Source organism: Rhinoderma darwinii, chromosome 7 (assembly GCF_050947455.1).
Source record: "Rhinoderma darwinii isolate aRhiDar2 chromosome 7, aRhiDar2.hap1, whole genome shotgun sequence".
Lineage (NCBI taxonomy): Eukaryota > Metazoa > Chordata > Amphibia > Anura > Rhinodermatidae > Rhinoderma > Rhinoderma darwinii.
The window spans coordinates 121,484,900-122,061,615 of NC_134693.1; the positions used below are offsets into that span (position 1 = coordinate 121,484,900).

At 42.6% G+C, this 576,716-nt stretch overlaps 4 protein-coding genes across 11 annotated transcripts; 1 reads left to right on the plus strand and 3 right to left on the minus strand.

Moving 5' to 3' along the window:
- Positions 1-10,780: 10,780 nt before the first annotated feature.
- Positions 10,781-61,078, plus strand: CCDC66 (coiled-coil domain containing 66). 3 transcript variants are annotated; one of them, XM_075833910.1, is made up of 19 exons: positions 10,781-10,938; positions 13,869-13,933; positions 14,351-14,376; positions 14,469-14,871; positions 23,583-23,694; positions 25,220-25,311; positions 29,337-29,464; positions 30,048-30,206; positions 30,732-30,863; positions 31,223-31,440; positions 31,818-31,902; positions 36,393-36,554; positions 37,575-37,719; positions 40,078-40,224; positions 47,789-48,297; positions 49,346-49,386; positions 49,931-50,196; positions 59,163-59,290; positions 60,828-61,078. In XM_075833910.1, exons 1-19 carry the CDS (start codon positions 10,928-10,930, stop codon positions 60,879-60,881), a joined length of 2,883 nt encoding a protein of 960 aa, XP_075690025.1. In that variant the 5' UTR covers positions 10,781-10,927; the 3' UTR covers positions 60,882-61,078. The 3 variants fall into 3 exon arrangements, with proteins under 3 accessions (XP_075690025.1, XP_075690027.1, XP_075690026.1); XM_075833912.1 differs by lacking the exon at positions 59,163-59,290; XM_075833911.1 differs by lacking the exon at positions 14,351-14,376.
- Positions 61,079-80,421: 19,343 nt separating this feature from the next.
- On the minus strand, positions 80,422-144,010 carry TASOR (transcription activation suppressor). 4 transcript variants are annotated; one of them, XM_075833914.1, is made up of 24 exons: positions 143,372-144,008; positions 140,337-140,479; positions 139,941-140,033; positions 136,531-136,603; positions 128,311-128,402; positions 126,766-126,924; positions 122,682-122,809; positions 120,807-120,838; positions 120,266-120,371; positions 120,050-120,153; positions 118,895-118,998; positions 118,482-118,554; positions 118,329-118,403; positions 116,351-116,998; positions 107,350-107,753; positions 106,999-107,122; positions 97,712-97,771; positions 89,914-90,839; positions 87,947-88,069; positions 87,623-87,782; positions 85,715-85,823; positions 84,910-85,088; positions 84,423-84,581; positions 80,422-81,104 (listed from the first exon to the last, which is right to left on the minus strand). In XM_075833914.1, the coding sequence occupies exons 1-24, from the start codon at positions 143,679-143,681 to the stop codon at positions 80,650-80,652; spliced, it is 4,839 nt and encodes a 1,612-aa protein (XP_075690029.1). In that variant the 5' UTR covers positions 143,682-144,008; the 3' UTR covers positions 80,422-80,649. The 4 variants fall into 4 exon arrangements, with proteins under 4 accessions (XP_075690029.1, XP_075690028.1, XP_075690030.1 ...); XM_075833913.1 differs by having other exon boundaries at positions 107,350-107,756; positions 143,372-144,007; XM_075833916.1 differs by having other exon boundaries at positions 81,040-81,126; positions 107,350-107,756; positions 143,372-144,010.
- Positions 144,011-200,268: 56,258 nt separating this feature from the next.
- On the minus strand, positions 200,269-468,429 carry ARHGEF3 (Rho guanine nucleotide exchange factor 3). Of its 3 annotated transcripts, XM_075833917.1 has the most exons (12): positions 468,205-468,429; positions 398,264-398,330; positions 338,745-338,813; positions 219,256-219,363; positions 215,082-215,252; positions 212,649-212,711; positions 212,449-212,545; positions 212,290-212,366; positions 206,408-206,665; positions 205,236-205,406; positions 201,440-201,626; positions 200,269-200,949 (listed from the first exon to the last, which is right to left on the minus strand). In XM_075833917.1, the coding sequence occupies exons 1-12, from the start codon at positions 468,240-468,242 to the stop codon at positions 200,603-200,605; spliced, it is 1,653 nt and encodes a 550-aa protein (XP_075690032.1). In that variant the 5' UTR covers positions 468,243-468,429; the 3' UTR covers positions 200,269-200,602. The 3 variants fall into 3 exon arrangements, with proteins under 3 accessions (XP_075690032.1, XP_075690033.1, XP_075690035.1); XM_075833918.1 differs by lacking the exons at positions 398,264-398,330; positions 468,205-468,429 and adding an exon at positions 362,785-362,869; XM_075833920.1 differs by lacking the exons at positions 338,745-338,813; positions 398,264-398,330; positions 468,205-468,429 and adding an exon at positions 246,411-246,700.
- Positions 468,430-490,038: 21,609 nt separating this feature from the next.
- IL17RD (interleukin 17 receptor D) lies at positions 490,039-560,356 on the minus strand. Its single transcript, XM_075833921.1, has 13 exons — positions 560,222-560,356; positions 510,749-510,803; positions 510,092-510,211; positions 506,661-506,779; positions 505,560-505,680; positions 502,694-502,738; positions 502,447-502,598; positions 501,060-501,125; positions 499,220-499,274; positions 497,625-497,735; positions 496,810-496,994; positions 492,957-493,881; positions 490,039-491,366 (listed from the first exon to the last, which is right to left on the minus strand). Exons 1-13 carry the CDS (start codon positions 560,342-560,344, stop codon positions 491,260-491,262), a joined length of 2,184 nt encoding a protein of 727 aa, XP_075690036.1. The 5' UTR covers positions 560,345-560,356; the 3' UTR covers positions 490,039-491,259.
- Positions 560,357-576,716: the final 16,360 nt, after the last annotated feature.

A 576,716-nucleotide genomic window follows, 5' to 3' on the forward strand; every position in this document is an offset into this window, starting at 1 on the left:
GGTGGCCGGTGCACCCTGTAACCCAAAGGGCATGGTTACATACTGAAACAGCCCCTCTGGGGTGGAGAAGGCAGTTTTCTCCCTGGCTTCCTTTGACAACGGAATTTGCCAGTACCCTTTTGTGAGATCTAGGGTTGTAATATATCTGGCTGGCCCCAATTGCTCAATTAACTCATCTACCTTAGGCATAGGGTAGGCATCAAGTTTGGAAACTTCGTTCAGCTTAGTCATTGCAGAACCTCCATGTCCCGTCGGGTTTTGGAACTAATACTATGGGGCTGGACCACCCACTATTAGACTCCTCAATCACCCCCAGTGCTAACATGCGTTTCACTTCCTCTGAGATGGCCTTTCTCCTGGCTTCTGGGATTCTATAGGGCTTAATGCTTACTTTGACTTTCTGGTCAGTAATAATATCATGCTCTATCACATCAGTAACCCCTGGGAGATTTGAAAACTGGTCCCTATTATGCTGAAAAAAATCACTCGTCTCTTGTTTTTGTGGCGGAGACAAAGTTTCAGCACTCTTAACCTTTCTAATCTGCACATCCAGATCTTCAGATATTTTTGAGAAAGTTAGCAAGGACTCCCTATCCTGCCAGGGTTTAATTAAATGTATGTGATAGAGCTGGATCGGCTTCCTTTTCCCCGGCTGATGTACCTTGTAAGTTACCTCACTAACCTTTTCCACAATTTCACAGGGGCCTTGCCACCTGGCCAAAAATTTACTTTCAACTGTGGGCACTAACACCAACACACGATCACCCGGGTTAAACTGCCTCTCTTTGGCTGCCCTGTTATATATTCGGCTCTGTGCCTCCTGAGCTCTCTGTAGGTGGTCCTTTACTATGGGCATAACCCTGGCTATCCGATCTTGCATTTGTGCAACATGTTCTATTATGCTCCTATAAGGTGTCGCCTCACTCTCCCATGTTTCTTTGGTAATATCGAGGAGACCACGGGGTTGCCTGCTGTACAGTAACTCAAATGGAGAGAACTCAGTGGAGGCCTGAGGGACCTCTCTGATAGAAAATAACAAATAGGGCAATAAGCAATCCCAGTCCCAACCATCCTTCTCCACAACCCTTTTTAACATCTCCTTCAGGGTCTTGTTGAACCTCTCTACCAATCCATCGGTCTGAGGATGATAGACAGAGGTTCTTATTTGTTTGATCTTCAAGATCCTACATAACTCTTTCATGATTTTAGACATAAAAGGGGTTCCCTGATCTGTCAATATTTCCTTTGGCAGGCCACTCATGTAGCGGTCCATCACCACTCTTTCCACCATCTCCCTAGGATTTAGGATTTTGGGCTGAAGCCACTTGCGTGCCAGATGCAGGAGATCGAACAGCTGGGATCGCGGTGGTTTAGTCCTCTTGTACCGCCAAGCATGAACCCAACGAGCCCGCACAGAAAGGGTAAACCCCAACCGAGCCAGTATCTCTGCTTTCAATAGATGATAGTCATTGGCTTGCTCCTGTGTCAGGTCGAAGTATGCCTTTTGTGGTCATCCCACTAAAAATGGTGCCAGGACTTCTGCCCACTCTTTCAGAGGGAGTTTCTCTCGCTCTGCCAACCTTTCAAACATGGTTATATACGCCTCCACATCATCTGCAGCAGTCATTTTCTGCAGGGTGCTTTGCACTATTTTGTGCACATTTATCAGGGTGGTGGCTGTTTCCCGTGGTAACTGTGATTGAGCCACGACCGTCTCTCTTAGGGCGGAAACTTGCTCACCCAGCAGGCGGTTGGTCTCCTGTTGAACCTGTATAGCCTCCGCATGAGCCCTCTGCTGCTGTGCGATCGCTTGCTGCTGTTGCAGGTTTGCCTGCACCATCTGTTTTACGAGCTCCTCCATAACAGTCTCTTTTTTCAATCCTGTTGCTGCTTTTACCCAGGACATACGGGAAGTCCAATCAAATTAAGGAACTGTGCGTTTACCCTTAGCGCGATGCCCGCATTCTCCACCATATGTGAGCTGGCGTCCCCCTTGGGTTGCTGTATTGGGCAGTCACGTACACGGAAACAGGGTAAAACCGACACAGCGGGTACTTTTTATTTGCACCAAACACACAGATCCTTTTTGTACAGAGTTTGCATCCCCTGAGTGTGCAAATCCCCTTTGTTAGGTGCTTTGGTCATAGCAGTCTCCCTGGAGGAATAACAACCTCCTTCCTCCTCACTCTCTTTCTTAACACTGTCAGCTTCCCTTTTAATCAGGGCCAACTGAGACTCAGAACCTCTAGAAATCAAAACCTGGAGTGGAGGTATGGGAATGGCCATCCCACCCAGAATCTCTACAGCCATTCCTAAATCCTGGACCCTGAAATCCAGCCTAAAAAACTCCTGCTCACCAACTAACCTTGCTGAGCAACGAACTTCCCAGAGATTTACACCACTGAGATAAGAAATCTCAGTGGCACATACCTACCCTCTACCAGTCTTCCTACTGACTGTTTACAATTCATATATTTACAATTTGGGTGCTATGTCCCCTATGTTTTTTGGTTGTTCTGTATGTAATGTAAATTTACATAAATTTTTACTCTGTGTACACATGTTCACAAATATCAGTTGCAGCAGCATCAGTATTTTTATCTCTCAAGTGATCACAACATCAGTGTTGTCTTTCCGCTGAGGGGTTCCGTCTGAGGTTTCCGTCAGGTTAACCCCTCAACGGAAAGACAAACGGAAACCTTAGCTTCCGTTTCCCTCACCATTAATCTCAATGGTAACGGAAACGTTGTTAATGGTTTCCATTGGTCACCGTTGTGACAGGTTTCTGTTGTTTTGACGGAACCAATAACGCAGTCAACTGCTCCGACGGAACCCTTCAACAGACGGGCAACGCTGATGTGAACAGGCCCCTATGCAAAATCTGATGGAAAAATGTATCAGTTGCCATCAGGCTTTTTCACAATTTGTACTACAAAACCATCATTTGTCATCAGTTGTCGTTAGTTGTCATCAATTTTTACCACAATGGTCCACCAAAAAGGTTGTCTAGGGTCTGAAAATGTGCCAATTTTATCAGAGTGGTGCATAGCTTGTGATAGATTGGATACATGATAGATTAGATACCGGTTGTGTACCATGTCAGGGCTCTCCTTCTCTGCTCCGGCCTCATTGCTACACTGATGTCTGACAAACACATTGTAATGTCACATGTGTCCTATTCAGTGCAGCGCTGAGGCCGGTGCCGAGAGGGAGAGCCCAGAAGGCAGCTGCTGTCCACTGACCTCAGATCAGATCTTGGACGCAGCCTTGTGAGCCTGCAAAGACACCAAACACTAGCCCTAACTTCAGGGAGTAGCTAGTTTTTGGTGCCTTTACAGCTACCCAATCCCACCCCGCATCTCCTACCCACCCCACACCACGCTGAGATTGCTGTTGTATCTATTCCCACAACAGGGTCCGGGTGTCGCATTTAAAAACGGCCGTCTTGGTCCATTTTTGACGGCCGCTTTGCATTTGTTTTGTATATTCCATGTCTGTATTTCGATTTTTGACAATTTTTTCAAAACAGGTGAATTTTTGTATATAATGAAACAGTACACTCTGTGGATAATGCTGCAGTGCCCTCTGTAGAAAATGCTGCAGTGCCCTCTGTATATAGTGCCACACAGCCCCCTACAGATAATGCCACACTGCTCTCTGTATATAGTGTCACACCCCCCCTGTAGATAATTCCACAGTGCCATCTGTAGATAGTGCCGAAGTGCCCTCTGTAGATAGTGCCACACTGCTCTCTGTATATAATGCCACACCCCCACTGTAGATAATGCCACACACCCCCTGTAGATAATGCTGCAGTGCCCTTTGTAGATAATGCTACACTCCCCTGTAGATAATGCCACAGCGCACTCTGTAGATAGTGCCACAGTACCCGCTCTAGATAATGTCACACAGCCCCTTGTAGGTAGCGCCACCCAGCACCCCCTGTACATAGTGCCATACAGCGCGACCTGTACACAGCATCACACTGCACCCCTGTAGATAGTGCCACACAGCGACCCTGTAGATAGCGCCACTCCGCACCCCCAGTCGATAGCGCCACTGGGGCCGGGGATTCCCTCCAGGAGGAGCCCCTAATGCCACAGTCCATATAAGGCTAGGTATGTCAGCGGTTACCTCTAGGAGTGGAATCTTCGGCCAGAGTGTTGCTGACGCTCTGCTGCCTGAGGATTCTGCTCCAAGAGAAGCCCCTGACGTCATTATCCATATATGGACAATGACATCAGGGGCAACTCCTGAAGCAAAATCCCCGGCCACAGCAGTGGACAGTGGCGTCAGTGGTTACCGCTAGGAGCGGAATCCCCGGCTACAGTGTTGATGATGCTGTGGCCGGGGATTTCGCTCAGAGAGTAGCCCAGGACATCACTGTCTGTATATGGACAGTATCGTGAGGGGCTGCGCCTGGAGCGGAATTCCTGACAATGCTATGACTGGGGAGTCTTCTCCTAGCGGTAACCCCTGACGTCACTGGTCACTGTCCATATATGGACAGGGCTATCAGGGTCTCCTGGAGGGAATCCCTGGCCACAGCTGCAGTGGCACTATCCACATGGGGAAGGTGTCACTAAATTTTGCTCCTACTCGCATCCACCTTCCAGCTGGGTGGTGCCCAGGAAGGTGGATGCGGCAGGACCCAGCGTTCATCTGGCCATAGTTAATTAGGATAGGATACGGTGCCGAACCTCCCTTGGAGCCGGACCCAAAAACTCTGCAGGTAACTGTAATGACGGGGTTAGGAGACAGACAGGTGAGCCCTAATCTTCCCACCACTCAGTCCCTGCCTACTTGCATGACCCATCCTAGGCGACGGCGTACAACTGGGCGACGGTCCCTACTCTCAATACGTGCATGAGAGACAAACAGAGAGAAATCACAGGCAAAGACAAGAAGCAAATGAAGGTATACATAGACAGGGGGCGGGAGCTAGAACCGTCTGGCCAGGCTGTGATAGGTTCTCCCACTCCTCAGCCTACCAGCCTGAGTGGTAGCAGATCGAGTCACTCTAACAGACCTAGGAGCAGATGCAGACTGATTAACCACGGGCGTCGACACAGAAGCTGTCTCTGGCAGATCCTTTACAGCAACGCTTTTGGATCCGGCTCCTGCACAGGTTCAGCGCCGAATGGCGCCACAACTGATGTCCCCTGTGCCAGGACAGATCCCATAGAAAGCTATGGGATCCGTTCTAGCATTAGTTTCCCTCCGGATGTTTTGCAACACGTCGGAGGGAAACTGAAACGGACAATGGATAGATGCGAACGTCCCCTTAGCAAGTAGCTGATGCATATTCCTGGATATGAAAACCCTAAATCCATTGCTGTGATCCCACCTTAAACACTATTTTAATGGGGATCACAAGTGACCTTGTGTTCATTTATTTTGAGATTGTTCATTATCTGTTGCTTGGTACATTATGTAATCGTAGAATAATTTTTTTCATCAACTTAGGCATAGTTCACACTTGCGTCGTATAATCCGTTAATATGATCAGCTTTTAGATCAGAATAAGGACAAAAAAATATCCTTTAAATATCCCATTGAAATCAATGGGCTTTTTAATTGCATCCTTTTTGTTAGTCATCCATTTTTTTTATGGAGATAAAAGTGCAAAGTACAGGATTTTTACTCCATTCAAAAAAACACATGTCTAACGAATGGGTTATTTTTATCATTGGTGTCAATATAAAACTGATACAAACGGAATGTATTCCGTTTGAATCCGTTATTTTGATTTCAATGGGATTTTTAACTGATCCGTTTTTATCCTTATTCTGTTCTAAAAACGGATCAGAGTAACGGATTATACAACGCAAATGTGAACTTAGGGCCTGTTTACATCACCGTTCACTTTCCGTTCAGGGGTTCCGTGAGGTTTCCGTCTTGGAACCCCGCAACGGAAAGTAAAACGTAAACCACAGCTTCTGTTTGCATGGTGACGGAAACACTGCTAATGGTTTCTGTTTGTCACCGTTTCGTCAGGTTTCAGTTTTTCAGACGGAATCAATATCGCAGTCAACTGCGCTTTTGATTCCGTCGGAAAAACGTAAACCTGCCGGAACGGTGACAATCGGAAACCATTAGCAGTGTTTCCATCACCATTGATATCAAGCTGTGGTTTCCGTTTGACTTTCTGTTGCGGGGTTCCACCACGGAAACCTCAGACGGAACCCCTGAACGGAAAGCGAACGGAGATGTCAACAGGCCCTTAGCCGTAGATGAATTATGTGCTTTTATATACAGATGAGACTTGAGCTAGAATAAAATACCCGTTGTCTTTATGAAGGATTTTTCTATTTGGACTATTTATTTTCTTACTGAAATAAAAAAAAAAAAAAAGTATGTGCTACTATGCTGCCCTCTACTGGAGAATTTGTATATGTACAGGGTAACTTTTATGGAGATCTTGTTAAAAGTATTGACCTAAAAAAAAAAAAATCTATAAAGACAGGATCACATTTAGGCTGGATTCACACGAGGTCATTACGTCCGTAATTGACGGACGTATTTCGGCCGCAAATCCCGGACCGAACACACTGCAGGGAGCCGGGCTCCTAGCATCATAGTTATGTACGACGCTAGGAGTCTCTGCCTCGCTGCCGAACAACTATCCCGTACTGTAATCATGTTTTCAGTACGAAACAGTAGTTCCACGGAGAGGCAGGGACTCCTAGCATCGTACATAACTATGATGCTAGGAGCCCGGCTCCCAGCACTGTGTTCGGTCCGGGACTTGCGGCCGAAATACGTCCGTCAATTACGGACGTAATGTCCTCGTGTGAATCCAGCCTTAGGGAAGTCCACACATATCGTAAACACTGTAAATTTCCTGCAACGGATTTCATTGCGGAAAATCTGGAGCGTAAGGGCTTATTCAGACGAACGTATAATACGTCCGTGCGACGCGCGTGATTTTCACGCGCGTCGCACGGACCTATGTTAGTCAATGGGGCCGTTCAGACTGTCAGTGATTTTCACGCAGCGTATGTCCGCTGCGTAAAACTCACGACATGTCCTATATTTGTCAGTTTTTCGCGCATCACGCACCCATTGAAGTCAATGGGTGCGTGAAAAGCACGCACGGCACATGGACGCACTTCTATGTGCCGCGCATGATTCGCGCTACAGTAGTCAAAACTATGAATGAAAACAGAAAAGCACCACGTAAAAACAGAGTGTCATAATGAAGGTGGCTGCGCGAAAATCATGCAGCCACGCATCATATGCTGCTGACACACGGAGATTTTATGGACCTTTTGCGCGCGAAAAACGCTGCATTTTTTTGCACGCGCAAAACACACACGCTCGTGTAAATACGGCCTAATACAGTAGCAGCAGGGTGGATGACATTTGAACAAATCTCAACCACATGCTGCATAAAAAATAACCGTTCATAAATTGACCTGCGTTGCAGTATTTTTATAAGAAGCATGTCAATTTATGATTCAGAATCGCTGGTTTTCTGTTTTGGGATTTCCTCATTGAATTCAATAAGGCGGTACAACGCGCAACAAATAGCAGATTTTGCGATTTTTGTAGCAGAAAAGCTGCGATTCCGCCGCAAAAATCACAACTTAGAAAAAAAACAAAACATTATACTTACCCAGATCTCTATGCTTCTCCGTCCAGGCCGGCCTCCAGGGATGACGTTTCATCTCATGTGACTGCTGCAGCCAATCATAGGCTGCAGCGTTCACATGGGTTGAAACGTCATCCCAGGAGGCCGGGCTGCAGGACGCCAGAGGGACACTTCGCCATGACTATGGGTAAGTATAAGCTTTTTTTTTTTTTAACCTGGAGTTTTCCGCAGTGGACATTCCGCCCAAAAAAACTGCACCAGAATTTGGTGCGTTTTTCCGGCTGGAATTCCCTTGAGGGATCAGGGTGGATACGCTGCGTACTTTTACGCAGTGTATCCGCCCTGTGTGAACATAGCCATACAGTTTTGGCTTTGTTTATTGAGCCAAACATAGGTGTGGATACAAAACAAAGAAGATGTATAATTTTTTTCTTTATCCCTTTCCTTCCTTTTGGAACCAATTTTGGCTTCGGACAAAAAAACGGCCAAAAAACTGCATCAAAACTACGTGTGTGATCCTGAACAAAGACTGGATTTACACAAATTTTGGTGTTTTTTTAATTGTATTTAAATTTCTCCTATATTTTCTATCTACTACTGTGTTTTGGCAAAAAAAAAACTTTTATAAAAAAAAACTGGTATATCTCGCCTAAGGATGTAGTAACACATAAGTAAGGAAAACCTTTTCTTTGGGATATAATCTGCTCTCAATTTGGGCAAGAAATAAACGGATCTAAAACATACCTAAAATATTCCTGTGTAAATGTACCATTAGGCTCTGTTTACACCTGTTTTTTCAACAGAAGGCGGCAATGTATGCCACTATATAGGCGTACAGTGGCACACGTCGCTCATTGACCCCCATTATAAAATTAATGTGTTACTTTTTTAAGCCACTCTTGATTTTCGCTGCGTTTTTTATGGCCGTTTTTTGGAGCTGTTTTTCATAGCGTCAATGAAAAACGGCTCTAAAAACGTCTCAAGAAGTGACCTGAACTTCTTTTTCGCAGCCGTTGTTTTATGCGGCTGTTTTTCAAAAAACGGCCCGTCTGAACAGAACACTGTTTTTCACATTGCAATCAATGAGCAGATGTTTGGAGGCATTCTGCTTCCAATTTTTCCCCCGTTTTTCGTGCCGAAAATAGGCCGTGTGAACATACCCTAAAAGTCTGATCTCCTACAATATAATATCAGACTCGCGAGATTACTCTGTAAACTGTCATTTAAACTAGATTACATTTGCCTTGCTGGAAATCTCACAGAAAAGATTCAGACGTGTCAGGATTCTGAATACATATCACGTCCTGGCTGGAGGTAATGTCTATTAATTGTCAGGACCCTGCTGTAATGTTATAGTGTGTTTATGTGGCTGCACATAGCGATATAGATATATCGCTATGTGCTGTATAAATGAATGGAGAGAAGTGTATGACGCTGATTGGTCACTGATTGGTCAGCGTCATACACTCCTCTGTACAACGCCCACTTTGGCATTAAGAAACTAATTAGCATAAAGCTAAAAATCGCTCATAAAGTGGTAAAAACAGATTGTTTTTCTAAATAAAAAGCACTGCTGTCACCGACATTATAGCGCCGATCTTCTTATGTAGGAGATAGGGCACTTATAATGTGGTGATAGAGTCTCTTTAAAGAGGCTCTGTCACCAGATTTTGCAACCCCTATCTGCTATTGCAGCAGATAGGCGCTGCAATGTAGATTACAGTAACGTTTTTATTTTTAAAAAACGAGCATTTTTGGCCAAGTTATGACCATTTTTGTATTTATGCAAATGAGGCTTTCAAAAGTACAACTGGGCGTGTTGAAAAGTAAAAGTACAACTGGGCGTGTATTATGTGCGTACATCGGGGCGTGTTTACTACTTTTACTAGCTGGGCGCTCTGATGAGAAGTATCATCCACTTCTCTTCAGAACGCCCAGCTTCTGGCAGTGCAGATCTGTGACGTCACTCACAGGTCCTGCATCGTGTCGGACGAGCGAGGACACATCGGCACCAGAGGCTACAGATGGTTCTGCAGCAGCATCGGCGTTTGCAGTTAAGTCGATGTAGCTACTTACCTGCAAACGCTGATGCTACTGCAGAATCAACTGTAGCCTCTGGTGCCGATGTGGCCGTCACGATGCAGGACCTGTGAGTGACGTCACAGATCTGCACTGCCAGAAGCTGGGCGTTGTTTAGAGAAGTGGATGATACTTCTCATCAGAACGCCCAGCTAGTAAAAGTAGTAAACACGCCCCGATGTACGCACATAATACACGCCCAGTTGGACTTTTACTTTTAAACACACCCACTTGGACTTTTGCAAGCCTCATTTGCATAACTACAAAAATGGTCATAACTTGGCCAAAAATGCTCGTTTTTTAAAAATAAAAACGTTACTGTAATCTACATTGCAGCGCCGATCTGCTGCAATAGCAGATAGGGGTTGCAAAATCTGGTGACAGAGCCTCTTTAACTCACATAGTGAATGCCGTAGTAAAAAAAATAATGGGGGAATCACTGCATTTCCCATAACCCCCCAACAAAGATTTTTTTTCCAGTTACCCACTACATAATATGATGCAGTAAAAGGTGCCATGAAAAACTACAACTCGTCCCGCAAAAAAACAATCCCTGATACGGCAATATCAACGGAAAAATAAAAAAGTCATGGCTTTTGGAAGGAGGGAAGGAAAAAGCGAAAATGAAAATCTGAAAAAATGGCTGCGGGGGGAAGGGGTTAAATGCATCCTAACATTAGAACTAAAATTCTATACAGTAAACACTAGTTTATATGTAGCTCAAAATAATGCCTAAAAATTCTACAACTGCAAAGAAAACCTCATCCAGCTACAAAAATAAAAAAAAGATTTTCTTTGTTCTATATAAACGTTTTGTTTTTGTTTTATTGCTGTCATATTTATTGGTGTGGTTCTTAGCCGCTATTACTGGGACTACTCCTTGTGTGAACGCGCTTTTATTCTCGTCAAACGAATCCATCCCCTTCCAGAGACTCCTATAGAAAAACACTATAACCTGCCCTTATAAAAGATGGCGCCGTGGAGCTCAACAGCAACTGGCAGGCAGCCAACCCGGCACTGGATCACATAGCAGCTTTTCCAACTGTCACCCGGTAAGTAGCGCGAACGCTGATTGGTCGTTCTACGATCCAATGACGTTTGGTGTGATTGAGCTGTGCCAGCAACCAACGTACACACTGGGAGTCCGGGAAGTGCTGAGCTCAGGATGTCTGGGGGCTGAGTGTGTGTCCTGACAGAGCGCTGTGAAGCCGAGGAGCCGGCCACTGTGTGCCTGCAAGAGCGGAGCTGGGGGCCATGAACCTGGGGTAAGCGCACAGCACCCCTCTATACAATCATGGGGGTGGTTATAGCGACACTGCTGGTCCCGGCTATAGAGACGCATTATAATGGCTGCTCTTCTCTCTTCTCATGCATTATCTCCTGATAATAGTTCTTCTGCATGGCTGACCGTACAACCTGATAATTCCACTGATTTGACTGGTAGTTTCTGTTTTGTACTGATAATTTTTGCGTCTACGGGATGAAGCGATAAAAAAAATGTCTTCCCTGCAGACGTCATCCATATGAACCGTGTGAGGTAGCCGCCATGGGATATTGAAGAAAATAGTGGTGAGGATGACGCCATGTTTATCAAGTCTGCCGCCACTTTCTCCGCCACCTCAACATTTTTGTATATGATGGGAAAAGGGCGGGGCTTATCTGCCACATTTCTGGTCAGAAACATGGCGGTGGACGGTGCGTCACTAAGTGGCTGCGCAATATCCTTCATTACACTGTGCCATGTTGGGGTATACCAGTAGATGGCGCTGTATTTCGGAGATCGTCTTCCCAGTAGTACCATAGACTGCTATGGATTTCATGCTGCGCCAACTTGGCGCTCGTACCAAGCCGGAATATGGGATAAATATGGCTTCCTGCGTCCCCTCCGGATATTTCCGGCCTTTATTATTGGTATTGCTCTTGCTTGTAAAGGGAGTGGAGACCATAATTACATTATATCAGTGGTGATCACGCTGTTTCCTTATATATAATAGTATCCAAGGTGAAGTTTCACTGTTTACTAGTTGTTATTGTCACTGTCGTTTCTGATGTGAAGTAGACCATGAAATAAAGGGTACATTCAACTTTACCCTGCGGCGTGTCAGCAGAATTAATTCGCTTTGGTGCTCTGCCAATCATTGTTCCTCCTCGGCTTAGGCTGGCCAGACACTCAAGATAAGGATCGGCCGCCATACGGCAAAACAATCATATGTTATATTGTTCATGTAAATGATCCCACCATCAACATGGCGGATTAAACTATCAGATCAGTGGTAAAAAACAAACCTGAATGCTCTTTACGAAGTTGCGCTCAATCGGCCATAACCGGGTGATCAGATCGCTTTTTTGGCAGACATCGGTCGATCGTCCGCCATCGTGAACGGTTGTTTGTATAATATCTTATAAAGATCCCTTTCTTATGTGTGTTTCTGTGTATTTTTCCCTTAGGCTGGATTCACACACTGCATTTTGCTGCGTTTTTAATGGTGGTTTTTCTCAATGTCTTTTTGTGGTGCTTTTTTTTAGTGCAGTCAGATGTGACATGAAAGTCTATAGTAAAATGCGCTACATACAACACAACTGTGTTTTGGTTTGTGGCATTTTTCAGGAAATTTTGTGGTTTGGGCTTATTTTTTTCCAAACGCAGCATTCTCTGGGCATAGGCTTCCCTATAGGACTTCAAGAAAGACAGAAAAAAAAAAAGCATCTACAAAATTACACTAAATGAAAAACGCCATAAAAATGCATGTTACATGTTAAAGACGCCAGTGTTTTTTTGATAAAGTTTGAAATGCCAGAATATTCTGTGTGTGAAGGAGGCATTATAATATTCCGTTAGGCTCAATACCATTGTGAATTAGGCCTTGTTCACATGTTGCGTTGGAGGCTCCCCTCCGTCACAGATCCGGCCGAGGTTACCGCATGCTGCGCTATTGTCCCCAATAAAATTACGGCCACCCATTAGGGCCGGTTCACACGTTGCGTAAACACTGCGGATTTTCCGCAACGGATTTAATTGCGGAAAATCCGCAGCAAATGCAGTAGCAGCAAAGTGGATGAGATAAAACAAACTCACCCACACGCTGTGCAAATAGTGAGTGGAAAAAACGCTCTGAGGCTATGTTCACACGGGGTATTTTGCCGAGTTTTTTGACGCGGAAACCGCGTCGCAAAACTCGGCAAAAACGGCCCGAGAACGCCTCCCATTGATTTCAATGGGAGGCGTCGGCATCTTTTTCCCGCGAGCAGTAAAACTGCCTCGCGGGAAAAAGAAGCGACATGCCCTATCTTCGGGCGCTTCCGCCTCTGACCTCCCATTGACTTCAATGGGAGGCAGGAGAAAGCGTATTTCTCGCTGTTTTATGCCCGCGGCGCTCAATGGCCGCGGGCGAAAAACGGCGCGAAAATCGGCGTGCAGGGAGAGGAATATCTGCCTCAAAGTTCCAAATGGAATTTTGAGGCAGATATTCCTCCCCCAAAATACTCCGTGTGAACATAGCCTGAAATTGACCTGCGGTGCCGAGTTTTATTTGCAGCATGTCCATTGTATTTATGTAAACTCTGCTTATTTGTTGCGGGGTTTCCCCATTGAATACAATGGGGATGTAAATCCTGCATCAAATAGCAGTTCTGTTTTTTGCGGCGAGTTCGCAGCGATCCCGCCACAAAAAAGCACAACTCGGAAAACAAAAAAATATTATACTTACCTAGGAGTCTGTGTTTTCATCCTCCTGGAATGACTCTTCATCCCATGTGACCGCCGATGCAGCCAATCACAGGTTGCAGCGGTCCCCTGGGATAAGAAGTCATCCCAGGAGGCCGGCCTGCTTCGCTGCGGACATCCTGGGCGAAAAACTGCACCAAAGTTTGGTGCGCTCTTTTTGTCTGGAATTCCCTGTGGCGCACAGGGCGGATACGCTGCGTGCTATTGTGAACTCCGCCCCATGTGAACTCCGCCTTAAAGTCAATGGGTTCCGTTGGCCGCCGGCGGTGTCCGTTGTGCAACAGACTTGTTTCTGCTATTCCCTTGTGCTCCTTTGACGGTGCAGAACAACGGAACACGCCAACGCAGGTGTGAACAAAGCTTTAGTTATGTGCTATTTGAGAAATGTCCATAATAACAGAATTCTGAATATTATGTATGATCCGGTCATAAGAAACTTCTCTTTATGTATCAATATGTTTTAATTTGCAGGGATGGACTTATGCTTGAAACTCAGATTTTAAATGGCAAGCCCAAGCTTATCCTGGCTCCCTACGGTAAGATGTTCATCATAAATGTTAGGCCATATGCGCATGACCGTGCTTCTGTGTCCGCAATTCATCTGCGTTTTTGCGGATAAATTGCAGACCAATTCACTTTTATGGCTCGTGCACACGACTGTGATGTTCAAGGACCCATGTGGGGACCCCAAAAACTTAGGACAAGTCATTTTACAGTCCGGATTTGTGGCTTCACTTACTGGTGAAATTTATTTTATTTGCGGATCCGTGAATCCTGATAACACATGGATGAACAACAAAAGTGTTTGGTTTTTTGCGGGCAAATGGATCGCAACAGATCCGTGGTCTTGCGGCCCGCAAATCCACTACAGTCGTGTGCATTAGGACTTAAAATTCTTGTACTCTGTGCTATGTTTATTTATTTTTTTAATAATATATATATTTTTTTTAAAGGTGTACAAGAAAAGACAGCTAAACAGGTACTATAATATGATCCACAAATATCTATTTAACTCATGTTTATTTTTGTTCTTTTATGGCGTTGACTAAAACACATTTTTTTTCTTGACAGGTGGGTAACAAGGGAAGGACACACAAAACTGCACTTAAAGGAAAGAATCCGGCTCCGGTCGTGCATGTTAACAATGCCAGAACAGAGCAGCCGGCGTCTAAAGTCAGATCTGCACTTGGAGCGGTGCCCCCTGGTAAACTTCCGGTCAATGTACTTAAGGAACTTGAAAACAAACATCACGACCAAAATGTGCAACAAATGAGGCTGGATGCCGGGAGAGGGAAACCTGTGCCCAAAAAGATTTCTAATGTGCCAAAGCAAAGGCTGCAACAGAAATCTGCAATCTCTGCTGAGGAACTGAGGGAGAGTCTAGTATGCCTCACCCAGGAGCAATTCCAGCAAATTTTAATGACTATCAATCAAGGTAACAAACAAGTGACAACCGACCAGACCTTTGACGCAGGTAAACCAATTGTCTATGTATCTAAATGTCTGACTTTGTAGGGTATGTGGATGTCTGTTTACTCACCTATTGACCGTTTTTTATTTTATCTTTTCTTAAAGAGGCTCTGTCACCAGATTTTGCAACCCCTATCTGCTATTGCAGCAGATAGGCGCTGCAATGTAGATTACAGTAACGTTTTTATTTTTAAAAAACGAGCATTTTTGGCCAAGTTATGACCATTTTTGTAGTTATGCAAATGAGGCTTGCAAAAGTCCAAGTGGGTGTGTTTAAAAGTAAAAGTCCAACTGGGCGTGTATTATGTGCGTACATCGGGGCGTTTTTAATACTTTTACTAGCTGGACGCTCTGAAGAGAAGTAACATCCTCTTCTCTTCAGAACGCCCAGCTTCTGACAGTGCAGATCTGTGACGTCACTCACAGGTCCTGCATCGTGACGGCCACATCGGCACCAGAGGCTACAGTTGATTCTGCAGCAGCATCAGCGTTTGCAGGTAAGATCGACTTACCTGCAAACGCTGATGCTGCTGCAGAATCAACTGTAGCCTCTGGTGCCGATGTGGCCGACACGATGCAGGACCTGTGAGTGACGTCACAGATCTGCACTGTCAGAAGCTGGGCGTTCTGAAGAGAAGTGGATGTTACTTCTCTTCAGAGCGCCCAGCTAGTAAAAGTATTAAAAACGCCCCGATGTACGCACATAATACACGCCCACTTGGACTTTTACTTTTAAACACACCCACTTGGACTTTTGCAAGCCTCATTTGCATAACTACAAAAATGGTCATAACTTGGCCAAAAATGCTCGTTTTTTAAAAATAAAAACGTTACTGTAATCTACATTGCAGCGCCTATCTGCTGCAATAGCAGATAGGGGTTGCAAAATCTGGTGACAGAGCCTCTTTAAATGAGCAAGTTTCTGGGCAGTGGTATAGTCATCGGTTTCTCAATTATATATGTTTATTTTCTTAGAAAGCCATGTACCAACTATTTTTTACCCACTTATTCCAGGCTCCTGAGGGTAACAACACATCCCCTATTCCTGCACTGCTGTGTAACCTGGCGCATTAGAGCTTAGCCCATTCCAGAGTATACGCCGTTCAGCCATAACATTAAAACCACTGGCAGATAAAGTGATTGATTGTCTTGTTACAATGGCGCCTGACAAGGGGTGGGATATATCCGGCAGCAAGTGAACAGTCAGTTCTTGAAGTCGATGTATTGGAGGCAGGGAAAATGGGAGTGTATGGATCTGAGCCACACTGACAAGGGCCAAATTGTGATGTCTAGACTACTTGGTCAGAGCATCTCCAAATTACCAGGTCTAGTGGGGTATTCCTGGTATGCGAAGGTTAGTACCTGCCAAAAGTGGTCCAAAGAAGTACAACTGGTGAAATGTCAACAGGGTCATGGGTGCCCAATGCTCATTGATGTGCATGGGAAATGAAGACTAGCCCATCTGGTCTGATCCAACAGAAGAGCTACTGTAGCACAAATTGCTGAAAAAAGTTACTACTGGCTATAATAGAAAGGTATCAGAACACACAGAGCATTGAAGCTCGCTTCGTTTGTGGCTGTTTAGCTTCAGACTGGTCAGAGTGCAATTGCTGATCCCTGTCCAGCGACAAAAGAATCTCCAATGGGCAAGTGAGTATCCAGACTGGACCATAAATCAATAAATGTGGCCTGGTCCGATGAATCCTGTTTTCTTTTACATCATTTGCACGTCGCTTACCTGGGAAAGAGGTAGCACCAGCATGCATGATGGGTAGAAGGCAAGCTGGCGGTGGCATTGTGATGCTCTGGGCAATGTTCTACTTGGAAATCTTAAAGGGGTTGTCCACTTTCTGAAAACTGATGACCTATCCACGGGATAGGTCATCTGTATATGATCGGTGCGTGTCCGACATCCAGAACCCGCACCGATCCACAACTCCAGGTGCCTTCGTGCACTGGATGTTTGGAACGGGATGCAGTAGTTGGAGCCGGAAGCAGAGGGCTCCGGCCACTGCATAGTGGCAGAACTGCAGCTCTGCTCCTATTCACTTGAATAGAAGCAGAGCTGCAATACTGCAGCTTGGCCACTATTCTTTGACCGGAGCCATCTGCTTCCGGCAACATCTCCTGGAGTGGCGGATTGGTGCGGGGGGCGGACACTCACCGATCATATACTGATGACCTATCCAGTGGATAGGTCATCAGTTGTCAGAAAGTGAAAAACCCCTTTAAGCCATGACATTCATGTGGATGTTCTATTGACACGTACCACATTCCTAATCCTTGTTGTAGACCAAATACACCCCTTCATGGCAACGGTGTACCCTAATGGCAGTGGTCTCGTTCAGCAGGATAATGCGCCCTGCCACACTGCAAAAATTGTTCAGCAATGGTTTGACGAACATGACAAATAGTTCAATTCATTGGATTCAAATAAGTCCGATCTATGGAGGCTGCACCTCACAGCTTACAGGCTTTAACCCCTTAAGGACGCAGCCTAGTTTTGGCCTTAAAGGGAATGTGTTGCCAGAAAAACATGTTTGTTTTTTTTAAATTAAACATTTAGTGTGTGGGTGATTAAACATTGTTCAAATTTTTTTTATTTTTTTCACGAGTCAGGAAATATTATAAATTAATTCTAATTTATAATACTACCCATTTTTGGTCACTAGATGGAGCTATTCCCAAAATTGCAGCATTGCAACATTGGGTTAAAAGCCCTCGCTCTAGTGAGCTCTCAGCGTCCCCCCCCCTCCTTTATCCTGGCTAGTGCCGGGATAAACGAGGGGTTTGAACGGTGTAACCTCCTACACTGTGTGTCGCCATTTTTTGAGCTAACACACAGTGTAGTAGGTTTACATACAGTAGTAAACACACACAAACACGAACATACATTGAAATCTCTTACCTGCTCCTGCCGCCGCGGCTCCCTCCGGCCCGTCCGCTCCGTTTGCTGCCGCTGGTCCAAGTGCACAAATCCGGAAGCCGCGACCGGAAGTAGTAATATTACTGTCCGGCCGCGACTTCCGGTCCACAGGAAAATGGCGCCGGACGGCGCCAATTTCAAATTGGACTGTGTGGGAGCGGGGCATGCGCAGTTCCCACACAGACGCCGTACACGGAAGTCAATGGGACGGGAGCCGTTCGCAGTCCCTATGGGACTGTGGCTGCCGTATTCCATGTCTGTATGTGTCGTTAATCGACACAGACAGAAATGGAACAAAAAATGGCAGCCCCCATAGGGAAGAAAAAGTGTAAAAATAAGAAAAAGTAAAACACAAACACACAAATGAATATAAACGTTTTTAATAAAGCACTAACATCTTTAACATATAAAAAAATTATTTGTGATGACACTGTTCCTTTAAGGCTCAGAGCCCAGTTTTCAAATCTGACATATTTCACTTTATGTGGTAATAACGTCGGAATGCTTAAACCTATCCAAGCGATTCCGAGATTGTTTTCTCGTGACACTTTGGGCTTCATGTTCGTGGTAAAATTTGGTCGATATATTCAGTCTTTATTTGAGAAAAATTGCAAAATTTAGAGAAAATTTAGAAAAAAGAGCATTTTTCAGAATTTAAATGCATCTGCTTGAAAAACAGACGGTTATACCACCCAAAATAGTTACTAGTTCACATTTCCCATATGTCTACTTTAGATTGGCATCGTTTTTTGAACATTATTTTATTTTTCTTGGACGTTACAAGGCTTAGAACATAAACAGCAATTTCTCATATTTGTAAGAAAATTTCAAAAGCCTTTTTTTTAAGGTACCTGTTCAGTTCTGAAGTGGCTTTGAGGGGCCTATGTATTAGAAACCCCCATAAAGCACCCCATTTTAAAAACTAGACCCCTCAAAGTATTCAAAACAGCATTTAGAAAGTTTTTTAACCCTTCAGGCATTTCACAGGAATTAAAGCAAAGTGGAGGTGAAATTTGCAAATTTCGTTTTTCTTTCTGAATTTCAATTTTATTCTATTTTTTTTCTGTAACGAAGGTTTTACCAGAGAAACACAACTAAATATGTATTGTCCAGATTCTTCAGTTTTTAGAAATGTCCCACATGTGGCTCTAGTGCGCTCGTGGACTAAAACACAAGCCCCAGAAGCAAAGAAGCACCTAGTGCATTTTGGTGGTGCTTTTTTTTATTAGCATATATTTTAGGCAGCATGCCAGGTTTGGAGAGGTGTTGAGGTGCCAAAACAGTAGGAATCCCCCAAAACTGACCCCATTTTGGAAACTGCACCCCTCAAGGAATTAATTTATGGTTATTGTTACCATTTTGACCCCGTAGTTTTTTCACAGCGCATATTTGAATTGGGCTGTGAAATTAAAAGAATGACAATTTTTCCAATAAGATGTCATTTTTGATCAGAATTTCTTATTTTCACAGGGAACAAAATGCCCCATTTTGTTGCCCAATTTGTCCTGAGTGCGGCAATACCCTATTTGTGGCCATAAACTGCCGTTTTGGCCCATGGGAGGTATTAGAAGGAAAGGAGCGCTATGTGTTCTTTGGAGCCCAGATTTTGCTGGATTGGTTTTCGGGTGCCATGTCGCATTTGCAGAGCCCCAAAGGTATCAAAGCAATGGAAACCCACCAGAAGTGACCCCATTTTGGAAACTACACCCCTCAAGGAATTCATTTATGGGTGTTGTGACCATTTAGACTCCACTGTTTTTTCACAGAATTTATTTGAATTGGGCTGTGAATTCAAAAAAATTACATTTTTTCCAATAAGAGGTAGTTTTGGCTCAAAATTTCTTATTTTCACAAGGAATAAAATACCCCAATTTGTTGCCCAATTTGTCCTGAGTGTGGCAATACCCTATTTGTGGTGATAAACTGCCGTTTGGGCCCATGGGAGGGCTCAGAAGGAAAAGACCACCATGTGGCCTACTGGGAATTTTCTGGCGCTAAGTCGTGTGTGCAGAAGCCCCTGAGGTATCAGTACAGTTGAAACCCCCGAGAAGTGACCCCGTTTTAAAAACGACACCCCTTAAGGAATTCATCTAGAGGTGTAGTGAGCATTTTGACCCCACAGGTATTGTGTAAAAGATAATGCGCAGCAGATGGTGCAGAGTGAGATTTGCAATTTTCTATATATATGCCATGTCAGTGTCCGATATATTGTGCCCAGCATGCGCCACCGGAGACATACACCCCATAAACTGTAATGTGGGTTCTCCCGGGTATGGCAATACCCTACATGTGGCTGTTATTAGCTGCCTGGGCACACGGCAGGGCTCAGAAGGAAAGGACCACCATTTGGCCTACTGGAGCTTTTCTGGTGCTAAGTCTTGTACGCAGAAGCCCCTAAGGTACCAGTACAGTTGAAACCCCCAAGAAGTGACCCTGTTTTAAAATCTACACCCCTTAAGGCATTCATCTAGAGGTGTAGTGAGCATTTTGACCCCACAGGTATTGTGTAAAAGATAATGTGCAGCAGTTGGTGCAGAGTGAAATTTGCAATTTTCTATACATATATGTCAATTCAGTGTCCGATATATTGTGCCCAGCATGCGCCACCGGAGATATACACCTCATAAACTGTAATGTTGGCTCTCCCGGGTACGGCAATACCCTACATGTGGCTGTTATCAGCTGCCTGGGCACACAGCAGGGCTCAGAGGGGAAAGATGAGGAGGGGTAAGCTGTGCGAAGTGGATCAGAGCGAGTAAAACTGGGGTAAATTAAAAATAAAGAGATGGATGATAAATTTTAAAACACTCTTTCATACAGAGCTCTGGTTTTTCGGGACACGCGTCACATTGATATATTGTGTCCTTCCTTATCCCCCTCTTATAGCAGACTCTGCACCTCTTTTGACTTTTTCCCTTCTTGCCAGTTTGGGGAACTTCTCCTAAAAAGTGTTGCCCTGGTACGATGCCTGTGGCCTCGCTTCGAGAAGTACTGTAGGGCTTCAGGACTTGATCTGACAAGTCCACCCCTCCCATGTACCTATTGTAGTCCAGGATGCAGTCTAGTTTGGGGGTCCCTGTACTGGTACCTCGTACAGGTACATGGGTACTGGTGTGGCATCTCCCTGGTCTTGTACTTGACACACACTATGTTGCTGCTAGATTGTGCCCAGCTCTCACCCCTTCTGAGTGTTTGCCCAAGCAGAGTCTTAGGGAGGCCTCTCAGGTTTCTTCTAGCAGTGCCGCATGCCGCAGGACTTCTGGAAGCGAGGCAGTTGAAGAGTGGGACGCTGGTATAAAAATTATCCAGGTAGAGGTGGTAACCCTGGTCCAGCAGTGGGTGCACCAAATCCCACACAATTTTTGTATTAACTCCCAGTAAGGGGGGGCATTCTGGGGGCTGAGTACTGGTGTCCTTCCCTTTTATATATCCTAAATTTGTAGGTCTACCCTGATGCACTCTCGCACAGCTTATACATCTTCACGCCATACCTTGCCCTCTTACCCGGCAGGTACTCGCAGAATTGAAGCCTCCCTTTCAAATGTACCAGGGATTCATCTATAGAAATACACTTCTCGGGGGTGAATGCTGGGAAAACCGGCCACTGAAACGGTCTAATAGGGGTCTCCGTTTATACAGACGGTCAAAACTGGGGTCATCTCGGGGTGGGCATGGCTCATTATGAGTATAATGTAAGAAGCAAAGTATTGCCTCATTTTTATTTTTTAGTTTCCAGCTCAGTTCTGAAGTTGCTTTGAGGGGCCCATATATTAGACACCCCCATCAAACACCCCATTTCAGAAACTAGACCCCTCAAAGTATTCACAACAGCATTTAGAAAGTTTATTAACCCTTTAGGTGTTTCACAGGAATTTAGAGCAAAGTAGAGGTGACATTTAATTAATTTAATTTATTAGGCACCATGTCCGGTTTGAAGAGGTCTTGTGGTGCTAAAACAGTGGAAACCCCCCAAAAGTGACCCCTTTTTGGAAACTAGACCCCTTGAGGAATCCATTGTAGTTTTCTTGGGGTGCATGCGACTTTTTGATCAGTTTTTATTCTAATTTTAGGTGGCGTGGTGACTAAAAAAACAGCAATTTTACTATTGTTTTTTATTCATTTTTTTTTTACAGCGTTCACCGTGCGCTATAAATGACATATTCACTTTATTCTGCGGGGCGATACGATTACGGCGATACCAGATGTTTATAGTTTTATTTTATGTCTTATGGCGTTTGCACAATAAAATACATTTTGTAAAATATAATTTATTTTTTGTGTTACCTTATTCTAAGAGCCAGAACTGTTTTATTTTTCCATCAGGAAAGTCGTGCGAGGACTTATTTTTTGCGTAACGAACTGTAGTTTCCATCAGTACCATTTTTAGGTACATGCGACTTTTTGATCTCTTTTTATTCCATTTTTTGGGAGGTGAAGTGACCAAACAATTGTGATTGTGGTACGGTTTATTATTATTTTCTCTTACGGCGTTCACCGCGCGGGATAAATAATGACATCGTTTTGTAGTTCAGGCTGTTACGGACGCGGCGATACCAATTATGTATAGTTTATTTGTTTATTTATATATTTTTATTAATAATAAAGAACTAATCAGGGAAAAAGGGGGACTTTTACTTTTATTACTTTTAAATCTTTTATTTTCTTATTTTTGCACAACTTTTTTTTTTTACTTTTTTACACTTTTTTTACTTTGTCCCACTAGGGGACATGAGGGCAGGAGGCTCTGATCGCTATTCTAATACACTGCACTACATACGTAGTGCAGTGTATTAGAGCTGTCAGCTGTTCGCTGACAGCAAGCATAGTGGGTCCTGATTTTGTCGGGACCCACTAGGCTTCCGTCGATGGCGTAGCCAGAGTCCATTGTTAGGATTCTGGTTGCCATAGTAGCCATCACGGCCCGCTATCGTGTAGCAGGCCGGCGATGGCAGCTTAACCCCTAAGAAGCCGCGATCGCTATTGAACGCGGCTTCTAAGGGGTTAATCGGCGGGGACCACCGCGATCGGTCCCTGCACACTAAGCTGTGATAGCCTGCTGTCGGAAACAGCAGGTATCACAGCTCAAACACGCGCCGGGATTAAATGGCGCCGTGTTTACTCAGGTCAGTACTATTACTGACCTGAGCGCGAACGATGTACTTAGCGTGACGTAATAGTACTGACCTGAGCGCGAAGGGGTTAAAGAATTTGCTGCTAACACCAGATACCACAGGACCTTTTTAGAGGTCTTGTGGAGTCCAAGCCTCGGCGGGTCAGAGCTGTTTTGGTGCCACGAAGTCGTCCTACGCAATATTAGGCAGCTGGTTTTAATGTTATGGCTGAACAGTGTATGATTAATTTAAGTGAACTGTCTATATAAATCCATGCTTCCGATATCTAGGCCAGGCGCAAAGAAAATAGTCCTCATTCATAAAAACTGTTATGAGAAAGTATCCATGTTGTCTGTAGTAGCCATTCTTATCCCTTCTTTTATTCTCAATCCTGCCCATAAACAAAACAAACACGAAGCTAAATTCATAATCAAAGTATGGGCCATTAATGTCAGAAAAATCTGCCTCAAACTTCCTTCAGGAATTTGAAGCAGATTTTGACTTGCCTGCAATTTCTTTCTGCGAACTTCACTGCGTTTTTCGTCCACGGGCATTGAGCGCAGCTGATTCCGCAACTGTTTCCGTGTCAAAGAATGTCTTCTTGATGCTGTTTTCATCTAAACTATTAACCAGTGTAAATATTGATTTTTATTCTTTTCTCTTTTTTTTTTATTCTAGATTTGGAGACCAGAGAGGAAAACATTACAGAAAACCTAGCTACTCAGGAGGGGGCCAACAGTGGACTAGCAGAGAGCAGTCCTCTTCCTACCACTGACCAGACCAATGATATGTATGTCTATGTTTTTACCACTGCATTCATATTTTTTCAAAGATGGCCGTGGACACACAGATCATTTTTTTGGGTATATTTCTTTTTAACATTTCAGTAAACGTTTTTTTTTTTTTTTTTTCTTTTTTTAGGCACCTGTTCACATCAGCGTTGTCTTTCCGTTGAGGGGTTCCGTCTGAGCTTTTCGTCGGGGGAACCCCTCAACGGAAAGGCAAATGGAAACCATAGCTTCCGTTTGCATCCCCATTGATCTCAATGGTGACAGAAACATTGCTAATGGTTTCCGTTTGTCACAGTTGACTACGCTGTTGATTCCGTCAAAAAAACTGACCCTTTCAGAACGGTGACAAACGGAATACGTTAGCAAAGTATCAGTCACCATTGAGATCACTGGTGATGCAAACTGAAGCTAAGGTTTCCGTTTGCCTTTCCGTTGAGGGGTTCCCCTGATGAAAAGCTCAGACGGAACCCCTCAACGGAAAGACAATGCTGATGTGAACAGGCCCAAAGTTTTGTATTTTTAAGTCCTACTTGGGCATTTAACATGCAATCTCTTGAGCACTTGTATAATAAACTGCAATACTGAAGTATTATTGCCTGTCAGCTTGCATCCTATTAGGCCCTGTGTACTTAGATGGCAGTCCTGGGGACTATTATTTGATACTCAGATACCATAATAACCCATCGGCACCCCGCAATCGAGTCGGAAGGAAGCCCTTAGATGCTGCAGACTGCTACAACTAAGGGGTTAAATGGCTGGGATTGGATTGATCTCCTATCCCAGCCATTGCAGCGGGAGCCCGGCTGTCACTCATTGCCGGGCTCCTGCAATGATGGCTTGATAATCGTGACATATATGTACGGCATTTTGTGGGAATTACTTCCCGCTGATGACGTACATATATGTCAAACGTCAGGAAGGGGTTAATCATTCCAATTATTGCATGGCTTTTAATGATCCATAGAAGAAAATATTTCCAGCTGTTTGAGATCCGCTCCATTGGTCAGAACACATTGTAAAACACTACGATTACAGTGTTCGCTATTGTCCTAGAAAAAAATACATGTGGAGTCATGTAAGCCTAAGATATTTGGATTCATCATTTATATTCTCCATGGGTGAAATTGTTTGCACTGGCAATTCTTTTCTCAAAGTTGCTTTGAATCTCTAAGTCAGTGGCTACTGCTACTTCGGTTTCAGCAAATAAAGCTGTGTGAATATCACATGACCAGGACGAGTTTTCAAACTCTGCAAGTAAACCATAAGTATTCCCTTTGAATGTCCGCCAGCAGAGATCTTGAAACCATGAGGAACTGATACAGAAAGTATATTGGAAAGTTGCAGAACTGTTCATTATTACAAAGACTAGGCTTCATAGGTGGAAACCGGATTACCCCTTTAGGAATTGCTACATGTCCGGTTTGTGCTAGATTCGATAAACAAAGACTGACGTTATATTGAACTTCATATTTCATTGTGACCTACATTGTGTAAAATAATGATGGTGTCTTACAATTATCTCAGGGAAACAGTCAGCTCGTTCAGCGCACTCGGAGAGCGGGAGAGAAACAAGAATCTGCAGGAAGCAAAGAAAGCCCAGTGGAGGAGAGAGCTGGGTACGTGTCTCCCCTGCACTGACGGTTTGCTGTGCCGTCCTTATTGAGCTGTGTAAATAGCAAGACTCGCTTCAAGCAGGAATTCTCTGCTGACTGATTTTCTCGGCTGGCAGTGCATATTTCCTACGTTCCCTCCCTAGAGTCATCGTTTAGTTTTATGTACATAAGCTCTGATGCTGAATCCATTTCCCCTCCAGCTGTTGACATGAAGAAGTCTTCAATCCTATTCCCATAGATCATTGAATGGAGGGAGCTTTCTACCGACTGCTGGGAATTTAGGATATTGTAATTACATGTGAGGCTTGTGGATCTCTTAACCCTCTACTCGAGTCACATGGGGCTTCCTTATTAAATCTACAATTACTTAGCCACATTTTTGCAGTGTTCTGTGATCGCATTTTCTTGACCCCTTCAGGACCAAGCTCATTTTGGCCTTCAGGACCAGCCCCGTTTTTTCAAATCTGACATGTCACTTTAGGTGGTAATAACTTTGGAATGCTTATACCTATCCAAGCAATTCCGAGATTGTTTTCTCGTGACATATTGTACTTTGTTAGTGAAAAAAATTGGTCGCTTTAAATTCAGTATTTATTTGTGGAAAAACGCCAAGATATACAGAAAATTTGCAAAAATTATGATTTATCGAAATTTGAATGTATCTGCTTGTAAAACAGATAGTAATACCACCCAAAATAGTTACTAGTTAACATTTCCCATACGTCTACTTTGTTTGCATTGTTTTTTGAACATCCTTTTATTTTTCTAGGACGTTACAAGGCTTAGAACTTTAGCAGCAATTTCTCATATTTTCAGGAAGATTTCAAGGCCTTTTTTTCAGGGACCAGTTTAGTTCTGAAGTGTCGTTGAGGGGTCCATATATTTGAAAACCTTAAACACCCAATTTTTAAAAACTTCACCGCTCAAAGTATTCAAAACAGCATTAAGAAAGTGTTTTAGCCCTTCAGGCGTTTCACCGGAATGAAACCATAGTAGAGGTGAAATTTACAAACCTCCTTTTTTTTTTTTTTTTTTTTTTTTTTTTTTGCTAAAATACAATTGTAATACATTTTTTTTTTTTTCTGTAACACAAAGTTTTACCAGAGAAATACAACTCAATGTTTATTGCCAAGATTCTGCAGTTTTTAGAAATATCCCACATGTGGCCCTAGTGTGGTAATGGACTGAAATACCGGCCTCAGAAGCAAAGGAGCACCTAGTGGCTTTTAGGGCCTCATTTTTATTAGAATATATTTTAGGCACGATGTCCGGTTTGAAGAGGTCTTGTGGTGCCAAAACAGTGGAAACCCCCCAAAAGTGACCCCATTTTGGAAATTACACCCATCATGGAATGTATCTAGGGCTATAGTTAGTATTTTGACCCTGCTGTTTTTTTGCTACATTTATTTGAATTAGTCTGTAAAAATGAGAAATAGAAAAAAAATAGAATTTTGGAATGTTTACAAGGAATAAAGGAGAATAAGCACCCCAACATTTGTAAATCATTTCCTCCTGATTACGGCTATACCCCATATGTAGTAATAAACTGATGTTTAGACCCACAGCAGGGCTCAGAAGGGAAGGAGCGCCATTTGTATTTTGGAGCACAGATTTTGCTGGAATGGTTTTCAGTACCTCATATGTGGTCATAAACTTCTGTTTGGACACACGGCACGGCTTGGAATGGCAAGAGCGCTACTTGGCATGCTTGATTGGTTTTTAGGCACCATGTCACATTTGCAGAGCCCCTGAGGTACCAGTACAGTAGAAACCCCTGAGAAGTGACTCCATTTTGGAAACTACACCTCTCAGGGCATTCATCTAGGGGTGTAGTGAGCATTTTGACCCCACAGGTGTTTCATAAATTTTATAACAATTAGGCAGTGAAAATGGGGAAACAAAAAATCCCAAAAATATGTAGATTTAGCTCCCAATTTTTTATTTTCACGAGGGGTAGTAGTAGAAAAAACACCACACAATTTGTTACTCAATTTCTCCCGAGTACGGCAATACCCCATGTGTGGTCCTAAACTGCTGTACCGGCACATGGCAGAGCTCAAAATAAAAGGAGCTCAAAAAGAGGTGGCTTCTAGAGCACAGATTTTGCTAGATTGGCGTATGGGGGCCTATGTTGCGTTTGCAGAGCCCCTGAGGTACCAGAGTACAGTAGAAACACCAGAGAAGTGACCCCATTTTGGAAAGTACACCCCTCAAGGCATTTCTCATTTGCCTGGACTTATGACAGAACTCATGAGTGAAAGAGCACAATGCATATTTGAGGCCTATTTTGGAGATTTTCGCAGCACTGGCCCACTATTGCAGGGCTCCAAGGTCAAATTGTAAAACAAACCCCCAAGTAGTGGCTTCTTCTATTTTGGAAACTGCACCTCTCAAGGCATTTAAGGGGTGTAGTCGACATTTTGACCCCACAGGTTTTTTGTTTTTTTTATTGGAAATGAACGCTCAGCGGATGGTGAAAATTGCAATTTTCCACTGATATGCCATTTTAGTGCCCAATATGTGGTGCCCAGTTTGTGCCACTGCAGACAAATATCTCAAACTGTTAAGCGAGTTCTTCTGGGTATGGCGATGCCACATATGTGGACGTAAACTGCTGTTTGGGCACGCTGTAGGATTCCGAAGGGAGGGAGCGCCATATGGTATTTGGAGCACAGATTTAGCTTGGTAGTTGTTCTGTTTGAAGTTTTGCTAGTATTTCAGTTTATAATGTGGAGGCATATGTAATCTGAGCGGAGTACATGAGGGTATAATAATGGCGTAAATAAATAATAATCCGCCGTTGTGTGACCGATGTCGCACTCATAAATAATACCCAATCTTATCTGCTCTTGGAACACTGCACATTTTGCGTCGCCATATTCTGAGAGACAGAACATTTTGTATTTTTTTTTTTTTCTCCACCGGAGCTGTGTGAGGGCTTACTTGTTGCGGGACAATCTGTAGATTTCATTGGTACCATTTTGGGGTACATGCGAGGTGACCAAAAACCATAAATTGTCTTTTTTATTTTATTTATTATGCCGTTCACCATGCGCTATAAATGACCAAAAAACAGGTTCTGGAAATGTTGTTTTTTTTATTAAATTTTTTTATTTATTTTTTTATAACTGAGTTCACCGTGCGGGGAAACAATGTGATATGCAATGGGGGAAAAAGGCAGTGTTTTTTTTTTTTTTTTAACTTGAATTATTTTTCGTAACTTTTTTTTTTTTTTTGGTCCCACTGTGGGACTTGAAGGCGTGAAGCCCTGATCGCTGTTCTAATACGCTGCTTTACGTACATGGTACAGTGTATTAGAGCTGTCAGTTATTCACTGACAGCAAGCCTAGTAGTCTTCGCCTGCGGGCGGGGCCTAATAGGCTTCCGTACTAGGCAGACCAGGAGGCCATTGTTAGGCCTCTGGTTGCTATAGCAACCATCGGCAACAACACGGGTGTCGATCGTTGCCATAGCAACCATCGGTTGTGATCTTACCACCTAGATGCAGCGATCGCTTTTGTTTGCTTCATCTAAGGGGTTAATCGGCCGGATCGGAGGCTAGCTCCGGTCCTGGCCGTTACATCAGGATGTCAGCTGTTACAAACACTTGACATCCGCGGAAAAGACTTCTGTGCTTGGCATACCGAGGCCATTGTTAGGACTCCGGTTGCCGTTGCAAGCAACGGCATCCTGGGAACAGCGGTGCAGGGATGCCGACAGGCTAGAAACCAGCTAGATGCAGCGATCGCTCGATCGCTGCATCTAAGGGGTTAATCGGCAGGATTGGAGCCTAGCTCCGGTCCTGGCCGTTACAACGGGATATCAGCTGTAACATACAGCTGAAACCCGATGGTGATGGCGCGGGCTCAGTCTCTGAGCCCGCTCCATCACGTAGTTATGTGAGAAGGTGCTAACACATTTAGCGCTGATGACGTAACTGTACGTGATTGGACGGGAAGGGGTTAAACTTGATCACAATTCAGCCAAAATATATTATTTAAAAGACATTCTGTGTGTATCTAATATAGATGAACAAGTAGCTCTGAAGAAGAAGCTGAAGGAGGCTGAAAAAGATGGAATAAATCTCCGGCATCGGGAGGCTTATGGCAGAGACTCTTCTGTTTCGGAAAGGACCATTTCTTCTGATCTGCCAAAAGTAAGAAATGCAACCGTTTTCTTTCTATTTTACAGGCTCTACAGTGAAGCTCTGTATTCTGTCGACATTAAAGAATGGTTGGGAGAATTAATTAAACGGCAATTCCATATTATAATCTTAATCGTGTAATACGTCCTCTTCACTGTGTGATTGAAGCATATGATGCTGCAGAAAAACTCCCTATGGCTTCGCTGCTTATCCGTCGGCAGACACAAGCGGCTTTCTCACCGTGGCAATTTCTATATAGAAATGTCCTTAAAATTGAAGTTCACTCGACATTGAGCTCTATCTATAATCTGTGTTGTTTTTTATTTTTATTATAGCCCCAACATATTCTGTAGTACTGTACACCGATTGTAATAAATGACATCAGTCCCTGTCCCCTGTGGAGCTCATAGTCTTCATTCCCTATCTGTACCTACCATAATGGTCTGCCAACCAGGGATAGTTGGATTACTTTCCCAATACAAAGCTCTTTTGGCTTTAACCCGTGGTGTCTGCATATGTGTAAATCTGCCATAGTTTGCTTGTGGACCTGCTTACTAATATACAACATTGCAGTAATTGGGGTTTCTCTTCCTAGAATACATCTTGCAATGATTACAGCACCCCAGTCCAAGAAGATCCCATGCTGAAGACCTCCACTGGTACAGACACCAGCGAATCATCACCACTTGGAAGGGCTTCGAGTTTTAGCTCCCCTGAGCTTCCTGCTGCTATCCGTAGTGCATTTGTGTTAGGGGTAAGACAATGCCGTTAAACTAATTTAAAGGGAAACTCTCACGTTAAATGCTGTCCAATTTGCGTACAGGAGGAGCTGAGCAATTTAATTATGTAATTTTGTGCTGAAAATTCTGTATAACTTGTATTTTATGCTCTTTTTTTTTTTTTTCTCTCTAAACGTATGAGTCCAGGGGGCGGTCTCACTCAATGATTGACAGCTGTCTCTGTATGCACAGTAATGTAGGGTAGGATATCCCTGTCCACTAGGCTCCTAAACTCTGCGTGATAGGGAATATAAATCAAATATAAGTAATACTGAATTTTTCTCCACACCGCTATATATAAACCTGCTCCGCTTCTCCTGCACGCATATTGGACTGCATGTGCAATGTGAAGATTTTTTTTAATTATTTGTTCTGAGATTTGTTTAAATCATTTTCCTCTGTCACAAGATGTTCACTTGATGACATCTCGTTTTTAATTGATTTAAAGGAGATATTCTATTTTGAACCCCCATGTTGAACAGGGTATTTGAATATTACAGGAAGCCGCTCCAATGGACCATCCTTTTAGTGCTGTAAAACGTCAGCAGCAAAGGAGGTGGTTAGAGGAACTGAATAAGCAAAGGGAGGGAGATGCCCTGCGAAAAATGGAAGAAAAGCAAAAGCTTCAAGAGGTATTTTGCAGTTCTAATGTACAGTCATCCACAGCTTAAGATGCCATGTTAAGCCTTAATAAAACATTGAGATCATTTAAACAAATTTTTTTTTTTCTTCGTCCTGTACCCTTGTGCGGCTGTTACTTATTGTAACCATACTGATATACCCATGACCTACAGTATATAGCTATGTGCCCTGGTCCTGTTGCTCCGGTGCAGCCTTGTCCCCACAGTTTAGCATATGCTTTTATTTCCTAGTTTTAAAAGTGCCTTCTACAATTGCCAGAGGCGGCACAATATAGCTTCTATTATGTCCTTTTGATGTTTCCAGTATACTGCATTACTGAGTAGTTATTGTCACTTCTTCTTTGTTTTAGAGTGTTCAACAGGATCACTGGGCAAAGCATTTTGATTCTTTTAAGAAACCAAATCCTATTTCTCAGAATACAGTAACCTTTCAACAGTTAGAAAATCCTCAAGCAACATCAGATCCACTGGGAAGTCCACCTTCTCCTTCTGCTACACATCACCCGCAGGAACAGTTAGAAACTATGAAATCAACTGAGGAAGAACATTTTCAAGGCCAGAAAGCTGGGTAGGCATGGTGATTACTAGGGTGAAAAATAATGATACACTATATGGCCAAAAGTATGTGAATACCCTCGTAATTATTGAGTTCAGGTGTTTCAGCCACACCCATTGCAAACGGTGCATAAAATCAAGCACACAGCCATGTAATCTCCATAGACCATATCCTCTGTTGTATTACTCTACTACAGAGATCCAAACTGCATCTGGAAGTGACATCAGCACAAGAACTGTGCATACCGCATAGTCACCAATACTTCCATACAGGGATTTCTCCTGACATGATAGCCACCAGAAGAGGTGGATGGGGTCGCTTTCTCTTTCTGCAGTCAAAAATCTGCATTTAGTCCTACTTACATGATTATGATTTGACTTGGTTTTTAGGTTCCTGCGTACTATGACCTCTCTATTAGATCCTGTACAGATTGAAGAAAGGGATCGTAAAAGATTGAAGCAACTGGAACATCAGGTATATGCAGACACTTTTATTTATTTGCATTGATAGAGCCACAACCTCCAGCATCTGTGTTGTAGTGATCTGAGAACTACATTTCTTGTTCAGATTTCTATAATATGTATTGATATTGTAGTGACAACACATGGATTTGGATTACCATTCACATTCACACAATGTCCCATTTAACCATTAAGGATGTGAACATTGATCTTTGACAGAGGTGTAGTTTGAAGCTCCTGGGCTCTAATTTAAATACGGAGACAGGGCCTAACCCTGTCACGACATTAAAGGGGTTTTCCGAGATAAAATGACTGTGTTAATGCTTGTAATTTATAAATGTAAATTCATTTGTAATATACTTACATTTTCCAGTTTCCAGATCCTGCCGTGGGGTACTTGACGGGTGACGTCACTCCATGGCCGCTGTTTATCTTCAATTCTTTTCCAGGTATTCACCTCGTCACTTGTGACGTTCCCTGTATGGGCTGTTCTGTTGTAACGCGCATTCGCGGTTCCTGCTGTTCTCTCGAGAACAGCAGGGACCGCGCATGCGCGTTTCGGGCTGTGCAGCAGAACAGCACATACACTGCACGTCACAAGTGACGTGTTGTATACCCGGAAAATAATTGAAGATCAACACAGCGGCCAGAGCCAGTGCAGAGAGTGACGTCACCCGTCAAGTACCCCACAGCAGCATCTGGAAACGGGGCCACTTTGGAAAATGTAAGTATATTACAAATGTATTTACATTTATAAATTACAAGCATTAACACATAGTCATTTTATCTCGGAAAACTCCTTTAAATGCATCGGGGTCCCCTTAGGCTCTGTTTCCATTAGTGCCTGTTTACATCCTCGTCGGGCTCCCGTTCATGGGTTCCGTTTGACCTTTCCGTCGGAAGAACCAATGAACAGAAAGTCAAACGGAAACCATAGCTTCCGTTTCCATTACCATTAACTACAATGGTAATACTTCCGTTGCAAATTTGTTTCCCTTACGTAAGGTTTTGGTTTTAGAACAGAAACGAGAGCGTAGTCGGCTGCACTATTAATTCCGCTTGGCCTTGGTGCATCCGCACCCGCTATTGCTGAAATTGACAGAAATAAATATATTAAGCATTGTCTTGACAGCACCAGAGAATAGGAACTTCTCTGTAGTTGTATATATCTGTCACCAGATTTTAAAGTGACCGCTCATATTTTTATAAATCGTTACTATTTAACCTTCGTAGGTGACTCGAGAATCCTCAATTCGAGAAAATGTATGCTGAGATCCTAATAACTATTTGGCCCTCTTCACACTGAGTTTTTTTTATGCGGAAACCTTGTCAGAAAACGCATCCCATTGATTTCAATAAGAGGCGGAGGCGTTTTTCCCCACGAGCGGTAAAACCGTCTCACGGGAAAAAGCGACGTGCCCTTCCTTCCGGAGTGTACGTCTCTGACCTCCCATTGACATCAATGAGAGGCAGAGAGAGCGTTTTCCGCGGCGCTCAATCGCCGCAGGCGGAAAAAGCGGCAAACGGCGTACAGGCAGATGAAAATCTGCCTTTAAAATTCCAGATGGAATTGCTGCACTCCTTGAAGAAGTGTTCAGGTGCTGTAAGGTTTCGGGTTGGATATCCCACATTGTATAAACAAAGAATAACCCTGGCACTCAATAGAAGAGATGAAAGTACAAGCAAATGTGGATTTTTGGAATGCTTTATTTTCAAGGTATAAATGGTTTCTAACAGGTGTTTTTTTTTTTTTAAGACGTCTCGGCATATCCCAGGCCTTTGTCACAATCACTTTTGTAGTATAAAGAGAGAGAAAACAATCTAAGTATTACATACATGTAAAGAGTAATCACTCGTGTAGATATAGTACAGTGGTATTTTTCAGACGCTGACGTAGCTATAGCGTAGGAGGATTTGCATAATGACAAAGCATAATCGATGACAATCAGATTGAACATAAAGAGCGCGGATCTTTCAGCTCCTTGTATATATGAGCGGATGTCGTCACGATTTTTGAGCATTAATTCGAGGCCAGAGGAGAAATGGCTCTGTTGTACAAAACTTTGCGTCAATACATCTACACAATGCCAGATCCTTAATTTTACCTTCACATGATGTGAACAGAGCCATTTCTCCTCTGGCCTCCAATTAATGCTCAAAAATTGTGACGGCATCCGCTCACTTATACAGAAAGCCGATAGGTGCGCTCTTTATGTTCAATCTGATTGTCATCGATTATGTTTTGTCATTATGCAAATCCTCCCGCGCTATAGCTATGTCAGCGTCTGAAAAATACCACTGTACTATACCTACACGAGTGATTACTCTTTACATGTATGTAATACTTCCATTGTGTTCTTTCTCTTTATACGACAAAAGCGATTGTGACAAAGGCCTGGGATATGCCGAGACTTTCTAAAAAAAATTGCCTGTTTCAAAGAAACCATTTATACCTTGAATATAAAGCCTTTAAAAAATCCACATTTGCTTCTACTTTCATCTCTTCTATTGAGTGCTAGGGTTATTCTTTGTTTATATTATAGGGTTGTCACAATACCAGAATTTGGATTTCTATACCAATACTTAGAGTAGTATTGCGATACTTGATACCAAAACGATACTTTGCCAACTAAAAAAATCAAAAACCTCAAATATAAAGGCCTTCCATTTTCTGATGTGAGACACATGGTGTTCTCAATTTTGAACCTCCATGTGCCTGACATTAATAGTAATTAACCCCATCATGTACCTCACATTAACCCAATGTTGCCCACTACAGCTGTGAACGAGGTACTTGATGGGATCACTTACTATAATGATTATAGTGGGCCTCATTGGGTTAATGTGTGAGGGAAATAATGTGGTTAATTCACATGGCTGTGTTCGGTGCATGAGATACAGACCGTATGTCACCCGCTTTTCCTGGATCCAACATAGTTCGGAAAGCCATGTGCCTCACATTAATAAGTGAGCTCATCATTTCCCTCACATAATGGCAATATTGGGGTTAATGTGGGTCCCATTAACCCCAATGTTGCCAAATGCTGTCTGCCTTTATTTCAAGCTTGTGCTCTGCTGTAATACCTGCCTGGGGCCGATCTGTCACTGCACTGGCGACACAGGCACATCATTAGGAAACATGCCGCTCGTGACAGTCCCCACCCTGCCCCTGTCTCGCATTCTCAGTTTATCATTGGTGGCAGTAGAGAAAGGAAGGAGGAGCGTTCCTCTCTTACTGTGACGCGGCCGCTACTAATGACGAGCATGGCGTCGCAGTAGGCGGGAAGAACGCTCCTCCTTCCTTTCTCTACTGCCACCAATGATAAACTGAGAATGTGGGAAAGGGTCACTGTAAGAAGTGAACATCGCGAGTGCTTTACACCGCGCACACGCAGTGTTCTCTTCCTTGATTTCAATACTAAGCTGTGCGGCCACACAGCTTAGTATCGAAATACATAAATTGACGGTATTGAACAGTTTTCCCCTGCACAGCATCGAAATGGTATCGAAATTTTGATGCATCGTGCATCCCTAATAATATATTATGTATATTCTACATCCCATATAAAAAAATATATGTATGTGTGTGTTTTTTTTTTTTGTTTTTTTTTTTTTGAAGGAACGGGAGAAGATTTACTAAATGATACATCCCAGACTGCAGTCTCTAAAGATTACTCTCCAGAACAGTTAAATCCTTGAAATAAGTCATTGTCTCATCAGTGATTGTGTCATGCTAGATCTTTTTTGATTTATGAATGAAAACATGGCTTTTCTGGCAGTCAACAGATTTAAAATGAAATCCCTCATGTGGGAAACCAATCATCTAAAAACAAGGAAAATTTTGTTCTTCACAAGAAAAGAACAAAAATGCACTACTGAAATGCTTGGAGACATAGCTGTGAGTAGTTAGTTATAGTGATAGTTCGATCAGCTGCTACGGAGTTTCATTGAGGATAATATATTGCAAAACAGGAAAAACATACTTCCCAATAACACCCATGTATACTCACAAAATTAAGTGGAGGAAGTATGTGGATTGCGGAGGTTAATATTAAACTTGGAGATTAATAAAAATGTGCCAGTTTTTAGTTACTTTGTAATGATTTTGAATTAGTTTGGCCTGTAGTTTAGTGAATGGCTCCGCCATAGTATTCAATTGTATCTGCATCCTTAGGATGCAGATACAATCGAATGTGGCAGTCGCCCGGCGACGCTACAGGTCTGGACAACTAGCGTCTGCAGTCGTCCAGTTAAGGACCCCGGCTCTATAGTGACAGGAAACTAGCAAGATACTGAAATAAGCTTGGGATGTGACTGAAGCAGAAAACATCACATGACTCAAAATCGGTACAAAGAACATTTTTTTTGCAGGAGTTAATTAAACAATTTATGTAGAGGTGAAATGTTTTCTTAAAGTTTCTGCATAACCGGACGTACCGCAAATGCCATCGTGATTTCCATTACATTTAATTTCACAAATTTGTGTTTTCTTTAACTTGCCAGAAAGCCATAGCAGCTCAAGTAGAAGAAAAGCGTAGGAGAAAGCAACTGGAAGAAGAACAAAGAAAAAGGGAAGAACAGGAGGAGGAGAGGCGATTGTCGCAAGAGCGGGAACAGATGCGTCAACAGTACGAGGAAGATTCATTTAAACAGAAAAAAAAAGAAGTACGAGTCTATTTCAATGTATTTATAGCAATCATTAATCTTACAACCTGTGATATCAGGCTGTGCTATTCATTTTTACTCTTCTGGATGTTCATGAATCATCTTTTTAAAGGGGGTTTCCCCACATAGACATCTATGGCATATCCACAGGACAGGTGGGGGTCCAACATCAGAGACCCTTACATAGTGAGAGAAAAAGGGTCCCCTTGACTTCGGTTCCACTAGGTGAGGTGGTCGCCACATTTAGACAGAGATTGAATAGAGAGGTTGTCACGATGCGGGGTGTGGACCCACTGGGCAGTACCGCGTAGCGGGATGGCAGCTGGCCAAACAGGTAAGTACAGAGTTCAATTAGTTCAGCGAGGGTACCTGAGGCAATCGGCAGTAGCGAGGCAGGCACGTCCAGGACCAGGCGGCGGGAAGTCGTCAGGTGAGGCGTAGCCGATCAAGCGTAGACTGTAGCACAGCACGGCAATAGCACTAGGCAGCACGGAAACAGGATACGGGATACAGGAGCAAGGTACACTGGGAAACTGGAAGACCCTGGGAGACCATAAGCACGACAAACGAAGGGTAACAAATAACGCTCTGGCAAAGAGCAAGAGGACAGAGCCCTATTTATAGCCAAGGGCATCCTGGGCTAGATTGCAGACTTCCTGCAAAAATGCGCACACTGGCCCTTTTAAGGCCGTGCCCGCCGGAGACACTCGAGGTCCGGAAGTGAGTGCCGCTGCCTCACAGGAGGACGACGCTGCAGCGAGGTAAGATGTCCATGGCCACGGCCGTCGAGGTTAACGACCGAACGACAGACCGTGGCCATAGACGTTAGAGGTGGCTGCGGCTCTCTCCATTTAAGTGTATGGGAGGTACGTAAAAAAGCCAGGCCTCACCTGTCTGAGCCGGGCACCACAAGCCGGTTTTGGCATATCCTGTGAATAAGTCTGAATGATAAAATACATTTAATGCTTTCTGATTTACATCTACTTTTTTTTAACCTTCCTTTTCCCTGTGGACTGATAGGAGGTTCTTGACCTGAAGACAAGAGAATTGTACCACAGTATGCAGAGAGCACAGGAGGAAGCGCAGCGGCTGAAGCAGGAGCAGCGGATGCGTCACTTACTGCAGAAGGGACATGATATATCTAATCTACAGAAAAATGTCGCTGGTAAACACGGGCAGTTTAGAAAATTACTATTCATGGTTTTATTTGTTGAGGTTGGAAGTATAATTTAGTGGGAAACTGATGTAACAGATTTTGAATTACCACGTCTTTTATGTAAGAAAAAAAGTCTTTCAACACCCATATTACATATCTGCAGAAGTAACTACCTCTTAAAAGGGAGTCGGTCACCAGGTGTCTGTTGCCCCATCTAAGGGCAGTATAAAGTAGTGACCAAGACCCCAATTCCATCCCAATATTGCTTTTTAATAATCTGTAGTTTTTATAAGATTCACTATCTCCTGCAGCCCATATTCATGAGCTGCGGCTAGCCCCGCCCTCCCACTGATGATTGACAGCTTTCCCCATACTGTGCATAGGGAGAAAGCTGACAATCAGCGACGGGTGGTTGAGGCCTGCTGCAGCACATGAATGTTAAGGACTACATAGCGCGGTGCATTCTGTACTCCTCTGTTTATAAGCTGCGACTAGCCCTGCCCAGCCACCGCTGATTGACTGCTCTCTCCCCATACAGTGAATAGGGAGAAAGCGGTCAATCATGGGCGGGAGGGCTATAAATGGTTTGCCCCTACAAAAGCCGCTATGTGTCGAGTGCTCTGGGAGCCACTTCAATCCGAAAGGTGGTGTCTCTTATTAGACAACTACTTTAATTTTTAAAGGGCCTGACATAAGAGCTAAAGTCTGATTGGTTGCAATCAGCAACTACTCCACTTTTTTCTTTTGCATTAGTTTTTATAAATCTCCCACACTATGGTGCCTCATTTATCAAAAATGTGTAATAGAAAAGCTGGCCATGTTGCCCATAGCAACCAATTGCAGTGTAGCTCATGTTTTTTAGAGCAGTTTAAAAAAAAAAAAAAAAAACAATTAAGCGGAGCTCTGAATGACCTTTTATGGGCATCAAGATTTTTTTAATGACAATTTATCAAAACTATCAAAGGAAATTCCATTTGTTTTTCATAGGTTTGTTGAGGTGGAACGGCTATAATTTTCCACTGAAATGGTTTTATTTTAACTAGTTACTGACTAATTGGGATTTCTCCCATATGCATTCAGGGAAATTGTGTGTATTAGCAGCGAATTCTATAAAAATAATAAGCATAACGCAAAATATAAAAACTTTGAAAGCAGTTTTCCCTTCCCAGAGGTTGGATACCCACTGATCATAAAGTATTGGCATATCCTAGCAAAATGGCATGACTATTTTTGTTTTTTCTGTGATATATATATAACTAAAATACAGTGTTAAAATAAGGCCATTCCATTTAACCTCTTTACGACGAAGGACGGATATATCCTTCCTGTGCAGGTGCTAGTTCTCGCAAAAGGACGGATATATCCGTCCTCTGATCGCGCGGGTACTGCCAGTGTACCCATGCAATCAGCGGCAAGAGCACGGCTGTTATACACAGCTTGGGTCCTGCCGGAATTGAAGCGCGCTCCGATTCTGTCTGTTTAACCCATTAGATGCCGCTACATCTAATGTGTTTGACAGAGGGAGGGAGCAAAAAAACTGCAAAATTGTCTCTTCTCCAATCCCCCCCCCCCCATAAAAAAATATAAATAAAAGTTAATCTACAAGTCCTATGTACCCCAAAATAGTACTAATGAAAACGACACCTTGGCCCGCAATAATCAAGCCCACATACGGCCACATTGACGTAAAAACCAAAAAGTTACGGCTCTTGGAATGCGGCAATGCAAAAACAAGTAATTTTTTTTCTAAAAGGGCTTTTATTGTGCAAACATAGGAAAACATCTAAAACCTTTACATATTTGGTATCCCCGTAATCGTGCCGACCCATAGAATAAAGGTAACATGCTATTTACGCTGCATAGTAAACGGCGTAAATTTGTAACGTGAAAATCAATGCTGGAATAGCTGCTTATTTTCAATTCTCTCCTAAAATAAAGTTAATAAAAGTTAATTGATATATTATAAGCATCTAAAAATGGTGCAATTACAAAATACAACTCGTTCCGCAAAAGACAAGCTCTTATACGGCTATGTCGACGGAATAAAAAAAAAAAAAGTTACGACTCTTGGAATGCGACCGTGAAAAAACAAAAAATAATCCTTGGTCATTGAGGGGTTAAGCACGAGTATCACTTGGTAAATGTGTGTTTTTGTTTGTTTTGTTTTTAAATCGCATTCTGATTGGCAGAATATGTACTTTTCTTTAAATATTTTATTTATTTCTAATCTAGAAATCCTGGAATAACGATCAATCCAGGTTGTGGTTAGTTTATTCAGCCTCTATTTCTTTATTTGATATTTTATGTCAAAGGCTTGTTGTGCTGTAAATACCTTAGTACATTAAATGACGTTTTTATTATCTTCAGGTGACACGGTGCACTCCGAGATCAGCAGGGCTGCAAGCCGCGCCACTGATGTCATATCAGATGATTATCAGAATGTCACCAACCGTGTTCTGAAACCAGGCACTTTAACCGTTACTTCACCGAGGAAAGACACGGCAGTTCAAACAGGTAATATAATTGATCGTTTCTCACTTAGTGATGTTAGCAGGAAAGTGTTTTTCAGTGGTATTGGGTAGAGCTGGATCATGCATTTGAATGTCAGTAGTTCTGTTCATTTTGATACATTATGGCATAGCATAAAATCTGTTCTAACAAAGTGTCTGTGTTATCCATAGCAACCATCGGATTGCATCTTGTCCATACATCTGCTTTATAGATTGTATACATACAGTGTTGTGAAATATTATTTCTTGCTCATCTCATTGGGGGATACAATCCGCTGGTATATGCTGTTGCCATTAGGAGGCTTGACACGAAGGCCCTGTTCACACACCGTTTTTTTACACGGTTTTTGCCGCGGAAACCGCTGCAAAAAAAAGGCAGAGATTGCCTTCCATTGTTTTCAACAAAAAGTGTGGCGAAATTTCTGTGTTTTTTCTATTCCCCCGCAAAAAAAAAGTTAATCAATAAATTATATGTACCCCAAATGGTGATGTTTAAAAAATACAACTTGTCCCACAAAAACAAGACCTTCTACAGCTATGTCGACGCAAAAATAAAAGTTATAGCTCTTGGAATGCGACGATGGAAAAACGTAAAAAATAGCTTGGTCATTAAAGAGGCTCTGTCACCAGATTTTGCAACCCCTATCTGCTATTGCAGCAGATCGGCGCTGCAATGTAGATTACAGTAACGTTTTTATTTTTTAAAAACGAGCATTTTTGGCCAAGTTATGGCCATTTTTGTATTTATGCAAATGAGGCTTGCAAAAGTCCAACTGGGCGTGTATTATGTGCGTACATCGGGGCGTGTTTACTACTTTTACTAGCTGGGCGTTCTGACGAGAAGTATCATCCACTTCTCTTCAGAACGCCCAGCTTCTGGCAGTGCAGACACACAGTGTGTTCTCGAGAGATCACGCTGTGTCGTCACTCACAGGTCCTGCATCGTGTCAGACGAGCGAGGACACATCGGCACCAGAGGCTACAGATGATTCTGCAGCAGCATTGGCGTTTGCAGGTAAGTCGATGTAGCTACTTACCTGCAAATGCTGATGCTGCTGCAGAATCAACTGTAGCCTCTGGTGCCGACACGATGCAGGACCTGTGAGTGACGTGTCAGATCTGCACTGCCAGAAGCTGGGCGTTGTGAAGAGAAGTGGATGATACTTCTCATCAGAACGCCCAGCTAGTAAAAGTAGTAAACACGCCCCGATGTACGCACATAATACACGCCCAGTTGTACTTTTACTTTTCAACACGCCCAGTTGTACTTTTGCAAGCCTCATTTGCATGAATACGAAAATGGTCATAACTTGGCCAAAAATGCTCGTTTTTAAAAAATAAAAACGTTACTGTAATCTACATTGCAGCGCCGATCTGCTGCAATAGGAGATAGGGGTTGCAAAATCTGGTGACAGAGCCTCTTTTTAAGGTTTAAAATAGGCCGGTCATTAAAGGGTTAAAGGAACAATAAACATTCAAAATGCATATAAAAATATATCCCAGCACTTCCTACTTTCCTTTGATCTAATTTGTCTCATATTACAATCTAAACCGAGAAATATATAAGTAATCTCTGTGTGTCCCAGGAGCTCAGCCATGTCCCTCCTCCTCCTCCTCACTGCCCTGTGTCTGGCTGTAAGACAACTGGCTGCAGCAGGAAAAATTGTTAAGCCACACCCTTTGTTTAAGCCCAGCCCCTCAGCCATTCCCTAGCAGGAAACTAACCCCTTGTGTTCTCTGCAGGATTTCTACAAGATGTTTCAGGAACATGCAGAAACTCCTGTAGTCTAAGGGTATGTTCACACGACAGCGTCCGTAACGGCTGAAATTACGGGGATGTTTTCAGGAGAAAACATCCCCGTAATTTCAGCCGTAACGGCATGTGCAGGCGCTTGAACGCCGCGTCCATTACGGACATAATTGGCGCTGCTTTTCATTGGAGTCCATGAATAACGGCTCCAATTACGCCCCACGAAGTGACAGGTAAATATACGCCTCGTGTGAACAGACATTGCTTTCAATGGGCAGATGTTTGTCAACACTATCGAGGCGCATTTTTCGGACGTAATTCGGGGCAAAAACGCCTGAATTACGTCCGTAATTAGTGTGTGTGAACATACCCTAACAAACCGTGGGGGCAAATAGATCTCCTTCAAATATATCTACTTTTATCATCCATTTCTAAATACCAAAGACCATTTGGGGTGATACATTTTCATTAGAAGAGGCATTTTTAAGGAGGGTAATTACTGTACGTTGATCTGTGTGAGACATAATTAACTAAATGGTCATGTTTTAATAAGGTGGGGAGGATTGACTAACACACTCCCAAGTATGCCATCTGTATTTTCTGTGCAGCATGTGCCATATTCTCCTAAATGGTGCACACATGTTGAACACTCACGCCATTATTTCCCAGCATTGCTTTTTTCCAGTAAGTAGAGGAGAACTTTCATAAACCAGACACTCTTGGTGCACGTGGAATTTCCCTTTTACTGACCCAAACTAGAATTGTAAGTTGTGGTGGGCCATAATTATTACGGTGTTCGCAATGAATTTGTTAAGGCAGTTAGGCCAGAAAAAGTGCATGTTAGTAAATCTCCCCTAGTATAAGTTGGGAAGCTCGAGCAGTAGATGTGCTTTGTTAGTTTAGCCCAGGGGTCTCAAGCACGTGGCTCGCGGGCTGCATGCGGCCCCTGAGGCTGTCATCTGCGGCCCGCGGGACACAGCCGCTAGTATCGGCTCTGCTCCGGGACACTGGAATTCCCTGACATCGCTGTCCATATGTGGACAGTGTTGTCAGGGTCTTCCCCAGAGCTGGACAGTGATGTCAGGAGCACAGCTGGAGTCCCAGTAGGAGTGCTAGAAGCGTCTCTGCTCCAGGACTCCAGCTCTGGGAAACCCCCTGACATCACTGTCCATATGTGGACACTGATGTCAGTTGCTTCCCCAGAGTTCCGGAGCAGAGCCTTTACTAGTGCTCTGCTCTGGGGTTGCCCCTAACATCACAATCCGGTCCAGGAGGATCCCCTGACGTCACTGTGTATGTCGACTACGCTCTGGCTGGGGATTCGACTCCTAGAGGGAGCGCTAATGGGGGGGGGGGGTGTGTGGCACTATCTACAAGGGGTGTGTGTGGCGGCATCTACAGAGGGCACTGTGGCGGCATCTACAGAGGGCACTGTGGCGGCATCTACAGAGGGCACTGTGGCGGCATCTACAGAGGGCACTGTGGCGGCATCTACAGAGGGCACTGTGGCGGCATCTACAGAGGGCACTGTGGCGGCATCTACAGAGGGCACTGTGGCGGCGGCATCTACAGAGGGCACTGTGGCGGCGGCATCTACAGAGGGCACTGTGGCGGCGGCATCTACAGAGGGCACTGGCGGCGGCATCTACAGAGGGCACTGGCGGCGGCATCTACAGAGGGCACTGGCGGCGGCATCTACAGAGGGCACTGGCGGCGGCATCTACAGAGGGCACTGGCGGCGGCATCTACAGAGGGCACTGGCGGCGGCATCTACAGAGGGCACTGGCGGCGGCATCTACAGAGGGCACTGGCGGCGGCATCTACAGAGGGCACTGGCGGCGGCATCTACAGAGGGCACTGGCGGCGTGTGGCGGCATCTACAGAGGACACACTGGCGGCGTGTGGCGGCATCTACAGAGGACACTGGCGGCATCTACAGAGGACACTGGTGGCATCTACAGAGGGCACTGGTGGCATCTACAGAGGGCACTGGTGGCGGCGGCATCTACAGAGGGCACTGGTGGCGGCGGCATCTACAGAGGGCACTGGTGGCGGCGGCATCTACAGAGGGCACTGGTGGCGGCGGCATCTACAGAGGGCACTGGTGGCGGCGGCATCTACAGAGGGCACTGGTGGCGGCGGCATCTACAGAGGGCACTGGCGGCGGCATCTACAGAGGGCACTGGCGGCGGCATCTACAGAGGGCACTGGCGGCGGCATCTACAGAGGGCACTGGCGGCGGCATCTACAGAGGGCACTGGCGGCGGCATCTACAGAGGGCACTGGCGGCGGCATCTACAGAGGGCACTGGCGGCGGCATCTACAGAGGGCACTGGCGGCGGCATCTACAGAGGGCACTGGCGGCGGCATCTACAGAGGGCACTGGCGGCGGCATCTACAGAGGGCACTGGCGGCGGCATCTACAGAGGACACACTGGCGGCGTGTGGCGGCATCTACAGAGGACACACTGGCGGCGTGTGGCGGCATCTACAGAGGACACACTGGCGGCGTGTGGCGGCATCTACAGAGGACACACTGGCAGTATCTAAAAAGGGGCTGCCCAATTTTGACATTTGTGTGTCTGCCAACTGAGCCGCCGGACTGCATTTAGCAACACTTAAGCTTGAAAACTGGATTGCTGAAATAAGCACATTGAGAAATCTCGCAAATTTCCGTTAAGTTTAACCCCTTAATGACCGGGCCTGAAAAGCAGCCATAACTTTTTTTATTTTTTCATTGACGTGGCTGTATGAGGCCTTGTTTTATGCGAGAGAAATAGTATTTTATTTTTCCCACAGTTTGGGGGTAAAAAAAAATTTTTTTACGGCGTGAATATAGGAAAAAGCGATTCTCGGAATAGTTTTTGGGGTTTTTTATCCCGTTCACGTTTCACGCTAAACAACCCGTTAGATTCATTCTTCAGGTTATTACGGTCGTGTAGATACCTAATATGCGTAGGTTTTTTGTTTTTATTTAGTGTAGGGGCAATAAAATGTATTTAATGGAAAATAAAGACTCTTTTTGGCACTTTTTTTATTTATTTGTTTTGTTACTTTTTTTTTTTTTTTAATCCCATCAAGGGATAACTTTATTTTTTACTTGTAATGTATTAGCATACTTCTGTACGCTAATACATTACACTGTGTCACTATGACACAGGCTGCTGATCGGGCAGCACATAGTGTGCCCGAACAGCAGGCACACGGAACAGACAGCCCTGGGGTCCTTTGTAGGTCCCCAGGACTGACTGCAGAGGGATTCCCCGGTGTTTGATCGCATCACTGGAATTCCGGTGATGCGATCAAAGAGGGAAATTCCCTTTGATCATGCCGCGGTCACGGACCGCGGTAATCAAAGGGTTACACAGCTGGGGTCCGAATGTTGGCCGACCCCAGCTGTGTTCAGGAGGCTGCTCTAAGATCAGGAGCTGTTAGTAACAGCTCCTGCTTAGAGGATGAGAACTCACATGAGCGCTCATCAGCCTGATCTGCAGCGACGCCAAAAGACGTCTCTGTAGACTAAGCATCCGCACCGCCTGACGTCAAAAGACAGTGGGCGGTCGGGAAGGTGTTAAGCTAGTGGTATTATTATAGTAGTGTAGTATTATTATAGTTGTTCAAATAACTGATTGATTAACAATAATTTTGTATTATATCAAATTTGAGAGTAATGCGGCCCCTCAACTTCACATTTTCTATATGTGGCCCACTTACCGGCCGAGTTTGAGACTCCTGGTTTAGGCGTAGTTACTAAAACAGGCGTTTCCAACCTGTAGCTCTCAGCAAAATGACAACTATGAACATATCGAAATCTTACATGTGCAAGTCTGGTTTTGTGTTTTTTTTTTTGTTTGTTTTAAAAGAAAAAAAAAAAAAAATAGGCCAGATTAAATCCACAAGACATGCCGTAAACTGACTCTTTCCACAATTCTCATAGACTTGAATGTACTGAGCTGCGGCACATGCGTAGCCACCTCTCGGTTCAGGATATGGCTGTTGCTGGCCGCCTCGCCTGGTGGGTCGAGGGAAACGTGTTCCTCCTATAGGTGGGGGTTCCACCTCTATGAACCGCCCCCTTTTAGAGATATTGACCTGCATATATTAAGGCCATGATCGTACACGCACACTTTTGCTGCAGTTTTTGGCTCCTTTTCTTGAGCCGAACACAGAAATGAAAACAAATGAAAAGCGATGCATCTGTCCATTTTTTTAATATATTTGTTTTAATGCATTTCCTTCTTTTTGCATTTACTTCTGGCTGTGGCTAAAAAAAAAAAACTGCCACGTGTGTGTGTGTGTGTGTGTGTGTGTGTGTGTGTGTGTGTGTGTTCGTGTGTGTGTGTTCGTGTGTGTTCGTGTTCGTGTTCCCTGGCCTAGTAGGCTACTTTATTGACGTATGTTGTTGCTATTAACTTTCATACTGGCTAAAATCACAACATTTTCTCTATGCCGGGGTCTGTGTGCAGAAGACATGTGGCTTTTTGCAACTATTTTTGTGGAGCCGTATGAGGCTTGTGTTTCTGTTTTTTTAGGACGAGTTGTATTTTTCCATGACAACGCTTTGGGTTACATACAATTTATTGTTAAACGTTTATTTTTAAAACATTGGGGGGACGGGACTGGAATTACGCAGTTTACATGTGGTATAAATATCTTTATCCTGCTGGTTGGTACAAGAACACCATACCAAATGTGTTTGTTTAAAGAGGCTCTGTCACCAGATTTTGCAACCCCTATCTGCTATTGCAGCAGATCGGCGCTGCAATGTAGATTACAGTAACGTTTTTATTTTTTAAAAACGAGCATTTTTGGCCAAGTTATGACCATTTTTGTATTTATGCAAATGAGGCTTGCAAAAGTACAACTGGGCGTGTATTATGTGCGTACATCGGGGCGTGTTTACTACTTTTACTAGCTGGGCGTTGTGTATAGAAGTATCATCCACTTCTTTTCAGAACGCCCAGCTTCTGGCAGTGCAGACACAGCCGTGTTCTCGAGAGATCACGCTGTGTCGTCACTCACAGGTCCTGCATCGTGTCAGACGAGCGAGGACACATCGGCACCAGAGGCTACAGATGATTCTGCAGCAGCATCGGCGTTTGCAGGTAAGTCGATGTAGCTACTTACCTGCAAACGCTGATGCTGCTGCAGAATCAACTGTAGCCTCTGGTGCCGATGTGGCCGACACGATGCAGGACCTGTGAGTGACGTCACAGCGTGATCTCTCGAGAACACGCTGTGTGTCTGCACTGCCAGAAGCTGGGCGTTGTGAAGAGAAGTGGATGATACTTCTATACACAACGCCCAGCTAGTAAAAGTAGTAAACACGCCCCGATGTACGCACATAATACACGCCCAGTTGTACTTTTACTTTTCAACACGCCCAGTTGTACTTTTGCAAGCCTCATTTGCATAAATACAAAAATGGTCATAACTTGGCCAAAAATGCTCGTTTTTTTAAAAATAAAAACGTTACTGTAATCTACATTGCAGCGCCGATCTGCTGCAATAGCAGATAGGGCTTGCAAAATCTGGTAACAGAGCCTCTTTAAAATGTTTCTGTATAATAAAAGTTCCTTATTGACTGCGGCATCCCAGGGGTTAAATGGCCGGGATCGGAGTAATCTCCGATCCCAGCTGTTAGAGGAGGATGCCGGCTGTATAATGTAGCCGACACCTGCAAGTTATGTATAGGACAGCGGTTTTGCAAAAACTATCCACTATTACGGCTGGAGAAAAAATAAATCTTAATTTTTCCTCTTTATATGCTTTGTGGTCGGGTCTTTCTCTAAGATTTTTCTTTGTACCTTTTTTATAGATGACTTGAATATTATAATGAAGCCAAATCCAAAATCATATTGCAAAGAGACGACCTGGAGACATGAGCACAATGTCTCTCCTGACATTCCCATAGAGTTCAAGGACCAACAGCGCAAAGCTGAGGCACAAGCAAAAAAACCACATGTCCCAAGAGACAGATATGACTCCAGCAAAGAAAACACGAATACCTGCAGTGATGTTTACGATCCGTTTTGCAGAACGGAGAAGCCGGGTAAAGAGCATGGTCGCAAGCCAGACTGGAATAAAAACAGACCTCAAAAGAAATACATCCCAGCTTCAGAGCGGTACCCCAGAGGGCTTCAGAAGCAGAGGGAGGAGAGCAAAGTGCGGAGACAGATGGAGCTGCTGCATTTAGTGGAAAAAAATTCATCTAATAACTTGCATTTAAAAAAAGGGAATTCCCCAGAAAAGTCTCCAATTCCTCGAGAAGAAGACAAGAATTCTCCACGTCATGAAGAGATCAAAACTATACAGGAGGCCAAAAAGGTAGAAATATTAGGATTCTGCAAACATAGAACAGCACTAAAACACTGCGGGTGTATAAAAAATAGCTGAACAGCTCCTAAGGCCCTGTACACATGGAGTATTTTGACGAGCTTTTTGGAGCGGAAACCGCTCCGCAAAAACTGGCCGGAAATGCCTCCCATTGATTTCAATGGGAGGCGTGGGCGGCATTCTCCCACGAGCGGTAAAACCTCCTCGCGGGAGAAAGGGACATGCCCTATCTTCGCGCGTTTACGCCTCTCACCTCCCATTGACATCAATGGGAGGCAGAGAAACCATATTTCTATGAGTTTTTGCCCATAGCACTCATTGGCCGCGGGCGAAAAACGCTGCGAAAATCGTGGCAAACGACGTGCAGGAAGGACAAAATCTGCCTCAAAATCCCAAACGAAATTTTGAGGCAGAATTTTCCTCCTGCAAAAAACTGTGTGAACGAGGCATTGAATGGGGCTAATCCGCGTGCAGAAAAGGGCCTGTTTTTTTACTGCAAAAGTGCAGCAGAAAAATGCATCGTGTGAACTTAAACCTAGTTAGGAAGTAAAACAATTACAGAGTTACCATTGCATGAAGCTATACTCCTAAAATCTACTGCTTAGAGTGACCGCATATCAGAAGGTTGGATTGGTGGGTGTCCAGGCGCTGAGACCCCCACCGTTGCAAAAACAACGTCCGCTGAATGCTATGCTGCTTTGGCTGTGATAGGCACCCCTTGTTAGCCTGAAGACGAGCTCATAGACATATATATATATAATATTATTACAGTTGCCGCAAACTTTCAATGAGTGTCAGTTTACAGTTTGCTGCATATTTATGAATTTTTCGTTTATTCCTGGTTGTGATATTTGACTTGGAGACATATCCTCCAGATGGCCTAAAGTGGATTGAAGGTTGTTCTCCTGTATCTGGCCTGCACATGCTTAAACTCTGCAGCACTGGGCATGTATGGAAATGTAGTCCATGCAACTGGTGAGATGGACAGGGGAATGTTGTCTTGGAATTCATTTTTAAAGTTTTTGTTTGTTATTTTTAGCAGGAAGACAGAGTGCAGAAAGTTGAATCAAGTTTTAAGAGGTAAGAGAGATGTCTTCCCTTTTTATTCTCTTCTTAAACACATTTATTTCTCCAATACTCTGATATCGATGTACTGCATGCTCAAGTAATTCCCTGGATAACATATGTGTGATGGTAACTTATCATTTCCGCATCATGATTGGTGCAGTCTGCTCATTGGGTTTGGACACTGCTTGCGATATGGAAACATTTTCTTATAAGATTGTTCCTTCTCAGATCTGGGTTGAGTGCTACAGGACGGCGAGAGATATATATAGCCATCCTGCCGCCCTCAGATCTGAGGAAGGACAATCTCATAATGAAATAATTCCTTACTGCAAAATAAATAAATATATATATATTAGTCATGTTTATCTTGACTTTTTTTTTTTTTTTTTACATCTGGACTTTTAACACATTAAATACATTGGCAAGAAACTTTAACTTGAATTTTTTTTTTTATGGTTTTTGTTGTGTGATATCATGGTGCAATAAGTTATCAGTCAAGTTAAACTTGGCTACATCTGTATGTTACCTTGTTATAACTAGTGTGTTGTCGTCGCAGATCAGACTCTCCACCAGTTCCTGCTGTGAAGAACAGATTACATCAAGCTCATAAGAGATCCACTGTTACTCCTGTTCCTTTACTTTACAATGGAAACACTGTGTCCATCCAACGACATGTCACCCCGGACCTTGAGAAATTGGAATCTGGCCGGCCACCATCTTCACAATTTGTTCCATATGTTCGGACAAAAGAAATTTATTATTTAGATCCTGATGCCCCGATGTCCAGGCCTTCGACACATGAACCAAAGCACAATCCGACAGGTAAGAACCAAATACAATACAAATCACCAATCACTAATTTGGTCTGTTTTTAATCATTTGTGAGTGTCTTGTTTGTAAATGTCTAGGCCTACTCATAATCTGGTGACAGAGCCTCTAAGTGCCCTATCTCCTACGTAGTCTGATCGGCGCTGTAATGTAGGGAACAGCAGTGGTTTTTATTTTGAAAAAACTTTCATTTTTGAGCAAGTTATGAACAATTTTAGATTTATGCTAATTAGTTCTTAATGACCAACTGGGTGTTTAACTTTTTACCAAGTGGGCGTTGTAAAGGCAAGTGTATGACGCTGACCAATCAGTGGCCAATCAGCCTCATACACTTCTCTTCATTCCAGCCCAGCTTGTTTCACTGCACAGCGTGATCTCGTAGTGAAACAAGCTGGGCAGGAATGGAGAGAAGTGTATGACGCTGATTGGTCATAAGAAACTCATTAGCATAAATCTAAAATTGTTCATAACTTGCTCAAAAATGATCGTTTATCAAAATAAAAACCACTGCTGTTCCCTACATTACAGCGCCGATCAGACTATGTAGGACATGGGGCACGTATAATCTGGTGACAGAGCCTATTTAAATTATTTAGTCATTTATTTCATCTTATTGGATGCTGGATAAACAGTGAAAAGTATGTCCCCATAAAAATAAAAAATAATCACCACTAAATAAATGTCCTGGAGATGTCCTTGTCTGTAAAATTATTTTCAGTTCTGATTTTGGGGAAAGCTGGGTGACAACACCAGGGAAGGAGACTGTATCCAGCCTGGTGCAAAATTGTCCAAGTGACTTTTATTACTCCAGCAGGTCAGATAAGTAATGTTTTGACCCGCCCAGAAATTATTTTTTGAACATGCTTGAAAAAGACCCCTGTGCAGGTCGAAGCGTTGCTCATCTGACCTGCTGGATTAATAAGCTGAATGCTGCCACTTGCTTTGTGTCTTGTACGGTTTTAGGTCAAAAAGTGGCTCCTGGAGGTAGGGACTGTGCACCCTGATTTGGCTTGGCAGGTCTGAAACGACATACTAAATTATGATTTTCTTTTCTTTAACACCTATAGCAATAACTGGAGCATCTAGCCCTAACCTTTTAGCTGCCAGGGGTTTTAGAGCAATTTTTGACATACACAAATGAAACCTGAATTACAATTTGTGTTTTAAAATCTACCCTGGAGATGGAGACCTGGCACAATGTAACAATTTTACCCAGCACTTTACTTTGCTATGAGTGTAATGTGTATAATATAAAAATTCATGTTTTGTGTCTTTGTCACCGCTTTATTAATTCTCTATCTCCTAACTAATCTAATAGACTCTCTGCTGCTGATCACTACAGTGCGGTTTTGTTTTAAAGAAATATTTATTATTTGCAAAGTTATGAGCATTTTTCTAAATATGCTAATGTGGCTCAGATAGACAAATAGGAGGTGAGACTCTTTCTTTTTCACTCTGGGCGGTGTAATGTTTTCTGTAGGACGCTGTCCAATCATCATACAGCTTCTCCCCCTTCCCTGCCCAGCAACACAGTGTGATCACGTAGTATACAGCTTCCATTCCCGACTGTGTATTCAACTGGTGATATCTTTCATATTCCACCAGAACCAGAGAGGAGACTGCAGTTCTAGCTGTGACACAACCGCTGTTCTAGGTGGTCCACAGCACGAGATATGGCTGTTTGAAATGATCCCCCTTCTCTCCAGCTTTATTTTCATGCTGTGTGAAGCAGCTTCATGCTGATTGGACGGCGTCAAGAGGCGGTGAGGTAGCTCCACCTCAGGAGAATCGCTGGTGTTGCCTCCCAGTTGTCTAAAGGCTGATTTACAGATTTTATGAAAAAGCTCATAACTTCTGACCTGCTTATGTGCAGGGGGGGGGGGGGATTAGCTGTGCAAGTGCTTATCTTATCACCTGTTAAGTAAGGGGGGAGCCCCCCTCATTTCAAATGTGACCATCAGAGCACACATGGTGCTCTCTTGGTAAGGAGCTAATAGTATGAACAAATGTTCTTGTCTCGTTCTCCTGGGGTCACTAGAAGCTGTACAGGAGGAGAGATTACGAAAACAAGCTGTGATCATTTTTTCTGCTGTCACTTGCAAATTCCTCCCATCCCATAAAGCTCTTTTACATGGGCGAATTATCGGGCAAACGGGGCAGCGATCAGCTGAAATTCAAGAAAAAAATTGTTCCCCGGCTGACCGCGTCTTCTATGAAGCCAAAAAAACAGTAGCTAGTCGGCAGCACACTTGCGTGTGAACGTGAAAATGTATCGGGAAAAATGATCGTATTAACCATCGTTCGTCTTCATACATTCCGACCTAAATGAGCACTAATCGAGGCACATGATTGGCGCTAGTTACCGCCTGGAAATCTTACTGTGTAAAACCACCTTTACTCAGACACAGAACTAGGAAGTAAAACTTTTCCTCTTGAACCCCAAAATGAGGTGAATATTGTAGCTGCTTAGCATGCTGAATGAGCAGGGACTTCTAGTGCCCACTAGTACACTGGCTCTACTTGGATGTTTTTTAAGCAGTTTTCTGACTCGAACGAAATGCTTATATATTGGGCATAGCTAAACTCTTTGTGCGTGTATCTTTAACGCAACGACCACTCATTGTCTTTTAGAGGCAGGCGGTGCAGGTCCTCTGTCTACAGTGACATCTTTTGGCGTTGCGGTAGAAAAGGCTGATGAGCGCTTCAGCGAGCGCTCTCTAAGGCATCATTTACACGAGCGTAATATAAGCGCGTGCGACGTGCCTATATTACTCTATGGGGCAGTGCAGACAGTCCGTGGGTTTTGCGCAGCGTGAGTGCGCTGCGTAAAACTCACGACATGTTCTATATTTCAGCGTTTTTCGCGCATCACGCACCCATTGAAGTCAATGGGTGCGTGAAAACCACGCAGGTCGCACGGAAGCACTTCCGTGCGAACTGCGTGGTTTGCGCAACAGCTGTCAAACGCTGAATGTAAACAGAAAAGCACCACGTGCTTTACTGTTTACAAACATCCAAACGGAGTGTCATAATGATGGCGGCTGCGTGGAAATCACGCAGCCGCGCATCATACACTGATGACACACGGAGCTGTTAAGTGCATTTTGCGCACGCAAAACGCACACGCGCGTGTAAATCAGGCCTAAGAACAAGCTGTTAACAGCTCCTGTTCTAAGAAAAGCCTCAACTTTCACACCTCATCTAACATAGACTTAAGTCTATGAGGGATCCGTGAAAATGGGTCCCGCACGGGTGCCGTTTACACTCTTTTGTCTAAATAAAGCCTTAGCTTTTTAAGCTCTAGCTACGTTCCATCGTAGTAGAAAGGATGTATCCAATACGTCCTTGGCTACTGAAGTGGTTTCTTTGTAGTCTGCAATCCTGGAAAGACATATCTGCATAGGAGTTGTAGCCACAATGAAAATGAAGCCGTGTGCAATACGAGAGGATAGTAAGAGACTACCAGACACCTCTTCGGCCCTGTTCACACAGTTTTTTGCTGTGGAAACCGTGGCAAATAACGGCTGAAATTGACTCCCATTGATTTCAATGGGAGGTGGAGGCGTTTTTCCCAGTACATCCCTCATGACAGCACCACAGGAGGTTGCCCTATTGACCTCTGTAGGGACAGGAAGACAGAGAGGTTAAAAGGCCCCTCCCACCACCCACTTGCCAGTGTTCTTCCTGTCCCTACAGGGTCAGGAGCAGAGAGACGTCGCTCCTGTGTTACTGCAGGGGGCAAGATCGGGGGGTCCGTGCACTCCCCCTTCTCTTCCCCCTAAAGCCTAGGCTAACACCCCTCTAACGAGAGGTCCCTTAGCTCCCAACCTAAGACACCTACCGGGGGAATCCTAGGCAGGGTTCCGGTAGTGTGTGGGGTTCGGGATTCCCAAGCAGCCTTCGGCCTGGCCGCGTGACCAGGCGGGGACGGCAGCTCCATAGGTTTGGACGCACCGGCAGGGTATCCTCGCTGCGCCGCATAGCAAGCCTCAGTCGCTCGCTATGAGCGGCTGCACCTCAACGAATAGCCGACCGGAAATTACGTCGGGCTACTTCCGGTTCGCGGCCATTTTGGAAGGCGGGAAATTCAAAACGCCCGCATTTAAAGGGACACGCACAGGTATGTAGTTAGAGCTGATACCTCTAACTTGGATTGATTTTGTGGATTGCATATTGCATTGCCTGTTACCTGTCGCGGTATGGAACTTCCTCGTCCTGACGGAACTCCAGATATGTCCCAGGGTCACGTGAGTCTCACCCTTGGGGTAAGGGTTATGACTCCTTATGTATGCACACCATACTTTACCTACCTTCTGTTTTCTCTAGGATAAAGATTAATCTCAGAGACAAACTGATAAAAAGAAGGTTAAAAAATGTGCGACTTGTGCAAAAAAATTGCCAGAGTCACATAGGAAACAATTGTGTCAGGATTGTATTGCAAAAATACTAAAAGAGGAACAACCAACGTTTGTCTGAACTTAGGGCTATGATTCGTGAAGAAGTGAGTCAGTCAGTAGCCTCCCTCGCCCCTCCTCAAGAAACTCCCTCACACTCCCGGGCAAAAAGACCACGGATTGAAGTGGATCAAAAATATTGTCCTCCTCAGGGGTCTGACTCGGAGCAGGAGTGTTATTACCTATCGGAGGGTGAGTTAGAAGAAGAAAGAGGAACTCTTGCCTTCAACTTCATCCACTCAAGAGAAAAAAAGTTTCTTCTCTTCTGAGATGTCTGATACCTTAATTCAGGCAATACGGGAAACATGGATATTCCCGAAGACCAACCACATACGATCCAGGATGAGATGTTTGGAGGTCTAACGGAAAAGAAAACGAAGGTTTTTCCGGTAAACGAAAATCTCAAAAGAATGGTGACAACTGAATGGGAGGATTCAGAAAAAAGGCTCTTCATTTCAAGAGATTTTAAAAACGGACTTCTCTTTGATCCAGAAGACACTAAACCTTGGGATGAGATCCCAAAAGTAGATGTCCCAGTAGCCAGGGTTGCTAAAAAAAAACGCAATCCCATTTGAAGATTCCTCTCAGTTGAAGGACGCCATGGACCGAAAGGCAGACGGCTACTGAAAAGAGCGTGGGAATCTTCCTCTGCTTTGATCTCGACTAATATCGCGGCCACATCAGTAGCAAGAGCAATGTTTATATGGTTAAACCAGCTGGAGACCCATTTGATGATGAAGACATCACGACAAGACCTATTAGAATCTCTACCCTTACTAAAGATGGCAACCGGATTCTTGGTAGACGCTTCAGCGGAATCTATTAGATTTGCTGCCAGGAATGGGGCTCTCTCAAATGGTGCTAGAAGAGCATTATGGCTCAAAATGTGGTCAGGAGATACGAAGTCCAAGAACAAATTATGTTCTATCCCGTTTACAGGGTCTCTGATGTTCGGTCCTCTCCTGGATAACATGCTGGAGAATGCAGCAGATAGGAAAAAGGGGTTTCCTGAAGAGAAACCAAAAAAAAAAACCCTTAGTTTGGGAGGTTTCGCTAACAGAGGGAACCTACCTTACAGAACTACAGCGGGAAAGGGAAGTCCGGTCGCTGGAGTTACCCCAAAGGAAGAAGGGGTCGAGGATATCTCCTTAACCCCAATAATTCATTTCAGCCCTCAAAGCAATGACGCCAAGAGCATGGGGGGGAAGACTCTTACAATTTTATCCCAAATGGTCGGAAATAACCCAGAACCCCTGGGTTCTAAAGATCATAGAAGAAGGGTACAAAATAGAATTTTCCTCCATTCCTCCAGAGAAATTTCTAATAACCCAGTACCAAGCAAAAGACCTTCATCAGATCCTTATCCGGGACGTCCAGAAACGACTCAAATTGAGAGCCATTACTCCAGTTCCCCACAACGAAAAATTCAAAGGCCACTATTCAAAAATCTTCTTAGTCAAAAAACCAAACGGTTCCTACAGGACCATAATCAACCTGAAGGTCCTAAACAAGTGGGTGAAATATCGAAAATTCAAGATGGAGTCTATCAGATCGACTATTTCTCTAATAAGGGAAGAGGCATCAATGTGTACGATCGATTTTAAAGGATGCGTATTATCACGTTCCTATCCACCCCGCTTACCAGAGATTCCTCAGATTCGCGATTCAGAACGGTCCTTCCATTCTCCACTTCCAGTTTGTCTGCCTCCCTTTCGGCATTTTTACAAAAATTATGGCAGAGGTCATGGTATTCGTAAGAAGTCAGGGCATAGTAATTATCCCATTATCTCGACGACTTCTTGTTGACAGCAGATACTCCGTCTATCTTAGACAGTCATCGGTCACAGGTTCTTTACCTACCACAGGAATTGGGATGGATAATCAACTTTCAGAAGTCAAGTCTTCCTCCCCAAAAACAGAAGGTCTTCTTAGGAGTACTGCTAGACTCCTCCCTTCAACATTCCTTCCTCCTAAGAGAGAAACAAATACTCCTACTCGCAGAAGTAACGAAATTTTGGGGGAAAGACGCCTGTTCCATAAGGGAATGTATGCGGATGTTGGGAATGATGACGTCTTGCATCCAATCTATTCCATGGAGTCAATTTCACTCCAGACCCTTACAGAATCTGATCTTGTCCCAGTGGGATCGAAAACAGAACTCCCTGAATTCAAATTTCCGAGACCGTGAAATCATCCCTCCTGTGGTGGCTCTGCACAAACAACATAGACAAGGGAGTCCCTGGAGAATGGTCCCTAAACGGGGAAGTCTTTCTGTCCTTAACCCGAAGATGGGGTTATCCACAAATAGACCTGTTTGCCACCAAGAAAAACTCCCAAGTAGAGACATTCTTCTCCCTAAATCTCAGAGACAACCCATTGGGAGTAGATGCATTGTCCCAACCCTGGGACATGGATCTGGCCTATGCCTTTCCTCCGTTTCCTCGAATACCAATGGTATTAAGAAAAATCCAGGAAGATTTGACAAAGCTCATCATTATTCTTCCCTATTGGCCAAAAAGAAGTTGGTTTCCAATCGTAAAATACCTAGCGTTGGAAGACCGTATCATGCTCCCAGTCAAGGAGAATCTTCTCTCCCAGGGTCCCTTATTCTTTCAGGGAATAGAAACTCTGAAGTTGTCAGCCTGGATCCTGAAAGGCAGATCTTGAGAAACCACGGTCTGTCAGATGAGGTAATTTCAACTATCTTATAAAGTCATAAAGAAGTTACCTAAAAAATCTATCAAAAAATTTGGAAGAAATTCTGTTCCTGGTATGGAGACCCAGGACCAGATCCCTTTTCTCCCAACATCGCGAAAATCCTAGATTTTTTACAGTCTGGATTCAAAAAAGGGCTTAGTCCTAGTACCTTAAAAGTACAGCTTTCGGCCTTAGGAAAAAATTTTAACACTCCCCTGGCTGAACATCGGTGGATCAGAAGATTCACTCAAGCAGTCTCTAAACTGAAACCTTCCCTAAAGAAATCAGTTCCTACCTGGGATTTGAATGTAGTGTTAACGACTCTTTGTGATTCCCCCTTTGAGCCGCTCGACACTATTAGTATGCATTTTTTAACTCTAAAAGCTGCATTCTTAGTCGCTATTACTTCAGCAAGAAGGATTGGAGAAATCCAATCTCTGTCGGTCATAGAACCGTACCTAAAAGTACAAGAGGATAAGATCATTCTAAAGCTGGATCCTTCCTTTATTCCAAAGCGATCTACTGCTTTCCATCGAGAACAAGAAATAATTCTACCTTCCTTTTATCCAGATCCAAAAAACCAACAAGAATAAAAATTCCATTGTCTGGATGTCAGGCAAACAATTCTTCAGTATCTGGATAGAACCTCCTCCTGGAGATAAGATAACAATCTATTTGTCCTGTTTGGGGGAAAGAATAGAGGAAAGAAAGCCTCAAAAGGCTCTCTAGCGAGATGGGTAAAAACTACCATACAAGAAGCCTACAAGTCCCAAGGACTATGTGCCCCACAAGGCATCAGAGCCCATTCAACGAGGGCAGTTTTGGCATCCTGGGCAGAAAGAAGAGAAGCCTCTATGGACCAAATCTGCAGAGCTGCCACTTGGTCAAGCCATCATACGTTTTACAAACATTATAGGCTCGATGTTCTGTCCGATACAGATTTAAGTTTTGGACGGAAAGTCCTCCAATCCGTAGTCCCGCCCTGAGAATTATAATTTGGTATTGCTCCTGTAGTGCTGTCATGAGGGATGTACTGGAAAATAGCAATTAGACCTACCGGTAATTGTATTTCCAGGAATCCATCATGACAGCACCATTACATCCCTCCCTGATTGAATTCTGATTTGTGCAATTAACATGTCAGTTATTATCCCTAGAAATAAAATAGGGTTGCATCCATCCTGGTGTAGTAATTGAAAAACACTGGCAAGTGGGTGGTGGGAGGGGCCTTTTAACCTCTGTGTCTTCCTGTTCCTACAGAGGTCAATAGGGCAACCTCCTGTGGTGCTGTCATGATGGATTCCTGGAAATACAATTACAGGTATGTCTAATTCCTATTTTTACCGCGAAAAAGAAGCAACATGTCCTATCTTGAGGCGTTTTCCGCCTCAAAAACCATTGAGGCATTTTTATTTTACGCGTATTTCGGGTAAAAAACGCTTGCGGTCTTTCCATTTCTCTGTTGAAGAGATAGCAAAAAAAAAAAGCCTCAAAGTCGTGGCAAAAAAACGCGTGTGGTGCAAAACCACTTAAAAAAAAAACAAAAAAACAGAGCTGATTTTTTCCAGGCACAATTAAAGTACTTTTATCTCCCACTAAAACAGGATTAGGCATGATTAAATACAACATTCGCAATACTTCTTTCATCCTGACATCGGTCATTGGAAGGTGATACATGTTCATGAGATTAGCAGTTCGCCAATCCCACTGGAAATTGGAGGCAATCTATTTTTTCCTTAAAAAAAAAGTACTCTTTATTGCTACAGAAACAGGGATTATCAATTCTGAACAAAATACCCTTCTCTTTAGGAAACGACCAAGAATCTCGACAAATATTCAGCTCTGATCGTGCAAAAGACCCTTTACTGAATCCTAATGTTGTCAGAAATAAGGACCGACAGCAAGCCATACTGAGGGGATTATCAGAATTACGGAAGGTTTGTATGGTCTTCATTCTGGAGTAAACTCCACCAATTTGGGTATGCGTGGAATTCACGTGGCTTCTCCATAAGGGACTGAACCTTAAGTAATGCCAGAATGTGTGAGCAGCAAATAGAACTTCCGGAGTTGAATATGGGAAGGACCTAGCGTATTTTACAGACTATAAGACGTACATTAGAGCAAGATAAAATATTGGTAAAAAGTCCCTGCATCTTATCAGACCTCCTGATCGCTTCCTTAATGGTCAGGCAGAGCGCACAGCTTAAAGGGGTTTTCCCATGAGAGACCTTTATGACATTTGTCATAATTGTCTGATAGATGCAGGTCCCACCTCTGGGACCTGCACCTATTTCTAGAACGGGGCCCCCTAATCCCTGTACTAGCTGTACCTGCTCTCGCTGCTTCTCAGCCACTTCCTGGTTATATGGTCGGGAGTTGGGTAAACCGCGTAGTTTGTTAATCTACGCTGTTTCCGTAACTCTCATAGTAGTGAATGGCAGTTAGGGAAGCAGCGTAGCATGCGAGCTACGATGTTTCCATAACTACCATTCAGTTCTATGGGACTTACAGAAACTGTGTATATCTCAGCGAGCTACGCTGTTTTCATCAATCCCAACCATTTAACCTTTTTAAAAACATGGTTGGAATTCACCTGCTGCAGCCGCTTATGCAGATGTGGGACCCGCACCTATCTGACATATCCTGTGGATGTCATAAATGTCTCAGGAAAACCCCTATAAGGAACTATGTGGTGGTCCTCTGTCAGACAATGAACGGTGTCGCAAGTGCAGGGCAAGAAGGGAAGCTGAAAGTGATGCGTACATTGTGTTCAGCTTTGTGACAGGTACGATACATTGCTGGAGCCTGGGGAGGTTATTAAAACACCAGGCACCTGCTCCCTGAAAACTTGTACTGTGCCCAGTGTGGCCCTCAAAGTTACAATATAAGCAACATTGTGAAAACAAGTATATGAATGATAAACATGATTGGCAGATAGATAATGTCAGGGCTGGAATCGCACATGCATGTTTTGGTGCCAAAGCTAGGAGTGGATCAAAAAAAAAAAGTATAAAAGGAAAGACTGATACCTCTTTTGTATTCTGTTTAGCTAGAAAAATGAAGCTAAAAACCGTGCGTGATTCTGGCATTTGGTGCCAGCGTTACTTGCGGACGTCTGTGATGTCTGTATGGAAGATCGTTAATTGTAGTCTCGTGAATTTCCATAGCCAATAGTTCAGTGAACCCTTCCTTTTACCTTCAACAACTAGGGAATAAAAGCCTACCAGTGGAGTTATAAATAGTATGAAGTTTCCTTATCGTCTATTGTCAAAACCTGGTTGTATAGTCCTTAAAATACAGTAACTTTGTGGCCAACATATGCAGATAAAGCGTGAACCTAATAAAGCAATGTGACTACACATGTATATATTTAAAAAAATGTGCACTGTAGTCATTATCAGATAATGTAGTATATTAGCAGCCATTGCTTAGTCGTGGTTATGCTGCCGTCTAATTGTTGTCCATTTCTTTTAGGGCTTGCTTCAGAAACAAAGGGAACTGGAGACTGGGTTGATTCCAGATGTTTAAGATGAAAGAACAGACTTCTGTCCAGTTGTGTGATAGAACCTAGGACTGTGTGTGACTATCATTATTTTGTTAACTAGATGCACTGTAACATGATCAATGTGAATTAATGTGTTTGCTGCTGTTTTGTGTATTTATCAAACTTCTTAGTGTTTAGCATTTTTATAGAATGTTTTTAATAAAAAAATATTTTTGTAATATTTACTTTAAAACAGATTTTTTTTTTATATATATGTCTTCACCTCACAAACTGCATGGTGAAACTGCTCCACCCACCACCCACCAAATAGATGGCTTAGAAACGGTGTAGAAAAAGTACCACACCCATTAGTGGACAAGGACTATGCCCATATCTAAATCGGACTGCAGAAAGGGAGGGAAGTAGCGAAAGACCATGGAGGAGATCAGGCTGTCTCCGCATCATTGACGTAGGCCTTTCCGTCACAGAAAGTAATTACGAGAAGCCGGATACATAATCTAGATCATGGTATCACTGACATGGGCCGAAGACCATCTGATCCCTCATCCACCTAACTTTACGCAGAGAGAGCAGCTCAAGAAGAGCTGAAAATGAGCCACGGAGCATCTACCACTAGGTTGAACTTCCATATGCTAGAAGCAGCTGGGCCACTAAAAGGACGGGAATGACTTCTGCCTAGGGGGGGAGGGGATCAGGGTAGTGAAAATGCATCATATGGAGTTACGAGTGCCCATCGTGACTGCCATAGGGTCGTGGGTCCAGACGACAAACTATAGTCAAACCTTGTGTAAAAACGGGGCACCTGGGATATCAACCTCACGGTTACTCGAACGCTCAACTAGTCTGCACCCTGGGTTCCAGTTCTAGACTGAGGCAGGGAAAGTGGACAGCACATATTCCTGAAGCAAAGAGTTCTGCCCAGGGGAGTATTTAAGTCACTGCAGTCATGACTGTCTAGGCACGTGTGCTGTTCGGGTGTATAGCGTATGCCACGGCTACAGTATAGTCCGTCTGAATGAGATCACTTGAGTTCCAGAACATTAGGGGGCAGAAGGGCTTCCAATCGCCACAGTTTGTGCGGGAGAAAAAGAAAAATTTCATCCCCCCCTCCTTGGCCTAGAATGATGGCATCCAAGGATGGACTGAGCCAGTGAACTTAAAAGGAAGGAACAACCCGGAAGGATCAGGGGTGAGTGAAACCACTACAAATTGGCTAACTGTGCTGAGTCGCAATGAAAAGTGAGGGGGAGAGGACCAGCTCCACTAGAGTGAATAGCTGGCAGAAGAGGCATAAAATAGAACTGAGAGAGGAAATTCTACTCATGGCAGCAACCATTCTGCCCAGTATCCTTAAGCCAGCCGGAGGGGGCAAAGGGGGTTGGTCATCTAAGGGCCCAGACCACCGTCTAGGAAGCCACTTTTGTCGTCTGAGGAGAAAAAAAAAATGAAGTGGGGAACGGCAAATGGGGAAAGAAAGATATTCTCACTCCCTGTGGTATTCTTTTAGGAGCCGGTCTCGGTGACCTCACTGTAGTGTGCTACGCTCGGAGAGACGAGCATTTAGGTGCAAATGCAGAATGTCCTCTCCTAAAATGGGCAACAGAGCAGCTGGACTGGTCTGTTCCATTCTACCGACCATTGTCAAACAAGGGGAGACTCTTCTTGATTTGCTGTGGGGGAAGTCGCACAGAGTGCTGAGGGACTGGCAGGCCCACCCTATTTTTCTTTTTTGCAGGTTTGGATAAACAAAGGGCTAAAAACAGAACACTTTAACCCCTTAATAACCAGCTAAATTTTTCTGTGTTTGTGACGTCCTGGCGCCACGATCGCTATGATTGGTCAGTTACTGACCAATCCTAGTACGAGACGTAGTGGGGTAGGTGAAAAAGCCGGTGTTCGGCTCTGATCTCCTCAGTCCTGTCAGTGGTGTTGAGGAGATCAGAGCTGCGCTGCTTGATCCTCCTGTCATCGTCCAAAAGTTAAAAAAACAGAAATTTAGCCTCCCCAATGTCCCTGTGACCCCCACCATTCCCCTTATCCACCCGTTAAATTTTTTCCTTTTTGTTTTATAAAAAAAAATTGTAAAAAGATATATAATTTATCGTTCAGGTAGCATTAGGTAGCGCCAGGTGTAGGACGTTAGTTAGCGTAGTTTTATTTTTGTTATAAAGAAAAAACAAAAAAAAACTAATTTTTTTTTGTAATTGTTTAGTGTTATAGGTAGCGTTAGGGATTTGGCGTTAATTTGCGTTAGGTGTAGGGCTAATTAGGTGTGTTTTAGGGTCTTGTATAAAGAAAAAATGTTTCGTGTTATAGGTAGTGTTAGGGATTGGGCGTTAATTAGCGTTAGGTGTAGGGTTAGTAAGGTACATAGTTTATCGTTACACATTACCTAGTGCGTGTTAAATATAAATTATATATATATATATACACACACACACACACACACTACCGTTCAAAAGTTTAGGGTCACTTAGAAATTTCCTTATTTTTGAAAGAAAAGCACAGTTTTTACTCTATACATTGTTAATGTGGTAAATGACTATTCTAGCTGCAAACGTCTGGTTTTTAATGCAATATCTACATAGGTGTATAGAGGCCCATTTCCAGCAACCATCACTCCAGTGTTCTAATGGTACATTGTGTTTGCTAACTGTGTTAGAAGGCTAATGGATGATTAGAAAACACTTTAAAACCCTTGTGCAATTATGTTAGCACCGCTGTAAACAGTTTTGCTGTTTAGAGGAGCTATAAAACTGACCTTCCTTTGAGCTAGTTGAGAATCTGGAGCATTACATTTGTGGGTTCGATTAAACTCTCAAATTGGCTAGAAAAAGAGAGCTTTCATGTGAAACGGGACAGTCTATTCTTGTTCTTAGAAATGAAGGCTATTCCATGCGAGAAATTGCCAAGAAACTGAAGATTTCCTACAACGGTGTGTACTACTCCCTTCAGAGAACAGCACAAACAGGCTCTAACCAGGGTAGAAAGAGAAGTGGGAGGCCCCGCTGCACAACTGAGCAACAAGACAAGTACATTAGAGTCTCTAGTTTGAGAAATAGACGCCTCACAGGTCCTCAACTGGCAGCTTCATTAAATAGTACCCGCCAAACGCCAGTGTCAACGTCTACAGTGAAGAGGCGACTCTGGGATGCTGGCCTTCAGGGCAGAGTGGCAAAGAAAAAGCCATATCTGAGACTGGCTAATAAAAGGAAAAGATTAATATGGGCAAAAGCACACAGACATTGGACAGAGGAAGATTGGAAAAAAGTGTTATGGACAGACAAATCGAAGTTTGAGGTGTTTGGATTACACAGAAGAACATTTGTGAGACGCAGAACAACTGAAAAGATGCTGGAAGAGTGCCTGATGCCATCTGTCAAGCATGTTGGAGGTAATGTGATGGTCTGGGGTTGCTTTGGTGCTGGTAAAGTGGGAGATTTGTACAAGGTAAAAGGGATTTTGAATAAGGAAAGCTATCACTCCATTTTACAACGCCATACCCTGTGGACAGCGCTTGATTGGAGCCAATTTCATCCTACAACAGGACAATGACCCAAAGCACACCTCCAAATTATGCAAGAACTATTTAGGGAAGAAGCAGGCAGCTGGTATTCGATCTGTAATGGAGTGGCCAGCGCAGTCACCAGATCTAAACCCCATAGAGCTGTTGTGGGAGCAGCTTGACCGTATGGTACGCAAGAAGTGCCCATCAAGCCAATCCAACTTGTGGGAGGGGCTTCTGGAAGCATGGGGTGACATTTCTCCCGATTACCTCAGCAAATTAACAGCTAGAATGCCAAAGATCTGCAATGCTGGAATTGCTGCAAATGGAGCATTGTTTGACGAAAGCAAAGTTTGAAGGAGAAAATCATTATTTCTAACCTTGTCAATGTCTTGACTATATTTTCTAATCACTTTGCAACTCACTTGATAAATAGAAGTGTGAGTTTTCATGGAAAACACAAAATTGTCTGGGTGACCCCAAACTTTTGAACGGTTGTGTGTGTGTATGTATGTATGTGTGTGTATGTATGTATGTGTGTATATATATATATATATATATATATATATATATATATATATTTTGATCTAAAAATAATGGCTCACCGGATGTTTATAGCAGAGGAGGCGTATGCGATGATGTGCTCTGATAGACACTGCAAGCGAAAAGTGAGGAGCAGTTTTTATTATCATCCTCATCATCTAGTAGCGACAGTGATGAGCCCCAAGCACAGCGGAGCAGGCCTAGTGAAAGTCAGCCGAGTGTTAGTGACCCCGATTGGCAGTCCGCCGCCACATTTATTCCCCAAATTCCTGATTTCATACCTGCCACAGGAATTAACATCAAACACTACAGGATTTAGCGATGGAGATTTTTTTAAAATCTTCTTTTCAGAAGATTTAATTAATCTAATACTAACTCAAACAAATTTATATGCCAACAATTTTATTTTAACTCACCCCGATTCATTTTATGCCAGGGAAAACAACTGGGAGCCAGTTGACAAAGCAAAAACGCTTCAATATTAGGGACTACTATTGAACATGGGCCTTGTAAAAAAAAGCCGACTATAAGATCGTACTGGTTGACGGATGTCGTGTACGATACACCCCTATATCGTGCAGTGATGACGCGCAATCGTTTTGAGGCCATAATGAGATTTATCCATTACGACGACAATGCACAATGCCCCCCAGCAAGTGACCCCAGCCATGATCGGCTATTTAAAATTAGGCCTCTTATAGAGCATTTCAATTTTACATTTGCAGAGGCATATACCCCTGAGGCTAAAATTTCGGCAGTATATACCCACCAAGAGGGCCAAATATGCCATGAAGGTATATAAAATTTGTGAGAGCAGCACTGGTTTTACCCATCGTTTGAGGGTATACGAGGGAAAGGACACCCAGATCAACCCCCCCAGAATGCCCAGCCATGCTCAATGTAAGCGGCAGAATTGTGTGGGATCTAATTCACCCGCTGTTGGACAAGGGTCACCACTTGTTTATAGATAATTTTTATACGAGTGTGCCCTTGTTCCAATGTCTATTGGCCAGAAAAACTGTAGCCTGTGGCACAATTAGACAGACCCCAAAAAGGCCTTCCAAAGACCCTGGTAAATGTAAAATTAAAACGTGGTGAAAAGAAAATCCTTTGTAAAGAAAATGTAATGGTGGTTAAATACCGAAACAAAAAAGATGTCTTTATCTTAACATCAATTCATGCAGATGAAAGCAGCTCTGTTCCTGTGCGTGGGAGGAATGTCACCATTTCTAAACCCCTCTGTATACAGCAACATAATAAGCACATGGGAGGGGTGAACCTTGCCGACCAAATGCTGCAGCCCTATAGCGCAGTAAGGAAGTCAAGGGTCTGGTACAAGAAATTGGCAATACATCTGGTGAAAATGGAACTTTATAATTATTTTATTATTTTTCGGAAGGCAGGCAACAACGGACCTTACCTGAACTACCAGGAAAAAGTAATAAAAAAAAATAATTTTCGGAAACCAGGGTGGGGATGGCAGGGCTACAACTTCAAGTGAGGCCAGCAGGGTGATTCCGGGACAGCATTTCCCTTCCCAAGTGCCCCCAACCGCTAAAAAGACACCGGCAGGGCTTCAAAAGGAGACTGTCAGAATCACGATATACTGCAATACATTAGTATTGCAGTATATCATGCAAGCGATCCACCGTTCGCTGCTTCAAGTCTACTAGGGGGACTAATTAAAAAAAAAAGTTAAAAAAAGTTAGATTTTTTGTTATGTTCAAAAAACAATGTATTAAAAGTTCCAAGAAAAACCCTTTTCACATTTTTCCCCTAAATCAATGTTAAAAAAAATAAGTTAACATAACTGGTATCGGCGCGTCTGTAAAAGTCTGAACTATCACAATATAGCGCTGTTTAACCCGGTCGGTGAATGCTGTAAAATATATATAACATGCAAATTGCTGTTTTTTGGTCACCTTCGCGCTCCAAAAAATGAAATAGAAAATTATCAAAAAGTCGCATATACCCCAAAACTACAGCTCGCCCCGCAAAACGTAAGCCCTCACATCGCTAAATTGATGGAAAAATAAAAAAGTTATGGCTCTCAGAATACGGCGACACAAGTTTTTTTTTTATTTAGCAAATGTTTTTTTTTTTTTTAAAAGTGGTAAAACATAAAACAAAACATATAAATTTGGTATCGCTGTAAGCGTATCAACCTGTAGAATAAGGTGAATGTCGTTTTTACCGCCTGATGGACGCCGTAAAAACAAAACCCCCCAAAATGACGTAATCGCTGTTTTTTGCCCATTTCACCCCACAAATTTTTTTCAGCTTCTCAGTACATTATGCAGTACAATAAATGGTGCCATGAAAAACTACAACTTGTCCTGGAAAAAACAAGCCCTCGTATGGCGATAGACAGAAAAAACAGGGGGGGGGGGGGAGAGAGATTCCTTGTCTTGGTGGGACTACTCAGTCGCTCCAAATACCTCACAAATTCGTTTTCTGAACAAAACCATGCGCAAGATTGCTAAAGGTAACATTATTATGTGCAGTGATTTCAACATTATTCCGAACGCCGCTTGGGACACTACTAACCAGGCCCGGAGATCTCTGCTTAATCTCGCCTCTTGGATTCATAGGGAGAATTTGTATGATTCTTTTAGATGCTTAAATTCATCTTCTAAAGAGTATACCTTTTATTCCACTAGACACAGAACCTTACTTAGAATAGATTTATTTTTGGTGGATAGGGGGTCCCTTCAGTGTATCGCATCATCTGAGATTGGACAAACAACCTGGTCGGATCATGCCCTCATTTACCTTTTCATCTCTCTATCCCAAGCTCCTTCCCTCATTCTTTTCGTGGTGTAATAATACTTTTCTCATGAGTATCCCCAAATATAGAGATGTTATAGTTGAGCATTTGAAGGAATACTTTATATTAAATAGTTCCTCAGATATTGACCCCTTTACTCTATGGAACGCACATAAGGAGGTTATTAGGGGCTTAATGATTCAACAAGGGGCCAGTTATAAAAAGCAGGAACATACAGATTTAGATTCTCCTCACACAACTGCGGTTTTTAGAAGTGCAATTGCAACACGATAAGTAGCCACATATTCATGAGGAGCTCATGTCCTTAAGGCGTAAATTGAGGGGTCTTCTGGATGATTACGATAGGAAGATCACTTCCCTACGTATGACCTAGTATACTTCGTATAATAAAGCGAGTAGGTTGATGGCATCCAGAATTAAGCTTCACCAGCTGAAGTCGAAAATACCACAATTAATTTCACGGGATACTGGGGCAAAACTTACTAACCCTAAAGATATTGCGGATCAATTTAGCTCCTTTTACTCTAAATTGTATAATTTGACCAACGACAATTCCACTCCCCACCCCTTAAACATGATATAAACAGTTTTTTGGGATCCATAGATCTTCCATCTCTTTCTGCGGATCAATTGGAAATCTTGAATGTCCATATTACTCCACTTGAAGTCTCCAAAATTGTTGGATTGTCTAAATCCGATAAAGCCCAAAGGTCCTGACGGGTTCTCCAATGAATACTATATAGATCTGACACGAAATTATACGCCAAACTTTTGGCTTCCCGTTTGAAACATATTCTTCCTACAATAGTACATTCTGGCCAGGTTGGTTTCACCAAGGTGAGACAGGCCCCAGATTATCAATCTTTTGGACAGGGTGGGACGCCTTCTCTCTTCCTTACACTGGATGCAGAGAAGGCGTTCCACAGGATTCATTGGGGATTTGCCTTTTCCACTTTGAGTAAACTTGGGTTTGCAGCAAACATTCTACAGGCTATACAGGCTTTGTATACATGTCCTTCAGCTAGGGTTCTTACGAATGGCACTCTTTCTACCCCATTTCTAATGGGACTCGCCAGGGGTGCCCACTTTCACCTCTGTTGTTTACATTGGTAATGGAACCTCTTGCAGAATCTAGAAGGTCAAACATGCATATTAAAGGTATTCCAGTTGGGTTTCAGCAACATAAGCTGGGTTTGTTTGCTGATGATGTTATATTGACACTTCCCGACCCTTTGTCATCCCTGAGAGAAGTGACTGTTATTTCTAGTTTTGGTCAGGTTTCTTAGAGGCATTTAGAAGTCTCAGATATTGGGTTTGAATGTTGGGTATGCTTTGAAGAGAAGCATACAGACCGAATTCCCTTTCCCTATCTCCAAGCTCCCTAAACTTAACCTTCTGCCCCTCCTGTCAACCCTTATAAGATTCAGGGTATCTCCAAACATGAACCATCATGGCTGGGACGTAATGTATGTTACAATATTTTCGGGTGAATAAACATCTTATATTTTCTTCGCATGCTAACTGTTCCTATTCCCTCTCAGTTACTTATAAAATTTCAAACTCAACTTCGGTCCTTTATATGGGGAAGTAAGAAACCCAGTATAGCAGCTTCTGTTCTTATGGTACACTGTAGTAGAGGAGCTTGGCTATCCCCCACTTTAGCTTCAGCTTGGCCTTCAATTGAGCAACATATATTTGGGAGCACTTCTCTTTGTAGTGTTTTGGTGGCCTACGCTATAAATACTTTACTTCCCCTTCCGAAGAATCCTACTGTACAGGCCTCCTGACTCAGACCTTTATTGATTAATGTGTATGAGATGTCTCTATGGATCTTTTTCCCCATCCCTCCTTTTCTTGCTTTCTAATCCTGTCCTTTCCGGATTATTGGTTTTCCTCCTATGTTGGAGGTCGACTGTTTTTGTTTACGGTTGTCCTTCTGTATTGATGTATATTTCTTCTTTAAATTTTTATTGAACATTTTTAAAGATGGAAAAAAAGAAAGAGGGGAATTCCCTTGGATCATGCTGCGGTCACGGACCGCGGCAATCAAAGGGTTAAACAGCTGGGGTTGAAATTTTTCTGACCCCAGTTGTGTTCAGGAGGCTGCTCTGAGATCAGGAGCTGTTAGTTACAGCTCCTGCTTAGAAGATGAGCGCTCATTAGCCTTAACTACAGCAACGCCAAAAGACGTCGTAGGCTGGGGACCTGCACCACCTGATGTCAAAAGATGGGGGGCGGTCGGAAAGGAGTTAATTAGAACTGATCTGTTGAACCAGATCTGTCTCTGGCTCCGGACTAAGCAGATAAAAAAAAATATATATATTTTTTTTTCTTAGTGTATTGTTTTGTAGTGGCAGCAGCCTATACCTCATGGTTTTCTGTGTCCCCCAATGATACATATTAGAAAGCAGTATTAAAAGATTACCCCACACCCCAAGAAACAAAATGTATTTATAAGAATACTTACATTTTCATGTGTTCTCGATTTTTGGTTCCTACCATCTATAGGAAAGCTATAAAAATCCTAATGTGGTCTATAAATCTGGGTAAAGTATAAAGCACTGAACCTCCAACAACATCACAGATATGTTATATTCCACACTGTTTTCAGGGAGAAAGCACTCAAACTTAAAGAGGCTGTCACCCGTTTATCACTTCCCTATCTCCTACCTAATCGAATAGTCGCTTTTTAAGAAAAAAGTTATTTCCAAAGTTACTTTCTTTTTTAGACTTATGCTAATTTTGTCTTAATGGCCAAATGGGCGTTTTCTTTTTACCATGTAGGCGTGGTATAGAAAACTGTATGACACTGACCAATCAGCGTCATATACTTCTTTTCAGTCCAGCCCAGCGTGATTCACAGCTAGAATCGAGAGATCACGCTGTGACATCACTTACTCCCGCAGGTCCTGCATCAGCGCGCCGGCAGACAGACCAGGCATCGCCTCCGGCCGCGCCAGGACGGTGATCATCATCATCCTCATCATCCTCCTCAGCAGCTGCTCATCTATCTATCCATCCGTCTATCTCACATCTCGCATCCATCTCATAGTTCTAGGCTGGGGCTACACAACGACTTTGGCTACAAATCACTGTGTCTAGTAGCCTATATTGCAAGTAAAATGCCTGCGACGACACTCACTGTCATTACTTGCTATGTAGGCTACGGAACATAGTGATCTTTGGCCGTGCGACCTGTGTTGCAGCTGAAGTCGCCGTGAAGTCCCAGCCTAAAACTATAATATATATCAATATATGAGATAGATAACATTCCAAAAAATAAAAAAAAAACAAGACCAAATACATGTAGGTTGCAAGAGTAATAGAAGAACATTTTGCTTTTAAATTGGCACATGGCTAAACCTCACATATTTTCAGTGCGGATTGCGCACTAAAAATTCACTACAAAGTACAATATAACTCATGTGAATGGGGTTTACCTTTTTTTGAAGGATGTAATAGCGTAGTAGGCTGTGATATTCCATCCTGAGAGATCCCGCAAAAACATATACCGCTCCTGACAACACTTTTTGGACAGCAAGGTCAGGAGCTTCCCCACACCAGAGTCCCCAGGCAGAGCATCGCAATCACTCTGCCCTTGGACTTTGGCCATGGGGAAGCTCCGGACATTACTGTCCATACATGGACATCAGGAACAGTGACGGAGTCCCCATTTATGGACAGTGACTTCAGGTTTCTACCCAGGCGATGTATACCATACAGTGGGATACATTTTGGCTGAACTGAAAAAAACCCAGGGCAATAAATGGTCACTGTCTGACCCCTGGGTTCATTCACTGTAATTGACATCAGCACGAAAATCAGTTAACACGCATAACGTACAAACGTGCGCACACCACTTTCTGTTGCCCAACGCTCGGTAATGGAGGTGGCCCAGTGTCCTTGGCTGTATGAGGCCCAGAAATTCCTGATGGTGGCCCTGGCTGTGAATCACGCTGGGCAGAAGAGAAGTGTATGACGCTGATTGATCAGTGTCATAGTTTTCTATACAATGCCCACATGCTAAAAAGAAAATAAAAACACCCATTTGGCCATTAAAACAAAATTAGCACAAGTCTAAAAAAAGAACAAACTTTTTTTTTTTAAACTTATTTACAAAAACATACAGGAGTTATCAGCATTAAAACGACCCGTTAGATTAGGTAGGGGATAGGGAAGTGATAAACTGGTGACAGAGCCTCTTTAAGGACAATGAGTTCATTACCCACCCGGTCTTGTAGTAACCTTTCGGGCTGACCATGCGGCGACTCCTGTGTTTCTCTGCGATGTGAACATCGAATTGGGACTTTCGCTCCATCAGAAAACAATTATGTGGCGTTTAGTGACGTTGTGGAGCCCTAAGCCTAAATGTTCACATTTTTCGATTTACATAATTTTTTTTTTTTCTTTAAATCTCAAAAGCTGAACAAAATAGCTGCCAGTGAGAATAGTTATATACTTGGGGTCGTTTCTGTCCTTACCAGATGCTCTATGCTTTCTGACCTATTGGCAAAAATAAAAAAGCATAAAATAATGACAAATTTTTATGAGAATTTTTTTATTTTTGGAACATTGTCAAAGAAATTCGAAAAATAAATGAAAAAAAAAAACCCAAAACAGTCCATTGTGTAACTGACACTAGGGGCACGGTCAGCAATCATGTCATGACAGTAGGTAGAAGCTATTGTGCTAAACAGAATGCCAATATTACCATGCCCCCATAAAATACTCAGTTTCAGAATCCCCAGTATGTATCCATATTAGTGCCCCCTATAGCAATGCCAGCCAGTAAGCCCTAAGCATGCAAACTTTTAAAATTTAGAGCAAGACACAAAATAGTGTTGCCAGCCAGAGTAACACAAAATTCCCAGAGGAGGACAAGCAGCTCCATAGTTGTAAAAACAAACAATAAAAAACCTTTTTCTAAAGAGAGCGAGAAAGAATGAGAATAATCTATACACACACACCAGCCATAGTATTAAAACCACTGAAAGGTAAAGTGAAAAACATTTTCTTAAGGCTAGCCGGTCTGGTCCGACCCCACAGAAGAAGTATTGTAGCACAAATTTCTGAAAATGTTAATACTGGCTATGATGGACAGGGGTCAGCATGGTTCTGACACCAATGTATTACCAAAAGCACCTACAATGGGAATGTGAGCATTAGTACTTGACTATAGAGCAATGAAAGAAGGGGTCTTGGTTTGATAAATCACATTTTCACTTACATCATGTGGAAAGCCAGTTGTGATTTATTTGTGGGTGGAAGAGATGGCATCAAGATGCACTATGGGAAGAAGGCAAGCCGTTGGAGGCAATGATGTTCTACTGAAAAACCTTCTTCCTGGAATTTATGTGAATGTTACCACCTAACTAATCATTACAGACCCTTCACGGCAACTGGTATTGTCTAATGGCAGTTGTCTCTTTCAGCATGATACTGCTCCCCTGCCACACTGTAGAAATTGTTCAGGAACAGTTTGAGAAACATGACAGAATTCAAGGTTTTGGCCTTCAAATTATTCAGATCTCAAAACATATTGTGCACTGTGGGAAGTGCTAGAAAAACAAGTCCGATCCATGGAGGCCCAACTTCACAACTTCCAGGACTTGAACCTGTTAACAATTAGGGGTTGCCCAAAGCAGACAACATCTTCCTTAGACAATAAACTGTCCCCTATGCTGGGCCCGTGATTATTTGTTATCGGTTGGCAAACCTGGCAACAAGTGTTTAATTTCCCTGCAGCGCTACCACAGGGTATATTAACCCCTTAGTGACCAGCCCATTTTAGGCCTTAATGACCAAGCTATTTTATTCGTTTTTCTATAGTCGCATTCAAAGAGCTATAACGTTTTTATTTTTTCGTCTACATAGCTGTATGAGGACTTGTTTTTTGCGGGATTAGTTGTGCTTTTTAAATGGCACCATTTTTGGGTACATATAATTTTTATATTAACTTTTATTAACCTTTTTGGGGGGGATTATAAAAAAAAACTGAAATTCGGCCATTGTTCTATGCGTTTTTAAATTGACGCCGTTCACTGTGCGACGTAATTAACATGTGACCTTTATTCTATGGGTCGGTACGATTACGGCGATACCACATATGTGGAGGTTTTTTTATGTTTTACGACTTTTGCACAATAAAAACACTTTTGAACTAAAATTATTTGTTTTTGCATCGTCGCTTTCCAAGAGCCGTAATTTTTTTATTTTTCCATCAATGTAGTGATTTTTTGGGCTTGTTTTCTGCGGGACAAGACGTAGTTTTGAATGGTACTGTTTTGGGGTACATGGGACTTATTGATTCATTTTTATTATGACTTTTTTGGGGGGCAATGGAAAAAAATTGCAATTTCGCCATAGTTTTTGGCTTTTTTTTTACGGTGTTCACTTTGCGGTTTAAATTACATATTAACTTTATTAATGGAGTCATTACGGTCACGGCGATACCACATATGTGTACTTTTTTTTTTTTTTTATACTTTTACTAAATAAAACCACTTTTTATGGAAAAAAATGGATTTATTTTTTTACTGTACTTTTTATTAATAATCTTTATTTCACTTTGATGACTGATTTTATTAGTCCCACTAGGGGACTTTACTGTGCGATGTTCCGATCGCTGCTATAATGCTCTGGTATACTTCGTATACCAGAGCATTATTGCCTGTCAGTGTAAATCTGACAGGCAATCTGTTAGGACGTGCCTCCGGCGCGTCCTAACAGGCATATGTCCAGGGCAGACCTGGGGGCTTTTATCAGTCCCCCGGCTGCCATGACACCCCATCGGAGACCCGCGATTTCATTCGCGGGCCGCCGATGGGTGACAGAGGGAGCGCACTCCCTCTGTAAACAAAGTTAAATGCCGCGGTCGCTATTGACGGCGGCATTTAACGGGTTAAACGGCCGCGATCGAAGTAAACTTCGATCGCGGGCGTTGGAGCAGGAGCTCAGCTGTCATCAGACAGCAGAGCCCCGTCTCCTGCCTGCACGGGAGACCCGTGCAGGACTTAGACTAGGCTGACGTGAAAAGGCGTCAGCCTAGCCTAAAGCCCAGTAGTGAATCACGTTAAAACACGTATTAGTGGTCACTAAGGGGTTAAATATTACACAGTGCCCATTCAAATCAATGGGTTGTCTGTGTAATGCAGGACAGGTCAGGTTCTCCAGAGCGAGAAGTGCTCTTTGTGACCGCTACACCCTGGCCAAGAAATGAGGATCTGAACAGAGGAACCCCCACTTTCTCGTTTATATTATTGGGAGACCCAGCACCATGGGTATAGGTCCTTGCCACTAGGAGGCTGACACTAGGTAGGAAAAGTCTTGGCCCCGTAGAGACAGGCCATACCCTTCCCACAGACACTGGCTAAACCAGTTTTAGCCTAGTGTCTGTAGGAGGCAGACATGACCTTATAACTAGGTCTGGTATTTTTTATTTTCGTGTGTTTTCTTTTCTCTCACTATCTGCAGTTGGTTTGTTAGCCTCATCTCCAGCCCCCCTACAGGTGTTGGAAAATCAGGCAGTTCTCTGCACTGAATTTCTCACCACTGGTCACCTATCCTAAATCTTTGCATCCAGACGAGAATGCCAGTAACCATACTATTTGTGCGAGATTACTGAAGAGGTGACCCCGCGCACCCCCTGAAGATGCAAGCGGGTGAAGTATGATGAATTCCCCCCCCCCCCCCCCCCCGGCCTACTATTCTGGGGCAGATGAGTATTCCCCTGCCAGGCAAGGCTTTTCTTTTCCTGGCCCAGGCTACTCGATACCCCATTCTGTTGCTGGTAGCCGTCTACTGCACTCCGCTGGTGAGACCTCTCTGGAAAAGACTGGACTAAATTTAGACAAGTAGGCCGCCCACTCCCGACACCTATCCTAAGGAGCCTACTAGCTTCCCTGGGGGGTAGAATACATGGTCCTGGTAGGAAGCAGTGCTCAGGGCAGTCAGCGGTGCTGCTACTCCGGTTCCTCCTGGTCTTTTTTTCGCTTGGGAGGTGAACGCTGCAGCCCTCCATGTTCTAGCGACGAGGCCTCACTAGTTTAGCCCCCGGAGGAATAGGCCGCAAACACTACCCAGTTTCCTCGCCCACCTTGTTTCTCGACCACTTGTGCTAGCGGCTGAGGGGGCGGATCCGGAGGGCAGTCTTCTTTAGTGTGGGCTCCTGTGATGAGTTCTCTCTAATATATTTTCATGCGGCCAGCTTACCGCATTCTGCCCAGTGACTGCAATCCAGGACCCCCCCCAGGATGGAGGGGGCACTCCAGTATATGACACATGAATGGGCGAAGTCCTTTGCTTAGACCTTGGGGGACATTCCAAGACTCCCCCAAATCAAGTTTGAGTCTTCGGAGCGCTTGCCTTCCCAGATAGCGGCCATACTCCATGCTAATACACAGTCTACGTTTCATGGTAGATCACTTAATAGGCGCAGCAGGACCGGAGACAAGTCCGGCTCCTCTTCAGGTTCTCTCCAGGGGTCCCCTGTTCATTCTGTTGATAACTCTGCTTCCAATCAGGATCAGTCGCCCTCCTCCAATGTATCTTCCGATTCAAATTCAGAATCAGAGCAGTATTCGTGAGACAGCTGCCATACAGACATTGGTACATGCTGTCAGGGACATCTTTCATATAAAAGGTTATCATCATCCCTTCCTAGGAAGGCACACCTTTACAGCACCCCTGGGGCCAAAGGCTATGCTTTCCAAACAGGGAGTTTAAAGAGATTTTATGCAAAAAAACAAAAAGCATCCTGACCGGCGTTTAGCTGCTTCAAAGCCCATCAATACTCATTTTCAGAACTACTTGATCTCTAAATTGTATATTTCTCCTGCTATTTCATCTTTTGGCTATCTGATGGCTCTGTAAGAGCACCACCATTCCACTGTCTGATGCGGTATCACTCAGTGACCCTCTTGAAAAGAAGTTGGATTTCTAGACCAAGTCTTCATTCGTGGCAGCAGGTTCTGGAATTTGCATCCTTCTGGCAGAGTTGTTCAGTTTGGAGTAACAGTTGCACTGCACTATCCCAGAAAACGTTCTCGCATTTCAGGTGATTCACGCTTCAAACTTTCTATTTGAGGCTTCCCTTGAAATCAGCCTGCTTCAATACCCATGCATTGACTGCCATCTTGCGTTCTTTTTGGCCTAAATCCTTAGCCTTTCTTCTCTCCATTCTTAGAGGTTTCACTCCTCCTCAAAGAGGTTGTTCTTTTTCCAGAGACCGGACAAGAGTACTGATCGCCCAAACAAAGGCAGAGGTCCATCATTCAAGCCCAGCCCTTATTGGCAACAGCGTGCCAAGGCCAAGTCATCTTCGGCCTGAAGGTCTCCCCACTGGTGACTGAGCAGGGTGATGACTACTTCCTTCAGGGAGACATGTCCCGCTTATGTGTATGACGCTTTGCTTCTGGAGTTGGTGTCTACAGGTTACAAGATAGTGTTTTCCTCGTCTGCCAACTCCACCTCAAGCAGCTGCTTCTGTATTTTTTATTTCCTAGGATTCTTGTTCCTTTCTCCTGTAGAAGTTTATCGTCCCAGTTCCTCAGTCAGAACATTTTCAGGGTTTCTGCTCGTATCTCTTTCCAGTACCCCAAAAAAAACAAAAAACGGATCAGTCTGTCCAAATCGCAGACCTAAAGTTGAACCGCTTTGTTCGCGCTCCGAGGTTTGGCACGGAACCTCTTCAGTTGGTGGTCGCATCGTCAGTAAAAGCAAAGATCCTCTTGTCCATGGAAATACCCGATTCATACCTCTTGATTGCTCTCTCAAGGTCCCATCGGCACTCCCTTCATTTCGCAATAGGTCCTCGACATTTCCAATTTGCCACACCTTCTGGCTCTCCACCAAGGTCTGCACTGTCCAGGGCACTTTGTTCTGTAAGGAGGACTCCTCTGTCGACAACCTTCTGGAATTGAAGGCGATCTTCCTGGCACTCCCATTGGACTCTTTCAGGATCACGCAGTCAGGATCAAGGCTAACAATTTTGTAGTGGTTGCCTACCTGAACAAGCAAGTCAGCACCAGGAGTCTATTTGTTCTGTAAGAGTACTTTCTGATTCTTACTTTTTCCATCGTTGCATTTCAAGGGTCATAACTTATTTTTCCGTCGGCAAAGCCATATGAGGGCTTGTTTTTTGCAGGACCAGTTGTATTGTTTAACACAAAAAAAGGGGGAAAGACCAGCGCCTGATTGTGTAGTAGTTTATACAATTTGCCCGATAAAGAGAGTTAGTACTTACACAATCCCATATGGGAAAAACAGCATGTCTGGTTCTCCTGGACCTCGCTGGTTCACCTTCTCTTCTGGGTGTAGTTGTTGAACACTTGGTTACAAAAAAATTTTTTATTTGTTTTGTCTCGCCATATTCTGAGACGCTTACATTTATTTTTTTCTTCAATTGAGAGGGCTTGATTTTTTTCAGGGCGATTTGTAGTTATTACTATTTAGAGGTACATACGATTTTTCGATCATTCTGGCAGTGATTTTTTTTTTCTAAGGCATTCACCCAACCGATTAAAGTAACGTAATACGTAATAACGTTTTTTTTATATTTGAAAATTTTTCTTAAACATTTTTGAAATTTTTAGTACAGGGGACTTTAACATGCGATACATATGTATTGCCTTTGTCTGTGCTCTACTAATAAGCCAAGTCTCGGGCAAGGCTTAATAGAGCACTGATGGCACACCTGGAGGCTTTCAATAGTCCTACAGCAGCAATGGAGGCCAAATCGGCATTCTGTAATTTTGTCGTGAGAGGGGGATTGCATTGGGGGGACAAAGTGGAAGCCCCCTCTCTCTCTCTCTCTCTCTCTCTCTCTCTGTCTTACCGATCAGATGCCACGGAACGCTGAGTCTGAGGGGTAAAACAAGTTCTCTGATCCCAGCCTTTGCAGGCGGGTGTCAGCTTTTTGAAACAGCCAGTACCAGTCGTGGGCTCAGCTCTTGAGTCATATTTGGGTAGCGCACATCCGCTGTACATGAACAGCAGATGTCGCTGAAGCTGGCCATACACTTTAGATAGATGTTGACAGAGTGATCACTTGGCCAAATGTGCTTGTGTTTTCAATAAGAAGGGAGAAAGATGCTGCCAAACAGACTACTCTGGCAGTGGCTTATCTGTTAAATAAAAGGATCGGGCATGTTGAAATTCAACAGTCTGCAGATGTCAGAAAGTACAGTCAGGACGCCGCCATACACATTAGATGGGTGGCCGGTCCCGCCCCCATATTGCCGGGTTCAGCTGTCAGACTTCTAAGGTGTATGGCCAGCTTAAGAGGTTAAAACGGATATGCTGCTAAAGGCTTGGTGGCAAATACCACAGGACCAGTATAAATAGAATAGGTTAGATCAGCCTCAGTATTTTAGATGAGGTAGTGTTCTTATGAGGTCAAAATTTTATAATGCTATTTTTAGCTTATCGAATATGTAGGAGTTGTTTGGGTAACGACTATTTCACACTATTGAAGATATGCTAGTGGTCTCATAGTTGTGGGCGAGAGTAAGAGGTTATATAGTGATCCACTACCCTGAATAGGGAACGCACGCGCAATGTAATTTTAGACGCGCATGCGCAGCTTCCTGTATACTGCGATCTGCTGCCCTGGGAAATGAGACGCCGGATGTGCAGGATTGAATAGGGCCCGGCACGCGCAGTGAGGAGCTCTTAGCGCTATAGATCGTAGAGGTTGTTTTTTGCTGCTTTGTAACTGTATTCCATGGCGATCCTTACATATTTGAACACTCTGTATTGTATAGAAATTATGTGGGATATTGATCGGTTTTATTGTGTATTTTCTACTTATACATGTGAAAATATATTGAACATATTTGTGTTCAATATATGTGTAAATTCATATCGGGAGTGATGTCACTGATTATGCGCTATATAAAGTGTGCATTGAATCAACGTAATTATGCTTGATAAAGACCCAACATGGATTGAAACGTTGCAAGTTTTTAAGCTTGGTGAATAAAAAAAAACACTTTCACTTTTGGAAATCCTGAGTGCTACATTTCCTTCTATTTATACTGGTTACAAGTTGTCTCTGTGGACATGGGACGTTTTTGCTGCGTGCACCTCGCCGCTTTGGGAATTTGCCTATTTTTCTCCTCTGTGAAACAAAATTGGTTGTGCTGCTGATCTCTTGAGATAAACACCACAGGACACCATCAGAAGTCTTGCGGAGTCCATGCCTCTATGGGTCAGAGCGGTTTTAGTGGCACAAGGGGGACCTATTATTAGGCAGGTGGCTTTAATGTTATGGCTGATCGATATCTGTGTATATCTATATAAATGGGGTTCCATGCTTTATAGGGACATGAAGTTAACAATGTAAATAAGGTTAGATCATCAAAAATAGCACGGAAATTATATGGCTGCGGGAAATTGATTATGGGTTTTAAAGATTATTGAGGTAGGTGCCATAATTGGCAAACTGTCTAGAAAAAGAGACATACCCATGGGACGCCCATGTGTTGCCATTTCGATAAAATTTTCAGTTTCAAATTGATGTATCCTATGATACAATTTATAAATCTCCCCTGATGTTTTATAACTATAATACGTACATTCATGGTTGGAGCCTTCCATTTTATTTCAGTTTATTTTTTCATAAATGTATTTTACTTTCGCAATAAAGCAAAAAATAAAAATTTAAAATTTTTTTTAAAAGCGGATGAGAAAAGGAAGCAACACTTAAGTTAAAATACAATTCTTTCAATTCATTTACATAAAAAATTTATTTACTTGGTGTGTAATGTACATGACAAACATTCCAAAAAGGAGGCAGAGAAAGGGGGATTCTCCCCTCAATATATAATAAAAAGGTTATTTTACTTTGTATAAGAAACAAAAAACAAAATCTTACAAAAAGTCATATATATATATATATATATTCAATTATATTGCAAGTAGAGAAGAAAAAAAAATAAAAAATCTATTTTACATTCTACTTCTGATCCCACTCAGAATGTTGTTCTGTTGACTGACTGTATGAATTTGTGTAATCGTTTTCCCCTGGTATTTGGTTACCCAGCACAGGGCATACACTTGATCCAAGAAAAGTCTGATGCGTGAGAAGGTTGAAATGAGAAATACCTAATTGCCTGCTACTGTAGTCTCGGAAATTGTTGATGTCATCTCCTGTAGCACTGCTATTGTCACCTGTTGTTGAACCAGCTGTGGAGACGGGCGTTACTGGCTGCATGTAGTCAGAATCTACAATGGGAGAGCTGGGCTTCAAACACTCAGTTTGAGTATCCTCAGCTTCTGATTGGCTTGCAGACTCACTTCCCTCCGGTTTAGGGTTTGCAGAATTGGTGCATACTTCAATCTCTGGAGCTTCATCCCCCGAGTCCAGAGACATATCCTCCTCCTCTTCTTTAACATCAGCTTTGCGGAGAGCTGTTTTACAAAGAGAACTTTCCTAAATATTTGGCCACATAAAAAGAGACATTACTTATTCTGGAAGCATTCTCTGGCAATTTCATCTTCTGTCATAGGTGGCACAGCAATGTACCTTCAGATTAGGGGTACCTTTCACACGGGGCAGCTTTTCTGCGTGGATATTTACTGACTGAAGAGTCGCAGCGTAAAACAGTATCAGCAAACTAGATGGGATTTTAACAAATCTCATCTACACACTGTGTAAATTCACCACACGTAAAAGTGAAATGTGGTACGAATTTTAAAATCCACAGCATGTCAATTTATGTTGCGGATTTTTCCTGAAGATTTCACTCAATTAGAAGGGTGAAGTTGGCAACAAAATCTGCATGTGTAAGGTGAAGATTTTGTTGTGGATTAGTGGTGAAAATCGGCAGTCGATTTTTCCGCTCCGTGTGCAATTACCCGAAATGTTAGGATCCCGCCCTCAGGATACCCTGAGACGTAAAATAGAGACAAAGGGAGCCCTTGTGTGCTTCTCCATCAATGTCAAATCGGAGACTCCTCCTAACTGCCTCTCCTCAACCCACCTGGCCCTGCACATTGCCTTTAAAATGGCAAACCATTCACTAACTTATCTGGGGGTACAAATCACACGCAACCCCTCTAAACTGTACTCTACTAATCCAAACACGTTTTATACCGGACTACAGGCAGACATAAGCAGCGTGTGGGGATTTCACACTCTTAGGAAAGGAGAATCACCTCAAAATTAGTTTCCCAAAAGCACTGGTACCTATTCCACTCCCTACCCATACACATGTGCCCCAAAGAAATGCACAATTATTGGCCTAATTTGCATATTTATCCAACGGGCGAAAAGGAGAATCAGGCTACATGTTCTACAACACGCTTACAGCAATTGAGCGCTCACTATGCTCTCCCTCGGCTCTTATCTGTTTATTAAATTTGCCATACAGCTCCCTAACCTCCACTGTTAAAGGGGTTTTCCCATCTTGGACATTTATGGCATATCCACAGGATATGCCATAAAAGGTCAAAGATAGGAAAACTCCTTTAAGGAAAATACTTTGTTCCTCTCCATATAGCACTCATGGCCTCTGCCCACAGGTCTCTCTCTCTCTTTCTGCCACACCCTTGCTTTTCAGGTAGGTAAAATGCACCCAATCTTCTACAGATGGGCATTGGAGGGCGTATCAAAAGGTTAAGGACTTAATTGACTGCGCCAAGCAAACAGATCTCTGTCTTCCAAGCCTGTGCCATGTGAGATTTTCTATACCCCTTCTTTTTCCACGATCTACAAGCCCAAAGCTGTCTCGGGTATGCTGCATATCGTGGGAGGGGGACTGGAATGACCCCTTCAGCCCCCGGCTAAACACCCTAACAGAGCCAAGTGGTCTGGTTTTAGCTTTCTACTCCTTTCTATAATCACAAATTACGACCCGACAAGCTTGGGAAAGATTATGTGGCCCTCACACCAAGTTTAATCTTCCAGACCTTCTTTAAGGCACTAAAATACAACCCAGTCCTCCTCTACTGGGAGATGCTTTTGAAAACAGACCATAGAGGTTACATCTCTGCCTTACGAAACTTCCATATGGGAAATATCTCAACCCCGGCCTGTCTCAGATGTGGGAAAGAAACTGCAGATATGTACCACGGTTTGTTGAGTTGCCCCAATATCTGATCATATTGGAACAGGAAATACTACTCAGCACATACCCTTAACCCCAGGTTGGGCTCTCTTTGGTCATCTATCAGTAAATGACACCCCCATATCTCAATTAAAAAAAAGAGACTCCTCTTTTGCATCTTCACTGCGGCATCTAAAACTATTCTACAAATCTGGCTGGGCCCGGACAATCCCTCTCTACGTCTATTCTTATAATAGCGAACTTTTTGACTGAGAATGGACTAGTGGGATGCCTCTTTGGAAAAAGAATCCCAAGTCTGGAAATTATTTGAAACATGGCGACCTATTATCTAACTTCTTCCCACCCACATTAAATTAAGGCTATGTGAATGCTTTGGTTCCACTACTTGGTATCTGGAGGAATCCGTAGCAGGTGGAAATCTCATATAAACACTCTTCAACTGCTGTACCCTGCGCATGCGTTTCTATATAGACCGACTGATGATCCTTTTTTTACCCCTTGCGGTGGCCCTAGCTTGAAAGTCCTCAGCTTTCCTACACCCTCCCCTCCCAGTTATGAAACCAAAAGAATCAGACTGGGGGAAACCAGAAATACTCTCTGCATATTGCGATGTGCATGCCACTCCCGCTCATTATTGACTGCTGCCCTTCCCCTCTGAGCCTAAACCTCTGATTCTCATCTTGAAACACCTCATCTGGAGTATACCCGCTACTTGACCAGAACTATTACGGACTCTTACTACAAATCCCACCCCCAGAACTTGCATACAGGACTTATTGCTGGCTTGAACATGGGTCTCAGCAGATTGCACAAATTGCTCACCCTGTCTTTCTCCCCCACTACTAATTTATTTGTTGTGTTTAAAATTAAATTTGTTGGAAAAAAATGCACAATTTCACCTCCTTTTAGATTATTGCAAATAACGGTAAAACCAGAATACATGAAGTGCTTTCATTTATTTAGGCCTCATGCAGGGGGAAGAATTACAGCTCTATACAGTCTCTGTTTTGTAAGGCGCTGTAAAACAGCAACCATAGAAGTCTATGGGGCCATGCTGTACCTTCTTATGCCTCTGATTCTATACAGATTGAATTTTTTAGGCATCTTCAATTGGACGCCGTATTACGACATCTGTATGGCAATTTGGTGCTGTACAGAGGCACCGTACAGCAACACACGCACAGCGCCCAATGCTCACTAGTACAGCGCTGTACGGACTCCGTGTGTTGCCATACTGCCACGTGCATTCGCTCGAATACAAATTTATGATATATATCTTGTCCATAGAGAATATCGAAATGGATTGTCAATAGATCTGTTTTGATGCAATGTATATTAGGGCACTGCATGTGCCAAGTTATTTTACCTATATTTACCAATAAAATTAAATGGCACAGATTTACATAAAGTCCACACATCCAGTTACTTAAAAGTTTGAAATTTTGTGGACATTTTCAGCTTAACTACTGCAGTAATCCTTCTACTGTCTGCATCTGTCAATTCATACTGTAACTAAGATGACTCCTGACTGAACACAATTTTAAGTTTACTACAAGTTTAAATGTTTAGGCCAACATTCCCAATAACTAGTAAATGTAAACTGTAGTTATTCATGGACATCTAGGGGGTACAGAGTCTGGACAGAAAACACATTAAATACCTGTCTGCTTTTCTTCACTGGCCAGACTGGGCAGATAAATTCCTTCACTGCTGGAACTTTGGGGACCAACCAGGTTGGTAAAATTCTGCATGAACTCGTCCATTCTTGTTACCACAATCCCGTTTTCACCATAATTAGGAAACAAAGATGCATTCTTTTCTGGAACAGAATATGAATATAATTTTAAAGGCTTTGTTCACATCTGCGTCGGTGTGTTCTGTATTTCTGCTTAGTCAGAGGAGCAGAATAAGGGAATAACGGAAGCAACCATTGACTTTAATGGGTTCTGTCGGGGTGTCCATGACTTTACCGGAGACAATAGTGCAGCATGCCATGCTGCGCTACGGTCTCCAGTAATCTCTGTTGGATCTGCGACGAAGGCCCCTAACGGAGCCTCTGACACAGATGTGAACGAGGCCTTAGTTTGACGGTCACACTTACATTGCATGCTTTTTATTATTTGTGTTTTGCGGTGTACAGTTGTTACCTGTCAGAAATATGAGGTGTCGCTGCTGTATGTTCTGAACCTGAAGCTTGATCAAACATTCTAGTTCCGGAGCTTGTCGGCTCTGAGAATCACAGTTATGATAAGAAAGAATCTCAACTAGATGCTTCTTCTGGTATGTGTTGAGGAGAGCCAAAATATTCAGTGCATTTGGTTTCGTCCTAAAAGGGGAACACACGGGTAAATGAAAGAAAATCATTGTGTTTTTTTTTTTACTTGATCAATTTATAATAAAGGAATGGGCAGAATGACAGATGCAAGATACCCATTACGAAAGGGCATTGATTTGGCCCACTGTTAGAGGGGTTTTCTGATTTTAGCAAAATAAAGCTTAAAAGGCTATGTACAATTTTGCAAGCATTTTTTTTAATATATATATATTATTGAATTAATGGTTTAGGCGATTATGAACTTAGATGTGATCGATGTTAGTGTTGTCCTGTGAGCGCTGTGTAATACTACATTTGCCCTGCAGCGGCCACAAACCGCTTCAACTAGCGACATCAGCTGATCACGAGGAGTTTTAATAGCCAGACCCATTGTTGATCATGGCGCACTTTTAAGGGGTAATCCAGTTGCGGCAACCACTTTTCTCAGTGACAAGTACCTTGTTCAAGCATCTAACACTAAAACATGCACGTATGCATATACACTGACAATATCTAAGTACTCGTAGTATTCGTGGTTCCTGTGCTCAGTATAACCAATTAGAATTTCTAGTCCCGCCAATTCTATCATGTGTGGCATGCCTCTAGTTCACTCTAGCTTCTTAGAACAAAGGACTCACCTTCCAAGCTCCTTCAGTTTTTTCTGAAATTTGCAATGAATTTTCCATTGCCACTTTCTTTCAGGACTACTGATTTGCTCAAGGAACAGGAGAAATTTTCTCAGTTCACCTACAAGATAATATGGAACGTCAGTATACAAATGAACACAACACTATCATTAAAGGGTATGTCCACCATTGCAACTTTGTTTGCATTGCACCAATAGGTTTAAAAAAGTGACTCACTTAAAGAGGCTCTGTCACCAGATTTTGCAACCCCTATCTCCTATTGCAGCAGATCGGCGCTGCAATGGAGAGAAGAGTAACGTTTTTTGTTTTTTTTAAACGAGCATTTTTGGCCAAGTTATGACCATTTTTATATTTATGTAAATGAGGCTTTCTAAAGTACAACTGGGCGTGTTTACAGTAAAAGTACAACTGGGCGTGTATTATGTGCGTACATCGGGGCGTTTTTACTTCTTTTACTAGCTGGGCGTTGTGTATAGAAGTATCACCCACTTCTCTAAACAACGCCCAGCTTCTGGCAGTGCAGACACACAGCGTGTTCGAGAGATCACGCTGTGACGTCACTCACTTCCTGCCCCAGGTCCTGCATCGTGTCGGCCACATCGGCACCAGAGGTTACTGTTGATTCTGCAGCAGCATCAGCGTTTGCAGGTAAGTAGCTACATCGACTTACCTGCAAACGCTGATGCTGCTGCAGAATCAACTGTAGCCTCTGGTGCCGATGTGTCCTCACTCGTCCGACACGATGCAGGACCTGGGGCAGGAAGTGAGTGACGTCACAGCGTGATCTCTCGAGAACACGCTGTGTCTGCACTGCCAGAAGCTGGGCGTTCTGAAGAGAAGTGGATGATACTTCTATACACAACGCCCAGCTAGTAAAAGAAGTAAAAACGCCCCGATGTACGCACACAATACGCGCCCAGTTGTACTTTTACTGTAAACACGCCCAGTTGTACTTTAGAAAGCCTCATTTACATAAATATAAAAATGGTCATAACTTGGCCAAAAATGCTAGTTTTTTTTTAAATAAAAACGTTACTCTTATCTCCATTGCAGCGCCGATCTGCTGCAATAGGAGATAGGGGTTGCAAAATCTGGTGACAGAGCCTCTTTAAATGCGACTCGCATACGATTTAGAGTACCTCCAGTTATACTGAAATCATATCGAAAAACAATTATAGTGCAGGAGTGTGCACAATGATCGTAATTCTAAACAACTTGTATTGCAGTTTCTGCTTCTTAATACAGCACGGACTGTCTGTAGTCTGTGCTGCCGGCTGCTCATAACTCTGCGTCCTGCTCGGTCTCCATGGATCCCGTATCCAGAACGGCCACCAGCGCTGTAGAATGTAATGTGATCTTACAATGCTGGCGGCCTTTCTTCTAGAGACCATTGACTTTTACTATGTTATGCCACTTAGGCCCTGTTCACTTTTTTCTCTACATCTAGCATGTATATCGGGTAAGCTCACAACACACGTGATAGACATGTCCATAGGTCTCCATGTGCCTGAAGGACGCCAAAAGTAGTGTCCTTTTGAACTCAAGTCTTTTATTGTTAAACAGATACCATAATAGCCTATGGGTGACTAATGCTTAACAGTGGAATTCATCACCCATAGGCTACAAAGCTTCCTGTTTATCAGATACGTCATCAAAAGGGTCATGAGAGTTCATGACGTATACATTAAAGAGATACCATTTTAGTCTATGGGTCACGGATGCTACTGTTAGGCATGTCACAGCCCATCTTCAACATATACGTCGGGAGCTTTTGTAGGCATAAACAGTGATATAGCATTGAAATCGCTATTAATTGGGCCTTACAAAGACAAGACGGGCCAGTGGCATAGTTAAATTTCAGCGAAGGTTACAAGGGGCGCTATAAAAGAGAAATCTTACCAGCTTTGGCAGAATCTGGATTTAGCACAGTATCATCAGATACAAAAAATCCTCCAGATACAAAAAGTTCATTATATGTGTGATTTTTCAAATCATCTAAACTGTCCACACCAGCAAAACTGACACAGGTTCGCTTTTTCAATTCTGTCAAGGAAGGGATCTATTAAAAGGAAAGACAAAGAAAACTATGAATCAATGCATTTCTATTGCAATGGTTTACACAACAAGATGAGGGAGAGGCCTGGAAATCCACTGAAGAAAATAAATTGCAAAGGATTGTCAACAATTCCATTTTAAAACACGGAGATAATGAATATAACTCACCGTATGAATACTCTGGGCAATATCTTCATTCTGAATAATAATTAGTAGTTTATCAGAGACTGCATTATTGTGCACATACTGGTCTGGGTAACACTGTACATTGCCAAGTTTTATCAAGTAATCCTAGAAACAAATTAGGAGAAAATATTACTTCCACATGATAAAGCCTGAAGTTATGAAAACAAAGTAGATGCAAAACAGAAAATTTCCAGCCATCCGTGAGATTGTGTACAGACAAAAACATACATAAAATGCCGGCCATAGATCTAACAATTATTGTTAACGGTCCCAACCATTTAACAATGGTTTCGAAAACTCGTTTGCTATATGGCACTGAAAACTATTAGTTTCGACCAATAGAAATCTATGGCAATTTTCATAAATGGCACAAAAGTTGCAAAAAATGGCGGCTTATGGTATTTACGCCACGCAGAACCTTTTTTTTTTTTATAATTAAAAATTGCCAGGTTTTAGTGGCAGGGCCACCAGTAGTCCGACAAACATACTATAATTTACTCCAGAAATTGGCGGAAATTATAGCACAAATATACAGGGGAACGTTTCCTCGATAAATACGGGTCACAGCTGTGACCTCCATCTATCAGACATTGATGGCATATCCTGTGGATATGCCATCAATGTCTAAGATGGGAAAACCCCCTTAAAGGACGGGTGTCGCGTAAATTTTTTTTTTTATATGTTTTTGCTTTTAGTACCTTATTAAAATAAATTTGATTTATTTGTGTTTTACTTTTTTCTTTCTTTTACTTCTATATGGGGGCTGCCATTTTTTTTTTTCATCTCTGTATGTGTCGATTAACGACACATACAGAGATGGAATACGGCACATACATCCTCATAGTGAATGCGAAAGGGAGCCGTTCCATTCACTATAGCGTACGCCGTCTGTGTGGGAACGGCGCATGCGCCGCTCCAACACAGTCCAAAAGGAGGGTCTTCGGCCGAGCGACATCCGGCGCCATTTTCATGTGGACCGGAAGCCGCGGCCGGACAGTAAGATGACTACTTCCGGTTGCGGCTTCCGGTCATATATTCAGACGCAAGGACTAGGAGCGGAGGCAGCGGCAGGTAAGTTACGTTTGTGTTATACTGTGTGATTACACTGTATCTAATCCTCCTACACTGTGCATTCGTTCGAAAAATGGCAGCACATAGTGTAGGAGGTTTGAACATTCAACCCCCTCCTTTCTCCTGGCACTAGCCAGGATAAAGGAGGGGGCATTGTGTGAGGACACTAGAGCGTGTGTGTCTACACCAAATTTGCAGCATAAAGCAATGAGATTGCTTTACCACATTGCAAAGCTGCAATTTTGGGAACTGCTCCCTCTAGTGACCAGCACATGGAAATGTTATAAATTAGAATCTAATTTATAATATTTCCTGACTTGTGAAAAAATTTAAAAAATTAGAACAATGTGTAATCATTTATTGACTAACAGTTTAATGAAAGAAAATATATATATTTTTCTAGCGACACATTCCCTTTAACACCGGGGCTAAAGCTGTGTCAATGGGTAAAAAAAGTGTAAAAGGCTTTTTAATATCTAGTGCGTCTCAACACCATCTGTTGTATTTGTAAGTGGCTTGTGACTTACATATAGGTTGGGGACATTTGTTATAGTGTGCATGCTCCATTGTAGAGAACAGGAATGTTTTATTTTGATCTGCACAGGGGCTCCTGTGGTGGCTCCTAAAGTCTATCAAAGGAGGGTACAATCTTTCAGCCCCATTGCTCTGCAGATCAGAAGTACCTAAAAGCTATTTTTTTAATACATCTTACAGAGAACCTAGAACTAAAAGCTGTGTGGAGAGAGATTATTAAAGACAAAATCCCCATTGGTTTTAGTAACATACATAGAGCGATAGTTCGTTATTATACATATGACATCTTACACCGTGCGAAGGATTCTGAAAAGTGAAACAGATCTATGTCAAGATCACATTACCTTGATTTCGCCGCATGTTGCGCTTCCTTCTTGTTCTGCGTGAATATAGAATTTTACTATGTTTTTGTTTACTTGAGAGAAAATCTTCACCAAGTTGTTGAATACTTCCGGATTCATTTGGTTTATTAAATCCGTAAGAGCCGTATGAGATGTTGAAATATCTGGCAAGACAGGTGTTGTTTTCTCTGGATTTTTAAGTACGTTATCCTGCGAGACCGGAGGCAATGCATCCATATGAGGAATTGGACTTCTATGTGGTGGAGTATCCTGTGCACTTTTTGAAGAAGCCGCCTGCTCTATACAACCATTATGACCCAATTCAGAACATGGTAAAGTCTCCACGGTCTGTGAAATGCCCGTTTTAAAGTGTGTATAACCCGCTGTACTGCACCCTTGCTGCCCATGCTCTAAGGCACCAATAGTTCCCTTAGTTTCATAGGAGCCATCAAAAGGATTGTTAACATATGTAGGTTTTGTACGTGAATTTACAACAATGTCCAGCTTTACACGTAGCTCATCAACATATTGCTGCACAGGTATCTCGGAGGCTTGGGGAGACAGCCAGTCTGAAAGCTTGACTACCCTGTCTTCCGAAGATAGTAGGGGTGTTGAAGCAGCAGTGAACGAAATATCCTTTTCGCTTAGAATCTCCTGAAGCTGTTCTGAAAATTTGTTGTACACTTCAACCACAGTGTTCTCAATCAATCCATTCTGACAGTGTTTGCTTTTGAAATGTCCCTTTTTCACGTGATCTCTGTTAGGTCCTCTATCACTTCTAGACGAATGTCTTCTTCCTTTCCTGTACTCTTCCAGTGGTGAATAACCAGACCCTTTGCATCGCCTCGTGTGGTTAACTCTTGGGTCATTTGGAAGGTAATCTTCATTTGGTGAAGAGTACACAGACTGGTCTTCAATCAGATTTAAGCCTGAAAATGGGGAATGGGCAAGGGGAAGAAATCAAATATTAATTATACATGCACACAAGTATGATCATTACCGTATATCAGATAATCATATAAATCAATAAAACTTGCAAGTATAAGATATCTAACAATGTAAATTGAAGCACAATTTTTTTTCTAATGCCAGGAAAGTAACAAGTTGTTAAAAACTGGGATTCTCCTTTAGTTCCCTTCTCCACAGGCAGAATATGTTTCCGTTTTAAATTAAGCTCATTTAGAAGCCGTCATGGTGGTTAGCTTTAAATCAGTGAAAAAAAACTGCCAGGGCAGCCAGAAATTTTGTCAGTGCAGCAAAATGTATCCTGACCAGAATCCTGACACTTCTGACTCTTTTCTGTGAGATTCCAGCAAGCCACGCGTAATCTCGCGAGATTACGGAGGTAAACGAGATTTCGTTTCCCTTGCTGGAAATCTCAAAGAAAAGAGTCAGAAGTGTCAGGATTCTGAATACCGTATTTTCCGGACTATAAGGCGCACATAAAATGTTGAGAATTTCTCAGAAATAGAAAGTGCGCCTTATAATCCGGTGCGCCTTATATATGAACCCGACAGTAAAGAGAGGGGTTCATACAGGATCCTTTACCTCTATCGTGGGCGGCAGGGGTCGGCGGCGGCATACCACAGCACACACCATGCTCCTCCCCCCCGTGCGCCTATGAATTTATTCTTCACTTGGGTTTTTACAGTATCCATAAATGGATTGAGCATTACGGCCACCGTAATCAGGAGCCACACTGAGTGATACTTACAGCTCTGTAGGATCCTTGCAATATATCTTTGCTTTAGCGTTAACTATACCCACTACCCCAAAAAATGCCTCCTGTTAAGAGACATGCTTATGATGCAGGTTTCAAGCTTAAAGCTATAAGTTATGCAGTAGAGCATGGAAATAGGGCAGCTGCAAGAGAATTCAACATTAATGAATCCATGGTGCGTAAGTGGAGAAAACAAGAAGATGACCTCCGCCAAGTAAAGAAGACCAAACTGAGTTTCCGAGGAAACAAAGCAAGGTGGCCACAGTTGGAGGACAAAATAGAACAGTGGGTTATGGAACAGAGAAACGCATGTAGAAGCGTCTCCACTGTCTCTATTAGACTCAAAGCCACTGCTTTAGCACGTGACATGGAGATCAAGGACTTTCGAGGAGGTCCTTCATGGTGCTTTCGTTTCATGCAAAGGCGTCATCTCTCCATTCGCACCAGAACTACTGTGTGCCAGCAATTACCAAAGGATTATGAAGAGAAGCTGGCCATTTTCCGCACCTACTGCATAACCAAGATAAATGAAAAGAATATCCAGCCAGAACACATTATTAACATGGATGAGGTTCCCCTCACTTTCGATATCCCCGTAAACCGTACTGTTGAGAAAACAGGGACCAGTACGATATCTATACGTACCACAGGAAATGAGAAGTCATCTTTCACTGTAGTTCTCGCTTGTCAGGCTAATGGCCAGAAACTACCACCCATGGTAATTTTCAAGAGGAAGACTTTGCCTAAAGAAAATTTTCCTGCTGGTGTCATCATTAAGGCTAACCCAAAGGGCTGGATGGATGAGGAGAAGATGAGTGAGTGGCTGAGGGAGGTCTACGTCAAGAGACCGGGTGGCTTTTTTCACAAATCCCCATCCCTATTGGTCTGTGACTCGATGCGCGCCCACTTGACCGATACTGTCAAAGCCCAAGTGAAGAAAACTAATTCGGAGCTTGCTGTCATCCCTGGTGGATTAACCAAAGAGCTCCAGCCGCTAGATATCAGCATCAACAGGTCATTTAAAGTTAAATTGCGAGCTGCATGGGAGCATTGGATGACAGAAGGTGACCACACATTCACCAAAACAGGGAGGCAACGCCGTGCGAGTTATGCCACTATGTGCCAGTGGATCGTGGATGCCTGGAAGAATGTATCAGTCTCCAGTGTCATCCGAGCTTTCAGGAAGGCTGGAATCACCACTGAAGAGCCTAGCAGCAGCAACGAAACCGACTCGGATAATGAAGAGGAGGACCCCATGCTTGATGCCGAAATCGCCCAACTGTTCAACTCCGACACTGAAGATGACGGATTTGATGGATTTCTGGTGGAGGAATGAACTGAAAAAGTACGGTAAGGGTATGTGCACACACACTAATTACGTCCGTAATTGACGGACGTATTTCGGCCGCAAGTCCCGGACCGAACACAGTGCAAGGAGCCGGGCTCCTAGCATCATACTTATGTACGACGCTAGGAGTCCCTGCCTTGCTGCAGGACAACTGTCCCGTAGTATAATCATGTTTACAGTACGGGACAGTTGTCCTGCAGCGAGGCAGGGACTCCTAGCGTCGTACATAAGTATGATGCTAGGAGCCCGGCTCCTTGCACTGTTCGGTCCGGGACTTGCGGCCGAAATACGTCCGTCAATTACGGACGTAATTAGTGTGTGTGCACATACCCTTAACGTTTTGATTTGCAATTACAGCTGAACCAGTTGCAAGTTATTGTTAAAAAGTGTAATAAATTTTGACTTGCAGTCTGAGCAATGGTTTATTTAACGGTAATGTGCTGCGCCTTATAATCCAGTGCGCCTTATATATGAAACATGATTGCTTACAAGGCGCTCATAGAAAGTGCGCCTTATAATCCGGTGCGCCTTATAGTCCGGAAAATACGGTACACATGACGTCCAGGCTGGATTTCATGTGTATTCATTATCAGGACACTGCAGTAACGTTAATCTCTGTGTATGTGGCTGCACATCGCTGCTGTGTAAATGAATGGAGAGGAGTGTATGACGCTGACTGGTCACTGATTGGTCAGCGTCATACACGTAAACACGCCCAGTTAAAAACACAATACACGCCCAGTTGGACAGAACGAAAAAAAAAAACGCCCAGTTGTCCATTTCAAAGCTCATTTACATATATATATATATATATATATATATATATATATATATATATATATATATATATAAAATAGCTAATAACTTGGCCAAAAATGAACGTTTTTTAAAAAAAACAAAAAAAAAAACGTTACTGTTATCTACATTGCAGCGACGATCACATGCAATAGGAGATAGGGATTGGAGAATCTGGTGACAGAGCCTCTTTAACATAAAAACGGATAGGTCTGCATAGGAGCTGTATAAACAAATACATTTGCACATTTTTAAATCAAGAACTATTGTAAAGTTGCTTTATTTTAGATGCATTGGGAGAATAAAAAATTATTTAGTTGCGAAGGTATACCTATAAAACATCATTCAACATTCTGTGCCGATAGATTTCACAATATATCTTGATTGCGGTTCAAGATAGTTTTTTCAGCTATAGAGCTCCAAATCTCCAAAATCCCTTTACACGGCCATAGAGTTTAACGACTGCATCAATGGTAAAGATGAATTGTTACAGCAAAGGATTGGTCTTCAGAAAGTAGGCTGCCAGAGTTGTATCAATTAAACAGCTACAGTACATATTTTTCAGAACATGTTCAGGAACATCCTACGTCGCCAAAAGAATCTGTCTAGTATAAATAGTAACTAGAACACAGAGAGGAAGGGGTGCAGCTGCAGTTTCTCACGGTCTTTGCGAGACCTCATGCTGAGAGAAGAAAAGTGAAGCAGTAGAGAAAGACCTATGGTTGGTCAGCTCACACGGCATTACCTCTTACATCACAACAGAAAGAGCCTGCCCAACAATCATGGAGAAAATTTACATTAACAACCACCAGCAGATGGAAGGAAGGAAAAATACGACTGTTAGACTACATTTTTGGCCACATACATATAATACTATTCTACAGCTCCTAGTACCTAGAGTGGTTTTGATTTCTTTCTTTGTAACATGTATGCTTTAACTATGGCAGTGTGAAGAGAAGCAGAAAAATTGGAGCTCTCAAACCCCTCTAAAGATGTATTATTAAGGCTTCGTTCACATCTGCGTCAGGTCTCAATTCTGACGTTCCGTTGGAGCTTTCCGTCAGAATGAAGCTCTGACAGACACAAACGGAAAGCATAGGTTTTCGGTTTCCATCACCATTGATTTCAATAGTGACTGATCCGGTGCCAATGGTTTCCATTTGTCTCCGTTGTGCAAGGGTTCCGTCAATTTGACGGAATGACTAGCATAGAATCGGTCAAAACTACGAAATCCTTGCACAATGGAGACAAACGGAAACCGTTGGCACCGGATCCGTCACCATTGAAATCAATGAGTCCTGACGCAGATGTGAACGAAGCCTAAAACGCACAAAATTTGACAGACTGAGGGGGGAACAAAAAAACAAAACCTGCGTTCTCTCAAAGGGGTATTCCAGCCTACAGCATTGTCCACCTATCCACTGGATAGGTATTAAATGAGGATTAGTGGGGTTCCGACTGCTGATACACCCACTAAAGAACGTGGGATCTCCCACCCGCAAGACATGGTTAGGAGGAGTTTGAATGGAGAAGAGGCTGGGCATGTGTGGTGCTGCTCCATTAAAAGTTTATTGGGCTGACAGAAACAGCAGAGTTCTGTGCTCGTCTGTTGTAGTTCCTAAAAGTTACAATTTACTTTTAATAGAAATATTTTTCTTTTAATATTATCAAAGTTGTTTCAATATTGCATTTTAAAATAGCATTTCACAAGAGAAGGCTCATAATTTTAGGGAATGTCAGGGGCAGATATACCATTGCAGCAACCTGTGCAGTTGCACAAGGCCTCAGTAGGTAAGGAGGGCCACTGTCACCTTAAAGCAGCCTTCTTTTCTAATCGATTGCATGTAAATGCCTTAACGTTATATATTTTATGGCTAAGAATTACTGATGGATTGTTAGATAGACATAGGGGTGTTCTATGAGGAGATATTGCAGAGCAAGGGCCCATATACTGTTCTTGCATGGGGCCTTCAGAGAAAAAGAATAAAAAAATATATATATTATATATATCTATATATATCAACTTTTTATTTTAAAAAAGGATACTAATCAGGAGCGTCCACTAGATGTTCTTTAAATAGGTTGTATCAAAGACCAAGTCTGTCCATATGCCGTACTAGAGCACAATGACGGAGGTGCCATCCACAAAAAACAGCTATGAGCTAGAGCATCTCTCAAAGAATAGCTCTCACTCTGGTTGACTTGAGTCGTCCAAGTATTACATTCATATGAATAGCGGCATGTAATACTACATTTTACTTGCAACGGTGCGGATATTGTCACTGAAAACAAGATTTAAAGAGAACCTTTCACCTGCCCATACATGTGCAGCATGTAATAGACAGGGCTTCAAACACTGTCTCACTTTAAAAAAAAATCCTATATTCCTCTGTTATTTACATACAATGCCGTTACATTTGGCACCCGATATGTAAATAAGCCCCTGAACCGTCAATAGGGCATTTCTATCTAACTATATGGCAAAGGGGCGTGATGTCTTTGCTCAGACACTGTCCAATCAGCTACGGACAGTATCAGGGCGGCTTGCGCTGAGTTCCCTCCCACGAGAACACACAGAGAGCTCTCTGCAGAATCACCAGTCTGTGTTCTCGTGGGAGGTAACACAGCTCAAGCCGTCCTGACACTGTCCGTAGTGGATTGGACAGTCATAGCGAAGACATCACGCTTCCTTGCCATTTAGTTAGATAGAAACGCCCCATTGACAGTTCATGGGCTTATTTACATAACGGGCACCAAATATAACGGCACTGATATGTAAATAATGGAGGAAGTTAGAAAAATTATTTCAAGTGAGACAGGGTTTGTGAAGCCCTGACCATTACATGCTGCACTCAGCTGCTCATGTATGGGCAGTGAAAGGTTCTCTTTAAGTAACCAAATTTATATAGGCTGTAAGTAACAAGAAAGGACACACACACCCAAAAAAAAAAATGAAAGAGGTGAACAATGTACATGCAGATGAAATGACCTTTAGTTATAAAGAGCTTTAGGTTTTAAAGTGTAACTAAAAACTTTTTAAAAAAAATGTGACATGTCAGCAGTTCTGATCGGTGGGGGTCCAAGCACGGAGACCCACACTGGTCACTAAAACAAAGCGGCAGAAGCACTTGGTGCCGCTTTATTTTTGATAGTCTAGGAGTCCGTACACCCCTTGGTCGGCATTTCGAGGAAAGCCGATCAGAAGCGAAGTGGCGCAGTGCTTCGTTTCTGATATTCTTTCCTCATAAAGCGATCGATGGGGGTCCCAGTGCACAGGCCCCCACTGATCAAAACGTCTGACATGTCTATCACATGTCAAAAGTTTTTAAAAGTTTAGTTAACCTTTAAAAGGTGTTTTTTTTGTTGTTGCTGCTTAAAGTGCACCAACAATGAGGATTGCGGCCACCTCTCCCACCGGAAATATAACAGCACCGATATCTAAATAACGGTTGGAGGTAGAAAAAATATATAAAATGCCCCAGGGTTTGTGCAGCCCTCCCCATTACATGCTGCACATGTATGGGGAGGTGAAAGGTTCTCTTTAAATCAGCTTTACATATTGAACACTACATGATCTAGTATGTCCTAATATATTTAAATATCCAATATGAAAACAACTAAGTGTCCAGATAAGATGTACTATGGTTTGATCTGAACTGTAACCCCTGGCCTCAAAATCTAGGGTATAACTATTTTTTAACTATACAAAAGTATGTTACTACAATCACTGTAGTCTTATTAGCCTATATTTGCTGAAGTGAACTCTAAATCGTACCATAACCAACATTTTACTCCAGTAAAGGTTCTGCTATACCAGACTGCTTGAACCTCAAGAAGCACAGAAGTGCCAAGTACAAAAAGTGCTCCCATATATGCTACAATTAAAACAATGCTTAGCATATAACTTTAACTCGGATCAAATGCATTACCCTCCTCACCTTGTTGTTTTTCATCTCTAAGATTTCCAATATGATCCTCTGGTATTCTTCCTTCCTCTCCTGGGGGAAACCAGTAGTTAGAAATCATGGATTCTTATCTAGGGTCTATTCTATAGAATCCAATAAGTGAAAAACAGGAGTTCTGCAATGCAGGTGGTAGACTGGTTGATGGTGATATGATAAAAATACAGGCACACCCCCCCCCCCCCCCCCAAAACGTTGCTTGATGCATTACAACACATTGGCAACTTGCTAATATTTTATTCCAAATAGCTCAAACAGCAATCTGCTAATATGACATTATGTCTATTGCTCCCTTTATTTGAGGGAGCGATCAGAAAACATGCACTTCTGCAGATGAAATTCAAATTCTTGTATATGTATTTTGTCAGCAGTCTATTAGACGACAGGATTCTCATTTTAGTAGTCATGCTCCTTATGTATACATACCCTGTAGATATGCTTCAATAAAAATACAATCAAGCGCTTTTCACACAATTTTTTTCCAGTCTCTTTTTAAGCAACAAAAAATAAATACATTTTGGAATGAATTTATACTCCAGTATCTTATGGGCCAAACATATGCCAAAGTGTGTCATTTTGCTATACATTTTTGTGCAACAGGTCATACCCTTTTTTTCGAGCACAGGCAATAGTGTATGGCTTTGGGGGTTTACGCACGCAGGTATATTATGGTTCTGTAAAACCCAAGTTGTATAGAGCTGCAATATGGCACCCAGAGCACTCTTAGGCCATATTGTACCTCATTATACCTCCAATATTTATACGAAGGCATACAATATCATGGAAGATTATGGAGAATCCCTCCGTAATACTTTGTCATACGTAGATGTATACATTTTTCCGAAGCGAACGCATGGCAAATTCTGGTATAAGTTTGCATACATACACATATAAAAAAAAAATGATTTTATATGTGTAACATATTGCCATGTACGCCCCGATGGTAGTCTTAAAGGGGTTGACCACTACCGGACAACTGATGACCAAGCCACCAGATAGGTCATCAGCATATGATCTGTGGGGACCGGCCTGAAGGAACCGGATGTTATTGCACAGTATGCAATGTACGAAGCTGGAAGCAGTTGGCCCCGCACATTGCAGAGCTGCTATTCAGTGACCGGAGACAACTGCTTCCGGCATGGACGTCCGATTCCCAGAGGCCACCGGAGCAGCTGATCGGTGCAGGGTCCGGGTGTCCTACTCCCACAGATCATATACTGTTGATCTATCCGGCGGATAGGTCATCAGTTGTCCAGTAGTGGACAACCTCTTTCAAATTGTAGGAAATTTTTACCATGAATCAGAAAACTAGTTTCTCAGTTCTTTTTCTCAACCATCATAGCATTTAACAAAGAACTGAAAATGTAACCATGTACAAAATTAAAATATTCAATCCCACAAAAAAAAAAAGTAGACAACTGATGCTTAGCAGTTTTAGGTCTGATGTATATGCCGCATTACGGTTCTTTACAGTTTTATTGTACTAAGCCTTAATATGGCACTCATACCGTACATCTCTATGCCTCAGCTTTCAAATTAAAATCATACAGAGTTTCTGGCTCGGATTCATACGGAATCTGACATAACAAAATATTGCCATGCTCCATCGGATGCTGTATTATGGCGCGATTACACAGAATACCTCTAGCACAGAGATGTAGGGACTACGAACGCTCCTGCACAGGATCCATGAACACAACTCTGCAGTAAGCATGAAGCCTCAAAATAAAAAGTGTTCTTGAAAATATCTATTAACTAGGTTGATACTAGCCGGAAATGGCAAGAGTTAAACAAGTTCTTTATTGTTAACTAAAGTCCTACAGAATTAACATTTGTAAGGACATGTAACGACATTGAAAATATTTACATAATAAATGTTCCATAAAAAACATACATATCAAAAAACCAAGAAAAACTGCTAGTGAGGCGCTGCATGAAGTTGCATTTGTTTTTTGGACGGTCATGCTGCACGATTCTATTCAGTAGAAAAAGAACACAAACCTGACCGATCAATCATTTATAAGTCAATGGATGGATGAGTCTGATCGATTAGACGCAATATATGAATGTGAAATCATTGGATATTCGTACAGTAAAAACCCTTTCTCATTGGATTTATAGTGCCATGGGTGTACGACCCTGCTACTAGTAGGCAGACACTAAATATTTTTTTAAAAAAATGGGCTTCTCCTAAGCATGCAAAACCCCTCCCACAGGCACCTGGCGAATCCGTTTTTGCAAAAGCAATAGCAGGAGAGGTCCACATGGAAAAGCAACTTAGAAAACAATAACCACGTCCTGGTCTCTGGACCTCGGTCACTGTGGTTATTTTAGTTTTGTTTTCTCATGACAGAATTTTAAAAAAAAAGGGCAAGAACTGTCTCACAATGAATCTAATGAGAGAAGGGTCTTCCAGTGAGTACAAAAATACAATTTACTCGTTCGTATCATTGGGGGACACAGCACCATGGGACGTCATAAAACAGTCCCAGAGGGTAGGAACGAAAAGAAAAAAAGAGTAAGCTACCATGCAACCCACCTAATGCACAGTGGCCTAAAGTATCTTGCTGCCCAGACTGGCTTCTGAGGAGGCCCATTGTATTAACCTGGTGAAGATATGCACTTAAGACCAGGTAGGAGCCTTGATTACCTGAGAGGCTAAAGCTTGATGCTGGACCGCCCAGGATGCCACGACAGCCTGTGTGGAGTGGACAGTGACCTGAAAGGCAGAATCCTTGGCTATCAACCGATAAGCTTATGTGATAGCAGAACAAAATAAGAAAGCAATGGCGAGGACTGCAGGGCCTCTGAAATCACAAAGATGCAGTCCGACCGCTTAAAGGATTTGGTCATGGGCGGGTAGATGTGCACGGCCCGACAAAACCAAGTCTGTTGGGCTACATTTACACGAGCGTGGCAGATTTAGTGTGCTATGCGTGTGGCGTGCGTTTTTCACGCACTCGCAAGCACTTTTTTTTTCTCATGTAATTGATGCATAAAACACAGGACATCATATGGCTGTGCATCTGTGTGCTGTCCATGGTTTTCACGCACCCATTGACTATGTGCGTGAAAATGCACCAGTATAGGACATGCAGTAAGTTTCACGCAACGGACTCTCTCTCTGCATATAAACTCAGACATATGTGAGTAGCCCCATTGAAATCAATGGGGCAGTGTGATGTGCGTTGTTTCAACGCACAGCACACGGACGAGATTCACGTTCGTGTGATTGGGCCCTTAAGCTGATGCACCCACGAATGGGAGAAGGACATAAATAGAGGAGAACAATGTCATAATTTATGTAGATGGAAGAGACAACCTTTGGGAGGAAGGAACAGGTCGCATGACCACTTTGTCCTGGTGTAGAATTAGGAAGGAAGACTTCAAGAAAAAGGCTGCCAGCTCAGAGACCTTCCCAATGAAGAAAATAGACATGGGGAAGGCCCTAGAAGGTGCCTCACATACGGGTCACAGATGGAAGACCTGGGGAGCAGCCATGACAAAGATCCCAGGGAGCAACACTCTGCAGAAAACACCCTTCACTTGAGACCAAAAAGCCAAAGGCTGCTGGAACAGAATGCACAAGACAGGCATGTACCTTGTCCACCCACAGCATGCAGACCAGACAAACTGGACTGTGTTCCTCGGGCAATTGCAGAATCCAGGAGAACACCTGTATTGCCGCGTGACTAAGATTCAGATAGGCAACCGCCCTTAAAGCGTTGGTCTGGATCCGGACAGGATAGCACTGCAGAAGGGAGGTCCAGAGAAAGGGGGCAAGGAAGATGGCCCTAAGTTTAAGTGTTCAAGCTTAAGATGAATGTTTAAGATCTGCAAGAAAACCTCCTCCTTCGACCACAGGCCATGAGCGGTGTGAAGACTGAGCACTGGCCCTCGCAGGAGAGGCTGGCATCCATAGAGGACCAGTCAGCTGAGTAGCAGGAAGGACTGGCCCTGAGAAATCGAGCAGGGGGGATATTCCAGACCATTAAACCCAAAAACCTCATGCAAAAGTGGCTGGCACAGGAGGAGTTTCTACGGAGGAGCAATATTCCTGACTGGATGGACTTGATCTTGGAAGGACCCTGACTGTCCTGCTTTTGAAGATCATCCCCAGGAATTCTTTGTGCTTGAAAAGAGGATTTTTGTTGGTTGACAATCCAACCGAAGCTCTGCAGAGTGTCCAGAATAATCCTGAGGCTGGAATGGTTTGTCCTGCCTAGAGGGAGCCTTCACCAAAGGGTCATCCAGGTAAGGAAATATGGCATCTGGCCCTGATCCTTCATTGCAGAAGCCAGTTTTGAATCTCACTCGGAATCAGAGTACTCCAGAGAGGTGGTGGATGGATCCTGGCGATCTACTCTTCTAGCTGGAGAGGTCTCAGTGGACACCTAGAAGGGAGACTTATCCAATGAACTCCTGATTCGCTTTCCGATGAACTCCTGAGTCCTCCTTTAAAGTAACTCTGGTGGGCTCAGCCTGGATGGTCTGCTGAGGCAGCAACCATGCAACGCAAGATTCTGAAAATATATATGGCCTGGGTTAGGGACCATACCACGCATCACGGCTGACAGCGTCAGAAGACACCTAGGACAAAGACACCATGTGCAGAGGAAACACGGTTGGTGGCATGGGAACATGGTCTTACAAACGGGCAAAGTAAAAATGTGTAACGATCACCGAAGAGACTGGTTATCTGAAGGGATCCTCCCTGGACGAGGACATATTATAGAAATAAGGAAAAGGAAGAAGAGTACTAGAGCTGGCACCTAAGGAAAGGAACTAACTAGGAGGGAGAAACTAATCCAAAGTACTACCTGTATGGGGGTGTACTGGAGAGGACTAGGGAACAAGGGAGGTTTAGCTCGCAGGGCTTGTCCTACCAGACAGTAGTGATGTGTGGAAAAGGGTGCGGTTCGGTGGAAAAAAGGAGAACCTGGAACAGGAGATATACAGAAGTCTGCAGTGATGTGATGTGAGACAGCTGGGAGCAGTGTCATAAGAGAAATAGACTAGCCATCCACGCTTCGCTAAGCATACTCCAGAAGAAAAAAGAAAAAAAACTAATAAAAAATTGTCCCCTAGAAGCAGCAATACAGAGGCCAAGAGCTCCTCCCACTCAGCTTGTCCAGGGAGAAGGACAGGGCAACGAATAGATGTTAGGAAAACTGCCAAGACATATAAAAAAAAATTTTACAAAAAATCAGGGCCGTACAGTAAAGAACAGGCAAAGAAGAAGAAGAAAGAAAAAAAAAAAAAAAAAAAAAAATGGATGACCAGGGAAGGTGTATATACTTACCAAATCATCATTTTCAGGTCCCCTGTCATCCCTTCAGTAAAGCTCTTATTGAATGTGGAGTTACCAGATAACCTGGGATGGAGGAGACTGGCTGACCAGCACTGGCAGAAAACACCACAAAAACTGGTGCCCATTGATAGGGGTATAGCTTGCATAGGAGCAAAGCTTTTTTTTTTATACCTAGGGTCAGCCTCCTAGTGGCAGGGCTTATACCCATGATGCGGTGCACCCCTATTATATTAACGAGAAAATACGATTTAAACAAAAGGTGCGGGTAGTGACAAAGCAAGTCAGTGATGTAATTCGCAACAGTCCTTGCAAAATTCTAATTGAGCTTTAAAGGGGTATTTCCACAATCACGGTCTGATTGCTGGGGGCCCCATCGCTTAAAACCTCGACTGACTACGAGAACAGGGGTCTTGTGTACCCCGTTCTTCCTCACTGCACCCCCAACGGTGAGGAGGCGTTTGAATAAAGAGGAGGACTATCAATCCTCTACGGGACAGAGAGATAGCAAAGTACAGCTGGATAGGTGGTACATATTGATTCTGGAAATACCCCTTTAAATTTTCCAGTTGTCATTTTTTCATTTATTTCGGTTGCTTATAAAGAGCCAGCATATGCTGCAGCTCTGTAAAGAACGCACTGTCCCCAGTTGGGCTTACAAACTAAATTCCCTATTTGTATGTTTTAGAGCGTGGGAGGAAGCCGGCGTACCCAAAGAAACCCACGCAAACACAGTGAGAAGAGGCAAACTCCTTTGGTCAGATTCAAACCCAGGACACCAGCACTGTAAGGCTGGATTCACACGAGCACATTACGTCCGTAATGGACGGAACGTATTTCGGCCGCAAGTCCCGGACCGAACACACTGCAGGGAGCCGGACTCCTAGCATCATAGTTCTGTACGACGCTAGGAGTCCCTGACGGACAACTGTCCCGTACTTTAATCATATTTTCAGTACGGGACAGTTGTCCGGCAGCGAGGCAGGGGCTCCTACCATCGTACACAACTATGATGCTAGGAGCCCGGCTCCCTGCACTGTGTTCGGTCCGGGACCTGCGGCCGAAATACGTTCCGTCCATTACGGACGCAATGTGCTCGTGTGAATCCAGCCTAAGGCAACAGTGGTGACCACATTTATAGAATAGGATATCATCTTGTTTTCCAATATACATGGATTTAAAATTCTGCTTGCATACCTTTGTTATACACCACGAAAGACCCCTGCACAGCAGAATCGTATAACCCACAGATTAGTCCAGTGAAATGCATTCATGGGCTAACTGAATAGGACTTTACATGGTGTCAGTCACGTGATCCATACATATACAGACCCCCCCACCATAATCATTATCATGAGACCACTTGCATTGAGTTAGCAATAGGGTTACATGACATGCATGGGTTAACTGAATAAGACTAAGGGTATGTTCACACGCTGAGCCAAAAAAGTCTGAAAATACGGAGCTGTTTTCAAGGGAAAACCGCACCTGATTTTCAGACGTTTTTTGAGCAACTCACATTTTACCGGACGTTTTTGGAGCTGTTTTCAATAGAGTCTATGAGAAAACTGCTCCAAAAACGTCCCAAGAAGTGTCCTGCACTTCTTTTGACGAGGCTGTAATTTTACGCGTCGACTTTTGACAGCGACGCGTAAAATGACAGGTCGTCGGCGCAGTACATCGGCAAACCCATTGAAAGTAATGGGCAGATGTTTGCCGACGTATTGGAGCAGTCTTTTCAGGCGTAATTCGAGGCGTAAAACGCCTCCATTACGCCTGAAAATAGGTCGTGTGAACCCAGCCTAATGGTGAAATAATGATAAATTATTATGGTTTTGCAACAACTTCTCTATCTGTATTTATTTGTATGACATTACTGCCTGTCCCTAGATGATGTACAACATTGATGCCTGTCTCTAGGTGATGTCGTGTTGTTTATAAAGTTAGCTGTAAAACACACACATCCACATGGAGGAGAAAGAGAGGAGGTAAAAGCTACTTCTACACAGAAACAGACACACATGACGCTGAGACACTGCTGATGGTAGAAATAATGGAATCTGCTACTCAAAAAATACTTTTCACTGGTTAGAGGCCTGGACAGGGTGAATGGAATATCAGGGGTCACATAACCTGCGGTTAGTGGGTCACATTATGCACACCATGTTTAATCTGTGGGCTACACCCACTGTTTTTAAGAAAGGTTATGTGAGAAGAATTTTAGATACAGGTATATTTGAAAACTCAAGTTTTTTCTATAAATATTTTTTTTTAGAAAAACTAACATTGGTAACTCAATAAAAACACTAAAGCAGATGCAGGCAAACCAGCAAGTAGTCTTAATCCTATTGGTGGTTCATATAGCTCTATAACTTGAAAAAAAAAACTGCTGTTTTTATGCATTTTTTTTTTTAGCAAAAAAAACTTTTCCTACTTTTAGTATTTCTGACTTTGGCTAAAAACAAACTCACAAAAAGTAAATAAATCAAAAGATGCCCTTTGTAAACCCAAAACTACAAAGGTTTTTGCTGCTTTCCCCTGATTAATATTGGCCCACATTTTTAGCAATAAATCAATGGTCCTCAGGCAAGGTTCAGATGTCGCAGCCAAAATATGTCCGCAATCTTAACAAAATGGTGCATTTTTTAGTGTCTCGATCAAAACTTTCCCAAAGTCACAACACAATGCTACATTTTTTCCAGCGATTGGCAATAAAACACATTTTAACCACGATATGTGAACCCAGCCTCAGATGGCCTGATCACTTACTCATGTAATATTTTTTGTACTGAAATGCAATCCCCGTTGAGTATAAATCAGCGTGTGTATGGCTTAGGCTGCCTGTACACAAAAGTGGTAGTGTACAAGTTGCGCGGCCAAAACCAGTATAAATTCACTATAAAACTGTGCGCGCTTATGAAAACTACCACAATGTGTACAGTACCCTTAGTGAATCTCATTAACTTGTAATTTTTTCTCTCTAAATTCCTTTTACTTAAAGGGAATGTGTTGCCAGAAAAACATGTTTTTTTAAAAAAAATTAAACATTTAGTGTGTGGGTGATTAAACATTGTTCAAATTTTTTTTATTTTTTTGCACGAGTCCAGGAAATATTATAAATTATTTCTAATTTATAATACTACCCATTTTTGGTCACTAGATGGAGCTGTTCCCAAAATTGCAGCATTGCAACGTTGGGTTAAAAGCCCTCGCTCTAGTGAGCTCTCAGCATCCCCCCCTCCTTTATCCTGGCTAGTGCCGGGATAAACGAGGGGTTTGAAAGGTTTAACCTCGTACACTGTGTGTCGCCATTTTTTGAGGTAACCCACAGTGTAGTAGGTTTACATACAGTAGTAAACACACACAAACACTAACATACATTGAAATCTCTTACCTGCTCCTGCCGCCGCGGCTCCCTCCGGCCCGTCCGCTCCCTTTGCTGCCGCTGTTCCATGTGCACGAGTCCGGAAGCCGCGACCGGAAGTAGTAATATTACTGTCCGGCCGCGACTTCCGGTCCACAGGAAAATGGCGCCGGACGGCGCCAATTTCGAATAGGACTGTGTGGGAGCGGCGCATGCGCAGTTCCCACACAGACGCCGTACACGGCAGTCAATGGGACGGGAGCCGTTCACAGTCCCTATGGGACTGTGGCTGCCGTATTCCATGTCTGTGTGTGTCGTTAATCGACACACACAGAAATGGAACAAACAATGGCAGCCCCCATAGGGAAGAAAAAGTGTAAAAATAAGAAACAGTAAAACACAAACACACAAATGAAAATAAACGTTTATATTAAGGCACTAACATCTTTAACATATAAAAAAATTATTTGTGATGACACTGTTCCTTTAAAATAGATGAACAGCTGTAGGCATTCCAGTCCACAGATTTAGATCTCTACACTTCCCTCACACATATTATAAACATAAAAACCTGAAAAATAATTACACTACCTGTAATTGGGATCAATTTCCAGTGCATTTCAGACTCTATATTGCTTGAACTAGAATCCTGCAGTGGGTACAATTGTTCTGTAGGTGTGCTGGGACAAGGACTGGCATAACCTGAATATGGACCCTAAAATATAATTGGAAAAAATAAAGACAATAAGAATAATTGATTTAGGACATGAGATCCATAGATATGTAAATACAACTTAAAGCTAGTAATAGAACTTTATTTAATAAGAATCATTACCTGGGTGTTATATCTGTGTTGCGTCAATGTGTCGCAACTGTTGTGTTTTTGTTGAAAATAAAAAAATTACTTGATTTAAAAAATAAATAAAGAAAAAAAAGAATTACCTGGATAATTTCCTCGGTTATCAACAGTTCATCATTAATAACCTCTTTTTCAGCAAAGCCGTCATCTACAGGTGGAGCAGTTACTGAGGTCATATGATCCATGGTTTGCTCTTGTACATAAGTGCTTTGCTCATAATGTGCAGAATTATTAGCAACAGCGTCTGATGCCGATGAAAACTCCATTTTATCAATCTCTTCAGGAGTAGTTTGTTTTTTATCAGGAAACAGTTTGTTAATAGATTCTATTATACTAGCTTCAAAAGATTTTTCCAATAGTTCATTATAACGATCAGGATCTGCATCGTCTGGTTCCATTTCCGTGTTCTCCTGTCTTAGATCTGTATCTTGCCCGCCAAGTGCAGATATTAAAGAGGAAACAGAACGTGCCGATTCCACTGCATCTTCTCCTTTAAAAAAATAAAACACTGTTTAGTCTTGGTATATTTCAGATCTGCATAGCCAGTTAACATGTAAGGCTTCATTCACATCTGTGTCAGGGCTCCGTTCCGACTTTCTGTCTGAGCTTTCCGTCAGAACGGAGCCCTGACTGACAAACTGAAACCAAAGGTTTACGTTTCCATCACCATTGATTTCAATGGTGACTGATCCGGTGACGTTTACGGCCCGAAAAACGGCTGAAAACACTACGTGTGAACATACCCAAAAGCTGCATGTCAGTATCCATGTATGATGGACATGAAGTGAAGGAGTGTGAGGGAATCTTATTTTGATGACTAATCTAAATGAGGGGCCATAGAAAGGAATCAGATTAGGGAATGTTATAGGCCTGTCTAAAAAGATGTGTTTTCAGGGCACGTTTAAAACTGTGGATATTGGGAATTAATCCGATTGTCTGGGGAAGTGCATTCCAGAGGACGGGTGCAGCACGAGAGAAATCTTGGAGACGGGAGTGGGAGGTTCGGATTATGGAGAATTTTAATATAAGGTCCTTGGCATAACGTAGAGCGTGAGTAGGGTGGTAGACAGAGATGAGGGAGGAGATGTAAGGAGGTGCAGCACTGTGGAGAGCTTTGTGGGTGAGGTTTGAATTTTATTCTGAAGGGGATGGGCAACCAGTGCAGTGACTGGCACAGGGTAGAGGCGTTTGTGTAGCGCTTGGTCATAAAGAGGAGCCTGGCTGCTGAATTAAGGATAGATTTGAGAGGGGAGAGTTTAGTGAAGGGGAAGATCGACTAGTAAGGAGTTACAGTAGTCAAGACCAGAGTGAATCAGAGATGTTTTTGAGGTGAAAATGACAGGAGTGTGAAAGTGATTGAATGTGAGGAGTAAAGGAAAGATCTGAGTAAAAAATAACCCCGAGACAGGGGGCGTGCTGCTTAGGAGTTATGGCATGCGCCGCTCCCACACAGACCAAAACGAAGCTCGTTAGCAGAACGAAATCCGGCGCAATTTTCATGTGGACCGGAAGCTGCTGTCGGACAGTCAGATGACAACTTCCGGCCCCGACTTCCGGCCATATGTTCAAGGAAGCGAAGGTTTAAGGAATAGAAGCGGAGTCGGCAGCAGGAGCAGGTAGGTTATGTTTGTGTATGTGATGTGTGTATTATGTTCGTGTTATACTGTCTGCTTAGCACTGTATCTAATCCTCCTACACAGTGTATTCGCTCAGAAAATGGCGGCACACAGTGTAGGAGGTTTGAAGATTCAACCCCCTCCTTCTACTGGCACTAGCCAGAATAAGGGAGGGGGGAATTGTGTGATGACACTAGAGCGAGTGTGTCTACCCCAAATTTGCAGCATAAAGCAATGAGGTTGCTTTACCACATTGACCATGCTGCAATTTCAGGAACTGCTCCCTCTAGTGACCAGCACATTGAAATGTTGTAAATTAGAATCTAATTTATAATATTTCCTGACTTGTGAAAAAATTAAAAAAATTAAAAACAATGAGTAATCACTCAAATACGAATTGCTTAAGTAAAAAAAAAAAAATTTTCTACCGACACATTTCCCTTTAAAGGGTTATTCCCATCTTCCCTCTTTATTTTTTGTATTCCCCAATTCTTTTTATTTATCAAAAATAAATATATTACACCCCTCCATTGTTTGATCTTACCCCATAAATCACACTACAGGACTGCATGGTCCCACACCTCGTTCCCTATAATTTCTGCTTGAATGGGCGATACACAGCTCTTTCCATTCACATAACCGGCAGATGGCGGGGTGAAAATATCACAGCACCACTTGCATCAGAATGCACGCTCCCGATGCTGCTATGTATTGTATTACATGCAGCATTAGGATTACAACATAGTGCCAAAATAACTTCTAACGGGAGGTTTACTCGTTCCTCCCTTGTCATCATTCTCTGTGTAAAAGTACAATGTCCTCTCCCCTCTTTCTCCAGTTGAGTGTTCTGGTCTCCTAAACATGTCCAAACATTTTGTTTGCTCCAAAGTCCATTCTGATATCTCTATATTTGCATATAGAGATAAAAGAGCTTCAGAGCAAGCACAAGTGTGAAAGCCATGATAAGTGCTCTGCTGTAACAGTCTCAGTAGCAATGTGCCGTGAACAGCTGAATAGGACAGCTCTCCGGCTATTTCACATGCCGGTAAGCCGTTCCCGACCCCTGCAATAGAAGCGAATAGGGAGAGGATGGGGAGGCTGGGCTGAGAGCTGAATTGGACAGCTCTCAGGCTACTCCGCATGCCTGAGAGCTGTCCTATTCACTTATATTGTAAAAGAGTCAGGCAGGAATTGGAGTGGTAGACTAGACTATGCAAATGAATTGGGTGTCCAGAATGATCTCGAGACTGGCTAGGTTGTCCTCCCCGGAAGGAGACTTGATCAGGAGATCGTCCAGGTAGGGAAAAACGGAAGCCCCTTGGAGCCAAGAAGCACCATTACCACAGAGTTTAGTGAAAACCCACGGGAATGTTGCTAGGACAAATGGGAGTGCCACAAACTGAGGAGGAACTGCAAAGCGCAGACGGGACACGAAAAAGGGGATGTGGAGGTACAGGTCCAGTATGTCCACAGAAATGAGAAAATCCCCGCGATCCATGACCGAGCAAAGGGACTCAATGCGAAAATGATGGACCTTGACGTAGGCATTAAAACGCTTAAAGGAAGGGTGTCGCGGAAAAAATACATTTTATATCAATTTGCTTTTAGTGTTTTATTAAAAAATGTTTTATTTATGTTTGTGTTTTACTTTTTTTTATTTTTGCACTTTTTCTGGTCTATGGGGGCTGCCATTTTTTTTTTCATCTCTGTATGTGTCGATTAACGACACATACAGACATGGAATACGGCACATACAGCCCCATAGAGAATGCGAACGGGACCCGTTCCATTCACCATGCTGTACGCCATCTGTGTGGGAACGGCGCATGCGCCGCTCCCACACAGTCCAAATGGAAGGTCTTCGGCCGAGCGACGTCCGGCGCCATTTTCTTGTAGACCGGAAGCCGCGGCCGGATAGTAAGATTACTACTTCCGGTCGCGGCTTCCGGACTTGTGTTCTAATGAGAGCACTTGGAGCGGAGGGAGCAGACAGAGCGGACGGACCGGCGGCGGCAGCAGGAGCAGGTAAGTTATTTCTGTGTATGTACGTGTTTTAGTGTGTGATTACTACTGTATGTAAGCCTACTACACTGTGCATTCGCTCAAAAAATGGCAACACACAGTGTAGGAGGTTTGACCGTTCAATCTCCTCCTTTCTCCTGGCACTAGCCAGGATAAGGGAGGGGGGATTCTGAGAGCTCACTAGAGCGAGTGTGTTTTCTCAAATTTTGCAGCATAAAGCAATGTGGTTGCTTTACCACATGCCAATGCTGCAATTTTGGGCATTGCTCCATCTAGTGACCAGCACTGGGAAATGTTATAAATTAGAATCTAATTTATAATATTTCCTGACTCGTGAAAAAATTAGAACAATGTTTAATCATTTATACACGAACTGTTTAACTAAAAAAAAAAAAAAAAAAATTTTTTCTAGCGACACATTCCCTTTAAAGGTCCAGGATGTGGAAGACCGACCCGTCTGTTTTGAGAACAACAGAGATTGGAGTAAAAACCATGGTTTTCCTAATAAAAAGGGACAGGGTGAGTTTATTGCCTAAAAAAAAGTTGGCTGGCCTGGCAGGCAATGAAAGAGAATTTTCGGGTGGTAGTCTTAGGCTGGGTTCACACGAGCACATTAACGTCCGTAATGGACGGACGTATTTCGGCCGGAAGTCCCGGACCGAACTCAGTGCAGGGAGCCGGGCTCCTAGCATCATAGTTATGTACGATGCTAGGAGTCTCTGCCTCTCTGCCGGACAACTGTCCCGTACTGCAATTATGTTTTCAGTACGGGACAGTAGTTCCACGGAGAGGCAGGGACTCCTAGCGTCGTACATAACTACGATGCTAGGAGCCCGGCTCCCTGCACTGAGTTCGGTCCGGGGCTTCCGGCCGAAATACGTCCGTTCATTACGGACGTTAATGTGCTCGTGTGAACCCAGCCTTACAAACTCGAGTTAGTATCCAGAGGATACGGCTTTCCTCTCCCAGACATTAACATGTGAGAGAGCAAGATATTCTTGAATTGAAGCCATCCCCCCCACTAAAGTAGGAGCGCTCCTTCTGGCCAAGTAAGTTTTACCCACTCCAGGTTTTGCAGCCTTAGCACAGTGGCACCAAGAGGGATGGGGTTTGAAGGATGGCTTGATCTTGGAGTCCTGGGGGGGACGTTGCTTGCATGCTCGCGGACTGAGAAATTTGCAAAAGGGACAAAAACGAGGTTCCCGTTTCCTAGAGGTTCTTGGCATGAGGGACTTCAGTCAGAGGCAGGTGGGAACTCTATACATGTGGCTTTTGAAATTATCTCATCCAGGCAGTCCAAAAAAGTCAGGAACCTGTCAAGGACTGCTTTGAAGAAGTGTTGGCCAGCCAGCATTTAAGCCAGACAGGCTGGAGAGCATCCAGAGAGGCTTTGCACAGATATTTAGTTGTGCTAATTCTTCAGTGGGTGCCCCAGAGAGAAGGGCGAACCCATTTACTGGAGGCTCTGCTAAACCAGGCAGTAGCGAAAATAGGTCTCAAGGCCGAGCCAGTAGCTTCAAAGAAAGACCTAGAGAAGGACTATATGCAGCAGTCCAGAAGATAGTTGAACGAGTCTCCATGCGTCACAGGAATAGTAATGGTTTTGGACAGGCGAGAGACAAGAGGGTCCACCGCTGGCGATTTAACCCATGTGGAAGAGAGGTCTTCCAGAAAAAAGATAGATTAGATCCAACGCAGCGGTATGGGAAAACTTCTGGTCAGGGTAGAGACAACCTTTTCAATATTTTGATGGAGTGGGAAAGAACTTATGAGACCATCTGGGTGACAAGTCTCAGAAAAGGGAGACTGTTCTGTGTCAGTGATCTGTAAGGTGTCTCGGACTGCTTTGATAAGATTGTGCACTGCAGATGACAGTTTGAACTGAATAAGGAGCAGTCCTCCAGAGTCGGAATCTAGAATTTCTCCCTAAAGGTAAATCCGCCAACAGAAGAAGTGGCGTGGGGCTGACAAGACAGGATATACAGTTAGCGGATGAAAACAAGCAGATCTAACCCCTTTTTTGGGGTCTGCCACGTGAAGATGATGTGTATGGAAAATCCAAAGCGTGCTGGTCGGAAAGGCAGACCAGGATGCCCATCATGGACTGGGTGATATTAGTGAGGTTACCAACAGCCCGGTTAAGTGAACGGGCCCATTCCGGTTTGGCACATTCAACACAAAGCATGGGCAATGCTGGGTTTAGAGGCGACCTGCATCGCTGAGATCAGTAGGATGACCACAAGAAAACTTTTGCCCATATGTGGAGCAAGCCTAACGAGTTACAATGGTTGCCTGTTGGGAGGATTCTCCCCTGGTGTCTGATATGGCAGAAGAGGGGTTACCACATCACACTATAAAAACTGGGGAAAAACTGGTGACAAGGAGTCCACTCAGATACTGGAATAAGGCAAGGCAGCAAAAAGGGAATCTTGCAATACTTACCCCCTTGTAGATTCAGCCAGCTTAAAGGGAAGGTGTCATGAATTTATTTTTATTTTTTATAATATTGCTTTTAGTATGATATTAAAATAAATTTTGTGTTCTACTTATTTATTTTTTTTCTTACTTTTACTTTTCTATGGGGGCCGCCATTTTTTTTTAATCTCTATGTGTCGATTAACGACACATACAGAGATGGAATACGGCACATACATCCCCATAGAGAATGCTAACGGGAGCCGTTCCATTCACTGCATGCACCGCTCCCACACAGACCAAAACTAAGCTCGTTAAAAGAGCAAAATCCTGCGCCATTTTCATGTGGACCAGAAGCTGCTGCCGGACAGTCAGATGACGACTTCCGGTCGCGGCTTCCGGCCATATGTTCAAGGAAGAGAAGACGCAAGGAATAGGAGCGGAGGCGGCAGCAGGTAAGTTATGTTTGTGTATGTGATGTGTGTATTATGTTCGTGTAATACTGTCTGATTAGCACTGTATCTAATCCTCCTACACTGTGCATTCGCTCAGAAAATGGCGGCACACAGTGTAGGAGGTTTGAAGATTCAACCCCCTCCTTCCCCTGGCACTAGCCAGAATAAGGGAGGGGGGGGGATTGTGTGAGGACACTAGACCGAGTGTGTCTACGCCAAATTTGCAGCATAAAGCAACGAGGTTGCTTTACCACATTGACCATGCTGCAATTTTGGGAACTGCTCCCACTAGTGACCAGCACATGGAAAGGTTATAAATTAGAATCTAATTTATAATATTTCCTGACTTGTGAAAAAATTAAAACAATGTGTAATCACTTAAATAATAATTGTTTAACTAAAAAAAAATAATAAATAATTTCTAGCGACACATTCCCTATAAATACCAAAAGGGCAGGGGACAAGCAGGGACGCCCATTCCATGTGCCATTTGCAGTTGGTGGGATACTGGTGGGCAGTAAGAGGGGCGACCTTTAGGCTGGTGGGCGATAGGAGCTTGTGCTCGTGACCTTCTTGTCTTCATTGGCCGGGGAACAACGGCAGTGAGGTCAACACCAATCGCCCGCCATTAGAAGGGAAAAACTGTCCCAGTTTCCCAGGTAGAAGAAAGAAAAAGAGGGAAAAAAAATAAATAGTAAAGACAGCAGGGGTGTCTGCCTCCTACGGACAGTAAGCTAAGACTTACCAGCTCAGTGCCTGTAGAAGGGATATATCCTTTAAGAGGAGCGAACACCTTTTTTTCTTAATGTCACACCTCCTAGTGGTAACAGCATATACCCACGATCTGTGTCCCCCAACGAAACGAACGAGAAAACGTTATTTTGTAATAGTTTGTATTGTTAAGGACGCGGCGAATATGTATATTTTCTTGAAAATTTTATTAAACTAATTTTGTTTTTCTTTAGCCCCACTAGGGATCCTTGGATTCCTTGTATAATACAGTTCTATACTTAAAGAGGCTCTGTCACCAGATTTTGCAGCCCCTATCTGCTATTGCAGCAGATAGGCGCTGCAATGTAGATAACAGTAACGTTTTTATTTTAAAAAAACGAGCATTTTTGGCCAAGTTATGACCATTTTTGTAGTTATGCAAATGAGGCTTGCAAAAGTCCAAGTGGGTGTGTTTAAAAGTAAAAGTCCAAGTGGGCGTGTATTATGTGCGTACATCGGGGCGTTTTTAATACTTTTACTAGCTGGGCGTTCTGATGAGAAGTATCATCCACTTCTCTTCAGAACGCCCAGCTTCTGGCAGTGCAGATCTGTGACGTCACTCACAGGTCCTGCATCGTGTCGGACACATCGGCACCAGAGGCTTCAGTTGATTCTGCAGCAGCATCGGCGTTAGCAGGTAAGTCGATGTAGCTACTTACCTGCAAACGCCGATGCTGCTGCAGAATCATCTGTAGCCTCTGGTGCCGATGTGTCCCCGCTCGTCTGACACGATGCAGTACCTGTGAGTGACGTCACAGCGTGATCTCTCGAGAACACGGCTGTGTCTGCACTGGCAGAAGCTGGGCGTTCTGAAGAGAAGTGGATGATACTTCTCATCAGAACGGCCAGCTAGTAAAAGTATTAAAAACGCCCCGATGTACGCACATAATACACGCCCACTTGTACTTTTACTTTTAAACACACCCACTTGGACTTTTGCAAGCCTCATTTGCAGAACTACAAAAATGGTCATAACTTGGCCAAAAATGCTTGTTTTTTAAAAATAAAAACGTTACTGTAATCTACATTGCAGCGCCAATCTGCTGCAATAGCAGATAGGGGCTGCAAAATCTGGTGACAGAGCCTCTTTAAGTATAGCAGTGTATTGTACATTTTGCATCCACCTATTAAGCCCTTAATAAGAGGACCAAGATGGCAGACCTGTGGGCCTTCATTAGGCCCCCAGCCTCTATGTACGCTATAAACAGTGTAGATCCACTGTCTGCGCGTCCATATGAAGCAAAATGGTGGCGGACCCACATGACCACTTTCTGCGCAGGTGCTAAACGCATGCAGATGAGGGAGAAGCTGAGGACAGTTGAGAAAGCGGTCATGTGGGTAAATCAGTTCCACCATCTTACTATCTATAAACATGGGGAACGTGAATCTGCACTTTGATTGGCAGCCAGGGGCCTTCTAACGAGCAGCTGGGGTAAAGTATGAGCTCTACAGTTTATTGTACCACATCAAACAGTTCAGGGGTTAATAGGATTTTTTTTTTATAAAAGTGGCTAACCCTTTTCAATTTTCTGTTCAGCAGGGGGTTCCGGGTGTCGGACCCCACAAAATAAACAATGCTTGCCAATATTAAGTACTCCTGGTACAGCACTTTAATAGCTTCTGTGTGCACATGTGAAATCTTGCCCTCTATATGAAGCACCAGTACAAGACTCGAGTCAAGTGACGATAGCTAAATATCTACTGTTGACAAAAACTTATGGTCACTGAAGAACAACGGAATTACTCAAGTCAGACTGTAACAGACACAAACATCATATTTTGACAGGAAAAGAGCCATTACTTACGGTTACAAAGGAAGTTTTCAGGTGTATGTTTCCATTGGGTTTCTGGGCTGGTTTCAATGTTTTTGGTTTTCAGTCCAGTGTTTGAAGCAACGTTGGTTTCTGAATTATTGGAAGCATTCTTTTTCATGTAAATTAAGTTAATCAGGCCCTTTAACCTGTCCTGATCATAATTTGCATGATCAGCTGGTTCTTCATGGACAATTTCTCTCTTCGTGTTTTTTGAGATGTCATGATCATCCTCAACGGGTTCATAATCCGATACTGGACTGAACTGCTGTACCCTTCGATTTTCCACAATAAGTTCTTTTGCTCTTTCTACAGACAAAGTATATGCTTCTGACCCATGAATATAACTATTTACAGGAGGGTGTATCCGAGTCCGATCTTTAGGCGCAACATAAAGGCTTTTTTTAGAATCCAACTTTTGATCATAATTTCTGATAACGTAATCTTTGTGCTTATAAGACCCTTCTGCACGTAGCTTCAAATATATGCGCACATGCTTCTCCACAACAATGTTGAAGTTGTCCGAGGTGTCGGTCTGACTCTTAAAAAGAGCACAGTGCAATGCAGAAATAAAAGTTGGTTGTTCAGGTATAATTTCTTGGCTGTCTGGCATGGAAAAGGATGGTGCTTTAAAATGTGATGCTGTAGAAAATAAAAAGAACATTTTGAAACGAGCATATTATTAGCCAAGCCAAAAAATAAATAAATGTTATGTTTGTGATGAGAAGAAAATATAAATATGGACACCTTCAAACAATAAAGTGAACCCCTAGGCCTCGTTCACAGGTTCCGTGAGACCTTTACGTCAGGGGAACCCATGAATGGAAACCATAGCTTTTAGTTTGCATTACCATTGATTTCAATGGTAAAGCTTCCGTTGCAAATAGTTTCTGTTTGTCTCCGTTCCGTAAGGTTTCAGTCTCAGGGGGAGAAGTATGGCGCGAGCTCACGTGCTGGGCCCACTCCATACGCTGCAGGTGTCAGCTGTTTATTACAGCTGACACACTGCACTAACAGCTAGGAACAGTGATCGCACTGTTCCTGTCCATTTAACCACTTAAATGCCGAGGTCAATAGTGACCGCAGCATTTAAACAGTTAGAAAGAGGGGGGGCGTCCCCCTCATACAGCCTACTGCCCCCCCACGACCATGGGGTGCCGATGGTGGTCATGGCAGGGCAGGGGCCTAATGAAGGCCCCCAGGTCTGCCTTCTCTCCCGCTATTAAACTCTGCCTCTGGCAGGCCTTAACAGAAGCCTGTAAAAATTTCCATACACTGCAATACATAAGTATTGCAGTGTATTGAACCAGCGATCACTGGCTTAAGTCCCCTAGGGGGACTAATAAAAAGTGCAAAAATAAGTCAAATGTTTTTAGTAGTAAAAAAATATTTTAAAACAAAAAACCTTTTCCCATTTTCTCTCAAAAGTAATGTACAAAATAAAAATCACAACTCGTGCCGCAAAAAAAAAAAAATAAGCCCTCACACTGCTCAATTGACTTAAAAATAAAAATAAAAGTTATAGCTTTCTGAATATGGCAGCACAAATTGAGTTTTATTTGAAACAGTTTTTTCTTTGTAAATGGAATAATACATTAAAATAACAAAAAAAAACTATATCAATTTGGTATTGCCGTAATCATAATGACCAGCAGAAGTTAATTTGTCATTTTAACCGCACATTGAAAGACATTAAAATGAATCCCAAAAGAAAATGGAGTAATATCAATTTTTTCCAATTCCACCCCACATAGAATTTTCTTTCAATTTCCCAGTACATTATATGGTACTTTAAATGATGCCACTAGAAACTACAACTCCTGCCGCAAAAAAACAAGCCTTCACACCACTCCATTGATGGGGGGAAAAAAAAAAGAAAAAGTATGGCTCATGGAAGGCGGGGAGTGAAACACAAAAATGAAAATACAAAAAATGGCTTGGACTTCAAGGGGTTAATCAGGATCACACTCACCAGGCTGTAGGGCTTCTCTGGACTCAGTATAAATAAAGAGTGCATGCAGGGTGTACGACTTCATACTTTGAGCACCTGAAATGTTATAACATTATTTTAGACTGTATTTCTAGAAGTATCTTAATGTTCTGAAAGAAATTTATACATACTAACCATAGGAAGCGGTCAGTGGAGTTGGGTAATAAAACAGTAGGAACCCTCCATCGGCCAGTGGCTTAACTAAAGCCTACAGGGAAAAGAAACCCTAAATTAATAGAAATCTTCAAGAAGTATTTATAGAGCACATTGTCCTTAATATTAAGATCCAAGAGTGGGTTGAAAACATGTAGGCAAAAGGAATACTAATAAAATAATGATTGTTGTTACGCCAAGAAGTAATGCCGGCCTTTGTTGCTTTTTCTTGTATAAACTAAAAACAAACAAATAATCTCAAAAAAAAAAATCAGACAAAAACATGAAACCACAGAAATTTGCAGATATTTTTATTTTAAAAAAAACAAAAAAAAAAACATCAGAAAATCAGCATGACCTATGCAGTAACTTAACACAAAACAAATGAACCTTACCAGTTTTTCTTTCTCCAATTTTTGTAATAAACCCTGCAAATCTTTTCCGGTCTTGGTCTTGTTACACACTTCATAGAGACGGCTATATATTCCGCCTTTCAACACTATGGAAAAGTAAAAACAGTTAGGGCGGGTTCACACATAGCGGAATTTCACTTAAATTCCGCTGCGGACACTCCGCAGCGTTAATCCGCAGCGGAGCCGTTTCTCCATTGACTTTCACTTTAATTTAGCAGTGTTCGTTTACACGATGCGTACAATTCCGCTGCGGAGCATAGGCTGCGGAGCGGAATTTGGTGTCCGCAGCATGCTCTGTCTGTTCCGGAGCAGTGGCGGACTGGTTGCGGACTCATGGCGGAATTTCTCCATTGACTTCAATGGAGAGTCAAAATTCCGCAATGAAGTCCGCAGATCTTATGTGTGCTGCGGAGCGTATTGTTTTTACTACCATGACATTTCTTCATTCTGGCTGGACCTATGTATTTCTAGGTCTACAGCCAGACTGAGGAAGTCAATGGGGCTCCCGTAATGACGGGAGCGTTGCTAGGAGACGTCTGTAAATAGTCACTGTCCAGGGTGCTGAAAGAGTTACGCGATCAGCAGTAACTGTTTCTGCACCCGGGACAGTGACTACCGATCCCAATATACATCTATCTGTAAAAAAAAATATAAGTTCATACTTACCGAGAACTCCCTGCGTCTGTCTCCAGTCCGGCCTCCCAGGATGACGTTTCAGTGTAAGTGAATCACAGGCCAATCACAGGCCAAGCACAGGCTGCAGCGGTCACATGGACTGGAGCGTCATCCAGGGAGGTCGGGCCGGATGCCGAAAGAGGGACGCGTCACCAAGACAACGGGCGGTAAGTATGAAATTCTTTGACTTTCACTAGGGAAAGTGCTGTCCCTTCTCTCTATCCTGCACTGAATAGGGAGAAGAGAAGCACTTTTCCTGCAGTCCGCAGCGGCCAGTCCGCATCAATTTTCTGCACATTTTGTGCAGATCCGCTGCAGAATCTGCAACGCAGATTCTGTGCGGCATTGATGCGGACAGTTGCGGAGGAATTCCGCCATGTGTGGTCATGCCCTTGTAGAAAAGAAAAAAAAAATCATTTTCAGAACACATTCTAAAAGTAATACTAGCCCTGGTGCTCTTACCTTCCTTACACTTGCTGTGGGTTTCCTTATAGAACAGCAACGGTGGAATTCTTTTTTTTATTTGCTCTAGGCGCATGATAATGTCCAAGTCAATCTTATCAGGCCTAGGGAATGCAACGCATTACATTTAGTATATAGAAAGGTCGAATCAACAATTCTTACGAGTTTTCAGTAATCATTTTCTGGTTTTGACTAGAAAAAAACGTGGGCACTCACAGTTTGTATGGGAAAAATGGCCCACTTGTAGATTTCAGAGAAGCAAGGCATAGAAGTTTTCCTTTATTTAAAAGTTGCCCCCTCCATAATATAAAACTGCTACGGTCTGTTAAAATAAAACAAACAAGTATTCATGCCTAACATTATTATTGTAAATGAATCAAAGTATTATACAGTATATTATTATTAAACACATTAACATTTAAAAGGGTTATCCAGCACAGTCAAATTGATGGCCTATCTTTTACATGGAAGACAGGCGGATTATGGAAACGTAGGGGGATGAGCAATTGTAGTAACGATCACTCGTCCCCATGCATTGCTCCTTGCTGTCTGACCCTTCAGTGAGCCGATTTTAATCAGCAAGTCCATAGTAAGTGAATAGATAGGGGAGCGTGATAAGTGGAGAGAGAAGTTCGTGACCATTTAATGCTGGAGTTCACTACATGCTGCTACTGAAAAAAAAAATATATATATATATATATATATATATATATATATATAAAAAAATCCTAAATTGAAAATTTTTCAAGATACGTACCATTATAATGATCAACACTGACGCTCACTGGCCTGTTAAAAGCAAAACAAAAAACAGATTTAAGTCAAGCAAATAACTGCGTCATTGTCAACTTTTTTTTCCAACACCAATGAGCAGAACGATCCAAATATATTGCATATGTTTGATCGAGGGCTGTGGAGTCAGGGTCAGCTTTTGATGAAGTTTTAGAATATAGAAATGTACTGGCTTCAAAATAAAAATGTTAAATATTATATATTAATAATATTGTATTAAACAAATGAATAGCTTGTTGCCTATTAAATAAAAATGTATGTTTATGATTAAAAGTCTGACTTCGACACCTTAAAAAGGCAATGGAAATCGCTGGTGATTTTTTTTTAATAATGTAATGTATGTATTTGGTCATAACAAGCACTTTTAATATAGTTATTAAAAACGTTCCTTCTTTTTTAAGCGCTGCAGCTTCTATGTATCCACTTTACATAGAAGCTGCAGAACGCCGCTGTCAGTCGAATCAGTCAGCGAGTTAGATTGACTGCTCGGCTGACAGCAGTTTCTGTGAACTTATCGAACCCTAAGGGTATGTTCACACGGCCTATTTTCAGCAGTTTTTCGAGCCGTAAACGCCTTGAAAAATGGCTGAAAATACAGGGGCTGAATTAAACCAAATATCTGCCCATTGATTTCAAACGGGAAAAACTGCGTTTAGTTCCCACAAGTTTTTTTTACACATACTTTAAAAACGGCACGTAAAAAACAAGTGCATGTCTTGAGCCATTTTTCAGAACTGAGACCCCCACCAATCGATAAAACGAAGCGGCAGAAGCGTTTGTGTGAGCACTCAGCTGCTCAGTTTCTGTTTGCCTTTTTCCGGAAAGCCGATGTAGCTACGGAGTACGGGCTCATAGCCCCCTCACTACGTCTAACCACTTTGATGCCGAGGCCTCCAATCCTGACCGTTAAAGCCGGGGGGGGGGGGGATGTATAATACAATCAGCTCCTACGCCATCACAGTACCATACAAAAAAACATTTGTGGGAACAGAATAGTTCCTATGACCTAAAAGGTACGTCATTAGAAGGGAAAGGGGTTGATGCACACAGCTTGCTCTGTGGATCTAGTTGGAAACAATAATTCATGACGACCGTCAGAAAGATTTTTTTACATACTAATGGAAATCTGTCTATCAGTCAAAAATGTATTAGACTTTTAGCCACAATCATTACCACTGTAGCATAGAACTTGTATCCATAGAGGAGTAGTCATAGCGGTTCACACTGAAGATAAGATATGGACTTGCATAAAGATACTGTACAGTGTACAAACTTTATTGAATCGTATTTATGGCATGGTGTGAGTGCTTGGTGCGACTTTAGTCCACATGACAGTAAATATCCAAATCAAAGTTGATAAGCGTAAGGCCTTTAGTTAGATGAGCACCCGCTAATTTTCTCTTTATTAGTACAAAAAAATAATCTATGTGACAGACACAAATATGCCCTCTGAATGGTTAGGATTTGTGATACATTTATGTTACTTACATAGTGACAAAGAATTTGTCATAACTCACTGTCCCCAGTGGGGAAGACTCTAAATAAACATGACCAAAAGTTCATGTATCACACCCATGGGGTGACTACAAGGCTATGCTCTCTTTCAGCTTTCATGGCCAGCTCCTGCAACCCTGCACAGATGTTAAAGGAGGTATCAGCAATTTCACCTGGCTCCCTGTCAGGTCAGGACAGGACGTACATGATCAATGCATAAAGTCCCCTTCTTTTTTAGATAAATGGATGTAGTCAATTACATTGCATGAAAAACTTAATGATCAATAATTTTTTTGCTTACAAATATAACATATGTTTGAAAACAACACGGAAACACACTACTGACCCTGACAGAGGTGAAGATGGTCTTCTAGGTTTCTGCTCGTTCTTGCACCCAAATGACACAGCAGCATACGGACACACATGTCGAGGTTTCTTGAGAATCTCATCAAATCCATACTCGTAAAAATAATACTAAAAAAAGTGACAGGAAAACAAATAGAAAAAAAATGAAATATATGTAATAGAAAAAAAGCAGCACTCAGAGATACATGCTTGAAAAAGGTCCTAAGGTTGGACAGAAACGTTGCATCCGGTTTTGCGGTTTGAAATAAATCACCTTTATTTACCATACCGGAGTGCTAGTTAGGTCCAGACTTATGTGGACAGTGACACAATCTTCATGATTTGGGCTCTGCTGCCACCACATTGGATTTTAAATGAAACAACTGAGATACAATTGAAGTGTAGACTTTCAGATTATCTTCAAGGGATTGAACATAAATATCCTGTGAAAAGTTTAGGAATTGCAAAAATTTTTCTACACCGCCTCCTCATTTCAGGGGCTCAAAAGTAAATTGGACAAATAAACATTACCAGAAATAAAATGTTTTTATAATACTTTGTAGAGAATCCTTTGCAGGCAATGACTGCCTGAAGTCTGGAACCCATGGACATCACCAAACGCTGGGTTTCCTCCTTTGCCCGGCCTTTACTGCAGCTGTCCTCAGTTGTTGCTTGTTTGTGGGTCTTTCTGCCCTAAGTTTTGTCTTAAGCAAGTGAAATGCAGCTCGATTGGGTTGAGATCTGGTGATTGACTTGGACATTGCATAATATTCCACTTATTTGCCTTAAAAAAAAAAAACTCCTGGGTTGCTTTCGCAGTATGTTTTGGGTCATTGTCCATCTGTCCTGTGAAGCGACGTCCAATCAACCTTGCTGCATTTGGTTGAATCTGAGCAGAAAGTAAATCCCTGAACACTTCAGAATTCATCCGGCTGCTTCTGTCTTCAGTCACATCATCAATAAACACTAGTGACCCAGTGCCTTTGGCAGCCATGCATGCCCATGTCATCACACTGCCCCCCACCATGTCATCACACTGCCCCCCACCATGCCATCACACTGCCCCCACCATGTTTTACAGAGGATGTGATGGCTTTGGATCATGAGCCGTTCCAAGCCTTCTCCATACTTTCTTTCTCCCATCATTCTGGTACAGGTTGATCTTAAGTTTCATGCTGTTCCAGGACTGAGCGGCTTCCTTAGATGTGGTTTGGCAAAGTCTAATCTGGCCTTTCTATTTTTGAGGCTGATTAATTGGTTGCACCTTGTGGTGAACCCTCTGTATTTGCTCTTATGAAGTCTTCTCTTTATGGTAGACTTAGATACTGATAGACCTACTTCCAGGAGAGTGTTCTTCACTTGGGTAGATGTTGTGAAGGGGTTTTTCTTCACCATGAAAAGTATTCTGCGATCATCCACCACTGTTGTCTTCCGTGGACATCCAGGCCTTTTGGAGTTCACGAGATCACCAGTGCACTCTTTTTTCAAGAATGTACCAAACTGTTGATTTTGCCTCTCTCAAGATTTGTGCTATCTCTCTGATGGATTTCTTCATTTTTTAACGATGGTCTGTTTCACTTGCATTGAGAGCTCCTTTGACCTCATGTTGCGGGTTCACAGCAACAGCTTCCAACGGCCACACCTAGAATCAACTCCAGACTTTTTACCTGCTTAATTGATGATGGAATAACGAGGGAATAGAACATGCAGCCCATTAAAATAGCTTTTGAGATAATTGTCCAATTACCTTTGGTCCCTTGAAAAAGAGGCAGCTACATATTAAAGAGCTGTAGTTCCTAAACCCTTCCTCAAATTAGGATGTGAATATCCTCAAATTAAAGCGGAGATTCTGCACTTTAAGCCTATATTGATAATATAACTATATATTCAACTAGCTGTGCCTGCGACTTCGTACCCGCAGGCCACTGAAAAATGAACCGATTAGTTTTTTTTAGAAGTATACTCCTAGCCTTGGACCATACTTAAAGCAAAGAGGAAAAAAAAAAAACAAAGACAATAAACAAACTTCAATTAAAAAATAGTTTTCCTTCAGTAGTCAGGTTTACTACGACAACGCTTCCCTGTAAACAATGTTAGCAGTAGAACCACCAGGGATGTGTGCCTAAAGATTGGTGGAGTTGCTAACACGGGAGAGAGCCACATAGAGCTGGTCATGCGCAAACCAGCAGACACAGAGGTCTACGCCTGCAACGCAAAGCGTTTGGCCCTGCGCTTTTATTTTATCTCCCTTCTATGTGTAAGAACCAAAATAAACAAATGTTGCAACTTTTGTCCATAGCAACTAATCGGATTGTAGTTTACATTCTTGTGGGGCAGCAGGTGAATAATAGTAGCGATCTGATTGGTTAATAAATCTCCTTACTATGTGTAAAAATCAATGTAGACAAACGTTGGAGCGGTTGTCCATAACAACCAATTAGATTACAGTTCTTTTTTTCTGAGGCAGCTTGGACAATGAAAGCAGAAACCGGATTGGTAGTTATATGTGCCTCCGGTGCATAAAAAAAACCCAATACAGATGAAAGTTGGAGTTGTTATCCTTCGCAACCCATCAGATCACAGCTGTAATTTGTCTGAGGCAGCTTGAAAAACTTGCAGCAATCTGATTGTTATATAAGGGAGAGATTGCAATCAATCAGTATAGATAAAAATTTGGAGCAGTTGCCCATAGCAACCTACTGGGGTCTATTTTCCCAAGACAATACAAAATTAAAGTAAAAATGTGATTGGTTGCCATGGTTTCCATGTGTTTGTTGTGCTAATGCAATGTAAATGATTTTTTGAAAACATTAAATTCGCATATATTCTGATTGAGTGAACCGATTGCGATGAAATAAAAAAATGTTACTTCAAGTTGACCCCTATGTTTTTTCTAAAAACCCATCTGAATTGGGTCAGTAGTTTTTACGTGGTGCGCGCACAAACAAAGACTAAAATTTCAAAAATGATCTTAATGCATTCCATCACTTATCCTTCATCCCCCCCAATTATTTATTCTCACAAATATTTTCAATGTACAGACACGCAAAGTTTACAGTTTTATTATATGTAGAAATATTGGTTCTAAGGCTCTATTCACACGACAGGGTTACCCGGCCGTTCAAAAAACGACCGTCACACGGCCGCAGTAGGAACAATAGACCCCAAATGGGGCTATTCACACGACCGATTTTTTGACGGCCCGGAAAACCAGGCCGTCAAAAAAATGGGACATGCCCTATTTTTGGCCGTTCTCCCGGCCCCCATAGAAGTCTATGGGGCCGGGTAATAAACGGCCAACACTCGAATGTGTTCAGAGTCACAGCCGTGTCTTCCGTCGCTCGCTCTCTCCTCCTCACAGTGCGAAGTGCATGTGAGTAGGAGGGGGGTATTTTTTTGCTCCCTGTAGGAGCGGAATCCCCAATCCTTAGCCACAGCTTCGGCAACGCTGTGGCCGGGGATTGGGGATTCCGCTCCAGAAGTGCCTGATTTCACAGTCCATATATGGACACCGTGACGTCAGGGACTTCTGAAGCGGGATCGCCGGCGCTGTGGCTGGTGTTTCTGCGCCAGGAGAAGTCCCTGACTTCACTGTCCATATGTGGATATCGAAGTCAGGGACTTTTCCTAGACCGGTGGCACTATCCACAGAAAGGTAGGGGGGGGTGCCATCTATGGGCGGAGTGCTGAGTAGAACTACCTACAGGGGGCTGTGCGGCACTACCTAGAGGGGGCTGTACGGCATTATCTACGGGGGGACGCAAAACAGCCGAGAAAAACAGACAACGTTTTTATCAGCCGACACTCGGACCCTGTCGTGTGGATAGAGCCTAAGTCAAATGCTGAAATTGACAAAGCAAGGACTGTGTACAATGTTGGCTAAGCTACTCCTAAGCATTCACACAGGTTTGGTGCAGTTTTTAAAAGGGTTTTCTATTGCCAGAACATGTACTGTATGCAAAAGCAGTAGAACAAGTTTTTCCTTCAGTATCCCACACCAAAATTTCACTGGATGAACAGGATTAACGGTTTGAAATTTCCCACACAAATAATATTTGACATATTAAAAGGAAGATTAACAGTACCTGAGTTCGTTCGAATGCCCTGTAGGACAGCAATGATGTAACTGCATTCATGTTCTTTAACGCGTGACACTCATGTTTAGGTGCTGGATCCAGAATAACATTGCCAGGAAAAGACTCCTGATTATTCCTAAAGTTATCATAAACTGGTTTCATTTTTCCCTAAAAAAGCAAACAATGCAATATAAAACCAGCTAAGAAGATTCACTTTTCACCATAAAAAGCTATTCCCGGATAGGTCATTAATGGAAATGGTCCTCTTTGCAGAAAATGGGATCCGATAAACCAGAATGCCAGGAATTCCTATATATCCTATTTAACCCCTTAAAGACTGCGATAGACATATTTTACCCAACTCCTATATAATACGGGATGTGAAATGTAGTTGGTGAAAAAGCCTGGAAAATTAAATCAGCAGCTCCATAAAGCTTGTCAGCAGATGGAAGCTCTAAAACGAATTCTCTCTCTCAAGGTAGCAAGACGGAAGGATGCCTTTTCTAACAAAGAAAATCATCCAAGCCCAGCTATGTTTTGAAAAAAACCCATCAAGTCTGCCAAAAGCATGTGGGAAAACATGTTATGGTCTGATGAGACCAAGGTTGAACTTTTTGGCCAGAATTCCAAAAGGTATTTTTGGAGCAAAGCCAACACTGCACATCACCAAAAGTACACCATACCCACAGTGAAGCATGGGGGAGGCAGCATTATGCTTTGGGGCTGTATTTCTGCAGCTGGAGCTTTAGTCAAGGTGGAGGGAATTATGAACAGTTACAAATATCAGTCAATATTGGAACAAAACCTGCGGGCCACTGCTAAAAATCTGAAGATGAATATCACCTTTCAGCACAACGACCCAAATCAATAAAAGAACGGCTTCACCAGAAGATCAATGTTTTGGAATGGCCCAGCCAGAGCCCAGACCTGAATCCCATTGAAAATCTGTGGGGTGACCTGAAGAGGGCTGTACACAGGAGATGCCCTGGCAGTCTGACAGATTTGAAGCTTTTGCAAGGAAGAGTGGGCAACAATTGCGGAGTCAAGATGTGCCATGCTGATAGACTTCTACCCAAAAAGACTGAATACGGTCATAAAATGAAAGGGTGATTCAATAAAATATTAGTTTACGGGTGTGCATGTTTATGCAACCACTTTATTTCTGTTCTTTATTTTTATTTTTCCAACCTAAAAGATTTCAGTTGGTCTTTCAATACAATTGTACAGATTATAGGTGACATTAACACAGAGTTTTTTGCAGGCAGAAAATTCTGCCTGTAAAAATCAGCTCCGTTTTTTTTAAAAGTGGTTTTGAACCACAGGCGTTTTTTTTGCCGCGGCAAACAACGTGTCAAAAAACTGGGTGAACAGGGCCTAAAGTTGGAAAACGTTATGAAATATATATATACACACACATACATACACACACACATACATACACACACACACACACACACACACATAGGTTTAAAAAAAAAAAAAAATGTGCACATAGCCTTTAAAGACCGCATATAAATATGAATAAATAAGGTTAATTTAATTTATTAAGTTTACCTTTATTACTTTAAATATGAGAATACACCCAGTTGTTCCTACTTCTAAAGGATTGACTTGCAATAAATCAGCAAACTTAGACAAGTAAACACCTATAGGAAAATAGAAGAAAAAAAAGTTTAGAATCCAGAATGCAAGTCTGTTTTGAACTGCACTTCACATCTTCAATTCAAGCTATTGACGTCTCAGCACAGTGTAAGGTCTCTAACATACGCGCTAATAAAACTGGATTCATAGGTACCTTGGCCTCCAGGGATAGTAGATCTTGCAGTATTTTGATTTGTCAGAACAGAAAATCTGCCAGCCTGGTTTTACGCTAAGGCTACATTCACACAGTGAAAAAACGTCAGTTTTCAGAACAATGAAGTTCTATGGGTATATTCACATGGCCGTTTTTTTAACGGCCCGTGAATATTGGCCATCAAATAATAGGACATGTCCTATTTTTTGCCATTTTCACAGCCATGCAGCTCCCATAGAACAGAATGAATCCGTTTTTACCGGCCGTGTTTTAGGAAATAATCCTTCTAACTGCGGGTAGAAATGGATCCTGGCCGAGGATCTTCCGCACACATCGCTATTTTGAGCGCTGAGCACAGGGAAGCCATTGACATTACTGTCCATAGAAGGACAGTGATGTCAGGCTTTCAACAATTGAATCCCAGGCCAGAGCATCGAAAGATCTCTTGGCCCGGGGACTTCAGTCTTGTAGCTAGCACCGCTCCATGTAGATAGCGCGCCACTGTAGCTCCCTGTATGAGCAGAATCTTCGACGGCCAACCCCCGCTCTGGCCGGATGGTTCAGCTCCAGAAGCCCCCGGCGTCACCATCCATATAAGGACAGTGACATCAAGGTGTTATTCCTAGAGCAGAATCCCCGGTCCGCTCTTGCAGGGGATTCCGCTCTCCTGACGTCACAGTCTATATATGGACAGAGCCATCAGGAGCTCCGTCTATGAGGGATTCCGCTCCTACAGTGGCGCTATCTACAGGGGAGGGGGTAGTATTTACAAGGGGCGGTGCCATCTTCAGGGGGGGCGTGCTGTCTACATGGACACTGTGGCACTATCTACAATGGTCACGGTGGTACTATGTGGACAATGTAGCACCATCTACAATGGGCCTAAGGCTACAATCACACAACAGTGAAAAAAATGGCCGTTAAAAACAGATCAACTGTCAGTTTATCGTGGCCGTTTTGCATCAGTGTGTGTCTCTAAATTTTCATCCATTTTCAGTCCGTCTGTTCGCTTTTAATGGCTGTTTGTCATCAGTTTTTCATGGCCATAAAAATAAAAAAATAAAAAGGGATGGATGGATTTCATTTGCGAAGTTTTTTTTTTGTCCCAACCCCCTGAAAACAACACAGTGCCTACGTAGATAGTGCTGCAATGTCACTCTAGATAATGCCACAGTGCCCACTGTAGATAACGCCCACATAGTACCACAGTGTCCACTGTAGAGCGGAGCCCTTATGCAGATGTGAATGAAGCCTTAGATTCCTTTAAGTCATGAAACTACAGAATAGCGAGCCTCTTGGTCAGAATACGTTAAGAGCATAGGTCTACCTTAAATTTACAAAAGAGAAGGCAACCAAAAGCAACATTAAAAATATAAAGCATACATAAATAAGGCATATTTGATAAAAGTTGATTTTTTGAGTACTCTCCATAAAATCTTTTTCTCACCCAGTTCATTGGGGGACACAGACTGGGTATATGCAGTTGCCACTAGGAGGCTTGACACTAAGAGTTAAAAAAAAACTGCTAGCCCTTCATACAGGATATACCCCACCTACAGACACTGAGCCAATTCAGTATGTAAGCAAGCAGTAGGACTAGAAAACAAAGTTAATCAGAACCGGAAGAAGCCAGCAAGCAAAAAAACAATGTAAATTAGCATCCCCCAACAAACTGGACAAGAGAAAGATTTTATGGTGCGTACTCAAAAGATCCACCTATAGTTTATAACATTGGGGGATGCAGACCGTGGGACGTCCAAAGCAGTCCCCAGGTTGGGAAACAGAGCAAGAACGTTGGCATCTACTCCAGAAATGCCTGTAATACCTTGCAATCATGTAAAGCATCTGCAGAAACCAAAGTATGCACCCGGTAAAACTTGGCAAAATGTCAGCAGAGAAGACCTGGTAGCCACCTTGCACACCTGAAAAGTACAAGTCTAATGGTGCACAGCCCAGGAAACTCCAATTGCCCTAGTAAGTGGATCACTAGCCTTGAATAGCCAACTGAATTTAGCTGGTGATAATAGGCTTAAAGGCTGCCAGACCATTCAGTGGACCCTTTTGGACAACAAACCATGAATCCTATCTTCGCATGTGTAAATCCGCACGGCACAGACAAGATCCAGGATGTGAAGAAAAAAAATGCTCTCTCGAATGAATAGGAGGGTGAACAGGAGGTGGACAATGGCTGTATGAGGTCCTCATTCAGGCGAAGAGAGACTACCTTAGGCTAGAAATAAGGAACCGTACAGAGCACCATCCTATCCTGATGAAGAGTCAAAAAAAATCAGAACGGGACCAATAAGGGAGCGCAGCATAAGCAACCTCTTGCAGAAAAGTTAGATCAAAATTAGATGCCAGTGGGGAGTTGAAAAGGATTAGAAGAGCAGACACCTGCAAATTAAAAAGGAACTAAAGGGCAGGACCAAGAGCCAGACCACCTTGGAAGAAGGAAATAACTCGGACTGGGCAAAAAATGCAAGGATTGGACGTTTCAATCCTCACACCAATTTAAGTAGCTCTTTCAGGTGCAGTGATAACAATGGCCTTTAGAAGGCTTTCTAGCTTGGAGCATGGTGAGGATAACACTCTAATAAACAGTGTGCCTTCAGAACAGCCGATTCAACAACCACACCGTTAAACGAAGCAACCTTTATACTGGTGGGAGAGGTCACTGAGAGAGCAAGTCATAACGGGAGGGGCAAGGGCCATAGAGAATTAGCCAGAAGAGCCACCACCTTTACATACTAACAGCGATGTGGCTAGTCCGGGCCCACGAGGATGGTTGGAATTCCTTCGGCCTTGATCCTGCTTATCCAGGCTTCTCAGGCAGGGCAGGAGGTAAATGAGACTGAACTGACTCAACGGCTAGGACGTCGACCACATAGGCCTCACTTTTCAATCGCGGAAAATGAAGCAGACCTTGTGATGCCATCAAGTGAATGTCCAGTCTGGCCCACCAGGAGCAAATTTGTTTGAAAACCTTTTGATGGTAAGACGACTCTCCTAGGTTGAACCGTTCTTGACTGAGGTTATCCACAATCCAGGGATGTGAACCAAGAGGTTATCCACAACCATGGGATGTGAACTGCCAAGAGAGCGGAGACGTGGCACTCTGCCCATAGGAGGAACCTCGTGATTTCCGCCATCACTGGTGACTCCAAGTCCATCTTTGATTATTTAAAGAGGCTCTGTCACCAGACTATAAATGCTCTATCTTCTACAGAATCTGATTGGCGCTGTAATGTAGATAACAGTGGTTTTTATTTTGAAAAACGATCATTTTTGAGAAAGTTATGAGCTGCTTTAGATTTATGCTAATGAGTTTCTCAATGGACAACTGGGCGTGTTTTTACTTTTTACCAACTGGGTGTTGTACAGAGGAGTGTATGAGGCTGACCAATCAGTGACTAATCAGTGTCCTTCTTATTGTTCCAGCCCAGCATGATCCACAGCAGAGTGTGATTGTGCAGTGAAACAAGCTGGGCTGGAACAATGAGAAGTGTAGGACACTGATTAGTCACTGATTGGTCAGCCTCATACACTCCTCTGTACAACACCCAGTTGGTAAAAAGTAAAAACACGCCCAGTTGTCCATTGAGAAACTAATTAGCATAAATCTAAACTAGCTCATAACTTGCTCAAAAATGATCGTTTTTCAAAATAAAAACGGCTGTTATCTAAATTACAGCGCCAATCAGATTATGTAGGAGATGGGGCACGTATAATCTGGTGACAGAGCCTCTTTAAATAAGTCACAACTTTTTCCGTTTGGACTCGCACCGGAATGCCAGGAGTATTGTCCAATGCTGAAGGCAAAGGAAGATCACCCACAATTGCAGGCGGTTGATGGGGAGAGAGGATTTTTGCTGGGACCACAGACTGTCATGATGTTCTGGAATGTTCCTCCCCAGCCACGGAGACTCACATCTGTAGAGAGAACCTGCCACTTCAGCGGAAGGAAGGAGCAGTCGTGAGGGATGGTTGGAGGAGAGCCCCCAGCAAACGAAGTGACAAATAGACAAGGGATATATAATTTTTTGGTCCAAGCAGTCCAGAGAGCGGTTCCACCGGGAGAAGATCGCCCCCTTTGACGGGGAGGAGTGTGAAACTGGGTAAAAGGGATGACCTCTATAGAGGCCACAGTGGTACCAAGTACTTTCATGCAGAGACAGAGTGGTGGGGGTGCCTTTCTGCAGGGCGTGTGCTAAAGCACAGAGAACCTCTCCTGAAGAAGGAACACTATTGCCGACAGTGTCGAAGGTCGTGCCAAGAGGGCAAGTGTCTTGGAGGAGGATAGGTAAGACTTGGAGTGGTTGATAATCCAACTGAAACGGCTCAAGGTATCCAAGGTTAGATAAGGTGAGAGAGGCTATGCTGTCCTCCCTGAAAGAAGACTTTCAGAATGTCATCCAGGTAAGGAATAATATACTACCCTGACACAAAGTGCCATGACCACAGACACAATGGTGGCCGAACAGGAGCGCTAAAAAATAACACATTTTGGAGGGGGGACAGTAGCAGGTAGGAAGTATTGATGGGATTGACAATTAGGAATGAGTAGGTACGCATCATACATGTTCACAGAGCAAAGAAACTCCCCCTGGTATTGACTGGAGGCAATCACTGAACAGGAGAGACCCCATGCAGAAATAGCAGACCTTGATATAAGCGTTCAGCTCAAGATGGGACGAACCCGACCCATCTCGATTTCTTTTGGAATAAAAATCGTGGAATCATTGATCTGGGGGCACGGAGATGATTATTCATTGAAGTAGAATCTATTGCCTGAAAAAAGGCAGATGCCCTAGAAGGCGCTTAAAGGAATAGTGTCGCCCAAAATAAAAATTATATCAGTTTGAGGTTAGTGTTTTATAAAAAAAACTTTTGTATTTATTTGTGTGTTTGTGTGTTACTTTTTTTTATTTTTTCACTTTTTCTTCCCTATGGGGGCTGCCATATTTTACTCCATTTCTGTATGTGTCGATTAACGACACATACAGACATGGAGTACGGCAGCCCCAGTCCCATAGTGAATGCGAACGGGGCCCGTTCCATCCACTATGGTGTACGCCGTCTGTGTGGGAACGGCGCATGCGCCGCTCCCACACAGTCCAAGTTGAACTGAGCGCCGTCCGGCGCCATTTTCCTGTAGACCGGAAGTCGCGGCCGGACAGTAAGATTACTACTTCCGGTCGCGGCTTCCGGACTTGTGCACTTGGAGCAGCGGCAGCAGACGGAGCGGACGGGCCAGAGGGAGCGGCGGCGACAGGAGCAGGTAAGTGATTTCTATGTATGTTCGTGTTTCAGTGTGTTTACTACTGTATGTTAACCTTCTACACTGTGTGTTAGCTCAAAAAATGGCGACACACAGTGTAGGAGGTTAGACCGTTCAATCCCCTCGTTTCTCCCGGCACTAGCCAGGATAAAGGAGGGGGGGATTCTGAGAGCTCACTAGAGCGAGGGATTTTTTCCCAATTTTGCAGCATAAAGCAATGTGGTTGCTTTACCACATGCAATGCTACAATTTTGGGAATTGCTCCATTTAGTGACCAGTGCTGGGAAATATTATAAATTAGAATCTAAATTTATAATATTTCCTGACTCGTGAAAAAAAAAAAAAAAATTAGAACAATGTTTATTCACCTACACACTAATTGTTTAACTAAAAAAAAAAAAAAATTTTTTGCTAACACATTCCCTTTAAGGGCCTTCAGGCTTTTACCCGCCTCAGTAGCCTAAGGGAAAGGACACCAGGAAGGACGGCTTGTTCTTGGAAGCCTGGATGGTATGGCTGTCTGGAGGACAAAGGATTGGATGATTGGCGAAAATGCAGAAAACTAGGACCCTTAGAAGAAGTGGTACGACAAACTTCGGTCTGAGGTAGATGAATGCTCTTTGCACAAGTGGCTTCTGAGAAGATCTTTTCAAGACAGATCCCGACGAGACAGGAACTTGCGAAGGGAAGTAAGGTCACCCACAGCCCCGGAAAGGGAACGTGTCAACTTCAGTTCAGTCCCTACACCACTATGAGTCGGCAACGCTGAGGGTGGTAGGGCTGCAGCAGCCAAAAAGCAGGGAAGGCTTACCAGCTCATAGGCCAAGATGGTGCCGCAATGAAGGAGAGTTTGCCAGTGCACGCTCCTGTGCGGACCTCAGACAGCTATGGAATGGTAGGCCACAAGTAAGCATACATAACCACAAGTGAGCAGAGTGAAGCAGTGGCGGGCAGCATGGAGGAATCAGGGAATCCACCATACTAATCCCCCCCCCCCTCATTTTACCAGGTCCGCATCACTGCCAGGAATCCACAGACCTTGCGCCGGCGGGCGATAAATGAGATTAAGCTCTTGTCGCCGTAGTCTTTGGAAGGTGGACAATGGTGCAGTAGAGTGGACAACGTATGCCCGCAACGAAGGGAAAAGCAGGGGTCTCCGTGCCAGCTCCGTTCCCCACCTCTAGGACCCGTACCTATCTCTAGAACGGGCCCCCTAAACCACACTAGTTTTGTTTGCCATCGCTGACCCCCGGCTACTTCTTGACTTTATGGTCGGGAGTCACGAAAACAGCGTAGCTCACCGAGCTACGTGCTTTCCGTAACTCTCATAGTAGTGAATAGCAGTTACGGAAGCAGCGTAGTATGCGAGCTACGCGGTTTCCGGAACTACCATTCAGTTCTATGGAGCTACGTGGTTTTCACCTTCATGGTCGGAAATCAACACACACCCCCGGGGTTTAGGAGCAATGACATATCCTACGGACAGGTCATAAATGTCCCTCGTGGGAAAAACCCTTTAAAAGATAATCCCTGCCCAAGTTCATTTTGTTCTCAACTATGAACTGCTTACCTAGTTGCACTTGGCTGTCCACCTTAGAACCCCAGAAGGATGTCAGAAGGATTGTTGAGCCCATTCTTCCTTTACAGCCCCTTTTTACAACACATCCATATTGTTTTACCCTTTTCTTACCAATTTGGTCATTAGTTTTATCATCTCACCTTTTTCCACCAATTCGCCACGCCCCACCATAAAAGGCCATTAGTTGCAACCATTGATAACGTGCCCTGTTTTCATTAGTGAACAGCAGCTTTGCTTAATGCGTATATTACTACTGAAAGAAAATTGTAAAGCGGACATAGTCATAGCACTCCCCTCTTCTCACACTGGCCACTGCTGCCTAGAATACAGCCACATTCTGGCTCAAAAGAAGCCCCAGGTCATCACAGGGAATAGTTTCAATCTCAAACGCCTCAAAGATGGCAATTACCTTACCTGCCATGGCAAGGGTAACCTAATAGATATAGTTGATCTTAGGACGAGGTGGTCCAATATTGACAACCACATTTGCCCCATCAGCATTTTGAGGAAAGAGCAGTGGGGGAATGAAGGGATTCTGGCAGCAACACCCTGCTATCAAGTTATGACTAGAGGACCTGCACATTGACAATTTGCTCCAACAGGACAACCCCTTTAAAGACCTCCTACTAGATGTACTGTGTGTGTACCATCTGTAAATGTTGTGCTTCCTTCTCAATTGTTTAAGGGGCTTTGGTGCTCTGAACGCTTGCAATACTATTTTTTTCTTGTTAGTCAATATAAAGGTATTTTTGTAATCTTTAAATTTAGGAATACGGTTAAACAAGGCTAGGCAGACACTAATTTGGGTGAAATCGTTTCTTTAGTATAACGGAGGACAAACGCTGTGTGATGTAGAAGAATTTCTACATAAGCATTTGGTACTTATGCAAAATAAACCCAAGTCGTGCAGGGTGATTGATCAAGCTGGAAGTTGTGCTTGAAAAATTCCCTTCTACAGGGAGGAGCTTAACATTCCGCTGGAAATATATGCCAATATACACCCACATAGCAAGCAATGAAAAAAAAACTAAAAAATCATCAAGAAGAAAAAAAAGAAGTTACATTTAGATTTAAAAGTAAAATTGTTGTTTTTGGTTCACTGAAAAGACAAGAAACACTTACCCATTGAGGGCTTGCCAAGTGTTGTTAGTTTGGCGTTTCCCACATGTAACCCTCTCTCACTTATACTGTTCACCTAGAATTAAAGGCATGTCAGTCAGAGAGATAACACATTGAAACTGCAACGTAAAAGCAGACTGGTGTTAGACCTTCATCTTAATCAAGTGCATCCTTTATAGGTCATTAAAGGATTGGTCTGGTTTAAAAAACCAGTTTCAAGTACGCTTAAAGAGGCTCTGTCACCACATTATAAGTGCGAGATCACGCTTGCTGTCATTAAGTCCCACGCAAACGTTACCGAAGTGTCAGGATTGTGAATAGACATCGCGTCCTAACTGGAAGCGGTGTCTATTCACTCTCAAGACACTTCAGTAACGTTAAATGAGTGAATATGTGACCGCACATCATGATCTAGCAAGATCACTATGTGCTGAGTAAATGACTGGAGAGAAGTGTATGACGCTGATTAGTCAGCGTCATACACTTCTCTTCACAATGCCCAGTTGGTCAAAAAGTAAAAACACGCCCAGTTGGGCATTAAGAAAGTCATTAGCATAAATCTAAAATATTTGGCCACTTATTTGATAATGAATGTTCTTTTTTTAATAATCCATAATCAATGTATTCTCAATGTCTTCAGCAATGTGTGCAATGCAGTTTGGAAAGGCTGTCCAGGTCACACAAACATTAAAGCACACACTGTAAAATGTAATAAGATTTATATTTCTTCCAGAAGCTTCAAACTCTGGTCCATCACGAAACTCCAGATTGGAGATATACTTATCAGTAATGCAGGCATAAAATGCTTTTACATTTGTTTTTTCCTTCATTCAGATTATCATCCCCAAAGGGCCGCAGATTTTGGTTTGTATTATACAGGGTGGGCCATTTATATGGATACACCTAAATAAAATGGGAATGGTTGGTGATATTAACTTTCTGTTTGTGGCACATTAGTATATGGGAGGGGGGAAACTTTTCAAGCTGGGTGTTGACCATGGTGGCCATTTTGAAGTCGGCCATTTTGTATCCAACTTTAGTTTTTTCAATGGGAAGAGGGTCATGTGACACATCAAACTTATCGAGAATTTCACAAGAAAAACAATGGTGTGCTTGGTTTTAACGTTACTTTGTACATAACCAACTACTTGATCATACTAGACAACTAAAAAAAATTAAATAAACAAAAACCTAAAAAAGGTGCATAATGCTAGAAAAGAACAGAATTTGTTTTGTAAGAGGTGCAAGTCTCGCCTAGGTTAGTAAGGGCTTCTAAGTTTGCATATTCTTTTGACCCTGTCAAAAAGTCGCAATTCCCATTAAAAGGGATTGACCGGTTTAGAAAACTACTTTCATAAACCCAATTAGGAAAATCTGAGTTAATAAACGGTGGGTGGGGGGTCCCGTTTAGGGTCATAATCTCTTGGTCAGAGTGGAAAGCAGTTACAAAGAGCATCTCCCACTCTAGAGGGCCTGTCCTGTATTACACAGACAACAAAATTGATTTTAATGAGAACTGTGTAAAGAGTAATTTCTCCTGTGGTGCTGCCGCAGAGGAACTGAACATTTACTACCAGGTTTCCCCACAGATAACAGCTGATCACTGGTGTTTTCAGCAGGAGGACACTTTGTGATCAACTTAATCGGGAAATAGAAGAACAAAAAATGATCCAATGGGAACGCCAACAGATTTAAATATAACGCTATAAACTACATTGATGCTGGGAACATGATCCAGTGGCTCCGAGGAAGTCCCAATGGGGATGAGACGAGTTAGCCTATTGCACGGCTGGGAGTGATATCATGTTGTATGCTTCCAGTGTGGTTTTATGCCACACCACGATGCTGTACTTGCCACTCTGGCCTCCACAAATCCTGTCTTACTCCGCTTAAACCAGAGTCGATAATTATACATTTCGTTCTGGAAAAAGCTTTGCCACTGCTTGAACAGAAAAAATTATCTGGCTATTAAGCATCTGATTAATTCAATGGAGGAATGTCTCCAATGGCCTGTCTATAAAAACAGAAGGCATCAACCACACTATGTCCGGACATGGAACGACAGAAATATAAAGGAAGCCATCAACAGAGTACAGGCGAGACATTTTTTTTTTCTTGCTCATTTTCGTTTTCGTGCATATATTTTTTTCTCTAAATAATGGAGTCCATTGTTCTGTTATAAGGACTTTCCTTGAATCTCGTTTGGCATTAGTCCATTGCTAGAGAGATACACACAAGGAGACTGATAGGATTTTTTGTTTGGTCATGGAGCTCAGTTTGTCACTACTTTTACAGCCAAGCTCTTATCCAGAGTACTATGTGGAGACTCTTCCTTTCCATTTGTTTTATTGGCATGTATATATGATTCTATGCGATATGTTCCTGTGAAATATATGTTGATATTCGATTTGTACTATATACCTGGCCAGGTAGTATTTTAAACTGTCTTTTGGAATGTTTTTTTCACTTATTTCTCACCAATTAATCTATAAATAAATATATATTTTCTACTTTGACATGTTCTGAATATGTCCTAGAGTAGTATTTGTTTTCTATGTTATGGTCAAGAAACACTGGGAAAGTAGGGATCGTCCAATGCGGACTAACCAAGAGACACCAATTTGAATTCTCTAAAACAAAAAAAAGGTGTAAAGCCTGTAAGAAGAATATTTCTCATATAATTAAAAAAAAAAAAAACTGATGTAAATTTTCATTTTGTGACATCTGTTCACTTATTTCAGAGAAATCCAGTTAGTTGTATATCTTTCAACATCTAAACGCCTTTTTTTTCCCCCACAGTCCTTGGATGCAGATTTCCGGTTTGGTTTGCATTAATGTTGGTGAGAGAAGGTCCAATTTAAATATTTATCGGATGGTAATACTCTCCATGTAGTTATTCCTTTTTGGTCAATACAGCAATTTGAGCGTATTTCGCCAGATTATTTTAATAAATGCATAAAGAACAATTACTAAAGAGTTGCTGGTTGACAAAAAAAAAACGCATGCAATCCAGTAATTTATGGCCAGACACATTCATATCAGCCAAAGATAATAAATAATGAGTATCTTCCCATGCTTTGATGTTGTAGTTATTTTCACTGGGTATAGGTCATAATTCATCAGGCCAATCCGTCTCTTCTCCAAACACAGGGGGCCATCATGTGAAAAAATACTAATTTACATGCCTAGGAGGGAGGGGGATTCCCTAAATTGCACATTTTAGCTCAAGACGAAGGCTCCACAAATACATCCATTTAGAATATTTAGGAAGTGAAAATATTTGGAACATCTAACAGAAGATTCCTAAATAAAGGATTGAAGACAAGTCTCCATACTGTCAAAAGTTTTTCTTTAGAATAGTTGCTAAAAACAGGAGGTCCTCACGGACAAAGTTAGCAACTGCATTGTCTTACCTGATCTTCATCAACCAAAAGAAAAGCATAAGATTCGACAAGTTCTTTTTCTGATCGACCGTCACATTTCAATTGTCTTCTTTTTTCAGTGAACTAAGGAAAAAAAAAATATGGAATTTGGGAAAGGATTTAAAAAACACTTTCCAGACTTTCTTCATCTTAAATAATATGAAGCACCAAACTAAGTTAAACTTGTGTCAAACAGCATTGTGTGCAACATAGCATACAATTTTGTTTGTCTTAAAAAAAATATTGGTCACTTTTGGGGTTGTACTTCGCATATACAAGTTTTGATCCTAGGTTTTTGGTGGTTTTTTTAAAGGTACATTTCCAGGAAAGAATAGTTCTACAGAGCACAGGTGATCAATAGGGGAGAGGACCAATTTTCTCACTGACCTCTTTCTCCAAGAATTCATTATGAACCATTCGAGCAGATTGGTATGTGAAATGTAACTTAGAGTTTGCATCCAAGTATGACGAATGTAGAATTTTCAATATCTCCTCAAAATCCCGCGAGCCAGAATTAATTGGCTGTAGAGCTAAGAGACGAACAAAAAAAATAAAATTTAAGTTACTTCCAAGATATGTAGCGTAACTTTTTAAGTTGAAAGTCATTACTGTGAATTTGTCAAATAACTGAACAGAAACGCATATACAAAACCAGTGGTACAAAGACTTTATTATGCTTTACTTTAAATATAGTTGTACATGACATCTTGAAAATCACTTGAAACATTCACAAGAGTAGGGGAGAAGTAATTTAAGGTTTACTTGAAAGAAAAACATTGCATAAAACAAAAAAAAGAGAAAGATAAAACATAGCAATGAAGTTGGCTCAGAGCAAAGTGCCACAACGTTCATAATGATCTTGTCCAAAAGTAGACAACCAATTCAACTAAGTAACTTCCAACGTGAAAAGTGTGCTTCCTGGGGGTAATTCCACAGCCGCTAGCCAATTCCATATACTTTTGTTAGAAACACGTACATGAAAAAGTGAATAACAGTTTTATAGTTTTTCTATAGAGAGCCATCTGAGGCTAAGATGGATAATCCAACAGTAGACAAGCCTGACTCTACGCTACATAGGTCGGCAGAAAATTTGTGAACACTGAGGAAATAAAGAAACTTGTCTTTCTTTAGCTGGCCATGCACATAAAATTATGATCAGCCAGAATGTGGCCGATCGATCGTAGGTTGGATCGTTGGTACGAATGATCACACCAGCAACATGCTGGACGAAGCGGTTAGATTAAGCACATTTTTATAGTCCAACATTACAACGCGCTTGGGAAAAGCAGCTAATTATCGGCCAATCATGCCATGCACATCTACTTTCACCCGACAATGCCCTAAAATGTCTAACCCGACAGATCAAATTTTCAGCAGACAGAAATCTGCCATTGCGAATGACCTTTCAGATAACATTTGAAGACTATAATCGTCCAACTTATCTTATGTGTATGGCCAGCTTTTGTCATTGGGTTTCACCTTATGCATTTCGATAATCCGATATACGTTAATTTCTGCGCATGACCATCAAGAAGCAAAATAATTAGTCTGAAACGAGCAGAACATTTATGAAAAATAACAGGGCATGTGGAATATAAAACCTCAGTACTGCTATAATACTGGCTGAAAATGTAGTTGGTATTAGTACGTCATGGTGTGTTACTACTATAGAACGGTGAAAAAAAACCTGGTTTTTCATCAAGTCAGCGGATTGCTATAGATGAACTGCATCCCAATGGCGGATATATATGCCATACCACAGGAAATGTAGATTAGGCATTTTTTAATTTTATCTGTTGAAAAATGTTCTACAAGATTTCATTTTATGAAACCTCATGGGAGGAACTATCAAACTAGTGTCACCTCTTTAGAATTCCAAATGAAATAAATAAAAATGTTTACTTCTTCCTATTAAAGTCGAAGAGCAAACATGTAAACCATGCTGGATGGCACTCTTGTACAGGAAGTATTCCCATGGAAGATTAGCATACCCAAGGGTTCTTTGCAAAAATATCAAGTTACGCCATTGAGCTTAGATTTCTTTTATTTACGGTTAATGACATAAGGCAATACCACACAAAGACACTAATTACTTGAAATTACAAGAACAGTGTCCTGCTGGGACAAACCCACTTGTAAATAATTGTAAGCCTTCAAAAGGCCAACATCCACGCACAATAATTAAAAGTACCATAAAGGTCGTATCAGGTTTTTCTAAGGTCATAAATAAAAGTGATGCTATATAAATTGGTGGGCTTTTTTCCATTTAAAATACATCGAAATCCCTTTAATCGGATGATTCAGAAAGTTAAATAATCTGTCAAAGAAACTAAACGGAAAATACAATTTCACTAGACCGAGCAGACAACGAATTAAAAACTTGGCCAAAAACAAAATTATTCGATTTTATGTAAACATTTTATTTAGAATTTTTCTCCAAGGAAACCCTTACGAGTAGAGTATGCGTTTTGACGGTCAGATAATCCAGCACCTATAATGGTGCCAAAGATTAAATTTGTGACCCAAACTAAAGCTTGCCGACAATGAAGAATTGCTATGCCAAGTATACCGTAGACATGAACTATGCCCCACGCCATTTTAATTTTGGCATATATAATATCTAATTATTTAAAAGAAACCGGTCACAAGAAGAATATCCCCTACATAAGGACATCTGTATAATGCCCTATTAAAACTGAACTACAAACTGCAGCTCATAAAATGTTTCCACCATCCCCCAAAAAAAGAATCAGTCAAGTTACTGTAATAACAGCGCTTCACCACATGCATCATTTTTAAGAAAAGCACCTTGTGCCCATTTTGGCTGTAGGGACAGGTCTAGAGGGCTCACAGAGGTAAGAGATATAGTTACACCTGTCCCTCATTTATCATGAGTTACTCTAGATCTAATACTAAAGGTTAAAGACAGCATTTAATGGGTAAACCGTTGCCCTCTAAATCAGTGTGCTCAGGGCATATAATAGAATCCCATACCTGTAAAAGGTTCCAATTAAGATTTTCTTTAAAAAAAAAAAAAGCAAAAGCTTGCATATTTGTACTGTAAAGGACACTTCAAAAATGTGATAAAAAATAAATACACGGTGTACGTTCTCAGGCTCCCTGTATAACGCGTGGGCGGGGTCTAATGACGCGGGGGCGGAACCCTCCAGCCCGACGCCCTTTCTGTGCCAACTGCCTCACAGAAAACCTTTATCGCGGATCGTGAGCGCCAAGCCCCTCCTCCTACAGAGATAAGCCATCGTACTGGAAGTAAACTCTGACGCCATCACCCTCTACATTGGCCCTACCACGATGTCTACTGTGGCCCTCTAGGATAGCGCCGACGTGATATTTACTTCATAGGCATGCAACACGACACCATTCATATAACGTATTCTAGCTAGACAGGAGATGACGACAACCTTTCTTTTCTCTGCTCTTCTTTGGAATCTGAAACCGTTTTCTGGGGGGCTCTTCTGTGGGGGTGTTGCCCCCTCTCAAGCCGCTGTTCTCCATGTTGGACGGTTCGCTAGTAAAACTGCTGTTTCTCCTCTTGCAACCAGTTCTTCCCGCGGCCGCCGCTTCTTCAGTTTCGCCATTTTGGGAGCCACCTAATCTAGTCTCTTCAGTTGCTGCAAGTCTTCCACCTCCCACGTTGACGTCCATAACCGTACTAGGCTTCTCTTCCTCCATCGCTTCAGTGTCTTCTTTCTCTCTGACGCCGCTGAACATTACACACGGGGCGGTTATGTATTCGTCTTGGTTCTCGGCTCCGTCAGAAATCTTAGACGCGCGAACCCGCTATAAAAGCTTAGTGTAAAGTCGCCGCATTCTCCTCAGTCTCTTCTCAGGACGCCATCTCACTGCTCTCCCCGCGTGTACTAAGTTCTCTCATTTCACTTCTCCTCCCTTCTTCACACAGTCCGGCAACGTCACGAAGAGGGCGGGCGCACCAGATAGCTGACCAATGGTGGAACGAAATTCGACGGCACTGACCAATGAAAGCCTAGAAGAAGAATCCTGTCAGAAACCAGCCGCCATTTTAAAGCCTGTTGTTTTTTTTCTCCGAGACGAGCTGCGCAGCAGATAAGTGTTTCGGGTTTTGCATAGTCGTCTGTGAAAGCCGCGTCCGTGCTAAATTTAGTTCAGTACTCGGTTTAGTGTATTTTGCCCGAGTTGCGTCTCGGTTATGCCTTCCGTATGTAGAAATTTTTTCACATGACGACATATAGATAAACAACGGATTAGCAAAGTCCACGGCGCATTACTAATCTCCATTTTGGTTTTGTGCATTTTTTGCATGTTTGATTCAATGTGGAAACGCACTATAGGATTAGGGGAGGGGATAAGCAAAATGGTGTGCTGCTTAGGTCATTAGATTAACTCTTAGGTAACTGTAAAATAAACCATGAAACTCGATCCATACAATGGAGATGTTGCAAAATGGAGAAAAAAAACGTATGGAGCGATGCAGTTAAACTTCGATGTTTTTACACCTTCAGAGAAAGGGCGTGGCTAAGAGGAGTTCTAAAATGCGCCAAACTAGTAGGTAATGTGAGAAAATATTGGCATAAAGTGGCATGAAAAGTGTCCAACGTTCAAGTTGCGCAAAATTTATTATGCGTGTGTGAATAAAAAGTGTGGACATTCTGTCGCATTTACATCCTGAGCGCAGGTTCGCGGTCACATGTAGCGGTACTGTAAGAAGTTGTACAGCAAAAACAATGCAAAATGTTTTGGAAAGTATGATAAATATTACGGAAAGCTGCATCTCGGAACTGCAATTGTATTTTTTTTATTTTTTTTTTACTTCTGGCGAAACGCAACAGAACCATGAAGCATTGATCTAATCAAAGCATCCCCGAAACATTGGGATTCCTAAAAATGATGTTCATAAGGAAGGTATCAGGCCAGTGCAATAAACCCGTGCTTCAGCGGCTAAAGCTCGCACCATAAACAATCCAAAAATCTCACCATAGACACGTCTTCGGCTTTTAATAAAATATCACGAGTATGAGTACAGGAGAATGCGTCTCCTGCTGGGGGATGAATCTGTAAAAACTAGCGCCGATCGACAATATTTTTATGTAACCGCCGTCGTATGTTTTTCATCACTTCGATCGCTTGTCTTTGCTCCGGTTTCCTCTGCGGACTGCTAGCGGATGCTTATATATGCAGGGAGACAAACGATCATTTTTATGCCATCGTAAAAGAGTCGATCAATGACCAACTAGGGAATACTCGAATGATCGTGTCAGGGATCATTACTATGTATATTGTCTGAAAAATATTATCCTCACACATATGTATATACATTTCAGTTCTTTGTATAATATACTGATATATATAACAAGTTCTTTGTTCATGTCGGACACACCTATGGAAGACACCGCCCCCTGGAATGCAAAGAGGAGTGTGCAGAAGAATGTATAGGAAGACTTACAGCAGAAGAGCCAATGGGATTCAAGCAAGTCCCACATCTATAGGGAGGGGCATGTGTCTTCTTTGTGTGTGTTTCTTTGTTCTGAATAAAGTTCAGTTCCTCCTGGCTGACATTGAAGCTGTACCTCAGACATTTGTGTGGTGTACTTCTCTCCAGGCATGCCTTCAGCTTTCAATTTACAGAGGTGGTTATTCGGTGTGAAATACGGACCTGACAATCGCACACTACGGTTACTCTCCAGGCAAAAGCTAAAACTAGCGACATTAATGGAGCTGTTCAAGCCCCCGACGTTTCATTTGAGCTGTTATAGAGATCCCCCAGTCTCCCCCTCTAGACTGCAGCTGAAGCCTGTGCTGACATAACAAAAGATCAGTGCTGTCCTACACCGCTTGGGGGTTCGTATAGGAAATATACCCAAACTGAATCACCTAATTTTACAATGATGGCTACTCCCTGCATGATAATAATTGGACACTAGGGATGATGTGGCTCCAGAAATGTTGTGATGTAGGGATACCTCACGTTTTATGTTAGTGTGGCCTATTACGCATCGTTTTAAATTTTCCACAACCTGGAAGGGGCTTAGTTGTGTGCACCACCCACTGATGTGTTGGGAAAGGAAATTAACCCTATCCCAAAATTTGATAACTGGACGGGAAGAAGTATGAAGCGGCTCATGGGTTGTGCCCGCTCTATACTTAGCGGGTGTCGGCTATATGTCATTGCCAACACCTTACTGTAACGGCAGGGATTCCCGGACGTTTAATCATTTAGATTCCGTGATCAATAGCAAATGCAGCATCTAAGTTAGAAAGAGGGGGGGGGCCCCCTCTATCTCTACCCCTCTTTCCCGTGATATGCAGATGGTTTTCAGGACCGCCTGGGGGACCTCCTGAAGGTCCACTGGTCTGCCATATTTGTTCTTCAGAGGCAGGACTTAATAGGAGCCAGTAAAAATAAAACACTTCAATACATAGTGTTTGTTTAAATCCCCTAGGGGCACTAAAAGAAAATGTCCAAAAGTGATACCAATAAAAACGACCGCTTGCCCTGCAAAAAAACAAGCCTTCACACCGCGCCATCGATGGAAAAATAAAAGTTTGGCCTCTCAGAATATGGCGACACAACAAATTTATTTTTTAACAAATAGTTATTTTTCTTTGTAAAAACAGTGCATTGTTAAAAAGACAAAAACGTATATATGTATATTTGGTATCGTCATAATCGTATTGACCCACAGAATAAAGTTAAAATGTCGTTTTTACCACACGGTGATCGCTGTAAAGAACCCCAAAAAGCAATAGAGGTTTTATTTTTTTGATCATTCCACTCCACAAACTTTTTCTTTTTTTTTTTTACAGTTTCCCAGTACATTATATGGTACATTACATTGTGCCATAGAAAACGACACTCGTTCCGCAAAAAACAAGCCCTGTGTGGACAGAAAAATAAGTTACGACTTCGAAGGCGAAGAGGAAAAAAATGAAAATTAACAACCGAAAAATAGCTGCAGCGCCAAGGGGTTAATACATCCAGAAGAGCAAAGAAAATCTGACTTCCTAGAGCTGCATTTGTACATAACTCTTTTGAACAATCACTGACAAATGATCCACAATGCACACAATTGTGCTGTACTTCTATAGGAATAATACAAAGACACATTTAACAAAGAATAGCGGTTTTTATGAGCGTGACGTGACGCTCAATCGGCAATAAACGATGATATCGCTGTTATGTGCAACTACATTGGGTGTTTTTTGTTACTCTTGCTCAGCAATGCACGAATTGTAGCAATAAATGGGACTTGGACAGCTGTTGGCAAACCAAGCAGACTAATGATGCAATCTACTGTAGACTTACTAGAAATTACATCATGTGTTGTTGAAGATAATAGGGTAGAGGTAAAAATAGAAACATTGAAATCCGAAAGATAAAAGTAAAGATTTTAAAACCGAAGCAAGAGTGTAATACTAAAATATACCAAAAGTGTGTGCACCTGTAATCTCCGCATAACACTGCTAGCTCCTATAGATATCTTGAAATAAATACCAAGCACAGGTATTACTATGACTGCTACATTTTTCTTCCGGCGGAGCTCAACATTGGTACTCCCAACATCTACCTCTAACGGAAGGCTGCAATGCACCTGGCAGACAGTGGGATACGTCAGCCGAACACCCCCCCCCCCCTGCAGAACGCTACCTGAATTGCTGTGCCCAGTGAAGCTCGTGCGCTTACAACGACTGAGTCCCTGGCTAGAGCGTCGGAAGCGCTGTAGTCAGGGATACTGGCCCTGGAGAAGCCTCAAACGTCACTGTCCATGTATGGACAGTAATGCCGGAGTCCGCGGCAAAAGCATCGGAAGCAATATGACCAGGGACTCCAGACATCACCCCCACAGTTTAGAAGATAAACTCTAGCACTCCTTCGGTGAATATGCAAAAAAATGATTTATTCGGATAAGGCCTTATATATTAGAAACCCCCAAAAAGTCACCCCATTTTAAAAACTTCACCCCTCAAAGTATTCAAAACAGCATTTAGAAAGTTTCTTAACCCTTTAGACGTTTCACAGGAATTAAGGCAACGTAGATGTGAAATGTTCAAATTTCTTTTTTTTTTTGCAGAAATTCAGGGGAGAGCCATTTGCTTTTGGAGTACAGATTTTGCTGGATTGGTTTCTGGGCGCTATGTAGCACTTGCAAAGTCCCTGTGGGACCAAAACAGTGGATCACCCCCCAGAAGTGACCCCATTTTGGAAACTACACCCCTCAAGGTATTCACCTAAGGGGTGTAGTGAGCATATTAACCACGCAGGTGATTGGCAGAAATTGGTGTGCACTCGATGTCGCAGAGTGAAAATGGGATTTTTTTCCATAGATATGTGGTGCCCAGCTTGTGCCACCATAACAAGACAGCTCTCTAATTATTATGCTGTGTTTCCCAGTTTTAGAAACACCCTACATGTAGCCCTAATCTTTTGCCTCGACATTCGACCATGCTCAGGAGTGAAACCGTACCATATAAAATTAAGGCCTAATTTGGCAATTTACAAAGTATTGGATCACAATTGCAGAGGCTCTGATCTGAAATAATAAAATAAACTGCTGAGAAGTGACCCTATTTTGGAAACTGCACCCCTCAAGGCATTTATTAAGGGGTGTAGTGAACATTTTCACCCCACAGGCCTTTTCCATGAATGATTGCGCTGTGGAAGGTGCAAAGTAAAAATTGAAATTTTTCCCTAGATATGCTATTTCAGTGGCAAATATGTAGTGCCCAGCTTGTTATAGTTCAGGTCGTTACGGTCGCAGTGATACCAAATATGTATGGCTTTATTATTTTTTTCAATAATAAATGACTTGATAAGGGAAAAATGGTGATTGTGTTTTATGTTATTACTTGAAACTTTTATTGTATTTTTTACTTTTTTTACACTTTTCTTTAGTCCCACTAGGGGACTTGAAGGTCCAACTGTTTGATGTTTTAATACATTGCACTACCTATGTAGTGCAATGTATTATAACTGTCAGTTGTTCACTGACAGTAAATCGATCAGGCTCCGCCTCCGGTCGGGGCCTAATCGGCTTCCGTAATGGCAGATAGGAAGGCATTGTTAGGCCTCCTGTTGCCATAGTTGCAGTCGCCAGCCTTGCCATCGCATGGCAGGCTGCCGATTTGATTTGATACAAACCACTTTTATGCAGCGATCGCATTGGATCGCTGCATTGAAGGGGTTAATGGCAAGAATCGGAGCTAGCTCCGGTTCCTGCCTTTACAGTGGGATGTCCGCTGTAACATACAGCGGACACCCACTGCTGATGACACCGGCTCAGCTTCTGAGCCGGCGCCATCTTGCCGATGGTACCGGAAGCCTTTTGCGCCTCGCCGACGATGGGGCATAGGAGGATTTCGTTGCTAGCAGACCGGGAGGTAAGTATTAGGCCTCAAATCGTCTTTGCAGCCACTGGCAACCGAGCAATCACGTTGCTGGGGTGCCGGTGGCTATAAACTCCTCACATGCTGCGATCTCTATTGAACGCAGCATGTGAGGGGTTAATCGGTCGGATCGGAGGCTAGCTCCGGTCTTGGCCGATACCTTAGGGTGCCAGCTGTAACATACAGCTGTCACCCGGCGGTTATGTCGCTGGCTCAGCTCCTGAGCCAGCTCCATCTCCTTCACGTACAGTTACGTGGAATTGCGTGAAAACACCAGTTCCCATCACCTAACTGTACGTGAAAATGCCGGAAGGGGTTAAAGAGGCTCTGTCACCACATTATAAGTGCCCTATCTCCTACATAATGTGATCGGCGCCGTACTGCAGATAAAAGAAGTGTTTTTTATTTAGAAAAACAATTAATTTTGACCAAGTTATGACCTATTTTAGATTTATGTTAATGAATTTCTTAATAGACAACTGGGCGTGTTTTTACTTTTTTGACCAAGTGGGCATTGTAAAGAAAAGTGTATGACGCTGACCAATCAGCGTCATCCACTTCTCTCCATTCATGTACTCAGACATTGTGATCTTACGAGATCACGATGTGCTGTCACTTACTCACACATTAACTTCACTGAAGTGTCTTGAGAGTGAATAGACATCACTTCCAGCCAGGACGCGATGTCTATTCACAATCCCGATGCTTCGGTAACGTTTGTGTGTGATTTACTCACACAACATAGCATGATCACGCTGTAAATGACAGCTCAGCGTGATCTCGATGTGCTGTGCTGTAAGTCCCACACAAATGTTACCGAAGCTTCGGATTGTGAATAGACATCCTGTCCTGGCTGGAAGCGATGTCTATTCACTCTCAAGACACTTCAGTAAAGTTAATGTGTGAGCATGTGACTACACATCGTGATCTCGCAAGATCACAATGTCTGAGTACATGAATGGAGAGAAGTGTATGACGCTGATTGGTCAGCGCGATACACTACTCTCCACAACGCCCACTTGGTCAAAAAGTAAAAACACGCCCAGTTGTCTATTAAGAAAGTAATTTGCATAAATCTAAAATAGGTCATAATTTGGTCAAAATTTATCGTTTTTCTAAATAAAAAACACTGCTGTTATCTACATTACAGCGCCGATCACATTATGTAAGAGATGGGGCACTTATAATGTGGCGACAGAGCCTTTTTAAAGCTGCTGAAGCTCCAGTAACGTAGTTTCTCCAGACAGAGATAGCAGCTGGGGTCTCCGACTGTAACGGTCTTTCAGGGGATGGGGCCACCATCCGGGCGGGCAGATCAGCCTCTACTAAGTTCAGAAGTTCGAGCGTCACTGGAGCTTCCCTATGCATACGTTTAATGGAGGCTTATGACGGATGCCATGCAGTGTCATCCGTTACCTATAGGTCCCCATGTTTAAAAAAGAACGCTTATTCCATGCACTATATGTTTTTTTGCGGGATGGTAAAGCGTAGTCTACTATGCTATTCCATCCTCCCAAAAATGGACCCTTTTAACGTGTACGTCAGGAGCTTTCCCGAAGTACACGTTAACCGTAGGGGCCTAAATATTTTTAAAGGAACATTGGAACGTTCATTTTTTTTGGGCGGAATCAATAATGGGAACCTTACAGAACGGAGACATACTGAAACAATTTGCAGCAGAAACATTACCATTGAAATCAACGGTAATGCAAACGGAAAGCTTTGGTTTCCGTCCATGGGTTCCCCTGGCAAAAGCCATCAACGGAACCCCGACGCAGATGTGAACAGGCCCCAATTCAGCATTTAGGGCCCCACTTTTAACTTTGCCCAGGGCCACACTTTGTCTAAAACCGCCCCTGTCTGTCGGGTTGCCGTCATGCTATCCATGGTTTTACCGGAAAGAATAGCGTTATTATTTACGTATTTTCAGCCAGATCTGTGACGGAGGCCCCTAACAGAGCCTCCGACACATATGTGAACAGGCCCTAAGGTCAGTTTCATGAAACCAAAACTTGGATTTCTTCCTGTTCTACCGAACCGAACATAATGGATCATATAATAAAACATCATGATGGAACCCTAAGGGTAATCCCTATGCAGTGAAAAAAATCAGCATGAAAATGAGGGCATTCTGCATACTTTCAAATCTGCAGCATGTCAACTCTATTGCAGACTTGTGGATTTCACAGTGCATAGTGTGAAATCCACTTGTAAGACATTCGACTTTTAATAAGAAATTGCCATGGATCCTCAGCAAAATACACAGCAGAAAATATCCGCCACATCTGGCCTTACTCTGGTGATCTAAGTTTGGTTCAACACTGGGTCAGGTATTATGGTCGTAATATGGATGCTAAAATGCTTCCGTATTATGGCAGTTTGAAACCGCAGTCTTAAAAAATACTATATACTACAGTATGAAGATATGGCTGTATGCGTACGTTCATAGGTATGCATTGTCACTGTATTCAGGATGTGTATCACACTGATTCCAAATACTGTAATGTGCCTTCTGCCTCGTGGGTAGTAGAAACTTCACACTACTGTCATCATTGCAATTAACACCAAGCAAAACGAAATAAGGTAATGCATATTATATACATTACATTATATATTATGTGACGATGTTTGGATAAATAATCATGCGCCAGATCCCCAAACACAAATAATAACGTTTTCTGAAAGAATTATCTGATTATCTTAATAATATACGAAGTTTATCAATATTAAATGGATGATCCAAAGGAAGTGATGTATTTTTTTCCACGCCTTCTTCGGGGTATAATTATAATAATTCTGGAATGAAAGTTCCTGTGTATCCATACGAACATAAAGTCGTAACAACACATGCAGAATGACACCTTTTAAAAGAAAAGCAGCTGTAATCGCTTGTCTCAGTTTTGCTTTCCAAGAAAATGGAAGAAAGTAAAGGTAATAAGACCATGTTCACATCAGCGTCAGGTTCCGTTCAACCTTTCCGTCGCAGGAACCGATGAACGGAAAGCCAAACGGAAACCATAGCTTCCGTTTGCATTTCCATTTTATTTCAATGGTAATGCTTCCGTTGCAATTGGTTTCCGTTCCGTAAGAATTTCACTTTTTTTTTAACGGAAACAGTAGCGTAGTCGACAAAACCACGTTTCCAGCACATCAGCCAAAACATACAGCAGACCAAGGTGTAAAAGACCCCTTTGGCAAATTTCTGCAAGATGAACTTGCAGAAGCACCTGCCTACTGACAAAAAGCACAACTTCAACAGGCCATATAATCGGTCTATTGCAAATAATTTTTTGGGTTACTTTAGTCTCTGACGTGCAGTTTGTTTTATATTATGCATACACTGTAAATTTGTGGTTTATGGGAAATCCAGTGCACATCTTAAACTTTATAATATTACATTGTACCCTTTTTTTTTTTTTTGTTCTCTAATTATTTTCCACTAGATGGCAGTAATTCACCAATAATACTTAAAAAAAAATTTAGTTGACTTTTCCCATAGCTATTGAGGTTGTAGTTTGTTCAAAGGCTGTATTCACACGATAGGGTCTGGGTGTCGGCCGATAAAAACTGCTGTTTTGGTCTATTTTTCTTGGCCGTTTTGCATTTGTTCCGAGCCGTGTTTCCGTTTGTAACAGCCGATTTTTTCACTGTCCGTTTTAAAAATGGATGAATTTTATTTGTCAATTTTTTTTAGGTCCCAACCCACTAAAAGCACCCACAGGAAAGTCACATGATCATCCAGTCACCATTTTCTCTTGCTTTCAGAGTATAGAGAGCTTTGTCTGATACCTCAGCTTCTGATACTGCAGCTTTGGCTGATTTCTCGGCAATTTGGACAACAACCGCTGATGTTGATGCCCCCTGCAGATAGTCCCCCAGTAGATAGGTCCACACAGCCCCCTTGTAAATAGTGCCACAGTGCCCCTTGTACACCGTGTTCCAAATTATTATGCACATTGGATTTAAGTGTCATAAACATTTAATTATTAGTTTTTCAATTAAACTCATGGATGGTATTGTGTCTTAGGGCTCTTTGGATCATTGTAATCAATCTTAGACACCTTTGATAATTAGTTTGCAGGTGTGCCCAATCAAAGGAAAACTACTTAAGAAGGACGTTCCAAATTTTTAAGCAGGCCACAGGTTTCAAGCAATATGGGAAAGAAAAAGGATCTCTCTGCTGCCGAAAAGCGTGAAATAGTGCAATACCTTGGACAAGGTATGAAAACATTGGATATTTCAAGAAAACTTAAGCGTGATCATCGTACTGTGAAAAGATTTGGGGCTGATTTAGAGCACAGACGGGTTTGTTCAGATAAAGGCATAATGAGGAAGGTTTCTGCCAGACAAATTCATAGGATTAGGAGAGCAGCTGCTAAAATGCCAATGCAAAGCAGCAAACAGGTATTTGAAGCCGCTGGTGCCTCTGGAGTCCCGCGAATCTCAAGATGTAGGATCCTCCAGAGGTTTGCAAGTGTGCATAAAGCTATTATTCGGCCACCCCATAACAATGCTCACAAGCAGAAACGGTTGTAGTGGGCTCAGAAATACATGAAGACTAATTTTCAAACCCTGTTGTTTACTGATGAGTGCCATGCAACCCTGGATGGTCCAGATGGATGGAGTAGTGTATGGTTGGTGAATGGCCACCATCTCCCAACAAGGCTGCGACGTCAGCAAGGAGGTGGCAGAGTCATGTTTTGGGCTGGAATCATGGGGAGAGAGCTGGTAGGCCCCTTTAGGGTCCCTGACAGTATGAAAATGACCTCTGCAAAGTACGTAAAGTTTATGACATACCACTTTCTTCGGTGGTACAAAAAGAAGAACCGTGCCTTCCGTAGCAAAATTATCTTCATGCATGACAATGCACCATCTCATGCTGCAAAGAATACCTCTGTGTCATTGGCTGCTATGGGCATAAAAGGAGAGAAACTCATGGTGTGGCCCCCATGTTCCCCTGACCTCAACCCTATTGAGAACCTTTGGAGCATCCTCAAGCAAAATATCTATGAGGTTGGGAGGCAGTTCACATCAAAACAGAAGCTCTGGGAGGTTATTCTGACATCTTGCAAAGATATTCAAGCAGAAACTGTCCAAATACTCACAAATTCAATGGATGCAAGAATTGTGAAGGTGATATCAAAGAAGGGATCCTATGTTAACATGTAACTTGGCCTGTTAAGGTTTTTTTGATTGAAAGAGCTTTTGATTTCTGTAAATATGACCTCCTGATGCTGCAAATTCAACAAATTACCATTTTAGTTCTCTTTACAACCTTTAAAATGTTTTGATCTCTGTTGCGCATAATAATTTGAAATCGTGCATTTTGAGTTTTTTACTTCTAAAAAAAAATCTGTTATGATTAGGAGATTTGTTAAATAAAATTCACATTATACTCCAACAGTTGATGGCTTGAAGATTATACTGACTGCCATTTGCATAGACTATTTAGGAAAATCAGCGAAAAAAGAACATTTGCATAATGATTTGGAATGCGGTGTAGGTAGTGCCACACAGCCCCCTTGTGGATGGCGCCACTGCAGCTCCTTGTAGGAGCAGAATCCCTCTGGCCTGGGATTTTGCATCAGAAAGTTGCCCCTGATGTCACTGTCCATATATGAATAGTGAGGTCCGGGGTTTCTCCTGGTGTGGAATCCCCGACCAGAGTGTCGGCACCGCTGTAGCCGGGGGTTCCAACAGGAACTGGCACGTCGGAGCTGCCAAAGTTTTATTTTCCAGGCGGATGGACAGCAACTATTTTAATAAGAGGTGTGCGCTTTATAAATTACTTTCATCATACTCCCACGTGCTTCGGACTGAGGCCCCATGCACACGACTGTAAAATCGTCCTATCTTTTACTTTTAACGGACCGTGCTCCCATACTTTATAATGGGAGCACGGCGTAAATGCGGACGACTGTCGCCGGCCGTGCCTGTAATTGCTGGTTGAAATTACGGACATGTGCATGGGGCTTAAAGAGGCTCTGTCACCACATTATAAGTGGCCCATTTTGTACATGATGTGATCGGCGCTGTAATGTAGATCACAGCAGTGTTTTTTTATTTCGAAAAACGATCATTTTTGACGGAGTTATGACCAATATTAGCTTTATGCTAATGAGTTTCTTTATGAACAACTGGGCGGGTTTTACTTTTTGGCCAAGTGGGCGTTGTACAGAGGAGTGTATGACGCTGACCAATCAGCATCATACACTTCTCTCCATTCGTCAAAAATGATAATTTTTCTAAATAATAAACACTGCTGTAATCTACATTACAGCGCCGATCACATCATGTGCAATATAGCCCACTTATAATGTGGTGACAGATCCTCTTTAAGACTGGTGTATAAAAAAGTAACTCAGGGACAAAGTGTTTTATTTTTCTGTCACGATTCCTGCTGTATCTGACAATCTGTGTATGTATGTGGTGACAGCAGCCTCCAACTTTTGGCCACTTTCTGCTTAATAACTATGGCCAGCAGTCTACTGCATCCTTCATAAAAGACCACTAACATAAGACCTAAAAAAAGGGCATTCTCACTCCCAGCCTCACCTTCACACACACCCCTCTCACACTTTGCTCCCTCACTTAAACTTTTGGCCAAAGTCCAAGGATCTGTGAAAATCTGTATTTTACTTGTATATCTGTTTCTTGTTAAACTTTTATTGTAGGACACTTCTAACTTTTTATTCCACACTTTGTTGTGCATTGTACCTACTGGTAAACACACGTTATAGTTTATTATTAACAGTGACTTTAAAAAAAAAAATCCCCTGGTGATTCCCTTGCGTAAGTGTAAATTGTAGGGTGCTAATTAATTAGGGTCAGAATTCCTCATATTAGTGATCATATATTTCCCACTATAAGTTCCAAATTGTGACCCAAATTTATCATCTCATTTATTTTTTCATAGAATTAACCCCTTAAGGACACAGCCTATTTTGGCCTTGTGGACACAGCCGATTTTTGCAAATCTGACGTGTCACTTTATGTGGTAATAACTCCAGAGTGCTTTTGCCTATCCAAGCGATTCTGAGATTGTTTTCTCGTGACATGTTGTACTTTATGATACTGAAAAAATGTAGTCGTTAAATTCAATATTTATTTGTAAAAAACACCAAAATTTAGAGAAAATTTGAAAAAAAATCGGCATTTTTCTAAATTGTAATGTATCTGCTTGTAAAACAGATCGTAATACCACACAAAATATTTACTACTTAACATTTCCTATATGTCTACTTTATGTTTGCATCGTTTTTTTCGCTTTTATTTGTCTAGGACGTTACAAGGCTTAGAACTTTAGCTGCAATTTCTCGCATTTTCAAGAAAATTTCAAAAGGCTATTGTAAAGGATTTGCCAGACACAGGTTATGTGTCGACGCCCGTGGGCAATCAGTCTGCACCTGCTCCTATGTCTGTGAGACTGACTCCATCTTCCACCACTCAGGATGGCAGGCTTAGGAGTGGGAGAGCCTATCACAGCCTGGCCAGACGGATTTAGTTCCCGCTCACTGTCTATTTATACCTGCCTTTCCTGTTCCTCCTTTGCCTGTGATTCTTCTATGCTTGTTTCCTGGCTTGCTGCTGCTTGTACTACTGATCCTCTGCTTGTTATTGACCTTGGCTTTCTGACCACTCTCCTGCTCAGCGTTTTGTACCTCACTCTCTCCTGGTTTGACTCGGCTCGTTCACCACTCTTGTTGCTAACGGTGTCTCCGTGGGAAGCTGCCCCGTTTCCCTGCTTCTGTGTACCCCTGTCTGTTTTGTCTGTCTTGCACTTACTGAGCGTAGGGACCGTCGCCCAGTTGTACTCCATCGCTTAGGACGGGTCGTTGCAAGTAGGCAGGGACTGAGTGGCGGGTAGATTAGGGCTCACCTGTCTGTCTCCCTACCCTGTCATTACATAATCACAGGCCCATATACCTAGTCTACCCTGGTCCCTGACACATCTATGGACCCCCTTGAGACCCTGGCTCAGCAGATGCAGGGCCTGTCCCTACAGGCCCTGGCTCAGAGGGACAATCTGCGTCATGCTTCCCTGGTAGTGCCCCCCACCCCACCTCAAGTTGCCTGACCGGTTCTCAGGGGACCGGAAGACTTTTTTCTCCTTTCGGGAGAGTTGTAGACTCTATTTTCGCTTAAAGACACACTCCTCAGGTTCTGACAGCCAGCGAGTGGGTATAATTATGTCCCGGCTCCAGGACGGGCCCCAAGAATGGGCCTTCTCCTTAGCTCCTGACGCCCCTGAACTTTCCTCCGTTGATCTTTTCTTTTCTGCTCTCGGGCTCATTTATGACAAGACTGACAAAATTGCCTTTGCCGAGAGTCAGCTGGTGACCTTACGTCAGGGTAAGAGACCTGTAGAGGAGTATTGTTCTGACTTTAGGAAGTGTTGTGTAGCTTCTCGGTGGAATGACCCTGCCTTGAGGTGCCAATTTAGATTGGGTCTGTCGAACGCCCTGAGAGACCTGCTAGTTAGCTATCCCTCTGCTGACTCCCTAGATCAGGTTATGGCTTTAGCGGTACGACTTGACCGATGTCTCAGGGAACGATGACTTGAACGTTTTTGTGCCTTCTCCTCTGACTCCCCCATGATGGCTCTGGAGGTTCCGTTGCTTCATTCTTCCACGGAAAACTCGGATGAACCTATGCAACTCGGGGCCTCCGTGTCCCCCCAACAACGTAGAGAGTTCCGCAGGAAGAATGGTCTCTGCTTCTACTGTGGGGATGACAAGCATCAAGTGAACAACTGTCCTGGGCGTAAGAATAAGCAGCCGGAAGAACTTCCGCGCCTAAGTGATCATCGGGGAGGTCACTTGGGCGCACAGGTATTTCCCCTAAAGATGAAACCTAATAAAATCTTGCTTCCCTTTCAGGTCTCTTTTGGTGGTAGGTCTGCTACCGGCAGTGCCTTCATGGATTCAGGGTCTTCTGCTAATATTATGTCTGTGGAATTTGCTATGTCTCTAGCTATGCCATTGATTGATTTGCCTAAACCTGTCCTGGTAGTGGGTATCGACTCCACTCCTCTTGCTAATGGTTATTTTACACAGCATACCCCTGTTTTTGAACTCCTTGTTGGCTCCATGCATTTGGAGCAGTGCTCTGTACTGTTGATGCAGGGATTATCGTCCGATTTGGTTTTAGGCCTTCCCTGGTTGCAGTTGCATAATCCCACGTTTGACTGGAATACTGGGGAGCTTACCAAATGGGGTAATGAATGCTTGACGTCATGTTTTTCTGTTAATTCTATTTCTCTCCCTGAGGAGGTGAACACTCTACCTGAGTTTGTTCAGGACTTCGCTGATGTTTTCTCTAAAGAGGCCTCCAAAGTGTTACCTCCTCATAGAGAATACGATTGCGCAATCGATTTGGTACCAGGAGCTAAGCTCCCTAAGGGTAGGATATTCAATCTCTCTTGTCCCGAACGTGAAGCCATGAGAGAGTATATCCAGGAATGCCTGGCCAAGGGTTACATTCGCCCCTCTACTTCTCCGGTAGGTGCTGGCTTCTTCTTCATAGGGAAGAAGGATGGTGGTCTTAGGCCGTGCATCGACTACCGGAACTTGAATAAGGTCACTGTAAGGAACCAGTACCCCCTTCCTTTGATTCCTGATCTCTTTAATCAGGTTCAGGGAGCCCAATGGTTCTCTAAGTTTGATCTACGGGGGGCTTATAACCTTATCCGCATCAAAGAGGGGGATAAGTGGAAGACTGCGTTTAACACGCCCGAAGGTCATTTCGAATACCTCGTCATGCCCTTTGGGTTGTGTAATGCTCCCGCAGTCTTCCAGAATTTCATAAATGAGATTTTAAGAGACTATCTGGGGGTATTTCTTGTAGTGTACCTTGATGACATACTTGTGTTTTCCAAGGACTGGTCCTCCCACATTGAGCATGTCAGAAAGGTGCTCCAGGTCCTTTGGGAAAACAAACTGTTTGCTAAGACCGAAAAATGTGTGTTTGGGCTGCAAGAGATACCATTTTTGGGTCAAATCCTCACTCCTCATGAACTCCGCATGGAGCCCGCCAAAGTCCAGGCTGTGGCGGAATGGGTCCAACCTGCCTCCCTGAAGGCGTTACAGTGCTTCCTGGGATTCGCTAATTATTACGGGAGATTTATTGCTAACTCCTCGGTCATCGCTAAGCCTCTTACGGATCTCACTCGCAACGGTGCTGATCTCCTCCACTGGCCTCCTGAGGCTGTCCAGGCTTTTGAGGTCCTTAAGAACTGCTTTATCTCAGCCCCAGTGCTGGTTCAGCCCAACCAAATGGAGCCATTCATCGTGGAGGTTGACGCCTCCGAGGTGGGAGTGGGTGCTGTCTTGTCCCAGGATACCAAGTCCCTCACCCATCTCCGTCCCTGTGCCTACTTCTCCAGGAAGTTTTCGCCCACTGAGAGTAACTATGATATTGGCAACCGCAAACTCTTAGCCATTAAATGGGCATTTGATGAGTGGCGCCACTTCCTGGAGGGGGCTAGGCACCAGGTAACGGTCCTTACCGACCACAAGAATCTGGTTTTCTTAGAATCTGCCCGGAGGCTAAACCCGAGACAAGCTCGATGGGCGTTATTTTTTACCAGATTCAACTTTTTGGTCACCTATAGGGCTGGGTCTAAAAATATTAAGGCTGACGCACTGTCGCGTAGCTTCATGGCCAGCCCTCCTTCGGAGGAGGATCCTGCTTGTGTTTTGCCTCCAGGTATAATCATTTCCTCTATTGATTCTGATTTAGTCTCCGAAATTGCGGCTGATCAAGGTTCAGATCCTGGGAACCTTCCTGAGAACAAGCTGTTTGTTCCCCTGCAACTCCGGCTAAGGGTACTTAGGGAAAATCATGACTCTGCACTATCTGGCCATCCAGCCATCCTGGGTACCAAGCACCTCATTGCCAGAAACTACTGGTGGCCTGGGTTGCTTAAAGACGTTAAGGCCTACGTGGCCGCTTGTGAGGTTTGTGCTAGGTCCAAGACTCCCAGGTCCCGACCAGCGGGCTTACTATGTTCTTTGCCCATTCCCTAGAGACCTTGGACCCATAACTCAATGGATTTTATCACCGATTTGCCTCCATCTCAAGGCAAGTCGGTGGTGTGGGTTGTAGTAGACCGTTTCAGTAAGATGTGCCACTTTGTGCCCCTCAAGAAACTACCCAATGCTAAGACGTTAGCTACCTTGTTTATCAAACACATCCTGCGTCTCCATGGGGTTCCTGTCAATATTGTTTCTGACAGAGGGGTACAATTTGTTTCATTGTTTTGGAGAGCCTTCTGTGAAAAGTTGGAGATTGACCTGTCCTTCTCCTCGGCTTTCCATCCTGAAACTAATGGCCAAACGGAGAGGACTAATCAGTCTCTAGAACAATATTTAAGGTGTTTTATCTCTGACTGTCAACATGATTGTGTCTCATTCATTCCCCTCGCCGAATTTTCCCTTAATAACCGGGTCAGTAACTCGTCAGGGGTCTCCCCCTTTTTCTGTAATTTTGGGTTTAATCCACGGTTCTCCTCCGTTTCACCTGGTAGTCCCAACAATCCCGTGGTAGATGTCGTTCATCAGGAACTATGCACAGTCTGGGCCCAGGTTCAGAAGAACCTAGAGGCGTCCCAGAGCATACAAAAGACTCAGGCAGATAGAAGACGTTCTGCTAACCCCTTGTTTGTGGTCGGGGATCTGGTGTGGCTATCTTCTAAAAATTTGCGCCTTAAAGTCCCGTCTAAGAAATTTGCTCCCCGGTTTATAGGGCCGTACAAGGTAATTGAAGTCCTTAACCCTGTCTCCTTCCGACTGGAGTTGCCCCCGTCTTTTCGAGTGCACGATGTCTTTCATGCCTCCCTCATTAAACGCTGCTCCCCGTCCTTGGCTCCCTCGAGGAAACCTCCGGTCCCTGTTCTCACCCCTGAGGGGGTAGAATTCGAGGTGGCCAAGATTGTGGACAGCAGGATGGTCCAAGGCTCCCTCCAGTACCTGGTCCATTGGAGAGGATACGGGCCTGAGGAGAGGACTTGGGTACCCGCCCGGGATGTTCACGCTGGGTTATTGCTCAGGAGGTTCCACCTTCGTTTCCCCAATAAACCAGGTCCACCTAGAAAGGGTCCGGTGGCCCCTCATAAAAGGGGGGGTACTGTAAAGGATTTGCCAGACACAGGTTTTGTGTCGACACGAGTGGGCAATCAGTCTGCACCTGCTCCTATGTCTGTGAGACTGACTCCATCTTCCACCACTCAGGATGGCAGGCTTAGGAGTGGGAGAGCCTATCACAGCCTGGCCAGACGGAGCTAGTTCCCGCCCACTGTCTATTTATACCTGCCTTTCCTGTTCCTCCTTTGCCTGTGCTTCTTCTATGATTGTTTCCTGGCTTGCTGCTGCTTGTACTACTGATCCTCTGCTTGTTATTGACCTTGGCTTTCTGACCACTCTTATGCTCAGCGTTTTGTACCTCGCTCTCTCCTGGTTTGACTCAGCTCGTTCACCACTCTTGTTCCTCACGGTGTCTTCGTGGGCAGCTGCCCCGTTTCCCTGCTTCTGTGTACCCCTGTCGGTTTGTCTGTCTTGCACTTGCTGAGCGTAGGGACCGTCGCCCAGTTGTACCCCGTCGCTTAGGACGGGTCGTTGCAAGTAGGCAGGGACTGAGTGGCGGGTAGATTAGGGCTGTCTCCCTACCCTGTCATTACAGCTATTTTTTCAGGGACCAGTTCAGTTGTGAAGTGGCTTTGAGGGCCTTATATATTAGAAACCCCCTATAAAACACCCCATTTTAAAAACTGCACACCTCAAAGTATTAAACAGCATTCAGAAATTATTTTAACCCTTTAGGCATTTCACAGGAAATAAAGCAAAGTAGAGGGGAAATTTACAAATTTCAATTTTTTTTTACGAAATTCATTTGTAATACTGTTTTTTATGTAACACAGAAGGTTTTACCAGAGAAACGCAACTCAATATTTATTGCCCAGATTCTGCAGTTTTTAGAAATATCCCACATGTGGCTCTAGTGTCCTAATGGACTGAAACACTGGCCTCAGAAGCAAAGGAGCAACTAGTGGATTTTGGGGCCTCTATTTTAGTAGAATATATTTTAGGCACCATGTCAGGTTTGAAGAGGTCTTGTGGTGCCAAAACAGTGGAAACCCCCCAAAAGTGATCCCATTTTGGAAACTACACCCTCAAGGAATTTTTCAAGAGGTATAGTTAGCATTTTTAGCCCACAGGTTTTTTGCTAAATTTATTGGAACTGGTCTGTGAAAATGAAAATCTACTTTTTTTCTGAAAAAACATACGATGTTTTCATTTTTACAAGGAATAAAGGAGAAAAAGCACCCCAACATTTGTAAAGCAATTTCTCCCGATTACGGCAAGTCCCCATATGTGGTAATAAACTGCTGTTTGGACTCACGGCAGGGCTCAGAAGGGAACAAGGGCCATTTGGATTTTGGAGCGCAGATTTTGCTGGAATGGTTTTCGGTGCCATGTCGTGTTTGCAAAGCCCTGGAGGGACCATAACAGTGGAAACTCCCCAAAAGTGACCCCATTTTGGAAACTACACCCCTCAAGGAATTTTTCTAGAGGTATAGTTAGCATTTTGACCCTACACGGGTTTTGCAGAATTTATGGGAATTATGCCGTGAAATTGAAAATCAAAATTTTTTCTAATAAAATGTAGTTTTAGCTACGATTTTTTCATTTTTACAACAGATAAAGGAGTAAAAACACCCCAATATTTGTAAAGCAAACTCTTCTGAGCACAGCAATAACCCATATGTGGTAATAAACTGCTGTTTGCACACATGGCGGAAGTTAGAAAGGACGGAGCGCCATTTGACTTTTGGAGCTCAAGTTTTGCTGGAATGGTTTGCGGCCCCATGTCACATTTGCAAAGCCACTGAGGGGTGAAAATAGTGCAAAACCGGCAAAAGTGACCCCATTTGGGAAACTATACCCCTCGGGGAATTTATCTAGTGGTATAGTGAGCATTTTGACCCCACAGTTTTTTTGCTGAATTATTGGGATTATGCAGTGAAAATGAAAATCTACATTCTTTCCCCTAAAATGTTGAATTGTTTTCATTTTCACAAGGAATAAAGGAGAAAAAGCACCCCAACAATTGTAAAGCAATTTCTCCCGAGTCCGGCAATACTCCAAATGTGGTCATAAACTGCTGCTTGGATACACCACAGGGCTCAGAATGGCAGGAGTGCTACTTGGCTTGTAGATTTTGGTTGTTGTTTTTTGGGCGCAATGTCGCATTTGCAGAGCCCCTGAAGTACCCGTATAGTAGAAACCCCTGAGAAGTGACTCCATTTTGGAAACTTTACCCCTCAGGGTAATCATCTAGGGGTGTACTGAGCATTTTGATCCCACAGGTGTTTCATAGATTGTATTAGAATGAGGCAGTGAATATGAAAAATTATTTTTTTTCCCAAAAATATGTAGTTTTGCACCCATTTTTTTTTCCCACAAGGGGTAATAGGAGAAAAAACAACACATAATTTGTTACCCAATTTCTCCTGAGTACGGCAATACCCCATGTGTGGCCCTAAACTGCTGTTTGGGCACATGGCAGATCTCAAAATGGAAGGAATGCCATGTAGCTGTTCGAGCACAGATTTTGCTGGACTGGTGTAGGGGCGCCATGTCGCATTTGCAGAGCGCTCTTAGGTACCAGAGTAGAGTGTAAAACCCTGAGAAGTGACCCCATTTTGTAAACTGCACCCCTCAAGGCATTTATCTTTTGCCTGGACATATGACAGGGCTTAGGAGTGAAAGGCGCATGTGAGGCCTATTTTGGTGATTTTCACAGCATTAGCCCTCAATGGCAGAGCTCTGGGGTCAAATAGTAAAACAAACCCCCAAGTAGTGACCCCCATTTTGGAAACTGCACCCCTGAAGGCATTTTGACCACACAGGTTTTTTTGTTTTTTTTTACTATTAGAAATGAATGCTCAGTGGATGGTGCAAAGTGAAAATTGCAAATTTCCATAGGTATGTGCCATTCCAGTGCACAATATTTTGTGCCCAGTTCGTGCCACTGAAGACAAATACCTCAAACTGTTAAGCGGGTTCTCCCGTGTATGGCGATGCAATATATGTGGACGTACACTGCTGCTTGGGCACGCTGCAGGGCTCAGAAGGGAGGGAGCGCCATTTGGCTTTTGGAGCGTTGGTTTTGCTTGCTAGTTGTTCTGTTTGGGGTATTACTGGTATTTCAGTTTATGATGTGGGGGTACATGTAATCTGTGCGGAGAACATCAGGGTATAATAAGAGGGTATAATAATTATCCACAGATGTGTGCCCGATGTCGCACTGATAAATGGTGCCCAATCTTATCTGCTTTTGGACACTCTGCACATTTTGCATCGCCATATTCTGGGAGCCAGAACTTCTTTATTTTTTCTCCACCGGAGCTGCGTGAGGGCTTATTTGTTGCGGGACAATCTGTAGATTTCATTGGTACCATTTTGGGGTACATGCGATTTTTTGATCACTTTGTATTTCATTTTTTTGGCAAGCAAAGTGACCAAAAACCTGTAATTCTGATGTTTTTTATTATTATTTTTTTACGGCGTTCGCCATGCGCTATTAATGACAATTTTAATTTATTCTGCGGGTCGGTACGATTACGGCGATACCATATGTATATAGATTCTCTTATGCTTTGCAGCGTCTGCACGATAAAATCACTTTTGTTTCAAATAATTTATTTTTGGTGTCACCATATTCTGAGAGCCATAACTTTTTTATTTTTCCGTCAAAAAAGCGGTGGGAGGGCTTGTTTTTTGCGGCACAGGCTGCAGTTTTTAATGGTATAATTTTGGGGTGCATGCAACTTTTAGATCCTTTTTTTTATTCTGTGTTGCGAGGGGTAGTGACTAACAAACAGCGATTCTGGAATAGTTTTTTTCATATTTTTTTACGGTGTTCACCGTATGGGTAAAATAGTGTGATATTTTTATAGTTTGGGTCGTTACGGACGCGGGGATACCACATATGTGTACTTTTTTTATGTTTTTTTGGTTTTTCCTATAATAAAAGTCTTATTATAGGAAAAAAGGCTGTTATAGTGTTTTCTTTAACATAAAACGTATTTTTTTTAACTTTTTTACAACATTTTTATTAACTTGTTTTAACTTTTTTTTTGTCCCACTAGGGAACTTGAAGTCATGAAGGCCTGATCGCTATTCTAATACACTGCACTACCTACATAGTGCAGTGTATTAGAGCTGTCAGCTATTCACTGACAGCAAGCCTATTAGGCTTCGCCTCCCGGCGGGGCCTAATAGGCTTCCGTACTAGGAAGCGATTGTTAGGCTACGGTTGCCATAGCAACCATCGGAACACCCGCGGGTCATTAGTTGTCATTAGCAACCATAGGGTACGATCTAATCACTTAGATGCAGCCAAAACTGCATCTAAGGGGTTAATCGGTCGGATCGGAGCCTAGCTCCGGTCCTGGCCGTTTGGGCACGATGTCAGCTGTGACAAACAGCTGACGCCCGTAGCAACCATCGTGGTTGCCGATAGGCTACAAGACACTTCGATGCATCGATCGCGTTGATCGATGCATCGAAGGGGTTAATCAGCTGGATCGGAGCCTAGCTCCGGTCCCGGCCGTTACAGCGGGGTGTTGCACAGCCGATACCCGGCGGTGATAGCGCTGGCTCAAGCTGAGCCAGCGCCATCACATACACTACGTCATGGAGCTGTGATTGGTCAGTCTGCTTTGACTGACCAATCACAGCGATCGCCGGCAGGAGACCGCTATGAATGGTCCCCTGTCGTCTTACTGTGCCGATCAACTGTCATAAATAGTTCATGGCACAGTTCTGTCACCTTGTCCTTTGACAGGGTGACAGTTTTTAGCCAGGACGCACCGGTACGGCCTGGTGCCTTAAAGCACTTCAATACAGGACGTACCGGTGCGTCCTGGTGCGCTAAGGGGTTAAGAGTATGTGTACACGGTGCTCTTTACTAAGCAGAAAAAAATCTGCCTCAGAATTCCTACAGGCTCAGTTCACATAGATTTATTTGGCGCTGATTTTGACAAAGAAACTGCGTCGGCAACCACGCCCAAAAAACGGCTTGTCGCCCCCCATTGATTTTAATGGGAGTCGGAGGCATTTTTTCCCCGCGAGTGGAAAAAAATGATTGCGGTTAAAAGAAGCGACATGCTCTTTCTTCCCCCGTTTCCATCTCTGACCTCCCATTGTAATCAATGGGAGACAAAGAAAGCGTTTTTTGCGGCGTTTTATGCTCAATGGCCACTGCCGAAAAATGCTGCAAAGAATGTGCAGGCAGGTCAAAATCTGCCTCAAAATTCCTGAAGGAAATTTGAGGCAGATTTTTTTACCTGCAAAAATCTGTGTGAACACACCCTTAGGATATTTTAGACGCTTTTTTTAAATCAAGCAAATGCAAAAACCACGAGCGATTTTATTTATTTATTTTTTCAAATGTAAAAAAAAAAAACACTCCAAAATGATACGTGCATTTTTCTTCTGCCTCATAGATTTCAATGGAGGTTTAGAGGTGGAAAGCGCTCCAAGATAGGGCATGACTTTTTTTTTTTTTTTCCCCGTGACTGGTCAAAAAACATCTTTAAATCAATGGAGGAAAATTTTGGTGCTTTTTTGGCGCTGATTCAGACGCGGTTTTCACATCAAAATGAGAATAAAAAACGTAGTCTGAACTGGGCCTTAAAATGGATACCAAAATTCTATTTCGTTCAGCCTGTTCTTACCTTTCCTATTAATGTTTATATTCTTACGCCAACAACTAGGAATGCCCTTCCTTACTTTTTTCCTTGAGAAATAGATTTTGCTTTCTAATCTTTGATTATTTGAAAGTGTAACCCTGTCAGTTCTGCTGAAGCTTGTGGACCACAGCCAACATAATTCCTCAGTAACTAGTGTTGTTGATAACTAGTGGTACTCCAAAAATCTAAATATATAGATGAGTTATTCCAGACAAAATCCACTTAGTGCCAGAGACTCTACAAGTATTCTAAAGAAATCACTAAATAAACAAAAAGGACCAGAGCTACAGAAACCATAACATACATGCACTACAAAGATAAACACACAAAAGTAGATGTTATTGAAAGCATCCGTTCGTGACAGCATGCAGCATTCACCTGAAAAGTAAAGAAAGGACTTGTTCACACAGAGCAGTTTTTGATGTATTTATTATCATTTTATTTTTGTAGCCAAAACTAAAACAGAATTAAGCTGTGTTCACACTGACTTTTTTCCTCCTGCAAAAACTGCTCCAGACGTTTTTTTGCACAGTGGTTTGACAAAAACTCGTCAAAACACTCGTCGAGGCGTTTTTTTTTCCAGTTTCTGACGGATTGAAATGGGGTTTTGGAGGCGGATAGGTCATGTCGCTTCTTTTTACCGCGACGTGGAAATCAATGGGAGGCACTTTCGGGCGGTTTTTGATGAGTTTTGCAGAGCGGTTTCCGCGCCAAAAAACTCGTCAAAAATCTCTGTGTGAACAGGGCCTTATAGTGTGCTGTGTGAATAAATTCAGAGTTTTGAATAGTATTCTGATTATATGTATTTTTTCAAGACTACCAAACATTGGCGCAGATTTACTACTGTGTATGCGTCTAGAAGGTATCGAAAAATGTTTCATTTTAGATTAATTTAGGGACAGATGTTTGTGTCTCACTAGGACACTTTTAAAAAGTGTCTCGAAAAAGGGGCGTGGTGTAGTGGGGATGGGGCGTGACAAAAAAATACGTCAAAGCACGCCAAATGAAAACTAAGCCAAAGAAGAGTTGGTGTAAGGAAAAGTGTCTAGCAAGATGTGCCAAGTTTATCATACAGCGTGTGCGACTGTGATAAATTTGGATCATCTTCAGACTTTATTATGTCTAAATCTTAGACCACTTGGTAAATTTGCCTAAGGGCTTGTTTACACGAACGTGATATATGTCCGTGCAACACGCGTGATTTTCACGCGCGTCGCACAGATCTATATTAGTCTATGGGGCCGTGCAGACAGTTGCGTGATTTTTACGCAGCGTGAGTCCGCTGCGAAAAACTCACGACATGTCCTATAGTTGTGCGTTGTTTGCGCATCACGCACCCATTGAAGTCAATGGGTGCGTGAAAATCACGCATGCCACACGGAAGCACTTCCGTGGAACAAGCGTGATTCGCGCAACAGCTGTGAAAAGGATGAATGAAAACAGAAAAGCACCACGTGCTTTTCTGTTTACAAACATCCAGAGTGTCATAATGATGGCGGCTGCGCGAAAATCACGCAGCCGCGCATCATACGGGGCTGACACACAGAGCTGTTAAATGCCTTTTGCGCTCGCAAAACGCAGCATTTTTTGCGTGCGCAAAACGCACACGCTCGTGTAAATGAGCCCTAACTTTGTTTCTTTAAAGAGGCTCTGTCACCACATTATAAGTGGCCTATCTTCTACATAATGTGATCGGCGCTGTCATGTAGATCACAGCAGTGTTTTTTATTTAGAAAAACGATCAATTTTGATGGTTATGACCTATTTTAGATTTATGCTAATGACTTTCTCGGTGTGTTTTTACTTTTTGACCAAGTGGGCGTTGTAGAGAGAATTGTGTGACGCTGAGCAATCAGCGTCATACACTTCTCTCCATTCATTTATTCAGCACATAGTGATCTTGCTAGATCTTGCTAGATCATGATGTGCAGTCACATACTCACACATTAACGTTACTAAAGTGTCTTGAGAGTGAATAGACATCGCTTCCAGCCAGAACGCGATGTCTATTCACAATCCCGACTTTTCGGTAACGTTTGTGTGGGACTTACAATACAGCAAGCGTAATCTCGCGAGATCACGCTGTAAATGACAGTTTACAGCGTGATCTCACGAGATTACGCTTGCTGTGCTGTAAATCCAACACAAATGTTACCGAAGTGTCGGGATTGTGAATAGACATCGCGTCCTGGCTGGAAGCGATGTAAAAACACGCCCAGTTGTCTATTAAGAAAGTCATTAGCATAAATCGAAAATCGGTCATAACTTGGTCAAAATTGATAGTTTTTCTAAATAAAAAACACTGCTGTAATCTACATTACAGCACCGATCACATTATGTAGAAGATAGTGGTGACAGAGCCTCTTTAACATTCTTCAAGAATATTATTCTTCAAAAATCTTATTTTTAAATATAGACCTACTATGTTCAACCCTGCAGTCAGGGTTTAGTTGTAAGATCTGCTAGTAGTGTCTAAGGCTTTATTTACAGCAGACAATGAGCATAAATATACCCTAAAATATACTACAATCCTGCTCAGATCTTGCCCAATGGGTTTATTGGATTGTCCTAGAAAAGTATATGAAATGTTTTTATATGGACAAAGTAGGTCCGGTAGGTTTGCCATAAATAAAATATAAGCATTAACTCCTTAACGCCGAAGGACGGATATATCCGTCCTCAGCAGCTGCTAGTTCGCGCAGGAGGACGGATATATCCGTCCTGTGATGGCGCGGGTACTGAGACTGTACCCACGCGATCAGCGGCAGGAGCACGGCTGTTATACACAGCCTGGCTCCTGCTGCAACTGCCGGAATCGAAGCGCGCGCCGATTCCGGCAGTTTAACCCATTAAATGCCGCTGTCAATAGTGACAGCGGCATTTAATGTGTTTGACAGAGGGAGGGAGCTCCCTCTGTCACCCAATCGGCGCCCCCGCAAACAAATCGCGGGTCGCCGTCGGGTTTCCATGACAGCCGGGGGTCTAACAAAGACCCCCAGGTCTGCCTTCAGCATCTGCCTGTTAGGCGATGCCGGAGGCATGACCTAACAGGTTGCCTGTCAGTTTTACACTGACGGGCAATAATGCTTTGGTATACTAAGTATACCAAAGCATTATATATGCGATCGGCACATCGCATAGTGAAGTCCCCTGGTGGGACTAAAAAAAAAATGTAAAACAGTTAAATAAAGTTTGTGAAAAAAAAAATAAAATTAATTACAGTCAAAGTCAAATAAAACTACTTTTTTGGCCCAAAAAGTGGTTTTATTTAGTAAAACGGTCAAAACAAATCACACATACACATATATGGTATCCCCTCGTTCGTAACAACTTGACCAATAAAATGAACATATTAATTAAACCGCCGGATGAACGGCGTCCAAAGAAAACGCAAAAAACAACGTCAAAATTCTCTCTTTTCTCCCATTCCCCCCATAAAAAATAAAATAAAAGTTAATCTATAAGTCCTATGTACCCCAAAATAGTACTAATAAAAACTACACATTGGCCCGCAAAAATCAAGCCCACATACGGCCACATCGACTGAAAAATAAAAACGTTACGGCTCTTGGAATGCGGCGATGCAAAAACAAGTAATTTTTTTCTAAAAGGGTTTTTATTGTGCAAACGTAGGAAAAACATATAAAACCTTTACATATTTGGTATCCCTGTAATCGTGCCGACCCACAGAATAAAGTTAACATGTTATTTACGCTGCATAATAAACGGCGTAAACTTATAACGTGAAAATCAATGCTGGAATAGCTGCTTATTTTAAATTCTCTCCTAAAATAAAGTTAATAAAAGTTAATCAATATGTTATAAGCATCTAAAAATGGTACAATTACAAAATACAACTCGTCCCGCAAAAAACAAGCCCTTATACGGCTATGTCGACGGAATAAAAAAAGAGTTACGACTCTTGGAATGCGACCGTGAAAAAACAAAAAATAATCCTTGGTCATTAACGTGCAAAATGGCCCGGTCATTAAGGGGTTAAATATGTTACTTTATGTTAAAATATAGATGGCCAATATGAGTGCATTTATTTAGCTTTTCAGCACTTACCTGAGGCATTTTATAAAAGTTGCTTTTATTAGCCCGTGTGAGGGTGAGCCTGCTCCTCTACCTGTTTCTAACCCTAGTACTCTCCAGAGAACCCTGTACAAGCTGTAATGTAATCATGAACAAGATTTGTTCTCTCTAATGAGTAACTGAAGCGTTGCCTGGGGAAAGCACTATGATTGGCTAATGCAACGAGTGGCGAGAAAACAGCATGTTACTTTGTCTACTGGCTGCTTTGCTTGGCTTCAAGGGCAGGTGTCACGAAAACATTTTTTTTATGTTTTTGCTTTTAGTATGTTGTTAAAATAAATGTTATTTATTTGTGTTTTTGTGTTGTACTTTTTTCTAACTTTTACTTCTCTATGGTGGCTGCCATTTATTTTTTTAATCTATGTATGTGTCGATTAACGACACATACAGAGATGGAATACGGCACATACATCCCCATAGTAAATGCGAACGGGAGCCGTTCCATTCACTATAGCGTACGCCGTCTGTGTGGGAACGGCGCATGCGCCGCTCCCACACAGTCCAAAAGGAAGGTCTTCGGCCAAGCAACATCCGGCGCCATTTTCATGTAGATCGGAAGCCGCGGCCGGACAGTAAGATGACTACTTCCGGTCGCGGCTTCCGTCCATATGTTCAGAAGCAAGGACTAGGAGCGGACGGAGCGGAGGCAGCGGCAGGAGCAGGTAAGTTATGTTTGTGTATGTTCGTGTTATACTGTGTGATTACCACTGTATCTAATCCTCCTACACTGTGCATTTGCTCAAAAAATTACGGAACACAGTGTAGGAGGTTTGAACATTCAACCCCCTCCTTTCTCCTGTCACTAGCCAGGATAAAGGAGGAGGGATTGTTTGAGGATGCTAGAGCGAGTGTGTCTTCTCCAATTTTGCAGCATAAAGTAATGAGGTTGCTTTACCACATGCCAATGCTGCAATTTTGGGAATTGCTCCCTCTAGTGACCAGCACATGGAAATGTTATAAATTAGAATCTAATTTATAATATTTCCTGACTTGTGAAAAAATTAGAACAATGTGTAATCATTTATATACTAACAGTTTAACAAAAAAATATATATTTTTTTTTCTAGCGACACATTCCCTTTAAAGAGGCTCTGTCATCAGTTTATAAGTAGAACCGATAAAAACACAGGGACATATACAAAACCACCGAAAAAGGCCATACTTACAAATGGACACAGCCAGGCCAGAAATGCTGATGAAAGGGCGAGCAGGTGCTTTAAATAATAATAGCCACTCCCACTAGTCTTGAGGGGAGTGGTGTGTGGTGCATGGGATGTGTAGTAAGAAATAATAAATGAATAGTGTGTGTGCAAGTGTAATACTATAAGTGAAATATAGGGGGCAGTAATAAATGAAGTGCCTCAATAGAAATAAATGGATAATGGGGTGCAAGTGAGTGAAACATGGAGGGATAGTGTGTACGTCATGAGGCACAACGTGTATAGCCAGGTAGAAGCCTATTTGTGACGCCTTGATAATTCATAGAGCGGGCTACCCTGCTTGCTATGCCAAACAACAACACACCATGCTCTCCCAGCATCAAAGACCCGGCTGTGTCCAAGAGAAGCGAATATACATAATAATGAAAAATACCTGGGGTATTGGTAATCATTTTGGCCAAAAGGACGCAAGCTCGCAATCCACGACAAGGATCCCCAGACTTGCGAGTCCCTAACTCCTAAACTGGAACAGAACGTTCCTGATACACAAACAGAACCGATAAAAACACAGGGACATATACAAAACCACCGAAAAAGGCCATACTTACAAATGGACACAGCCAGGCCAGAAATGCTGATGAAAGGGCGAGCAGGTGCTTTAAATAATAATAGCCACTCCCACTAGTCTTGAGGGGAGTGGTGTGTGGTGCATGGGATGTGTAGTAAGAAATAATAAATGAATAGTGTGTGTGCAAGTGTAATACTATAAGTGAAATATAGGGGGCAGTAATAAATGAAGTGCCTCAATAGAAATAAATGGATAATGGGGTGCAAGTGAGTGAAACATGGAGGGATAGTGTGTACGTCATGAGGCACAACGTGTATAGCCAGGTAGAAGCCTATTTGTGACGCCTTGATAATTCATAGAGCGGGCTACCCTGCTTGCTATGCCAAACAACAACACACCATGCTCTCCCAGCATCAAAGACCCGGCTGTGTCCAAGAGAAGCGAATATACATAATAATGAAAAATACCTGGGGTATTGGTAATCATTTTGGCCAAAAGGACGCAAGCTCGCAATCCACGACAAGGATCCCCAGACTTGCGAGTCCCTAACTCCTAAACTGGAACAGAACGTTCCTGATACACAAACAGAACCGATAAAAACACAGGGACATATACAAAACCACCGAAAAAGGCCATACTTACAAATGGACACAGCCAGGCCAGAAATGCTGATGAAAGGGCGAGCAGGTGCTTTAAATAATAATAGCCACTCCCACTAGTCTTGAGGGGAGTGGTGTGTGGTGCATGGGATGTGTAGTAAGAAATAATAAATGAATAGTGTGTGTGCAAGTGTAATACTATAAGTGAAATATAGGGGGCAGTAATAAATGAAGTGCCTCAATAGAAATAAATGGATAATGGGGTGCAAGTGAGTGAAACATGGAGGGATAGTGTGTACGTCATGAGGCACAACGTGTATAGCCAGGTAGAAGCCTATTTGTGACGCCTTGATAATTCATAGAGCGGGCTACCCTGCTTGCTATGCCAAACAACAACACACCATGCTCTCCCAGCATCAAAGACCCGGCTGTGTCCAAGAGAAGCGAATATACATAATAATGAAAAATACCTGGGGTATTGGTAATCATTTTGGCCAAAAGGACGCAAGCTCGCAATCCACGACAAGGATCCCCAGACTTGCGAGTCCCTAACTCCTAAACTGGAACAGAACGTTCCTGATACACAAACAGAACCGATAAAAACACAGGGACATATACAAAACCACCGAAAAAGGCCATACTTACAAATGGACACAGCCAGGCCAGAAATGCTGATGAAAGGGCGAGCAGGCGCTTTAAATAATAATAGCCACTCCCACTAGTCTTGAGGGGAGTGGTGTGTGGTGCATGGGATGTGTAGTAAGAAATAATAAATGAATAGTGTGTGTGCAAGTGTAATACTATAAGTGAAATATAGGGGGCAGTAATAAATGAAGTGCCTCAATAGAAATAAATGGATAATGGGGTGCAAGTGAGTGAAACATGGAGGGATAGTGTGTACGTCATGAGGTACAACGTGTATAGCCAGGTAGAAGCCTATTTGTGACGCCTTGATAATTCATAGAGCGGGCTACCCTGCTTGCTATGCCAAACAACAACACACCATGCTCTCCCAGCATCAAAGACCCGGCTGTGTCCAAGAGAAGCGAATATACATAATAATGAAAAATACCTGGGGTATTGGTAATCATTTTGGCCAAAAGGACGCAAGCTCGCAATCCACGACAAGGATCCCCAGACTTGCGAGTCCCTAACTCCTAAACTGGAACAGAACGTTCCTGATACACAAACAGAACCGATAAAAACACAGGGACATATACAAAACCACCGAAAAAGGCCATACTTACAAATGGACACAGCCAGGCCAGAAATGCTGATGAAAGGGCGAGCAGGTACACACTATCCCTCCATGTTTCACTCACTTGCACCCCATTATCCATTTATTTCTATTGAGGCACTTCATTTATTACTGCCCCCTATATTTCACTTATAGTATTACACTTGCACACACACTATTCATTTATTATTTCTTACTACACATCCCATGCACCACACACCACTCCCCTCAAGACTAGTGGGAGTGGCTATTATTATTTAAAGCACCTGCTCGCCCTTTCATCAGCATTTCTGGCCTGGCTGTGTCCATTTGTAAGTATGGCCTTTTTCGGTGGTTTTGTATATGTCCCTGTGTTTTTATCGGTTCTGTTTGTGTATCAGGAACGTTCTGTTCCAGTTTAGGAGTTAGGGACTCGCAAGTCTGGGGATCCTTGTCGTGGATTGCGAGCTTGCGTCCTTTTGGCCAAAATGATTACCAATACCCCAGGTATTTTTCATTATTATGTATATTCGCTTCTCTTGGACACAGCCGGGTCTTTGATGCTGGGAGAGCATGGTGTGTTGTTGTTTGGCATAGCAAGCAGGGTAGCCCGCTCTATGAATTATCAAGGCGTCACAAATAGGCTTCTACCTGGCTATACACGTTGTGCCTCATGACGTACACACTATCCCTCCATGTTTCACTCACTTGCACCCCATTATCCATTTATTTCTATTGAGGCACTTCATTTATTACTGCCCCCTATATTTCACTTATAGTATTACACTTGCACACACACTATTCATTTATTATTTCTTACTACACATCCCATGCACCACACACCACTCCCCTCAAGACTAGTGGGAGTGGCTATTATTATTTAAAGCACCTGCTCGCCCTTTCATCAGCATTTCTGGCCTGGCTGTGTCCATTTGTAAGTATGGCCTTTTTCGGTGGTTTTGTATATGTCCCTGTGTTTTTATCGGTTCTGTTTGTGTATCAGGAACGTTCTGTTCCAGTTTAGGAGTTAGGGACTCGCAAGTCTGGGGATCCTTGTCGTGGATTGCGAGCTTGCGTCCTTTTGGCCAAAATGATTACCAATACCCCAGGTATTTTTCATTATTATGTATATTCGCTTCTCTTGGACACAGCCGGGTCTTTGATGCTGGGAGAGCATGGTGTGTTGTTGTTTGGCATAGCAAGCAGGGTAGCCCGCTCTATGAATTATCAAGGCGTCACAAATAGGCTTCTACCTGGCTATACACGTTGTGCCTCATGACGTACACACTATCCCTCCATGTTTCACTCACTTGCACCCCATTATCCATTTATTTCTATTGAGGCACTTCATTTATTACTGCCCCCTATATTTCACTTATAGTATTACACTTGCACACACACTATTCATTTATTATTTCTTACTACACATCCCATGCACCACACACCACTCCCCTCAAGACTAGTGGGAGTGGCTATTATTATTTAAAGCACCTGCTCGCCCTTTCATCAGCATTTCTGGCCTGGCTGTGTCCATTTGTAAGTATGGCCTTTTTCGGTGGTTTTGTATATGTCCCTGTGTTTTTATCGGTTCTGTTTGTGTATCAGGAACGTTCTGTTCCAGTTTAGGAGTTAGGGACTCGCAAGTCTGGGGATCCTTGTCGTGGATTGCGAGCTTGCGTCCTTTTGGCCAAAATGATTACCAATACCCCAGGTATTTTTCATTATTATGTATATTCGCTTCTCTTGGACACAGCCGGGTCTTTGATGCTGGGAGAGCATGGTGTGTTGTTGTTTGGCATAGCAAGCAGGGTAGCCCGCTCTATGAATTATCAAGGCGTCACAAATAGGCTTCTACCTGGCTATACACGTTGTGCCTCATGACGTACACACTATCCCTCCATGTTTCACTCACTTGCACCCCATTATCCATTTATTTCTATTGAGGCACTTCATTTATTACTGCCCCCTATATTTCACTTATAGTATTACACTTGCACACACACTATTCATTTATTATTTCTTACTACACATCCCATGCACCACACACCACTCCCCTCAAGACTAGTGGGAGTGGCTATTATTATTTAAAGCACCTGCTCGCCCTTTCATCAGCATTTCTGGCCTGGCTGTGTCCATTTGTAAGTATGGCCTTTTTCGGTGGTTTTGTATATGTCCCTGTGTTTTTATCGGTTCTGTTTGTGTATCAGGAACGTTCTGTTCCAGTTTAGGAGTTAGGGACTCGCAAGTCTGGGGATCCTTGTCGTGGATTGCGAGCTTGCGTCCTTTTGGCCAAAATGATTACCAATACCCCAGGTATTTTTCATTATTATGTATATTCGCTTCTCTTGGACACAGCCGGGTCTTTGATGCTGGGAGAGCATGGTGTGTTGTTGTTTGGCATAGCAAGCAGGGTAGCCCGCTCTATGAATTATCAAGGCGTCACAAATAGGCTTCTACCTGGCTATACACGTTGTGCCTCATGACGTACACACTATCCCTCCATGTTTCACTCACTTGCACCCCATTATCCATTTATTTCTATTGAGGCACTTCATTTATTACTGCCCCCTATATTTCACTTATAGTATTACACTTGCACACACACTATTCATTTATTATTTCTTACTACACATCCCATGCACCACACACCACTCCCCTCAAGACTAGTGGGAGTGGCTATTATTATTTAAAGCACCTGCTCGCCCTTTCATCAGCATTTCTGGCCTGGCTGTGTCCATTTGTAAGTATGGCCTTTTTCGGTGGTTTTGTATATGTCCCTGTGTTTTTATCGGTTCTGTTTGTGTATCAGGAACGTTCTGTTCCAGTTTAGGAGTTAGGGACTCGCAAGTCTGGGGATCCTTGTCGTGGATTGCGAGCTTGCGTCCTTTTGGCCAAAATGATTACCAATACCCCAGGTATTTTTCATTATTATGTATATTCGCTTCTCTTGGACACAGCCGGGTCTTTGATGCTGGGAGAGCATGGTGTGTTGTTGTTTGGCATAGCAAGCAGGGTAGCCCACTCTATGAATTATCAAGGCGTCACAAATAGGCTTCTACCTGGCTATACACGTTGTGCCTCATGACGTACACACTATCCCTCCATGTTTCACTCACTTGCACCCCATTATCCATTTATTTCTATTGAGGCACTTCATTTATTACTGCCCCCTATATTTCACTTATAGTATTACACTTGCACACACACTATTCATTTATTATTTCTTACTACACATCCCATGCACCACACACCACTCCCCTCAAGACTAGTGGGAGTGGCTATTATTATTTAAAGCACCTGCTCGCCCTTTCATCAGCATTTCTGGCCTGGCTGTGTCCATTTGTAAGTATGGCCTTTTTCGGTGGTTTTGTATATGTCCCTGTGTTTTTATCGGTTCTGTTTGTGTATCAGGAACGTTCTGTTCCAGTTTAGGAGTTAGGGACTCGCAAGTCTGGGGATCCTTGTCGTGGATTGCGAGCTTGCGTCCTTTTGGCCAAAATGATTACCAATACCCCAGGTATTTTTCATTATTATGTATATTCGCTTCTCTTGGACACAGCCGGGTCTTTGATGCTGGGAGAGCATGGTGTGTTGTTGTTTGGCATAGCAAGCAGGGTAGCCCGCTCTATGAATTATCAAGGCGTCACAAATAGGCTTCTACCTGGCTATACACGTTGTGCCTCATGACGTACACACTATCCCTCCATGTTTCACTCACTTGCACCCCATTATCCATTTATTTCTATTGAGGCACTTCATTTATTACTGCCCCCTATATTTCACTTATAGTATTACACTTGCACACACACTATTCATTTATTATTTCTTACTACACATCCCATGCACCACACACCACTCCCCTCAAGACTAGTGGGAGTGGCTATTATTATTTAAAGCACCTGCTCGCCCTTTCATCAGCATTTCTGGCCTGGCTGTGTCCATTTGTAAGTATGGCCTTTTTCGGTGATCAGTTTATAAGTGCCATATCTCCTACCTAATCTGATAGGCGCTGTAATGTAGAGAACAACAGTGGTTTTTATTTTGAAAAACGACAATTTTTGAGCAAGTTATGAACAATTTTAGATTTATGCTAATTAGTTCTTAATGACCATGGGGCGTTTTTAACTTTTTACCAAGTGGTCGTTGTAAGAAGTACACTACCGTACAAAAGTTTAGGGTCACTTAGAAATTTCCTTATTTTTGAAAGAAAAGCACAGTTTTTTTCAATGAAGATAACATTAAATTAATCAGAAATACACTCTATACATTGTTAATGTGCTAAATGACTATTCTAGCTGCAAACGTCTGGTTTTTAATGCAATATCTACATAGGTGTATAGAGGCCCATTTCCAGCAACCATCACTCCAGTGTTCTAATGGTACATTGTGTTTGCTAACTGTGTTAGAAGGCTAATGGATGATTAGAAAACACTTGAAAACCCTTGTGCAATTATGTTAGCACCGCTGTAAACAGTTTTGCTGTTTAGAGGAGCTATAAAACTGACCTTGCTTTGAGCTAGTTGAGAATCTGGAGCATTACATTTGTGGGTTCGATTAAACTCTCAAATTGGCTAGAAAAAGAGAGCTTTCATGTGAAACTGGACAGTCTATTCTTGTTCTTAGAAATAAAGGCTATTCCATGCGAGAAATTGCCAAGAAACGGAAGATTTCCTACAACGGTGTGTACTACTCCCTTCAGAGGACAGCACAAACAGGCTCTAACCAGAGTAGAAAGAGAAGTGGGAGGCCCCGCTGCACAACTGAGCAACAAGACAAGTACATTAGCGTCTCTAGTTTGAGAAATAGACGCCTCACAGGTCCTCAACTGGCAGCTTCATTAAATAGTACCCGCAAAACGCCAGTGGCAACGTCTACAGTGAAGAGGCGACTCCGGGATGCTGGCCTTCAGGGCAGAGTGGCAAAGAAAAAGCCATGTCTGAGACTGGCTAATAAAAGGAAAAGATTAATATGGGCAAAAGCACACCGACATTGGACAGAGGAAGATTGAAAAAAGTGTTATGGACAGACGAATCGAAGTTTGAGGTGTTTGGATCACACAGAAGAACATTTGTGAGATGTAGAAAAACTGAAATGATGCTGGAAGAGTGCCTTACGCCATCTATCAAGCATGGTGGAGATAATGTGATGGTCTGGGGTTGCTTTGGTGCTGGTAAAGTGGGAGATTTGTACAAGGTAAAAGGGATTTTGAATAAGGAAAGCTATCACTCCATTTTACAACGCCATGCCATACCCTGTGGACAGCGCTTGATTGGAGCCAATTTCATCCTACAACAGGACAATGACCCAAAGCACACCTCCAAATTATGCAAGAACTATTTAGGGAAGAAGCAGGCAGCTGGTATTCTATCTGTAATGGAGTGGCCAGCGCAGTCACCAGATCTCAACCCCATAGAGCTGTTGTGGGAGCAGCTTGACCGTATGGTACGCAAGCCAATCCAAATTGTGGGACGGGCTTCTGGAAGCATGGGGTGAAATTTCTCCCGATTACCTCAGCAAATTAACAGCTAGAATGCCAAAGGTCTGCAATGCTGTAATTGCTGCAAATGGAGCATTCTTTGACGAAAGCAAAGTTTGAAGGGGAAAATTATTATTTCAAATAAAAATCATTATTTCTAACCTTGTCAATGTCTTGACTATATTTTCTAGTCATTTTGCAACTCATTTGATAAATATAAGTGTGAGTTTTCATGGAAAACACAAAATTGTCTGGGTGACCCCAAACTTTTGAACGGTAGTGTATATTATGCGGACCAATCAGCGTCATACACTTCTCCATTCCAGCCCAGCTTGTTTCACTGCACAGCGTGATCTCGCAAAATTACGCTGTGACAGGACTTCCTCCCACAAGTCCTTCACCTGAGCGATGGAAGAGTCAACAGACATCGCCTCCAGCCGTGCCAGGACGTTTATCAGAATCCACAGTGGCTGGAGGTGATGTCTGTTCAGTCTTCCATGGCTCCGATGTAGAACCTGTGGGAGGAAGTACCGTCACAGCGTGAACTCGCGAGATCACGCTGTGCAGTGAAACAAGGTGAGTTGGAATGAAGAGAAGTGTATGACGCTGATTGGTCAGCATCATACACTTCTCTGTACAACGACCACTTGGTAAAAAGTTAAAAAAAACGCCCACATGGTCATTAAGAACTAATTAGCATAAATCTAAAATTGTTTATAACATGCTCAAAAATGATCGTTTTTCAAAATAAAAAACGCTAATATCTAGATTACAGCGCCGATCACATTACGTAGGACTTAGGGCACTTATAAACTGTGTCAGAGCCTCTTTAATTATAATGCCACCCAGAGCAGCTCATCGGATACCAAATGATGCAATGCTTTCCTAGCGTCACTGCCAATACGATCTAGCGATCAATGCTGCAGCAGTCGGAAACCCCTGCTGATCAGACATGGTGGCGTATCCTAGAGACACGTCACTAATACCTGTGATAAGACTATCCCTTTAATATGTTGCTTTGTGCATCACTTATTTCCTGTGCTAATGATGGTAAATACATTTATTTGTTTGCTACATTTCTTTCCTTTCAGTATGCAACCTTAAGGGTATGTGCACACGATAACGTCAATTACGGCTGAAATTACGGAGCTGTTTTCAAGAGAAAACAGCTCCTGCATTTCAGACGTAATTGTTTGTACTCGCGTTTTGCGAGGCGTCATGTAATGGCAGGAAGGAGGTGAAGGGAAAGTGAGCCCTAATCTACCCACCGCCCTGTCCCTGCCTACTTGCAACGACCCGCCCTAGGCGACGGGGTACAACTGGGCGGCGGTCCCTACGCTGTCTAAGTGCACGGGAGAACAAACAGGGAACACGCAAGGGAAGGGGCAGTAGCCCACGGAGCGCCGCGAGGAAACGGAGCGGTGAATGAGTAGTCCGGACCAGGATGAAGTGGAGTATACCCAAGTGAGCACGGAGGAGGAAGCAAGCCAGAGGCAAAGCAAAGCAGGTTAAGCGGAACTGCAGCAAGGCAGAAGCACGGCAGAAGCAGGCTGGAGCAAGCAGCAGCAGAGAGGCCAGGAATCCAGAAGAATTACAAGCACTGAGGAGGAGAACAAGGCAGGTAATAAAGGACAGGGGGCGGAGCTAACTCCGACTGACCAGGCCGCGATAGGCTCTCCCACTCCTGAGCCTGCCACCCTGGTTGGTGGGAGATGGTGTCAGTCGAACAGGTCTGGCCTCAGGTGTGGATTGATTAATCCCAGGAGTATACCTAGACGTAGTACCTGGCAGATCCCTAACAGTACTCCCCCTTTTATGAGGGGCCACCGGACCCTTACTAAGAGGACCCGGTTTAGTAGGGAAGAGAAGGTGGAACCTCCTGATCAATACCCCCGCGTGAACATCACGGGCAGGTACCCAAGTCCTCTCCTCAGGCCCGTATCCTCTCCAATGGACCAGGTACTGGATGGAGCCCTGGACCATCCTACTGTCCATAATCTTGGCCACCTCGAATTCCACCTCCTCAGGGGTGAGAACGGGAACAGGAGGTTTCCTCGAGGGGGACCAGGACGGGGAGCAGCGTTTAAGGAAGGAGGCATGGAAGACGTCATGTATGCGAAAGGATGGGGGCAGCTCCAGACGGAAGGATACAGGGTTGAGGACTTCAATGATCTTATAAGGTCCAATAAATCGGGGAGCAAACTTCCTGGACGGGACCTTAAGGCGCAAGTTCCTGGACGACAACCAGACCAAATCCCCGACGACAAACCGGGGGTTAGCAGAACGTCTACTATCCGCCTGAATCTTTTGTGCGCTCTGGGACGCCTCAAGGTTCTTCTGAACCTGGGCCCAGACAGTGCGCAGTTCCCGATGAACATCCTCTACCTCAGGATTATTGGAACAACCAGGGGAAACGGAGGAGAACCTTGGGTTAAACCCGAAATTACAGAAAAACGGGGAGACCCCTGACGAGTTACTAACCCGGTTATTCAGGGAAAATTCAGCAAGGGGAAGGAATGAGACCCAATCGAATTGACAGTCAGAGATGAAACACCTTAAATATTGTTCCAGGGATTGGTTAGTCCTTTCCGTTTGGCCATTAGTTTCGGGATGGAAGGCGGAGGAGAAGGACAGATCAATCTCCAACTTTTTACAAAAAGCTCTCCAAAACAAGGAAACAAATTGTACCCCCTGTCAGAAACGATATTGACTGGGGCCCCATGGAGACGCAGGATGTGTTTCACAAACAAAGAAGCTAACGTCTTGGCGTTAGGCAGCTTCTTAAGGGGCACAAAGTGGCACATCTTGCTGAAGCGGTCTACTACCACCCACACCACCGACTTGCCCTGAGATGGAGGCAAATCGGTGATAAAATCCATGGAGATATGGGTCCAAGGTCTCTGGGGAATGGGCAAGGAACGTAGTAGGCCTGCAGGTCGGGACCTAGGGGTTTTGGACCTAGCGCAAACCTCACAAGCGGCGACATAAGCCCTAACGTCTTTAGGCAACCCAGGCCACCAATAGTTTCTGGTGATGAGGTGTTTGGTGCCCAAGATGCCAGGATGACCAGATAGAGCGGAGTCATGGTTTTCCCTGAGTACCCTTAGCCGGTATTGCAGGGGAACAAACAGTTTGTCCCCAGGGACGTTCCCGGGAGCTGCACCCTGATCAGCCGCGATATCAGAAGCTAAATCAGAATCCGTGGCAGAAACGATTATACCAGGGGGTAAAATACAAGCAGGATCCTTCTTGGAAGGAGGATTGGCCATGAAACTACGTGACAGGGCATCAGCCTTAATATTCTTGGACCCAGCCCTATAGGTAACCAAGAAATTAAATCTGGTAAAGAATAGTGCCCACCGAGCTTGTCTAGGATTAAGCCTCTGGGCCGATTCTAGGAACACCAGATTCTTGTGATCCGTAAGGACCGTTACCTGGTGTCTGGCCCCCTCCAGGAAGTGCCGCCATTCTTCAAAAGCTAGAACTTCGCGGTTGCCAATATCATAGTTACTCTCCGTGGGCGAAAACTTCCTAGAGAAGTAAGCACAGGGACGGAGATGGGTGAGGGAGCTGGTACCCTGGGACAAGACAGCCCCCACTCCCACCTCGGATGCGTCAACCTCCACAATAAATGGCTCCTCTTGGTTGGGCTGAATCAGCACGGGGGCCGAGATAAAGCACTTCTTGAGGGTCTCAAAGGCCTGGACGGCCTCAGGGGGCCAATGGAGGACATCAGCACCCTTGCGAGTAAGGTCCGTAAGAGGCTTAGCGACGACCGAGAAGTTGGCAAATCTCCTGTAATAGTTGGCGAACCCTAAAAAACACTGTAACGCCTTAAGGGAGGCAGGTTGGACCCATTCCGCCACAGCCTGAACCTTGGCAGGGTCCATGCGGAATTCATGAGGAGTGAGGATTTGCCCTAAAAATGGTATCTCCTGTACCCCAAAGACACATTTTTCAATCTTAGCAAACAGATTATTCTCCCGAAGGACCTGGAGCACCTTCCTGACATGCTCCACGTGGGAGGACCAGTCCTTGGAAAACACCAGTATGTCATCAAGGTACACAACGACTTCCGGTTCCGGCGCTGGGGATGCAGGACGCGAGTGACTGAGCTCCCGCTCCCGTCCAGCCTGTAAGCTCGCAATAGTCGCTACGGCGACGATAATCAGCGGGGAAGTCACCAGCCTTGCACACGGCAACATCATCGGTGGTGCCTGTATGGACAGGTACCTCCTCAGAAGCGCGCAGAAGCCAGCCATGGAGGAATCAGCCGCGGCCGTGGTAAAGAGAGGTAAGATGGCGGCGCTTCCCGCCACTGCGACCCTGCTATACACACAGGAAGATGAGCTGCAGCACCATCAGTCCCAGCTTTCAAGCCCGGCAGAGCATGTACTGTCCGCTCTTCCAGTAGCCATTGACTATGTAACCCTGGCCCGTGAAGTAGCCAAACAGATAGCGCCAGACCTGCAAAAGGCGCTGGAAAAAACGGTGCAAGATTCTCTAAACCGCGTGCATGCGGAGCTGGCACAAGTCACTATCAGAGCTGATGAGTTAGAACAGCGTATGACGCTGCTGGAGGATGAAAATGAACGCCTGCAATCCAAACTCAAAGGGGTGCTGTCTGATACTGCGCAGTTGGGGGACAAGGTGGAGGATCTGGAAAACCGCTCCAGGAGGAGCAACCTGCGACTGGTGGGGCTGAAAGAAGCGGTGATATCTGCTGATTTGCAACGAGTGTGTGAGAGGACATTGCCGGAAGCCTTAGGTCTCCCCCGTCCATGCCGGGTGGAGAGGGCGCATAGAGTGGGGCCGGACCCCAGAAACCTCCCAGCAACAGCTGACCACAATTCACATCGTCCCAGACAAGTGATCTTCAAACTGTTGGATTACAATGACAAGGTGGCACTCATGAAAGCTTTCCGCAGCAGATCGCGTCCTTTGGAAATAATGGGCATGAAAGTGCTACTATTTGAGGATTTCTCGGCGGAGGTTGCAAAACGAAGGCGGGCTTTCAGCAAGATCTGCACCGCGCTGTTCCAAGTGAGAATACGCTTTAGCCTGCAGTACCCAGCCATCCTGCGGGTGTTTCAAGAGAACGGGCGGAACAAGGTTTTCACCACTCCACAGGAAGCGGAGGACACACTTGCGGAGCTTTGTGGGAACAGATCACAGCAAGAGGAGCATCACAGTCCAGTACATAGTCCGCAGCGCAAGTCAAGAGAAGACAAAAGGAACCTGCTAAATATGGAGCGTACCTGGGCAGAAGCCTTAATGCCCACACCTGGAAGATCCCGGGGGGGTCGAGCCGGAAATAGAGGGGACTCTCCGAAGCCGCAGAGGCGAACACGGGACCGCACCCGATCCACGTCTCCTGATTGACGGACGAAGTCCTTTTTTGGCGCATTTTATTTAAGCTGTTGTGATGATGATTTTGTGGACGCTGTAGACCAATTGCAGATTCCGACCAGATACAGATAAGTTTACAGATAATCTGAAAGTTATTGAGGGGGATATTTTGCAGTCTTATACAGCACTATGTATCGGTCAATAGTTGACCTATTGTTATAATGCTACAATGTTATCAAGGTTGAATTATATGCATTCTGATATTTCCCTGCTTTTTCACTGCAAGATATTTGTGAGGGAGTTAGATCAGGATCTGAGATTGTCCCTGGTGGGCGGGATTGAACGGGAGTGATACAATGCCTCCCCCACGCAAGGGATTAGTGTTATCTGTTACAATGGCAGACTGAGGGAAATTGTGGTAGGAGATAGGGGACATGGAGGTAGGGAAACCTTGAAGCGAAGCAAGGTTCATAGGGAAATGTGAGGATGCAATCCTAACGGACTCTAGGCTGTTAAAGTAATGATAAGGGAATGTACATAAGGGTGCGCAGGTGACAAAGAGGTACTGAGGGGGCAAAGGCAGGTGTTACTTCCTCATGGAAGGAGCCATATAGGCAGGCTGGGGGGGGAGGGGGAGGGAGGGGCGCGTTCTGGCATAACAGAAAAAAGTGAAGTCACATACACCAGTGGGTATTAAGGGACTGCTAACCCTTGCCGCAGGTGATTTTATGATTTTGTTAGGTAAGGGATGGTTGGCCTTGTTGGTTCTGGCTTACAAGCCAGGGTTTGGTTATGATGTTAATGTTAATGTTTGTACATGTCTCTTGGGAAAAGACGGATCTGACTCCCTGGACTCCACACGACTTTTAGGCATTTTAGCTCATCTTAAACACGGTCCAATAACATGAAAATAGTTTCTCGGAACGTTAAAGGGCTGAGATCCCCACAGAAACGGACCAAACTTTTAAGGCACATGAAACGATTGCATCCTGATGTGGCCCTATTGCAGGAAACTCACCTTACCGAGCCGGAGTTTAAGTATTTGCAAAAGTTCTGGGTGGGTCAGGTTTTTGGCTCGTCGGCAAGGGAGGGTAAGGCGGGAGTTATAATTCTGGTACATAAAAACTTTGCGTTTACGCTGGTGTCCCAGGAGCGGGATGACGAGGGCCGTTGGATCCATCTAGTGATGGAGCATGCAGGGGAAACCATCAGTATTCATAATGTGTATGGCCCAAATACGGTTAACACTGGTTTTTTTGGTCACTTGGAAACCCAACTCCAGCAGGATCGCACTAGGTTTTTGATTTTAGGGGGAGACCTTAACACTGTAAGGTCTTCAAAGGAGGATAGGAGCGCAGGGACTAGTTCGCAGAGAAATAGAGATAAGATCTTGCCCGACTTTTTAAGACACACGGCCCTAATAGATGCGTGGAGGAGTTTACACCCAGATGCGCGGGAATATACACATTTCTCTCATGTTCATCAGTCATGGTCGCGTATTGATTATTTGTTAGTTAGTGACGCAATGGCGCAACGTTTACGTGAAGCGGCAATTGAAGATTTAGTTATTTCGGACCATTACATTGGCTGACACAGTAGCTAGAGGAACGGATTTTATCTGGAGGTTTCCCGCTTTTCTGGCAAAGGATGAGGGCTTTACACAGAAGCTTAAGGGGTGGTGCATGGAATTCGATGGGGATAATGTAGCGCATCGCTCGGAACCGTCATTGTATTGGCGTACAGCCAAGGCGGTAATAAGAGGGAAAATCATGCAGTATATGTCTAATCTTAAACGTAAGACGACCGAAGGATACAAGGCAGCGAGCGACAGATTACGGCGTGCGTACACAGCATTCCTACATTCACCATCAATGCTATTGGGGGAGGAATGGAAGGAAGCCAAGCGACAGTTTGATCAATGGTTAGACAAAAGAGAGAGTATTTACCGGTCCCAATTTGATGCTGATTTAATGCGTTTCGGCAATAAGGCGGGCAAATTATTAGCGCGGTTAGCAAAGGGGAGGTATGCACCGGCACATATTTCAACACTTAAAGAATCAAACGGAACTCCTACCTCGGACCCAAAAAAAATCAATACCATATTAAGTAAATATTACCAAGCCCTTTACTCAGAAACACCCATAGATCTCCAAAAAGGGAGGGAATTTTTGGAGAAGGTGAAGTTGCCAGGGCTCACCCAGGAGCAGAATGGTCATTTGAGCGCGGAGATTACACTAGAGGAAGTTTGGAGCGCCATTAAAACATTATCTAACGGAAAGGCCCCGGGTCCGGATGCATTCACAGGGGAGTTTTTCAAATCTCTGAGAGAAGAAATCAGCCCTACCTTGGTGGCATATTATAATACTTTACTAGGAACGGGAGCTTTACCAGCAGAGGCCAAGGTAGCGCATATAAAGGTGTTACCCAAGAAGGGGAAGAATCCTCTTGACCCGGGGTCGTACCGCCCCATCTCGCTGATAAATCAAGATCAGAAATTGCTCACAAAAATTTTGGCCAATCGACTGGCTATGTATCTACCCATACTGGTGGGAAAATCTCAGGTAGGCTTTGTAAAGGGCAGGGCTGCAGTGACAAATATACGCAAGGTATTGACGGTGCTAGAAACAGTCAGGCACGATCCCCAGCCAGGTACCAGGCCGGCACTTTTAGCGCTAGACGCAGAGAAAGCCTTTGATAACATACAATGGGAATGGCTGGGGATGGTGCTAGACAAAATTAACATTCAGGGAGATTTCCGTGTCTTCCTGAAGGGAGTCTACAATAGCCCGCAAGCACGTGTTCACTCCTCGGGGTTCCTATCAGATCCCTTCCAATTACATAAAGGAACATGACAGGGTTGCCCCTTGTCGCCCCTGCTATTCAATCTAGCACTGGAACCTATGGCCAGATTCTTGGAGGAATCGGATATGTTCAGAGGCATTCAAGTGGGATCTTGTGCAGTGAAATTAGCCCTGTTCGCTGATGATGTCATACTTTTTATGTCAAACCCTCAGGAGCATTTAGGGAAGGTTTTTCAATTTTTGCAGGAATTTGGGCAATGCTCGGGATACAAAGTCAATATAGCTAAGAGCGAACTGCTGGAGTTGGGCAGGCCATTGCCAAAGACCTTTTGGCAATCCTTGGGTTGCGGGATATCACCGGTGGAACACTGCATTACCTATCTGGGTATCAAAATAGGGAGGGTACCAGACACTCTGTATGGCCTAAATTATCCCCCGTTAATTAAAAAAATACAAGCGGAACTCACTAGATGGGGCCAATTGCCGTTGTCCCTCTTGGGAAGATGTCATCTGATCAAGATGGTTAGTTTTCCTAGATTGCTATACCCCTTTCAAACGCTACATCTTATTGAAGCATGTGGATGTCTCGAAATTGACGGCTTCATTCACTAAATTTATATGGGCAGGAAAAAGGCCGCGCATAGCACTCACCAAGTTCATGATGGGTAAACAAGAAGGGGGTGTGAACTTTCCGAATGTCAGGGGTTATAACGTGGTCTGTCTTATGCGTCATGTAGTAGATTGGCTTCATGAAACAAGTAATTATTCCAATTTAGATCTGGAAGGGGAGTATGCTTCACCTTGGAACCTGAAAGCTTTGTTACATTGTAGAATCGCTTCTCTTCCGTGCCGTCTCAAAACCTCCATTGTATTGAGAGATACAGTTCTAGCTTGGAAAGTGGTACGTAAGCAGTTTGGGTTACCCCACCTGGTATCGAAGTATATGCCGTTGAGCGGTCATCCGGAGTTTTTACCGGGAATGGACAAGGGGGACGGAATTGCCTCATGGGGGAGGGTAGGCATTGGTAGCGCAGGGGATCTTATGCATACAGAGGAAAAGAGGTGGTTAACTGGGGAGGAAATCACCGCTAAACTCAGACCCATAGTAGATAGAGTCAATTTTTTGCAAGTACTTCAGGTACGAACATTTTGTACCTCCAGGCTCAGGGATTTGAGTAAGGAAGCTACTACGCACACTCTGGATGAGGTCATAGGTCCAACAACAGGGCGGGCGACCATTTCAGGAATGTATAGAGCATTGAGAGAGGGTTTTGTTCGTCCGCAATTAAGGATTAGTTTTAAAAGCTGGGAACGGTGGACTCAGGATCCAGATATAGGAGAGACCATACTGGGGGGTTGGGAGACGGTACGGAAGAGTGTGATAAATGAGAGCTGGAGGGAAACCTATTTCAAGTTGATGCATACAGCTATATATGGCTTTAATATCTTGCCCTCACAATCTTTCCCTGATCGCATTACAAGTTGTCCCAAGTGCAATACACCACTGACGAATTTGTGGCATGGAGTGTGGGGGGGTGTACATACGAAACGATTTTGGGGGATGGTACAGAAATATATTAAGGACCATTGGAAAACGAATCTCCCAATGACGCCTCAAGCGCTACTATTCCATCAGGCGCGGCCGCCAGAGGAAGAGGGTGCTCGAGGAGTAAGATCACCTCCCGTGTTGGTGCACACGATTTTACTGGTAGCTTTGAGATGCCTCCTGAGTCACTGGTTAGAGGCAGACACGCCGGGGTTAGAATTGATTGTGTCACGGCTGAAACAGTTATTGGTTCTTGAGAGGGTGGAGGTGGAAAGGCTGAAGGAAACGGGAACCAAGAAGCTATTTGATAAGTGGCAAGTATTTATAGAAACGCAATGTACAACAGCCGAAATAGCGGAAATTGTTAGGCCTTTCCAGTACACAAAGTGGTACTGCACGCAGCTCTTGGCAGACGTTTTAGGGAGGATGCAACTGTGAACCAGCTGGGGGAGAAAGGATGAGTGGAAACTCATTGATGATCTAGGTGGTGTTGGAGTTGGGGGGAGTCATGTTTGTTTGTTCCATCTGAAGATCGACAATTATGCCATGTTTCTATGTTGGTGTGTTTATATGTTATGTTGAATTTAATTTAAAAGTTAATCCCATGACAGTTGAGTGCTGCGCACTCATGATGTAACTCTTACGTGAAATGTTTGTAAGAAAATGTGAAAACTGACAATAAAAAGGATATTTAAAAAAAAAAAAAAAGGTACACAACAAGAAAATTACCCAGGTAATTTCTCAGGATTTCATTAATAAAATTCTGGAAGACAGCAGGGGCATTACACAACCCAAAGGGCATGACCAGGTATTCGAAATGACCCTCGGGTGTGTTGAACGCAGTTTTCCGCTCATCCCCCTCTTTGATGCGGATAAGGTTATATGCCCCCCGTAGATCGAACTTAAAAAACCATTGGGCTCCCTGAACCTGATTAAAAAGATCCGGAATCAAAGGAAGTGGGTACTGGTTCCTTACGGTGACCTTATTCAGGTTACGATAATCAATGCACGGCCTAAGACCACCATCGTTCTTCCCCACGAAGAAGAAGCCAGCACCTACAGGAGAAGTCGAGGGGCGAATGAAACCCTTGGCCAAGCATTCTTGGATATACACCCTCATAGCTTCACGTTCAGGACATGAAAGATTAAATATCCTACCCTTAGGAAGCTTGGCACCAGGCACCAAATCGATGGCGCAATCGTAATCTCTATGGGGGGGCAACACCTCGGAGGCCTCCTTAGAAAACACATCGGCGAAGTCCTGAACAAACTCAGGAAGCGTGTTTACCTCCTCCCGGGGAGAAATAGAGTTAACAGAAAGACATGACATAAGACATTCACTACCCCATTTGGTGAGATCCCCAGTATTCCAATCAAACGTGGGATTATGCAACTGCAACCAGGGAAGACCTAATACCAGATCAGACGATAATCCCTGCATCACCAGTACAGAGCACTGCTCCAAATGCATGGAGCCAACCAGGAGTTCAAAAACAGGAGTATGCTGAGTAAAATAACCATTAGCAAGGGGAGTTGAGTCGATACCTACTACAGGGATAGGATAAGGTAAATCAATAAATGGCATCTTTAGAGACATAGCAAATTCCACAGACATGATATTAGCAGATGAGCCAGAATCCACGAAAGCACTGCCCGTGGCAGACCGGCCAGCAAACGAGACCTGAAAGGGAAGCAAAATTTTATTGCGTTTCACATTAACGGGAAATACCTGTGCGCCCAAGTGACCTCCCCGATGATCACTTAGGCGCGGAAGTTTTCCGGCTTTTTATTCTTGCGCCTGGGACAGGTGTTCAGAAGATGCTTGTCGTCCCCACAGTAGAAGCAGAGACCATTCATTCTGCGAAACTCCCTACGTTGTCGAGGGGACATGGAGGCCCCGAGTTGCATAGGTACCTCCGAGTCCTCCGTGGAGGGGCGAGGAGACGGGACCTCGGGGGGGATCGCAGAAAAGTCAGAGGGGAGCACATTGAAGCATTCCAGCTGACGTTCCCTGAGACGTCGGTCAAGTCGTACTGCTAGGGCCATAACCTGGTCAAGGGAGTCAGAAGAGGGGTAGCTAACCAGCAGATCCTTCAGGGCGTCAGATAATCCTAACCTAAACTGGCACCTTAGGGCCGGATCGTTCCACCGAGAAGCTACGCACCACTTTCTAAAATCAGAACAGTATTCCTCCACCGGTCTCCTAGGTCACCAGCTGACTCTCGGCTAAAGCAGTCCTGTCAGTCTCGTCGTAAATGAGTCCGAGGGCAGAGAAAAAACGATCAACAGAGGAAAGTTCAGGGGCGTCAGGAGCCAAGGAGAAGGCCCACTCTTGGGGCCCTTCCTGGAGTCGGGATATGATGATACCCACCCGCTGGTTCTCGGAACCTGAGGAGTGGGGTTTTAGGCGGAAATACAGTCTGCAACTCTCCCGGAAGGAGAGAAACGTCTTACGGTCCCCTGAGAACCGGTCAGGTAACTTGAGGTCGGGTTCTAGAGGTGAGGTGAGGGGAACTACTAAGGCAGCGTCACCCTGGTTGACCCTCTGGGCCAGGGCCTGGACCTGTAGGGAGAGGCCCTGCATCTGCTGGGTCAGGGTCTCAAGGGGGTCCATGATAGCGTCAGCGTAGGAGAAATGGTAGACTAGGTATGGGCTTGTAATTATGTAATGGCAGGAAGGAGGTGAAGGGAAAGTGAGCCCTAATCTACCCACCGCCCTGTCCCTGCCTACTTGCAACGACCCGCCCTAGGCGACGGGGTACAACTGGGCGGCGGTCCCTACGCTGTCTAAGTGCACGGGAGAAAAAACAGGGAACATGCAAGGGAAGGGGCAGTAGCCCACGGAACGCCGCGAGGAAACGGAGCGGTGAATGAGTAGTCCGGACCAGGATGAAGTGGAGTATACCCAAGTGAGCACGGAGGAGGAAGCAAGCCAGAGGCAAAGCAGGTTAAGCGGAACTGCAGCAAGGCAGAAGCACGGCAGAAGCAGGCTGGAGCAAGCAGCAGAGAGGCCAGGAATCCAGAAGAATTACAAGCACTGAGGAGGAGAACAAGGCAGGTAATAAAGGACAGGGGGCGGAGCTAACTCCGATTGACCAGGCCGCGATAGGCTCTCCCACTCCTGAGCCTGCCACCCTGGTTGGTGGGAGATGGTGTCAGTCGAACAGGTCTGGCCTCAGGTGTGGATTGATTAATCCCAGGAGTATACCTAGACGTAGTACCTGGCAGATCCCTAACACGTCAATTACGGACGTAATTTGGAGCTGTTCTTCATTGGATTCAATGAAAAACGGCTCCAATTACGTCCCAAGAAGTGTCCTGCACTTCTTTGACGAGGCTGTTATTTTACGCGCCGTCTTTTGACAGCGACGCGTAAAATTACAGGTCGTCGGCACAGTACATCGGCAAACCCATTGAAATGAATGGGCAGATGTTTGCCGACGTATTCAAGGCTTGTTTTCAGACGTATTTCGAGGCGTGAAAAACGCCTCCAATACGTCTGAAAATAACCCAGCCTAAGACTTCTAAATTGTGAGAAAACTTCAGTGGTCATAGATAAAATGATAAGACTACCGCATAGAAGCTGTTCTGCAGATCGGCCACTATGCAGTTGTTGGAGCCATCTGCTTCCGGACTCCAACTACTGCATACCGTTCGCAACATTCGGCAGCCGGAGTGGCAGATCGGTGTGGGATCCGGGTGTCAGACCTGCACCGATCATATACTGATGACCTATCCTGGGGATTGGTCATCAGTTGTCCGGTCGTGGAAACCCCTTTAAAGGCTTAATCTGAGTCTCTGACTACACACAAGAGTCAATAGCAGCCACACACTGAGGAGAAAGCAGGATATAAACTTTGAATGACAGGATCTACCTTCCTTGTGTCTCTGCTGTCGCTTTTAGTGAGAGACTCTTCAGATTATCCAGCAACCTCCTCCTGCTTCTCCATAAGGTTTTGTTCACATCACGTTGTTGCCTTCCGTTGGAGGTATACGTCGGGAGGACTCTCTCCATTTCCGACAGAAAGCTGTGACGTATCCCACTGTGTAGGCATACAGTGGAAAATGTCATTTACACTGTCTTCTCTCCATGTTATCCTCCCCCTCCATGTCACTATCAGTTCATTGTTCTACCTCTGTCCAACCTGCATCCTCACCTCTCTTCCTCCTGCTGGCTCTTCATCTGGTTTCCCCATCGTTATCCCTACCGTCGCGGCACAGAAACTTCACTCCTGGCAACCATAATTTCCTATCCTGACAGGCAACATGTCACCGAAGCACAGAATCGTGTCACCAGGTTAGGGGTTTTGTCGTGTCTACAGCTGCTGCAGGATGATGGGAGACGGGATGTAGCATCCTGCTTGGCTACTGGATCTGCAGTGTGTACAGAGCCAGTCTCCGGGGGCTACCTGGGCAACTCATCTCATATATATATATATATATATATATATATATATATATATATACATATATACATATATACATACACACACACACGTTGCCCACGCCCCTATGAATATCAGCGCTGTCTGCTCCAGGCCCCCTGCTTTTTATTTCAACCTGTGTTAGCTCCATTGAACTTTCCATATATAGACATTGACTACACTGGAGCTTTCCGACGTATACATTTAACGGAGGCCTGTGATGGATACCATGCAGTGGCATCCGTTACCCATAGGCTATTATGGCATCCATTAAACGTATACTTTTGGGAGCTTTTCCAACATCACTCTAAACATAGAGGGGGAAAAAACGTGGCCGAATGGGGCCAAATACATAGTGGTCATCTTCCATTGCTGTTAATATAAGTATATCCAGCAAGAAGTAAGAGATTTTCACTGTGTACACTAAAGGCCCTATTAGACAGAGTAATTACCGTATGAATTATTGTATAATTGTTTGAATGCAAGGGATAATTGCCACATGTAATAGCCTGCAACAATTGAACAACGAAAGATAAATCGCTGGATTTCCGTTTATCGGCCACATCTACCTGAATGAAAGGTTATCGTTCCTCGCCGCCACATCCCCTCATCTAACTAGAAATCTTCCAGTAATTACCACTTCAGAGATAAGGCGTGGGAGAATGCGCAACGATCGCAGTAACATCTGAACAGCGAAAGTCCAGCAATTATTGTTACTTGTAATAGACCGTCTTTTGAACGCAAACGACTCGCTAAGTCATCACTCAGAGCTCGTTTATGAAAGAATATCTGCCTGTCTAATAGGACCTTAAGGGTATGTTCACACAGCCTATTTTCGGCTGTTTTTCAGGAGCAGAACGCCTCCAAACATCTGCCCATTGATTGCAATGGGAAAATGGCATTCTGTTCCGTGGGCCGTTTTTTTACGCGGCTGTTTTGAAAAACGGCCGCGTAACAAAATGGGCGTGAAAAAGTGCAGGTCACTTCTTGGGACATTTTTGGAGACGTTTTTCCTTGACGCTATAGAAATGTATTTTCAGACTTTTTTGAGTTTGCGTGTGAACATACCCTAACTGTACGCTTCCTCACAGTGGACTCTCCCAGATCAGAAGCAAGAATTCTAAGGCCAGGGCTACACCTAGACTTTTTAAATGGCTACTGATTGATTTTAAGGCTGGGTTCACACGACCTATTTTCAGACGTAAACGAGGCGTATTATGCCTCGTTTTACGTCTGAAAATAGGGCTACAATACGTCGGCAAACATCTGCCCATTCATTTGAATGGGTTTGCCGACGTACTGTGCAGACGACCTGTTATTTACGCGTCGTCGTTTGACAGCTGTCAAACGACGACGCGTAAAAATACAGCCTCGTCAAAAGAAGTGCAGGACACTTCTTTGGACGTTTTTGGAGCTGTTTTCTCATAGACTCCAATGAAAACAGCTCCAAAAACGGACGTAAAAAACGCCACAAAAACGGCGCGAAAAATGCGAGTTGGTCAAAAAACGTCTGAAAAGCAGGGTCTGTTTTCCCTTGAAAACAGCTCTGGATTTTCAGACGTTTTTGGTCACTACGTGTGCACATACCCTTAGGGTATGTTCACACGGCCAAATTTCAGACGTATACGAGGCGTATTTTGCCTCGTTTTACGTCTGGAAATACGTCTCAAATACGTCGTCAAACATCTGCCCATTACTTTCTATGGGTAGAACGCTGTATTGTCCACACGACGCGTAATTTTACGCGTCATACGGCAATTACGACGCGTAAAATTACGCCTCGTAAAAAGAAGTGCAGGACACTTCTTTGGACGTTTTTGGAGCTGTTTTCTCATAGACTCCAATGAAAACAGCTCCAAAAACGGACGTAAAAAACGGCGTGAAAACGCCGCGAAAAATGCGAGTTGGTAAAAAAACGTCTGAAAAGCAGGGTCTGTTTTCCCTTGAAAACAGCTCTGGATTTTCAGACGTTTTTGTTGACTACGTGTGAACATACCCTAACGCTTCAGTCCACAAGATTCAACTCAATGTATTAATTTGGACTGCAGCTGTATCTCTCAATAGTTAAAATCAATCAGTAGCTCTACAAAAGGTCTAGGTGTAGCCCTAGCCGAACAGAGCAGTCGAAATTTCATGAGACTTGGACTGCTAACTACTACATGTGAAGACGTCTCAGCTCTTAAAGGGCCAGTTCTTTTATCACGAAATTAGAGAAAACTTTTTATTTTTCTAAACAATATATGTTTAAGGCTATGTTCACACGGAGTATTTTGGGGGAGGAATATCTGCCTCAAAGTTCCAAACGGAATTTTGAGGCAGATATTCCTCCCCCAAAATACTCCGTGTGAACAGCAATTATCGCGCCGTTTTTCGCCCGCGGCCATTGAGCGCCGCGGGCATAAAACAGCGAGATATACGCTTTCTCCTGCCTCCCATTGACGTCAATGGGAGGTCGGAGGCGGAAGCGCCCGAAGATAGGGCATGTCGCTTCTTTTTCCCGCGAGGCAGTTTTACTGCTCGCGGGAAAAAGACGCCGACGCCTCCCATTGAAATCAATGGGAGGCGTTCTCGGGCCGTTTCTGCCGAGTTTTACGACGCGGTTTCCGCGTCAAAAAACTCGGCAAAATACCCCGTGTGAACATAGCCTTAGAGATGCTTTATATTTTGGCCCTCTATTACTTTATGAGGTTTCCCAAAAAGTAATAGGTCCTCTAAGCTATGAGTAGATCTCTGGCTATTTGGTACTATTCTGTAAAACCACAAGAGATGATTTACAAGTTGAATGTGATTTATTTTCGCTTCCAGAATAACTTGAGGCCATTATGCAATATTTATATATGTATATATAATTTTAGAAAAATATACAAGTCGCTGTACTGGCCAGATCTTCTCAACACGTCAGAAGACATTGGTTATTCTGTGTTTTTGAACACATTTTATATACACGTCTTGTGATGCTCAGTAAACCACAAACCATTCACCATATTTATACTATAAATAGAAGTAAAAAATAATATGTAAAATATTACTGATTGACATGTGTGTTTGCAGTAACCTGCAGAAAATAACATTTTGTGTTTTTTTTAAACAGACAAGTTCATGGTATGGATAGCGGCAGATTAGTGAGTAGCTGGTGTTTCAGCGCTAATCGTTTTGTGAAGACTATTTTCTTGCTTGGAGTTCCTATGTCAGCTGCCAGTAATCAATACATCAGCCAAGTAAAAGAGCTACCTTCTTGTATCTTCTCATTACCATGACCTTTACATAATTTATCAAAAGAAACCATCTCAAATGGCATGTAAATATTAAAAAACACCCAACAGGTATTTATCAAGTAGTTTAAAAACACCACCTCGTGGCCTCTTGTGCTGTGCAAAAACACAAACCACTTCAACAGCTTTTTGCGCTTTGATTTATGGGCAGATCATGGTTGATAAAGAAATTCTTCAAGTATAATTTAAAGGGGTTTCCAGAGAGAGAAAAATTGATGGCCTGTCCTTAGTATAGGCCATCAATTACTGATCGGTGGGAATTAAACTCTTGTCACTTCCGCAATAAACTATTTGTATTTTTCTCCCCCTTATTCCTACAATGCTTCGTACTGTGAAACGCCAACGCACTTGTAGTGGCGGTTCACAGTATTACAGCCATTAGGCCATACATTTTTTCTCTCTGAAAAACCCCTTTACCTTACTCCACTTTTTTCCTATTCTATTAATAATTTTCATTTATTGCTGGCCACGTACACTAACAGGAGCAATAGCCACGGACACCAACAGTCATTGTGTACAGCACAAGACAGGTGTCACATAATAGAAAGCTGGGAAAACAGAGAGCAACGATAGGAATATGTGTACAAAATTAAAAAAGTAACACAGCTTTGTGTTTTTCAACTATTGGCAAAAGGTTAGAACTTTACACCTTTTGGCCAGGTTGCGGTTTTTTTTGCCAAAATTTTCGAAAAAATTTAAGCAAAAGGAACATTATTTGACTGCAACAAGTAAATAGACTTTATGACCCATGGTGAAACATTTTGCTGTATGACCATCTTATATCTGTGTGAAAGAGTTATTCATACAGAGCACCCTCAACTACAGTAATGTGACTGGGACAACAAAAATGCTCCTTTGCTTTACTGTGCTGTGTAATAAGGTGGCACTATGTAGACTATTCCTCTTCACCATGATATAAGATATTTGTATTTTATTAGCTTATTTTTGAGAATGTGTGTAATGTAAAGGTGATCTCTATGGCTGATCAGCACATACCGGGTTATCTGTATGATATTTAAAGTAACGATCATGTGAACCACTTACAATTATGGCGCAATGACGTGAAATAATAACTAAAGGCAATTCCGAAAACGTGAACTCTGAATATTCCGACAAACTAAATGTTGGCACCAGAGAATGTTGGCATTCTCTATAGTTTTGATTAAATTATTTGGAAAACGTCATCTTGAGTAACAAACATTAATTTACCCTGAAATAACTGCATTATCAAGTATGAGGGTATTTATACTAATCCCAGTGATGAGCTAATAAACATGTACTGTTGACATATTCATGGATTATCTTTTTAACCTAGTAAACTTACATTTTAGACCCTTTTACACCGGCCGATAAGCGGCCGGTGTAACGAGCGCCAATCAACGAGACATATATACATAGTTACATAGTTTTGTACGGTTGAAAAAAGACACATGTCCATCAAGTTCAACCAAGGGATGGGAAAGGGGAAGTAAAAAATTTCTACACATAGGAGCTAATATTTTTTTGTTCTAGGAAATTATCTAAGCCTTTTTTAAAGCCATCTACTGTCCCTGCTGTGACGGCTCCTGCGGTGACTATTCCATAAATTCACCGTTCTCACAGTAAAGAAGGCTTGTCGCCTCTGCAGCTTGAACCTTTCTTTTTCCAGACGGAGGAAGTGCCCCCTTGTTACTCCGATCGCTCGTCCCCATCCATTGTCAGCATGTCGGCAGCGCGTCTCCCTGTTTACACAGGGAGATGTGCTGCCAACAACGATAATATTTTAGTTTTTTAAAACGATGCGACCAGCAGATGATCGAGCAGTTTGCTCGGTCATCTGCTGATTGTTCCTCTGTTTACACAGGGCAATTATCGTCAACGAGCATTATATGAACGCTCGTCTGCCCGATAATCGAGCTGTGTAAAACCCCCTTTACTCTGCTTTAATTAAAGGGTAACTAAACTTTCAAAAAACTTCTGACATGTCACAGTGACATGTCAGAAGTTTTGATCGGTGGGAGTTCGAGCAATGAAACTGATCGCTAAAACAAAGCGGCAAAAGTGCTCGGGTAATCGTTTCTGTTAGGCTTTTCTCGGAAAGTTGAGCAATTAGTGTACAGGCTCAACAGACTTTCTATTAAGCCCGTACACCACTTGCTCTGGTTTTTAGAGGAAAGCCAATCAAAAACGAAGCGGCACAGTGCTCACCCAAGCTCTTCTGCCACTTCGTCTCAGCGATCGGTGGGGGTCTCAGTGCTCAGACCCCCACCGTTTGAAGCACTGCATCTCAACTGCTAGCCAGGATTGCAAAAACCAACTGTTTCTAAAAACTGTCCAGATACTGCGACATTTTGCAGATGCATAAATTAAAAGGGTAAACCTATAAAGTTATGGCATATCACTATGCCATAAGATAATGATTGCTGGGCGTCCGATCTCTGGCCAATATCAAAAACAAAGGGGTGGAAGCCCCTTCAACTCTGTCCACCCACTGCAGGGAAAGACTGTAAAGGAGTTCTCATTGTGAGAATCGGTGGGGGCCCTGGCGGTCGGATCCCCACCTATCAACAAGTGATGGCATATCCTAGCAGTATCCTTTAACTCACCTGCTGAATTTCATACTTTCTTAATGTCCTATCAAAATTTTCCTTATTTGAAACACAAAATGAGGCATTTGTATGAAAACACAATGTTGATCTGTAGAAAATAATATTTTTTTTTCTTTTTACAGTAAACATATTTTTTGTACATGATACACATATAGACAGTAGTTTAAGAGACTCTTCTTGACCGTGTGCCAGTGAAACTTTCTGGATAGATGTAATCTATCCTAATGCACAGCTGATTCAGAAGATCGGGGTAGGTGCAGGTCCAGCTCGCAGTTTAAGCTGGTTGCTACAGTACTCTTGTCCATGAATACTACAAGTCCTGATGACGCCTCTGCAAGAATGTTATAAAAGTGCTTCTCCAACTGCCCCATACATGGAATGCAAATACTGTACAGGTAACGAGCAGGTAAATTCCAGGTTTTGTCAAACATCGCTCTCAACCTGCTTGCTGTGTTTGCTACAGTCTGTCTGTTCCATTTGTTCACAGTCCATGCTGACCTCACTTGTGTCCATACTGCAGTCTGAGATACTATCTGAGTGGTCCATTTGTTCAAACCTTGTGGCCTGCGGAGGATCACTGCTTCCCTCTGCAGGTATTAACAAATGTCCTTCTGAAGGCAACACGTTGTCTCGTCCAGAACACAGGACTGACTCTTTTGCCTGCCGGATACAATTCAGCCACTGTTGCTTGTTAAAAGTGTCATTTGCTTGAAAAGAATGAGCCAGGGCATGGGAATTATTCTTGTAGCCTACTCTGAAAAAGTTCTTAACTGCAAATAGAAACATATAGAGAAAACGATGAACATACAGTTTTTACTATTCTGCATTTATAGTCATGCATATTTATGACACATTGGTACAAACCAAGAAGTCACAGATCTAGTACTGCACGGAATCCCTCTCTAGAGCAATTCTAGCTCTAGTTAATGGGGTTCTGTACAAAAGATTGATGACAAAAGCATATCCCAAGTGTTAGTGGTCAAACCCACCCCCACCAATCAAAGCTTCTGACATGTCACTGTGACATGTCAAAAGTTTTTAAAAAGTTTAGTTACCTTTTAAACTCTGCAGAATCAGCCACACAACCTTGGCCAGTTAAAACAACCTATTCACAAAATATGTTTCATAGCATTTAGAACATGTAACTACTGACCATATATTTTATAGCAACAACCTGCAAACAAAAGCTCAACTGCAAAATGTAATTTTTTTTTAACCCCCACTGGAACTTTATGTCAATGTTTGCAAAGTTAGACTCACTTCTCTCATTGTTGGTAAAGGCACCACGTAATGATCCGGCCACACGGACCTCCCCATCTTGCAAGTCTTCCACTACGAGTTCCTTTACAGGGATTGGTTGTCGGTAGAGCTGATAGTAAACTTTGTCATTTTGTGTTATAGTTCTTGTAATTACCAGGACTTCTTGAAAGAGGAACACATGAAATTTCTGGAAGAGAAAGGTCAACTGATAAATAACAGATAATTTTTTTTTATTTGCCAGTAAAATATTAACCAAATATTACCATAGTAGATATTATAGAAGTAAGATAATGATAAAAATTGCACAGTAACTGATTTACTGTGGCTAGTGACAAACACACCTTTACTAGAAACTAGTGATGTCAATAAAGCAGGAGGGAAAAAAAATTCCTTATGGGGCGGTGATTCCACTAGTTCCTGGTAAATTCTTACGATGACCATGCACATAAGCGTAAAGTCGCCCGAATTGGACAACTTTGGCCGATCGTCGTTGACTGTTCACGATGATCTATGTCTGCTGAAAAAGTGATCGGTCATGTTGGATTTTTTCGTTCACTTTGCGCAACTGCATTCCTTTTTTGAACATTATTTTTTAACTACGTCGCTGATCTGCCACCAGTTTAGTCTAGCATGTTGGTCATTCATACAAACGATCATACAATCCATTGGCTGCAAATTTGCCGATCCCAATCATAAGTTTATAGCCACCTTTATTAGAATCATCTGATCAGCCCACAATACACTAGTTTGTGTAAACAGTTTGAACAGGGAGTATATTTTGCGAATAGTCTGCAATTATTAAAAATATTGTCAGTTTTCTAGAGATTCAGCAGAAGTTTGTCTGCAGCAGGAGATCCTTTCAAAACCCAGTATACATTATTATGAATGAAACTGGACCCTACAAGATGCAAAGTGCTCTTTCATCTGAGTGACACATGGCGCTGAATATAATGGAAAGGTTACATAAAACAATGGCAGCTGGAGTGAAATACGAGATGTAAGAACTTCAATAATCATGTAATCAGTACAAATAACAAAATGATCACATCTGAAGAGCAGCAGCTACAAAGATCAAAGTGCTTCAGTTCTGGCTGATGTCAAATCCTTCACTGTTGTTGAAAGGCAGTGGGGAGGTGACGGGTGGGGGGGGGGGGGGGTCATGGGAGGCTTAATGAGCGCCATGTAAGAATAGAGAGGATTTGACTTTACACAACTTGATCTGAGGGTGTCGCATAAAAGTGTTGAAGAGTTAAAAAGAGACCAATGACCTTCATCTGTCAATAATGAAATTGTAGTGAATTCACTGTGAACGTCCTACATCATATAATTAGATCATAAACCATCACAAGATCAAATAATTTAGGAACTTTTTACTCGTGCAAAAAAAAACAAAAAAACAGGCTTGCATATAAACAATACTGTCGTCCTTCCATGAAAAGCATTAGAAAAAATAATTTTATCAAGACTTATGAAAAATATTTTAGGTAAAGTCTAAGGCTGGGTTCACACGACCATGTTACGTCCGTAATGTACGGAACGTATTTCGGCCGGAAGACCCGGACCGAACACACTGCAGGGGGCCGGGCTCCTAGCATCATAGTGATGTACGACGCTAGGAGTCCCTGCCTCGCTGCAGGACAACTGCCCCGTACTGTAATCATGATCAAGTCACCGACCGTGCACACACAAAACTTGCATTGATTTCAAGGAGCCTGGACCACAATTGCGGACCGGCTGTGTGCATTGGCCCATAGGTTAGCATGTGTTAAATACTATTCGCAATTGCTGCTCCGGAATTGCAGATAGTTTATAGCCGCAAATGCACGGTCTTGTGCAGGAGTCCTTAAATCTAACCCACTATATACAAAAATCGACGAGGAAGCAGCACTCCAAAAATATCAAAGAGGTTTATTTACCACCACATCTAGGTGCAACTTTTCACCCTCACATTGAGGGCATTTTCAAGCATCTTCAACCCACTCTATAGGTATACAAATTTTGGTTCTAGTAACATTTGGACCCGTGGTGGCAGTGCTTAGGCTCTGTTCACACTTGCGTTTGGGGTTAAGATTGATGACAAGACTAACACTTTATTTGATGTAAAAAAATAACAGAACCCTGATGCAACAGATTTTACGCCAATTGGGTCCTTGAGGATTTGCCAGTATATGTTTGCAAACGGAAAAGCATTGCTCTTATGGCTCCATTAGCTATGTCAGATCTGTTTTCAAACGAGTACCGACAAATCCTGACGTACCCCACTGACTCATTGTTGCAGCCTTTTTTGAGATTCAGTATTTTGATGGCAAGAATAGCACTGCGGACCGCACTATTCTTGTTTTCATAAATACAGAAAACACTGACGAAAACCTAAAAAATAAGTTATCATTTAAAAAAAACAAATATTCTCTTTAGAGAGTGGAGGGAAAAAAAATATTATGTTGGCACAACACCTAATGCACTCTGAACATCCAAGGTGGCTTACGATGAGGGAAATCAAAGACAGATATAATTTGGCTGATAAACATAATTTTCCCATAATGCAGATTGTGGCGTTTTGCAGAGAGAGGTTGCAGTCGCTGCACGAGGAAGCGCTAGTACACACTTTTGATGAAATTATAGGCCCAAGATTGGAAAAAGCTTCGATATCCTCATTATAACACATCATTAGAAATAGAGTCATTAAGCAGAATCCTAAGGATTGCTATAAAATGTGGGAGAGAGAGACGGGGGATCCAGATATAGCTGAAGTTATACTGAAAGGGTGGAAGACAGTTAGAAAGAAAATTATAAATGAGAGATGGAGGGAGTCGTATTTCAAAATTATGCATAATGCTATTTATGGTTTCAACATCCCAGCTTCTGCCTCCAATCCTGATAGGATAATTGCTTGTCCTAAATGTCAATTGGCCAAATCTGATATACACCACGGGATTTGGAGCTGTCAAGCTACACAAGACTTATGGGGGGAAATGTGCAGGTTTGCAACAACATTCTGGGCAACACCCATACCAATGTCTCCACAATGCATGTTGTTCCATCAGATGAGAACACCTGAGGAGGAGGATCCGGCGATATCTGGACGGGTGCCCTCAATAATACATACTGTCCTCATGGTAGCAAAAAGATGTCTATTGCAGAACCGGTTGCTTACGGAAACCCCAACTCTATCGTAGGTGATTATACAGCTGAAGAAGCTTTTGAATATAGAGCGTCTAGAAACAGAACGACATAAAGAAAAGGAAACGGCACACTTTTTCACCAAGTGGAAAAGATTCATTGTTACTCAATTCGATGATCAGGAGATCAGAGAATTGATGACCTCGTTTAGACAGACAGTGTGGTACGCAAGAGAACACCTTAGTGGTTCTTTGGGAGCATTGGAGATATCCTAGAGGTATCAGGGAGAAAGATATAAGGACAATACCAGGTATTGTTAGACTACTTGCACAGGTCTTTTTGGTGGGACGGAATACTGGAGGTGGAATGGGATGGTTGGTTGTGTGTTGGAATTAATTGTAAACTCTAAATTCTTACTTGTATGGACGTTCTACTGTGTAATATTTTGTGAAGGTAACGATGTCGATACATTTTGGCAAATGTTCAATTGTTTTTCAATTGTTATTCAAAGTTCAATGTTGTATTGAAATGTTATTATGTAAAATTGGAAAAAGGCAAATAAAAATGAAAGTTTAAAAAGAAAAAAAAAAAAAAGCAGTGTCAGGTATTAAGCAGCATATTATAGGTTCCGGTTTTGTTGCATTGTGTACTGAAAAGATTAATGACTTTTACTTACTGCTCCTCTGTTATTCTTCAGCTCACCATGACAGCTCAGAGCCCGAGAGTTATCAATCAGTGGATCCCTCTGGCAATCTTCAAGATAAATCAGCCTCTCCTTGTAATAGTGACATTCAGACTCTCCCGTTTTAATGTTAATTTCCGCTACAATCCCTTGAACTATATTAATCTGCCAGAAAATAAGATAAAGCATTAGGATTGGCTCCATTCATCTAGATTCTGCACACATAAAATTCATAGAAAAAGAAGGAGCAATTACAGTGATGTCTTCTCAGTGTGAGGCATTGAAATATTCCAAAAATAGAAAAGAACAAGCCCAAAGTTGCTAAATTATTTAAGCGCTCATTTATTTTCTCTGTACTATATTCAACTTTCCATGACAGTCGGCAAGATAAGCTATCAACAATCCTGACAGCATGGGGAATGCAGAAATAGGCATGTGAGGCCTTTCTGGCTGACTTCAGCTTTTTTTTTTTTTTTTTATTAAACACACATATAATACCACTGATGGTGACATACTTGGAAAAGATTCCAGGTATAAATACTCCCAGAGTGTTTAATAAACTTCTGTCCAGATAGAACTTAGCAGTATATTTATCTTAGCAGATTGTGCAGAGACATGTCAGTCTTGTGATACCATGCAGTGCTTTCACGGGAAGGGCGTTCAATGAGAGCTGGTATGATCTTTCATTTATATTTATATATAAATACATTTATATTTTATATTCATCTTTTTTTTACACAGTGATATAATATTTACAGCTGACAGTTCTTAATAGGAAAAACAAAATACAAAAAGTTTCATTTTCTTGGTATTTCTGTAACTTAAAGGGGTTGTCCTGATTGGACAACCCCCTTACCATATGCCATATTAGGGAATTTGAATGTCATAGAGGAGTCCCACTCAGGATTAATCAGAGCTAATTAATGCTACATGACCCCCGCAGCGGGCGCCAAAGCTAAAAGAAGCCTCAAACCGTTTCAACAGCTGGACCTGCAGCGATAAGCTTTTTATGCTAGAGAAGCATAGCCTTTTGCTTATTCTCATAAACGCTGTACAGAATTGTACAATCAGATAACATTATTAGTACAGAAATTGGACCTCTGTACACTGACGTATTCTCCGAAATGTTGTAGGAAATCTACCCCCCAAAAAAACAAAAAACTTACAGCTTCCTCCAGATGCTGCTGGTCCGGGTGATCATTTGGAGTATGTCGGAGTATTTCCTTCAGTAGCAAGTGATATTTCACCAGCCGACTCCTGGGAATATCTAAGAAATTCCATAAGTCTAATTTGCGGCTAAAGGGCGACTCTAGACAGCGTTGGAGAAAGTCCTGCACCCGATGGTCCTGCTTCTTGTGGTCCAGGAGGGCTTTGGCTGCCACCTGATTACTGCAGTAGCTGTCATAGGAGTTTAGGCCAGGCAACTGCAAAATGAGAGAAAAATGTACTTATAACATCGGATTTAATATACAGCAATGATATGGTTGGATCGTTGGCAGGTTTGTTATACGGATGAGCGTGTGTAAATTCATCAATGGTCCCCCAGACAAGGATTAATGTAAAATCTAAAGCTAAAATGTACATATAAAAATTATATTTGAAAATGTGATGCTGCCTGTAGAGACAACATAAGTAGCTATAAGATAAGGTGTTCAGACTCTGAATGGGATTGAGTAGTTACTAGCGGCTGCTTTCCGCCTAAAAATAAAGTGAATAAAAATGGTTAACTCGCACTAAGCGCTTAAATACTCATAACCACTTCCCATAAAGAATGTTGGGTCCGATTTATAAACTTCAAGAAACCCTTTCAGATGTGATGAGGGTCATGAAGATCAAAGAGAAACTATACCATAGAGTCCTTTAAGAATAAGGTTAATGGTAATTTTCAGACTCTTTTGTCTTCGTTCCATCCAGATGATAATACCCCTGACATGTTTCATCAGTGACAGACTGTAAACACCATGTCAGAGCGACTGAATCAAAGGGCAGTCAGCCCCTCCCATCCATCACGAACGCCACTAACGGGAGCCTAACAAAGCCGGCCTGACAGCCTATTGAGTCCTAACAAATGGGTTAAAATAACTCCTGGTAAGTCAGACACAGTTTTGTGCACACATTCATGGCAACACGCAGCTTGCAGATAATCCTTTCTTAGAGGTCAACCTCTGTATGTGAGATTTTATAATACTAGGCTATATCTAGTATAGTCTGTACTGATGTAAATATATACATAATGCATTTACTACAAGTGTTTATGGACATAAGAGAATCATGGGAGAAGTACAAACACATAGGAGTGTTCTCCAATACTTTACAGAACTCAAAATTGTCATATTCAAACATTTCCAAGTATAGGAAGGGGCAGGCTAGTGGAGCTATAACACTGATGGGTGCCCCTGAAACAATAAACCGGGATCTCCCAACGTGGCAACCCTTCAACAAAGGGACACTGTCCCAGGTCCAGCTTTTAAAAACCCCACTGATCAGCTGATGAAGCCGTGGGAAGTTGCGCCCGGCCACACATTTCTCCTGCAGCGCCCACTACAGGGGAAATAGAATATTCAGATGAACGATCAACAATGTAATACATAGCTGGGTTGTGTATGCCAGAGCCGGGAGATGCCCTCTCCTACCCACTCTGGCTAATGGAGGGTGGTCTAAGCAGGAGATGGCCCTCTATGACGTGTACGCCACTAGGACACATGGACTAGGGTATAGTGACCCTGCTCCACACAGTCTCTTCAACCCAAACTTTTATGAATAATAGAGCAGTTTTTGTATAGTGGTCTTATGGACATGCATGAAAATAATCAGAGAATAGAGTCGTAACCTTCTTAGATTTACTAGATATATTTTTGACAATACTGCTGCAGCTCGTTTCTTACACTTTGTCTCCATAAGCAAGATCAAAAAAGCAAAGTTCACCTTGCTTCATACAACTGGCCCAATGGCAGAAACAGAGTATGCGGCTCGGAGGGTCAAACTACTTTAAAGGGAAGGTGTAATTAAATTTTTTTTATTATTATATTGCTTTTAATAAAATATAAACAAAAAATGTATTTATTAGTGTTGTGACTTTAAACTTTTTACTGTGTTCTTACTTTTACTTCTCTATGGGGGCTGCCATTTTTTTTTCATCTCTGTATGTGTCGATTAATGACACATACAGAGATGGAATACGGCACATACAACCCCATAGAGAATGCGAACGGGAGCCGTTCCATTCTCAGAAGCGTATGCCGTCTGTGTGGGAACGGCGCTCCCACACAGACCAAAACAAAGTTAGTTTGTAGAGCAAAATCTGGCGCCATTGTCATGTGGACCGGAAGCCGCTGCCGGACAGTAAGATGATGACTTCCGGCCGCGGCTTCCGGCCATATGTTCAACAAAGCGAAGGCGCAAGGAGCGTAGACCAGTGGAGGCGGCAGGAGCAGGTAATTTATGTTCGTGTATGTGATGTGTGTATTATGTTCCTGTATCTTCGTGTGATACGGTCTGCTGAGCCCTGTATCTAATCCTCCTACACTGTGCAGTCGCTCAGAAAATGGTGGCACACAGTGTAGGAGGTTTGAAGACCTTTAAACTTCTCCTGGCACTAGCCAGAAGAAGGGAGGGGGGATTGTGTGAGGACACTAGAGGAGAGTGTGTCCACCCCAAATTTGCAGCATAAAGCAATGAGGTTGGTTTACCACAGTGACCATGCTGCAAATTTGGGAACTGCTCCCTCTAGTGACCAGCACATGGAAATGTTATAAATTAGAATCTAATCTATAATATTTCCTGACTTGTGAAAAAATTAAAACAATGTGTAATCACTCAAATACTAATTGTTTAACTGGAAAAAAAAATAATTTCTAGCGACACATTCCCTTTAATGGTGATCCAAAATGTCCTCTCAAAACAAACTGTAGCAGCATGTACTCGTCACTGGTTATATAGTGGGTAACAATTCTTACACCAGTGTTCTTTTACTTAGGAAATATCCCAATCCATACCAAAAACAATAATTTACCTAAGAATAGGCAATGTCAGAAAACTGCTGCACCTGCAATTCAGGTTTCCCATTTAAATGCTGATTTAAGTTGCCTTGAGGGATGAATAAATAAGACTTCCTGAGACCTGTAAATTGGTCCTACTCGTTATAGGGAACAAAAGATTAGGTCGTGTAATGTATAGATTTAGGTGTATGAAAATCGTAACCTATCATTCCCTGCTGCACAGCTTTATCCTACAACCTGGGGTGATAATGAAGTTCTCCCACGCAGGAGGCCAGGCTGGGTGTGTGGATTTCCTGATAAGCTGAATTACATCTGGGGAATACAATACATTCTCACCTCACTGAGCAAGTTAAACCACCCTATGCATGCAAAGCCGAGCTGTAAATGACAGCCATTCCTCTGTGCTACAATGGGAGGCCCAAGCAGCAGCAGCTAGATCTGATAAAAGTAGCTCTGCTTCATTATAAAGGGTAGTATTACCTAAAATCATTATCATTAGTTAACTGCTAGGTTTCCCTCACTTTCAAACATTTTGTATAGAAATATAAAGTATTCAGTAGTTTTAAAAATCTATTACAACTTGACTTTCCACCAGATACAAGTCTCTTATTGTCAATCACTGAGTTATACAAGTCAATGTATATACATAGAGGCTCGCGTATATGGACAGGGTTGTTTTTCATGTTCTTGTCTCTGCTGTCAGGGCATGCTCGGAGTTGAAGTTTTGCATCCGCTGGAGAGACACTGTTGGAGACCGCTGATCTATATAGTGTCCCTGTTATTGAATTAGTACTTTATGTTGTCCCTATATCTTAGGCTTGACTAGAATTATTTTACATTTTGTTTTTAAGTCAAGCTCATTTTACATTTATTGGACGAACCCTTCCAGTAGTGATAGTCCAGACTACTCGTTCTAATTTCTTGTAGTCTAAGATCTCACCTTTACCCTCATTTACCATTATTACATTTTGGAGCAGGGTTCTATCCTATAGCACATAGTATATCACCTTGCGTTATATTACAACTACATGATAACTGATGCCACTGCTTTTGATTATTTGAAGATAAAGCATCTGTTATTACAGACAGTAGCCGTATACTGCGAGCATTGTTTCAATTTAGTAACACACAGATGTCCATATAAGATAAAGAGAAACAAATGTACAGCAAAATATGTGCCTAAAATAAGTATATAGATATAGGTTCTCCTTAAAGAGGCTCTGTCACCAGATTTTGCAACCCCTATCTGCTATTGCAGCAGATAGGCGCTGCAATGTAGATTACAGTAACGTTTTTATTTTTAAAAAACGAGCATTTTTGGCCAAGTTATGGCCATTTTTGTATTTATGCAAATGAGGCTTGCAAAAGTACAACTGGGCGTGTTTAAAAGTAAAAGTACAAGTGGGCGTGTATTATGTGCGTACATCGGGGCGTGTTTACTACTTTTACTAGCTGGGCTTTCTTACGAGAAGTATCATCCACTTCTCTTCACAACGCCCAGCTTCTGGCAGTGCAGACACAGCGTGTTCTCGAGAGATCACGCTGTGTCGTCACTCACAGGTCCTGCATCGTGTCAGACGAGCCGGCACCAGAGGCTACATTTGATTCTGCAGCAGCATCGGCGTTTGCAGGTAAGTCGATGTAGCTACTTACCTGCAAACGCTGATGCTGCTGCAGAATCAACTGTAGCCTCTGGTGCCGACACGATGCAGGACCTGTGAGTGACGTCACAGATCTGCACTGCCAGAAGCTGGGCGTTCTGAAGAGAAGTGGATGATACTTCTCATCAGAACGCCCAGCTAGTAAAAGTAGTAAACACGCCCCGATGTAACACACATAATACACGCCCAGTTGTACTTTTACTGTAAACACGCCCAGTTGTACTTTTGCAAGCCTCATTTGCATAAATACAAAAATGGTCATAACTTGGCCAAAAATGCTCGTTTTTTAAAAATAAAAACGTTACTGTAATCTACATTGCAGCGCCGATCTGCTGCAATAGCAGATAGGGGTTGCAAAATCTGGTGACAGAGCCTCTTTAAACAAGCATTTGAGAACATTTTTAGTATGTTTATGATTCCATAAAGTTATTTCGGGACTTTGGATCCTTTGGATACGCCATCAATATCCAATTATGGGGTCTGACTCCTGGCACCCCCAACAATTAGCTGATTGAAAGGGCAGCAGAGCTCCAGTGAGTGCCAGGTCTCCTTCGTTGTTTACCAGGCAGAGTGCCATACATTTGGTCATGGCTGTGGTCATGGCTGTGCCTGGTACTGCAGCTCAGTCCCATTCAAGTGAATGGAACCGAGCTGTAATGCCAGTCACATCCACCACCACTGTGCCTAATAAATAAGGGTACGCGGTGCTTGCTGGGGCTCCATGGCCCTCCCAATCAGCTGATTAATGAGGATGATGGGAGATGGACCCCCACTGATCTGATATTGCGGCCTAAAATAAAGGTAAGCCGTAGTTTCCTTAGTTCTGCATTTCACGAAGCGAAAAAAGTCAAGTCTCACTTCCTAATGCACTTGTAGAAATTCTGTCTCCAAACATTCCATATCTGTTAAGTATCATTTTCTAGTAAGAGTCACTGTTCTTTCTCTCTGAATAGTGGAAATCACCCAGGAACCACAAAGAATTTATATCATGTGACTCTCGTGAGATGGAAATTCTAGGATTTTCTTAGAAAATCAACTGATATTTTCTTGTAGGGATTTGATAGAGAATGTAAAACTGATCGGCAATAACAATGATAGCCACCGTTAGTAATCAATTAATGTTCAGAAAAAATCAACAGAGCATGAACCTGTGTTCCCCAAACGGTGACATGCTTACTATGGAGGTTACCATTCACGGTCTACTACTGATTAGAGATACATTCCCTGACATGTAGCTGCTTTGTTCTGGAGAATTGAATAGGATTACTACGTCTGTAAAGGAGCCGCTTCTTCAATCACTGGTATGTGAAATAATAATGCCAGCCAACCACCGCAGAAAGGACAAGATGCTGAATCAAGCGGTCATCTGAAAAAAGAGTCCTGTCTTACCCAGCCTACTAAGATGTGGCCAACGTGTTCTGTGGATCCGTCTGGTTTCCTTACGCCACGCAAGCGTCTGAGCAGATCTGCAGATATCATAAAAACACTATTAGAAAATAGGAAACATTTGGGTGGATGAGCGGAGTAGAAGCTGAGCAGAATATGTACCTTCATGCAGCGGAATAAGAGAATCCAGGGTTCCAAAAATTTGCATTAATTCTTCTTCTGTCATTATAGACAGTTTCAGCATTGGGTCATGATATGCCTGAATGAAAAGTAATGAATAGGTTATTAATATGTAAAAAATTGCTGTGCAGGAACACAGATCAGAAACATCACCACTCTTGTCCATGGCTGTGACAGTTTACCTTTTTTGCCAACTTCAAGTCTTCTATTAAGTCTTCCTCTCCTTGAGATAACTCAAAAATAGCCTGAAAAATTAGACGTACAAAGATGTTCACTACATTGTTGTATTTATGAAAGAAGGTGTGTGTATGTATCTATCTATATATATATATATTTTATTTTTTATTTTATTTTTTTATTTTTTCCTTTATCAACAATTTTTTTAGAATAAGAAAAATATACAAAATATTGCACGCAGTGCAATGAAAAAAATCAAGATTCTACAATACATTTTTGTAAAGAACATGAAGAAACTATTTAGGAGGTAACCTCCCGGACATCAAAAATAATAACAGCAAATGAAAAGGATCATCGCTATAACCGCGACGTAGTGCAATATTCAGGGAAACCAGTCCCAAAAAGATTTATTAATTGCTAGAGTCCAAAACAAGTAGAGTTACGAAAAACACAAAGACCAGACAACAAAAGGGAAACACATACAGAAACGAAAGCAGCAGAGAAGCAGCGATACAGGCATTCAAAAGAGGCCATCCAACCAAAGAGACAAATCAGAGCCATTCCGGAACAGTGACCATACTATCCAAGTTCGAACAAATACTTCGGGTCTGCCCCGATCAGCGGCCAGCAACTCCTTCATTCTCATGATATTGTTCATCTCAGTTACCCATTCCCTTGAAGAAGGTACATTAGCGGACTTCCTATCTATATATATTTATATTATTTTATTAATTTTTAGTTGTTTTTTTAATTGATGCCATCACCATCTTTATTTTACATACTTTAAAGAGGCTCTGTCACCACATTATAAGTGCCCTATCTCCTACATAAGGAGATGGGCTCTATAAGTGCTTTTTATTTAAAAAAATGATCTATTTTTACCACTTTATTAGCGTTTTTAGATTTATGCTAATGAGTTGCTTAATGTCCAAGTGGGCGTATTTTTACTTTAGACCAAGTGGGCATTGTACAGAGGAGTGTATGACGCTGACCAATCAGTGACCAATCAGCGTCATTCACTCCTCTCCATTCATTTACACAGCGCATAGGGATCCTGTTAGATCCTTATGTGCTGTCTTATACTTACACATTAACAATATTGAAGTGTTTAGACAGTGAATAGACATTCCACGGAATGTCTATTCACAATCTCTGCACTTTGTTACTCTGTCTGTGGTAGTTACAGCAGAGGACGGGTAATCTCGCGAGATTACACGGTAAATGACAGGTTACAACGAGATCACGCTTCCTCTGCTGTAACTAATATAGAAACAGTAACGAAGTGCAGAGATTGTGAATAGACATTCCGTGGAATGTCTATTCACTGTCTAAACACTTCAATATTGTTAATGTGTAAGTATAAGACAGCACATAAGGATCTAGCAGGATCCCTATGCGCTGTGTAAATGAATGGAGAGGAGTGCATGATGCTGATTGGTCAGCATCATACACTCCCCTGTACAACGCCCACTTGGTCTAAAGTAAAAATACGCCCACTTGGGCATTAAGCAACTCATTAGCATAAATCTAAAAACGCTAATAAAGTGGTAAAAATAGATTGTTTTTTTTTAAATAAAAGGCATTACTGTCACCTACATTATAGCGCAGATCTCTTTATGTAGGAGATAGGGCACTTATAATGTGGTGACAGAGCCTCTTTAAATACGTTTCTGGACAGTTAAAGCAGTTGTTGCAATCGCTGTGTAACCAGTCATATAGGACATTGATGCTTTGCACTGAAACTCATTAATTTTTTCATTTTAGGTTTAGATGACAAAACTAAGGAATCATCTCTGGATTTTTCATAAATAATTGCCTCACTTCCCCTTGCAAAACCATGTTAGGAATGAAAAAAATAAAGCACATCTAGTGCAGCACACAAAGATCAAAGTTCTGAGAAGAGCGAGTCCCTTCACCTGCTACCGGCAAATGCCAAACCCATCTCACATATAAAGGGTTTTACATGGGTGGTGAGAACAGAGACACTAAAGCAGGGAAAACGGCCACTTTTCCTTGCTATGTCACTGTGCTCTGCGGGGTGTCCTGCTACTACATAATTACTCAATAATGTCTATAGTATTCCTTGTAGAACTATGTGATCCTTCAACAATGGTCATAGTGCTTAAAACACACCATGCTGAGAGGTAATGATGTTCAGAATGATCACTAAACCGCCACTCCGTGTTATGTAACTGCTTAGCAGAAGAAGGAACACACACACTAGAATGGATGGCAAAAAGCAGTGCAGGTACAGTATAGACGATTAATTAAAGGGGTTGTCCTGGATAATGGAGATGAGCTACGGTACTAGGCTCAGCCCATAGCCAAGAATGGCGCTGTTTCTAGGGAAAAACAGCAGACCCTTTTTCTAATCCTGGACAATCCCTTTAAGAATATAAACAGTGTAAGCATTGATATTGTTCTGTAGCGGTACAGACCTCCTGGCGCTTTAACTCCTTGGATGTCAGCACTTGGTTAACACAAACATCGAAAGTCTCGCTCCAAAGTTTGCTGTCCCTTCGTTTCGTGATGGAAGGAGGGGCATTTCTTGACCACGGTCTTGGGGTAAACAGATCTGGACGACTGTCACCCCGGAAACTAATAGAACGCTGGACGTGAAAAGGGGTAAAATGTAAATATCACGTAAAACTATCTATATACATATACACGCACAGCAGCGTATATACACGCACAGCAGCGTAGTGTAAGGTTCTACATACAGCAAATCAGCCCATCAGAGACCACATATAGACTAAACTGCAGCAGTATAACACAAGGTCACCCAGGAGGACAAACGAACATTCACAGAATTGCACGAAACCTTAGACTAATGCTAGAAGTTATGGTAAGACGCGAGAAGAGGGATTTCAAGCAAGTTTGAGGTGATTTCCATAAAATCACGTTACCCGGTTAATAATAAGGATACAAAAGTTCTAAGGGACTATGCTGCGGTTTACAATATATACATACATGCAATATAAAAAGATGGACTGGTGATTAGAAAAACTCAAAATGCACCTCAAAGTAGACAGGAGCAGTTACACTGGTATTACTATCACACAAAGGGTTGACGTATCGCTAGGATATGCCATCACTTTGCGGGCAGTTGGGGACCAACTGCCGGGACACCCACCGATTCTGAGATTGAAGAGGCCTGTGAGACTCCACAATGCAGTCCTGTGCTGTGAAAGTGCCAAATGATCAGGCTTTCTGCAACGTCAGATGAAAAGAATTTCACTGCCTATATACTCGGTACTATATATGATAATTATTAGGATAGGGAAATTTTTTATCTATTGCTAGATTTGCCACTAGTAGATGAAACTATGCAGTAATTACGCTGAATGAAAAGACCACAGATAAGACAAGTACATAAGGAGCTTGTATGACTTGACTTTAGTTATTAAAGTGGATAAGCATTATGAAGCCAGACTTGGTAAATCCTGTACTGGGCTATTAATGTTCATAGCCCCATAAATGTGATAGAAAGGTGCCACTCGGATACACTGCCATCCTATTAGAATTACAAACATGGATATATATCTATAGAAACTAAAGATACACATGGTGACTTCATAAAGGAGTAGAGAAAGGGTAAAGGCGATCACTACAAAGTGATTTAGCTACGGGTTGTAGAATTATAATTGGTACATAGAGCTTGGTCCGGTCTGAAAATCATCTTCTGAAAGGAATATTTGCATCTTAAATGCATTGTCCATATCTCTAATGAGCATAGAAGATAAATGAATGGTTATTCGTTCCTGTCACGAGCGCAGTAGTTAGACTCAACTACAACTGAATACATTCAAAGTGTGCGAAGGTGGAAATGAACTTTAACTTTCCCCATGGAGCTTTAAAGGGAAAGGATAATATTTTCTGAACACGCTGTCACAGATGTCTTTGGCTACCCCAGTTATTTTGCTTTCACTCCCTGATTTTAACATGTTCTGGCTCGGTCTTATGGCTTCTCAAACGTTCCTGGATGCTGTATTATCTCTGGCAAATCAAAGACTCCATATATTAAAGGGGGTGTCCCATAAAGAAAACCCCTTCTCAACTCATCAGCTGATCGTGCAGGTCCGATACCAGGAACCCTAAGCTGTTACCACCGGTGAAATTTTGTTCAGCCATACATTTCAACTGCTACAAGGGAAATGTATTACTTGCCAACCATTCAAATGAATGGGCGACTATGCAACACATTGTCAGGCTAGGTCCAACAGAGTTGGAGTCGTCGTTTACAGCTACCCATACTGGCTAATAAAGGGGGGCCCCTCTGTATGCATATCTATAATGCATATGGACACAGGTTGTATTTATGAGACAACCCCTTTAAGGGCATTACTATTAATGTGACCTGTAAAGTTTTTTTGGACCTCAGTCAAGCCACCATCTCAGCAAGTTTTAGAATATGTGTTTTTTTTCTTTGGAGGATACAGACTCGCTGATATAGAAAGTGGAATTAACGGACGCCTGGAGCTCATACTTGTCAGCATTATCTCTAGAAGAGAGATTTCATATATTTTTCCACTATATTATTTATGCTAGTCACTTTATGAGTCAGGCTTTGTAAACTATTTGTTGACTTCGGTCCTGTTTAGGTTGTTATACGTCTCCAATACTTCTGTCCTCCGCTTACTCTAAATGTCTCTGTCCTTAAATAACAGTATCCCATGGATCACTCGGTTTTGATAATTCTCAATTCTGTGAACTTGTAAATGGATCTTAAAAAGCCAATGAATTTAGGGTAAAACAGTTGAAGCATTTAGAGAAGGAAACAGCTGTTTAAGCCACAAAAGTGAAGCTCTGGCCTCTGAGAAAAGTTTAGCCAAAACATAATTTACTTTCCACATTGGTGACCACAACTGTAACTATTAAAGTCTTTCTTTCAGACCTGAGACATATTTTCCTTGACCTCTTCAGTACCGGCAAGCTTCTGCAAAGTATTACACGTCTGTCCCCCGACGTTATACAAGGAGGCTGTTGGCTGCCAAGGTGGGATCTTTCCAGACCAGTGACTGTACACTATTTTCTGTTCCAGTCACGCTATATGCTGCTTAGTAGATGAAATGCTGAGACGACTTCAGTAACTTGCAGCCGGTCTGTAAATGCCGCCATTGTATGTAGCCCACAACTATATGGAGGACAGAAGGGTCCCTGTATGCACACAACTCATAGTATGTCACAGCTGAACTGTAGCCCAGTGTCTGGAGAACTTGTACTTGTCCTACACAAAGCTATAGGCTCTTCAGCTGCATCCAAACACCTATGGAGACATCACAAAGTCTCACTCCTGATATTATTTCATGAAATCTTGGTTCAAGAATTGATATTATGTTTTTAAATGTAAACTTATAACTTCTGTAACTGGTTAGAACTTGAAGGGAAAGTTTTAATCCCAAAATAATAGAGGTACCATTTTTATATTTACAGCTTTTAATAAAACAGCTCATGCTCATTTATCCTTTTAAGTTTTCTTGTGATACATGTATTATACCATTAAAAGGGCGTTGTACTAGGACAGTACTTATTCCAGCGAATATTATAAAATACTCCACTATAGATACTTTTCATTAATTCAGTGTACGTTACATGTACAATTACGGTATATCTGGGTAAGCAGGTCACTTCTGAACATTTATCTATACCCATTTATTTACAGTAAAATTCCGATAATCCTGAATCCTCAGGACCACCACTATATAAGAATAATCTACAGACCTATGACACAGATGTCAATGCGCCCCATGCACAAGCATTAAAAGGGTTGTCCAGCCAGAGGACCGTTTTTCATACTGATGACCTATTCACAGGATAGATCATCAGTATATGATAGGTGGGGGCCCAACGCCCCGAACCTATCAGCTGCTCCGGCTGCCTCCGGGCACCAGATGTCCGTGCCGGAAGCAGATGGCTCCTGTCACAGTATAGCGGCCGTGCTGCAGTAGTGCAGCTCTGCTCCTATTCAAGTAAATAGAAGCAAATTTCTGCAGCACGACTGCTATACAAAGTACGGAGCCATCTGCTTTTGGCACTGAACACTGCATACCGTGCATAACATCCGGTGCCCAGAGCAGCCGATCGGTGCAGGTGTCTGACCAGCACTGATTATATACTGGTGATCGGTCCTGTGACAACCCCTTTAAAGTCTCGGAGAACCCCTATAACCTAGGCATGGGTACTGAACAGATAAATTTCATACAAATCTGCCGGACCCCTCCTTCCCTTGAACTACCAGTTAGTGTTATGATAATCTAGCATCAAACTATTTCGTGCCATGCCAGATTATCATGATTTCAGGACCATCAGGTGCCAGATTAATGGAATGTTAGTGTATATGATAATATATCATTGTAAGGTTTATGTAAGGGCCCATCTGGAGAAGCCCTGTTGTGAACAGAAAACCTATCACATGTAGTATTTACAATATTTGCCCTTTCTTTTAGAAAAGTGAAATTATTTGGCTGCTTTCCTCTGTGTCTAACATCCAGTTCATGTTCCGCTATGTAAAATACCATACTAAACACTGGTGCTTTGCAAGATTACATTGGATACAGTATTGTTCAACACTCCATATAGCTAAGGAGATAGATAACAACAAATCTCACTAACCTGCAGTGACTGGCTGAATCGCTTTAAAGGAGTTGCCCGCACTGGAGGAATGAGATTCGCAAGTGATGTGACCCTTGAAAGTGGTTTGACCCGTTTAGTACTTGGCTCCTATGAAGAAAGAAGAGGAAGCAACACATTACTGACCATATTCAAAGTGAACAAAATGCCTAAAATGAACAGAGACAACAAAAAACAAATAATGTAAATATAAAAGTGACATTAGTACAAGCAAAATGAAACATTTCCCGAGAGCTCACGTACGTACATATTACTTTTGGCACAACTAGGTTGTCCATATACATTGTTTCGTTAAGCAAGAAGATTTTTCTTTTGCTATTATGTTAATTTAATGTCAAGGGGAGGCAAGGTGACATTAAAAGACAATGGAGATGTAAGAAAGGTGTCAGGGAGGAGGAGGGAATGAAGAAAACAGAGAAGGCATGGCAAGGAAGTGAAAGGGTAAGAAGTGTTGTTTATTTTTGTGTTAATGAAATGATCCGATATGCACTACCACCTAATGGTATACAAAACCTGATAATATCAGGCAAAAAACTATAAAATTGTAATTAATAACCTCCAGATACAAGAGTAATACTGGGCTAGGTACTGTTCCAAAAGAACATCCTCCCTTCTATAATGATTAGACAACTCTATAATAAATACATCTATACAAAAGAATACAGAGTCTGAAGCCAATTTATATCAAACTGTATAACAACTTTATTTAAATATATAAAACAACAAACATGTTAAAAAGGTATATGACAGGAGAAACTCTATGTATAATAAACACAGAAAAACACCAAGAGAACCAGAAATTGAAATGTCAATCCCTATTGTATGGGCAACTGCAAGGGTAACACCTATATAGATTTAGATTACTGATACTCCATACAAGTGCTCATTAGTATGCGGGACATGCAACGTCCAGCAATAAAGTGTTGTAATAGAGAAATAGATGTAGACCATGCATTAAATAAGCATTAGATAAGTAAAGTGTTCTTACCCATAAAGGTGATCTCTGGTGATCTATGTGTGCGCCCCGACGCGCGTTTCGCAGTATCCACTTCCTCAAGGGGAGGAAGCGGATACTGCGAAACGCGTGTCGGGGCGCACACATAGATCACCAGGTGCACCAGAGATCACCTTTATGGGTAAGAACACTTTACTTATCTAATGCTTATTTAATGCATGGTCTACATCTATTTCTCTATTACAACACTTTATTGCTGGACGTTGCATGTCCCGCATACTAATGAGCACTTATATAGATTTAGATTACTGATACTCCATACAAGTGTTATCCTTGCAGTTGCCCATACAATAGGGATTGACATTTCAATTTCTGGTTCTCTTGGTGTTTTTCTGTGTTTATTATACATAGAGTTTCTCCTGTCATATACCTTTTTAACATGTTTGTTGTTTTGTATATTTAAATAAAGTTGTTATACAGTTTGATATAAATTGGCTTCAGACTCTGTATTCTTTTGTATAGATGAAAAAAAAAAAACTTTAAAAGCACATTGTACATTGTTTGACTAGGAGTCAAAACTGAGTTGAGGACTTTAGAATCTACATCTGTGGTCTTGGTTATTCAAGAGAGCAAAACAATGATCTAAAAAAACCCTCTTAAAACAGTACAGTAAAGGCCCTTTTACACGGGCCAATTAATCGGGCAAATGAGCATTCACAGAACACTCGTTCCCGATCATTGCCCTGTATAAACAGGGCAACGATCAGCTAATGAATGTGCCAACGCTTGTTCATCGGCTGATTGTATTATTTTAAATGCCGAAAATATTGTTGTCGATAGAAATGTATGTGGACAAATGATCGTAGTAATGAGCATTCGTCCCCATACTAGCTCCTTGTGAAAGGAACAAACGAGCACCGATGAACGAGCTGTCTTGTTGATCGGCTAATTGCATCGTTTATGCAGCCTAAAATATTATCGTTGTCGGCAGCACGTCTACCTGTGTAAACAGGGAAATGTGCTGCCGACGTTGATCGGAGCTCGTTTACACAGCCCACATCAGGCTGTGTAAGAAGACCGTATGGTACCCCCCCCTTAAAAAGCATAATAACATAGGGAAATGGGGAAAACCAAGGTAGAAGGATACAATAAATTCATATCTTTTTTCATTATAATTAGTTAAAAAAATCATTATTAACATCAGATTATCCTACAAAAAAAGGCGACATTACATGCCTAGACCAAAAAATTACATTCCACTAATGATAGAGTAATTCATGTATCTACACAACCAAAAATGAATACTAGTCAATTCATCACATTTACATCTATGTGTCTGTACCACTGCCCATTTGTGTCTTGATCAAAAAGTGAATGCATGTCCGTATAACTAATGTGACGGGACTGTGCAATATCTGCATGTTACAGCGTGCCTTATTGAAGGCTGTTGCATCTTCTTCATGAATCTATTATATAGCAAGTGAGTGGGACTGTGCAATATCTTGCGAATTTTGGCACTTGAATCTGCCTGTGTACTTTACTTAGTGAATGTATTTTGCTCTGATATACAACTATTTGGATCTGCACGTCCATGAGCGGACTTTTTTTTTTTACCAATTTTTCACTGGTTATCTTGTGTTCTATTTTTTGTATATAACTTAGTTAATTCTGATTTTTTTTTACTAATTATACTGAATAAAGATATTCATTCATTTTATCCCTCGAACCGAGTGCCATATTTTGCTCTTTGTTTTTCCCATATCCGTTCTTCCTATCTTATTTTTTCAAGAGAGCCACAATTTAGACCTCTTTTAGATCTCATGGTCTCCAAGTTGTACAGAGCTTTAATAGGGCACCCATGGAAGTTTATGGCCCCTACTGTGTGTCTTGGATTTGATACAGAGGCACGCAGATTTTTTTTCTGTTCGATTTATTCGGGACCTTTCGTTAACGTTTCATATGAGACATCATATTTTTGACTAATTATTTTGTCCAATATAATACATTTCTTAGGCTCCTCATTGCAAATTCTTGTGTTAGACTATTGTTCTGTTGTAGACACACCATGGAAGGCTGCACTGGATTTCAGTTTTGTAGTTTTGCACATTATAAATCAACTGTGAGTAAAGGCATAGGGCAAGTAAATGTAGAAATATAGAATGTATAGAGAACCAGTATAGAATGTATATAGAATATATATAGAACCAGTATAGAATGTATATAGAATATGTATAGAACCAGTATAGAATATATTGAATATATATTTGACCAGTATAGAATATATTGAATATATATAGAACCAGTATAGAATGTATGTAGAATATATATAGAACCAGGATATAGCGTATATAGAACCAGTATAGAATGTTTCTAGAATATATATAGAACCAGTATAGTGTATATAGAACCAGTATGGAATATATATAGAACCAGTATAGAATATATATAGAACCAGTATAGAATGTATAGAGAATATAAATAGGACCAGTATAGAATGTATATAGAACAAATACAGAATGAGAAATCAGGCAAAATCTGAAATCATTCCAGATTAGACCCTGGTATCTTGTCTGAGATGAAAGTGATCTCCACAAGCATGTTCTCTTACTGGAAGAGAACAATGGGCTGGGAATGTGCAATAAAGGAAATGCACTAGAAAAAACACAAGATGCTTTTATATTCAAAACACAAACAAAACATTGTTTGATTTTCGGTTCATTGGACAGGAAGTTCCTGTATCTCATCCCGACTCCATACAGCAGCCTTTGCCTACATCGTCAGAAGAATGTAGTCCCACGTCTCGTTCCCTTTTGTGTCATTCTGATGCAGACGGCATTTTATCTTCAAAGGAACATTAAGTTTGATCTGATATTTCCTCTCCTGAAAAACGTAAGTTGCTCTAACCAATGCCCTAACAATGGTACAAGAGTCACATCAGAGCCCTCTCCGTCTATTGTCAACTGGCATGTGTAGCAGAGAATTTTCAAGTACACTACAAGTCGTTAGTCCATTGTCCGGGGAATTTCAAGGTCTATAGGGACCTATCAAGACAGGAATAAATCAGGAGACAACCCTAAGTATGTATAGTAACTCCAATCTTCCTTCCCTGTATTCTCTTCAGAGTTCACAAAAGAAAAAGAGGACAACGTTTATCAAATTTTTCGATTGATACTACACGCATACCAGTCATAACAAGACACTAAAGAAACAACTTCCATGAAATTCTACATTATCACAATAAATGCTATCTAGTGTTACTTTAAATAATAAAATGTCCAATTAAAAGCTAAATTAATAAAATACCCAATTCTAAAGGACTTACTCTGCAATTTCTGGTGAAGCCTATCAGAAGAGACAAGGGGGTTCACAAGATTTAAGACCGTTTTACACGTGCCAATGATCGGGCGAACGAGCGCTCGTAGGAATGCTCATTCCCGATCATTGCCCAGACAGCAGCGATCAGTTTATGAACGAGCAAACATTCGTCTACTGATCACATCTTTTATGCGGACAAAAAAAGGGTCACTTGTCAGCAGCACATCTCCCCATGTAAACGGTATGTGCTGCCGATGAGATGCAAAATTTTTTGAGGACGAATGATTGTATTAACGATTGTTCGTCCCCATGCTATCCTACCATTGCTCCATGTAAATGGAGCTAAACGAGCACCGATTGACCTAACATTGTTGATCATCAGATTAACAGATTAGACTTGCTCTAATCACTGCCTGCTTCCAAGAGGAGGTTAGGGTAGTGCCCATCTGTAAGCTCTATTGTCTCTTCTAACAAGCCAAGAAGGATTTTTGACGAGCGACGCGGTCTATTTGCATTTTTTTTTTGCACTCGTTTTTTTGCTTCGATTGGCACATTTGAGGGCTTTTTAGTAGGTATAGATACATCCACTAGGTACTCATTATTAGGCCTCATGTCAACAACCATAATAAGCTCCCGCTCCATTCAGAGTCTAAGAGACAGATCACCGAGTACAGCGCATGCTCCATTCATACTACTCTTCATGGCGGTCGTGCAGTGAGGGGACTAGTGATCATTGGGTCCCAGCGGTGGGGCCAGAAGTGATCAGACGTTTATCACATACCCTGTGGATAGGTGATAAATGTTGATTTTTTTGTACCAACCCCTTCAACATAATAATTACATTGCAAGACATTTTCAACCCAAAAAACAGTTATTATGGTAAATCTATTTAATAGAATACAGATTTGTGAGTCTTTTGAAAGGGTTACTCAAAGTTCTGAGTGATCCAGGGATCTGTGGTCCTTAATGTTGCCTATTCACTACATGGCGGCCTACAGCAGTCAATCTGCCCGCGATAATGTGGTGGATTGTTTTGGATGCTGGTTTGTTTGATACTGTTTACGAATAGGATGTCAAACTGAAGAACTTGTCAGAGTTACAAGGAAGCAAATTAGCTCTGCAAATAAGCGAGATTAGGTACAAAGCAGCTGTTAATATATTGCAGACACCTGAACCGGTGTAACCAAGGAAAGTCGGGGTAGTCTTTAAACAAGTTAAGATTTGTATTCTGTGAGCACGTCGTGCTTTGTGTGGCAAGGTATATACAAACAGCAAGACAAAAAGACCATCATACTGTGCAAACTCTACAGAGGTAATCACATCTGGTGGAGATTTAGCTTCTAAAGTACAAGCAGGTTTGGCAGGTGATAAAATATATTTAAGGAGGAAAGTATTTAGCATCAAGATAAATAACATAATGGGAGTGTCGTGTACTATACCGTGCTGTGGGTATTCTTGTAGAACGCTGATTAATGAGAATTCCGGCAATTGAATGATTACGCACTTGGTAGAAAATATATAAATATGTTTTCAAAAATACTCAATTTGGAAAGCACAGTGCTGTGAAAAAGTATTTGCCCCTCATCGGATTTCTCCTATTTTTAGTCATTTGTCTCAAAATGTTTCAGATCATTCAGATAATTTTAATATAAGATAAAGACAAACACAACTAAACACAAAATGCAGCTTTTAAATGATCCTTACATTTATTGATGATAATGATAATTGTCCGCCTAAACCGAATAACTGGTTGTGCCACCCACCCTTATTTGCAGAATTGTCTTAATTCGGCTTAATTGGAGGGTTTCCGAGCATGAACTGCCCGTTTAAGGTCTTGCCACAGCATCTTAATGGGATTCAGGTCAGGACTTTGACTTGGCCACTCCAAAAACGTAATTTTGTTTCTTTTGAGCCATTCAGTGGTGGACTTGTTTGGGGGCTTCGGATCGTTGTCCTGCTGCATAACCCAACTGTGCTTGAGCTTAAGGTCACAAACTGATGGGCGGACATTCTCCTTCAGAATTTTCTGATAGAGAGCAGAATTCGTGGTTCCATCAATTATCACAAGTCGTGTAGGTCCTGCAGAAGCAAAGTATCCCCAGACCATCACACTACCACCACCATGTTTGACTGTTGGTATGGTATTCTTATGGTAGAATGCAGTGTTAGCTTTGCGTCAGATGTAACGAGACCCATGTCTTCCAAAAAGTTCCACCTTTGGCTCATCTGTCCACAGAATATTATCCCAAAGGTCTTGGTAGTCATCTAGATGTTTTTTGGCAACTGTGAGATGAGCCTTTGTATTCTTTTTCGTCAGCAGTGGCTTGCTACTCTACCATAGATGTCACTTTCTTATTGTGAAATCAGATATATTGACCTTGACTAAGGCTCATGAGGCCTGCAGTTCTTTAGATGTTCGTCTGAATTCTTTTGTGACCTCCTGGATGAATCGCTGATGTGCTCATGGGGAAATTTTGGTAGGCCAGCCCCTCCTGGGAAAGTTCTCCACTATTTGAAGCTTTCTCCGTATGTGGATAACGGCTGTCACTGGGGTTCGTTGGAGTCCCAGAGCCTTAAAGGAACAGTGTCATCACAATTTTTTTTTAAATATGTTAAAGATGTTAGTGCTTTATTAAAAACGTTTGGATTAATTTGTGTGTTTGTGTGTTACTTTTTCTTATTTTTACACTTTTTCTTCCCTATGGGGGCTGCCATTTTTTTTTCCATTTCTGTATGTGTCGATTAACGACACATACAGACATGGAATACGGCAGCCACAGTCCCATAGGGACTGCAAACGGGTCCCGTCCCATCCACTTCTGTGTACGCCGTCTGTGTGGGAACTGCGCATGCGCCGCTCCCACACAGTCCAATTTGAAATGCGCGCCGTCCGGCGCCATTTTCCTGTGGACCGGAAGTCGCGGCCGGACAGTAAGATTACTACTTCCGGTCGCGGCTTCCGGACTTGTGCACTTGGACCAGCGGCAGCAGATGGAGCGGACAGGCCGGAGGGAGCCGCGGCGGCAGGAGCAGGTAAGAGATTTCTATGTATGTTCGTGTTTGTGTGTGTTTACTACTGTATGTAAACCTACTACACTGTGTGTTAGCTCAAAAAATGGCGACACACAGTGTAGGAGGTTAGACCGTTCAATCCCCTCGTTTATCCCGGCACTAGCCAGGATAAAGGAGGGGGGGGATTCTCAGAGCTCACTAGAGCGAGTGCTTTTTTCCCAATTTTGCAGCAAAAAGCAATGTGGTTGCTTTACCACATGCAATGCTGCAATTTTGGGAATAGCTCCATCTAGTGACCAGCACTGGGAAATATTATAAATTAGAATCTAATTTAAAATATTTCCTGACTCGTGAAAAAAAATAAAAAAATGTGAACAATGTTTAATCACCTACACACTAAATGTTTAATTAAAAAAAACATGTTTTGCTGGCAACACATTCCCTTTAACAATGGCTTTGTAACCCTTTCCAAACCAGTAGATTTCAATGACTTTGTTTGGCATCTGTATTCGAATCTAGAACGTGGCATCATGTGCTGCTTTTTAGACCTCTAGCCACTTCACATTGCCAGATAGCGTCTATTAAAAGTGATGTTTAGATTCAACAGGTCTGGCAGTATTCATGCCAGGATGTGTCTAGTGAAATTTAACCCAATTTTCAATTGAATTTGGTTAACTGGCTGATTTATAATCAAAGGGGCAATTACTTTTTCACATAGGGCCAGGTAGGGCGGAACAGCATTTTTCCTTCTATAAAGCAGTTAACTACAGCATTTTGTGTTTACTTGGGTTGTCTTGGTCTAATATTAAAAGTAGTTTGATGATCTGAAAGATTCACATGACAAATGTGAAAAATAGAAGATGGGGGCAAATACTTTTTCACAGCACTGTATACGAGAAAAGATTCTGGCACTGTGCATCTAGTAAGCAGCTTAAGCTACCCATACACCAGTGACTTTAGACGGCCAAAAAAGGGCAATTTAGACCATTCGCTGCTGACTGTCAGCACCTTTTTGCCTGAATGCGGCTTACAGAAATCCATGCGGATGCTGCAGAAACAACCCCATTCAGATGTATGGAACGAATTTTCGGTCCAACAAATCTGCTGCATGTGAATATACCCTTAGGGCTGGCACTGCCGACCTGTTCCACTGGGGCCTTAGGTTTGCCCAGGAAAACATGGACACAATAGAGTTTGCATTTTCTTCCTCTGTTTCCTTTCCAAAAATGTGTTTAGGTTAGCTGGCTTGACCTTAGATTGTTTACGCTTGAGAGAGGTAAATTAAGGGGTTCTTACACTGGGCGATTTTCCAGGAAGACATGCGTTCATATAACACTCGTTGCTGATAATTTCCCTGTGTAAACAGGGCAGTGATCAGCAGATGGACGAGCAAACGCTTAATCATCTGCTGATCGTATTGTTTTAAAAAAGTTAAATATTATCGTTGTCGGCAGCACATCTCCCTGTGTAAACAGGAGACGCACTGCCGACCTGATGACGTACAGGGACGAGCGATCAGAGTAACGACCGCTCGTCCCCATCCATAGCTCCGTGTAATAGGGCAAACAAGCGCCGATCAACGATGTCTTGTTGTCTGTAAAAGGGCCTTTAGACATTGCATTCTCTTTGCAAGATATATAGGTGCTGTATAAATATATAATTGTCAAGTAGATTCTGACCATACGGCAACCCTTAATGCAGTGATCTCAAATCTGTGGTTCTCCAGCTGTTATAAAACTACAACTCCCAGCATGCCTTGACAGCTAACGGCTATCGGGGCATGCTGAGAGTTGTAGCTTAACAACAGATGGCGAGCCAAAGATTGGAGATCACCGCCATAAGAACTGGTATGTAAAACCTACAGATCTCCAGCTGTTCTACGAATTCCAATTTCAGCATGCTAGGATTGTAGTTTCACGAGAGTAATAAACTGCTGGTATCACTTGAGTCTCTTTTCTTAAATCAGGACACTTTGGTCTGAATGAAAACTTTTAGGATTTGTACATTGTGCAGTTTCCAGCTGAGAAGAAGATCTGTGAATGGGGACCATGATCAGTAAAAAACATCTGTTACTGCTGTGAGTCAGGGTGTTCAACAGATGTAGCACAGGGATAATGTCCCTTTTATTTGCTTTTTCTCAAGTCTATCCATTCTTCTAATTTTTTCGAATTTTATATCATGATCGTCATTGACTTTCAGCTCGATTAGACAATAATGGAAAATGACTACTGGAAATAAGATAGAAACACTTAGCAAATCCAATGTTTCTCCATTTCAAACTGTAGGTGAACGCTTTGCTTATCAAGAGTAAATAAAGTCAAACTTCCATGTGTGATTTTACGATCTCTTAGGCCTAGTGTACACAACCGTGTTTTTTTGTCTGTGTGCTATCCGCAATTTTGCGGATAGCACACGGACTCATTAATTTATGTGGTCCCATCCACACGACCGCGATGTTCACGGATCCGTGTGGGGCCGCAATAACTCAGGACATGACATTTTATTGTCCGTATTTGTGGATTATGTGACCTACTCAGGGTTGGGACAAACTGGTGAATTCCAGTCTTCCCTTTTTTTTTTGCAGATCCGTATATACTGATGACACACGGATGCACTACGAAAGTTTTTTTGCGGACAAATGGACCTCAAATACCGACAGCAGATCCGTGGCCTTGCGGACCACAAAAACACCACGGCCATGTGCATTAGGCTCCAGCATGAATTTTTATTACTGATCTTAGTACGGAGTACTGACGGCGGGACGTCACTAGGAAGGAAACCTGTGCCTTACCATTGGTGGTGAACTTACAACTCCCTGCGGCTGTCAAGACACACGTTGCCTCAGGTTGCAGACTACTGAGTTTGTAGATGGATTGCAGGAGTAGTCTTGCAGGATTTCTAGATCCCATAAGACCCATTACATGGTTACAGAATGTATGTCCACAGCATTTAAAAACGGATATTGTATTTAGAACTATGTAGCCTCAATCTAAAAGCAAAAAAAAAGTTTAAAAGGGGTGTCCAAGATTAGAAAAAAAATGGTGTTTATGTCCTCAGAAATAGCACCACTCTTGTCCAATGGCAGTGTCTGGTATTGAAGGTCAGCCCCATTCAAGTGAGTTGCAATACCAGACACAGCCTATGAGCAGGAATGGCGCTGTTTCTGAAATAACAAAAGAAAAGCAGAGACCATCTCTTCTAAAACCTGTAATATTTTTGTATAATTCCTGAGTATTCATTTTACTTCACCTTTATTGCACAGTTATCTAAGACCAGAAAAAAACTCCTCCACTCATTTACTACTGGACTGTATTTTAGTTGCAGGGATTTTAGTGTTTGATCCATAGGTCCTAATGGTTTTGAATAAAGGGAATATTTCGGGCTGTCAGGTCATGTTAAGTTGTTTTCTCATAGTATTGATTAGCGTTCTATTCTGTTTCTCCGCAGCAGACCACCCACAGACCCTTCATTACCACACTCGGCTGGAGAGCACACTCCACTGAAAGTCAAGTTTGATTTGGCCTCCTAAAGAAATACGAGCTACATTCAAACCCACTCCTATTGTGCTGGGAATACAAGAGTCGGTGACCTGGATAACATTAACCAAGAAATCAGTGTCTTGGACCAGGTGCGATACAATAGTCCACCTTTCTACTTTGTACTTTATGCTCCTCCAGCTGTCAAGATTGCAAAATAGTTTTGCTTCATCTGCAGTGGTCAGCAGATGAAGGTCACCTCTTACTGCAGAGCAAATGATGGTGCAGAGTTTATTGGGCGCAGTCACTACACGAAATGAAGGTCAATGTGTGAACCGTTTAGAATGAAAAATAGAGAACTGGACTCAACCTGTCTTCTAATAAAGATTAAAGATTGCTACCCTAAGGTAGGGCCAGAGCTACACCTATACTTTTTGTAGTGCCGCTGATTGATTTTAACTATTGGTCTACAGCTACAGTCCAAATGAATACATTGAGTTACATGTAATCTTGTGGACTGTAGCTGTCACTCATGAGTTAAATAAATCAGTAGCGCTACAAAAAGTCTTGGTGTAGCCCTCGCCTAAAGTTACAAGACAACATAAAGTCAGTTACATTTTTGCAATAGTTGCAAGGTAGCATGAGCTGGGACTGCAACAGTGCCATGACTTGTGCAACTTCATGTCACTATGAAGCTCTAGACTAAGTACTGAAATAAAACTTACGAACATGTCTTTTTTAGTAAATACTTGTATTTCCCATGAAACAATAATTCTGGAACATCTTTTCTTAGAACGCTGTTTTTCTGTTCCTCTCTTATTCCTCCTGGAAATGTATGAATAAATTGACAACTTGGCCTTACCATTCCCTTGACAAAGGGGTGTATCTCTACATTGTGTGAAACTGTCCATTCTGTCGTGACCTTTTTAGATTGTGTAGAGACACACCCTACTGATAAAAGGGAATGGAAACGCCCAGTTGCAAATTTATTCATACATTTCCAGGAGGAATAACAGAGGAACGGTACAATGTAGAGTTGTAAGAAAATATGTTGAAGCATTGTAATTTCATGGGGAATACAAGTATTCACTACAACAGACCGGAGACCGGAAAGGTCCTCTTAAAATAACAAAAAAGGATGTGTTAAGGTCACATTAGATCTAACACCTTTCAATACGTATATCATTTTGCAAGGCTACGGTGTTCATTTATGGGCAAGTGAGTTTTGACTGACAACAAATAAACCTTTTGCTACCAACAGATCACATTATTTTCGCTACAGAGAGTTAGGGCATGACCACACATATCGGAATTCCTCCGCAACTGTCCGCATCAATGCCGCACCTAATCCGGGTTGCGGATTACGGCTGCGGATCTGCACAAAATGTGCAGAAAATTGATGCGGACTAGCTGCTGCGGACTGCGGGAAAAGTGCTTCCCTTCTCCCTATCAGTGCAGGATAGAGAGAAGGGACAGCACTTTCCCTAGTGAAAGTAAAAGAAATTCATACTTACCGCCCGTTGTCTTTATGACGCGTCCCTCCTTCGGCATCCAGCCCGACCTCCCTGGATGACGCGCCAGTCCATGTGACCGCTGCAGCCTGTGCTTGGCCTGTGATTGGCTGCAGCCGTCACTTACACTGAAACGTCATCCTGGGAGGCCGGACTGGAGACAGACGCAGGGAGTTCTCGGTAAGTACGAACTTCATTTTTTTTTACAGATACATGTATATTGGGATCGGTAGTCACTGTCCCGGGTGCAGAAACAGTTACTGCCGATCGCTTAACTCTTTCAGCACCCTGGACAGTGACTATTTACTGACGTCTCCTAGCAACGCTCCCGTCATTACGGGAGCCCCATTGACTTCCTCAGTCTGGCTGTAGACCTAGAAATACATAGGTCCAGCCAGAATGAAGAAATGTCAAGTTAAAAAAGCAAGACGCATCCGCAGCACACATGACATGTGCATGACAGCTGCGGACTTCATTGCGGAACTTTGAATCTCCATTGAAGTCAATGGAGAAATTCCGCCATGAGTCCGCCACTGCTCCGCAACAGACAGAGCATGCTGCGGACACCAAATTCCGCTCCGCAGCCTATGCTCCGCAGCGGAATTGTACGCATCGTGTAAACGAACACTGCTAAATTAAAGTGAAAGTCAATGGAGAAACGGCTCCGCTGCGGATTAACGCTGCGGAGTGTCCGCAGCGGAATTTAAGTGAAATTCCGCCATGTGTGAACCCGCCCTTACTGAACATTTGCGGGTGCTTTAAATACAACTTCTAAAAGCTCCACACACGTCCCAGAAGTAAGAACAGTGCGAGTTTTGAAGTGGTTTTAAACGGTTTGTGAGTCAGTGTCTGTATGGAGAAGAAGGTCTTTATATTTATGCTTCTTGCCTGGGGCCACAGTCGGAGTCTGAGTTGTGGGGACAGTGAGTATCTGTAGATATTTATATGTGAAGATGAGGATAGAGCATATGGTAGCCATAATGCATCCTCAGGAGAACGGACTGAAGAACGCGAATTCAGATGTCATTGATCGGGTTTTCTCTCTGAAAGAGGTAAACTACATAGACAGCAGTTCCACCCCGAAATACAATAATCAACTCCAATTTGTAACCCAAGTAGTAAATTGCTTTCAGATCGAAGAGCAGCACCACTCTTGTCCATGGGCTGTGTGTGGTATTGCAGCTCAATTGCATTCACTTGAATACCAGACATAACCCATGAAAGAGTGGCGCTGTTTCTGGTAGTAGGCAGCCATTTTTTCTAATCTCATACAACCGCTTTAAATTATCCACATTGTTTCTTCCATGCAGGTCATACCCTACTGGTAGGTGTGAATTTTGGAACATGTAACGCAGCTGCAGATGGCACGTAGAGACTTTCCGCGCAGTGGAGGAAAACGTGAGCTGGGGCTTTAAACGTATGCAAATTCTAGTTGTTTCGTTTTTTTTCTTCAATCTTCAAGAACATTTGATGAAAATCTGAACTTCCTGCTGCCAGAAAACTCACATTTTCCAGTAATTTATGACAAAACTATTACCCCCAAATCACACGAGGGTCAAAGATATCAAACGGAACAATATTATTCACAGATGTTACATGTTGCCAGCATATTAGTCTGAATTTAACCTACAAGATATCAAATACATTCAGCATTCGGAGAGGTAAGTCAACATTTTCTATGGCTTCCTGCCAAAAACCCTAATAAAGTATTAGTCTGCTACTGGCAAAACTGGCCCCGAAATTCACAGAAATGTAAGAGTGTAGACTCATAACTTGACAGAAATCCAAAACCACACAAAACAGCAAGTAAAGGGGATACTATCAATCACAGCAGGGAGTTATGAAACCCGTTCTTGTTATATATATATATCTACAAAGTAGCAACTATTAGATTGTTTTTACAGGGAAACATACATAATATAGGTGTACCTAAACTTACACTTAGGATATCTCTGGTTAATTCCTCATAGATCATAAAGTAGAAAGAACGTGTTTCTTGTGTAAATGTGTAAGACAATGAATCAACCTTTGGAGTTTGATAAAAAAAAAAAATCCACTAAGGTTTCCAAGTAAACATTTGAGTATGTTTTGTTGTATGGAAACAAGAACTATACGACCAGAAAGGTGCCGACATGAAAATCCTTCCCTATTCCTTCACCCAGGGCCGGCCTTAGGATAGATGGCGCCCTGTGCGAAATGATCTTTCGGCGCCCCAACCCCATCATTAAAAAAAATGCCCCATAAAAAATTTATAATGCCCCCATACAGTATAATAATAATATTTAATAATAGATTACAACCCCTTCAAGGACACAGTATTTTGTCCTCTAATTGTGCCCACATTATTATGCCCCCTGTAGTAACCTTACACAGTATAATGTCCGCTTAGTGGCCACCACACAGTATAGTGCCACCCTGTAGATTTTGCCATACAGACTCCCTGTAGACAGTGCCATAATCCCCTACCTCCTCCTTGTAGATCGTGCCATACAGCCCCCCCCCCACCTCCCCCTTGTAGACAGTGCCGCCAAACAAAAACAAAAATTGTACTCACCTAAGCCCTATTCCCACGACGGGATCCTTGCGTAGGCTTTGTCGTGATCCTGTAGCCTAGTAAAGAGTTTCCCAACCTTTATGGACTCGAGGCAGCACTGGAAAAGTAACATTTCCTCAGGGCACCTGTACAAAAAATTGTTCCGAGAAAGACAGAAAATGGCTAAAAAGCGTTGTTTGGCTTTTTTTTTTTTGCGTTTTTTCTTAAGCCATTGTAGCTAATGCAAAAGACGCAGGCAAGAAAGCTCCAAACGGGCGCCACAGGTATTTTCTGCCTCCTATTAACTTCAATTGGAGGTCAGAGGTGGAAACCACTTGAAGACCATCAGCCCCGCACTCACAGTAAAATTACCATCAGCCCCCCCCCCCCACTCTCAGTAAAATCACCATCAGCCCTCCACTCACGGTAAAATGACCATCAAACCCCACTCACAGTAAAATTACCAACAGCCCCCATTCACAGTAAAAATACCATAAGCTCACCACTCAGATTCCCCCTGTAGATAGTGCCACACAGCCCCTTGTAGCCCCTTGTAGGTAGTGCCACACAGCCCCTTGTAGGTAGTGCCACACAGCCCCTTGTAGGTAGTGCCACACAGCCCCCTTGTAGATAGCGTCACACAGCCCCCTTGTAGATAGCGTCACACAGCCCCCTTGTAGATAGCGTCACACAGCCCCTTTGTAGATAGCGCCACACAGCCCCTTTGTAGATAGCGCCACACAGCCCCCTTGTAGATAGCGCCACACAGCCCCCTTGTTGGTAGTGCCACACAGCCCCCTTGTTGGTAGTGCCACAAAGCCCATAGCTCCCTTGTAGGTAGAGCCACACAGTCCACTTGAAGATAGCAACCCCCCTTTCCTGTAGATAGCGCCACTGTAGCTCCCTGAAGGAGCGGAATCCCCGTGTGGCCGAGCATTCTGCTCCTGGAGCGCTCCGCTTGATTTCTGTCCATATATGGACAGTGACATCAGGGGAAACTCCTGAAGCGGAATCCCAGTCCACAGCGTTGCCGACGCTGTGACCAGGGATTCCACTCCAGGAGAAGCTCCTGTCGTCTGTGTCGTCATTGACTTCTCCTGGCGTGGAATCCCCGGTCACAGCGTCTGCAACGCTGTGGACGGGGATTCCGTTTCAGGAGTTTCCTCTGATGTCACTGTCCATATATGGATAGAGAAATCAAGGGGAGCGCTCCAGCAGCGGAATCCCCGGCCACACGGGGATTCCGCTCCTTCAGGGAGCTACAGTGGCGCTAGTAGACAGCAGAGCAGGGAGATACCAGCGGTAGCGATATAGTGCCGTCGCTACCGCTGTAGCAGTGGCTGCTAGCGGCGCCGCCACCCATGGGGGGGCCTGGCACGGGCGCCCTCATTCCTGGTGTCGCCGCTGGCAGCCGCTATGGCTGCTATAGCGGTAGCAACGCCACTGAGTGAAGAAGCGCCCGGGCGGAAACCCGACTGACGAGTCGCCAGGCCCAGGTGCTTCTGAAACAAGCAGGGGAAGGGAGCCAGCGCAGCGCCCCCTTCCATCTGCTGGAATGATGCGCCCCGTGCAAAGGCACTGGTCGCACACCCCTAAGACCAGCCCTGCCTTCACCTGCTACATGGGAATTACAAAGCCCGTGCCATAGAATGCTAGAAATAATACAGAAATATTTTCACAAAAACATTATAGATATTTTTTAACTCAAATGAAATATTTAAAAAAAAAAATTACTTTCACTAGTATAACAATCTATAGCTCAAAGTCTTCAGCAATGGCAAATGTACCAAAGAAACAGTCCATATGGGCATTATGGATGAGGGGGTCTTACCTCAGGTTGGACCCAGCCCGCTTCCTCATTGCTTGACCTTGCTAAGAAAAAGGGGAAATTGGCCTGATGATCATATTGGCCTTCCTTCCTACAGGTGGTGGGAACAAACAAGTGCTGGGCCCTACTGTGATGGGTGTGTGTATCAGAATCAGCTGGGTGTCCTATTAAAATTTTTACTTTTGGACCCCATCTCTATATCTCTAAAAATTAATTTCTGTTGTCTGTTGCATGTTCTTTATGGACGGCCAAACGACTGGACCAATCTGCACATGAGAAAACTCACGCGCTTGCTAAGGTTTAGACCAGGTTTCAGCTCTCTAGAACCTACCGTTCTCAAATATTCACAAAAGCAAATATGACACCACTGGCTTCCACATCAAGGACCTAGATATCATATCAGATGACCTGTATTAGCTAATAGAAGCTCGTAAGTCCTTCATTCTTAGCCTCATTCACATACACACAATTTTAGACAAGGTTTCCATAACAACAAAGCCATTTTTCTTTACTCGACATGTTACTCGCCGTAAACGAACTGGACCTATACTAGATTTGGGCATTCTCATAAATTTAAACCCTTTCATACCAGTCATGCCTCCAAAAAGGAACCCTGCACTTAAACGAAAGACTCCTGTGATAAAGAGCATGGCTTCTGCCCGTGCTGCTGAAATCTCTCAACAGAACCAAGCCCGTGGATTTCAGCATTCTCATCAATTGAACCCGTTTCAGACCAGTCATGCCTCCAAAAAGGAACCCTGCACTTGGACTTTATTGGATATGTTGGCTTTATATCAGTAGGAAATTAAGTTTTTAACCAGACACACAAACAACAAACAAATGGACCAGTGTGAAGCCGGGTAACTCTGCTATTCTATATTATAAAAGGCAATGTTTGTCCTCTATAGGCATCCAAACGCCTGAACCATTTGACCCCAAATTTGGCACATGGGTACATTGGGTGTTCAGGAAGGTTTTCGTAAAGGTCCCGACCTTGCTGTTGTTCTCTGTTATCAGCCATTATCACATGATCACGATCCAATACGATAAAAGCGAATACAGACATTCACTTTTAGAGTAAATATTTTTTTATCTGGCAGTATCAGGTAGTGCACTTTACAAGATAATCCTAGATGGAAAGATACAGGGGAGCGGTTACTAATAGCAACCAGTCAGATTACTGAAGGCCAGGAGGAAAGCTACATTACTAGCTGCAGAGACTCCTCTTGCCCAACTGCAAGCCGATCAAATGTGTCATACTGCTGCTCGAGCTGCTGAAACACCTCAGCAAACTCGGGCTCTCTCAGCAACAGATCAGACAGGTGGCTCTCAGAAGCGCAGAGACTCCTGCCGAACCCAGGCCAGAAAGCAAGCTGATAGAGCACATCATGTTCAGTTTGCTAATGAGTGGGCTTTCATGCATGATGCAGTTTTCAATTATGATCCAACCATAGCCTAATCAACAGGCTCTGTCACAGTCTTATGACTCCATTTCCTACCAGTTTAGCTGTTAGATATTTAGGAAGTTAAAATTGAAATAAACAGTGTGTAACTGCTGGATTATATAGGGCTACTAGCAATTTCCCTGTAAACGAAGAAATTATGAGGGCATGGTTTAGACTCCTGGGCACCATTGGAACAAATCCAATGAATACACAAACAGACAGACAGACAGACCGACACGTTATACCCGGGCAGCGCCGGGTACATTTTCTAGTCTCTAATATTTTTAGAAGTCTACCATTACACACCTTGTAAATATGTTCACTATATACACATGCCTTCTAGAAGATATTTACAATTAAAATTCTTCTAGATCATTCTGTGTCTCGCAGCCACGCCAAAAAGTAAGGAAGCGACAATCGCCCTAAGGCATAAGAAGGTTAGGGCGTGTAGGTGAATTATCTTCTAGATCTAGAGGCTCAGCATGGGAACTGTGCCCATGGTATCAGTTCAACAATTCACTACCCACAACAGAATTTACGCCTCGATTTCCACATCTTGTTATAGTGATTTATGGTGAATCAAACAGATTGACGGTTATGGTTTGATCTGCACAGTGCTCATATACTACAGAAATGTGCATATGGGAGTAAAGAAAAATACTATCAGTCCCGACCTAAGATCAGCACATTAACAGCCCAGAGATGGCATATTTAATCGCCATTGTGAGTATTCAACATCCATACTGTGGAGCTAGCACTGGATGTAGCACATACAGACTCATATTCCCATCATGCACACTCATGTTCATTTCAAAGAACCCCCTCCAAACATCACCATGGCTCCACAGCTATGGACTTTTGCTGCATCCAAAATGGGGGCGCTACTGTTAACGGTAAGGGTACAAAGACAACTTTGGTTTGCGCTATGATCTTGGACGCAATAGTGGACCACTGACTACTCCATGATTCCACCCATGAATGTAACATGTGCAATCTTTCACCAGAAGTTACAGGTTATTGACTCCACTGGACTAATGGCATTGTATGGGACTGTGATATTTTTCACGACTTTTTCGATTTATGTTTTTTAGAAGTATCACACTTTGTCAATTTAGTTGCACTGACTTTCTAATATAGCTTTTGATTAAAACCACAGCACCGCTATCTGACCTGGGCTCCTGACTGGTAATGCCATTACATGTAAAGTGCTTTATAGCCTAGCAATACAATTTAGAAAATAATTACTTAATGTAAGATTATCCTTCTTGAAACACTTATCTAGTGTAGACACAAGATAGACTGCAGGATTCGAGATTACAGCAGGAACTCCGCATCCAGAAATTATTATTATTTATATAGTACCTGTATATTCTATTTTTAATATTACATTTTCTATTCTACATTTTACAACAAGAAATAAACATAACACCCACATATAATATACACAGGCGCCGGCTGTTTTGTTGGTTGGGTTTCTCATCTAAGCTACTGGCATGCACCAGAGATTGATCCCACAAAGTGAATGGGAGATGGATCCCAGAATGTTCTTGAAATAATAAAGATCTAGACCAATGGTTTCTGACCTGTGGATGTCAGGGCATGCTGGGATTAGTAGTTCGGAGATCAAGAATCTATACATTCACATTTTAGCAAGTATGTAACCAATAAAACATCACCCATAAACAGATCGGGTAAAGCCCCGCGGAGCGGCATTGAACCGGCACGGTTCTTAAATTGCTTGTTAATGGCCACGCAGTCTTGCGGGTACAACTTCTGGTTACCTGCAAAATCGTGCAGGTCAACAACAATTTTATGGGCCACGAAATTTGACGGATCAATGCCACCCTGAGGGGGCCTCACCCTTACAGAGAGTGAAACAGCTTACAAACTGGTTGACTACCGGTGAAGTCTCACTTTTCAGTGGTTTTATTAATTGTATAATCAGTGGTCCAGTTCCTAAAGGAAATATATGTTACCTCAGCAATAACACGGTTTGTTTAAATCCAATTAACATGGTTGAGATGTTTGTACTTTAGGGTGGCCACTGTCCTTAATAGAGAGGTTACAAGGTTCATTTGGAGGGGCTGGGAGTTTATCAGTTTGGCAGCCAGTGTTACCACGCTTTGCTGACTTAAAAGCCGCTCTGATCATCCGTAACCAGAAAGTAATTAGCAGAACGTTGTTTGAAGTCCCTTGTGAAATCAGGTCAGTCTTAATCATTTTGCCAAAGGACTCTGACCCCAGTCTCAACCACGTAGAGAAATTACAGGTCCGTTCTAAATCATACTGTTTACCTGAACCAGTCTACCAGAATTATGGAGATTTCAAGTCATACATTTCTAGTTCCCTTACGAGAAAATAATCAGAGACAATATCAACAAATCATGAACTAAAAGTTTACATCCAGAATTTCATCTAAGGCCTCATGCACATGGCTCTTTACAGGGGCACTCATAGTCCACACAGCTCCATAGTCCTTGTGTAAGGAATCGGAGGCATTCGGTGGTACACTATAACCCCATAGACGTCTTTGGCTACTATATGGCAGCTTAATTCAATTTAGGCCCAAGGCTGTGTTAACCAGGTGTAAACAAACTACTGCAGATTTTAAAAGTCAGTTAGACCACTAAGGAACTAGCTTGATCCTAGGCAGCAGCAAATTTCTATGCATTTTGACTACCTGACTCCTGAAATTTATACCGGCTTGGAGAAAACATAGGGGGGTATTGTCTTGTGCTAAATTACTATAGCGGTAAAAAACAACAGCCAAATATATAATGTTAGGCCTCATCCACATGTCTATATGAAAAATACAGTAATATAACTCATTTGTACATGCTGTTCTTCTCATTGATATATGTGTAGTTTAAGAGTAGAACACTAAACTTATATTGTACTGAAAGAAGGTTTCTCGTATCCATATACACAGGTAAAAATTTTCAGCCTCCATTGACATCTATAGTAGAAAATCTGCATCTATGACATTAAATTGAACATGCCACTTTTTCTTAAGCGGTAAGGCTCTGTTCACATCTCTACATGTTGGAGGTATACGTATTCCCTGGCATATACCTACAACATGTCTATGGGCCCCTTATGCACCCAGCGTATGCCAAAAAAGTGTCCTTTTGGCATATGCTGGACTGGTCTGCATCAGCATACCTTTTTTTTTTTTTAACTGTCTATGAAAGCATAGTCTAGTACTCTTTCCTATGCAAAGGATCTCAGTAAAAAAAAAATATACCGCACGGGTTTATGTTCTTATATCATGGATGTATAAGGGTGATATAGCGCCCTGTATACCTATACAGTGGGATGCTGCATTTCTTCGGAGGTATATGTCGGGAGATTCTCAAAACGAGATGTGATTAGAGCTTAACACGTGGACTGTCTATAAAAGTCCCGTGTGAAAATATAGCGTGAAGGTCGAGAAACCTCTATAGAATAGCCTTAGCCATGTATTACAGATTTCCACCACAGGGAACTTGTATAGAGGCGTAATATGGTGCATGAGGCCTGAGGCCTTAGGCCTCATGCACACGACCGTAGTGTTTTTCTGGTCCGCAAATTCCAGGACCGTGTTCCGTGAAATGTCCTCCGCAGTTCATCCGTATGTAATCCGCAGTTCATCCGTATGTAATCCGCAAAATGCGGATAAAAAAAAAAAGCCTAGGTAAAACAGGATGACGACAGAACTCATTCCCGGTCGTCGCCTAGCAACACTTCCGCAAATCCGCAAACTGCGGTTGATACACGGAGGTGTACCCGTATTTTCCACGGGCCCATTGACTTCTATGGGCATGTCCGCATCGAATTTGCGGGCCATAATAATACATGTACTGAGTTTGTGCGGCACGGATTTGCGGACATGCGGGGACCCGTGAAAACACGGATAGTGTGTATGGGCCCATAGAAATGAATGGGTCCGCAATTCTCCCGTGGATTTTCGGGGGAATTGCGGACGCAAAAACACGTTCGTGTGCATGGGGCCTTAGTGTAAGGGAATTTCTTAACTTTCAGACGTACATGAATGGCGTAAATATCTCCCCAATTGGACAAGCAGAAAAATCGAGCTGCCTATAACCAACCTAAGAAGATAATACAATAAATTATATACCGTTTCAAGTAATTAAAACATTCACACGGAAAGAATTCGATGAAGAATTTATAACAACTGCTAATTATGTTGATTAATGGTATAGGATTTGATGTCCATGCATAGACACCTGTTAGAAATCGTCATCTCGTTGTAGAATAGAACATGGTGTATGAGTAATAATAATTCTGACATAAAGGAAGAAGCCTGAGGTAACGAACGATGTGTTGTGTAACACACTACAGAGGCCGGTAATGCGAGTAACACCACACAGCGATTATAACTCTATAATTACCCTATTAATAGCATGGAGAGTATGTAGGAGAAAATGCTGAACCCGAACTTTCTGTTCTGAGAAAAACGTTGAATGACACATCCTGCATGTAGATCGAAAAGCTTCATCAACAGTTTAGTGCCGGATACACCAACACACCAAAGAATGCACAATATTGAATATCATTTTTATATTCTGCTTGTATCATGATAGAGTCTGGGAAAATATTACCGGTTGTTCATTTTGCCCATAGATGTGTAATGAGCAGATAGATCTGCCGGTTGTATCTACTTAAGGTAGACATCTTGTGGGTGGGATCACTAGGAACCAGTCATGACTGTGATACTGGCAGAATTATTATGTTCCCCTACTATAGAAAAATCCCCCTTAAATATAAATCCTTGAGCCGTCATCTTCTCTCTACCAGTTACATATTTTATGCATCCATTTCTTAGTTCAGCGTTTTCCATTCAGGGTTCCTTGGAACCTGGACAGATGTTCCCCCGATGACAGCAGCAACAAGTACTGTTACTTTTACAGTAGGGATGGCAAACTGATTCAACCTGCATAGAGATTGGCATGGTGGCAAGCAAAATAATCAACACATCTTGGCAAGGTAATAGAGATTGAAGAATGCTTTACCCAAGTTGCTTTTCAGATGAGAACGGGAATAGGGGCACCCTTCTGTTGAGAGTCCCTACTGTCACTTTTACAGTACGGATGGCAAACTGATTTCAACCTGCATAGGGATGTTTGCCATGGTGGCAAGCAAAGTCATCAACACATCAATGCAAGAGTATAGATTAAAGAATGCTTTACCCGCTCCTATGCCTAGTTTCTTTGCAGATGAGAAGGTGAATAGGGGTTCCCTGGGAGTGGACATTCTTATGGGGGTCCTCTTATAGTAATAACATTGGGAACCACTGTCTCTAAGAGCTATCAGCAAAGGGAGAAATTGTCCCTTGTTAATACTCATTAGGGGGGATTAAGCTTGACAATTCTCTAATGCAGCCACTTACAGGTATTATTCTTTGTTTTAAACAACTCAGTCTGAATTTTAGAGTAGGTAAAGACTATGCTGCAGCATGTTCCTACAGGGATCCCACAAGCTGCTTTTGATGAACCCTGCTGCCCTGGACCTGAAATGCTGCCTTTTTGGCTGTAAATGTCTCTTCAAAGTTTGAGAAAAACCTGTTGATCCCATAGAGATTCTGGCAGCTGTTGCATGTCTAGAAGTGCCTGAGAAAACAAAGGTCAACGTTTTTCAAGTCTCGGTTATCTGGGAGAACCCTCCTTCTCCATCGGAAACTGCACATACAATCTGCATAGAAGCCAAATTCATAACAAACCATTGTTCCCAGCACAATGTACGCAGAGCACGTAACAACAATGTGGAAGTCTAGTTAAGAAGAATGAAAAGAATAAGTCAAAAAGAAGCCAAGTTAAAGAGCATGTTTACTAACAGTCCACCATAAATATTTACGCCCAAGTGATTGAACAGACCTTTTTTGTTAAATCGAGGCCCAGATTTACAAACAGTAGCATTGCTCCCTTAATGCACTCAAACCCGCCATAGACACATGTTGGCAGATCCAGGCAATTTTGGAAGGGTCTGCCAGCTTTCTATTGCATGTGGCCCATCATACACTGTCTGCAGATCCCACCAAAAATGGCTGAGACCCTTCTGTATAAATATAGGGCAGGCAGAATGTGCAGATCACTTCTTTCATTGCAAAGGCAACTGCGCCACTTTTTGACTGCACAAGTTTTTATACATAAGGTACTATGGGTTAAATTTTATCCATTGCATTATCTAAAGTGGAGTTTGTATTTTATCTCTGTATACATGGGTCCAGCTAGTCATTTTCCAAGACATATTGGCAGATCTACTGGCTTCTTGGTGTGAGCTATCTATGGCAGGAAAATTAGATTGGAAATTCTACTGAGACAGAGGGCATCAGGAATACATCTATTTCCTCTGCATTGATATGAAATGCATCGGTGCTGTGTAATGTATTATTAAACATGTATCAATGATTTGACCATACACATGGCATAGCAAGGGTTTTGTCAATGTCAAATCTAGTAAATACTGCAGAAATGTGTTATGTGATACATGTATATAGAAGTCTATGCATGCAACTTGTCCAGAGAATTACTGTATGGAAGGATGCAGATGTTCATGCTATGTTGTTAATGTCATTGTTTATGCAGTCTTTCTGCTGATGGAAAGAAGTCCCACTCTTTAGAGCCAGACAGTCCCTTTAAATTGAATACATGAAGAAATCATCGAGTATGCACACTGCTACTACAAGGCAGGCAACACATAATGGTAAGTGCTTCTGTCCTGGTAAGATACAGGCAGCATGATCAGATCTATGCTCAGGAAGGACTTGTTCACATATATAATGCTGGGGATCAGCTCCCTTTGCTTTAAAAAAAAAACGCCTGCTGATTGGGTACTGACCTATACGTAGTGTCTATCGTCATCCTCCATCAGGAGAGACATCCGGTACGTGATTACAGCTACGGCCGGCCACGGACAGTTGTCTGCATTTGCGGGCTGTGTTCCCATGATAAAGTATGGGAGCACAGTCCATAAGATAAAAAAATAGGACATGTCCTAATATACGGGAAGGCGTCAGTCAGCCATAGAAATGAATGGGTCCGTAATTACGGATGAAATCTACGGTGGTGTGTATAGAGGCCTAAGTGTATATTCACATGTGGCACATTTGTTGCAGGAATGTTTGCGACGGTCTCATCCATTTGAATGGGGTTTGCAGAAATCCATTCACATGCAGCAGAAACAGCCCCATTCAGATGTATGTAGTTTTTCAAGTTGTTCGGTGTAAATGTCGGACATTTTTGCAAAACTGACTCCCATTGAAGACCATAAGGTCAGGACAGAATCACACACACAGTCTTGATGCAGTTTTTGGCTCAGTGTCTTGAGCCAAATCCAGAAGTGGATCCAAAAGAAAGGAAAAGATTTAAAGAAAAGACTGATACATCTCCTTTCTTTTGTGTCCTCTCCTGTGTTCGGATAAAACCTGACCCAAAAACTGCTTTAAAAACTGCATCAAATGTGTGTGTGTGTGATCCTGGCCTAAGGCCATCAGTTTCCCCATGACTCTTTTTGTAAAACGAACTAGAGAACGGAGCCAAAGCGTCGAATATGTGAACGAACTCTGAGAAGCTGTTGGAATTATTTAGAACAGCACAAAACCATGATCATAATACGTGCAACTTTGTGCAAGGCAGTGCCTGGCGGTGTCTCCAGTACGACTCTGACGGCTCTGTAAGCTACTTAACATGAGCTATCACCCAATGCATTAACGAAACAGCCCCCAATGTATTTCGAGACAGAGATGCACAGGAACCCAAAATCACATCAGGATCTCATATGATCTTCATTAACCTGCGACTAAAGCGGACTGCCTGCTATTTTATCATATCATTTGCTGCTTCCAGAAAACAGAAGATCTTCTTATCTCACTTCAGCTAAAATATGATCTACAGATTCTGACTAGGTTGCATGTCTCCTGAAGCCTAAAACTGGTGTCAAAAGTAATAAAACAAAAAAAATGTCATGTAAATGAAAGAATTGTAAAGCCACAAATAATTGATCGTTATCCTGGAGTCGATGAAACGTCGGAGTAAATTATCAATGATGACCCCCAAATATACTGCACAGTACACGTCAAAAGTCGGCAACATTTTCCTTATGATTTCATTTGATCATTCCGCTACCAGCGACCTCGGGTTTATCATTCTGATCACCACATACAAATAATCATTGGGTCACCGTACTGGTTACCTCTGCTTTCTTATGTATATGGTGGAAACAGAGAGGAACATATATATGAAAATACATGAGCGAGGGGATAAAGAGGGATGGTTAACGATTATTATACCTGACATGTTTAGATTCAAGTCACTTACTAGAGATTACAGGATAAATGATACTAGGTTTGGTTCTGTGGCTCTAGAGTCGACATAAGTGGAAATTCTCTCTGTCCTGACAGGTAAAGCTTCATAACAGATGTGTCCAGACAGGTCTGTTAGAAAATGTTCTGTTTTGCAGTCTCGCATGAGTGACATTTTACTGGTGTCCATTACCTTTCTTGCTAACACACAGTTTAGTTTAACACTTTCATCACTGGCTTAGTGTGCACAATGCAAACACCTGTGATCTTGGGGTAAAGTTAAACATTGGTGGATGTTTTCCAAACCAGATAAATTTGTTATTGTATTTTGTTTCAATTTGTTTATATTTTCTGTTTGAGGCTTGTTAACATTGTATCTAAAGTAAAACAGATTCGAAGGAGGTATGAAGACACAAACCAAATGGTACAGACCAGTTGGATACAGATAGTACTCGGATTGCTACAAACCCAAATTAATCTCATGGTCTCCTATTCTGCAGTAAAGCAGAATGAGCACTGAAGTGACAGACTTTACAGTAGAGACTTCAGACACAGACACAACCTGCAGGGGCAATGAAATCTAAACACTAATGAACATAACCAGACAGCCTGGACAGCATCCAACATAGTATGGAGTGTGTAAGTCTCATTCATTTCCCTTCTCCAGGGAAGCTTCACCGGGGCCATATTCTTAATACAAGACTTCATGAGAGCACAGAAGTGACAGCACCAGGGAAGCCCCTCATCATCCATCCCATGTTACCTCAATGCTCTTGGTGGTTGCACTCTTGACTTCCAGAGTTAAATTGACCCTCTTGACGGTGAGATAAAAGGGATAATCCTTCGCCACCATTGTGGCTTTAGGGTTAGTCGTTTGGGTGGTCACAGTGGATCCTGAGCGTAAACCTGATGCGTAAAAGCGCAGCCTCTCAGCTCCAGAGCTCCGGTGCAGCCGAGAGAGAGTGCAAAATCCAGTTGTGATCTTCCTGTGAGTGCATTACACTGGCTGACTGACTGCTGAGCCTGACTAACACAGGGGAGGGAGAGGGAAAAGCTTATGGTGTCAGCATAGAAACACTACACCACAGAAAGCCCTCCTCTCTGCTGTACTGGGGAGGAAGTGACTGTATTCATCAGTGGCAAGCTGCACATTACCAGAACCTGCTGCCAACACACTATCTGCTGCTTATTACACACTATCTGCTGCTTATTACATACTACTGCTGCTTATTACACACTACTGCTGCTTATTACACACTACTGCTGCTTATTACACACTACTGCTGCTTATTACACACTATCTGCTGCTTATTACACACTATCTGCTGCTTATTACATACTACTGCTGCTTATTACACACTACTGCTGCTTATTACACACTATCTGCTGCTTATTACACACTATCTGCTGCATATTACACACTACTGCTGCTTATTACACACTATCTGCTGCTTATTACATACTACTGCTGCTTATTACACCCTACTGCTGCTTATTACACACTACTGCTGCTTATTACACACTACTGCTGCTTATTACACACTATCTGCTGCTTATTACATACTACTGCTGCTTATTACATACTATGTGCTGCATATTACACACTATCTGCTGCTTATTACACACTACTGCTGCTTATTACATACTACTGCTTATTACATACTACTGCTGCTTATTACATACTACTGCTGCTTATTACACACTATCTGCTGCTTATTACATACTACTGCTGCTTATTACATACTACTGCTGCTTATTACACACTATCTGCTGCTTATTACATACTACTGCTGCTTATTACACACTATCTGCTGCTTATTACATACTACTGCTGCTTATTACATACTACTGCTGCTTATTACACACTATCTGCTGCTTATTACATACTACTGCTGCTTATTACACACTATCTGCTGCTTATTACACACTACTGCTGCTTATTACACACTATCTGCTGCTTATTACATACTACTGCTGCTTATTACATACTACTGCTGCTTATTACACACTATCTGCTGCTTATTACATACTACTGCTGCTTATTACACACTATCTGCTGCTTATTACACACTACTGCTGCTTATTACACACTATCTGCTGCTTATTACATACTACTGCTGCTTATTACATACTACTGCTGCTTATTACACACTATCTGCTGCTTATTACATACTACTGCTGCTTATTACACACTATCTGCTGCTTATTACACACTATCTGCTGCATATTACATACTACTGCTGCTTATTACACACTATCTGCTGCTTATTACACACTACTGCTGCTTATTACACACTATCTGCTGCTTATTACACACTATCTGCTGCTTATTACACACTACTGCTGCTTATTACACACTACTGCTGCTTATTACACACTATCTGCTGCTTATTACATACTATGTGCTGCATATTACACACTATCTGCTGCTTATTACACACTACTGCTGCTGCTTATTACATACTATGTGCTGCATATTACACACTATCTGCTGCTTATTACACACTACTGCTGCTGCTTATTACATACTACTGCTGCTTATTACATACTACTGCTGCTTATTACACACTATCTGCTGCTTATTACATACTACTGCTGCTTATTACATACTACTGCTGCTTATTACACACTATCTGCTGCTTATTACATACTACTGCTGCTTATTACACACTACTGCTGCTTATTACACACTATCTGCTGCTTATTACACACTATCTGCTGCTTATTAAACACTACTGCTGCTTATTACACACTACTGCTGCTTATTACACACTATCTGCTGCTTATTACATACTACTGCTGCTTATTACACACTACTGCTGCTTATTACACACTATCTGCTGCTTATTACACACTATCTGCTGCATATTACATACTACTGCTGCTTATTACACACTATCTGCTGCATATTACACACTACTGCTGCTTATTACACACTATCTGCTGCTTATTACATACTATGTGCTGCATATTACACACTATCTGCTGCTTATTACACACTATCTGCTGCATATTACATACTACTGCTGCTTATTACACACTATCTGCTGCTTATTACACACTACTGCTGCTTATTACACACTATCTGCTGCTTATTACACACTATCTGCTGCTTATTACACACTACTGCTGCTTATTACACACTATCTGCTGCTTATTACACACTATCTGCTGCTTATTACACACTACTGCTGCTTATTACATACTACTGCTGCTTATTACACACTATCTGCTGCTTATTACATACTACTGCTGCTTATTACACACTACTGCTGCTTATTACACACTATCTGCTGCTTATTACACACTATCTGCTGCATATTACATACTACTGCTGCTTATTACACACTATCTGCTGCATATTACACACTACTGCTGCTTATTACACACTATCTGCTGCTTATTACATACTATGTGCTGCATATTACACACTATCTGCTGCATATTACACACTATCTGCTGCTTATTACACACTATCTGCTGCTTATTACACACTATCTGCTGCATATTACATACTACTGCTGCTTATTACACACTATCTGCTGCTTATTACATACTATGTGCTGCATATTACACACTATCTGCTGCTTATTACACACTATCTGCTGCATATTACACACTACTGCTGCTTATTACACACTATCTGCTGCTTATTACACACTACTGCTGCTTATTACACACTATCTGCTGCTTATTACACACTATCTGCTGCTTATTACACACTACTCCTGCTTATTACACACTATCTGCTGCTTATTACGCACTATCTGCTGCTTATTACACACTACTGCTGCTTATTACATACTACTGCTGCTTATTACACACTATCTGCTGCTTATTACATACTACTGCTGCTTATTACACACTATCTGCTGCTTATTACACACTATCTGCTGCTTATTACACACTATCTGCTGCTTATTACATACTACTGCTGCTTATTACACACTATCTGCTGCTTATTACATACTTCTGCTGCTTATTACACACTATCTGCTGCTTATTACACACTATCTGCTGCTTATTACATACTACTGCTGCTTATTACATACTATCTGCTGCATATTATATACTACTGCTGCATATTATATACTACTACTGCTTACTGCACACTATCTGATGCTTATTATAGTCTGCAGGAAATCTTACAGAGGCAACCACTGACTGATAACATTGGGTCTTCTCTACTTCTTTCTCTACTAAACATCAGTTTGTGCCCCCGTTGCTCTATAGTGTAGATACTTCTTTCTCTGTTTGCCATTCCCTTCTGTACTTCATTTCTTAAACTTCTGGCTCCACTTTTTCTTTGTCTCTCTCTTTTTCTTTCCCACATTGCTCTTTATATGCCTCTCTATGTTGGTCTCTTTTCTCCCTCTATAGTTCTATTTCATCTCTCTATATACTTCTCTCCACCTCTCTTTGTTCCTTCCCATTTCTTTCTCTCATTGCTCTCTCTATAGAATATTCTCTCTCTGGTTTTCTGTATAGCTACCTCTCCCTCATTTTTCTCAACTCTCATCTCCCTACATTTCTCTGTCCCTTCCTATGTATCTTTCTCTCTATATGCTTTTCTCTCTCATTGTCTCTCCCTATTTTTCCCTTTTTCTCGATCTAGGTTTCCCTGCCTCTTCCTCTTGTTGCTCTCAACACTCCTCTCAGTTTCTCCCCTTCTTTCCCCCTCTTTGCCTATCTCTTCCTCTCATTGCTCTCAACACTCTCATCTCATTTTCTTCTCCTCTTTTACCCTCTTTGCCTGTCTCGTCCTCTCGCTTTTCTCTATCACTCATGTATATGAACACAGACATTATTTCTCACGAAGGAAAAAATTTTAAGCAAATTTAAAGTATTTATTTTTTTCCCACTAGTGTTATCAGCTCCTAATACAAGACCACAATGTAATTCAGCAAAGAGTTTAATTTAATCATTTCTTAGCTGGGCAGATTTTCCACTTCTCTTTTGATTCCTATATGGAAGACAAAATGGTGCAGGGAAAACCCACACGGTTTCAACGGTACATAAGTCTATGACATGTCAAACAGGAGGTACACTTAAGAGACAGTCACTGTAATGCAGCGCTTAGTATTCATTCGGGGGCTAATAATTGGCACCAAACACGTCTTCTTTTTTTAACCTTCTATATAGATGCCCTCTGTGAAAGGGCCACTGGCTAATCATCAATGTGGCTATAAGAGCCACAAGCTGTGTGCCAGGTCTGATCTGTCATACATGCGCTATGTTATTGAAAGACAATTCAGTTTTTAGACAGTTTTCATAAATTTGTTGCACAAGTTCGGCTATGTTCACACGGAGTATTTTGCAGAGTTTTTTGACGCGGAAACCGCGTCGCAAAACTCGGCAAAAACGGCCCGAAAACGCCTCCCATTGATTTCAATGGGAGGCGTCGGCGTCTTTTTCCCGCGAGCAGTAAAACTGCCTCGCGGGAAAAAGAAGCGACATGTCCTATCTTCGGCGCTTCCGCCTCTGACCTCCCATTGACTTCAATGGGAGGCAGAGAAAGCGTATTTCACTGTGTTTTATGCCCGCGGCGCTCAATGGCCGCGGGCGAAAAACGGCGCGAAAATCGGCGTGCAGGGAGAGGAAAATCTGCCTCAAAGTTCCAAACGGAATTTTGAGGCAGATATTCCTCCTCCAAAATACTCCGTGTGAACATAGCGGCTGCTGGAGTCAAATGCAGCAGATTTTGTTGCAGAAACTTCTTGGACAGAAAATCAGTTCCATTCATCTGCAGGTAGTTGTTTCATCCGCAGGTGCATGGATTTCTTCAAATTCCATTCGGATCAATAGAACTGATTTTCAGCGGTGAAATTTCTACAACAAAATCTGCCACGTTTGACTGCACCCTAATACGGTCGCGACATCCGGATCCTCAGTGGGTTCTGCAACAACATCTACTAAGTCAAACTAAGTTGTCAGAGATTTCTGGCCATAATACATGCGCTAAAATGTTGTCATATTATGGCAGTATGTATCTTTCTTTTTTTTTTTTTTTTATCTAGAATTTGCTCTAGGAAATGTTCAGACTATATAAGCAGCATGTACATAACGTTTTCAGTATAACCATACATGTGTAAAAAAAACAAAACCGCTTGACTATAAAGTAGCCTGAAATCTCCATCTTTGGTGCTCAAATAAAACCTATATTGTAAAACTAGAGAACTCCTTTAATATAATAAATACCTTTATTATTAATTAAATCTACCATCTTGCTAAAAAGGCTATGTACACCTTTGAGGGCATTTAAAAAAAAAAAAAAAATAGGTCAGTGTGATTAGTGTAACTTTGTAAATAGTTTTTCTAAAAAAATTGTTTCACTTTTGGAGATACAGCTGTTCTGTATTCTCTGTACAGAACAGCGGTATCGTTCGCTTTACACTGAATCTATCAGTCCTGTGGACCTGACGGGTTCAGTGTCGGCGGTCAGACACGCAGCATCCAACTGTAATCGATCACATCTAAGTTCTAAGGTAGATCCTGACCCGCCGACACTGAACCAGTCAGGTCCACGGGACTGACTGATTCAGTGTAAAGCGAATGATTCAGCTGTTCTGTATAGAGAATACAGAACAGCTGTATCTCCAAAAGTAAAACAAATTTTTAATAAAAACTATTTACAAAGTTACACTAATCACACAGACTGATCTATTTATTTAAAAAAAATGCCCTCAAAGGTGTACATAGCCTTTAAGTCACCTGCATGTCAGTGTCTGTATGGCTGAACAATTGGGAATGTGTGATCTGATCAGTTTTTGTTCGCTGCCTATGTAAATATACTGCTTTAGAAAAGGGAAAACACATATAGGACTTAGTCATGTTGATGAGATAGGGACTGAACCTGAAGTGGGGGTAATGGACATTATACCCACTCAATGGAGTCACAAGTCCACAATGTCCCCTCAGCTAGAGACCAATATAGTTGTAAATAAGGGGGGATTCACACGAGCGTGTATTCGGTCCGTGCGGGCCGCGTGGTTTTCACGCGGCACGCATGGACCAATACAAGTCTATGGGGCAGTACAGACAGTCCGTGCTTTTTGCGCAGCGTTTGTCTGCTGCGCAAAAAGCGCGACAGGTTCAATAACTCTGCGTATTTCGCGCATCACGCACCCATTGAAGTCAATGGGTGCGTGAAAATCACGCGCACCACACGGAAGCACTTCCGTGGGACGAGCGTGATTCGCGCAACAGCAGTGAAAAGGATGAATGAAAACCGAAAAGCACCACGTGCTTTTCTGTTTCCGAACATCCAAACGGAGTGTCTTTGCGATGAGCGAAGCCGGACAAGCGTACCGAACTTCACCGGGTTCGGCCAAACTCGTTTTGGCCGATCCCGGCAAAAAAATTATCGGTACGCGACGTCAGGAGATAGTCACTGTCCATGGTGCTGAAAGAGTTAAACTGTTTCAGCACCATGGACAGTGACTTGCGATCCCAAAATACATTAACCTGTAAAAAAAAAACGAAGTTCTAACTTACCGATTACTCCTGTCTCCTTCCTGCAGTCCGACCTCCCGGGATGACACTTCAGTTCAAGTGACAGCTCCAGCCAATCACAGGCCAAGCACAGGCTGCAGCCAATCACAGGCTGCAGCGGTCACTTGGACTGCTGCGTCATCCAGGGAGGTGGGGCCCGATGTCAAGAGAGGCGCGTCACCAAGGACGCGTCACCAAGGACGCGTCACCAAGGCAACGGCCGGGAAGTTCTCGGTAAGTAGGAACTTTATCTTTTTTTTTTACAGGTTTTTCGCTGTTGTGTTCGGCATTCACTGTCGAGGGTGCTGAAAGATTTAGCTCTTTCAGCACCTTGGACAGTGACGGGCGTTGACAAGCCTCATCTCTATGATGCCGGCTGCGCGAAAATCACGCAGCCGCGCATCAGACACGCATGACACACGCAGCTGTCAAATGGTTTTTGCGCTCGCAAAACGCTGCGTTGTTTGCGCGCGCAAAAACGCAACGTTCGTGTGAATCTCCCCTAAGAATCAGGCCGCTCAGGGAAGGAGAGTTTCTATAGTAATTGGAATATTTGTAATTCACCAATCCCATTAACAAAGCTTTTAAGGCTATGTAATGGCTCGTTGGGCATAACATAACTGTATTTTGGCAATATCTAATGAACAGGGAATTTACCGATGATGTGTTTGCTCTATAACTGTTGGATTCCCAGTGGTGCTCTAGTGGACAGCGGCCTAGGGTCTTCTTCAAAGAGGCGCCTTGAGTATTTGTGAGAAACATGACAACTCTTTCTAAAGTTCGTGCATTTTTAGTGGCATTTTTGGTGCTTTATTTTTAGAGGAACAGAAAAATAAAAATGTCCTAATGTCCCCAAGTAAGCTTTTAATTGATCAAGTTAATGTATATAAAAATATACTATTGAATTTTTCATTTAAGTTAATAGTAATTAATGCTGGTCATATATTTTTTATCATACAAAGTAATGTGATGTTCAAGGACACAAATAAATGTCAGTTTTGTACATTAAATCTGCAGAAGTGGATAAGATTGAGCCAACCAGATTGCTTTGATAGCATTGGTCAGCAATCATTTACCCACCCACTGGTGAGGAGCCATTATTTTGCCATTCCCCTCAATTTCTTTAATCCTAACCATAACTATTTTTAGGTTTTGTCTTCAGAAGCATTGAGGATATCAGAAAATGTTGCATTCTTTTTGCTACATAGCACCAACACTATCTGCAATGTTATGCACAATTACATCAATCATGACATTAAAACAAGCCATTTGTGTGACTTCTAAGGGGACTGATATACAACTTGCTATAACAGCAAAAGTCAACATGTAATTTGCAAGTGTGATTGTCATCGCTGTATCCAACGTGTTACCGGTACAAATTGGCACACATACCTGCGATAAGCAAACACTGCAGCAATTAATGGCACAAAGTCCAGCAGTCCCACATCTTAAGCTGGCCATACATTTTAGAAAGCTAGTCCGGCTGACAGCTATTCTTCCTAACTCCTCCATACACATGCATGCAGGTTCGGCCAACATACATTTAATGTGTATGGCCAGCCTTCCTGCTACAAAAAGTGACTAACAGTAGTTCAACAAAATGTAATTCTTTACTTATTTACCCAGAATGTTGCTTTAACATGATTAACAGGGTTGTTTCATGACAAGTATCCCCTGCTAGGGCATCTAGACGTCATAGAGGAGGATGCCCCGCTCAATACCCCCCTATATGTGGCAAATCAGAGAGCCACTCTAAGAGTGGCTCCTGCTCCAGCGGACCTGGCACGTCCATGCATTTCATGGACAGCGATTTATTTCACTTGGCCAGCACGTAGCACTACGTTCATCCTGCTGTGGAGGCTAGATGCTTTAATGCAGCTTCCCCCGGGGATAACAGCCGATCACCTGGGTTTAGAGAAACCAAAACTGATCCCTGCTTCTTTTAAAAAAGTAGTAGTTTTCCTGAGGCAACCCATTTAACTATAGTTATCCACACAGTATAAAAATAAATAATTCCACCTGATTTTTCTATTGAGTAGTAAATTATAGGAATCTACACTTGTACTAGTCCTTCTCAATGAATTAGAATATCATCAAAAAGTTAATTCATTTCAGTAATTCAACTCAAAAAGTGAAACTCATATGATATAGATTCATTACACACAGAGTGATCTATTTCCAGCATTTTTTTCTTTTAATGTTGATTATGGTAACAGTTAATGAAAACCCAAAAATTAGTGTCTCAGAAAATTAGAATATTATATAAGCCCAATTTAAAAAATGATTTTTAATACCGAAATGTTGGCCTACTGAAAAGTATGTACAGTATATGCCCTCAATACTTGGTCGGGGCCCCTTCTGCATGAATTACTGCATCAATGCGGCGTGGCATGGGGGCGATCAGCCTGTGGCACTGCTGTGGTGTTATCAATGCGGCGTGGTATGGAGGCAATCAGCCTGTGGCGCTGCTGAGGGGTTATCAATGTGGCGTGGCATGGGGGTGATCAGCCTGTGGCACTATTGGGGTGTTATCAATGCGGCATGGCATGGAGGCGATCAGCCTGTGGCACTGCTGAGGTGTTATCAATGCGGCATGGCATGGAGGCGATCAGCCTGTGGCGCTGCTGAGGGGTTATCAATGTGGCGTGGCATGGAGGCAATCAGCCTGTGGCACTGCTGAGGTTATCAATGTGGCGTGGCATGGGGGTGATCAGCCTGTGGTACTGCTGAGGTGTTATCAATGTGGCGTGGCATGGGGGCGATCAGCCTGTGGCACTGCTGAGGTGTTATCAATGTGGCGTGGCATGGGGGCGATCAGCCTGTGGCACTGCTGAGGTGTTATCAATGCGGCATGGCATGGAGGCGATCAGCCTGTGGCACTGCTGAGGTGTTATGGAAGCCCAGGTTGCATTGACAGCGGCCTTCAGCTCGTCTGCATTGTTGGGTCTGGTGTCCATCATCTCCCTCTTGACAATACCCTATAGATTCTCTATGGGGTTTAGGTCAGGCGAGTTTGCTGGCCAATCAAGCGCAGTGATACTGTGGTTATTACACCAGGTATTGGTACTTTTGGCAGTGTGGACAGGTGCCAAGTCCTGCTGGAAAATGAAATCAGCTTCTCCATAAAGCTCGTCAGCAGAGGGAAGCATGAAATGCTCGAAAATGTCCTGCTAGACGGCTGCGCTGACTCTGGACTTGATATAACACAGTGGACCAACACCAGCAGATGACATGGCCCCCCAAACCATCACTGACTGTGGAAACTTCACACTGGACTGCAAGAAACTTGGATTGATGCCTCTCCACTCTTCCTCCAGACTCTGGGATCTGGATTTCCAAATGAAATGCAAAATTTTCTTTCATCTGAAAACAGGACTTTGGACACAGAGCATCAGACCAGGTCCACTGTGTTATATCAAGTCCAGAGTTAACGCAGCCGTCTAGCAGTACATTTTAGGGCACTTCATGATTCCCTCTGCTGACACGCTTTAGATGGTGTAAATTTATCGTATAGAATGCACAATCATAATATATATTGCACATTTTCTAACTGCCTTGTCTAAGTTAACACTGCCCCAATGTATCTACTGCCAGACTCTCACTTTTATGAGCAGGATTCTGTTAGCATGGCATCCCCCCCCAAAAAAAAATTCATAGCAGCCTGCGTTCTGTATATAGAACAACAGACACAAGCTGTCATAAACCATAATTCGCCTACTGAAGGGGATGTGAGCGGAAATTAGATTTTCCAGAGGCTTCCCAGCTCTATTAAGAAAATCACTCCGTGTCATAAAACCGGTGGTCAAGTAATTACTCTAAATGTAATTGTCTAATATAAAAGCGTAGGTTCTACTATAAAATGATCACATTTAAAAGGGGTTGTCTCATGAAGAGACCTCTCTCTAGAAGCGAAAACAGAGCCACATTGTAATATCGGCTCCTGTTCTGGCTACCATGCTGCAGAGAAAATGTCTGGCCAGATAAGGGCGGGTTCACACATGGCGGAATTTCACTTAAATTCCGCTGCGGACACTCCGCAGCGTTAATCCGCAGCGGAGCCGTTTCTCCATTGACTTTCACTTTAATTTAGCAGTGTTCGTTTACACGATGCGTACAATTCCGCTGCGGAGCATAGGCTGCGGAGCGGAATTTGGTGTCCGCAGCATGCTCTGTCTGTTGCGGAGCAGTGGCGGACTGGTTGCGGACTCATGGCGGAATTTCTCCATTGACTTCAATGGAGAGTCAAAATTCCGCAATGAAGTCCGCAGATCTTATGTGTGCTGCGGAGCGTATTGTTTTTACTACCATGACATTTCTTCATTCTGGCTGGACCTATGTATTTCTAGGTCTACAGCCAGACTGAGGAAGTCAATGGGGCTCCCGTAATGACGGGAGCGTTGCTAGGAGACGTCTGTAAATAGTCACTGTCCAGGGTGCTGAAAGAGTTGCGCGATCGGCAGTAACTGTTTCTGCACCCGGGACAGTGACTACCGATCTCAATATACATGTATCTGTAAAAAAAAATATAAGTTCATACTTACCGAGAACTCCCTGCGTCTGTCTCCAGTCCGGCCTCCCAGGATGACGTTTCAGTGTAAGTGACGGCTGCAGCCAATCACAGGCCAAGCACAGGCTGCAGCGGTCACATGGACTGGAGCGTCATCCAGGGAGGTCGGGCCGGATGCCGAAAGAGGGACGCGTCACCAAGACAACGGGCGGTAAGTATGAATTTCTTTGACTTTCACTAGGGAAAGTGCTGTCCCTTCTCTCTATCCTGCACTGAATAGGGAGAAGAGAAGCACTTTTCCTGCAGTCCGCAGCGGCCAGTCCGCATCAATTTTCTGCACATTTTGTGCAGATCCGCTGCAGAATCTGCAACGCAGATTCTGTGCGGCATTGATGCGGACAGTTGCGGAGGAATTCCGCCATGTGTGGTCATGCCCTAAAGCTTCAGTTGATTTTGCTGGGTGTGCCAGGAGCCAGACCTGCAATGGGACAACCCCTTTAAGGGCGCAGTCACACGTGGCAGATTTTCTTACATAAATTTGTGCGACTGAAAATCTTTTCCATTCATCTGAATGGGGTTATTTCTGCAGCAGGTGCATGGTTTTCCGCAGCTTCCATTCAGATAAATATGAGACCGCACCCTTAGGCTTTCACTAATAGTACCTGAAGATCATTAGTGCTCTGCTGATCTACGAGCCAGATGTCCAGCTACAGTTGTTTCATTGTCTACACGCCACCGCTCTCAAAGGTTGTCATGGTGGACATCCAGACGGCAATAGTCGCTAAAATGGAGGTCTATCCTCTTCAACGATGAGTCACACTTTTGTCTCGAACACAATGATAGCCGGAGATTGGTCTGGGGACCACGTTGGCAATGCCTCACAAGGGAACATCACACTGGTCCTACTCCTGGGATTATGGTGTGGGGTGGCATAATGTATAGTAACCGGATCCCTCTAGTCTTCATTTCAGGTACACTAACAGCTCGGCGTTACATTGATTTGGTCATGGTACCAGTGGTACGGCCACTTCTCCAAAGTGTTCCAGAAGCCGTTTTTCAACAGAACAAAGCCAGGCCGCATGTTGATCGTGCTACTGTGAGCAGTCTGTGTGGCCTAAACATGCTACCAGGGTCTGCAGCGTCTCCGGACTTGTCTCCCATCGAGCACATTTGGGACGTCATTGAACGGCAATTGCAAAGGGAGCTGCCAGCAGCCAATCTTGATGATTTGCGGGCCCAAGTGCATTCAGTGTGGCATAATATTCCTCAGACAACCATTATTAACGTGGTAATGAAGGGAAAAGGGAATGGGAGGAAACCTCCAGCTCACCAGTCTGATACTCCTGTGTTGATAATCGCCCGGATCATCCGCGACGGCACACGGCAGGTAATAGTAGAAAAAACAGAGAAGATCCAGCGATGTGTGGTATGAATCGGAAAAACTCAATTTCCACTTTATTCTGATCTAGCCATGATTAAGAGCACAGCCAGTGCTTGAAACGCGTAGGCTTTTTTACTGCCATAACTTACCACCATGTCATTTCTCCTGGTGTTTTTTCTAAGCTGTGTTTGCTTCCATCTGAATAAAGTGGAAATTGAGTTTTTCCGATTCATACCACATATCGCTGGATCTTCTCTGTTTTTTCAACCATTAATAAACTTATTGATAGCATGCCAAGGCGTGTAAGTGCGTGGATTTCTGCACGTGGCGCTCATACTCGATACTGAATAAATCAAGATGTTTGGAATATTGTATTTCCATTTTTTTATAATTTGTATATCATTAACATGTCTATCGATCCCGTGATTGCCACAATTCCAAAACTTTTCCTCATTGGTGTTGCAATTTCAATGTTGAGGAGTGTATAACTTTATTTTAGGATGAACTTGTTCTGTGTGATCCAGATCAGAATGTTTTGTGCACCATGTGATGATAAAACTTATAAAAAGAGCCTTTATTCAAATGCGATTCACAAGACCTGGGACATTCATCCATTTACTGCTTTTGCCATTGCCAATTGTTGCAGTAATGAATTAATTTTTTTAATTTTTATTGCATCAGTCATGCTCCCGGCAGAGACCGATCTAGTGATGTTCCATAGAATATATTGTAAGAGCTCACTGAGAATATTGATCAGAGATCCTGTGAGCAATGAACAAGGGACAGGCATCACACAACTATGTTAAGCATGACGCAAATTTCCTCCTAAGGCCAGATTCAGACGAGCGTGCGCGTTTTGCACACGCAAAAATCGCAGCGTTTTGCATGCGCAAAAGGCACTTGACAGCTACGTGTGCCCTGTTCATATGGCTGCGCGGCTGCGTACTTTTCGCGCAGCTGCCATCTTTATGACACTCCGTTTGGATGTTTGTAAACAGAAAAGCACGTGGTGCTTTTCTGTTTACGTTCATTCCTTTACTGTTATAACGCTTGTCCCACGGAAGTGCTTCCGTGGGGCATGCGTGATTTTCACGCACCCATTGACTTCAATGGGTGCGTGATGTGCAAAAAACGCCGAAACATAGAACATGTCGTAAGTTTTACGCAGCGGACTAATGCTGCGCAAAACTCACGGACTGTCTGCACTGCCCCATAGACTTGTATAGGTCCAGCACGGACGCAAGACACGTTCGTCTGAATCCGCCCTAAAACTTAAAGAATTTTGAAGCGACAACTCCTCTGAGTATATTTGTGTCTCAGAATAGTGGCATAGCAAACTACAATGAATATCTTTGCTATACCTGTACTAGAGGGGCCCCAACCAGTCATGCACAATAATAATTAATCGATATTCGCAAGTGACAAAGAATTGTGACTATAGCAGTAAATACCACAAAACACATTCTATTCTTTGAGTTACCACGGTCCGTGAATTGCCCGGGAGCCCGGACCGCAAAAATATAGGACAAGTCATTTTACGGGCTGCATTTGCGGTCCGGGCTACTTAGAGTCAATGCACATCTTGTATGTGCACGGTCCGTGATTGCGGACGCCCTGCAGATGACACTCCTTGAAAAACATTCATAGGCATATGTTATTTTTTATTTTATTTTTGTTTGGAAATCCGCTTATTGCAGAGGTCACTAACCTTCTGAAGGTCACGAGCCACTTTCAAACAGATTGCGTTCAGCTACACTGACTATGAAAAGAGAAACAGCCTATTAATGATATGAAAAGACATGCAGGGGGAATAAGGCCTCATGCCCACTTCAGTTATTTTTTTCGGGGTGCTATTCGTTTTTTAAACTGATCGCACTCTGACCTATTCATTTAAATGGAGCCATGCACACCTCCGTTGTTTTAACCGAACCGTGCGTCCGTTCCGTCAAAAATAGAAGAAGTCCTACTCCTGTCCGTTTTTGACGGAACAGTCTCGGCCATAGCATTGAATTGGTCCGTGAAACAACGGACTGCACACGGAAGCCATCTGTGTGCAGTCCGTGATTCACGGAACCGTCATTAGCGGAAGACGGAAGTGTGCATGCAGCCTAAGATCTACACAAGGGTCTACCGATAGGCTGCTATGGCAGATGGGGGCCTAACATAACGATAACATTTGTCGATAACGATGGCAGCATGATCCATGAAGAGCGATGGCAAACCATTTGTTTTTTACGATTCGCTCTTTTTCGATGGTCAGCATAAATGGGCTTTTCATCAGCGCCAAACCTATGTTCTGGTTCATAAGGAAGACTAGGTCTTGTATATGTTAATGATCTCAGATCTTTGTTGCGGTGAGCTACGTGTTATCTTACCTTTGGTAACAGGCCTGTTTATTTTCTTATTTGATGAATACCACAGCAACCCGTTAACAACTTATAATTTTCTGCGTAAAACACAACTTTTATAAAGCATAAACATTATGAAGTGATCAGGGATTTAAAACTGGCACGCACAATAGGAGGAAAATCCGTTCAGTTATGAAAGCAATGAAAATTCCAGAGGAAAGTATGGACTTTAAAGCAGAAATGAATTTTGCCTCTGGGGAAAGCAGAGGTTCACTTATACAGCTTCACTTTTCTTTACAACTTGTCAGCCAAGACATTTTACTTTTGCTCTGGGCAATAATAAAGAACCCGCGATTTAACTGAAACATTTTCAGACGTGATTAAAACTCCAGGTCAGAAAACGGTTAAAGCTTAGATCATTGTGGAATAAAGATGTAAACGTTTCCTGAACCGGTCTCTATGAAGTTATATGTTCCATTCCAGCTCCTGCACTATTGAGTTTTATGTACACAGCGTCACCGGCGCCAGAACTTTTTTTTTTTTTTTTTTACATAAAAGTGTAAGTGCAGAGAACTGGTCAGAATCAGAAACGTGAAAAGTCCTCATTAAAGGAACATTTCAGTCAAAACTGATACACTGTGTTATGCCGGGTCTAGGGCCTAAGGCCTTATAACGGAGACCTTGACCCATAGTTGCATTACAAAGGGGTACTGTCGGGTTCCGTCATTTTGTGGGGAAGAACATGCAGCGATATTCCTCCCTCCAAATCTGTCAGGACTGCCGACAAAGGCTCCGAACAAAGCCTGTGCCAGCAGTGTGAACATAGCCTTATCCGTGTTATTAGTGCTTGACGTTATAGGCCTTAAAGGGGTTGCACAGGATTAGAAATTACATGGCGGGTTTTTTTCCAAAAACAGTGCCACACCTGTCTACTACTTGTGTATTGTAATGCAGCTCAGCCTCGTTCCCTTCAGTAGAGCTAAGCTGCAATACCAGACACTACCCATGGACAGGTGTGGTGCTGTTTCTGGAAGATAGCAGCCATGTAATTTCTAATTGTGTACAACCCCTTTAAGGCTATAGTTGCACTATAACTTCAAGATAAGGCCCCATTCACACGAACATGTTTTTGCGGCCGCAATTCCCCCGAAAATCCACGGGAGAATTGTGGCCCCATTCATTTCTATGGGGCCATGCACACGACCGTAGTTTTTATTGTCCGTGCACGGCCCGGGAGCCCGCACCGCAGAAAGAACGGACCTGTCTTATTAAGGCCGTGTTCTGCGGTCCGGGCTCACTGAAAATAATGGCCATGTGCATTGCCCGTGATTTGCGGGCGGCTCGCGGCTGACAGTCCGCAGCCGGCCGACCCGAAAATCACGGCCGTGCACACGGCTACGTTCGTGTGCATGAGGCCTGACACTTCCTGTGTTTAGGGTTTTTTTTTCCGACTTGTCAGGCCCTGTTCACACTTTGATACATTTTTTGCATGCAGTTTTTTTTTTGTAGGTAAAAATAAGAATGAATCTAAAAACAAGAAATAAGCTTATAGTCATACTTCTCCTCCCTGTAGGATCCACTGTAGTTCTTCTAGTTCTTAGAACAGGTTGAGTATCCCCTTATATACGGACGCTGCTAGTTGTAGCTTGGCATGAACAGTAGCGTATATTGCTATTGTATATGGATTACTATCACATTTAACAACATTTTGACTGAAAATTAAATGACACATTTGGTGAGATAAAAGCAATGACTATTCACCTTCTAGAGACCACACATGCAGATGTATGAGACTTTATTACCTAATATTTGTACAGATTTTGCAAAATGTCTGGTCACCATATGTAGCGAGAATGAAAGAAATGCTTATTGTAGAATACCCATTAATATGCTCATTCACATAGACCAAACCGTTATTAAAGTTCCTCCATGCTGTCATACCTTATTGCTGCAATTTATTTTGCGGTTCGTTTTTTTCCTTTAGTTCCGCTGACAAGTTAATAAATTGATAAGCTAATTACTGTTTGCATGAGATTATAAAAACATGACTGCTTCCTCCCAGTGCCACACTTGTCTATGGGCTGTGTCTGGTACTGCATCTCATCCCCTTTTACATCAATGCACAAGGGTGGCACGGTTTGTAAAAGAAAGCGGCCATTTTTTTCTAATCTCATGCAACCACTTTAACTAAAACAATCCATCAAAAATCAGATACAAACAATAGGACAGGTACTAGATGTATACAGAGCAGCCATATGGTCTTATGTTAGTACCACAAGACCATAGAATTCAATGGCATACTTGCACCAAGTGGTAACATAGTACAGACTAAAGGCCCTATTACACCGGCCAATTTTGGCCGGTGCAAAGAGCGCCGATCAACGAGGCAGCTCATTGATCGGCGCTCGTTTGCTCCTGTCACACGGATCTATGGATGGGGACGAGTGGTCGTTATTCCGATCGCTCGTCCCCATACATTATCAGGTCGGCAGTGCGTCTCCCTGTTTACACAGGAGATGTGCTGCCGACAACGATAATATTTTAGTTTTTTTAAAACGATACGATCAGCAGATGATCCAGCGTTTGCTCGTTCTTCTGCTGATCGCTGCCCTGTTTACACAGGGCATTTATCGTCAACGAGCGTTCTATGATCACTTGTCTGTCCGGTAATCGCCCAGTGTAAAACCCCCTTAACACAGTGACTCTGTAGACAACAGCAAGATTTTGGCATTTTTGTCAAGGAAGTTTCCCAGAGGTGGAGATTTCCTTTAAATGTAAACAGAAAAAGTATCTTGGCCTACCACTGCTTTGCTTCAGGCAATTGAGGAAATCGGTGACACTGCCGCCTGCTCTCCCTCGTACCCACCCCTGTAGTCCTCTATGTCATGCTAATTACTGACTATGGTGGTCTTGTCCTGGGGTGTCATTATGGGGTACACACCCTGATTAAAGCTCGCTAAGGTTTAAGAAGCTTTAAGTACTACAAACAGTGAGGATTGTATTCGCTGTGGGATATATTCATGCACTCAATGTACTAGAAATATAAAAAAAAAATGCATAATATGTCTATTATAGAATATCTGCCCTGCTACCTGTAATAATAATGAAAAAAAATGATTAAAGTACTGACTACAAATTCATCTCCACTACAGCAGATCTTTATCTAGTTGCAGAATTTTCCATTGAACTCACCGATCTATAAAAAATAAATAAATTGCAGTATTTTCATTTTAGACCCCAAACCAAGGCTGCAAACATGTCCCCAGCTGTCCAAAACAATATCATCCATGTGTTTCCCTTCATGTAGTAGTCTAGACATTTTATCTTTGTATTGTCTACTTGGGACGAGCTGGGCTTCATAAAACAGAGGGCTAGGTCTATATTTATGGCCGTAAATGGCAAAGTTGATGTCTCAACCCAAAATAAGTGACACTGGGGCCACCCAGTGATTCTTGTGACATGTTTGGATACATCGTTATTTCACGTGACGTTGCATCCCATAGACATTGGCGCATTGCGCATACGGTGCACCAGTATTTATTTCCTATGCAGTGTGCCATATTTATCCACTTGGTGCATGCCATGTTAATGAATGCAGCACAGCTATTGAAATGCGACAGGTTTCCTTGTACTTTTACTGTGCAATATTTGTACAAGAAAGCACTGCCAGCATTCTGCTTACAAAAGTGGCAATATTTTCTTTTAAACATGAGCGACTAGAAAGCTACGCACTTTTTCCGATACTTGACAAGTGTTGGGAAAAAAATATAGTCGAGCCGAGTAACTATGACATTTAGCCTGAATGTCGTTTTTTTCAAGGCAGGCTTGTGCCAGAAAATACCAGGTCCAACACGGAAACAAAAGTGTAGTGAACAGCACTTTTGTTTCCGTGAAAAAACACCCGAAAACTTTACCGAATGGACACAAACGGAGACCAACTGCAATGGAAGCATTAGCATTAGCATTGCATTATCCTTTTATATTACCATTGAAATCAATGGTAATGCAAACAGAAGCTATAGTTTCCGTTTGGCTTTCCGTTCACCGGTCCTCCGATGGAAAGGTTGAACGGAAACCAAACGCTGATGTGAACAGGTCCTAAATAGTACAAATATTGTAATAGCCTGTCAGGTTCTTTCGCTATTAGGAGAAGAGTGCATTCGTTTATACTGCAACTAAAAGTATATAAAAGAACGAATATAAATTGCTTCAATATACAGAGGCGGAGCGGCTTCGCCTGGCTTCCCTGATCTCCCTGCAGTTTGTCTACGCTACTTTGTATTTCCTCTACAGTATAACTTTAATAGTAACTTTTATCTTTAATACTAAAATGCTCGTTCTCGAGGACCATTGCGTGTGATCTCTGCCCTAGAAAATCCATGTTTAAAGACTTGCAAAGACCACGGAAAAGGTCACTTTAATTCCCCAGTGCGGTGTGTATATAATAAAAATCATATAATAATCCAAGCTACCACTTACTATCTCTTGCACAGCGAGGTTTACAGTAAACCTCCAAATACCGAATCAAGCAAATAAACAGTCGTAGAGACTTTTATCTACTACTTTTATTTTAAACCCAAATGTTTACGCTGACTTATGTCTCTGTTACATCGCAGAAACCGGCGCCAAGTGAATTATGACAAAATCCTCCTATATATTTAGGGCTGTTTGCGTACATTTAGCAGAAGCGTAAGTGGTCGGTACACAGATACACAAAATAATAGATGGAGCCAGTAATACATCAGCTCTGTATAAGCCACTCATAAAGAGATGGGCACTTTACTCCCTTCATATGTGTAGATGGATAATGGTCACATGTAGGCAGCTCACACAAGCCAGACTTACAGCTACTTAACATTCTAATACTGCTTATCACCTCGGGATTTAGACTAAGCTGCAATCCCACTTAACCAAGAAAAAAAGTCACATTTGCACCCATAAAATATTATAGCAAAATATAATATGATAAGGAACTTGGTCAAATCCAAATATTCCAATTTGGGGTCCCCTTAAGGCTACATTCAGACGAGCGTCGGCAACCTTGGATGTGGAAAACTAACGTTTGTCACGTCCGAGGTGCTCCCGTGGGGGACGCGTTGTCATGGATCCCCCATAGACTAGAGTCTATGGAGGGATGCGTGACACACAGTAAAATAGGACATGTCCTATTTTTTCACGGACCCTTCACACGCTCTGTTGAAACAACGATCGTGTGAACAGGCCCCATTGAAATACATGAGTCTGTGTGACGGCCGTCAAACAGAAATGATACACACTCGTCTGAATGAGCCCTGGCTGTATAGTTTCCAATTGTATAATTATATTAAAGGACTGCTGTCAGGGTTCCTTACTTTTCCCTGTTATTTCACACCGAATAACCACCTCTGTAAATTGGAAACGGAGGACATGCGTGGAAGAAATATACCAGGCAGAAATGTTGGTAGACATCCTCCCTCAGTGAAGTAGGAAGTACAACAAACTTTTATTGAACAAAGAGTTTACAAAAAAAATCTTCTCTGTAGGAAGGTGCTTAAAGAGGCTCTGTCACCAGATTTTGCAACCCCTATCTGCTATTGCAGCAGATAGGCGCTGCTATGTAGATTACAGTAACGTTTTTATTTTTAAAAAACGAGCATTTTTGGCCAAGTTATGACCATTTTTGTAATTATGCAAATGAGGCTTGCAAAAGTCCAAGTGGGTGTGTTTAAAAGTAAAAGTCCAAGTGGGCGTGTATTATGTGCGTACATCGGGGCATTTTTAATACTTTCACTAGCTGGGCGCTCTGAAGAGAAGTAACATCCTCTTCTCTTCAGAACGCCCAGCTTGTGACAGTGCAGATCTGTGACGTCACTCACAGGTCCTGCATCGTGACGGCCACATCGGCAGCAGAGGCTACAGTTGATTCTGCAGCAGCATCAGCGTTTGCAGGTAAGATCGACTTACCTGCAAACGCTGATGCTGCTGCAGAATCAACTGTAGCCTCTGGTGCCGATGTGGCCGTCACGATGCAGGACCTGTGAGTGACGTCACAGATCTGCACTGTCACAAGCTGGGCGTTCTGAAGAGAAGAGGATGTTACTTCTCTTCAGAGCGCCCAGCTAGTGAAAGTATTAAAAACGCCCCGATGTACGCACATAATACACACCCACTTGGACTTTTACTTTTAAACACACCCACTTGGACTTTTGCAAGCCTCATTTGCATAACTACAAAAATGGTCATAACTTGGCCAAAAATGCTCGTTTTTTAAAAATAAAAACGTTACTGTAATCTACATTGCAGCGCCTATCTGCTGCAATAGCAGATAGGGGTTGCAAAATCTGGTGACAGAGCCTCTTTAAGCCCCATTGTCTCTATTCAGCTGTAAGTTCATCTGTACACTCCTCTTGCATTCCAGGGGCGGTGTCTTCCATAGGCGTGTTCCTTATGCAGACTCCATCTTGTTACATACATTCAAGTTCTTTGTGTAATATACTGATATTTAGTTTATATAAAGTAACAATGTTTTTGCAAGCAATATACAGGCTAATGATCCCAGACACTGCTATTCATGCAATTTCCTAATATATCTTTTTTTATTTAACTGGCTCTGAGATGAAGCATCACTTTAATCATACTCCTATTTAAAGGAATTGTGTGTCAAACCTAAACGGCTGATACCGCTAGGCAGCTATCGGGTAACAGATTAGGAACATACCAGGGTTCACTGATTGCATCAGTGTAAAAAATAAGGCCTCATTCATATCTGCGTTGGAGGCTCCTTTAGGGGCCTCAGTCGCAGATTCTGCCGAAAATTCCATAAAAACAATAGCGCAGCATGCTGTACTAATGTTCATGGTAAAACCACAGACACCCTGATGGAAAACCAATGGAACCCATTAAAGTCAATGGGTTCCGTTGGGCGCCGAGTTGTCTCCGTTGTTCAATGGAACCTGCACTTTCAGCATTTTCGTTGTTTTGCTCCTTTGACGGAGCAGAACAACGGAATGCTGAATTGAGATGTGAACAGGGCTTTAGTTATATTTTGCCGCGCGAGTGTCTGCTGAACTAGGAAGTATCCGCCATCTAGCGCTCCAATCCTAGCTTCCTGGTTCGCGGGACACTTGGGCAGCAAAATAAAACTTATATTTTACATTGAAGCAAGCAGTGGCATCTTCTACACTGATATGTTCAAAATCTGTTACCCGATAGCTACCTAGCGGTGTCAGCCGTTTGGTAGTATAAAATCTCCCGATAGATTCCCTTTAAAGGGCAAATATGTCCTTCTTCTTTCTATATAAACACTATGATATAATTTTTAGAGCTAGTCAACTATGTGATTTTAAAGGGGTCGTTTAGGATTAGAAAAGTTGTCCTATGTTTTTATCCAGAAACAGCGCCACTTTTGTTAGTAGGCTGTTTCTGGTATTGCAGCTCATCTCAATTAAACTTTGAAGCTTAGAGGTTGAACTCTGTTTTTAATATATTGGGGTTATTTATTCAATTGTTAAACAGTAGCCAATCACACATTACGCATCATTATCTAGTTTGCGGTAGATTTGCTGCAGCTAATTTTTTTGTTAGTTGCTCTGGGCACCCATAGATTTCCCTTTGTAGACAGGGGGCAGATATACTATTCGAATTTAGTCAGAATTATTTTATTAACTGTTAAAGACTCCCTTTATGCCACACTCAACAAGGAGGTGTGCCTTAAGGAAAAGGGGTGTGGTTAAGTTGAAAGGGGTGAGGCTTAAAATATCCACATTGTGCAAAAAGATTGCGCAAAAAAGTTGGTCTAAAGTGAGTTGACCAAGAGATGACAAAGAAAAAAGTGTCTAAAGATGCACCAAATTTATCATACAGACTAAGCCACTGTGATAAATTTGGAGCATTTAGTGTCGTTCTAAGCTTTCTAAATTCAAGACACTATTAATAAATCTGCCGTAGGAGTCTCAAATGTACCAAGTTTTTAGTTTTTTTTTGCTGTCCTATCCCATGCTTTGGAGCTGTAAACAAAGTTTCTATGGTATGCAGAACGACCTAAACTCATATTTTACTAAACATTTATGGAGCAAAATCACAGCCCTAATGATAAATCCACTGCTGGCACTTCAATGGGAACAGCCCTGGCTCCGCTCTCAGACTCGTCAATGTCCTGACTGACCTTTGTGCACAGACCACATTATGTACCGGGGAGGAAAACCCTGCCCAGATATCATGGTGGAATCAAATAGTCAGGAAACCAGAGGAAAAGTGAGGTGGCAAAAACGATTAATAAGCCATTAAAACGGCACAAAGCAAATGTAATTGCAAGAGGGTAAAAAAATAAATCTGGAAAGGTATATAGAACAATATTCTGTTGTATCTTGTAACTTGATTAAACCTTTCAGTGCTTGCCTTGTTATCCCACAAGTATTGCTGTAGTAGCATGCAGTGCTGGTGCAATGACAGAAAAAGAAGCCACCACTTCACAGCTGCCAAAACTGCTACATTGAGAGGCATGGAGATATAAATGTTGTGTCAGATTCCCATTAACAGGCATCTCTGGGTCAGTGCCAAAGGGGCTTTATAGAGTCAATTCACTCTGGAAATCAGTGGTGTTTAAAAACTTTAATAATGTGATCTTCTCATATGCACCTCTCACTTTGACTTGATTTTCTTCCTAATTCTTCTAAAGGAGCCCAAACACAGAAGACAAAACTCAGCCGAGATCAGTAATCAATCTAATATATATGGAAGCCGCCCAACTCCCCCCGATTAGAAGTTCAAAAAGATATTGGATTTCAATATGCCATTTGTTCCCACAGGAGATTAGCCAATGCTAGAGTTTATCGAAAGTGGTTTGTTCCCCTCTCCCCATTTAAATATACATCCGTGCTCAGTCGGGGAGTCAAGAGAAATAACGGTTCTGCCGACAGATATCCAATATGCATGGCCATCTTTAGACTCGGTTAACACATGTCAAGGCCTCTGTAAAGACATTAAAGGGGTTGTCTGAAAAAAATTAAAACAATTCATTATTTTTCTTTTCTGAAATGAAGACATTTTGTAATATACTTTATTTTCCAAACCTGCACGGATCGCAGATTTTCAGTCGCTGTTGCGTGGACCTAGAAGTCCGGACCGGCTGTTCTTGTGCCGAAACCGGTTCTGGGGGAAGGAGCTCCCCCTCCTTTCTGTGTGTCGATGACGCGGATGAAGGGGCTGGCTGTCTGGCTCGATTCATCAGCTAAGCCAGTCCCCTCCTCGGTCTTTAAATCAGCCGTGACGGAGGAGGGGCTGGCTTAGCTGATGAATTGAGCCAGGCAGCCAGCCCCTTCATCCGTGTCATCAACACATCAAGAGGAGGTTTATTTCGGTGTGTCACTACAAGAACGGCAGCTCCAAAACTTCCGGGCACACGAGACGGGGACTGAAAACTTGCAATCCGTGCAGATTTAGAAAAGAAAGTATATTACAAAGTTTCCTCATTTCAGAAAAAAAAAATCATAAATCCTTTTTATTCTCGTCGGACAACCTCTTAAGGAAAACACCAGTGTGAAGTCTCAAAATCTATATGGATCGTGAAGAGTAAGGGCAGGGGGCCATCATGATCCTTGGATATCTACTGAACCTTTATATGATTAATCTAGCCTACAATATCAGTGCTTTGAAGTAAATCTGGTTACGCGTGGTCATTGAACAGACTGTGATGTTCTAAAATTTAATTTCTATTTTAGAAAACGATGTGATCTTGAGTCACCGGGTCATACATTAAACAATGGGGAAACCCAGCCCCACTGTATTTCACAAGTCAGTTGTATTGAAAGGACAGGAAATAAAGATGAGGAGAACATCCTAAGTGCTTTCAAATATTGCGACATAAAAAAACTCACTGTTGTGCTCAGCGATGAGACATTTATTCCCTAAAATAGACTATTCATTTATTTCATCTTTTCTTCAGACTCAAGAAAAAAATTGCTTAAATTATTGTTCTTTTTAAAAAAAAAAAATAATGAAGTTGCAAATTGCCAAATTGACCTTCAAATTCAAAAATTTTAGACAACCTGGAATTTTACTGTTATTTTCAAAACGCAAAATAAATGTTTAACCCCTAAGGACACAGCCAATTTTTGTTTTATATCTTGACCTTCCAAGAACCATATTTCCGTCTACATTTTTTTATTGTATTAGGGCGTTTTTGCGGGATACGATGTATTTTTTAATGCACCATTTACTGTGCCATATAATGCATTTAGAGATTTTGCCATAAAATTGACGTTAACTTATTCTGTGGGTCAGTAGTATTATAGTGATACCAAATTTATATAGTTTTTTGTGTTTTTATACTTTTATAAAAATATATTTTTAAAAACAAAAATTAACTGTGTGTCGTCATATTCTGAGACCTACAACGTTTTTATTTTTTCCCTCAAAAGAGCGTTGTGAGGGCTTGTGTTTTGCTGGGCGAGCTGTACTTTTTAATGGTACCATTTTGGGGTACATACCACCCTTGCGGGCTAAATAATGTGATATTCTAATAGATATTTTAATAGTTTCCAGCAATACCAATTAGGTTTATGTGAAAAATGGAAAAGGGGGGGTTTTAACTTTTTTTTATATTTTCGAAAAATGTACTAACATTTTTTACTTACTTTTTAAGTCCCCCCAGCAGACTTTACCAAGTGGTCACTGGATCCCTCACGAAATACACTTGCAATACCATGTTGAGGTGTATTTCCTTTTTCTGTGCCCTCCTATTGAGCCCTGATCTTGTTGTGGGGCGGGGGGGGGGGCGATCCAAAAACAGAGGGATATATGTCCTGAGATATGTCATCGGTGAGGATCCGTGCCGTTTCGACCTCCGATTGTTGAAACAAACAGGGTTCTGTGCTCCTCCGAGCAAGTCTTCTGACTTGGAGATCTTCAGGTCTCTGACTCTGTCGTCAGAGTCTCCCATTCACTGCAATAGACCTGCATGCACATGCAGAGTCGGAAGATGAAAGGTCATGGCGCTTTGAGGAGTGCTGCAGCCCCTTCAGTCTAGCGATTAGTGGGGATCACAGGCACAGACTCCCACCGATGACATCATCTTTTAAACGTTTTCAAAGGTGAACCTCTAGTGACATGTTATGACCTTATTTGAACAGAAGAATCTCTAATGTTAATCTCTTCCAATAAGGCTCCGTTCACACTGGTGTCAAGGCTTTCATTTCTGATGAATCCATAATGGCTCCTTTTTTAAAAGTATCAACATTTTTCACTGGGTAGAATAGTGTAGCCAACTACAGTTTTGCCACCAAATGCAATGGAATTTGAGGACGTTAAGGGAAACATTTCTGTGGGGTTTTTTTTCAGTAAAAATTACGTAAAAGAATAACATAGAGATATATCCCCAATGTAAAAGTAAAAGAGCTAAAACAAGCTACAATTCTACATGTGCTGACAATACAGAGTATGAGAAACAAGTTGACATGTCTGTGAGTTGTTGTGTGTGCGCTCGATACCACACTGAATTAATAATATAAAGTAATCAGCTTACTAATAAATAGATTGTGCAATTTGTATCTAACGGAAAAAACACAAATCTTATATCCCTGGTACAAGTGCAACGTCCATAAAGCTCAGACTAAAATAAGTCAATGGATAAAAAAGTTAACTTATTTGCATTGAAATAAAACATCCCTCAGATGGCAAATTCCAAGCTTCCATGTCTACCACCCGTCCAGCCCCCGCATTAAAAATATGTGTCTGAGAGGACAAAGAAACAAAGCATCTATCATCTAAGAGAACCATGGAGTCTCCCACCAAATCTTTTGTCTATTTTAGTGTGGAATTGACTCAGGTACTTTCTAATATCTTGTGGTTTAATTTTGGAACTGGACTTGATCCCAGAAAATCAGCTACTGCATTCCGAGACAGCATTTTTCACATTATTGTATCTTCCTCCCAGATTGTACAAGAGTCTGAAAAGGAACATGAAACATCAGGAGACCACCTTAAATAAGAGCCAGTATTGTAATCTTTTCCTGCCTCTACTGGATATTCTTACAGGCCTTATGTGGTTTATACAAGTGTTACAGGCATGGTGAACATGTTACATATTATATATGAATCTGGCATTAAGTGAGAACAAAGTGCTGTATAGTCCTTTTCAAAACGACTCTTTTACGGGATGAATGAACAGATAATGGTTGAATATGTGAGGATTATACTTATTTTTTTAAAAATCGAGATTTGCCTTTTTTAGCCACACAGAAGCCGACTTGTGATATTAAAGGCGTTGTCCGGTTTCAGCAAATGAATGTTATTTCTTGTATAATTAAAAGTTATACAATTTTCCAATATACTTTCTGTAATAATTCCTCACGATTTTCAAGATCTCTGCTTGTTGTCAATCAGTATGAACCTCCCAGTGGATAAAATTCTGTCCAGGATCATGTGATGGACATAAAAGGTAATTGTAACGGGCCGTGCACCTGTGTGTACATCACATGACCATGGGCAGAATTTTATCCACTGGAAGTAAACAATGAATGTTCCAACTACATAATAACAAGCAGAGACCCTGAGATCCATGAGGAATTAAGGCAGAAAGTATAAATGGAAAATTGTAAAACTTTTAATTATACAAGAAATAACATTCATTTGCTGAAACCGGACAACACCTTTAAATTATTAATAACTTTCAGAGAGGATCTGTCAGCTCTCCTAATACTTTTGCTGTAGTAAATACTTGTATCCTCTATGAAATGAAAAGGTGTTTTTTTTTTTAGAAGTCTGCATTGCACCGTTCCTCTGTTATTCCTCCTGGAAATGTATAACTAAATTGAAAAGTGGTTGTTACCATTACCCTTGACAATAGTATGGGGTATGGGTCTCTATACAGCCTTACAATATCAGCACTGACTTAAAAGTTTCAGGCTGTGTAGGGACACAACTAATTGACAAGGAGAATGGTAACGCCTATTTGTCAATTTATTAATACATTTCTAGGAGGAATAACCGAGTAAAAAAAAAGATACAATAAAAATCCAGAACTATTCTTTTATGGGAGATGCAAGTATTTCCAGACAGCTGGCAGGTCCTATTCGAAGGAAACCCTGGACTTGGAGATGCTCCCTATGTGTTACTGTATGTATAAACTTCTTGGAAAAGCCTGGAAATAATTGGTCGATAGGGATGAATATGCCATTGTATACTTATCTGTAAAGGAAAATGTGAACAAAAAACAACCATAGAGAAAAAAAAAGTTAAATGCACCCTAAAAATACAATTCTGACTTGGAACTACGCCGACAGCTGATCAGCCGTCCACATCCATCTCTTGCACTAATGGGGACAGAGTGTCATTGAATCCACAGCTTAGAGCAATACATGCAACAAGACCCGCAGAGCTGACAAGTTGCAGCATTGCTGAGGTCATTTGAGCCCCTGGTTAAAGGCAAGTTCATTCTAATAGAGACAGGAAAGACTTCCACATCCAGGAAATGTTCTGTTTTAATTAGTTAGCAAATAAACTGGTTCACAAAAGCAAGAAAGGAAGAGTCAATAGTGAACAAATAATGAACAAAGCCACTCCAGTCAAGGGGCAATGAATCTTTATCACTACTGTGTATATTTTTCTCTCCAATATTCAATTTTATATATACAACTGTATGCTATCATACCACAAAATACATTGCTAAGGGTCTGCTCACATCTGCATTGGAGGCTCCTTTAGGGAACTCCATCACAGAACCGGCCGAAAGGTAAAACACCCTGACGGATCCCTTTAAAGTCAATGGGTTTTTGTCAGGTGCCGATGGTGTTCGTCGTACAACGGGACTGGCGCTTCTGGTATTTTTGAGGCTCACAAAAAAACACATTACATTTTGCTTACACAAATTTAGAAATGTAACATTTATTCCATATTAAAAGCAAAGGTGAAATAAATGTAGACTAGTGTATACATTAGTAAAGACTGTCTGCATAGTGTCTGAAATATCTTCAGTCAACGCAGCTTTGGTTGGAGAATTAGCACCTGAGCCTTTCTTTTTCTCCAGCCTTACTACGGACCCTTCTTTTTTTCTACATCAGAGGGGGTTGTTTGGTCCATGCAATAAACCAGAAGTCCCTGTATACAGGCTACCCATGCTTGTGCAATACCTATACCTATTGTAGCCCTGCTCTCTGCATTGTAAACCACTCTGAAGTGGAAATTTAAGTTCTGGCGTATAACCTGATCAGGCCCGTATAATAATCCCGGGTCCATTGGCATAAACTCGACCAAAGGCGATCTCTGGAATGGTGGAATGGGGAAGGTGAGGGTCAGTGGTTCAAACTGAGAGCTAGCGTAAAGTGGGCAGCTTTAGTAAACTTAGAATTAAAAAATTGCATCATTATAATACAGAATAAATATTTAAAAATACTACAATTTACATAATAATCCTATCAATTTTCCCTTTAACTGCTGGGTTAACACTAGTTCACGGATATTGGTCACAGCAGGAAGATCAAGTTCTAACATCAGTCTGCTATATTTACACTTCTGTACTTGTGAGGTTTATGTCAGAGTCAAATCAATCATATTGACTAGATGTCTCAAGTGTAAAACTGGTGCCAACTTACTTTAGTCCATAGTTTCTTTAAACTATATAACAGTACAATGCATCGTCAGTGGTGATGAGCAACTGCAGCAGCTGCATATTAAGCCCTGTGAAAATCTATCTGTTCCTATGAGATGAAATCAGTTCTTCTACTGACACATATGGAAACTATATGATTAGTCATCTTGAAATCCCTGTTATTTTGCTTCTTTTAATCTCAAGACTGCAAATGTGTTTTAGTTGTCTGTGTAGATCATAATCTGATCAGTCTAATTCAAGAAGTTCTATACATTTTCAATAAATACCGTAAGGCAACATGATAACTTGATATACTGTACTCCATGCTGAAATGCAGTCCTAATGTTGAACCTTGGGACTATGGGGCAGGCAAAAATTTGTCTACAAACACTCGTTCATATGGACAGGAGGAGTACAAAGGTTCCTATAGACTAATCAAATATTCATAAAAGGGCACAAGTTACAAAGTATAAGGGTACATATAATGGTAATATTAAATATTGTTTCATGTAATTTTTAAGAATTAACTACTTTATGTATGTACATGAGGAATAACACTATTTCTGGCCATTATATGACTTATATTCTGCATTTTTTAGCAATTTTCCCCTGTGCAGGCTCCATATCTAATTGTGCATTGTCCCGGAGTTCAGCTCCAGAGGGTGAGGAGACTAGAAGCGATGATGTCTCCCACACGACACAGAGGGAAGCAGCAACAGTATCAAGGACATTATATGGAAGTTGTAATGATGGGGGTAGGGAAACGGACAAGTGAGCCCTAATCTACCCGCCACTCTGTCCCTGCCTACTTGCAACGACCCGCCCTAGGCGACGGGGTACAACTGGGCGGCGGTCCCTACGCTCAGTAAGTGCACGAGACAAACAGACAAGGGAACACAAAGCTAAGGGAAATGGGGCAGTTGCCCACGGCAACACCGTGAGCAACAAGAGTGGTGAACGAGCCGAGTCAAACCAGGAGTGAACGAGGTACCAAACGCAGAGCAGGAGAGTAGTCAGTAAGCCAGGGTCAGTATGGAGCAGGATCAAATAGTTTATTAGCTGTAGCTGGGCCAGGAAACCACACGAGAAGAATCACAAGCAAAGGAGGAACAGGAAAGGCAGGTATAAATAGACAGAGGGCGGGAGCTAGCTCCGTCTGGCCAGGCTGCGATAGGCTCTCCCACTCCTAAGCCTGCCATCCTGAGTGGTGGAAGATGGAGTCAGTCTCAGAGACATAGACTCAGGTGCAGACTGATTACCTATGGGCGTATACACAGAAGTTGTGCCTGGCAGATCCTTTACAGAAGTAATGAGAGGTGTTGCTGTGAGTCCAGCACTGGGGTAAGATAGTAGAACACTTACTAGAAGCAGCAGCAGTGTCTGAGTGTCTCTCTGCAGCCACTTCTTCCTCCTACTCTGATCCCCTCTCCAAAGACATCTATTGGCAGCAGCTGTTAAGCTATATTCACATCTGCGTCTGGGGATACGAAGCTACTGCAGCTCTTTTTCCTGTCAAAAGGACAGGCATCTTGGCAGAACTCGATTGACCCCATTATATGTCAAAGGGGCCCATCATGCGGTGTATCAGTAGTAGCCAAAGTGGTGGCTTCCGTTGTAAATGGAAACCACAATACAGATGCGAATTGAGCCTAACCTGATCTCTCAGTGAGGCTGATAGCCCGTCTTCAACACTGTCTCACTATGGACGGATTTTACCAATGAATGATCAGCGCATGGGGGAGGGGGAGGAGAAGCAGCTTATAAGTAATTAGATATATAACAAGATTACTTATCTAAGTTTGTATCATTGATTTATGGGAAAAATATGAAACCTTTATACGGGACGATAATTGGCTGAATGTTTGTTCGTTAGAGCGAACGTTCCCGATAATTGGCCAGTGTACATGTGTAGCAATTGAATGAGGAATGATAATTTGCTCGTTTGTTGTTGATCGCATCTTTTATGCTGACCTAAAAATTATTATTTGTCAGCAGTAGATCTGCAGTACATCCGCTCATGTAAACAAGCAACAGCCTGTCGTTTGTAGTGGTATCTACACTAGTGAAGCGCACAAAAAAAAAACTACAATTGTTATTCAAGTTAAATGCAAATCTTAACGACTTGCTAATATCAGCGATCGGCGCTCCTTTTTGTGATCTGTCTTTCTGTGTAAAAGGACCTTTAAAGCGACCCTCCAGTTCCCACAAAAAAAATAAACTAGCAATAGTAGAATCATTTAGTGTCCATCCCGTTGGTTCTTCTCTCTCTGTTGCCTAGTTTTCCGTCCCCGTGGTCTTCCGTCCAACATGGCCGCTGCTGTCTCAGACTTGCACAGGGAGCGTAGACTGCATGTCTTAGACATGCCTCCCTCCTCCTTCACTGGACCTCTAATGGACCAGCGCTGATGACGTCATCGCTGGTCCATCGCTACTGACACTTCAGGTGGCAGTGGAGGAAGAAGGGGAGTGTCTCAGACATGCAGACTACGCTGCCTGTGCAAGTCTGAGACAGCAGCGGCCATGTTGGATGGGAAACAGAAATCATTCTATTATTGTTATTTTTCATGGGGACAGGGAGCGTCGCTTTAAGGTCGTTTTGCACGGGCAGATATTCTTGTTTGTCGGCCGATCGCTGCCATGTTTACAATGATCGGGAACGAAAATATGAATAAACGCTCGTTCGTCCAATTATTGGCCAGTTTAAAAGGGCCTTTCCTCTTTAAATAGTATAGAAATGCTATACACAATACATTCAGAAAATTATATATATATATATATATATATATATATACACACACACACATACACACAATATAAATATATACAGTATATATATATATATATATACAAAATAAGAGGCAGCACTCCAAGTCATAGTGAAAAAATTGCCTTTTTATTAGCCCTTGTGCGACGTTTCGGCTCTTTACATGGAGCCTTTTTCAAGCAAAATGCATGCCTCTTATTGGACGACTATGGGAGATTTGGAGTTGTGATCGAGCTCCTAGGGTGTGCACCCATCCACATTTTGACTGGTGCTATTGGACGGTGGACTTTCTATATATATATATTATATATATATATACACACACATGCACACATGTATTTATAGGTTAGTAAGTGTTTGTATACTTTTTTTTATACAATTGGTAGACTTCACGAGGTGTTGAGGTGTAAAGTGTTACCAAGAATCAACATGAAAATAAGTCTCTTTCTGTATTTGGAGTTCACTAAACCACAGGCAGATAGTCAGGAAGGAAGTGGAAGCTACTGAAGAGCTCAGGAAGGAACCAAACACTTCAGGTACTCTACAATAAAAAGATGACAATCTTGTTTTGTAGCCAAGGTGAATTTGTAGGTTCTTCTAATTAAGATTATGATGTATCTGTTTTTTTTTTCATAGGACGTCACAAAAGTAAGTTACACAATAAAGTCGTCTCTGCTACAGCTACGAAAGTGCTAAACAGAATTTCCTAAACTCAACAGAAGAGCGTGACTTAAACGGGTTGTCTCAAAGTTGATACATTTGGGGCTCCCCTTTATAAGTCTGTGTCGCACTCACTCTGGCAAACTCTTCCAGACTATTACATGGTCACCCACAGTGATAACAGCTGATAAACGGGGTCCCAGAATCTGAAACCACAACGATCGGCCCACAATAAAAAAAAAATCACACTGGATCGCGTTGAAAAGGTGAATGACACCCAACAAGTCCATGGTGGAAATATCCGATTATAACAATTTATAAAGTTTGGTTTTCATAAAATATCAGAGTAATATATACAGTATTTCGTCTGTTACAAGATGTATGACTACAAAAGGCTTCTTTTAAAACAAATTAGATGAATTGGTTTATTCATAGGGATGTGTGTAATAAGACATTGGAATTGGTCTGTTATGTCTAATAGTGACCTCAAAGATAGAGCATGTGGTAAAGCATCTTTCCCAATTACAGAACAAGGTTAATAGTTCAGTCCTAACAGAGAATGAGGTAATATGGACTCCAGATAAAGTGGAAACCAGCTGTCTGCTGGACGGCGGAATCGTATGGACTTTGAAATCAAATTCTCATTTTGGTAAGTCGTGAGTTGTACAACTCTTCAAGTACGGAGGATTGCTGTGACTAGATGATGAGTAATATTTCAGTAGGCAGCGAGCGAGACAGTTTCATAACCATGTACTCGATGAGATGTTACTCGTTCGGTTATGCGATCAATGCACATGTTTTTAATAGATCTATACCATGTGCTAAACCCCATAATCCTACTGCAGTATTACGTAAAATATAGGAATATAAGGCAGACTGCACTCCGGAATACCAATGATTAAGTCTTCCTGTCATGGATATACAGACGCATGGTCGGCTGTCTCTTAGTCTAGGTATGCAAGAACAGAATTTTTCTCGAATACATTAATAGATCAGTTATTTGGCTATAAGCCAAGAAAGCTAAAATCATTGTATACATGCAGCAATCTGCTTACTATTAGTGATTATCCAAATATGCAAGCTTCTTCTGAGGCAAATAGCTAATCGTATCTGAACATTCACTGTACCCATATGTTGGTAGTGAATAAATCTTTTTGAATTAAGGGATTTTACAGAATGTTTCCATGTATTCTAAAGAAGATAAATGAAACACATCCTAGAACTGAAAGTAGAAGATGTTATAGAATTGTGCCACCGCGTGCATCTAAGTTCACATTGGCATCATGGAGCCATAAGGGCTATGCTGGATACATTGTCAAACAGATACTGGTAAACCTCAACAGACCCAAATTACATTAAAGTGTAGCTAAACGTTTGACAAACTTCTGACATGTCATAGTGACATGTCAGAAGTTTGGATTGGTGGGGGTCCGAGCAACGAGACCCCTATGAATCGCTAGAACGAAGCAGCTGAAGCGCTCGTGTGAGTGCTGAGCCACTTCATGTCTGTTCAGCTTTTTCCGGAAAGCCGATGTATCGGAGTACGGGCTCATAGACTTTCTATTGAGTCCGTACACCAATACATTTATTTCCGGAAATAGCCGAACAGACACGAAGCGGCAGAGCGCTCACACGAGCACTTCAGCTTCTTCGTTCTAGCGATTGGTGGGGGTTTCGGTGCTCAGACCCCCACCAATCCAAACTTCTGACATGTCACTATGACATGTCAGAAGTTAGTCAAACGTTTAGCTACACTTTAATTCCGTTAGGCTCTATTCTGTCTGTCGGCGTCATGATTCTGTGGAGTTTCCGGTATATTTGATGGCAAGAATAGCGCTGCAGACTGCACTATTATGGCCGTCAAAAATTCTGGAAAGGCTGTCAGAATCGCCCCCCTTACACAGATGTCAATAGAGCCTAAGGGAATAATTGACGGCCATAATATCCAAGGGAATATTCTCTGGGAAACGATAAGCACTGACTAGCTTAGCACTGACTAGCTCAGCGGAATTGGACAGATCAGAGTATAGGTTTTTGGTTCTGGCCTGTCTTTCTACGGAGTAATAACCATAATGATGTAAAAATTACTTTAATTCTCCATTGCTAGCTTGGTGCTGTGCTGATGTGTATGGTACAGATGTAGCAGTCACCACCTTGACTGCCGTGGTGTAGTAAAGTGGTATCGTAGCGCGCCTACACCAATTGCGCAGAACACTGCCCATTCACTGTGAATGGGAACAGCCGCGATATGCCAAAAGCATAAATCGCCTTTACACGCTACGCTATTAAAATATCTCACTGGCAGTAAATTTGGCAGCTGCTAGATCTGTATGTGATTGCAAGATACCTATAAACTGCGCAGGTCTTGGACGATGGTGCAAGCAAGGGTCATGGTTCAGACTTAGAATACATTATCAGAAAATGTTCTGGTCAGTTATATTATGTTTTTATCATAAACATTTATTTTTTTAAAATTGCTACGATAGTTCCTGCCCATACATTTCCATCATGTCGGCAGCACATCTCCCTGTTTACACAAGGAGACGTGCTGCTAACAACGATAATATTTTGTGCTGCATTAACGATCCGATCAGCCGAGGAATGAGCGTTTGCTCATTCATCGGCTGATCGTTGCCCTATTTACACAGGGAAATGCCCGATCATTGCGCCATATAAAAGGGCCTTTAGATTGTGACAATATCAGCACAGTCATCATATTATCATTAGTGGGCAGGGGATTTAATTACAGTTCTATTGTACTGCTGAAGGCCTAGATAAGGTAGGATAACAGGACTATATACACAGATAAGGATCTGTATGCAGCTTCTCTGTAACTCTATGGGGGAGGGGGCTGTACTCCATCACTACCTGGAGACTGCAAATTAGCTCTCCTTCAGGAGAAGGAAAAACAGCTCTCTAGTGTCCGACCTATAGAAGAGCCTTGAAACACGACTAGGGATTTTAGCCAAGCCAGGCTGTAATAATCTATGACTATTCTCTGTTAATTAACTCCTATTCATTTCAGCTGCCATAAAGCACACACACGCTGCTGCACTGTCTATACAGACAATACAGGAAGGAAGTGTTTTGTGGCCACCAACCAAGAAAGTTTTAAAAAATAAAAAATCAACAGCTACAACATTTCAAGAAAAAACAAACACAGGATCAGACCATATAGTATAAGGGTATGTGCACACGATAACTGCAATTACGTCTGAAAATACAGAGCTGTTTTCAAGGGAAAACAGCCCCTAATTTTCAGACGTTTTTTGAGCAACTCGCGTTTTTCGCGGCGTTTTTTACGTCCGTTTTTGGAGCTGTTTTCATTGGAGTCTATGAGAAAACGGCTCCAAAAACGTCCAAAGAAGTGTCCTGCACTTCTTTGACGAGGCAGTCATTTTACGCGTCGTCGTTTGACAGTTGTCAAACGACGACGCGTAAGTTACAGGTCGTCGGCACAGTACGTCGGCAAACCCATTCAAATGAATGGGCAGATGTTTGCCGACGTATTGTAGCCGTATTTTCAGGCGTAAATCGAGGCATAATACGCCTCGTTTACGCCTGAAAATAGGTCGTGTGAACCCAGCCTAAATGTTGCGGGTCAGCTATTTGAAATACTCTGTGAGATTGATAAAAGTAACAACCGCTCAGGGTGTCATTTTGTGGCACCCAAAGGATTGCCAATTCTGTTACCTCATACAGAGATGAGATGTCCAAGGCTATCAGATGTTACATTTGGCATTTTGTCGATCTGTATCATGGTGTTAAAGCAGGACCTGACCCAAGAGCATGACAAATGCATTTAGGGTTGATTTATTATATTCCATATTTTATATATAGAATAGTAATAAAGTGATGCTATATTTACACGTTTGCTAATTGTACCCATGTATAAATACTTTTTGGGTGGAATTGCTTTTTAGTTTTCATTTTCCTGAACGACTAGTGGTTTTAAAACTTGTTTGGCGTCATATATTTTGTCTAGAGAAGGAGGCAGCAGCTCATCCTGACCTAAACTCTGGCTGGAATTTGGGAAGGATCGCTGTTTTAAATACAAAACACTTCATTAAATTGAGTATGACAAACAAACATCAACAGCAGCAATATATTTTGGATAAAACCATTGTTCTAAGCTACTCCTAGGTCCGTTATCCTTAATGTCTGTAACAGTGTGTGTGGTATTAATCAGTCCCAGAGCCCGCAAAGATAACTTAATCTCCGAGTGTGGGAATTTATAATATTTTTAACAAAACCCAGAGCATTCAGGAAGTCAGACAAAGAGCAGGGAAGCCTGACGGCAGGGAATGAAAACACCTATTTGATGAATACTCCGAGGAGGTCCCGCGGTGAGTTAAAGGTATAGGATCATCAGAAAGCTATTCTTGCTGCTAGTCATATAGTGATTGTCTAAAGGAGATTTAGTTACAAGAGCTTGTATAAACCTGGGGAAAACCTGGGTATAACACAAAAACAGCATTTTAATAAGAAAACACACAGATGTCAGCTTCAATATCCATGTGGATTCAAGGTTTTCAAAGATAATAAAATGGAGATACAAGCGGAGATTTTGTCTGATCCACAACTTATTAATGTTCTCCAAACTTTTGGAAGGTACTAGTTCTCCTTGCGGAGATATAGCTGGGGGAGGAAGTCTTACAGCAATGCTCCCTGGGAAAAAGTATGCAAATTAGCTCTCCGCGAGTAGGAAGAAAACTGTCTCTCTCTAGTGACACCTATAGGTAGCTACCAAACACTACTCTGTACTAATTAGGAGAAAAACCTCTAAAACTGTGCTGTCTACAGATGGGCGTCTTTGGTTTAGCTGATGCCCCTAGTCATGTTTCAAGGCTCTTTAATGGGTTGGACATGTAATAGAAAACAATAATCAAATGACTTCTTCAAGTGTCTGTGTTTACAGAAGTATCTCATAGAAAACTATAGGTATGGGGCACAAATGCAGGGAAATTTAAAAGGTATCCCATAGAAGAAAAACAAGTTTGTTCCAAAAATAATAAATAGAATATGTTTTTGGGTCCACATTATCTTGCAGCTACAAATAATAAGAATTATTAACCAAAAAGGTATTAATCAATCTCTTGGACGTTTGTGCTGGGTCATCCAGCATGTAATCATTTCATAATTTTCTGAAAAACTTTAATGGATTAACCAAGATTTTTTTTTAACTCATTTATAATGTTAGCGTATCTTCTTAAATATGTTGACTTTTTGCTGAGCTTATCTAACCCCACCTAAAATTACATTTATAACTACATTATTTTATTTTTGAATTTTAGGTAATACCCATGGCTCCTAAGTAATATTCATTTTTATTTTCCTAAATATAAGCACAGTTGTTGGAGAAATATGGAATATCCCAAATCCCCCCTTCACGTTATCATATCGGAAAGTGGCCATTTGTCACTAATATTAGAAAAGTATTGCAGGCAGAGAATTGATAGCTCCCCTCATCATCCAAGTTTTTATGGGTCCTGTGCCCTCGATTAGAAGAAGATGATGTGCTTGAAATAAGTCTGGCATGCAGCTTCTCTCCTTGGCACTAATTCAGATAAAACTTCTCAAAATTCAAAGGGTCATCATTGGGCAGGGTGGCCAATGTGATTGTGTCAAGTGCCTTTATGCCAGATAATGAGATTTGGATGGCATCTATAAAGAACTGAACACTGAAGGCTTATGCACATGGCAGAGGCATGCATATGGACTCTGTAGGGCAGCACACGGAGTCCCTGCAGGTTTGTATAACAGACTTGTAGGCAGTGCCTTCCCAAAAAGATATCTTATTCTCACCTAGAACGAACACTTCCAGAGGTGAATATCTGTATAATACGGTATCTGATGGAGCATGGCACAATTTTGTTTCTGTTTGGATTCTGATTGAATCAGTGAGAACAAAACCTCAGTGTGCCTTCATATAAAATTGTGGGCACATGGACGTACAGTATGGGCCCATAGCAGGCTATGGGCGCCATAACACAGATCTGAATAACAGAGGTTTATAATACAGTTGTCTGTATGAGGACATAGCCTAAGGACCTGAATAATCAGCTAGAAGTACATGGCACTGAGTTGAAGGATCTGACCGTCTTCCTGAATGAGCGCTGGGGCGAGGTGTTGAAGGAGCTGCGGCCAGCAATGTAAACACAGCGTGATCTCGCGATTGAAGCTGAGCTCGCGCTGTGCAAGGAAGGGGAGAAGCTGTATGACGCTGATTGGACTGCGACATACAGACAACACAAACATTGCTCATAGAGAAAGAGCAGCGTTACCGCCCATTTGGCTAATATAGCCTCATTTGCATATTTAGAATAAAGCTCAGAACTTTTAAAATAATAAACGTTTTTGGATACAATTTTCACTGGAATTATCAGCATGAAAGCAGATAAAATGGGAGATTGGCCATTAATAAAGTAGTGACAAATATTCCTTAAACACAACCAATATTATTTCCCCCTAAATATTACATCTAAGGTTTGGTTCGCATCTGCGCTAAGTTTTTCCAATCTTTTGTTTCATCATAGGAACAGAATAACGAAAAAACGGAAGTGCTGGAGACATTGCATCATGGACACTAACAGCACCGACGGAACCACTTGACTTTAATGGGTTCCGTCGGGTTTCTGTCAATTTACCGGAAGAAATAGTGCAGCATGCTGTGCTATTTTTATGGCATTTTTCACCGCAACTGCGACGCAGATGTGAACAGAGCCTTACCATAGTTTTCCATAACATATACATTTCAACTCTGGTGTCTTCATACAATGTATTATGTTAACGCATATGGAATAAATCCTGACAAATAACCAAAAATTAATCCAAAATAAAAGACATTCTCAAAATCTATAAGGTAATAGCTATACAGTATATAACGTTGTAAACTTAGGCCACACAAGAACAATAAATAGTCCTGTAGCCAAGAGAAATGATCTGCTTCTTATCTCAGCCCGAATTATAGAGGATGAATAAAGTTGTTCTTTCCTTGTTTCTAGAGCTAAACATCATAAGCTTTCATATCAGTCAGAGTTGGGCTGTGTCATTTGCCTCCAGCGTCTGAATAAGAAAAATGTGTGTGCAGAACTCCTGCAACTCTCACGCAACCCTGGGCAAATCATCCAACATGACAGGGAAACAAATTATTGAAAGAAATGAGCAAGTTCGGGATTAACCTTGTGGATATGGCCGTCTGTTCCAGCGGATTCTCTGCAGACCAGTTACTAAGCATTTTCTTATCATGAATCATGACTGCCAAGATTTACTAAGCATGAAATATAGAATCTGTACATCAAATATCAATTTCTTCCCACTTCAAAGTTCACAAAAGTAGACATGCTGTTAAACGGCAGTCCTGAACTGGTCTGAGACCCCCTAATGCAAATACGGTGAACTCCCTAAAAATATGCAACATTGAAATAATAAAAAATAAAATACTTCATCTCTTAGCTACTTTATATACTACTTTATTCGTATTGTACAAATATTATAATATTGTAATAAATATTTATTAAAAAATGATGCGCCCTTTATTATTTCCTACGTTACCCCCTTCCAGTTGTCTGCGGCCGCATGTATTACATGACATTACGGCTGTGGCTCAACCCATACATGGCCCCCTACCGTCTCTGTGTACAATGTACAACAGCCATGTGTCCTGGTCACATGGTCACTTCATTCAACAGCACTAGAACTATTGGATGATGCGGCCATGTGATGAGGTATGGGGGGGGGGGGTAATGTACAGGCCAGGGGTGGGGGGTGTAACAAATAATAATGAGCGTGTCATTAATAAATATCTATTACAAAGTCATCATGGTCAGGGTTAAATAAAAAACAGACAACTTATGTGAAATAATAATAGTAATGGTTAATAAGGGCTTTACATAGTATGGTATGTAAGTGTTGTCCATGCTTATATGAACATCTGTAAAATATATTCTTGTCAACCGCTGGTATAAATAGTGGAATAAATTTGCAAATCATATTATATGACATATAATGTGATTTTGGAGGCAAGGCCTACTTAGTATGAGAAGGGCCAATGTGTATACATATATATATATATATATATATATATATATATATATATATATATATATAAAAAAGTGCCATATAAAGTTCTGGGACATGTAACAAATGTGTCTCTGGAACGTATGTACTACAACTACTATTACTGTATGTATGCTCTATGGCAGGCATTGTTGCTGTATCTATGTTACGTGTCACTATTACTGTATGTATGCTCTATGGCAGGCATTATTGCTGTATCTGTTACGTGTCACTATTACTGTATGTATGCTCTATGGTGGACATTATTGCTGTATCTATGTTACGTGTCACTATTACTGTATGTATGCTCTATGGCAGGCATTGTTGCTGTATCTATGTTACGTGTCACTATTACTGTATGTATGCTCTATGGCAGGCATTATTGCTGTATCTATGTTACGTGTCACTATTACTGTATGTATGCTCTATGGTGGACATTATTGCTGTATCTATGTACGGTGTCACTATTACTGTATGTATGCTCTATGGCGGACATTATTGCTGTATCTATGTACGGTGTCACTATTACTGTATGTATGCTCTATGGCGGACATTATTGCTGTATCTATGTTACGTGTCACTATTACTGTATGTATGCTCTATGGCAGGTATTGTTGCTGTATCTATGTACGGTGTCACTATTACTGTATGTATGCTCTATGGCAGGCATTGTTGCTGTATCTATGTTACGTGTCACTATTACTGTATGTATGCTCTATGGCGGACATTGTTGCTGTATCTATGTACGGTGTCACTATTACTGTATGTATGCTCTATGGCAGGTATTGTTGCTGTATCTATGTACGGCGTCACTATTACTGTATGTATGCTCTATGGCGGACATTATTGCTGTATCTATGTACGGCGTCACTATTACTGTATGTATACTCTATGGCGGACATTATTGCTGTATCTATGTTACGTGTCACTATTACTGTATGTATGCTCTATGGCAGGCATTATTGCTGTATCTATGTTACGTGTCACTATTACTGTATGTATGCTCTATGGCAGGCATTATTGCTGTATCTATGTACGGTGTCACTATTACTGTATGTATGCTCTATGGCAGGCATTATTGCTGTATCTATGTTACGTGTCACTATTGCTGTATGTATGCTCTATGGCAGGCATTATTGCTGTATCTATGTACGGTGTCACTATTACTGTATGTATGCTCTATGGCAGGCATTATTGCTGTATCTATGTTACGTGTCACTATTACTGTATGTATGCTCTATGGCGGACATTGTTGCTGTATCTATGTACGGTGTCACTATTACTGTATGTATGCTCTATGGCAGGCATTGTTGCTGTATCTATGTTACGTGTCACTATTACTGTATGTATGCTCTATGGCGGACATTGTTGCTGTATCTATGTACGGTGTCACTATTACTGTATGTATGCTCTATGGCAGGCATTATTGCTGTATCTATGTACGGTGTCACTATTACTGTATGTATGCTCTATGGCAGGCATTATTGCTGTATCTATGTTACGTGTCACTATTGCTGTATGTATGCTCTATGGCAGGCATTATTGCTGTATCTATGTTACGTGTCACTATTACTGTATGTATGCTCTATGGCGGACATTGTTGCTGTATCTATGTACGGTGTCACTATTACTGTATGTATGCTCTATGGCGGACATTATTGCTGTATCTATGTACGGTGTCACTATTACTGTATGTATACTCTATGGCGGACATTATTGCTGTATCTATGTTACGTGTCACTATTACTGTATGTATGCTCTATGGCAGGCATTATTGCTGTATCTATGTTACGTGTCACTATTACTGTATGTATGCTCTATGGCAGGCATTATTGCTGTATCTATGTACGGTGTCACTATTACTGTATGTATGCTCTATGGCAGGCATTATTGCTGTATCTATGTTACGTGTCACTATTGCTGTATGTATGCTCTATGGCAGGCATTATTGCTGTATCTATGTACGGAGTCACTATTACTGTATGTATGCTCTATGGCAGGCATTATTGCTGTATCTATGTTACGTGTCACTATTACTGTATGTATGCTCTATGGTGGACATTGTTGCTGTATCTATGTTACGTGTCACTATTACTGTATGTATGCTCTATGGCAGGCATTGTTGCTGTATCTATGTTACGTGTCACTATTACTGTATGTATGCTCTATGGCGGACATTGTTGCTGTATCTATGTACGGTGTCACTATTACTGTATGTATGCTCTATGGCGGACATTGTTGCTGTATCTATGTACGGTGTCACTATTACTGTATGTATGCTCTATGGCAGGCATTGTTGCTGTATCTATGTTACGTGTCACTATTACTGTATGTATGCTCTATGGCGGACATTGTTGCTGTATCTATGTACGGTGTCACTATTACTGTATGTATGCTCTATGGCAGGCATTATTGCTGTATCTATGTTACGTGTCACTATTACTGTATGTATGCTCTATGGCAGGCATTATTGCTGTATCTATGTACGGTGTCACTATTACTGTATGTATGCTCTATGGCAGGCATTATTGCTGTATCTATGTTACGTGTCACTATTGCTGTATGTATGCTCTATGGCAGGCATTATTGCTGTATCTATGTACGGAGTCACTATTACTGTATGTATGCTCTATGGCAGGCATTATTGCTGTATCTATGTTACGTGTCACTATTACTGTATGTATGCTCTATGGCGGACATTGTTGCTGTATCTATGTACGGTGTCACTATTACTGTATGTATGCTCTATGGCAAGCATTATTGCTGTATCTATGTACGGTGTCACTATTACTGTATGTATGCTCTATGGCAGGCATTATTGCTGTATCTATGTACGGTGTCACTATTACTGTATGTATGCTCTATGGCGGACATTATTGCTGTATCTATGTTACGTGTCACTATTACTGTATGTATGCTCTATGGCGGACAATATTGCTGTATCTATGTTACGTGTCACTATTACTGTATGTATGCTCTATGGCGGGCATTATTGCTGTATCTATGTTACGTGTCACTAATACTGAGTGAATGCACTACTCCTGGTTCTGTGCCTGAGTTTATGCATTATGGCTTATACTATTACTGTATTTATCCACTATGCAAGATACTTTTACTGAATTTTTGCACTGCATCTGGTACTATTTCTTAATTTATGCGCTACAGCTATACATATTCTGTAGATAAATTATTTAAAATGACATGCTGTAAGGGTTGCACAGAATTTCTGACCATTCCAGCGACTATGATACCCTTAGTCTGGCCCCTGAAGGTATTATTTTAGCCTATTCTCACAACTGCAATGTGAAATCTGCATCTTACTGAGCTCACATCTACCAGCATATCCTGCAGGGTCAGTGTCTGTACAATGGGTACAGGGGACAATCTGATGGCACTGTACAGAAATTTATTGTAGAAAAAAGTAACCTGAATGCATATTAGCGCAGGACATTGCATTTTAGGAGCTCAGCAATTTTTTTAGGGAGGTTTTTTGTTGACAGGGTGTCAGCTGATACCAGTAGCAACCAGCAGAAACCTGGATGTAGCTCTGGGCTATAAGTCATGTTGTAACTCAAAATAAGTAAGGGAATGTATGTGTGAAGTTGTTACATTTTTATAAAGATAAAGTGGAAAATGATGCCCAAAAGTAAACCTATGCTTTAAACGGTTATTCCCCTCTTAGGGTATGTGCACATACACTAATTACGTCCGTAATTGACGGACGTATTTCGGCCGCAAGTACTGGACTGAACACAGTGCAGGGAGCCGGGCTCCTAGCATCATACTTATGTACGATGCTAGGAGTCCCTGCCTCGCTGCAGGACAACTGTCCCGTACTGAAAACATGATTACAGTACGGGACAGTTGTCCTGCAGCGAGGCAGGGACTCCTAGCGTCGTACATAACTATGATGCTAGGAGCCCGGCTCCCTGCACTGTGTTCGGTCAATTACGGATGTAATTAGTGTGTGTGCACATACCCTTATAGAGTGATTGCTCATACAAATGCTCGTTCCCGATCATCGGCCTGTGTAAACATGGCAGCAGCCAGCTAACGAACACGCAAACACTCGTCTGGCGGATGATCTGATTTTTTATGTAACCGTTTGCCTGGAGCACATCTCCCCAAGTAAACAGGGAATGTGCTGCTGACAATATACAAACTGTTTGGGGACAGGTTTCGTAATTAACAATTGTTCGTCCCCATATAGCCACGATCATTGTTCCATGTAAACGTAAAGAGAGCTGATCGACATGTAATTATTATTGATCGGCGCTTATTGCAGGGCAGAATCTACTGACTTAGGATTTGTGTCCCTACAAATATTTATAGCATATCCACAGGATATGCCATAAATTTGGGATAGATGCAGGTTCCATCTCTGGAACCCGCAGTTATCTCACCACCCCTGTCCCGCCTGGTGAGGCAGCCGTCTCCAGACGGCGAAAAGATGCAGGACAGGAATGGGGAAACAGCGTAGCTAGCTGAGCTACACTGTTTCCGTAAGTCCGATATAAGTGAATAGGAGTTACGGAAACAGCGTAGTATAGTAAACTTTGTTGATTCCTTAAAGGGGTTGTCCACTACCGGACAACTGATGACCAATCCACCGGATAGGTCATCAGTATACGATCGTCCGGGGTCCAACACCCGGACCCTGCACGGATCAGCTGCTTCTGCTGCCTCTAGGCACCGGATGTTATTGCACAGCATGCAATGTACGGAGCCGGAAGCAGTTGGCTCCGTACATTGATTAGAAGCAGAGCTTCAGTACTGCAGCATGGCCGCTATTCCGTGACTGGAGCCATCTGCTTCCTGACGTCTGGTCGGACCCCCACCGATCGTATACTGATGACCTATCCGGTGGATAGGTCATTAGTTGTCCGGTAGTGGACAACCCCTTTAACTCCCATTCTCTTCCATGAGAGAAAACAGCATACAGTAGCTAAGCTAACGATGTTGTTTCCGGATTCCTATCCTGTCATGCACCTACAGATGTACCCGTCTTTATCTTGACTTTTAACACATTAAATACACAGTTGCAAGATCCTTTATCTTGACCTTTTAACTGACTTTTCAATGGCTTTGATGTATGATATCACGCTGCAGCAAGTTATCAGAGTCAAGATAAAGATGGCTACATCCGCATGTCTTGCCTGGATGCGGCGGCAAGCGGCCATCTCACCAGGCGGGATGGGGGTCTGGGGACCAGAATTTAGGGAAATAGGTGTGGGTTGCAGAGGTGGGACCTGCATCTATCAGACATTTATGGCATATCCTGTGGATATGCCATAAATGTTTGTGGTAGGTTAGAAAAGAGACACGGCGCCGCAAATGAGTATCTGATAAGGTCAGAGAAATGGTGAATGCGGTGATTCCGCTTACCTCGGGTGGTGGACACCTTAAGGTGTCAGTAGGGCTTGAAAAGCTGCAGCCAGGTCCACGTCACAGTCAAAACAAGTTGCTGTCAATGTTAGTATTGCGATAGAGTTGAGAAAAACGGGACCAACGGCGCTGCTTGGTTTTAAAGATAATCCACAACCATTCAAGTAGGTAAAGGATAAAAAGGTTTATTGGTAATAGGCTACGCGTTTCGACGCCGCACCGGCATCTTCCTCAGGCCTGAGGAAGATGCCGGTGCGGCGTCGAAACGCGTAGCCTATTACCAATAAACCTTTTTATCCTTTACCTACTTGAATGGTTGTGGATTATCTTTAAAACCAAGCAGCGCCGTTGGTCCCGTTTTTCTCTACTCTATCGCAATAATAAATGTTTGTGGTGATACGACCCCTTTAAATACATGGTTGGCAGGGAATAGCTGTTGCAGATTTTGCATTGGGGCCAGGAAATTCAAGTTATTCTTCAACATGTATTACATGGATGGCCATACATTAGAATGACTGCACATGGGGCCCCGGCCCTTTCAAAGGTCCTTGCTCATATATACGCATTATTGCTGTCCTTTGGCCAACGACCTTTTGATAAAGCCTTTACTTGGTGGAAGATGGACATCCCTGATCTAGAAGAGGAGGAGTGGAGAGAGGTAGAACTGTCATTTTTTGCGAGAAATTTAGTGCGAGAAATTTTTTGATACAATCTCGGTCTCTGCATCGGATTTACTATGCACCAGTTAGACTCCAGAGGATTGGGATGCCGTCTTCGGATAGCTGTTTTATATGCCAGTCGGAAGTAGGTACCTATATACACTGTGTATGGCTGTGTCCCAGGATTGCCCCATTTTGGTCGGAGGTAGTAGAATTTCTTCATACCCACTTTGAATTTCCGAGGCTCCTTGCCCTCCGGTGTGTCTTTTGGGTATCATAAATGATGTCGTACAGAATTACTATGAAAAAATGTTTTTTTGGTTCTGCGCTAGAAAAATTGTGATTATGGCGTGGAAGGCCACAGAGGGCCCTAGTTTGGCTCACTGGAAGCAAATGGTGAATAAATATGTAATCATGTATCGTAAATTATGTTTAAACAGAAATTGTCCTGATCCATTTGATAAGATCTGGTCCAGATGGTTGGAGTCATCCGAATCTGTGGTTTAAAGGTGGGGGGAAGGAATTCTGATTGGACTGGGGGGGTTGGGAAGAATGGGGCATGGGATGAATGTGGTGTGAATGTTGCTTTCTTGTGCGGCATTGTTCGGGAACACTTCACTATTCCTAATTCATTTGGGAAGTATGTTCTATATGTGCTACATCTCTTCTGAAAATATTCTTGCACTATAGTGCCTACCAGAAGACATGTCATTTGTCTTCTATTGTTTTATTTACTGTTCTTGTTTGTACAGTAACAAATTGTAAAAGTTTTGGAAAAATAAAGCCTTTTTAAAAAAAAAAAAAAAAAAAAAAAAAAGAATGACTGCACGTGTTGCTACATTTTCCATGTAGAAGCCACTTCCCCCACTAAAATGTTTACTGGTGGTCTCAGGAGTCGGACCTGCGTCTACCATTTAAAAAGGGGTTGTCTGTGATGAGAAACCCCCTTTAAACAATTCAACAATGGAAATTATTAGGGTTATCACTTTAAATCAATCACCTAAGTTGAACAATATTATATTTCACACACAATACTTTTCAATTTGCTACTGTATTACAGTAAGAAGTTCTCTTCAGCATTTGCTGTACTAACCACCCATGTTGATGCTGACCCAGCGGGATAAGGACAAGATGAAGGATTGTTAGGAAACACATGTCGTGTTGGAAGTCATCCCTCTGATCACTTAACAGACACACTCAGCGACTGGGACATGTTTGAAGGGCTGACGTTCACGAGTCAGAAGATTAAATGTTGACTTTGTACAGTGCACTGAGAGGATCCAGCTGACAGGCAGCCACATTCTGACCCCAGATAGAAAACCGCAAATACTTCCAGGCAGAAGTGTCAGGAAAATGACTTCACCCATTGACGGCTCATAGCGTGAAAATATATTTCTTGTAACTGGAAATGAAAAGGGTTTTACTCCAGCTGCCATCTAATCCCTATAAGTATTTGCTGTCTCCACTGCCATCCACTTCATTTGGCCCTATCACAAAAGTGAGACCAGACAGATTGGAACAGACCTGATACGGAGATATGTTTAATAACTTTAATTGACATGTCTGCGATGCCATTGACCAACCAGTACCCAGAATACAATAAAAACAATGATGATGGATGTGTCAGTCACAGATTCAATATATAGAACTTAGAACCCTGTAGTCAGAAAAGCTGGTGAAAAAAAAGGAACAAAAAAAAAAAATCACAGAAACAAAAAATCCCCCAGTAAAGAAAATTACTTATCAGAGCACCCGTCCCTAAAGGAGCAACTCTGACCTCAGCCCTGTGCCTAGTTTGGCCCGGTTATGCCCTAACAATGTCCTCAAACCAAAAGGTATGTTACTAGTTGGCAGGGGTGGGGTGAAGGATGCCGTCAAGGCCTTGGTATACCCTAGTGTCACTCTTCCTAATCAGAGCACCATCCCCAAAAAGGGGGGGGGGGCGTTGCTCCCAAACTACGACCTGTCCATAATATAGAACCCTATCAGATACTATTGCCTAATGTTAGTCTGCGTGCAAATATACTTCGGTATAGAACATCTAGTCAAAAGCATATATATTCAACAAATCCCAATGCATTTCTCCTGAGTCTATAATTTTAGCTTAAATATTATTAAAAAGTTACGGATTAATTTTCTTTACTGGGGGGGGGGATTTTTTATTTCTGTGAATTGGATGGATGTCTCCCCTGCGGTCATTACAAAGGATGACATCACTGTTTGCAAATTACAACAATTCTAATCTACAAAGTGCTACCAAACTGATAACCTTTGTTAAAAGGGTTGTCCAATTTTTTACTATATCTCTTATTGTTTCAAGGGTCCCCCGATGATAAATTTCTGTAATCACCATCAATCAGATTTAAATCTGAGGTGTTACATTTTCCTGCAGCGCCACCACAGGTGAGATGAAGCATTATATGGTGCATATTGAAATAAATGAGCTATCCAAGTAAAAGATCCTAGAAAGTATAGACACTTTTAGCCCCTCTAACCTTCTAGATGAGGGTCCTAAACAGGGACTCAGAATTCCCTAATAGGGTATCTTTTATGAATACATTTATTTTCTTTCAAAAACATCCCGTGAATTCCCCACCCATTGTTCAGATACACACACACACACACACACACACACACGCGCAAATATAATTTTAAAATTGAGTTTGTACAATTTGAACTTCAGAACATATTTTCTATGTGAGACTTTTGACAATGGCATGAAATAATACAGAAGTATGCATTTGTGACTGGCCAGTATAATAAAAACGAAAAGCAACACCATTAACACGTACGGTTAAGAAGCCATGCATTTTCTATGTTTGCCTCTACATCTGGAATCTATACATGTTTCCTCTTGTTCCAATTAATACCCTGACTGAAAAAAATAATCTGGATGTCAGGATCCCATGCTGTATTCAATGTGACAGCTCTGGCAAGACAATTTAACAACCAGTAGTGAGCCAGGGAGGAGTCCGCCTGAATTTAATTGCTTTATTGCAGTAAACAGAGAGAGCTGTCAGGATACATTACTCTGTCTGGTCAGTGAAGACAACAAGTCACGTTTAAGTTAATTGAGATCTAGGATTCTTAACCTTTTTTAGCCTGGAATCCAGAGTTGGAGTCAAAATTGGGACCAATAGGTCGGTATCATATCTCGTATATTACTGTAGTCTGTTATCCACATTTAGACAGTCCCTGACATAATGTAAGCAAGTGAATCCAAAGAACAAGCTATTTTTCCAATCAACTGCTTCAAGCCCTGATTCACGGTTAGGCCATGGCTACACCTAGACTTTTTGTAGCGCTACTGATTGATTTTAACTATTGCGCTACAGCTGCAGTCCAAATGAATACATTGAATTGTATGCAATCCTGTGGACTGCAGCTGTCACTCAAGATTTAAAATCCATCAGTAGCACTAGAAAAAGACCTAGCCTTAATTTGCAAGGATGATATGTCGGCTTTTTACAATATAGGTTAAATTCTTCAAATGCAAGATGATGGACGCCATATAGATTCTACATTAAATACACAAATCGTCTCTTACTATATTGCGCAGTAAGACAGATCTTCCTTATTTGTTCTGTTACGATGGACTCACATTGCCTCATCTTACTGCTAAGCAACAATCGCCATTCATTTTAGACAAACATGTGCTACCAAATGAAATAATACCCCAAGGACATCGCTGATCCTGTAAACATGCACTCTGGAATATGAAGTCAACCCGCACTACATAATCATTAATAATGCATTTACTTATGAACAGAATTCATCAGGTAAATCTAGATATGTTATAGTCGATTGGTTCATTTCGTCCTTTAAGCCAGTTTCAGATGCTATTATGTAACTGCATTTTAGCATCCCTATTATGGCCGCAATACCCGGTCCTACACAAGTTTAACTGATAAAAGCGTAAAACATCATTGGGTCATCACGGGAGATCTGGATGTTATGCGGCTGTAAAATGGCCATCTGAATCCGGCCTTTCAGTTTAATTAAAACTAACTTGCTAATTCCATGGATGGTCATATTATCCATAACGGATCACCCTCGGGAACACAATTTTTTTTTTTTTTTACACAAACCCTTAAAAAAAAAATGTAAAAGGAAGTTATGCAGTGGTCGGTGCCGGAAGCAGATGGCTCCAGTCACAGTATAGCTGCTGTGCTGCAGTACTGCAGCTCTGCTCTTATTTAAGTAATTAGGAGGAGAGCTGCAGTACTGCAGCACGGCCGCTGTACAATGTACGGAGCCATCTGCTTCCAGCACTGACCACTGCATAACTTCCAGTGGCAGCCTGAACAGCCGCTCGGTGCGGGGTCTGAGTGTCGGACTGCCACCCATCATATACTGATGACCTATCCTGTGGTAGGTCATCAGTTGTTGGGTAGTATAAAATAACGCCCCCTGCCTGGACAACCCCTTTAAGCCTCATTCACTTGGTCATAGTATAGATCTATGTCATAAAGATCCATTATACACTTGCTATATTGGCCCTAACTGCACCTTCATGTGCCTCTAAGGTTGTGCCTATGTGATTGTGGTATGGTATATTATGTTAGTATCCGGCTCCAGAAGCATTGCTTCTAGGGGAGAATACGTGCCTCAGGTAGGCACCAGAGACGGCACACATAGGGTCAGTACATACAGCTTTACCATGTTCATGAGCCCTTATACTTACCCACAGCATGTCCAAAAGGTGGAGATTCAGTTTATTATTCGGTCACATATGAGGAAACATAAAATAACTTTCCAATAAGGAGAATCTTAGAACACTTATTTCTTGGAAACTGATAGGAGAATTCTGTTTTGAGTTGGCTGCATCTAACAATAGAGGTTGGAAAATAAATAACTTGAAATTAATAACGGTTAGCACCTATTGTGGAAATATTAATGCTGAGCCGCATGTGCCAGGAAAGGTCACAGCAAGAGGGGCAATTCTTAGGAAAAGACACTCATTGTTGTGTTACCTCTCCCGTTGCTGGCCTGCTGACGATTTGCTCATCACCCACCCAGTTATTTTTCTTTCTGTTTTAGGTGAGGCTGTGCTATTTTTACCAAGGGAGTTAACTCAGACTAAAGGTCCTGTATTTCCACGTAGATGTTGGTTCTTTTCACTAATGTAGAACATTTGCAGCTAGTTATGTGGACACCGTTTAAAAAACAGTTTTAAGAATTGTAGTGTCAACTAAGGGAAAAATATAGGACAACAACACTATTTCTATAACTTTTTTTGTAAATTAATGACATCTTGTATTAGGGTTACAGATACGATTGGATAGTGTAATGTCCGTGGCTGCGGGCTATCAGCTCCATTCCCCCTTGACAGCCGCAGCCACGAGTCGGCAAGCGCTGGCCCCAGCCTCCTCCTCAGGAGACACCAACGCTCGCGTCCACTCACCTCAGCCGGATCCCGTAGGGCGCGCGCGTACGCTCGTGCCTGCTCTTAAAGGGGAAGCGCGCACCGGACCTTGTTGATGAACTTTGACCCGTGAGTACCCTGGACTATAAGAGGGGTCCAGCCGCCTTCTATGCCTGAGCGTTGTTGTGTTCCCTAGTTTATCTATGTGATGGCCTCCTAGTGTGTTTCCTGTTCCTGCACCTGTCCCAGTTCCTGTTCCTTGCATTTCCATACCATCCTGATCTAGTGCCGTGCTGAGCTGTGCCATGCTGTATTCCGCGCCTGTCCTGCTTCTCCACGCCTGAAATCTACCTGCTGCCTTGTCCCAGCCAAGCCTACCTTGCTACTGTCCGAGCTGCCACAGGTACCTATACGAACTATAGACTTTCACCTGTTCCCTGATGGCCAGCTGCCCTACCGCCAAGGCTGTACGGCCCAGTGGGTCCACAGACCCTTCGTGACAGATAGGCTGTACATATCAGGGTTGGATAGCCGTACATAAATAGTGCAGTTGCTTGGTGTCACGATCTGTGGGTATGTAGACCTACTAGGCCGCACCGCAATAGAGTAGCAGCTGGCCAAACAACAGTGTACCAAGTCCCTACAAAGTCCAAGCACAAAGGTACCTGCAATAGTTGAGACAGTAGCAGCAGCTTAGGCACACAGGGTACTTTCACGACAGGTGATGCAAAACGTGGCAGGAGGTACCAGGCGTGGCAGATGACACCAGACGTAGTGTAAGACAGCAGGCGAAGCAGACGGCACAGCACGACTCCAACACTAGAGAGGGCACAGGAACAGATACAGCACGAGATACAGGATACAGGTAGCAGGGCACGGGAACACTGGGAAGAGGATATGACTAAGGGACCATTTGCAAGACTAACATAGGAATACAAACAATGATCAGGCAAGGAGTGAATGCGCAGGGCCCTTTTTATAGTCCAGGGTGATCTGGGGATAATTAGTTAATTATTTACATGTGCGCCCGATGGTCCTTTAAGGCAGGGAACGAGCTCGCGCACGCACCCTAGTGGTTAATGCCGGGGAGGGAGACGACGGCAGGATGAGAGGGGTCTGCGACCCTGGCCTTTACACTTGGTTTCTCAGTAAACCCAGACTTAGTCACCCTACACAGGTCATTAGGGTATATTCACATGCAGCAGATTTGATTGGGGCTTCTAGAATTGGGCTTGCAGAAATACATGTGCATACTGCAAAAAGACCCCCATTCACATGTATGGAATAGTTTTTTCAGTGGCAGATTTTTTTGCATAGAATCTGCTGCGTGTGGACATATCCTTAAGGAGTCAATGAATCAGCACTAGTAGCAATAACTTTTCGGCCCCATGCACACGACCGTGTTTGGTCCGTGATTTACGGTCGGCCACATTTCCCGGACCAAACACAGTGCAGGCAGCTGGGCTCCTAGCATCATAGTTATGTACGATGCAAGGAGTCACTGCCTGCCTGCAGAAATACCGTCCCGTGATGAAAACATAATTACAGTACGGGACAGATTTCCCGCAGTGAGAAGGCATCGTACATAACTATGATGCTAGGAGCCCGGCTCCCTGCACTGTGTTCGGTCCGGGAAATGTGGCCGACATGCAGACCGTAAATCACGGACCAAACACGGTCGTGTGCATGGGGCCTTAGGCCTCATGCACACGAACGTAGTAGTATGTACGGCTGTGATTTGCGGATCGGACGGCCGTGGATTGTCACCCGCGGGCAGCCCGCAAATCGCGGCTCATGCACATGGCCGCGTGCATTCAATTCTATGAGCCTGGACAGCAAGATGTGGACGTAATAAGACATGTCCGATCTTTTTGTGGTTCAGGCTTCTGGGCAATGCACGGACCGTGGAAACCACGGTCGTGTGCATGGGCCCATTGAAACGAATGGGGCCGCAATTCACCCGCAGACTTGCGGGTGAATTGCGGCCGCAAAAATACGTTCGTGTGCATGGGGCCCTAGGAATTAGCTAACTATGGTTCTGCCCACATAGACTACATCTTGTGTACAGTGGCATAACTACCGTGGTAGCAGCCGTAGCGGGGCCCGCGGCTTGAGGAGGCCCGTGCCACCAGCCGACACGCCCCCCCATATGCCCAGTGGCGCCGCTAGCAGCCGTCATGGCTGCTACAGCGGTAGCGCCGCTATTATTGGGCCAGCACCGCCGACCCTCCAACAAGTATGGGCCGGGCGACACAGGCCCTCCCATGCCTGTAGGGGTCGCTAGCACCGGAGGGGGCCCCGGTGCTAGCGACAGCCAAATACATGCAATAGTGCTGAATGGCCGGGCATGTTTCGTGCCCGACCATCCAGCGCCTTACAATGACACTGATTGGCTAGCGCCACGATGACGTCATCGTGCCGCTTCCATGCTTGAAAGGCCTTGATTGACGGGGCAAGTCATTCTGACCCATCAATCAGCGTCATTGGATGACGCTCGTTCAGCTCCTGCAGACCTGCTCAGAAGAGGAACAGCAACGGGATCATGTGAGTATGTAAAGTTTTTGGTTTTTTTTCTCATAAAACTGAGTGGCATTATCTATAGCAGGGGCTCTATCTACAGGGGGGTCGTCTATATGTGGGCCACTATATGCAGGGGGGTATATATGTGAGGATTTGGGGCACTATCTACAGGGGGGTCTATATGTGGGGCACTATATATAAGGGGAGCTATATGTGAGACTATACAGGGGTGGGCTATATGTAGAGCACTATCTATAGGGGAGCTATTTTTTAGGTTACTTTCTATAGGGGTGGGCTATATGTGGGACACTATATACAGGGGTAGGTTACCTGTGGGTCACTAGCAACAGGGTGGCTATATGTAGTGCACAGTCTACAGGGGTGGGCTATATGTGGGACACTATATACAGGGGGAGCTATATGTGAGACACTATCTACAGAGGTGGGCTATACGTGGAGCACTATCTATAGGGGAAGCTATATGTAGGGCAGCACGGTGGCTCAGTGTTTAGCACTATTGCCTTGCAGCTCTGGAGTCCATATGTGGGCACTATCTACAGGGGCTTCTATGTCGGACACTATCTACAAGGGCTTCTATGTAGGTCACTATCTACAGAGGCTCTATGGGGGTCACTATCTACAGGGGGCACGGTGTGTGTGTGTGTGTGTGACAGTGTATGATACTATTATAATTAGGGACACAGTGTATGGCGCTTTGATAGTTAGAGTTGCAGTGTATGGTGCTTTATTATATTTAGAGGTGTTGAGAATTTTAACTTTGTTTATAAGTGCAGAAATGTTTTAAAAGTGCGAAGCTGAAGACATCTGAGCGGAAAACTGCAGAAATGGGTCATGGCCGGTAGAAATCCATCATAGAGGTCTGGACCGGTGGGAGAAGAAAAGAACTAGAATCTGAGACGTCACCGGTGAGTCACTTAATATAAATCTTTATTCTGCCTCTAATCAAGTCACTGTATGATCTGCAGCGAGATGATGGGTGGTATGATTTTTTTATTTGTGAAACAGCATCTCCCAGCATATCCTTACTATAGTTTGGGTCATGCAGGGAGCTGTAGTTTTATGGCGTACAAACCTATACGGCAGGGGTTGCACTAAATTGAGCTGTATTTGTTCTGGTGTTGTATATATGTACTGATCTTTGTTCTGATGCTGGATGTAAGTACTGAGCTTGGTTCTGGTGCTGTATATATATGTAATGAGTTTTGTTATGGTGCTGTATATATGTACTGAGCTTTGTTCTGGTGCTGTATTTATGTACTGAGGTTTGTTCTGGTGCTGTATGTATGTCAGAGCTTGGTTCTGGAGCTGTATTTATATAGGATATTTTTATAATAACAAAATTGCAGGACAGATGGAATTGTTCTCAATTCATTGTATATCCAATGGGAACCTGTCTGGTAGTTTTAACCCCTTGAACGGCTACCATGCGGTAATACATGACCTGACAATATTGCCAAACATTCCCTTGTGTGTTTTTTTCAGATGCAGCAAAATCCTTAAAATCCACTTTTAAAACGGCGCACACTATATGCTAATTACTCATTAGAGGGTCAGGGGGCAGTGCCGCTATCACAAAGAGTCACACAGTCCTGCCTCCAAACCCACTTTTCTATGTTTGAGTGACATCTCCATGGCTGATACAACTTTCTCGGATGTGCGCCATTGCCTTGTGGCACTATACACAAGGGGGGGGGGGCTGTGTGGCACTATACTCAAGGGGGAGCTGTTTGGCACTATACACATGGGGGAACTGTATGGCACTATTTACAAGGGGGGGGCTGTGGCGCAATCTACATGGGGCTGAGTGTGGCGCAATCTACAGGGGTCTGTGTGTGGCACTTTCTACTAAGGGGGGGCTGTGCTGCACTTTCTACTAAGGGGGACTGTGTGGCACTGTATACAAGGGAGGGGGGCTGTGTGGCACTATATACAGTGGGAGCTGTATAGTGATATATACAGTGGGGGCTTTATGGCGATATCTACAGGGGGGCTGTATGACACTATCTACAAGGGGGAGGTAGGGGCGCAATCTACAAATGGGGTGTGACACTGTCTAGGCGGGGCTATATAGCACTGTCTACAGGGGGGCTGTATGGCACATTCTACAGGGGGCACTATTTATAAGGGGGGCTGCTTGAAGCACCCGGGGGGGGGGGTTTAAGAGTTTGATATGGGGCCCAGTCTTTCCTAGTTACGCCCCTGCTTGTGTATGCTATTTCTGAATGATAATCCTGACTTAAAGGAACACTAAACATGGAACATACACACAAAACAAATCTAGCCCATTACGTCCTTAATATACTCCTTTCCTTTGATCCCATTCTGTCTTTTACTGCAAACTGAGAAGTAAACATTTCATGATATGTGGCCCATGAGATCAGCCATATTCTCCCTTCTTCTCACAATCCCATGACTGGCTATGTCAACTGGTTGCAGTTGGAGCACCCCCACCCCACACACACTGCACTGTAGCAATAGGAGACAAGAAATCTTTAAAGGGGTTTTCCCATCAGGGCCATTTATGACATATCCACAGGATATGTCATAAATGTCAGATATATGTGGGTCCCACCTCTGGGACCCACACCTATCTCTAGAACGAGCCTCCTAAACCCCATTCTACCTTTTTCTGTTCCCGCTGCCTCCCGGCCACTTCCTGACTATATGGCAGTTACGGAAGCAGCGTAGAATGCAAGCTACGTTGCTTCCGTAACTACCATTCTGTTCTACGGGACTTACGGAAACAGCGTAGCTCAGCGAGCTACGCGGTTTCCTTCTACATGGTCAGAAATCACTACATGTTTCAGCCCGGAAGACCCCCAGACTAAGGCTTCCGGGTCGAAACGCGTGTCGGGGTTGACAACAGACAGTGTGGTTCCTGATATGGGTAAGATATTCTGTTCATTGTGCAGAGTTTACACATGGTGTATTTATTATTGTTACATCCATTACTGAACCACACGATGCTCATATACATTTGGCTGCTTCAATCATTTTTCAATGTATAGATCTAATTCTTAATGGGGGAGCAGGCTCCTTAGTTCATTTGTACACCTAATTTGCACATATAGGTGCAATCTACTCTGTATTATATAGTCCTGCCTCTCTTTTTTCATACAGCGCTTTCTTTTGCATTGTAATATCTGGTTGTCAATCCGCACTGTGGCAATCATCTCTATGTTTTTAATGTGTTTGTTATGTTTTTATATTTGATTCAATAAATTTATATCTTTTTAATTGATTTTCAGTGTGTCAGACTCCAATCTTTAGGTATATGTTTCGTTTAGCGGGTTTTTCACCGTTACCACCATGTCTACTATGGGCCTGAATGCCCCTATCCCTCTAGACATCATACATCAATAGGGATGTATATTTACAATGAATACTCTAGGGATTTTCTTGGTGTTCTCCATTTAGGTACAATAAACTATACAATCAGCTGATGAGTGAGCGTTTGCTTGTTTATTGGCTGATCGTTGCCTTGTTTACACAGGGCAATGATCGGGAACGAGCGTTCTGTGAACGCTTGTTTGCCCGATAATCGGCCCTTGTAAAAGGGCCTTTAGAATTATGACGCTGATTGGTCAGCGTCATACACTCCCCTGTACAACGCCCATTTGGTCTAAACTAAAAACACGCCCACTTTTGCATTAAGCAACTCATTAGCATAAATCTAAAATCGCTAATTAAGTGGTGAATTATTATGTAGGAGATAGGACACTTATAATGTGGTGACAGAGTCTCTTTAAGGAGGTTTTACACAGGACGATTATCGTGCAGACAAGCGTTCATATAATGCTCGTTGCCGATAATTGCTTTGTGTAAACAGGGCAGCGATCAGCAGATGAACAAGCAAACAGGGAGACGCGCTGTCGACATGATAATAATGTATGGGGACTAGCGATCAGAGTAACGACTGCTTGTCCCCACAAATAGCTCCGTGTGACAGGAGCAAGCGAGCGCCGATCAACGATGTCTCGTTGATCGACGCTCGCTGCACCGGCGCTTATCGTCCAGTGTAAAAGGGCCTTTAGACTGTACCAGGAGCTAGACAGAGACAGAACAGTAAGCAATCCAAAGTACGTTAGCAGGCTAATTGTCTCCCTGGCACAAGGAATTTTTTTAAGCCCTGAGTAGACATATTTAGCCCTCAGCGTTGAGTTACATGGGACCTGTAGTATGAATAGCCACCAAGTGTACACCTCAAGTTAAGGGTTCCTTTACACCGGCCAATTTTGTTAGACAAAAATGAGCCCAGATCAACGAGACAGCTCATTGATCGGCACTCATTTGCTCCTTTCACAAGGAGATTTGATCAGTAATGTATGGTGACGAGCGATCAATACTAAGATCGCTCATCCCCATGAATTCCCATCATGTTATTCACATTACTTTAGGCTGCAGAAACAATACAATCAGTCGATGAACGAGCATTCGCTCGTTCGCCGACTGATCATTGCCCTATTTACACAGGGCAATGATCGAGAACAAGCATTCATATGAACACTCGTTTGCCCGATAATTGGCCTGTGTAAAAAGTTCTTAAGAATCGAAGATTCAATTTGAAGTGAGCTTTCTGACAGATATGACTACTGACATTTACCTTCACGTTTATTGTAATCAGTGAAACATATGTAGATAAGTATTCCTGTTTGCAGACGTTTGCCTCAATTATAAAATTCCAAAGCACAGTGCCCCTAGTGGTTGGAATACTAAGCAATTACCTCTAAACAAATTCTCTGTCTGCTAAAAGACTTAATGGGCAGTATTATATCATAATATGTGGTTATCTTATCATTCTGCATATAAGATTAGATACAATAGATAAACAACCATATAACGTTAAATTGTTGGCAACTATGTAAATGTCTTTTATATTGTCCTGTTTTAATACATTTTTAATAGGTAGGAATAACATGAAATACAATATTAATACATTTATCCACATTTAGTTCGCTCTCCCCCCCCCCCCCCCGTGATGATGTTAGATTCTTGTACTTTAATTCCCAAAGCTGCATGAGCAGTGACAATGTGTTAGTGTAAACACCAGTAGTGACATCATTAATCTGTTTGAGCCGCCAAGGTTTTCATCAACCCAGTGACTAAATAATGTGGAATGTAAATCTGCTTTAATCTGTGAATAATGCAAAGTGTAAAAGAGGCCCCATGCCATCAAGAGGCTTGTTCTCTGTTGTGACCCTTGAAAAGACAGTGAGACGTCATGTATAAAGAGTGAGCACATAAATAGATCTACTATTTATTCTGTTACTATAATTCTCATTCCTGATTTCTATTTTTGTTTGAAATGTTTTTAAAACATTTTTCTAATTAAATAGCACCTAAATATACAATCATATATGTATGGCAACTTTGATATACCTAACAGGTCCTGGTGGGGCGTCCAGTGTAATGCAGATTCTAAGATTCATACATAAAAGTCCAGATTTCAGAAAGTCTGTCCCAACCAAACTGCAAAAGTGGTGGAGTCTACGCTAACTTACATTTTAATGGTCTTTTCTGGGGAAATTTTGGAGCGTTTCCGGGTACGGAACGTGGCTTAAAATGCCCGGCAGTTTTAGATTCATATGATTCAAAGTATGAAGGAGTGTAAGTATTTAAATGGATTGTCCAAGAATAGAAAACCAGTCTGCTCTTTTTACTTGAAAGATCACCACTCTTGTCCATAGGCTACATCTGGTATTGCAGCGCAGTCTCATTCGCTTGAATAGGAATGAGCTGCAGTATTTTAACACAGCCAATGGACAAGAGTGGCGCTGTATTTGAGAAAAAATTTGGAATATTTTTTTTCATCCTGGACAATCCTTTTAAGCCTACACTATGATTTCTCAGCTAGGCATCTTTCAGGAGCTCATGGAAAAAACAGCACTCCCTGCCACAGACCTATATAGACATAGACATTTTCTCCAACTTAGAGACTAGCATAATTCATCAAAATGGTGAGAATCACGTATACACTTACTGAATACTAGCAATTAAATTTTTACTTTACTTTGTTAATTATTACTATTATTAAACTGCAGAGTCTGAAGATGTGACTGCAGTTTACCCCAATATTCAAAGTTAAATTCATTGGGGTCCAGAAAGCAGAGATCTGTGCTCAGATGCAGGATCCTAATCTGCTTTATGCCATGTACAGTGAAGGAAATAAGTATTTGATCCCTTGCTGATTTTGTAAGTTTGCCCACTGTCAAAGACATGAACAGTCTAGAATTTTTAGGCAAGGTTAATTTTACCAGTGAGAGATAGATTATATTTTTAAAAAAAACAGAAAATCACATTGTCAAAATTATATATATTTATTTGCATTTTGCACAGAGAAATAAGTATTTGATCCCTTTGGCAAACAAGACTTAATACTTGGTGGCAAAACCCTTGTTGGCAAGCACAGCAGTCAGACGTTTTTTGTAGTTGATGATGAGGTTTGCACACATGTTAGATGGCATTTTGGCCCACTCCTCTTTGCAGATCATCTGTAAATCATTAAGATTTCGAGGCTGTCGCTTGGCAACTCGGATCTTCAGCTCCCGCCATAAATTTTCGATGGGATTAAGGTCTGGAGACTGGTTAGGCCACTCCATAACCTTAATGTGCTTCTTTTTGAGCCACTCCTTTGTTGCCTTGGATGTATGTTTTGGGTCATTGTCGTGCTGGAAGACCCAGCCACGAGCCATTTTTAATGTCCTGGTGGAGGGAAGGAGGTTGTCACTCAGGATTTGACGGTACATGGCTCCATCCATTCCCCCATTGATGCGGTGAAGTAGTCCTGTGCCCTTAGCAGAGAAACACCCCCAAAACATAATGTTTCCACCTCCATGCTTGACAGTGGGGACGGTGTTCTTTGGGTCATAGGCAGCATTTCTCTTCCTCCAAACACGGCGAGTTGAGTTAATGCCAAAGAGCTACATTTTAGTCTCATCTGACCACAGCACCTTCTCCCAATCACTCAGAATCATCCAGATGTTCATTTGCAAACTTCAGACGGGCCTGTACATGTGCCCTCTTGAGCAGGGGGACCTTGCGGGCACTGCAGGATTTTAATCCATTACGGCGTAATGTGTTACCAATGGTTTTCTTGGTGACTGTGGTCCCAGCTGCCTTGAGATCATTAACAAGTTCCCCCCGTGTAGTTTTCGGCTGAGCTCTCACCTTCCTCAGGATCAAGGATACCCCACGAGGTGAGATTTTGCATGGAGCCCCAGATCGATGTCGATTGACAGTCATTTTGTATGTCTTCCATTTTCTTACTATTGCACCAACAGTTGTCTCCTTCTCACCCAGCGTCTTACTTATGGTTTTGTAGCCCATTCCAGCCTTGTGCAGGTCTATGATCTTGTCCCTGGCATCCTTAGAAAGCTCTTTGGTCTTGCCCATGTTGTAGAGGTTAGAGTCAGACTGATTAATTGAGTCTGTGGACAGGAGTCTTTTATACAGGTGACCATGTAAGACAGCTGTCTTTAATGCAGGCACCGAGTTGATTTGGAGCGTGTAACTGGTCTGGAGGAGGCTGAACTCTTAATGGTTGGTAGGGGATCAAATACTTATTTCTCTGTGCACAATGCAAATAAATATATATAATTTTGACTATGTGATTTTCTTTTTTTTTTTTTTATATATAATCTATCTCTCACTGGTAAAATTAACCTAGCCTAAAAATTCTAGACTGTTCATGTCTTTGACAGTGGGATCAAATACTTATTTCCTTCACTGTATACGTGGCAAATTTATCAAGTGGAAAAATCGGATGTGGATTTTGCCAAGAATCTGCTCCAGAAATCAAAGGCTGACCCTCGGATTTCTGAAACAGATTTGGAGTTTCATCTCCCGTGGATCCACACACCCCTATCCAATGGGGCTAATCTGCGTGTGGCTACTCGACACGGCTTTTGTGTGGAATACATGGCAAGAAGTGACGTGTCCCTTTTTTTTGCAACGCAGTTTTCAATTCTGTGCGCAGAAGATTACGCCCTGCATGAACAAAAGGGCAGTTTCCCATTAACGTCAATGGGACGCTGTTTGAAAGTGGTTTTCACGCATAGTTCAAACCAGAATACGCGCTGTTTCCAGTACCGAAATACACATGAAAATCAGCCCCGTGAATATGGCCTTAGATGTCAAGAAAAACGGATGAGGAGGGTCAAGGTGATTACTGGTTATTTCTATAACTTAGTGGTTCTGCAGGATGAAAACTCATACACTTCTCATTCAGAGCCAGTATTTTAGTAGTCAGTGAAAGAAATTAGCTCTTGATCACGTTATTCACTGTCTTGCACAGGAACAGCGACACCTTAGCTCAAAGTCCATTAAAATAGCAGTGTTAACCTCAGCTTCCAGGACCACTGTGAGCATAATGCAATGGGAAATTGTGTTTAACCGCATTAAAACCTGAATTTTCAGATTTTCATGGCTGCTTTGCAAAAGTCACAACATGTAACGATTGAAGACCTTGCTATCACACAGTATCAAGAAGGAAAAATGTCTCAGCATTTGATTGGACGTCCGTTGCAAAGAGAAAAAGTAATGAAATATTGATAATCCTGCAAAACGTGTAAATTACAAGAGTTCTTAGTATGAAATTAACCTATTAGTCATTGCTTTTCTGTTCTATGCCCATTACCTCATCCACAGGGACAGTTGGTTATAAAAAAAAAGAATTAGTCCTGATCGAACAAGTGTTCTGGTATTGGAACGTTCCACCTTGAAGATAATCTGTCAACAAGTCTTTTAAAAAACAATTCCTTTAAAATGAGGCCATGTATGAGGTGCCCTAATATAGCCTATGTAGTAGGTGTAGAAGAACCCACTGTATGAGCCTCTGAAAGTTTCCTTAGCTAACCGACACTGTTTGTAAAGGAGCGTAAGCTATTTTTGCCAAAAGGGGTCAATACGACTTTACAAAAAGTTGCGTAGGTTTGGTGATTTCTCTTAAAGGGTAACTAAACTTTTAAAAAACTTTTGACATGTCATAGTGACATGTCAGAAGTTTTCATCAGTGGTGGTCCGAGCACTGAGACTCCCAACGATAACTAAAATGAAGCAGCAGAAGCACTCGCACTGGCGCTGTGCCCGTTCGTTTCTGATCGCCTTTCCTCGGAGCAGTGTACGGGCTCAACATAAAGTCTATGAGTCTGTACACCGCTCGCTCGCCATTCTGAGGAAAGCCCAACAGAAACTAAGCAGCACAGCGCTCATCCGAGCGCTTCTGCTGGTTCATTTTAGCGATCGGTGGGGGTCTCACTATGACATGTCCAAAGTTTTTTTTAAAGTTTAATTACAAAGAGATGAGAGAGTTGGATTGTTTGTATCAGATAACTTATGGACCTTTTACACGTGAAGGTAAATTGTAGGAGTGGGTGCCGATCGATGATCAAGCAAGTCATTAACGTTAGAAAGACATGCATTTATATGTAACAATAATCGTATGTGGTTTTCTGTAATTCAATCACTTTGAGGTTGCTTGTCTTACCAACCAGTCTGCGATCCACCAGAAGATGCATGTTTACATGAGAGGATGCACCGCCAATAAACAAATTTTAATAATGAGTATTTACTTCTTGACTAAAAATGGCTCAAAGTGAAGAGTCATCTTTAAAGGAATTGACAGATGTTATCCTCATTTGCTATACCAACCGTGTTATTATTTTCTTTCCCTTTACAATATATTTTTTTGTGATCTTATTGAAAATCTGCAAAAACGACAGACATAAGGCCACTAATACCTGTAGAAGTGCGTGACTGTCCCTTTAAGGGGTCACCAAGTAGGAGAATAATATTTAAAAGCACTGTCTCATGTTACATTCACTTTCTAATGATTGATGAGGTATATTATAGCTGGAATTGTCTTCATATTTCATCTAATTTCCTCCTGTTCTTTCCATTTCTACAGGTCAAAAGACCAATGTACTGAAAGGAGGAGGAGAAATCCATTTCTCAGCATGTTCTTCCCTTTTGTCCTTTGTAAGATAAGTACTTTGGCAGTAGACTAAAATAATACTTCAAAGTACACCTGTCATTGTAATAAAAATGTCACATCCGAAAGTTAGGGATATGAATAATGATATTTACACTAAAGTGAGGCTCCATTTTATCTGTCTTGCTATTGAGATAGGTCAGAACTTTTGGTTCATAGCTTTGCAGATATCTACACATCCAAGCTATACAATGGCAGCTGTAATGTGCATTATGGATTTTCTAAACTCAATGGAGATGCCATCTACATACTAGTACCTCTTTTATTCTTGTGACTGCAGCTCATGGACCTCCACCCATGACATACAATAGACACTTTAACCTTTCAAAACCACTTAAAGAGGCTCTGTCACCAGATTTTGCAGCCCCTATCTGCTATTGCAGCAGATAGGCGCTGCAATGTAGATTACAGTAACGTTTTTATTTTTAAAAAACGAGCATTTTTGGCCAAGTTATGACCATTTTTGTATTTATGCAAATGAGGCTTGCAAAAGTCCAAGTGGGTGTGTTTAAAAGTAAAAGTCCAAGTGGGCGTGTATTATGTGCGTACATCGGGGCGTGTTTAATACTTTTACTAGCTGGGCGCTCTGATGAGAAGTATCATCCACTTCTCTTCAGAACGCCCAGCTTCTGACAGTGCAGATCTGTGATGTCACTCACAGGTCCTGCATCGTGTCGGCCACATCGGCACCAGAGGCTACAGTTGATTCTGCAGCCTCATTTGCATAACTACAAAAATGGTCATAACTTGGCCAAAAATGCTCGTTTTTTAAAAATAAAAACGTTACTGTAATCTACATTGCAGCGCCGATCTGCTGCAATAGCAGATAGGGGTTGCAAAATCTGGTGACAGAGCCTCTTTAAACCAAGAGATCTGTTTTCAAGATATTGCTTTGCGACAATTTCACTTGAAATAAAAAATGCAGCCCTACATACCTATATATGTATAGCTATATTCCACTCCATGCACAACTACGAACTCTTCTACTAGTCCTTCTCAATGAATTAGAATATCATCAAAAAGTCCATGCCACGCCACATTGACAACACCTCAGCAGTGCCACAGGCTGATCGCCTGCATGCCACGCCCCATTGATAACACCTCAGCAGTGCCACAGGCTGATCGCCTCCATGCCACGCCCCATTGATAACACCTCAGCAGTGCCACAGGCTGATCGCCTCCATGCCACGCCGCATTGATGCAGTAATTCATGCAAAAGGAGCCCTGACCAAGTATTGAGGGCCGATACTGTACATACTTTTCAGTAGGACAACATTTTGGTATTAAAAATCATTTTTGAAATTGGGCTTATATAATATTCTAATTTTCTGAGAGACTACATTTGGGGTTTTCATTAACGGTTACCATAATCATCAACATTAACAGAAAAAAAATGCTGGAAATAGATCACTGTGTGTAATGAATCTGCATAATATGAGTTTCAGTTTTTGAATTCAATTACTTAAATAAATTAACTTTTTGATGATATTCTAATTCATTGAGAAGGACTAGTATCTTGGCCAGTCAGTACTCTAAGTGTTCCTGATGCTTCGACCATGTCCTTTTTAGATGGAAAAAGGCACAGTATACAGAGTCCTACACTCCAGTTCAGGGGGCTGCATAGTGTGGGTGCTTCTAATACTGACCAGTACAGTACAGTGACTTATACATGTCCTTAGTTAAAGTGTCTCGAATAATTGGCAGATAATGAATGGATAACGATAACAAAAATCAAATCAAATTATCAGTTTTTTATCTATTTCTCTGTTCACATCTGTGTTGCTATTTCCATTGTTCTGCTTTGTCATAGGGGGAAACCAACGAAAATAACGGCAATGACGGACCCCTACGGGCCAAACGGAACCCATTGACTTTAATAGGTTTCATCAGATTTATGTCATGTTACTCTTTATGGCATAGCATGCTCTGCTCTTCCTCATATTAGGACACTGAAATCTAATGGCTAGCACGCAGTATAGCAAGAAATTTATAAAGACTCATAAAAAATAGTCCTAAAGTGTATATTTAATACCCGGCTTGTTTAGTTAACTTCATTGGTAGTGTAATCCACTATGACAAAACTTCCTGCGTTTTACTTTGCAAGATGACTTGAGTTTCCGGAAATAGACAAAATGAAATTGTGATTCATGCCAAGTTGTTATGCTTACCTCTGTTCTCTATTGTTTTACACTCCTCCATAAACGCCTCATTATATCACTACATCCTGCTCTGCCATACAGGAAGTATACAGAGCTGAGCCCCGAAAAAAAGAACACATGCCATATAAAAATCATTACATTGGCTCCACAATCTATACATTTTTATTTTAAGAAATCAATTTACTTTCATCTAGGTATTTTGGTAACTATGTGTGAAGTAGTGTTGGGCACAGATTTCATAGTTTTTATAGAGTCCCAGATGGTTATACTAATACATTCACGGTAAGCGGAGAGATGTCCTATAATTGTAAGAAGCGGGGAGAAGGTATAGTCTACCTGGAGGCAATAAAGATGAAGCTAGAAGTTTGGCCACACATCTCAATGAATCAGTGGTTATCCAGCCCTCAGGAAGGAATGGGGTTGCTTAAAAGCGTTTATCTAGTTTGGAACCCCTGTTTCAAGTACCCTATAAGGAATTTTGAGTTAATAGAAGGGGATGCCCCATTCAGAAACTTCGTACAATAACCAGAGCAGAAATAGTCCAGAAAAAGAGTGTATTTTGTTCTGATGTATTCTGCATGTCCATAGATTACATGGAGAGCACATTGATTTTAAATAGGCACGGTGTAATGCTTAATTTAACCTATGGGTGCACTGTAGGGAAACTGAATGCTCCCCTACAGAGTACAACTGATCACTGGAGTTCTCTGCAGCGAGACTCCCTATGATCAACTTCTTGTCAGAGGACACTATCAGAAAAAAGTGGACGACCCCTTTAAAAAAAATGTGATGTCAGCGATAGCAATGTGTCTGTAGCCCCAAGTAGCAGTTGTCAGCAGTAGCATATGATGGCCGCTGTATTTGATTTCACAGGAAACACACAAGGTGTTGTGTGGATATGAAGCTTTCTGTGAGATAGTCATGGGGTGAAAAAAGTGTCCTGGGACTTGAATTGCATGCAAACTGCATCTATAAGATGAACTGTGATTTGTGTAGCGCACTATACCTTTAACAAGTCTTCTCCTATGTGAGCACAGACAATAGCATTCATATTACATGTTAAAAAATATAATACAAATAGTGATGCGCTAGAACTTAATTTATTTGCATATGTTCAAGACTAGACATTTGATACTTTAATTGGAACTAGTTACTTAGAGACTGTAATAAGTTATATAACAGAGCGTCTGAGTCAGCCTCTAGAGACAGATGTTCTCCTGAACGTCTGAAGTGTGAGACGGCAATAAAAAGACCACATAAAAGCTGATGCGGAGCATGCTGCAGCGTGCCACTCCAAAGAGATCTAAGACCAAGGCCTGCATTTCAGAACAAGGTGCTAATTTGTTTAATTCTCATAGAATTGTCCTGTACTGACAGTAATTAGGGTCCTGAATGCTATACAGTCATCTGTAATGCTGTATATAAAAACAGCATAATAGATTTTTTGAAGGCATAAATGTACAGCTGAAAAAAACACCACAAATTCCAGCACTTGCCTCTGATGCACTTCACACCTGTATGGGGCGTACAATATTAGGCTGGGTTCACACTAGCATGTTCGGTCCGTAAAGGACGGAACGTATTTCGGCCACAAGTCCCGGACCGAACACACTGCAGGGAGCCGGGCTCCTAGCATCATAGTTATGTACGACGCTAGGAGTCCCTGCCTCTCCGTGGAACTACTGTCCCGTACTGAAAACATGATTACAGTACGGGACAGTTGTCCGGCAGCGAGGCAGTGACTCCTAGCGTCGTACATAACTAGCATGCTAGGAGCCCGGCTCCCTGCAGTGTGTTCTGTCCGGGACTAGCGGCCGAAAAAAGTTCCGTCCTTTATGGACCGAAAATGCTCGTGTAAATCCAGCCTTAGGCGCCAGGAATGAGAAACACACAGTTAAGTAGATGTAACAAGTTATTGATAAACTAGAAAACCAATGAGACGAGGAAGGCTGAAAATTCAGAAACACAACAGAAATAGGAAGTAGTAAATGACATTCTCCACCAAAATCAGATAGAGCATCAGGGATGGATTGCAAGTCGGGCAAATGGGGCAATTGCCCCAAGTAGGACACTTAATTTTTCTAACAACAGAGTACATCTTTTGCTTCCTCACACCTTGATCCCACACTGTAGAGCAGGATTGGCCAATATTTCTTAGTATAGGATCTACCCTATGCGGAGCCTGTGTTTGGGTTATCTACTAGGGACCAAGATGCTGCGTTGGCACCAGCTAATAGCACTGGTGGAGACTCATAAGTCCCTAAATGATTCGCCAATGTGCCTACTACAGAAGGGTGAAGGTCTTACTAGATTATATAAGCAGCCCAATGTATTACTCTTGAAGTGAGCGCCCGAAACCCATTTGTTTATTACAAAGAAACACAAATCTAGGAGAAGGCAGTTTTAAAACCAGCAAGAGAACACCCTAGTGGCCTAACATGAAGATCTACTAGTCAGTCCCCACTTTGAGATTTACTGGCGATCTACTATTTGGCCATCAGTGCGGTCGCGTATACCTGTGCTCCACTAAGAACTCCTTCTAAGGCTCCACGTACACTTGTCGGATTTGACAATCATTTCGGTGCAGATTCCGCTCTAAAATCTGGGTCGAGTATGACAACGATTCGCATCCCATGCATGTGAATTGGTTGTCCGCAACCTCATTGACATGCAATGGAAAAACTCTGCGTGGATTTTGGCTTTTTGTCCACACCGCGGAAAAAAGCACCCGCAAAATAAGCAGAACGCTACTTATTCAGCACCGAAAAGCCGAGGCACCAGTGTACTGACAATGGGGCTAATCCTTGTGCGAATCTGTTGCAAACGCACAGCACATCCGTTGCAAAAATCTGAGGGTAAGCCTTGGATTTCTGCTGTGGAAATACACGTCCGATTTTAATGGGGAGTCTAAGGCTGCATCCAGAACCCCCCTTCCATTCAACTAATTTGATTCAGTTGAACTGTAGAGGTGCCCAGGTCCTGTGGTGATAATATGGACGCTAATATGCGACCTAAGGGAAGAAGTGAAGGACATTTTACACATATACTCGGTCTTGGGCGCTGCTTCTATGGGTGTCATCACAGCAGCAATGTGGTAAAGAAAAACTGCTCTGTTCCGGGTGAGAGAACCAGGTGTTTATTGTGTATATTGTACATAATCCCTCACATACAAATATAATATAATATAGGTGACAGGTCTGCTGTAATGAGAAGATTGACAAATCTGTTGTCATATGAGTAAAAACTAGTGTTGTTCTGTTTTCTGGTTTCCCCGTAAAATATTGTGTGGTCGTATTTAAGGTTGTAGGTGGTCAAGGCTCAGAAAATTAATATAATTTATGGTAAAACTAACATAAAACATGTCTATGCTGCCCCAGGCAGGTGCCTACATAGCTGTATGAATCACATATCGTGGCACCTGTCAGCACTTGCATCACATCCAAAGGTGAACGTTCATAACAAATTTCCTGTTGCCATTCTTACTTTAAGACAGAAAGGCTATAAAATATTAATTTTCTGCTTTAGCCTGTCAAGAAGACAAATCCTCAAAGTAAAATTCATCTTCTTCTGCACCTGAAGTCTGGAATTCCCAGTTCTCCAGAATCCATGAAAAATAGTCAACCCTGAATTATACAGGGTTGTCCTACAATAAACATTGTTGCCTGGCACCACGATTAATGCCTAGAACGAAAGGGCCGAGCTTAGTGGTGTGCGACCTATGCGGCTGTACATGGCGCATCAGCACTTCCTAATACAGGGCAGGCGCCATTGCTGTAACTATGGATGGGGGCTGCCTGGCATCTTCAAACATTACTTCTGTGCCACCATAACCCTTGGCAACCTAGCTAAATAGTCCATGCAGGAGAGATGATATATGGAGGGGGAGTAATAACTTGGGAAAAATGTGATGTCTGTGGGGGAAGAGAAAACTAATACCTGGAGGAGAGATGATATCTTACTTTGTCACTTTGTTACCTGGGATTATTTATTAGCCCTTTATAGAGGTGCAGAGGGTGGGACTGGGACACCACAATAATCCTGCCCCTGTGCGTCCTGTCGCCATTTAAACCAAGGCTGACCCTTGCTCGGTAAAGCACAATGTCCCCTATGCTTTTTTTTTGTCTGAAACAAAGTCTCTTCTGCAAGCATGGCCACAATTGAAAGAAACTGTAGTACAGCATCGCATATCTACATTTATGTGACTGATCAAGTAACCCTACTTAAAGGCCATTTGGAATCAGATATCATAATATTAAAGGTTTAGTATGAGCGGTTTTCCCATGATAGTAGGTGATGGCATACCACTAGGATATGCCATCAGTAACTGATCGGTAGGGGTCAGCCTGCCAGGATTCTCACCGATCCTCAGAATGAAGAAGTAGCAGCGCTACCTGCTTCCTGCTGTGCAGGAAACTACAAGACAGCCCGTTTTACTGCATTCTTGTGATTGGCAGAGGTCCCACAGGTCGGACCCCCACTGAACATAATGTTATGTCATATATTAGTGATATGCTATAACATTATAAAATGTAAAGAGCCCTGGCACCCTAGATAGTGAAAAAATATATATATTTTTTTGTATAATTCACATTGTAAAATCAGGTTTTGATGTTGACTGGAATTAATTTGTTTGGAAAAAAAAATTGTTTTTTTAGGTTTTGCCATCTGTAAATAAGCTTATTTCACGCTTTATGTCAGCTTAGCACTTCTACAGTACATCGCTTATTTTTAATTATTCTGAAGTACTTATAGCTGATTTTAAAGAGGATGGGAATTGTCTCTGACACCTCTTCACATGTGACATATACAGGCATTTAAACAAAGAAAAAGGAAGTATGCTTATTAACACTGTGACCTCAGTTTGGGTGTAGCTCCTATGGTAGAAATTAAAAATAACCACATTTAGCACCTAATTAATGAACTGGGACTGTGGCTGTATGTCACTGGTTGTCTGATTTGCATGCTGCTCACATACAGATGTACAAGCAAAGTTATTCACACAAAATGAATCAATAACAGTAGGGATTTTATTATTTATCCGAGACACAAAAATAACAGTATGCCAAAAGTTGCTTCCACCATCAATTGTTACCCCAGATCCAGCCGTACATTTTGCTTGGCTGAACGTCCATGTTCATTTCTATGATGGACAGAGTAGCAGTCAGATATGTCTGGGACCATATGGGCCTGATTTTTCAAAGGGACTGGTTGCTCTAATATACATTAGATAAAGGTCCTGTTCACACTTTGCCGTTTAATTCTTGCACGTAGCTTTTTGTAGGCAATACAAATGATGCATCCAGAAAAGGAGATTTTTTAATCATACCCCTCTTTGTGGCTTCACTCCTGGTTCGGGCTAAAAAATTGCACAAAAGAAACAGCATCAAAACTGCAAAGTGTGAACTGATCTAAACTTTACAAAACCAGTGTTTTTGATTATGAACGTGAATTGTAATCGCTCATGAACAGGGTCCTTTATCCTTCTGTACCAGTTTGTCACTCAGTAACCTCACATTTAGTGTACTTGCTTGTTTTTATCATTTGTTCATAAGTTATGTATTTACACCTCTTTGTGTTTTATAAGTTCAGCGCCCTAGAGGCTAATGGCAATCTAAAATAAATAATAATAATGATACAACACACTGAGTTAAAGGATAAAAGACAAAGATTATTGTTAAGTATATATTCACATCTGCTTCGGATGTTCTGTTAGGGGCCTCCGTCACAGATCCGGCAGGGTTTGCCTGAGTTTACCGGAGACAATAGCACAGCATGCTGCGCTATTGTGTCCGGTAAAATCACGGACACCCCGACGGAAAACATTAAAGTCAATGGGTTCCTTCGGCAAATGGCGGTATCCGTTGGTTCCGTTATTTCCTTGTTCTGCTCCTCTGAAGGAGCAGAACAACGGAACACACCAACGCAGGGGTAAACCCAGCCTTAGGGTACAAAGCATATTTAGTTTGTTAGCGATATTTGTTCTTTCTATGGTACTTAACCTACTTGGTTCTGACTGATAGAAATCTGCCCCAACATTTTTTTTAATGGTAGTGGTAAATTACATGTAGGGAAATACTATATACAATATTCCCACTATATAAAGAATTTTGTAGGAAATAATTATCCAGACAGTCATCCTGATCTTAAGAAATGTCAGACTTCTTGCAAAATTAGAGGTGTATTTTTATGATCATGTCCAGCTTTAGTCACTCATCCACTCATTTCAACGTGCGACTGCAATATTCAGAGATATCGCCTTTCAGCAATCAGGTATTTAGAACTTGTCAGAATAAACAAATGTACCAAGTGATTTGGAACAGTACAGTTGCTGTGGATACTTTGACTAACAGTAACAAACTTTCAAATGTGGTTGTCAGGCAAAACATCCCTAGCAACAGGTAAGTCTCAGATATTTCAGGTGTTCAATTCAAGGCTGAATTAGGACTAAGTAGAGGGCAGAGAAGGGGTAAGGAGGTTTGAAGCAGACTTTATTATCTTTCCTTCTGTCAAATGGATTATAATTCTTCAAATAAATTCATACTCACCAACAGTCCCAATTTTTATGGGACTTTATCCAGAACTCGGCAGCAAATCGGACTGGATTAAGGCTTATTTGCATTAAAAGGGGTGTTTCTGGGATGTTTTTGGTGGTGTTCCCGGACAGAACAGGGCAGAACTTAAAATGTTTCCAATTTGGGATTCAAATTTTGGTAACAATTTGAAAATTGTGGTTAAGAACATCATTAAAACAACTCATCAAAATCTGATTACGTATACGGATTTGTATTTTCTGGTTATGGTCGAAATGCAGGTGAGGCTACCAAGACTTTATTTTTATACTTGTATGCAAAAGCGGAGTTCTGTGTTATAGATAGCCAAGAGATTACATAGTTACATAGGTTGAAAAAAGACACAGGTCCATCAAGTTTAACCTCTCTCAATAAATTACACATCTTTCATTGCTAGATTAATTATAATCCTCAATGCCATTTGTCAGTAAATAATCATATAGCCTATTTTTCAATGCTGACATAGTATATGCCAGTACTACCTCTTGGGGTAGGGCATTCCATATTTTGACTACTCTAACTGTAAAGAATGCTTTCCTATGTTGATGTCTGAAACATCCTTCTTCCACATGCAATGAATGTCCCCTGGTCCTTTGTAGAATCCTTGGAAAGAACATATCATGTGCTAGTTCTCTGTATAAACCACACATATGTATCTATTTTTCCAAGCTGAACAAGTCAAATTTTTCTAGCCTTTCATTGTAAGTGACACCTCCCATCCCATTTAATAATCTAGTTTCCTGCCCTTGAACCCTCTCCATGTCTCCTATATCCTTTTTACAATGTGGGACCCAAAACTGAATTCCATATTCAAGATGTGGCCTTACAAGGGATTTATACAGGGGTAATATTACATTTCAATCACAGGTTTTTATCTCTCTTTTTATACACCCTCAGATCCTATTTGCTTTTCCAGCTGCTGCTTGACATTGAGTACTGCTTATTTATTACCAGAATAACCAGGTCCTTCTCTTGTTTCATTATACCCACTTTTATTCCATTTAATGTAAATGCATAAATACTATTATTTCATCCTAGGCGCATTACTTTACATTTATCAACATTAAATTTAATTTGCCATGTTTTTGCCCATGTTGCCAGCTTTTCTAGGTCTTTCTATAATATTTTATAGTCAATCTGAGTTTTAAGCATCCTGCAAAGTTTTGTAGAATCAGCAAAAACTCACACCTTACCATCAATCCCATCCACAAGGTCATTAATAAAGAGATTAAAAACAATTGGGCCTAACACCGATCCTTGTGGTACCCCACTACTGACTTCAGCCCATTTTGAGTGAGTTCCATTTATAACGACTCTTTGTTTTCTGTCCCTTAACCAATTCTCTACCCACTTGCATACACGTTACCCCAGTCCCTGTGTCTGTAACTTCAGAACAAGACTGTTGTGTGGAGCAGTATCAAATGCTTTTGCAAAATCCAAATAAATCACATCAGCCGCATGACCAACATCCAGACTTGCACTTACCTACTCATAGAAACTGAGCACGTTGGTTAGGCACGACCTGTTTTTCATAAATCCATTATCAGTTGGATATCAGTTATTAGACTTTTCTCTGCTATATACTTTTGTAGTTTATCTCTTAGAATCCCCTCAAATACTTTACATACCACAGATGTCAAACTTACTGGATGGTAGTTACTCGTTTCCACCTTTTTAATCGTCTTAAATATTGGTACAACATCAGCCGTCCTCCAATCCTGTGGCACTAATCCTGTTACAAGGGAGTCTAAGAAGATGAGATACAATGGTCTGTCCAATACTGAGCTCATTTCCCTTAATACCCGTGGATGAATGCCGTCTGGGCCAGGGGTTTATCAATATTTAATTTGCTCAGACGCAGCTGTACTTTCTCCTGTGTTAAGCAGATAATATTGGGTGGGGGACCTTTATCACTGTCCCCCTGAATATGTGGCACTGGGAGCTTATCAGTAAACACAGAGGAAAAGTACGTGTTTAATATCTCAGCCCTCTCTTACTCCTCTACAATTATATTCCCATACTCCTCTTTAAGAGGGCCAATATAATCAGATTTTTTATTTTTGGCATTAATATATTTATAAACATTTTCAGGATTCATTTTAATGTCGTTAGCGATTTGTTTTTCTGTAGATCATTTCGCTAACTTGATTTAATTTTTACATTTCCTATCGAGATCTTTGTAAATCTGGAATGCTTTTGCTGAGCCCTCAGCCTTCCATGTTTTGAATGCTTTTGGTTTTTGTCATACTATATTCAGTAATTCCCTATTCATCCATATTGGTCTCCTTTTATTCTTAAACATTTTGTTACCGGAGGGTATAAACTTACTACACGATTCATGTGAAATATCTTTGAAAATTCCTCATTTAGCTTCAGTATTCCTATTTACCATTACATGATCCCAGCCAAGACTTAGTGTTTCCCTCAGTCGATTGAATTTTGCTTTCCTAAAATTCCAGGTTTTTGTTGCGCCCCTTCGTACTATTTTATTGAACATTATATTACAACTTACCATATTGTGGTCACTATTACCCAAGTGCTCCCGGACCTCCACATCTGATATTGTGTCCGGTCTATTAGATAAGACCAGATCCGGCACATTATCGCCTCTGGTTGGTTTATCAACCAACTGAGCGAAATAATGGTCTTGAATTGTGTATAAAAACTTTCAGTTTGTAGGACATCCAGCAGCCTCTATGTCCCAATTAATGTAAGGATAGTTAAAATCCCCCATAATAAGGACCCCATTTTTATTTGCTGCCTTTTCTATTTGTTGCAGCATTTCATCCACAGCCTGTTGCGCTATGTTCGGTGGCTTATAACAAACTCTAATAAGCAGTTTACCGTTACTGACCACTCCATGAATATTTACCAATAAAGACTGCACACTGTCACAGTATCCCCCAATGTCTTCAATCGGGACTGGTCTTAGGTTGGGTTTTATATGCAGACAAACCCCTCCACCTTTTTTATCTTTTCTATCCCTTCTGAATACGGTGTAGCCCTCCACATTTGTTACCCATTCATGGATCACATCCAGTCAGGTTTCTGTTATGCCCACTACATAATAATCCATGTCGGTCATTAGAATCTCCAACTTGTCCATTTTACTTGCAAGACTTCTTGCATTCGCCAACATACATTTGATCTTATGGACACCTTTAATATTCCGAGGTCCATATTTATTTCTAGTTACCTCCCTATTCGGCTTTCTATCCCCAGCCGCCACTCCCTATGTACTGTATCCAACTCCGCTTGTGTATTCCTACACTCCCCCAGATCCTAGTTTAAAAGCTCCTTCAGCTGTCTAAACATTCATTCCCCGAGGCATAGCTGCACCTTCCCCATTTAGATGCAGCCCGTCCCTACCGTAGAACCTGTAGCCCACAGATAAGTCAGCCCAGTTCTCCAGGAACCCAAACCCTTCCTTCCTGCACCAATCTCTAAGCCACTGATTTAACTCCCTAATCTCCAGCTGTCTTTCTAGCGACGCTCGTGGAATTGGTCGTATTTCTTAATACACTACCTTGGAGGTCCTGGGCTTTAGATTCTCTCCTAGTTCCCTAAAATCATTCCATCTCTCACTGTCTTTGCCAGTGGTGGCGATGTGTACCATGACCACCGGGCCTTCCCCAGCCCCACCCAGCAATCTGCAACATGCCGAACCCGAGCATCCGGCAGACAACACACTGTTCGCCATTCACGGTCGCGGCACTCCTACTTTCATCCTTCTTACAGCAGTCCTTGTCCTAGTTGTTAGGAGCAACGCCCTACTGTAGTGATGCTGGCCCTGGACTTGCATCCCTAATATTAGCCAAACAGGCATATTTACTAGGTTGTGCCAGTTCAGGACTAGCCTCTCTGGCACTTTTTTTTCCTACCTCTTCCTCTTACTCTTACCCAGCTACTAATCTCTGGATCATGGTCTTGCCCCCTCCACCCAGCTCCATCTCGCTGGCCCCAGCCAGTGCTTGCCCAGTGAGCTCTAAACTCCTCTCCAGGTTTGCAATGCTCCTAAGTGTTGCAAGCTGCATATTTACATCCAATACCTGGGCCTCCAAATACACAACATGCTGGCATCTAGTGCAAAGATATTCACCCTCAAACGGCTGTACAAGGTATGCATACATTGACATACTGAAATAAAACAGCTGGGTAACCAGTCTACCTCATTCATGTAACAAAGTAGAACAAAGATCTTTTTGAAATACACAGTATATATAGAGAAGGCATGGCAACAGACAAAGCAGAACCATTCACTGATAAGGTGACGCATAGCGGTTGTATGCTGGTACAAGTAGTTTATCTAATGTATATTCACTGAAGCTGTCCGTCCTATTGCCACATTGACACCAGACAGATAGACGGGGGCAATCTGTACCATGGATGTAATTGATCCCGCAGTGAAATGTACACGTTGACATATGAAGATAAGATGTGAAAACACAAAAGTCTATTATGCTTTTATGGAAAGCCGAGCAGTTGGTGTACGGGCCCAGAGAAAAGCCGATCAGAAACCAAGTGGCTCAGCGATCGCCCAAACGCTTCTGCTGCATAGTTTTAGCGATCGGTGGAGGTCTCGGCGCTCGGACCCCCACCGATCAAAACTTGTGATATGTCACTATGACATGTCAGAAGTTTTCTGAAAGGTTAGTTACCCTTTAAAGAAATTTTGATGTTGCATTACTCCCTATAATTCTCCAGTTTTTAAATCTTAATGCAATATAAGATCAGCGATACAAAAATTGTGAAAAATTAATATATACTATTGTTGTATACAGCCCTACCCGAACTAATTTTATAAATATAAACACACAAAAAAAACCTCACATCTGTATGCACAACACAACCACCTCGGCAGACAGACATGTTATATCACGCTAACACATGAAGTGGGCGAAATTCCGTCTGACAGAACAGATGGTTCTTAATTGATTCTCAAGAGAAATATGTGGTCTAGGTGATAGGGTATGATAGATCTCCATTATAAAGAGAACAATTCAGACTCATTATTTATACACACGCAAATTTACACAGTGCCTTGCAAAAGTATGGTGTTGTTTCTGTTTTGTTGCATTACAACCTGGAATTAAAATGGATTTTTTAAATTGGATTTTATGTAATGTACCTGGCAAAATAGTCCAAATTGTTACAGTAGAATAAAAAAATAAATAGTTTGTTAAAAAAAAAAAAAAAAACAACAACTAAGAAGTGAACATTTGTGGGTGCATATGTATTCAACCCCTTTCCTATGAAACCCCTAAATAAGGTCTGGTCAAACCGATTAACTTCACATGTGTCGCTGACTCTATTGGTCCCGGTGATCATGTGACTGGTCACATGAGCGCTGGGTGCCATTAGTGGCAAGCTGCGCAGCCCCAGTTATAGTGGAAAACAATGGTGTAAAAGAAAGAAAAAAATATATAACGTCCCCCAAAGGTCTTTTTTGACCTTTGAGGGACAGACCATAGTAATAAAAAAATAGAAGTAAAGTAAAGTGAAAAAAAAAATAATAATAAATACACATAAAATACCCACCCACAAAAAAACTCCCCCCCCCCCCCACGAATCATTGTCGTAACGCTAGCCCTGACCCAATTACCCTAACATAGACATGTAATATAATAAAATTTACGGTAGACAATGACGATCACAAATAAAAGGTCTATTTTAGGGTAATACTATGTTATTACCCAAAAAAATAGCTGAAAACTAAAAAAGCTTATTTTTTTACTATTATTTTCAAACTTTAAGCCTAAAAATTCTAAAATAGCAAAAATGATGTGTATAAAAATGCTAAAAGAAACCTGCATTGTCTATGGAAAAAACATCACATAAATCACGTCACTAGCCCAACAAATAAAAAAGTTATAGCCATTTAACTAACACGTGCTAAAAATGGCTAAACGGTGTTTGGTCCTGAAGGCTCAAAATAGCGCGGTCCTGAACTGGTTAAGCAATTAGTTATTTGAACAACCATAATAATACTACATTACTATAATAATACCGCTGGGTTTAAACTTAGTATCGCTGCCTGTATGAACGATTAAAACTTGAATTTTATTATAGAAATCAAGAACGAAGAGGGCTAAATAGCCAACAACTATTCAGGCGTTAGCACAGCGACCAGACAGGGGGTGCAGAAAAGGTGACACACATCTATGTGCAGCTCAATTGCCAATGTATTTCTCCCCCTCTTATTTTATGATATAAACACCTGGTCATCCATGCCAATAGAATTGCGTCCCTACGCATTTTCAAACCCCCAGTTTACAGGGTGCATCACACTTATTGTTAAATTAAAACACCTAATGGCCGGCGAGCACCTATTGCGTGCTCTAACATTCACCCGGCTCATGCACGACACTGGTCAGCTGGTCTGGTTGGGTTTAAACTTACCACAAATTTGCGAGTTTACTCCACGTGCTTATTTTAACAATCCGTTTTCCAGTTTAAGGATTAGTTCACACAGTTTTTTTAGCACTGTTTTTGACGCAGAAACCGCGCCAAAAAACTGCCGAATTCACCTCTCATTGATTTTAATGAGAGGCGGAGGCGTTTTTTTTTCTGCGAGCAGAAAATAACGCGGGAGATGCTCTTTCTTCCCATGGTTCCGTCTTTGACCTCCCATTGAAATTAATGGGAGGCGTTGAAAGCGTTTTTTGCTGCGGTTTTTTTGCCCACGGCGCTCAATGGCCGTGGCCAAAAAATGCCACAAAAAACGCGGCAAAAAAATTGCAGGGTGGGCAAAATCTGCCTCAAAATTCCTGAAGGAATTTTGAAGCAGGGTTTTCTGCCTGCAAAAAACTCTGTATGTACATACCCTAACTTTTGCTAAATGCAGTCTGGCTGCTCAGTTGGCAGAGTTTAACATACACAAGAATGTCAAGATTGGGAAGCCCCATTTTAGATACTGCCACAATGCCCTCTGTAGATAGTGCTACAGTGCCCTCTGATGATAGTGGTACCCCCCTAGATAATGCCACAATGCCCTCTCAAGATAATGCCACAGTGCCCTCTATAGATAGTGCCACACCCCCTAGATAATGCCACAGTGCCCTCTGCAGATAGTGCTACACACACCCTATAGATATGCCCTACACACACCCCCTATATAGTACCACACCCTCCTGTAAATAGTTCCATTGTGGCTCCCTCTTGGAGTGGAATCCCCACCCAGAGTGCTGCTGGGGTAGCCCCTGAAGTCACTGTCCATATATGGACAGTGACGTCAGGGGATCCTCCTGGAGCGGATTCCCCGGCAAGAGTGTTGACGATACTCTGGCCAGGGATTCCTCTGCTGGAGGAGCCCCTGAAGTCACTGTCCATAGGGGCTCCTCCAGCAGAGGAAACCACGGCCAGAGTGTCGGCAATGCTCTGGCTGGGGATTCCACTCCTAGAAGGAGCCCCAATTAAGCTATCTACAGGGAGGGGGGAGGTATCTCTCTGCTCTGCCATTTACTAGGCTACAGGCCACATTCGGCCTGCAGCCTATTATGCGCAGGGACAGGATCCTTGCGCAAGGTCGGCATGATGACGTCACAAGAATCCTGTCAGAGTTGATGCTCTGGAGTAGCTCCTGATTTTCAGCCGTTTTTTAGGCAAACTCACATTTTTCGCTGTGTTTTTTATGGCCGTTTTTGGAGCTGTTTTTCTATAGAGTCAATGAAAAACGCTCAAGAAGTGACATGCACTTTTTTTTCGCAGGCGATTTTTTTACACGGCAGTTTTAAAAAACGGGCGCTTAAAAAAACGCCCCGTCAGAACAGAACGCCATTTTTCCCATTGAAATCAATGGGAAGATGTTTCGAGACGTTCTGCTTCCGATTTTTCTGCAGTTTTTGGCCTGAAAATGGCCGAAAATAAGCCGTGTGAACATGCCCTAAAAGATATGATGATCAACACTTTAAACCGCATCCTCACTCCATAGTACCAAAGTCATTTCACCTATCATGACTGCATACAAAATTTGGTTTGCTTTTGCAACCCTGCAATTAAGGCTCTGTTCATATCTGTGCCGGAAGTTCCATTAGGAGTTTCAGTCACAGATTCCATAGTTTTTTCCGAACAAAATAGAAAAGCATACTGCGCTATTTGTCTGGCAATACGACGGACCAACCATGACGAAAAGTCATTGGGTTCTGTTGGGCGCCATTTGCTTCCATTGGATCTTTCTACTTCGTTTTTTCGTTGTTCTGCTCCTATGATAAGCAATGGAAAGCCTTGACGCAGATGTGAAATGAGCCTAATAGATTGAACTAGATAAATATTTATTTTTTTAATCAAGAAAATAAAAAACTAATTGAGTTAGCTGTCACATCAGAACACTGGGGTCCAAAGAAGAATGTTAACATCATATTAGAATTTTTTTAATTTTTCTATTTCTAATGCTGGCCACACACACAAACGCTCGTTCGGCCAACAGTTATCCCTCTCAGCATAAACATGCACCTAACATGTATGTTTATTTCAATGAGAGGGGAATAAGTCACTGCCAGAAAAATCTGTCAGTAACGTATCTCCGAGGGTACAGAGGATCAGGCATGATGAAATCCAAATGCTCAATCCTTCTTTTCCGCAATATCTGCCATCAGTAGAACGGACAGGATGCCCCCCATATAAAATCGATTGTGTCGCGGGGGCGCATGGGGTAACAGAGAGTTAAACAAGCAGGTTTAGAGTTATCTCCGATCCCAGTCATTGCAGCGGGATGTCAGCTGAATGTTACAGCTGACACAAGTTGCTGATGGCGTAGGCACAAATCCTGTGCCCGTGCCATCCACACACAGTACATCTATGGCACTGTGGGCATGGTGCAAGGGGTTAAGGGCAGAGGATTGTTTTTTTTAAAACATAAATTGCTCGTCTCCCAGCTCAATGGCACCTATTCTGCATTACCCTTGTCGTGGCTCCAGTTTCCACAACGTAGTTCATGCTTTATGTAAAAAATTTCTATTTTGGCATTTGACTGGCCTTTAAACCATGGCCATTCACCTTTCCAGTAATTCTAAAGATCAAACATCTTTGCAGATCCTGAAAAAAGACATGTGGGTTCGACATTTTCCATTGATCATCAGATTCTCTAAACAAAAGACACTTCAAACTCTTACATACAAATATTTGGGACACGGATATAAAAAGAGCTTTGCGGTCACACAACTGAGAGATCCGTATTTCCGACATTACTGAAATAAAAATGATGAAGAAACACAGATGGTTGGGAAGGAATGTGCTCTGTCATTTATTTTAGTCTTTTCTGTTAAGTCTATTTATTGGGGAGGAATTATGGAAAAAATGCATACAATGAAATATAACCAAGAATGCGGAGTCACTATAAATACCTTTCCTGGTTTTGTTCTGTTTCATTTCCAAAGGTTTGAGCCAAATCACAAGATCTGCTCCTTTCAGCACCCGTCAGTTATGTGTTCCCCTGTGAATTTTCATGATATTGTTTTATTCTCACCTGCCAAGTTTTTCCTGAATATTCGCACTGCTCTGTAAACACAAAAGCTGAATATAGATTGACACAATCTCTTTTCTGACAGACGAGGGCCAAACTGTTCTCTTTAATAAAGCATTTCCTGAGTGAACTGCTTGTTCAGTGTCTGCACAAAACTTTCCCTGGTGATTTGCATTCTGGGAAGCGATATCTTTACACCAGGCGATGTATAGTAATTAAGTATCGAAAAAAAACAACTGTCACTGCATTATAGAAGCTCAGCCTTGCTGTTAGAGGGGTGTCGATCAACAAGCGTGCTGACTGTTTTCATGAACGACTGGCAGAATTGTGAATGCAGCTCTTGACTATAATACAGGCTGTAACTCAGGATTAGTACAGGACAAATAATGCAATGTATTTACACAGTCAACTTTTAGTTTAGATTATGTCTATATATAAACTTAAAAATTGTGTTTAAAGATGGTCATACCCTTTAAGCTTTGCAGAAAACTGCTGACTATAGAAGACTCTATCCAACAACGAGCAATAAGAAAGTCTCATCTGTCCTTACAAGCAAATCTGAAACCCACGGTACCACAGGTAGGACTTCTTTAATCAACTCTCTTTTTAATCTTGGCCTGGGTCAAATCTTCTGGATACCAGTGGACGGCAGTGACCCAACCCAGAAAGAAGTGGAGCTGCCACCCCCTGTCTGATCTTTCTGTACACTAGTGATGTGCCTAAACTTGCACAACTTGGTCAGGTTACTACTTCAATTTAACTACTACTGTGGTCCTGCTACCTGATTATTTTTCTTCTGCCTGTCTTCTTCACCTTCTTACTGGATCTCTACCTTAGGGAGTTCCTGTCCCTTTCACTGATCACTGGGGATCCAGTTTTCAACACCCCTGGTTGATTGATCTCGGGAAGCTGTGGTCAGTCACACAATTCCCCTCCATGGGCTGAAGCATGGGAAATGTAGTATTACATGGTGGTCATTTAGATGAATGGCCGTCCATGTAATACATTAAAGGTCTAAGCCTCTTACATAGTCCTTACAGAGAAGCTCTCCATTCTGGCAGATAAGAGGGGTCCCGAGTGATTGATGATGTTGCTACTGCGTCGGTCAGGCTAGAGTGCAGTCGCCTCTCTTCAATAGCAAGTTTTGAAAAGAACTGCTCACAGCAGAAAGTTGTTCCGACTTACTTACTTAAAGGGGTTTTCCCATCAGAGACCTTAATGACATATCCACTGGATGTGCCATACATTTCAGATAGATGCGGGTCCCAACTCTGGGACCTGCACCTATCTGACATTTATGACATGTCCTGTGGATATATCATAAATGCCCTTGATGGAAAACAAAAAAACATTCAAGTCACTTGACCTCACTTCGAGTGAGCAGGGCGGGGGCGGAGCCAAGGAGGGAATGACACTCCGGCGGCGGTAGTCAGAGTTGGGTCGGGGCGTGAAGATGGGAGTGGACCAGTCCAGACACCTGACCTCACATCACTGATGTGGTCAGGTCACTGGACTGTGCCGGCCCGGGAGTGGACCAGTCCGATCAACTGACCTTACGTCACTGACACAGATCAGGTGACCGGACTGGTCCACTCTTGGGCCAGCATTCACCGACCTCACTCAGACCGACACCGCCATAATTAACAGAGCCAAGTAGCGAAGGACGCGGCGACAACGAGGTCTAAGTGTGGTCGGGCCTGGACCAAATTATCTTGCGGGCCTTATATGGCCCGCGGGCCAGACGTGCCCCACCCCTGCTTTAAACCAAAGACTGATGACATCCATCAAACAGCTGTTTTCCACATGTTCCTTAACCACTTGATTTTCAAATCTCAGCTGTGCAGGTTCTTTGGTTTGTAGACAGTCTCAATCCTGAACCTTTACCCTCTAAAGCTCATTTAAAGATCCGCAGCTTGAAATGTCTTTTTCAGATGTTAAAACAATAAAAAGGTCAAGAAACTGCTGTTATCTGTCTGATTCTCACCCAGTCATGTCCCATTATTAAGTACAAGTTCAGGCCTTTCATCATATGTATTTAGGGTCAACACAACTGGTGTGATATGTTCAGTTCAGTGCATCTCAACAAATAAATGCTATAGACCTAAGTTAATGAATCCAATTACCTGTCAGTCACTAAAGGTGTCTCAGGAAAAAAGTCGGCTTTTCTCACATTGTAGCAAATAAATGGCCATCCATGTAATGCAAGAATACATCGGGTTCTGCCAGAGCAGGAGCAGCTCTTACAGAGCTGCTCTCCGTTCTGGCACATAGAGGGGCAATCCCAAGCAGGGTACACCACTCTATCACATTCATATGGCCTAATAAGGCATATGGACATGGATTGTTTTGATGGGACAACCACTTTAAGGCCTTTGTACACCTTCTCAACCAATTTAACTAAAATTAATGATGTACTCTTAATAAAAGATCCATTGTTTTGTGTCTACATCTCCTATATAGACCAATGTGTCTCCATGGTAACAGACTACAAATAAACCAAGCGCAGTCTGATACTGGATACTCTCTATCATCTGTCCCCTAGTTCTTAAGATCCTACCAGATGTATGTTAGCAAGAAGTATGTGACAGGTAGAAGGGGGTATGACTAGAACAGTCTGTTACCATGGAGACCTATAGGTCTGCAGAGGAGCTGTAGACATAAAACGATAGAAGATTTTTACTTAAGACTGGTTGCTTTATTTTTTTCATTTCAGACACATTGGGACAATAAAAAGAAAATTGCTTGCGACGGTGTACATAGCCTTTGACTACTACATTACGGATAACTCACCACGAAATAAATGCAAATCTGCAGGCGGTATCCCACGGGTTTCACTTACATATGTGGATGTTTATAGAAAACTTGTCTCTGGCATAACTAGTACACCTTATGCATTGTTCTAAATGTCACACATATCTCCAGTGTATACGGCTGCTGTGTCGTGCAGCAAGTGACTCAGACAACAAGAATGTAGAAAAATCACTTGTCGGAAATCACTTTCTTTTGTCACCATTTCCAATGCGATTTCTGCCCACACTGGATGAAACTTCACAACATCCAGGACTACTACATCCCAGATAGCATGATTGTATTGAGAAGTCTGTTTTTGTATCACTTTCTGTAAGTCATATGAGCAGGTATATTCTGTGCAAAAAAAATTGAAACAGTGATGTTGTAGTTTGTTTCCCTTTTAGTGTATATACACAACATGTATGTGAAGTCATACAGAAAACTGAAGGTAGAGACACAATTATCTAGATTTAGATTTATTATCTTTAGCTGGTAAAAGTACTTCTGAAAATGTTTGTAGGTGTGCATATCGGTAACGGACAAGAATGTGAAGAATGAAGAAAGAATTGCCATGCTGACCCCCAGGCAAAATGCCCTGGAAGCTGTTCTGTTTGTGATTCTATAGACACACCTCATGAGGAAATTAAGTACATTTTGCCCTAAGCCGTCCAAATACAGTCCAAATTGTTTGGCCAAAGGCAGCAGTGCACAGGCAATTTTAACGCTATCTATACATCAGGGATTGGAGACGGACATGGATGGTCTGTGAAGGTCGTCGTTCTGGACCACAACTCCATAGGTTAAAAAGAAAATTTGTCTATATTTTTCTTCTTGATCTGTGGCCTTGTCTGGGCTTCTACTGATGGGATGCAGAGCTATAATTTGGCATGAACGACTTTACAAGCCCACACCCGACAACAACAAAAAAATCCAACACAGCCAATCAACTTTTACACAGATATCGGTCTCCAGCAGACATCTGTCACGCTCGTTCATGTTACAAAAAGGAATTGACGGACAGGCGAATATTGTCAAATTTGGCCAAAATTTCTGGTTTCTGTTCAGGCGCATAAATCACGGTCTATGATTACCCTTGACTTGGCCATTCACTCTAGATAGCAGTTAGCTGACAGTTATCTCCCCCTGACTCCCCTATAAACAGGTATGCTCGGATCCTGGCAAACGTAGGTGTAATGTCCATGGCCAACTTTCAGCTGCATGTACATGTCACAACATTGGAGGTTTGAAAAAGTGTTGCAAGCATTAGATAAAGTTTTGCATCAATAATTTGTAAATTTGCCAACATTTGCAAACGCAAATTGTGGCGGAAAAAACTTGTGCATTACCGCATAACCATGGTTAATTTATTGAAAGGGTTTTATATGGTGGTTATCTAAAGACATAAGAACGAACGAACGGACGGACGGACAGACGGACGGACAGACAGACAGACAGACATTCCGTTTACAATACTGTCTTTTACTCTTAAGAATCAGGCTGCCATGTTTGGAGGGGACGCTTCTTTATTACAGCAGTGTGACTGACAACTTGATAGACTTGCTTTTCAAAAATGCTCTATATGTATTGGTAGATTAATAAGTTCAAAGCAACTGCCCAAACCAGCCCAGCACATAACAATCTACATACCCTGGAGCCTATGTCCTTTTTATTCTAAAACTCACTTCACTCAACACCTCTGTATACGGCTGAACTGCCATCCTATATGTTATACACAACATGTCATCCTATTACAGACTGTCAGAATACAACATAGTAGGGTTGTCACGATACCAGAATTTGGACTTCGATACCAATACTTCATGTAGTATTGCGATTCTCTATACAAAAACTATACTTTGCCAACAATAATAATAAAAATAACGTTCTTCCATTTTCTGATGTGAGGCATGTGGTGTGAGGAATTTTGAGGCCTCCATGTTCCTCACATGAATAGATAGTAATTAACCCCATCATGTTTCTCACAGTCATAATGAACAACTGTAATGACAGGGATAGGGAAACAGACAAGTGAGCCCTAATCTACCCGCCACTCAGTCCCTGCCTACTTGCAACGACCCACCCTAGGCGACGGGGTACAACTGGGCGACGGTCCCTACACTCAGTAAGTGCATGACAGACAACCAGACAAGGAAACACAGAAAAAAGGGAAACGGAGCAGTTGCCCACGGCAACACCGTGAGCAACAAGAGTAGTAAACAAGCCGAGTCAAACCAGGAGTGTACGAGGTACCAAACGCAGAGCAGAAGAGTAGTCAGTAAGCCAGGGTCAATACGAAGCAGGGACAAGTAGTTCAAGAAGCTGCAGCAGGGCCAGGAAACCACACGAGAAGAATCACAAGCAAAGGAGGAACAGGAAAGGCAGGTATAAATAGACAGAGGGCGGGAGCTAGCTCCGTCTGGCCAGGCTGTGATAGGCTCTCCCACTCCTAAGCCTGCCATCCTGAGAGGTGGAAGATGGAGTCAGTCTCACAGACATAGAAGCAGGTGCAGACTGATTACCTATGGGCGTGGATACAGAAGCTGTGCCTGGCAGATCCTTAACAACAACATTGGGTTAATGTGTGGTGTTAATGATGGGGTTAATTACTATTAACGTGAGGCACATGGAGGTACTAAATTCATAACACCTCGTGCCTCACATTAATAAGTGAAAGGAAGCAATTTTTATTTTATTTTTTTACAGCGTACACATCATAAATTACACTATAAATATGTTGTGCACATTATTATGGTCGCAACGATACCAAATATGTGTATGTATTGAGACTTTTATTTTAATGTTTATTGTAAAAAATGTGTGTGGGTTTTTGTTTTTTTTTACATTTTTGTTTAATTTAACATTACTTTATTTTTTTTACTTTTTTATTTTTCAGCTTTAATGTACTGCAATATATCTATATGCCAGTACATTAGCCTGTGTACAAAGGCAGTTGTTAGGACATACCTAAGTATGCCCTAACAGGAAATATGGTCAGACAGCTCTGTGGTTCTTCAATTGCCCCTGGCAGTCTGCCCATATATGGTATGTCGCTAGATTGCGTCACAGGGATTCCCTGTGAGGCGATCCATGGGGCATCCCCCCTTCTCATTTTCCCCTTGAATACTGCAGTCAGCTTTGATCGCAGCATTTAAGGTAATAGCGGTGGAGATCAGAGGTTAGAATGGGGCTCTGCTGTGTAATACAGCCATTGCCCCGCTCCTGACAACAAGTGTGCGCGCGCGGTCAGCATGAGGTGATGCGGCCGGCACTGGCACTACAGACAGAACATGGGGGTGTTTTGCAGTGCACCCGCCATGTTCTCTGCCTTCAGTGCCGGTGCTCGTTAGTGCAGCACCAGCCGCAGCACCTCATGCTGACCGCGCGCACACACTTGTCAGGAGCGGGGCAATGGCTGTATACAGCAGAGCCCCGCTCTGACTAAATTAATATGTTACAATACCGTTAATACATGAATTAACGGTATTGAACCGTTTAATGCATCGTGCAACCCTACAACATAGTAAAGTCAAGAAACCAGTAATATGTGAGGAATAGTAGCAAATCCGGGGAAGGATGGTGGTATAATAATGAAATAACCTCATGGTGGCTCAGTGCATAGCACTGTTGCCTTGCAGGACTGGGGTCCTGGGTTCGAATCTGACCAAAGGCAACATCTGCATAGAGTGCTTCTACCCCTTCATTGCAGCGATGGTGGGGGTGTTTATGTCGACATTTTTGTGAATGCAGTAACTCTTTAAATGACAAAAATTGCCATGTAGCCCTAGCCTTAACTGAGTGTTCGCCTTTCAACCCCATTTAGGTCCAAAATTTTGTGCAGATTAATTTCTTCATATCTTTATAGCAATTGCACCTTAATTTTTCTGATACAAGGCTTCTTGCAGTCGCCAATAGAAGGAGCTTACTGCATACAGTTTTATTACGGAATTTTATGTATAAATCATATGCAGTAATACGATTTTATTTCTGCTAAAGTGATGGTTACAGTAATCTTTATTACATATGAAATAGAAGAAAATGTTTTGATCCAGGAATGTCTAAAAGAACAGACTTTGACTCTTGCTATCAAAAACCTTGCTTAATGCAGAATTGATAGGAGGGATAAAACCACTGAGGCGAAAAATGTTGTATTTTGGGGTTGTTTGGTCTTTATTGTAAATTCATATTGATATGTTTTGTACAAGAAAAATTGAAAAAGAAGACAAAAGCGACCTTGTTTACTGCAATTTCACAATATACATGTTGCACTAGCTTAAAAGGGGTTTCCCATCAGAGACATTTATGACATATCCACAGGATATGTCATAAATGTCAGATAGATGCGGGTCCCACCTCTGGGATCAGCACCTATCTCTAGAACGCGGCCCCCTTAACCCTGTTCTACTGCTCTGTTTTGTGGCTGAACAGTGTGATACACGCCATGAATTACGAAAACAGTGTAGCTCGCTGAGCTATGCGTTTTCCGTAAATCCCATAGTAGAGAATGGCAGTTACGGAAGAGGTGTAGCATGTGAGCTACACTGTTTCTGTAACTACCTTTCAGTTCAATGGGACTTACGGAAACAGCGTAGCTCAGTGAGCTAAGCTGTTTTCGTAATTCATGACGGGAATCACACGCTTCAGCCACAACACAGCGGTAGAACAGGGTTTAGGGGGCCGCGTTCTAGAGATAGGTGCTGATCCCAGAGGTGGGACCCGCATCTATCTGACATTTATGACATATCCTGTGGATATGACAATAATGTCCCTGATGGGAAAACCCCCTTAAGTATGAAAATGTTATAATACTCTATTGTAAGCTTATATATGTATATTCTGACATGTGTTGTGACAGGCTTGGTCTTTCCATCATGCTCTGATCTCCAAATAAAACATTTAAAAAAAAAAACACCTTGCTGAGTGCAGAATGTGCTTACTTGACTTTAAATAATAATTATAGTCGGAAAAAAAAAATCTTGGCTAAAAGAAGGAGATAACTAAACACTTTCAGAGAACAGTGCCTCTAGTGGTCTCGTAAGAAGAAAACATGTTAACACTTTTCATAATACTAAATAGACTCTCAACAAGTCACCTAGAGCAGAGAACTTTATGTGGTCAGCTATGTGACAACCAATCTTCAGTATGTTTTCATCAACTACTATCCAGGACATAACCTGGGCTGTGTAGTCTAATCACGTCCTGTTCCAGTTATTAGTGCTCAGTAGCCAGTATGAAGAGTCTATAGGAGCTTTGATAGCCAGTATGAACTAGCTAAAATTAAGAACATCAATAGTGGAATGTGTCCCAACCATTCACAAGACATTGGCCTCAGGGACTTCTCGTTTTAAGCTACATTATCAGGTCTAGTTGTGGACATTTTGTCAGTGTGACTCTGTCTAGATTACCTCTATTAAAAGTGTCCTGGTAACTTTCTTCACTAACTACTCTTTTTATGAAGAATAATTTGTATAATGTTTTACTTCAGATACAACCAAACCATGCTGTTTTGAAGGCAAAGGGTGGTCACACCAAATATTGATTTGATTTTAATTTCTTCTCTGTTTATTCACTTTGCATTTTGTTAATAGCAGATTGCGTAGTTTTTGCTGGACAAAAATATGTGCGCAATACCATTTTGTTCAGCTAAATCATGACAAAACCCATTAAGCGCCATTGGTTTCTGACATGCAATGGATCCGGTGCTTCGGGAATTCTCTCTGTTCTGCTCCTATGATGGAGCAGGACAACGGAGCTAGGAACGTAGATGTGTATTCTTTTAATGCATTAAAAGAACGCATTACTAGAACTCTGCATTCTTTTAATGCATTCAAAAATCAAACATGATTGGTTCCATGTCAAGGTCAGAATCAAGGTGTATCCCTGGAGGTATACTGACTTAAGAGTCACGCACAAGAATTTAGTCTATTTACCTTGCAAAGAACTAGAAGTGTCCTGGAACTGATAAAAAAAAAAAAAAAGTTCTAATGACACAAGTGTGCCTGAGCTGCAATACCAGACCCAGCCAACGGACAAAAGTGGCACGGTTTATAGAAGATGTTTTCTAATGTCATACCCCTTTAAAGGAAATCTTTGTAAAAAAAAAGTCAATATTGTAATATGATATCACAAAAATTGTAATCTAAAACCTATATTGTATTTTAATACCCATTTCTATTAAAATTATGCATATAAGCTATAGGCCATGTTGTGTGATGTTTAGCACTCGCAGATTGTGTGACCTGAATCTCAGACAATTTGGGTTGTATGACTTATCCCACCTTGAGTCACACTTTAATAGAATTCAGCGGAAATAGGTGCAATAACCACATATCGGCCCCATCAACCTCCAGTGGAATATGGTGGCAATCACGTTTCTTAGATACAGTATTTAACAAACAAAACAAGTACTCACATCATTTCTGCCGAGGCTGCACACGCTGATAGCGTCATCCTGGTCCTGGGAACTCTGCTTCCTTTTCCTCTGTAAAGCAAACACATAAATTAAGTTCCAAATTCCTTCGGTCACATTCATAACTAGTTGCATAAGAGACAGGTTCTAGATAGCAATAAACTCCTAAAAAACCTAAAAACATTTCACTGAAGTGGGCACTGGGTTAACCACTGGCAGTAACATGTTGGGAAGCTGCAAAGCCCCTGTAGATAAAGCTCGCAATACGATTGTTAGCAGCGTGCATTGCTCCTTGACCACACAAATTCTCTTCATATAGAATCTAACATTTATTTCATTATATGTCTTAGTTTCTCAGAGTGTACCTCAGGGGGGCACTTGCCATATTTCTCGGGGGTACTTGAACTCTTAATCGGTGTAGCACAGTCTATGATCATAGCGTTACGGTTACTGTGATGTCATTTATTTGTGTAGGGGGCACTTGGTTTAGGAACATTAAGAAACGCTGATATAGGTCACTGAAAAGTGAGATGGTACAGGGATGTTGTGCCTCAATAAAGCATAGTTAGACAACCTGATGAATTTCACGTTTTTTACCGGTCCTATAGATATATTTAATTTTACGAAACGTGGAGACCCATTGATTGTCAGACTCCAATCAACAGTAGAGAACAGGAAAACGGTGACATAAAACTGTTTTTGGGCATTCACTGTATTCATCCATCACCTTAAGACTCTGTATAGAGAATCACATGGTTGGATAAGACTCACATAAGAGTCCTCTTAACGCCCTTTTGCTTTCTTTCTATTAAGTTTTCATGTTCGTGCTCCCTACAGAAGATCGAATAGTTTTGCCGGATTTGACAATTTCCCAGTTCGTAGAATACAATGGGCAATTTGTTTTTTCCTTAAATTCAACAAACGCGAGTCTCAATCCTGACAAATGAATTTGTTTAATGCATGCTAACAGTGAGAGGTAAAACTAGAATCTGCCAAAATTATTAAAGGGGTTTCCCCATAATCATTATTTAACACCTATACAAAGGATAGGGGATAAATATCTGATTGGTGGGGGTCCGACCGCTGGGACCCTTACCGATCACGAGAACAGGCTTATCTTCTGTTCCTGGGAGCCAATCAGAAATTGATGGAGCAGTTGCCGAGCATGCACACTACCGCTCCACTCCTATGGGGCTACCAGGAACAGCAAGGTTAGCCCGTTCTCGTGATCGGTGGGGGTCCCAGCAATCGGACCCCCGCCGATCAGATATTTCAGATAAATATTGATTATGGGAAAACCCCTTTATCTCATCTAGAGTCCTCACCTATTGCCTTATTTCTAATCCGTGACCTTAGAGAAGATCTACTGTTACTAAAAAAAAACACTATCACTCCTTAGGTAGTTGGTGTAGAAAACTGTGTGCTCTGACCAATCAGATTTCTTCCCCTGCTGCTCCCCCTCCCCTCTCAAAGGATGTCATATATTTGGGGACAGATACTGCAGCTGCATCCCCCTCCTCCCTGTCTATTATTAACTATTTTATATGTCAGATTTTATGGAGACTGAAGAGGTTTCTGCACATTTAAGTGAATCTTCTGGCAGGGGAAGAGGTAATACAGGCTGCTAGATGGTTATGAGGGTGCTATTTTCCTTCTAAGGCTGGATTCACACATTGCATGTTTTTTGCAGATTTTTTTAGTCAACCCCATAAACGATTTTAAAAGGAATGGGAAATATAAAAGGAAGAACTTATTCTTCTCCTTCCTCCTAGATCAACTTCTGGCTCAGGCTGGATTCGTGCATCACGTATTTGTTGCAGATTTTTTTAGCCAAATAAATAAAGTATATTACAACGTTTCATGTATTAATTGATTTAGAAAAAATATTTTAACAATTGTTTTGCAGGATAAAATATTCAGAAACAGACAGTTCTCTAATATAAAGTTATTAAAGAAATCAATGCAAGTTAACATGATTCTATTTATAACATTTGAGGAAATTATTACTTATGAATTTATGTATTCATACAATATTATCAGGGCACCCTGACCCCCCCGAGGAATGAACTACTTCAGATCATACTCTAAAAATAATGTTCCCCATTCATGATTCACTAATTTCTGTTTATTGTTATATTATACAATTTATCCTATTATGTGCAGTCTATCACTATTAGGCCTTATTCACACAAATAAAATCCTGCGCGTTGCACAGACTTATGTAAGTCAATGGGGCCGTTCTGACAGGTCGTGATTTTCACGCAGCGTATATGTCCGCTGCGTAAAACTCACAACATGTCCTATACTTACCCGTGTTTCGTGCAGCACGCACCCATTGAAGTCAATGGGTGCGTGCAAATCGCGCTCGGCACACGGAAGCACTTCCGGGTGCCGCGCGTGATTCGTGCTACAGTAGTAAAAAAATTAATGAAAACAGAAAAGCACTTCCTGCTTTTATGTTTGTAAACATAAAAACAGAGTGTCATAATGATGCCGGCTGCAAGAAAATCACGCAGCCACGCACCATATACAGATGCCACACTGAACTTTTGCGCGCGCAAAACGGACACGTTCGTGTGAATAAGGCCTTAGGCCGCGTTCCCACAGGACAGATACACTGCGTAAAAAACATGCAGCTTATCCGACCTGGAACCCGCAGTACATTCCGTCCGAAAACCGCAAATCAAATGGGATGTAACATCATCCCAGGAGGCCGGACCTCTGTCGTCATCCAGGCCGGTCTCCTGTGATGAAGTAATCCCATGTGACTGCCGCTACAACCTGTGATTGGCTGCAACGGTCACATGGGATGCAACGTCATCCCAGGAGGCCGGACTGCAGGAAGAAGGATGGCGTTTTGGGTAAGTATGGTTTTGTTTTTTTTCCGTAGTTGCGATTTTTGCAGCGTAATCATTGCGAATACGCCGCAAAAGTCGCAACACTTGACTTTCTTTTGCGGGTTTAGCATCCCCATTGAATTCAATGGGGAAAACCTGCAACGGAAAATCAACAAAAACGCAGCATAAATTGACATGCTGCAGAATTAAATTCTGCACCGCAGGTCAATTTATTAACGTTTACGCTGCAGGGTATTTTTCCCCGCAGTGTGGGGATGAGATTTTCGTAATCTCATCCACTTTGCTGCTACTGTAAATGTTGTGGAATTTCCCCACAGAATTCTGTTACGGAAGTTTCGCAGGGTTTACGCTGTGTGGGAATCCGGCCTTATAGTTTACCATAGTACTATATCTGAAAGAATTGTTGGCTATCAGTGCTGCGCTTTACCATGAAACGCTCTTTTGTCTTTCCTGTGTCTTATCCGTCCCGACTATGAGGAAATCAATTTAACACAGTCCATTTATTAGCCACTCTGGGGACTTGTGGGGAATTAGATGGGACTGGTTAGGTGATCTGTGTTTTTGCAGCTGTCATGTTGGGCTCTGCTGAAGAGCTAGGTACTGCTGGACAGATCTGTGGAAATTGCGTTTTCCATTTGGAAAAAATATCAATATAAATCTTTATGACAGGTCAGTGTATCCAGTTGCTTCATAGGAAATCAAACACTTTTAAATGAAAGCAAGCATATGAAATATGTATTAAGGAGGATACCATATGTCACGCTCAGTTGAGCTCTCTTGACATCGCACGGGACAAGAAAGACCTGCAGTGGGCCAGGAACCTGTCTCACTATCTAAAAGAAACATTTACAATTCTTTGGAAAGTTGTCCTAGTGCAGTATATTAGTTATAAATAGTTGTAATAATACTATGAACTCCCACCGGGTCTCCTCAATTGATACATTATATTATTTTACTGGCTAGAAGTGATTGATTCTGTCCTTTATTGAACATATAAATAGAATTAAAATCACAGCGCGTACTTCCTATGATACACCCTGTTCTAAGTTCACAAGTTCTAAGATGGGGAGCTGCTGCTGCAACAGGGAAATTGTTTGATCTCATACATCTTGTCCATAAGCCTACTTTACGGAAGGGATGTGTTGACATATCCATGTAGCGAAAGCGAGCCATACACATTCAAGTCTGCCGATCCCACTGACCGAATGTGTATGGGGCAGCTCAACAGTCCCACAACAGCAGACGTCAAAGGAAGGAAGTATTACGTATGTTATATTTCAACATCGGGAGGATATCCTGACTTATACCTATAATGGATTTGACTGTATAGACATATGGTGGCATGCATCGCCCATTGGCTTCCATTTCCAAAAAAGTTTATAGCACAGTATGTTTCTTTTTGGGATGCTGTCTTATGGAAAAGTTGAAAAAAAGATAAACTGACGTGTACCAGCCCGACTGGGGATTGGGGCTTATGGATATGTTTGGTATATGCCCTGGGAGCTTGGTCGGCGAATATGCCAAGCGGACACTGCAGTGTGAATTCAGCCTTATGTGTATTGCTGGCATTAGTATCATATCTCATAGACAAGACTAAAGGACTAGATGTATGTCAACAAAGATCTTCCAAGACCAGTGTTCGGAAAATTAATCTTAGGCTCGTTCACACTTTGTCAGGTTTCCGTTGCTATTGGATGGTCAAAAAAGGCATAACATGCTTGAGGCAATTTTTTTTAAAAAAAATTATGGGTTTTCGGTAGCTGGATTCATAGGCCTAGTTCACACTGAGTTTTTTTGGCGCTTTTTATGACACAGAAACCGCGCCAAAAAACATCCGAAATCAACTCCCATTTTTTTTTAAAGGTAACGCTCGCGGAAAAAAGCAGCAACATGCTCTTTCTTCTCGCGGTTCCGTCTTTGACCTCCCTTTGAAGTCAATGGGAGGTATAGAAAGCATTTTTCGCTGAGTTTTTTCCCGTGGCGCTCAATGGCTGCAACCGAAAGACACAGCGAAGAATGTGGCACAAAAAGTGCAGGCAGGTCAAAACCTGCCTCAAAGGTCCTCAAGGAATTTTGAGGCAGAATTTTTTGTCTGCAAAAAAACTCAGTGTGAACATACCCATAGTGATCAGCTTATTACTGCTGCTGCTCTCAGATTAAGGAACCTGTTGCCATTTTCTTTGCCCTATCACTGCTATTTTTCCCAATAATGTCAATGGGGGGACGGGGGGACCCTACGTGGGTAAACATGTGACAACAAGCAGTTTGAGAATAGAGCAAACCTTATGGCTAAATGGATCTCCTCCCCTTCCTTTTCTTGTAGATCTTGTGAAAAAAATCATCACATATTTTCACATATTTTACCAGCAAGAATGCTTTTTATTTCAGTTTTCAAGTCAGACTATTGGATCTCCAAAGGAGCCTGAAGATCCAGTCGTTCCACCCATTGACTTGCTGCGACAGTTGTTGAACGCATCCAAGCCATTGCTTAGCAAACATACAAAATATTATTCTGTAAGGCGTTTCCATCCAGTTTTGAAAGAGTTTCCCTTGTTGTTTACCAACATTGCCTCTATATTATAAAAGGGGTTGTATGAGATTAGAAAAAAAAATATGCTTTTGTCCGGAAATAGCGCCACTGTTGTTCATGAGCGGTGTCTGGTATTTCAGCTCAAAATCAATCACTTGAAAGAGGCTAAGCTGCGATACCAAACACAGCCCATGCCACAAGAGTGGCACTGTATCTCCTGATCTCATACAATCCCTTTAATTTATACAGATTTTATATTGCGGTTTGATGTCAATGTTATTTTTGCTGTGAATTGACATTATTATGTTTTGGTATGATATAAAAATAAAAAGAACAAAAGACAGACTAAACCTGAAACAAGTAACTAAGCAGTAGGTGTAGGCAGCTTCTGGGATAGTACATCTGACCGAACGAGGCTCTGTAGAGACATGTTGTAATGTAGTATCCCGATTGCCTCTAGACACACCAATAGCAAGAACTTTTCACTGACGTCTCCAGGTTTTATATTGTCAGTGCAGAAATACCTCACTAGTGACCCCTCTTTGGCAGTACAGAGAACAGATGTCTCCTCTTGATCTGACACTGCATACAATGTGCGGACGTGTGATATTTCTTAAAGCAGATCTTGTCATCAGACTATGTTGTCCTGTAGAAGTGCAGCATACCTGTAGTATGGGGACAGGTCCGCTCTACTATTAGCCTAAATGGCACAAAAATATATTGCGCTTTTTGGCTAATAGTAGCTAACAAAGAAAAGTATTCATGACGGTATTCATCTCACGTTACCACAACCATCGTTTCCCTATCGGAGAAAAAGTCGCAGGTGACTTGCGACGACTGCAAGTTCTAAACAATGTGAAGGTTCATGTGATTGTCGAGTGACTTTCCCCTCCATTTGGAAACATTGAGATCGTGTGACAGTCCTCTGACCAAAAGTGGCTATAAAGCATAGCCGTAGTGTCAAAATTAATGGATCCAGTGGGTGGAGGATTAATTTTGACCTGTTAAAATTTTTCACTTTGTGTTCTATGTTTACGGTGAGTGGGTTAGTGGAAGTGTACTGTATATTGGCAAAACATATGCCTAAATGACACACTCTTGGTAAACATTTGGCCATTAAAGTCTATGGTCATGCAGGCGAATACGTCGAGAGATTTTCTGGTATACCCCACCACGAAAGCAGTATGAATGGAGTCGAACATGCGCTGCTTTTACTGTTACTGCAGTGTGATCACCGAGAAACCCTCATTTTAGCATTTAGCTGTATACCTTGTATCTGTGGATTATTATAGTAACATTCCAATTCAACAGTGCTGCCCACTAATGGCAACATTACTCTGAAGAAAATAAAATCTTATCAAACAAATTAGATGAACAAGAAAAAAAAATACTATAATATGCATAATATCTTATAAATGTCTTACTGTATCCTATTTTCTTTGTTAAAGGGAGTCTGTCAGGTCTTTTATGGCTACTAAACCAATAACAGCGCAGGGTAGGGGACGTAAATATATGTGCAAACATAACTTTGTGACTGCAGATAGACTTCGCATTTGTGAGAAAAGTTTTTTCGTCATATGCAAATTCGGCTGCAAAGGTAGTCCCAAGCCCGCAAAGAGCTCTTGATGGGCTGCTCCAGCCTTCGGCACCATCACTACCAACCGGCAAGCACCATGCAGTATGTCAATAAGGCCATTGCTTGTATTAGGGAGAGTACTGCACATGCGCCATGAATGCACGCCGTTTGTGCAAGATTTCTGTGCCTGAAACAGTCATTTCAACTAACGCTGGACCCACCATTCAAGGCCAAGAGTAAGGTGTTGGGCAGGATTCACGCACAAGAGCTTGAGAATTTGCTGGGCTTGGAATCGCCCTCAGGGCACTTGGGACCTAATTTGCATATGAGAAAAGTATGTACTTTTTTCAGAAAGTTTATCTGCAGCCACAAAGGCACATATGTTTCGGTCCCCTTTCCAGCACATTTAGTAGTAGTTATAAAGGACCTGGCAGACTTCTTTTAATGAATAATGGATAAAGTTGTGGTTTTACATAATATCCCCCACTTTCTCCCCTCAATCTGGTTTTTGTAGGACTCTTCTATGTTTTTATGTTTTAAAGATTTAGCAGTGGAAACTTTTAGTTCTGCCAAAGAAATCCCCCTCCCACCTAAAGCAAAGTAAAGTCATCACTGGCTATAATTCTACAAGTCATGTCTGAAGTTTTATTGGGTAGCGGGCCTGGAACGTTACACACTGGAAAATACAAGTTGGATGTATTAATAGAAGTCATTACATTAGAAACAAAAAGGTAGATTTATTGTTTTCTCAGGCAGGAAGCGCTGTAATGGTAGAGAAATAAAAAAGAGGGACTTATCTGGGATCAGATATCATGAGATTAATAAATATTATTAGTGGAGCAAATATCCATGGCTACTGTGCTGACAAAGTTAAAGGAGTATTCTATTTTTATGTAAATGAAGCTCAATCACTGGGTAATGAAAAGTTATACAAATACTTTGTGTTTCAAATCCAAACTCTCCGTTTGCTTTCAGTGAATTGATAAATCCTTGTTTACATCCAGAGGTTGAAAACCTGTCCTGATCATGCCCACTGATCTCTCTTTTAATAAACCATCTACCAGTGTCAGTTAAATGCAATTACAGCCGTTTTTGACCCTCTGGATGTGAACAAGAATGCTTCCATTCACAGATAACAAGCAGAGATCTTGAAAATTGTGAAGAATTAAACTAAAGAAAGCTGCATAACTTTTCCCTATATAATGAATATGTTAAAGTTATACAAAACCGGAATGCCGCTGTAATATTTGTGAAATAGACATGGTACACCGGGTGTGTGAAAATGATAAAACATGGCCGATTTCTGTCAGAAATAGCTCCACTCTTGTCCATGAGCTGTTCATGGTGTTAGGCCCCTTTCAGACTGCGTTTCTCCTGAATGTTTCACGGCTGCTTCGGGAAGCTCCCGGCGCATACGTCAAACATACCCAAAGGCTCCCATTATACCCACGGAGGCCAGATGAATGTTCTTTTGGCCTCTGTCGTGCAGTATACGTTGAGAATAGTTTGTTTTTGTTGTAGTATGGAATAGCGCAGCAGCCTGCACTGTTCCATACAAAGGCACCCAGTAAAATATTTTTTGTTTGTTTATCGTGGGAGACTGTGGGTGACGGATGCCATTGTATGGATCAGTTTAATGTATACAGTAGGTCATGGACTTTTAATTTGCTTTTAGGCCTCATGCACACTTCCGTCGGCCGTTCTACGGCCGCTAATGACGGTTCCGTCAAACACGGGCTGCACACGGATGGCTTCCAAGTGCAGTCCGTTGTTTCACAAATTCAAATTCAATGAAAAGGCCGAGAACTGTTCCGTCAAAAACGGGCAGGAGTAGGACCTGCACTACTTTTGACGGAACGGCTGCACGGTTCCGTTAAAACAACGGAAGTGTGCATGGCCCCATTGAAATGAATGTGTCAGGGTGCTATCAGTTGAAAAATTGGATAGTACCTTGACAAAAAACCTGAAGTGGGCATGAGGCCTAAATGGCGTATCCGTTAAACGGATACCATAAAAGCCAATGGGCAACAGATACCTGTGATATATGCCTAATAGTGGCTGTCACCCATAGGCTATTATGGCATCCATTTGGCACATGCATCATGAAAAGGTCATAAGAATTTATGACATATCCGTTTAACAGATCCTATAATAGTCTGTGGGTGACGGATGCCATTGTTAGGGTATCCGTCATAGCCTGGCTTAACATAAACATCAGGATGATTTCCTAGCGTTTACGTCGAACGGAGATCATGAACGCAGTGTGAAATGGGCCTTACAGCTCAGCCCTATAAACCTGAATGGAGCGGAGCTACAATAACACATACATCCTAAAGACAAGGATGATTACTAGAAGAAAGCATGTTTGTCAAATCTCATACAACCCCTTTAGTTTCAGCAAAGCTTGCCAACATCGCCAGGATCCGCGGACATTCTAATATGAAAGAAGGCCTCATGATGTCAGAGGAAACGAGGATTGGTAAAAATTCTAATTGTCCAGCATCTACAGGATTGGATTGACCATCAGTCATCCCAATACAGAAAACTGGCGAAATTGCCCCAACGAGCATTTAAATACATTTAAAACTATCTTTCCTCTTTCAATAAATAAAATGCATTATCCGTAAAGTTCAAGGTAAATCTATACGTATATAAGGGAAATATCTGACAGATAACTACCATTGCATAAGCGATAAACTCAGTGTCCCTTTAAATACCGGAAATAATAAAATCTAACCATTCAGTACAACTTAATAATGAGGTTACCAGCAGCAATTGAAAGGTTGATGTGGTCACATATTCAAGGGCAGAGATAAGACCTTAAAATTACTACTGTATCTGACACATTTAAGACACAAAACCACAGCTGACTACCCCGCATTTAATCCTAAAAGCCAAGATAGATAATATTTCATCAGCGAAAAGAGAATAAGAGCAATTTCAAAGAAACACATCAAAAGCGTGAAATTGTGGGAGTGTTCAGATGAAGTTTATGGTAAACCACAGATCAAAGTCAATTCCGAGTAAGTACGCTGAATGTGACGTTCCGCTTAGAGGACAAGGGGGCTCAGACGTGTCCCTCCAATGTCCTGTCAACGCCAAAAAACATTTGGCGTAGGAGCTGACACACGTTGGCCTTAGAGCTCAGCTTTATTACAGCACTGCCACAGATCTCATAATTGTGGTCAGACGCCTAATCCATGACACGGACACTAGAGGTTATCGGACCAACAAGCAGGGAATAGTACAGTATGTCCAGTTACACAAAGTCATGTTCACACAGGAAGATGAAGGTAACATTGCTGCAGGTATTATTTAATGAGCAGCCTGCAGCCTTGTCCTGTCTTAATGTTTATAGCGAGGTCAAGGCAAGATTCTAATATCATGTAACACTTGGAGCAAGAGTGGAAGGGGGTAATTACTTATTGCTGAAAGGTCGGGCAAAGTTGTACTGAGATATGCTGCGCTTTAAAAAGCAAAGCTGAATCAAGTCATTGCCAAAAAACTAAGAGCAAAACTCAAGGCATTGTATAAGCAAAATCTATCACGATCAGTAATTAAATTCGATTTAAAGAGGAAGTCTTTTTCCTTAAAAAAATTGTGCCCAAAATATAAATCCATAATCTGCCCTCTTTAATTCATTTTATTCACCCGTCTCTTAAGTTTCTTATGCTCCTACATGAGAAGTAGATGCTGGGTGACATCAACTAACAGATGCCCTTATAGTGCCCACAGAGGTTGTCACACTGCTTTATACAGAACTTGAATGGCTTGATACTGGCTGGAAAAACAAGTGAAAATCGACGATCGATCGACGTTCGCTAGCTCCATTCACAAGAAGCAACGATTGTTAATACGATCGTGCGTCCTCACGCATTTGCATCATGTCGGCAGCACACAGGGAGATGTGCAGCCGGTTAGAAATAATTTGTTTTGGCGCTTAAAAGTTCCGATCAGCCAATGATCGGATTTACACACGGCAATGATCCAGAACAAGCGATCATATAGTGCTTGTTTGCCCAATCATTGCCCATGAAAAAGATATTTAAGCTATTACATTTCCTTTGCTTCCCCTCTTGTGCTGGACTGCCTGTGTACTGGTGTCAGTCCTCAATTTGACCCTGGTATTCTATTCAGCAGGCCAAGATGGCCACATCCTCATCTCAGCTCTTTCCAAGTTTTGTAAGTCGCTCCAATAGACTTCAATACAGCATGTCCACTACTTCATCTAGTCTACACTTCCATCGCAGGCCATGCCATTTCACGCTGAAGAACGGAATTTAGGGGACACCCCATCTAATTACAGGTGTTGGTCTCAGAAGTGTTACCCCCACCTATCAGACATTTATGGTTTATCCACAATCTATAAATTGAGAAAACCCCTTTAATAAATCAGGATTCACAAAACTCCTTAAAGAGGCTCTGTCACCAGATTTTGCAACCCCTATCTGCTATTGCAGCAGATAGGCGCTGCAATGTAGATTACAGTAACGTTTTTATTTTTAAAAAACGAGCATTTTTGGCCAAGTTATGACCATTTTTGTAATTATGCAAATGAGGCTTGCAAAAGTCCAAGTGGGTGTGTTTAAAAGTAAAAGTCCAAGTGGGCGTGTATTAGGTGCGTACATCGGGGCGTAGATCGACTTACCTGCAAACGCTGATGCTGCTGCAGAATCAACTGTAGCCTCTGGTGCCGATGTGGCCGTCACGATGCAGGACCTGTGAGTGACGTCACTGATCTGCACTGTCACAAGCTGGGCGTTCTGAAGAGAAGAGGATGTTACTTCTCATCAGAGCGCCCAGCTAGTAAAAGTATTAAAAACGCCCCGATGTACGCACATAATACACGCCCACTTGGACTTTTACTTTTAAACACACCCACTTGGACTTTTGCAAGCCTCATTTGCATAAATACAAAAATGGTCATAACTTGGCCAAAAATGCTCGTTTTTTTAAAATAAAAACGTTACTGTAATCTACATTGCAGCGCCGATCTGCTGCAATAGCAGATAGGGGTTGCAAAATCTGGTGACAGAGCTTCTTTAAAGGGAATGTGAAATAAAAAAATGACTGGTTGTTCAAATCCAGTTTTCTTTTTTAAGAATTTTGGTTGAGATATATATATATATATATATATATATATATATATATTTTATTTTTTTTTTTATTTCTTTGTCATTATCTATATTAAAATATATCATAAAATCTTGCAGAGCTCAGTCTGGCCACTGAGCTTCATAATAGACTGACACTTGCTGTTCTGTAGAGATCACTTCTCAGCAGTCATCTCATTATCATCTCAGGCTGGATTACAATGAAAACACCTCTATATAGAGCAGAGGAGTGTATGACGCTGACCAATCAGCATCATGCACTCTTCTCCATTCATTTACTCAGCGTATAGGGATCCTGCTAGATCCTTATGTGCTGTCTTATACGTACACATTAACAATACTGAAGTGTTTAGACAGTGAATAGACATTCCACGGAATGTCTATTCACAATCTCTGCACTTCGTTACTCTGTCTGTGGTAGTTACAGCAGAGGAAGCGTGATCTCGTGAGATCTCGCTGTAAATGACAGGCTATAACGAGATCACGCTTCCTCTGCTGTAACTACCATAGAAACAGTAACGAAGTGCAGAGATTGTGAATAGACATTCCGTGGAATGTCTATTCACTGTCTAAACACTTCAGTATTGTTAATGTGTACGTATAAGACAGCACATAAGGATCTAACAGGATCCCTATGCGCTGAGTAAATGAATGGAGAGGAGTGCATGATGCTGATTGGTCAGCGTCATACACTCCTCTGTACAACGCCCACTTGGTCTAAAGTAAAAATACGCCCACTTGGGCATTAAGCAACTCATTAGCATAAATCTAAAATCGCTAATAAAATGGTAAAAATAGATTTTTATTTAAAAAAACAAGCACTGCTGTCACCTACATTATAGCGCAGATCTCCTTATGTAGGAGATAGGGCACTTATAATGTGGTGACAGAGCCTCTTTAACAGCAGCTCAGGCAGGATGGCTGCCCCCATAATCATGTACAGAAAATAGAAGAAAATCTTCAATCAAAAAATAAAAACAAAAAAATTATATATAGGTGATGCTTTCTCTTTAAGGGAGAAGTCAACCTGCAAATTGCTTGTGAAAAAACCAGCCACCCAAGGATGAGGATATTCGGGACAACAGACCGAACCTAAGGGTATTATTACACGGGACGATGTTGGGCTGTGTAAACGAGCGCTCGTTTTCTCCTATCACACGGAGCAATGATTGGCTAAGTATGGGGACGAGCGTTCGTTACTACGATTGATTACACAGGGAGATGTGCTGCCGACAACGATGATTTTTAATTCTGTGTAAAAGAGCTGATCAGCCGATGAACGAGTGTGCCAGGGGCATGGCCTAATAGATTGCCTGTCAGTTTTACACTGGCAAGCAAAAATGCTTTGGTATACTAAGTATACAAAGCATTATATCTGCGATCAGAAGATCGCAAAGTGAAGTCCCCTAGTGGGACAAAAAAATTAAAAGTAAAACGGTTAAATAAAGTTTATGAAAAAAAAATAAAAAAAGATTACAGTAAAAATAAACCCACAAAATTTTCCATAAAAAGTGGTTTTATTCAGTAAAAAAAAATACGTACACATATAATGTTATCGCCGCGATCGTAACAAATCGAACAATAAACTTAACACATTAATTAAACCGCTGGGTGCACGGCATCCAAAAAAAAAAAAGCAAAAACTAACGTCAAAATTCTTGTTTTTTCCCATTCCTCCAATTAAAAATAAAATACGGAAGCAGCGTAGCATGCGAGCTACCTTGTTTCCGTAACTGTCGACCATGTAATCAGTAAGTGGCCGGGATTGAATGAAACAGCTGAATTCAATGATTAAGAGGTGTGTCCCAATACTTTTGTCCATGTAGTGTACTTGGACCCGCTGTTATTTGCTCCCACTTTCTGAAAAATCACATCCAATAGCCCCATCCTGACAGTATTGTGCTGAAATAATGTTGGGAATTGGATAAAAAACGTTGCATTTCAGCATGGCCCACGAACTTTCAATAACCATATAGAAGTTTTACTAACATTTTTCAGCTAACACTTTAGTTTGGTTCTGCAGTAATGTGTTTCTGCCTTTAAGCTTCCCCTCTTCTTGCTAACCTACCTACAGTAGAAAAGGGGGCACATGGAAGGGAGTTAAAGAGGCTCTGTCACCAGATTTTGCAGCCCCTATCTGCTATTGCAGCAGATCGGCGCTGCAATGTAGATTACAGTAACGTTTTTATTTAAAAAAAACGAGCATTTTTGGCCAAGTTATGGCCATTTTTGTATTTATGCAAATGAGGCTTGCAAAAGTACAACTGGGCGTGTTGAAAAGTAAAAGTACAACTGGGCGTGTATTATGTGCGTACATCGGGGCGTGTTTACTACTTTTACTAGCTGGGCGTTCTGATGAGAAGTATCATCCACTTCTCTTCAGAACGCCCAGCTTCTGGCAGTGCAGATCTGTGACGTCACTCACAGGTCCTGCATCGTGTCGGCCACATCGGCACCAGAGGCTACAGTTGATTCTGCAGCAGCATCAGCGTTTGCAGGTAAGTAGCTACATCGACTTACCTGCAAACGCCGATGCTGCTGCAGAATCATCTGTAGCCTCTGGTGCCGGCTCGTCTTACACGATGCAGGACCTGTGAGTGACGTCACAGCGTGATCTCTCGAGAACACGGCTGTGTCTGCACTGCCAGAAGCTGGGCGTTCTGAAGAGAAGTGGATGATACTTCTCGTCAGAACGCCCAGCTAGTAAAGGTAGTAAACACGCCCCGATGTACGCACATAATACACGCCCAGTTGTACTTTTGCAAGCCTCATTTGCATAAATACAAAAATGGCCATAACTTGGCCAAAAATGCTCGTTTTTTAAAAATAAAAACGTTACTGTAATCTACATTGCAGCGCCTATCTGCTGCAATAGCAGATAGGGGCTGCAAAATCTGGTGACAGAGCCTCTTTAAGCTTGACTGCAGGATCAAACTACACACATAGGTCTGCATAGGAGCTGTATACATGGAACGGTAGGATATTTTTCATCAAAACTATTTGCAAAGTTGCCTCATTTTTTTTATTTCTATGTAATGGAGCAATAAAAATAGTTTCAACAAATTCATCAAATATAGGAATTGCAACCATAGAATTTTGAAGGGACTATATGGGACTTGTTTATGAAAAATAGTGAACTAGAAGCGTGGAACTTTCAATCAGGTTCCAGTAAACAACTTTCTAGTGCAGGTTATAAAATAAAAGCAGAGATATATCTCTTAGTAGTAGGCAACACTTTATTTTTATTTATTTTATAAATAGGGGTCAATTTCGGATCTTGATTGAAAAGAGAGTGGAAAAGTAAAAACGGAAACCCCTCATTGTCTATTAATAATGTGTGGCCAAAAGTGAATTTCTACTTTAATTCTCCAGTACTATTATTAAAGCACATCATCTGAAGTCCCTGGGGATGGACTCTACTCAAGCCGTTCCCAGTACTATGGAAAAATAAATACTGGCTAACTGGATTAAATACTCCCTGAACAGTGTGACTGTATGTAATAACGTATAGTGAAAAGAAAACACCTAAAGGATGGCAGTGCTTCAAGAATAAATGATGGGATCCTAGAAGAGAAGCTCTCCTAGAAGTCAATGATTCTAATTATCAAGATTTCTTGGTCACAATACGATTAAACTTAAAGTGTAGCTAAAAGTTTGACAAACTTCTGACATGTCATAGTGACATGTCAGAAGTTTGGATTGGTGGGGGTCCGAACACTGAGAACCCCACCAGTCGCTAGAACGAAGCAGCTGAAGTTCCCGTGTGAGCGCTCAGCCGCTTCGTGTCTGTTCGCCTTTTTCCGGAAATAAATGTATCGGTGTACGGACTCAATAGAAAGTCCATGAGCCCGTACTCCGATACATCGGCTTTCCGGAAAAAGCCAAACAGACACGAAGCGGCTGAGCGCTCACACGGGCACTTCAGCTGCTTCGTTCTAACGATTGGTTTGGGGTCTCAGTGCTCGGACCCCCACCAATCCAAACTTCTGACATGTCACTATGACATGTCAGAAGTTGGTCAAACGTTTAGCTACACTTTAACACGTCATTCTGCTTCTAATGAGCTAGTGCATTATATATCTTTTAAATTTAATGGATAATAATATACGAGTTTTTATTTAAAATGCTTCTCAATTAATACGGACTTTGCAAAAGCTCAGTGGGCTATTAGAAATTTCTGTAACATGACACGCCACACTACAAAAACATTGATAAGATAATTGTCTTTCCATAAAATTGGCTCTAGTATGTGTGTGTACAGTCCTGGCCAAAAGTTTTGAGACTGACACAAATTTTGGTTTTCACAAAGTTTGCGGTTTCAGTTTTTATAGTAGCAATTTGCATTAACTCTAGATTGTTATGAAGAGTGATCAGCTGAATTGCAAGTTATTGCAGTCATTCCTTGCCATAAAAATTAAGTTAATCACAAAAAAACAATTTTCACTGCATTTCAGCCTTACCACAAAGTGACCTGCTAACATAATTTCAGTGATCTTCTCGTTAGATCAGAAGAAAGTGGTAACGAGGACAAGGCAGCGGCTATCACCCTGTCATGCTGATTGAAATAGAAGAGGAGATTAGTTGCTTTAAAAGGGGGATGGTGCTTAAAATCATTGTCTTCTTCTGTTAACCATGGTTACCTCCAAGGAAACACATGCAGTCATCATTGCTTTGCATCAAAAGGGCCTAACAGGAAAGGACATTGCGGATTGTAAGATTGCCCCTAAATCAACCATTTATCGGATCATCAATAGCTTCAACAAGGGAGGTTCAATTGCTGTGAAGAAGGCTTCAGGGCGCCCAAGAAAGTCCAGAAAGTGCCAGGACTGTCTCCTAAAGAGGATTCGGCTACGGGATCAGTTCAACACCAGTGCAGAGGTTGCTCAGGAATGGCAGCAGGCAGGTGTCAGTGCATCTGCACGCACAGTGAGGCGAAGACCTTTGGGGGCTGGCCTGGTGTCAAGAAGGGCCTCTCCAAGAAAAACATCAAGGACAGGCTGACATTCTGCAGGAAGTACAGGGATTGGATTGCAGTGGACTTGGGTAAATTACATTTTTCTGATGAAGCCCCCTTCACTATTTGGGACATCTGGACGAATGATTGTTCGGAGAAGAAAAGGTGAGCGCTACCAGGAGTCCTGTGTCATGCCAACCGTAAAGCATCCTGAGACCATTCATGTGTGGGGTTGCTTTTCATCCAACTGAGTGGGCACACTCACAATTTTGCCGAAGAACACTTCCATGAATAAAGAATAGTATCTAAACATCCTCCAAGCGCAACTTCTCCCAGCGATCTAGGAGAAATTTGGGTATGAACAAAGCTTTTCCAGCATGATGGAGTACCATGTCAAAAGTGAGAACTAAGTGGCTCGGTGAAATAAACATTGACATTTTGGGTCCATGGGCAGGAACTACCCAGTGTCAATCCTGAAAAAGCGGGTGGACAAACAAAAACACAGAAATTGTGATAAACTCCCAAGCACTGATTAGGCAAGAATGGGTTGTCATCAGTCAGGATTTGGCCCAGAATCTAATATCCAGCATGCCAGCGCCAATTGCAGAAGTCTTGAAAAAGAAGGGTCAACACTGTAGCCTTTGCATAAACTTGATGTATTTGTCAATAAAAGTTTAAAAACTTATAAAATGCTTATAATTGTACTTCGGTATACCATAGAAACAGCTGACTACAAGATCTAAAAACACTGAAGTAGCAAACTTTGTAAAACCAAAATTTGTGTCGTTCTCAAAACTTTTGGCTAGGACAGTAATAATTGAGATACCGAAATTAAAGCCCCATTAGAGACATGTGGGCAGATTTACTAAGACTGGCATTTCATATGCCAGTCTTAGCTTTCTGCTTTGCTAAAGTAAGATGCGACAGATTTATTAAAAAAGGCACACGTCTCCTACTAAATCTGTTGCACCTTTCCACTGGCTTTGCACCACAATCGGGGGTGACTGTAGGGGCCAACTGCGACCCTCTGATTGGACATGAAAAAAAAAGTTTTACTCACCACTCCGCTTCTCACCTCGGCAAAGTTCTGCAGTGTCAGGCGTTGTATACAACGCAGCACAAAACATCCAGAATCAGAACGTTGTGTGCTGGGTCACATATAATGTCCTGTCACTTCCTGGCCTCAATGCCTCGTGGCCTGATGTAGAAGCCTTAAGGGATCCAAAGGGAAGAAGCAGAGCGGGGAGTGTACATTTTTTGTTGTATTATATGATCGTGGGGGATGATACGGTAGCTGTCTGTAGCCTGGATCACCCCTGACCACAGAAAATCTACGCCATCTAGGATTTTCGCTATAATTTCCGCCAGTTTCTTGCATAAATTATAGTAAACTTGTCATGCTGGGACTGGCCATGCCCCTTAATTTAGCGCCACCTTGTTTTTAGAAAACTGTTGTAATCGGCCCGAAATTTTTTACGAAAATTGCGACCTTTGAGCCTTTTGAGACTTTTCTATGCCCGAAAAGAGGTGTAGAAAAGTTCATAAATTCCCTCATGGACTTATGTGAATGGTGATAATCTCACTACAGCGCTGTGGAATTTGTTGTCGCTTTTTGGAGTATAAACAGAGGGAGTGAAGAGATTGCGGTAGCACACCAGGCCTGGATCCTGAAAGATCTTAAAAAGGTCCCATATAAGAAGACCAGTGCTATAAATGACGCAGAATAGTTGATGGCCATGTTACAGATTTTCCATTGGGGAAAAGGATTTTCAGAATGAAGCTATCACATACTTGGTTTTCAAGTTTTATATTTGTCGCCGAGAGCATCAGTGGCGTATCGATGGAGTCCAGAGGGGAAGGGGGACTGTGCCGAATCCATCTCAGGCTGCCATTTCAGGCCACAGCAAAGGTCTGCACCAAACTGATTTTTGGCTTAGAGGATCCACTTCTCTGGTAAGAAACGCAACACCCACACATGAATTGTTGGCCACCCGTCTTCAGCACTGGTGCGGGGAGTAATAAGATAGAAATTGGATATTAGGGAGTATAAGGTAAGTAAGGGAAGATATTCACTGTAGAAAGTTTACTTCAACTTCAATGTCATTTATATTCATGAATCAGGGATTCTACATTTCACAAACATGATCTGCAAAATCTGGAGAACGTTAGAAAATTATTTTTTAATCAATTATTATTTATATGGCGGCAGCAAAATCTGCAGTGCTATAAAGAGGACATATTCAATATTCACTCACATCCGTGCTTGTCCAAATTTGGGCTCAAATTCTAAGCTCCTTCATTTTGTAAAGTACAACACAGGTGGCGAGACTATATTATACCAGAAATAAAAGTCTCCCAAGGTTAGAAGGGAGTGTATCTGGTTACTCAATGTCAGATTACGGTATAATGCTGAAAGTATATTAACGCAGTGGTTTTTGAAGTGGTCTTTAATCCATTATAGTGTCAATAGTTCAGGGTTAATGTCTAATTTTTGTAATGACTTATCAAATTTCAGATTCATATATTTATATAAAACACTAGAATCTGTTCAAACACTAGAAGATTGATGACAAGTTAATAAGTGGAAAGAGAATGCAAAATCTAAAAATTTGCACTAAGGCTCTGTTCAAATAGGGGTCATTGCTTCAGGTTTTTTTAAAGGAGCCATTATAGATATGATGAATGTTATGTTTTATAGCAGATCCTAAGAATGGATGGCAGTCCTAGAGCAAAAATGTGAACAGACTAAGTAGGACATTAGGAAACCAACCTAATGTCAGCACAAAATATTGTAAACCAGGTAAGCAGGACCCCACAAGCGAAGGCTCTGCCATTTAAAAGCCAAGGGATCAGATGGCAGCGCTACTTAGGCTGGATTCACGCGTATTTGTTGCAGATTTTATTTTTGAACATTTTGATGCAGATTTTTGAGCCAAAGCCAGAAGTGGCTTCAAAAGGAATGGGAAATATAAAAGGAAGAACTTATACTTCTCCTTCCTCCTGGAATCACTTCGGGCTCAAAAATCTGCATCAAAATGTACAACAAATACGTGATGTGTAAATCTAGCCGGCTATGCACATTAGATATATGTTCACCGAACCCACCGATTTCTGCGAGACCGGCCAACCATCTAATGTGTATGACGGCATCCTGACTCTCTTTCGATGGCAAATGTCGGGAAAGAGAAGGGTCAGGCATGTTGAATTTCAACATGCCCGATCCTTTTGTTTGTTATTAGATAAGCCGCTGCCAGACTCATCTGGCAGCGGCTTTTTCCCTAAGAACACATCCACGCTTGGTCGAGCGTGCCTGTGTATGGGAAAGTCGGGAGGAATAGCTGTCGGCCGAACAAGCTATCTAAAATATATGGCCAGCCTTAGAGGATGAACTTGTGTTGGCTAGGGTTTTGGCTGACTGGTCAGATCTCATATAGCAGCTCACAGATCTATTACACAAGTACAGTAATTTAAGGTGCAGTATTAATATAGACAGAGCTGTGAGCAAAATATTAAAGTAAGTTTGTTAGGACGAGACTTTAGTGGGCTCAAAAAATGACAACTGATTTTCAGAGACGGAAATATTCCTAGATCAGGTGTAACTTCCTCTTACTCACTCGTTTTGTGTGACTTGGCAACAAAAACTTTTCAAAGCATCAAAAATAAAACAACAACTCAGAAAACTTAGGCATATTGGCATCCTGGGATTTGTTCAGCCCTAGAGTAGACAATAAGCAATTGAGAGAGCATTTAACTTCACAATTCTTACCGTACCAGTTATGTGGCTACCCATTGTTATTGGAGTTGAACTATAAACTACACTTGCCAACATCGGAGAATATGGTTAAGCTCACCATACACATTAGATACACCGCTTAACATCAGATATCTGCCATTAATTTGTCATGTTGTAATGCAGGGGTAGTGAGACAGACAGGTGAGCCCTAATCTACCCGCCACTCAGTCCCTGCCTACTTACAACGTCCCGTCCTAGGCGACGGCGTACAACTGGGCGACGGTCCCTACGCTCACTATGTGCACGACAGACAAACAGACAAGGGTACACAGAAGCTAGGGGAACGGGGCAGTTGCCCACGGCAACACCGTGAGCAACAAGAGTAGTGAGCGAGCCGAGTCAAACCAGGAGTGTACGAGGTACCAAACGCAGAGCAGGAGAGTAGTGAACGAGCAGAGTCAAACCAGGAGTGTACAAGGTACCAAACGCAGAGCAGGAGAGTAGTCAGTAAGCCAGGGTCTATATGGAGCAGAGGACAAAAGTACAAGCAGCAGCAGCAGAGCCAGGAAACCGACAGAATCACAGGCAAAGGAGGAGCAGGAAGTGAAGGTATAAATAGACAGAGGGCGGGAGCTAGCTCCGTCTGGCCAGGCTGTGATAGGCTCTCCCACTCCTCAGTCTCCCAGCCTGATTGGTAGAAGGAGGGGGTCACTCGATCAGACTTAGGAGCAGGTGCAGACTGACTAACCACGGGCGTCGACACAGAAGCTGTGTCTGGCAGATCCTTTACACATGTTATTTTACATAAATGACTGATTAGCGACAGATATTCAGCAGATATCCTGTGGATAGGTCATCAGTATGAAAAACCACGCCATGCCCGGACAACCCCTTTAAGAAATGTTTTGGGCTGAGCCTATATTCTTCCTATGAAACCCCTAAGCGCTTATCCAGATTAATGTAGAATATTACATAATTAAAACAACGGCCGTCACCTGTCGGACGCATGTATTTTAAGGGGGCCTTTCACACGGCCGTTGTTTTAACGGAACTTGTGAAGGGTCCATCGAAGGATTGAACATGTCTGATTTTCTTCCGTTTTCACGGATCCCTCCATACATTTAAGTCTATGGGATCCGTAAAAACAGAACCCGCACGGAGGAAACGCTAACGTGAAAAACTGTAGTTTTTCACATCCAAGTTTCCCCACATTCGTCTCAATAAGGCCTAAGAATGTTCAACTTGTTCCTAGTAGCGATGGGCTTTATACTCATGAATTTTAGCTTTCTACAATGTGAGGCCCCATAAACACGACCGTAAAGATAGTGTGTAATTGCGGACCGGAATTACGGACACATTCACTTCTATTGTCCACGGACACCTTCCAGTTTATTTACAGGAAGGTGTCCGGGCCGTAGAAGTGTACCGAAAGATATAGGACATGTATCCTATCTTTGACTTTTTACGGTCCGTGCACCCATACTTAGTATGGGAGCACTGGCCAAAAACGCAAGCGGCTGTCCGCGGCCGTACCTGCAATCGTGGCCCGTGATTACAGGCATGGCCGTGTGCATGAGGCCTGAGCAATTCAGTCACACCGGTTAAAAAATGGCCAGGATATGGGAGGATATAATGGGGCAGATTTAGGCCATATGCACACGACCGTATTTTTCATCCGTAATTACGGACCCATTCATTTCTATGGGCTATGGACACCTTTCTGTATTTTTACGGATGGGTGCCGGAGAAATTATAGAACATGTATTTTTTTTGTCCGTTATTACGGCACGAAATCCCCATAGAAGTCTATGGACGCTTCCGTAATTACGGAGGGCTACGCATGTGCATCCGTAGCCGTCCGTAATTACAGAGGCGTTGCTATGCGACGCCAGGGATTCCTCACTGATTTGTTTGCGGATCCGTAATTACGGATACAATACGGACAGTATTTACGGACACCATTCCGTATATGCAGAAGTTTTACGGCTGACTATAAATGACTACGGATCCGTATGTACGGATGGTTGAAAGCTATAAACGTGTGCATGGGGCCTTACTAATACGGTCTTAAATGTAGACATCTTAGAATTAGTGTAGATGCGCCAAATTTATCACAGTGCATATGCTGGATAATACATTTGGCTAACCTTCACACTTCTGTCTAACTTAATACCACCTCTTGGATGGCTAACTTTAAAACAATTATTTTCACCAACATTTTGATACAATTTAGTGCATTTTATGCTGCGCCACTTTTCTGCTAAGTCACGCCCCCTTGTCGGACGAGTCACAAACATCTGTTCTTTTTGGCGCTTTTCAGTGATGAATTTGTCTAGAAGAATTTGCACCAAAAAGAGGGCGCAACTTAAGCAAGGACCAATTAGCAGAATGATGGACTGACTTATTTTTTATTACATGGTCATAAATGGGGGGAGAAATGTCAAAATATTGTTTATTGTTAAAAAAAAACCACACAATATATTTTGGAAATGTGAAGGTCACTAAATATGATGGACTTCTACAGCAATGGAATACAGTGTACAACCAAGAATTTCAATGGACGCTCTATTATATTAGGTAATATTAGGAGACCTAAAATATGACATGGGATTATCCAAATGTAAAGTTGGCCCCTCACGATGAATTTTTATATTTCTCCAGACCTGGTTACCTGATACACTGTCTTAAAATAAATGGTCCAGGTTCTTCTAGCAAAGTACAAAAATTGGTAAAAAACAAAACATGGAACCTAAAAACATTGGCTACAAAAACTCAATCACCCCATAGTCATATATATCTAAAAATGACAAATCATATGTGGAAACAGCTTATCCGGTTTAACTTGGAATGCATCAAAATGACAGCCTGTCAGTGATCACGCCTTTAATGCCCATTCTTCCACGAAGCATCGGCATTCTCCTAACCTATTCTATACTTATGTATTATACATACATATACATATAGCAATGTTAGAACTATATATTGTAATAAAAGGTGACAACAATGTTACCATTACATCTGTACAGAAGCAATAAAACATTCATAGAGATTAAGTTCATTAAAATAATTTTTGCAACACACTGATAATGGCAAAAATAAAGATTCAACAGAGTAGGGTCTTCCAAAATCTATCTGCATGCAGCAGATAATTATTATGGTTTGGCTGAACTAAAAAAAAAATAACAAAAAAGTGTAAATCTTTGAGATGTAAGATGAACGTAATTTAGGTGATTTATAATAGACGGAATATTCAGAATGATAGATAGGAGTTGACTCACCTGATGATGCACAAAACAGCAGCACCACACCATGAGGCTGCATGGGATGAAATTCCAACCAGATATTTAATCAGCTCAGTGTGTGTGTGTGTGAACAGGACGAGTATCAGGAGGCTGCAGAGTTTGCAATACAGATTCATGATTTCCTTCCAGCTGCCTGGGTGACCCCTCCCAGTGAAAAGCCTAAAGTGCAAGACAGGAAGCGACTATCTGTTGCTATCAGAAAATGTATCATTCAAACGTTTCACCCCTATATGTGTGGTTTGTGAAAAGCACTTTTTGGGGATGACACATTATACCTCTTGCAGCTCAAAGACCTGGACTGATGCTGATTCTTCATGCGGAGAGCTGTCATGTCTCCATATCAAGAGCTGTGGTTTGTGTCTAAGATAAGAGGATCAGTCATCAGTGCTCTTTGATGCTCCAGGGTGGTGGGTTCAGATATATGTGCAACACACTTTCAGAAAGATAAGGGGTAAGGCTGGTATACCACAGTCAACTAATATCTATGGCCAGCTTAAAACTGGGTCAACAGGGGTTGCAAAGACAAATCCGCTTCCAAAGAAATAAAAAAAGACTTATCTAATGTGTTTGACAAGTACTTCCAGCCCCATGTAAACTCATCCGGATGCACTTCTTACTTACGCGTTTTGTGCAACAGACAAGTGAACAGGTCAGAATTGTCAATCTTCTGTAAATTCCCAGACAGTCTGTAAAAATATGGACTTCGTCCATAAGAAGGATGCATCTATATAGATGAGTTGCTTCTTCAGCTGAACACATGCAGGCAGAGGTGTAACTAGAAAGTGCTGGGCCCGGCATTTACTAGCTCCATGTAAAAGTTGGGATTAGGGCAACTTGTTGGCAAAGTAGAAAACAAAGAACAAAACCAAACTTCTGGGAAAACTCCCAGCATGATAAAAGATTATAGGAGGATGCTGGGACAATGTTGCAACGCACACTATCAATCACATAAGTAGAAATTGTAGGATGGGGGCTTGGGAGACATCAAACCCAAGACCAGACCTCTAAATTAAATCAGACCTGTAAAATCAGACCCCTAAATTAATTTAGACAGAAGACCAGACACCTAAATTAATCCGACACCAGACCGCTAAATCAGACCAAAGAACAGACCCCTAAAATAATTCAGACCCCAGACCAGTCCCCTAAGTTAAATTCGACCCCAGATCCCTACATTTTTTCAGACCTCAGAACTTAAGCCTAAAATTAATTTAAACCCCAGATCAGGCCCTTAAATCAGACTCTAAAATTAATCAGACTCCAAATCGGACTAAAAAACAAACAAACCTAAAAGATATTTACTTACCTCTCCTCACTCCAGCTTCTCTGGTCTTCAAAGCCTAACACACATTGCATGCACCAGAGTACACAATGTCCTGACGGTGGCCAACGTTAGGGCTTGGGTGTCAGGCTCAGAAGGACCTGATGTAGCAGGGGGTCCAGTAGGCACCCTGGACTTACGGGTCTGATCGCAAATGCGAACTCTATAGTTATTCCACTGCTACATATGTGCTGGTACTGGTCAGTGCCCTGCTCTTCAGTGATAACAGCTTCTTTTCAATACAGGGAGGGAAATTATTGGCTATTCTATAATTTTATGAGAACTATGTTCGATACGATGTGTGGCATTTTATTTTATGAGCACTCATGATAGCAATATCCCAGTTAAAGGGGTTTTCCCACTAATCACATTTAACACCTATGTATACACAACGCTCAACTGTTTCCATTACTCTGATAGAATTTGAATGGAGCGGCAGCGAGCATGACCGCCACTACATTCATACTCTTTCTCACAGCTGTTGTGCGGAAAAGGAGGAATAGGAGACTTGGGACATTCGTTCTAGGATTCCACTGGTGAGGCCCCAACGATCATAAATTTATCACCTATGCAGACTGACAGTGCAACTAATTTGACTTGACCCTGTTATTATGAGGGCAATTATCATTTCACAGTTCCCATTAAATGCTGCTAATGTGATCGTATTCGTGTTCTGGAGTTAGAGACATTTTTTATTTTTGGCCTTCTAATCTGTCCGTGAATTTTGGCTAAGTTGTAAAAAAAAAAAACTGGGGTTGGCAGTCCTGTAACAGGTGTGTTCCCAAACACTTGAAACATCGCTGTCTGTATTGAGAGGAAGTCGTCTAAGGCTCTTTTCCCACTCGTTTAATCATCTCCATTTGACATATACGAAAAGTTCTCGACAAATTCGTTAAATGGAGGCTGATACGGATGCCCAAATGTGGCATCCATCACCCATAGACTATAATAGTATCTGTTTAAAGGATACATCATGAACTTTTATGTCCGCCACTGTTAGGCATATAAAGGATACTTTTTTTTTTTTTTTTAAATCGGATGCTTCTGGATATGATAGCAATCTACTACGCTATTCTATCCAGCAAAAAAAAAAATTATATATATCCCTGACGTATAATGCCCAATGAAGGCCAAACTAAAGCTCTTTTTGGCCTCCGATGGTATAATGTGAGCCTATGGCTACGTTTGACGTTAACGTACAGGGAAAATGGAATGTGAAAAGGTCCTAAATTATCTATCATGAGATGGGTTATAAGTAACCAACTAATCAGCCATCTGTAAACGTCTCTCTGTAGGACATCATGTATCAAAGCTGCTAAATGAGCAGCCAATCTGCTTGGAAAATGAAATAAGTAATTTGATCGGCTCTTACGGGCAACTGCTCCACTTAAAGTCTACATTACTTTTCTTTAGAATGCCCTATTGTGTGTATAGTTGAGGAAATATCCCCAGCAGGGGCGTAACTAGGAAAGACTGGGCCCCATAGCAAACTTTTGACTGGGGCCCCCCCTCTGCTGGGTATCACACAACCCCCCCCTCCTTTGTAGATAGTGCCTCCCTATAGATTCCACCACACAGCACCCCCTATAGATGGCACCATACACAGCCCCCTGTAGATGATGCCATACAGACCCCCTCTGTAGATAACGTCATACAGCCCCCCCTGTAGATAACACCATACAGCCCCCTCTGTAGATAACACCATACAGAACCCCTCTGTAGATAACGCCATATAGCCCCCCCCCCCAAAAAAAAAACGGCCTATAGTTTGTCCTACAAAAGACATGCATCCCCTATCCACAGGATAGGGGATACATGTGTGATCGCTGGCAGCGATAAGGAGAACGGTTGGACCGAAAGTCCCCCGAAGTTCTCCATGACTAACCTCGGACTTCCGGCGTCTGCGCAGCTCAATAAAAATGAAAGGAGCGCTGGTCACGCATGCGCATAAGCGGGACCGGCGCTCCATTCATTTCTACGGAGCTGCCGACACAGACCCCGGAAGTCCGAGGTTTGTCATGGAGAACTTAGGGGGGACTTTCGGTCCCCCGTTCTCCTCATCGCTGGGCGTCCCAGCGATCCCACATGTATCCCCTATCCTGTGGATAGGGGATGCATGTCTTTTGTAGGAACAACCCCTTCAGTGGTGTCGCGCTGTAGCAGCCATAGCGGCTGCTAGCGGAGCCTGCGGCCATGGGAGGGGGCCGTGCCGGCGGGTGCCACGGGCCCCCTCATGCTGCAGGCCCTGTAGAAGTCGCTACGGCTGCTATAGCGGTAGTTACGCCACTGCGTATAGGTTTGTACGGCGTAAAACTACAGCTCCCAGCATGGCCGGAACAATGGTAAGGATATGCTGGGAGATGCGGTTTCACAAAAAAAATCCTATCACCATCATCTCGCTGCAGATCATACAGTGACTACAATACTGATTAGAGGCAGAATAAACATTTACAATAAGTGACTCACCGGTGACGTCTCAGATTCTAGTTCTTTTCTTCTCCCTCCGGTTCAGACATCTATGATGGATTTCTCCCGGCCATGACCCATTTCTGCAGTTTTCCGTTTAGATGTCTTCAGCTTCTCACTTCTGCACCTATAAACAAAGTTAAAATTCTCAACACATCTAAATATAACTGTCACACACACACACACACCGTGCCCCCTGTAGATAGTGACCTACATAGAAGCCCCTGTAGATAGTGCCCACATATGGACTCCAGAGCTGCAAGGCAAAAGTGCTAACCACTGAGCCACCGTGCTGCCCTACATATATCTTCCCCTATAGTTAGTGCTCCACGTATAGCCCACCTCTGTAGATAGTGTCTCACATATAGCTCCCCCTGTATATAGTGTCCCACATATAGCCCACCCCTTTAGACTGTGCACTACATATAGACCCCCCTGTAGATAGTGGCCCACATCCCCACATACAGACCTCTCCTATAGCTAGTGCCCCACATATAGACCCCCCCTGTATATAGTGCCCCACAGGTAACCCACCCCTGTATATAGTGTCCCACACATAGCCCACCCCTATAGAAAGTACCCCAAAAAAATAGCTCCCCTATAGATAGTGCTCTACATATAGCCCACCCCTGTATATAGTGCCCCACATATAGTCCCCCCTGTATATAGTGGCCCACATATAGACCCCCCTGTATATAATGGCCCACATATAGAGCCCCCTGTATATAATGGCCCACATATAGAGCCCCCTGTATATAATGGCCCACATATAGAGCCCCCTGTATATAGTGGCCCACACCCCCACATATAGACCCCCCTGTATATAATGGCCCACACCCCCACATATAGACCCCCCTGTAGCTACTGCCCCACAAATAGACCCCCTATATATAATAGCCCACATAAAGACGACCCCCCCCCCATTGGGGGGGGGGGGTCGTCTTTATGAGGGATTTTTACATTTTTATGAGGGAAAAAAATAAAAAAATTGCCATACTCACATGATCCCGTTCCCACGCTGTTCACTGGCGATGCAGACATGCTCTCTTCTGAGCATGTCTGCAGGAGCTGAACGAGCATCCTCCAATGACGCTGATTGGCGGGGCAGAATGACTTGCTCCGCCAATCAGCACCTTCCAAGCATGGAAGCGGCGCGATGATGTCATCGCGCCGCTAGCCAATCAGTGTCATTGTAAGGCACTGGATGGTCAGGCACGGAACATGCCCGGCCATTCAGTGCTAATACATGTATTTGGCTGCCGCTAGCACTGGGGCCCCCTCCGGTGCTAGCGACACCTACAGGTTTGAGAGGGCCTGTGTAAGGCTCGGCGTCGCGGGCCCCACAGTAGCGGCGCTACCAAAGTAGCAGCCATAACGGCTGCTAGCGGCACCACCGGGCATTTGGGTGGGAGTGTCGGCTGGCGGCACGGGCCCCCTCAAGCTCCGGGCCCCGTAGCAGCCGCTACGGCTGCTACCGCGGTGGTTACGCCACTGATCCCCAGACTGCTTCCCATATCACATCATCTCTGGCACAAAGGGAAGTTATGTTTTCATTGACAGGGAGTGTGACATCCCCTCTATAAAACAAAAAAAAAAAGGCTTTCATAGTGGACAAAAACGTGAATAGTTTCATCAAGGTGAACTGCTGTCTGCCCATGTATGCTATTATACTGTAGTGTTATATTTCTTACACTATTTTCGGTCTACTTATTAAATGTTACTAAATTTACTGTTTCAACCAAAGTTGCCCAAAGCCAATTGCCCTCCCCCCTCAATTTTTCTTTGCACTTTTGATAAATCTTTCCAGGGTGTAAAAAAGAGAAGTGGTAGCAGCAAACCTTCTTTTAACCTTTTACGTTTGTGAACTACACTAAAGGCTCTTTTACACGGGCCAATTATCGGGCAAACGCTCGTTGCCGATATTTTCCCTGTGTAAACAGAGCAGCGATCAGCAGATGAATGAGCAAACGCTCGTTCATCTACTGATCGTAGCGTTTTCAAAATTATAAATATTATCGTTGTCGGCAGCACATCTCCCTGTGTAAACAGGGAGAAGTGCTGCTCTGCTGACATGATAAAAATGTGTGGGGACGAGCGATCATAGTAACGATCGCTTGTCCACATACTAGCTCCTTGTGAAAGAAGCAAACGAGCACAGATCAACAAGCTGTCTCGTTGATCGGCGTTTGTTTACACGGCCCAGGACCAAGAGTGTTGGTTAGGTAAACTAGCTGTGGTCTAACCAACCAGCCACAATCCTAATTCTGGACCAAGATGTTGAATAATGGCAAACTGAATGCATTGAATGACTACAATGTGCTAGTAAAAGGCTCATATGGTCCATTTCCTTACTAAACCTCCAAATAGAAGAAAACTATTTTCAAATAAGCTGTTAGACATTTCTGAGTAAATAAATGGGGGGTACTTTATCCAGAACACTCATCTTTTAGCCAGAGTGGCTACATAGAGTATTTCTTACTCTGGACAGCCTATAGATTTTTAATAGCCACCATGTAGTGCTTCATTTACCCTGTAGTGGCACTGCAGGGAAACAGAATACTTGCTGAATGGTTCCCTCACATATAAAAGTTAATCGCTAGGAGTCCCTGTGATTAGCTTATGGTCAGGGAACCCTTCCAACAAAGTATGAGTGATTTACATGTAATAAAGCTGGCGAGGAAAGTGATGGGAAATGAAACAGCCTTTTCAAGGCATCATTAATTATGGAAATACATATTGGAGGCCAAGAGGTAAATTAACATTCCTGTGAAGAACAAGTAATTCCTGGACTAGATACTGCAGTCTTTAACGGTTTTGATGAGACATTTGTATGGACATGAAAGACAATATCATGAACACGGGAGCTGTACATGCTTAGGAAACGTGAACATCACAAGGCTTGGCAAATTGCCACGTCTATAGTCAGCTGCAAAATGGCTTAAAAGACTGTTTCCTTTAACACAAAAATATATTAAAAACAATGAAAATGTTGATGGAGGGTATACTGCCCTGAGACGGGTTGTCCATTCAGGAAATAGAGTTTTTCAGGACAAAAGCAGCCACCTGGCTCCATGTCACAGGCTCAGCAAAGCTGTTTATCAGCGAATATTAACAAGCAGTAAATTGGTGAGTGGTTGTACATAAAAATGATATATATTGTTTATCATGGTCTAGATCTTCAAAGTCTGCATTCTGTCAGTGGAGGGGAACACGAGACTATGCTCATTCCCACTCTTCCAATCACTACAGGACTCTGGGATGAAAGTGAGAAACAGATCACACATGTAATGAAATCCTGATGCGCGGTTTATAGATGATGTGTAATCTAAGGTAAAAATTGCGAAGCCCACCCACCTCGTGTAATGATGCCATGATTTGTGCAAATGATTCCTAAACACGGTAAAAATTTGAGAGTCTTACGAGAAAGTCTTTTTAATCTCATGGACAAAGCTGCTGTATCATCAAGCTATATAGGGGATGCATATGCGGAAAGCACCGGGGGAGAAAGAAAGGCACAGACGCGCTCCCTAGTGTGATAAAGTAATGACAGGTCACTCAGTAGTTAGTGTAAGTAATATGCTCACCTTGCAAGCACTTGGCTGTATGCATTGAGGGCTTGTCCACACAACAGAATTGCTGCAGAAAATTTCTGTAGCAATTCTGTTGAAAGTAGCAGACATTCCGCTGCCGCAAAAACGCAGCGGATACTGCATTTTTGACTGCAGAAAATGGTGCGTATTTTGCTGCGTTTTTCACAATGATAAGTGATAGTGACATCTCTGAAAAACGCAGCAATTCAGTCCACATTCAGCAGCAGGAATTAACATGCTGCGGTCCGAAAAATACGCGCCGCACGTCAATTTCTGGTCGGAATTCTTACACAGCATGTGGATGAGATTTGTTAATTCTCACCCACTTTGCTGCTACTGTGTTCTGCTGCGTATTTTCCGTCAACAATTCCGGACGGAAAATACGCAGAAATTCCGCTACGTGTGGACAAGCCCTAAGAAGTCTCCCTGAGGAGGGTTTTCCAGACCTTCAGTAGGAATCCACGATCATCAAAATCCACGATCACGGAATCATGCACAGAAACTTCTGAAGACAACGACCGATGGCGGTCCTCCGCCCCATCATCTGGCAGAAACGTCCATCTGGATGATCGTAGATTCACACTGAGGGAGACTTGTTATTGCTTACTGCCAAGTGCTAGCAAGGTGAGCACATTACCTACACTACAGGGTGGGCCATTTATATGGATACACCTAAATAAAATGGGAATGGTTGGTGATATTAACGTCCTGTTTGTGGCACATTAGTATATGGGAGGGGGGAAACTTTTCAAGCTGGGTGTTAACCATGGTGGCCATTTTGAAGTCGGCCATTTTGTATCCAACTTTAGTTTTTTCAACAGGAAGAGGGTCATGTGACACATCAAACTTCTCGAGAATTTCACAAGAAAAACAATGGTGTGCTTGGTTTTAACGTTACTTTATTCTTTCATGAGTTATTTACAAGCTTCTCTTTGTTTACAGCAATTGACATGTCACATTCCTGGATGAACAGTTTCCTGGAAAGTGGATTGGTCGTCGTGGGCCAGTTGAATGGCCCCCTAGGTCTCCCGATCTGACCCCCTTAGAGACTTCTATCTTTGGGGTCATCTGAAGGCAATTGTCTATGCTGTGAAGATACGAGATGTGCAGCAACTGAAACTATGGATACTGGAAGCCTGTGCTAGCATTTCTTCTGCGGTGTTGCTATCAGTGTGTGAAGAGTGGGAGAAGAGGGTTGCATTGACAATCCAACACAATGGGCAGCACTTTGAACACATTTTATAAGTGGTCAGAAACTTGTAAATAACTCATGAAAGAATAAAGTAACGTTAAAACCAAGCACAACATTGTTTTTCTGGTGAAATTCTCGATAAGTTTGATGTGTCACATGACCCTCTTCCCATTGAAAAAACTAAAGTTGGATACAAAATGGCCGACTTCAAAATGGCCGCCATGGTCAACACCCAGCTTGAAAAGTTTCCCCCCTCCCATATACTAATGTGCCACAAACAGGAAGTTAATATCACCAACCATTCCCATTTTATTTAGGTGTATCCATATAAATGGCCCACGCTGTAGTTACGGAGTGACCTGTCATTAAATTATCACACTAGGGAGCGTGTCTGTGCCCTTCTCCCCCTGTGCTTTGTGCATAAGGAACCCCAGCAGACGACACTTGGCCCCGTGGACCCGGTCATCCGAGTACCTGGCCACACACTGCTTGCACCCCTCTGCGGAAAAAAATCTTTACAGCGTGTTCGACCTTCTAGTACAACCCAACAAGGTGAGCACAAACTCACCTGTCCCTACACCTTTCGTATTATCCATTGATAATACACTATTGTGTCTCTTCTCTCCCACCTCCACCTCGGTCTTCCCTGAAGGTGTATCCTCCATCTAAGTCCGCACCTATCCTTATCAAGCTATGGTCAACATTATATACAACTATTTTTTAAGATAACGTTTGAGTAATTTTAGGTTGTGGACAAAAAACATTTATGGAAGGTTAAACTTTGCTATTTGTGCTAGAAATTGTGGAGCACTTTACGGGAATCAAATAGCTTCTGGCAGAAATATCATTCTAAAAAATAGAACTCTCAAATGTAATAAACCGAAGTCTGTGTTAATTGAGTCTTCCATTAGCACCTTATTTGGTCGCATATTTTAACTGTAGAAAGACTGCAATAAAGCCCCCAACTATCCAACTTCTGAATGGACGTGACCCAATATGGCCAAATGTGTGATGGCTCTACTGGTACTGGAGCCTGTCACATGACTCATGGATTGAGTGGCAAGATTTAGATATGTAATAAAAAGAAGTGTGATGGATGTAGCGCTTGAACATATGTGACCTCCATCCAATCCAATCTTTTGCTCAATTACCTATGAATGCAATATTTCCAAAGCAGCGTCCTTTTGTAGCACTTAAAGCACCTACTTCTGGTACAGTAGGTGTCCGACTACATTAGAAGTTAATGGCAAATGTTGTATGCTGCACCAGTTGCATTGAAACTTCTAAGCATCTTGCAATTGTGATTAACAATGGGGTCTTCCTGTCCAAATGACGAACAAAACCTAAGAACTTCCCTGTTATCGCCATGATCACAGTGGGTAAATGTTTATAAAAGTCCTTCCTTGAACTGCCACAAGACCTTAAATGCCTAGGCGCAAGACCATACATGCTATTGGTTCTTCCAATCCCCCTTTCTACTGGGTGGCAAAAACCTTTGCATGATCCACCTCTCCAGAGTAGCTGCAATAGCAAACAAGAATTGGGAGTTGGCCCAAGGATCATGCTAAAGGGTGTGGGGAAGGGCAAAAACATCAGGCACTGCTTGCTATACTGGGTGGCAAAACCGGGCACCATAATGGTGGACCCATTTTTAGCTTTGCTGGAAGGTCCATTCACTTCTATGTACCTCACTGTCTGACCTGTGGAATCTTGGTCTTGTCAGTATGGACTTCAATTTCCAAAAAACACGTTTTAAACTTTTAGTTTGGGCATAAGATGCCGGAGTTTTCTCTGAATCTGTTCTACCACGCTGGTGTTTGCTCAACACGATCCGTGCATCTGAAGTGACTTGCTCAGTTATATTATAACCCCCTATCATTACTTAAAAAGAATTTGGCACATTTATTAAAAAAAAGCTCAGACTGTTTTTGGTGTCAATGGGGACAAAAAAAAATTGTGCCTTTTTTTATAATGCAGTTGTTGTATTGTGTTGTTTTTTTACAGGATCCTCTGGTCTAACACTTAAGTGTTGCTTTAAATATCATTAATGGGGTTGTTCACTTGAAATGCCTAAGCGCAAGGGCAATAGTGGATACTTGAGACAGTCCCTTTTTATTTTGCTCAACGATAAGCTGATCACAGGGTGTCCCACTGCCCACGAATACCAGGGTGTCCCACTGCTGGTACTTCCACTAATCAGTTATAATCTGAACCTGACAGAAAGTTTTTAATACTTCTGCAGTGCCCCTACAGGGGAAATTAAGCATTAGACAGTTCCATTGAAACCAATGGGCTGTCAATGTAATGCACAGATGTGCTGGATCCTCCAGAGCTTGCTATTTGTAGCCACTCTCCCCCCTGGCTAATAGATGAAGGTCCTGAGGGGGAACTATTAACTCAGAAATCCCTAACTGGGTATTTGAAAATGTGGTTCCTAAACCAGACAACCCCAAGTTGCATAAAACGTTTTAAACGTTGTTTTTTTTAATGTGAAGTTATTACATCTCAGACCAGACATCAGACTTGTACCAAAGTCATCTGTGCAATTTTTCTGCAAGTTTAATGCACATCACGTACAAATTGCACCATTTTTGTAGGCAAAATGTTGGCACAATTACGGATTTAATTTTTTTTTACAAATGTAGCCCCAATGTGTTATAATAATCACCTACCCATAAGAAGCTGTCATTATTGTGTTCACAGGGTTGGAGCTAGAGGAGAGGAAAGTGTCATGCGTCCCTTTTCCTGGAAACACTAAGATTTCCGTACACACATGTATATCCTGGATTCTGAAGACAAAGCACTTCACAGTATATACATAAAGAAACATAGACAGCACCAAGGGGGGCTACAAAAATGCTCTCTGGTACAGATGGAATTTGTGTTTTCTTGTTACTAATTTAGTTATCCTGCACTCAGTAACAAACTGAAGTTATACTCAAAATAGTATATGGACAGGTTGCCAACTAGATACATATTTCTCATGAGAACCGTGTACAAGATATGGGCTTAAATAGTAAAACAGCACATTTTCCATTTTGAAAGAAGAAAACACGGCTATCTATATCATAAAATCTTTTAATAGTGAACCCGGGCTATTTATATAACTCCTAATGTTATACAGAAGACAAATCATACACTGGAGCCCGCGGAAAATGGAGCAAGGACATTATTTACGGTCTTAGCGGTCAGCCAGAAGGCTACTGTATGATGACTTTATATCTTACAATTGATGTTTAGCATGTCTTGCTGTATTTCTGCATGCACTATATATATATATATATATATATATATATATATATATATATATATATATATCAATCACAAGGTGGTTGACATGTGCATATATGTATATATTATATACACACACCGAATGGTCACTTTATTACAGTCACCCATCTAGTAGTGCGTTGGACCTCCTTTGGCATTAAGAACCGCAGCAATTCATCGTGGCATAGATTCCACCAGATGTTGAAATCATTCTGCAAAAATACCAGCCCATGCGAACAGGACTGCTTCTCACAGTGGCCGCTAAAGTGCCATAGGGTAAACAGTTGCCATGAAGGAATGAACGTGGTCAGCTACGTTCAAACATCTATCCACAGGTATCAGAGGACCTAGGGTGTGCCAAGAAATCATTCCCCACACCGTTATTCCATTTCAACCAGCCTGAACTGTTCACACCTGACAGTAAAGGTTCATCGCTTCATGCTGCTTGCACCAAATTTTGACCCTCGCATCAGCATGGTGCCACAGAAATCTGGATTAATCTGACCAGGTAATGTTTTTTCCACTGCTCAGTGATCTATATGGAGTCTTGCCTTTTTGTGTCCCTAACGCAATGGCACACTAACTGGTCGTCTGCTGCTATAGCCTATTCATTCTAAGAGACAACGGGTTGTGTGTTCAGATACGTTAGTTGGAGTACCAAGCATTCTGGTCATCCTCCTTTGACCCATATCGTTGATGAGTTGTTAAAGGCTATGTACACCTAAACCAAACCTAAAAAAACAAAAACTAAAAAAAAAATATATCCGTGTGATTGGTGCAACTTTTAAAATACTTTTTATTAAAAATTATTTTTACTTTTTGAGATGTAGTTGCTTTGTATTCTGTTTACAGAGCAGATGTATCGTGCGCTAAGATCTGAATCCATCAGGTCCACGGGACTGACGGGTTCAGTGACAGCGAGTCCTGCGTGTCTGACACGCAGGATCCACCTGTTATCCATCACATCTAAGTTATGAACCTAGATGTGATCGATAGCAGCCCGCTGACACTGAACCCGTCAGTCCCGAGGACCTGACAGATACAGGTTTCAGCCCTAGATATAGCTGCTCTGTAAACTGAACACAAAGCAGCTGCATCTCAAAAAATTAAAATAATTTTAAATAAAAAGGATTTTAAAAGTTGCACCAATAACATTGATAGAAAAAAAATAAAATAAAAAAAAGATTTCAAAAGGTGTACATAGCCTTTAACGTCCATAGGATCCCCTTTTGCTAGAGGTTTTCCTCAAATCACACCATTCTCGATTTACTATAGACATCGTTGCATAAGATAACCCACGTGGTTGGCAGTTTTTAAAATACTAGCCCCGGGTAGTCTAGCACCTGTAATGTCCGTGGCTTTGGGCTGTCAGCTCCAATCCCCTCCTGACAGCCGCAGCCACGAGTCGGCAAGCGCTGGCCCCAGCTTCCTCCTCAGGAGCTCGCTTCCACTCACCTTAGCCGGATCCCGTAGGGTGCGTGCGCACGTTCATGCCCGCTCTTAAAGGGGCAGCGCGCGTACCGTACTTCTTGATGAACTTTGACCCGTGAGTACCCTTGACTATAAGAGGGGTCCAGACCCCTGCTTCTATGCCTGAGCGTTGTTGATGTTTCCTAGTTTGTCTATGTGATGGCCTCCTAGGGTGTTTCCGGTTTCCCGTTCCTGTACCCGTTCCAGTTCCTTGCATTCCATACAATCCTGGTTGAGCACTGTGCTGTGGCAAAGTCATGTCGCGCTGTATTCCACGTCTGACCTGCTTCACCTCGCCTGACTTCTACCTGCTGCCTAGTCCTAGCCGAGGCTGCCCTATCTGCTGTCTGCGCTGCCACAGGTACCTATACGAACTATAGACATTCACCTGCGCCCTGTTGGCCAGCTGCCTTACCGCCAAGACGGTACGGCCCAGTGGGTCCACAGACCCTTCGTGACAGTAAGCTCAGGCCATGGACCCCGCTGGTCGATTCAAGACCATGACGACGTCACAGGAGATGCGAGCGGATATGCTGGATCTCCGGTCTCGACAGGTCCAACTTCTCCAGGCGTTGAACATTCTTGCACGTCGGCAGGAGGCACAAGCTACTGTTCCTCCTACTACACCTCCTGGCAGTGTTGAACCGTGTGTTTCTTTGCCACTTCCTGACCGCTATGATGGAGAAGCAAGTGCCTGTCGTGGATTTTTGAATCAGTGCCAGAACCACTTCCGCCTGTATAATAGGACATTCTCGTCTGATGGCGCAAGGGTCACTTTAATCATCTCTCTCCTCACCGGCAAGGCTCTTGCATGTGCGAACCCTATCTGGAAGAGACAAGAACCAGAGACCCGTGACTTCCAAGCCTTCCTCTGGACTTTTCGCATGGTGTTTGAGGAGCCTGGACGGGTCTCATCTGCAGCGGCATCTTTGATTAACCTACACCAAGGAGACACCTCCGTGAGTGAGTATGCCATCCACTTCCGCACCCTGGCGGGAGAGCTGTTATGGAACAATGAGGCTCTGGTGGCTGCATTCTGGCATGGACTGGCATCTAGAATTAAGGACGAACTTGCCGTCTACCCTGGATGACCTCATCCTTCTGTCTGCCCGGATTGATATACGTATCCGAGAACGCCTCCAAAAGGGAGTCCTTCCCAGTCTGGCCCCTACGTTGCAGCAACCCCTGCTGTCCTCAGATGTCGATCCTCCTAAGGAGTCGATGATAATGGACCAGTGTAAGTTATCCACCCAGGAGAGACAACGCAGACACACATCTGGACTCTGTCTTTATTGCGGCCTCGGTGGCCATCTCGTGCGCCTGTGTCCCCAAAGATCCCAAAACCTAGGGTTGCTAGGAGTGATAACCTTGGGTAAGAATGGACTTCTGTCTAAATTGTCCATACCTTTGACCATAGTGTCCGGCGAGAAAACGCATCAGATCTTTGCGTATCTGGACTCTAGCTCCGCTGCTAATTTCATCGGTAGAGACCTGGTAGACCTTCTGCAATTACCCACCACCCCTCTGGAGAACCTGTTGACAGTTGCTTCAGTAGATAGGCTACCTCTGCCAGACCTAGTTATAGCTGTGACCAAGCCGCTGAGGCTCCAAGTGGGAGCCTTTCACTCCGAACTTCTGCCTTTCGATGTGCTATCCAAAGCTGTTAACCCTGTGTTGCTGGGCCTGCCTTGACTCCGACAGCATGCCCCAGTCCCAGACTGGAATTCTGGAGAGGTTCTCCAGTGGGGCCCTGAGTGTCAAGGTCGTTGCCTGGTGCAGATTCGTTCGGCTCAGCCTTCACTGCCGCGGTCATTGCCGAGTCATTATGCTGCATTTTTGGACGTCTTCAGCAAATGGGAGGCAGAGAAATTGCCTCCACATCGGGCGTATGACTGCCCTATCAAGCTGATTCCTGGTGCATCCCTTCCCCGTGGTAGGGTATATCCTGTCTCCTTGCCAGAGACTATGTCCATGTCCGCCTATGTGAAAGAGAACTTGGAGACGGGCTTTATACGAAAGTCTTCCTCCCCGGCAGGAGCCGGGTTCTTCTGTCAAAAAGAAAGATAGCTCTCTTCGTCCGTGTATCGAGAACCGAGGTCTCAACCAGATCACGGTAAAGAATAAATATCCGTTGCCACTGATCTCTGAACTGTTTGATCGTATACGTGGTATACGTATAAGATTTTTTCTAAACTAGACCTGCGTGCCCCACAACCTAATCCGGATTTGCCAGGGTGATGAATGAAAGACTGCATTTAACACCCGTGATGGACACTGTAATGCCCTACGGCCTGTGTAATGCTCCCGCGGTCCTCCAGGAGTTTGTGAATTACATTTTCCGTGATCTCCTCTATGTTTGTGTAGTAGTCTACCTTGATGACATCTTGATTTTTTGTCCAGATCCTATGACGCACCAGAGACATGTCCGTCAAGTTCTGCTACGGTTAAGGGAGAATCGTCTGTAAGCTAAGTTGGAGAAGTGCGTGTTTGACAAAAGATGCTCTACCTGTAAAGGATTTGCCTAACATACCTTCTGTGTCCACGCCCGTGGTTAATCAGCCTGCATCTGTTCCTAGGTCTGCTAGAGTGACTCGATCTGCTACCACTCAGGCTGGTAGGCTGAGGAGTGGGAGAGCCTATCGCAGCCTGGCCAGACGGTACTAGCTCCCGCCCTTGGTATACTTATACCTTCATTTGCTGCTTGTCCTTTGCCTGTGATTCTCCTGTTTCCTGGCTCTGCGGTTTCTGCTGTTACCATTGACCTCTGCTTAATATTAACCCTGGCTTGACTGACTATTCTCCTGCTCTGCATCTGTTACCACGTACACTCCTGGTTTGACTCAGCTCGTCCACTACTCTGTTGCTCACGGTGTTGCCGTGGGCAACTGCCCCACTTCCCTTGCTTTTGTGTACCCTGTCTTGTTTGGTCTGTCGTGCACATATTCATCGTAGGGACCGTCGCCCAGTTGTATGCCGTCGCCTAGGACGGGCTGTGCAAGTAGGCAGGGACTGAATGGCGGGTAGATTAGGGCTCACCTGTCTGTCTCCCTATTCTGACATTACACTACCCTTCCTGGGCTACATCGTCTCGAATCGAGGTCTCGAGATGGATCCTGAGAAGGTAAAGTCTGTTCTGGAGTGGCCACGTCCTCAAGGCTTGAGGGCCATACAGCGCTTTTTGGGATTCGCTAATTTTTACAGGCAGTTTATTCCAAATTTCTCCTCACTGACTTCTCCCATCTCTAACCTTACTAAGAAGGGTATGAACGCCAAGGTGTGGACTCCAGAGGCATAGACCGCATTCAATAGCCTGAAGCGTGCCTTCACCTCAGCCTCTATCCTCCATCATCCGGATGTCTCTCTGCAGTTCTCGTTGGAGGTGGATGCATCCTCTGACGGGCTGGTGCACTCCTGTTCCAGAGAGGTCCCAAGGGCAAGTCAAGGGTATGTGGATATTTTTCTAAGCTCTTCTCTTCCGCAGAACACAACTACTCGATCGGGGATCGGGAGTTGTTGGCCATCAAATTGGCCTTGGAAGAATGGAGACATCTATTAGAGGGCGCAGCTCATCCGATCCTGATTTTACAGACCACAAGAATCTGACCTACCTCAAGACAGCCCCACGGCTGAACCCTCATCAGGCCAGGCGGTCACTGGTCTTTAGAAGGTTCCAGTTTGAGCTCCATTATCGCCCGGCCGACAAGAATGTGAGGACCGATGCCTTGTCCAGGTCTTTCGAGACGGAAGACACCTTGGAGAGTCCACAGAATATTGTTGATCCGTCTTGCATTATCTCTGTCAATCCCCTGCAAATTGGGGACATTCCTCCAGGGAGGACTTTTGTGCGCCTGGCTGATCGTGGAAGAATCCTCTGCTGGGGACACTCCTCTAGACTGGCACGTCACGCGGGGGTCCGTAAGACCAGGGATCTGATTGCTCGTCATTTATGGTGGCCCACGCTGCCCAAGGACATTATGGACTTCATTTCTTCCTGTTCCGTATGTTCAGCCAACAAGGCTGCTCACTCCAGACCTGCTGGTCTGCTCCAGCCATTGCCTGTGCCCAATGCTCCCTGGCAGCATATAGCTATGGACTTTATTACAGACCTGCCTCTCCCTGCTGGATGTAGTGCTGTCTGGGTGGTGGTGGACCGATTTTCGAGGATGGCCCATTTAGTTCCTCTGACCAGTCTTCCTTCTGCTCCTCAGCTGGCCAAGCTGTTCATCCAACATCTTTCGCCTGCACGGCTTGCCGCAGCATATGGAGTCTGATCGGGGGGTTCAGTTTACCTCGAAGTTCTGGAGAGCCCTCTGCGAACTCCTCAGTGTGAAATTGGACTGTTCATCAGCCTACCATCCTCAGTCCAATGGTCAGGTCGAGAGAATCAATCAGATCTTAGAGAACTACCACGCCACTTCATTTCCAAGCAGCATGATTACTGGGTGCAGTTGCTCCCATGGGCAGAATTCTCCTACAATAATCACACCAGCGAGTCCACAAGGAATACGCCGTTCATTGTTTACGGCCAGCACCCACTAATTCCTCTCCCGGTGCCCGATACTTCCGAGGTTCCAGCGGCTCACTCCACGTTTAGAGACTTCCTACAGATCTGGCAGCAGACTCGATCCTCCATCCTAATGGCAGTCGACCGCATGAAATGGAAGGCTGACACAAGGAGAAGAGAACCTCCTCAGTTTCTTCCTGGCACGAGGGTCTGGCTGTCTTCCAGGAATATCCGACTAAGGGTGCCATCATGCAAATTTGCTCCCAGGTTCCTCGGACCCTTCGAGATCCTACAGCGGATCAACCCTGTCGCCTATAAGCTTCGGCTGCCTCCTACCCTCAAGATCCCCAACTCCTTCCATTTCTCCCTCCTGAAGCTGGTGGTTCTGAACCGCTACACCAAGACTCCTAGCCCTGTGGTTGCCTCCAGCGGCCCTTCAGACACCTTTGAGGTTCAGGAGATCCTGGACACCAAAAAAGTGAGAGGAAAGACCTTTTATTTGGTGGATTGGAGGGGGTTTGGTCTTGAAGAAAGGTCTTGGGAGCCAGAGGAGAACCTCAATGCTCCTGCTCTTCTGAAGAAATTTCTCTCTCGCTCTGGTCCCAAGAAGAGGGGACGTAAGAGGGGGGATACTGTAATGTCCGTGGCTGCGGGCTGCAAACTCCAATCCCCTCCTGACAGCCACAAGTCGGCAAGCGCTGGCCCCAGCCTCCTCTTCTGGAGACACTAGCACTCGCTTCCACTCACCTCGGCCGGATCCCGTAGGGTGCACCCGCACGCTCATGTCCGCTCTTAAAAGGGGCAGCGTGCGTACCGTACTTCTTTATGAACTTTGACCCGTGAGTACCCTGGACTATAAGAGGGGTCCAGCCCTCTGCTTCTATGCCTGAGCGTTGTTGATGTTTCCTAGTTTGTCTATGTGATGGCCTCCTAGTGTTTCCTGTTCCAGTTCCATGCATTCCATACGATCTGACCTGCTTCACCTCGCCTGACGTCTACCTGCTGCCTAGCCCTAACCGAGCCTGCCCTGCTGCTGTCTGCGCTGCCACACGTACCTATACAAACTATAGACATTCACCTGCGCCCTGTTGGCCAGCTGCCTAACCGCTAAGGCGGTACGGCCCAGTGGGTCCACAGACCCTTTGTGAAAGCACCGATGACCATGCCTCGTTTGCTCAGATCATTAGCTTTTCCAATTCTAATGTGGATTCACACGGACACTGATCCACGGAAAACATTTTCACTTCATTTTATGCTGCACTCCTGGGTCATGTGTCGAATATAAGGCTTTAAAGTAAGGAAAAAAAGCTCTGGAAAACCTCAAAAATACCATTTATAAAAAGGACATGTTTGATTGTCAGGTGCAGGCTACAAGGGACATGAATGAGGGCTTTTCACGATGCACCATTGAGCTCATTACTAGGTCTATGAATGACCTTATAGAACGGTGTACTGACATGGAGCAGGTTTATTGAACAATCCCTCTTCAATGAATCACCTTACACATTGCAGCTGAATGTGTGTTAGTAAAGGTTGTAATAACGTTTCCCTCACAGATCTACCTCACAAAGCGTTCCACACAAGCATGGGAGACTTAACTACCAGTCTGCAGCCCTTGAGGTGGAATAGTTTATACTTATATCCTGAAAACCGCAGGAGTCCATTAGTCACTGAAAAAGTCCACATTGAGGGCAAATGGTGCTGGTCAACGAACATAAGGATTTATTTATTTTAATAGTTGATAAAGTATACGTACAACAAATAGGATAGAGGTCAATGTGAAGTGTTTAATATGTCGGGCCAGTTTAACATGAGCATAATAAGTGCATATGTTTACATCCATATTACGGACACAAATCCCGGCCCGACTGCGTGTCCAATAACCCGACCGAACAGCAATATAGACCTTTTTGATGACATTATTTCGGGTCATCTAAATCACTAGTCAGACCACGCATGGAATATTGTGTACAATTTTGGTCACCTGTGTATAAGGATAAAAGGTGAACTGGACTGAGTGCAGAGGAGGGCGACCAAGGTAAAGAGAATGGGTGGATTGCAGTAACAAGGAAGGTTATCAAACTTGGGGCTATTCAGTTTAGAAAATAAACTGGGGTGATCTGATTATAATGTTATATATATATATATATATATATATATATATATATATATATATATATATATATATATAATATATATATGAATGGACAGTACAGAGATCAACCTAATGATCTTTTTACACCTAGGCCTGTGACAATGACAAGGATGCATCCTCTACGTCTAGGGGAAAAAAGGTTTACCATAATTATAGATGGAGATTCTTTACTAGAAGAGCAGTTAAACTAAGGGTATGTTCACACGGCCTATTTACGGACGTAAATCAGGCGTTTTTGCCCCGAATTACGCCCGAAAATAGCGCCTCAATAGCGCTGACAAACATCTGCCCATTGAAAGCAATGGGCAGACGTTTGTCTGTTCACACGAGGCGTATATCTACGCGCCGCTGTCAAATGACGGCGCGTAAATTGACGCCCGCGTAGAAGAAGTGACCTGTCACTTCTTTGGCCGTAATTGGAGCCGCTATTCATTGACTCCAATGAATAGCAGCGCTAATTACGGCCGTAATTGACGCGGCGTTCAAGCGCCTGCACATGCCGTTACGGCTGAAATTACGGGGATGTTTTCAGGCTGAAACATCCCCGTAATTTCAGCCGTTACGGACCCCCGCCGTGTGAACATACCCTAAGGAACTCTCTGCACAGGATTTTGGGATGGTTGATTTAAGTTCAAGGCAAGCCTTTTCTTGAAAAATGTTATATTAAAAAGTTATGAGTGCTAGATTCAAGGATTTATTCTAATCGCCATATTTGGAGTCGGTAAGGATTTTTTTTCTCTACTATGGGGCAATTGCCATCTGCATCTTGGGGGTTTTGCCTTCCTCTGGATCAACACCGTAAGAATATAGCATGGACTTGCTGGACCCGTCTTTTTTCAACCGTATCAACTATGTAGCTATGTATGTATCATTAGATTTGTGGTCTGGCTGGGATTTGTGGTCTATAATATGGGTGCAAAAATGGACTTATATTACGCTCATGTGACGGTGGCCTTTAAGCGAAGTAAGGCTACATTCACACAACAGTGAAAAAAACATGGCCATCAAAAACTGATCAACTGTTAGTTTTTCATGGCTGTTTTGCATCTGTGTGTCTAAATTTTTCATCCATTTCCAGTCCATCTGTCCGTTTTAATGGCCGTTTGTCATCCGTTTTTCATGGCCGTTAAAAAAAAGGATGAATTTCATTTGTCAGATTTTTTTTGTCCCAACCACCTGAAAACACCACTGTGCCCATGTAGATAGTGCTGCAATGTCCCTGTAGATAGTGACACAGTGGCCACTGTAGATAATGCCCACATAGGGCCAATGCCCACATAGTACCAAAGTGCCCACATAGTGCCACAGTGCCCACTGTAGATGGTGCCAGTGTCCACATAGTACCACAGTGCCCACATATAAAGTGCCAGTGCCCACATAGTGCCACAATGCCCATTCTAGATTGGGCCATATTGCCCACATAGTACCACAGTGCCCACATATAAAGTGACATAGTGCGCACATATAAAGTCCCAGTGCCCACATGGTGCCACAGTGCCCATTGTAGATAGTGCCACAGAGCCCATATAGTGCCACAGTGCCCATTTAGATAGCGCCACACCCCCATATAGCATCCCTCCTGTAGATAGCACCCCCTTGATGATAGCAGGCCCTCCTGTACAAAGCACTTGTAGATAGCCCTCCCCCTTGTAGATACCACCCCCTCCCCTGTAGATAGCACCATTGTAGCTCACTGTAGGAGCGGAATCCCTCTGGCCGGGGATTCCTCATAGACGGAGCCCCTGACGTCTCTGTCCAAATATGGACAATGACGTCAGGAGAGCAGAATCCCCTGCCAGAGTGGACCAGGGATTCCGCACCAGGAATAACCCCTTGACGTCACTGTCCATATATGTATAGTGACGCCGGGGGCTTCACCAGGAGCGGAATCCCCTGCCAGAATGGGGTCTGGCCGCCGGGGATTCCGCTCCTACAGGGAGCTACAGTGGCACGCTAAGCGGGATGGGCAGGGGGCTTGCTATCTTCAGGCAGGGGGCTGCTATCTACATGGAGGGGTGCTAGCTACAAGACTAAAGTCCCCGGCCAGAGGTCTTGCGATGCTCTGGCTGGGGATTCAATTGTTGAAAGCCCTGACTTCATGGTCCATTTATGGACAGTAATGTCAAGGGCTCCCCTGGGCTCAGCACTCAAAGTAGGGTTGTGTAAGGAGAGTCCTCGGCCAGGATCTGTTTTTACCAGCCGTTACAAGGATTGTTTCCTAAACAACGGCCAGTAAAAACGGATCCATTGACTTCTATGGGAGCGGTCTGGCCGTAAAAACTTCCAAAAATAGGACATGTCCTATTTTTTGACGGCCAAAATACATTGGCCGTTAAAAAAATGGCCATGAGAATAAACCCATAGAACTTCATTGTTCTGAAAATGTTCATGTGAATGTAACCTTAGTAGAATTGTTGTTTAGGAATCATTTGTGTATTGCATTTATCAATATAAGAACATACTGCTATAATTGTTTATACATTTTTATACCTATTTACATTTTAAAATCTATATACATAGTAATCTTTGTTATGGGTTCTACATACACACAAATTTTTCTTGAAAAAGCCGATTGCTTCTTGTGCTTCCACGCCCCCTATGATATAAAGAGGCGGATTTCTTTGTAACCACATGTGATTACTATGTTTCACTTTCATTGTTTTTTTGTTATTTAAATTTGTATCCAACACTTGTGCTATGACTGTGAACGCAGTTGGTGTACAAAATGGGTAAATGGTCTCATACCTTTACTATGACTGGTGTTTAGGAAATAATTTCCAATAAAAGACTTTATATTTTCAAGTGGATCACTGGACCATACGTCCTTTACATCACTGCTACCACACGCTGCGCCAGAGCTTGGTCCACGTATCGAACCACTGATGACAACTGGTAAACTGGAGAAATTTTTCTTATATTCCATAAGGACCCACTGCGCCCTAAGAATTCCAGTGGATTATTAATGAGAATCCCCCATCAAGTTTATTCCACAGCTTTCCTGCAGATTTCTCAGCAGAATATACATATTTCAACATATATAATAGAAAGTAGACAGTATAGATTTAGTTTAATCTACTCAAGGAGCATCTTTCATGTATGGTATTAACCAAATGCAACATGTGTATGGACTTATATGAGACATTGTAGCCATGTATGGTTCCCCGATGAAAGATGTGCAACGAATTTTGAAATAAAGATGCATCAAAGGGTCATGGCAATATAATTGGAAATTGTTACGTCAACATTTTTTAATCCACTAGCACCATTTGTGCTGCAAATTACTCCCTTGAGGTGGCATAAGTAAGACGAGGTTGTCTAAGTGTTGTTGTGTGCCCCATTTTTCTAAATTTGTTACGATTTTTACCAAATCAGCTCTCCCTGTAAACTGTTGTTCTTATGACATTCTTAAAATATGTTCCCCTATGACTTTTTGTTGAAAAATTTTTAATTTCTGAATTCGGCAGTTCACTTATTCTCTCCGGTATAAACAATCATACTTATCTGCTGTGCCTATGATGATAAATCATAAATATTATAAATTAAAGAGTTTTTTTGTACATTTTCATTGCTATTCTTGGCTTGTTTCATGCTCAGACCAGGCGTATGTTGTCCAGAGCTGATGCCAGGAATTGTCAGGGCCATGTACCAAGGGAAACTTCTGTGGAGATGGAGACAAAACTGACCAAAAATGGCCAGTGCCCTCTGAATTTACCCACCCTTCTCCGCAGAACACACCCATGACCTTAGCATGCATTAAAAAACGTTTGTTTTTTTTCTTCATTCTTCCAAATGGAAAAGAACTGCAACTGCCAAAGTAACATCTTATGATTCAGTGATTTCCATAAGAGTTCAGACCGTAAGAAAATAACGTAATATAGCTGACAATAAACTATAATCCACTATATGTGTGTGTAAGTATGTGAGTGTGTGTGTAAGTATGTGCGTGTGTGTGTGTGTGTGTGTGTGTGTGTGTGTGTGTGTGTGTGTGTCAACATATAAGGCTGTCTAGACCATAGCTCTCCTTCCACCCCTGGTTTGGATTCCTGGAAGTGATCCCCTCTATATGATTCACATACAGTGTTTTCCTACGTTGCCAGCTATGAGTCACTGGCTAAATCCTGCAGGTGCTCTGGTAATTTATGGAAGAGGGCAGCCTATGTCTTCACAATTTTCATATGCGCTCATTTTAGCTGTAAACACTCACATTCTTCTACCTCATTCCTGCAGGACTACAATTCAAGCCTGCGTCTTTCTTACATCCTTTTACAGTGAGGATGGCCGGGACCCCGGGTGCGCGCAGTAGCACCCTGCCCAGCCACTTCCCTGCAGCTCTATTCAAGTCATAGGACTGCAAACAGCACATAGCTGTTGAGCCCTGATCAGGGCTTTCACTGGATGAGGGGAATTGTGGAAATGATGGGCCCTAGGGATTGTTCCAACCACGCTTACCATGCTGGTTGCCACGAGTAGGCAGCGCCTCTTTTACTACAGATGCATCGGAAGCATGCATGTAGTAGTGAGTGACAGGAGGATTGTACCGCCACACATAGTCCTGATTGTGGGAACATAAAGCTTCCAAAAACACTAGAAACACAAAAATCCTGGTAAGAAAATTGAATTGACCACACCAGTAGGTTCTGTTTTTATTATGTATTTTAGCTAGCCAAAATAAAATTAAAAATGGGAATAATCCTTTAAAAAATTTCAATTGTTGACTGCCCAGTTGAAATTTAATTTGTCATTTTAATACTACAATTTTAATATGAAGTTTGTAATAAAATCCATAATTAAAATAAGAGAAAGATGATACACATATGCAATTTAACTGGGAGAGAAAGTATTATGCAGGAAACGGTTTGAGATAAGAAAACGGACAGCTGCCAACACTATTGTTATTGGCCAAAAACTTGTCTACGGGACTATACAAATACCTATGCTACACTTTAACACCTTAATGACCAGGCCTGAAAAGGCCTTAATGACCAGCTAAATTTCTTCGTTTTTGCTGACTGCAGAGGGTTCCCTCAGTCTCTGATCGTGTTACCTGGTTCCCGTTGACGCGATCATAGAAGGGAGTCCCAGCTTGATCTTGCCACATTAAACTGGCCATACATATTAGATTAACTATTGGCAAGTTTTGTCCCCTGATTTACTGCCATCAGAGGAAGCAAGGATCAGAAATGGATTGGATTTCAAAATCGCTTATCCTTTATTCCTCCACGAGATGCCAGAGGTTAACGATGTTTGCATTGCTGGTGTATACACGCATATATATATATATACACACACATACACATACACACACACACACTACCGTTCAAAAGTTTGGGGTCACCCAGACAATTTTGTGTTTTCCATGAAAACTTACACTTATATTTATCAAATGAGTTGCAAAATGACTAGAAAATATAGTCAAGACATTGACAAGGTTAGAAATTATTTTTATTTCAAATAATAATTTTCTCCTTCAAACTTTACTTTAGTCAAAGAATGCTCCATTTGCAGCAATTCCAGCATTGCAGATCTTTGGCATTCTAGCTGTTAATTTGCTGAGGTAATCGGGAGAAATTTCACCCCATGCTTCCAGAAGCCCCTGCCACAAGTTGGATTGGCTTGATGGGCACTTCTTGCGTACCATACGGTCAAGCTGCTCCCGCAACAGCTCTATGGGGTTGAGATCTGGTGACTGCGCTGGCCACTCCATTACAGATAGAATACCAGCTGCCTGCTTCTTCCCTAAATAGTTCTTGCATAATTTGGAGGTGTGCTTTGGGTCATTGTCCTGTTGTAGGATGAAATTGGCTCCAATCAAGTGCTGTCCACAGGGTATGGCATGGCGTTGCAAAATGGAGCGATAGCCTTCCTTATTCAAAATCCCTTTTACGTTGTACAAATCTCCCAATTTACCAGCACCAAAGCAACCCCAGACCATCACATTACCTCCAACATGCTTGACAGATGGCGTCAGGCACTCTTCCAGCATTTTTTCAGTTGTTCTGCGTCTCACAAATGTTCTGTGTGATCCAAACACCTCAAACTTCGATTCGTCTGTCCAGAACACTTTTTTCCAATCTTCCTCTGTCCAATGTCTGTGTGCTTTTGCCCATATTAATCTTTTCCTTTTATTAGCCAGTCTCAGATATGGCTTTTCCTTTGCCACTCTGCCCTGAAGGCCAGCATCCCGGAGTCGCCTCTTCACTGTAGACGTTGACACTGGCGTTTTGCGGGTACTATTTAATGAAGCTGTCAGTTGAGGACCTGTGAGGCGTCTATTTCTCAAACTAGAGACTCTAATGTACTTGTCTTGTTGCTCAGTTGTGCATCGGGGCCTCCCACTTCCCTTTCTACTCTGGTTAGAGCCGGTTTGTGCTGTCCTCTGAAGGGAGTAGTACACACCGTTGTAGGAAATCTTCAGTTTCTTGGCAATTTCTCGCATGGAATAGCCTTCATTTCTAAGAACAAGAATAGACTGTCGAGTTTCACATGAAAGCTCTCTTTTTCTAGCCATTTTGAGAGTTTAATCGAACCCACAAATGTAATGCTCCAGATTCTCAACTAGCTCAAAGGAAGGTCAGTTTTATAGCTCCTCTAAACAGCAAAACGGTTTACAGCGGTGCGAACATAATTGCACAAGGGTTTTCAAGTGTTTTCTAATCATCCATTAGCCTTCTAACACAGTTAGCAAACACAATGTACCATTAGAACACTGGAGTGATGGTTGCTGGAAATGGGCCTCTATACACCTATGTAGATATTGCATTAAAAACCAGACGTTTGCAGCTAGAATAGTCATTTAGCACATTAACAATGTATAGAGTGTATTTCTGATTAATTTAATGTTATCTTCATTGAAAAAAACGGTGCTTTTCTTGCAAAAATAAGGAAATTTCTAAGTGACCCTAAACTTTTGAATGGTAGTGTATATATATATATTTTATGCACGAATAATTTGACGTGTTCATATTGGTTTAGTGGCTGTTGTATATAGTGTTGAACATTCCCTGGTTTAATTTCTATTTTATTTCTCTAAAAGCTGCAAAAACCACATCATTGACAGGGCAGCACTTTTTACAATTTAAGGTGGAGAAGATAATATGTGTTGAGTTTCCTCCCAGCTGACAGGATATGAAACCCAGTTAAATAACTGATCAAAAATAGACATAGAATCAACAAAGGACAAGAAAAAAGTAAAAGAATACAACAACGGAAGCTCAGCCATAGTAAATCATGGGCTACGGCAAGGGCTCACCACCAATCTGGAGGAAAGATAATTGTTTACAGCTGCCGGGACACATCCTGTATGGTGAAGCCTCTAGGGGAAGGCTATGAGGTGTAGGCAAAAGAAGAAAGGACAATATAATATATATCCAGTGTCATAAGGATTACCAATGTGTCAGAATATTGTATCTTTCCATCAATAAAACATTCACACAGACAAGGGAATACACATGGGGATCATGGTGAAGCCCCCACAATCTGCATTGACTTCCTAGGATTGGTCTGTTCCTAGGTGCCTCAAAGGATAGAAATCTGATATTTACATAACTACTTACTATAGGTCCTGTCCTTTTACATGGCCGAATATGGGTGGTTACCAATCATTGTCAATCGGTAACATTACCAATCATTGTCAATGTATGGGTATGAACGATCGTTACTACGATCGATCGTCTCCATACATTTTCATCATGGAAGATGTGCTGCCGACTTGCAAACATTTTATTGGCTGCATCAATGAGCTGATCAGCCAATGAACGAGCGTTTGTTCGTTCATGGCTGATAGTTTACACAGGGGAATGATCGTGAACGAGCGATCATATAAACGCTATTTTGCCCGATCATTGGCCATGTGTCACCTCAGAAATACATGCGTTTTGGTCTTTTTGACCTTATCAGCAGAGATCAGGGATGTGAAAGTTTTGGAGACTTCATTGCTCTCCCTACCTTTTTGTAAATTAAAGGGGTTTTCCCACAAAACACAAGCATCCCCTATCCACAGGATAGGAAACACATGTGTGATCACTGGGGATCTGATCGATGGGACCCCCAGCGTTGAGGATAACGGGGGACCAAAATTCCCCCAAAGTGCTCCATGAGAATGGAGCGCAAGTGCGCATTCTCGACCAGCGCTTATTTCTATGGAGCTGCGGAGACAGCGGTCCTGGAAATCCCATAGAATTGAATACAGCGCTAGTCAAGCATGCGCACTAGCCTTCCATTCTCATGGAGAACTTCGAGGTACTTTCGGTTCCCCACTCTACTCATTGCTGGGGGTCTCAGCGATCGGACCCACAGTTATCACACATGTATACCCTATCCTGTAGGTAAGGGACACGTGTTTTGTTGGAAAACCCCTATAAGTTGAGTGTGCAATTTCTCTGCAGCGTCATCGCAGGAAAAATTAAGCATTGCATGGCACCCATTGAAATCAATGTGCTGTCTATGTAATACACAGACTTTCTAGGTCCTCTGTAGCGAGAGATGCTCCATGTAGTCTTTTTCAGGTCCAGCTAATAGATGAGAGTCCTGAACAGGGTACTCTTCTCTATTAATTAATCATTCCCTAATAGGGTATTTGAAAATGCCTTTTCTAACCGACTAAAAACCTTGAGACTTGCAGTGTTGTCATAGGGTTTCTTTTAATGCTAGCTGTAATAGCAATAGTCCACAACTTTTAGCAAAATAAGTGAATTGAATTGATGCAGCAGTGTATACTGTACTTTAGCCTTGGGTGTATGTAGTACACGTTAGGTTACATGTAGAAATGCAGATGAATAGAATTTTAATTTTGTAACATTTTGAACTTTTGAGAACTAAATGTCCTAATGTGAAAATCACATGAAATGAAAAAAAGCAATGTCAGAAGGGTTTTTGAACTATTTAATATATGAAAGCCATTTCGGAGGAATGAATTAGTCACTATGACAACCCTTTCGTACAACAAGGACACCGTGGATATTCTATAAAAGATGTTTAATTTGAGTAATTTTTTGGCAGCTGTGCCCAAGCTTTGTTCATTTTCGGCCAGACAATAAATGTCATTTGGTTCGAAACAAAGCAGATCTCATTCCTGACGACATATAAATAAATGTACTTATGATGGAGTGTCCCTCTATCTCCGTCTCATTGACCTATAGCGGATTAATTAAACATTATTTTGCAACAGTTCTCCTGAGTTGTGATATAGTCAAATAAAAATGTAAAGTTTAGAGTACAATATCTTCGGTTTACATTGTTGTAATGAAAATATAATTCCGGGAAAACATATGTCTTTGTAATTACCAAAGTAAATGAAAAATTGTGATATGTATATGTATATGAATAGTTGAACTCTTCTTCCTTAATGCTACAGCCAACTTTAAGGCCAAAATTAAAAACACACCGCGTTTGTTGTTTGCGTTTTTTATGCAACTTTATGGCTATACAGTTGTATTGAAAGCCTTTCAATGCAATTAGGGCTGCGGTATCCTGCTGTATACTGGACAGACACCCTTTTGGCATTCATTTAGCCATTAAAGTCTACGGGCACGTCCGCACATCGGGAGATTTTTCCAGTGTATATGGAGGCAGTGCCCCACAGATGTGGCGTGAATTTAACCCCTTAATGAAACAGCCAATTTGAGTTTTTTCATTTTTGTTTTTTCCTTCCCGCCTTCCAAAAGCCATAACTTTTTTATTTCTTCGTCAACATAGCCGTATGAGGGCTTGTTTCTCGCGGGACAAGTTGTAGTTTTTTATGGCACCATTTATTGTACCGCATAATGTACTGGGAAAATGAAAAAAAACAAACATTGTGGGGTGAAATGGGCAAAAAGCAGCGGTTACGCCATTTTGGGGGGGAGGGGTTTACGGCGTCCATCAGGCGGTAAAAACTACATGTTCACCTTATTCTACAGGTTGATACGATTAGGGCGATACCAAATTTATATGTTTTGCTTTAAAGTTTTACCACTTTTTGTTTTGTGTCGCCATATACTGAGAGCCATAACATTTTAATTTTCCATCAATTTAGCCTGGGGGCTTACATTTTGCAGGGCGAGCTGTAGTTTTCACCGAAACCATTTTGGGGTACATGTGACTTTTTGATCACTTTTATTCAATTTCTTTGGACAGCTAACAGCAATTTGCATGTTTTGTACATTTTTTTTTTTACGGCGTTCACCGAGCGGGTTATACAACGCTATATTGTGATAGTTCGGACTTTTACGGACACGGCAATACCAGTTATGTTAACTTTTATTTTTTTTAACATTGCTTTAGGCAAAAAATAGGTAAAGGTATTTTTTTTGCACTTTCAATATTTAATAAAAAAAGTGAAAAACAGTTCAAGTTTTTTTTAATGTTCCAGAAAAATTTTGTCACCCTAGGGGACTTGAACCAGCGATCGTTAGATCGCTTGCATGATATACTGCAATACTAATGTATTGCAGTATATCATTATTCTGATAGTATCCTTTGAAGTCCTTCCAGAAACATTGCTTCGATGGAGTACAAAGATGGCAGACCAGGGGGCCTTCATTAAGCCCCCAGGCTGCCATGACAAACATTGGCACCACCCTGCGTGTTGGGTGGGCAATGACACGTTGGTTCTAACAATTTATATGCTGTGGTCGCGGTTGACCGCGGTGTTTATGGTGTTAAACGGGCAGAATCAAAGTGATCCTCGATTCCGCCCGTTGCAGTAAGGTGTCGGCTGTATAACACAGCTGGCACCCGCTGAGTATGGAGCAGGCTCAGCCTGTGAGCCTGCTCTATACTTCCCCTTAACGGCTGTCACGTACTAGTTCGTGACATGTCGTTAATGGGTAAAAGGGTTGTATGGTCATGGGGTTGTTTTTCATACTGATGACCTATCCACAGGATAGGTCATCAGTATATGATCAATGGAAGTCCTACACCCGGACCCTGCACAGATTAGCTGTTCGGGCTGCCTCCTGGCACCGGATGTTATGCAAAGGCAAGTGTCAGAAGCAGATGGCTCCGTACACTGTATAGCGGCCATGCTGTAGTGGTGCAGCTTTGCACCTATTCGCTTGATGGGAATGTGGTGTGAATTTAACCTAATTTCTGACGTTTAACTAAAGAAGTGAGTGGATTAAATCACTCGTATCAAGTTTTGAAAAATATAATTTTTTTTATAAAAATGTAAGTAAAAATGGATAAACCGTCACTCACAAAAGAGCAATCGCTTATTATGCTAAATTACTGTACGTAGGCAAGGTAGCCATATATTCATGGTATATTCATATAATAGAAGCAGCGACATTGTGGTACACATGTTAGGGTATGTTCACACGGCCTATTTTCGGCCGTTTTTCGGGCCAGAAAAGCCCGAAAACGGACGAAAAATCGGAAGCAAAACGACGTTCTTTTCCGACGGAGCGTTTTTCGCGCCTTTTTTTACGCGTTAAAAAAACGGCCGCGAAAAAGAAGTGCAGGACACTTGGGATGTTTTTGGAGCCGTTTTCCATAGACTCTATTGAAAAAAGCACCAAAAACGGCCGTAAAAAATGCTGCGAAAAACGCTGCGAAAATCGCGAGTGGCACAAAAAAACGTCTGAAAATCAGGAGCGGTTTTCTCTTGAAAACATCTCCGTATTTTGAGACGTTTTTGACTCTGCGTGTGAACATACCCTAAGGGGACTGTATAAAGTTACACATAAGTAATAACAAGCGTAATAACCCTGGCAGCTACAGGCTAGATACTAAGGCTATGTTCACACAGTTTTTTTACGAGTTTTTTGACGCGGAAACCACGCCACAAAACTCGTCAAAAACGGCCCAAAAATGCCTCCCATATATGAGGCCCGAAAATGGGAGGCGGAGGCGTCTTTTTCCCGCGAGCGGTAAAACCATGCCCTATCTTCGGGCGTCTACTCCTCTGACCTCCCATTGACATCAATGGGAGGCAGAGAAAGCGTATTTCGCTGAGTTTTATGCCCGCTCAATGGCCTCGGGCAAAAAACGCAGCGACAAACGCTGCGAAAATCGGCGTGCAGGCAGGCGAAAATCTGCCTTAAACTGCCAAACGGAATTTTGAGGCAGAAATTCGGCCTGCAAAAAACGCTGTGTGAACAGGGCCTTAATAAAAAGCACACAGACCGGAATGGCGCACGTTTGGCTGTTGCTTCTTGACGGGCATGTTTTGAGCAACACATAGATCGTTACACATTATTTAAAGAAACCCTATTATAATAAGGAGATCAGTAAGGTGCCCTAATAGAGGCATTGTTGTGGGTACAATTACAACCCTATGTTCTAGTTTTGCATGAAGAAACTACTTTGTCCATTTGATCTCACACACAGCCGGCCTGGCGCAACCTGAGACACCTGATACAACTTTCACACAATCTTTCTCATCCTCCGTAGCACTTGATATGAAATGAATGAGAAAGGTTGCAGAACAGTCGTGCTTCTGCATTGGTCGCCATTTACTTTTACCGTAGTGAAATGCAACTTCTTTATGACTTGGTGTCACATTTGCATTGCGTTACACAACGATCAGACGTTATAGTATCTTTAGTGCCCACATATTTAGCCATTGTGTATAGGCCCCTTTAATTTGCTATGTATACACTCCGTTTACTGAACATGGCCTGTTACCACTGGCCTATGTTTACAGTGCAAATTATAACGTGGCTTTCTGCTGGTTTTATCCTTTGGACAAGCTACATCTGTCTAACTGCCCTGGAGGATCTCAAAATATTATTTTAGCAATAGGACCATATGGTGAGCAAATGCTGTGATGAGATGTAATCTGCTAAACGGAATATCAAAGATCTTTCATATTTCTCACATACATTTTTATCACTCATTCCTTATTCTGTAGAATAGACCGTCATACTCAGGATGCAGGTGGAAGGTGACGCTTTGTCGCTGACACTAGCTCTATACTGCCCCATAGTGGACAATAACCCCTAGAGCCAAAGGACTTTTTACTCAATGCAACTTGCTATATATATTAGATATCTGCATGGTTATGATAGAATTTTTTTTTATATATATATATATTTTAAAGCTATAAAAAAGGTATGAGCGGATTGAATACGGAATTTACTGAAGATCACTGTGACGGAGTGTTTGTAGTCAGAGCTCTTGAAGAGCTTCTGCATGGCCAAGAGAGAAGAGAGACCGTAATTAACATATAGCAGGAGCAATCTTTTGGACTCACACTCCTATCATTGCTTGGCCACTTAGCAGTTGTGGATGCTTTAATTAGCTTTTCTTTATTAGGGCGTCTTATAGGTTCCCTATGATAAATGGATATGTCTGACTACAGCACTAGACAACTATACATAATACAGGTGATCCCACTGTGGGCTGAGCTATTAACCACTTATTCCTCCTGAAGTGACCATCCATATTTGAATATTGGTCAAATGACCTAATAATGTGTGTAATTCCTACTGAAATATTTTTCAATGCTTGTCAATTCTGAGGGTTAAGGCCTTTTTTACTAGGGCCAATGATCAGGCAAACGATCACTCGTCCCCTTACATAACCAGTTATTGCTCCTTGTGAAAGGAGCAAATGAGCGCCGATCAACAAGAGGTCTTATTAAACGGGGCTCGTGTTTACATTCCATATTGGCCGGTGCATAAGGACCTTTAGGGCCCGTTCACACGAAACGTGAATAACGTCCATGTGCTGCGCATGGAAATCACGCGCAGTACACAGACCCATTGATTTTAAATGGGGCCGTTCACACATGTGTGAGTTTTCACGCAGCGAGAGTCCGCTGCGTGAAACTCACTGCATGTCCTATATTGGTGCGTTTTCACCTACGCGCCCATTGAGGTTAATGGGTACGTGAAAACCACGCAGAGCATACAGATGCACATCCGTTTTTCGCGGGTGTGTTTTGACAGCGACGCATAAAATTACACCTCGTGGGAACAGAACACCGTAAAACCCATTGAAAGCAATGGGCAGATGTTTGTAGGCGTAATGGAGCAGTTTTTTCAGGCGTAATTCGAGGCGTAAAATGCCCGAATTACGTCTGAAAACAGTGCGTGTGAACATACCCTTAGAGACAGAAGCGCTTTCATTGTTTTATCATGTAATAGACATAAGATAACGTGTACAGGAAAATATAAGGGTCTCGGATTCTGTAAGATTTTGAGTCTGGTTTAGTAAATACCTTGAGGGTATGTTCACACGCAGAGTCAAAATACGTCTGAAAATACGGAGCTGTTTTCAAGGGAAAACCGCTCCTGATTTTCAGACGTTTTTTGAGCAACTCGCGTTTTTCGTGGCGTTTTCTCAGCCGTTTTTGGAGCGGTTTTCAATAGAGTCTATGAGAAAACGGCTCCAAAAACGTCCCAAGAAGTGTCCTGCACTTCTTTTGACGAGCCGTCATTTTACGCGCCGTCAATGGTGCGGTGTTTCCACAGCAGAATTTCTGTTCGTTTCTGCGGAATTGCTGCAGAAATTTTCTGCAGCAATTCCGTTACGTGTGGACAAGCTCTTAGGCCTCGTGCACACTGCCGCCACAGTTTTCACGATAGTTTGTGACGGATCCGTGTGCCCATTTTAGCGGCCGTGTACACTCCCGTGTGCACTCAGTGTTTCAGTTTCCGTGCGCCGAGCATGGTACTGTCCAGGGTGCTGAAAGAGTTAAGGGGCTGCACTGATCGGCGTAACTCTTTCAGCACCCTGGACAGTACCATGCTCGGCACACGGAAAATACAATTTTAATGTAATAAAAAAAAAAAAAAATACATTTCATACTTACTTTACTCCTGTCCGGTCTCCAGCGATTACGTTTCATCCATGTCGCCGCTGCAGCCAATCACAGGCTGTAGTGGCGGTCACGCACGTCAGGATGACGTCAGAAGGCCGGCCTCCAGGGATGACGCTATATCCCACGTGACCGACTCTGCAGCCAATCACAGGCTGCCGCGGCCTCTGCAGCCAATCACAGGCTGCCGCGGCCTCTGCAGCCAATCACAGGCTGCCGCGTCAGAAAGGAAGGCCGGACTGGAGGAAGAAGAGGGACTCGCCACCAAGACAACGACCGGGTACGTATGAACTGATTTTTATTTTATTTTTAATCAGCAGCCTCTTTTCTCTATCAGTGATTGATAGAGACAAGTGGCTGCCGATTAGTGTAATATTTCTGTTATGTTTTTCTGCCCGTCCGGCCGTTGCTAGGCACACTGATGCCTTCCTTCCGTGTGCCTTCAGTTTTTTTGACGGCCCCATTGACTTGCATGGGCCTCACGGTCACGGAATCCCGGACCAAAGTAGGACATGCTCTACTTTGGATCGGAACGGAGCAACGGGACCGTCAAAAAAGCTGAAGTGTGCACGGCCCCATTGAAATGAATGGGTCAGTGTGCTAGCCGTCAGAAAAATGGCTAGCACCCTGAAGGAAAAAACTGAAGTGGGCATGGGGCCTTATAGATACAATGCCACCTGTAATACTAAACTGTATATAAAACTGATATTCATACATAGAAAACGTGAAGGAAAAAAAATGTCTTACCCCTTTAAAGTTCCATCCTTTAGGGGAAGAAAACAAGGAGAAAGAATTTGTTGGCTGCCATGTTGTCCTGCAGGGGGAGAGATGAGAAAAAAAAAAACATTGTTTATTGTATACCTGCCAGGCACAACGCATCGTCACTTAGCACAGGCTTACATTCGGTATGGCGACTCCAAGACGCAACCATCTGTATTTCCTGACACTTTATATTCGTTGTAGAATTTTCTTCTGGTTTTGTAAACATGTGCAGAAAATGAATAAGCCGATAATGGTGGTCGATAATGGTGGTCAGATGACACCCAATACCCGGGCAGCGTTGGCTTACACAAGCTGTAATGGTAACAGAGAACCTGAATGACTTTACTAGAGGAGGACACTTCACGTAAGGGATTAAACAAAAGATTGTGTCAACACCTCAAGGCTCATTTACTAGTCACTCAGAGCATCGGTTCTCACAGGAGCCGCGTCCTATGTCAGCCATCAAAGAAAACACCAAATAAAACGCGTTCCAAGGAGGAATATTTTTATTTTAGAAACCTTTTGCACGCAAGGATTTTTGTGGACTGCATAGAGCACAGGGTTATCCCTATGTCCTTTTATTACAAAGCATTAAAAGTCATAATGGAACATACTGTTGTAATATATAAATGAAAAAAAAATTCTGCTCGTAAGAGGATTTGTCCATTAGTAAATGTCATCTGGTATTTATGTCAGAATACACAAACATGAATGGATTTGTCCTCTGCATTGTCATTCTTTACTCAAGTGTAGGTTCACTTTAAACATACTTAGAGGATGGTATTGCTCAAAAGGCTATGTCCACCTTCACCACCAATGTATCTAAAATGAAAAATTAAGCAACTTTGCAATAGGTCTGAATTAAAAATCTCATATTGTTTTGTGTCTACAGCTCCTATGGAGATATTTGGGTCTCTATGGCAACAGACTACAAACAAAGCCAGTGTAGTCTGATCCTGCAGCCACACCCCTTTGTGTCCTCTTTTTCTTACAAATATACATTTGGTAGGTTATCAAATAGCTTTGAACAGATGGATGGCAACATGACTGCAGGTTCAGACACAGGACTGTCACAACAGCAGATGGCAGTAGACAATGATGTGGATTCTATTTTTTACTACTAAGCTATAGTAGCAGGTTTTAGCAGAAGAATCTAGGCAGTTCAGAATAAAGTATATGGGTTACAGTTTTGAAAGAGGATATAACGATTCCATATCCTTGCTCTCAATCAGTTGAAGGAATTACAAAAACATCATCACCGCACCATAGGTAAGAAAGCTGTTGAGGTGATTAATGCTGCCTGACCCTGGTCAGTGACATAGAGAAGAATCCAGCCCTCGGTGGGTGAGTATATGATGTCAATGACACGCTGTGGTGAAATAGGCCACTTTCCAGAGAATGAGCCTCCATCAGATTCAGGCAGTCAGTTCTGAGATTAATGAGACCACCTGGATAGTCACTGACCGAATCCAGATGTTTATATCTTGGAATATATCCTGCTGTCTGTGTGTTTAGACTTTTATTTCATTTTCATTAAACTTTTCTGTGTCTCAAAAATAAGACAACTTGTAAAATTAGTTTATGTGTTTTTTGGTTGGACATTTAGAGTTAGATTTTAAAAAAAAAGGTGGATGACGCTTGAAGGTCTCTTGCCATCTGTTTCCATATTGCCTAATAAAAGGGCAAGGAACGGTCGAAGAATATTTCAGAAAAGCTGAAAAGTTTTGTTTTTTATTTTTTCCATTGAAATAAAATGTGAGAAAATGTAGAAAACATAATGGCCCAAATAGTTATCATGCAGTTTATACCAGGTTTTGGTGTAAACATTTACAAAAGAAATTTGCAACATGCCACCATTCGTGTTAAAATGTGCAACTTCGTGATGCTCCCCAAATATGGAAAGGGACATTAAAAGTGGGTGTTGGGTCCAAGGAGATGTAATTTTAGTCAAATTTATTACGTAAAAAAGCCTAAAAAAGGCGTAAATTTTGTTTTAACTCTGCACTTGTTCATAGCAGACGTAGATTTGTTTTTCTGTCTCTGACAGCGAAAAATTATTAGGAGGTATGAACCTTTTAACTGCTTCCCGTCACAGTACTGCCTTTCCACGTCATATGGAAAGTGCCATGAACATAAATCGGCATCCGCTGGTAATCCCATGGAAAGCGGTTCTAAAGCTCCCTCTTTCTCTCCATGCCACAAGTACGGACACAGCGGCAGAAAGTGAGCAGCGTGGGCCAAAAGTATTGGCTATGTTAGCCCCTTAAATTCCACGGTTAATAGCTACCGTGCCATCTAAAAAGTTTGACAGGGAGAGGGCTCCCCCTGCTGCCAGGTTATCGGCATCCCGCAATGCGGTCACGAGTTGCTGATGACTCTCAATGTCATCCAGGGCCTAACAAAGGCCCCCAGTCTGGCAGAGGCGTATACCAGTTAGGTCATGCAAGAGGCATGGCCTTAGGGTATGTTCACACGGGCTATTTTCGGCCATTCGAAAAACGTCTGAAAAGTCGTAAGCAGAACGCCTCCAAACATCTGCCCATTGATTTCAATGGGAAATACTGCGTTCTGTTCTGACGCCCGCGTAAAAGAAATGCATGTCACTTCTTGAGCCGTTTTTCATTGACTCTATAGAAAAAGAGCTGTAAAAACGGCCATAAAAAACGCAGCGAAAAACGCGACTTTGAATAAAAAAAACATCTGAAAATCAGGAGCGGTTTTCTCTTGAAAACAGCTCCGTATTTTCAGACGTTTTTGAGTTGGGTGTGCACATACCCTAATAGTTTGCCTGTCAGTTTTACACGGACAGGCAATAATGTTGTGGGGTACTAAGTATACCAAAGCATTATGTAAGCGTTGAATGGATCGCAGCTTCTAGTCCCCCAATGAGACAACTATAACAAAAGTTAAAAGGTCAATAAAATGTAACAAAATAATCCCCACACCCCCAAAAAAACATTACATTTTTAATTAAAATAATATTTGACTTAAAATAGTAAATAAATAAAATTAAATACTTGAACCGCATCATGCACGGTGTTAAAAAAACAACAAAAAAACGAATAGAATTTCTGTTTTGTTTTCCACATTCCTCCCGTCTCTTCATCTATAGAAGCGCCCGCCTATGTCTGATTTGTACATTATTGCGAACATTCATATTTCAGTCCAACCAGCCATCAGTAAAACAGCGTGAATCATACCTCAGATGTAGCCATCACCAAATGTCTGGTGCAATCCCAGCTGACAGGCATAGCCTCAGTTTTCAAAGAAGAAAAAAAAAACTTTTGTAGTTCAAAGCCATGTTCATTTGTGCTGCAGCAGAACCGGTGGGGTCTCTAATTATGTAGCATTTACGTTGTGCTCAGGGAAATACGATCAGGGCTTTCCCACATAAATGGCACCTCTATTCTTTCATCAGCATTACTCCAGTTAAAAATCACAGAATACTTTGCAAGAGTCTCATTTGACCTACAGACTATAAAGCATATTGATGTGTCCTGTAAAAATGTGATCTGTGCAATCAACTTCTCAAGAGTAAGTTGAACAAAAATCCTTCCAGTGACATAAATGTCTGGCTCTACTTCAGCATAAAAAGGAGAAAAAAAACAATTGCAGTGTGGTCCTGCTGCTTTTGTGTAAAACTACATCTGATCCGGCAAATTGGACAAGGTCTCTTGAAAACACCACAGTAGCAAACGGACACTGACTAAGGGCCTGTGCACACTGTCATATTATGGATCCGTGTTGTATGGCTCTGTACTACAGCACCCACAGCATGGCCCATAATAAGCTGTATCTGTTTATACTTCCGATATCATACAGAATCTGTGAGACATGATCGTGGCATGTTTCATCACATTCTGTATTAGGTCAGGATCACACATACATTTGTGGCAGTTTTTGGAGCCAAACACAGAAGTGGACACAAAAAATAAAGGAGATGCATCAGTCTTGCCTTTATACCTTTTCTTTCGGCTCAAAAAAACTCAGCCAAAAACTGCACCAAAATTGTGTATGTGATCCTGGCCCTATGGAGGTATTCTCCCTTGGGCTCTATGTGCCGCTGTACTGGCCCTGTACACAAAACGAATCATCGGAGGCACACAGAGGTATAGTATGGGCCCATAGTAGGCTACGGCCACCGTATTACAGATCCATACAACATAGAACGGTAATACGGCAGAGTACATGATCCCTAAAGGGCTCTCGCACATGACAGTACTTGCGGTTTGCATGCAGCTCATTTTGTTTGTTTTGTAATATGGAGTTAATGTTAGTCAATAGGGCAACACACATATCTGTGGGTTTTCGATGTCCGTATTCCCATACAGAGTCCACAAAATCCTCATTTGTACCATAGCGTATACTTTTTTTTTTGTGGTGCCGAATAGCATAGAACGTTAAGAAATGAAGAACCTTCAATAAAAATGATGTCCAGATGTAAACCTGTGAATCGTATAAATTGTTTAAAAAATGCACTGTGTGCACAAGTCCAAGAGTCTCATCTTTCCTTTTGTGAAATGGTGAAAGTCCACACAGATAAATCATAGATGCCGCTGAGAGAGACAACTGCAACACTGCTTTTATTTCCTAGTTTGTCTATGACTATAGCTACATTAAACAGGATCTGTCACCTCTTACGACATGGATGTTTTAGTGAATACTTATATTCCCCATAAGATAACAATTCGGCAGAATCTTTTCTTACAACTCTGATTTGTGTTGTTCCTCTGTTATCCTTCCTAGAAATGTATGAATAAATTGACAACTGGGTGTTACCATTCTCATTGTCAAAAGGGGTGTCCTATCAGCACTGATTGGACATTGTCGATCTGTGTAGTGACACCCCCCCCCCCCCCAATGGTAACACCCAGTTGTAAATTTATTCATACGGCACAAGTTCTAAGATAAAATGCTCCGGAATTGTTATTTCATGGGGAATACAATTATTTACTAAAACAGACATGTCAGGAGAGGTGACAGATCCTCTTTACGTCATGACATTGCAGGTGAAGCTGCCTCAGTCACGACTTTATTATTAGCTCATAGTCCCCTGATGAAACAGAAGTCGGGAAACACGTTGGGACTTGAGTGTTCAGTCTCATTGTGGAAGGAATGTGCCTTGTACCTTTTGTAATATACCTGGTCACCTTATTGTAAAGAACTCCCTGTACTTTTGGTTGTATACATGTATTTACATTTAAACGGTTTATACTGTGGTATTAGGACGGAGGCCGTATGCACACGACCGTAATTTTTATTTGCAATTACATATCCGTAATTGTGGATAAAATACTGACCCATTCATTTCCAACGGCCACGGACACCTTCCTGTATATTCCCGGGTGTGTGTCCGGGTCGTAGAAATTACCTGCAAAAAAAAAGGACGTCCTATTTTTTGCAGTTACGGACGGTGCTTCTATACTATTTTATGTCAACACGGCCCGCGGGTGACAGTCCATGGCCTGTCCGTGCAGTATTTACTGACTGTGAATACTGCACGGTTGTGTGCATGAGGCGTTAATAGGTAGTCGATGGGGGATGATAACGTTCCAGTGCGGGGACACCCTATTAATCTGCTTGTTTTGAGGGTGAGAAATTAAATGTAGGGAGAAATTTGTAGCCCTGCATCAATGTCCCGTTTTTTTTGTAGACATTTAAATAAGTACCGCATCTTCTCGTTTGTATTGTCAACAGATCAGTTCTCCCTTGGTTGCGATTGACAGCGGACATATACTATAAGGGCAGCACGGTGGCTCAGTGGTTAGCACTGTTGCCTTGCAGCGCTGGGGTCCTGGGTTCAAACCCAGACAAGGACAACATCTGGAGTTTGTATGTTCACCCTGTGTTTGCGTGGGTTTCCTCTGTATACTTCGGTTTCCTCCCACACCCCCGAAAAAAACATACCAATAGGGAATTTAGATTGTGAGCCCCAATGGGGATAGTAAATGAGGACCTCTATACAGCACTGCGTAATAAGTTGGTGCTATATAAGTAACTGAAATAAATATACTCTTGTCTTCTTCCCTATTTAGTGCTTTATTTTTGACCATACTTTATATAAAAAGTTTTTTTCTTTTAAAGGCTTTCTGATTGGTTTCAGTGATAGATATGTATATTAGCAAACCGGTTCATATCGATCTTCGGTGATCGTAGCGTGACAGGGACTGACTCTTAAATGTCAGTTTCATACGAATCCCATACACAAGAAACATCAAAAATGTCACCGAAACAAGTTCTAGAGGTATGTAAAATATGTCAGTCGGCTGATGACAAATGTATTTAAATACTACACCTTATTATAAAGCAGGCTCAAGTCTGACCTTTCATTCATTTGCAATATTCAGGAGAATTCAGGTATTAAGGCATAGATAAGTCCGCCATCTAAACTTTGCCCCACCACAGGCTTTTTGAAAGGCTGTTCATCTGTATTAGAGAATACAGTGCATGTTAGACCCGCTCTTCTGACTTTATAAATGTGTCCTTACGTTTGTGGAACATTAGGCACCAAATGTTGCAGTGGACTAAAATCTGGCAGAGTCCCAATCCATTGGAAACAATAGAATTTCACCCTGTTGAGACAATAGGGGAATTTATCAACGTTTATATGTCAGTTTTCTAGTGTAGAAAAGACGCAATGGCTTAAAAGTTGCAAAAATTGCAATTTTGGGTTCTATCCATCGCGCTCACCAAGATGGGCAGGGGCTTAGCCAAAGGGGCGGAGCTATCGACACCCTGACATCTTCTATAATTTGCACGAACTCCAGCTCCCAGGGGCGCACGAAAATCTGAAGATGCGACAAATGGATTAAGAGGCCTGCCCCTCTTAATAGGAAACAAGCTGCGGTAAATGTATTAAGACTGCTGTATAAAACGCCAGTCGTAACAAATGTCCTCCAGTATGTTCACTAACTAACATGGAGAAAAAAAAAAAAAGTGGACTCAAAACCGCACTACGTGAGACAAGTATTGCATCCCTAGACTATGTTTTCCTTCACAAATTGACTACCTACTGTATTATATATCGGTCCCAATGATGTGTCACATATAGGCTATGTTCACACAGGGTGGATACGCTGCGTAAAAGCCCACAGCGTATCCGTCCTGTGCACGCAGGGAATCCCAGCCGAAAAACTGCACCAAATCGTTGTGCAGTTTTTCGGCCAGAGTGTCCGCAGCGGAAAACTGCACATTTGTAACCAAAAAAGTTTCATACTTACGTAGCCATGGTGATGCGTCCCTCTGCTGTCCTGCAGCCTGGCCTACTGGGATGACATTTCACATGGGATGAAAATTCACAGTCACATGGGATGAAAATTCATCCCAGGAGGCCGGCCTGGACAAAAAAAAACAAAAACACTGAATTCTGGGTAAGTTTTTTTTTTTTTTTTTAATTCTGAGTTGCGTTTTTTTGTGGCGGAATCCCTGCTTTTCCATTGCAAAAAATGCAACATCTGCTATTTGTTGCGGGTTTTACCGCCCAATTGAATTCAATGGGGAAAACCCGCAACGAATTGCTCAAATACAATTGGTATGCTGCGGATAAAAAAAAACGCACCGGAGGTCAATTTGAGCATTTTTTTCCGCTCAGCATTTACGCAGCATGTGGATGAGAATTGTTCAAATCTCATTCACTTTGCTGCTACTGCATTATGCTGTGGATTTTCCGCAGCGAAATCCGTTGCAAAAAATCTGCAGTATTTAAGCTACGTGTGAACTCACCCATACAATTATTGTGTGGGCCCGTTTTCACGTTTTGTGGTTTTTCACATTGCCTCTCACGCTACGGCACTGTGAGAGTCCAATAACATATAAATACACACAATTTACTTACGGATAAACGCTGTTCAGTGTTCTCTTCAGAAGGCGCCCTTCCCCTATAACAGCCTATAGGCACATGCCTACTATGCCTATTTGTAAATCTGTTCCTGTTCGCCTATGAGGAAATTCAATGCCCTATAAAATAGCCATACTCCTTCACTCACTTTGCCAGGTAAAATCTACAACTCCTATTTCTTTTTAATCCCCAGCACACCACTAAAGAGCGCAGTCCAATGAGCGATGCGGAATGCTGTCGAATTGTTTAACACTGTCCATTATAATTTGGAAACTGGATATGTGAGAATCGGTATGAGGGTTTAGAGCAAAAGTCATCTTACATCAAACAGAGAAAAAAAGATGAAAGATGAATGCTCTGCGGACAGACCGCTGCCCGGCACTACGTAACAAACACAAATAAACGGATCTGTGATTTAGCTGGGGCTGCAGCCAACCTCCCAGATTATACTTAGCTTTAGACATACATTCCGAGCAAGTGCTCAGACGTATAATGTGCTTTGATACGCTGCCAGCCCTCTATTATCTGTTCGCAAGGTTTTATATTCAAATTTTTAAGTTTTTTTTTTGTGCCAAGTAAATAAAAGTCATGAGGTTATTTTTTCCACTCTGAAATTTAGGAATGAAGAAAGAATTCAACAAAGCTGTGAGGTATGTATACCGAGGCGTAAAGTAAAGCTCCTGGAGCCCAATGGGCATGTGGCATTTAGAATTCTGGACATTATCGTCGTTATATGTGGCCTTTGGGTGCCCTCGGGTACCAGGGCCCGGGTGCCACTCCCACATCTATAGGACTATGCGTCTTTACGTAGAAGTATAATCCCCTTAAAATGACACTTTTGGTGGTGTACAAAAGTTTAATTTTGCAAAGTAAAGCAAGAAAAAGTACATATTTATTTATGTTAGGACACCAAATGTGCACTACATGAGTAATAGATAGTAGACAGACAGTAATAGCAGTCGTTGCATTGTCAAAAGGTGCTTTTACTGGGTTGCACCCCAATGCTCCCCCTCCCCTACTTCACTGCCTGGGTAAGTATTAGCGAACAATAGAGGATTGCCAGGTTCTCAGGTTGATTTTGGGCACAGGATGACTGATGATGAAGGGATCTTGTTCACACAATGCAGCCAAAAACTGTGCAGTTTTTAAAGGGGTATTCCAACCTCAGACATTTATAGTAAATGTAAATGGTGGGGTCCTACCCCTGGGACTCCTCCAACCTATTAGCAAAACAGGGTTTCCCGGACCCCTGTTCAGTATGCTAATACTTGTTTGCTAAGCTATTACAGCAACTCCCACGGACTTCACAGCCACCTCACAAATGGGGCCCCCATTTGTACATGTGGCTGTGTGTGGTACTTGATAGGGGCTGAGCTGTACTACAAGACACAGCCGCATGTACGGAAGAGCTGCTGTGTCTGGATTGAAGGGGTTGCAGTGATCTAGCAGTCGTCATGATCCCTACAGTCTGATGATCAGCGAGGGTCAAAACCCCCCCCATGTCAAACATATCCTAAGGACAGGCCATTAATGTTTGTGTCCTAGAAAACACCTTTAACTTACTCAACAGGGTAAATAAAAAAGTGGATTTCTAAAACAGACAATCCCTTTAAGTGTTTTAGACTTAAATCCTGAATATTTGAGAAATGTTCTATATTTCCACATCCACAGGGGACAGTATCATAGACACAGAGGAGTCGAACAACACAGTCTATTATCAATTTAATAATATTTTAATATCACAGCCTTGTTAGTGCAAAATGTTTTGGGAGATGGGATTTTCCCCCGGCTGGATTCCTGTGGGAATATTTCCTAAAGAGAAGTCGTAATAAACCCCCTCTTCACTATTTGTTCACGGAGAGAACTGGTGCTCTCATATCGTCCACACTGTCGTTCCTGTTATCAGGTCTGAATCTCATAGGGATTCTGAGAGAAGACAATGTTACATCATCTGACTCATAACTTTTATTATCACCATGTGGGAAACAGCTAAAAATTGATGTAATAATCAGAAATAAATAATCTCTGTAGTGTCCGATGCAAAAAGACAAAACTAGAATAAAGACTAGATACTTTTATGGAATCGATTAATCTATTAACTAAGATGTTCCAAAGAAAAATGTAAATATGTTTTGACAACCACTAAAAAGAAGACGGATGATTTTCTTAAGGAAAAGGAAAGACAGTGGTAAGAAAACAAACACAGGGTAGAGTTTCTTCAGCACAGACAAGTCAGAAGATCACGTCAGTGGTTTTTTTTGAGTTTGGATCCCCAATCATTTCCATCAATGGCAACATAGGGCCAAGTTCACACGACATTTGACAAGCACTTTTTTATTTTTTCAGTTTTTTTAAAAAAGCTTTAAGGTTGGCCATAAATTTCAGATAGCTGTCCGCCGATATTTATTCCTCCCGAGTCCCACATACACTTGCATGCTTGGCTTAGTCGAACGTACACGCATTCTCAATAGGGAAAATGAGAAAAACCACTGGATACACCATGGAAAGAAGGCAAGTCGGCAGAGGCAGTGTGATGCTCTGGGCGATGTTCTGCTGGGAAAACGTGGGCCCTGGCAATCATGTGGATGTTAATTTGACATGTACCACCTACCTAAATATTTTTGCAGACCAAGTACACCCCTTCATGGTATAGGTATTCCCTAATGGCAGTGGCCTCTTTCAGTATGAAAATGCCCCCTGCCGCACTGCAAAAAAATGTCAGGAATTGTTTGAGGAACATGACAAAAGAGTTTAAGGTGATGACTTGACCTCAAAATTCCCCAAATCTCAATCTGATCGAGGGATGTCTGTGGGATGTACTGGAAAAACAAGTCCGATCCATGGAGGCCCCACCTCACAACTTACAGGAATTAAAAGGGGCTGTCCTACCATAACAACAAATCACCGATCAATAGAACGGGGGTCCCGAATCCCCTTATGAACAGAGTGACAGGTCATGCATGCGCCCTGCCACTCTATTCATTCTCTATGGGAATGCCGGATGTAGCCAAGTACAGTGCAAGGCTATCTCCGGCAGTCCCATAGAGCATGAATGGAACGGCAGGTCGAACGCGTGACCGGCCACTACATTCATAAGGGGATTTGGAACCCCTGTTCTATTAATCGGTGGGGGTCCCAGCGGTGGAAACCCCAGCAATCAAACACTTATCACCTATCCTGTGGATAGGTGATAAGTTGTTATGGTAGGAGAGCTCCTTTAAAATGATCTGCTGCAAACGTCTTTGTGCCAGATACGACAGAACACCTTCAGAAATATTGTAGGGTCCATGTCTCAACGGGTCGGAGCTGTTTTAGCGGCACCAGGGGGATCTACACAATATTAGGCAGGTGGTTTTTATGGTATGGCTCAACTGTGTATTTTATCAACAAATTACATATGAATTTGGTCAGGAAAATGCGGACATTCCACTCGATTTTTTATTCTTAGTCAAATTTTCTATTTTAAAATATTTATATTGCCAGTTAGCAGACCAAACAATGTCTGTAATTTTCCAACAATTGCCCAACTGATAATGAAGTCAGATCTATTTATATAACAAGTAATATAGAAGTGTTGTTATCTAGACATAAAAATGCTGCATATATATGAACTGGGACAGCATTTGCTAACAGAGCAAAAAATTTTATAATTACATAACTCCTGAAAAACTAGATAAAACCCCAGTACGGCGGGGAGGTTTTATCCTATGAGGATCTGAATACTGAAGAATAGTTTCATCCTCTGGATATTCTCTATGGAAAGTTATTTCAGATAAAGGCAATCAATAGAAAACTATTTAGTTACGCTTTATACACTGTTCTACTTGTCAGTATGAAGTGCAAGTCCCTGTCACTTCATTATGATCAATCATATTTAAAAATATGTTTAACACATTTCTGAATCATTTTAACATCACTAACAATGGTTATCGTAACAGTGGCTCATTACTGATCAGATTACACAAAAATCATTACATCTGTGGCGAAGTTATATTTAAAGGAGTTATCCCATTAATTATTTTCATACCAAAATCCTGAAATGCTGTTAATAGCCGTTTTAAAGTAATTTACAGCATTTCTAGCATATAAAAATACCTTTATCATTTTTTGATTCCCTTGGTGTTGCTGCTAATCTGTGCTGCTGAGGGAGGGGCTCTGAGCAGAATCAGTATCCTTCCCCCTCTGGCAGTTGACAATATGGCCCCTTCTTGCTTCCACTGCAGAAGGAGTCTTCTCAGCTATACTGCCTGATACTGCAGAGCCTCTGCTGCTTCCCTGACAAGCAGGGCAGAAAGCTATTTCTATTGGCTGCTCTGCAGTGAACAGAGGATCACGATGCAGAGACCTGGGTGTCGGGACAGTGACTTAGCACGTGTGTCCACCAGAACTCAGCTCATTAGGTGGTCATGCACATTGCTTTTTACTTTGAACACCAGGTGGTGCCCTACTATGTAAGTAAATGTCAGTAACAACATGCAAATTGCACATTTTGTTAATTCTTTATGCTTTATACAATGAATCTGATATTTATTGGTGGGACAAACCCTCTAAGTGAATTAGACCAATAAATGTATTCCTTTGGAATAGTCCACAAGATCACTATAGGCTCAACTTCTATATCAATTAGGATCATATTTAAGGATACGTAATTGCTACCTGCAGTTACCCCGTTCTGCATTTTCTAAAATCTTATCAGGATAATAGCGGGGCAAAAATAACGCTGGTGTAGCACCAATAGGCAGTTTAAGAAGTTCTAAGTGTGGCAGTAATAATATGGCATTATCAGACTATATTTTTGGAAGCGTTGAAGAGTCCCTAAACAACGGCCGTCACATGGACCTTTATAATTCAATGTGGCTCTAGTCTATGGGGGATGTGTGATATCGCGACCCGCAGCGCAGAGCACGCATGCACCTCGGACGTGAAAAATGCCTGTTTTTCACATCCGAGATCTGCAACGCTGGTCTGAATCTAGCCTTCGCGTACAGTCAAAAAAATATTAGACTTGCAAATAAATCAATATAATATCATGTCCCTAGAACATGTCCTCTTCTACCTTTCACCATTTAATTCCATTTCTTACTCACACTTTATTTTTCCTGGTTCAGCAAACAAAAGATTAAATTAACCTAAGGGCCCATTACATTATATCACCGCCTTACATTAATAATGTGAGAATTATAAAAAGAGATAAAATATGAAGCTAGCCATGGACTTTAGATTATTAGCGGAACCTGGCGACCTCAGATTGGATGGATTCTAAGGGGGGTTTTACACAGGACGATTATAGGGCAGACGACCGTTCATATAACGCTCGTTGCCGATAATTGCCCTGTGTAAACAGGGGAACGATCAGCAGATGAACAAGCAAATGCTCGATCATCTGCTGGTCGTATCCTTTTAAAAAAGTAAAATATTATCGTTGTTCGGCAGCAAATCTCCTTGTGTAAACAGGGAGATGCACTGCCGACATGATAATAATGTATGGGGACAAGCGATCAGAGTGACGACCGCTCATCCCTATACATAGCTCCTTGTGACAGGAGAAAACTAGCGCCGATCAACGATGTTTTGTTGATCGGCGCTCGCTACACCGGCCGCTTATCGGCCAGTGTAAAAGGGCCTTCAGTGTCCAATCCTTTTGTTTATCCCAGAGATAAGAGGCGCCGGATGTGTCTTTCAACTGCCTATCTCCCTCTACTTTTTCGAAATAACCTGCATGTATGTTAAAACGGAAGTCGGGACTGGTAGGTTGATCTATTATGTTCATGTTTAATAATACAACCAAGTACATAGTAACTGCTGCTTCATATTAATCACTGGAGATACATTATTCTGAGGCCTTTAGTAAAACGTTTTTCTTCAGAATCATGTTTCTCGATGTATCTCTACTATCGAATGAAAGGTCAAGGGAACAGATTAACTCAAATCTACACCCTGGCACATACAAGGCCTCCTTCCTGCCAGCTTTAATGTTCATCTGTATGAAATGACGGAGATTTCACAGCCTGTTAAATAGGCTTAATCAGATTATAAGGCAATATGAGCCCAGAGTTAATGCGGAGATATTACATGTCTCAGCTATGGCAGTGTTGAAGGGACACTAAGAAAACAATCAAATAAACATAAAATTCTCAGGACTTACTCATATTCTTCCCAAAGAATTGGGCATGTTTAAATCTATAGACCCTTTTACTCGGGCCAATGATCGGGCAAACGGGCGTTCATATGAACGCTCATTCCCGATCATAGCCCTGTATATACATGGCAACGATCAGAACACGCAAACGCTCGTTCATGGGCTGATCAGATCTTTTATGTGGCGAATAAAATACTCGCTATTTGGCAGCACATCTTCCTGTGTATACAGGGAGAAGTGCGGATGACACGATGCATGGGGGCGAATGATCGTAGTAACGATCGTTCCCCCCCATATGTTATTGTGACTGGAGCAAATGAGCGCTGATCATCGTGCTGTGTAGTTGAACAGCGCTCGTTTTCATGGCCCGTATCAGGCCGTCTAACAGTCAAGCTGACCCCACACAAATCTATCAGTGGGACTGGCTGACATTTATCACAAGTCTATGGCTAGTTTGAGCTCTCCCCCTCCCCCCACCCGACCTTACCTAACACTTGCCCTGCACTTTAGGATGGAAGGAACCCAGAGAGTTATTTCCAGAACAGTATCTAGGCCCTATTCACATTTGCGTCGGAGACTCATTAGGGGCTTCCATCACAGATTCCGCTGTTTTTTCCAGACAAACTAGGGCAACATGCTGCACTTTTATGTCTGGCAAAATGATGGAAACTATGACGGAGACCCAACGGAACCAATTAAAATCAATGGGTTCCATCGTGCGCCGTTGGTTTTCATCATGCAATGGATCCTATAATGGAGCGGAACAATGGAACCAGGAACGCAGATGTGAACACAGCCTTAAATAGGGGTTTGTTTTTTTCTCATTTATTTTTATGATTAGTGTTCCCTTACTAGGCCTCTAAAATGTCCAATAACACACCAAAATACCAAAGAACCAAAATATGAAGGTATTATAAGTTTAAAAGATGACAGGGCAAGTCAGGTGAACGGTTAGAGGAGTGCTGTCTGCAGGCTATTTGATCTTAATGAAGCAGAGAAGATGCATCTCACTCCACATGAACTGTTACCAGAGAACTGCAGATGGCACCTCCAGACACTGAAAACAGCGGATATAGCAAATTTAACCTTGAAAGGGTGTTGAAAGTGACCTGAAGACCACACAGTGTCTTACAACTTTCTAGATTATAAAAAAATAAAATAATTGCAAGTTTAAAGAAAACCTGTGTATACATAGTTTTACTCCTCTTTGGACAATATTTGGTCATATCGGTTTCTTGTAGACCTGGCTGACCACAAATACGGTTGCTATTAAAGTGTTTTTCCAGGAATATACATTGATGGCCATCAGTGTGTGATCAGTAGGTGTCCCGGGGGTCAGGGCTTTTCAATGTTTATCCAGACACATCAGCTCGCTCATACAGGTGCCTGGATAAACACCGAAGGGGCCAGGCTACACCGGAGAGCATAGTAGGTCCCTGCGTTTTAAAGATTTGTGGGGTTCCTGTGGGTCGGACACCCACCAATCACACATTTATGGCCTATTCTATAGACAGGTCATCATTGTATATACCCCTTTAAAGTTCCCACAGGTATTGTCATCTACCTTGTCCAGACACCTGAATGTCAAATTCTCGGCAATGTCTTTTTAGGTTCTGTTCACACAGGGAAGATTTTCACTAGGCCGCCCCCCTATTTTCAATGCCTCAGATGCTGCAGTCCCGATTGACCAGTGGCGTAACTACCGCCATAGCATGGCCGGAGGCTCCGCTAGCGGCCGCTATGGCTGCTACAGGGCGACGCCACTGAACACTATGGCAGAGCAGGGAGGCATCTCCACGCTCTGCCATTAAACAAAAGACATGTATCTCCTATCCACAGGATAGGGGATACATGTGTGATCGCTGGCGTTGATAGGGAGAACGGGGGACTGAAAGTCCCCTGAAGTTCTCCATCACAAACCTCGGACTTCTATCGCCAGGGGGGGACTCTGTATGGCGTCATCGACAGGGGGGGACTCTGTATGGCGTCATCGACAGGGGGGGACTCTGTATGGCGTCATCGACAGGGGGGGACTCTGTATGGCGTCATCGACAGGGGGGGACTCTGTATGGCGTCATCGACGGGGGGACTCTGTATGGCGTCATCGACAGGGGGGGACTCTGTATGGCGTCATCGACAGGGGGGGACTCTGTATGGCGTCATCGACAGGGGGGGACTCTGTATGGCGTCATCGACAGGGGGGGACTCTGTATGGCGTCATCGACAGGGGGGACTCTGTATGGCGTCATCGACAGGGGGGACTCTGTATGGCGTCATCGACAGGGGGGACTCTGTATGGCGTCATCGACAGGGGGGACTCTGTATGGCGTCATCGACAGGGGGGACTCTGTATGGCGTTATCGACAGGGGGGACTCTGTATGGCGTTATCGACAGGGGGGACTCTGTATGGCGTTATCGACAGGGGGGACTCTGTATGGCGTTATCTACAGGGGGATGTATGGCGTTATCTACAGGGGGGACTCTGTATGGCGTTATCTACAGGGGGATGTATGGCGTTATCTACAGGGGGGGCTGTAAAAAAGGCAATATCTACAAGGGGGGGTTGTGTGACACCCAGGGGAGGGGGGGCCCCAGTCAAAAATTTGCTATGGGGCCCAGTCTTTCCTAGTTACGCCCCTGCGATTGACCATAGCATTTGAGGGGTTAAACAGCCAGGAGCAGCACGATCGCTGCTCCCGGCTGTTAGACACGGGTGCCCGCTGTAAAATACAGCCAACACCCGCAGCATATGGAGCGCGCGCAGTGCGTTCCAAACATCACCCTCGCACTTTCCCATCTTCTCCATTATGGTATTCCATGTGTCAGTCTCTCACTTGTTATTTTTCTTGCTGCTTTTATCTCTATATAAAAGACTGGGATGGTTGCTTAGCAGCAGTGTGACTCCAGCTCGGTGACACTTTCTCTACTTGAGTCTATGGAGATCTATGTGTCACCCATCACAGGCTTCAGCAGTTCCTGTACTGCACTTGTATTACACAGGGGGACAGAAACTTCTATCATCCGCTACCACTGACACAGGTATAATGTAGAAGAATATAGTGCAGCCTCCCTGGCTGTATACTTATGGTTTCTCAGCTTATTTAGGAGAATATAGAAAGAATGTCCCCCAGCATGCAGAAATTGTATGGCCTTTAGCTGGTCATGTGATGCTGTGCTGAAGCATCATGGGATTGATAGCAAAGCAGAGGGGAAGAGAAAGCTGGGGAAATATATTAATCGAGATGAAGGATTTTTTAAAGCACAGACAAGGCAGCAGTTCAAAAAAATAAGTACAGAAAACATAAAAGACGTGTAGAGTGAGGTATACAGTCAGTGGGGAATGCAGATATTGAAAGTTGAGTTACCACTGGAGGTCTTCTTTAAGAACGTGGAAAAGGACAGGTAATGGGTTTGGGGGAGCGATGAGAAAGAGATCCATAACGAGATGCTGCAGCTGCACATATTGGTGGTGAGTGTGGCCTAAGCGCAGGAGTAAAGAGTTGGTAACAGATGCAGCGCCGTAACAATGTTTAATGGCTCCTCCTCTCATGTACATCAAGCATTCCCCTGCACGCATTCTTTGATTAGCATAGGGGAAGGCCGTAGTGGACAAGAGAGGAGGAGAAGCCATAAAACGTCATTATGGCACTGCGGCTGCCTCCTCTGACGCTTCATTCTGAAAGAGGAGGCTGCTGCAGTACTGTAACAGCGCTTCTTGGCTGCTCCTTCTCCAATACCCCTGCACTACAGAAAAATCCAAAATTACCGCCTGGAACTGCCACTAATGTTTCCACAATAGCCCGCGAGCCGGACAGCAGGACCTCACGAGCCACGGCTTGAGGACCCCTTGTAAAGGATCTGCCAGGCACAACTTCTGTGTATACTCCCATAGGTAATCAGTCTGCACCTGAGTCTATGTCTCTGAGACCGACTCCATCTTCCACCACTCAGGATGGCAGGCTTAGGAGTGGGAGAGCCTATCGCAGCCTGGCCAGACGGAGCTAGCTCCCGCCCTCTGTCTATTTATACCTGCCTTTCCTGTTCCTCCTTTGCTTGTGATTCTTCTTGTGTGGTTTCCTGGCCCAGCTACAGCTTCTAACTATTTGATCCTGCTCCATACTGACCCTGGCTTACTGACTACTCTCCTGCTCTGCGTTTGGTACCTCGTACACTCCTGGTTTGACTCGGCTCGTTCACCCCTCTTGTTGCTCACGGTGTTGCCGTGGGCAACTGCCCCATTTCCCTTTGCTTGTGTCCCCTTGTCTGTTTGTCTGTCTTGCACCTACTGAGCGTAGGGACCGTCGCCCAGTTGTACCCCGTCGCCTAGGGCGGGTCGTTGCAAGTAGGCAGGGACAGAGTGGCGGGTAGATTAGGGCTCACTTGTCCGTTTCCCTACCCCCCCCAATTACACCCCTGCTGTATAAAATGCTCTAAGAATCAGTGTTTTCTACTTTCCTCTCATAAGGATGATACACTGTTAGACTTCATCTATATACAGTGAAGGAAATAAGTATTTGATCCCTTGCTGATTTTGTAAGTTTGCCCACTGTCAAAGACATGAACAGTCTAGAATTTTTAGGCTAGGTTAATTTTACCAGTGAGAGATCGATTATATAAAAAAAAACAAAAACTGAAAATCACATATTATATATTATATATATATATTTATTTGCATTGTGCACAGAGAAATAAGTATTTGATCCCCTACCAACCATTAAGATTTCAGCCTCCTCCAGACCAGTTACACGCTCCAAATCAACTTGGTGCCTGCATTAAAGACAGCTGTCTTACATGGTCACCTGTATAAAAGACTCCTGTCCAGAGACTCAATGAATCAGTCTGACTCTAACCTCTACAACATGGGCAAGACCAAAGAGCTTTCTAAGGATGCCAGGGACAAGACCATAGACCTGCACAAGGCTGGAATGGGCTACAAAACCATAAGTAAGACGCTGGGTGACAAGGAGACAACTGTTGGTGCAATAGTAAGAAAATGGAAGACATACAAAATGACTGTCAATCGACATCGATCTGGGGCTCCATGCAAAATCTCACCTCGTGGGGTATCCTTGATCCTGAGGAAGGTGAGAGCTCAGCCGAAAACTACACGGGGGGAACTTGTTAATGATCTCAAGGCAGCTGGGACCACAGTCACCAAGAAAACCATTGGTAACACATTACGCCGTAATGGATTAAAATCCTGCAGTGCCGCAAGGTCCCCCTGCTCAAGAAGGCATATGTACAGGCCGTCTGAAGTTTGCAAATGAACATCTGGATGATTCTGAGAGTGATTGGGAGAAGGTGCGGTGGTCAGATGAGACTAAAATTGAGCTCTTTGGCATTAACTCAACTCGCCGTGTTTGGAGGAAGAGAAATGCTGCCTATGACCCAAAGAACACCATCACCACTGTCAAGCATGGAGGTGGAAACATTATGTTTTGGGGGTGTTTCTCTGCTAAGGGCACAGGACTACTTCACCGCATCAATGGGAGAAAGGATTTGACGGTACATGGCTCCATCCTGAGTGACAACCTCCTTCCCTCCACCAGGAAATTAAAAATGGCTCGTGGCTGGGTCTTCCAGCACGACAATGACCCGAAACATACAGCCAAGGCAACAAAGGAGTGCCTCAAAAAGAAGCACATTAAGGTCATGGAGTGGCCTAGCCAGTCTCCAGACCTTAATCCCATCAAAAACTTATGGAAGGAGCTGAAGATCCGAGTTGCCAAGCGACAGCCTCGAAATCTTAATGATTTACAGATGATCTGCAAAGAGGAGTGGGCCAAAATTCCATCTAACATGTGTGCAAACCTCATCATCAACTACAAAAACCGTCTGACTGCTGTGCTTGCCAACAAGGGTTTTGCCACTAAGTATTAAGTCTTGTTTGCCAAAGGGATCAAATACTTATTTCTCTGTGCACAATTCAAATAAATATATATAATTTTGACTATGTGATTTTCCATTTTTTTTTTTAGATAATCTATCTTTCACTCGTAAAATTAACCTAGCCTAAAAATTCTAGACTGTTCATGTCTTTGACAGTGGGCAAACTTACAAAATCAGCAAGGGATCAAATACTTATTTCCTTCACTGTAGAACATGCACGTCCACTTTTAATTGCACCTACCAGGTCAAATAGGTTATTAGTGAATCAACTAGAAATAGAGCCTAGTGGGAAGTTACTTGCCCCATAGTCACCACCAAATCGGGTTGTCTTCAAGCTGCTTCTGCTGCAATCGGTAGCCTGGGTCCTACCGATTGGCTGCAACTTCGCTGGAGGTCGGGTATACAGAGACCAGCGGGGGAGCACTGAAGCGTTGCCAGGGGAGCTCCAGGGCAGATGGGTATATTGATTTTTTTAAATTTAAAACTTATTTTAACTTACATTTTAATAATTGGACTTGCTGATTTTGTTGAGATCCGCAGGTAATCTGCAGTAAAATCTGTAACTATAGCATTTTCTTGCGAAATGCTTTCTCCCACTGAATTCAATGGTGAAAAATCGGCAACAACTTCGTGCACTTTCTGCAACATAAATTGACATGCTGTAGATTTGAAAATCGTTTTTTTAATTTGTTAAAATTTCGTTCACTTTACTGATACTGTATTTCACCCACAAATCCCGACGGAAGCCCGCAGCAAATCTGCTATGTGTAAATGTAGCCTAACACAATATTTACTTAAAGATAAGTCTCCTCTTCTTAATAAAGTCAAAAAGATTCATGTCTAAAAATAAAAATCCAGAACAAAAAGGTTTGTTTTTATATAGGTTTGTAGAAAAGTTTACCCTTTGAAAATAGCGCCACCTCCTGGTGTTTTTGGTTATAACAATACTGCACAGCTAACTCAATTTAATGTAATGTATACATCCCTGTGCCACATAACCTATTTGACTTCACTAAATTTACAACTGCAGCAATTTGGTCAGAATTAATTTGTGAACATTAATATTTTTTAAAAAAAGAAGAAAAAGTGCTGAGGAATACGAGCTGGTCATTGCATTTCAAGAGAACCTACCATTTTAAAAGTTTTCCAGACATAATTTCTGCATGTAACATTTTTTGCTAATATGAAGTATATGGGGTCAGACCTTGGTTTGTTTCGTGTGGAGTTTTTCAACCCCTTGCGTACCCTACATAGCCTGCCCTGCTAAATCTGAAACGTGGTAGGGCCTGTACCGAGGCACACAGAGTCTCTACAGCTCTGCACTATGGAGCCGTAGGCACTACATGTGCAGCCGTATGGTACCTCTATACTGCATTGTGTTCCAGAGGTATTCTTGTAATGCTTTTACGGGAGAATACCTCCGTAGTAAGACATCCGAAAGAACGTGCCACCAAATGGGTGCCATATTATAACTTTGTACAACTCGGAGTTTGTACAAAGACACAGGCTTAACGTTAGGCTCAATTCAGACTGAGTGGTGATAAGGAATCTATAACAAAAAAAATAAAAAAATGTGTGAGACCCTAAATCAAGCCAAAGTGCAAATCTGTATTCATAATGCTCCCCCTAGAGTCCACCGCATGCAGTAGGAATTTTAACATTTAGAACAGTACATGATGTGCAGGAAATAGGGGATTATTTTACACGTTGAAGCCATTTTTATCAAAAAGTTTTAAATATGATAAGTACTCTTTAAATTGTATATTAGAAAAGTGTGACCATCATAGCTAAAATGCTGGTTAGTTGGAAAATATTGGGTTATTATATATACAGTAATATGCAGTGATACAAAAAGTAGTGAGGCTTTTACAATATCAGCCCTCATTTAAGGTATATAATAAATTACAGAAACAAAAGAATAAGGAGTTAACAGTAACCACAATATTTTTCATGTGACTTTTCGTAACTTTTCAGGGGAAAAAAAACAAAAAAAACACATACAGACACCCCCAAAAGAAACAATGGACTTTTGTAATCCATATCACGCACCATTTGTGAGTGACATCCCACGTTTTATTGTTATTAGAAGAGCCACCACTGCTTCCTCATCCCACATGACAATTTACTAACACATGGCAGTTACTATGGAGTCTGAGCTGCTTGAGTTTTATTTTCCTCACTACGGCCAGGATATCTGTGATGGAACAGCTGCCAGTACAGTATCGTTGTAGTTGGATCACGTCTCCCACACTGTATGTTGTATCTTAGGTCAATGAGGCGGATACATCTGCTTAGTCACCGCAATGGCGCACAAAGCTTTTTATTTGCCCTATTACAGTATATGGCCATCATAAAAGGGAGTACCACACTCTAGACAAGGGGTCTCAAACTCGGCCGGGTAAGTGGGCCACATATAGAAAAAATGTGAAGTGGTCGGGCCGCATTACTTTCAAATTTGATACAATACAAAATTATTGTTAATCAATTAGTTATTTGAACTACTATAAACACTATATTACTAGAATAATAATACTACATTACTATAATAATACCGCTAGGTTTAACATTTTAGATATTTCTCCACGTGCTTATTTCAACAATCCAGTTTTCCAGTTTAAGTGTTGCTAAATGCAGTCCGGCGGCTCAGTTGGCAGTGTTTGGCAGACACACGTCAAGATTGGGCAGCCCCTTTTTAGATAGTGCCACAGTGCCCTCTGTCGATGCTGCCAGTGCCGTCTGTCGATGCTGCCACAGTGCCCTCTAAAGATGCTGCCACACACACCCCAAGTAGATAGCTCCATTGGGGCTCACTCTAGGAGTGGAATCCCCATCTAGAGCATTGCTGATGCTTTGGCTAGGGATTCCTCTACTGTTGGAGCCCCTGATGTCACTGTCCATACACAGTGACGTCAGGGGATCCTCCTGGACCAGAATGTGATATCAGGGGCAACCCCAGAGCCGGAGTCCCGGAGCAGAGCACTAGTTTTTTGCTCTGCGCCGGAACTCTGGGCAAGCCATTAACATCAGTGTCCACATATGGACAGTGATGTCAGGGGGCTGCCCAGAGCTGGAGTCCCGGAGCAGAGCCACTTCTAGCACTCTGCCTGGGATTCCAGCTCTGCTCCTGACATCACTGTCCATATATGGACATGGATGTCAGGGGCAACCCCAGAGCTGGAGTCCCCGGCAGAGTGCTAGTAGGCTCTTCCTGGGACTCCAGCTGTGCTCCTGACATCACTGGGACACCTGCTCTGGGAAAGCCCCTGACATCACTGTCGATGTATGGACAGCGATGTCAAAGGCTTCCCCAGAGTCCCAGAGCAGAGTCTATACTAGTGCTCTGTCTGGGACTCCAGCTCTGGGAAAGCCCCAGACATCGCTGTCCATATGTAGACAGCGAGGTCAGAAGATTCCACAGAGTCCCGGAGCAGAGTCTATACTAGCGCTCTGCTCGGGACTCCGCTCTGGGGAAGACCCTGACAACACTGTCCATATGTGGACAGCGATGTCAGGGAATTCCAGAGTCCTGGAGCAGAGTCTGTACTAGCGGCTTTGTGTCCCGCGGGCCGCAGATGACAGCCCCAGGGCCCGCGTGCTGGAGACCCCTGCAGTTGGGACAATCCCTTTAATATAATAAACTTTAATTATCACCCACCCAGCACCCCTCTAGGAATTCAGGGCTTTAAAGGATCAGTTTCCACTAGCATTAGAGCGATCTATTTTAAGGTCCAATTCTTTTCACCAGAAATGGCAATGAATCTGAAGAGGGAGGGATAAACATCCCCAAAACATTTCCTACATGCTTATGAGTTTAATGTTTAATACTGCTGTGTAGACTAAACGTAGATGTTAGCCATAATCATCAACATTAAAAGAAAAAAAATGCTGGAAATAGATCACTCTTTGTGTAATGAATATATATATAATATGAGTTTCACTTTCTGAATTGAATCACTGAAATAAATGTACTTTTTTTTTTTAATATAAATTCTTTTATTTTCCATTTTCAATATCTAGCAAAAGATAATAAAGTGCAAACATGAGGAAGCACAAACATCGGAACGCAGGCCAGCATAAGCAGCAATAGCAGATGCAAAAAAAAAAAACTGTATTGAGCATCTGAGAACATCACTAGAAATATAGTCCTGTGCACACGGATACCAGCAGACATGCACAGGAACCAGTAAGAAAAAAAGGGCAATGAGAATGTAATAAATTAACTTTTTGATGATATTCTTTTTTTTGTAAACTCTTTCTTTATTTGCTTTTTCAAACAAGGAACATATCAAGCAAGGGAACAAAAAAGAAAAACGGGGGGGGAGGGACAAGGACAAACAGGCCCATGATATTGCATCAAACAATTTACAAAATCATATATGCGACATTAGGGACAGAGGAGGGGTAAGGACAGGGGAGAGAAAGAAAAAAGGAAAAGGGGGGGGGGGTGACACATAGGTACATGATCCAGAATACAATTCAAAAACGTCTGAAATTTCAGCTGGCCATGATGGTCCGATAGTCTGGAGAGTCCTGATAGACAATCCAATGGGACCAAGTCTTGGAGAAGCTGCCAGGTCTGTTAGTCAACTGAGATGTAAGGTCTTCCATGCGCTTAATTTCCTCTATTTTATGAAACCAGAGTCTGAGAGAAGGAGGCGGCGGCTGCGTCATAGACATGGCATAGATAGCGGAAATGGCATGTCGCACCGGGCCCGTTCTCGATTAAAGGGTTTCCAATGGGGTGACGGAAAGGGACAGGGTGGCGGGGGTGGGAGGGAGACAAGGAAATAATGGAGTTGGTTTGCCTTCCAGAATCCCAAAAGGACAAGGGTAGCGAGAGCTTCCAGGGTCGGCCAAGATTCCCCTCTCAAAAAACTGGATGGCCCGATATCGTCCAAAAGACGCCCATCTCTGAGAAACAGGGTCCGACAGGCTCGGTGTGAAGGAAGGATGGCCCAATATCGGGTTTTGATGATATTCTAATTCATCTAGAAGGACTAGTATATACATATATATATATATATATATATATATATATATATATATATATATATAAATTTCTCAACCGAAACATTGCTCATTCTTTTCACTTTGTGGTGAATAAACCAACACCTCCCCAATTTTGAAGTCCTGGTGCTGTTACTTGCTCTCTGATCCTGCTGTTTATTCCATTCCAAGGAGTTGATTCATCCTTTCACTGGTAACGTGCACATGGCCTAATGTTCAGCTTGCTTTGAGTGCTGTGTTTTCTCCTTTTGTTTTGAACTATATATATGTATTAATTTTACACACATACATACACACGAGGCACATACCACCTTGAGATCTGCTTTTGCAAAGGACAAGTGGCACAATGCAGGTTTGAGGTATCCATGCTACTCCTCTTTAGATCCCCTTTGACATGCAGAATGAGGCTGTTGGAGTGAGGGGGTGATCCGAATGTGATACAATACACCTATATATTTTCCAGCTTTTTAAAAGACCTAAGCGTCAATTCCACCTTCACGTATTTAAAGGCATATATCAATTAAATATTTCCAGGGCTCATTTAATATGAAGCATATGCAGCTGCTGAGACTCTTTGAAGTGGCTGGCTTAACAGTCTGCCTGCTGGCACCAAGAACAAAATGAGGTGATTTTCCACTACATTTGGAGGGAACACCGCAGCCGCAGACAGCCGACTGGCATCAGGTTCAAACCCTTTAAATTTATTGAAAAAATATTTTATAGTGAGCGTTCCCATGGCAGATGCCAATACTACCTACTGTCTGCAGTCATTTCTAATGTAAGGTGGAAAAATGCAATCAAAGTAGTCACAAAATGACTAGATCTATCAATGCAATTACTTTTTCTGACAAGTATATTTTCATTGTCGTCATAAATATTAGGGGCAATGGCTTTCATGTTGCACTACGTGTGACTGATTTAGAAAGGTTTTGAACCTGGCATGCCGCATACAGAAGTGGGTTGTCTCAGCATAGACACTGATGGCATATTCTATCGATATGCCATCAATGTCCAATCGGGGGGGGTTCAACCAATATAACCCCCACAATTGCAAGAACAAAGCGGCAACGATGCTAGGCAAGTGCTGTGTTCTTCTATTCTTTCAGATAATTGTCCATATATGTACTTTTGTTTTCATCTGGTAAAAAAAATACAAATATTGGCACTCTTATTGACAGCAAGCACTGTCTTTGGCAAGCAAAGTCCTAGTATGTCTTTGTACAGGAGTCTGAACTTAAAAGTTCCAGACTCTGCTGCCCTCTGGTGACGCCATCAAACATTACAGTTACGACAGGATCTACAGTTATTGATTTCCGGTTATGATATAGCGGCAACATATTCTGCAGTGCTTTACAGAGATCAGCAACACACATAAATCCTTGTCCCCAATGGTCTTAAATAATTGAATCTCATTTGCGTGCAAAATATATATATATATATATATATATATATATATACACACACACACACATGCACTCGAGTCACATTATTATTACCATCTCCTACTTTCGGCGTTGGCAGCGCGTAGTCCATGAAGGAAGTGATGTGTCGTGGGCTGGCCTGGTGGGTATATAAGGTGTGCGATAGGCTGTCTGGACACATATCAATTGTTGTTTCCACGGATAAAAAGGGCGAAGCGGTTTGTGAACAGTTCACGTGCTGCTGTGGTGAAAGTGTATCGTGAGTGGACAAATGGCACCATTGGCAATAACCAACGTGGAAACTGCAGAGCACCATGTGCCATTGATGTGAGAGGTGAACATCTGCTACGAAGGTGCAGGAGGGCCGAATGACGCGCTACAGTGGAGCTGCTGACTGTGACAGTTCAGTGAACCCTTTTGGGGCTGCGTTTGGGGCTCCGAAGCAGATGAATGGTCACCGCTCCTATGCTAACAAAGGTGCATCGGAAAAAAAGGCTTCAATTTGCACGGCCGTATCAGAATTGGACCACCGATGATTGGCAAAGGGTTGACTTCTCCGATGAGTCAAGTTTTTTGCTTCATCGAACGGATGGACATTGGCGCGTCAGGCAAGAAACATCAGAGAACAAACACCCTCCAACCATTGCTGGAAGAACACAAACTGGGGGTGGCAGCGTTATGGTCTGGGGAATTCTTTCATGGCATTCTCTGGGCCACTCATCCATGTGGAAGGCTCTGAACCGATCTGGGTATGAATCCATCATTGCAGATCATGTCCACCCATACATGCTGTTTGTCGTCCCTGGGGCAGATGGAATCTTCCAGCAAGACAATGCGACACGTCCCACGGCTAGAAATGTCCGACAGTGGTTGGAAGAGCACGACCAAGACTTCCAAGTACTTCCCTGGCCCCCTAATTCGCCCGGCATAAACCCAATTAAGCATCTGTGGGACCTCCTTGATCGTCTTGTTCGCTCTATGGATCCTCCCCTACGCACCCTCCAGCAAATGTGGAATGCACTGCAGTCAGCGAGGCGCCAGATACCGGAGACAACCGACCAGCACCTTATTGAGTCACTCCCAGCCGTCTTGCTGCTGTCCATGCTGCACGCGGCGGTTACTCTGTATATTAGCTGCTGGCCATAATAACAATAATAGTGTGTGTGTGTGTGTGTGTGTGTGTGTGTGTGTGTGTGTGTGTGTGTGTGTGTGTGTGTGTGTATTTACAGTAGTAAAATAAATAAATGAAACAAGAAAAGCACCTCCTGCTTTTATGTTTGTAAACATAAAAACAGAGTGTCTTCACACTGCCATATGCACGTAAATCACGCAGGCACGCACCACATGCTGATGCCACACGGAACTTTTGCGCGCGCTAAACGCAGCGTTTTTTTGCACGATCAAAACGGACACGTTCATGTGAATAAGGCCTTAGGGTGTGCATATTTATGCAACCACATTATTTTTATTTTTTTCACCCTAAAAGATTTCGGTTTGTTTTTCAATGGAATTGTACAGATTATAGATTACATTAAAAGGTGGAAAAAATTCTGAAATGATTCATCTTCTACTGACTTTGTAACATGACAAAAACCTGACACACATACATACATATATATATATATATACACACACACACTATATATGTATATATATATATATATATATATATATATATATATATATATATATATACACACACACACACGTCCTTCTCAATAAATTAGAATATCATCAAAAAGTTAATTTATGTCAGTAATTCAATTCAAAAAGTGAAACTCCTATATTCTATAGATTCATTACACACAGAGTGATCTATTTCCAGCATTGTTTTCTTTTAATGTTGATGATTATGGTAACAATTCCTTGGAGTCTGCTTATAGGGTGTGCAGCGAACACACTTCTGTATATATGTTAAGCACCTTATGTTTTGTAATGCAACTGTATTTATATTAGAGGAAAAGATTAATTTTCCATAGAGCACTATATATATATTTTGTGCAGGCGGGACTCTGTGAAGGCACATTAGCATCAGAGGTCAGTTGTGGCGTGAGGCCTCTTTAAAAAAAAAAAGAAACCGGGAGGAGCCTAGTCTTAAAGAAAAAAAAATGATTACGATTTTTATATAGTGACGGTGAGTGATGGAGTTAAGAGACAGAAAGAGTGATGTGTGTGGGATAATAAGGAGGGGGAGAAAGAAGTCAGTACAGAGTGGGTGGATTTGCCGAGCGGGGCGTGAGCCGCTGTTGGATAGCCGGGCAGGGCGAGAGCTGCCAGATTGGATAGGCGGGTAGGGCGGGAGCTGCCAGTTGAGATTGCCAGGTAGGGCATAAGCTACCAAGTGACTGATCCACCAAAGACCTTGTATTGCTCGGCTGAATGGCGTATCGCTAGCTCAGCGCTTCATGTGAGAACAAAGACCCTCTGCACTACAAGTTCAACTTGAGACTAAACCATTAGCCAACACGTTGTCCCATTCTCACCAGTTAAATCAGAAACCGCCAAGTATAGAGCCTATTTATTAGTGAAATCATCAACTTTATGTACGAAATATTATAACCGTGAAGACTGTGCCTCTGTTGGAGTAAAGTTCTGTTCAGCATCTTATACCTGTGTCGTCTGAAGTTCTTGCTGCGCAATTTCCTCTGCGGGGCAGTAACCATCCTAAACCCCCTCCCACCTGTTACATGCTCTATAGGTTTCATATATACCAGGGGAGTAGCTGGGTGGGGCTGGTAGGTTAAGTGCCATAAGCAACGGTTAGGCTTTATTCACACAACTGGACGTAAAATCGGCCATGAATAACGGACGTTTTCCCCAGCCGATTTGCACCCGTGCGAAACCCGTTTTCATGGATCTCTCATAGACTTCAGTCTATTAAGGAAACTGGGAAAAACGGGCAAAAATGAATAGTGAGCAAATAGCTCCACAGAAATGCATTGATTTTAATACAGCCGTGACGTCTGTAAAAAAAAGAAAATGGCCGTTACACGCCCAATTATCCCTGTTGTCTGAATAGGGCCTTACAACAAGCTGCTCTGCCATGGTCAGGGTATTTAGATACAAGGCTAGGACAGTAAACAGAATATTTCACCAGATTTGTTGCATATTTTGCATGCATTTTTTAAGCCAAAACGAGACCTATAAGTCCTTTCTTTATAGATTTCTTCTGTTCCTGGTTTTGTCTTGAAAAATACAAGACTACAAAGAAGCGTTAAGAGTCATAGACCGTACCACATAATCCTTCTTAGCCAATCAGGTTTCTTTATAGTCCCTGTTTGGTACTTGAGGGGGGGGGGGGGGGCTGTTAATTAAATGCAATCGTATTAATTTCCTTATTTTAATAGGTCTCATAAGTCAGGTTTACTTTAGGCACGATATACTACTTGTAGTGTGTAGGATATACATTCTACAACGGTTAACCAGCTCAACAGCCCCACACAACAATATTCTTTACTTACCCCTAGGATGTAAATATTCATTACACGGACTCCTAGTTTCAGGCAACTTCTCCGATTACAATATCTGAAAGCCACAGACATAAATTGCATATACTGATATAATCCATGTATCAGTAACTCAATCATAAATTATATTTTATTCCTTGTGAAATCCAAGACATACAGAAAAAGATGATCCTCCGGTCTAGCACCTGTCCTTTACACATTTACACGGTTCTTAAAATAGTATATAATAAAACAGATCAGTGTGCATGTCTGCTAATACTGTACCCATATGTTCAATAAAAGAAAAAAGTATCCGTCATTAAATCAAGATGTCCCAAAACTGATGGAAAAGAACGATTGGTGGAAACAAACGCTCTTTCAAGAGGACCCGTCAATAGGTCACATAAATTGAACTTTTTACTGACCTGAATAGCGCGGTCTACGATTCCAGCACCGTTGGTTTTTTTCCTGGAACCCCCCTTCCCTGTGCCAGAGATTTGTCCCATTGTTGTGTTGGCTCCCTCTATGCTAATTTGCTGTAGTTAGATACCGCATCTCTTACGGGAACAAAGGAGCGGGCATGCTGAAATCCATTTGTGCCCAATCATTATATCCTCCCAGCTGCTGTCGGAGGTGTGTTGGGACACCCCTATACACATTAGATCGTCCTCTGGTCCCGCCAACTATTCTTTAATGTGTATGGGCACCTTTATAATTATGTCACCTGGTCAACAACAGAGCCTACATGTTTTTTGGTGTTGGTTAGCATCTTCCTTCTGCCCCTCTCCCTCTATCCTTATCTCAACCAATCCACTAGTATTCAGCAGACATGCTCTCCACTGGTGTCCAGGGCTGATACGATCATACGCTACCCACTGGGACCCCTTACTTATCAGTGTTTTAGAACAAGTCCTATCAACATTATATAAAGTACTATTTTGGGAGTGTACTACAACAACTGATGATTTAAGTCCGGTTTAACAAAACCGTGGAAGGTCTGGGTATTGCGGGCCATAATAAAGACACTAATATTTACCCATGTTATAGCCATAAGAAAGCCATCTTAGACTATATAGCCCTTTATGTTGTTTAATTCTGACTTTATCAAAAGGGGTTACTAGTGGCCCACTTTCAGGTAGGCCGCTGAATGTCTCTATATCTACTGTGACTCAATAAAAACTTTTTCCAGTTCACTGGAAAGTGCTGATTATCATTTTACCCCTTCTCTGACTGCATGTTGAATAAAAAAAACATGGGTTTCCATGGTGTCTAGGCTTTTAATCTGTTCGAGATTATCCATTAACTTGCCTGGATATTCACCAAACATGAAATGAAGTCTGAGGAATGAATGGATCCTGTAATTAGATTAGACTTGGCATCAAAAAGCAGGAACGGGCACGTGAGAGAGCTCAGCCAGGGTCGGAGCTGATCAGAGATGACCTATACTCCTTGACAGAACAAATTTATAGAGATGGACCATATATTGACTCCCAAAAGGAGTGTTCATGAGCTCCACAGTGTAAATATTATTATTTAGAGGGGGAAAACATCCATAAGGTTTGGGTCTTGTAACTAAATGGGTGACAGCGCCTATAAAAGCCCCTATATTTGCCGACCAGCTTTCCAAGAAATAGAGATAACGATCTAATGGCTAAATAGAATTTTTAAATGGGTTGCGTAGTTTTAAAACCCTATTTAAATACTTTTTTAGGGAATTCTGAGTTAGAGGGATGTCGCCATTCAGTACCCTAATTTATTAATCTGAATGGAAAGCGGCTGCAAAAAGCTTTTCACACGCTGAAGGACCCAGCACAAAAATGCATTATATAAACAGCCGATTGATTTCAATGAGAACTGTGTAATATTTAATTTCCCCTGTAGTGGCACTTCAGGGAAAAGGAACACTTGCTGCCAGATTCCCCCATGGATTACAACTGATGGCTGGGATGGTCCAAGCAGTGGGATACCCTGTGATTGGCTTGTAAAAATGTGGGAGTGACCCCCATCCTAAAAGGGGTCCCCGGATGTGTTTATTTGCTTTGGTTGTGGCAAAGTCACTTGTAGCATATTATGCTAAAATTGTTACTGTCTCTTTAAATGGAATATGTTGCGTGTGGACTTGCTTTTCTCCCAGGGATGAGTTCCAGAGGAGGACGTGTTGCTGTATAACCCCTGTATTGTATAACTTGTATTGTGTTTTTTCTATTTTTGGTTCTCAGGCAATGGTGGTTGCTCTAGCTGTAAATTTAGTACGGGAAGAAACGGCTTGGACGCATTGCTGCGCCATAACAATGCTAAGCACGCAACCAAAGCGTGGCTACGCTGCGTGCTGGCTGCGATGCTTAAATGTTAAAAGGCATCTGTTCACACCTATCGGGTTCAGACTACGGCAATGTACCAGAGGGAACAAATGCTACGTTCGTTCCGAAGGGCATGCTATGGCCCTGTAAGCCAGGAAGGGTATGTGGGGATCGGCAGGTGATCACACATGAGCTGCGGTGATCGGATGGACGTTGTCTAGGGCCTTCCAGTTAGATACCGCGTTGGGATTGGTGGGTGGAGTAATAAACGTCTCCCCGCACATGTGTGATAGGCTGCACTAGAGGTCCTCTGACGTAAGAGAAGTGTTGTACTGCGGTTTTCTTTGTGGTCGTGTGAGAGAGTACCGCCGGACTAGTAAAGTGACTATCATTTTGCCATCAATCCTGGTCTCCTTGTCATATTTCCGCGACTAGCCCTCCCTCGGGCTTATCCGCTTCCTGGTCCTATATTACAGGTTATTTGACAGAAGACCCTTCTAACAAAAAAGGATTGTCCAGTGGATAACCCCTTTAAAAAGAGTCATTTTTCTATTTCCAGAAGTACTCTTTAAATTAAATGTACATATTAAACGCAAAAGATTATTTCCTTTCTTTATTATAACTTCACAAAAAGTTTGGGCTTACTGGATATTTTTTACTTTCAACTTGTACAGAAACTCTCTAGTTTCCTCAATGTTTTGCAGCTGGAGCTATGTGCTGCCAGAATACGAAGTAGGAAATATCTCACAAATAATAACTCCACTGGGACTTGCGTGTATTCCACATCGAAAAATCATAAAAGAAAACGAGCGGACTAGAAAACAATGAGTCACGTTTGGAATGGGGGCAGTGGGAGTTTTGGGACAGTCTTCACGCAGTGATGGGCGGATTTTAATGAGTCACACGCAAATATTAACAGACCTGTTGTACAACCAGTTTGTTTCCACAGGTGGCAGAACAAATTGTTATAATGTCCTAGTAAGGATTATATTAAAAAGAGTAAATAAATAAATAAAGTAGAAATTGATGGCTTACACATGACTGCTCTGCTATCAGACAGATGCCCATATTAAGGCTAATGTAGCGGCTGTGTGTGCAAAATGACCTGTGTGCGCCGCCATCTGCCATAAAAATAAAAAAATAAAAATCAAACAAATGAATCCAATAAGACTATATATTTGTGTATGGAGTTCCAAAAGCATTAAAAAGGGGTTACCCAGGATCAAAGAAAAGAATCTGCTTTTTTCCAGAAAAATGTATTATTAAAGTGTAACTAAACGTTTGACAAACTTCTGACATGTCATAGTGACATGTCAGAAGTTTTGATTGGTGGGAGTCCGAGCACCGAGAGCCCCAACAATCGCTCAACGAAGCGGCACACGAATCAGCTGAGCTCTCACACGAGTGCTTCTGCCGCTTCGTTTGAGCGATTGGTGGAGGTCATGACAGGTCAGAAGTTTGTCAAACGTTTAGTTACCCTTTAAAGTGAATAAGGATGAAGTACAATACCTGACAAAGCACATTAACAGACGAAGCACTGTTTCTGCGGGGAAAAACAATCCTTTTTTTCTAATCCTGGGCATCCTCTCTGGAAGCAGACAATTTTGGCATTGTTGACATAAGGATTTTTCTCGTTTTGCCTCAATCCGTGCTGACAGCCATGACTTTTTATTTTTTCATTTACAGACATAAGATGGCTTGTTTTTTGTTGGATGAGTTGCATTATTCATCAGCATTATTTTGGAGTACATATACCTTAGGCCCTGGTTCACACCGTTTTTTGGCGCTGTTTTTGACATGAAAACTGCACCAAAAAACGTCCAAAAACGCCTCCCATTGCTTTCAATGGGAGGCAGAGGCAGATTTCTCCCAGGACCTTCACTCCCTTTCTTCAGGCGTTTCCGTCCCTGACATTCCATTGACATCAATGGGAGGCAGAGAAAGCGATTTTCGCTGCGTTTTATTTGCCCGTGGTGATCAATGTCTGCGGCCAAAAAACACGGCAAGTGTTCTGCTGGCAGGTCAAAATCTGCCTCAAAATTCCTGAAGGAACTTTGAGGCAGATTTTTCCGCCTGAAAAAAAACTCTGTGTGAACCTGAACGTATGCCAAAAGGACACTCTTTTGGCATACTTCGGGTTTACTGGAATATCATGGTGTGAAAGCAGCCTAAGGCCCCATGCACACGACAATATTTTTCATCAGTAATTACGGACCCATTCATTTCTATTGGCCACGGACACCTTTCAGTATTTTTACTGATGGGTGTCTGTGCAGAAAAAAAATCATAGAACCGGTCCTATTCTGGTCAGTAATTACAGCAAGGACTCTCCCATAGAAGCGTATAGGCGCTTCCGTAAATACAGACGGCTACTAATGTGCATCCGTATACCGTCCGTATTTACGGAAGCGTTGCTATGCAACATGCTGATGACATCATTTGCGTCCCCCGTCTGTTTTTACAGATTCGTACATACGGATGGTATACGGACCGTATTCACGGACACCCTTCCGTATAGACTGGTGAAATACAGATGCCTACGGATCCGTATTTACGGACAGTATTTTGGGATAGATGAAAATACGGTCGTGTGCATGTGGCCTTGTTCACACAGAACAAGTTTCATGGAGATGCTGATTTCATTTTCCAGCAGGACTTGGCACCTGCCCACACTGCCAAAAGTACCAATACCTGGTGTAATAACCACAGTATCACTGCGCTTGATTGGCCAGCAAACTCGCCTGACCTAAACCCCATAGAGAATCTATGGGGTATTGTCAATAGGAAGATGAGACACCAGACCCAACAATGCAGACGAGCTGAAGGCCGCTATCAAAGCAACCTGGGCTTCCATAACACCTCAGTAGTGCCACAGGCTGATCGCCCCCATGCCACGCCGCATTGATAACACCTCAGCAGTGCCACAGGCTGATCGCCTATATGCCACGCCGCATTGATAACACCTCAGCAGTGCCACAGGCAGATCACCTCCATGCCACGCCTCATTGATGCAGTAATTCATGCAAAAGGAGCCCCGATCAAGTATTGAGTGCATATACTGTACATACTTTTCAGTAGGCCAACATTTCAGTATTAAAAATCTTTTTTGAAATTGGGTTTATATAATATTCTAAATTTTCTGAGACACTAAATTTTGGGTTTTCATTAACTGTTACCATAATCATCAACATTAAAACAAAAAAATGCTGGAAATAGATCACTCTGTGTGTAATGAATCTATATATCATATGAGTTTCACTTTTTGAATCGAATTACTGAAATTAATTAACTTTTTGACGATGTTCTAATTCATTGGCAAGGACTAGTTGTACACACACACACACACACACACACACACACACACACACTGTTCATTATGATATCACAAATATGTTATCTGTGGTTTTCCACGTAAACTCGCAGATAAATCAGTGAGTTATCATGATACACAACAGAAAAACATCAATGACAAATTCAGCCTTGCTACCCATCAATAGACCTAGCACTGTATTTGAACACTGCGAGATCTGTTACTATTAGCGGCCACGTGGCAGGGTCTTGTGGTCACTGTACTAAGCTCCATAGAGGGCAATGTATTGGCTGAGTTGCACCTGCCATGTTTACATGCGGATGCAGCCAGCGTGTAGGTATCTTCCACAATAGAGAATTTCACAAAAATCAATGGTGCCCACTGATTCCAATGATTATGCTGGGTTTTAAATAGGTACACAAACTGGTGCAATGTATTATGCCTAGGGAATCACCTGAGGGGGCGGTGCATGACACAGGGATTCTCTATTTGGACTTCTTTTTAATTGCGGTGTCATGTTCGCCCCCTTAGGCCTGCACTAAACATGTACTTGTTTTATCTGACTTATTTACTGTGCCTGCTCTGCTGGAGATGAATATTTTTATTTATTAATTTTTCTTTAAAAATAGAACTATCTATTTTTAAGTACCTGCAATATTTTTTGGGGGATCTTAAGCATTTGTATTGTGGTTTTCTTCCTGATGGTAGATGATTATAGGCTCCCTACAACAGGGCCAACGTAATCAGCAGCCAAGTACATCAGAAGGCAAACTATGCTGAACAGCACAGGCCTCAGAGGAAGGGGGCAGCTGCCATTGTAAGGACATATTTACAGATGACGTTTTTGCAGATTAAGGTTTCTTTTTTTAATAACAATTTTTTTTTTAAATGTCACAAAAAAGAATAAAAAAATATCACCAACAAAAATGTTATGTGTGAACACAGCCTTAGGCCTCATGCAGTAGGCTCTATGGCGCACACGGATTCCCATATGGCCCCTTGTTAAAGAGTCTGAGAGACCCACTGCACAATGCTCCGTCAAGTACAGTATGTGCCAAGCTATTCTCCCCTAGAAGCAATATTTCTACAGGAGAGTAGCTCCGTACATACAGAATCCGATGGAGCATGCTACAATTTTTTTTCTGGCCTTACCTCAGCATGAAATTGGAGTCATACAGAGTTACAGTAAGGCCCCAACCACCTTACGGGTGCCCTATTACGACCTTGTACATAAAGCCTAAGGGCCCTTTTACACGAGCCAATAACCTGGCAAATGACCGTTCATATGAAAGCTCGTTCCCTATTACTGCCCTGTGTAAACAAGCAACGATCAGCCGAGGATTGAGCAAACACTAGTTTAAATCAACAGATCTTCTCATTTATGCAGCAAGAAAAATTATCATTGTCGGCAGCCCATCTCCCTGTGTAAACATTGAGACGATCTGCCGACATGATAGACATGTATGTGGACTAGCGATCGTAGTAACCATCACTCGTCACCATACATTACTGATCATACCTTGTAAAAGGAGCAAACGAGTGCTGATCAACAAGCTGTCTCGTTGATCGGCGCTCGTCCTTGGGTATGTTCACACAGCCTATTTTCAGACGTTTTTCAGGTCGTAAATGCCCCGAAGAACGGCTGAAAATACGGGGGCCGAATGCCTCCAAACATCTGCCCATTGAGTTCAATGGGGAAAACGGCGTTCCGTTTCCACGGGGCATTTTTTATGCGGCCTTTTTAAAAAACGCTCCGTAAAAAAGAGGTGCATGTCACTTCTTGAGACGTTTTTGGAGCAGTTTTTCATTGGGTCAATAAAAAAAAACAGCTCCTAAAACGGCCGTAAAAAAACGCATCAAAAAACGCCTGATGCATAAAAAACGGCTGCAAATCAGAGGCTGTTTTCCCATGAAAACAGATCCGTATTTTACAGCCGTTTTGTGTGAAGCGTGTGAACATACCATTACAGCCACAATTGGCCAGTGTAAAAGGACCCTGAGACAGCTACATCACAGATGCATGATGGGTCAAATCCTCAGCTGCTTGTCTACTGGTCAGGAGAGTCTTGGGGTAAGTTCACACGCAGAAGATTTGTTGCAAAAACTTCTACAACTAAAAAAATTACATTCTATACATCTGAATGGGGTTGTTTCTGCAGCATGGGTTACTGCAAGATCCCTTTCAGGTGAATGGGACAGTCAGAGAAATTTCTGCAACAAATCTGACGTGTGTGAATATAACCTTATGTGTAAGCCACAGATTCTGAGCTACTTTTGCCATGTCGCCAGCACATCATTATCAGGATAACAACATGTCCATCTTTCCGTGCTTCTTCTATCTTTACACCATCGACACTAGGGCACATACAAAACCGATATGAAGACTCATAATATGTTATTCACATCCCGCTATAGTCTCAGTTATGACATCAGTCTAGTACGGTCATTTCAGCTGATATATAAAACAGAAAATGTGCGTAAAAAATTATGAACCAAATACTATAATCGTACATAGAAGTTATTTAGACCTTCTCTATTGGCCATACCATATGACACAGTCTCAGACAGGTGGGGGTGAATATTACATGGTAATTACCAGTACTATGAAAAGTTACAAGAAGTTTCTACTGCCAAAATGGAGAAACCCTTTGTTATGCTAGGGCTACATGGCCAAAGTCATTTAGCAGCCCTGCCTTGCTGTCTGCCCATTCTACAGTCAATCCAACAAAACGAATTGCAGAAAAAAAAATTGTAGCGATTATGTAGGAGATAAGGGCACTTATAATCTGGTGACAGAGCCTCTTTAAAGAGTTAGGCCTCATTTACACGAGCGTGTGCGTTTTGCGCACGCCAAAAAACGCAGCGTTTGGCGTGCGCAAAAGGCACTTGACAGCTCCGTGTGTCATCAGTGTATGATGCGCGGCTGCGTGATTTTCGCGCAGCCGCCATCATAGAGATGAGGCTAGTCGACGTCCGTCACTGTCCAGGGTGCTGAAAGAGCTAACTGGTCGGCAGTAACTCTTTCAGCACCCTCGACAGTGAATTCCGATCACAATATACACCAACCTGTGAATAAAAGAAAGACGTTCATACTTACCAAGAACTTCCTGCTTCCTCCAGTCCGGTCTCCCGGCCGTTGCCTTGGTGACGCGTCCCTCTCTTGTCATTCGGCCCCACCTCCCAGGATGACGCGGCAGTCCATGTGACCGCTGCAGCCTGTGATTGGCTGCAGCTGTCACTTGGACTGAATTGTCATCCCGGGAGGTCAGACTGGAGGAAGAAGCCGGGAGTTATCGGTAAGTCAGAACTTCTTTTTTTTTTTTACACGTTCACGTATATTGGGAATCGGAAGTCACTGTCTAGGGTGCTGAAACAGTTTAACTCTTTTAGCACCCTGGACAGTGACTGTCTCCTGCCGGGTTCGGTCAAAACGAGTTCGGCCGAACCCGGTGAAGTTCGGTTCGGTCATCTCTAAGACACTCCGTTCGGATGTTTGTAAACAGAAAAGCACGTGGTGCTTTTCTGTTTACATTCAGTTTGACAGCTCGTGCGCGAATCACGCAGTTCGCACGGAAGTGCTTCCGTGCGACCTTCGTGGTTTTCACGCACTCATTGACTTCAATGGGTGCGTGATGCGCGAAAAACGCAGATTTTTAGAACATGTCGTGAGTTTTTTTCAGCGCACTCACGCTGAGCAAAACTCACGGACTGTCTGCATGCCCCCATAGACTTGTATAGGTCCGTGCGACCCGCGTGAAAAGCACGCGAGTCTCACGGACGTATATCACTTTGGTGTAAATGAGGCCTTACAGAGCTGGGACCTGCATCTATCTGACATTTAGGACATATCCTGCGCATAGGTCATAAATGTCTTAGACCCCATGTACACGACCGTATTTTTCATCAATAATTACAGACCCATTCATTTCTATTGGCCATGGATATCTTTCAGTATTTTTACTGGATGGGCGTCCGTGCTGAAAAAGACAGGCTTTTTTTTACGCGTTTTTCGTTGCTTTTTTTGGTGCGTAATTAGGGCTCCAATTGACTATAGGAATTAGGAGCCTTTTTGGCGCGCTTTATACACTAAATATTGTTTTACACCACGCGTTTTTTAAACGCGTGCGTAAAAAAACGCATCGGATGCACTACAATGCGCTATCCCATTGAGGTCAATGGGAAGCTTAAACCATGTGTTTTTGACAAGTTTTTCGGCACATAAAACGAATACACGTCGTGTGAACAATGCCTTACTTTTAAATGTCCTTATTAGGAGCCATATAGTCCTGTGTACATGACATGTATAAATATAATATGGGTGTAATTTCCTCTTTAAGCCCTACTTATTACTGCACCTCTATTTCATTAAATAGTTCACCTCAGTTCTGAATTAATTAGCATTAGTTAAGTGCATTGAATTCTGTGTATTGGGCGGTACCTGATCCCTGCCCCGCCACAAACGCACTCATTGCAAATATCCTGCCAAATCTAATCCAAGAAACATCCCTTGCACTATGCCAGCCAAATATAAAACATTTGGGTGACCTGGTATCTACACCAGACACACCCCAATTTATAAATAAAATAAAAAATTTGGTTAAAGTCGAAGAAAAGTAAACACTAAATTAGCTGTCACTTACTGCAGACATTATAGTTATAAGTGGTATTTACACAATTGCTCATACGTTTTTCTTCTTAGGACACATGCACATGATGCGGATTTCCCTGTGGCAAATCCGCAGCATAATACCAGCAAAGTAAATGAGTGTTTAAGTAATCTCATCTAGCCGTTGCAGAATTTCTGCACCTACATTGACCTGCATTGCATATTTTAAAAACCGCAGCATGACGATTTATCTGGCGTTTCCATTCCAGAATTGTATTTGACAAGTTTATAAAAAATATGCACCAAAATCCGCAGCATAAAATCTGCATCTATTTCTGCATTAAAATGTAAAAAGCACAAAAAAAAAAAAAAAAAAACTGTTAACGCACTGTTAAAGAGGCTCTGTCACCAGATTTTGCAACCCCTATCTCCTATTGCAGCAGATCGGCGCTGCAATGTAGATAACAGTAACGTTTTGTTTGTTTTTAAAACGAGCATTTTTGGCCAAGTTATGACCATTTTTATATTTATGTAAATGAGGCTTGCAAAAGTACAACTGGGCGTGTTTAAAGTTAAAGTACAAGTGGGCGTGTATTGTGTGTGTACATCGGGGCGTTTTTACTTCTTTTACTAGCTGGGTGTTGTGAATAGAAGTGTATGATGCTGACGAATCAGCATCATCCACTTCTCTTCGTTACCACCCAGCTTCTGGCAGTGCACAGACACACAGCGTGTCCTCGCTCATCCGACGAGATGAAGTTCCTGTGGGAGGAAGTGAGTGACGTCACAGCGTGATCTCGCGAGGACACGCTGTGTGTCTGTGCGCTGCCAGAAGCTGGGTGTTAATGAAGAGAAGTGGATGATGCTGATTCGTCAGCATCATACACTTCTATTCACAACGCCCAGCTAGTAAAAGAAGTAAAAACGCCCCGATGTACACATAATACACGCCCACTTGTACTTTAACTTTAAACACGCCCAGTTGTACTTTAGAAAGCCTCATTTGCATAAATATAAAAATGGTCATAACTTGGCCAAAAATGCTCGTTTTAAAAAAAAACAAAAAACATTACTCTTATCTACATTGCAGCGCCGATCTGCTGCAATAGGAGCTAGGGGTTGCAAAATCTGGTGACAGAGCCTCTTTAAGTACAGATTTTATTTGCAGAATTACTTGCGTTTACTTGCGGTTTTGATGCAGATTTTATGCATCAAATTAAACAACTTGTGCATGTAGCATTAACCAGTTGCGGACCGCCCATGGACTATAAACGTCCACGCCGTCCGCAATTAGCTCTGCAAGGGCATTCCAGAACGTCCCGCAGAGTTAGCAGGTTTGCTGCTCCTCGGTGGCATTTAGCTCCGTGTTACAGCTGTCTCTAGACAACAGTACAACGGAGCTTTAACGGAGACCGACCAGCGTGGTCTCCAGTCATGTGATCGTTGTGACAACCTGTCACAACGATCACATTGCTCCTAAGAGCGGCGCTTACACGCCCACCATGAGGGGCTCTGTAATACAGCTGATGGAGCATTATCCAGAGCCCTCCCAGTGCGGTCTCTGGTCAGGTGATCGCTGTGACAGCCTGTCACAGCGATCACCAGTTGTATCTTCTCCCTCTCTGGCAGGCTGCCAGAGAGGGACAAGAATAATAGAATATTAAAATAAACACACACACACACACACACACACACTTATTTATTTTTTTATTCGCTAAAGATATTTTTTAAATATATTTATTTGTCTGTATTCCTGTCTGTCTATCTGCTACACGGCGACTTTGGCCCCGCACTACACAGGTCGTCCGGCCAAAGATCGCTATGTCCTGTAGCCTACATTGCAAGTAATAAAAGTCAATGTGGTTGTGTCGCAATGGGCAAGTTGCCGCGACATGACAGTTGCAAGAAATCAAAACAATCGTGTCGCAGTTTCTGGTAGATCACAACGCGACCACATTGAATTTCATTACCTGCAGTGCAGGCTATGGGACATAGCGATCTTTGGCCGTGCGACCTGGCCAGGTCGTGGCCAAAGTCAACGTGTAGCACCAGCCTAAGGGGGGATTTTACATGTGGCGGATTCACTGCAAATTTTACCTGTGGATTTGCGCAGGTAAAGTCTGCAGCGGATTACAGTACAAGGCAAGTAGATGAGATTTTATTTGGCAGATTTTCAATTCTTTGATATGAGGTTAAATGAATACTTGGGGGGGGGGGGGTTATTTTGGGAGTGGGAAAGGGGTTTTCCAGTCCCCAAAAATTGATGGTCTTTTCTCAGGATAGGCTACCAATATCTGATGGGTTGAGGTCTGACTCCCGGTACCCCCGCCGCTCAGCTGATTCGCGAAGGGGGTCGCAGCTCTTGTACGAGCGCTGCCTCCACTTAGTTTCCCTTACTGCTCACACTGTGAATCGCCGATACACGTATAGCGGCGGTTCACAGTACTACAGCCTTCTCCCATTCAAGCGAACAGACAGTAATGCTGTGAACCGCCGCTACAAGTGTGTCCGAGATTTACAGTGTAAGCAGTAAAGGAAATGAAGGGGAGCGCTGCGGCCTCTTCTAAACAGATGATCGGCGGGGTTGCCGGGAGTCGGACCCTGACCGATCAGATATTGATGGCCTATCCTGGTGCGGTTTTTCGGCCTCAATTACCTGCGGGCCCCAGAGCAGATACGGACCTTTACGCAGTGTATCCGCCCTGTGGGAACATACCCGAATACCACAAGTGATGGAGAATGTCACAGTTTTGCTTATCAGGTCCATATGGAATCTGACAGAAAAGAACTGTTTATGCTTACATATGAAATTAGAGGCATAAGGAGGAAAACTAGGACCCTATATACTACTATGGGTGCAGTTTTATGACTCCGAGCAACTCAGGTAGTATGGAGCGCAATACGGGATAATATGATGTCATCATTGTCTAGTGACCCCAGCTGAAATATTTATTGGAATACGCAATTAAAGCAAGTGAACCAAGGCTTTAGACTTCTTTATACAGAGGACTAACCCCATTTTAGCAAATCACATGTTAAGATGGGCTGAGGTTTTTTATGAGATTCAGAACAGCTACAACTTTGAACCCCTAAAAGTTTTCTGCTTCTTAACAGCATTAGTCAAGTAATGGTTTTGATGTTGTGTCTTAAGAAGGGATTACACGAGGCATTTACTGCACCAGGAGGTTCCAAATATTCTGTGAGAAGTCTTGAAATTTATGGTTTGGCACATTTGGAATAAGTAAAGATTTCATTTCCTTTATTTGCCTCATTTCATGTTATTTGTGCAGCTGGCAGAATACGAACCTAAATAAACAGCGCTAAAAACATTCTTCTAATTTTCTATTTTTTTTTATTAACAACAAAAGCAATGGACAGAAGATCTTAATTATTAGTTATTCTGGAATCGCTAGGAATTCAGACAAAACATGTCATTTTATTGAAAACACAAAGTGGCATTTTCAATAATTTTTTTACCTTCTTACCTACTATACATTGCACTTTTTTTTTACCATAAAACTTATTTTGGAGATGTCCCTTAGGATGCTCAGCTTTTTACCTATAGGTTTCCATAGAACAAACTTAAGTGTTTACCCCCCCCCCCCCAACCACAAAAAACAACAAACACAACCAACACAACACACATTGCTAGAAGAGGCCACAGTGCAGCTGAATTAGAATTTTTGATCAAAGATCTGGTTTAATGATTAACCCCCGAGTATTTGGAGCTACTAAATGCTGTTGCTTGCTAATAGGTGGGGTATGAAGGAGTAAGGCCAGGGCTACACCTAGACTTTTGGTAGTGCTACCGATTCATTTTAACTTTTTGAGCGACCGCTACAGTCCAAATGATTACACTGAGTGTCCTGTAATCGTGTGGACTGCAGCTGTCACTCAAAGGTTAGAAATCAATCAGTAGCACTACCAAAAGTCTAGGTGTAGCCCTGGCTTTATTTAAGGGGCCACGGCTCCTACTGAATGGGGCTGCATTGCACAGCATCTGGATGGGAACCATGGATTCAAGGGCAGCCCCACCAACCAGCAAGTGATGACTTACTCTGACGAAAAACCTCTGCAAGTAACGGGTTGATAAAACAATATTTGTTAAAGGGCTTTTTCTAGAATCACAAAATTATCACATATCCACAGGATAGGTAATAATTTTCTAATTACTGGGAGCCCCACTGCTGGGACGCCCCCCCCCCCCAGCATGAGAACGGGGGTCCCCCGCTCCTCCTCACTGCCCGACCCAGCAGGGACGTGGACATGGAATGGAGCAGCGGTCGAGCATGTGCGCTGCTTCTCCATTCAAAGTCCATGGTATGATGGAAACAAACGAGTACAGCGCTCGTCTGTTTCCGTCATTCTCATAGACATTGAATGGAGTGACGGGAGCATGCTCAACCGCCGCTCCATTCAACCTCCTCCTCACTGCGGGCCGCGGTGCATGAGTACTGTACAGTGTGGCAGCGCCTTGGAGGTTTTTGTAATATGGGAGAGACTACGTATATGTCAATGGGGATCATCTCCACTTCTCCTCAAATCACATATGTAGTAAAAGCCAATATATGATTATCTGGTTTCCCTCTCAACAGGTCAGTGATAAAATGTAAGTTTCAGTCTTGACAAATAGCTAATGTTTATGGGATGAGTGTCACCATCTAGTCCCATACACCATGTTGAGCTATAGTTTAAGGGCCATATACCACCATTGGATACCATGCCTGGTATGAAGTGAGGCAGTAGTATTCTTACATTATTAAAGGATGAAGGTGCAATTATTCATTGGAAACATGCTACATAAAAGCCCATGAAGCCAGCATTGCGGCCCGGTTTCTCTTAAGACGCAGAAGCTATGGCTGTTATTGAGTCAATGAGTTGGCAAGGAGTGATCTGTGACATTCTCTAATAAAGAATGCAAGATAATAACCAACACTAAAGTTGCGAGTCCAGTTCTTCCACATTGTAATTATCAGCGGGAAATTTATCGCCCATCAATATAATTTCCAGTACGGAGACCAAAACAGTCATGGAAATTCTAAATTACCTTCATCATTCCCACCGATAAGTCTGGCTGATGGGATCGACGGATATTCATTAAATGTGTATGGTCGGCTTTAGTGATCTCTAACATTTATATCCGGGATCCGCACCAATCACAACGACAAAAGGGGCTGTGTCTGATTTCTCTCTATATCCTCGCTTCCATCTTGGCCCGTGACCGTTCATTCTAGCATTTCACGAGTGTCCCAATGGTCGGACCTCCTCTGATTAGCAAGTAACAATATATTTGTCCCTTTATATTATTTCAGATATGTCGCTAGTTCTCTCACACATTGAGGCCTAGGAAGACAATTGGTGCTTAAAAACAGAATTGTAAGCCATATGCGCTAGTATTTAACTATACACAGCAATATTCTAGGGATATCCATCCGTTCAACAAAATAGCTTGCTCTGATATCGCCGTTACTACAATCCACGATATATAGAAGTTTATTTATTTTCTGTTTTAACAGGTAAAATGGGTGATCTGAATGTGGCATGATCTTGAGTGTTAGGTTGGCCATACTGTAGCGTCCATGGCCGCGGGCCGACGGGTTTACTCACCTCCCGACGCCCGTAGCCATGGATCCGGGAGCACTGGTCCCCATCTCCTTCCTAGGAGATGCCAGCACTCACTTACGCTCCGTTCTGCTGTGTCCCGTAGGGTGCGCGCGAACGCTCGTGCCTGGCCTTAAAGGAAATCGTTATCATCAACTGCCATGATTTCCTGGTCTATAAGAAGGCCCCAGGCCTTCGATCCTTGCCTGAGCGTTGTTAGTCTATCCCAGTCTGTCTCGCAAATGGTCCCTTAGTGTTACCCCGTTCCAGTTGTTACCCGTGCCCTGTTACCCGTTCCTGTATTCCATATTGTTCTTGTTCCTGTGCCTACCAGTGTTGGAGTAGTGTCTTCTGCCACGTCCAGTGTCTTCTGCTACATCGAATAATGCCCGCCACGTCTGGCGCTACCTCCCGCACCGGCCTCCATCCTTGCTGAAGCCACAGCCACCGTCTGGACTAGTTCAGGTACCCAAGCATTGCTATCTGCTATTGACTTTTGCATAGACTGTGACCTGGTCAGCTGCCTCCCCGCTACGGCGGAGCGGCCTAGTGGGTCCACATACCCTGTGACCGTGACACATACACAATAGATATATGTCGGCCAAACATCTAATGTGCATGATGGCGTCCCAACTCTCCCCCGTCGGCAGATGATGTTGGGAGAGAGCAGGGTCGGACATGAGTCTGGCAGTAGCTTTCTTCTTTCATCCTGTTGAAAACACATGCACGCTCAGCCGAGCTGGGCATGCGTGTGTATGGGGGAGTTGGGAAGAATAGCTGTTGGCCAAACGATCGTCTGACAGAAGTGTGTGACCAGCTTTAGGCCTGCAGATTCTTGTAGGGCTGTTATACACAGGTGGTGTCAAGAGAGTAATGAAAATGGTACAAGAAACTTCCAGCGCTGACCGCAGTCCTGTTCACAGAATTGTATTGTGGCAGTGTTGTGCCAAAGATCAGTTAGGCCGAGTTCATCTGTGCCACAAATGGGCTATAATACCAGATAACCATGTATTCAAGTGCTGTCTAACAAAAAAACATCTCCAGTAGGAAGGTTATCCCCAACTAAACCACTGAAAAGGTTTCCTAGCCTGGTGAATTCCCAATTCCTTCTGCGTTATATTGATATGAGGGTTGCAATGGGTCTGTGCCGCTCAACTCACATTCTATCTTGTGACAACACTTTAAAGAGGACCTCCCCGCTCTCCTGACATGTCTGTTTTAGTAAATACATGTATACTCCACGAAATTACAAGGCTGGGGCCACTCTTCTTTAAACTCTGCGTTGCACAGTTCCTCTGTAATTCCGCCTAGAAATTAGCAACTAGGCGTTACCAGGTGTCTTGGACATTACAAAATTTTCGGGTCACCAGTTTGAGATTCAGTGTCTGTAGCAGTAGAAAAAGAAAATGGCATTGTAATCCCCGAATTTTCTTTATGTTGCTTCATTGGACATGGGAAAATCTAGGTAGTCAGACACTTCCCTTCCTGCCTTTTCTTGCCTCGAATAAAGAGACGTGCAGTATGTTTAAGAGTTAGTCGGTTTCCTTGGGGAGTCAATCATATGAGTCAGTCTGAGTTTGGGGACCCCTATACAAGGAGCGGATTATCAAGAGCTGAGCCCTCTTCATTCCCCGCGCTGTCATAGAGGATCGAAACTGTCAGAGATTACAGCCATTTTTCCTGAAACCTTTTCTCTTGATTGGGAAATAATTTAATTACACGTGTGCCTGTGTTACAGAAAGGGATTTCATGCAAGAACAAGTTGCGTGTGAGTTTGCAGAGGTATTTAGCTGAAATATTCACATTTAGGACAATCCTTTTTCAAATGACTAATTTGTATGATGCTAGTGAATAGGTTTTCAATAGTTGGAAGTGTAGGAAGCGCTGCAGGCATCTGATCTTTAGGCCTCATGCACACAGCGAGAGCTATGTGCAGGAGGCTAGGAGGCACACGGCCTTTGCGGCTCCGTACTATAGCGTAACTATAGAGAGTGCAGAGGTCGCATTTGTACCTGTCCCCTGGAGCTCGAGTGGACCCAAAAGGTTCCTCTGCCCCATATGAGGAGACCATTCCTCTTCCCATCACTTCAGGCTTGGAGTCCTCAACTGAGACTTATGGGCCTCGCTTCTAGCCACTTAGACTCCTATGATTACACCACTGAATAATCGGAACTCAAGACACGGCTTGTATAAGAGAGGACCCCAGAAAATAGAGCATTTTATTCAGGACTGCTTTACCAGGCTAGCTCTGTAAGGCCTCATGCACATGACCGTGATTTTCGGGTCAGCCGGCAGCGGCCAGTCAGCCGCGAGCCACCCGCAAATCGCGGGCCATGCACATACATGGCCGCGACCATTATTTTCAATGAGCCAGAACACGGCCATAATAAGGCATGCCCGTTCTTTCTGCGGTCCAGGCTCCCGGACCATGCAAACCACGGTCGTGTGCATGGCCCTATAGGAATGAATGAGGCCGCAATTCTCCTGTGGATTTTCGGGGGAATTGCGGCCGCAAAAGCACGTTCGTGTGCATGAGGCCTTATGTCTTGAGGACATCATGGGTAAAATCACTGCCCGTCTGTCCACATTCCAGGATTGATCTTGTGATTCAGAGTAAAGCGCGTCTGACTAAGTCCTCAGAGTTATAATGTACTGCGCTGCTTCTATTATTGAAGGAACTTATGAACATTCATTTATTTTCTTCTAATTTTAATAACTTTTTTTTTAAAACAATATATCTAATGTACCAAGTCAATAGTTTGGAAAAACATTGATATAGCAAAGTGATATTAACATCACAGTTTGCAGAGCTGAGTTTGTCATTTGACATTACTTAATGTAATTATGTTTTTTGTTCTTTTGCTGGACTGAAGGTAAACCTGCTGAAAGATCTGTAAATACACCCAATTGGACAACTCCTTCTCAAACTTTGGACCGCCTGCCATCAGCTGTGAGGAAGCTGCCTGCAGCTGCACATTTCCCTTGCAGCGGCCACAGCTGGAGAATTGTGGTATTACAAGGTGTCCATAAATATGAATAGACGGCCGTATAATACTCCATAGCAGAGTCCGGCTCTATGACAGCCCTGTTAAAAAGAAATCGGGTGCTTAGTTATCAGTCATTATAACTCTTTTTACTTTATATCTATTAGAATTAGATTTGCTAATTCGGACGCGGATTTGGAGTGGTGTGCGAGGCAATTTCTTTAATGTAGCGTGCACCACCGTCTACATCCCTGTTGATGAATATGGTACAGGCTTAAAATAAATGCCACGTCTGACCAGGAAAGTGGTGGAAAATCTTTTTTTGGTCAGGGCTTTCAGTAGAAAGCCTTAAATTTGCAAATAAGAATTCTAATTCTCCAGAGAGTTTCTGGATGTTTCCTCTGTAGAATATTTATCTAGGGAATAGCTTTATTTAGTGTCAAACTATAGATTTAATTCCGTATAAATATTCAATGCTCTGCTATTTCCCTGGGGCAACTGATGCAACGGTTGCCTATCTAGTGTTACACATGGTATTTGCTAATACAAGTCTCTATACTAACCAGAACGAGACATTTATACTGAGCTTCTTCTTTGCCTCAGACTAAATATTCATTAAAGTTTCTATTGCAACTCAGTAGACGGCTATATAACATGCATGTATATGAATGACCATTTTTATGTTCTGGGCCCATTTTGAACCAAAAATGTGGCACCTTGTTTTCAGTCCCCCCTCCACATAAGCTGTTCTGCCATATAGTTTATGAATATCAATACCATACAGTGATTATAAGCACCATACAATATGGTGCCCCCATACGTTGGCCAAATAACACAGGCAGTTGCCTTAATAACAATGTAATACTGTTCTGCCAATACCATACCCTGCAAAAATATTACATTGTATAGTATGTATACCTGTGCCGCCCCCTTTAGACGGCGGACATGCCCTGTGCAATTTTACAAGTCGCACAACCTTATATCCGGCATTGGTGACAAACCCCTATCCCAATGGCTATTATTGCCTACATTTTATATGGCAGTGCGATTCATCTACTACTGCCTGTGGTTTAGCCATGACTACTGGATCAGACTACATAAAGAGTTTGTTTGTAGTCTGTAACCATGCAGACACACAGGTCTGCACTGGAGCGGTTTACATAAAATACGGTACTGCGATATTTTTGCTCAAGATTTTGCAATGTTGCTTCATGTTGTATTAAAGAGGCTCTGTCACCACATCATAAGTGCCCTATCTTCTACATAATGTGATCGGCGCTGTAATGTAGGTAACAGTGCTTTTTATTTTGAAAAGCTATAATTTTTGAGCAAGTTATGAGCAATTTTAAATTTATGCTACTTAGTTTTCTAATAGACAACTGGGCGTTTTTTACCTTTTGACCAAATGGGCATTGGTAAAGAGAAGCGATTGGTCAGCATCATACACTTCTCTCCACTCATGTCCATTTGTACTCAGCACAGCGTGATCTCGCGAGATCATGCTGTGCTGTCACATACACCCACATTAACTTTACTGAAGTATCTTGAGAGTGAATAGACATCGCTTCCATCCAGGACACGATGTCTATTAACACTCCTGACACTTCGGTAAAGTTTGTGTGGGACTTAGAGAACCTTTCACCTCCTTTTGCATGTACTGGCAAGGGGGCGTGTTACTATGACTGTGACACTGTCCAATTAGATATGGACAGTGTTACAGCAAGAGCAAGGAGAGAGCAAGTGTCACTCTTCAGCTTTCAAGATCAGTCTTCTGCTACGAACAGTGTAAGAGCTGTGGAGAGGAGAGAGCACTCTCATCTCTTCAGCTCTTGTGAGAGATTAGTCTTGTACTTTGTCTGCCGAACTGGCAAGGGGGCGTGTCACTGATACGGACAGTGTAAGAGCTGGGGAGCACTTACACTGTCTGCAGCAGAGACATGCCCCCTTGCCAGTTCGGCAGAAGACTGACCTTGAAAGCTGAAGAGTGGGAGCGCGCGCGCGCTCGTGCACACTCTACTCTATCCTCGCTCTTGCTGTAACATTGTCCATATCTGATTGGACAGTGTCATAGCCATAGTAACACGCCCCCTTGCCAGTACATGCCCCGTTGACAGTTCAGGGGGTTATTTAAATATCAGGCCCCAAATATAACGGCACCGATATCTAAATAACGGAGGGAGGTACAAAAAAAAAATTTCAAGTGCCCCAGGGTATGGGGAGGTGAAAGGTTCGCTTTAATCACAGCACTGCGTGATCTCGCGAGATCACGCTGTGAATGACAGCACAGCGAAATCACGCTGTGCTGTGTGAGTAAGTCCCACAAAAACTTTACTGACGTGTCGGGAGTGTGAATAAACATCGCGTCCTGGCTGGGAGGTGATGCTTATTCACTCTCAAGACACTTCAGTAAAGTTAATGTGGGTGTATGTGACAGCACAGCATGATCTCGCGAGATCACGCTGTGCGGAGTACAAATGGACATGAATGAAGAGAAGTGCATGACGCTGATTGGTCAGCCTCATACACTCCTCTGTACAAAGCCCACTTGGCCAAAAGTTAAAAAACGCCCAGTTGTCTATCAAGAAACTAATTAGCATAAATATAAAATTGCTCATAACTTGCTCAAAAATTATCGTTTTTCAAAATAAAAACACTTATCTACATTACAGCGCCGATCATATTATGTAGGAGACAGGGCACTTATAATGTGGTGACAGAGCCTCCTTAAGCTGTCCTCTTGTATAAAAGTTGCTAAAAATTTTGGAACAAATGAAAATGGCCATAATGTCGGATATTAGAAAAAAGGATCTGCTTTGTTGTGCCCAGTTGCGCAAAGAATGGAAAGGGATGTTTTGTCTCAGGCTCTGTTCACATCTAAGTCGTGGTTTACAGTTTCTGGACTCGTCCTATGATATATATCACCAGCACCCAACAGATCCAATTGACTTATGATCAGATCTGCCGTGGTGTCCGTCGCTTTAATGGGAAGAATAGAGCTGCATGCAGCACTATTCTTCCCATCGAATTTGCGATGGAGGCTCCACACAGATTGTATGTGTGTGTGTATATATATATATATACACACACATACATACACACACACACACACCCTTCTCAATGAATTAGAATATCATCGAAAAGCTAATTTATTTCAGGAATTCAGTTCAAAAAGTGAAACTCATATATTCTAGATTCATTACACACAGAGTGATCTATTTCCAGCATTTTTTTCTTTTAATGTTGATGATTATGGTAACAGTTAATGAAAACCCAAAATTTAGTGTCTCAGAAAATTAGAATATTATATAAGCCCAATTTCAAAAATAATTTTTAATACTGAAATGTTGGCCTACTGAAAAGTATGTACAGTATCTGCCCTCAATACTTGGTCGGGGCTCCTTCTGCATGAATTACTGCATCAATGCGGCGTGGCATGGGGCGATCAGCCTGTGGCACTACTGAGGTGTTATGGAAGCCCAGGTTGCTTTGACAGCGGCCTTCAGCTTGTCTGCATTGTTGGGTCTGGTGTCTCATCTTTCTCCTGACAATACCCTATAGATTCTCTATGGGGTTTAGGTCAGGCGAGTTTGCTGGCCAATCAAGCGCAGTGATTAAACCAGGTATTGGTACTTTTGCCAGTGTGGGCAGGTGCCAAGTCCTGCTGGAAAATGAAATCCACATCTCCATAAAGCTTGTCAGCAGAGGGAAGCATGAAGTGCTGCTCAGTGTCCAAAAGTCCTGTTTTTAGATGAAAAGTAAATTTTGCATTTCATTAGGAAATCTCAGTCCCAGAGTCTGGAGGGAGAGTGGAGAGGCATCAATCCAAGCTGCTTGCGGTCCAGTGTGAAGTTTCCACAGTCAGTGATGGTTTGGGGGGCCTTGTCATCTGCTGGTGTTGGTCCATTGTTGTGTTGTGTTGGTAAACACAATATAGTTTTTATTTTATAAAAACATCATATCCTTCGACAACACTGCACAGAAACAGTATCAAGCTTAAAAGTGCTCATAGATTGTAAGCCCTTGTGGGCAGGGTCCTCTCTCCTTCGGTACCAGTCTGTCACTCAGCAAGTTCATGCTTATTGTATTTTTTGTATTTATTGGCTCATGTTATTCTGTGTTCACATCTGGTTCCATTGTTCTGCTAAACAACGAGAATACCGGAGGCTCGGGATCCGTTGCATGACGGAAACCAATGGCGCCCGACGGAACCCAATAACTTTAATGGTTTCCGTTATTTCGCTGGACATAATAGCGTAGCATGCTGTGGTATTTGGTCTGGGGAAAAAACAACGGAATCTGTGACGTAATCCCCTAACGGAGCCTCAGAGGTCTTATATTATATTTAAAACCTGACAGTATAATGTTATTTAGCAAGTGTGGTATCAAAACGCTCTAAACACGTGTGTGCTGGGTTTTACGTTTTTACCAGATAAATTCATGTAACAGGCTATGCTATTCTGCCTGCCAGAAAAACATTTCCTGGCAGAGTGGAGTCTCTGATGTCAACTGACGGCATTTGCAATCAGGGAAAAACTAATTGAAATCAATAGGACAGAATAAGATTTCATAGAAATAGTATATTTACATTTTTTTCCTGTAAAAACAATAGAAGAGAATAATGTCAATCTACAAAGCATAGGCTAGGCCTGTAACACTCGTTCTGGAATCACCGGTATCCTGTCCACAGCGATGAAAAGGTTAATATGATGTAAAAGTATTTGTCATTGTTAATTTGCCATCTAAAAACAATTACCCATAACTCACTTTACTAGTTTAACCTGATTAGCATTTTTCAATACATATATTTTACAAGCGCTCTTCGATATTAGGAATATCACACAGAATCGTCTAGACCTCCAATTCGTTAGTCCATGTAGTCTATTTATGCTATACATTATCAGAGTATACTGTCTAATGGACCAATTTAGAGGATTGCGGATGTTAAGGTTGGGTTCCCACAGTGCAGACTTGCTGCAGATTTTGTATGCATTTTTTTTTTAGCCAAAACCAGGAACGGAACTTAAACAGAGGAAATCTATAAAGAAAAGCATGATAGGTCGCCTCTCCTGGATCCAATTCTGGTTTTGGCTAAAAAAAACGCCTGCAAAATCCGCAGCAAATCTGCACTGTGGGAACCCAAGCTAAAGGTGGTTCAAACGTCGATATTAAATGAGAAAAAAAAGAAATTGTGTATTTGGCACTTTGCATGACTTCCTGTAAGGGTTTGTCTACACGTAACGGAATTTCTGCAGTCATTCCGCAGAAACTAGCAGTGATTCCTCTGCGGAAAAAACAAGTTTTTTACTGCAGAAAATGGTGCAGAATTTTCTGCATTTTTTTCAATGCTTGGAGATGGTGACATCTCGTCTGAAAAACGCAGAAATTCAGTCCACTTTCCGCAGCAGGAATTGACATGCTGCAGTACAAAAAATAAGCACCACAGGTGAATTTCTGCAAGAAGATTTTTCGCAGCGTGTGGATGAGATTTGATAAAATACGCAGAAATTTAGCTACGTGTGGACGAGCCTTAAGAGTCCTCACAGTCGATAGACTATATAGCGAGTCGTTAACGTTCCAAAGACATGCATTTAAATGGAACAATTATCATATTTTTTGAGCATTCACCACACATCGGCCATTATTTCCACCCCTCCTGTCTCGTCTGACTGGCAGATGCCTGTTTAAACATGGAGAAAGGCCATCATAAAAGATTCAATTAATGTCAAAAACCTTTTCCTGCTGATCGTGCAATCGCTGCACATGTTTACACTCACCAATCATTGCGAAATTTTCGTTGATATTATTACATTTTGCAAGATCATCACCCCATGTAAAAGGCATCTGTCTCGCGGAAATTCTTGTTTCCTCAACCTTGAGGACATTGTATAGTTTATGCCGCCGAAAATATTACCGTTGTCGGCAGCACATCTCTCATACATAGCTCCTTGTGAAAGGAGCAAACGAGTGCCGATCAACATCAGCCCTTAGGCTGGTCATACACATATGATTGTCTCGGTTGAATGGTCAGTTATACAAGAGCTACCTCCCCTGACTACCCTATAAATATGGGGCATATGGACAGGGGTCACTCAGATGTAACAACCCTTTGGGCATGTAAAAAAGCTCAGATCAATGAGACCGCTCATTGCTTGGCGCTCGTTTGCCCCTTTTACAAGGAGCTAGCTATTACTACGATCGCTCGTCCCCATACATTTCTATCATGTGGGCAGAATGTCGCCCTGTTTACACAGGGAGATGCGCTGCCGACAATCATAATATTTTCAGCTGCATAAACTTTTACAATCAGCCGATGAACAAGCGTTTGCTCCTTTATCGGCTGATCTTTGCCCTGTTTACACAGCGCAATGATCGGCATGAGCGTTCTGTGAATACTCATTTGCGCTTTATTCATCTTTGGACTCTGCTAGGAAAAAACGTATCAGTTCCTCCAAAAGCCCAAATTACTATGGCTTTTGTTATATAGGCCAAGCAGCAAAACATGATAGCCATAAACATACCCTGTCCTTGTTTATAGCGGAACCACAAAGCAAAGAATCTGCATTTCTCATCGGACTAAAGAGCTACTTTTCGGAAAAGAAACCTTCATTAACGTTGGTCAGTGGTTTATCCTAAAGTCATAAATTGTGCTGGAAGAAGAATCTTCGCTGCTGCAGTAATGGGATATTATCTTATTTCAATCAAAATGATCACAGAAGATTTTAACTACTTCCAAAATGAGGATGGAGCAAGATTGAACATATGGTATAAAACTGGGAGCATGCATAATTAGCCAGATTACATAGTCATTTGTGGGGAGCTTCTGTCTGAAAAGGACACGGCTTTAAAAGTTGTTTTTTTGTTACCAAAAAACTGCATTTATCACCATCCACAGGATAGATGATAAATGTCCGATTAGTGTGTTCCGACTGCTGGGACCCCCACAGATCCAGAGAGTGAGCATACCCGAGTCCTCTATGTGAATGGAGCAGTACAATGGAGCGGAAGTCCGCATGCGTGACCGCGGCTCCATTCATTCCAAGGACTTGGGACTTTCGTTTTCTTGATCGGTGGGTGTCCGAGTGGTGGGATCCCCAGTGATTAAACACTTATCACCTATCATGAGAATAAGTAATACGTTATTTTGGTGGGATAACTCTGTTAAAGCAAATATATTACAAAGTTGGAGCACATTTAGATGCGTGATGGATATGACAGAACAGTTTTAAAATAGATCCCATAGACTGAGGGTATGTTCACACGGCTTATTTACGGACGTAATTGAGGCGTTTTACGCCTCAATTTACGTCCGAAAATGCGCCTCGATAGCGTTGGCAAACATCTGCCCATTCATTAGAAAGGATCTTACGATGTTCTGTGCACACGGTCATTTTTTTTACGTGCCGCTGTCAAAAGGCGGCGCGTAAAAAAGACGCCTGCGTCAAAAAAGTGCCTGTCACTTCTTCAGACGTAATTGGAGACGTTTTCCATTGACTCGATGGAAAAGCAGCTCCAATTACGTCCGTAATGGACGCAGCGAATAAGCGCCTCAACATGCCATTACGGCTGAAATTACGGAGCCGATTTCTCCTGAAAACAGCCCCGTAATTTCAGCCGTTACGGACGCTGCCGTGTGAACATACCCTAACAGTGGGATCCATCAAGTTGCCATTTTTTTATTTTTTTTTAAGGAGTTGAAAAAAAATCTTACCCAAAACATAACAGCCATGCAAGCCACCTACTACGGTATTATAATGATTGTCCCGATTTTGGCTGCCGAGGTGCTGGAGACTACACTTGCCCAACAAGGGCAATAGAAACCTGACAGAACAGAACTTAAACACCAATATGAAAATTGCATTTACTTATTTACCAAGCACGCGAGAACCCCTCTAATATCAATTTGGTAATAAATCCACCCCGTTTCATCTATCTTGAAGTCCTGGGGCCGTTACTTTGTTCTATGTTCATATATATATATGTCCCTGCTGGTGTGAGCTTATCTGACTTTCACAGTAATACAGTATTGAATTATTGAATCATATTCCAATTATAATAATTATCCCATTGCCTCCTGTTATCCTGGTTATAAAATAGCCATCGCCTCCCTCACTGTAGCGGATCCCTGCGATGTGCCAGCTGGCCGGAACATGCCCAACTTCACTGCCTTACCCAGAAACCACATCAAGACATGCAATACTTCCACGCAAGTGTGTTCTTAAATTGTAGTGTCGCTTGACACCAAACAATGTCTCCAGACTGTACATTACTGTATATTATATAATCCTAGATCAGCATCAACAAATATTTTTAAACAACAAAACAAACCTTAATTTGTTCCATTTGAAATAAGGGAGGGTAAGGCCATGTATACACTTTGAGGATTGTGTCAGGATTTAGGCGTGGATTCTGAACCTGTCCTGACAATCCGCTGACAATCCCTCGGCGATGCATGTGAGTGGGGTATTTTATATATTTCACACACTCAGGATTATATCCGCACGGAATAAAGAACTCCACTGCATGTGAATTATTGCTGTGGGTTCTGCGCTGAAAACCAGCGAATTAGCTCCATTACAATGGAGCTAATCCCCGTGTGGATCCAGCGGCCTATCCAAGGTAGAAATCAGAATTTTAGCAGTGGATTTTCATAAACGCAAAAAAAAAAAACTTTAAGCCGAAGGTCACATGTAGCATAAATACTGCGTAATTTCCATGCAGAAATTCTACAGCGCATTACAGTAACAGCAAAACGGATGAGATCTAAACAAATCTCATCCGCACGCCGTGTAAAAAAACTAGCAGAAAAGACGAGTGGAAACTGACCGGTGGGGATTCTCAGTCTGCAGCATGTCAATTATGCACGGAAATTCTGCATTGTTTAGGCTACCGGTTAACTTAGCCTTAGTCCGAATTCAGACGACCGTGGTATAGGTCCGTGTGACGGCCGTCACACAGACGCATATATTTCAATGGTGCTGTTCACACGGCCGTTATTTGAAGGGTCCGTTGAAAAATAAAACATGTCCTATTTTCTTCAGTTTTCACGGATCCCTCAATAGACTCAAGTCTATGGGGATCCGTGAAAACGGGACCTGCATGGGTTCAACTCGGACGTGAAACACTGGAGTTTTTCACGTCTGACTTTGCACTCGTTCATGTGAATCTGGCCTTAAGGTGAAAATATCTTTAAGGGGGTTCCCCAACATAAATGTGTTCCACCTATCCACATGATAAATGAAAAATATTAGATTGTCTGACGTCTGGGACCCCCAAAGACCACTAGAACTGTAGTCCAACGAACGAGGCGAACAGCCTGGTCTATGGGAGACAGGTCCCCCTTCACATTTCCAACCCTCCCATCATGATTCCCACCGGCATAGTACAAAAATGCAGGAGGGACACAGATAGCAAAACTGGTCCAATAGCTTCCTAGTTTCCAGCGGTCTGGCTTCTTTCACCCCCGGCATTTAGTGGTCATCGCCGGGGGAAGCAGCATCACAATTCCTGTGCCATTCATATATCTGCACATGGATCCATAATACAGATGTGTGCACCAGGTCTTACTTCCTAGACTGCTCTTTTCAAACACAATCTAATATTGTCTGATAATGATCCTTTAAAATCAATATGATTATTATTGAGCAAAAGAGACATTCTTAGAGATATATTCACTTGAATGGGAATAAGCTGCAATACCAGACACAGTCCACAGACAAGAGTGGCGCTGTTTCTGGATTAAAAATCAGACCTTTTTTTCTAATTCTGGACAACCCCCTTAAGTCTGGGTTCCCACGGTGCAGATTTGCGGCAGATTTTGCCTGCATTTTGTAAGCCAAAACCAGAATTGGATCCAGGAGAGCAGACCTATAAGGCCTTTCTTTATATATTTCTTCTGTTTAGGTTCCGTTGCAGGTTTTGGCTTAAAGAAACGCATGCAAAATCTGCAGCAAATCTGCACTGTGTGAACAAGCCTTTAATATTGGCTCAAGACACAAAAGGATTGCATCCACTGAAAGCAAGCAGTGTTGTAACTCAAACGTCAGTCAGTGCTTTCCCAACCAAGAACATTTCTTAAGCAATTTTCGTACCATATTTCTGGCACATGCAGCCGCAGCCAAGCAAAAAAGTATTTCAGTTTTCTAGAAGGAAGCAATGTATTCAATTGTTAGTACAGCAGACATGTGTTTATAATCCAGGTTATTATTGAAGCAGGACACATGCCCAGTCATGCAAACACCCTGAACGGCTAATATGTCTCATCGCTGCAAGAAGGACACAGTTCTCACAAGTTCTGTACTGCTGGGTAACTAGGAAATGGAAAGGTTTACTTTTCTTACAGTTTTAATCCATTAACCGTCGTTGCATGAATGGAGCGACATGACCCCAGGAGGAAAGAGAGTATTATACATGCATGTCAAGACATGAAAGCAATTTCCAGCTAACGCACTTTTATGGCGCGTCAATCAAGCATGCCATAATACTTTGATCGGTGAGGAGGATCGTGCACTTGGCGCTCTTTTTTTCCACCCAATAATTTTAATAAAAAGCGACCATTGAGAATGGAGATGTCAGTTGTGGGCCGACACAAGCTGCCGGAGCACTTCTCTGCCCAGCGGGCAGCGTGTCGGTCGACCCAAAGCTGTGGCGTTACGATGATGACGGGTGGCCACAGCTCTCCTCTGCTGGCGATGCGAAGCTTCAGTCACAGGTTCAGAACCCATTGTGGCATGTGAAGTCACTCTCCCAGGCTCCTAAAGGGAAATTTCCCCATTCTTCCAGTGCTTGGTTATCAGCTTGGGAATAGTTTCCTGGCATTTTTTACTGTTCTCTGTGGTTCTCCTGTTTTTCATTTGGCTTTCATCTTGATCGCGCTTTATTTTATTATCCATGTACCGACCACTGGCCTAAACAGAACCTTGTCTCCTGGGAACCGCAACCTTAAAATGTTGCTGGAAAAATCCATTACTCCTTGTAGGAGTTAAAGGGTAACGAAAGTTTCAGCAAACTTCTCACATGTCATAGTGACATGTCAGAAGTTTTGATCAGTGGGTGTCCGAGCACAGAGACCCCCACAGATCGTTTTCTGATCTGCGTTTCTCGGAAAGCCGATGTAACAGTGTACGGACTCAATAGAAAGTCTGTGGGCCGGTACACCGTTACATCGGCTTTCTACAAAAAGCAGTTCAGAAACAAAGAGGCTCATCGCCCACCCGAGCACTTCTGCCTCTTCGTTTTAGGGATCGGTGGGGTTTTCAGTGCTCGGAACCCCACCGATCACAACTTCTGACATGTCATAGTGACATGTCAGAAGTTTGTTGAAAGTTTAACCACACTTTAAGGGTGACGAACAGGGGATTCCTTAAACTCTGCACCCCTACGCCAACTCAATAACTCAGTCATTCATTGTCCCTGCCTGCTGCCTAACTTCGCTTAAGCGCACCTCCTTCTCCTACAAGTCTGCATGGTGTCGCTGAAGTCTGTTCCCGCTACGCTGTGCTACTCTGCGTCACTGTACCTGAGACATCTACCAAGTTGCAACTAGCCAGGGATCGGCATCCAGGTAGGCTTGTGGGCTAGGTAGTCTATACCAGGTGTTACAGGAGACCCCCACTAATAACACCTTCCTTTATATCTTACACTGGTCTGAAACCTACAGCAGTCAATCACTGCCAGCTGCGGTGACATTTCTATAGTGACGTCACACCCTGCAGCTGCGATGGGGGGGGGTAGTCACATGACTGACGCCATTTTTTATTCTATTCAGTTATCCCATTGATGGATTACATAGGACAAATTTGTTGGCTATACCACACTACTGTGCAGACAGGGGCTACAATTATCTTATAATAAAGTTATGTGAGCAGGATTTCTAATACATGTATATTAGAAAACTGTATGGATTTCCTATTCTACAAATACATTTAAAAAAAAAAAATGGACAACCCCTTTAAAATCGATTCTACTGCACATTACAGGGATATATTACATTTCTTCCTGATCAGTCAGTAATTCAACACATTCCATTAACATTGAACTTTAGGCCTAGCGGCCCTTCACCATCTCACTGTGTCAGACCCAGAAATTTCTTATGCAGTCCCTGCCACTAGATATATTGCTTCTATGTATAAATTAATGGTGTGAATAATGATATAGCTTCGGTCATATGCAGGGTGTTACATAAACCCCTATATCCGTTACACGTGTCTATGTTACTGATTGAGATGTGGATTTCTATTTATTTTGAGCCGGATATTTTTCAGCTCACTACATACTACTTTTGTCTGATCCCTGTAATTACAGAGGTAGAAAGAGTAGCAAAACTCAGGAGGGACATCGTGCCAAGCACCCAGGTCATCGGCCTACATCTCAGAGAAAGTCTCAGCCTATGCCCCTCAGTGCCCGACACCAGCTGTCTCCCAACACCCCCATCTAACACAATCGCCTACTGTATGACTATTACCTCATATATAAACATTATGTAGAGAACAAGCAAAGCAACAATTCAAAATATCAAACGTTACATTTCATGCTTTGCTATATTGTGTAAATTTGTGCATTTGTTTAGCAAAAGATTGATTATATAACAATAATAATTTCATTTGATAATTTACATTGGTAAACTATAACTATGTTTAGGGACAGGGTTCACCTTCAAATAAATTACTAGATGAAATCAGGACTAACCTTCCATGTAAAGTAGATTTAGTCAGGCAGAATATATCATATTCACATACCATAAAGAAACAACCAGAGCTTTTGACGCCAATATATATATAAAAGTAGTAAATTTTATTAGACAAATAACATGGACAATTAAAATACAGAAAGATACAATCTCAAAAATGGTTACGGAGGATTTTAAAAAATTATCAACAAGGAACAGTAAGGACAATCTCACTCACATCCAAAGAAAGGCACTGAGAGAACTTCAAGCCCTGGATGATGTAGTGTTTAAGGCTGCGGACAAGGGGGGAAATGTTGTAGTTTGGCCAACAGTAAAATATGAGAAGGAGGTCTTCAGGCAGCCACGTGATAGGTCGACATATGAGAAGATGCCTACAAATCCAATCCACCTTTTCTCTCAGAAATTGAGGAGAATTGTGGACAGAGCTTTTGATGAGGGCACGATCCCCAAAAAAATACGCGATGGTCTAATTATTGACGACCCTAAAATCCCTACTCTGTATCTTTTACCAAAGATCCACAAGGATCCCATTGACCCCCCGGGACGCCCAATCGTGTCCGGGATAGATGGACTATGCGATCCAGCATGTAAATTTATCGATCATTATCTGAAATCCCTAGTATATGATTTGCCATGTTATGTTAAGGACACGACGGATGTCCTAGGCAGAGTCAATGGGATCCAAATTGAACCTGATATGTTCCTTGTGACTGCAGACATTGAATCACTCTATACGAGTATTAGACATCAAGATGGGCTGGAGGCGGTCCGTTTCTTCCTGGGGACCGGCAACCGGGATGGCCAATTATGTGACTTTATCCTTGAACTATTGCAATTTATTTTAAGTCATAATCTTTTCGTATTCAAGGACTGCTTTTATTTACAAAAGCAGGGTACGGCAATGGGGGCGGCGTGTGCGCCGTCCTATGCAAACCTGTTTCTTGGTCTTTGGGAGAGACAGGTTTTCCTTGGGGACGGCGCCCACGCTGCTGACCAGGTGCAGATGTGGCTAAGGTACATCGATGATATTTTCTTTATTTGGCAGGGATCGGAGTCTGGCCTGGTGAGTTTCATGCAGCAACTTAACCTGAATCCGTTTAATATCAAGTTGACGTATAAATACCATTGCCACCGAGTAGAATTCCTGGACATACGGATTTTCTCTGATGCCCAGGGCTTCTTACACACAGATGTATATCGCAAATCTACATCGGTTAATTCCTTGCTGCATGCCTCATCAGCCCATACTCCATCCACCATTAAAGCCATCCCGGTTGGGCAGTTTCTCAGGATGAGGCGGATCTGCTCTTCTGATGCTCTATTCGAACGGCAATCTGCAGATCTGAGGAACAGATTCAGAGATAGAGGATACAGTAACAGAGTCATAAAATCTGGATATAGGAGAGCTAAAGTGACGTCGCGTTCTGACCTACTCAAACTTAAACAACAACAAAGCAAGGAAACTGGGGTACGGTTTATATCTACGTATAATGGGCAGTGGAATAAGATGCGAACTATTTTGGAGAAGCACTGGCCCATCCTTATATCTGAACCTCAATTGGCCCAAAACCTGTCTGATAGACCTCTAATGACAGCGAGAAGAGCTAGGAATCTCAAAGACTTTCTTGTAAAAAGTCATTATGTCCCACACCAGATACCCCCTTTTGGTTCCCGTGGACCGAGAAAGGGATGCTACCCGTGCGGTAAATGTAAAGCCTGTGCTAACATCTGTCGGGCCACTAACTTCTCCTCAGCGGACGGAGTACGACAGTTTGATATCCGTGAATATATCTCATGTAGCACGACACATGTGGTATACTATGCCACATGTGGCTGCTCAAAGATATACATAGGACTTACCTCTCGTGAGTTGAGAATCCGTACGAGAGAACACGTACGAGATATTTTGGGGGCCAGTGAGGTGGATGATTTGACACAATTAAAAACTATACCTAGACATTTTAAGGTACATCACGGCTGCAATCCCAGAACTTTCTCAGTTAGAGGTATCGATCGAGTTCACGGTGGCATCAGGGGGGGCAATGTGAAGAGGGTTTTAGCACAGAAAGAATGTAAGTGGATAGTCATGTTGGGATCCATGAAACCACAGGGACTGAATGAGAACCTCAGTTTTGTTCCTTTTCTGTAATTCTGATCTCTACCGTTCTCTTGCTTTTTAATATTTTGTGTACTAATTATGTGTTTTAAATGTCCTCTCTATTAGGTTCTATGTGCGATACATCAAGCACCCTATATGATCTTTCCCGGGATCGGCCTGAAATGCAGTGAATTTTTGTATTATACACAGTAACTGGACTATTTGTGCTTCAATAATATAAAGTATATTTGTCAGAATTGGGCTATGTTTAAATGGTATATTTGACTATGGAATTTGATGTCTTGGGGTTGGTACACATTGGGTATCATCTTGAGAATTTCTGGTCTATGAGTATGTGTATAAAAATGTATATAAAAAATATAATCTTGAGTATATAATTAATGTGATAATCACACATGGGTTTTATTTAAGAATTTTACATTATTGTAATCCTTCTTTTGCGTGTCTATGGTTCCAAAGGTATCTCGTTCTTCCCCCTTTATTAGGGGGTGTACGGGGGGTTTCTTTATATATATATATATTGGGTCATTATGTACCCCTTAAAATGTCTGTTGTAATGTTTTTTCACATTGTATCTCTATGTGTTCCTTTGCACACACACAAAAAAAGTGTTTTATTTATTTCGATAAATCCCCAGCTTTCACTCTTTTTATATTATTGGTATTTTCACTTTATTTCATCATTTGTGGCACTTTCTTTAATTGTCACTGACTCTGATAGACTTTTTCACTTATTTTTTAATTTAGGCACTCATTATCATGATTATATATTCTCTCTAGACCATACACTAATTTTCCCATAGAGGGTTATAAATTGGGTGACCATCTAACTACAATCCCCATAGATAGGCTGGTCCCATAGTTGCGAGCAAAGCAGGACCTTGTGGTCTCTGGGTTAACTTTCCCGACATAGCCCCAGTATAGTGTGATGATATATGATAGGGCACATAATCACTGCATAACACACTGGCCGATGTTCTCACAAACCTTTGTTGTGATGTGGTGCGCATGTCCGCTGCGGCGGCTGTCTCCGATGCATCCCCCCTCCGCCTTCATGAGCGCATTGCGCATGCCCGGAACTCCCATGACGCGTCGGGAATCCGGGCACGTGCTGCCGCGCTTGGGGCCGGATGTGGGGCATGCCTCGTTTCCGGCTGCATCGGCGGAGATGCGCCGCGGCACATCCAACGAACTACACCATTTAGGGAATATAAAAGGGTAGCGACAGGACGTACATAACTACACATCCCCCTGAGGAAGCATACGTGGCGAAACGCGCGTCGGGGTTCATGTAGCGGAGCTGACACCACTTACCATTTCTTGCTGCTATCTATGGGTGAGTTCATGACTTGACATATGACTCGTTTGACAGCAATGTCACTTGGATTATACCCTCTTCTGGTATTCACTAGTTATTAGATCTGTATTTCACAGCTATTTCTTCTAAGAGAACTTTTTCTTCCTATGAGGGAGGGTATATTGGTGTCAAAAGTGTCTCGATCATTTTAGTTACTTATATGTACACCCATATATTTGAGCTAGCAACAAATATTGATATTGTCTCCGCAATTCACACTAGAGTTGTATCTTTCTGTATTTTAATTGTCCATGTTATTTGTCTAATAAAATTTACTACTTTTATATATATATTGGCGTCAAAAGCTCTGGTTGTTTCTTTATGGTATGTGAATTTGTTATGGAGCTGCTTTTGTGACATGGGGGGTACGTTCTGTTATTTGCAGTGCCCAGCCCTTATTACACACTTGTTTGGAGTCTATATATAGAATATATCATATATTGGACATATTAAGGCTCATGCAAATTGTAATGGAAAATGAATGAACCCTTTATGACAGCAGATGGAGTTCCCACAGATCTGTAGTAAGGAACCTTCTCCCATAGAGAACACCTGCAACCACCAGGCTCCTAAATACGGACGCTCACATGAGGCGTAATGCGAAGACCCAAATGACAAATAGTAACAAGGTTTGATACGGTCACAGTAATGATGAACTTGTCATTGAGAAGCTTGTAGACTGAAACAGAAGAATTTCTGGGGAATCGCTATTCATATGGCTGCTAGAGGTTTTAGACTAAAAGAAGCCCTGTCACTAGTTTACTATCTCCTAGTTAATCGAATAGGCGCTGTCACGCTGATAATTCAAGTGAAAATTGTGTCCCAAAATTTTTATTATTTTAAAAGTCATGAGCTTTTTTTCTAAATATGCAAATGACTATACTAGCCAAGTGGGAGGTAACAGCAGCGATTCTCCTGAGGTGGAGCTTCCTCACAGCCTCTGACGCTGTCCTATCAGCATGAAGCTGCTTCACACACTGTGTGAGACTGAGGTTGGAGGGAAGGGGGATCACTTCAAATGCACCACCTATAACAGTGGTTCTGGTGGCATATGAAGGAAGAGATTCTAATCTTTGAGATTCACCATCGCAGTTCTAGCTGTGAAACAACCGGAGATATCACCAGTTGAAAACACAGTTGGGAATGGAAGCTGTATACTATAGGATCACGCTGTGTTGCTGGGCTGGGAAGAGGAGAACTGTATTACGCTGATTGGACAGTGTCATACAGAAAACATTACACGGCCCATAGTGAAAAGAAAAAGTCACCTCCCATTTGGCAAGTATAGAATATTTAGAAAAATGCACATAACTTTACAAATAATAGACGTTCTTGAAAACAAATTACACTGTAATTATCAGCATCATAGCACCTATTAGACTAGTTAGGAGATGGAGCATTAATAAACTAGTGACAGATCCTCTTTAAAGGCAAAAAATAGTAATAATCCTACTAAGGGCCTGTTCACATCACATTTAGAATGTACATTGGGAAAGCTCTTTTCTCTTGACGCCAAAAGAGTGTCCTCCATCTGGCTAATATATGTATCTTTTTTTTTTAGGACGATGGAATAACGTAGTCTACTACACTATTCCATTGTAACGGATGCTGCAAAAAAAAAAAAAAAAAAAAAAAAAAAACTTACACCGTAACGTCAGGAGCTCCTCCAGTCCCGGAGTCCCCGGCCAGAGCGCTTCCACTTCTCTGGCTGGGGGGGCCGTAGTTTAAAGCCCCTGACATCACTATCCATGTATGGACAGTGACGTCAGGGCCTCCTCCAGCAGCGGAATCCATGGCCAGAGCGTTGCCGGCGTTCTGGCCAGGAATTCCGGCATCTTAATGCTCCTAACGTCACTGTCCATATGTGGTCAGTGATATCTGGGGCGCCTCCGGGAGTGGAATCTCCGTCCAAAGCATTGCCTATGCTCTGGACTGGGATTCTGTGTTTTTTTTTAGGCTTCTAACGTCACGGTCCATGTGGACAGTGATGTCAATGGCTTTCCCAAGACAGGAGCCCCCGGCCAGAGTACTTGCGATGCTCTAGCCGGGGACTCCATAGTTGAAAGCTCCTGATAGCCTACCCATAGTTGAAAGCCCGGGCTTAAAGTAGTGCTGTGTCCGGGGTATTCGGGCAACATATCCCACTACTGTATACAGTGGGATAGATCTGTGCCTTCCGTCGGAGGTATACGTCAGGACTCCTGCCAACGTACACCTCTGAAGGAAAGCAAAAACGTGATGTGAACAGGCCCTAAATAATATTTGGGAATTCTTTAGATTTATTACAAAATAAATCGAAAATACAGAGATATTTTCTTGTGCGTGTATTGCAAAAAAAAAACAACAAAAAGACTAAATAAAAGTGAAGGTATTTACAAATATCCTGTAACATATAGCAAATACCTATTTGTCCATAGCAGAATACAGGCATTATTTATGGCATCTGTATCCTCTGTATCCAAGGAGGTGAGCAACTGCTACAATGTTTCATCGCAACAATCCACTCCTCTTTCTATACTTTAGGGAATTATCGCAATTCAAGAGAACTTGTTACCAACATAATAACAAAATATTGTGTTCTTGGTTGAGAAATCTTAGAAATAAATAATTATTATTCTTATTTATTATTCCTAGCTAAGTACATGAACTATTATTATGTTGGAAGGTTTCCTGGGGTACTGAATTATTTTAGAATAGGGAGTATCAAGTGATTGCATGGAGGCAGCAGCTGTCAAGTGCCACATTCAGGACACATACCCAACACAGTCCAGTTGTCCAGTGCAGAAAATGTATGGTAGACATATGTTTGTGTCTGAACCACTATGTAGCACGTAGGATTATTAAGCCTTTTGCTCCACGAGAGGTTTCTGTCCTCCCTAAGCACATCTTAGGACACCTGCTTCATGGTCTAACAGGTGTCCTGTAACTATGAAAAAAAAATACTAAAGGTCTTGTTCACACAGTGCAGATTTGCGTGCATTTTTTTTTTTTACGCCAAAACCAGAATTGGATCCAGGAGAAAAGACCTATAATGTCTTCCATTAACGTTCTGTTCCTGGTTTTTGCTTAACATCTCAAAGAAAACGACCCTGATAGTTGGCGGGAATTGGAACTAATATATACAAAACTGCTACCAGCAGATAAACCCTTCTAACCCAACTATCACGAATTGATAAATGAAATAACTTTATTACGCTTTATTAAGCAAAAAGACTGACCACATATATGTTTTTTTTAAAAATGTATACATGTCCTCCGTTTGAAAGGTGATCGTAGACAGTGCCCATATGACCATGCGTACGTATTGCCAATATGGCCGGCGGCTGCAGAACGCCAGACCTAATCGGTGATGCTTCAGGGAGCTGCACCACTGCCAATTTCCTGTTTGGTAATGTTCACACAGTGCAGATTTGCATGCATTTTTTAAGCCACAACCAGAATTGGATTCAGGAGAACAAACCTACAAGGCCTTTCTTTATAGATTTCTTCTGTTTAGGTTACGTTCCTTGTTTTGGCTTAAAAAATGCAAGCAAAATTTGAAGCAAATCTGCACTGTGTGAACAAGGTCTTATAAAGCTATTATTGGAATGGCTCACTTTACAAACTGGAGAGACCTGATGATTGCTCCTCAAGGCTTGAGAAGTGTAGAAAACGGACTTCACTTTCACGCTTCTAGAAGCTGCTTACCTGGCATGATGGTCTTATTGTTTAGGATGGAAGCGAACACTATGGAGAAGATTTTTTAAGAAGCAGTCGCCTATAGCAACCCATCAGTTCCCAGATCTCATTTTTATAAGGCCCTTTGAAACACTGACTTGTTGTTCTACGGCTGGGGGAACATATCTGGAGGAAGCGCAACGACAGGCCTTAAAGGGGACACTTTAGGGTATGTGGACACGACGGTCTATTCTGCCGGGTAAAAATGTATCACAGATTTGCGCGAGAACCTGCGGGGGAAATCCGAGGCTGAGCCTCACATTTCCGCTGTGCATTTGCAATTGCCGCTGCCGCTTATCCGCGTGTGGCTACCAGACGCAGTTTTTGCATCAAGTAGTGAGACGCCATTTCTATTTTTTTCGCTATTTGGCCCACATTTCCTATTAAAATTAATGACACGCGAGTTGTTGACGGATTTCACGTGGATTTTGACGTGGATTCCTTGCAGGAATCTGCCGTGTGGACATTACCTAACGTACTAATTCCACCTGACAGGTGTTGCCAATAATTAAGAGGGGAGGGGGAGGGGGGAGGTCAGTGGTCTATGACATTCAGACGCCCCAATAAAATATACGGACAGAGGTTGTCACTGTGAGACAATTCCTTTAAGGAGGTTCTCCAGCTGTAACATTAATGGCCTGTGCAGCGTGATCCATGGCGGTTCGCACCCTGGGGGCCCCAACTATCAGCAGAGTTAAGGGGCCACAGCATTCATTCACAGCACAGTGGCCCCTTCATTGCAGCACCTCAACACATTATATAGATACATGAATAGAATTTCTAACATGACAGAAGATGACTGCAATGTATGAAAACGTACAGCAAGTCATTGAGGGGACATTGACATCACTGATCAGTAAAATTAAAGGGAATCTCCATGCACATACCAGTCCTATTATAGTCTACGGGCGCCGAATCAACGTTAGCTTATATGGCGTTTATGATGATGATGATGGACACCCTTCAATCTAGTGAACGGTCGGGGCCCCAGCTCACCGACCTCCAACAATGGAAACTTGTGATGTGTCTGTAAATCTGGGGCTTCCGCATTAATACGGTCACTATACAATCTGCAGCACGTGACGCTCGCTATCAACCTGTGCGCAATTTTCTGCAAAATACACCACATGCTATGAAACCGTCTGTCATGTGTCAAATGAGAAAATGGTAAATACTTTGCATCACATGCGACTAATCATAGTCCTTCGGGGGGGGGGGGGGTAAAAAAAAATACGATCTGAAAATGGCGCAAATTGTTCAAAAATGTTACAAACATCAAGTGTGAGCCAACACAGGATATATATGTGACACTACCTATAATAACGTGTATACAGCTGACTGTATACCTGTGTCTGGTGAGACTACAACTTGTGCTCCTTGTTTTGAAACTACAACCCCCATTAATGTTCTGACGGCAGAGTAGCACATGCTGGGGGCTGTAGTTTCCCTCAGGTTGGGGGGCACAAGTTGTAAAGTGCAGCGTTATACAGTGAAAGTCTCGTCCTCACCTCTCCGCTGGACTGCTCAGGTTTCCTCCTTGGTGCATTAGAGCGGTGCCCGGCTCCTGTGGTATCGCAGCCGTGGTGCCCGGCTCCTGTGGTATCGCAGCCGTGGTGCCAGACTCCGGTGGTATCGCAGCCGTGGTGCCAGACTCCGGTGGTAGCGCAGCCGCGGTGCCAGGCTTGGGGGCACCCGCGTATCTCAGCCCTGGACAGAGAGGAGGTGTCGGGGGATGGAGCGGCGGCGAGGTAACGTACCGAGACTACCCTGAAACTCTGCCCATAGTTTAAACACTAAACCCCGCCTGCTCCTTCATCCAGCCCCGTCCTGTCACTACTGTCTCCCGCCCAGACTGATGATAGATAGATAGATAGATAGATAGATAGATAGATAGATAGATAGATAGATAGATAGATAGATAGATAGATGAAAACTTGTCGAAAAACGCACGATTAGGTGCGGTTTTTACCTGCACATTTCCTGCGTATTGCTGCGGTTTTGGTGCGTATTTTCCCGAAGCAAAATACGCACCGTGTGAATGTAGCCTAAGGGGGTTTTGTAATATTCCCCTTCCTTAGCCATAGTACTCCCAGATAAGATAGCCAGTGCCCCTTATGTGCCAACCCAAGATTTACCTGAGTGCCAGCCAGAGCCCCCATCATGTCAGCTACTGTCCTCATAAGTACCTGTCAGTCTCCAAGTACTAACTAAAGTGCAACTCATTACAACCAGTATTCCCAAGTAGAGATGAGCGAACTTATGAAAAGTTTGATTCGGCTAGTTCGCCGAATTTCACGAAAAAGTTTGATTCTGACCGCACCTGTAATTTCCGTGCGCCGAGCATGGTACTGTCCAGGGTGCTGATAGAGTTAATGGGCTGCACTAACTCTTTCAGCAACCTTGACAGTACATGCTCGGCGCACGGAAAATACAATTTTAATGTAATAAAAATAAATAAAAAATAAGTTCATACTTACATTCCTCCTGTCCGGCCTCCAGCGATGACGTTTCATCCATGTCGCCGCTGCAGCCAATCACAGGCTGTAGTGGCGGTCACGCACGTCAGGATGACGTCAGAAGGCCGGCCTCAAGGGATGACGCTTCATCCCAGGTGACCGCCTCTGCAGCCAATCACAGGCTGCAGCGGCCTCTGCAGCCAATCACAGGCTGCCACGGCCTGTGCAGCCAATCACACGCTCCTCTCCTGAAATACTCTGTGCTGCCTTAAACTCTGTGGACAGGTCAGGATCCTGTTTCTTTTAAATGCTGCTGGGGAACCCGCTCGATCCACTATATAAGGCTGCGCTATAGTGCAGCATTTAAAAGAAACAGGATCCTGACGTGTCCACAGAGTTTAAGGCAGCACAGAGTATTTCAGGAGATGAGCGTGCAGATTCAGTGCTGCTGTGAACTCTGCTCTTACCATTACGTAGCTCTCAGTCTGTTACCTCTCCTCCACTCCTGTCCTCAATAACACCTTCACATGATTGGTAAGTCACCACCCCGCACAAGATCCGCATGCTCATCTCCTGAAATACTCTGTGCTGCTGTGAACTCTGCTCTTACCATTCTAGCGACAAGCAATTATTTTTATTTCTGCATTTGAAGAGCCATAACTTCTTAATTTTTCTGTCGACGTAGACATATGAGGACTTCTTTTTTTGCGCAACGAATTGTAGTTTTTATCAGTACCATTTTGGGTATATGTCATTTATTGAAAAAACTTTTTGACATTTTGGGGGAAGTGGAAAAAAAAAAAAGGAAACTCGCCACTGTTGTTTTTGTTTTATGCCATGTGGTATAAATATTATATTACCTTTAGGCCCCACGCACACAAACGTATTTTTGCGGCCCCATTCATTTCAATGGGCCCATGCACACGACCGTGGTTTCCGCGGTCCGTGCATGGCCCAGGAGCCGGGACCACAAAAAGAACAGCTATGTGTTATTACGGCCGTGTTTTGCGGTCCAGGCTTATAGAAAATAATGCACACGGCCATGTGCACGGCCAGCGATTTGCGGACGGCTCGCGGGTGACAGTCTGCGGCCGGCCGACCGACCGACCTGAAAATCACGGCTATGCACTTGGATACGGTCGTGTGCATGAGGCCTTATTCTACGGGCCGTAACAATTTTTACAGTGCCCTACGTGTATTTTTTTTATTGTTTACTATTTTTAAACCATAAAATATTCCTTAATGAGAAAAGGGATTTATTTTATTTTTTCGTGGGGGGGTATTTTTAATTTTTTACTAAACGGTTTTACTTTTTTTTTTTTTGCCCATCAGCACGAATTGTGGGGTGCTGATGGGCAGACAGAGGGAGCCCCCGCCCACTTTTAATCTCCTTAGATGCCACGGTCGCTATTGGTTGCATCATCTAAACACTTAAAGGGGTTGTCCGAGATAACATAATATTTTTAATATCACCTTTAAATCATTTAAGTTATAAATATAAATACATTTGTAATATACTTACTTTTTCCAAAGTGGCCCCGTTTCCAGATCCTGCCGTCGGGAACTTGACTGTTGATGTCTCTCTCTGCTCCGTTGTTGATCTTGAATTCTTGCCGGGTATACGACACGTCACTTGTTCTGTTGTAACGCGCAGAACAACAGGGACCGCGAGAACAGCGCATGCGCGTTACGGGATGTGAAGCAGAAGAAGCCGATATACGACACGTCACCAGTGACGTGTCGTATACCATCCGAGGTCTCTTTGGTACGAGACCATGTGATCGGGATACGACACACCAGTGGAGGCGGCTGAAAAGGTGACGTCAGAGCTCATGTGATCAGAAGGAAGAAGCAGCCAGAACGGAGAACAGAAGCAAGATTGCACAGGTAAGTATATTATGCAATTTTTAAATGTACTTAAAAAATAAATCTCGGACAACTACTTTAAAGAGGCGCTGTCACCACATTATTAGTGCCCTATCTTGTACATGATGTGATCGGAGCTGTAATGTAGATTACAACAGTGTTTTTTATTTAGAAAAATTACAGAGTTATGACCTATATTAGCTTTATGCCAATAAGTTTCTCAATGGACAACTGGGCCTGTTTTACTATATGGCCAAGTGGGCGTTGTACAGAGGAGTGTATGACGCTGACCAATCAGTGACCAATCAGCGTCATACACTTCTCTCCATTCATTTACTTTGCACATAGTGATATAGCTATATCGCTATGTGCAGCCACATAAACACACTATAACATTACTGCAGTGTCCTGACAATGAATATACATTACCTCCAGCCAGGACGGGATTCTTATTCAGAGTCCTGACCACTTCTGTAGCGTCTGTGTGAGACTACAGCACAGCACAGCGAGATCTCGCTGTAAATGACAGTTTACAGCGTAATCTCGCGAGACTACACCTGCTGTGCAGTAAATCACAGAGAAGTGGTCAGGATTCTGAATACACATAACGTATATACCTCAAATGACACAGTAGTAAACCTTTAATAAATGACACAGGCCCGTTACTATAGTAACAGACCGCATACTTACCCTCCTCGCTCCCGGGCGCAGCAGAGGTCCAGTGCGCCGCAAACAACGTTGTGACGCTGGATGCCGTCAGGACCTCCGCTGCACCCGGAGCTGAAGAAGAGGGTAAGTAAAACCTTACCTCCTGCTAGGGCCCTGTATTTAAGCCTACCACATGGTAGGCTTATATACATGGCCCATGTGCGATCCTGTCTCATGGGCCCTGTATTCAAGCCTACCTTGTGGTAGGCTTAGGCTGTGTTCACACGGCGTTTTTTGCAGGAGGAAAATCTGCCTCAAAATTCCGTTCTGAATTTTGAGGCAGATTTTCCTCTGCCTGCACGCCGATTTTCGCATAGTCTTTCTCTGCGTTTTTCGCCCGCGGCCATTGAGTGCCGCGGGCATAAAACGCAGCGGGTGTACGCTTTCTCTGCATCCCATTGATGTCAATGGGAGGTCAGAGGCATAAATGCCCGAAGATAGGGCATGTCCCTTCTTTTTCCCGCGAGCCGGTTTTTCCACTTGCGGGAAAAAAACGCCTCTGCCACCCATTGAAATCAATGGGAGGCATTTTCGGCCGTTTTTTGGCGCGTTTTGCGGCACGGTTTCCGCGTAAAATAATTCAGTGTGAACTCCTCCTTAGCTACAGGGTCAAACAGACAGGATCACATATGAGCCCTGTATCTATGCCTACCACATGTGTTACTAATGTAAAATATTTTTTCTATGTCTATGAATGTTTTTTAAACTTCACTACTACTGCCTTAGTAATGGCTGCTGGCTGATTGACCAGGTCCATTACTAAGGCGGGGTTTCCTGTTAGCAGGTGCATAGGCGAACACTAACCCCCATTATTACCTTGGTACCCACGCCACCAGGTGTACTGGAAAGAGCCGGGTGCAAACCATTACCTGACCATCTGTTGTGATGATCGGGTACTGGGGAGGCCGCAGGCTGGTATCAGGCTGGAAAAGCCCAAAGGCCATAGGCCTTCCCTCCCTGGTAATGCTAGCTTGCTGCTATGTTATGTTGCATCTGGCTGGTTATGAAAAATGGGGAACCCACGTCATGTAAAAAAAAAAAATAATAATAATAATTGGAAAGAACGATGTGGGTTATTTTTCATAACCAGCCAGATACAACACAGCAGCAGCAGCCTAGCATTACAAGGGTGGGAAAGGCCACAGTTTCTGGCCTTTCCCAGTCAAATGAAACCAGCCTGCGTCCGCCCCAGTGTCCGACCTTCACTACAAATGGTTGGGTATTGGATCGCACCCGGCTCTTCACTGTACCCCTGGTGGCAGTGGGTACCGGGGTAATAATGGGGGTTAGTGCTAGCCCTTTCACTAGCTAACACTAAGCCATGCCTTAGTAATGGACGCAATCAGCCAGCGATCTTTGCTAAGGCGGTAGTAATAAAGTTTAAAAGAATACAAGGACATAGAAAAAAGAATTTTATTGAAATAATAAAAAACACACAATTCTCGTTAACCATTTTATTGAGAATAAAAAATACCGTCATCGATGTAGTCCTCGAATCCAAGATAGTCCAACAACAAAAACTGTAAAAAAAAAAAACAAACAACGATATACGTGGACAAGATGGCAATGACCCGGTCTTAATTATGGCTGGACTTGAATAAATGAAAAAAACGAATAAATTGTGTTTTTTGTCTCTATTGGAGGTTTGCGCACTTTGCGTATATAACACATCGTGTTTTCACAGTGTTGCCTCGGCACCGGCTCATGCTAAGCGAGCATTGGCTGAGTAACCTGGATGCCATGACAACAGTTGATGCTTTGATTCCATTGGTTAGCGCTGCTGCCTCTGATAGATGCCTTTCAATCAGTCTGTGATTAGGGATATTATTCCCAATATGTGTCCAGGATTACGTGATTGGTGAGTGGCTCCTGTTTCCTCCTCCTTATGAATATTCATGAGCTTTTCTGACAATTGACAATTTTTTAAGTTTTATATGATGTATTTTCACTGTGCACTTTATTTGATATCTGTACAATATATGTATGTAACATATGCACAATTTGAATGTACTTTAAATGCATTTTTTTGTATCCTTTTTACAATTCTGATATAATGATCACTAATGATGTATTCACAAGTGGAGGGTATAAAACCCTGATTGACACATATCACCATTGCTTGACAAAGGTCCTGCTATTTCTGTACATGGGTGAATAAACCACTATATTTGCAACTACTTTTGGAGTGCTGCGTCTATTTCCTCGTTTGTTAATCCTATCCATAGGTATATGGTCTTAGTGCTATAGATATGCGGATATATATATATATATATATATATATATATATATATATATACATATACACACACACACACACACATACACTACACCGTGTTCCAAATTATTATGCAAATGTTAATTTTCGCTGATTTTCCTAAATAGTCAATGCAAATGACAGTCAGTATAATCTTCAAGCCATCAACCGTTGCGGGACGGGTTGTAGTTTTTATTGGTACCATTTTGGGGTAAATGCGACTTTTTGATCACTTTTTATTCTATATCTTGGGAGGGGTGGTGACCAAAAAATAGCGATGCTGACAGTTTTCCATTTATTTTGTTTGCGGCGTTCACCGTGCGGAAAAATTAACATTATAGTTTCATAGTTTGGGTCGTTACGAACACGGTGATACCAAATATGTCTACTTTTTTTTTACGTTTTCATTTTTTCCCTATAATAAATGACTTATTATAGGAAAACAAAACCTTTTATTTTTACACTTTTATAAAACATTTTTATTAACTTTTTTTTTTACTTTTTACACTTTATATTTTTGTTTATTAACTTTTTTTACACTTTCATTTTTCGACCTGCAGCTCTGATCACTGCTAGAATACATTGCACTACCTAGGTAGTGTAATGTATTCCAACTGTCAGTGTGACGTCACAGTCACTCTGACAGTTGGTCTACGAGGATCAGCAGAGGCTGATCCTCATAGGCTTGCATACATGGCAGACTTGAGGGCCGTTGTCTGGCCCCCGGGTGCCATCACAAGCATCAGAAGCCCCCATGATTGCATGGGGGCTGCTGATGCGCTACAAACCCGCTACATGCGGAGATCGCAATTGAGCCCCGCATGTAACGGGTTAATTGCCGAAATCAGCGGCGATGAGCCGCTGATCGGCAACACTGGAGTGTCAGCTGTCGGGGACAGCTGATCTCCAAGTTCCCGATGCACACTGTCGCCGACAGTGTGCCATCGGGAACGACACAGTGACTTCCCGTCACTCTGACAGGAAGCCTATCAGGACCAGCCGAAGGTTGGTCCTGATGGGCTACCGTCCATGGCAGACCCGAAAGCCATTGTTTGGCTTCCGTTTGCCATAGTAACTATCGGCAAACCCCGCGATTTCGGACCGGGGTCTGCCGATATGTTAGAAACCCCCAAAATTCGGCGATTGCACCCGATCACCGAATTTAAGGGGTTAATTCGCCGAAATCAGCGGCAAAGGACCGCTGGCTGGAAAGAGGGGAGTGTCAGCTGTCGGTGACAGCTGACCTCCCGGTTCCCGGTGCACACTGTCGCCGACAGTGTGCATCGGGAAAAACTCAGTAACTATACGTCCTGGTGCGGGTAGGGGTAAGCCATTTTTTAATCATCTCATTCTAAGAGCTATAGCCTTTTTATTTTTGCATCGACATAGCTGTAGAAGGTGTTGTTTTTTGTGGGACAAGTTGTAATTTTTAATAGCACCATTTTGGGGTACATAGAATTTATTGATTAACTTTTATTAACTTTTTTTGGGGGGGGGGGGATAGAAAAACAACCAGCAATTTCGCCACACTTTTTTGCGTCCTAAATTTACGCCATTAACGTGTGGTATAAATAACACAATAAGTTTATTCAGTGGGTTGTTGCGATTGCAACGAAACCAAATTTGTATATATTTTGTATGTTTTACTACTTTTACACAGTGAAAACACTTATTTTTTTTCAAAATTATTTGTGTCTCCAAATTTGAAGAGCCGTAACGTTTTTATTTTTTCGCCGATACAATTGTAGGAGGGCTTTTTTTTTGCGGGACGACTTTTAGGTTTTTATCGGTACCATTTTGGAGTAGATGCGACTTTTTGATCACTTATCATCACATTTTTTTTTAAAGGCTGGATTCAAAGAAAACAGCAATTTTTGCATGATTTTTAATTTTATTTTTTACGACGCTCGCCGTGCGGGTTAAATGATGTAATAAGTTTATAGTTGGGGTCGTTACGGATGCGGCGATACCAAATATGTATAACTTTTTCACTTTGTTAATAATAAAGCAGTTTGTAAGGGGGAGAAGTGTGTTTTTCATTTTTTTTTTCACTTTTTATGAAACTTTTTATAAAACTTTTTTACTAGTCCCACTAGGGGACTTCACTATGCGATTATCCGATCGTATTTATAATACACTGCAATACTTCTGTATTGCAGTGTATTATGACTGTCCGTGTAAAACGGGCAGGCATCTGCTAGGTCATGCCATCTGCCATATATAAAGGAATTAAAGAGAACCTTTCACCTCCCCATACATGTGCAGTTGAGTGCAGTGTGTAATAGGCAGGGCTGCACAAACCCTAGGGCACTTTAAATTTTTTCCCTACCCTCCTCCGTTATTTAGATACTGAACTGTCAATGGGGCGTGTAATGGCAAGGGAGCGTGTTACTATGGCTGTGACACTGTCCAATCAGCTACAGACAGTAGCAATCAATACCGCAGTCACAGAATCAATACCGCAGTCGTCTACGCTATTCATTCGTCAAAACGACGGAACCCTTGCACAACGGAGCCAAACGGAAACCATTTGCACCGTATTCGTCAGCATTGAAACCTATGGTTTCAGTTCATTTCAGTCAGGGTATGTTCACACACACTAATTACGGACGTAATTCGGTAGTTTTTGCCCCGAATTACGTCCGAAAAATGCGCCTCAATAGCGTTGACAAACATCTTCCCATTGAAAGCAATGGGCTGACGTTTGTCTGTTCACACGAGGCGTATATTTACGCGCCGCTGTCAAATGACGGCACGTAAATAGACGCCCGCGTCAAAGTGACCTGTCACTTCTTGGGGCGTAATTGGAGCCGTTATTCATTGACTCCAATGAAAAGCAGCGCCAATTACGTCCGTAATGGACGCGGCGTTCAAGCGCCTGCACATGCCGTTACGGCAGAAATGACGGGGCTGTTTTCTCCTGAAAACAGCCCCGTAATTTCGGCCGTTACGGACGCTGCCGTGTGAACATACCCTTAGGGTTCCGTTCTGAGAAAAAGCTCAGACGGAACGTCAGAACGGAGCCCTGACGCAGATGTGCTGAACACGTTAAAAGATTTTGGATGGGTTTTTCATTTAAACGGTTATTCCTGGAATTGTTTGTTACTGGAAATCTCTATTATCAGGTTCATTCAATTAGGGGTCCCAGTATTTAGCGGTTCTTCCACATGTCTCATCATAGCAGATAGCTTCGCTTCTAAATCTACCCCTTAGGGCTTATTCAGACTATCGCGTTATACGTCCGTGTGCTATCCGTAAAAAAAACGGACAGCACACGGACCTATGCAATTCAATGGGGCTATTCACACGTCCGTGGTTTTACATGCAGCGTGTGTCCTATTTTGGTCAGTTTTTGCGGACCACGTCGTCCATTGAAGTCAATGGGTGCGTAAATAACACGGACAGCACACGGACGACACACCCGTTGCTAAAGAAATGGAGGAAAAAAACAAAAACTGGATGCTACACGGAAACCACATTGAGCGGAAATGCATGAAATACGATCCGTTTTTGCGCACGCAAAAGGGACACGCTCCTCTAAATAAGCCCTTAGAGGCCGTATTACTTACCAGGTGGGCCACTGCACTACCCCTGTTAACAGGAATGTGTCATCAGAAAATTACCTACTGTTTAAATCAAATTTTTATGTTCATTTTTAAGAATTTTTGGTTATTTTTTTTATTTTTCATGCCATATTAAATAATAATCCTAAAATCTTGCCGTTTTCATGCTGGCCACTGAGCCTCATAATAGACACACTCCATGGAGATCACTTCTCAGCAGTCATCTCATTATAATCACAGGCAGGATTACAATGAAAGGTAAAACCTTTAGGCTGGGTTCCCACGGGTCGGATACGCGGTGTAAAACTACGCAGTGTATCCGACCTGGAACCCGCAGCACATTCTGGCCGAAAAACCGCATCACATTGTGGTACAGTTATTCAAGCGGAATTTCTGCAGCAGAATACGGCGGTAGAGAAATATCAAAGTTCATACTTACCCCGGCTGTTGTCATGGTGACTCGCCCCTCCTTTGCCATCCAATCTGGCCTCCCTGGATGACGCAGCATCCCATGTGACCACTGAAAACGGATTGGCATTCTGCCGCAAAAGTCACAACAGAAAAGCAACGAAGATTCAGCACAAGTGGACATTCTGGATTTAAAGTTCGCACCGCAGGTCAATTTATTAACGTTTTCGCTGCATATTTTTCCTGCAGCGTGGGCATGATATTTTCTAAATCTCATCCTCTTTGCTGCTACTGTAAATGCTGCAGAATTTCCGAAGGTCCTCTTACACGGTCCTATATGGGCCGTGAAAACGAGCGACGATCAACGAGGCAGCTCCTCGATCGGCACTCATTTGCTTCTTTCACAAGGAGATATGTACAGTGAAGGAAATAAGTATTTGATCCCTTGCTGATTTTGTAAGTTTGCCCACTATCCAAGTCATGAACAGTCTAGAATTTTTAGGCTAGGTTAATTTTACCACTGAGAGATAGATTATATAAAAAAAATAAAAAATAAATCACAGTCAAAATTAGATATATTTATTTGCATGGTGCGCAGAGAAATAAGTATTTGATCCCCTACCAACCATTAAGAGTTCAGCCTCCTCCAGACCAGTTACACGCTCCAAATCAACTTGGTGCCTGCATTAAAGACAGCTGTCTTACATGGTCACCTGTATAAAAGACTCCTGTCCACAGACTCAATTAATCAGTCTGACTCTAACCTCTACAACATGGGCAAGACCAAAGAGCTTTCTAAGGATGTCAGGGACAAGATCATAGACCTGCACAAGGCTGGAATGGGCTACAAAACCATAAGTAAGATGCTGGGTGAGAAGGAGACAACTGTTGGTGCAATAGTAAGAAAATGGAAGACATACAAAATGACTGTCAATCGACATCGATCTGGGGCTCCATGCAAAATCTCACCTCGTGGGGTATCCTTGATCCTGAGGAAGGTGAGAGCTCAGCTGAAAACTACACGGGGGGAACTTGTTAATGATCTCAAGGCAGCTGGGACCACAGTCACCAAGAAAACCATTGGTAACACATTACGCCGTAATGGATTAAAATCCTGCAGTGCCCGCAAGGTCCCCCTGCTCAAGAAGGCACATGTACAGGCCCGTCTGAAGTTTGCAAATGAACATCTGGATGATTCTGAGAGTGATTGGGAGAAGGTGCTGTGGTCAGATGAGACTAAAATTGAGCTCTTTGGCATTAACTCAACTCGCCGTGTTTGGAAGAAGAGAAATGCTGCCTATGACCCAAAGAACACCGTCCCCACTGTCAAGCATGGAGGTGGAAACATTATGTTTTGGGGGTGTTTCTCTGCTAAGGGCACAGGACTACTTCACCGCATCAATGGAAGAATGGATGGAGCCATGTACCGTCAAATCCTGAGTGACAACCTCCTTCCCTCCTCCAGGACATTAAAAATGGCTTGTGGCTGGGTCTTCCAGCACGACAATGACCCGAAATACACAGCCAAGGCAACAAAGGAGTGGCTCAAAAAGAAGCACATTAAGGTCATGGAGTGGCCTAGCCAGTCTCCAGACCTTAATCCCATCGAAAACTTATGGAGGGAGCTGAAGATCCGAGTTGCCAAGCGACAGCCTCGAAATCTTAATGATTTACAGATGATCTGCAAAGAGGAGTGGGCCAAAATTCCATCTAACATGTGTGCAAACCTCATCATCAACTACAAAAAACGTCTGACTGCTGTGCTTGCCAGCAAGGGTTTTGCCACCAAGTATTAAGTCTTGTTTGCCAAAGGGATCAAATACTTATTTCTCTGTGCACAATGCAAATAAATATATATATAATTTTGACTATGTGATTTTCAGTTTTTTTTTAAATATAATCTCTCTCTCACTGGTAAAATTAACCTAGCCTAAAAATTCTAGACTGTTCATGTCTTTGACAGTGGGCAAACTTACAAAATCAGCAAGGGATCAAATACTTATTTCCTTCACTGTATGTGGACAAGCTCGTCCCCATACATTTCTATCATGTCCGCAGCAGGTCTCCCTGTTTACACCAGGGGAATGTGCTTCCGACAAACAGAATATTTCTTGCTGCATAAACAAAACAATCCGCTAATAATTGAGCTTTTGCTCGTTCATCGGCTGATCGTTGCCCTGTTTACACAGTGTAGTGATCAGGGACGAGTGTTCATATGTACGCTTATCTGCCCGATTTATTGGCCCGTGTAAAAAGAGCCATTACAGCAAATCGAGAACACAGGATCCACCAGTCACAATAGGTGATGGACACACACCCCCCTTCCACCTCCTCCCTGCACAATGACCTCCGCACATGTCACAGAACATGCCTAGAAAACTCTCCCATAGAAGTCAATAGACCCACTCTTATTCACAGGTTCCTATGCTTCGTCTGCTGTCTGGCTGCACAGTGCTTGTTTAGCCAGTATGACCCCTAGACCAGTTCTTCCATCACTTCCCATTGTAAACTGGTATTTAGCGAATCTGAGCCATGGCCTGCCTTCTCCATGGGCCCCATAGCAGTTGCATGGGCTACCTCTATGGTGTATCCTAGCAAAAGGAATCATTCAGAATCAAGCACTGGGATATCCTTCACTGGGATACAGCCCGTTTTTGTTTTTTGCTATGGGGACCCTATTCCATTAAAAGGGAACGGTCAGCCGTTTTGAGTCCTAAACACTGCCTACAGGTCTATATACAGGGTGGGGAGTGCAGCGTACCCTTAACTATGTTGTCAGTCAAGCAAGTTGCATGACTGAGAAATCTGTTTTGATGTCCTTCGCGCTGCGGTCGCAAGTGTCACTCTTTTCTCTGAGGGACTGTTTTAGTGGTGTCCTGATTGGGGAGGGGCTAGCAGCATTCAGTGCAGAGTCTAGAGCATTCAACACGAAGATGCTGCCTCCATGGCGCTTGCAATGGAAGTGCCAGGAACATCTAAATGGTGATGCAAGATAGGTATAATTGCATTGTACTCCCCAGCCTGTATATAGTGCGGTCAGAAGTTTTTAAGGACTAAAAACTGCTGACAGGTTCCCTTGAGGGAATAGGGTCCCCATAGCAAAAAACAAAATAGGGTCCCATCCGTGTGCAGGATAGCCCAGTGCTTGATTCTGAATTATTCCTCTTGGTAGGGCACAACCCTACCATAGAGGCAGCCCATGCAGCTGCTATGAGGCCCATGGCATAGGCAGGCCAGAGCTCAGGTTGGCTAAAGACCAATTTCCAATGGGAAGAAATGTAAGAACTGGACAAGGGGTCATACTGGTCAAACAAGCACTGTGCCTCTGGTTGGGGGTTTGTCATGGATGGGAATCTGAACAACCAGAAGGACCCTGTTTTTAATATTATCCTTAGCCCTCTTGCACACGACCGAGCGTCATTCGGGCCGTTTTTCACAGCAGTCGATTGCCATCCGATAGTTTTCACAGACCCATTCACTTTAGTGGGTGAATTGGGTTCCATCTTTTCACGGATTACGAATGGACTCAGGCGGCACACACGGTCGTGTGCATTAGGGCTAAGTCCATGTACGCCTCTGTAAGGCCTAGGAGTTGTTCCATGGGATTCTAAAAACATCAAGTTTTAAGCAGGGAATTCCATGTGATATGTTCTATATAATACAGAACCTGAGAATCAAGTGCAAGAGCACATAAGGATACCATTAATTCTCCGCTGTAGAGGATCAAAGACTGCTCTGGTTAACACATGAGTTCTTAAGAATGAGTCTCAGATTATGGTTAGGCACGGAAACTTATGGTCAACAGGTGTGTAGTCCACATTCATGTACAGACAGAGAATGAAGGGAAATAAAGTCAGACTCGTGGTGTTGAGCGCCTTGCAGATATAACACCATGTAAAACACATAATACTTGTGTTGTTGAAGTCAGGACTTAAGTCATTATCTATACTAAGCTTTACATTGCTGATGTGATGGGAAATCGTCCAAGAATAGTTTATGTTTCCCTCTTATAAATCAATATGAAAGACAAATCATTATTTTTTAACAGATAGCATACAGCCATTGTGTTATCAACTAGCACAACACACAGAAATTAAAGCTGGCCATAGACGGGATATTGTTATTCGGCCAAGAACAATCATCCCTCAGCTCAGCCAAACTCGCATGTTATTTCAATAAAGGAAAGTGAATAAGCAGATGGAAAAACATCACTAGTTGCCGCTTATTTCTGATCGATCAAAGGATCTTACCGGTCAGCTCCTAGTTTTCCCGGACACTAAACATCCCACTGAAATCTCACAACTTTTTGGCTCTTTTACTACACTAAAAACCTAAAAATTTACTTTTGCACGTCAAAGAGGGAGGTCTCCCACTCGGGTACCCCCTCTATGAGTAATGGTGGAGAGCCACTAACCCGCAGCGGCTCTTGCACTGGCCGACTCGGTTCGTCCACGTATTGCATTGACAGCCAATGATCTGAATGGCCACCTTGTAGCAAAACATTTCCTCTGCCATGGCCATTGGAAGGGGAATGTATAGTTGGCCACTTCTACCTCCTGACAAAGTCATTTGTTTGCTGGGGGTCTTAGGAGCCGGGTCACATATGAAAGGGGTTGTCAATGAAAAGACAACCCCTTTAAGCTTAGTCATCATACTGGCATATGGGGAGTTGTTTGCTGGGGTCCTTACAATAGAGAGAGCTGCTTAAAGGGAATCTATGATCGCATGGAATCCAATGTATACATACAAATTCATTCGACCCTTTAGAAATACATCGCTCACGATATCACGCTAATATCTTAAGTATCACGCTTATGCAAGTGACTAAGTAAAATTTTATCATTTTGGAGCCCTAATTGTGGCATACACGTGAAACAAGTTAAGCCAAAAGTTGAAACTGATGGCCACATCAAGAACCGGCAAAAAATGGCAGCCAGGCACTATATAAATATAAATCACAAGCATATTCTAATTTCTGTTCCAAAAAAAAAAGAGAGGGAAAAAAAGAGAGGGGAAAAAGGGGGGGGGGCAACACACATTTATAGCATATCCATAACCAATCACGAGTAGCGAGGGAGGACTGTGTCTTCCAAAGACTGCGGCCAACTCTCCGCTCCTTTCCTCTGGGTTATGACAAGCTGTCAATCAGTGCAGCGGACGGGGGAAGACTAGTACGTAAGTTCACTTTATAGTATTTTTTCATGCTCAAATCTATGTACTGTTGAGCTCAATGCCGCCACTTGCTATCCCATCAGACATTGCAACAGACAGGTCTATTGTAAAGAACCCTTTCATATGACAGCAGCTCTGTGATGTAGACTTGTATGCTTGGAACAAATAAGGTATAGCACAAAAAATGAAGCAAGACGCCAAGATCTCCACCTGCCAAGAGTTCAAATGGTTTCATAGCTGAGACATGGCCACTCCCAAGCCACTTAGTGCAGACTGTTACCAATTATTTGGTACTGCTATCCAAACACTGACTAATACTGTCCATTCTCTTTTCTGATCTAGAACAATTAACACTATTAGAATATTGTAACATCACTGACTGCCTACTAATAATTCAGATATACAATAACAATACAGTGACAAACTACTGTATATATAACTAGTGGCGAGAGATTTTTGGAAACGCGTATGCCATCTGCTTTCTAGAGCCCTGGGTCTTTAATACCCCAAGAATGCCCACTCTCAAGAAAGATTTTAAAAAATGTTTTAAAGGATAACTTTTAAAGGGGGTTGTATCACGAGGACAACCCCTTTTTTTTTAAAAAAAAAAACAGCACGGCAAACAACCACTGGTGATCAAATGAATGGCAGGCAATCTAATACATAGACGCGTCAGATCCACCAGAGCAGAAGCTCTTTATTCTAAGATGTTGATGTGCTCTAATGTGGCATATGGACGAGTTCTCTTCACGAGACATCACCTTTAATGTTGAGAAATATGTGTAATATGCTAAATAAAGAGATGCTACCCCTCCGGTCCTGTACTAGGCATAACACCGTATCTGTTTTGCACAGAGTGTTCCTTTAAAAAGTCTATGTTACAGCTTCCAATTTACTGCTGCAGGTATAGGACGAAGTTAAAGGACTAAAGGAGTATTCCTAGAATCAACAGTGAGTCCTCCACATTGCACCGTAGTGAGCAGAACTTTGAATGGAGAGGTGTAAAGCAACGCACCCTGTGGCTCCACTCAATATCTAGGAGACTGATGGAAACAGCCAAGCGATGTACTCGGCTGTCTCCATCAATCCCATGACATTGAATAGAGCGTCACGGAGCATGCTTATCCGCTGCTCCATTCACAGTTCTCCTCACTGCGGTGGTGCAGTGAGGAACAAGAGCTCTAGTCATCCATTGGTGTCCCAGCGTTGGGGCCCCCAGCGATCAGACCCTTATAATTCATTATACTAATCTTTTTTTTAAGGTTATATTTTAAATTGTCTCGCCCTATTAGATATTAAAGTTTTAAAGTACCTGGCGGGAAATCCAGATGTATATAAAGACAATACAACCAAGATAATGCTGCATCAGATGCTGTAGAACAAATCAGTAGAATAGTGTATGTGAATTGATGGCTCGAAGGGGGTCTTTGTACTTATCCCTCGTGCTGACCATATCCCCAGAAATAAAAATTGTGAACATATGTATTGACTCTCCGGAGTAGTGGGCAGTCCTTTCTCTCCTTTACAGCAGCCAGACCAAACGGAGAACCCACCACAGAACAATAGACCCTATACTGATGGGAAGCATAAAAAAAGGAGGCTGCCCATCAAAACATTCACAACCAATGGTGAAGTATGAACATCTGTCAAGGTCTTACAAAGCAAACCCATCAATCACTAGGACCACTTCACCCTCTTGCGATTTCATGCCAAATAGTATTCAGGAATATCCAATAGCGGATCCCCATTGGGCAGTTTAGTGCGGCTGCCCGGGGCTCCCATGGCCGCCCAAAGAATAAAATCACAATAGGACTCAGATACAATTGACAGCGCCGGCGAGGCAAAGGAACCATCGGTTCCCTTCCCCACTATTCAGTGTTTTTTTTGTGAAGAGACCAGGTCTGCATCGCTGAGTAGAGGACCGCTCGGGAATAGGTGAGTGTGGCACTATCTACAGGGGGCTGTGTGTGGCACTATCTACAGGGGGCTGTGTGAGACACTATTCCAAAAATGTCTGTGTAGTTCAGGGCTAATATCAAATGGGTGTTACCATTCCCATTGTCAGGAGGATGTGTCCCTACATAGCGTGATGTGGTGGTTGGAAACGGTCAGTATTGAGGGACCAAGTCCATTGACAAGAGGAATCGTAACACACATTTGTCAATGCTCACAAAGAAAGGGATTGACGATAGATAAGGCCCAGGGCCTATGGTCTACTTAATCCACCACAGGGAATATCAGTCAATCAGCTTCCAGATTAAAAGGACCTTTACTGTAAATTGATAAATATATATGTATTAAACAGACAAGTCTAGAACTAAATGTATTTATTACATGACACAGTGTCAGCGATATGATTTTTCTTTAGGCTACAACATCAAATGTAAAATTACTTTATTAAACAGGTAATTTTCCAGATTAAGTTACAAGTTGAAGCTCTTCCTTGAATTTAAATGAAATTAGAGTGGAAAAATAGAGTTTTTAGAGCCAGAGGACTGAAGTTACCAGTGAAAAACATTGGGAGCCTGACAAGCCACATACAGATTAACCATTTCAGTCTCGTTACTAAAAGAGGTATTACGGTTTCAGAAAATAAATGCTATTTTTTATATTCTAATGAAAAGTTATACAATTTTCCAACATACTTTCTGTACCAGTTCCTCACAATTTTCAAGATCTTTGATTGCCGTCATTAAATAGGAGCCTTCATTGTTTACGCCCAGTGGGTAGAAATCTGTCCTGGTAATGTAAATGGATACCCAGGTGCAGGGTTCGTTTCAAAACACAGCTTTGACACGTGTACTGTAACAATCCCAGAACCTGTGTATCCATAACATGACCAGTACAAAATTTTATCTGCAGGGAGTAGACCATGAAGGTTCCTATTGAATGACAGCAAGCAGAGATCTTGGAACCCATGAGGAATTGTTACAAAAAGTCTATCAGAAAAATGTATAACTTTCCATTATACACGAGATTTAGGCTGGGGTCCCATGGTGACTTTTGTTTATGCAAGAGTCACAATAAAATCCAGACGGTTATACCGTGATCGCCACACAGCCAAAGGTCACTGTGGAGCCCTGGCCTAAAACGGTGACTTAGACACACGACCATCTATAATGATGGAGAGACAAAAATGTCACATGCAGAAAGGAGAGAAGAAAAAATAAATCTATTTTTATTAATGTCTGTTTATTATGTCAATTGCACAAAAGAATGGTTAATTAATAGCTCGCAATCTGGAAAGACAGTCACAACTGGCCTTTATCTTATGCCTATAGCCATTGTTAGTCTACATTAAAAAAATATATATTTTTTTTAGGCTTACTTCTTTGCGTTATCATAGCCCGAGATAAGCTCATCTGCTTCTGTGTCCTGTTCACGACACTCCCTATTGACTGTTCTGCTGGTAAGCTTTATCATAGAACATTGCGTGGCTCAAAATCACCATCCACATCATTGTCCAGATCTTAAGGTCATGTTCACACCTTCAGGATTCTATCAGGATTTCTAAACACAGATTACAGGCCAAAATCCACTCGCATTCCCCTGGCAATGCAAGTGAATGGGATATTTTATACCACTTTCCCACACTCCGGAAAATATCATGCAGAATAATGAACATGCCGCAGATTGTAACATTTTCAGCATGTTCATTATTGTCGCAGATTCCATGCTGAATGGCTGCAGATTACCTCCGCTGAAATACAATACATCTAACCCGAGCCCGGATCCGCTGTTCAATCCTAGAAATCTGAGTATCAGCTGCAGATTTCTGAATTTAACAAATCCGTGATGTGTGAACATAGACGAACTGGCTTAAATAGCGTCAATAATATGTGTGGGCATTATGTAATCCATATTCAATCATTTCTATGGGTCTATGATAATAATGACCTACCACAGCATAAAACAGGACATGTTATCATATGCAAGAATATGCAAATCCTTATATTACAAGTAACAAGTTACAAGTATTAAAGGGGTCGTAGGAGATGGGGCACTTCTAATCTGGTGACAGAGATGAATAGGAGAAGGCTGTAATACTGTGAACCGCCACTACAAGTGTATCGGCGTTTCACAGTACAAGCAGTAAAGGGAATTAAGGGGAAGCAACGCTGGCATGAGCACCACGACCCCTTCACAACAGCTGATTAGCAGGAGTGCCGGTAGTCGAACCTCACCAATTAGGTATTGATGGCCTAATCTGAGGATAGGCCATCGATTTCTTAGGACTGGAAAACCCCTTTAATACTTGAAACTTGTAATCATGTGACAGAGCCTCTTTAAATGGGAGAAGGCTGTAATGTGAACTCAAGTGTGTCCACGATTCACAGTACGAGCAGGTTTAAATAACGGGGAAACAGCGCTCGTATGAGCACCGGAGACCCTGCAAAACAGCTGATCTACGGCAGTGCTGGGACTCGGACCCCAACGATCTGATATTGATGGCCTATCCTGAGGATAGGCCATCAATTTCTTAGGACTGGAAAACCCCTTTAAGGGAAAAACTGAATAACCAAATGCATTCCTAAAGACCATAGGCCTGTATGTATGAAAACAGTCTCGGAGAAAAGTGGTCTTGTGGCCCATGGCAATAATTTTTCCAGTACGGCTAAAGAAACAAAAAGGTGAACTCTTCCGAGAAACAAAATTGAAGTCCCCCAACCTGATTGAAACAAACATTAAAAGAGTTTTCCCATCTTGAACATTTGTGGCATATCCACAGGATATGCCATGTCAGATTGAGGCGGGTCCCACCTCTGGGACCCGCACCTATCTGTAGAACGGGGCCCCCTAAACCCCGTTTTACCTTTCTAAGCTCTTGCTGCCTCCCGGCCACTTCCAGATTATACGGTCGGGAGTTACGAAAACAGCATAGCTTGCTGAACCACGCTGTTTCCGTAACTCCCATAGAAGTGAATGCCAGTTACTGAAGCAGCGTAGCACGCGAGCTACGCTGTTTCCGTAACTGCCATTCACTTCTATGGGACCTGCATCTATCGATCCTGCGGACATGCCATAAATGTCAAAGATGGGCAAACCCCTTCAAATGTAATTTAATGTAAATGTATCTGAAATAAGAGAATTAAATACATTTCAGATAAAATACTGGTCGGTACAAATGAAAGTGTTAAATGCAAGTAAGAAAAAAAAAGAAGATTTTTTTTATTATACAATATAAAGGTATCGGGACACATTACATTGTTTCAATATTAACATATCCGATACTTTCTAATTTATTCAATAAATGTACATTTCACAACTTGCTACAACTCGTGTCAATACAGCTACAATATTTACAAAACAAACAGCAAAGAGTAGAGAATCTTTAAAACTATATGTAAAGGGAGGAACAATCATCCATTTGGCCTTTTAAGGTGGTTACTACTAATTTTTGCTAGAAGAATTGTAGAATTTGGATATTATAATAGAGAAGTCTCCTTTTCATTACATTCATTGCCTGACCCTAATGATGCCAACTGCAATATTGAATATGCTTAATAACAGAAGCATGCGGGCACCAAAACAAGCCTTACATCTTATAACAGAGGTGAACCTAAGACTGTTGACTCTAGGGACCAGTCAGACCTATCCAGGAGCCACAAATAACTTTTTCAGGCATCTATAAAAACAAAACAATTGGCTACCTGGGTCCTAGGATTGGCTACCTAGGTCCAGCTCTGCCATATAATACTTCTTTCCAAATTGGTCATGCCGCAAAATTAAATTAAAGGCGTTCTTCACAAGATGGTGCTATTTGCTTTTGCAGATAAAGCGCTGAAAATTCATAATGAACATGATTTCTCAATGAGGTCCCCATGCGCAGAGGTCACAGACCACACTGTATGGATGGTGCGCTATTGCATTTGTTCGTATAGTGCATGTATGAAAGCACTGTAGCATCCATAGACAATTCAGCTATATATTGGCCCGAAATAGCTGTACCCAGGGACCATATTGAGGGACCATGAACATTAGAACTTTATGTAGTAATATAAATAGCAACAATTTGTTTAAGCAAACTTAAATTCAGATGGTTGTAAAATATAGTGGTTTACTAAAACGTTTAATTTTGTGTTCAAAGTGGACTTTTAAACAAGAAACTACTGACGGGTTTCATAACCATATGAATGACTTCTGAATACTTGACCTACACACGTCAAAGCAGGTAGCTAGCATTTCTTAGTATAGCCACTAGAGGGCGGGTGAGAACATAACACGGTTCTAGAGATCCCTAAATATAAAAATACTTGTTAACCTTAATTGCAATGAATTAGGGTGCAGGCTCTGGTCTGCCTGACACCCCCAAAGACAAACACGTAGTCACTGAGATTAGAACATGTCTGTCTGATCAGCGAGAGGGGAAGGACAGGACTATCTAGGTCCCCATAATAGTCTGTATAGATGACATTGGTATCTGTCAGACGACTACATCCTGCCCCAGATATTGAAGACAGGAGAAGTCTAAGGCACAGAAGGCCGAGCTTACATAAAACTGGGCACAGTTTATTTTTACGCATTAAAAATGTCCAAATTGTGGATTAAAGCTGATCAGCAGATGAACTAATGTAAATGGTAAATTTCCCTATCCATTGATTTCACAAATGCTTATGGTTAGAGCAAAGCATTTTTGACATAGTTCTAGGATCAGAGGGAACCAATTCGAGACCTCAACATGCCTTACTTGAGCATTTTATCAGAGGTTGGCCAAAGCAGACTACCCCTTTAAGAAAAGGTCTACCTAAAACGGACAGCTCCAATAACGTAAAAGTTTTTTGAAAGTTTAGTCACCCTTTGATATATCATAGTGACATGTCATAAGTTTTGATGGGTGGGGGTCTGAGCATGGAGACCCCACTGATCGCTAAATTGAGGCGGAAGAAGGACTCAGGTGAGCGCTGTGCTGCTTTGTTTCTGATCAGCTTTTCTCGGAAAGCCAAGCACACGGTGTATTGACTCAAGACTTTCTATTGAGCTCGTACACTACGTGGTCGGCTTTCCGAGAAAAGCCGATCAGAAACTCAGTGGCACATCGCTCACCTGAGCCCTTCTGCTGCTTTGTTTTAGTGATGGGTGGAGGTCTCAGTGCTCGGACCCCCACCAATCAAAACTTCTGACCTGTCAAAAGATTTTTGAAAGTTTAGTTACACTTTAAACAGTTGTTAGAAGGGTCACATAAATGTTAAGATGTAGTCCGCAAGAACTTATATAAATTATATTTACAAAACACCCACAAGTTGCCAGAAACACAAAATGCTAATATAATAGTTGTGCAAGGAATTGCTAAATTTGTATCAATTTCTAGACAAGAGGAAATTTTGAAGCACAAGCCAAAACACAGTGATCTGGGTCGTGGTCATTCGTGAAGGGTCAGGTCTAGTATCATTTAACAATTAGTTCCATATTATGGGGGCTTTTAATTTCTAGTTACTTGCCATGTAAATTTATTATGGAATGTAAAAACTAAAATGTGGTAGGACCTCTACGTGAGGTCAAGTATCTCTACTCATGCAAACATATACATGGAATTGTCCCATAGGACATTTATAATCCAGTACACACACAAATCTGAGGTCTATAAATCCATTAGTGGTCATGGTCAATCGTACTCTTCTGGTCATTCTCAAGGTGCATGTTTCTTTATCTCATGGATTATAGATGCAATTGTCAAGGGTCCAGCTTCAAGAAACAGAGTCGGCAGAGGCTTCATGGCCAGAAAGAAGATTTGTTCCGTCATTTTTTTTTAGTAAAAGGAAGATCTCTGCATCATGTCTTCACTATAATTAAAATATCCACAGAAGACAACACGGTCGTTTCCCCCCTATAAAAAGACAAACTGCGAATTCCATAAATGAATCCATTAAACATATGATGACCTTCGGTGACGTCATTATCGAAGCCCCAAATTTTCAACTTGTTCACTGGCTCAGAGGTCGACTTGGGTAGAAAACAAGGGCAAATTCTATTAGTCTTTCAATTAATTCAAGTAGGTTCAGGGTCTGCAGTGATATGGTGACTTTTTTTTTTTTTTTTTCACAAAACCGGTTTGTTAAAGTGGCAATGCATATTAACTCCTTCACTGCCAGTGGGGGACTAGCCCATCCATTGGCACAGAATGGGTTAACCAGTAAACTACAAAGGTGCAATGGCTTGGAGCTCGTCAGGATGAATGTGGCAATGAAGATCTGCCTTACAGATGCTGTACACAACAGATTTTGGGACACTGGGCTCCTCCTCTCCTGTAAGGAAACATAAAAGGATTAAAAAATGTTGTAACACAAGGCTATGTACAATATATTGACAGCAAGCGCTACAGTGGAGAACGAAGCGGCATTCATCTGCCAGCAATCAGCTGACCTCAACACTGGTTGCCCGATTATCGAATATTGATTGAATACTAAAACCAGAAATGAAGAAGAAAAACAACAACTTTTATTTGTCAGTCTGCAGCGGCTCCTGCGAGTTCCTGAAACAAACCGACTTGTAGAAATCTTGCACTGAAACAGGAGGCTTTCACACCTTTGTGTTCACCATGCTTTAACTAGAATGTGAAAAGGGGAGGGGCTTAAATGAATGGGCGTGGTTTTGATTTGCTTGTTGATTGCCGTACGAGTGGTAGGGAAAGGTTTCTACTACCTCCCTGTTGAAATACATTGTATACTTAAAGAAGCACTCCAGTAATTAAAAAATAATAATAATAATCCTATAGAGTGCAGTAAAAAAGACTGTAGAGCCTCCTGTGTATGCCTTGTGTATTCCTGTTTTAGTTGATGTGCCATTTTATGGATTGTCTGCCATCTTGGTTCCTTTTTCCCCTCTGATACAATTCCCATGATGCTTCTAGCTTTGCAGAGGCATAAGTGGCAGAATCTCATCACATTGCACTAGCTCTGAGTCCTATCTAAGTGCAGCAAGTGACAGATCAGTGACATAGAACTTCTGTCCTCACACTGCAGAGTCTCAGTGTATTCCTATGTGTCGAAGCGCAGCCTGTCTCCCCTGCCTCCTACTTGTGATAGATTTATCTGTCAATTTCTACACAGGAGGCAGTGAGAAGCAGCATCACATAGAAATACACTGGAGATTATGTACACAGCGCACTCAGATAGTTTAGACAGTGTGAGCCAGGGGAATTTTAGAACTTTGCAAGTATTTATTGTATGGACTTGCCTATTATTATTAACTGCACTCCTGCTCCCTTAAATAGGGAAGAAATAATTTATACAGAAGCACGAGATGCATGGGGAGACGACATACAGAGGAACAAGTAGGTTGGAGCTGGTTGGGGAGAGGAGTAGTCTCAGAGTTGACAGGAGGGATTTGATTGGTGATGATATAATCCTGTAGTTTATGAGAGCATGATCTATTCTGGGTGTCACACTGAGATCACGTGACGCAGCTGCCCATTATGAAAGGGTTCAAAATGTGCAGATGCAATGGAGCTGGGACGAAACAAATGACACTGCTAGATTATTGCTTGTGAGTTAGTATTATATGTGCATAAAAAAAAAATTGCCGGACTTCTTCTTTAATAACATGTTACAAAGTTTAACATCTAATAATATTGTAACAAAATATGAAAAAATGAACACCAATATAAATATGAGCGTGTGACAGGCACTCATATGTATTTCATGATACAACCCCTTTAATGCAGGGGTTTCACATTTGAGACCTCCTTGTACAAGCCAAAGCTGCAGGGGATTGAATGGAGGCCACTGATAAGAAAACATTAATACAGCACATGCATTAAACAGTTCACAAATGCACCCAAATCTGCATGAATGGTAATGTATAATGCTCTGCAAATAAAAGGGACTGTGGCTTACCTAGACCGGAGGATGACGAGACACTCTCTGCAATAGATGACGTTTCTACTTGATCAGGCAGTAACCCATCCATTAAAGGTAGTGACAGCTCAGAAGAAGGAACAGAAGAGTCATATATCCCAGAGTCTCGAGGCATGTCTGCCTGGTTGACGACCTTTACAGAATGAAGAACTGGTTGGAGAACACAACACTCAACTGGTGTGTTTTGTCCTTCAAAATCATCCCCGGTATCATTGCTCAAGGTCGGTAAGTGACCTTCAGCTGATGCCATCACATCGGCCTTCACTGGGAAGTCGTGTTCGGTCCCCTGTTTCCCTGTGACGTCATTCAAGACTAAGCCAGAATCAAACTTTTCCATCACAGGTTCCTGGTAGTGCAGGGTAGGAGAGTGTGACGGAATATGTTCCTTCTCAAACCAGTCCGGTTCCTGATCAATATACTGGTGCATGTTACAAATGGCGACATACAGTGATCGTCCGGCTTTGCTTCGAAAATAATTGCGTTTGCTAATGTTGGTAGGATAGTGCTCATGGTCTTGGAGGCTCAGCTCTTTGGAGTAGAGGTGGGAGTACAGCTGGGGAAGGTGGTCCATGAGTTTGTACTTCTTAGTCACATCTAGAACACAAGGAATGTCATTTTCACTGGAGTAATCAAAGTAAACCGTGATGAATCTGCCAAGATCGTCCGAGCTATCCTGGGCCTTGCTTAGTTTCTCAGCGATCATAGTCATGGCGCTCACAAAGATCTCTCCTTTGCCAGATTCAACGTTGGTGCCCTTACTCTTTTTCTTCTTCTTCTCAACAAAATACTTCATTCCCTTGGAACACACGACGACGATGTAATGAGAATCTTTCATTTTTTGTTTCAGCCACTCACGTTGTCCCTCTTTGCAGATTTTCAAGTTTTCCCACAAGTCCAAAGAAACCTAAACCGCAATAAATAAAGCGAGTACATGGAGTGTAAAGATAACGTAATGGTGTCAATCATGAAGAAGAAAATTATAGCAGGTTGGTAATGACTAAAAATTAGCTATTTGGAGACACTAAAGCAGCAGATAGCAGTAAGGGGCCAAAAGGGGGCGCTCTTACCACTTGTGACTTAAAGAGGCTCTGTCACCAGATGATCAAACCCCTATCTCGTATTGCAGCAGATAGGCGCTGCAATGTAGATTACAGTAAAGTTTTTTGTTTTTTTTTAAAAACGAGCATTTTTGGCCAAGTTATGACCATTTTTATATTTATGCAAATGAGCCTTTCTAAAGTACAACTGGGCGTGTTTAAAGTTATGTCCAAGTGGGCGTGTATTGTGTTCGTTACATCTGGGCGTTTTTACTTCTTTTACTAGCTGGGCATTGTGAATGGGAGTGTATGATGCTGACGAATCAGCATCATCCACTTCTCTTCGTTACCACCCAGCTTCTGGCAGTGCAGACACACAGCGTGTTCTCGCTCATCCGACGCGATGAAGTTCCTGTGGGAGGAAGTGAGTGACGTCACAGCGTGATCTCTGGAGAACACGCTGTGTGTCTGTGCACTGCCAGAAGCTGGGTGGTAACGAAGAGAAGTGGATGATGCTTATTCGTCAGCATCATACACTTCCATTCACAACGCCCAGCTAGTAAAAGAAGTAAAAACGCCCAGATGTTACACACACAATACACGCCCAGTTGTACTTAAGAAAGGCTCATTTGCATAAATATAAAAATGGTCATAACTTGGCCAAAAATGCTTGTTTTTAAAAAAAAAAAAACACGTCACTTTTATCTACATTGCAGCGCCGATCTGCTGCAATACGAGATAGGGGTTTGAAAATCTGGTGACAGAGCCTCTTTAAAGGTGTGTATTTGAACATGTTGAAATACTCAAAGAATAAAAGTGACAATGTCTGTTCGGGGGCTATACGTCGCTCTGCTTCCTCCTTAATTACTCTTTGGCATCTTCGAGATGCCTGTATCAAATGTTCCCCAATCTCACGACAGTGGCACTTTAAGAACATGACTAATGTCTGAATCAGCGGTGAATATCTTGAATACATTTTAAGCAAATGAAAACAAGTAGATACATAAAATATAATTTCACCCTATAATGATAAAAATATTTTTTTTTTTTTACAAATTCCATTCAGTTTTTCAGGAAGTTATTTGTATTTTTGGGTGGCGAACAATACGGCCAATACAGCTAGGACAATACGGCCACTACAGCTAGGACAATACGGCCACTACAGCTAGGACAATACGGCCACTACAGCTAGGACAATACGGCCACTACAGCTAGGACATTATGGCCACTACAGCTAGGACATTATGGCCACTACAGCTAGGACAATACGGCCACTACAGCTAGGACAATACGGCCACTACAGCTAGGACAATACGGCCACTACAGCTAGGACAATACGGCCAATACAGCTAGGACAATAGGGCCACTACAGCTAGGACAATATGGCCACTACAGCTAGGACAATACGGCCACTACAGCTAGGACAATACGGCCACTACAGCTAGGACAATACGGCCACTACAGCTAGGACAATACGGCCACTACAGCTAGGACAATACGGCCACTACAGCTAGGACAATAGGGCCACTACAGCTAGGACATTATGGCCACTACAGCTAGGACATTATGGCCACTACAGCTAGGACAATACGGCCACTACAGCTAGGACAATACGGCCACTACAGCTAGGACAATACGGCCACTACAGCTAGGACATTATGGCCACTACAGCTAGGACATTATGGCCACTACAGCTAGGACAATACGGCCACTACAGCTAGGACAATACGGCCACTACAGCTAGGACATTATGGCCACTACAGCTAGGACATTATGGCCACTACAGCTAGGACAATACGGCCACTACAGCTAGGACAATACGGCCACTACAGCTAGGACAATACGGCCACTACAGCTAGGACATTATGGCCACTACAGCTAGGACATTATGGCCACTACAGCTAGGACATTATGGCCACTACAGCTAGGACAATACGGCCACTACAGCTAGGACAATACGGCCACTACAGCTAGGACATTATGGCCACTACAGCTAGGACATTATGGCCACTACAGCTAGGACATTATGGCCACTACAGCTAGGACATTATGGCCACTACAGCTAGGACATTATGGCCACTACAGCTAGGACAATACGGCCACTACAGCTAGGACAAATTGCCAGCTGCTTAGGCTTCGTTCACATCTGCGTTGAAGGCTTCCATCACAGATCTGGTCAAAAATGGTAAACAAAATAGCGCAGCATGCTGCACTACTTTGTCCACTAAAACGACGGACACCATGGCGGAAACCCGATGGAACCCATAAAAGTCAATGGGTTCTGTCAGGCGCCGATGGTGTCCTTCATGCAATGGATCCGGTGCTTCCAGTATTGTCGTTGCTCTGCTCCTATGATGGAGCAAAACAATGGAAACACTGAACGCAGATGTGAACGAGGCATTAGTTATGCACTCCTGTATGGCTATAGAACTAGGCAAATATGCAGCTAAAGACTGTAATGAAAGCTGTGGACACCATCATCATTTTGAACAAAGTAACAAATGAGCGCAGCATAAGAACCAAGAGTTTCTAATTCTTTTTAGGGAAATGCTCTTTAAAACTGCATGATTTATAACAATACATTTATAAAAGTGCACTGCAAAAACAAATGTAATCATTGTTTACGTGCACACAGTGAGTATGTACGGAAGGAATAAAAAAAAAAAAAAAAAAGATCCTCTATAAGGAACGCTCCACGCATAAATTGCAGGAGCTGCTCATCGGGACACTAAAAAAAAAAAAAAATTATCAAAAAAAATTATAATTTGGTAATACAATAGAAAACAGCTGCTCACTTCACATCCGCAGAAATCCTGGAGAAAATAGGCAAAACACTGGATGACATTGATGTGCTTCTGACAGTCCTTGTTGGAGTAGCAAATAAAGACTTTAGGTCGTGGTCGAGGCCTTTCCACATGAAGACTTCCAGCATAGGTGGAGGACTCGGAGCTCTCCTCATCGAGGTGTGAATAGATGTTTTCTACAAGGTAAAAATAGTCAGAGAAGAGACAACAAATTTTCCTTATTTTTAAAACATGGCTGATGGCCGAATTATGGACTCATAGTCACTCTGTTCTACGATGGTGTGAGGCACAATGCTTCTAAAAAAGAATACCTTGTACGATCACATCAGTGTCGTTATTTCCAGTTTTCTGTTCTGTCATAGGAACAACGATAACATTGGAAATAATAGATGAGCCACATGACTGACACCAATGGTGACTGAAGGTGCCCATTGACCGAGTTTCATGGGGTTTCCATCAAAGTTTTGGTAATTTATCAGTACAAAATAGTGCGGTATGTTGTGCTATTTTGTCTGGGATTTTTGGCGAAATCTGTTACGGGGGTTCCTAATGGAGCCTCTAATACAGTGTGTGACAAAATCGGTGTGAAAATAAAAACCGTCTCCGCATAAATTTGGAGGCATATGGAAGAACAGTATGAATCCATAGATTTATTTATGGGCACTGGATCTGTAGCACATGGATCCATAATATGGCATTGTGCATGAGGTCTTAGTCAGATACATATGAACGAAAATAAAATTTGAGCCTTTAAACGTCACATTATCTTCTTAAATATAAACGATTCCCTCTTTTACGGCACATACCTTGCTGTTTTTTTCTGCACATAACAGTAAACAGTGTTGCGAAGGCAGATATGATGACCAAAGGAACTGTGATAGCGATGGCACGAATTGGTCCAGCCCAGGGAGAATGCACTGCAGCAGGAAAAAAGACAGTCATTCAGATGCCATCCATCCTTTTCCCATCAAGCACATATGGCTATATGTCGACAGGATGCCCACTGACCCAGAGAACGAGGGTGCCCGGTCACTCGTTCCTAAGAGAGGTGGCAGTGTATGTGTGGCCGCTACTATTCTAGTGAACAGTACACATGAAAACAGCTGATCGCACTAACATTACAGGGCCACCCCTTAACCCCTTCCCGACATTTGACGTATGGTTACGTCAGAGATGGGTAGGGGGAAGTATGGAACGGGCTCACGGGTATGTTACAGCCGGCACTTCACAGCGATCCCGCTCGTTTAACCTGTTAAATGCCGCCGTCAATAGTGACCGCGCGCATTTAAAATGGTTAGAAAGAGGGGGGCGACCCCCTCTTGTAGATCATCGATCCCCCCGCATTGCAATTGCGAGGTGGCGATGGTTGCTACGGCAGCCTGGGAGCCTAACGAAGGCCCCCAGGTCTGCCATCTTTGTGCACTTATTAAGTCCTGCCTCTGCCAGGGCTTAACAGAAGCCGGTCAGAAACACGATATACTGCAATACAGAAGAATTATTTTAAAAAAAGTAAAAATTAGTACACATTTTTTTTTTTTTTTTATGTAAAAAACAATTACAAATATTAAAAGTAAAAAAAAGAAAAACCCTTTTCCCCCTAGAGCATTGTAAAAAAAATAAACATAATTTGTATGGCCGCATCCGTAAAAGTCTGAACTATTACAATAGTAAAAATAAATAGTAAAAATAAATAAATGTAAAAATGGAATAAAAAGCGATCAAAACGTCACATGTACTCCAAAATGATATTATTAAAAACGACAGCTTATCCCGCAAAAAATAAGCCCTCATACCGCTTAATCAACAGAAAAATAAAAAAGTTATGGCTCTCAGAATTTGACGAACTAAATAAATTTTATTTTTTACACTTCGTTTTTTCCTTGTAAAAGTAGTAAAACATAGAAGAAACTATACATATTTGGTATCGCCGTAATCGTATTGACCCGCAGAATAAAGTTAACATGTTGTTTTAATTGCACAGTGAATTCTGTAAAAATGAAGCGCAAATGAATCGTGTGTTTTTTCGTTTTCTACCCCACAAATAACTTTTTTCCCCGTTTCCCAGTACATTATATGGCACAATAAATGGCGCTACGGAAAACTACAACTCGTCCCGCAAAAATCAAGCCCTCATAGGACTATATCGATGGAAAAAATGAAAAAGTTATGGCTTTTGGAAGGTGGGGAGGAAAAAAACTAAATTAAAATCTGAAAGTTGTTTACAACGGGAAAGGGTTAATAACCCGCAAAACCGGGTGAGCCTGCAACAATGAAAGAAGCGTGGCTAGGAGGCACCACACATACCCCTCCACATCTGTGGCATGTACAGATTTAATTCCTAGCTATAGTACCCAAGACCTGTGTACATTTTCTTGCCAGGCTACAGTCTCCAGATACATACCGGGTTTTAGAGAGTAGTGCATGGAGCGCCGGGTTGTGTTGGTGTCGTCAAGAAGCTGCAAAGAGTTAAAAACGAAAACGAATATTTAAGACTTTTGCCCTGTATTGAATTCATTGCATTTCTATGAACATATCTAAGGTTCAAAAATGTTTTAATTTTTTTTTTTTAAGTGTTCTGTTGGACAAAGAACACCACTTTACGACATCCCGACACAATACAGTACAAGAAACATATATGGAGAGTATGTCAGATGTCTAATTAGAATACACAACTAAATTAAATAACCAGGAAAAGAAACAATCTGTATATTGACCATACTTATAAAACTTTATAACTTTATTACCCCCACATATTTGGGTCTTTTGACTTCACTACAGATTAAAATAAAGTGCAGTAGTGTAGCTCCCTCTAGTGGCCGATTAGAACAAGACACATATCAATGTCAGTGTTAACATTTTGCATCAAGGCATTAAGACGTAAAACTTCTCCTAACCTATTTTTATGTTTCTCTTGGTTCTCTATGGAAAGTCCGGAAGATCGTGCTAATGCTTGTCCATACAACTAATCACACTGCTATATAATGTGTCTGTAATTCCAACACACAGCATGTTCTACTATTGCCTGTATCGGTAGTATCTCCGTCAAATAGGCCCCATGCACACGACCGTGTTTTTTATCCGTAATTACGGACACATTCATGTCTATGGGCTACTGACACCTTTCCGTATCTTTACGGTTGCATGTCCGTTCCGTAGAAATGATCCGTAAAACATACAACATGTCCTATTCTTACGGCACGGACTCCCCACAGGAGCCTACGGGCGCTTCCAGAATTACGGACGGCTACGGATGTGCACCCGTAATTACGAAAGCGTTCCTAAGCAGTTGCACATCATTTGTGGTTTTCTTTTTTTTTTCACGGATCCGTATATACGGATACACTACCAACAGTATTTGCGGATACCGTTCCGTATCTGCGGATAAGTTGTGGATGACTACAGATCCCCATTTACGGATGGATGAAAATATGGTGGTGTGCATAGGGCCTTATAGTCATGTTTAAGGTCTGTAAGCATTTGCACCCTATAAGGCCTCATGCTCACGGCCCGCAAAAATCGAAAAGTAGGACATGCTCCATATTTCCCGGCGCGGTCCTACGGCACGGACACCCTTCCGTAGTGATACGGAAAGGTGTCTGCGGCTAATAGAACCGGAAGGGTCCGTAATTGCGGAGTTTTTTTTACAGTTGTGTGCATGGGGCCTAAAGGTGGGAATAGCTCCTGACGTATACACCAGACTACAATGGGCTTGTTTTATGGCAAAACAGTGCATTTCCGTATAATTTTATTTTCTACTGTTTTTAGAAGCGTTTACAGCACAGTATAAGGTAGGCTAATTCCACATCCTGAATGAAACAATTTGTTGCAAAACCGGTGAGTGCCTCGATACTTTCTATCTGTTGATATACAGCACAGTATCATGTTTGTATGTTTTTTCTACCAAGAGAGTGAACGGGTGATGTATGAATTAGTATGACATAGTACGGCCTGGGCATGCGCTCGGCGTAGTGTAAACGGGACCTAATGGTAATCAAATAAAATGAGTTTGAGGACAACATTAAAAATGCTCCCGGGGTTGATCTGGCGATAATTCTGCTTATGAAACGACGTACATGCTATAGCTACATGGTATAAAAATTGGGTAGACGTAGCGGACGGTCCTTGACCAATCTGCCGGATTCATCTAAATCCCTAAACTGGATCAAGCTGATCACCACTTGTTAATGCTAGCGCAAAAGTAACACAATACAGTTAAAAATCACAGTACACAGACATATTACCTCAATGACGTAATCCCCGGGAGACATGTTCTGCAGAAGACAGTTTGTGTAGTCGGTATTCTGAACCTAGAACAATCAATCAATTATGTTACAATTAAAAATCATTAACGCAAAAAAAATCTTGTATTCACTAAATACACAACACGGATCACCCTGTGATTGGTAGATAGGTTTGTCCATAAAGGCTCAGCTTTCGCGTCACGTGAAATAGCGTGATTTTTGCGGGAAAAAAAAAACCACATTTTGACGGCGACATGTGAACCCAGCCTAAATGTAAAACTTTGCCGGATGCTTTAACCAAGGCTTAGTTACACTTTCTGAATATAATACTTCACACTTAGCGCTCACAGACTTAAAGCTGGAGGGAAGGGCGCTTGGTACTTTTAACACCCTAATTCTGCCAAAGTAAGTTTGGAATGCTCCTCATCCACAGGACCGCCCCGTGGGCCGACAGAGGGGCTGTGCGATTCATAAGCTGCTGACGCAGATTGGAAGACGTCCTAGCAATGCCTTGGAGCATTTAACTGTGCAAATAGCGTCAGGATCCAACACACACAAGACCGTGATGATAACTCCAGCAGTAAAGAATCTCGGCAGGGAGCCCAGAACTACGCTTCACTTCAACCAACTTCCTTTTTGTCCACTTAACTATCTCAGAGCAGAGTCGGACAATCAGACCCTGTTCACATCACATCTGTGATGTACGCTTAAGCATGTATGCCAGGAAAAGCTCCCAGTGTACACACCAAGCATATCCATAGGGCGCCGTTAACCCGGCGGAGGCCAAAAGAGTGTCCTTTTTGGTACGGTATACCACAAAACAAAGAAGGTATGAAATAACGTAGTAGACTATGCTATTCCATAGAACGAAGAGTAAAAACATATGCCAATTTTTTTTTTTTTTTTTTACAATGACAGCTTATGGGCGACACCCCCCCCCCCATGCCTATACAGTAGGGTACGTCACAGCCCCCCTACACATCCAGACTTTCCCGGCATATACGTCAAACGGAGGGCAATGGCGTGAAATGAACAGGGCCTGAGGAGGATGCAATTATAAAACTCCCAGATTAATAATAAGGATAGGGCTACATGGCAACTTGCAGCTGCGCGATATAGGATCTGCTACATCACAACGAATGACGGTAAAACGTGGTCCCGCAAGTAACCACGACACAATAGGCAGAAATCCCCAAAAAAGCTGAATTTCAGCTCGACCACGTTATCTATCATTAGTTGCAATTGCGATCTTACGTCACGCAGCTGCAAGTCGCCGTCTAGCCCTAAACTCACTGCTGCGGCCAAAAAGATTACAGAAAAAAAAACCACAAAAAAGGAGGTAAAACGTGGAAGAGAGAATTGAACTGGTCAGAAATATAAGATGTACCTGTCTGCAGATCTTCTGTTTGAATGAGACATCGTGTTTCATCCGGTAGTTTACGTAATAGGCGTTGAAACCAAAGTTATATGGTGCGTGGTCAAAGGAGACCTGCATGTTAACACCCTGCTGGGTGACATTCACCGACTTCGGCTTCCAGTCTATGTGAAGAAAGGGAGAAAAGAAGAGATGAAGGTCGTCTAGATCAAGGAAAGACGTTATCTGAAATTGGAAGCAAAATCCACCGATTACTTACATGGCTTGCAGGTTAAATTGTCTGGTTGTAGCAGCGTCTCACATGCTGTAAAGAGATTAGTAGTCAGAATAAGAGGAAGGTAACAGTGCAATGGTAATCGCCTGGTCATTAAGAAGACATTAAAAACTTTTGCAACTGCCCCCATGCCTCCGAATACAGATCGCACGTTAGGGCAAACTATAGCCTATCAATAGAATGCTGCGAAAGTTGGCTAGGTCTGTAGTTGAAAGGTGGGGCTGGGGGCGGGGATGGGGGGGGGGGGGGGAGTCAGCTGCAGGACTTTCATATTCTCCTGCCATATAGTGAGCCCAGTCAATTCCAGTAACGCCAGTGTGTTAGCGAAAAGCTGTGCAGCCTGAAGTGTTAATAGAGGTGTCAGCTGTAAATCGATGCTAGGCTCCTTCTGTCTGAAGTAACAGAATCCTCCCAGAGACCTGAAGTCTACTCCGAACGTCTCATAATCCCACAAACAGACGCAACGTTAAGTTTTCCAACTGCAAATAGTGACGCCACGGTACTTGAATATGTCCCTTTGTGTATTGTGTAGTCGAGACCAAGCAATCACTATACTGACATGTCATATTTGCACAGCTCTTATTTCATTTTAAACAAATCTACATTCATAATATTTATTAGGATTCTCCCACTTTCTTTCTGGTGCTTTAAAAGGGGATCATGGGGTTTACAGGGTTTTAGACAGGACGATTATCGGGCAGACGAGCGTTCATATAACGCTCATTGCTGATAATTGCCCTGTGTAAACAGGGGAACGATCAGCAGATGAACGAGCAAACGCTCGATCATCGACCGGTCGTATAGTTTTAAAAAAGTTAAATATTATTGTTGCCGGCGGAACATCTCCTTATGTAAACGGGAGACGCACTGCCGACATGATAATAACATATGGGGACAAGCGATCGGCGTAACGACTGCTCGTCCCCATTGATCGTTGATCGGCGCTCGCTGCACCGGCTGCTTATCAGCCGGTGTAAAAGAGCCGTTACCGTTCACATGTTCGGATTTCTCTCGAACTTTCTGTGTGGATTCCGCACTGAAAATTGGCGACAATTACAGTACAATGCGTGTGGATGGGGTTTTCAAAACCCCATCCACGTGCAGCGGAAACATGCATGCGCCCTTTGCAATGCATAGGGTGAGATCCGTTTCAAAGTCCGATGTAACCAATGAGGATTTTGCCACGGATTTGAAGTGAAATCTGCTGTGGAAAACATCCGCTCCTATCAGAACTCAAACTTTGGGCCATAGAAATAAATTGTTCAGTATGCTATCCGCCAAAAAAAAAAAAAAAAGGGATAGGACACTGAAGAAAAACAACGGTCATTTGCATGAGCCCTCTGTGAAAGCCCCAGCTGCAAAAGTAAATAAAAGTATTAGAGTTGGAGGAATACCAGCTTCACCCGTTTTAATCAGGGCATTCTTTTTATGGAGTGACCCAAAAAATGCCAAACGATAAATCTTATATTTGTCTAGCAACACACTGTAGTCAAGATATATGCTATATATATCAGCATAGAAGACTGTATGCGCTTTATTCTATAACAAGGAAGATCAGAGCAGGGAAAGCTGCCAACGCTTTCTCTTCTCCTTGTGGAAAGATTGAGCCATCAGATTTGGAAAGCAGCCATGAAGAAGAATTTTGGCAATCTGCTTCTCAGCCCCATGTTCCAGGACTGTGATGTGTTTGTGGCTGGACAACTTTAGGAAAGTTAAGAGCAGAATTCAATAGCAGAATGTCTTCCGGTCGACTTATTACCAGATCTCAAAGTAAAATTAATATTGGATCCAATAAAAATAAATAATTTCCAACTGGTAAATGCAAACAGTGATCAATACTAAAGAAAGCAGACCGTAATTTAGTCTTATAGATCTTTACACCCGTGGAAAGTTGCATGATAACCAATATAGTCGCCATTATAGCTGCGACAGGAGTTGTCACTTAGTTGTCCTAAATCCCGAAGTCTGAATCATTGCATAACTGAACAGGTTTGCAAGTCAGGACTATGGGAAAGCTGGATGATAACCCCTGTGGAGGCTGTAATGTGAGACATATGGTAGCTTTTCCAGAAATAGTTATAGCTAAGAAACAAGTGAATGCACTTTTTAACATCTTGAATGAATAGGAAAACTCAAGGACTTATATGGGTATGTTCACACTTAGCAGATTAGCTGCGGATTTTCCGCAATTGCTTTAATTGCGGAAAATCCAGAGCGTATTACAGTAGCAGAAAAGTGGATGAGAACTGAACAAATCTCATCCACATGCTGCGGGAAAAATCTGCTGATAAAATATTCATAAATTGACCTGCGGTACAGGGATCGTATATCTGCCAAATGCCAGAGAAGGGTGCCATCAAAGGCAAAGTTCTCATCTCAAATATGGTGCAGCCCTGCTGGTGGCTTGTCGGCTATACCCCAGCGCAAGAGGGTGATGTCTTCCCAGGAGATCCACTTTGAGAGAAGATTTACTAAGTTAGACAATAAACTCTCCAATAAAGAATTATAACGAGATCCTCTAGTTTTTATCTTTGCATAATGACGATTAAAGTCGATCCGTCAGTCCAATTACGTTATTTGTGGGCAGTGACGTAAAAGTTAAAGGGACACTGGACTGGAGCAGGGATCTTGCACCCATACTATGCTATGACCTGTATTGTATCTAATCTTATATCTTCACGTCAGGAAAACAATGGATGTTTATTAGGTGAAATCTAAATCTAACCCTTGTGTGATCATAAAGGAAACCATATATATCCCGAGGTTAGCATGACATAGGATTTTGTTCTCTGCTCTTAAATATTAAAAGGACAAAATTAGGCAAAGTCTTGATAGTAATAAAGAAACTTACTGCGCGTTCTGAAAAAAAACGGATGGTAGTTGCTCTCATTTTTGATGGAGGGGAAGGGGACAATTTTCACAAAATAATCAGTTTCAAACTTCAGGTTTATAAATGGCTGAGTCTCCATAACCTGTGAAGAAAGATAAACTGCATTCAGACAAAATCTAATGACTCTTATAAAGGAGAACCACAATATCAATTTGTGCTAAAACTACCGTAAAATATATTCAAATGATATTCTATTTGCTGATCTTGTCTTATGTGTTTAACGTGTACGCCAGGACAGCTCCCGACGTTCCCGCTGGACGTGTCCACAGGGCTCCATTAGCTCAAAGAAAGGCCAAAAGAGTGTGCCTTTTTGGCCTACGGCAGGCCGGTATACAAGAGTATACCGCAAAAAACAAACAAACAATGGAACAGCGTAGTAAAGTCTGCTTTTCTATAGAAGGGAATAGCATAAAAAATAATATACCGCGCGGTTTACTTTTTTTTAACATAGGAGCCTATGGGTGACGGATGTCACTTTACTTTTTTTTTTTACCTACTCTCAGTTTTTCATGACGTAGATGTTAAACGGATTCCATAATAGTCCAAAGGTAATCGAAACCTCTGACTATACACCCATAGGCTATTATGGCATCTGGTATACGTCACACATTTTCCATGACCTATATGTTAAACTGATGCCATAATAGTCTATGGGTGACAGATACCACTGTCAACCATACGTCATAGGCTCTGTTTAACATATGTTTGGACCTTTTCCCGGCTTATACATGTACATATATATGTCACACATTGGAAATATGCATTACCTTATGTATTCACGTATTAATGACCCAGGCTGTCCTAAGTATTCACATACACAATATAGTTACCAAATAGGTTATGATAATTTTAGGCGGAACCCCACCTTTAATATTGGCTAGTCATCTTTCTAATACATCCTCATAACCTTTAGGGTGAATTTACACTCTGTGGATTTGGAAACTACAGTACAATGCATGTGGAAGCGGTTTTGGAAAACGTTCAAAATTAAAAAAAATCTCTACCTTCATATAGGCACCTATGAACATAACACAAATAACACCTAAAAAGTACGTCACGTACAACTTTTTTAAAACTGGAACTCAGCTGCTTAGGGTCCTTGAGCACCATCTGCTGACACATTCGCCCCTCGGATTTCAGCTCCTCCAGAATAATGCGAAAACCTTTCAGATACTCGATGCCTGGAAAATACAACACACACACTTTTTCCCCTCCTTTAAACAAAAAGTTTTTTTTCTATTAGGCAAAAAGTATAATACTGTTACAGATGAGTTCACGGTCGACGACCAAACACAGAGATGTTTGCCAGTGTTGCAACTGTTTAATATCCCCAAGCTACAAAAAAAGACAATCCACGAATTTGGCAATGGTTTTGACGTTTCATAAAGTTTGATTCACACTCTGCAGCCCCTCCACCCCTCCCCGCACAGCGCCAGAGACCGTGTTATGGGCAGGTCTGCGTTATGCTCAGGACTGTGCTCCCAGGTATAGATTGTGTTTTGGACAACACTCAACAATTCCAGTTTGGCTCTTCATTGCTGACAGATGAAAAGAGCTGCTGTTTTATTAGCCAGACCATGAAAAGCAGCCCTGATACTCTTGTTACCTGTCAGTGATGAGCTGTAGATGGAGTATATACACCATAATACAACAAAAACAGCAAGGAGGCAGGTATGCTCCTAACCCCTAGAAATAGAGGGAGTACTGCAGAAATTGCTGCGTGAGTATGCATCATGCAGCAGGAACATAATACGGGACCCAGTTCTGAGTCCGTAGATCTGTCTCCCCATCACCTGATGGATGTGCACAGCTTATATGCGAGCGCTGTGTACAAAACGAAGAAGAAAGCATAGCCTGCTGCTTCTGCATACAGGTGACCAAGGAAAAACAATGTTGTGTTTATTTAGGCAGGAGAGACACAGTCTGTCTTTCCTGCCTCTGCCGCTACATATCAGTACAGAATCAAAATGCATAGAAAACAGTAAAAAAAAAAGTGAAAATATGAATGTTTTTTTGTTCTTTTTGAATATGATCATACCCAACAAGCCAGGAGGATCAATTTGACAAAACTCACATTACATTACCTCAACCCGAACGCCTATTTTTTGCCTGCCTCCCAAACTAATCTGTCTTCAATGGAGGTTGTGTCAACAAGACAACCTATTTTGAAAAGAAAGCTAGCGCGGCGATCAGCTATTATCTGAGAAAGATGCGACCAGCCACACATTTTGCCTGACAAAATGTAGCATTACATGGCACCTACGCAAATGAATGTGGACCTAATAGGGCACAATGAATTATGCCCACTCTATTAAGTGATGGCATATCCCTAGGACAAGAATCACTTACAGATTGGCCAGGATCCGACTATCGAAGCCCCCACCGAACCCTAGCATGAAGAAGCAGAGCTAGTTGAGCGCCGCTGTTTCTTCACAGATTTTCCCTGCAAAGTCCAGGCCACACTTTGCGCAGGGAACTACAACACAGCCCTATTTACTTGATGGGGGGGGGCAAATTTTGCAGTTCTCTGCTGAACAGGAGACCTGGAGCACCACTACGCGACAAAAGCCCCCTGTCGCTTGGTTCTCATGATCAGCGGGGGTTTTATGAAATGGGAATGCCCCATTTACTAGGACAGATGTAGTGTACGTGCAGATACTGATAAAAAGTAGACAAATATATAAATGCTTTTAGACTGAAACATTCCAAATGTTGACATCTGACCTTTTTATAAATATCGGAAACATTTCACAGTCCTGAAGGGGTTAATAATTCCATGTGTAAACCACATCTGACCTTTTTTAGATACTAAACCTAATGAAACACAATATGAAATGAGTTTCCCGTTGAGCTCCTGAGTATAACCTTTTTAGTAGCCACAAATTTATAATTTCCAAAAGGAGAATGCATGTAACAAATTATGAACCATTGGTTTTATAGGCGGCAGAACAAGTCTTTCCATCTGTTGAAGGTTCCAGAAATTACGTAAAATGTAACATAATGAAAATATAAAGTGAATAAATGTGAAATATTATATTTGTATAGCAGTTTTAATACAATGTGAAATTTGAGGGTTCCCATATTTGGTTACAGCTGGATTTCACTATTCTTACACAGTACATGGATCCATATACAGTAACATATATTTAATCCAGAATTAGCAAGGCCTGATAAATGCCAGATTATAAAATATTCTGGATCATCAATAGCCATCTCCTGCAAAATAAATGTACTTATCAGGATAGAGATCCTCCAAAACCACAGCCCAAACTAAAAATGCCACCAAGAGCAGGCTACAAGCTCACTTTTTCTGGTCTTGGTATATTTCACATGATCATTTAGTTTTTTGTTGGAAACCAGCTCCAATCTATCATCACCTCTGCACTATATACGGTATATATATATAGTAAATATATAAATCTAAGGCCTCATGCACACGACCGTAAAAACACCCGTTATTGCGGGTCGTTATTACGACCCGCAATAACGGGCTCATAGGCTTCTGTTAGCCACGGGTACCTTCCCGTTTGCTCACGGGAAGGTACCCGTGCCGTTAAAAAAGATAGAACATGCCCTATTTCATGCCGTAATAACGGCACGGGCATCCCATAGAAGTCTATGGGGCTCCCGTAATCATGGGTGGCTCCGTGTGTTCACCCGTGATTACGGGAGCGTTGCGAGGTGAGGCGAGGTCAGGGGACTACCCGGTCTGCAGGCCACAGCCCAGTGGCGTAACTACCGCCGGGACTACAATGAAAACTATGGCAGAGCGGGGAGGTATCTCCCCGCTCTGCCATAAACAAAAGACATGTATCCCCTATCCTGTAAAAAATAAAAATAAAAGACGTTCATACTTACCGACAACTTCCTGCTTCTCCAGTCCGGTCTCCCGCCCGTTGCCTTGGTGACGCGTCCCTCTCGACATCCGGGCCGACGTCCTGGATGACGTTTCAGGCCATGTGACCGCTGCAGCCAATCACAGGTCAATCACAGGCTGCAGCGGTCACATGGACTGCCGCGTCATCCAGGGATCTCGGGCTGGATGTGAAGAGAGGGACGCGTCACCAAGACAACGGCCGGGTAAGTATGAATTTCTTTAACTTTTATTACAGAAAAGGCTGTCCCTTCTCTCTATCCTGCACTGATAGAGAGAAGGGGCTGCCGATTAGTGCAGTGCTATTTTGCTGCCAAAAACGTGCTCGTAAATACGGGTGGAATACGTGTGACACCGGACCCATATTTACGAGCACGGGTTCGTAAATACTGGTGCAAAACGGGTGGAATACGTGTGACACCGGACCCGTATTTACGCCAGTATTTACGGGTGTGAAAAAATACGGTCGTGTGCATGAGGCCTAAGTATGTTCTTTTTAAGGAGGGTGATATGCAGCACTCAACATTGTAAGTATAGGAAAAAAAAAATCTAAAAAAGACCTTATACATAGTATGGTATGATATTGGAAAAATAGATTACGCCACAACTACACCCTTACCTGTAGCGCTGGGTGTCCACATAACGGATACGGCCACCTGGTCATTACAAGCATATTGACTGATGGTTATATTCTGCATGTCGGCAATGAAGTGCTTCCCTCCAGAATTAATGGTGCAGTCTGATAGGAGAAAGTGATAAATGTGATTAGTGTCAAAACGGTGGCGGTAGGTGTAAAAATTGTCTAAAACCTACTTGCCGCGGCTCCATCAAAAAGCTGATGGGGGGGGGGGTCAGGAGTTAGAGCCCCCCGTTCTGATATTAATCACCTATCCTGCCTGACAACCCCTTTAAGGGGCCATATAAATTAGATTAAAAAAGTTGGTTGAACTCGCCAATTTAGGCAGGACCGGTCAACTATATAATGTGTATGGGGATCTCCCTACTCTCCCCTCAACATCTGCCATTGGAATTCAACATGCATGATCCATTGTTCCCACGTGAGATGCCTGGCTGCGGCTTATTCCCCTATCCCCTTTAAAATAAACAAGCCGAGCGGAGTGTGCATGATAATGGTGGAGTCGGGGGAATAGTTGTTGGCCGACATCTACGTAAAGTGTATGGGCACCTTTACACAAAGTCAAACATACCATTCTCCAAAATGAATTTAGCAATTTTATCATAAACATCAAATTCATAACTACAATTCCAAACTCACTGTCGTATCGGAATGTGACGTTGGGTTGTCCATTGTTCTTATTAAAAGATACACCCTGTGGAAAAAAAGAAAATAATATTAGTGCATACAAAAGATATAGACTATATCAGCGAGGGACAAAGTACTGCAGACTATAGAAGTGAACCAGTGCAGCGGCCAATTACATTTTTCTGGGGCCATACAAAAAAAAATACTTTTATAGACATTAATACAACAAGACCCAAAAAGTTTGGCACTAGTAGTTGTAGGTGAATTACATGACTCTTGGATTAGATCATGGCATGATACAAAGATAAATTTATTCTTTCAAGAAGACGAACGATATATATATTTTATTCAAACGTTGCTGCCTCAGTGTAATCCCAGCTTTGATGGGTCAATGGCTATTGGCCTCTGGTGCCATGCGTGTGTCTCACCATCTGTTGGTATACGGATACTGAGGATACTATTGTGCACCAATGACACCAGGTATGTTATATAATTAAATGATACTTGGCACCAGGGTCAGAACCATATGAGCTATTTCATTGTGGCTTGTCTCCTAGGTCAGTATAACAGGGGCTCGGCATCAAGGCCTTATACTCTGGTCTTTATAACGTTACAGTATCACTGCCACTTGCGATTTCTAAAAGCTACATTTTTTTAAGTTTATTTTTCTTAAAAGTAGCAGCAATTTACAGCCAATCACTTCTAACATTTCAGTCATCTTTCATGGACTCATTTTACTTTTAATACCCAATGTGGCTCAACATACCCCGTTTTATTAATGAGTGGCTCTCTAAAGAGTAATTACACTTTCATCAAACTTTTGACATGTCATAGAGACATATCAAAATTTTGGATCCGTGGGGGTCTGGGTGCTGAAACGAAGGGGCAGAAGCGCTCCGCTTCTTCGACTGATCAGCGCTCATCCTCAGGCTGAAGACGACTCGCATAGAACGTCTCTGAGAGCGGACGGTGAGCGCTGATCACAGCTGAAGGAGCGCATCTGCACCTTCGTGTCAGCAACAGTAGGGCTCTCTGCACCAGGACCCCCACTGATCCCAACTTTTGATATGTCTCTATGACATATCAAAAGTTTGATGAAAGTGTAGTAACTCTTTAAAGGACTTGCCCATCAAGACAACCCTTTCTCGAACAGGAGATGGCTCCTGGTACTCCTGGCGATCAGTTGTCGTTGAGGGCAATTTTGACCATCGATACAATACATATAAACAAACAGCGTCTGCTGCAGGGGAAGTGTAGTATTACACGGTGCTCATTCAAAATCAATCAGTGACCAGGTTATACAAGGCAAAGTCCAGCCCTTCAGAGCGGGAGCGCAGAGGAAGGTCCCAAGTGGTATGTAGTATTCGGTTTACCACAAAAAGTAAGGTATACATGTGTTTGGACTATTTGATGCTTGTACATGAGAGGTTATTATGCACCCTTCCCTGTAAATACTGACAGCTGGTACTAGTATTTTCAGTGGTATCGCAAACAAATCAACCATGTCATACCAAGGGCCCTTTTACACGGGCCAATGATCAGGAAAACAAGCTTTCATATGAACGCTCGTAAACAGGGCAACGCTTAGCCAATGAACGACCAACTGCGCATTCATCGGCTGATCGTATCGCTTATGCAGCGAGAAGTATTATCGTAGTCTGCAGCACATTTACATGTGGAAACAGGAAGACGTGCTGCCGACGAGATGGAAATGTATGGGGATGAGCAATTGTAGTAAAGAATGATCATCCCCATGTGTTATGGCTCATTGCTCCTTGTGAAAGGAGAAAAAAATTGGCGCATGCGTAGTACATCTCTGAAGTTACACCGGTCTGAATCGTCTGTACTGACATGCGCTGATTACGTCACACTACACCAGAAGAGACGGACATCGGCATCGCAGTAGGTGGTTCAGCGCTGGTGGCTACTCCCACTTCTGCTCTGCCGAGGTCTGTGTCTTCCGGGTGTAGTGTGACGTAATCAGCGCATGTGCAGTACAGACGATTAGACCGGTAAAACTTCAGGTATGTACTACGCATGCGCAGATTTGGAAGCGCAGCCGCGTTCCGGAGAATACGGGGTCAGGTGTGAACACAGCTTTTACACTGCCCGGCCCCTGTCAATCAAGGGAGGGAGGGACGGACTGAGGATAGAAGGCAGAGCGGTTTGGAGCAACGGTAACGCCCTCGCTGCCCCAAAAAGTTCATTTGAATATATTGAATAAAGTGATTTTCTCAGCAAAGGAGGCACCCTGTGAAAAAGGAAAGAAAGCGTTAGAGTCAGGTGAGCCTACACTATATTACCATGTTTTTGGTTTGATAGGCCAATTTCTGGAGACAGACTGCATTTAACACTAGAAGTACACGACCCCAGTAATATTTTAGTACCTCATTAGTACATATGCCAGCTTCATTTGTCAATCACCAACTTCAGAGGGGGCCCAGGCCTATTAAACCGGTCTAATTAAAACAGACTGGAAAGCGTTTAACGAAGGTGAGGCCTTCATTCAATATAGCTATAAATATAAATGAAACACATCTACAAAGTAAAGTCATGATGACGTCCACCGAACAAGTTACTTTTGTCACAAAGGTCTTGTAGAATATAGCAAACTTCTATCCAAGCACTACAAATAAGTCACAGCGAGGATGTAATTGTTCTCGGTGAGTATTTTGTATACAGAGATGTTACAAGTCATCTATTATATGCAGGCTAAACACATAAACCTACAAAAGATCTCGCTGCCACCTTAATTTAGGGGATCTGTATGGGAGTACGTGCCTGGGGCAGTATTAGTACCGAACCATCTGTTTAACTATATAACAGGAACTTCCTCTAGTGCACTTTAATTAACACCAAAATAGCCGCCTAGGAGTGTCCAAATGTTTATGGAGATCTGCACACAGCGGCCCCAGCTGTACCGGTGTCAAAACCATGTCTGTGTCTTCAGTATAAGGCTTTATTCACACAAGCGGGTTTCTCGTTAGTGTAGAATCTTTTTCAACAACGGACAGCACACGGACACTTGTAATTCAATGGGGCTATTCACACGTCTGCTTTTTCACGGAGCGTGTGTCCGTTGTAAGAAACTCCCCGCATGGTCTATTCTGGTCCGTGAAAAAAAAACCGCACCTAGTTGCTAAAGAAATGTAGGGAAGAGAAAAAAAAGTGAAACCAGGAAGAGAATGCAGAGGAAAAACACGGACAAGAAAAATGGACGACACACGGAAACTACACTGACGCAACACGGACAGTCATATGCATGAAAAAACAGCCCATTTTTTTGCAGACGCAAATCGGAATGAGGCCTAAAGGGGTTATCTGGTTTTAAAAGACCCTATTAAGGGTTAACAGATGGGAGACCCTCAGTCTGGAGCTCCATCCATTAGCGGCTACAAAAAGGGCTTAGGTTTCTAAAAAACCCAGCAAGTTCTTTCATTACCCGGACAGGTCATTGAGTTCAATGGGCACTTTGTAATGCTTTATTTCCCCTGTGGTGGCGCTGCAGGAGATTTGAACACTTGTTGTAGACCCCTATATATTACAGACGATTGGCAGGGATTTCTGCATCGGGCACTCTGTGATCAGACTTTTTTTTTCCAGGGACCCTTCTAATGTGGACACTCTTTAACTTCACGTCCTATAGTAAATATGAGATTAATTTGTCTATTTACCAGGCCCCGTTTACACTAGCTTACTTTCAATAGTGGTGTTTTGTTTATTTAACCCTTAAAAGGGTTGTCCAGGCACAGACAACTGGTGACCTATCCATAGGATAGGTCATCAGTATATGATCGGTGGGGGTTTGACACGCACACCGATCAGCTGCCTCTGGGCACCGGATGTCCATGCCTGAAACAGTTGCCTTGGGTCATGGAATAGCGGCTGAGCTGCAGTACTGTTCCTATTCCAAGTGAATAAGAGCAGAGTTGCTGTTCTGCAGCACGGCCGCTATGCAGTGTACGGAGACATCTGCTTCTGACTCCGAACTCGGCCTACACTATAGAACATCCGGCGCCAGCCGCAGCAGGTGATTAGGGCAAGGTCCGGGTGTCGGACCCCCACCGATTATTTAAAGGTGACCTATCCTGTGGATAGGTCATCTGTTGTCCGTACCTGGACAACCCCTTTAACGTTAATTTCTTAAAGAAAAATATACCCTGCCATTCACTCCAGATATTAAAACTTTATGGTCAATGGAACAACAAATCACAACAGATTTCATTTGGGGCCACTTTTCCATCAAATTCTTTCCACACATTAGTAGAGTATTTCTATAGTAGAGTTTCACTTTACTGCACTGTTGGAACAATTCCCCTAAAGACAAATATCCTACAAGAGCTAGGTCGGTCTTTGCATTTCAGGTGCCAAAAAAATTCTAAAGATTTTATCGCCACAGTGGTACAAACTAGTGCTGCCGCACATCAGGAGAACTACAAGTGCAACATGGCAGAGAGACTGCAAGCCTGGAAAAAAACAACAACAAAATAATATCCTTGATATCCTAACTATATGTGTGCCCTTCCTCGATACATAAATCCCCATCCGTTTTTCCAACAAAAACACACGGAAGAATTTCAAAGACTGTATACTGAAGCTTGAGTCACCCTTGGGACCCTGGCTTTACATGAATATTAATATGGCGGCTGGAAAAGAAACAGAATGGTATGTTTGCTTATACAGGTCAATGTGTATTACGATAAGAAAAGTGGAGCCAGCCATCACAGAGCTAGATATATATATATTTTTCTATCGGCACTGTTCACTTAATTCCCTTTTAAAGTAAAGATTACAAAGCAATGCACTTTATCAGATATTCCTGAGAAAATATAAATATTCTGATTCGATTCCATTCAAGTGGAAAAAGGTTTATAGCAGTGGTCTGCAATCTACGGTGCTCCAGCTAATAAAACTACAACTCCCAGCATGCTTTGACAGCTGCAGGTTAATCTCACCACAACTGGAGAGACCCATTTTTTAGATAGCGAATACAGGGAAAATATATTGGAAAAAAAAAAAATAGTCTTTTTAAAGGTTTTTTTTTGGGACAAATATTGGTGGACTGTTAGTGGCGGATGAATAGAGCGATAGGCTTTGAGACACACGATCTCCGAAATGACAGATGACTTACATACTAATAGCCCGTAGATAAAGCACCTTTCAGTAGCCGGCCTATCAAATGACTACAAAGTCATCCAAACATCACTGGACTAGACTCAACAGCACGACAGAGGGAAAAGAAGTGGATCACTTTCGATCAGGTCAAAATCTTGTCTGCGGAATCACGGGAAACGGTGGATTCGTCATTGTACGTATATATTCCTGCTCAGTAATAGATTGGCTTTGAAAGTCCAGATACAGATTTTACTGCTCAATCATTATTCTAGAAAGTCCCTAAATTTCTCCTACTGTTCTACCTGTGTAGATCTGGCATACGATTCATGAACCAGGATGACGAGTGATATAAATCCTACCCAGAAAGAGAATTGCTGCAGTGAATGAAATTGTAAAAGGTCACAGAAATGATAAAACATATAGAAATTTTTTTTTTTCACTTATACAACTAAATAAAGCAGAGCTATTATTTAAGAGAGGTTTTCCAATACTTAATAATGATGGCCTATCCTTAGGATCGGCCAACAATATTTGATCAGTGGGAGTCACCTCTGCTGATCAGCTGAGTGAGGGGGCTGCAGAAAGTGCCGATTCGCATTTACGAAATATCTGGGCACAGCGCCATACATACAGTGTTGGCTGTGCCTGGTACTGCAGCTTAGTCCCAAGTACAAAGCAAGTCCACAACCGTATGCACGACATTGTGTCTGAGTAATTAATAGAGGGGATGCAGCCCCTTTATTCAGCCGATTGTTGGAGGCACTGAGAGTTGGATCCCCTCAAATATTGATGGCCTATCCCAAGGATAACTCCTTTAAGGCTACATGCACACGTTGCGTAATTTGGTGCAGAAAATCCACATCAAAACTGCAGATAAACGCAGGTAATTCCACAAGTAAAATCCGCATTATTTACAGATATTACACAAATAACAATGAATGCCAAATGACAAACATAACTCTGCTGTAAAAAAAAGATCTACAGGAAATATGTTCTAATAATTCCAATGTAATGTCGTGCTAGTTCTAGGCACATAACAGATCAACGCCTTGTGTACTTAAGGTAAGTAGCGCTGTCTTAGCACGACAACTTGTCTGCGTGACAAGAAGGTTTCGTGGAAAAAAAAAATAAAAAAATTAACCACCTCAGGTCTAGACTGGCCCTCGCTACTGGGAATCCTTAATCAGTTCCACATTCCCTTCCAGCATGGAAAGAGTCAGAAATTCCAAGGCTGCCCAAGAAGAGCGATGTCTGAACAAACACGCGTGCATTTATCCCATGTGCGTGCAAAGGAAACTATCGCCACAACATACAGATGTTATTACGGGTTCTCGGCAACACAATAAGTACACAGGTGCAGGTAACAAGGGCCAGTGCACGGGGTGAGACTTCAAAAGAGAGAACAAACTCCGACATCTTAATGTGCGTGCCAGCAGGGGAAACGCTTGTTTCGCTTTAAGACACATTTAAAGTGGCTTATTATGTTTAAAGCGATAATCTTAAGAAAAGAAAATGAGTTGACAAGGAGACAGAGCGTCTTCATTCTACTCTAGCCTGAGAAATCTGCCGGAAACGCATTTCGGCGGATTCTAGAAACCAGGTGAAAGGGGTGGATGAGGTGAGAATAGACCCATTGTTTTGGCACAAGCCCACTATGGCTCATCTATGGGCAAGGTATGTACATATAACTATAGAGGCCTTATGTATCAAAACAGCATGTGAGGTAGTCCTGATGTTCATGGCGTCCAGAGTAAAAAGATTTTTTTCGACACTGCACTGGAATTACTATGGGTAACAAGGACACCATTGATACACGAGTCCCCATATGTGCATACCTTATCCGGGACTGTCATATATCACCAAACTGCACGGTTTGTGTAGCGAAGGTCAACAAGATTTAGGGTATGTTCACACGCACTGTTTTCAGACGTAATTCGGTCGTTTTACGCCTCGAATTACGCCTGAAAAAACGGCTCCATTACGCCTACAAACATCTGCCCATTGCTTTCAATGGGTTTTACGATGGTCTGTTCCCACGAGGTGTAATTTTACGCGTCGCTGTCAAAATACGGCACGTAAAAAGACGCCCGCGAAAAAGAAGTGCATGTCGCTTCTTGGGACGTTTTTGGAGCCGTTTTTCATTGACTCCATTGAAAAACAGCTCCAATAACGTCCGTAAAATACGCGAGTTGCTACAAAAACGCCTGAAAATCAGGAGCTGTTTTCGCCTGAAAACCGCTTTGTATTTTCAGACGTATTTTGCTTAAGCTGTGTGAACATACCCATACTATTGAGATTTGCCATCACTTGCAGCTTTTGTATCCATGACTGGGGATAGTGAAAAAACATGGGTGACCTTAAAGAGGACCTGTCACCTCTGCGGACATGTCTTTTTTGAAAATAATTGTATTCCCCATGAAATAACATTTCTGGAAAATATTTTTCTTAGAACTCTACGTTGCGCCATTCCTCTGTCTTTCCTCCTAGAAATGTATGAATAAGTTAACAACTGGGTGTTACCATTCCCCTGGTCAAAGGGGTGTGTCTCTACACAGCCTTACTTTGTTAGCATTTATTGGACAGAGTCAGTCTGTGTAGGGACACACCCTCAACTTGCAACACCCAGTTGTGAATGTCTTTAATAAATTTCTAGGAGGAACAACAGAGGAACAGTATAATGAGGTTTCCACAAAATGTGTTCCAGAATTGTAATTTCATGGGGAATACAATTATTTAGTCAGGAGAGAGGACAGGTCCTCTTTAATGTTTGCCTATGAAGGAGGGGGAGTTGTGAACGAACCCCAAGAAAATCAATATTCTTGCAAATGTCAACAGTCACCTACAAAACTTTTCCTCCATAGAGAAACATTAAAAGGGGTTTTCCAGCCATTAAAAATTGATGGCCTATCCCCTGGATAGGACATCAATAGCCGATAGGTAGGGGTCAGAGTTTCGGGACCCCGCCAATCAGCTGTTTCAAAGGGGCCGCAGTGCTCGTACGAGCTCTGCTTCCCCTTCATTTCTTCTTGCTCACAGTTAGTCGTCGACACGCATTTAGCGTCAATTCACAGATATTGCAGCCTTCTCCAATTCACTTCAATGAAAGAAGGCGGCTGCACTACCTGTGAATCACCGCTGAATGCGTGTCGACAACTCACAGTGAGCAAGAAACGAAGGGGAAGCAGCGCTCGTACGAGCACTGTGGCCCCTTCGAAACAGTTGATCGCCGGGGGTTCTGAAAGTCGGAGCCCGACCCATCAGCTATTGATGGTCTATCCTGAGGTGAAGGGCCTTTGAAAAAATAGGACATGTCCTATCTTCGTCCGTTTTTATGGATCCCTCAAAAAACTCAAGTCTATGAGGGATCTGTGAAAAAACGGGCCGCTTTTCACATGTTCATCTGAATAAGCCCTAAGGGTAAGGTCATGCGCGCCATATTTGCTGGGGAAAATCCACAGCATATACAGTAGAAGCAAATTTCATCCACATGCTGCGGAAAAACAGCAGAAAAGACATGCGGAAATTGACCTGCAGTACGGAATTTCAATCCGCAGCATGTCAATTTAGGTTATGAAAAAGCAGCATAATTTCCGCACTGAAAATGCGTTCGTAAATTCCGTAGCTAATACACCTTGTGTGGCCTTACCCTAAGAGTACCCATATTGCTGAATTTTTTTACATGTGAAAGGCATGCTCATAATGCATTTCACCACTAAAAACTCTGTGGCAATTCGGGGTAATACCACGTGCGTTTTATGCTGCGTGGCACACTACCGCTAGTTGAAGGGAGCCCTAAATAAGCTGCACCTAAGCATACGCTATAGAACACCTGATGATTCCTAATCTTTTATATTCTCTAGAAGATGATGATGATCTTCCTCCAGTGGGTTTTCATAATCCATCCCCGATGTGTCTGTTTCTTTACGTCAGTTATTGTCTGTCTTTAATTGAAGGACTTCTGGTCTTCATTTCCTCCATAGGGATGTATATAAATGTAAACGTACATGGTGATCAGGTGTTCTGTCCTATGTAGATAAGACCCTGTACTGTGGCATACACTGTCCCACAACTCCTTTATTGTAGGGTCACGACAGATCTGCTCTTAAGGAACACGTAAATTAAAGGCCATCTTATTCAATTTTTATGACAGAGAATTATTTTATCTATTTAGTGCATATTTTATATATTTTTTTTATTTTTTATCTCTGGTAATCTTAAAACCCCCTGCACACGTATTGGATACGTTGCGGATTTTCCACCTGCAAACACACTGCACGCTTCAGCCTTAGGGCCAGTTCACACAGAGTCTTTCAGCACTAATTTTACGCGGAAACTGCGTCAGAATCCTCGCCAAAAAACGGCCTCCCATTGTTTTTAACGGGAGGCGGAGGCATTTTTCCCAGGGGAAAAAATTGCGGAATGTCATTTATTACCGCGGTTCCGCCTCTGACTTCCTATTAAAATTAATGGAAAGCAGAGAAAGCGTTCTTCGCAGCGTTTTTTGCCCGCGGCCTTCAATGGCCACAGGTGCGCAGCGGAACCCGCGGCAAGAAAGTGCAGGAAAGTCAAAATCTGCCTCAAAATTTGCTAATGGTTTCCGGTTGTCTCCGCTGCGCAAGGTTTCTGTTTTTTGGGTGGAATCAATAGCGCAGTCGACTACGCTATTGATTCAATTCAATGGTAATGCAAACGAAAGCGATGATTTCCGTTCATGGGTTCCCCTGTCGGAAAGGTCTGACAGAACCCCCGATGCGGATGTGAACGAAGCCTAAGCGGTTTGGCTTTTTTCAACGTTTTTTTATTTATTTTTTATTCTCTTTCATGTACAAAAGGATATGACTGCTATCTGGCCTGACAATGGTCTCAGAGCCCCTCTGGCTTTATTGCCTAATAAAAAGCTTTTGGTCTCTGCACCAGTGAACACCTGCAACAACACCTCAAGTGTTTTAGTAAGTTTACACACAGTTCAAAGGCAGTTTACAAGCGATTGGGAAGTGCTGCTTTACTGTACGCAGCATCACACTCGGATGTGACCAGATGGATTTATTTTTACATCCAAAACCTTTGAGTGTTGCAGGCCCAAACACATCACCTTAGGGCCATGTCGAGACATCACATTTTTTTTGTGCCATCGGCTTTCCTCCCTTAGGAGTCCATGAATCGGTCCAAAATCCCCTGCATAGATTTGGTGGCCTGCAGCCTCGAGAGCATGCGCACTAATTCCCAGCCTGGCCACCTCCATGCAAGTCTATAAGGGTGTCTCCTGGGTGTGTGCAGTAGCCCTGATGGCATTCTATAGAAGTGAATACGGCACGTAGCTGTCGAGCTCTTATCATGGCTGTCACATTGCGCCTGCTCCAAGCCATCATCAGGAGCATGCACGTTGAAGCTGGCAGCGCTGTGGGGTTATCACAGCGCCGCTTGATTGATACATGTAGCAAAATGGCCACAATTTGGCGGGCGGTATGAAGCAAGGAGCAGGAAAATGGAGGCAAAAACAGGGGAAAACATGGTAGGTTTTTGTTTATAAGAGATCAATAGGTCTAATTTCCTAAAGGCTATTGATTGGGGTTGAAAAAAAGAAAAATGGATGGGAATAACCCTTTAAAGGGTGGGATTATATGACTCCGTACCAAGTTCACAGAGAACGCAAGTGAAAGGGGTTTTTGTTACTGCATTCACATTCAGAGGAAAGGAAGATTTAAAAGGGTAACTAAACTTTTCAACATGTCATAGAAACATGCCAGGAGTTTTGATCGGTGGGGGTCAGAGAACAGAGATGCCGCAAATCGCTAAAGCGAAGTGGCAGAAGCGATCAGGGGTTGTCCAAAGTAGAAAACCCCTTTAAGAAAAGGTCTACCTAAAACTGAAAGCTCCTAGTAATTAAAAGCTTTAATGAAAGTTTAGTTACCCTTTGTCATGTCATAGTGACCTATCAGAAGTTTTGATCGGTGGGGTCAAAGCATTGAGACCCCCACTGATCGCTAAAACAAAGCGGCAGAAGCGCTTGGGTGAGCGCTGCGCCACTTAGTTGCTGATCGGCTTTTCTCAGAAAGCTGTGCGAACGGTGTATGGACTCAGACTTTCTATTGAGGCCATACACTACGTGCTTGGCTTTGCGAGAAAAGCAGATCAAAAACTAAGCAGAGCAACGCACACCTGAGACTTCTGCTGCTTCGTTTTAGTGATCGTGGGGGGTTACAGTGCTCGGACCCCCACCATTCAAACTTTCTGACATGTCAAAAGATTTTAAAAAGCGTAGTAACCATTTCATTGAGGATTATACCCATTACCAAGTAACATGTGAGTGCCATGCCTGTATTTCCTCACCAACATCTGCAGCATTACATCACAATTTTGCCGCAGAATGCACCGTTTGCATTGCAAATCAATGACAGATCGAGCATGCTGCGGGCCTGAAAATCCACCGCATATGAATTTTGTAAAAGCTCATTCACTCCGCAATGAAAATCTGCGACAAATAAGCCATGTGTGAACCCAAATTTTTCTCTCTACCAGAAATTTGGACAAGAGATGATACCGCAGATGACATTTTAGTACAGCATTTCGGTGCCAACATTTTGATTTCTAATTAGTTTGTGTGAAAAAGTTTGGAAGGGTTTCCAAATAGATGAAACCCCAGAGAGCATGGCAACCATTCAGCAGCTTGCTCCATAGTTTCCCATAGATCAGAGCTGACCTGAAGGCTAGCCACGTTTATCTAGGTCAGCCGCATGAGGCCTGATTAATCCATCTCAGAATGTTTAAAGTTCTCAAAGCACTTTATAAATCGACATTTCTGTGAAAAGCCTCGAGTACCCAGATCCAGTTTAACCTTTCATACTCAAGAAATGTGGAAGTTATATGTATCCAATGTATGTGTTACCAATGGGGAGGTAAAACCTGCAACAATTCGCAAACGTTGCTGTGATTATGCCAAAACAAAAAAAAATAAATAAAAAGCTTATACTTACCTAGATCTCTATGCTTCTCCATTCCGGCCGGCCGGCCTTCTGGAATGAAGTTTGATACCATGTGACCGCTGCAGCCAATCACATAGGATGAAAAGTCATCCCAGGAGGCCGGGGTGCAGGACATCAGAGGGACGCGTCACCATTAATATGGGTAAGTATAAGCATTTTTTTTTTAACCTGCTGTTTTTAGTAAATTCGTTCAATTTTTTTCTGCCGGAATTCCCTGCGTCTTAGGCTGGATTCACACGTCATGGTCAAAATGCAAAATAAAATTAAAAAAACACACAATTTGACCAAGAGGTGTAATCCCAGCCGTGGAAAATTTCTAGATATAACAGAAGCGAATTAGTGCTGTCTTATATATCCGTCTGAAGTGGCCCTGAAACACTCCCCAGAAGTCAGTCTCATGCGTTTTTGTAATTCTAAATAACTAACAGCGTAACAAATTTCCCTTCCTGTCTGCATCCAGCAGATTCCATGGATCCGTGAACACAAGAGAACAAGCCCTGACTTATGGGAGTCAGTGACCCGGATTGGAAACACAAGACCACACGCCTCAACTTTCTAATGCAGCCGGGGAGCCTCAGACTCCCCGTGTGTTATTTGCAGAGGCAGGAGAAGATGGATTTAGCATATAGCCCAAAGTGAAAATCCTCTGTCTGGAGAGAAGATACATATACAATATACTTTTAAATACTACAGTCTATCCTGCCATAAGTACGAACAGGCTGGTATTTGCGACCAGATGTTACAAACATTGAATAAACGTATCTTCAGTGATATAATAGAAGTTTTATTTTTACTTATTTTGTTTGTTGTTCAATTATTTACAAGGGGTCAGCAACCTTCGGCACTCCAGCAGTTGTGGAACGCCAATTCCCAGCATGCCCGGACATACTTTGGCTGGAATAATAAAGCCTTTGGCTGTCAGGGCATTCTGGGAGTTGTAGTTTCACGACAGCCGGACTGCCGAACGCTGCTGAGCCCTGTCCTACAGCATCTTATGCGACAAAGACGTTGGACCTTGTAAGGCAGGGGAGGGGCTCCCCATCTGCTAAAGAACTTTAAAGGGGTTGTCCACTTTCTGAAAACTGATGACTGATCCACTGGATAGGTCATCAGTATACGATCGGTACATGTCCGACATCCGGACCCCACACTGACCCGCCACTCCGGCTGCCTACGGGCACCGGACGATATTTGCGGAAGCAGATGGCTCCGTCCAAAGAATAGCGGCCGAGCTGCAGTATTGCAGCTCTGCTCCTATTCAAGTGAATAAGAGCAGAGCTGCAGTCCTGCCGAACGGCCGCCATGCAGCAGTCGGAGCCATCTGCTCCCGGCTCCAACTACTGCATCCCGTTCCAAACATCTGGTTCACTGAGGCAGCGGATCGGTGCGGATGTCGGACACGCACCAATCATATACTATCCGGTGGATAGGTCATCAGTTTTCAGAAAGTGGACAACCCCTTTAAGAAAAGACCGATGCTGCTCCTTTCATTTGTCTCCACTTCTGTGTTTGGCTCAAAAAATTGAGCCAAAAACTGCATCCAAACTCTTTGTGTGATCCTGGCCTAAAAAAACATTATAATTTACCATCACCTTCTACAGGGAAATACTTATTTTTGCAGCTAGATGGAAAGATATAAAGAATTGTCTTGAAGGTATTTGCAATGAGCAGAAAATCAGGAAGTAACTTTGATACAGAATGTAAACTAATCAGGGAGCGGCAGGGAAGTCAAGCATCGGTAATTGTTGCATAATAATTACAGCAGATAGGAAGCAGCTAAGCCCCGGAGCGGTGCTAAGCAGGGAGTACTCTGCGGACATGTGGTACCCATTACAGGGCATGTGTTTTCTATCTCCCAGCTCCTCCCATTAGGAAGCATCAGACATGTTTTTCTGCACTTCCGTCTCCTATAGTTCAATACATTGATTGATCTGCGACTTTAGTCTGGTGCACCGAGAATAAAGCCGGCCACAATCATCCCATAGGACGAAGAATTATCCTATTAACATAATAAGCATCCATGCAGATCAAAAACAAATGACTAAAAAAAGCCTTACTGATTGTACCGTTCAGACATCAACAAAATAATGTCAAATTTAGGATCTAACCGGATCTTTTAAAAGTTGCAAGACAGATATACATCCCCCAACATTCAATAAAACAGCGTCTCCAAAAAAATAGAAATCTGGCCAAACGGAGTAGGGCAGAAGCCCCATAGAGGTAGCCCGTTGGGGCTGTATGGGGCACTTGAAGACAGGAGGCCCAATTGTGGTTGGTCCCATCTCATTAGGGGGGGGGGGGGTTGGACATGCAGGACTCCCCCCTCCTGAGAAACTACATGGTTAGTCCTACTGCACACGACCGTCGTGCTTTTGCAGTCCGCAAAACCACGGATCGGTTGGCAATATTTGTTCGCAAAAAGCCTTCCGTAACGCATTCGTGTGCCTTCAGAGTTCCTGGATCCTTATAGAAAAAAAAAAAAACAAGGCTGAAGTTTATGTCACCAGTTAGTCCCAACCCCCTAAGTTACATAGTTCACAAATATGGACTGTAAAAAGACATGTCCTTAGTTTTCGCAGACCAGACTCTCTGCCCCCACACGGGTCCGAGAACATCACAGTTGTGTGCATGGGGCCATATAAATGGATGGGTCTTGTGCTATCTGCAATTTACAAAAAACAAAAAAACACAAAACACAACCATGTGCATTAGGAAACAAACACCAGGCCCTTCGGTCCTGGGTGGAAAAACAATGCACCATAATGGGGGTTTCCGATCTATGCTATTGGGGCCCCTGATCTTCTGTGTAAGCCACCACCTGGACATGCTCTGGATGTCTAATATGCTCTGCAAAGCCCAGTCACAGGGCCAGGACTATGAGGGTTGATTGTTGTTTCTTTAGTCCATTCATGACTTAAGAGGCTCTGTCACCACATTATAAGTGGCCTATCTTGTACATAATGTGATCGGCGCTGTAATGTAGATTACAGCAGTGTTTTTTATTTAGAAAAACGATCATTTTTGACGGAGTTGTGACCTATATTAGCTTTATGCTAATGACTTTCTTAATGGACAACTGGGCGTGTTTTACTTTTTGCCCAAGTGGGCGTTGTACAGAGGAGTGTATGACGCTGACCAATCAGCGTCATACACACAGCACATAGTAATCTTACTAGATCACTATGTGCAGCCACATACACACACAGTGATGTCTATTCAGAATCCTGACACTTCGCTAACGTTTGTTCAAGATTTACAGCACCTTAAGCGTAATCTCGCGAGATTACGCTGTAAATGACAGCCTAGCGTGATCAACCACAAACGTTACCGAACTGTCAGGATTCTGAATAGACATCACGTCCTGGCTGGTAGTGATGTCTATTAACTCTCAGAACACTTGAGTAACAGTGTGTGTGTGCAAATAGTGATCTAGCAAGAACACTATATGCTGTGTAAATGAATGGAGAGAAGTGTATGACGCTGATTGGTCAGCGTCATACACTCCTCCACAAAACGCCCACTTGGTCAAAAAGTGAAACACGCCCAGTTGTCCATTAAGCAACTCATTAGCATAAAGCTAATATAGGTCATAACTCCGTCAAAAATGATCAATTTTCTAAATAAAAAACACTGCTGTAATCTACATAACAGCGCCGATCACATCATGTACAAGATAGGGCACTTATAATGTGGTCACAGAGCCTCTTTAAAAAAAAAAAAGTTACTGGCTATCAGCTTCTGGATTTTTTCCAGTCCAGCTTTAGTAAGAATTTCATTTTATCTCAGGAAAGTAAACATTATTACAAAGCCCATTCATGGTAATCCAGTGATACGCAGAGAACGGAGGCTTCCTGCTGACATAGATTCTTAGTAGGATTTAGTATGAATATGTGACACAGCTTCTCTATTGGAAAAGGCTCTACAATAAATATTAGCTAAATTTTGTAATCTTAAAACAACATTTTTAGAAAAGTTTGGGTCTGAATCCAATGCAGTGTTTGGAAAGTGGGTCTCCAGTGATAACATTGGGACAGATTTACTATTCAAACGGAACCAGAATTCTGGCGTACATGCCGTGTGCCACATTTATTAACGGTTTTAGACACTGCAATATCTAAGGAGGCGTGGTTTAACGGGAAATGGCGCGTTCTGATAAAGGGGCGTGGCTTAAGATGTGCTGCTGTGTGCCGACACTGCGCTGAAAATCTACTGTAAAGTAAGTCAACCAATAGGTAGTATAAAGAAGAGAAAAAGTGCCTAACATGTCTAGCTAAATGCGCCATTTTTCATACAATGTGCTCCACTTTGATAATATTGACGCATTTTCCGATCTAAAACTAAGGCTAAGGCCACATGCACACGACCATTGTTTTCGTCAGTGTGCTATCCATTTTTTTAACAGATCGCACGATGACCCATTCATTTCTCTGGCCCCATGCACACTACCGTTTTTTTCACGGATCTGTGTGGGGGCTGTAGGACCGGGCCGCAAAACTTAGAGCAGGTCCTATTCCTCTCCGTGTTTGTGGCTCGGTCTCGCCCATTCAAGTCAAACCTATGGAACAAACTGAACAGATGCGGAGGACACCCTGCTGACACATGGACCGCAAAAGACTGACAACAGATCCGTTAGTTACTGGCCGCAAAATACAAGCAGTCGTGTGCATGTAGCCTTAGGCCTCACGAACACGGCCGTGCCCGTAATCACTGTCCATGCACGGCTGGTCGCTGGTGGCAGCGGACAGCCACCCACATTTTCGGCCCATGCTCCCATATAAAGGATGAGTGCACGGTCTGTAAAAAATAAATGATGTGACATGTTCTATCTATTGCGGAGGCTTTCTACGGCACAGACACCTTCCTGCAAATATATGGGAAGGTGTCAGTGGTCAATATAAATTAATGAGTCCGTAATTGTGGACCGTAATTACAATCCAAAGTTACGGACGACATCTACGGTCGTGTGCATGTGGCCATAAGCACACAAGAGAAAGGGGATTGGCGTTTTTTTTACCTTGGTTGAAGATGATGCTGTTGTTAAGCCACCTCAGGACAAGTCATTTTCCATTAGATTAGAAAAAAAATGACTGCTTTCTTCCAAAAGCAGTGCCACACCTGTCCACAAGTTGTGCGTGGTATTTCAGCTCGGTCTCATTCACCTCAATAGATGAGTGGCAATACCAGGCACAATCCATGGAAAGGTGTGGCGCAGCTTGTGGAAGAAGGCAGCCATGTTTTTCTGGACCCGTACAACCCTTGTAAAAGCTCATTCCATATACAAGGTACTTTTCTAGACTAATTGTAACCTAAAATTCAATTAACACAGTACAACCTGCACCATGAATTGGTTTTAGACCATAGACCCCAAGGCCCAAATACCTAGAGCCACTTAGATCGCCATTTTGGCGATAAGGAATAATGGCGTTAGATCGGACTCTTGGATTGGCGAATTTATGTCTACGGTATTTTGTCCATCTCCGTTACAGATGTAAGCTGATTTTAACCATGCATAAATTTGTTAGCATGAATTGGCTTCAATTCCTTGAACCAAAATCTAAAAAGACAAAAATTCAAAAAACCACAGCGCAACCCAACAGGGGATAAAACACAAAATACGAATGAAATCCTCATGCGCTCATCCACTTTGCAGACTGCACGCGCTAAAAAAGTTAATTGTGTATAGACTGCGTCTTATGGTCTGCTTTATGATGTATACATTTTACAGAATTACATCAACTAAAGCCTCAGATCTTGGTTATGAACATATTAAACAGACCTTTCTGGGACCAATTTCACTCGGAAATGCAATCCAGCTGAGAAGAGATCTGTATCTCCGTCCTACAAAGTGTTTTTCAGGTATCTGCATCTGTTTTAATAGACAACAGGACTCGACTGTTCTGAAGAGAATTATACTCTTGTCAAACTACATTCATTCTTGACCAATCTTCTCCTCCCCCTCGGTTTAATGAACAAAACAGGTATTGTGACAGGAACAGCGAATACTTTGTCCAAATTTGTATTCAGTCATTGACGAACCCACATAAAGGGACAGTGGAGTTGAGTTTCCGTATTACACGATCGCTAATATTCATCTAATCCGCAACACTATGTAATACTGTGAGCCAGGACCGTCACACTAAAACCGCCATAAATATTACATGACCTGTGTCACAACAGCTAATAAATCTTACTAATCCCAGTCAAGCTCAGATACGAGGTCTGGGGCGGAGATGGGCAATTTCGAATGGCTTTAGATGAATGAAGTGAATTCATTGGGAAGACATCTGCTTTGGGACGAATGGTCAGGCTCTGTCTGCAATACTTGGTTGTCCTAAAAGCCGTCAAGATACAGCAGTATAAATGATACTCAAGTGACTAGGCCAGAACCCTTGTTTCCTGAATATGTTTAGCAGCGTTTTCATTATTCGGAGAACAAAGAGCTGCCTGTGTGTAGTGACTCCGGCTGATACTCTGTAACACAGGACACAGATTCGGAGACAAATCTGGGATTTTCTACAGTGAAAGGCTTCCATCCACATGAATAATTAGGTGCTGCTGCTTGGAATGGCAAACGATGGACGATAAACACTTTTACATTTCTCCCTGACATTCAGGAGCCATTGAAGGAGATCTCTGATATGAAAGGCCTTTTAGTTTATAGGCTAAGGTCTCGCTGAAATAATCTGGATGTGTTTTGACAATTTAGTCAGTTGCTTTTTACAATCTCCATAGCAACAGCTTTGTATGCTGACTGTCCGTAGTCTGTTGCCAGGGATTCCTAAATAATTTTTTTTTACAATTTTAGCAACAGACCTAAAAGCGTACCTGTAGTTTCGGGTGACTTTTCAGAATAAGCTGTCATATGTAAGGCAATGGGGCCTTAAACCTAGGTTCCACATGGGATCACGGCGCCCTTATTATTATTTGAGTGGTGTGCTCCTGTGTTTCCCTCTCTACCCACCCCTTTTATGGGGGTTTCTTGGTACTTACCTTTTCTCCGAGTGCATTGGCCTAGGTTGTTAACATGAAGAACGCTGGATTCGTCTGGAATCTGCGCGAGTCAAGCTGTGGATCACCCTGATTGGTCAGCAGCAATTCTCAGCGGGAAGGTTTCTTCTATAAAAAAAAAAAACGGAGCTTCGGCTGAAGAGGTGTCAGTCTGACTAGAAGAGGATCCGGAGCAGCGCCCCACGATCTCTCTCTTACAACAAGTCGCTGTATTTTTTAAGTGGGTCGTCACCCATTTAAATATGGGTGGACTTGGTCTATTAATAATAAAAATACATTTGAATAGGTCTATTTGGCTCGAGTCTTGTGACTAAGCCCTTTGGTTCAGGAGTTTAATTATTTATTTATTTATGTTTGTTTAGTAACCCTTAATTAATACCACACACTTATTTATTCCATATGATCTCGTGTGTCATTATTTATGTTTATTATTTTGGTTTATTATAGGAGTGGTGCCTGGTAATCCCATGTGTTTACTTGAGGAATAACACAATTTCTGGCCATTAAGGACTTGTATTCTGCATTATTAAGCAGTTTTCTCCTCTCTAATTCCAAGTTTTCTCTGAGGTATGGAGACGACATATAAAGCCCACAAGGAAGCTGCAACAGCATCTCTGTATCTCTCACTCTGCTCCCCCTTCCCTCTCCATAGACTTCTATGGACTGCATGTAACCTAATAATTCAATGAGCTTATAGTCCATCCCTTCTTGAGGAAACGGATTTAGCAGTAAATTCAGAACGATTGAACAGTTGGAGGGGGAGGGGCTAATAAAATATGACATTCTGTGCAGTTCTATCCCGTGAAAATGACAAAAATCGGATAAGAACTAAAAAAAAAAAAAATTATAAAAGTTAAAAGGAGAGCAGTAGGGACCGATCATAACAGAGCTATCAAATGGACCATAACGGATTGTCTTATCCATCATGGATCCTGTAAAAGCAGAAGCCACGATGCCAGTGTAAACAAAACCTTAGCTTTATTTTAGCATCGTTTCAGAATTAAAGTGACATTCTCAGGAACAACTAATCACAGCCCCAGCTGAAATTTGTAAGCGACGCTGAATCAGACGGGGCAGCTCAGTTGCCAAGACAGCCGTACTACGCCGAAAATCGCGGACCTCAAAAGTCAATGGGAGCTACAGAAATCTATTGAATTCAATCTCCAAGTTTTCAAAAAAATCCTAAAATTAGGAAAGCCTTTTTCATAAAAGCAAAAACGTTTCCTAAAATTATGGATTATACCATGGAATACATATACAATAGCGAATATCAGCCTATTTCTGTTTGCTACTTTTTATTCAGTCACCTTAGAAAAGGAATCACTCAATTTCTGAGATGAACGCACTTTTGTGGCTGAATTGACTTTCCGCCGCCAGAGTTACACCCTATGGATCTCTCACGTTATAAAATACTTGAAAAAAAAAAACAGCCAGATGAAAATACCCATTTTCCTGAGGATTTGTTATAAGTACGCTTGAAAGCAAGCCAAAACAAAGGGTTGCGTGATACATCTCTAGTCAGATGCTAACTAGTAATTACGTTTTTTGTGCAACTATAGTTCCTCAAAAGAAGTGTAACTGGCCTGTTAAACGCTGCATCAAACACGGGTGAAGTCAGAACATGCTGAGAGATGCAGGTTATGATGTGGTCGTACACAAACTCGTCATCCTGGCACGCACGGCTTATTCAAACAGTAAGAGAAATTCCTGCAATCTTGCTATTAAGGGAGTTTAAAAGCAAATGAAAACAATTATACCTCCACCAAAAGGGATTTTCCCACAATTAACATTTATCAGCCACAGGGTAGATGATGAATTCTATGATCGCTGGGGGCCCCACCAGTGGGACCCCCACTGATCTCGGAATGTAGCGCCAGTTCTAAAGTCTATAGGAATGACAGAAACAGCCAAGTGCTGTACTTGGCTGTTTACATCAGGCCAGAAAACATTGAATAGAGCGGCAGAGCACATGCACGACCGCCGCTCCATTCAAAATCCCTCTCACTGCGATCGTGCAGTGAGGAAGAACGGGGGTCTACCTCCATTCTAGAGATCAGCGGGATTCCCGTGGTGGAGCCCCCAGTGATCATACATTTATCTCCTATTCTGTGGATAGATGATAAATGCAAATTGCTGGAAAACCACCTTTTTCCTACTAGCCGGATCTCCACAAGCAGAATCAATACCTTCCGAAAGACCACGGATTTAAATAAAAACGTTTTAGCGTCTGTGTTTCAGGCTGAATAGTAAAACTCTTGCATTTCCTTTTTGTGCTTTGTTCCTGGAGGCCATCTATCATGGTTTCTATTGAAACTTAGAGTAGGGGAAGTTAGCTACTTCCCACCTAACTTATTTCACCAGTGAACAACACAGCCCAGCGTGTTAAACCAAAAATACCTGGCAGCTTTAGGTCTCATCCACACGCTGCGGAATTGATGCGTTTTCTTCCGTCCAGAATTACGGACGGAAAAAACGCAGCCGAATATAGTAGCAGCATAGTGGCTGAGATTTAACAAATCTCATCCACCCGCTGCGTAAAAATTCAGAGAAGAAATTTTCAGACTGTAGAATGTCAATTCCTGCTGCGGAAAGTGGCCAGAATTGCTGCGTTTTTAGAGGAGATGTCACCATCTCCTTGCATTGTAAAAACCGCCGCAAAATACGCACCATTTTCTGCCGTAAAAAACTGCAGGTAATGGTGTGTTTTTGCCACAGCGGAATGTCTTCTATTGTCAACGGAATTGCTGCAGAAATTTTCTGCAGCAATTCCGTTGTGTGTGGACAAGCCCTCATAGGCTCTGATCTGGAAAAAAAAAAAGGATTTGTCATATGACTGCGAATAGACATGGAGTACGTTGATCAGCTCGATTACAGATTTGAAGTTGATTAGTAAAGCCTCATGCACACGACAGAGATACCTGCAGGAGGCCGTACAGTGGCGTATTCGTAGTATGGAGCCGTAGGCCACCGTATGATTCTCAGTGTGGTGCCATATTATTTGGTTATTTTACCCTAGCAGCAATTCTCCTCCATAATACGCCATCAAACTGATCATGCAACATTTTTTTGGTTAGGTCTATACTGAATGTGACAAGCGCAAGCTTTCCATGTTGGCTCACAAAGGGGAGTTCCAAAGGAGGGAACCCCCCTCTATGACGTCCCTATGCCCCAAGACCTAGAATCTCAACCTTTGGTTCATGTTCTCCAGGGTAGACCTAGAATCTCAACCTTTGGTTCATATTCTCCAGGGTGGGGGGTACATGCCATATCTCTAGAGGGTATCCGGACTGCCTCCGTGCTATTTGAGCCGGGGGACATTACGAAAAACTGTGACGACTTCTTTGTTGTCCCTTTGGTTTATATATATTGATGCTATATGTCCATAAATAAGAATTAGACCCCAGATAGCTATCCTTTTTACTGAACTAACGTAATATTGGCTATTAATAGAATTTACCAGTTGTTCCTTAATATGGAAAACATATTACAATATCCTCCTTAAATCCATACTTTGATCACTGGCGTAACGTCTTGCCAAACTAGCTTTGACCGGGATACAAATTTTTTTGCAGACTTTTAGTCTGGAAACATTAACCTGAATCTTGATTAACTCTTCCTCTGCGGTTACAGAAGTTGAATTTAGATTATTCTTGTAATTTACAATTTCCTAAAGAAAAAAATTAAGTTGAAAGAGGAAAGATACAGTACACTTGTACCAGATAACGGGAGGGAAGAAGGTCCAGTTCTGTCAAAACTATAGGAAAAAAAACAAAAACAATTTACTTACTATCTGTAGGGACTGAAATTAGACACTTTTGCCCCTGCTCCAATCTGAATTGGAAATATTCCCTCTCCATGGCTTGCCAGTTTCGGCTCCCAGAGTAATACAGCAGATGTCATCTAGTACAACAAATTCCTTTATTAGACGTAAATTTGAGACGCCTTCTGGGGTTTGAAGCGTTTCGGTTTCATGCTGAAAAAAATGTAATGGTATCTACAGATTGTCAATGCACGGTCCAGGCCAGGGGTCTTTGATCACAGGAGTACCCACATAATATTTGCCAGCGATATTATTTTATAAGGGACCCACCTGAGGACACTACCTACGTCATGTGAAGTAGAAAACGGTTCTCAAATGTCAAACCTTATAAAACGACAAACCTTGTAAGAGGATTTACGAACAACACTCTCACATATGAAGAATAATGAGTCGGGGGGGGGGGGGGGGTCAGAACTTGAGCTATGGGTAGAGATCTCCCTGGATGTCCTGAAGAGCAACACATATTTCCGTCTTTCCCTGTCCTGAAATGACTGATAACAGGAAAAAAAATAGATCACACACGGCACAAAACATTTAATATAGGAACTGGGTTAATGCAATAACTTTTTCAATTGTACATTGAATTGTGTAGCTTCCCCACTGCCACACAGGATATATCCGCCATGGCAGCCACAGGGAATTCCGGACGAAAGACCGCACCAAATTGTGGTGCAGTTTTTCGGCCGGAATGTCTGATGCGGAAATCTGCGCGTCATAAAAAAAGAAAAGATTACATTTACCCTCTGACGTGCTGCAGCCCGGCCTCCTGGGATGACGCTTCATCCCATGAGGCCAGCCTGGAGGAAGCACAGAATTCTGGGTAAGTATAAGGCCGGATTCACACGAGCGTGTGCGTTTTGCGTGCGCAAAAGGTCCGTGTGTCCTCAGCATATGGTGCGCAGCTGGCATCATGGTGACACTCTGGTTTTATGTTTACAAACAAAAAAAGCACGTGGTGCTTTTCTGTTTGCAGTCATTTATTTTACTGCTGTTGCGCGAATCACGCGCGGCACCCGGAAGTGCTTCCGTGTGACGAGCGGGATTTGCACGCACCCATTGACTTCAATGGGTACGTGCAGAACGAAACACGGGAAAGTATAGGATATGTCATGAGTTTCACGCAGCGCACATACGCTGCGTGAAATTCACCGACGGTCTGAATGGCCCCATTCATTAACATAGGTCCGTGCGATGCGCGTGAAAGTCACGCACGTATATCACGTTCATGTGAATAAGCCCTAAGTTGCTTTCCACCACAAAAAATGCAACATCTGCTATTTGTTGCAGGTTTAACTCCCCCCCCCCCCTTTGCATTCAATGGTGACAACCCGCAATTGTGTAAATACAATTGACGTGCAGCAGAGTAAAAAAAAAAAACACACCGCAGGTCAATTTCGGAAATTTTTTATACCCAGCGTGTATACCATTTGCTGCTACTTTATTATGCTGCGGATTTTCCGTATTTATGCTACCACGGGTCGGATACGCTGCGAAAAACTTTTCAAAATCGCATCCACTTCTGTAAATGCTACGGAATTTCCGCACAGAATTCTGTTGGACATTCTGCCGAGTTTACGCTACGTGGGAACCCGGCGTAAGTGTGCCTTCACGTGCAGCGTTTTTAGGAAAAACGCCATATTTTTGGTGCCTTTTATGCAGCAAAAAAAAAAACAAACGTTTTTACAGATCCGATTCACCTGCTAAAGTGAATGGGTCCGTGAAAAGTATCGGGTGCCACTGGGATGCCGTTAAAAACCGCACTTGGTGTGCAACTGCACTTAGTGGCGTTTTTCTCCCAAAGGCCTTGATGCCAGGACCAGACACACCGTTTTGATGCAGTTTTAGCCAAATCTAGAAGTGGATCCAAAATGAAGGAGAGGTATAAAAGACTGATACATCGTTTTTCTTTAGTGTCCAATCCTGTGTTTGGCAAAAAAACAGCGCAAAACACGGAACCAAAACTCAGCGTGTGTCTGTGTGTGTTTCTGGCCTTTTTTTCCGCTTAAAAAAAGTCCCAAGTGCCAACGTGTGTTGCGTCTTTTAATGCCGTTTTCTTAGAATAAATCCTGTGTTGCACAGAGGAATTATGTGCAACATATTATCTTTGAATCACATGATTTGCAGCGTGAAAACGCCCCTAAAAAAACACACAGGTGGAAAATCACACTATTTGCAAAAACACGCATGGTGGCACAAACAGACTAGTATATAACCTCACACTGAACGCATATTTGAAGGCCCATAGTAACGGCAAATTATGAAACATATTAAAAAGTAGGGGCCGATTTACGTGCAAATGTCTTTATGAACCGTGACAATGATGGTATGGAAACAAATGGAACAACATTTAAGTGGCAAGCAGAACTAAAAACTTTCAGACTATGGGTGTACTTTGCAGAAAACAATTGAATTTTTACTGGATTACTATGTGCCTAGCAGCTCATGCACCTGTCCGTATGGCATCAATAAACGTCTATGAGGCTCTACTGGACCTCTCTATGCCTCCTATCGCATTTAGAGGCATATCAGGTCCATAGGTAATCAGACAAAAAACAAAAATGTGGCACGCGCCATCGGCCGCCATATTACGGAGGTATGCATCTAGGGGACAATATAATAAGGTGCAGTATGGAGGCACCATATGGTGGCAGATGGGGTGCCTATGGTTTTCGGTGTTCATGACGTAAAAGCTTAAGCAGCTTTGGATGTCTACTGTGTGACAACTACAAAGCGGTGCTTAGAAAGGTTGTCACTTTCTGGTTACCCCCCGACCAAAAAAAAAAAATGACCATGAACAAAAGTGCACAATCCAATCATTACTTTTATCTTTAGAAAAAATACTTTACACTAGTAACCGTAATAGTAGAACTATAATACATTTCCACTTCCCTTTGGCAGCAAAACACAATCCGTATATTAATTTCACCTATAATTATAAGCTACTTAGATCTACCTGGTGCGAAGAGTGATATTACCTCCATGGAATGTGAAGAATCCCCCGTACTGGATAATAATAATATAAAACATACAATAAAAGCGCATTCTATCACAATGATTCACGCTCCTTAGATAACGGGCTTATTATGTGCGTTACAATAACAGAGCATTTAAGGATTAAGCGTCTGAGGATACAGGATGTATAGTGAAAGATGGAGGGGGAGAATGGAAAGATGAAGAGAAATTATTTTACAGGAAGAATTAAAAGACCCGGGAGATTTGGTAGCAGGTTCTGTTCAGAAGGGAATGTGGCAGTAGTTCTCCGCTCGGCTAAAAAGCCACCGCATCTCCACATGACACTTCACGCTTTACAGTTTTCACTTAAAAAGGAACAGGAAAAAAAAAAACCCTGAATGCTGTGATTATGGGGCTATTTGCTGAAATTTAAGCTCCGCCGACTTCACATTGTTCTGCCCTTATGAATAAAAGATGGGCCCTTTGTGATAATCTCCTTTTCTGTACGCTAGGGTACAACTTTTCACCTGTTAAGTCGGCCGGTTTTACTTCATGTTTCACACTGACCCTTTTAAGGGATGAAAAAAATATAAAAAATACAAAATACATGTCCCCCAATAAAAAAAAAAAAAAAAGCAACAGGCCAAATCAATAGGAAAAAGTCTCCCATTCACCAACAAGTCCCGGGTATCTGAATAGAAACGGTTACATTTGTAAAGACAGCCATTTTCTTTTCCTTTTTTTTCCCACATGATTTCCAAACATTCGACTGACTGGTTCAATGCAGCTGAGGCATTACATAGTCTAAAACCACTCAGCCTTGTGGCACTGTATGCCCAGTTTTTTTTTTATTCTTTGCAATGGGTTAAAGTGGCAAAGGCATTAACAGACGCATGCTACTCTTCTATTGTATGGAAGGACCATACAACAAAAAGTTATACAATTGTTGTCAGAGCCAATATTAAGTATGAATGCTATTAAAATATATATATATATATATATATTTCCAATAGTTTATATTGTGAAGCACAATTCAAAAATCAGGAAAAACGACAACCATACTAGGCACAATTTAAAATTTCTGAACTTGGAATTATCTGGGATGTGAATTTTTTATTAGTGGCTGGAAAATTAAATAAATAAACCAAATAAGCAATAGGTAATATCCTTGCCCCCCGATGATCCAGCACTCCCAGAGGTTTGTTTACATGCATATAACTGCTGCAGCCAATCAGAGGGCTCAGCGGGGCTGACTGGTGACAATTGTATTTTTTACATCATGGCATAAATAAAACATATGACCACTGAGCCCTATGATTGGCTCCAGCGATCACATGCTACGTGCATGTAAAAAAAAAAAAAAAAAAAACACTGGGAGTGCCGCTGGAGCATCAGCTCTGGATCGCCGGGGGCAAGGATAGGCAAGTATTTATTTTTTTGTTTATTTATTTAATTTCCAGCCCCCAACAAAAAAAAAAAATCCACATCCCACATAGACTTTGTCAAATAACAGTTGCAATGACCCACGGACAACGAACAAAATACATGGGGTGAAAAAAAAATGTATACGCAAGTTGCGTGCCAGTTACTACTGAAGCTGTCAGGAGACAAGTATGTGTGTACCACAGTCTATTGGTACATGGACACCAACGTATTATGGCTCCATACAAACTCTGAGGTCTACAGGGTCGTATCGTACTTATGTATGCCTCCGATTTTATACGGAGCCATACAGGTTTTTTTTCTTTTAGATTTTCCGATGGAAGAACTGTATTACGGAGATCTTCTCTTCCAGGACGCACTCCCAGTTGGTGAAGGTGGCATAGGCCCAAAACACAAGGTCGGACCTGGCATGGTTTTCCAATTCCTGCCACTCTGAATCCTACCCACCAAAGTTGCACATGGGGAAACTGGAATAGAGACATTGATACATTTATTATATTATATATTTACGGCAGCAGCACCGTACCACGACGCAGAAGGCAGTGCCTACAGTAACCAGCAGTAGGGCAATTACATCAACACAAATATTGTCTAACCACAAAAAGACTGTCGAATTTGGTTGGTTGCGGAGAGCTATATAAGTTATGGTCTGCGCTAGTTTTTATATATGGGGCACCGGTTTTATTATTGTCCATCAATGAAAATGTCAGGCAAAAGCCTCCTAACGGAAGACATTGTATAGAAGGGTTTATAAAACCATCCATTGAAATACATTACCCTTCGAGTTGAAGTAAATGAAGACGCGGCACGCTCACTTCACATCTCTTATTTAAACTTTGTGCCATTTTTTGAAACGTTACAGATCAGCCTGAAATTTCAATGTCTGTAATTTTATTTTCTTTCTACCAGATGTGACCACTGTGCGGAGCATAAAAAATACATTTCTACATAACTTTGCAGTAATGTTCATATAACACAAAACATATTTGGGAAAAGCATGACCCGCGCCTTAATAGTAACAAAGCGCTTTATCTACAGAATAAAAAAAGATTTCCATTTAATTTTCTGCGTTGTAATAATTTAAAAGTAAAGACATAAAATCATTGTTTGGCATTATGGGCTTATACAGAAGTATAGGATGGTTACAATATAAACATATCCAGCTATTAGACAGGGGCATATACCTATGAGGCTTCTTATATACCGGAGGATGTTATTTTGTCATCTGAGCAAAAATTTAGAAAATTCTCCCAACATATATCCAACTCGGCCATAAGCTTCGATTAGCCAGACGTATGCCAAAAGAGTGTTCTTTTTAGCATATGTTTGGCTGGTGTAAATGGGCATATGTTTAAACAAGTGTAGTTGACCAATGATTTCCAGAAAGAAGAAGAAAAAAAAAAAAAAAAGGAGCTCTATAGGAGACCTCCAAAACCCTTTGGCACTGCTCAGAGATTTCTGTTATAAGTCAATGTGATCCATAAGGATCGGTTACACACATAATACGCCCGTCATGGGTCCAGAAATAACAGAAGCCAAGACGATAGTGTGTACATACAACTCTGAGCAGTGCCTAAGGGGTTGAAACTATTTAGAAAGCTTTCATTGTGGTTGATCAAGGTCGATTCGAGATCACAGATCTTACCAACGTGATCTTCTCACATGTATCTGACATTTCAAGAGTTTACTTTGTCATTATAAACACCATTTGGTTGATTCTACTTTGGTATTAAAAACGCTTCTCCTGATTCTCACTCAAAATTCAGCAAACGTTTATAATCTAAATTTGCATTCCAAAATGTTTTACGCAAATTTTTGACAAAGTATGGCCACTATAAAAAAAATAAAAAGGAAGTTATGCAAAAAGTGACAATTGTTGAGGTGCAATGGCAATAGGAGTCCTGGGATTTGCCCAGTATGGACCTATAATAAGTTTTCAATGTTTTCTACTGTCAGCATATCCGAGATTACACAATATCAGAGCGGTAAGAGAAGAGTATCCCCCACGATGGCTACTCATGCCGATCAGACAAAAAGCAAAAACGAAGTGGACAAAGAAGAGTGGGCTTCAGAACACAGAGACATCAATCACTATACTCCAGGGGGGAGATTGTCCCTTTAAGACCTACAATAATTCCTAGAGAAGGACAGCGAGGGGGAAACGGTGGAGTGACAGGCATTGGCCAGGTCTCTGTGTGACACCATTGTCAGAACACAGGTACAGATAATGGTCGGCTCCAATTCCCATAGTATCCAACAAGTTGGCATTGAAAAGGAAAGAATGGACAGCGCTGGATGACGGTAATGACTTCACGCAGGGTCACCTCGGAAACCTCTGATACAGGAGGTGTGGTGGGTCTCATTGTGCAGAGACTATTGCTACGGGAAGTCACAGAAATCCCACAAATCCATAATGCTAGGTGAACTCCCCCTTTGAATTAACAAGGTTAATATGAGGAGTAGCTTCTTTCTAATCCGCAGGATTCGACCCTAGGAGAGAATTTTCTGCAATTCAAAGCCAGCCAACCAGGGATTCTCTCGCAAGACAAAAAAAGTCAGGAGAACCAGTGACTGCAAGACTGCATTTCAATTTGATAAGTAGGGCAAAATGCCAGGGAAAATAGTGACATACCAGCCTATTACAATACTCAGTAGTCACTTGCCATGGAACACGTTGACCACTTCCTACAGTGTCTTGTCTGGGGAATTTAACATTGACGGTAAATATGCAGTGGGTTACCCAAGAATTTCAAAAAAGTAATATGCCAGAATGGGCACTAATGGTCAACAAAGACCCTTTTACTAGATGGCGTGACCTATTCCATACGAGTATACCAATGTAGAGGCCACTAACATTCTCCATGGTATAATACACAATGAAACCTCATTATTTGGACACCATTCAATCCGTTTTTAGATTTGGCAGGTGTTCTGAATAAAAAATTAAAAAAAAGATAGTTGACATGTTTTATGCATGCGCTTGTCCCAGCCTCTGCCAATTTAAAAACCCACAGACCTAACTTTTAAGCTGATGCCAAAGGACATATGGCGCAAAGTGTGGGTACAAAAAATAAAATATAAAAAAATTAATAAAAACGACTTGAAAGCAATTCTTATTTATCATACATAAAGAACACTGTGTGTGATCATTTCATAATGATGAAACGCCATACTTCATAGTCAATTGTTCTAAAAACGCAAGTTTGCAAAATTAATGAAAGATCAAACGGATACAGTGGAATTCATAAAAGGAAAGCTTGGATATATTTTTTATGGTAACATTTTGGTCCGATTAGCTATCTGGACTACAATAGTAACCAGGCCAAAAGCTGTAGACCGTGGCTATAATATATATATATATATCCTGGTTAAATACTGGCTAAAAACAGCCGAAAAACACAAAGAATAATATGCTCATTGTAAATGCATATTAATTCACACTGTCCTTTAAAATAATTCAGAGATTGCGGTTTTAGATCATGTCCTATTCGAACGCAGGGTGGAGAGATCAACTAGAATTGTGAATCTTAGGCCTTATTCACACGAACGTATAATACGTACGTGGAAACCGCGTAATGAATGGGGTCAGTGAATTTCATGACGTCCTATATTTGGCCGTGTTTCGCCAATTGAAGTCAATGGGTGCGTGCAAATCGCGCACGGCACACGGAAGCACTTCCGGGTTCCGCGCGTGATGCGGGCTACAGTGGGAAAATAAATGAATGAAAACAGAAAAGCACCACGTGCTTTTCTGTTTGTAAACATAAAACCAGAGTGTCATCATGATGCCGGCTGCGCGAAAATCACGCACCCCGCGCACCATATGATGATGACACACGGACCTTTTGCGCGCACAAAACGGACATGTCAGTGTGCCTAAGGACTTAAAATGCATTTTAAAGAAGGGCATCCGCATGAGGTCTCAAAGAAAGATTTAAAAAAAAACTCGCAAGTACTAAAAGCAGTTTTTTCTGCAGTGGGAGGATGACATTTGTTCAAATCTCATCCACTCTGCTGCTACTGCGATACATTACGGAATTTCTGCATGAAAATGTCGCCGTTTTTACGCGGTGTGTGGATGCACCATAAAAAAAAAAGTTAGAAAGCCAATATGAACTTTCTAGGCACACTGGCTACTTGGCACTGTTTTAATCGTATGGTTTATATAGGATCTCTGAGTATATTATAGTTGAAAACTTGATATTGCAAATACTGTAACTTTCTTGGACACTACAGCATTTTATTAAGTTAACCTCAAACTTTCGACCGGCCGGATACATTATTTAGAAAAAAAATAAAATAAAGAAAATGGGCCGTTGCTGCCCTACTGAAACCCTCAGAGAGATGAAGGAAGAGATGAGACAAGTTTCTGGAATGAAAGTGTCGGATCTGTACGTGCACTAGATGGGCTGCAGCGTTACCTTGCAAGCACTGGCGGCCAGGACTATGGAGCCCCAGGGTGTATTCATATTTCACAAACAGCTCACTACAGCTGTGCAGCTGACATCGAAACAGTCTGAAACACTGCAGACACAAAGGCCCGGGGAGGAAGATGACGCCATTTCCATACAGTTATGTCAGTCGTGTTATAGTTTTAACCAAAGCATCGTCAGTATTAATAGCAGCATGGGACGATTACATGATATTCATCTATTATTTATTAAAACAATACATTCTGCCGTACTGCAGCAGTGATACATACCAAACCATGAGGCCATGTTATATTGGGTTACCATTGTTCAAAATGGGAACATAATAAAGAGGTTAATAAGAGAAAAAAAAAAAGACTGTACTTCCCTATAAACAAGGCTAAAAAAAACAAAAACTACTATAGGAACTGGTTCTTGAATGATTGAACCTACACTTCAGTACTATCACTCTACTCCTTAAGGGTCCATTCACACGTTGCGTTTGAGCTGCGGTTAGATCCGCATTGAAAAAATTCATTTGAAAACCACACACGTTTTTACCACGATTTGGTGCATTTTTTTTATGCGATTGCAGTAAGAAATGTAACCGCATCGAACTACGCATCAAAACCCGGTAAAAACACACGTGCCATGTCTGAACTCACCCTTAAAGGGCATGTACCTTTAAGATAAAAGCAAAAATCAGACTGAGACCGGCGTAACACGAGCGCATGTATTAGGGACGCAAAACATGAAACCCCCCGCGGTTCATTAGAACAAGAGTTAGGTTATGTTCACACGGCCGATTTTCGGGGTGTAAACTACCGAAAAATCTGAAGCAAAACGCCTCCAAACATCTGACCATTGATTTCAATGGGAAAAACGGCGTTCTGTTCCGACGGGCTGTTTTTTTGCACGGCCGTTTTGAAAAAAGGCAGTGTAAAAAAACGGCCGCAAAAAAGAAGTGCAGGTTACTTTTTGGAGCCGTTTTTCCTTGACGGCCATAAAACAAAATGCAGCGAAAAACGCGAGTGGCTTAAAAAACTTTTGAAAATCAGGAGCTGTTTTCCCTTGAAAACAGCTCCGTATTTTCAGACGTTTTTGAGTTTGCGTGTGAACATACCCTTAGAGCACCATGAGCTTCTATTGTGCTCTACCTCCAGTTCTGATGACCCGCGGGAGGACCGGGTGTTGCGTTAGTAATATGGGTGCAAAAAAGCACCCTTGTTATGCCGTCTGAAAGCGGCCTACGGGAATATTCACTCGCGGCACATTTTTTGCAAAGATTTCTGCAACTGTATTTTTCCACCTGAATAGGGCTTGCAGAAATCCACGCACATGCTGCAGAAACAACCCCATTCAGAGGTATGGAACGGATTTTCAGTCTTAGAAATTTCTGCAACAAAATCTGTCACGTGTGAATAGACCCTAAAAAGAGTACCAAAGTAAATGAAGCCTATTAGCGCAGCTTGCGGCATAACAGAAATAAAAGTTGACATCTGTTTCTAAGGGGCCACAGAACAGGAGCGGTAATTTAGTAAATTTGTGTATAGTTTTGCGTGCAACAAATGTAACCAATTTGCATTCCCCACATCCAATAACGTTTGCGGTATAAAGCTTTCATCCTAGTCAGCGGCTTCACCTATGCTGTAATCAGGGGCCATGCATACATTGTGCCACAGGCCGTACTTTGCAGGGTGAAGAGGTTAATTGTAGCCTAGTAAATTACCAGTTCCACAGACAAACACATGCTTGAACCAGGTTGAAATGAGCTCGTTCCCGGCAGATCTGCTTCCTGATTTTCTAACTGATCTGCTTGAAGGGGCAGCTGTTTCACATTACACGCCCCTTTAAATACCCAGGTTTAATTAAGCCATGTCCATATCACGCTAACATTAACAAACAAAGAAAAACCTGAGGCGCACGCATCCAAATAACATAGTAAATGTAAGAAATAATGAGGGGAACTCCTAAAACACAAGGCGTTAACATGAGGCGACTGAATGGTGCAAGGGCAAAGGGCAGGGCGGCCTTTAACCTCTTCCACAGAGTTCGGAATAACTACTAATTGTAATCTGTGATGGGACTGGGAAGGGAAACTTGGCTTCAGGAACATATACAGTGGGATCATGTTATTCTTCCAACATTTAGACGGTCAGACTGCAGATTGGGTATGTCAGGACAAACTAGAGCACACACTCGCCTTAGCCATGGGGCACTCAAGCTACTCCCCATTGAACCATGAGACATAAATGATGAATGTCCAAAACTGAAGGAAAAAAATAAGTGTCTGCTTCTTTTCCCCCCAGAAACAGCACCACTCTTGTCTAAAGGGGGCCATACACATTAGATGTATGATGGCCGATACCGCCAATTTCGGCAAGACCTGCCCAGCATCTGATGTGTATGGCGGCATCTCGACTCTCCCCCGACAGCAGATGTTGGGGGGAGAAGGATCAGGTATGCTGAATTTCAACATGTTCGATCCTCTTGTTCGTTTGGAGATAATTCACTGCCAGAGGACTTCTCCCTTCTACCTATTAAAAACACACGCACGCTGGCCCAAGCCGAAGGTGCATGCATATGGGAGAGTCAAGAGAAACAGCCATGTTTGTATGGCCAACCCAAGACCTAATGGATACGACCGTGGTAAGTTAGCGGTCCGCAACACCATGGATCCATTGTCTGTATTTGCGATCCGTTAGTTTGCAACAAAAAAAAAAACTTCCGTAGTGCATCCGTGTGTCATCAGTATAAAAAAAAAAAAAAAAAGGGAAGAATGACACACGGACGGCAACTTGTATGGCGTCCACAATTTCTACAGTCCCACAGACTACTATTGACGAATCTGTAAATACGGGCAGTAAAACGACATTTGGACTCACGGCCCACACGAGGATTCGTGAGCATCACGGTCATGTGCATGGGGCCATATAAATGCCATAATTGCGGATACCACGCGGACAAAAACGAAGGTCGTGGCCATTAGGCCTAAGGGTTTTATCTGGTATTGCAACTCAGTACCATTACTTAAAATGCCAATACCAGACACAGCTCATGGACAAGAGTAGCGCTATTTCTGGAAAAAGATCCTTCTAATCCTGGACAAAACCTGTCGTACAAAATACTTTAGAAACGTTCTTCTTGTCTAGAACAAACACTCAGTTCTCACCTGTACCCCCAATATTTGCTTAAAGAAGCACTCTAGTAATTTTCTTTTTTTGCACCCCTTTTTAGATGAACCTCAATGTCTGAATGCACCCTTAGGCCAGGATCAGTCACACCGTTTTCTTGTGTGTCCACTCCGGTGTATGGCTAAAAAAAACGGAGCCTTACTCTTGTATGATGCACTGCAACAAAAAGCATAATATATATATATATATATATATATATATGAATGTAGGAATTTTGAATCATTCAAGGTAGCAAAGCTTTATTGCTTTACCAGTCAACGCAACAAAAATCTTCTGGGGATACCGCCGAAGCGAGCTAAATGCTGGGGAAAAAATTTAGAATTTATTACTTTATGGAAAAGTGGAAAACCCCTTAAAATATACATCATAAATTCTCTACGAAGCAAGACAATATGGAATATCAATTAAGCCGTCTTAGCAGCTTAAGTGAAATTACAGTTCTATCCCACATGGAAGGAAACGTGCAAAATTGTATTTTGCTTGATAATTACAACTGGACACATATGACAAATGGCTGAATCATTGTAATAAGTGAAAGCTAGTGCTGGTGCAGCGATTGCTTCTGTGAGGGTGCTATTACACGTAACGGATCTCGGCCACATAGTTTACCGTAAATTGCTGCATAAAACCCATATGCTAAATCGTTCATTGTTGTGAAATCATTGCAAATAGCGGTAGACAGCGCGCAGTACGGCTGGGCAATTAATCAAATTAATTCGCCCTCAAGGACTCTCACGATTCTATTTTTTAACAGACTCGTAGAATCGATTCTTTAGTGGCGCCTTGTGCTGAGGTGAAAGGGGAAGCTCCGCCGCCTCGTCACTGCCTGGTCCGCCCCGTTCTGTCTCTGCTTCCCCATGGAACTGCTGTCCTGTATTGAACAAAATGATGCAGTACAAAACAGCAGTTTCGTGGGGAAGCAGGAACACCTCGTATATAGAGCCACACTGCACTGTAGATACCGCCCCGCGGTAGATAGCACCCCCTTGTTGATCACACCACCCCCCTTGTGCATCGCACCACAACTTCCCCCTTCTAGATCGCGCCGCTGTAGATAGCACCCACTAGCAGATCACACCACCAACCCCTTGTAGATCGCACCACCCGCCCTTGTACCTTGCAGATCGCACCACAACCCTCACCCCCCCCCCCCCCCCTTATAGATCACGCCGCTGTAGCTCCCACTAGGAGCTGAATCCTTGGCCAAAGCATCGGCAACCTCTGGCCGGGGATTCCGCTCCTTGTAGCAGCTACAGCGGTGCGATATACAAGGAAAGGGGGTGCGATCTACAAGGGAGGGGGTGGTGCGCTCTACAAAGAAGGCGGGTGATACTGCAATCTGCAAGGGAGGTGGAGGAGCAATCTACAAGGTGGGGTACGATCTACGTGGGGGTGCTATCTGCAAGGGGTTGTGGCACTGTCTACATGGGCACTATGTGGGCACTGTCAATACATGTGGGCACTGTGTCACTATCTACCCTGACAAATGAAATGCATCTTTTTTGTTTTGTTTTTTTAAACGACCATGAAAGACGGACTGGAAATGGATGCAAAATGGACATGAAAAACGGACCATTGATCAGTTTTTAAAGACCATTTTTTTCACTGTCGTGTGAATGTAGCCTAAATGACTATGATGCCAGGAGTCCTGTTCACATGTACCGTGATTGGGCCGCGAAATCCGGCTGACACAGAGACCGTTTCTCACGGTCCAATCACGGTCGCGTGAATCCGGAAATGTCGGATACCGGCTGAGGTGGTGACGGACAGAGGGGGATGTTAGTGCACGCAGCGCCTCATTGATTATAGACTCTGTTAACCTGTTCCCTGCCGGGGAACACAGAAGTTATAAATCAATTAGATAGACATTTTTCCAATTGTATTTATGATAAAATAAAGTATTTGCAGAGGTTAAAAGTTGATAAGTTACGTACAATAATTATAGCAATATATGTTAAAAAGTTATTTATATAAAGAAAATTTATTACGTTATCTCTTGGTATTGCTATTAAATAAACAGAAAAAAAAAATATAAGAAAATCGAGATTCAAAAAAAATCAAAAAAAATAAATCGACCAAAGTGTTGAAAAAAAGCTAGATTTAATTTTTGGGCAAAATTGCCCAGCACTAATGCGGTTTCCGCAGCTCAGCCGCACCGTGTAATAGCTTCTAAGGCACGGGTTACACTTTGCCTATAAGGCATCATGCACACAACCGTTTCCATTTTGCGGAGCGCAAAACATGTATCCTAGTTGCTTTCGTGTACTGTCCGTTTTATTGGCGGACCCATACACTAGAATGGATGAGACGGACCGCAAACATGGACAAGAATAGGACCTGTTCTATAATTTTACAGAACGGACACCCAGATACAGAAAAAAGGGATCTGTGCATGGCCCCATAGAAATTAATGATTCAGCATGCAATCCTCAAAAAAACAAACAAACAGACAGGACACAGAAGAAGACGGTCATGTGCATGAACCCTTAAACCCGGAAAAAATGGGAATGGATTCCAGAGAGCAAATATAGATAAAGCTTCAAAGATTGCAAAAAGAGGGGTTTACCAATGTAAAACTGGCCATAAACGTTAAGGGTATGTTCACACGCAGCGACCAAAAACGTCTGAAAATACGGAGCTGTTTTCAGGCGAAAACAGCTCCTGATTTTCGGACGTTTTTATAGCAACTCGCGTTTTTCGTTGGGTATTTTACGGACGTTATTGGAGCTGTTTTTTAATGGAAAAATGGCTCCAAAAACGTCCCAAGAAGTGACATGCACTTCTTTTTTGCGGCCACAGAACACCGTAAAACCCATTGAAAGCAATGGGCAGATGTTTGTAGGCGTAATGGAGCAGTTTTTTCAGGCGTAATTCGAGGTGTAAAACGCCCGAATTACGTCTGAAAACAGTGCGTGTGAACATACCCTTAGTGTCAACCAAACACGCCAGTTTCGGTAGGATCAGGCAACTTTTTGATAGATATAGGGCAGTCCCTCAACATCAGGGGAAAAATAGGACTGGGCATATGCGATATCTGTTACTTGGCCCCCTGGGAGATGAGTCACTGCCAGAGATGCCCTTTCCCCATTGAATAAGGTTTGGAGAGATAACATTAGGAGAAAAAGGTGTCTCGTGTGTGGCCAATAGAGATGCCATCGCTCAAATTTTCTATTGTGGGGCCTGTAATAGAAGAAACACCCAGCAGCAACATGGCAAATGTTAGCACATCTCTAGCGGCCAGCTTTACATACTTTGTATTTATATAGGGTATGTGCAACGCTAGCTTCCTTTTACGTCTGAAAAGACAGACGGTTTTCAGGAGAAAACAGCTGCGTCGTTTCAGACGTAAAAGCTCCTCCTCGCATTTTGTGAGGCGTCTGACGCCTGTAATCTTGAGCTGCTCTTCATTGACTTCAATGAAGAACGGCTCAAATTACGTTGCAAAGAAGTGTCCTGCACTTCTTTGCCGAGGCAGTCATTTTACGCGTCGTCGTTTGACAGCTGTCAAACGACGACGCGTAAATGACAGGTCGTCGGCACAGTACGTCGGCAAACCCATTCAAATGAATGGGCAGATGTTACCGACGTATTGTAGCCCTATTTTCAGACGTAAAACGAGGCATAATACGCCTCGTTTACGTCTGAAAATAGGTCGTGTGAACCCAGCCATAGGGTCCTAGCGTCGTACATAACTATGATGCTAGGAGCCCGGCTCCCTGCAGTGTGTTCGGTCCGGGACTTGCGGCCGAAATACGTTCCGCCCTTTACGGACCGAACATGCTCGTGTGAATCCAGCCTTACACAGACTTGAGAAAAAAAACACTGCAAAATCCACACTATTTTATGTAAAAAACGTAGGAGATGGTGCGGTTTTTGCACAGCGGATTGTCTGCTAGTTTAAGCGGAAATGCTGCAGAAATTTTCTGCAGCAAATCCGTTATGTGTGAACAAGCCCTAAGAATGGGTTTAGTTGCAGAAAAGTCTTCAATTCAAAATCAATTCTACTTATTTTAATGTAGTTGTTTTGGCGAAAGGCATACAAATTTCTGCCACAATCAGGGCTCGGCCACACGCTGCGGAATTGCTCCATTTTTCTGGCTTGAGTTTCGAATGGAAAAAACGCAGCAGAATACAGTAGCAGCACAGTGGATGGGATTTAACAAATCTCATCCACATGCTGCTCAAAAATTCAGAGAAAAAATTTACCTGCATATTTTTCGGACCGCAGCATGTGAATTCCTGCTGCGGAAAGTGGCCAAAACTGCTGCAGTGGAATTTCTGCGTTGTTCAATGGAATTGCTGCAGAAATTTTCTGCAGCAATTCCGTTGTGTGTGGACAAGCCCTCACAGAAATTTCTGCAACAAACTCTGCGCGTGCGAATCCACCCTTATAGACACTGAGCACCCTTGGAATAAGAAACAAGTCATTAGTTGGCAATCTTACAATATAATCCGTCCCAATAGTTAGGATAATGTGAGAGCTTTGATCTTTAGGAGGGCTGATAAATACACTGTTTGCTTGTAGGTCCCATGTGAAGTACTCGTAAGTCCGTCCTTTATTTTATCTGTTGACCCCATGTCCTTCAAACCACTGCATAACCAGTAATTCATGATATATACTTATTATCGGTACCGCTTCATTTACTAGAAAAAAAGTGATCCAATAATCTCAGTTATCCGGAGAATTCTGTGCTGTAAACCAGCCGGCAGAGTGGAGGTGACATACATTGGGCTCTTACATATGGCGGTAATGTGGGTCTCTGCTCTATAAACAGTGCCAAGAACAGGATCCGATGACATCATCCGATCTCATGTGGACAGGGATCCGCATTACAGCCGTGTGTGTAGAAGTTGCTTGATCAAACATATAAACACAGATGACCCTATTTATCAGGACATGAAGGATATATTGGCACGACAGGGACAAAAAAAAGTCCATTAAAAACTGATCAACTGTCAGTTTTTAATGGCCGTTTTGCATCAGGCTGGGATCACACGACCTATTTTCAGGCGTAAACGAGGCGTATTATGCCTCTATTTACGCCTGAAAATACGGCTCCAATACGTCGGCAAACATCTGCCCATTCATTTGAATAGGTTTGCCGACGTACTGTGCCGACAACCTGTAATTTACGCGTCGTCGTTTGACAGCTGTCAAAAGACGACGCGTAAAATTACAGCCTCGTCAAAAGAAGTGCAGGACACTTCTTGGGACGTTTTTGGAGCCGTTTTCTCATAGACTATTGAAAACAGCTCCAAAAACGGCCGAAAAAACGGCGCGAAAATGCAGCGAAAAACGGGAGTTGCTCAAAAAACGTCTGACAATCAGGTGCTGTTTTCCCTTGAAAACAGCTCCGTATTTTCAGACGTTTTTGGCTCCGCGTGTGAACATACCCTCAGGGTCTCTAAATTGTCATCCATTTCCATTCCATCTGTCCGTTTTGCATCAGTTTTTCATTGGCGTTAAAAAAAAAAAAAAAAAACACCTGATGAGTTTCATTGGTCAGGCTTTTTTTGTCCCAACCCCCTGAAAACACCCAAAAGAAGGTCACATGTTCACCTAGACACTATTTACAACCCCCCTGCGCAGGATGCCACAGAGCCTAACTGCATATGATGCCACACACCTCCACTGTATATGATGCCACACAGCCCCGGTGTACATGATGCCACACAGCCCCGGTGTATATGATGCCACACAGCCCCGGTGTATATGATGCCACACAGCCCCGGTGTATATGATGCCACACAGCCCCGGTGTATATGATGCCACACAGCCCCGGTGTATATGATGCCACACAGCCCAACATGAATGCCCTACATACTCATCGATGCAGCGCCGTTTTCTTCTGGTCTTGTCACTAGTCTCACGGGATCTGCAAAGGCGGCGCGATGATGTCATCACGTCGCCTTCGCAGAACCCGTGAGACTAGAGACCAGACCAGGAGAAGTCGGCGCTGCATCGGTGAGTATGAGTCGTCGTGTCACCGATAGCCAGCAAGGGAACTAGTAGTTCCCTTGCAAATACCCATGTCACAGATCTGTTTTTAACGGATGTTACATGTATTGACAGCCGTTAAAAACAGATCTACTAACTTCTATTGGGGCCGTCAGGCCGTTAAAACGGATAAAAATAGGATGTCCTATTTTTTGACGGCCCATGAATAAAAAAACGACTGTGTGAATACACCCATAGAACATCATTGTCGTGTGAATAAGGTCTAAGACTGGGTTCTCACTGGTCGGATACGCTGGGTAAACCTATGCAGCGTATTTGACCCAGAACCCGCCGAGAATTCCGCCTGAAAAACTGCACCAAATCGTGGTTAAGTATTAAGGCGAACTCTTCGCTGTGGAAAGCAGTGGTTGAAAAAGGAGGACGGCCTGAACGGAAACCAGAGGAATGCGTCTCTATAACAACGCTCGAGGGGTAAGTATTAAACTTTTATATTAATTTGAAACAAAAAAAAAACATTTTTGTTTTTTTCTGATTCGCGATTTTCGCCGCAAAAGTCACATTTGCTATTTGTTGCAGGTTTTACATCCCCATTGAATTCAATGGGGAAAACCACAACAACAAAAAATAAAAATCAACTAACCCGCAGCATAAATGGAAATGCTGAAAAATTTTAAAAAAACGCACCACAGGTCAATTTATGAACGTCTTCGCTGCAGATTTTTTTTCCCACAGCGTGTGCATGAGATTTGTTTAAATCTCATCCACTTTGCTGCTAGTGTCAATTCTATGGAATTTCCGCACAGAATTCCGTTGCGGAACTTCCACAGCTTTTACGCTACGTAGGAACCCAGCCTGAGGCCAGGGCAACACTGAGACTTTCCGTGGAGCTACTGGTTAATTTTAACTCTTGACTGACAGCTGCAGTCCACAAGATTGCATGCAACTCAAAACATTCATTTGGACTGCAGCTGTCACTCAATAGTTAAAATCAGTGGCGCTAAAAAAAGTCTCAGCGTAGCGCTGGCCTGACGAAATGTCCATAGGTTTCTGCATAAGGGTGTATTTACATGGCGCGGTTTTGTTGCACGGCCAAAAACCGCACTGAAAATCTGCATGCATATTTACCACGATCTTCTGCGATTTTGCAGTTAGCACAAAAATTGCGGCAAATCGTGGTAAAAACGCATGCATCGTGTGAATACACCCTGACCCTATATAGAGAAGATACATACATAAACCCCCATGGGTTCTTATTTTCTGCGTTTGGTTCCCTGTAAAGGCCCTGTTCACACTGAGTATTTTGACAAGCTTTGTGGCGCGGAAACCACTCCGCAAAACTCGTCAAAAACCGGCCAAAAAAGCCTCCCATTGATTTCAATGGGAGGCGGGGGTGGTTTTCTCCCGCGAGCGGTAAAACCGCCTCGTGGGAGAAAGAAGGGACATGCCCTATCTTCACGCGTTTACCCCTCTGACCTCCCATTGACTTCAATGGGAGGCAGAGAAAGCGTATTTCCCAGAGTTTTTTGCCCGTAGAACTCAATGGGTGCGAGCGAAAATCGCAGCAAACGACGTGCAGGAAGGACAAAATTTCCATCAAAATCCCAAACAGAATTTTGAGGCAGAATTTTCCTCCTGCAAAAAACTCTGTGTGAACAAGCCCTAAAGAAGTCCAGCACTAGTTTGTAGATTTGTTGTATTGGATGCATCCCGCTATACAGAAAGCAGAAATGCACCTCGTTTCTTCCGGTTTGTATCATTATACATCTATCCTGGGATCTCGTTTTCTCATTTTTGCTTTATCTGCAAAATCCTACAGCGTAACTCTCTTTCCAGATGTCAAGATCCAGGCACAGTACGAAAAAAAATAAAAAATCACTCCATGCTGACAAAAACCATGCAAGTTCAAGTCAACGCTGAAGGCCAGATCAATCCACATGTGCACAGCTGGCAGCAAAGGGAGAAATTCTGCTTAATCCCACAATATGCCGCCGGCACAGCAGTGCCCAGCTGATATACACAAACACCAGAAATGTAATTAGCCAGATTAGGACCTGGATTATATTCCATTCTTTGATCAGGTTAAAATTTTAATATAATGGGTTTGGAAAATTCTTTGCCATCTGAATATTGACCTCAGATGCCTTTTTGACAATTCTATTTTTATTTTCCCTATGATAAAACTAAATGCAAATGCGTAATGGTTGTTGTATTTAGGAATTTGTAAATATCGCAGCAGGAATATTCCGATTCAGCTGCTTACGGAGCCGAGACGCGTTGCAATTCAATCAGTCTGTGTCCCTGCAGCGTGTTGAATGACAGAGGGAAGTGGCCTGTGGTTTAAGGGGAGGAAATGAAAAGGAATTTTAATAGAACAAACAGTGGCTTCGCTTCCTATAGGCAATACTTCAAAGGCAGCCCTACCCCAGAGCAAACAATATGTTACGGAGGCCGTCAGTCATCTAATAGCCTTGCAACCCTATTCAGAGTTTACACGAAGGCCCCCACCATGCAAAGCTGGACAAACGGCATAAGGAACAAGTCATGCAAGTCTGTCCGAAGGTGCAAGGATGATCCGCCGGTAGCGAGACGGTGTATTGGGGATGTCAAGAACGTCAAGTAAAAGAAAAAAACTTTTTCTATGCACAAATGCAACCTGAGAAGAGACGTATTATATCCACAATTAGAACACTTCAAAGGGCACAGATAGTGTACAAAGGAATTCAAAGTGCATGCGGGGCACGGAAGTAACTTAAGACACATTATTAACTTCAAAGTACCTTTGGTGCATTCAGTAGGCATGCACGGACATGGCACAACAGTCAAAACTATAAGCAAATATAATAAGCAAAATATAACATGCCAGTCTAGCCAACGGTGCACAGTCTGTACCTAAAGTAAAGCCTGGCCTAGATGGCAACTACACAAGACTATCGCACTCCAACAGAGGTAAATAGGAACCAAGTCAACAGCATGATTGTTCTCATTCAATTCTATTAAAATTGAAGTTTAGAAAAGTTGCAATATGCAATTTGCGTTCCACAACTGGCATTGCCTGTACCAGAGATCACACTGCTAAGTCATCTAGTACTATGTGTAAGGCCTTGTTCACACAGTGCAGATTTTGCATGCATTTTTTAAGCCAAAACCAGAATTGGATCCAGGAGAGCAGACCTACAAGGTTATATATTTCTTCTGTTTAGGTTCTGTTTCTGGCTTAAAAAAAATACATGCAAAATCTGCAGCAAATCTTCACTGTGTGAACAAGGCCTAATTGATCACTGGAGCGGGACATTGTCAAAAAAATGACCTCAATTGAGGCCTGTAAATAGTAATCATTAGGGAAGCCTCCATCACAGTCATCATATAATGATTGATTTTTCCTGTAAGGCCATGTTCACACAGGGCGGATGTGCAGCATAAAAGTATGCAGTGTATCCGTCCTGGAACCGGCAGGGAATTCCGGCCAAAAAACCACACCACATAGTGGTGCAGTTTTTCAGGCTGGATGTCTGCTGCAGAAAACAGTGGCTCATAAAAATAAAAAGTCTATACTTACCCCGTTCTCTTGGCGACGCATCTTTTTGTTGTCCGTGCAATCCGGCCACCTGGGATGATGCTGCAGCAGTCATATGGGATTAAACGTCATCCCAGGAGCCCAGCGTGGAAGAAGAACAGAAGAAAGTCTCGCTACAACAATGACCGGGTGGTAAATATAGACCTTCTTATTCAGTTGAAATGGGGGGGGGGGGTAAAACCTGCATTTTTTTTGTGGCGGAATGCAACTTATACTTACCCAGAAGTCTCTCCTTCTTCCTGCAGTCCGGCCTCCTGGGCTGACGTTGCATCCTATGTGACCGCTGCAGCCAATCACAGGCCGCAGCATCACATGGCCTGCAACGTCATCCCAGGAGGCCGGACTATGCGCAGAGAAGACGGAAGGGGTAAGTTTGAGCGCATTTTCCGCAGCGGAAATTCAATTTGAAAAAACGCAACACAGTGTGGTGAGGTTTTTCAGACGGAAGGTGCTGTGGGTTTCAGGTCGGATGCGCTGCACAGTTTTTACGCAGTTTATCCGACTCGTGAGAGTGTCTCCTCTCCTGGATCCAAATCTGGTTTTGCCTTAAAAAAAATGCATCAAAATTTGCATAAAATCTGCAGTGTATGAGCAAGGCCTAAACGAGGAGCTTGGACAATTGTCCCGACAATGAATTATCAGGATGTTGCTCTGACTGGGCCCAAGTTTTACGTTTTGTCATAAGACGGGATATACGCAGCACAGATGGATCCCCTAGGAAGCAGTTGATCTAATAAAATATGTAACAGAGACAATCCACTTCTTTCCTAGCAGAATCCTACACACACGAGTGATCTGCCCTCTCCATTCATCCCTACACACTCTTGGTGACCCTATTATCTGCCTGTCAGGAATCTTTTACTAGTTGCGCACAGTCTGAGGGTGATGAAAAGGCTTCTTCAAATGACTTCTTCACACGCTCTGGTTACCAGATATGTGGCCCTCCTCTCTCTGACACTCTGGGGAAGAATAGAAATGCTTATCTCTTCGGAAAGGGTCTGTTAACCCCCCCCCAACCGCCTTCCCAGGTGTAAGGTGAGGGGGTAAAAGAGGGAGAAATCATTACCCACTGCCCCAATCTCTTCCAGCAACAGGTATATGGTCCATAACGATAGGTGCGACCCAAATATCCTCCATCACCGAAGACATGGACGCAACACCGGGACTCCCCCACGGTTGTAGTGAACTGAGCTCAGAGCACCATAAAACCCTTAGGTAATAGTTTGGTTCAGTATAAGGGTATGTTCACACAGCTTATTTACGGACGTAATTCTGGCGTTTTACGCCTCGATTTACGTCCGAAAATGCACCTCGATAGCGTTGGCAAACATCTGCCCATTCATTAGAATGGGTCTTACGATGTTCTGTGCCGACGGTCATTTTTTTTACGCCCCGCTGTCAAAAGGCGGGGGGCGTAAAAAAGACGCCCGCGTAAAAGAAGTGCCTGTCAATTCTTCAGACGTAAATGGAGCCGTTTTCTATGGACTCCATGGAAAACCAGCTCCATTTAACGTTCGTAATGGACGTAGCAAAAAAGCCTCAACATGCCATTACGGCTGAAATTACGGAGCTGTTTTCTCCTGAAAACAGCCCCGTAATTTCAGCCGTTACGGACGCTGCCGTGTGAACATACCGTAACAGGAGGTTAGGGTGATGTGGCCGTAATACCGTCATCTAGCACAAAATTGAGCCAAAAAGCATTAACTTCCTTGACCGGCTTCACGCTTAGCGTAATTGAGCAGTCTGCACTCATTCCTGTAGTAAAAGTGACAGCTCTTAAAGAGGCTCTGTCACCAGATTTTGCAGCCCCTATCTGCTATTGCAGCAGATAGGCGCTGCAATGTAGATTACAGTAACGTTTTTATTTTTAAAAAACGAGCATTTTTGGCCAAGTTATGACCATTTTTGTAGTTATGCAAATGAGGCTTGCAAAAGTCCAAGTGGGTGTGTTTAAAGTAAAAGTCCAACTGGGCGTGTATTATGTGCGTACATCAGGGCGTTTTTAATACTTTTACTAGCTGGGCGTTCTGATGAGAAGTATCATCCACTTCTCTTCAGAACGCCCAGCTTCTGGCAGATCACGCTGTGACGTCACTCACAGGTCCTGCATCGTGTCAGACGAGCGAGGACACATCGACACCAGAGGCTACAGTTGATTCTGCAGCAGCATCAGCGTTTGCAGGTAAGTAGCTACATCGACTTACCTGCAAACGCCGATGCTGCTGCAGAATCAACTGAAGCCTCTGGTGCCGATGTGTCCTCGCTCGTCTGACACGATGCAGGACCTGGGGAAGTGACGTCACAGCGTGATCTCTCGAGAACACGGCTGTGTCTGCACTGCCAGAAGCTGGGCGTTCTGAAGAGAAGTGGATGATACTTCTCGTCAGAACGCCCAGCTAGTAAAAGTAGTAAAAACGCCCGATGTACGCACATAATACACGCCCACTTGGACTTTTACTTTTAAACACACCCACTTGGACTTTTGCAAGCCTCATTTGCATAACTACAAAAATGGTCATAACTTGGCCAAAAATGCTCGTTTTTTAAAAACAAAAACGTTACTCTTATCTACATTGCAGCGCCGATCTGCTGCAATAGCAGATAGGGGTTGCAAAATCTGGTGACAGAGCCTCTTTAACACTAGTGTCTTCCATGGCATGAATTTCCATGGCACATTGCGACATCACCTGTAGTTGTCCCTCCATTATTTTCTATGGCTATGTTTCACCTTATGTGAACACATTCGGCATACGCGCCTGGAAAGCACCCAACGCATAAGCCCAACCTAGCCATAGGCCCATATTCAACGGACGGAGGCCAAAAGAGTGTTCATTTGGCCACCGTCGGGATGGTATAACGCTGCTTTTTACCGTATAGAGACGAGCAGCAGACTGCCCTTTCCTATAAAGTAGGCCACTGCAAATAGTATACTGTGCGGTATATATATTTTTTTAACGTGGTGGTCATTGGGTAACATATGTCACTATATGGCTATACGGTGACATACAGTACATTGGAGTCATATGTCAGAATATGGGGCTATACCTCCCATGTATAGCCCCAGTGTAATGTGAATAAGGCCTTAGCCACACAAATGACACCTACGCAGTTGGCAATCCAAACTACCACATGCGGTATGTTGTTTTTTTAACGTGGCCATTGGCTGATGTATGCCACTGTATGGCTATAAGGTGACATACAGTACATTAGCGTTATATGTCAGAGAAGGGGGCTTTACCCCTCCCCCCCTCCACGTATAGCCCCAGCGTGATCTGAATAGAGCCTCAGCTCATCCTACACAGCCCAACCTACAAGCTGACCTCCATAAAGTTGCACATGAATTTTATGCAATGCTATACATTGAATTCAACCTTTTATTGTAGCATACAATCTATAATCCTAATAAAGCCTCTGGATGTATTCACGATCTGGCAATATTTTTATAACAGGACTAAATCCCCAAAACAGCAGTCAGTGTATTATACAACTCCATATAACACCCCTAAACCTCCCCATACCTGTCAAAACGTGGTAATGGAAAACCTGGAATTAAAAAACACTCAGTCACTTCCGTCAATAAATGCAGTATATAATATAAACGTCAGTCATAACGAGCTGACGGGCTACATCGTGACTATCTACAGTAACACAACAATGCAAAAAGTTACACAACTAAAATTAAATGTCATTGTATATTCAAGGTGCGTGCGATTTTTTCTGATTAACTTTTTGGGACTTTAATTAATTACTATTAGTGATATTTTAATGGAGGGGGATTGCATCGCAGGTTGAATGAAATTGAAATCACGAGAAATTAGGTCACTTTTGCAGATATATCTGGACTACTTTAGGTTGCGATGTCACACGTAAATATTTTTTATGCAACATCTCCAATGATACATAGTAAGTGTAAAATAGATGATAAAATGTATGGCTGTATCATATTACCATATAGATCTAATAACATACACTACCATATAGATCTAATAACACACTACCATATAGATCTAATAACATACACTACCATATAGATCTAATAATATACACTACCATATAGATCTAATAACACACACTACCATATAGCTCTAATAACATACACTACCATATAGCTCTAATAACATACACTACCATATAGCTCTAATAACATACACTACCATATAGATCTAATAATATACACTACCATATAGATCTAATAACATACACTACCATATAGATCTAATAACATACACTACCATATAGATAACATACACTACCATATAGATCTAATAATATACACTACCATATAGATCTAATAACACACACTACCATATAGATCTAATAACATACACTACCATATAGATCTAATAATATACACTACCATATAGATCTAATAACATACACTACCATATAGATCTAATAACACACACTACCATATAGATCTAATAACATACACTACCATATAGATCTAATAACACACACTACCATATAGATCTAATAACATACACTACCATATAGATCTAATAACACACTACCATATAGATCTAATAACATACACTACCATATAGATCTAATAACATACACTACCATATAGATCTAATAACACACTACCATATAGATCTAATAATATACACTACCATATAGATCTAATAACATACACTACCATATAGATCTAATAACACACTACCATATAGATCTAATAATATACACTACCATATAGATCTAATAACACACACTACCATATAGATCTAATAACACACACTACCATATAGATCTAATAACATACACTACCATATAGATCTAATAATATACACAAAGCCATTAATCAGATCACAAGTATCAGCTCTGAATGCACTGGCACTGGCCATGTAATGAAATAAAGACAATTATATATGTAGAAGTACACATATAGAGATCCTGTAATACAATGCACATCTTCTGCACTGAGATCAAGTCCCTATACACACAGAGAAAACTTTACATGTCCGGGCGAACTTTCAGCAAAGTTAGAGACAATACTTGGAAGTGTCTCACAGCCGGGGGAACACTGACCTTGGGTGCACAGGAGTCTGCAGGTGTTCTCCGGAGACCACCGGTAGCCGCACAGCCCGAGTCCGGATATATTAATAAATTTAGGGATACCGCAAAGATGAGGAGACGCAGACACGGTGCCATGGTCTGCAGCCCAGGGAAAACTTGTCTGTGTTGTGTACTGCGCATGCGATCTAGAGCCGTGACAAGCGCCGCCCTCTGCTGGAGCAGAACCCACACTGCAGCTTTAGCTCTGTCTGTCACTTGCAGACTGTGTGTGGAGGAGACCCCTCCTCTGCTGTGAGCAGCTCTGTCCTAAATGAAAGCACTGCCTTCCCTCACATTATTATTCCTACATAGTGCAGGAAACGTCAGCTGCTCCAGGCTTTAAAGGTTAAAATAAGTTTACCAGGATATTATTGGGATTCATGTAGGAAACAAAAAACGATTGCAGACAGAGCAGTTGTCCATAGCAACCAATCAGATTCCAACTTTAATTTTTTGAGCGTTTACATCGGCACATAACGTACCCCATAACTTAAAAAGGGGGTTCGTCAGGGTACCGGTCATCTTGACAGAAATGCAGCGCTTTTCCTCCTGTCAAATCGAAAGGAATTTGCGAGAGAGGCTCGGATGCAAATGTGAACAGAGCAATTTATATTTGAAAAAAAGTCTACGCGATGTTTAATCCGCACTTGTTTTTTTATAAATTAGGGTTTTTGCATTTAAAATATAAATGTTTTAAAAAATGGTTCTCTAAGTATAAGGTTGACTAAAGATATAGCACAGATCCTTGGGAAAATGAAAGCAATGACCTGACTGGTTGCTATGAGCAACGGCATCCATTTTCCTCTGCACTCGTTTTAATATATCTCACCCAGGGTGTAGACAAGGGGCGAAAAAACACCATATGAGTAACCTCTGAAGCTGCACAGGGGCCCTGTAGCTGAGGGGGCCCACTGCTGCCTTAAAAAAAATAGAGGAATAGGCCATCAATCTGCTCGGTGGGAGTCCGACTCTCGGCACCCCCGCCGATCAGAGGTTTTAAAAGGGGGTCTTCGGTCACTGCTCGTACTGTGAAATGCCGACACAGTTGTAGCGGCGGTTCACAGTGTTATAGCGTTCTCCTATTCACTTGAATGGGAGGAGGCTGTAATACTGTGAACCGCCGCTACAAGCGTGTCGGCGATTCATTATCCGAGCAGGGAAGTAATGAAGAAGAAGCAGCGCTCGCATGGCACCGCAGCCCCTTCAAAACAGTTGATCAACGGGGTTTGCCGAGATTCGATCCCCCACCGATTAGATATTGATTGCTATCCCGAGGATAGGTCATCAATTTCTTCTTAATAGAAAACCTGTGGTCTACGCCGAGCACCCCACAGTCATCAAATTAGCAGATGGCAATCAAGGAGCCCATATACTGTGATTGTACAGGGGCCCTCTATTGTTGGTGTCTGCCCCTAGGTAAGCTACTGTGATATCACAAGCTTTAGTTCACAAGTTTAGATTTGATGTCACAAGCTTTAGTTTAGTAGGTAGCTGTGACATCACATATGTCTTTCTGTCAGGTAAGATGCAGTGACATCACAAGTGTGTGTTAGTCAGGTAAGATGCAGTGACATCACAAGTGTGTGTTAGTCAGGTAAGCAGCTGTGACATTACAACTGTGTTAAACCACTATGACATCATAACTGGGTGTTAGACAGGTAACAAGCTATGATATCACAAGTGTATATTACTTAGGTAAGCTGCTGTGACATCACAGAACGTTATAATCAGGTAAGATAGCGTAATATCATAATAGTGTTTCAGTCAGATAAGTCACTGTGACATCACAAGTCGGTTTCAGTCTGGAAAGCTGCTGTGACATCACAACTGTGTTTCCAGAAAGTAATCTGCTGTGACATCACAAGTTTATGCGCAGTCAGTAAGCTACTGTGACATCACAACCAGTCAGGTAAACCTAGTGGTAGACGTATATGAATCATGAAATTAAAGAGCCTATATATACTGTATATTTCTTGCACCGAGGCCCACTACTAGTATCTGAATATTTTATAGAAACCAGACAATCCCTTCAAAAACAAGCGTAGAAGAAGACCATAAAGCCGACCATACACATAAAATAGCTATATCTACTTTACTCCAGCAGAAACTTGAATGCTCAGCTCTGCCAAATATGTGCATGTTTATTTTAATGGGCAGAGAGGGCAATACGCCGCTGCCAGATCCCTCTCCCACTGAAACAAAGGATCGGCATGTTGAAATCCAACGTTCAAACCCGGCATCTGCTGGCATTGGAGAGTTGGGAGGCCATGATAAACTTTAGATCATTGGTCGATCAAGGGGCTAAATGCCTTGATATGTTTAGGCTGTGTTCACACATTGCAATTTATTGCAGATTTTTGAGCCAAAGGCAAAAGTAGTTTCAAAATGAATAAGAAATATAAAGGAAGAACTTCTACTTCTCCGACCTCCTGGATCCGCTGCTGGCTTTGGCTCAAAAATCTGCACCAAAATCTGCAAAACATGGCGATGTGTGAACATAGCCTTACGGCAAATGGCTACTAGATGCTTATGCTGGGCGGCAGGTTGTTAGACAGACAAGGGACAATGTAAAGTTGAAAACTTAGAAATGTGAACTGCACTTCTCATTGTTAGGCTGGGTTGACACAGAGTATTTTGCTGAGTTTTTTTACGCGGAAACTGCGTCGCAAAACTCGGCAAAAACGGCCCGAAAATGCCTCCCATTGATTTCAATGGGAGGCGTCGGCGTCTTTTTCCCGCGAGCAGTAAAACTGCCTCGCGGGAAAAAGAAGCGACATGCCCCATCTTCGGGCGTTTCCGCCTCTGACCTCCCATTGACTTCAATGGGAGGCAGAGAAAGTGTATTTCGCTGTGTTTTATGCCCGCGGCGCTCAATGGCCGCGGGCGAAAAATGCAGCGAAAAACTCTGTGAAAATCGGCGTGCAGGGAGAGGAAAATCTGCCTCAAACTTCCAAACTGAATTTCGAGGCAGATATTCCTCCTGCAAAATACTCCGTGTGAACATAGCCTTAGGCTTGCTTGGCTTCTGTTTTGTCTCAGTCTAGAAGTCGTATGCATGTAAATAAATTGTGTTTTAGGGAAAAACACTGAGAGGAACTGCTCAGGAATCCCCTGCTGAGATGTTTGCTGAAATACTTCCTGCCAGGGGGGAGATTTTCTCACCTTATTCATGGCTGACACAAAGACAATAGGATCTGTAGTCTCAAGTGCTTGTCAGGGTGCCTGCTTCCTCCTGGCACCTTCTCTCTGTATTATGCAGTTATTTCCTTGGGGCAGTTCTGTCTTTATATAAACCCAGGACTAGTTAATAGCAGCAATTCATGAGCTCTTTTGCTGGAATTTATAGTTTGCAAACGTGCATGAAAACTGTGTGTGTGATCCTGGCCTTACGGACAAACTAAGAGGTAGATTCCAAATCTTCTTGGCATATCCTCCTCCATTTTCACGGGGCAAGAGACCATAATGATCGCTTGAGAATGAACCTATTAGGCACCATGCACACGAACGGGCTTTTGCGGCCACAATTCCCCCGAAAATCCACAGGAGAATTGCAGCCCCATTCATTCCTATAGGCCCATGCACACGACTGTGGTTTCCACGGTCCGTGCATGGCCCAGGAGCCGGACCACAGAAAGAACGGGCATGTCTTATTATGGCCGTGTTCTGCGGTCCAGGCTCATAGCAAATTGCCGCGGCCATGTGCACGGCCTGCAATTTGCGGGCAGCTTGCGGGTGACACTCTGCTGCCGGCCGACCCGAAAATCACAGCCGTTCACTTGGCTACAATCGTGTGCATGAGGCCTTAGACTATAATGTGTTAAGGAATGGCCAGGATCACACAAAGTGTTGATGCAGTGTTTGGCTCAGTTTTATTAGCCAAAGCCAGAAGTGGATCCAAAAGGAAGACATGGTAGAAAGAAAAGACTGATGCATCTACTTTATTGTGTGTCCACTTCTGTCTCTGGCTCAAAAAACTGACCTATAAAACTGCCACAAAAACTGCATCAAAACTGTGAATGTGATCCTGGGGATCTGTCACCAGCAATCAGAAATCCATACGATATATTAGGCCAGGATCACACACACAGTTTTTTGAGCCAAACATAGACACGAATGAAAAGAGATGCATCAGTCGTTACTTTATACCTTCCCATCATTTTTGATCCACTTCTGGTTTTGGCTAAAAAAAAAAACAGCCAAAAACTGGAACAAAAACTGCATCAAAACTGTGTGTATGTGTGATCCTGGCATGAATGTAGGTCTCCAGTTTCCGGGACTGGGGATCTTTCTGTCTAGGATTAAGCATCAGCAACGTCTATCTCACACTACTACTTCTGACCCTACTGGATCTGAGGGGTTGCAGTAGAAAACTGCTTGTATCAAGGTGGATGCCATCAACAAGTGGTGTGGTACTTGTTGACAGGTCTACCCCCAACAGGAAATATTGAGTTTCTGCTGATGCCAGCACTGGGAAGTAATCACTGGCTTATTGTTCCTGTCTCACTGCCCTGCACATGGCAAGAACATTGTGCTCGGTGGATGTTGGGATCAACAGTTCCATCCCACCAACATTGGACTACAGTGTATGGAGGCACGGATAATTCAAACTTACTGACCCATTTTCTGTAACACAGCCGCTGTTTCTCCCTGTCTTGCGGTTTAAATGACATATTAAATTTATTGTTTCGGTAATTACGGTCGCGGCAATATCATATATGTGTACTTTTATTTATTTTTTACACTTTTACTAAATAAAATCACTTTTTAAGGAAAACAATTTTTACTGTAATTTTTATTAATAACTTTTATTTCACATTTATTACTTATTTTATTAATCCCACTAGGGGACTTTACTATGCGATCCACAGATCGCTGCTATAATGCTTTGGTATACTTAGTATACCAGAGCATTATTGCCTATCAGTGTAAATCTGACAGGCAATCTATTAGGATGTGCCTCTGGCGCATCCTAAGGGTTTGTTCACACGCAGTGACCAAAAACATCTGAAAATACGGAGCTTTTTTCAGGCGAAAACAGCTCCTGATTTTCAGACGTTTTTATAGCAACTCACGTTTTTCACGGCGTATTTTCCGTCATTTTTTTAGCTGTTTTTCAATGGAGTCAATGAAAAACGCCTCCAAAAACGTCTCAAGAAGTGCCCTGCACTTCTTTTGGCGAGCCGTCATTTTACGCGCCGTATTTTGACAGCGACGCGTAAAATAAAGGCTCGTGGGAACCGAACATCGTAAATCCCATTGCAAGCAATGGGCAGATGTTTGTACGCGTGATGGAGCCATTTTTTCAGGCGTAATTCGAGGTGTAAAAGGCCCGAATTACGCCTGAAAACACTGCGTGTGAACATACCCTTATAGGCATATGCCCAGGGTAGACCTGGGGGCTTTTATCAGGCCCCCGGCTGCCATGACACCACATCGGAGGCCCGCGATTGCATTTAAACAAGTTAAATGCCGCAGTCGCTATTGACCGTGGCATTTAACGGGTTAAACGTCCGCAATCGAAGTAAACTTCGATCGTTACCGTTGGAGCAGGAGCCCAGCTGTCACCAGACAGCTGTGCCCCGACTTCAGCCTGCGCGGGACACCCGTGCAGTACTTAGACTAAGGCCCCTTAGTGACCGCCGTGAAGAGGCGTATTGGTGGTAACAGCAGTAATTTCCCGCATTGTGAGGTACATGTACATCCTGTTGATCAAGCGGAAGGTTTGGTGTGATTGACAGCCTCGCTCTTGTGGCAATGTCTGAGGTCAGAGAAACCTCAGATCCCAGATTTTTTATCCCTCCACCCAAAACCTAGGTTGTCCCAATTATGACTGTATGGTAGACCAGTATTTGTTTATTCCTAAATTATTTCAAGTTATAAGAGATTGACTAAAATGACATACATTTTCTGATTTTTGTTTGTTTCTTCAGTTTCCCGAGTCTTATTATCACTTTACCACTTTAATTGCTGCCCATGATGTTTTGAATATAATCAAATACCAGGGCTTTCAGCTTTCTAGACCTTTAGCCTGGTCATCATACCATGACGGCTGAACAGACAAGACTTGGAACCCTGTGAGATGGAATTTCTATTCTTCACTTATCAAGAGAAGTTACTGCTGGTATATCTAGAAAAAAAGTATCTGTATGGGAATCGCTGCTGTACAGGACCTATTGGATTCAATAGCGATACAATACGATACAATTATGCATTTATTCAATACAATGGGCATATGTTTAAATAAGCTTGACACCAACAGTAGGAGGCAGACTGACAACTTGCAGCTGTATGGAAGATGATAGCGGTTTGTTGGACACAGGCGGACAGCGGATGACTGGATACTGTCTGACAATAGGCAGCAATAGCGGACTAGATACAGGCTGGTAGCAGATGACTTTATACTGGCTGACAACAGGCAACAATAGCGGACTAGATACAGGCTGGTAGCGGATGACTGGATACTGGCTGACAATAGGCAATAATAGCTGACTAGATACAGGCTGGTAGCGGATTACTGGATACTGTCTGACAATAGGCAGCAATAGCGGACTAGATCCAGGCTGGTAGTGGATGACTGGATACGGTCTGACAATAGGCAGCAATAGCGGACTAGATACAGGCTGGTAGCGGATTACTGGATACTGTCTGACAATAGGCAGCAATAGCGGACTAGATCCAGGCTGGTAGTGGATGACTGGATACGGTCTGACAATAGGCAGCAATAGCGGACTAGATACAGGCTGGTAGCGGATTACTGGATACTGTCTGACAATAGGCAGCAATAGCGGACTAGATCCAGGCTGGTAGTGGATGACTGGTTACGGTCTGACAATAGGCAGCAATAGCGGACTAGATACAGGCTGGTAGCTGATGACTGTATACCGGCTGACAACACATAGCAATATCAGACTGGAATCAGATGCACATAGGACCCTTCACAGCATACAACTAGGTTGTTCCAATGTTGCTCAGGCACCAGGTGGATAGTGGATATATAGTCCTGTGGGCAACAGGGACCGGATGAGTGAATTTTGAATTTCGTGCACTAAGCACATAGCGGCCACAAGAAGAGGATACCAGCAGACGCCGGCGGCCTGAGTGAGAGACAGGTCGCCGAAGGAGGTACGAGACCCGGTGGCGTGGACCGCTGGCAGAAATGGGACCAGCTTCCAGCGCTACACCAATTACCCACTTGTGGGAAATTCTAAATCAGCTAATTCATTTTCTGAAGTCTAGTCCTTTTCATAAGAGCTCGTAACATAGCAGAGTTATGTGCACGGAGTCTGCACAGCAGTGCCCAGCCTTCATGTGCTGCCATACAAACTCCATCAGGTGCCGTATGTAGGGAGATATTCTCCCCTATAATCAATGCTTCATGGAGGGGAATACCTTCGTACATACAGAATCTGATGGAGAATGCCACCATTTTTGCCACCTCTGTTAGGGCTTATTCAGACAAATGTTGAATACGTTCCCTCTGACGGCCGTTAAAACAACGGTCGTCACGCAGACGCATGTATTTCATTGGGGCCGTACACACGGCCGTTGTTTCAGCGGACTGTGTGAAGGGTCAGTTGAAAAATAGAACATGTCCTATTTTCTTCTGTTTTCACGGGTTTCCATCCATAGACTTTAAGTTTATGGGGACCTGCATGGGGGCAACACGGAAGTGAAAAACATCCGTTTTTCACATCCGAGTTTACCCACGTTTGTCTGAATAAGCCCTTAATCAGAGGTATACGGAGGTACAGTAGAGGCCCTATGCACCTGTATGGAAGCCCTAATATGCATGAGCCCTAAGAAAGACTTGTGAAATATCTCCTGGGATTATAACGTCCCTTTCTCTCTATAAACACAGAGATTATAAAATTTTTAAGTGATAGACATGTATGGATTTTGATAGTACTACATATCCTAAAACTCAGCCTATACATATAAAAGAGTGCAATAAAGCCACAAAAAAATATATTTAATTATGTATCATAATTGTATAAAAACCATAAAACAAGCCACACTGGGGATACTATGGGCAACCTCACAGGGACATAGTCAAATAAGTAATCGTTTCATAAATTATAGTAGCAAAGAGAGGACATACTAAGATATAAGTATAGTGCAAGAACAATATATTACAGTATAACAGTCTGAGCCCCAAAAATAGATACACATCATTTGTTTCTTTTCCCTAGTAACGGTGGTCACCCGGATGTCGCCAACGCCTATGTACGTTTCAGCTCAAGCCTTCGCCTGGGGGTCGGAATTAATATTTATAGTTTTTTTTATAGTGGACAGTTTCTTCTTGGGTATTCGGGCTTGTCCACACGTAGCGGAACGGCTGCGTATTTTCCGTCCAGAATTGCGGATGGAAAAAACGCAGCAGAATACAGTAGCAGCAAAGTGGGTGAGAATTAATAAATCTCATCCACACGCTGCGTAAAAGGTCCGACCAGAAATTGATCTGCGGTGCGTATTTTTCGTACTGCAGCAGGTCAAGTCCTGCTGCGGAAACTGGACTGAATTGCTGCGTTTTTCAGAGGAGATGTCACCATTTCCCAATATGGAGAAAAAACGCCGCAAAATCCGTACTATTTTCTGCAGTATAAAACGCAGGAAATGGTGGGTTTTTTCTGCAGCGGAATGTCTGCTACTTTCAATGGAATTGCTGCAGAAATGTTCTGCAGCAATTACGTTACGTGTGGACAAGCCCCTATATCTCGCTTGCCTTGCAGAGTGAGCAAGTTGGAACATGTTGGTGTACTCTACGCTATATATTTATATATATATATATATATATATATATATATATATATACATATATATATATATATATATATATATATATATAGGTCAATGCCGACATCAAATACTACATTGACCTCTAAGCCATCTATATATTTCTTTCTGGTTTCTTCTCCTTGCTGTGAATATTTGTCTACTGCTTGATGTCTTTTCTTATCCCTAAATCCTCACCTCCTCTTTTAAGAGGATGTAGTTGACCTTCCAGAGTCGGAAGTCTACATAGTATTTGCTATTCTTCAATCATACCTGTCACCTTACATAGGCTATTCAGCCTACCACTTCGTTGGTACACAGTATTATATATTCATATTAAAGCATATACTGATATCTTCAAATTTTTTTAAATCACCACAATTTTTCTACATCAAACTAATGAGCTAAGTAAAAGGCTTTGGCAAGTAACTGGTAGCTCTTAAAGGGGTCTTCTTCCCTATGTAAATAAAGCTTAAAGAGGTATTCCGGTCTAAAATATTTGAGTGTTTCCAGTCTAAGCAATCCTGTGTAAACCACATACATCAGCAGCTTAGGCTTTACATTGTTCACACTGGTGTCATGGTTCTGTTCTGTCAAGTTTCTGCTGAACCTGATGGGCAAAACAGCGAAATTTTAGGGTGCTAGTGACTAAATAAAACTTGGCAGACCTTTTTAAGTGAATGGGATTCGTCAGGGTTCATCGCAAAAGGATCGAAACAGATTTCTCAAATCCTTCAACTTGGATTTTTAAAATTTAACCCATGCCCATTATACCAGTGTGAATACAGCATTAAAGTGAATGTCCATCCTTGAATACCATTTTTTATTTGTCTAACTAGGTTCACAATTCTGTGCTGATTCATTTTTTAGTATAACTTTATAGTGGTCAGAACCCTTTTTTTTCCCGATACAGAGCTCCAAATACCCTGCAACCTCCACTAGAGGGAGCTTACTGCATACACTGATCACAATAACAGCATAGCACCAGGTAAGCTCCTAAGCGTCCTCTAGTGGTGGCTGCATCCAGCCAGCATGTTATGTTTTAAAGCTTTGTCCACGCAGAGGATATGGCACTCCATATGCCTGGAGGAAGGCATGCCAGGGATAGCACCCAAGCCGCTAGGTATACTCGGCAGGGCGTTCGTTGGGTCTGCTGATCCTTGCCGTGATGAATCTAGAGCGGTGGCATCCTGTTGCTGAGGGCAATGCCACAACTCCCTGCTCTGTCCGGTAGAAGTAATGACCTCAGAGGCTGGAGACCTTGAAGTGGAACTGCTACTGGAATTAGTTGCTTGTTTCTCAACCCTGGTTGTAAGTGTCCTGGCATTTTTCCTGTTGTTCCCTGTGATTTTCTGTGCTTGATCCGGCTTGTCCTGACTTTGCTTGATCCGATAATCCATGTACCAACCTCTGGCCTGACCCTGATCTTGCCTCCTGATACCGTTTAATGGACCTGACGTTACCCGTCTGTTACTGACCCGGACCTATTCGACTATGATCTTTACCCGCCATCTGTAACATCAACCATGTTTTGGAGACTACATTGGTGGCCGTGACCTGGGAATCTTATCGGCAAAGTCCATAACTCCTTATGGGGGTTAAGGGTGAAGAACCGGTGATTCCTTAGACTCCGCACCCCAGGTTAACCTGCATCAACTCTGTCATTCATCCCCCTTGTCTCCTTTGCTTCAGTCAATGTTTTTGAATACAGTCAATACTTTTAACAAGTTCGTATAGTGCCACTGAAGTCTATTCTTACTCTGCATCACCGCTCCTGAGGAATCATCCAAGTTCCGGCTTACGCTAGCCAGGGACCGGCATCTAGGTACCCTCTTGGGCTTACTTTCAGTACAGAGTGACAGATCTTTTTCCCCTGAGGACGCCACTTCGGTGGTGAAACATGTCGGGGGGGCTTTTTCAATTTTAAAATCAATGTCTTCTGATAATTCTAAGTCTCTACTCAAGCGGACTGCAGCCGCCGATTCTTAGTTGTTTTATATAGGTAGTGCGGCCACCAGAGAGGGTGGTTTGACTTTGCACTTCCCAGTTCACATTGCGTTTTTAATCTTCATTTGTATGCTTATAGTTATCCAAATAAAGTTATACGCCACAATACTAGTAAGCATTCAATGGGTGTCTGGGAAGCAAGGGCTAATCTTTTTGCCTTTGGCGATATTGATGTGTTTTTGTGAGTTACAGGTCATGCACAAGTTGAATAGAGAGAGCTGTGGGGATTGCTGAAATAGCAGTCGCAATGAGACCCCTACTCCTTGGAGGCCCTCAGGCTTATTGGCCGTTGGGCCCATGACTGTGTGGCACGGTATGGGGTTAAATGAGGGATATATCCTGCTAGGGGTGGGTCTGTCCAATTTAGATTTAGGTGGGCCATAGACCTATAGGGATAGGGCACCCGCCCCACTGGGCGTTTTTGGGTAGTATGGGGGCGGTCTTGCCCACCCTCCCTTTCTGGGTTTATAAGGCTGGGGCCGGCAGACGTCTTCCTCTTTTGGCCGTTACTTGTCCCACCCTCCCTCTCTATTTGTTTTGTGATGAACCTAATTTTTCTTTAAACAAAAAACAGAAAAGAAAAGAGAAAGATATATTGACAAAAATATATATATAATTAATTATACAAATTTTTTTAACTAAGAGACAAAAGAAAAAAATATATACGTATATATATTTGTCTCTGAAGCACTATGTGTATTTCATACGGAATTGTACTCCGTTCAATTGTCATGTTGTTTAGTCGGTATAATGAATTGTATTTTTTCTGGTCGTGAGGTATTTGATTCGTTTGGAAACTCATGTCACAGCAGGCGGTAATTTGTTATTAAAAGAATCGACCTACATGCCCTGCCTTAGGCGGGCTGGCATACGGGTATAATAAGTAAACCGTTATTTTTGGAAATATTGAAATAATAAATAAAGCTGTGGCCGACCCTCGTGTCAACCAACGTTTAAAAGTTTAGTTGTGTGTCATTCAAATGACTTGGATTGGTTTATGTATAATCCACCCTAGCCTATACATGTTATTGGCATGCGCACAGTCAGAGGGTCTGGAAGTCGGGGGTCTCATTGCGAATGCTACCTCTGCATGCTAAAACAGTAGCAGTTAAGCTATTGTTATTTGGGCACTATATGACACTGTTTGTTTATTGTTTGGCCAAAAAAAAAGAGATTCCTTACTACTGAACTAAATTTAGATCACCATAAGGTGTTGGCCCTGGTAGCAGTTTTTGGTTTTGTCTTAAAATATTTTTTTCTCTAATCTCGCTATCAGCATCAGTGAACACGCTGCATGTAAGTCCCTAAAATGATGCAATAGTGTAATTTAATAAATTATTCCGAAATGGAAAGTGAAAACCACTGGGATGCTAAAAATAAATGAGCAAATATTATCTCCTATGGAAAATATCCCTGTTGGTTCAAGGCAAATTTACTTATATCACGGAGAATTATGTAAGAGCAGATTAAGAAAGATAAACACAAAATACCATCTGGACTAGGTAAATGGAGGCCACACAAGACGCGTCTCCCACTGTAAGTGAATCAAGAAGTGAACAGATCACTCAGATCTCAGTGCAATACATATCCTGAAACTATCAGCGTATATAAATAAGTGACTTCTGGACCCTCCTGCACCTGTTCTGTGGCTGCGCCGCATGCCAACCACACAGGCCAACCAGTTATTATAGGACAAGTGGTTGGTAAATGTTGCCCAAATATATCACGTTACAGTCTCGAATCAATGGCTAAATTCCTAATACTCTAGGCGCCACCTACAGCACATTATGAGTACTGCAACACGCTATTACATTTGTTGAACGCAAACTAATATGATGTTGAATTGCATAAGTAGCATAACCTATAAAAAATAACATTTCCTTTGTATACCCTTATATTTTTGGGTCAATGCAAGTTATACATTTAGGATTTATCATCAAACCCCCACCCATTTTTATTTTTCTTTTCATGCCTTCTTTTATTCCTACTCTTTTACTTTTATATATTTTTTGTCTCTTCTCTTTTTTTTTCTACCTGCTGTGGGTCCCTGGCGGGACTTTCTGTACTAACTCTTCTACACAATGCTGCCGTTAGGGCTTGTCCACAGGTAACGGAATTTCTGCCGAAAATGTCTGCAGCAATTCCGCAGAAACTACCAGATATTCCGCTGCGGAAACACCGCACCATTGGTGACATCTCCTCTGAGAAATGCAGCAATTCTGTCTATTTTCACAGCAGGAATTGACATGCTGCGGTACAAAAAATATTCACCGCTGGTAAATTTCTGCTCGGAAATTTTACGCAGCGTGTGGATGAGATTTGTTAAATCTCACCCACTTTGCTTCTACTGTATTCTGCTGCGTATTTTCGGTGCGCAATTCCAGACGGAAAATACGCAGCAATTCCGTTACGTGTGGACAAGCCCTTACCATCCAGCGATGTTTGAGAATGGGGATACCAGGGTCTCACAGTTCATAAACTTTGGTTTGCATCTCATTATTCGTGTGTGATTTTAGTACTTGTCATTTGTTTACATTGAAAAACTTTCTATTATATTTTTTCTCTTATGCAAAATATTTTAATAATATTTATAAATGGAAATCTAGTACTCATGGGTGCTACCAACAGGCGGAGTATTCCAGCTATACTTTCTCACAGTAAATCGAATGCATTTGGCTAGGACTACACTTAAAAAAACAAAAAACGCTCAGAAATCACTGTCCATAGAAATGCACTATATCACTTGAAAATTGTTACAGTCAAGCAAATCACTAGCAATGTCTTTTTTGAATTACTACTTGATGGGATTTATTGGCTTTTATAAAAAGTAGCTACATTTTACCTTCTATAGAGTAATATTAAAATCACAAGTCTCCACATAGCCCTAGCCGTTATGTCCACGAGTCATGGTGAAATCACAAACACTTTGTAAAACGCATGGGTAATTAAAAACGTATGCGGTTTTTAGTTGCATTTTTTTCCCCAACCGCTCAAAAACGCAACAAAGACGCAGCATAAGCGCAACATGTGAACCCAGCCTTAAAAAGGACCTGCCACCTCTCCTGACATGTCTATTTTAATAAATATTTGTATTACCCATGAAGAGACAATTCTGGGACATATTTTCTTAGAACTCTGCATTTTGCCGTTCCCCTGTTATCCCTCTTACAAATTTATGAATAAATTGACAACTGTTGTTACTATTCCTCTTGTCAAAGGGGTGTGTCCCTACACAGTCTCACTCGTCAGCACTGATTGGACATTGTCAGCCTGTGTAGGGCCACACCCTAAGCCTGTGCAGGGCCACAACCCAGCTGTTAATTTATTCATACATTTCAAGGCAGAATAACAGAGGAACAACACAACATAAAGTTCTAAAAAAAAATGCTCTAGTTATTTCATGGGGAATTATTTATTCAAACAGACATGTCAGTAGAGGTGATAGGTTCTGAGTATATATGTGTTGACCAAGTAAGACTTTCAGCTAATGGTTCTCAATGGAAATGTGTATTGTTCTAAAGAGACCACTTTGTCTCCCTGACTTATCAGTGTGACACAACAACCCTGCCTAACAGGTAAATCATGTGGACTGAGACGTTAATGCCCCAAATCCCCTAAATTTGAAAAAGCCATTAGTACCATTCACCTGGACAAGTCAGCAATTGTTGCATGTTGCTAATGTTGGGTTGTAATTGTAAACATATAAACATATTGATTAGTGAAATCCGCTGAAAGCCATAATAACCGTATATGTTTTATATATATATAGTCTAACACTGGCAATTTTACTGTTCCTCCCAATTATTGGCCATTAATAAGACATGTTCTTTCGTGCCCATACATTACTGATCATAGCTCCTTTTGAAAGAAGCAAATAAGCACAGATCAACGAGCTGCCTTGTTGATCGGCGCTCGTTTTCATGGCCCATATCGGGCCATATAAGAGCACTTCGGGAGACTTTTGGTCCCACGTTCTCCTTATCGCTTGGGGTGCCAGCTGTCAGACCCCCAGTGATCGCACATGTATCCCCTATCCTGTGGATAGGGGATACATGTGTTTTGTGGGACAACCCCTTAAGTTCAGGGTCTGCAAAAGAGCAATCAAACAAACAAGAGTAAAGGTGCTTTTACACGGGCCGACCTGAGCTCGTTGATCAGCGCTCATTTCCTCCTTTCACAAGGAGCTAATATAGTGATGAGCGCTCATTACTATGGCTCGTCCCCATACATTATTATCATGTCGGCAGCATGTCTCCCTGTTTATACAGGGAGAAGCGCTGCCAACAACAATAATATTTTCAGTATTTAAAACTATACGATCAGCTGATGAACGAGCGTTTGCCCGATAATTGGCCAGTGTAACAAAGGCTCAAAGGCATTGTGTTAACTTTAGTGAATTATAACTATGGTGGTTGGTAAGAAGCCCATGACCATTGTTGCCTGCCGGCCCAGGGTTATCTTAGTCTGCCCTTGCCAAAGATAATTTCCCAATCCACAATATATGTGATTATATCATGCTTCTGTATACAATGTAGTACAATAATCAAGTAGTCGTTTGTATACTGATATAGTTATAACCCAAAGGGTTGTCACTTTACTCAAGGTAACACAATACTATAAATAGGATAATTGTCAGCCCCATGATTATTTGCCCGACAGATATTATAATTCTGGATTCCCCATTAACATGTGCTTTTGGCTGAGTTGATCATTTATATTATTTCAATAGGCCAGGTGGGGGATAAGTGGCTGCTAGATACCTCCGGTGCCATTTATTTCTTGGGCAAACAAAAACAGGAAAATTCAGTCCAGTCAGCAGAGGCTCCGCCAGGCCTCCTTGAAATTAAATTATTAGGTGATTTTATTAAAATTGTCAGGATGTGTTAACTAAAATGTAATGTCTATGGACAGATTTATACCTCCTTTTCTGGAAAATTCTGGGGCCGGAAGTGTTTGTAGCATACCGATCAGTACTTCTGTATAGTGGGTGACTATGATAGTCTGAAGAGCTACTATAGTTACCTACTGAATATGGGACCTGTTGCACTTCCATGCAAATACAATACTTGAAAACACTTTTTTTTTTTTTTTCAATTTTTGAACTTATTTTTACCTGTGTACCTCTAAATATGTATCTTGCATTACCACTATTCACCACAGATGGCAGTAGATACCTTCTTTGGCACCAATGCGACAAAATCTATTGCTGCTAAGGTGCAACATTTTTATTAGTATTTTATTTTTAATGCAATAACTTTTGCAAGAAACCACTCTAGCAGTAGTTTGGGTCAGTACTTCCTGTGGATTTTTTTTTAATTCAACATTTTAGATGAATATATATAGTGTTTCCATCTGACACACAGACTGAATGATGATGTACAGGCCTGGAAGAATCTTCTCATCAATATAAAATACTGTTTACAGCTATTTGACCATCAGGATTATAAATGCCAACATCTGGTATATTTCTGCATCCTAACTATTCACATATGGAACTCATTGTGAGATTGTATCTTAGATGTGCTCTAAAGCTAAGTTGAAAAGGACATTTTTCCTAAAATATGGTCAGTCCGTTTTTACTGGTATTTATACCTTTACATTTATATAGCACCATAAACATATTGTATACTGCTGAACAATTGGGGCAAATCACTGGTAGTCGGCATCATGTACGCTAAACAGAAGGGCA

Coding starts and splice junctions, on each gene's coding strand:
- CCDC66 (XM_075833910.1), top strand. Junction 14,377..14,468: donor AAGAAAAGACAGCTAAACAG/GTACTATAATAT, acceptor TTTTCTTGACAG/GTGGGTAACAAGGGAAGGAC. Junction 30,207..30,731: donor GTAGTGCATTTGTGTTAGGG/GTAAGACAATGC, acceptor TGAATATTACAG/GAAGCCGCTCCAATGGACCA.
- TASOR (XM_075833913.1), bottom strand. CDS start 143,681: ATGTTCAGCGGCGTCAGAGAGAAAGAAGACACTGAAGCGATGGAGGAA. Junction 136,604..139,940: donor TTTTGGTTGATGAAGATCAG/GTAAGACAATGC, acceptor CTTTAATTCTAG/GTGAACAGTATAAGTGAGAG. Junction 118,999..120,049: donor CCACAGCAAGTGTAAGGAAG/GTAAGAGCACCA, acceptor ACTTTTCCATAG/TGTTGAAAGGCGGAATATAT.
- ARHGEF3 (XM_075833917.1), bottom strand. CDS start 468,242: ATGCACCAAGGAGGAAACCTGAGCAGTCCAGCGGAGAG. Junction 212,712..215,081: donor AGGAGTTAAAGCGCCAGGAG/GTCTGTACCGCT, acceptor CTAATTTTTCAG/GCTATTTTTGAGTTATCTCA. Junction 201,627..205,235: donor TGAAGAATAACAGAGGAGCA/GTAAGTAAAAGT, acceptor TTTCTCTTCCAG/AAATTTCATGTGTTCCTCTT.
- IL17RD (XM_075833921.1), bottom strand. CDS start 560,344: ATGGCACCGTGTCTGCGTCTCCTCATCTTTGCGGTATCCCTAAATTTA. Junction 506,780..510,091: donor GTGGACACCCAGCGCTACAG/GTAAGGGTGTAG, acceptor TGTATTTTCCAG/GCATCGAGTATCTGAAAGGT. Junction 493,882..496,809: donor AGGATTTCTGCGGATGTGAA/GTGAGCAGCTGT, acceptor ATTGCGGTTTAG/GTTTCTTTGGACTTGTGGGA.